Consider the following 576,716-nt stretch of genomic DNA (forward strand, 5'->3'; position numbering starts at 1 on the left):
GAGTTCTGCCTCCAGCATCTTTCCCTTCCCCCCTCGCCACCGCGCGTGGGTGTCCGACCAAATTCCTTGTAACACTCCAGACAAAACAACAACAACATAGGGGGGAAAGAAATCCCTTTTATTATTTTTTTTCTAAAAGTGGGCTCTTGTTGGAAAATTACAGGAGGGATAAAATTACTGCTAATTGCGCAATTATCTGATTATCTCTGGTACCAAAAATAAATGAGATCTCTCTCTCCTCCCAGCCACTTATAGAAGTCTCGGGGTGGCTCTTAGAGAAGAGACAGGTCTTTCTTGTCAAAACCTGGAGGGGCCAGAGATGAGGAACAGAGCTGGGAAGTGTGGAAGGGGGGCGGGTAGCAAAGTGAAGGCCGGAGGACATAAAGCAGGTGCTCAGAGAAACAACTGGTTAGGGCGGGGTGAGATAGACAAGGCTAGGAAGAAGGAAGGTTCTTGGGAATTCTGGAACCCCGTGTTCAAAGGGTTTAAGTGATCAGTTAATTCAAGCACTGGCTTCCAGTTTAGTGGGAGCTCTATAGAGGTAAAGTCTCTTGTAAGTAGGCGTAGGAGCTGCCAGGGTGGGTTACAATAGGGTGGTGCGAAGGCAGCACACTGGGGTACCCGGGGAAACCTCCACCCCTTCTAAACTCTTATGGTAAGAGTCACGTCTGCTTCCAGTTAAAAAGTAAATTTGGAGAGGGAAAACCTGTTTGCTTTGGACATCTTGATTTGAGGTAATGCTAACTGATAGCTGCAGAAATATGGCCCCACATCAGCTAACTTTCATTAGTGTCTTAGGATTTAAAACACGTTCCCAGCTGTTTCCTCTCATCGTTGTCCTACCTATCCTGGCCTGTCCCTATCTCTTCAAATGACTTCAACCAAGCCCCAGAGAATGAAGAATTAAAGTGTTGGGATATCTCCCAGGAACCTACTGTCCGAGACTACCATGGCAAAGTTGTAGGCTTTTCTAAGGGAGAGGATCCGGGGCTTGAAGGATGTTTCTGCACGGGGCCAGTGAAACAGCAATTGCAGTGCTAAAACTGTATTTCATGCTTTTCTTAATCTGCAGGGTTTGGGTAGCTCGCTAACACAGCCAGTCTTTCTTTCCGCTTGGATGTGACCCAGTCATCTGGAGCTATTTTCCCACGGGAAGGCACTTTCACTTGGTGCCCCACACGGAAATGTCACTTTGGGGTCAGAAATAACACCTCAGTTCATTAATGTAAAAGCCATCAGAAGGCCTTGGAAACAGAGTCCACAGCACTTCCTGTTCCGCCTCACCCACTAATCGGGATTGGGAAGGAGGTTGTGTTCCTTTCCTCTCACCCCCTCAGGCTCCCACAGCTAGAGGAGGCAGAGAAGCTTCATCTCCAGGAACCCTGAGGGTGCCCAGCAAGACTGAGGACCTCAGCAGCTTCGCATGCAGTGGGAGCCACTGCCCCACGATCACCCTGTCCTCACTGTGTGCCCTCCTGCAGAGCAGCAAAGCTTGCTTTAGAATTACCATCCACAGATCAATATGGGGGCGATTACTGGCCTTGCGCAGACAGCAGAGCTCATTCTTCAGGCGATTGGAGACGCATGCACAGACATAGGTTCCCTTCATTACGGCAGCTGGGCCCCAGGTGGGAGCAACCCAGGGCCAGAGACTCCCAGGACTGCGAGCCAAAGGCGTTTGGGAACACACAGGCTGTGAACCGAGGCTGTGTGAGGAAGACTGAAGCCGACTGATAGTCGACGAGCGAGCGGCACTCAAAAGAGTAGAGGCTTGCTGGGCCTCTTCGCTCCTCTAACAAGCTCCCGCCCTCCTTCCTCCTACACCCCAAGCCCACTGGAAACAAGTTAAGGAAAAGTAAACAAACGGACTCTTTCCCACCAGATTCTCCTTCATGGGAAGTCCCTTGGGCAGAAGAGGTCAGTGCCCAGTCAGACAGGGTGTGGGGGACAAGAGTAGAACTTAGGACTATCTCTCGACAGGAGCTTCCTTGACAAGGTCCTAGATTAGAAGGAAACTCCTTAAGACTCAAGGCCTCCTCTTACTCTGAAACACCATCCTGTCTTGGCGACGCAAAGACAAATCAGATGTAGTCATTGAGGGGTGTATGGCCTTGTAGATACATGAGTGTGCCCTAGATTTGTGGGACATTAGACATCTCTCAGTTCAACCCTCCAGGACCAGAGAGTGACGTGACTTGAGCAAGACTACATGTCAGTGACAGATGGATCAAGTAATTGTATAGCCAGGCATCCTGACTCTCTGTCCCTCCACATGAATTCAATCCATGCTACTCTATCTCTTGGCCTGGGCATAGCCCCTGGCAGTCTGGCCTTTGACTCCTTTGTCTTCTGCTTTTCCCTTGGATTTCTAGTGCATTAAGATTGGTAGCTATCCTTTCATCTTTCTAGCTAAATCAAGGTTTTGAGGGGAAACTGATGGCATTTGAGTTATTAAAGTGAAAGAGAAGCTTCTTCTCCAACACTGTCTATTGTTGGAGGGAGAGCTATGGGCTGGATAGATTCAGAGCAGAGAGCATATTGGCTACTTTTTTGTTGTTGGGATAAAAATACCCTGACAAAAGCAACTAAAGGGGAAATGGGTTCATGAGGGCCTACTGTTCTAGAGAGGTAAGAGTCCATCACGGCAGGAAATGCGGGGCACCAGGCAGAGAAAGTATGGCTGCAGGAGCAGGAAGCTGGGGAGGAGGGGGAGGTGTCATGTTTTCCAGCCCCCTTTGCTCTGCCTCTTTATCTTGCATAGCACATGGTCACATTTGGTTGAGCATGCAATCTAGTTATTCGTCATGGCTTTGTGTGTACGTGTCACCGCTGTGGTACTTTCTAGAAATCAAGCACACTATGTGAGAGTTTTGTGTATTCTCTTCAGTACCTAGAACACCAGTAGTACACTGCAGTCACTCAACAGACACTAGGCAAGTGTTAACATTTTTATTGCTGTGATGAAAAATTACAGCCAAGGCAACTCAGAAAAGAAAACATTTAGGCCAGGCATGGTGGTGCACGCCTTTAATTCCAGCACTCAGGAGGCAAAGGCACACAGATCTCTATGAGTTTGAGGCCAGCCTGATCTACATAGTGAGTTCCAGAACAGTCAGAACTACATAGAGAGATCCTATGTCAAAACAGAAAGAAAAGAGAAAGAGAGAAAGAAAAAAAGAAAGGAAGGGAGGGAGGGAGGAAAAGAAGAAAGAGAGGGAGGGAGGAAGGAAAAAAGGAAGGAAGCAAACATTTAATTTGGGGACTCACTGTTCCAGAGGGCTAATATTTATTGAGTAAAATAATGGTGAACATAGCAGCACATAGGCAAGCATAGTTCTACAGCAGTAACTGAGAGCATACACCTGATCCACAAGCACCAAACAGACAGACGGACAGACAGAGTTAACTGGGAATGGTATGGATTTGTGAACCCCAAAACCCTCCCCCAGTACACACCTCCTTTAACAAGGCCACACCTCTTAATCCTTCCCAGACAGTTCCATGAAATAGGACTCAAGCATTCAAATATATGAACCTATGGGTGTCACTCAAATTGAAACCATCACAGCATGAATTAAGTAATGAACTGAGAGTATTCAAATAAGAGACTGAGAGAAGCCATGAATATGAAGTGACTTAGAACCACCAGCTTCTGATGAAGAAAATGGAGGCAAGAGTGTGCCAAATTGGTTTTGTGGAACTGACATTGGAGTTCCCTTCTCTCTATACTTTTCTTAAGCACTTTCACATTACACAGTTGATCACTGCTATATCCAGAAAATATATATTGATCACTCATTACTGGTCGCCATACAAAAACTCATTTTAGATTATTACCAAAACTTAAATTATCAAAGGAATAATTATTGAAAGAAAAAATAGTTTTATTTTAATTCGTTTTGTTCTGTTGAGACAAGGTCTTGCTAGCTAGCTCAGGATGGCCTAGAACTCAAGACCCTCCTGTCTCAGCTCCTCCTGTCCCCAAATTCTGGGATTAGAGGCAGATGCTACCACATTCAGCTGCCATAATTATCCACTGTGTTCACACTGAGCACCATGCTTCAGATATGTCAGTAAGCATTTTATACCCTTGTCTTTTTTCATTTACTCAGCACAATCCTTTCTTCATGCCCATTTGCAGACAATGGAGTGAGAGCTCAACGGTTAAGCGGCCTGACATAGTTACATTGGAGGATGAAGGCAGCCAGATACGTTCCTTTGACCTTGACTTTTGTCCTAAGTTTCCATATCTCGATTTTTTTTCACTCCTCTTTCATTCCCATGTCTGGGGCCAAACTAAAGGGCCACCAAGATAGAGAGGAGTCGGTCAAGGTCACACACATCCTTTTCAAGGCTACACAGACCTCTGGCTCCTCTGACAAACCCCCTTGCAGTTCCGCTCCTCACACATCTGCTCCTTTACTCCAAGCCCCGCACTCTGAGCACTGTTCACTATGGCTGGTGTGATTCACTGCACCAAGATGGGTCCCTAGGAAAGAGGGCTCATAAAACCTTAAGGCAGTTTTATAATGCATTTTTAGATTTTACAAGCATGCCGGGCAGCTGAGGCTGCAAACAGCCAAGTACCTTGGGTGGATGGGTGCTCCCAGATACAGAGTTGGTATACGGGAAGGATACGATCATGGACAGCCTTCACAGAGAACACAAAACCAGAAGTGGCTATTTCTTGGCCTCAGACAAGTGCTGATTCTATAGACAGCGAGAACCAGCCCAGGACTCAGACTTGTATGCTTTTCTCTTGAATGAAAAGGAGGTCGTGATGACTCTTATGTATGGTTGAAGGGCTTTTTCCTGTAGATATGAGGAAGAGAACAGGCAGAGGCAGCTGGGAGACTGAACTGGGCCTTGAGATGAGGGTTGTGGGTAAAGCAAGAGAGGAAGAGAAGGGGGGAGGGGGAGGAGAAAATGGAGGCGGGGAAGGGCTAAGAGTGTGTTTGGCCTAAATGGCTGTATTATAAAGGAATCAGAAACTGGGAGAGGGGAGGGGCTGGAGAGGTTTAGAGTAAGGGGCAGGCAAGCAGGGTGAGAAGCACTGGGAGGAACCACGGGTACTGAGTGAGCCTTGTCCCAGGTTTCTTTGGGATCTGACATTACAGAATCCATTAGGGTTCTACTCCCAGGAGCCACCTGCCTGTACCAGCTCTCAGTGCCCTCCCTCCACTGCATCTGTCCCAGGTGTGAGCCGATTACATGAAAACATTGCTGTCACCTTTTATGGGACTTCAGTCTAGGATCCACCTATCACCAACACATCCCAGGGCAATCTGGGAATGACTATCTCTGCTATAAAAAAAGACTAAGGTAAGAGATTTTCCCTCTCCCTCTCCCTCTCCCTCTCCCTCTCCCTCTCCCTCTCCCTCTCCCTCTCCCTCTCCCTCCCCCTCCCCCTCCCGCTCTCCCTCCCCCTTTCCGTGTCCTGCTCACCCCTCCCTCCCTGACTCCCACTGTGCAGACTACCCCTACCCATCACTTCCCACCCACAAGCTTGTCAGCACTCACCCTGCCAGCCTCATGGCTGTTATCACAGACACCCTCTTCCTTATTGGGATCACTCCTGCATTCCTAATCAAAAATAAGCAAAGTGGGTTTTGCCATCCTTATCTTACTGATGTAGAGAAGGGATCAGAGAGCTCCAGCAATTTGGGGGATGTGAAATAGCTTGTCAGTGACAAAGCAGGATCAGAGTCAAGAGTCATGCCTCAACCACAGGTCTCCCTCCCTTCTTTTCCTGGCAGCCTGCTTCTTGCTGTTCAGTTTGACAGGGTTTCGATGAGTTCCCCACTTTCTCCCTTCTTGAATGTCTTAAGCTACTGTGGCCTTAATTGGCCAGAACTCGTGACTTTTCAATCATGTGATTGGGTGGCTCTCCAGTGTCCATCTTTGGCACTCCTCCCCTTGGGCTTCTCTCGGATCTCATATAGGCCCAAGCTAACACCAGGCTAATGCTCCAAAAGCTGGAACCCCCTGTCTATGCATCACTAGTCACAGGAGATGCCCTGGTCCTAACTAGTTTTATGTCAACTTGATACAAACTGGAGTCATCTGAATGGTGGGAACTCTTAAATGAGAAAATGTCTCCATCATATCCAGCTGTGGGGTATTTTCTGAATTAGTGATTGGTGAGGGAGGGCACAGCTCATTATGGGTAGTGCTGTCCCTGGGCTGGTGGTCCTAGGTTCCATAAGAAAGCAGGCTGAACAAGATGTGTGAGTGAAGCAGAAAACAGCACCCCTCTAAGGCCTCTGTATCAACTCCTGCCTCCAGATTCCTGCCTGTTCCTCCAGGTTCTCGTTGGACTTCACATCCTGATTTCCTTTAATAAAGAGCAGTGGTGTAGAATTATAAGCAAAAAACAACAACAACAACAACAAAAACAACAAAAAAAAAACCTTTCCTTAGTTTGCTTCTTGGTCCTAGTGTTTCATCATAGAAATCCTGATGGAGACACCTAGGCACCATTTTGTCCCCCTTGACTCCTGAAATAGCATGCTATCCTGTTGTGTTTTTTTTTTAATTTTTATATTTTTACAACACTATCCCACGGAGGTAAATGCCCAGTGTACATTATTAGACTCATCTTTCTGGATGTTTCCCAGATGTGGCTTTCCTACTGCACCCTGATTCCCTTGACTTAGGAACGCTGCACTGATCTGGACTTCCTGATCTCAGATCCTCCTCTCTGTGATTTGAGCCTACAAGTGCCCCAGTCACTACCATCTCCAGGGTGCATCCCACCTTTTATCCACACAGGCTGCTTCTCTGCCTGGAAGGGCCTTCCTGGAACTGTTAGATAACCAAATGCTTCCATATCTGTCAAGGGTTCAGCTGCCACTGCTCTGTGAAGCCTTTCCCTATGCAGATCCAGAGAAACCCAACACCTCTCCTCTCTACAGCTCTCTCTGCTCCTAATTTACATATTAGCTGGAGGTGAGCATTGGGATGAGAAGTAGATCAGTATGAGCAACATGTTTGCCATACTGGACCCAAGTTCAGATCCCCAGAATCCTTGCGCAAAGCCGGTAGGGATTGCATACATCTACAATCCAAGTGCTGAATAAATGGAGACAGGAAGATACCTGGCATCCACTGGCCAGCCAATCCAGCCAATCAGTGAGCTTTAAGTTCAGTGAGAGACCTTTTCTCAAAAATAAGGTAGAGAATCAACTGAGGAAAACACTCAATGTTGATCTCTGGCCTCAAAATACACACTTGTGCATTCTCCTCTCTCTCTCTCTCTCTCTCTCTCTCTCTCTCTCTCTCTCTCTCTCTCTCTCACGCACACACACACACACACACACACATGCATGAACACATACATATATACAAATGCACACACCACATTTAGCTGGATCTGAAAGTTTTTTTTAGAACAAGGATGCCATTCTCTTGCAGAGCTTTTCACAGGACATGGTCTGTTGTTACAAGCTCTGTGTGCCTCAGTGAATCCGTTAGCACATGAACAGATGAGCAACTGGCTATGTGCAGATGGAAAGAGAAGAAAGTTGCACCACCACTGAGCCATTTGGCTAGATAAGGCATGGAGAGCAGCATACTGTTGTGCTTTGAGTGTAAACTGCCCCCCAATACGCTTATGGATTTGAACACTTGGTTCCCGGCTGATGATGTCATTACGGAAGATTGTAAACACTTTAGGAAGTCATCTTCCTTGTGGAAGGTGGGCCCAGGGGGAGGGGGCCTTGGGATTTTATTTCTGGTCCCACATCCTGTTTTCTTCTGATTGGTGATGGTGATGCAAACTGACCAGAGGCCTCATAGTCCAGCCACCATGTCTTCCCTGCTATCATGGACTGTATCCCCTTGAACCGTAAGTCAATTAAAGCTGTCTACCCTTAAGTTGCTTCTTGAGGTACCATTGATCACAGTAACAAGAGTAGTAGCTAATGCAATGTAAGGGAGCACTATTCAGTCTTACAAAAAAAAATGCTGGTGGCCCAAATGGACAAGGAGAAAATAAGCCAGATGCAGAAGAATAAACTGTGAGATTCTACATACATAAGGTCCCTAAAGTAGACAAATTCACAGAGATGGAGTAGAAAGTCCATAGAACAGAACTGGAGGCAGAAGTGGAGAGGCTGTGCCTACTGAAGGCACAGCTTCTGTTTGAAAGGATAACAACGTTCTGCAGATGAATGGATGGTGGTGACGGCCGTCCAACACAATGAATGTCTTCACTGCCATTGAGAAGACCACAGAAAGGGGTCTGGATGGAATACTTTATGCTGTATATACTGTGCCACAATATAAACATTAAAAAGTACATTCACTCAGTGGTCTGAGGTCTTATGTAGGTGTGGAGCTGTGGTAAGCACTCATTACTCTTTGGGCCCCTTTGGCTTGTTGGAGAGAAGCTCCTCTAAGGGAGAAAGAATGAAACCAGAAGGGGAGCCTGGGGTGGGCACGGGTCGGGGGAATGAAGCTAAACACATTTGGAGCACTGCATGGTTGGAGTGCAGAAGTAGTCCTTTCCAGTGCCCTGTGCCTCCGTGAAATCATGCTATTCAAACTTGCACGGAGCAAGCACAAGCGGCTTGGTGGCGCTTGTTGAAAGAGTGGCTAGGAAAATTCAGGTTTTAGGTACTCCAGTCCTTCCCTTTCCTCTACAGAGGGGCAGTGAGAAGGAAAGACCTGACATTTCAGCCGGTGATACACTAACATTCCCCACAGAAACCTGAGGAGGAGCGGTTGCTATCTGGTTGCCCAGTTCAGGGAGGTCCTTGAAGTTTCCCGAAGTCATACTGGCCAGTGACAGATTGTAGGCTACACTCAGGTCAAGGTCATCCTTTCCTGGTGGTCACATAGACTATCCTGTGTATCAAGGTAGTTGGTCATTGTCTGTTGGGGAAACAGACTCCAGAAAGAATATTTTGGTTCTTCAAATTTGTGGGTGTGTACCTGACTAGACTGGGACAGAGAGAAAAGCCTTCTCTGGAGGCCTTTGTGATCTGCTCCTCTTCCACAGCCATAGAAGCACACCCCAGTGAAATTGGTTCCAACTCCCCACCCCAACACACACACACACACACACACACACACACACACACACACACACACACACACACACATACAAACACACCCCTTCCCCAGTACAGTAATTGACAAGTCACATGGCCGCTGTCTTGAAGCACAGTGTCTGAGAGATACACACATGCACACATTTTTTATTCCTTAACACGCACAAAAGCACAGCTGTGTGCTGACCTGCAAGCTTTGCATTTCTGGGCTGCCCTGCTTTGTGTATCCTGTGCCCTCTCACCCATGAGGCAGATGAAAAACCAACACCACAGCAGCATCCTTGCCCAGAACCTTGAACGCTTAGCAGGACCCCCTCGTATCTGTTCTTGGCAATCCTACAGTGCGGGGGGGGGGGGGGAGGGGGATGAAGGGAAGTGGGCAAGCCTCTTGCAGATCATCTACAAAGGAGGCCAATGTGATGGGTCTCTTTGTCCGGGACAAGCTAAGATGTGGGAGGATATCTATGCCTGACCACAATGCAACTAATTGTGAAGGATGTTTATGGGGTGTAGTTCCTACAGAATTCCATATAGTCCTGGAGGACTCATTTAGTGAGCACCTAGCTAGTATTTTCACTTTCTTGGCAGTAGGCTGTAGGATCCTCAGCAGTGCCTACAGCCTAGGGGGCACCTGACAACGAACAGGGACACAGGGCCAATCAGAATGTCAAGAGATGCATCCCAAATGCTCAAAGAGTTCAACAGGGTCAGCGAGATTCTCAGACCCCGGCACACTCTCCAGCCAGCCAGCCCGTCATCACGAGTAGCCTGGGGACTGCACTTCCAGGAGCATTTGGAACAGATTGAATCGGTGACAGGAACCATTATTCTTCTGAAATAGACGAGGCCGCAGCCACAGACTGACTACTCCTGCCCAGGCAGGCAGCTGGGGCTCAGTAAAGAAAGAAGACACCAATGTCCTCGCCAGTCTGGAAACCATCCAGAGGCTGGACAGAAAGTCTGGCCCTTTCCCTTCAGAGCTGTGTGACTCGAGGAGACATGTTCAAGTCTCTGAAACTTGGGTTCTCCACCTGTGACAAGCTTCCCACTAGAAGGTTGGTATAACAGTGAGATAAAGAGGGAGTGAAAGCTGCATATCTGATCCCAGCACTATTGTGGCTGAGACAAGGGGATCATGAGTTCAAAGCTAGCCTGCTCTGTATGTCCAAGGCATTTCTGAAGGAATGAAAAAGAACAAAAGCATGTGGACCCGAGCTAAGGCTTCAGTACCTTTGGAAAGAGCCCAGCAGCATAGTCTGCTCTTAAAATCCCACTGCTGGAGAGGCAGAGACAGGGTCACTCCTAGGGCTTGATGGGCAACCAGCTTAGCCTAGTCAGTAAGTCACAGGTCCCATCGAGAGACCCTGCTCCGTGAAAACAAGGTGGAGAGTGCCCTCAGAGCAACACCGGAAGTTGATCTCTGCCTCACCTGTACCCCTCAAAGTCCTGCACACAGATGGACACACATCCAAAGAAAGACGTGGGGAGGAAGTTAGGGAAGGAAGAGAAGGGAAGGGAGGGGAGGGGAGAGGAGAGGAAGGAGAGAGGGAGTGAAGGAAGGAAGGAACAAATGAGCGAAAGAATGAAGAAATGAAGGGAGGGAGGAAGGAAGGAAAAGACTTTGACAAAGACCTCTGGTGTAGTGAGCGTTCAGCCAACAGCACTCAGGTGTAGTGGTGTTGTTAGTACTGTTATTATCTCTAGGACTTGTGTGAGTTCACCAGTGGGGCCACTGGTTGATTCATTTGGTGTCCAGGTAAATCCTATGGCCTTAGAAATCTAAGAAAAGAGATGCCGTATTTGTGAGCTGGGCACATCGGTTAGGTGGTCTCATGATCCATGATGCCACTGGCACTTGATCCAGGGCGGGGGTGAGAATGAAGTGAGCGCCTCACAAAGACTGGCCTGGAAGACTGAGAAGGTGGAATAAAATCAAGGCACAAAACTGGGCATGGTGATACATACCTGTCCCCTCAGTACTAGGGAGGGGGAGGCAGGAGGATCAGGAATGCGGAATGATCCTTAGCTAGGTAGTAAGTTCAAGGCCAGCCTGGGCTACATAAGACCCTATCTTTAAAAAAGGAAGAGGAAGGAGCTGGAGAGATGGCTCAGTGGTTAAGAGCACTGGCTGCTCTTCCAGAGGTCCTGAGTTCAATTCCCAGCAACCGCATGGTGCTCACAACCATCTGTAATGGGATCTAATGCCCTCTTCTGGTGTCTCTAAAGATAGCTACAGTGTACTCATATAGATAAAATAAATATTTTTTTTTTTAAAAAAGAAGAGGAAGAGCAGGAAAAGGGGTAGGGAGAGGAGGAGGAGGAGGAAGAGGAGATAAAGAATTAAAATTCTATAAGGAAACTGGTTAGAACCCCAATGCTAAAGGCTTTTTTAAAGTGTGATCCTGAGCCACTTATCAAAGTTCTCTGTGACTTGGTTTTCCCACCTGTGGTGGGAATGGGACAGGGATATTGTGCTTGCCATGGCATGGAGTTGTTGAAGGCTCAGGGAGGGGTAGACAGAGAGTACACAGGAAGCCTGGCCCTCAGCAACCAGTCAGTGCTGAATACGCGCTCTTGGTCTTGGGTATAAAGTTCAGTATGGGTGTGTGCTGTAGTTGGACTTGGACTAGAATTAGAAAAGCCAAGTGGAAAGAAACAGTAGGAGATATTCTGTCTCAAAAACACGCACAAGAGTAACAAGATGAAAGATATTCTAAAAGAAGAACAAATGAAAAAATACAGGTGTGGTTCTACAGGACAGTCTGCTTCCAGTTGAGGAAAACTATAAGACAAGTGTATTATTCATGCAATTTTGCTTCGTGAACTTCGTTTTAGAGAATAATTACTGGGGCCTCACTGATGACACAGAGTTTGATGTTTTATTACCTTAAACGCTTTTGTACTATTTGTTTGGGTTTTTGTTTGTTTGTTTGTTTGTTTGCAAATAAATTTGGGTTCTGCTCACAACTTAAAGCCAAAGCAGTCTTTTTCTGAAATATATTGACTTTTAATAAATTACATAGATTTTCAATACTGTTTTTTTTCTTGACCTTAAAGTCAAAATGAACAGGCACATGCCATTTCTCTTTTATTGACCTTGGTTTTTTTGTTTTGTTTTTTGTTTTTGTTTTTGTTTTTGTTTTTGTTTTTTTCCCAATCTGGAAGATGGGAAAATCCTCCCCTTTCATCGCCCAGCTTTACAAAGCTCTAGGGCAGTGGTTCTCAACCTCTGGATCAAGACCCCCTTCGGCAAACTTCTATCTCCCCAAATATTTACATTAAGATTCATAACAGCAGCAAAATTACAGTTAGGAAGTAGCGATGAAAATAATGTTACGGTTGGAGGTCCCCACAATGTGAAGAACTGCATGAAAGGGTTGCAGCCTAGGGAAGGTTGAGAAAGACTGCTCTAGGGGGAATGAGTGACGTCCATGGAGAAAAAAAAAATAGGGCAAAACAGAAAACAAAAAACAAAAAACCGAAACCAACTTACTGCCTCAAACATCAAATCACAAGTACCAATGCCTGTCTGCAATACTCTGTGTGTGTCTCCTAAGACTCTGTTCATGGTACATTTGAACATTTGAGCTACTTAAGAGACGGCACGGGCCAAGCCTCCTCCCAGACTGTAAAGACTTCCAGAAGAACCAAATCCGTGATGTGGTACACTTGTGCTCAAGGACTCTGAGCTAGGAGCCACTCTCCAGAAGGCCCCTTCTTACCCAGCTGCCCCTGCTGTTCCAAGAGGAGAGAGGTTGGAACCTAGGCTGGGAAAGTGCTGTGAGCCCCTGTCCCCCCTCAACCCTCCACCTCCCTCTCCTCCTTCCATGCCTCTCTAGAAGGCAGTTGCTCTCCCCCAGTCTGGATGCCCTGTGTCCTCTTTTCCCTGGTCAGCAGCTGCTTGGTATGCATGCCATGTCACTTCTGCCTGCCCCCATTAGGAAATGTCTCCTTTTGACCTCTCCATGTGCCACTCAGTTGCCTTCTGGGGGGGTTAGGGAGGGAGGGACGGAAGAGAGAGACTTCTCAGCATTTACCTAATTAGCAGTAATTAGAAGGCAGGGCCTTGGTGCTCTCCTCACAGCTGCTCCGAAGGACAGAGCCAGAAGCAAGCAGCACACATTGGCTGAGAGACCCCAGGCTGTCTTCCCTCTCTCCTGCCATGTCACTCCCTGGGAAAGACAGGCATCTTTGTCCCCAAAGTCATTTCCCCCAGGTGTTTTTTTTTCCTAGGTGTGAGGATTTGGGATGTTGATTCTCAGCTTCCAAAACAGTAGCCTTGAAATAAGTGAGCCAAACCTCATGGGGGCCATGTCCAGATGGCTCTGCCAAATAAAACACTGGTTCCCGTGGCAACCCAAACCACACCCACAAGAGAGGGTGGCTGTCATTAATGGGTATAAGCCAAGTCTTCCCAGAGTCCCAAGAACTGGCTCTGAGTTAAGCCTGCATCAAGCCCAGAGCTCTGCAAAGTCAACCGACTGGAGTCTGATGCCACCCTCTCTCATTTGGGTCACAATGCCTTTGAAGCCATTTTGAGCCCAGACTAGAGGGTCTAGAGAGACAACCTCCAGTCTGCTGGGATCTCATGGTCAGCACATCAGTGCCTCCTGGGGCTCTCACCTCAGCAGACAGAGTGGAATAGAGTAGGTGGTTTTATCAGGGGCGCGGCCTGCCCTGACCCCAACATCAGGCACCAGCTGTTTGGTACTGTCCATCCTGTTGTTGCTTATTAATGATTCTGATTAACCTCTGTGGAGATCCATTATCTCTAAGCCAGGGAAGATACTATTAATTCCCATCTGTGCCGGATTACTTACAGTTAGTGGTTGGTACTTTTCCATGGTCTCACAACACATCTTAATCAGATGGTGAGTGGGTTTAATTAACCGAAGTATAGGTTTTATTTTTTTTTATTCATATAACTACTTAATCTAATGGAAGCCTATTATCTGTGGCTTTTTTCCCATGCATAATTATTGCCGTTTTTAATTGATGGTGCATCAGGGGTTGAGGCTACAATATGGCAGCTGGAATGAGAAGTTGCCCCACTCCCGCCCCAGAACGAAGGTTGAGAAAATGAGTTGTCAGGGATGCACCAGATCTCTTGTTTGCATTGAGATGCGGGCTCCCATGTGGACACTACCCAGCTCTTGCCAAAAGAAAGAAAATGTGGTACTCAGCTGCTCGACCTCTGGGTTTAGCGACTGCTAAATGCCCTTCAGGAGCCCTGGGGTTGGAGCCAAATCTGGGACAGCTGGGAGAAATAGCTATTTGTCAACCCAATCAGATCATAAGCAACCCCAGGGCAGGGACTGCATCTTTCTCTGATCACTCTGTCCCACAGGCCCTGCCTGGATGGGCTCTGGCACCCAGGTGCGTCCCACTATTGTGCTGTGGACTGAACCCAGAGCCGAGATGGAGTGAGGAGAGAGACCCGGGCTCTCACAGAGGATCATTTGTCTTTAAGGTAAAGATAACTCAGACACTTTCCCCACAGAGAGGGATCAGCTTCCAAATCCAGACGGTGGCTTTCCTCTAGCTGTCCTCCTGGTTCCTACTTACAGTGAAGGTCCTGAGGTCCAGGAGGACAAACTGTCAGACTCTCAGTGAGCATGTGAGACAGAGTGAGATCTGGAAAAACAAGGGCCCATTCACCCAGATTCCTAGGAATGGGAAGCAGACGCATAGACTGGTGTTGGCCGGGAGCAGAACATGGCAATTTTCTAAGACCGTTGAAAGCCTGGAACTTTCCTAGTCATCAGTGACTTTGAGCAAAGCTCTCGGATGAATGAGAAAGAAAAGATTCCAAAACTTTTGGTCAAGTTTCAGAGATTATTGGCCTAAGCAGGCCAGGGAACTTTCCTTGCTCCTGGGAAAGCTGAGCAGTAGAGAGTATGGAGACTTCCTCTTCCTCCTCCTCTCTCGGGGTTTCTCTCCAGAGTGAAGCACCAGTCAGAGAAAATCTGCATAGCTGGGTTAAAAGGCTTACTTCCCCTTCCCTTATGTGGCACAGAAAAGAGACCCGAGACCGTGAAGAAAGGGTGCTAGGGATTTCTGGTTCCACTGCCTTCTCCCAGTCAGCCTGAGTTTCTGAGGCAAGACGAGAGGACTCCCACCTTCAACCCACCGCCCTGGTGGACTGTTGTTGACAGTGTTGGGCTCATTCCTTCCTTCCCATTTTGCAAAAACATTTGTACAGAGACTTCTGAGCCTGACCCACAGTCAGCAGTAGACGGGAGCCCCGGATTCCCCTTGCAGCATTTTCCAGGGTGACGGATCAGATAATGTACACTTAGCGAGTGCACAAATAATGTGAATCAGGGTTGGCATAGTGCAGTGAGGTGTAAAAAAAGCAATTTGAATTGTTCTAGGGAAACGCTAGAGCCACTCTGACATGCTCGCTCACCAGCGCTCTGCCCTGTGCCCCTCCAGACGACTGAGCTCCAGGCTCTGGCTGAAATGGCGACACAGCTGCCCCAGGGCTGCTGGCCCCTGAAGCTGCCCGGAGGATGGAGAGATAGGAGAGGACACATGTCCCTGAATGACACAGAGCTCTGCTTCCCGCTAGAGGTTATGGCTCCACCCACTGATCTCTTCAGACTCTCCTGGGAGGAAAGAAGGAGAGATGAGAAAATGAAGCCTGTGTCTTTGGACATGACCACACATTAGCAGGGGCATCCGCTGAGTATGTGTATCTACTTGGGGACGTGTGCTCTGGTCTCTTTAGACTTCTGAAAGTCATCCCGTCTGTCCCCCTGCTTCCAGACAAGTAGTCCTGTACCAATTCTCCCACACAGCAAATGGCTTTCGGATTTGTTTCAGACTCTCTAAGGCAAGATTTCTCACCCTCTCTTAGTCACCTGTTCCGGTATCTGGCTTACCACACCCACCCTCCGGAAGTTCTCCCCGCTCTGCTGAAATCCAATCCTTCAGGCAGCTCTCAGTGCACACATTGTGAGGAGGGTCTGAAGACACTGGACAAGCTGACAGCCTCATGCTTTTATGTGCCTAAGCAGTAACCTAGACGCAGAGCCAGGTACCTACTCTCCAGTTGAGGGGTGGCTATGTAAGCGAATAAGCAGCTCGTCCCTCAAGTCAGCATCCCACCCCCACACCCCATACTCCTGCCTCTCACTGGCCTCTCCATTCAGGGTGAGCCATGAGCTTGCTTTGTCTAGCTCCCACCACCTTGATGACATTCCACAAAGGGATATCGCAGAGTTCCTCCTTGTGCAAGCACTCAGTGCCCTTTGTAGCCCTCCCCTCTCAACGGAGCTTGTATGAGGTTTCTTTTCCAACTCGGGAGACAGGCTGTTTATCACTGTGATACCTGACCAACAGACCTACCTTGCAAAGCCAGGAGTTTCTGCAAACCCTTCCAGGCCTGTCTCCTCCATCTCCTAACCCCCCTACTTCCCCACCTCACCCTCACCAGCTCTGCAGGGAACCAGAGTTACCCACACAGAAGATAGTCAATTAAATGGTTCAGATTTATTTTCCAGTAACCAGAAGCAGAAACGGACACTTTCCTCCATCAGAGCCCTCCGTCAAGTCATGCTCCACACCCAAAGCTTAGCATCTGGGTGTTTCCTAGGACCTGGCTATAGGGAAAGTGGCAGGAAATCTCTTGATTGTTTCAAATGAAAGCCGATTATTGGGAGAGAAGGGGTTTTCTGCTGGCTTAGGAAGCTGAGAGGTTTCAGGATAATGGATGGCCAGCCTGCTGCCTGCCCACCTGCGTTACTGACCTGTCGTGGTCAGGCAAGGAGCCCAGCACAGATTAAGAACACAAACAAATGGGAAGACAGGACAGGCCTGGGGACAGGCAGCCTGCTGAGGGACTGACTAAGGACTCCAGATCTTTTTTTCTTCATAAAATCTAGGGACACATTTCCATGTTGTCTTTGCATAAATTTGTGTGGTGATTTGCATACATTTGCATTTTTGCCTTCAAAAACACCCAAACTCCCAGAATATAAAATAAAATGCAATTAATTAATTAATTGGTATGATGGATGACAAGGCTAGCCATATGGGATTGGTAAGGGGCCCTGATCAAGGGACAGATTTTCTGGGTTGTCCCCCTAAGCCATGGTGGATCTAGGGACACGGTGCAACATGTTCTGAAGTTGTCTGTCTCCTCCATTAGACACTGGGCCCTTGAGAACAGAAACAGACAGAGCTCTTTGATCTCCATATCCCTGGGCTCTGGCACCAGCTCCTCACATGTGAGACTGTTAATCATTATTTGGAGAATAAGCAAATCAACGACTTAGCAAGTTATTGGCTGTGCTATAAACTTATGGTGCCAGTGCAGATCAGACCCCCTAGGACCCACCCAGGCAAGACTTTACTGGACAAGGTTCAGACACAGTGAGAAGAACCTCTCCCAGGCCTGCTGAACTAGGGCGTGTGTCTATCGATGCTCAGTAGATCGGAGGTCTAGGGAGAAGTTGTGGGACTGACCAGCCTAAGGACAAGGGTTCTTGGACTTGAGAAAGCCTGACTTGAGATCAGGGCCTCAACATGGCAGAAATTAGAAAGGAAAGAAGAAGCTGTGCATCTTCCTCTTGCTGCTCCAACCAGGAAGCTCTATGACCTTCTGAGACCAGCAAGGGCTGAAGAAGGGACCTTCGCTCTCTTTTCATGCCCAGTACAGGGCTTTGCTCAGAAAGAAATCTCACCAAACTTAGGAAAGTGCCTTATACACAACACCAGTGTTTGCCAAACCTTCCCCCGGGCCCTTCTCCTCACTTACCACATCTCCATGAAGAATGACACCTCCGCCCTGCCAATGGGCAAAGAGACACCTTGGTGTTGTTCTTCTATCAGTCAGAGTAGATGGCTCCTGTGTTCATCCTAGCCTGATGCCTGGCTTGGTGGCCAAATCTGTCTTATGCCTAGGACTCAGAAAAATCAAATCCAATTCAGGCAGCACAGAGCTGGAGGAGGAAGACAGAGACCTGAGGGTCACTAGGCCACCCGAGGACTTGCCCTCCAGCACATGCCATAGACACCCACTTGCGGCCATAGCATGCAACATGGATGGAGCTTGTCACCCAGGGGCCTGCCATGGAGCCAGCCTGTAGTTAGAGCCACCACGATGAGTGAGTATGTGGTGGTCAGGTGGGAGAGAAAGGGAAAGGGAGCAGCTTGTGCATTATGAAGAGAGATGGAACTGGACACTTGAGGGTAGATAGGAACAGCCTGTTGTGAGTAGTCATCCCTGCCACCTGGGGCCATGATAGGGCCCCAGCCTGAGCTGCTGCTTAGAGCTATGTCTGAGTCCATGGCTACCCAGTGGCAGGAGTTGGAGTCAACATCCATAACTCATATTACCACTAGAGAACTCGGGGATGTCCCTTCTTGGAATAGCTGCTGGAGACCCACATTGATGTCCAGGGGTTGTGCAAAACTGGCCGTTCCCTTCACTGGATGCCAGGCTCTGGAGAGCTGGCCCCATTTTTCACTAGTGACATCACTTGGAAAAGTGGGCCCTGTGCCTTGTCTGGGCAGCACAGTAGAGATGACCCTAGTGGAGGGAGTGCAGGCAAAGGACAGATCTAAGGGGATGGGAGATGAGAGAAGCTGGGATACATAACCCACAAAGACTCAATTAAAAAGTTTAAAAAAAAAACAAAAGGAAGGAAGGAAGGAAAAGAATGGCATCTGTTTTTTGAAGACCCCAAGAAAGCTAGCAGTTGGTAGCTGACATCTTTCCCAATTGTAAAATGGTGCAAGCTGTTTATTCTTTAAAATAGGAAGTTCCATTAGACCCCACTTACTAATTCACATCTGCTTTCACCCCAAATTTGGACAGCATTAAGGATCATTCCTCTTTATCTTTCACATATTTCTCTTCCCATAACTCGTGGAGAAAAGATCTGGGAACTGTACGATCAGACAGGAGCCTTCCCTCCACATGTGAGATATGTATAGCTGTTATGGAAACTGAGACTATGCACACAGGATGCTTACAACGGGTCATGGTATACAGTAACTGCTACCCTGACTGTAAGTTAGTACTTCTTATTATAAAGAAGCATTGTCTATGACAACACCTCACCTTCGCTTCATAGCCCAAGACAAAAATCAGGTGACCAAAAGGAAGGGAGAGATGGGAGGAAAATGTCACCAAGGTGACACCTTAGGATTCAAATAAAAAACATAGCAGTTCTCTTTCCACTATACAACTCCCAAGAATAGACCCCAAAGGCAATGCTTGGGTTGCAACCAGGGTGCTGCTTGGGTAGAGAAGTGAGAGGGACTCAGCAGTAGCCCAGCATCTTGGTCAAGCTGGCACAGGTCTCCCAATCAGGTGCGCTGATAGAGGCAAGGATTTAGTGATGTGTCCCTGGCTTCAAGGATGTGACACTGAGGAGGGACAGATGAGGAGTAAGGACTGGGGGCATCTTCAGGTTGCATGTGCTCTGTGCTCAGGAAGATGGAGAAAAGCCTTCAGTGAGAGGAAGCTGCAGTGAGCCAGGAAGGAGTGCAACCATGGCCAACCCTGCTCCCCTCCCATTTCCTTCATTCAAAATGGACCTGGGAAACATGACCGAGTAAGTGGACAAACGAGACTTGTCCAAGGAAAACACCAGGGAAGAGCTCAGAGCTGTGAAGCTTTCCCAGAGCAGTGTGAGAAGCATGAAGAGAGAACGAGGACAAGGAGGGACACATCGGGTTGAGTTCCAACGGTGGGGACAGGGCTTTGAGCTGGTTTTAACTATTCCTTGACATGACTCTGAGACGTAGCTGTAAGAGAGGTAATAGATTTGAAAGATAAACTGAATTGAGTTAAATTTAATTTAAAAGGGGGAGGAGGTAGGGAAAGCACAGTGCTGTGCAGGAGCTGGGCTTGAGCTGTGTATCATGAGGAGGAACAGCCCAGAAGGGTAGAGGAAGGGAGGAGGGAAAGGGATTGATAGGGGCCAAGGAGAAGCAGGAGCTGGGATGTTGCATGTATCTGACATTGGGTGAACGGTGTGCGAAACGAATATGTGGGTTCTTTGTAGTCAATTGCATGGTTCCTCTTGGCACAATTCCAGCACAAGACATACCCACAGAGAACCATACCCATGCTCCAGGATGTAGTCGCCTGAGACTTGTCTTTCTCGGTCTTCCTGTGGCTTCTTTCCGCTCTCCTGATGCCCTCAGTCTTTGCCAACATCCTGAGTCTGAGGCCTGTCATCCCAACACCTACCACCCAGATACACTCAGTACACAACCAGTCTTCTCTCAGGTATGGAAGGAGTCTCCCAGGTTGTTTACGCTGCGCCTGTACTTGATAGATGGCTTAGTCAGCCTCTCCCTTCTTGAAAAAGACATAGGAAAAACCTGGGCCAGCCCTGTGAGCCATCTCAACTTTTACCCCTGATCCACACCTGGCACTTGTTGCTGGGGTCAATTTTGAAGCGTTTTTTTGCTGGAGATCAGGTCTATTCTACATTTTGTCCTCGGTGGGGATGAGGAATCCATGCTTTAATTTTCATAAGATCAGGAAAGGGGAGAAAACAAGCACGACCATATAGCATTCAGACGCTTGCAGACAACATACAGGGCTTTTGCTTTCTCGTCTGCCTGGACACCGTAGTGCACGTTCAGGGCTCAGTGGTCCTAGAGATCTTCTGGCTCCCAATCTGGGAAAGTCATGGAATCAGGGAAATGCGACACTCTCTCTGCACTTGGTGTTTTCCATGTTTCCCAAGGGGGTTCTGGGTAATCACTTTGTTTTTGAAGTCAGTATCCGCAGGGCCATTTGCAGGAGAGACTGGCTGTCTGTGAGGGAGGTAGAGAGCAGGAAAAGGCAGTATCCATCCGTTGGTTGGCCAGAATAGTTGAGCTCATATGGTGCACTCAAAGGCTGTGTTCTTGGAGAAGCCTCTTTCTCCTCTCCTGGGATCAGGTTGAGAGTCAAGAAGCAAGTAGTAAACACATAATAGATGTCAGCGACTACTCTTGCCACCCTCAAGAGCATTATCTTTAAACTCTAGCATCACTGCTTCTTTGAAGAGAGGCGGCTTTGTCCTAACTTGAATGGGAAGAAAAACTGGAAGGTCATGGCTAATCTAATACTCCCTTTTCTCTTTGGACACCTTAGTAATTAGAAAGTCCTACCTGGGGTCTGTTAACACAAGTTTCCTCTTGCCTTTGACTCTGGTTGTAGAAGTCCCAAGCTTTGCTAAGCTTCAGCTACTGTCGTTAGTCCAGAGTTAGAGATGGCTGGAAACCCGCCCCCCACATGACCACCTCTCATGCCCACCTTGCAGATAAAGTAGCTCCCCCAGAGGGATGAGGAGTGCCAGGAAGACCCTCTGACTGGGTCATAGGCAGAGGGACAGTCCCTGCCCAACTGCCTGGCTTCAATCTAGAATGAGTCACGACTCCAACTCCAGGCACCTTCCTGTCTCTTGATGGTACTGTCCCTCCCAACTCCTGCAAGGAGGCTGGAGAAGCAGCAGCTTGGACTATTAAAGGGACATTCAGAAGTTGGTGGCTGCATTAAATGTTGTAATTCTGGCTTCTGAGTAGGCTGCTGCTTGGATAAATAGAACCTCATTCAAATTCTTCAGCTATCAGGCATCTACTGATCAAGAGCTGGGCTGAGCCGGGCACAAGTCAGCGCTAGGGTTCTGTCCTCAGGGAGCTGAGAGCTGGTGCCTACTCAGGAAAGCCAGTGCCCAGCAGCTGAACCAACTCCTGCAAAGGAGTAGCTAAGATGCTCTGAGAAATCACAGGATGAAGCTAAGTCTCATGGCGCGCACCTGTAACCCAAGCACTTGGAAGGAGGAAATGGGAGAATTTCAAGTGTAAGGCCAGCCTGGGCTACATAGTGAGACCCTGTCAGAAAGAAAGAAGGAAGGGAAGAATTAAAAGAGAGATGTGAGGGCAAGGAAAGTAGGAAGGAGGGATGAAAGGGAGAGAGGAGGAACTGACTCATACAATAAATTGGGCAAAGTGGGGAAAATCCTACAAAATGCCGGGTTTGCTCCAGATCGTTGGAACAAATTGCTTCTTCCCCTCCTAGTTGTCCCACACCCTGTACCAGTTCTTCTCGATATGTGAGAATCTCAGGACCTAGAGCAGAGAACAAAACAGGAAATGAATTTGTGTTTGGATGGATGATAAGACACTCCATTATTAGATGGATGAGTAGATAAACCGGGTCAGGAGATAGTGGGTTCTGATCCCCAAAACTCACTGTGTGTGGTGGGGGAAATGACCTTGTCTCGTTGTCTAGAACCCCAGCCACACTCCATGTGTTGTGGGAGCCCAGATTCACTCTTCCCAGTCCCTACAGAAAGGTCAGATGCCTCATCTGGGGACTCCTCTCTTGAATCCCAGCAGATGTTTCCTACCTGGCCCAGGATTCTTTGTAAGGAATCTTAGACAAAGGGACTTACTCCTCAGAACCCAGGAAGCTTTGTTAAAAGGCAGCTAGGGAAGAGAGAAGGCAGTAGTTTTAAGTGTGTGAGTGTGCTGAATAATTAAGTAAAGACTTTTGGTTTTGGTGGGGAAAAATAATTCCTCCAAATGCTGTCTCAGGCAGGACACTGAATTTTCCACAGGCAGTTGTTGGTGAATTGGGGTGAGTGTGTTTAGTGTGTGTAAGCCTTCAGCTTACAGCCCTCAGTGCACACAGAGCCCAGGCTTTCTGGTGTAGAACAAACCACTCTGGACCTATCTGACAAGACTACTTCAAGGCCACTGCGTCTCTCTTCTGCTTCTTTACTGTACTAAATTGCTTGTCTAGATTTTCACGATTGGGACGTTTAGGAGCAGCCAACTCCAATCCTATTTTATATAGCACAATGTTGAGGACCAAAGAGGCCACAGCATTTCTCAAAAGCCCCACACCAAGCCCATGACTGAGCTGACGTTCTCTAAAATGCCCACTTCCCTCTCTTCTTCCTCTAACAATCTACCGAGGTTTCCTCAGGCTCAGATTGGGTTTGGGGTTTTTGTGGTTGATGGTTTGTTTTTTGTTTCTGTTGCTGGGCATTGAAACTAGGGCCTCACACACACTAAGCACAACAGCTATATCACTGAGCTATAATCGCTTGTTGTTAAATCTACCATTCTATAAAGATCTCTTTCTCCTTTTATTTTGAGTTGTTGTTTCTTTAAGGGTGATTTTGTGGTAGTGGTGGTGTCATTGTTGTTGTTGTTGTTGTTATACGATCCACACTGTGTAACTCAGGATGGCTTTGAACTCACTACACAGATCTTACTGATCTCAGACTCAAGGTCCCCCTACCTCCCAAGTGCTTGGGATTACAAGCCCGCCCCATGGAACTCTTACAAAAGTCACTTCTTAGTGTGTTCACCATCTGTGTCACTCTATCACTGGCTCCACTGAAGTTATGTTATTAGTGAAATATTACATGACAAAATACTTTTGATAACAAACAGGGTATCAGGTCCTAAGTGGAGGGAGACTCTGTTACAACTCTCTGCATATTCTTCAGCATCTAAAACATAAGTGGTACTTGGTAAGTGTGAATCTATGGACAGATGGGATGATTGTATGAATGCATGATAGTGTTTTAAAAGTTCTTAATAAATTTAAACAAAAATAATAAGCTAATTATTTCAAGTAGCTTGAAAGAGGGAGAGGGAGGGGAGGGCAGAGGGAGGAGAGAGAGAGAGAGAGAGAGAGAGAGAGAGAGAGAGAGAGAGAGAGAGAGGCTACCTCTCTCTTGGCCATGAAAAGTATCATTTGCAGTTCCACCTGAGACACAATGACACAATGAATACATGGTGTGTGTGTGTGTGTGTGTGTGTGTGTGTGTGTGTGTGTGTGTGTGTGTGTGTGTCCTTGTGTAGGCCAAAGGACAACCTTGGGTATGGTTCCTCAAGTATCATCCATATTGATTTTTGAGACAGGCTAGGTTGGCTAGCCAATGAGCCCCAGGGATGGGCCTCACTATCTCCCTCCCCATTGCTGGATTTTAAGCCACCGAACAGCCTTTTATTTATATGGACTCTGGGCTCCAACTCAGGTCATCATGCTTGCAAAGGCAAGCTTTTTACCAACCCAGCCATTTTTGTTCCTTTAGATGAAGGGATGGACAGGAAGTAATTCCCCCAAGAGTAAAGCAGAGCTCGTCTGTGGTAGTTGTCAGGAAACTGAGGGGGAATAATTGCACCACTTAGAAAAAGCAAAAGAAAGACATCTCGAGTGCTTCTTCATAGCCGGAATTATAGGTGTGACTTGGGGATATTAATTACAACAAAGCCTCATTATTTGCTTATGGAGACATTGTGTTTTGTGAGGGTTGTTTTTTTTCTCTTAATATTGTTATTCTGTAAATACCTGTAGCAAATTTTAGCATTAAAAAAAATCACTCCAGTCAAAATTATTTACCAGCATGGAAATTCCTTCTGTGACAACTCTGGAAGTCATTTTTTCTTACCAGTACCTCTGAAAGAATAATTGGCTGCAATTAGCAATGACTTTGTCATCCCTCTCAGAGCCTGGCTTTAGCATCCAAGTAACAGGCAGATCTTTTCTCTCTCTCTCAGCAGGGACTTCTCCAAGTGTGGTCCTCCTCCCTTCAGAGGAAGGGAAAGGAAGGTATTCCCCTGTGGTGGAATCTGTCACCATGTTGCAGAGATGGAGGAAGCTGTGATCAGTTGGCCCCTGGTTCCTCAGAACATAGTATAAAAGACAATTGAAATTAAATGAACATAAGGGAAATGAATGGTAAAGTTCATGTCAGCACACATGAGAAGAGTCACTTCAAACCTAATCTTTTGTGTGTGGGGGGGGTAGTCTTTTCAGAGGGCAAGGTTTAAATGCAAACATTTGAAAGGGAAAAAATTTTTAAAAAAAAAAAGAACCTTACTGCACAATATGTGAATAAGTTGAGGGCTGAAAAATCAGTGGTAGACCTGTGTAGCTTTATGGTGGGACTAGAATTCTGTTCTGGTAGTGTGCTGAAGGCCAACTCCTTCACCCTTGAACTGCAGCTGAGGATTAACACTGCGGGCAAAGCGTCCTTTGTATTTCTGGACACTCACTGAAGGGCTCTCTCCATTCTTTCCCTCCTCCAAGGTCCTATCTGGTCCCACACTGGCACAACTCAGGTCAGGTCATTCCAGAATCCACCATCTGCCCTATCCCTGCCAGCCCGCATACCAACCAAACTGTATTCGCCCTGAAGCCTCACACCTTTGCAGCTCCAAGTCTAGCTGGAGACTCATTATACTTCTCTTTGTGACATTTGTCCATCAGAGATACTCTGTAGGGTGGAGACGAGACAGTAGTTCTAACAGTAGCCTTGCAGGAGGACAGAGGAACAGGAAGACCTCTTATTGCCTTTCAGACATCACAAAGATGTTTTCTTGACCGCCTAGGCTTTGAGTTCCGGTGTCCATTCCTTGAAGCTGTTGTTTAGTGGACAGTGTTCTATAAATAGTCCCTGGGCTGTGAAACCTTTCTTTTTAGCATCCTCATTTCTTCACTCTGGCCTGACCTGCACAGGGCCTTGTATGAGTATTAGTAAGGAACCTGTACATGTCTCTGGACGTCTGTAACATGGGAGCTCAGGCTCGCACTGGTCCTGGCTCCTCTAGGAAGCCATGAGAAGGCACTGGCTGGCCAACTCCACACGCTGATCCAGAATAGACACTTCTCTTAGGGTCAAGGTGTCAGGGACACTTACCATTTCAGGGTTTGAGGGACACTGACTGGATTTAGAATTTACAGGTCTAGAAGTATGAGTCTCTACACATTAAAACACCTCTTCCATATTTTAAGTTATTATCATTATTATTTATTATTATCATCATTATTAATTTTTTGCCTTTACTCTTCTCTTGATGTGGGAGTTTCCACTCTCCACTGGGGTGTGGGAGGGAGCCGCCTTTGACCCCCTGGTGTGACTTCCACATCTCCCTCCAGGAGATAAAGCTAAGTTCTGCAGGGACTACGACCAAACCAATGATATTTAGCTGCTAGCCAAACAAAGACAAAGAAGGTCAGTCTTCTTCCCGGGCCTCAGCTTCCTTGACTCTAAGATGAAATGACCCGAAAGAGAGACATTCCGGGATCCACATCCTGTCTTCATCGTCCTTGACCCCTCTCTAGCACCACGCTCTCAAACTCTCCTCCCCACTGCTCCCACTCCACACCTTATAAACTGATTCTCCACCCGTGAAGAAATGACAGGTGTCTCTGCTCTCGGAAGCCCGGGTGCTGGAGAAGGGGGAGTGTGTAGGAAGAGTCTGACGTCAAGGTCTGGATGAAACACAGCTCATTGTGTCCTGGGAGCAAGGTATCCAGTCTCTGGGAGCCTTGGTTTTCCAACTGTCATGGTAGGGAAAGACTGCACCAATGATAGCTGGTAGGCTTGAACAACTTTTGACTAAGAACAGAACTGTCCCCTATAAATCAGCCTGCTCCTGAGTGACTTTCTCAAAACCTTGGATTTAAACTGTTACTTTATTCAAATGATGATGATGGTGGTGGTGGTGGTGGTGGTGGTGGTGGTGGTGGTAGTAGTCGTGATGATGATGATGATGATGATGATGTTTATGAAACGTCTGGAGTGGGCTTAAATGGTGAGTAACAGAGAGTCCAGAAGCATGGGTCCCTGCCTTCAAAGTTGCTAGTTAAACCTGGAATTCTCATTTCTGTAGGTTTCCCCACCTCCCCCCATGTCCGCCCTCCTCTTCTTTCAATCAAACACTTCAAAGAGATGCTGGGAGAAGGAGCTGTGAATTCTCTGCTTGCTGGTTTTTCACGAGAAGAAACCAAAGAATTTTTTTTTCTTTTCGAGACGTGTCTGCTCCTTCAACCAATTTTGCTAGCTGGGAGGACTTGTGTTCCGAGGCAGGCCAGGACTGATAACATTTAAATGCAAGGCCGCACTGTCAACAGGAAGACGAGGGAAGCCCTGAACAGGCGCGTTGAGCCTAGAGTAGCAGGAGGGTGTGGCGAATGAGGAAGAAAGGGATAGGGAGAAGAAAGGCAGATAGGGAGAGAGAAAAAGGAGGAGACGAGAGCGGGCTCGGCGGCGGCGAGTAATGAGCTTGCTATAGAAGCATGAGGATCCGATTTGGGGGTCTTCAGTACCCTCATAAGAAGGAAAAGGCCTGGTGTGGTGGAGCAGGGTCTATAACCCCAATTCACAGGCGGGGCAGCAGGACTGCAGGGTTGGAATGCAAATCTCTGAGGCCTGCTAGCCTGCCAGTCTGGCCAATCAATGAGCTCCAGTTCAGAAACAGATCTTGTCTGAAAAACTGGTGAAAGTTGGTAGAGAGGACCCTTAATGTCACCTTTTGTCTCAGGTGTCCACATACCTGGACGCGCACGCGTGCGCGCAAATGCGCATACGCACACCCCCCACCCCGCGCACATTTTTCTCAATTTGAAAAAAAAGAATGAAAAAAAAAAGTCTCAAACAAACACTCAACGTACTTCTGCTGGCAGGAAATGTTCATCAGCTGAAGGCATTATTAGGACAGGAGATAAGGAAACCACAGAGATAGGAAGTAATTATTTTGTATCTGTCTTTATAAATGAAAATGAAGAGCATTAGTGGCAGTAGGATTTAGATATTCAGGAACAGAGGGGGAACGAATCAGGAAGTCATCCTGACAACGTAGGAAATGTTTATTAAGAGGTCAGGGGTGGATATTGAAAGTAGCAAGGTCTCCTGGGCTGGGGCAAACCTCTGCGCAGCCGCAGAGAGCAGCGAGGGAAATCATTGACAGGGTCAAGAGGCTACCACCTGTTTGAGGTAAAGGCTCAGCGGGGCGTGACTCACTCTATGGCCTGGTCTGGGGGTCGGTGACCTAACTCAACAGGTGCGAGACAAGAAGCAGCTGAGGACGAGGACCTGGGTGGGCCTAAGCTCCCAGGAGAGTCTGAGGAATCTGACGGTTTTGCTTTGCCCTTTCCACGGCACAGGGGCAACGCAGGGTACGGAAAGGCTTGGTGGGAAGGAAAGGTGAGAAGCCACATCAATGACAAGGACCAAATCAAACTTCCAGCTCCGCCCTCTTCTGACCATTGGCTGTTCTAGTGATCTCAGCCTGGACTTTTTGAGATCTAAAACGAATGATCAGTAATCGTGCCCCTTTGGAAGGGTAGCTGGGGAGATTAGGAGAGATAGTACAAGAGAGTACTTAGAACAATACAGTATGTAATACCACTTAGGAATTATGGTGTAGTGACCAGAAACGTTCTGGTTTGTGTTTACTTTGCAAGCATGCTCTGCCTGGTCCGGATGCCATTTTGCACCATCCTAATTGAAAAAAAATAGCCCTTGAGCTCTTGGCAGACGTGGCTCTTCTCTGCGGCTCTTGAGTCCTAACTGTCTACAGCAACACCATCAACACCCCCAGGAAGAGGGAAGAGAACTTTCCCAGAGCTGACCGCGGCGCAAGCCACTTCCGTGAATCGTTCTCACAGATACCATCTGCGGCTCTTGTTGCCCTCATGTGCCCGGTGCTCCCATCGCTCCGTGGTCGCACAAGGCTTGGGTAGGATCTCCAAGCCGCAGCATTCTGTCTTACAGTAAACACCACCCAAGGGCACAGCTCCACGAGGCTCCACGCGGCTCCTCTGAGCGTGATGAAGCTTAGAGTCTCCCTGAGGAGATGGGACTGGCTCTTTGGACTCTCTGAAAGCTTCATGCTGACAGGATTGGATAATCAGCTAATACCCGACCCTGCTGTGTCCTGATCCAGGAACCGATGCAGAACAATGTCGCTCAAGCGATCTTCTAAGAGCCTTAGCCAGCCCGTTTACACCTCAGAGCAGGTCTGCCCTCAGTAATTATTCCCAATTCATGTCCACAAGAAGGGCTGAGCAGCCCTGTCCTGCCATCGTAATGCTCAGGAAAGATCTCACAATGGCTCCATCAAAGGGGCACGCTGTAGCCCGCCTTAACCCTTCTTCCTTATCCCTTCTCAAATCCTTGTGCTGGCTTTTCCTGCCAAGGGCTGTAAGTTCCCAGAGAAAGTGAACCAGGGCAATGGATTGTCCTGAGATCCGCAAAAGCCAGAGCCAGGCTAGGATGGCAATAAGGGAGAGTCTCACTGTCCCCTGTCTGAGAACCCAACCCCTCATGGCGTACTGGCAAGTTGTCATCATCCCATTCCTTCAGGTGAATCTAGAACTCCTTTCTGCTTTGTGTGTGTGTGTGTGTGTGTGACATTCATTCATTCATTTGTTTTTATTTGTTTGTTTTTGAAGACAGGATCTTACTATGTAGCCATGCCTCGAACTGACTATGTAGACCAGGATGACCTAGAACTCACAGAGAGCCACCTGCCTCTACTTCTTGCGCACTGACATTAAAAGAGTCCAGCAAAGATGTTGAACTCTTGCCATTGGAGTAGAGGGGCCTCTGGGGCAGCTACCTGCCTACAAGCCCAGGAGCATCTCCTAGGAGTGACACTTTGAGGGACACTAGCAAGTCAACTCTCGTATCTCTGTACGAAATCAGCAGAGCTCCCTGTGGTATCTGAGGGGTAGGAAGGAAGAGACACACCTGGTTTGGAATCCCAGCTCTTCCTCACCTCTCTGTGCCTCCAAGATTTCATCCTTAAATAGTAGCCCTGACCTCATTGGGATTTCCCTAAGGATGAAACAAACAAGTGTCCAGAATGTACTGCCAGCGCACTGTGAATGTCCATGGCCCCAGCCTCTCTTTGTTGCGTTTGTAACGAATGGAGCCTTTTACAGGTTGCAAAGCATTTTGCTGTGGATTGACTAACTCCTTCTTTATTGCACCAGGTACAGAAGCCACGATGAACTCTGAGTTGTAGAGATGCCGCGGGAAAGCGTACACAAATCTAATGACTTGCCCAAGGTCAATAATTCATTATTCAAAACTGTGGAAAAGAGGCAATTGCTTGCTTAGGGTTCTCAACATTTGCTCCGAGTGTCAAGTGCACACACTTAATGAGAGTCATCCCTTACTGCGTGCAGTGTCTGGTCCAAAGAGAGCGGTGGAAGGTCCTGCTCACCTGGCTTGCCCTGTGGTGTCCCTGAGCCAGGCCAGAACATGGCCCTGTCTGCTCTGCTCTGGCCTGTGCGGGGGCTGAGGATCGATGCATGTCGTAGATCAGGGTTTCAAAGCCAGTTGTATTCAGGACTCTGTTGTAGCTCAGTGGAGAGAGGAGAGAAAGGGTGACAACGGTGTCACCCATGAATAATGCATGGAGGGTGCCCAGCTTCAGCTTCAGCAGGATCCAAATGCCTGTTTCATCTTTGATTCCTCCTTCTGCCTGGGCCATTCCCTATAGCCACTGATCCCAGGGACTTCCGCTGGAGCGGATGGCTGCCTGCTAAATTGGCTGTTCTGGATACTGAATAGAAAGAGGAGGGGGCTGGGGCCAGAGAGGGGAAAAAGATAAGTCGAGGGGAGGGGATTCGGAAAGATGAAAGGGGGACATGAGAGAAGGAAGCCCTTTTACAGAACTACTGTAGCTCAGACTGCGGAGGCCCCCAGAACTCGGTGAGGTTTTGTTACAGACGAACTTTCCTGAGTTTCTCACTGTGAGTTTGGCACAGACTGAACTCCCGGTTCGCCCCAAGAGGAAGCAGTCCTGTAGGGCCCACCCTGCCAGAAAGGGCACCAGATGATTGGGTCTGATGGTTTGTGGGGAAGCAGAGAAGCTCACAGGGTTAGATGCTTGACCACAGAGCAGAGAAACTGGCTCAAGTGCAGCCTGGAGAGCTTGTAGGGGTTCCATGTAGGAATACAGGTGAGGGGACTTTACAGGAGCACGGTTGGCTTGGGCAGCTGCATCTTCAACAGGAGCACCCCAGCATGGGTGACACTCAGGGAAGCTGTGTCCCTGAACTTCTCCTGAGGCTCCATGGAGTAGTCTCCTCCCACAGCCAGCAATTGTTACTGTCTTTATAACCTGGGTGTGTGTGGAGAGTCCTGTCTGCTTCTTATAGCTTTCTTGTGAGTTTCCTGAGCCTCACTCATCCTTCAAGAAGAGGGTGTGTGTGTGTGTAGTGAGTATATGTGTATATGTGTGAATGTGTGTATATGTGCACAGGTGGGCAGGCGTGAGTGTGTATATGTGTGCATGGTAGTGTGCACAATCTTTCTAGAGTGATCAGTATATTATTCCTTTCAGCCCTGGGTTTAAAACCCAGGCCTTTCATATGCTAAACAAGCAGTTTATTACTAATCTAGCTCCCCGGTAAGACAGGGTCTCTCGGCTGAACCCAGAACTCTTCACTTCTGCTAGTGTAGCTGGCCAGCTTGCTCTGGGGATGCCCTGTCCCTGTCTTATGAGCACTAGAATGACAATCAGGCCACCATACCCACCTAGCGTTTGTGTAGGTGCCAGGGATCCAGACAACGGTGCTCACACTTGCATGGCAAGGGCATACTTGCTGAGCTATCTCCCCCCACCTCTCCATCCCCCAACCCCCATCCCCACCATCCGAGGGAAAGTTTTGAGCTGGGGTAAATAATTACAGTATACTTGGTTCCCTGCAACCCAAAGGCCCACAAAAGATGCTGAGCGTGACTATAAACAGGGACGCAAATTGCTTTGCTGCACGTGCAGCTGTGGAAACTAATAACAGCTATAAACCCCACCTGTTTGGTGTAGCCAGAGGGTAGCTCCCACAGCCACAGATGTCGCCCTCGCCGCTACTCCCCCCCAGGTTGTGGAGGACCTCCTGCTCAGTTGTACATGTGATGAGGCCTCTGTGGGGTCAGGAACTGAAGCAACGACAAGGAGAAGGAAGGACCCAGGTTAAAGAAAAAAAAAAAAGTCACCCTCAAGGGGGAGGGGTGACCTAAAGGGATTCTCTGAAACCAATCCTATCACTGCTACAGATATTTCTCCAGCTGTGCCCTTCTTTCAGATCCGTAGGTAAACTGGTTGGGTACAGCAGCAAAACCCAGCAAAGCTTTGTCTTCTTGGGGGCAACCAGCCGAAGCAGCCGCAGCTGATTTTAATGAGACGGAATAATATCCCATCAGTTCCGTGAGCTATAGACTGAGCCCACCGAGGGAACCTGTTCAACCCCCCAAATGATCAGGCTTGTCAAAATAGGATCATTTTGTTCCTTATTATAAATGAAAAGAAGTTATGATTTAAGTGTCATCCTCTGGGTATGAGAGCCGGATTCCCATAAATCAATCATCCCAAATAAACTCTTTGGAGTGATTTCCCTACAAATATGCTGCAAACAATTTCTTTAAACAAAGCATAAAAGTATTACTGTATGTCTCCCACATCAAACAGCTTTAGACATGCATTACTGGGTTGCTGGGATTTTTTTTCTATTTTTTTTCTTTTTCTGCTTAAAGTATGTTATTTACGGTTTTGTGCCTGACAGAAGAAACCAGGGACAACTCCCAGCTGGTGACCTACCTGCTCACAGGTCAGGGCTCCACCATCAAAAGGGTAGAAGAGAATGAGGTCTCTAACCTTCACAGATGGGGTACCCTGCTTTCCCAGGCTGGCACTTACTATACTGAATGCTAGAGAGTACACACCCCTCCAAGCGCAGCCCCTGTTCAAATGGGATTCCCCTGGTGAATCCATGCTGAATGTGGAGAGCTGTTATCACACAGCCTTTTGTTAGTTTTCTGTTCTGAAACAGAATAGTGTTGACTTTGTGGAACCCCAGCCTCTCTCAAGGTTAAAGCTGGAGGTTCTCAAGTTCAAGGCCAGCCCGAGATACATAATGAGATATTGTCTTAAAAACAGACAAACCCACCCGTGGAGTAAGGGATGATGGTGAGCTCCTTGGGTTGCTGGGAAAGTTTCCTCATGACTCAGCTACATAATGATAACTAAGATTTGGCTGTTCTTTGTGCTGTTATCATTAAACAACCCGGGGAGTTTTCTGTTCCCAAGGAGGTGCCGTGGAATCTGTCTTAGCCTTGGCGTTTCCACTCAATTCAGTCCAGGGAATGAGATTTTGAGAGGGTGATGGGCTCCACTTCACACGACCCCGGAGCCCCAGGTACCTGTGAGCGGCCAACACTAGCAGCCCCAGAAAGAGGTCACCAAATGTCTGAGGAAGAGGGAGGTATTATGCCTAACCTCCCCACTGCTCTTCACTCACCTCAGAAGATACTCTTTCCTCGTCACCCTTCTGTAAAGTCCCAGTCTTCCCACATTTTAACAAGCTGTACCTCTTTGAGACGGAGTCTGAAAAGTTTAATATTGTGTCAAATGAGAGAGCCAATAAAACTTGACATTATTAATATGATGTCGATGGTTTTTCTCCCCCCAAATGCTTAGGGAAAAAAAAATACCACCGTGTCCCATTAGGTCCGGCTTCTCGTTCTGAGAATATTAAGTGACTTTTCAATGACAACCAGCTGGAACTGTTCGTTCTTCTTCATAAGCACCGGAGCTGTGGCTGTTGAGAGGCCAGTCGAGAACCTTTTAGGAAGATGCTGGATAAGGCTGAGGGATCAGAAAGCTTTTAAGTGTCCCTGGGATCCCGTAGCAAGTGGGCTGAGTATGGGAATTGGCACATGAATTATTAAAATACTTAAATACATTTGACCAAATGAGCCTGTGCCCGAGCTCTGACACTCCCTCTATCCATGAGTCCTCAAAGGACCGGGTAGCCTCCCACATTGATTTAGTGTGTATTACAAAACAAGGCTCAGTCCCAGAAAGAGGCAACAATGGTGCTTCCTCTCCCTGGCCCACGGCCCCCTTCTCTGGCCTTCAGTGGCATCTCAATGGGCACACAAGCTGCTAATGCTACACACTGCACTGTTCTGGCCACAGGCAAAGGGCGTAAGGGCCCACAGCTGCTCCTGGCTCTGTCAGGATGTTCAAGGAGGCTGTCAGCAAGCTGGAGGGAGCCTCTGTTGCTGTTGGCCTGGGTCCAGGGCTCTTTCACAGCACGTGGCTTTCCATGTCAGAGTCCCTTCCCAGGAAGAGTTCGAGACTTAAAATAAGCTGCCGTAACCCATGTCTGAGTCGGGGGATGCCTCACTAAAGTGTGGGCGTTTCAGGGATGTGCAGCTGGGGCAGCTGAAAGAACGCTTGCTCTAGGATCTCAGGCCTGGGCTTCCAGAGAGCCAGGTGTCCAGTGAAGAGCAAAAATGGTTCCCCCTGTTCCTGACAGAACTGCTGCCCAGAAGCCAGCATCTCTTTTTAGTCCCCCCACCCCATATCTCAGGGGAAGAACTTTAGGAAGTATGCTCCCTTGTTCCCCACCCCATCCAAACACCATTCAGCTACTCACCCCAGTGTCACAGTTCCTTCACTGTGGCTCCCTCTTCTTGTCCCTGTCCCTCGCCCCCCCCCCCTCTCTCTCTCTCTCTGTGTGTGTGTGTGTGTGTGTGTCTCTCCCTCTGTGTGTGTAGATACCATAAGATAACCTTTGCTCTTCAAACATATCCTATTATTATTATCATTATTATCACTATTATTATTATATTATTAATGATAGGATCTCTCACTGGCCTGGAACTAACTTAAACTAAGTAGGCTGGCTGCATAGAGTCCCAGGGATCCATCTTTCTCTCCAGAGATCCACGCCTCTTCGATGCCGGGATTACAGGCATGTTCTTCTATGCCTGGTGTTTTATGTGGGTGCTGCAAATCAAACTCAGACCCTCGTGCTTTTAAAGCAAGCACTTTGCTAACTGAGGTACTCTTAGCCCTGGATAGTCTTTATAGTCCCTAGCTGGGACCCCTTTAAAGGAACACATCTGCAGTTCCCATGTCGGGAATCCAGGGCAAAAGAGCCCTGTAGAGCTTGGTGCTTATTTACACAATGCTGCGTGTTTATGGGAGGGTTGTGTTCCTTTGGGGAGATCTAAAGAAAGAAGGCCACAGCATGCACAGCAGACACAATGGTCCTCATTTGGAGTCTTCTGATGTTCCAGTTGCCATCCTGCCCTCTTGCCCTTTGCCCTCACCCACCATACACCATCTGTGAGCTCATGACCTCTGGGGCCAGCAGATGGGGACAGCTTGCTCTTCTTAGGGTTTCATCCATCATTTAGGGACCCCTGGAGACAAGGCCCTTAAGCTGGCTTTGTCTGGGCACCTGGAGCCTCAGTACTCCTCAGAATCTTAAGATTGGAAGATTAAGGCAACAGCAAAGGAAGGCTAATAACACATTTGTCTCCTTCAGGTATCATGTAGATGGCTGTAGCGCCTCTGTACTCTGTCCTCAGGACAAGAGGAAGGACAGTTATTAAGATTGCTCAATAGACTGCTTCAGATGCAACTAAAGATCCCCTGGTGGCCAAGGTGGTGGCCATGAAGAAGCGGGGAAGTTTTCTCCAGTGTAGTTGATGGCTTTACTTGAAAGTCTGGCCTCCACCCCAGCTCAGCTCTGATGGCATCTACTTTCCCTTATGATGTTGAAGATTCACAAAGCTGACTTGGGATTCAATGTTGTAAATCCAAATAAACAAGAAATATTATGTGAACCTTGGATAAGGAATAGAACAGAAGCAGATCTGTCTCTATACCTAAGGCACAATCAGATGTGGGACAGGCTGAACTTGGAGAAAGGGCAGGAGACTGAGCACAGGAGCCTCCCACACTTTGTTCAGGAGCTATTTCTCTCTACACTCCAGGCTTTAGTGACCTTAAGGAAAGCTAGGGAGTGAGACCTGCCCACATCTAGATTAGAATTAGTATTAAGATCAAATGAAAGAACACATATAACATGTCAAGAGAATATATACTTCACTTAATTGTGAGAGAATAGTGCTCCCTTTCCTTCAAAGGTGGGAGAGAGGTGTCTTCTAAAGCTAGGGCAGAAGCAGCTGTTTAAGACCCTGTCCCTCTTAAGAGTCTGTGGGTATGCTCTCTCTCCCACTATAGATTTCTCATAACAAGCTTGAGTGGGCAGGGCAAGGAACCAGAGTGTGAGATGGAGATTCTCCACAGATTTAGAATAAAAACAACAATCAAAGACACATGTTAAAGCATGAACTTCAAAGGCACATGAGATAAAAGGAAATTAGCCTCAAATAAGATAAATGCTTAAGCCAGGAGTAATGGCATACACCTGTCATACAACTGTAATGCCAGCATTTGGAGACCGATACCAGAAGAGCAGGAGTTCAAGGTCATAAAAGATGAGTTCAAGGCTAGCCTGGGGACTCTGTTACAACACAGACACAGACACACACAGACACACACACACACACAGGCACACACAGATACAAACACACACACAGACACACACACACACAGAGTATACTATCATATGATTCCCAATATGTGAGTTCCCTCAGGTAGTGACATTCATAGAGATGACTACTAGAATTGTAGTTGTCAGGAGGAGACTGGAAATGAGAAGCCAGGCTGAAAGGATTCAGAGTCAGCTTCAGAAAATGGAAAGCCTTATAGACAAGGGCGGTAGTGATGGTTGCCCAAAACTGTGAATAGACTCCAGGGCACTAAAGTGTGTACTTAAAAATTATTAAAGTGGTAATTTTGTGCTATATGTATTTACCCACAATATAAAATCAACTCACATTGCAATTAAGTAATACATTTCAGCATAGGCAAGGACTAAGGACCAAATGTACTTCCTTGTGGGTAGAAAAATGCTTGCACGGAGTCTGGTGATTCAGGTTCGAGTCACAGAACCCACAGAGAAGTGAACAGAGAGAATCAGCTCCACACAGTTGTCCTCTGACCTCCACATCACCCATGTACCTATAACATACACACAATTATGCACAATAATTAACGATGAGAATGAGCATGGGTTTTTAAATAAAATGTGCTATCTTGCATAAGCAACTGGCCTGCCACAGTCCGCTGTGAGTCAAGAAGGCTCCCTATTTACTGTAGCATCGATGATGGTAGCATCATCAACAGGTGAGGACCTGTCAGAGATACCCCAAGATAGCCCATTGTATAGTCTACAAAATCTGGAGTCTTAGGAAAGCCTTAAATGTGAACTCTCCCAGGCAGGATAGTCCAAAACCATCCCGTGGTGTAGCAATCAGAGACGCTCTCCAAAGTGCATAGACGGGAATTGCTTCTCACTCCTCTTGCTGCCGCTCAACCTTCCTTCACCTTCCAGCTTTAATGTCTTAATCAAGTAGCAGATGAGAGGAACTGATCCATGCAAAGGACAGAGGCTTCCAGATATGTGGAACCCACAGATGCTCATTCCCCACCCTGGAGTCACCGTCCTACAAAAGGGAAAGACAGCGGAGATGGAAAAAGAGGGAGAAAAAGGCGAGAGATTTTGTACCCTTAAGCCTGCACTGCCACAGTTCAAAAGACCAATCTTTACTGAAAATAAATTTAAAGGAGAATTTTTGATGTATATTATGGTCTCTGGTGGTAGACAAGAGCGCTGCTGGCAGTATATGGAGTTATGCAAAGCCGAAGTGGGATTACTTAAAAGTGTCTGTAGTGCTTTGATTAAGTGGTGTGTATTTTATTTTTTATATGACACAATCACAGGCTACATTGATAATATCTTGCATTATTCTTCAACACTCAAATCATTCTTTTTCCTACCACTTGGAAGGAGGCTTTGTTCAGTCTGGGGCAAAGGGCAAAAGGTCAAGATGATCCCCAAAGGGTTAAAGAAGATGTACATCAACCTCCCGCATGAGAACAATGTATGAAAGCCCCAGATCTGCTGTGAAAAGCTGAGAACGGGCAGATCACACATGGTGACTCCAGGAACTGGCAATGTGCATGGGTTACAATGGAGCAAACTGCCTTTCAGGTTCCTGCTGTCTGGGGACCCAGGGCTCCTTCTTTCTGTCTGTCTGGAGACAATCCCCCCATCGATGTATCCTCCAAGACTAAAGTTCACCGGATATTAAACACCAAACCCACCTTTCTACTTCTGCCTTGTGACGTTGAACACTGCCTGTTGCATTTCTCCATTGCCAGATGGTGTCACCTGTTTGGTCCTGCAGCTAGGAGAAGCTACAAGAGACTGGAGAGAGGGAACAGGGGATTACTCTTCCCATTCAGTTGCTGCCCCAGGCAGTGCTGAACCAACCCAGCATCTCTGCTCCCAGTAGCAGTTTCTAATCTCCATTTTCCTTGGTTTCCCAGTATCAGTCTCACCATGGGCCCCTAAAAGGTCCCAGTGGCAGTCAGGGGGCACCTCCTCCTTTGTGGCCTAGGTTCCCAACTCTGCAGGATACCCTTTGATGCTTGAAGTCCTTAATAACCGTACAGGCTACCCTTTGCTTGCTCAAGCCCAGGCAATAAACTTCTGCTTAAATAATGTGCCAAATGCAGGCATTCCTGTTGAAATGCTTAGAGTGGGTTCTGGTGTCTTGACAAGTTTCTGACAGCACAGTGGCCCAAGTACTTAAGACCAAACAGGGAGACATCAGTGGGCTCAAAGCAAAGACATGAGACCTTGAAGTTAGACTGGCTCCATTCCTGAGATTCACAGAGCCTATGTTATCACCTCACAGGCCAGGGAGAGTTCTACTAGAGGTGAGCGCACCAACTTCAGTGGTCAAGCCTCTCGTAGAACCCTCTAGATCACACTGAGAAAGAAATGAAGGGCACGGAAACAAAGAAAATCCGCTTAATCTTTCACATTCAGAGTCCTTCTGACAGAGACATAACCACTGAGATGGTTGGAAAGGGAGAGAAGGTGTTTTCCTGACTGCTTGCCCTCTCCCCAGCCCCAACAACCCAGGAGACTATAAGGACAAGTCAAGAATCTTTCTAACTCAAGCACCAATATGACTCTCCTTAAACCTCAGTTCTCTGTAGACCCTGTTCATGACCCCCGCCCCCGACACACCACACACATACACACACACACACACACACACACACACACACACACACACACACACACACACACACACTGAACCAGGGGTTTTATCTAAAGCTGAGCAGGGGAAGTTCATGACTGACCCATCACTCTACCTGAATCTAATAACAGAAGCCAGATTATGTGTTAGAAGCATAAACATATGCTATAGGGACCACACCCATGGCTCCTCTTCCTACCTGTTGCCCTGGGGTTAACCAGGGGCTTTCAGGGGTCATTTCACTTCCCCCTTAGCCAGGTGCTCTGTCTGAACTTCCTCTAAACACAGCCATGACTGTGAATCCCCTTATCCTTCAACTCTGTGTGTTCAAGCACCTCTGCTAGAGCTCCTTTCAGCACTGTGAAATCGGAAGACTCGGCTTCTTATCAGCTGTATGACTTTCTGTAAGTCAGTCCGTTTCTCCGAGTTCCGACTCTCTCCTGTGAGAATCTAGGTAAAGACTGGCTTGTTGTGAGGGTCAAATATGGTAATGTATGTTGAGAGTCTTTTGTGCACAGTAGAGTCCTGTGCAAATGGGAAATATTATTGCAACAGTTGCTGGTCCAAGCCACTCACTTCATTATTATTATTATCTAAGTCTGCCTTCTGGTGCCTTAAACTCATTTCTTTTTGCTCTGTCTGGTTGGGTAATGGTTGTAGATTTCTCCCTGGGGTTCCCACTGCACAGATGAAAGAAGGCTCAGGCGGCCGTGTGTCTCCAGTCCTGATTCGAAGAACCCCTTCCAGACTTCTGTCTTACTGGCTCCCAAGTGCATGGCCCCAGCTGTCCCTGGGGAAGGGGTGCATCTCTTTAGACCTGTGCAGCACCAATTGTGGAGCCTCCTCGGATCAGGCTGCCCGCAACCCAGCCAGCATCTGCATGAATCATAACTGCCCATGGCCCATTATGTAGGTCAAGAGGGTGACTAGAGCAGGCCGGGGTCTGACCTCAGAGGTCTCTGGATAATTGATTGCCTTTGACTTCATGGGCTAATTTGGGCTTTTGCCCAGCCCTGGGGATATGGCTTCATCCCCTTTCTTCTCCCAAGAGTGAGGTAAATTCAACACCCTTCATTTTTTTTAACTCATAGAAATAAATGATGGGAGTCGAAGAGAAAGAGAGAGAAAAATGTAAGCAAGCCAACATATAATATTCTGTAGTAATAAGTATGTATGCCCTACCCCAGATGGGTGCTGTGAGGGTCAATCCCTGTGATACCCCAAGAATTTCATATGGAATGCCTATTACATGGCTCTAAAGCCACCAATCAACCATCCCTGGAGTATATACACATATACATATATGTAATTACACACACACACACACACACTGTGGATGCAGTCAGTAATGCAGATACCAAACAGTTGGTGGGACCATCATATGTAGGAAGGATGAAGGAAGGAAAGAGTTAGTGAGCACCTACTCCTTAGAGAACATTCATCCTCCTCACTTTTTGAAGAAGTATTTTGCTGAAAATTAGAAAATGAATAAATAAAAAGAAGAAAATAAAAAATCACCTACAATCCCCAGTGGAAGATAAGCACTAGCTACAGTTTGATATATGTCCTTTTGGACATTTTTCGATGCATATATTTATATTCATACAATTTTAATAAAAATCAAATTATTCTGGGTGTACTACTTTATAACCTACTTATTTCACTTAATTTCTTATGTCAATAGCTATATATCTTCATTATTGGTAATGACTACCAGGTTTCCTATTGTGTGAACACAGAAGGAAATGTGTATTTATAGATTAGGGATTTCCACTTGAGTGCAGAGGCTGGGTCCAGTACTTCCTTCTCTGTTCACGGATAAGATCACTTCCTTAGGATAAACCTCTACCACTCACCGAGTGGTGTCAAAGAAAAATAGATTTCTGGGGTCTTTATTAAGTCCTGACAAGTCTCCCGTTGAGTCTTGCACCAAATTACACTTATGGTAAGGGAAAAGTAAGATTTAAATTAGACTTGAAAAGTACGAAAAGAGGTGAGTTTCTCCTTAATCCAGTGTTTATGTAAAGCTGACCCTGACCCAGGCATCATGGTCAGTTCCGAAGTGTGCCCTTGTCATGCCTCTCATAACTCTGCTATATTCCTTTGTTCACCTCTGTGAAATGGGAACAAGGATGAACTCTACTTCTGAACACAGGTATGGCCACCGAGCAAGTTAGTAGGTGTGAAGATTAAAATTTCAGATGAGGCCGGGAATACCAGAAGTGGTAGGGAGGTGTTGAATTTTGCTAAGAGGATAAATACAAGAGTGGGAGGGAACTGGAAGAAATGTGGAGTGGGGGCCAGGGATTAAGAAGAGGGCTCCAGGCCTCAGAACTTGACACGATGACTCGGCACTTGCCTGCCATGCATGAAGCCCTGAGTTAAGTCCCCAACAGCGCCTAAGCCTGGTATAGTAGCGCATGCTTGTAATCCCTCATTTGTGAGGTACAGGCAGAGGACTAAGGTCGTCCTGTGCTACAGAGCCACTGCTCAGCCACCGAGAACGGACAACCGTGAACCTGAGTATATAATTTGACTTTTAGAGCTCGTTTCTTTAGCTCTAATAAGGGCTTATGATCACCACTCGACCTGGAGTGGCTAAGGCTTCATCTGAAGTATCCTTCAAGTGGCTCAATAACCACCAACCATTGCTATGTGTTGACAGGAGGTAGAGACGGGTGCAAACCTGAAGAAATATCATGCCCTACACACACTTGACACAGTGACAAGTTGGCTTGTGGCCAGCCCAGCCCATAACAACTTTGGGCTCCTTTCGTAAGGACTGCAAGGGTTGCTGGGGAGTGATCCAGTTGGCTCTGTGAGAAATGAAAAGGCAGACAGAGATATGCCTGATGGGAAAACAAGGTGAGCCCAGCCCCAACACCAGCATCCCTGAGATGCTAAGGCAAGGAAGGCAGTCCATCCACCTCAGTACTCCTGTTTACTTCTCACAGTGACCTTCATTCCAAGCTTGTAACGGCCTCACCGGAGGCTCACCACAAGTCTCACACCACAAGTACCGCTGGGCATCTCTGCGAGCCTGTGATCTATTTGTCCAGTGACTGCCTGTCAATCTCTTTCAGTGTCACTTCCGATAAACAACCCGGGACTACACCTTGATACATCAATTCCATCTGAGATTGCCTTGACAGGCAGCCCAGCTCCCGAATCATCTGTTTGATTCATGGCTCAGCAGAAGCTCGGACAAAAGATCCTAACAGGTTAGGTGGTGTCGGCCCACACCTGTCAGAGCAGCCCAGCTTTACGGCTCCCTGCCCACTTCCCAAGGAGAAAGGAAACATAGCCAGCCATTTATTCATTCAGCAAACGCATCTCGGTCAGATCAAGTGTTCTAGGCTCACGGCGGAGGGAAGAGGAAGGAAGGCATTGTCACGAGGTCTGGGTTCTGAAGCTGCCTCTGTCACCTGTGTTCTTTCGTATCTGAAGAGGTAGCTTAATTTCTGTTAGAGCAGCCGCGACATTCCCCACTCCACAGGTAAGAAGAGATGTGAGGCAACTGGGATATGAACGTCAAGGGAAGATGCCCAAGACCACCAAGGCTTACTTTACCTCCCAGTGTTGAACTCATGAATCTGGTACACCAAGGACTACCCTGGTGCTGGGAATATTCCAGTTGACAGACAAACAAACAAACAAACTTCATCCCTAGGCCTTTTATTCCCATGAGAAGTCATGGGAAGTCGCCTAACTACATTGGTAAAATATATGGGCTATGAGATTCTGATAAACAGTTGGAAGGGAAATACAGGAGAATGAACGGAGTATAGATTTTTCTGGTTTAATTTTAAATAGAACATTCAGGTATGCCCTGCCAAGAGGGTCATATTCCAACAGAGATCTGGGAGAGTTGACAGCCGTGCACCACTTTGTGGAAATGCGTTCCAGCAGAGAAAACCAGAAGTTGAAAAGACCCCGAGGTAGGAGGGAGCTGCCTGGTGTGTGGCTGGGAAAGGCTAGAACAGAGCAGAGTGACATGTTCTAGAGGGAAGCCCAGACTGGACATCGTAAGGAGCTGCGCCCTTCATGGTGAGGGAAGAGGAAGGTCCTGGAAGGTTTTGGACACACCAGTTATATTGTAACACATTCACTCTGGTGCTGTGTCCAGGAAAATAATACCGCCGGTAACCCTGTTGCCCCCACAGCACCTCCTGTGACACAGGACTTGAAGTGACTGAAACCTATTAAATACATTAACTCATTTAATCCTCAGGACAAGCTCCAGAGTCTGTTACTGTCACTATTTTATAGATGAGGACGATACAGAGGCATGATGGTTTGCCAGGCTCACACAGCTAAAAAAAAAAAAAAAAAAAAAAAAAAGTCCGTTTTGAGTTAAGCCAGTTTGACTCCAAAATCTAGGATTCCTCCTACCTTGCTCTATTGTTAAATGATGGTCACTGTAAAAGCAGCTGGGAGCCATGACAGTAGCTGGGGCTGGGTACATGAATGTGATTTATGGGAGCAGAGAGTTTTGGCTGTCTGTATAGCTAGGGCCAATAGGTTTCACAATTAGACCAGGTAGGGTAGGCAAGGGTCACGCTGTGTTTAACCTGAGCAAGTGGACAACTAGAGTTGCTTCACTGGGGTGGAGAAGGCCACAGGAAAGCAGGAGAGGAGCTGGTTCGGGGTACACAGAAGTGTCGCCGGGGAGTTTATACGTAGGAGAGGAAGTGAACCGAAATGTTGGGATGCTGAGAGTCACGGAGGCGGGAACATGGGACACAGCTGAAGTTGAAGCAACCCTCATTTTCGTCCGTTCAAGCACCCGGCCACTCTCTAAGAAGAGGACAAACCTGCTGATCTTCGTCCACTAGCCACCAAAGGAGACGTCATTGGCTAGTGCCAGAGTGAGGAGCCATCTTTCTTTCTGTCAGTGCAGGAAAATGAAGTGGCCACCTCCAGAGTCTGCAGTGAGAATGGGTGGAGAAGGGGGGCTGGTAACCTAGGCGACTGTCTTCCCCATTCTGTGAGGGGAAAGGCTGCTTTGTTATTTCTCCCAGATCAAAGGGAGGGACCCCAAGACCTGTTGGGGCCTAGGTGTTGGCTCAATTCACAGTGAGATGGTCAATTGCTCCCATGCCGAGGCAGCGCCTGCTGGGGAGCTGGAGGGAGCTGCTGGTGTTTATTTGGTTGGTGAGATGCTATTTAAAATCAGGCTTTGTTTCTGAAAATGAGACAGCTGGGGCTACATTTGGTGGATAAAGACATTTTGTTGAACTTTCAAAATGGGGTATTATTTTCCATTTACACTTATTTCACGGAGAATTGTAAGAAGATGGGATTGTAGCCGTGTCTGCGATATGCCGTAATGAGTGATGGATCTTTGAAGGTAAAAATATCTCTAGAATATTTCTTTTTCTCTCTGTTTTTTTTTCCCCACTCCTCTCTCCCACCTCCGAGCAGCAGGTTGAATGGGTTTAGGTTTTATTTTGTTTTGTTTTTTAATATCGAAATTGAAGAGTGTCTCTACTGGGAGTGTAGCCTATGCTCTGTTCAATGTTTGTCTTAATAAAGGTTAAAAGAAATGAAATCATATTAAAAAGAATCCCAGGAGACTAGAGCACCAGATGTCTTCAACTCCCTATGTTGTTGGGGAAGGAAGCAGGAGAGTAAAACTGGGGGGTCTGTGGGCTAGAGCTCCGGACCCTTTCCCACCATCCAGCCTAAGGCCAAAAACCTCAGAACAAAACAAAGGATTGAGGGAAGAGGACAGGGGAACCAAGAGCAATCCCGGTTCCAAGATGGCTCCCCACACCACTCTCTAGGGATGGCCACTAGGAAGGGTGAACATCCCAGAGGGATCTGGATCAGCATGATCCTAAGGAAGCTCTTCCTTCTCCTGTTTGCCTTGGGAGATAACCAAGACAAGAGATAGCAGGAAGGAGAAGAAAAAGATTCAACCAATTTTCTTGGATAAGAACTTGTGTTAGGATGGAGTTTATTAAATAAATACACGAGTTAATCATTAACCTATCAGTCACTGTATCAAAGAATCAATATATGAATCAGAGGATGAATTAAGGAGCCATGAATTTCTTATAAACTCTCAGATGTCTTAACCCTCTGCTACTGAAGGCAGATATTGACAGTCCTTTGTGACCTGACAAGGTCAGTAAACTATACCCAAAAAGAAAAAATAATCATGAAGCTTGGCTCGTAGCTCAGTTCACTAACTGCTTACTGCCCAAGTGTGAGGACCTCGTTTGACCCCAGCATGGAAAAATGCAAGGGATAGTGACATACAGTACATATCCATGATCCCAGGATTAGGAATGCACAGACAAATGCATTCACTGGGCTTGCAGGCTAGCCTAGCCAAACTGGTGAGCCTCAAGCCAATGAAAGGCTACATACATACATACATACATACATACATACATACATACATACACACATACATACATACCAAGGTGAATGGTTCCTGAGAAATAGCACACAATATTGATCTCTGACTTCCACATGTATGGATACATCTTGCATACCCAGGTGCACCTGTGTACATCCAAACACCCATGCAACCGCAACCACACACACACACACACACACACACACACACACACACACACACACCAGACTTCACCATTACCAGGTCCTTCACCCAGCTATGTGCTAATAAAAATATGGGAGAGTATGCCTGCTCCACAGAGTCCCTTGTGCAGACATAGGACTAGTTAGTAGTAGTTTCTAATGTAATGAACTCCAAACAAACTCTGGATATTGGAGCCTAACCCAGCCACAGATTTAAAAGTTCGAATTATAACTTTTAAAGGCCATTTCGATTGTTTTTTAAACGCTTCACAATGTTTCAGACGCAACTGTTCTCCAACCTGCCGTTCCTATCAGGGTGGTGTAGCCTTCTACTGAACACTTCAAGGGGAAGGCCCGTGTCTGCATTTGTTTGAATCTGCCTGCATTTCTAGTAGCCTGAACCACAAGAGGAGCACGAAGACCATCAGTCAATACCCTTTAAACCGAGCCCAAAGCCGTCATGTTGGGCATGCGAGCTTTTCTCCCAAAGACCATGTGCTAAGAATGTCTAGCAGATGTCAATCGTTGGTCAGTTGCAAATAGCAACTCTATTATTTAAGGCTCAAAACGGCAGAGTCATCCTTGACCTCTCCCCGGGACATAACTCATAAATTCTGCTAGCCTTGGGACTGGAGAAGCAGGCCTAAAAGACACACCAGCGATTTGTCAATTAACTCTTACTAATCCCTGGGAGCGTTGTGAACTCAGACACAGAAGGCTCCATTGAGAGACAGTGCCCCACATTCAGAGCTGAGGGCAGTGAGATCAGAAGGAGCAAGAAAGGAAGAAATGTTTGCCTGTGAGAGCATAATTTATGTTCTATAAATCGAGAAGAGCCACCTGCAGATTAGACACTCAAGAATGGAGAAGGAAGCCAAAATAAACTGTCTTGGGCTGGAGAGAGAGAGAGAGAGAGAGAGAGAGAGAGAGAGAGAGAGAGAGAGAGAGAGAGAGAGAGAGAGAGAACGTATGTGAACAACAGAAGTGCCAGCCACTCTGAACAGCACAGAACAGATGAGCTCAGGCTCCGACGCTGTGGAGGAGGGAGGGCAATCTGCAGCCACACCCTGGTTTGGTCGCCTGAGAGATGGGCAGGAATTAGAGAGCTGAGAGGTTGAAGATACCGATGCCTAGGAAAAGCGTATAGTAAGAGGCTCTGTTGTAAGTGACATTTAAGCTGAGCTGACACCCTAAGAGGATGTCCTTTTCTGACTTTCCCTGACACCGGGCGACGTGCAGCTTTAAATGGTGCCTTGCAGATGGGGGATATCAGAATGTCAGGCAAGGGAGGTAGCTTGGAGTTCCCCTTGCCCAGTGCCCCTGTGTTCAGGGAGGATGGCTGTCCTGGAAATCTACCTGGCATGTTCTGGATTCCTCTAGCTCAACTGTTCTCACTGGGGAAGCGGGCAGGTGACAAAGAAGAGCCTGCCACTCTTGGGCTCAATTTGTTCTTTCTCTCTCTCACCTTAGCAAAGAAGCCTGGATTTTATTAAGACCACTTCTCGACCCTGAAAAGCCTGGCAACTCCAAGATGGGAAGGTCACTGGGATGAGGAGACCTCCGTGAGGAGTTGGTCTCTCTAACTGGAAAGCTGAGATTAACAACACAGCCGTGGCATAGGTTCCCAGTCACCCATTCCCTTAACAACACCCGGAAGCCCGTTAGGGAACCTGCCCACCCCTGAAACTTTGGGCCACATATCTATTGATGTGGGGATCTGTTTATATCAAACTCCTTCAGCAATCCCCAGATCCCTAACCTTATGCTGAGATCCCTGGACTAGAAACTACTGAAGGAATTATGACCTCTGAGCTGGTGCACAGTTGTCCATATGGGAGTGTTTTGTTGTTGTTGTTGTTGTTGTTGTTGTTGTTGGTTTTTTGTTCCTCCACAAAATGGAAAGTACCCATTCAATCCTCTGACCTATATGTTGTGAGTGAAAACAAACAGGACCTAGAAATTAAGAAAGACACTGGGCTTCTCTGAAGATGTTCCGTCTGACCCAGAGTATTATGAACTCAAGTTTTAGTTAGCATTTGTTCTGTCATTGAGCCCTGTGGGGAAAGGCTGATTTGAAGTGTACCATCCTGTCCTCTCCAGAGTAACTTTTTACCTACTGTCCCTCTTTTGACAGCCCAACCAATGCTCGACCTCATGCTGGACCTTGAGTTAAAGCCATGCAGGAAGTCATTGTCAGTAATTGAAGATGTATCTTCTAGATGAAGATGCACTGTCACCAAGAGGGAATAAATGACCCGTTCTACCCTCTCCAGCCTCACCCAAACCCACAGCCAGTTTAAGTTAAACTGAACCTTCTTGCTATTACACATGTAGGCTTCCTTGTTCAACCTAATTCTTGCTGTGATTGGCATTCCTTCGTTGTGACTATGGTGCAACCATATGCTTACCTTTGTGTGTGTGTGTGTGTGTGTGTGTGTGTGTGTATGTACAGGCATGCAAGCCATGGGTTAGAGGTCAATCTCTGGTGTGTCTATCCTTACATCTACCTTAGTTGAGACAGGCTGTAGCCATTGTTAACTGGGCATATGCTAGACTAGCTAGTCTGAACCTTCCAGGAATTCTCCTGTTTCTGCCTCCAATCTGCCTGATGAGTGCTGGGCCCACACATTACTGTGCCTGGCTTAACGTGGGATCTGAGGGTTTGAACTCAGGTTTCTATGCGTGCATGGCGAGTTCTTTACCCACTGAGCCATCTCCTTGGATCCTTACTTGATTTTTTTAATTGTATATTTTTTTATTCACCCATCTATTCAGTGGCACAGGGGATTGAACCTTCTAAGACAATGTTCTACCATGGAACTATATCCCCAATCATCATCATCTTCTTCACCATCATCATCATCACCACCACCACCATTATTATTTATTTTGAGGCTGGGTCTTACTAAATTGCCCAGGCTGGATTTGAACCCACTCAGTATCCCAGTCATGCCTTCTATGAATTTGGGATCATCCTGACTCAGTTATGGTAGTGGATGGGATTACAGGCATGTTTTTTTTTATGTGCATTGAAGGCAGCCTAGCCCCTGTCGATGTCTGCTGACCATTTCATTTCCTAAAGTCCACCATGGAACATTCCAGAAAAGATAAAGAGCAAAGCTCCCCAGTTGGTAAATATCAACCATCATGGTTTTCTGCAGCAGCCCAGGGTTTTACATGCCCCACACTATTCTAAACTGATAACACAGATAACCCATCTGGTCATGGCCTGCTTTCCCTCCCAGGGTGGGCAAGGGATTAGAGCTGTTTTAACGCTGGGAGACTCTGAGGTTGTAAAAAGCCTTGTGCTCTGAACAGAGGGACAGTTACATAAGTCCACAGAGCTCCCGCACTACAGGACAGCAGGCTCCAAGTGGCATCTAATTACAGGGAGGCTGATGGTCGCTGTTGAAGATCCTGTCACAGGACCCAGGTCTCAGCCCACTGATGTCCTGCCAGCAGTTGCACTAAAACGGAAATTAAGCGCAGTGTCATGGCCATTTAGGACATTAGGAACGGAAGGCGCCTGGGAGCTGCTTCCTGGCCCCTTGCCCATGTTATTAACAAGGTGCAAACGAGGACCTAGGCTGGGAGAGTGAAACAGCTGGAGAAAAGAGACCTTCACAGCAGGTGGAGATAGGAGGAGAGGAAGGGGATGCAGAGAGACTGTGTCCCAAATCACCTTGGCTGAGGAGAAAATTGGCTTGATAAACGAGGAAAAGTCATCCATTTCTTCACGCAACCCAATGGAACATTTCATAGGTGGCAAAGTTTCTCAAGTCCCTGATTTTCTGTGCTGGCTTAGTAACACACACACACACACACACTTCACAACATGGGGGCAGGGCTGGGGGGAGGCTAAGGCTGCATGACATCCACATTCACATTTGTTGACACCCACTGCACATCATTTGTAATTTGTTTGAAACCTTCAGGCTAGTGGCTCTCTGTAGAGTGTCGCCAGACTGCCAAATTCTCTAGCTCAGAATCTAGGGAAATCCTGACCTTGGCTGGGGTCCAGCTGTGGCCAGTGCCAGAGCTATTTACTAAATAAAGAATACCAGCCCAGGGGCTGGAAGAGGGTCTGAAAGTTCTTTGTTTTGCAGCTCATTCACCCCTGACCCTACCCCCACTTCACACACACACACACACACACACACACACACACACACACACACACACACACACACCACATGGCACACAGTGACTGACAAGACTTAGGTGACTAGGCTGACTGACTTGGGTAACTCAGTAGGAGACAAACCACCACAGTCCTCCCCGCCTGTCTTGCTCTTGTCTGTTCCCACTGGAATGTACATAGGTGGGGAACTTGAAAAGACCGAGTTGGAGGATCCCTGGAGTCCACACAGCTATCCAGAACCTTCTCTCTCATGCAGTGCTCTGCTGTCTTGTTTCTCTGCTGACAGCTGTAGCAGAGGTGAACTGGAACATGGTAAGTGCCAGCCCAGTTGCCTGAGGGCGGGGTGGAGGGGACTAAAAAACCCGTTTTTCTGTCCTGTCAGGTCTATTTAAGTATTTAATGAGGTAAGATAGCACCAATAAATTTCACATGGCACAATAACTCTGATGATGTGGGCCATGGACTAATCAACTTTCCATCCCGGGGATAGAAGAGTGTTCCTGCCTTTGCTAGATCTTATCGGGTTTGATTGCTTTGTTCAGATATTAAAAAGGTTGAGCAAGGACTTTCGGGCACTGCCACAAATCTGCCCGGATCCTCCTGGCCAAGATAGATTGAAACCAGGCTGCGGAATGCAAGGCTGTTTATTTTAATTGACAATCAAGAGGAGGGGAATTGGTAGAGCGGAAGGCGGGGAAGGAAGCTACCAGGTCTGTGATTGGGTGACTTCTGAGTCTCCCTTCCTCTCTGCAAAGTCCACAGCAAGGCTGCTGGTCTGAGCAGCTTTCCAATGGAGTACTAGCTCCTGAGGCTCTGAAGTGTCCTGAGTATGGAGAGAGGCCGTTGATCCATGTGTCACCCAAGATTTTCATCTCTGTTTTTTAAGGAATGTGACTGACTACAGACATCTACCGGGCACTTGTGTCCAGTCCTGGCTTCTACTGTCACTTGGATAGCATGTGCATTCTGTCCATTGGACCTTTAGGGAACAGTCCCTAAAGCTCTTTGAAGCCACAGAAGCCACAATCTATAAAACCCCTCACCCCACACATGCAGCACAAAGCAGAAATGAGATTTTCTGAAGTGTGTGTGGACATATGTGAGGGGTAAGTGACATAATTCACATGGCATACAAGCAATTATCAGTTGATTTGTCGATTTCTATTAATATTTGCTGTACTATTAACTATAATTTATAGGTCACACATGATTTCATAAACATTATTTCTCCGGATAAAACCAGGGTAGACCAAAGGTTATTAGTGCAAGTTAACTTCAGGTGAGTTATTATTGAAAATTTGTCGATAAAGACAGAGATATTAGCCCGTAAGTAAAATTTAGGGAACAGGCTATCAGCTCACTCACTAACTGATTGGCTGGCTGGTTGGTAAAAGATTAGTCTTTTAATGGATGGGTTTATTTTCCCAATATTTTATTGTTAAAACAAACAAACACGGTAGAGAAGTTGAGAGAATGTAGAGGGGTCGTCCAGAGACCTACGCCCCGGGATATATGTGTTCAGCAGTCGCCTTCCGGAGCCATCTCTCCTCATCTCACTCCGTAGCACTTAGACTTTTAGATTCATTTTCAGATGAAATGCAGTCATCTGTGCACTTTGCCCTTAGACACATATCATTAGAGTTCAATATTTGTTCACAGCTTTTTAAGTATGACATATATGCCACAAAATGCACAACTTTTAATGTTATCACTGGAAGGATCTCAGTGAACGCCCACGCTTGTGTAAACTGCAAACCCTGTGGATTACGACCAGCACCCCACAAAGCCTTCTCATAGTACTGCCCAGTCAAACCCCACTCTTGTCAACAGAGACCACTGCTGTTGTAATTTTTGTCAGAATATATTAAGTTTTCCTGCCGTGGAAGTTCGTCGAGATGGGATAATACAATGGGTAATCTTTGTTTGAGATAGTCACCTGTATTGATATATGGATCACTGGTTCATTCTTTCTAAATACTGAGTAGAGTTTCTCTGTTTGTAGCCAATCTCCTGTGGGGGACACCTGGGCTATTTCCACGCTGGGGTTCTAATCAGTAAAGCTGCTAAGAAATGTCCACAAATCCCTTGTAAGTGTATGCTTCTGTCCAGTGTGTTACTAATAGGTGTATTGAGTGTTTAGTTTCCACAACCCAACCAGGCCTTTCTTCAAACATAGCGATATCCTTGAGTCCTGTTACCAGGGGTGCATGAGAATTACAATTGCAGTGGCTGGGAAGGTGACTTAGTCGGTAAAGTGCCTACTGTGTGAACATAAGGACCTAAGGGAGTTCACATTGCAGTGTCAAGGTCAGACATGTTCACAGCCAACCACATTAGCGTAATGAAAACCGAACTGTAAAGCTATCTGGGGCATCAGGAAAGGGTCCATGAAGTCATCTGAATCGGACCAATGGGCGTAGAGGAAGACTGCTCCACTCCCATTCGAAGGCATTCCAAAATGAACAACACCTCTGGGATAGAAAAGACCAAATCTCACAAAGCTAAAGTCTAGATCCACAGCACTGAAGCACTGACAGCATGGACCTGTAATCTCTGCATTAAAGACATCCTGATGCTTGCCGCCTGGTAGCCTTGCCGAACTGGTGAGCTCCAGGTTCAGTGAAAGAGCGTGACTCAAAACGTAAAGTAGAAAGTGATTAAGGAAGACATTCAAACTCAGCATGCATGTGAACACAAATACATGCAAATATCTCCACATACGTCACACACTGCATACTCACACATACACGAAGAAAGACCATGTCCCCTCCTGTGCCATCTCTTCTATTTGACTCACTCTTACAGATATTTAATAGTATCTCACTGTGATGCATTTTTTTCATGTCCTTATTGGCTATTCATAAACTATTCCCTAGAGAAGTATCTATTGAAATCATTTGCCCATATTTTTTGATTATGTTGGCTATCTTCTCATTATTGAGTGGTACCATTTACTTATATATGTACTAGATTTCAATTTTTATCAGCCATGCTTTTTTTTTTCTTTAAACATTCTGTCCTTATCTGTGACTTGTTCATTTTTCTTAATTGTGGCTCTTGGTGAGCAAAAGTGTCTTGTTTTGATAAACCTACTCCCTCTTTGTATTTTTTTAATCTTGTATTTATTGTTCTCATTCTCCTAAAATGTCATTACCACATCCCAGTCATAACAACTTCCTAAACGGTTCCTCTAGAAGATTCTACATTTCACTTTTGGCTTTAGGTATATGATCTGACTCAAAAACAATTTTTTTTGTGTGTGTGTTTGTGTGTGTAGTATGTGGTAGAGGCCAGGGTCCATTTTTTTCCATATAAATATCTATTGTCTCAAGGAAAACTCTTGGGTGCCTTTCGCCTCCTATTAATGACTTCGTGATTTTGTCAGGAACCAAATGATCACATCAGCACAGCGTCGCTCTCCTCTCCTGCTCCACCCCATTGATTTTTTTTTAAAAAATGGATTCTTACAATGTTAACACTAAAAGGAAATTTAGAAATTCTTTACGAGTTTATAAAAGTTCCTGGACGATAGCCCTTTTTAAGTATCTGGTAAATATTTTGGAAAGAAATCGCAGAGAGATATAGAGGCTTAAATATATTTTAAGAGAGAGCCCTGACCTTTGGAGATTTTATTCTGACCCCGGTGCTTTTTAGAAGACAGAATGGCTCCTTAAAAAGTTCAGAGAAACTACATGATTTCTCAAAGGCTGCAACTTTAGCTGGTGACAGATCTAGAACCCAAGGCCTTCTGCCCTCCTACACCAGCCCCTCAAAATAGAGTCAGTCCAGTTACTCATCCTCCGGGACTACACTGTAGTGTCTTCATGACTAACTCCATTAGAAAATTTTAATGTAGTAAAAAAACCAAACCATGGACTGGAGAGAGATGACTCAGCAGTTAAGATTACTGACTGCTCTTCCAGAGGTGCTGAGTTCAATTCCTAGCAACCACATGGTGGCTCACAACCATCTGTAATCAGGAGAGGCTCCCTGGAGAAGGAACCATTTGAACTAGACCCAAGAGATGAGGAGGAAGAGTGGATCCAGATGAGCAATGACTCTGCAGTAGGAGAGACCAAGTCTCTCCGAGCTAAAGGCTAGGTCTAAGAAGGTATGAACCAGAAGATACTACACATTTGTCAAAATATTTTGGTTACTATAACAATATTCCTATCCTTCGAAAAAAGAAAGAAAGGAAAGAGAGAGAGAAAGAAAGAAAGAAAGAAAGAAAGAAAGAAAGAAAGAAAGAAAGAAAGAAAGAAAGAAAGGAAGGAAGAAAGAAAGGAAGGGAGGGAGGGAAGGAATTGGGTAGAAAGAATTTACAATTTACATCAGCAAACCCTGAGTTGCGATCTGTGTCTAAATTTTACTAATTGTATGATCTTGCATAAACTGTAAAATCTTTCTGACCTTTTTGTTTCCTCATTCGTAAAATGGGACTAATCATAACACTAACCTCTCAGGTTGCTGGGATGTGTCAAAGAAATAAAACATGTGGAGGCAAATCACCCAAGGCAAAGAGCTGTGCAAAGGGCAGAGTTGTCATTATTTGAAAGGGTCACTGTGGATCCCAGAGTTTGGGACACCACACTGCTGGTGCTGGCCCATGTGTCACAGAGCTGGGAGAACCGAGGAAGCTATGCTTTCAGCCAACCTGTGAGGAACACTTTCCTTCCCCAAAGGCAAGGTGTTAGGAGGAAATTCTAGCCTTGACATCGACAGGCATCATTTGTAATGCGTGCTTTCAAGACGGTCTTTCAAATGTACTGAATTCGACCTGTGTCTTTAGGGATTCTTAGGAAAGGAAGGGGAAAGAGATGCCGCACACTACTATTTCCCTAGACTACACTGACTTTATAAGTCAGAATAAGGTAGGTTACTCTGGAGTAGCAAAGTCTGAGCCATATTGACTTATAAAGACAACAGTGAACCACACAAAATACTATAGAATGGAACTAGGGATCCTCACTTCAGCTCCAGTCAAATGGAGTGACCACTGTCTCATCATACCCAGTGACTTCATAAAGAAAAGGACAGGATCTAGGAAGGTACTAGTACGATAAGATGCTTGGGCACATGGAACTTTTGTTCAAATCTCATTGTCATAAAGCCACACAAACAAATCCAGCCCCGAGGCCAAGAAATATATCTTAACTCCCATATGCTTAGAAGGTGTAAGGCTGAAAGTAATATAAAAATTTCTTTTTTTGACTTATTTTATTTATTTATTTATTTATTTTGGTTCTTTTTTTCGGAGCTGGGGACCGAACCCAGGGCCTTGCGCTTCCTAGGTAAGCGCTCTACCACTGAGCTAAATCCCCAGCCCTGACTTATTTTATTTTTTAACGTGTGTGTGTGTGTGTGTGTGTGTGTGTGTGTGTGTGTGTGTGCGCGCGCGCGCGCGCGCGCGTGCGCACGTGTTCCATGTCTTTAATCCATATACCCCTAGAGTAACATTAAGAAGAAGTACAAGAGCTCATGGACCAGCTAACCTGACTTGCACAGTAAGGAACAGCCAAGTGATTATCTCAAGCGAAATTAAAGGCAAGCACGTGAGGTTGTCCTCTGACATCTACACCTGCATGAATGCTGACACATATATGTGTATACATCACAAACATGCATACACACACACACACACACACACACACACACGAATTCTTATTAAGACATCCCTCTTAACACTGCCTGGATGTGCCCTGCTGTTTCCCATTTGGCTTTGTGTGTTTCCTTGTGTGTTTAGAGTGCTATTATCTCTTCCTGGAAAGTACCTATTCATCTTCTAAGACTCATTCAAATGTCTCCTCCTCTTGAAGCCACTCCAGAACCCCTTATCTGACATAACCCAGTGCAAGTCTGGGTTTATCTGTTTGTTTCCTTGCTACACTGAGGACTCCTTTAGGCAACAAAACGAATGTTCATGAGATAAATGAAGGAATTCTGGTATTTCTTGTACATGGTAACCTGACCTGAGTTGCCCACCCCATCCTACCTCTTGAATTGCACATATAGGAAGGGAGAAAACAGATTTTACCACACCCTTCCCCCAAAGTCTTTACTAGAACACAGATAGCTCGATTGAATTTACAGCCCATGAATTAAGAACTGACTTTACCCATGTGAAAGCAATATACATTGTGTAGAAATGGTACTTTGAATTGAATGTTTTCCCAGGCCAGCAATCAGGTAGTCACTCACAATGCTGGACAGCCCCATCACAAGGGTAACCGACCCAAGCTCTACAGGGCACTGTATTGTTAATAGGCTGCTCGTGCAGTGGCTTAGGTGTATCACATTCATTTCACACTCAGGATGTTTCCTATTTATTATGGGTCTGTGGGGATGTGAGCTGAGAAGCATTTGTAGTTAACACTCAGCAAGTGCTGTGTAAGGGGCCAGGCACAACGAAGGGTCCTTAACTAATCCTCACAACAGCAGTAGTACAAACTCTGTGATAGAAACTACAGTACTGAGGTTTAGAGAGTTTCCATGATCTGCACAAAAAGTGAAGAAAATGTTCCTGGATCTGGTTGTAGGAGACTAAAATCAATGCTCCTGGGGCAGAGAGATTGGGTAATAGGGGAAGCCCTTGCCAAGTAAGCCAGATTACCTAAGTTTGAAGGTCAAAACCCACCTAAAGGCTAGAAATGGTAACACACATATTTGTAATCCCATCAAGGCCCTACTTTGAGATTGGGGGTGGGGGGGTCAGATACCAGAGGATCAGTGGGAGCTCATAGGCCAGATAGCCTGGCACAAGAACAGTGAAGAATAGACCCTGTCTCAAACAAGGTGGAAAGTAAGGGGAGTCAGCATAGGCTCTTCTCTGACCTCCAGATAACGTGAAATGTGATGTGGTGTGCACATATGCCCACACTCTCTTACACACACACACACACACACACACACACACACACACACACACACAGAGGGGAGGGGGAGGGGAGAGGAGGGGGAGAGTCGAGGGAGAAAGGGAGGGAGGGGAGAGAGAGAGAGAGAGAGAGAGAGAGAGAGAGAGAGAGAGAACACGTCATGCTCTTCTCCACAGGCTATAGAAATTGGCCACCAGCACACTGTTTTATTCAGATGGCTCAGTTGTCTCCAAACACAAAGCTGACAACACAGATGGGGAGTCCCTCTACCCACAGTCCCTAAACAAGTTCTAGAGAGGTTTGAGAGCTAGAGGCAGAAGCCTTTCCCCACTCCAGTTCTTTTGGGTCAAAGGATCCAAAGCAAACCTCATTGTGGAAACCAGTCCACCCAAACCAAGACAAAGAGAAGTCAGATGCAAATTGTTCTTCGGATGGAATTATTTAGGTTGAAAAAAAAAAGTAAGAGTTTACTTCAGAGATGTTGGTTGATGGCCAGATGTTCGCTAAATCCACTGAGGATAAAAAAGACATCACTTAAAATTCAGCTTTGGGGACTTCAATTAGGCAGCAAGAAGACTTTCTCAACAGTGAGGAATATTAAACGTCTTTGACTAATAAGCAGTGATGGAGTTTTTCTTTGAGCCTCGGGTCCCTCCTCGGTTGTTTATACCTTTGTGTATTATGCCACTAACTCGTTCTCTCCTTTCAACAGGCATTTGTTAGCCATGCACTATGGACGGTACTAAATATGAGTAAAATATAATCCTCCACCCTGGAGACTCCCTTTCTAGAATCTTATTTCCAACATGTAAATTTCCTTGAAAGGCATACTAACTCATAACACTTCAATGTAAGTAATTTTCCATTTCCCAGGGTGACTCTGTACTGCATGACTTTCTCTAGGGAGACATGACCAAATGTCTGTTTTCATAGCAGGTAGAGTATTGATGGCCAAACAAAGGAATAATCCTTACCAAGTCAAGCTTGTGAATCAGTAAGTTGAAGGCTCATTACAGACGCAGGAGGGAGGGAGTTATCTACAGGAGCAGAGATGACCCAGCTGCATCACCCCACAGTACACCCCAGCATGAGTGATGACTTTTTTTTTCTTTTCTTTTTCGGAGCTGGGGACCGAACCAGGGCCTTGCACTTGCTAGGCAAGCGCTCTACCACTGAGCTAAATCCCTAACCCCATGAGTGATGACTCTTAAAGCTGCATTTACTGTCACTCCTTGTCCAACCTGCAGGCAGCTCCACTGAAGAACGCCCCTTCTCCCAGCAAATGTCACTCGTTCTTGTAACCCAGAGGAGGGGCTTGAAGCTCTTATACCTTTCCAGTACGTGGGGAAGCTTGTGAGTCTTCTGTGAGTTCAAAGAGGGGATGTTTCAATGCAGAGGAAAGAGTTCTGCAGCATCTTTGTTCGCAGGCATTTGTGTGTTGAACTGAGATGACAGAAGAGAAGAGACAGGGATTGGAAGTTGGAGAGTTTAGAATTCTACAGGTTTTTTTTTTTATTGGTGCCTTAACAATGTCAGTTTGTAGCTAAAGGGAACAATGAGAGGCCACAAGTTTTGGGTTTGTTTATTATCAGGTGGTGTCAGACTCTACATAGCTGACCAAGTACAGAAGCTCTGATGGTGGCTTCCCCAACATTTTCAAATTCCATCAGAATCATTCTCCAGTCTTTGTGGCCCCTTTCTCCATCTTCGAACCTCAGCTTTTCTGTTCCCTTCCCCATCATCACATGTCCCTATGTCTCTGAGTATGACTTTGCCTGTTTCCTTCTTATAAGAGCTGCTGTGATCACATCAGGTTCATCAAGGTATCCCAACATCCTTGCTCAGCTCAAGAAGTTACAAAGTGTCATATAAGGTAAATTCACCAGACTAGAGAAAACTTGGGGGTTATCCAGCTTTTTGCAAAAAAGACCTTGCAACTTCTCCTGTTTGCAACTGTTCCCAGAGCTGGCCCTGGCCTCCTATATGGCTCAGGCCATCACAGACTGTGGGTGATTAGAATGTCAATGTCATAGATGGCTCAGGCCATCACAGACTGAGGAAGAGTAGCATGTCAATATCATACAGGGCACAGGCCATCACAGACTGTGTGAGACTGGCACACCAGTGTCATATAACTGTGTAAGATAGACACCTGGGCTTACTCTGATACAGCCAGACCTGGGAGATAGCAAGAAGGGGTAGGGTATTTCCCTATCCAAGGCAAGAGAATGGAAAAAACAAACCATTCATACTCACTACCAATGAATCATTAAGGCATGGATGTGTTTTTGTTTCTATCAACAAAAGTTGAGTATATGCTCTCAAAAGCATCAAGTCATCACAAAGACTCACAGCAAATATTCCCACACCTCCCTACCTTCCCACACAGGACTCGCCTCTCTTGACTCTTAGCCATTTCTACTGTCTTTACTTCTGATGTTTTGAGTAGCATGTTCACCCTGCTATTTACCAAGGTATTAGTTGTAGACAGTGTTTTCCATGCTGCTAATGCAGATTTTTGAGAGTAGAGGCGGTCCCTCTCATCCCATTGGGCTTAGTCAGAAACTGAGGTACTAGATGATCAGCAGTTACTTGAGAGTCCCTGTCTTAAAGGAAACAATGGCTCTTGGGTGTTTTAGCTCATACTTCGGAGAAATAAAGATGCAGACACAGGAGGAATGAGAAAAGCAAATGCAGATATTATTAAAGAAAAGTTGGGAGACCCTCTGAGAGTGGGAAGGATCCTTAGAGAGGGAAAACCCACCGAACTGCTTATCCAAGGGCTTTTCACAGGATATACAACAGAAAGTGGGGAAAGATTGAGGTGGTTTTTATTAAGAGTAGTTAATTCTTTTGGGCATATCACATGTCAGACAAAGTGGGGAATATATTCTCTGGGCATGTCCCCCGTAGCCCAAGCACAGAAATGACCACACACTGTTCATACATTTCTCACTCAATGGGGAGGTGGGATCATGCACTGAAGTCCACAGTCCACTCTGTCCACCTTTGACATCTGCCATGTAAGCTGCTGACCTTGGCTCATCTGCTGCCTACTGCCAACCTTGGTTGATGTTGCCAATCATTTCTGGCCTTTGACCCTGGTTAGTGTCTTTCTGGCTAATTAAACTATGCCCACTTCGTTCTCTGATTTGTGTGGCCAGCTTGTAGTTTCCACCCTCTGTAGTATCTGGAGCTAAGCCCCATTCCATCACCCTCTAACACACTGCCACCTTCCTCCTACGATCCTCTATTCTTCTGGTACACTTACACCACTGTTTGAGTCAATGGTCTTGCTTACACTCTTATGGCTATAGACATGTTGTTCTTTGCTGAGCCAGGTAGTTTACTATGGTTTTGCTTCACCTCTTGCAGTTTGTTTTTCCTGGAGTTTATAATTTCCTTTGTTTTTACTTTTTATCTTCTATGAATCAGTTTCTTTCTACCACCATCATCACCACCAAAATCTTCAACTGATTAGTCACTGAGCAATAGTTGTCAAAACACTTAGATCAAATAATCTATCCATTAGTTTTTACCTCAGAGTATTCACCCCACCATTCCGATCTAAACTCAAGACTAGATACTAGCTGCCGTCCCTAGGCTTTATTTTTGGTATTTTCTGTACAGAATGACCCAAGAGTCCATGATGGCTACTTTTTAGCCCTTGGCTTTGAACCCAGAGTTCTCTACATCAAAGCTTATATGCTTCTTTTTTTTTTTTTTGTTTTAAGACAGAGTTTCTTTGTGTAGTTCTGGCTGTCCTGGAACTTACTCCATATACCAGGCTGGCCTCAAACTCATAGAAATCCGCCTTCCTCTGCCTCCCAAGTGCTGAGATTAAAGGTGTGCACCAGCACCGCCCAACAAAAACTTATATTTGTAAGCACCATATTATATGGCTTCTAGAAGCTAAGCCTTGTAAAAGTTCACTCTGAAGTTTGAGTGAGACATAATTATCACTTGAAGGCCATTACTGTTAGTGTTGGCATTGCATTTGAGCTGCACGTTGACCCACATTTCCAACGCAGGCAGTAGCTCTCAGCGTTGAGGATTTGCCCTTAAACTCTGGAAAACAGAGTTTAAACAGAGAGATTTTGAACCTCATACATGTTTCCGTAGGAGTCTGTTGTCACTTGGGAGGCCTTTCTACTTCTGTACGGCTTTGTACAGAGGCAGCATCTCATGGCTGTGGGGCTTTCAATTTGCTGTGCTTCCATTTATCCTATTTATTTATTTTCTCTAATTTTCTCTGAAATCTGTGAAGATGGCCAAAGGGCAAATAGCCTACCTAACCAACGACAGGGACAGTGCAGAATAATTTATGTGAACCATGCAATACATCCACCCCTCCATTACACCACACATACATGCATACATACACAAACACACACACACACACACAAATACAGCACACATGCACACACATGAACACACACACCCTCTCTCTCTCTAGCTCTATCTCTCTTCTTAGTACTCAGTCATAACTTCCTGTATAGGAGAAAATCTGGTCAGGGTGACAGAGTGAGTTTCATGAACTTGTTTGGGCTGGATTATGAGGGCATGGGGGTGGAAAGAGAGGGGAAGTAACAATGTTTAATCTGTTTCAGACAGGGATGGGGACATGGCTCAGTGAAGAAGAGTACTTGTCACATAACTGTAAGACCTGAGTTCTGATCCCCATCACCCATGTAAATGCTAGGCTTCAGAGGTCTACCCATGATCCCACTGTGCAGGAGGCAGAGGCCAGGCTCACAATAGAAAGCTGGCTGGCTAGACAAGCCAAATCCATGAGCTCTGAATAAAGCTGAAAGACCCTTGTTCCACATATAAGAATGAGAGTAATTGAAGAAGACATCGGGCATAAGCCCTGTGTGCACATATACACAGTACATATACAAATGTGTTCCCCCATACACATGCATCACACACATGTAAACACACACACACACACACACACACACACACACACACCACATATGTTTTTAAAAATTAAATACAGCTATTTTAAACATTTCAGGGGCTTCTTTGTATCTTCACCCATTCAATCTTCCCAACTCCTCACAAACCCAGACATAGTCAGAACTTCTGATCAGACTTTAACATGTACCCAAATTAAGGCAGGGAGTCCCCAAAGGCTCTAATCTGTTCAGAAGTCACGCCACTAGAGAAAATCCGCTGCAGAGAGCCAGCTCCGTGGCTCTCCTACTTTCTATCCCCTCTTTTCTTTGTCTTCTTCGTCTTCCATTTGTGCCTCATTCTCTCTGCCTTGTTTCCCTCTGATATGTCTTTAAAAAAAATCCACAACACTGCCACCCTCTTGTTTATTTGCCTGAGCTTGTGCATGGAGCTCGGGGACCTCCCCAGAATAGTTTATTATGGCGTTTCTGTTTGGCTCAACTGCAGCATGGCAGTGGTAATACACTCGTGTCTCAGCTCCGTATGGTCTCAGAGGCTGACAAGCAGAACAACCTCTGCTTTGTTTGTTTTTTACTTGTGGTGTTCTGAAAGCCACGTGGGGCTGCTGTGTGAGGTTCCTCCCACAGGACAGATGAGAGGAGAAGCCAGCTTGTGCTGTCTGTCTCCAACACACACAGGCACAAAGCCATGCACATGCACTTGCACACACATGCACATACACACATGCATAGGCACACAGACACATACACACATGCACACACACTCTCACACACAGAGGCACACAGGCGCACATGCACTTGCACACACATGCACTCATACACACAGGTATATAACCATGCACACAGACAGACATACATATACACACATTCACACACATATGCATACATACATACACATGTGCTCATACACAGGTACACAGACACATATATACACACATGATCACACACGCACACGCACATGCACACACTCTCACACACATGTATACACACATGCACTCACACACAGAGATGCATATATACACATATGCACATGCATGTGCACACACACACACACACACACACTTCTGACCATGATGGAGCTAAGGAGACAGTGATCAGCTCCAGATGACATTAGGGCCACAGAGAAAAGGCAGTGCTGCAAGGAGGACAGAGGAAGGCTGGAAAGCAGAGTGATGTTCACAACCGGTCTACACGTCTTACTATAGACATGCACGTAACCCCGAACAACTCTTTAGATGTATCGCTGCTCCACTTTTCTGCTCAGGAAGACTCAAGCCAATAAACCACCAAATTATCCTTTTCTCTAAATAGTAGACCCAGAGCTGAATCCTCAGCCGCTTGATCCCTGAACTTATTTAGAGTCTATTATAATGTCTATGTCTCTGATGAGGGAAAGACATGCGTAGTAGCTGAAGGCAGCGATGGAAGATAAACACCGCCCTCCCAATCCTCCAGCACGGTGAAGAGAGGCTGCAGGTGCTCCTCATCACCCTCGGCCACGTGAGCAGGAAAACATCACAGCTAGCGGCACCACGGAGGTTCTAAGTCAGTGGTTCTCAGCCTGTGGCTCTCAACCCCTTTGGAGGTTGAATGACCCTTTCACGGGGGTCTCCTAAGACCATCAGAAAACACAGAGATTTACACTACCATTCATAACAGTAGCCACATTACAGTTATGAAACAGCAATAATAACTTTATGATTGGGGGTGACCACGACATAAGGTGCATATTAAAAGCTCACAGCTTAGGAAGGTTGAGAACCACTGCTCTGGGTTCTTGAAAACACAGGGATTTGATGAGAGAACAACTTGGGACTCAGAAGTCAGTAGTCATTGGGGTAGAGATGGGGCAATGAAGGGCTCAACCTTAAGCAGCACACTACTAGTTGTGCTTTTAAAAATAATAAAAAGCCAGCTCCAGCAAGATCACTCAGCAGGTTGCCTTGCCATGTAAGTCTGATGACCCAAGTCCAAGCAGTAGAACACATGCATGGTGAAAAGTGAGAGCTGACCTCTAGATGTTGTCCTCACACCTCCATATGAGCACTGTGGCATGTGCACTCCAGTCATATACACATTACCCATGTAAACACACACACACATACATACCACACACACACACCATACACACACACCACAAACACATACATCACACAGACACACACGCACACACCACACCACACCCACACCACACCCACATACCACACACACTACACACACACACCACACATACCGCCCCCACACCATACACACCACACACACACACCACACACACACACACACACACACCACACACACTACACACACACACCACACATACCACCCCCACACCATACACACCACACACACACACCACACACACACACACACCACACACACTACACACACACACCACACATACCACCCCCACACCATACACACACACACAACACACACCACACATACCACCCCCACACCATACACACCACACACACACACCACACACACACACACACCACACACACTACACACACACACCACACATACCACCCCCACACCATACACACCACACCCACACACCACACACACACATACTACACACACATACCACCTCCACACCATACACACCACACACACACACCACACACACACACACACACCACACACACTACACACACACCACACATACCACCCCCACACCATACACACCACACTCACACACCACACACACACACACACCACACACACTACACACACACACCACACATACCACCCCCACACCATACACACCACACCCACACACCACACACACACACACCACACATACCACCCCCACACCACACACATCACACCCACAGACCACACACACACACCACACATACCAGACACTTCTAGTCACTGAGGGTGCCCCCACACTCCCACACACATACTAAAAATAAGAAAATAATTTTTAAAAAAGCAGTTGTGTTTGTCTTAATATTGCATTTTATATGATCATTTTTGTTTTTAAAAGCAGATAAACACACATATACACACCATACCATATATACCACACACACATATACTACATATCCCTACCAATACAACACACATACATACACACACATACACACATATACACACACAACACACATACACACACACACACACACACACTACCTTTAAGAAGCTAAACAAACAAAGCGTATGGGTGGTCAGACTCACTGATCACGTATATACCTGAGCTTTTTCCCTTCAATTCCCATCCAAAATATTGTAACAAAGGAGACTCAACAGCAGTTTCTAGAACTTTCAAAATTATGACGTATCCTCCACAGGAAATAGTCACACTATTTGAGATAACATGTGCTCCCCACTCTAGCTAAGTGTGATCATTCACTCTCACCTAGTTCTTGAGCCAACTGGTTGTTATCTGTGCTGTTGTAAACAGACTCTGGCGTGCAGAGGCCATCAATAAATATTGGTTGAATGAATCAGCACACATTCCCAACACTAAGCAACCAGCCCTGTGAGGTTTCAATGTGTCCAGGGCACACACCAGGGAAGCACTGAGAGCCTTGAGTGGGCCTGGAGATCCGACAGTCCACCCTTGCCTCTCGTTCATGAACTATTATCCACAGCCTGCATTAACACTGCCGACCATAAACCTGCACTGAGCCATGGAGTTCAATGTACAATTTGTAATATGTGACCTTCGGGCTGGAGGATAGATCAGTTAATAAAGAATGTGCCAGACAAACACGAGGACCTGAATTTGAATTGACAACACCCATATTAGAATCAGGCACAGTAGTAACCCTAGTCACGGGAAGGGCTGAGGGAGACAGGGGGATTCTTGGAACTTGCTAGTCAGACGTACAAGGCCTAGTTGGTGATTTCTGTGTTCAGTGAAACTCTGTCTCAAAAATAAGGTGAGGAGAAGCTGAGTAAGACATCTGACATTAACCTCTGGCCTCCACAGGTGTGTACACACACACACACACACACACACACACACACACACACATGAATGCATGCAAGCACGCACATATACACCGACATGCACATACACGTACATCTCACACATGGAATGAAATATATCACCATGCTCTGTGTAGAAAGACATGACAGAGGGATAGAGGTAAAGAGAGATGCTGGAAGAGAACACTGCAGAGGACACAGAGGAGCCAGAGTGAAGGCATGGCCTAGCTCTAAGGGAAAGGTAAGAGATTCCATTGAGAACCCAGAGAACATTCCATGCTGTAGGCACCACCACAGCAGAGCACTTGTAGCTCTTGCTAAGGACTCAGATTTACTTCCCAGCACCCACATGGCAACTTGGAATCCTCCTCAGCTCCAGTTGGATCTCAACTTCAGTGAATCTGATGCCCTTTTCTGGCCCCCGTGAGCATTATGCATGCTCACATACATACATGTGCACATACATACATGCAGAAAAACATGCCCATGAAAACATGTAATTTTTTTTAAAGAAACGTCATGGTAAGCAATCAATGACCAATTGTCTCTTCTCACCATAGATCTGGTTACACTAGACAGCTTGGCATCCATGTCTAGAAGTAACAATGGGTTTTAGCTGTGGCTGTGGTCATGGTCGTAGTGTTGGTAGCATGTACAAGCCAGCACCAATGTGCTTGTGACTTCATATGTGTTAACTCCTTCACTGATCTACTTGATCAACTATATGAACCTCAAGCTGCAGAGTGAGAACACTGGTGTGTTAGAGTTCAAGGTAATGTAGTCAGTATCCAGTTAGGGGAAATGTGTGCATGTGTGTGTGTGTGTATGTGTGTGTGTGTGTGTGTACACTTGTGAGTATTGTATTGGTAGAGATATGTAGTATATGTGTGTGGTATATATGGTATGGTGTGTATATGTGATATACAGTGTATCTGTGTACATGTATGTGTATTTATGCATCTGTGTTTTGTCATTTAGAAGAAAAGAATTTTTGCTTTTTTTAAAAATCATGTTTAAGAGTTTGAATACAGGAGAATATAAGAAGGGAGAGTCTGTTTCGTGCCTTGGAAACAGTGAGAGTACAGGGTGGGAGCGATGGATATGAGCATCTGTATTTTTTAGTACAAGCTAATTGCGCCACCTGATTCTCCTCCACCATCTGTCTCTCAGACTCTGTCAGCCTCTCCTCTCCCCACAGCAGCTGGTCACTATAGCAGCTTAGAGCTCAGAATCCTCCTTAAGTTCCTCAAAACAGAGGGTGAGTGGCACCCAGTCACTCACTGGTATGTGTGGGGAGAGGGGGTCTGTATCTGTCTGTCTGTGTCTGTGTCTGTGTGTCTGTGTCTGCCTGTGTCTGTGCCTATGTCTGTGTGTCCGTGTTATATTAAAATGTGTGTGTGTGTGTGTGTGTGTGTGTATACATGCAGATGTACCCAAAGAGGCCAGATGTCAAGTATCTTCCTCAGTCTCTCCATAACCTTGGAGTTCATTCAGTCAGTTGTGCTGAGTAGCCAATCAGCTCCAGGGATCTGCCTGACTCCTCCTCCCCAGCTATGAGATTACAGAAGCACACTTCCATGCCTGGCTTTTTATATGTGTGGATCAGAATTGAAGTCTTCATGCTTGCATGGAAAACATTTTACCAAGTAAGCCATGTCCTCAGTCTACAGCTGATCTATTCCTATTAATTTAATAGGTACCAAGTAGTAGGGACTTTGAAATTGTCTGTGCAGACTAGAGAATAAAGCATCTGTGTATCACACACACACACACACACACACACACACACACACACACACGAAAATTCCATGTGCCACAGAACCCAGAATAGAGACATCCCATAGTGTTCCCTCAGAAGGGACCTTTGATCCCTTCATGCCCCCACTTGCCCTTCCCTCCTCAGCTTTTGCTACAACATCACCAAGCCACAGGGCAGCCACTCTGCAGGAGAAACCCCGCCCCTCTGCAGCCCTGGCAAGCTGAGCCCTTCCTTGCTCCTTCGCTGGTGTACATCATAAATGTGTAATGCCAGTCTACGAAAACCACCCAGCCCAACCCGCTCTGCCTTGCATCGCTAACAGCCCTATCAAAGGCTTCCCTTCTGAGCGTGGAGAACAGAGAGCCCTCCAGGTTTTGATTCATGGCAGGTGAAGGCTGCATGTGCTGAGAACTGATTGAAATCAGCGAGGTCAACAAAGTACAGCCGAGAGCGCCCAATAATTGGGAGAGAGGCATCACTTCCTGGTTGTCCTGTGATCCCCCTGTACTTTCAGGCCCCCACTTCTAAAAGGCAGTCTTTGTCTTACACACTTTACTGCACTGGCATATGCTCTGTTTTTATAAACTCCAGATTTTGCTGACCCATCTGTCCTTTCACTTTGTCCTGTAAACTATCTAGCCATGGGGTGGCACGAGATGGAGTGGGAGGTGGGGTGGGGTGGGGGTGGGGGAGGAGGGAGGCGGCTGGAGACTGAAGGGAAGGGATTTTGGAAACTGTTTTTGTTGTTGTTTTGCTTCACTTTTTCTTTGTTTTGTTTTGTTTTGTTTTGATGTCAGGGGGCAGCACCTACCTCCGGGCGCCCACTCATTCACACCATGCACAAATGTACCCTTCCATTTTGTTGCTTGAGAGGAAAGCCTGCCCTCTAGCCCCACACCCCTTTGATGCAGATAGGAGTACTGCTTTACAAAAGAAATCTAACGAGTTCAAAGGAAACGGCTCTTTTCTGGCAGAACTCTCAGTTCTCGCCTTCCTTCCACATTCTCCTGCTCCAGCTCCTTCTCCCTCTCCTCTCCCACCCCTGCCACTCATCCCTCCCTGTCTCTCCCCCTCCCCTCCCCCTCCCCCATCCTTTTCCATCCTCCCCGTTCCACTCCTTTTATTCTCCCTTTAAGGAGGTTCTAGGCTGAAAGTTCTTGGAAAGGAAGCATGGGGCTTCTGTTCCATGCACCCAGAGGACTTGGCACAACACAGCACACGGTTGGAAGCTGGCTGGCCCCTAGACTGCAAGGGACATTCAGCTGAGAGGGAGCTGAATAACTCCAAAACCTTGGCGAATACCAGCGAGCAGGGGCTTCCACAGTAAGTCTGGAAGAGCCTCCGGAGTCGAGCTCTAGAGATGTGGAAGTGGGCTGGGCCTCATTGTATCAGAAGGAACGGAGTTTTATTTTCTACTGTTGCTGAGGGTCTCCCAGCTCAGTGTCTGCTCAAAGAAGTATGCTGTTCGAGTCCTGCAATGTGGGTGGCCCGACTCCTTACTCCCTGTCACACAGGAAGCTGAGGACGTCAAAGCTACCATACAGAACTGGAGAATATGCCTTGTAATAGCCGAAAATGTAGTTCTTGGGTTGAATTTCTCTCTGCTGGTTTTGAAGAGTCTCTAAAGTATATGCTGCCGCCCACGGATGCGAAGAGGAGACGTTGTCACAGTAGGATGCTCCCCCCCCCCATGTGTAAATGCAGAAGTTCACAATCAGTACTACCATCAGCAAGGTTAGCAGCGATGCCTGCCCCACTGTGGCTCTCTCTACAAGAGCTCCCTCTCAGAATCAACCCGCCTGCTTACCCTGCAGTCTGCTGCCCCAGGAGCCTCCGGAAAAAACAAATATGACAGATAAGAGCAAGTTTTGACCGAGATGTGCAGCTACGGAAACCTTTATACATTACTGAGGGGAATATAGATGTTTGGGGAGTTTCTGATTAAATTAAGCAGAGTATCTGATCCTCCACTTCCACTCTCCAGATAGACACCCATGACAAATGCAACCCCACAGAGGTCCATCCCCATAGCAGCACTATTCAAAACAGACAAATGGCGCAAACAAACCAAGTATTTACCAGCTAATTGAGGAATCAGAAGAACGTGCTTGCCCATGGTTGGCAGTGGAACATTATTCAGCAAGAAAAAAGAATGAATGCTCTGACATAGAGAAGTGCTGTGGAGAGAGAAGATGGTCACAGAAGGTCTGATGGCGTCTGACTCCAGTTATACCAACTATTCAGAAGAGGGACAGCTATAGAGAAAGGGGACACTCGTGGTCCCCTGGGGCTGGGAAGAGCAAGGCGAGAGACATGGAGTGCTTACTGCTGAAGGCTCTGAGGCTTCTCTGGGAGGTGTTAACAAGGGTTGTGGGCACATGGACAAATCCATGGAGATACATTATTGTGTGTTTCTGTTGGGGTGACACAAATATGCAAGTTAGAGCTAGCTCAACAACATCAGCTCATATGCTCCCAAAGGGAGAAATCACGCCGTCCACTCCCCTCCCAAGTCTTCTGCTGTTTCCCATCAGGCACAAAATGAAGCCTAAAATCCTCATTCCCTAGACAACTCGGCTTCCTGTTTCACCCACTCTGCTGAGCTTCCGAGTCTCTTCTGGGACTCCCGTGCTAAGCCTGCTGAGGTCCTCTGGCCTTTGCAATGCATGCCTGGGACTTGGAGCCCCCTCATCACCCTGATCTATACCTGCTGGGTGTGTGTCTATTCTTTATAGGAAAGTAGAATTCTCTCTCTCCCCATCCCCATCCCCCTCCCTCTCCCTCCCTTTCTCTTTCTCCCATCCCCTCCCTCTCTCCCTCCCTCACTCTTTCTCTCCCCCTCCCTCTCTCTCCTTCCCTCTCTATTTCTCCCTCCCTCCTTACCTCCCTCCGAAATCTCTCCTCCTCCGTCCCTCCCTCCCTCCCTTCCTCTCTTCCGGGCCAACACTATGATGTTGCGTTTAGAGTCTGCTCGTGTTTGTCACCAGTCTACGCAGTGTGTTTCACACTAGCCTGGGCCATGAACATGTCACAGGGTGGGAGGGGATCTGCGCTTTCTTTATGTTGATGTCCTTCCCTCCCCAATTCCCACTACATGCTACATGCCGCATGAGAAAGGTGTGGGGGTGAGAAAGACAGACATACACACACTTCCCACAGGGCAGGGGGAGAGAGTGAGGGAGTAAGGGAGTGAGGAAGGGAGGGAAGAAGGGAGGGAGGGAGACAGAGAGAGAGAGGGTACTATGGGCTCACCCTGTTCTGCTCTTTCTCCCCATTTCTCCTCTCACCACCCCCTTCCTCTTCACAGACCATCTCCTGCTTTCCCAAATTTTTCTTTCATCTGACCTCCACCTATGGAGGGAGCAGACGAGATTTGTCTGTCAAAGTCTGGCTCTCAATGCTTAACATGATGGGCTTCAGTTCCACCTATTTTTCTGAAAATGCCAACGCGTTTCTTCTTTATAGTTCTCTTTCAAAACTCTACTGTGTACACGTACCACAGTACCACAGTTGTCTTTCTGTGCATCTGTTGGTGGCCACCTAAGCTGGGTCCACATCTTGGCCACTGTGACAAGCACTGCAGTGAACGTGGGTGCCCAAGGACCTCTCTCTTGTGCTCTAGTGCCTGTGGGCATCCACCCAGGAGCTGTCAGTGACTCTGGACCATAAGGCAGCCCTACTTCCAGAGAGCTCTGCTGAGGAAACTGCAGGCTGGTTTCCACAGTGGCTAGACTAATTTACATTTCCACCGCCTGCCGGCAAGGGGCCTCATCCCCCCTCAACATTTGGTGTTTTCTTAACAATAGCCATTCTTACTGGGATGAGATGGAGTCTTGATGCTTTTCTGGTATTTCTTTCTCTGATGGCTCCGGTCGCACATTTTTTACTGCCTGCTGCTATCTCCTTCATCACTTTGTTCCCTAAGCATCCATGGTTCCTCATGGTCCTCAAACTCAACCCCATCCAGTTTCCTTGCTCCCAAACCAAGAGGAAGGAACAGGAGCCTGAACATAAAAAGAGGTGTGGCCTCGTAATGCCCAAAGGGGTATGTGAGTTCTGTCCTTCTGAAGATATGCAGAGTATGTGTATGTGTAGGGTGTGTGTGGGCTGTATATGTGTGATGTGTGTGGTGTATGTGTGCATAATGAGTAGATTTGTGATATATATGTGTGTGTATGCTAAATATGTGATATATATATGTGTGCTATAAATGTATATGTTGTGGATGTATATGAAATATATGCATCTGTGTGATATATTATGGAATGTGTGTGATATATATGTGGTGTGATGTATGATATATATTTTGTATATATAATAAATATATGTGATATATGTATGTATATAATACATTGTGTGATATGTATATGTGTGTATAATAGATGCACGTATCTAATACATATATGTGTGATATGTGTATGCTTAATGTGTAGATGGTATGTATATATAAAATGTATGTCATGTATGTGTGTCACATATGAGTGTAAGCGATGTATATGTATGATGTATGAGTGTATATGACGTAAATGTGTGATATGCAAGGGTGTAGGATGTATGTGTGTGATGTACAAGTGGATATGATGCATACGTGAGTGTTTTCAACAGAAGTCAGTTAGCTAGCTCCCATCTTCTGTGTTCACTCAGTGTTTGGGGGAACAAAGTCATGCATTAGCAAACACAAAATTTTTATTATATTCAAATTTTTCAATAAGATATCAATCACACTGGAACAGGTATGCTCTAATAGAGCAGCACACGCATATGCACACACCGAGTACAGAGAAGAGCACAGAATAAAGACAGAGGTAGATTGGCAGTCAGATGACGAGCCAGGATGGCATGTACCTCTCTGCTTATTACGTGGGTACTGCAGCACTGGAAACCACCGGCTCCATACTGAGGCTGTTTACCCACAACCATAGGGGACATTTCGCAACAACTGGAGAAATTTTGGGTTGCCACAAGAGCGGAGGATGCTGTGGCATCTGGCGGCCAGGCTCCGTGCTAAATATTCCTCAGTGCTCTCAGTGCTCCCAGAATAAAGAGTGAACTGGCCCATGCATCCAACCTTTGAGAAACCCTCAATTACTTTCTCCCTCCTGGCCTTCCAAGATTGGAATCCTGCATGGGTGGGGCCAGCCACAGCGCGGGGAAGTCACCCATGGCTGGCCCCCAGGGGGCTTGGATATTTGTTCATGGGATGACCTCCTGTCCAGGACTTGTCCTCTATGCCCTAGGCCCTAAATTCAAGCTGAAATAATTAAGTCCAAAAAAACCTAGGCTATTTGCTGAACACCAGTTGCTGTCTAAGCTGGGTATCCCCTGGCTGGGGGGTGGGGATGGGAGGATGACAGAGGAAGGAAGATAAACTCCAGATCTGGAGAAGTGGCTCAGACAAGTCAGGGCCCAGGGGGCATGAAAAGTGCCGCTCCCTACCCCCACCCCTGCCTCCAGCCAGCAGAGCTCTCACATCCACCAGCAAATGAGAAAAAGCCTCTCATTATAAAGTAGGAAAACCCTTCTTTAACTTCTCACAACCCGCAGCCACACAGAGATGGCAAGTGTGATTGGCTTCGGTTAGAGAAACAGAAGCCATATCGGAGGAACTCAAGCCACGTGAACACGATTTAGTTCAAACCCCGTAGCTTAAAAGAAAAGGTAAAGAGGACGGGGAGGAAGGGAGACTAAAGGGCTAGGGATACATTCTACTGTGAGGCTCAGGGTACAGTACTTGCTCAAAGCCCTTGGGTTCTAACCCCAGCATGGCGAGAGAAAGAAAGGGAGGAAGGGAGGGAGGGAAACAGCTGAGCTGTGGGAGGGGAAGCCAGGACAAATAGAAAACCTTTAAGATCAACAAATGTCTGTTCACAGATCAGGACAAAGATCAGGAGGCTTCAGTCTGTGGAAGGAATGCCCTCCTCTCCCAGCCTTCTTTCCTGTGATTGACAAGCTGGGGCGTGGCTTAGCTCCTCCTTTTCTCTTCAGGAAGCCACAGAGTGGGAGTCAGCCGCTGTGGACCAAGCAGGAGATTTAACAGCGACAGTTTGGGGGCGACTCGTGACTGATCATCACTTCCTAAGACTAGATATGCAAATCTTCCTAATTTCGGGGTTCAGCCTGGAAAACTCTGGTTACTGGGCTCTGAGTCATATCCTGTAGTCTAGCTTCGATTAGCCATTAAGCTGACATTTGGAACTCTGTGGTCTGACTCATCTGTATCTCCTGTAGTTGAAAGCTGAGCTGGGAACAGGTTTCTCCCTTCCTGGGCTGTGACACCCTACGATATTTACCTTGTCCCGGCATCCTCCTCCTCTACTTCTTGGTTGATTCATGTGTTTATCCATCTCTTGCCGGCCCCCAAAAACACCCCTCCTACTCCCAGCCAGCCCCTGCAGACTGCAAACTTCTTGAGACCAGAGACTAAGTCTTTTGTTCATAAATTTTATGTCTACAGCAGTGTTGAGCTAAGACTTAGCTGCTGAGCAGATATAAAAAAAAAATGATATTCGAGGCTGGGAAGATGGCTCAGCCCTTAAGAGAACTGGCTGCTCTTCCAGTGGGCCAGGGTTCAATTCTCAGCACCCACATGGCAGTTCATAACTGTCTGCAACTCCAGTTCCGTCCAGGGAACCTAATACCTCACACATGTGGGCAAAATACCAATGCATATAAAGTAAAATTTTAAAATAAATTAATTTTAAAAACTTTAAAAAATCATTGAATAAACAGAATGAATAAAAGACTTCTGAATGCCTTGGTATGATACATAAGACCCCAGGCCCTTCCTACAACCCTAGGAGACAGAGCCTCCTTGACAGAGATTTACACATTCTATGATCTCAGGAGTACGGGAACGGAAACATTGGATTTGGGATGGCTTAAAGAAAATTTCCTGTGGCCAGAATTGTAAGTGAGATTCATACCCATGAACTATGATTTAAGATGGGGAAACTGAGGCCTGTCAGTGCTATGTTTTTCCCCCTAAGGAATCCAAATCTTTGGGTTGCTACTGCTTCTTCTACGGTCTTCTTTAAGAACCTACAGAGACAATTTGGTCCCTGGTGCTCCTTCACGGTGTCAGCCACTGAGTATTGTCCTCTCTCCGACTCTCTCAGTCCCTACGGTTTCCAGTCATATTCAGTCTCGAGCCCTGTAGCCAGGTGGAAGGACGTCCTAGCCAGAAAGTATTGTTAGCTGTCATGTCACGATAGCAAGTTAATTTATCTTTTTGGCAAATTCATCTACCCAGGATCTTGCCTGAACATCTAGCCATCTTCCTCAACTTCTCTCTCCTTCCCCAGACTCTGCTTGTAAGTTTGACACATGAAACAAATACTTCCTACTAAAACCACATGCTATTGCTCCTGTAAGGGCACAAAGCAAAAATCAGAAAGCATGCTTGACTGGGAATCTGGCTCAGTTGGTAAAGTGTTTGCTGCTCAGGCGTGAGGACCTGAGCTTGGATTTTCAACACTCAGGTAAAAACAGCTGGGTGGATCATCAGTGAAGACACTTTGCACCAACCGCTGGCTTCTACATACACACCGATGAATAAGCAAAGGGAAAGCCCGAAGAAAAGTGAAAGGGTGTTTGGGGACAGACTGTGGCAGCGCTGTAATCTTGAGTATTTCCCTAAGCCTGTCCCTGGGTTAGACTGTCAGGTAATAGATGAGGGTCAGCTGGAATGCTGGGCCAGCAAAAGTATTGACGATACAAAATAAAAGAATGTGTTGACTTTCCTTTCTCCTGATCTCAGCCAGGGGAAAGAGCCAGCTCCCTGTGCGTCTTAACTACCCATCTTCCATCTCTTCCCCATCCTCCCCGACCCCAAGTCCCTTGTCCCTTGGCTGACAAGCATCTGGAGGGCTCACGGAATTTGCTTACTGCACTTGACTCAGAAACACATTTTGTTTCTCTACAACCTTAGGCAAATGCTCTGAAATCCATTCATTTGCCTGAAAACACTCTGATATACATTTGTTTGCCTGAACGCCGCTGTCATCACACCTAATGTCATTTTCTAATGAACTTCAGACGGGTCACTAGGCACAGCAAGAATGTTACTTCTTGGTGGATCCAGTGCTTACAGCCTGGTCAACTCCTGTCTTGGCCAGCAGTCTTGTCCCAGCCACAGTGACAGGCCTCGGGGACACCTAAATGGTTCCACGGTTTTATTATGCTCATTTCTGAAGTGACTCTGGAATCCACCTGAGACTCTACTCCATTCCAGGGAATTTATATCTCAAAAGGCAATTTGTTTGCATGTCAGTGGACCAGAATAAGCGACTCAGAAGTTACCTGTCTTATCTCTGCAGCAGAATCAACACAAAGATATAAAAGACCCTTCCTTCCTTCCTTCCTTTCTTCCTTTCTTCCTATCCTCCTTCCTTCCTTTCCTCCTTCCTTCCTTTCTTCCTATCCTCCTTCCTTCCTTTCTTTCTATCCTCCTTCCTTCCTTTCCTCCATCCTTCCTTCCTTCCTTCCTTCCTTCCCTCCTTCCTTCCTTCCTTCCTTCCTCCCCAGAACCTCCTTCTGTCCCTTCCCCAGGCCTTTGTTATGTTCTCCATTTCTTCACTGACTTAGCAACAAAGCACTTACCATTGTTTCACAGCCAGATGCTGTTATTTTTGTTAAAGCATGGGGACAGTGGGGAGATTAAGTTGTTTCTGCAGAAGAGAGACCCTGGGGCACAGGGTCTAGAAAGGAAATGGAGAGCCTGCCTTGGTCTCTGGGGAAGCTGATAGAATCCTGAAGAAGACAGGAAAAAGAGAAAGGACCTGCCTTTCCTGGAGAGGCAGACAGATGCCTGAAGGCCACAGCATTTGCTAGAGAAACAAAGACCTCGGTACACTGGAAAACTGCATGGGAGCCAAGGACAAAGTTCTCCACACCACGGCCTTGGTGGAAGGCCTCCCATGCACAGTGCCAGGCCATGTTGCCAAGCTGAGGAGACTACCAGACAGCTCCCTGTCACCATCTGAGAGCTGAGCCGTTCTGGTACACGTAGACTAAAACCATGTCAACACTGGCCAGGATGTAGACAGTTAATTGTTTCTGTTTCTGTTACCGTTGCCCACTTGTGGTGCTAGGAACCAAACTCAAGGTCTTGCTAATGCTAGGCAAGTGATTTCCACTGAGCAATACTCCCAACCCTCAAACTACTTTAAGTTTGGCATATGTGAGGAAATGTCCAGGATATGTTTCTAACAAAAGTTCACCACCTGAGTTGGTTACTTTTCTCATTGTTATAATAATACATTTGACAATAGCAACTTTAGAACAGAGGGATGTGGGGATGGGGGGCATCAGTCCATCCTGGTAGTGAAGACATGGTGGTAAAGGGACTAATCTTGTCGAAATACAGTCAGGAATTAGAGAAGTGAATGCTAAAATACCGGTGCTCATCTCACAGTCTCCTTTTTATTCAGTCCAGAATCCAGTTTGTTGTGAAGCTCTGCCCACTATGAGGTTGGTCATCCAGCACCAACCCAAACTAGATTCCCCCACAACCAAGCTCAGAGACTTGGTGATTCGTGTTGGCAGTGTTAACCATTGCACCACCGTTCTGGGGTAGAGGTTGCTGGTCTTTAGAAAACCTGGCCGTAGAGGGGGACTTCAGGAGGCAACAGTTAGATGAGCGTCTGGCAGTTCCACCCTGGCTTCCGAAGGGGCCGAAGCAGGTTTGCAATCAGAACTCCCCGAATTTTGCTAGACCAGCTGCTGGGCAGGTTCTGAGCTGCACAGAGTAAAAGCATCCATCTGTCAATAAAAAAGCCGATTGGCATAGATGAGGCAGGAAGTGGGAGAGGGGATTTCCAGTAGGAAGAAAGGATTCTGGGATAGAGAAATGCTCCTGAGACCCTAAGGAAGACAGAGGTAACCAGCCATGTGGCTTACCTAGAATGAGATAAACAGATAGTTGGGGAACGTGTAAAGCTTTGACTGAGACATTTGTAGATATGTAAGAAGTCTCAGAGTCATTATCTCGGAGAACAAAGTGCACCGGTGGAGAACACCAAGGTTACAGATGGCAAAGCTCACCACAACCACTCTTTAGTCTGCTGGATCTCACTCGGTCACTGGCCCCCTCCAGACCTACTGCAGACTGCATGGCTTTGCTGCCTTTGACCTTCCTCTTACCTCCCCAGTGGGTGTTGCCGTGTCCCTGGCGTCACCCTACTGGCCTTCAGGAATGAATACGTGCTTATGCTTTTGATCCCTCCCACCTGTTCCATTTTAGCTCTTCTCATTCTCAGCCCTCTGGAGCCATGCTTCAGGCTGAATGGAACCTTCTTGAGTCTTTCGTGATCCCACACCCCACCTTGATCGTCCCCCACAGATACTTCTAGACTTTTTCTGGAGGACAGCTCAAATGAAAACTCTCGGTTTCCTTTCCTTTGTTACAACCCATGTAACCACCATCCATGACCCACTCCTGTCCTCCTGAGAAGCCCCTCTGCTTAAACAACCCAGGTTCTTACCTGCTCCTATAGGGCTCCTTCCTTAGGACTGCCAATCTCTCAAGCTCTGCCCAGATCTTATGGTCTATCCTTCACCTGTGTAGCCAGCTAACCTATTTGGGGTTTTACTGCTGTGAAAAATACACCATGATCACGGAAATTCTTACAAACAAAAACATTTAATTGGGGCTCGCTTACAGTCCATTATCATCAGGGCAGGAAGCATGGAAACACACAGGCAGACATTGTGCTGGAGAGGTGACTGAGAGTTCTACATCCGGATCAGCAGGCAACAGGAAGAGAGAGAGACACTGGGCCTGACTTGGGCTTCTGAAACCTCAAAGCCCATCTCCAGTGACACACTTCCTCCGATATGGCTATACCGACTGCAAGGACACACCTCCCAATAGAACCACTCCCTCTGAGCCTATGGGAGTCATTGTTATTGATACTATCATATTAGCCGTGTGGGCATTTCTCAAATAACAGAGCAAACACGTAGCATCACCTAAAAGTTCTCAATGGCTACGAATGTCTATCATCTTGTTCAGCAGAGTAGAGGTGAGCCTGTGGAAGTTGTCTAAGGCCTCTCTAACCAGAGACCATGATTTAGCCAAGAACAGTGCATAATTTCTGGATCCCTGTGGCAAGAGGGGGAGTGGTGAATCAGAATAAGGTTCCTTATTCAAAACCCAGAGAAATCTACCCTAAAATATTGATCATAAAACTTTTTTAAACTTTATTTGAAAAATTTATTTTACTTTATGTGCCCGTGTGAATGCCTGTATGTGGATATATGTATACCATGTATAGCCAAAAAGGGGCATCTGCCTGTGACACCCCTTAAACTGGAGTCACAGTTTCGAGTTGTCCTGTCAGTGCTGGAATGGAATCTTGGTCCTCTTCAGAAGCAGGACATGCTCTTGACTGCTGAACCATCTCTCTAGTCTCTAAGATGTCTTTAAAATGTTGTCTGCCTGTTTGTTTGTTTGTTTGTTTTACAGAGAACCAACGAGATAACCCCATCGGTAAATCACTTAGTGTATAAGCACGAAGACTTGAGTTTGCATCCCAGCATACATGTAAGGAGCCAGGTGCAGTGTCACACATCTATAATCCTAATGCTGGGGACATGAAGACAGACAGACCCCTGGGGCTCGCTGGTCACCCATTCTAGCAAATCTGAACTCTAGGTTTGATGAGAGACCCTGTCTCAAAACATTAAACTAGAGAGTGGTTGAGAAGACACACACACACACACACACACACACACACACACACACACACACACACACATCACACACACATCACACATCACACACACAAATAAAACAGTGAAAACTATCCAGGTGTGTTGGCCCACACCTTGAATTCCAACATTTGGGATGCCAAGGCAGGTGGACTTCTGAGTTTGAGGCTAACCTGGTCTACAGAGCAAGTTCTAGGACGGTAAGGGCTACATAGATAAACCTTGTCTCAAAGAGATAAAGTAAGTGGAAATACTGTATTATTTACAAGACATAACAGGGGTAAATGCCATTCTAAGCCAGGTTAAGGTTATAAGATGCTACTATATATTTTACTTTTATCTTTATATAGTGCAATGCCAGATTCAAAGGCAAACATGAGCACACCCCACACACAGAGAATCACAGAGAGTGGACAGCTTGCACATACATTTGTGTATGCTCTTGCCAGAACAGAGAGTTGTCGCAGCTTGGTTTTCTTTGGCTTTCTGTGCTCGCTTCCCTCAGCTCAGCAGCGAGTCATGAATGGCCAAAAGGGAAGAGGAAGATGTGCCACCCTATTCTTCTCTGTCCTCCATGAGCATGAGCACCGTAAATGGTTCACTGGTGCAGGAAAGCCACAAGAGCAGAAAGGCCATCAGTCTGGTTCTTTGATGCTCTGGACTTCCTAGGCAGACGCACATAGGAGGCGGGCTCTGGCCTGCTTCCATTGTGAGCATCTTGCTCCTTCAGTGATCTGACACATGTATATGCGCAGAACTCAGTGAGCCCATGAGGTCTGAGAGCTTAGCACTGTTAGAGTATGAGGGAAGTGTGGACGGAGGCTGTGTACTGACTGTACTCTGTACCCAAGCAAGGCTACCAGATTCAAGGGACACACAGATTGTCTATCACCCCTGCTCACATGCAGGCTGCATGGTCCTATTAGATATACTGAAAGTCAAGTTCAAAACCAAGATTATCAAGACTTTCCAGACAACACCAATGGGGCTCTCAGACCCTTATGAAAACGAGGTGTCAGGTGCCACAGCAAAGTCTGTGGCCTTGCTGGACATAACACTTTTCAACTAAGGTTATTCTTTAAGAAGAGGATATGCCTACCCAATGGGACAATAAACCATGCAGTCCTCGAGGGCAGAGGAAAGCAGCTCTTATTTGTGTGCAATGATTGCCTTTCAGCTTCAGGATTGGATTCCAGTACATTGTATCAGTAATTTTTTTAAAGACTTTTGATCAATTTCAGTCTTGGTCAGAGGCTACCACTTGCTCCTGTTAACCATTCTTTCCTCTAGTAGTTCCTTGTTGAACTGCATGGTTGGATCCCCTTTAGTCAACTCAATAGTTTTGTATCCATAGGTCTGGCTAGCCTTCTGCTTTCTGTCTCGCCCTGCCCCTTCCTGTGCCCCACTACACACACACACACACACACACACACACACACACACACACACACATACCACACACACACTCACACACACATACACACACATATACACACACTCACACACTCACACACTCACACACACATATACACACATGCAAACACACACTCACACACACATACTCACACACACACACATACACTCACACTCACACACTCACACACTCACACACACTCACACACATACGTAATCTCCTCTCCTTTCACCTATAAACCAATGATTTCCAATTCTTCAGCTTCAGTACTCATCAACTCCTTTTATTTTGTAAAAGTAATCTTGATCACCCAATACTAAAATTTGAAATTACTTTCTAAAATTATGCAAGTGATACATGGCTTTTTTTTTATGGAAAACTCAGAGATAACAAACAAAAAAATCTGAAAGGCAAAATGCTGAATTTCCAAGTTCCAGAAAGATAATCACCAGCAGTAGTTGGATGTGTACTGAACCTTTTAGAATTTTCTTGGGAAAATATACTGAATTCTGGACCGAAAAAATTCATCTCCTTTCACTAAAATTTTGATTCCCACTTTGAAGATTGGTTGCTAATTCTTCTTTGACGTGCTCTTCCCAAATCACTAAAGATAATTCTGTATAATTTTAATGGCTTTGCAACATTCCATTCCTTCTAATTTCTTTATATTCGCCTTGTTCCTAGATTTTATCTTGGCACGAACACATAGCAGTGAGCATGCTTGTGGCTAACCTGTGGAGTTCATTTTAAACATTTAAACATTTTAAATAAATATTGTCAAATTACCTTCAGAAACTATTCTACTCACCTATATTTTGACCAGCAATGAATGGAAATAACAGCCTCCCCAAGCCTTTGTAAGAAGAGTTAACAGTGGGTTAAGGATGTAGCTCAGTTGGTAAAGTGACTGCTGGGGAGTTGGAGTCCTGGGGTCGGTGCCCAGCACTGCAGAAACCAAGTGTAACCCTACCCTTTGTGGGTAGAGGAGCAAGAGAGAGGTCTGAGATGTTAAGAGTGTATACTGCCGTTTCTGAGGACCTGAGTTCAATTCCCAGTACCCACATCAGAGGGCTTACAATCGCCTATGACTTCTGTTCCTAGAAATTTACTGTTTCTAACCTCCTTGGGAAACTGTGACCATGTGTCCACAAGCACATCGGTACATAATTAAAAATTAAAATCTTTTAAAAATCAAAACAAAATAATAAAACAGTATTGCTTTTTCGCTTTATAATTTGATCTCTTGTCATAATATATTTTCTCCTTTTAAAAAAGACATTTGTTTTACCTATCTTGTCCTCTAAAGATGTCCTTTTGATAAGTGATTTATAATAAACACCTACAATTCCTCTAAGTACCTATAACTAGATTTCTCCTAGAACACTTCAATATAAAATTTTACAAATTCAGAGACTAGAGAGATGGTGCAGCAGTTAAAAGCACTGACTGCTCTTCCAGAGGTCCTGAGTTCAATTCCCAGCAACCACATGATGGCTCATAACCAAACATTTGCAATGGGATCCAATGCCCTCTTCTGGTGCATCTGAAGATAAGTTACAGTGTACTCATATCAATAAAATAAGTAAATAAATAAAATTTATAAATTTGGATGGGTGCCCAGCACTTGGGAGGCAGAGACTGGTGGATCCCTGCGTTCAGTCCCACCCTGGTCTACAGAGAGAGTTTTAGGACAGCCAAGGCTACACAGAGAAACCACATCTCAAAAAACCAAACAAGAACAAAATCTAAATGAGCAAAAAACTCAAGATAACAAAACAAAAACAATAACAAAACAAAAAACAAAAACTCACAACTATTGTCTCCATGCAACACACTGCCCTATCTTTCTCTTGTTTCTCATACCTCCTCCTCCTCCTCTCAAGTTTACCAAGGCAAATGCTTGAGAAATCAGGGAGACTCCTCCCTCCCCACCCATCACGAACTCTTGTTCATTGACTCTCAGAGAGCCCTCAAGTCTGTCTCCTCTTGATCTTTTGTCTGAAAATATTCCTAAAGATAGCCAGCTCCCTTTCCCTCTGTTTCACATTCATACTAACCAAGAGTGGTTTTCCCAAAGAGCACAAAGTTGGTAGTGCCAATCCCCACCTGAGAAACTTCAGGGGGGTTCTGGTGACTTTCAGTTGAGATCGGTCACATTCCTGTTCCACAAGAAGGCCCATGGAGCTGGAGAGATGGCTCAGCTGTTCAGAGCACTGGCTGTTCTTCCAGATTCTCAGCAACCACATGGTGGCTCACAACCATCTGTAATGGGATCCAATACCTTCTTCTGGTGTGTCTGAAGACAGCTACAGTGTACTCATATACATAAAGTAAATAAACCTTTAAAAAGAAAAATGTTTGAAGAAGAGGAGAAGGAGAAAAAGAAGAGGAAGAGGAAGAGGAGGAAGAGAGGGAGGAAAAGAAGGAAGAGAAGCAGCAGCGCCAGCATCACCAGCAGCAGCCCTGTCCAGTGCAGTTCCACATTGCTTGCCACATTCGTCAATGCTTTCCCAGCCTCTGTACCACAGCCAGCCCCGCTGAAAATGGCTCCCCCAAGGATTGTTGTTGTTGTTCGTTTGATTTTTGTTTTCATTTGTTTTTTTCTTTTGAAACTCGGTTTCTCTGTGTAGCCTTGGCTGTCCTAGAACTAACTCTCTCTCTCTCTCTCTCTCTCTCTCTCTCTCTCTCTCTCTCTCTCTCTCTCTCTGAAGACCGGGTGGGGATTTTTCTTTCCTTTCGGCCTGGAGGTGCCTGGTCACCACTCAAGACTTCCAGAGCACATTTTCTGGAAATGCCTAAGAAACAGCTCAAGCATCTGAGCTCTGGGGTTTTAGCTAGCTGGAAACAAAGCTTTAAAGTACTAGTGCTGGAGGGATGATGCAGCCAGTGAAGGCGTAGGCTCATGCACAAAAGGGCAAGGGTTCGGTTCCCAGCACCTACAGCTATCTCTCTAGCCTCCCTTCCTTGCCTCCTTGACCCTTGTACACAGGTTACACATCAATGAAAAGAGAAAGAAAAATCTGTAAAAGTTGACACACACGCACAGCCCTGCTGCTGCCAGGTGCCTTGAGAGATGGCTCAGTGGTTAAGAGCGTTTGCTTGCCTTGCACAGGTTCAGATGCTGGCACCCACAGGGCAGCTTACAGCGGCCTATAACTACAGTTCCAGGGCATCTGATGCCCTCTTCTGTCTTCTACCGGTACTGCATGTGCACAGTACATAGACATGCACACCTGCCCACAAAATACTCGTGCACGTAAAATAAAAAAAATAAATCTTTTTGAAAAACGTTAACCCCTGATAGTGAGGAAATCTCATCCAAAAACTAACTGACGGAATCTCCTCAATAAAGCATGATCGCTACAAGACAGACTAGCTGGTTCAAACTCCATCTTGATACTCTACAGTTCTGTAATTTGGTGCAAGTTACTTAACCCTCTGTGTCTCAATTTTCTCATCTTTAAAATGGTGATCGTAATTATGGCTCCTTGTAGGTTCTCACGAATTAATATATGTAAAGCACTTAGGAAAATGCCTGCCATGAATAAGTTATTTAAATAGACGATATATTTGGGGTAACTAATGTGGGTACCATCTGACTGTATCTGAGTGGCTAAGTGGATGGGATGTTCTAGTGCACGTACAAGCTCTTTTGCAAAATTCAGCCCACGGTGGCATCCCCGGCATGCCTGTAATTTGAAGCAAGATAAGTTTCAACACTTCTAAGGAAATAGATACTATTCTGTAACTTGGACGATCGCTATGAAGTTGAAAGGAGACTTTTAAAATAATCGTACACCCCTTACCTCATTCCAAAGTAGTTTTGAGTAAATTCAATCCTGAAACCTGTACAGGCTCAAGACAGGGTAGCGGTAAGAACACGCAAGATTAGCCACAGTGGAGAGTAAATGCGGGGTCTCCCATTTATCAATACAATGACTTCTCCAGGACCCAGAGATATATATAAAGTGGCACCGGAAATGATCGTTATTGTCATCTGGCTGAAAGAAGACCACATCAAGGCACTCCTGTCAGGAGGACTAAGGCAGGCATTTGGAGGAAAGACTAAAGGTGGAGTTGTATTGAGTTAGTTCAGAAGAACTGCAGGACAAAAGAAAGCCTTCTGAGGTAGCTAGCTGCTCAGCCTGGACTCCGCCAGCCAACAGATTGAATCTCCAGGCAGAAGCCATTTCAAATGCTGCTATTTAGCCCCCATTCACTCAGCCTTCTATCATCCTTAATTATTTCTGTCTGTCTCCTGCATTAAATTGTATCTTCCTTACAGTCTGTGACTTCATCTTCAGAAACCCAATACCTGCACGGTACTTGGCATTCAGAATCAGGCCTGGATAGTTATGAATGAACGAAACAGACTCCAGCTACCCAGTGAACTAACTCTTAGGGACACGTGAAGGCCCTGTTCCGATATCATTTTTCATCATAAATGAGCTCAGTTGAAAAAATAATATAGATTTTACTTTTTTAAAGAGAGAAGTAACAAGGGACCTAGATGGAGAATCTCAATCCTAGAGAAAGTTTTCCAGAATAAAGGATATGTAGGAGAATCACCAGGGAGACTCTGCATCTGCATCTACAGTAGGGCGTGTACGCTGTGTTGCCCACACCCATCCTCATGGAGAATGTCCATTGGAAGGAGCTAGGCTTGTTGGGAGAGCCAGTGAGACCTTCTATGGGTTGAACATGGCTGTCATATGAAGCCGGCATCCCAAGAGGTAAGATGACTACAGAGACAGGCCAGGGGGCCATCATTACAATTGGAAAGAGCTTGGGAGGCTGACTGGTGTCCAACAGGTCATAAAAGGGGGCTCTACTAGCCCCCCTTGCTCTTCTCACATCGGTTCTTTGTGGTGCGATCTACAATCTCGTGTGCGTTAGACAGAAGTACGAAAGGATGTGAGCCCCAGTCGCTACATCCTGCCTTCCGTGTACTCCTTTCCCTTCTGGAGGATGTGCTGTGGAGGCCTGAGAACTACTCAGATGTTCTTTTTGGATTAGGCTCTGTCGTTCACCAAGGGAGCTAGCGATCCCCAGAGACCAGCCTGTTTTCTATCTTCCCAACACTAAGATAACCCGGGCAGGTGACCAGGCTCGGCATGTTGCTAGAGTTTTGGTCCTCTCTGGGACTCATGTTTACAAGGTAAAACAACAGAGCTCCACCCCGCAGTCCCTTACCTGTGTGTTTTCTACTAAACCTGTCCAGCTAACTGCCGACCTGCGGAAACAAGCAACGGTGTTAAACAACAACTGGTGACTGAGGCAAAGAGTTCGAGTCTTCATGGAGGGTAAGGAGCTTCCCTCACATCCGGAGACCATGCAGCCTTTCCCAGAGCCATCACCATCAAGGCGAGGAGCAGGCTCTTCTAAACTGTAGGGTTAACTCTAAAGCCACAGACAGGTTTAGAATGCCAGGGTCTTCCTGGGGGTTTAAAGTCGTTTCTAGAAGATATGATTCCCCCTGGAAGCTCTGTGTAGGTGAAGGCAGACACCTGCAGAATAGTGGATGCCCTGGAAAGCCTGCCTGGACTAGAGAGAATGGGAGCCCAAACGCACACATCCATGTAAAGGGCCTTCTTTCCCCTCTCTTCTTTGTTCCGTTTTCTCTGTGAAAATTTGCTTTCTTGGACCGGAGAGGAGTTGGAGAAAGCCAGCAAACTTATTTCCACCAGTACTGTAGCAACTTGTGCTCAGATTAGGCCTGCTGGCTTTAATCAGAGGCATTTGCAATTCCTGAAGCCTCTGGGTCCTTGGAATGCCAACTCCAGATCTCATCTCTGCGGTCTGCTGGTCTCTGTGGAGAGTGTGTCAGGACAGGATGGGGGCAGGGAGCGGCATCGGAGGGTGAGCTGGAGGAGGGAGCCACACACAGAGGACTTTTGTCCTAGGCTGTGTGTTAAAGCAGGTACGATGTGAAATCAAAGCTCAGATAGAAAGAGGAGGCTGTGCTATGTCCCAGTGTGAACAAAACAGCCTGCTCTGAAGTTATCGCTGCTCCGGAGACAATGTAATTTCTCGTGCGCTGATAACCTGACCAGCAGGAAGGGCTGGAAGCTTCGTGCACAGGCCATCCAAAGGAGAGGGCGGGATGCGCGCCATACCAATGCGCAGGCTCCATTTTCCAGTCCTCATTTGGAGTACACATGCCGCAATGGCGCCTATGTGCTGGGCTGAACCCATCTTCCAACCAGACTTATTCCTCACCTTCATTTTTCTTTGACATCCCAAAGGCCCTTCCTCCCTTTGTCATCTCACCACTGAGCTGCAGAAGTCGAACTGCCTCCCTGAGGAATCTCTGATTTACCCAGACACGACCTTTCTACTGTTTATTGGTGGAGTCTGGGAACCTGGGGAACTGAGAAGAACCTAGGCACCGACATGTGCAGCCCAAGACTGGGTTGCTTAGCGAAACTTGAACTAGACTCAGTGGGTCATCTAGGCTCAGAAAGGCTTATTTTGGGTATCTAGGTCGTGATGTCCAGGCAGAAACGAGAAGTGACCTTTCTGTCCCTGCCAAGCCATGAGAGAGAAAATACGGTGCTGGCTGAGTCTCCAGGTGTCTGAATGGGGACAAAGGGAAAGGACTTAAATGTCCTTTCCCAGGCCCAAGACTTGGAAGAGGGGTCCAATTATGACTCCCCACATAGCGCCACAGGAAGTGGGTTATGGGAACATAGGGATAGAGAAAGGGGGCGGGGCCCATTGTTCTTTGTCACATGTTCCCTGAAAGCTCTCTGTCGGTGAAAGGCCTATAATGTGGGGGTGAAGGACTATGGGGCTGAACAGACAAAGAAGGACGGATTGGCCATGGGCAGTCCACAATTTTTCTTAATTAGCCATGGCATCTTGCCCATCATCGAAATAAATAACAGGTGTCCCCTAAGGACATCACATGAGAGGCACCATTTATCGCACTTCTGAGAGGAAACTGACAACATGACGGGTGACACAGCAGAAATAATGAAGAAAAATGGCAGCGGGGAAGAAGAGGCCCCATCAAGGTAGCCTTGCAATCAGTCCCCAAAGGGAAGCGTGGAGCCCCGCCCTCCTTGGGAGAGCAGCACCTCCCACGTGGCCCTGTTCGCCAGGCACAATTTACCTCTTCCATTATCACTGGGCAGGTACCATGCGGTAGCATTTTAGGGTCACTGATTACCATCACCGCTTCTGTCCCATCACGGGTCACTGTGAATGTGAGTCAGAGCCCCCGAAATGCCACTTTCAGAGTTTCATTATTTTAGACATTTCAAGTTCAGGCCACTCTAATTTGTCTTTGTGGATTGTCTCTGCCAAACGTTAGATGGTAGGCTCCCGATGCGCCACCCAACAGCCTTCTGGTCCTTCTCATTGCCTAATAATTGGTTGCTCCATCTAGTTTAAAGGCAAAAAGGGGTCTCTCTGCTGTCAGAGGCTGATCTTATCACTGGTACTTGGCATCCACTGCCCTACTGCCTCATGGGAATTTCTCCCATCCGTAATCTTTTTTCTACCCTTCCCTTGTGTACTTTCTCTGACAGCACACACATAATCAAGTCTCTTCCATGAAAAATAAAACAAGTAAACTGGCTGTGATGGTTAATTCTGTGTCATTTTTTTTTGACCAAGTTGAGGGATGTCTAGACAGTTCATAAAATATTATTTCCAGGTGTCTCTATGAGGACCTTTCTGGAGAGCAGCATTTGACCTGGTAGACTAATAAAGATTTGCCCTCCACAACATTAATGCTCAACATCCAATCCATTGTGAGTCCAAACAAAAACAGAAGAAAAGGCAAAGGAAGGTTAAACTTACTGTATTTTTCTTAAACTGGAATATTCTTCTCAAAATTCAAATATTAAAGACCAGGTTCTCTAATCTTCGGACCCTCAGAATTACATCAACAGTTTCTAAGGGTCTCAACTCTTTGGCTCTGGCCTTGGAGTTAGACCATTGGTTTCCCCAGATCAACTAGCTTTAGATTCAGAGTGAGGGAAACTTTCACAGGCTTCCCTGTGACTCCACCCTGCACACAATGTATCATGAACAATTTTAGCCTCCAGGAATCAAGTAAAAACAAACAAAACCTTCTGTAATAAATCTGATATGTGGGGACACACACACACACACACACACACTGTTGTTGGGTCCATTTCTCTGAAGGACTCTGGCTAGTACACCTGTTCTCCTTGTGTTGTGCATTTCTTGGTTGCCCCCTTGCACACCACCTTTTCACAACAACATCTTCCCCAGTATAGGGGTTTGAATGAGAACTGTCTGGCATAGACTCAGACATTTGAACACTTGGTGTCCAGTTAGTGGTGCTGCTCTGGGAGGAGGGAGTGGGAGATAGAGCCTTGGTAAGGAAGTACATCACTGGAGGCCAACTGAGAGTTTACATTCTCAAACATTTTTTTCAGTTCTCTCTCTTTGTTTTGCGTCTGTGGTTCAGGATGTGAACTCTCAACTTCCTGCTCTGGTTGTCTGCTGCCTACACCTCCCCACCTGGAATAAGAAGCCAAAACAAAGTCCTTCTTATAGAAGTTGGCTCGGCCATGGTCTTTTCTCACAGCAACTAAGCGGTACCTAACCTCGCCCTCCCCAGTGTTATGGTTTACATGTAAAATGTCCACTTAAAAGGTTCATTGTCGTTGCTGCCGCTGCAGAGAGCCCCTGGGCAGCACCCCACGAGCGAACTTGAGCCTCGAGACCACAGGTAAGACCAAATTTTCTGCTGCAAGAAAGCTGCCTGGTGAGCTTGGGACACACGGAAGCAGAATTTCTCTAGAACCGGGCACGTTCTGTGTTTACCGGAAGTCCCACACCCGCGGATCCCGGCCCGCAGCAGCTCTCTGCTCCCAGACCCGGTGAGAGAGAGACCCAACCGCCTGGTCAGGTGGACACTCCTGAGGCTGCAGAGCGGAAGAGACCACCAACACTGCTCACCCCTGCCCACATCCCTGGCCAAAGAGGAAACTGTATAAGGCCTCTGGGCTCCCGTGGGGGAGGGCCCAGGAGCGGCAGGACCCCTGTGCCTAAGACACCACCAGAACCAGAAGGAAACAGACCGGATAAACAGTTCTCTGCACCCAAATCCCGTGGGAGGGAGAGCTGAACCTTCAGAGAGGCAGACAAGCCTGGGAAACCAGAAGAGACTGCTCTCTACACACACATCTCGGACGCCAGAGGAAAAAGCCAAAGACCATCTGGAACCCTGGTGCACTGAAGCTCCCGGAAACGGCGGCACAGGTCTTCCTGGTTGCTGCCGCTGCAGAGAGCCCCCGGACAGCACCCCACGAGCAAACCTGAGCCTCAGGACCACAGGTAAGGCCAAATTTTCTGCTGCAAGAAAGCTGCCTGGTGAACTCAAGACACAGGCCCACAGGAACAGCTGAAGACCTGTAGAGAGGAAAAACTACACGCCCGAAAGCAGAACACTCTGTCCCCATAACTGACTGAAAGAGAGGAAAACAGGTCTACAGCACTCCTGACACACAGGCTTATAGGACAGTCTAGCCACTGTCAGAAATAGCAGAACAAAGTAACACTAGAGATAATCTGATGGCGAGAGGCAAGCGCAGGAACCCAAGCAACAGAAACCAAGACTACATGCCATCATCGGAGCCCAATTCTCCCACCAAAACAAACATGGAATATCCAAACACACCAGAAAAGCAAGATCTAGTTTCAAAATCATATTTGATCATGATGCTGGAGCACTTCAGGAAAGACCTGAACACACTTAGGGAAGCACAGGAAAACATTAATAAACAAGTAAAAGCCTACAGAGAGGAATCGCAAAAATCCCTGAAAGAATTCCAGGAAAACACAATCAAACAGTTGAAGGAATTAAAAATGGAAATAGAAGCAATCAAGAAAGAACACATGGAAACAACCCTGGATATAGAAAACCAAAAGAAGAGACAAGGAGCTGTAGATACAAGCTTCACCAACAGAATACAAGAGATGGAAGAGAGAATCTCAGGAGCAGAAGATTCCATAGAAATCATTGACTCAACTGTCAAAGATAATGTAAAGCGGAAAAAGCTACTGGTCCAAAACATACAGGAAATCCAGGACTCAATGAGAAGATCAAACCTAAGGATAATAGGTATAGAAGAGAGTGAAGACTCCCAGCTCAAAGGACCAGTAAATATCTTCAACAAAATCATAGAAGAAAACTTCCCTAACCTAAAAAAAGAGATACCCATAGACATACAGGAAGCCTACAGAACTCCAAATAGATTGGACCAGAAAAGAAACACCTCCCGTCACATAATAGTCAAAACACCAAACGCACAAAATAAAGAAAGAATATTAAAAGCAGTAAGGGAAAAAGGTCAAGTAACATATAAAGGGAGACCTATCAGAATCACACCAGACTTCTCGCCAGAAACTATGAAGGCCAGAAGATCCTGGACTGATGTTATACAGACCCTAAGAGAACACAAATGCCAGCCCAGATTACTGTATCCAGCAAAACTCTCAATTAACATTGATGGAGAAACCAAGATATTCCATGACAAAACCAAATTTACACAATATCTTTCTACAAATCCAGCACTACAAAGGATAATAAATGGTAAAGCCCAACATAAGGAGGCAAGCTATACCCTAGAAGAAGCAAGAAACTAATCGTCTTGGCAACAAAACAAAGAGAATGAAAGCACACAAACATAACCTCACATCAAATATGAATATAACGGGAAGCAATAATCACTATTCCTTAATATCTCTCAATATCAATGGCCTCAACTCCCCAATAAAAAGACATAGATTAACAAACTGGATACGCAACGAGGACCCTGCATTCTGCTGCCTACAGGAAACACACCTCAGAGACAAAGACAGACACTACCTCAGAGTGAAAGGCTGGAAAACAACTTTCCAAGCAAATGGTCAGAAGAAGCAAGCTGGAGTAGCCATTCTAATATCAAATAAAATCAATTTCCAACTAAAAGTCATCAAAAAAGATAAGGAAGGACACTTCATATTCATCAAAGGAAAAATCAACCAAGATGAACTCTCAATCCTAAATATCTATGCCCCAAATACAAGGGCACCTACATATGTAAAAGAAACCTTACTAAAGCTCAAAACACACATTGCACCTCACACAATAATAGTGGGAGATTTCAACACCCCACTCTCATCAATGGACAGATCATGGAAACAGAAATTAAACAGTGATGTAGACAGACTAAGAGAAGTCATGAGCCAAATGGACTTAACGGATATTTATAGAACATTCTATCCTAAAGCAAAAGGATATACCTTCTTCTCAGCTCCTCATGGTACTTTCTCCAAAATTGACCATATAATTGGTCAAAAAACGGGCCTCAACAGGTACAGAAAGATAGAAATAATCCCATGCGTGCTATCGGACCACCACGGCCTAAAACTGGTCTTCAATAACAATAAGGGAAGAATGCCCACATATACGTGGAAATTGAACAATGCTCTACTCAATGATAACCTGGTCAAGGAAGAAATAAAGAAAGAAATTAAAAACTTTTTAGAATTTAATGAAAATGAAGATACAACATACTCAAACTTATGGGACACAATGAAAGCTGTGCTAAGAGGAAAACTCATAGCGCTGAGTGCCTGCAGAAAGAAACAGGAAAGAGCATATGTCAGCAGCTTGACAGCACACCTAAAAGCTCTAGAACAAAAAGAAGCAAATACACCCAGGAGGAGTAGAAGGCAGGAAATAATCAAACTCAGAGCTGAAATCAACCAAGTAGAAACAAAAAGGACCATAGAAAGAATCAACAGAACCAAAAGTTGGTTCTTTGAGAAAATCAACAAGATAGATAAACCCTTAGCCAGACTAACGAGAGGACACAGAGAGTGTGTCCAAATTAACAAAATCAGAAATGAAAAGGGAGACATAACTACAGATTCGGAGGAAATTCAAAAAATCATCAGATCTTACTATAAAAACCTATATTCAACAAAATTTGAAAATCTTCAGGAAATGGACAATTTCCTAGACAGATACCAGGTATCGAAGTTAAATCAGGAACAGATAAACCAGTTAAACAACCCCATAACTCCTAAGGAAATAGAAGCAGTCATTAAAGGTCTCCCAACCAAAAAGAGCCCAGGTCCAGACGGGTTTAGTGCAGAATTCTATCAAACCTTCATAGAAGACCTCATACCAATATTATCCAAACTATTCCACAAAATTGAAACAGATGGAGCCCTACCGAATTCCTTCTATGAAGCCACAATTACTCTTATACCTAAACCACACAAAGACACAACAAAGAAAGAGAACTTCAGACCAATTTCCCTTATGAATATCGACGCAAAAATACTCAATAAAATTCTGGCAAACCGAATTCAAGAGCACATCAAAACAATCATCCACCATGATCAAGTAGGCTTCATCCCAGGCATGCAGGGATGGTTTAATATACGGAAAACCATCAACGTGATCCATTATATAAACAAACTGAAAGAACAGAACCACATGATCATTTCATTAGATGCTGAGAAAGCATTTGACAAAATTCAACACCCCTTCATGATAAAAGTCCTGGAAAGAATAGGAATTCAAGGCCCATACCTAAACATAGTAAAAGCCATATACAGCAAACCAGTTGCTAACATTAAACTAAATGGAGAGAAACTTGAAGCAATCCCACTAAAATCAGGGACTAGACAAGGCTGCCCACTCTCTCCCTACTTATTCAATATAGTTCTTGAAGTTCTAGCCAGAGCAATCAGACAACAAAAGGAGATCAAAGGGATACAGATCGGAAAAGAAGAGGTCAAAATATCACTATTTGCAGATGACATGATAGTATATTTAAGTGATCCCAAAAGTTCCACCAGAGAACTACTAAAGCTGATAAACAACTTCAGCAAAGTGGCTGGGTATAAAATTAACTCAAATAAATCAGTTGCCTTCCTCTATACAAAAGAGAAACAAGCCGAGAAAGAAATTAGGGAAACGACACCCTTCATAATAGACCCAAATAATATAAAGTACCTCGGTGTGACTTTAACCAAGCAAGTAAAAGATCTGTACAATAAGAACTTCAAGACACTGAGGAAAGAAATTGAAGAAGACCTCAGAAGATGGAAAGATCTCCCATGCTCATGGATTGGCAGGATTAATATGGTAAAAATGGCCATTTTACCAAAAGCAATCTACAGATTCAATGCAATCCCCATCAAAATACCAATCCAATTCTTCAAAGAGTTAGACAGAACAATTTGCAAATTCATCTGGAATAACAAAAAACCTAGGATAGCTAAAGCTATCCTCAACAATAAAAGGACTTCAGGGGGAATCACTATCCCTGAACTCAAGCAGTATTACAGAGCAATAGTGATAAAAACTGCATGGTATTGGTACAGAGACAGACAGATAGACCAATGGAATAGAATTGAAGACCCAGAAATGAACCCACACACCTATGGTCACTTGATTTTTGACAAAGGAGCCAAAACCATCCAATGGAAAAAAGATAGTATTTTCAGCAAATGGTGCTGGTTCAACTGGAGGGCAACATGTAGAAGAATGCAGATCGATCCATCCTTATCACCCTGTACAAAGCTTAAGTCCAAGTGGATCAAGGACCTCCACATCAAACCAGACACACTCAAACTAATAGAAGAAAAACTAGGGAAGCATCTGGAACACATGGGCACTGGAAAAAATTTCCTGAACAAAACACCAATGGCTTATGCTCTAAGATCAAGAATCGACAAATGGGATCTCATAAAACTGCAAAGCTTCTGTAAGGCAAAGGACACTGTGGTTAGGACAAAACGGCAACCAACAGATTGGGAAAAGATCTTTACCAATCCTACAACAGATAGAGGCCTTATATCCAAAATATACAAAGAACTCAAGAAGTTAGACCGCAGGGAAACAAATAACCCTATTAAAAAATGGGGTTCAGAGCTAAACAAAGAATTCACAGCTGAGGAATGCCGAATGGCTGAGAAACACCTAAAGAAATGTTCAACATCTTTAGTCATAAGGGAAATGCAAATCAAAACAACCCTGAGATTTCACCTCACACCAGTGCGATTGGCTAAGATCAAAAACTCAGGTGACAGCAGATGCTGGCGAGGATGTGGAGAAAGAGGAACACTCCTCCATTGTTGGTGGGATTGCAGACTGGTACAACCATTCTGGAAACCAGTCTGGAGGATCCTCAGAAAATTGGACATTGAACTGCCTGAGGATCCAGCTATACCTCTCTTGGGCATATACCCAAAAGACGCCTCAACATATAAAAGAGACACGTGCTCCACTATGTTCATCGCAGCCTTATTTATAATAGCCAGAAGCTGGAAAGAACCCAGATGCCCTTCAACAGAGGAATGGATACAGAAAATGTGGTACATCTACACAATGGAATATTACTCAGCTATCAAAAACAACGAGTTTATGAAATTCGTAGGCAAATGGTTGGAACTGGAAAATATCATCCTGAGTGAGCTAACCCAATCACAGAAAGACATACATGGTATGCACTCATTGATAAGTGGCTATTAGCCCAAATGCTTGAATTACCCTAGATCCCTAGAACAAACGAAACTCAAGACGGATGATCAAAATGTGAATGCTTCACTCCTTCTTTAAATGAGGAAAAAGAATACCCTTGGCAGGGAAGGGAGAGGCAAAGATTAAAACAGAGACTGAAGGAACACCCATTCAGAGCCTGCCCCACATGTGGCCCATACATATACAGCCACCCAATTAGACAAGATGGATGAAGCAAAGAAGTGCAGACCGACAGGAGCCGGATGTAGATCGCTCCTGAGAGACACAGCCAGAATACAGCAAATATAGAGGCGAATGCCAGCAGCAAACCACTGAACTGAGAATAGGTCCCCTATTGAAGGAATCAGAGAAAGAACTGGAAGAGCTTGAAGGGGCTCGAGACCCCAAAAGTACAACAATGCCAAGCAACCAGAGCTTCCAGGGACTAAGCCACTACCTAAAGACTATACATGGACTGACCCTGGACTCTGACCCCATAGGTAGCAATGAATATCCTAGTAAGAGCACCAGTGGAAGGGGAAGCCCTGGGTCCTGCTAAGACTGAACCCACAGTGAACTAGTCTATGGGGGGAGGGCGGCAATGGGGGGAGGGTTGGGAGGGGAACACCCATAAGGAAGGGGAGGGGGGAGGGGGATGTCTGCCCGGAAACCGGGAAAGGGAATAACACTCGAAATGTATATAAGAAATACTCAAGTTAATAAAAAAAAAAAAAAAAAAAAAAAAAAAAAAAGGTTCATTGTCTGAACCCTTGGTCCCTGGTTGGTGGCGGGGGAAGCAGGAAGTGAGTCGCTGGCGGTGAATCCTAAAGACAGGACCTCAATCTCAGCCCACTTCCTGGTCAGTACCGTGTGAGAGAGAAGCAGCTGCCACCAGCTCCTACTAGCCTGACTTTTCTGCCATGATGGACTCTACCTCCTATACCAGAGCTAAAATAAACCCCTCCACCCTTGAGATGATTCTGCCAGGTATTTGGCCACAGTGATGGGAAAAGTAGTCAACATAAAGTCCAGGCACTGCATGGATAACACCTGCTGGCCTTTTGCCCCAGAACACTACAATGGCTCATTCCAAAGTCACCAGTCACCAGTCCCATCTGCAACTAAATCCGATGCTTAGTTTAGCACCCTATTGGGTGCTTCTCTTTCTGGAGGTTCTTTTCTCCCATGGCTCTGAAGAGGCTGATCTCCTCAGGAACTCTTTCTGCTCCTACCAACATTTCTTCTCATAGTTTGGACACTAGGTATCCCTGAAACCCTCCAACAATCACGGGTTGAAGGTTTGGTCTTGAGAGGGTAGATCGAAGACCAGTGCCTGGATTGTGAGTGAGAGATCGATGCCCAGATCCACTGAGTCATACATTTCTGAGTTTGTAATATGGTGACAGTATTCAGAGGTAGAGGAAAAGAGACGAGCCCGGTCACTAGGGGTGCCCCAGAAAGATGTACTTTGTCTCTAGCCTTTTCCTGCTGTTCCCCAATCCTCAGCTTCTGAGATGCCAGGAGGCCTGTAGGCCTATTCCACCATGTCCTTGTGCTGTGACATTCTTCCTCACCACAGTCCCAGAGCACTGGAGCCACCCTCCTACCACAGACTGAAACCTCAGATGGTGCGAGCCAAAATTAGTCCTGTCTCCTTTTAAATCATCCTCCATCTAGCACAGTGGTGTGAAACGGACAACTGTAAGTTCCACAACAGCCTTTTCTTTGCTTTGGTTTGCTTTTATCACACACACACACACACATACACACACACACACACACACACACACACACACACAGAGGCAAGAGGTGGCACACATGTGTGGTGGTGTGCATGTGAAGGTCAGAAGACAGTTGTGGAAATTGGTGAAATCTTTTACCATATGGATTCCAGGGATTGAACTCAGGTTGTCAGTCTTAGCGGCAAGCTTTTACCTACTGAGCCATCTCGACAGTTCTACGGCAGTTTTTTCAGTCGTCTCTGGCTAAACACGGGGAGTCTTCCAGGATCAAAATTCCACTGTTACTTATCTGCAAGGTTTTCCTAGGCAGAGTCATGGACTTAATGACCTTGCATAACTTGGTGGTGCTAATATCTATTCTTGTCACTTAGATAAATCTCTTGAGTTTTACCATTGGGTAACCAACCATCTGCTGGAAACCTCTCTGGGTAGGTTCTATAAATACCCCACCTTTGCATCATCTAAAGCTGGATTCTCCTTTGTGTCTTTCTCACATTCACATGCATTTACACATGTGCACACCCAGCAAAATCTCAATGCTTGGTCATGGCACATAACTCACCCTTGTAAGGGACAGAGAAGGTAGCCATAAAGCTTTTATACCTCTCTAGTTCCCAACACTCCAAGAGCCACTGTGAAAATCTGACTGGCTGATACTGTGGAGAAGGTCCAAAGATTCTAGTGTATATATGCTTACCCACACCAAGTTGAGGAAGGAAACATAGGTCTGAGAAATTCTAAAGTTCAGAGATCAGATGAGGCCAAAGGGGAAAGAACGCATTGACAGTTTAATTCTTATACAACAAGATATTTGCACTGGGCAGAGGGAACCATCTCTAACAAAGAAGTCAAATACATCTCACCGGTGAGTTTAAGGTAGCAATCCCTACTGCAGAAAGCACGCTCATGCCAAGCATGAAGCTCCTAACTTATACAGTGGGGGGAAATTGGAGTAGCACATCGAGGTAGAAGCTTTGACCTAAAGCCTGAATAATAGAATCACAGGGCATGCTCTAAGACATTTCTCAGATACCTGGGCTTGATGCAAGCATGCTAAATCCTGGGTCACAGAGAGCACAGCTTACTTCCAACTCTCACTCAAAGTTTGGAGGGAAATTCTCCTGTCAAACATAAGAGCCTGAGAAAGAAGAGTGGGCATCAGCCTCCAGTTGAGCCTCTTCTTAGATCTGTGTGGAAGAAGGCGCATGGAGGATCGATAATGACAGGGACTCAGGGCTCATTTTCTACACAATGGCATATCTGTATGCAGTAGGGGTCAGTTCTCTGGTGAGCTGGTCTTTTCTCTGGGTGCAGTTTTGTTCGGTGCCGCATGTTTGGGAAGTGAGCAGGCCCCGGTGGCCAAAGGCACTTTCTGTGGAGCAGCAACAGTAGGGTATTGTCCTGTCACAAGTTTAGATCTTGGATGTACTGGTGGAGCAGAAGACATTTCCTAGTGTTTCAACTGAGTCTATTGAAGACAACAGTGGGGGAAAAATGGCCTTGCTGATGTAATAAATACATGCTGAATGCCTGCTAAATATAGATTGAGTGGGTCTTAATGAATTGACTGAGAATATCTGTTTTTAATGGGGACAAGTCTGTGCCATGGCTTTCAGGCCTTCATCCTAATGGTAACTTGAAGAAGAGTGTGGCGAAGTAAAGACGGAGAGGAAGAAAGAAGTAATGTTTACCAAACAGCTTCAGAGCTAAGCTGCTGACTCGGATGCTGGAGAAAAAGTCTCCACTCAGGGAAGTTCATAGATTGGTGGGAACAAATATTGCTACTCTAACGTTGTAACGTTTCAGACACAGGAGTGGAGTGATGATGATGTGTGGCATGAACTAACCATTCACTATGGACTAGGTACCGTGTGAAATGCTCTGTGCCATTATGTTATCAAAGCTATGAATCCTATGAACAAGACACCCTCATCTGTATATGACGGACAAGGAAGCTAGGGCCTCTAAAGGTTAGTTATCTCAGCTACACATTGGAGAGGCAATGTTCTAACCTGTGACACGCAGACCCCACACAGTCAGGCCCTCTACTTGCTGCTTGCCTAATGAACACACAGGAAGACAGGGGAGGGAATGATCAGTTATTCTCTAAGAGCTCAAGGCTGGATTCAAAGAGGCGACATTACAAGCTGAAGCCTGATCAGTTATTAGTAGTACGTGGAATAGGAAAAGTGAGAAGGATGTGCTGAGGCAGGAATAGAAGTGTGAACAATGGAATGATAGTCTACCCGGAGGACTAGTTATTCTGTCTACCCCAACTGAAAGACACACGCTTGCACAGACATGTACACATTCGCATGCACCCTTACTCATATATGCATGCACATATTCACAGAGTCAAGCCCTCCTGCTCTACATACACATACTTATATCCTAAGCACACCCACATTACCTGGCCTGCGAGATATCTCCCTGGAAGGCATGTCCATTCCATTAGCCTTCTGTCTTTAACTCCAATGATGTAATTGTAGTAATGGTTTCCCACACTGTGCACCTCCAGGTACTGTTTACTTGTCCTACCTGATCCCTAGTGCTCACAAGAAACCAGTAAGACAGGTATTGTGGCTTTGCTTCAGAGATGTGGTTTCAGAGCTCTATCTAGGCCCACAATCTCTCATTACGCACCAGTAGCTCCCCTCTCTTTCCAAGCTTGAGCTCTTGAACCCATGAAAGTATTTTTGCAAATTCTTAAAACTTCCAAGAGCAGAGTTTGGCCTGGAAGGGACCAGTCACACTTGTGTACACCACATACCAGCAGGTTAGAGCTAGGACACATAGTGACGGCCACAAGGAAGCATCCCTTTCTCCTTGCAAGCCATGGAGCCTTAAGAATGGAAGCCAAGACATGGCAGAGTCAATGAGTGAAATATGATTTCTTCCCATCACTGTTCTGACAGATGCCATGCCACAGAACCCTCTCCTTTCAAGTTCTGGAAGGAGAGGGAAAGTGAGGAACCAGCCCAGGGTTAATGTACCCAGAGACTCAGAAAAAGCCCAGCGTCCGGCCACATCCTAGGTTCCCGTTACTACCATACTGCCTCCTATTCCTGATGGTGCCACATAGAAATCTTTTTTCCAGCGGGTTTTAATAATTAATTGCCATGAGCAGATAGGTAGGGTTTGTATAAATGGCACGGTGGAATTTGCTCTATTTCTCTGCAAATGCTGTAGTTTCCCAATTGCAGAAAGCTGAGTGGGAGCAGGGTGGGATTCCACCTCGGCAGATGGCCTACTTGTATCCCCGAGGGATTAGCTGGAACAAGAAGCTTAGAACTGCATCTTGAAGATGAGATTCAAGATCCCCTTTGTCCTAGATCTTGCCCTGCTAGGATAGTATGATTTTATCTTTCTGCGTTGCTTCCTCAAAAGATCACCGAAGCTTCTTCCTCCACTTTCTGGGTATTAGACTGAGGATTGTATCCTTCCTAAGTGGCTATTTTCTTCCCTACTGTATCCCTTTCTTGATTTTTCCCACTCTACACTGAGCTGATTTATAGGCCAACATCGTCCCCTGGGCTGGGCAGAAAAATAGCAAGGAGACAGATTAATGATCCCCTCAGCTTTGCTCAGGAAAATGCCAGTGCAGGAGCAAGAGTGTGGTGCAGCAGAAGCTGAGAAAGCCTGCATCCATCTCCTGCACATAGCCCGTGGTGTTGAGCTCAAGCATGCTCAACTGTGCTCACCGATGCTTGGAGCAGAAAGGAAAGACTTGAGGTGCAGCTAGCCATCCGCTACAACTATTGTTTTGCTTCTTGAATGGTAGCATGGAGGATCTGTAGGAGCCATAAGAAAGTATAGCGAGAGGGTAATACAAAGGGATTTTCTTGAGAATTTGTACCACAGGAGAATGCATAGTTACATATATCAACATGTACTATTTACTTATTGCTAAGGGAAGGCAAGAGCTCCTGGACTTAGTTCCTCCCTGGTGTTTAGCATCAGACCCGGTGTGTTGACAGGTTCTGTGGTAGGGAAAAAAAAGAGATATTGAAACCTTTGCAGCCCTGGGTCCCCAGCACGCAGTCCCAACTCCCTCTGAAGCCCTGGTGGACTAGGCTGGCTCCCCTCCCTCCTCCATTTCCTAATTATGACGGGCCCCAGGGGAGCAGAGCAAAGTAGGGAGGGCTGAGAGACATTGCAAGTGGGAAAGGAGGGCAGAGAAAGGAGGAAGGGAAGCAGAGGGGGAGGCAGCTGCATTTTCTCTGTTCTGGGGGGAATCAAGTATATGGCCAGACATGAAAGAGGCCGAATTGAGAGTAGGCACACACTTATCTCCTTCCTTGAGGCTCTGAACCCATGACAATACCATGCCCATGCCCATGCCCATGCCCATGCCCATGCCCATGCCCATGCCCATGGAGGATCAGTCAACAGCAAAGGGAAAGACATGTTAGATCTGACATACAATAGAAGGCTGATTTGTCTCCACACTATACCCAGGTATGACCTCATTTATCGCCCTCCATGAAGGAGCAGATTCTAGTGTGTGAAGGGGGACCTGAGGTTTTAGGTCAGCTTAACTCAAGCTGAACATACGAGCCTCTTTGTGCCTAACCTGATCCAGATTTTATTTCTCTCCAAGGGACTGGCTTCTGCTTCCATTCCTAGGGTTAAAGGACATTAGTAATAACTTCTTTTAAGTGGTCAGACAAAGATGAACCCAAGGAACTCGCAGGCTTTTAATTTAACTCAACAGACTTTTACTGCAGTTCCTCACATAGGGCAGGCCCTATGCCTAGGACTAAGAAGAGGGCACGGGAAATTCTAATCCCGGACTCACAGACTTCATGGTTGAATAGAAGAGGTGAGGGGACAGTAATAAGACCATGTGTTATTTCATGCACAATTCTAAGAACCCTGCTAGGAAAAGGACCATGAGAAAGAGGAAACCTTCTGCTTACTTGTCAACTAAAGAGAGAAGGATAATCCCGAGGCAGAGGAAGTACCCATGTCATTGACTTCTGGCTTTCTCAGCAGCTCCTGGTTAATCCAGTTTCCCAGACTTCTCCTCTCCAAGCCTCACAAGGAAGTTAAAATGTCAAGGCCTTCTCTCCATGTGATAGAATTTCTTCTCTGCCTGGATCTGTTTTGTTGGGCTTGTGAAGACTGCCCAGCCAAAGAGTCAAGCTAGCAACTATTCTAATTCTGTAAAATGTGATTAAAGGAAGTACCATGGCCCTTCACATGCCCCTTCCACTTAATTCTTGCCTTGCAACCCTTGGTTGGGCTGACAAGCATAATAGATCTACTTGATACATCTTGTGCTAAAATAAAATGTCTAGTCAAAAGTGCTTAGGATCCCTCTAGGCTGGAGTTGGCTAATGATGTCATTACTCCACAGGGCCTGGTGATATTTTTAGGATGGCCATTTCCTCCCACATTAAGACTCATTAGGACTTTTGTCCCCTTGTAGTACTCTACCCACACAATAGAGGTCACACAGAGAGGAGGCATGGTGTGGACCTTCAAGGCTCGCTCACCCTGTCTAACAACTGAGTTCCAAATGAGAGCATTTGAACAGGAAGGAAGTTTATCTTGAGTGGTAGGGATCAAATCAAGGCCAATGGTTACCTGGGCTAAGCCTATGCCAGTACAGTTGGTTTGCCCATAGGGTGATGGTCAGTCTGATATTTCCCCGTACCCAATCTACCTCTTGATTGCTTATAGCTCACAGCTACAAGGCCATTTAAGACACAATAGGGCTGGAATTGTCTTGCAAATAGCCTATCACTCATCAGACAAACTGTCTGAACTCCAGCTCAAGTCAACCTCTACTGTGCCAGGAAGAAACCCAAAGCCATTTTTATCACTATAGATTTTGCAATCAAATGGATATAAGTTCAAATCCTAGGGTGACTGTTGCCTGACTGTGTAACCTGCAGGTAAGCTGTATGATAATATCTCTGAGCCTTGTCTTCCCCATCACTAAAAGGGAAATGTTAATTCTAATGTCCTACGACAGTTACAGAATAAATATGAAAATCTATGTAAGACACCTAGTGACCCTAACACAAGGAAAATGATTAGTAAATGAAACTGTTACTATTTATCATTATCTCTGCTGTTATTATTATGAATCAACAGGGTGCAATTTTAAACTTTAAAAAGCTCTGGATACTAAGACATTTTTTTTTATGACTCATTTGGCAACAAAACTGACCTGAATTTCTTTGTAGACTTCATTTATTCCAATTAAAAATGAATCCTTTCCACAAATATCTGATTTTTTCCCCATAAATTAAGACCCCAGACTTGGCAATGTGTGCCGTACTTTTGATTATTCTTTTAAAATCTGAAGAATTCTGGGATGTATCTGGAGTCAATAGAAGCTGAAGAAAGGATTGTGGTCGGTACCCTCTTCACATTAAACTAATCCTACCAGGCCTGGTCTAAGCCAACATTCTCCCTTCCTGCTTAGGTAAATACAAAAATAAAGAGTGTTTGCGGGGCTGGGGATTTAGCTCAGTGGTAGAGTGCTTACCTAGGAAGCGCAAGGCCCTGGGTTCGGTCCCCAGCTCCGAAAAAAAAAAGAACCAAAAAAAAAAAAAAAAAAAAAAAAAAAAAAAGAAAGGAGATCTGATCACCTTGGCCTTGAACCTACCAGTGAGTGATCAGGGTTAATGCTCCTGCAGCACACAGAACACAGAAGTCCCTCCTGAGTCCCACGCAAGTACTTTCTTGACTTCCCTGGAAGCACAAATCACAATCAAAGATGGCTAAAAATGATTAAAAAGGACATCTCAAAAAAAAAAAAAAAAAAAAAGAGGGAGAGCAACTCGCCCTCCCTTGTGACACCTAAAACCCGATGGGACAAAGACGGTGAAGTTAAGGTGTCATGCAGCAGGCAGGACTATGCAGAAGTGGTTAAAGCTTTCTGCTTCCTTATAATAGGAAGCCTGGGGAGCCTCACAGTGACTCCTTCAGTCAACAAGATAGCAAGAACTTGGCCTGGCTGCCAATGCATTGTTTAGTGGCCTCCTAGGGCTTGGAACTATGAAAAGATGTTTGACAGAAACTTTGTCATCTCATGTGCTTCTGCTAGCCACCACTCATTCCTCTTAGAGTCCCTGGCTTTTGATTTGAGGATGTGACTGCTCCCCAGAATGACAGTAGGTAGCTTAAACCCAAAGGGTAGCCTGCAGAGTAGAGGTGCAGCTGGGGCTTCTGACAGGCACTGGTGAGTTCCAGGCAGCCTGCCAGGTGACATGGCTGTCAGTGATCCATGAGCTCACCAAGTTATGAATCAATGTGGGTGGCATCCATGGCTGCATCTATAATAAAGATGGTTCTTGTAGTGTGTCACAAGCCAGTGAGAAGGTGACTTGTCTTGAAGGGGGTCTCCTCTATCTATCATCTATCTATCTATCTATCTATCTATCTATCTATCTATCTATCTGTCTGTCTATTATCTATCTACCTACCTATCTACCTGTCTACCTACCTACCTGTCTACCTGTCTGTCTGTCTATCTATCTATCTATCTATCTATCTATCTATCTATCTATCTATCTATCTGAATATCAACCCTATCTTGGAACTTCTGTGTTTAAATTCTGACCATTTTGACCTAAATCATAGAGAAACTCATCTCCTCCAGGGTCACAGATACCTAAGGTTGCTCCTTGCCCTGCTTTCTCAGTGATCACTTACAGATAAGTTACAGATTAATGCTAGAAGAATCTTGGGGATTATCGTGACCAATTGCCTCATTTTTTTTAAACACTTTTTTTTTCTTCTTTTTTCTTTTTTTCAGAGCTGGGAACCGAACCCAGGACCTTGCGCTCGCTAGGCAAGCGCTCTACCGCTGAGCTAAATCCCCAACCCTAAAATTTTAGAGCATCAGACTTTTTTTTTTTTTTTGGTTCTTTTTTCCGGAGCTGGGGACCGAACCCAGGGCCTTGCGCTTCCTAGGCAAGCGCTCTACCACTGAGCTAAATCGCCAACCCCCCAATTGCCTCATTTTACAGACAGGGAAAACTGATGGCCAAAGAGAAGTAAAATTTCAAGGCCACAAACAGGAGAAAAAAGATGGAGGCCCCCTTCTAATCACCACCCAAGCACTTTCCTTACCCACCCTTCACTCAGAAGCGAAGGCCCCAGAGTGTTTAATCGTACAAAGGAAACAACCTCAAGGAAAAACCTCCTCTAGAAGGCTACCAACAACCCAACCACAGCGGACTTGAGAGTTAAGATACCATGACACTAACAAAATCAAGTTCTCGGAGTCACCGAATGTGATGTTAACAGACAAATCTATGCAATATATTTTTCATGAGCAAATGAGGGGATATGAAATATACATTATGCAAGGTGGTGTTAACATCTCATTTATTTATTCAGCAGCAATCAGATTTCCTTAACATTACAGGTTCTCTTTGACTCAAGTTGCGATTCTCAGAAGCTGGGGGTTGTCACCAGACTTTTCACGGATGTGATTGAAGGCCTGTCGTCACCCTTGCTCCCCCACCCCCACCGAAGGATACTTTCAAAATATGAGGTTTCATTTAATATGTTGGTGAGCCAATAACAGATCTGCTGTCTTTGGGTGCCACCGCCTGACACCTAACTAGGTGGCATTTGGTGTTGGGACCCTTCCCAAGGACCTTCTTGCTTGTCTTGCATGCTCACACTTTCAAGTAACTCGATAATTTCAGGTCTCTGTGTATAGCACAAATCAGCGATGAGCATCAATTAGGACTCTTGCACCACACAGACCTCCTGCCTCTGGTGGGAGGAGGGGCAGCTTTACATTCTTCTGTTGAGGTCTTTCTTCTGTTGAGGCCTTTGGCAGTGGCAGCAGCTCCTGGTTAGAATGTCCCTCTCCATGTCTGGCACGGAGGAAGGCAAAGTTAGACTGACAACAACACTAACAAAGATTAATTCTTGTGTCTGATGAGAGTTAATTTCTCTGATTAGAGGACTCTCAAAGATGTGCAGTGACTAAACCTTGACTGGAAATATTCAAATGGCATAACGGCCAGGCGAACAGACCCGGTCACACCCCAGAGCTTTCAGAGAAGTCTTTCTGTGAGATCAGGAACAGCCTTAGTCAAACCAAATCAAGGAGTTATAATATCCAGGCCAGTCTGTTCAAGCAACCTCTGAGTATTAGTATTTATCTGTTTCCTTCTATTTATTTATTTGTGTTTTCCCCTTTTCCAGGACTTTCTGGAAGGCCCTGTCCAGAAAAATAAACATTTGGGAAAGAGCAGTGAGAAGTAGGGAGACACATTTTCTGATGTAAGCTGAGCCCAGGGCTGTCACACTGCTTATCCACCAGTCCTCAGAGAGAGGTTCTTTGGTCCATGGAAGTTCTTCCTAGGACCTGATGCAACTGGGACAATCCCCTTTGAGATTTCTATCTAACAAAGAGGCATGTGCACACACAGTGAAGGCAGGTGGTAAAGACCATCTGTCTAAAAATTTGATGTCCAGAATGGCAGCCTTCCTGGACTCTTGGTCCAGGGGGAAACAGGAGGAGGCGTGGGAAGCCAGCTGACTCACATTTGAAGTCTGGTCTTAGCGTTTACATCTTTAGAAAGCTTGCGGAGGCCCATGACTTCTGAGAAGCTCTACTACTTGCTCCAGAACATGGAGACCATTCCTGTCTATGCTGACCTGCTCGTACCTGCCTTTTACAAAACTGCCTGACGTTGGCTTCCCTGCCTCCCCATACCCATTCCTCATATTTGGGACCTAAGAAGGGGAAGGTCCTCAGCCATCTTCTGGAGAAGACATGGGACGTGTCTTTGGAGTCTTCTGCTTGAAGGGTTCATCAAGAAGGGGTAGAATGAGCAAGTCGCTTTCCTTTTCGCATACCTCATTCATTCTTCCCAATCCCCTGGACCTACCTGTCATTCATCCACCTCATAGCTGTGTATTACCGACTCATGAAGGATTGGGAGCCATCTCATAATCTGGCACTGCAGTTCCTTTTAGCAGATGACCACCTCCAGGCGTTTCATCGGTTCCATAAACATTGATTGAGAGTCTGTTTTGCAACACGCTTGGCCCTTGGTTGAAGAGATGAGGTCACTTTTCTAAGGAGCTCAAATTGGGTTGATGGGAAGGAAGCTGGCTTTGGTCAGTCGGTTTGTTTGTTGGGGTTCAGGGTAGAGAGCCCAGCACTCCCCTCCCCTGCACTGGGCTAGCACAGATGTAAAGCTGCAGTCAGCACACTGCTAATGGGGCTTTGAAAGTCTCTGCTTTATTAGGGCAGCCAGGAAAGCCGATTTCAGCTGCAAATGCCTTCATTGCCTCCCCAGCAGAAATGGCTAATACCTGCTTTCTGGGACGTGCTCATCAAAGGAGACTCTCAAAGCCCCATTAGCAGTGTGCTGACGCTGGCTGTACATCCTGAAAGGGCAAAGTCCAGCCGAGTGAAAGGAATCCAGCCTATTTGTCAACATGAGAATGAGTCAGAGCTCCCCCTCACCTCCCAATCAATGCCCCCCTTCCCTTTCTCCCTCATACCTGGCCCACAGGGCTGGGGAATTATAATTTCTTAGCCGAGGCTCTTCAGTCAACCCACACACACCCCTCCTTCCTCCTTGCGCATCTTCCCTTCTCCCTATCACTCTCAGTTTGTTCTCCTCCTGGCAGATGCCTAAACGTCCAACTGTTGAAGACCTCTCCACTGCCACTTAGATGGCACCTGGAGAAGCCTAGACTCCGCTATCATCAGAATGAGGTTACCATCTTATATTTGAAAAACTACCTGAAGGTCATCTGGTCCAATGTGACAACCAATAGTTTATCACTTGTCATCACCAACCAGAGTTGCCATCAGACCTGAAGGGGCTTCCTAGACACAACTTGGGCCCTGCAACTGCACACTGGATTATCACGAAGACTCTCACTACCCCTGCCCAGGGATGCCATGAAGGCCAAAAAGATGGTTTCTAGCCAGCTCTCCTAAGGCCTTTATGAGGTAGCTACTCCTAGCCCAGACTTAATGGAACCTCATCTTAATTTCTTCAATGACCTAGTACATAAAAGGACATTTACCACCAAGAAATCCTGGCTTCCCCATTCCTTAGGGTCCCCTTACCCTGAGAAGGGAGGGCAGGGCAGGAAATGAGATTATTCCAATGTTGTTTACCGGCTCTAAATTCAATAGACAAATAGGGTAAGGTGTCACCCAGGACCAGAAGTCAACAGTGTATCGAGTAAGGCCTGCTGTGTGACACCCATGTGACAGTCCCCAGTCTATGAGGCTATATTTCATAACCTTGCTCCCTTGCAATGATGGTTTATGGATGACAGAAAAGCAAATAGGGATACTATACAGCTGACGCATACTTCCTTGACCATGAGAACAAAGGTTTTGTTTGTTTGTTTGTTTGTTTTTGTTTTCTTTCCATCTCTACCCCATGTTCCTGAGTCACTTGTGCTGAATGCTGTTCCTTTCTCGGTTCTCTACCTACTTGTCCTCTGACTTTGTTTCTTCCTGGGTCACAATCCTAAGTTTTCCGAATTGGTTTCTTTCCTCCTGCCCAATCCTTACACAGTGGTAATCCCTAAAATTTCTATTTCTTTCCTCTTTGCTGATCAATCTGCAGCTCACCATCGCTCAAGAAGTCATCTTTGTTTTCAGGACTTGATCTCAATTAAAGCCTGATGGACCATGAATCCAAATCTCCTACCTGGACTGATCTCGAGTGACCACTTCAGCACATCTACTCTTCAAAAGAATTTCCTTAAAACACTATGTATGATAACAGTCAGAGCATTTTATAAATATCAGCTCATTTAATCTCCTAACAGAATGACAGCCCTAGGAAATAGTTGCTGTTCTTATCTTCGTTTGACAAATAAAGAAATCAAGGCAGAAAGAGGTTAAGTGACACTTCCGAGATCACACAGCTTATGAATACCACAGCTGAGCTCCAATCACGGACGATCTGGTCCCAGGAGTTACCAAACAAGCGGGCCCTCTACCCATTTCCATTACAAATACACAACACATATAACAAATATGAAGTTGGGCTCTTTTCTCCAGGTTTGTCCTTCCATTTGCGTAACTTAATCCTTCACCTTTGTTAACGGAATCATTGTCTAAGCTCTGAGCAAGAAACTTAGTTCCTCAGACATTAAAAACAAAACAAACAAAAAAAAACCCAAAAAAACACAGGGACATTTCTGAACTGAACTGTTGGAGATTAATTGAATTGAGGTCTGAAGCACTGAGGATGAAAACTTTCACTATGGAACTTGGGGAGGCTGTCAAGAGGAGGCATTGGTGTTGAGCAGGATGGAGCACACTGCACAGAGCCTTACAGTCCAATACTGAGACGGACGGGCTTAGATGCCAGGTAGTTCTGTGCCTTATTTTACAAATGGTGCATCTCTGCTTTGAGGGTCAGTTGGGGTTCTATGTGCAAAGGAAACAGACCTGGAGGTCCGGGTCAACGAGGAAGGAGGCAGTTGGGGCAGAGGGAATGCTAGGTCTAGTAGAACCACCAATAAAGTGGGAGAAATAAATAATATCAGCCATTGAGGGAGCCCAAGACAAGGCATGGACTGGGTCAGCAATGAAGGAGGCTGATGAGGCACAGGGGATACAAAGCCCGGTGGAGCCATCAATGGAGAGCACAGGTAGATGAGGTCAGCCATTAAAGAATCCCATGGTGTGGACAAGTCTAGTGTCTAGTGGAGAAGAAATCCAGTTCCTTGGGACTCAAAAGTGGTTTACACATGGTGGTACAACCAGAGGCATGAACTTTCCCCCAAATCCTTGTTCTTTGATTATCCCACAGACTTGTTAAATCAAGATCTGCCCGGTGGGATCGTTTTCTGAGCCTTAAACTTTAAGATATTGTTCTAATCTGTATCTAAACTGACCAAAGAACATGTTGTTTAAAGAGACTTGTAGAATGGGTCTGTCCCTCTAAGCTGAAGAAAATGCATCTCTTTCTTGCTCTGCTTGCTTCCTTCACGACCCCAAGGAGATTAAGGTAAATTCTATAATCCCAGGCACCTATGTTTGTTAGGTCTAAAAGGCCTTGCCCTGAGAATATCAAAAGAGATTTAACAACCTTGGTAAATGTCCAATAGTTGGTTTCATTGGAAGGCGAGAAGAAAGAGGATGGCTTTGTCCATGTTGTAAATCTAACCCAAACACGTAAGTTTGGGGGACCAAGTCTATTTGGGGTCGGCAGTGGAAGAGATAGAGTTGTTTGACTCTCAAGGCCTAAGTGTGTGATGGAGAAAGTCCTGTTACCTGTAATCGTGAGATGAGACAAGCCTCCAAGTGTTAATGGCAAATGGATAGAGGTTGGCGGTTTGGCAGGAGTTCCAAGTGAAAGAAAACCAAGACCCTGAAGTCTAGTTATCAAGGAAGGACGTCACTGAGGTGTGAGGGGTGATTAGTCTGGCAGATTTGACAGTGGAGGAGGGAAGTAAACACTATCCGCCATCAAGGGACCATGGAAAAGTACAGGCTATATGTATGAGGAAAAGTGCAATAACATAAGACAAACTTTATCTGTGGCTTAGAGCCATTTGATAGTTGGACACAGGATGCAGCCACAGAAGAGCTGCCATAGAAGGAGAAAGTAACCCCAGAGTTAGTCTTTTCCTGCCTAAACCTATGACAGTCAATAAAACCCTATCTACAACAGCTGGGAAAGACGTTCATGGAGATTGTGCAGAGGCATTTTATTACAGAAGGAATTCCTAGAACAGGTTGGTAGCGGAACAAAATAGTACCCCCTGAAATTCCTGCATTCACACGAATATGGGTGAAGCCAATAGCAGCAGAAGAAAGAGCTATAGGAGAAAAAGGCACATAGAGACATCTGTATACTTGGAGAGTGAACAGCCGCTGCAGACTACAGTTCTGCACACACTACAGTTGGTCTATCAGGCAAGGAAGTCATGGGTCCGTATTATACTCAGCAGGAGCTGAAGAAGGGTTTTTATTGCTCAGCCCTAGTCCAGCAGGGTAAAGAAAGGGTGCAGAGAGTTTCAGGACCAACTGCCTAGGGGAATCTTGCCCATCACTGAACCAAGGTACTCTTGGTATACCAAGGATAGTAATAAGCCACAGCCGTGTGGTTCAATAACAAAGCCAGGCAAGTCATGTCGTATTTGAGGAGAGAAGAAAACCTGCATGAAAAAGATCACAAGAGAAGAAAAGGGACCTTAGGAGAAACTGAACTGAGAGCCTATCTCTGGAGAAATGTTGAGTTTAGAGTGAAGAGCTCTTCGGATATTAGAAGGAGACTGTGAACGTTTCTTGACCGAGACCACCGGTGGCTTGTATTTACAGAATATCTCTTCTCTTCTGCTCAAAACTCCATCTACCTTCCATGCTCTACCACATCTCTTCTCGTTTTTCTTTTCACCTTACCCTGATTTGCCTGGCTACCGTGAAGCTTAAGTTTGTGCTTTATTGTTTAGTACGGAGAAGTTTATGTTTTGTGATCTTAGTTTAGGAAATGTGCCAGTACAACAGCTTTATTATTTATGCATTTAAATAGACTAAATTAACTTGAGTTTTGTGTTTTATGTATTTGCTCATGTAGCCTTTGCCCTAAAAGATGGTACTCTTTGTGCCCAAATGGCATCACTCCAGGTCTGTTAGTCACACAGTATCTGTAAAGGCTGTTTACAGAGAAATCGTGTTGTGAATTGCTTCTGTGCTTGCCTGGTAAGCCTAGCCCTTCAGAGGGTGACAAAAAAAATCTCCTATCTGACACAGTGGACTGGGGATAGAGCCAAGACATAAAGACAGACAAGTCATATAGAGTTTCACCTGTATCCACGGATTCTGGGCTATCTGTTTGAAGGTCACAGTATTCCTACCTGCTCACCTCTTAAATCATCTGCCTCTGTCTGCAGGAGGTGACAGAGTCTCCAACAAACTAAAATAGTCATCTTTCAAGGTTAACAAGGAACTACTTAGAAGCCCCAGCATGGCTGTCAATAGCCAATCAAAGGGAGCTGTCAGCCGCTCCCCTGAGGAAGGGCTTCAGCTAACGAATGAGGAGAACTGGTGTGGCTGCATCTGGAGAAGAACCAGCTGCTTGGCTTCTGTGTTGGAACCCAAAGCTGCAGGTGAATGGGGTGGGGTGGTACCATTCTACGAAGCGAAGCGGAACAGACCAGAATGGTCCCAGTGGGGTGTCTGCAACCAGGGAAAACCTGCTACAATCTGGGGCTCATTCCATGAAATCCATTGTCCTCTCCCCATGAGAGGGGTTCTCAATTAAATTTCTCCCGAGGTCCTTTTACTCCCCTAGTGATCTGTTTCGTGCAGGATTTCTTTCTCCTCAGATACTGCAAGGTGGAGTTAAATGAATATTCTAATTCTAGTTTGGGATTGGATTTAACCCCACCAACTACTGCCGGGGACTTTTATAATAGAGGGCAACTGAGATATATTGGTTACTTTTCTCATGGCTGAGTTCAAATAGCAGACAAGAAACAACCTAAGGCAAGTTGATTCGAGCTCGTTCATTTGGAGGGGGTATAGAAGGGAAAGCATAATGGTGGGTGTTCTTAGTGGTACACGTATAACGCTGAGTTCCTCCCCTCTTCACATCTCAGTGAGACATGAAGTAGGGCCCATGAAAAACCTCAAGGCATCCTCCTACCCCCAGCAAACCACTTCCTTTAGCTAGGGCACCACTTCCTAAGGTTCCATAACTTCCCAAAAGAGGTCCACTAGTTGTCGGTCAAATGTGTAAGCACTTGTGCCCATAGAGGCCGTTTCATGTTCAAACCATGACTGGAAACTAGAAGAGTTTTTATTCAATCCAATCCTCTACCCTCTTCCAGGGCACTGTACTATTCACAGCAAGTTACAAGATGCTAAGTGGGCCATGGGACAGGCAGAGTTCCCTAAGTCCTATAACACACATGCCACCCGCCAACAAAGCAACAAGCGAAACCCTAGTCATCCATCTAGGACAGGAGAATAGACTCGGGTAGGAATCTGAAGAAGCCCATTGTAGAGGGAGAGATAGACAGAACTCCTGCAAACGAGCTCAGGGCTTCAAGCTCCTTTAGGACACATGGTCTCTCAGGCAGGTGGGACTGGGGAGCCAGTCTGTAATCTTGGAGAAACCATGAACAAGAAACCTCACTGAATGGTTGGAGATATGCAAGTTCATCCCAATTTTCAGAGAAGATAAAAGCTACATTTTGGAAACCTAAACTGGTGAGCATCATACCAACCCCTACAAAAATCTAGGTTGCAATATAAAGGAGACAGTTGAAAACACTTAGTAAGGAAAATAGGAATCACTGGAAGCCAATCTCAGTTTATAAACACAAGTTCAATCTGAAATAACGTTCTGCTATATTAAGTTCAGGGAGAAAAGCAAGATTTTTAAAATATGTATGTGAAGGGGCATGTGTTTGTGCCCACACTCCCACGTGTGTATGTGTGTGTGTGTGTACAAGTCTGTGTGCATGTGTGTATGTGAGTGTATGTATGTATGTGTGTGCATTTGTGTGTGTTTGTGCACATGAGTGTGTGTGTTTGCTTGTGCATATGTGTGTGTGCACATCTGTGTCCTGTGCATATGTGTATGTGAGCATGGGTGTGTATGTGTGTGCTTGTGAGCATGTGTGTGTTTGTGCACATGTATGTGTGCATGTGTCTGTATGTGTATGCATTATATGTGTATATGTGTGTATACACATATTTGTGTGCTTGTGTGTATATATATGTGCTTGTGGGTATGTTTGTGTACATGAATGTATGTGTGTGTTTGTATACATGTGTGTGTTTGTGCACATATATGTGCATGTGTACATATATGTGAGCATATGTGTGAATGTTTGTGTGCTTTTGTGTGTATCTGCGTATGCTTGGGCACACTTGTGTGTTTGTACACATGTGTGTATGTGTGTGTGTTTGTGTGTGTGTGTGTGTGTGTGTGTGTGTGTGTGTGTGTGTGTGTATGTGTAGAGACCAGAAGTTAACATCAGGCATCTTCCCCCATCGTTCATTGCCTTATTTTTTGAGACAATGTTCTTTATTAGACTTAGAAGTCATTAATTTGGCTGGACTGACTCATCAGTGAGCTCTAGGGAGCTACTGTCCTCATGCTGTCCCCAGAGTTGGGCTTAGATGCAAGGCTTCATAGCTGGCTTTTCACACAGATACTGGGGAATTTGAAGTTGAGCTCTCGGGCTAGATCAGCAGGCACTTTACCAACTGAACCATCTTCCTAGCTCAAAAGCAAGATGTTTTAAAGGTTCCTTTCATCAAAAATTGTATTTCTTTGTTTGTTTTCCTCTGCTAAGGTGTGCCCTCCATCTGGGCAGGAATTTGGAGGAGGCAAGTCTTTTGTTTAGTGCTGTGCTTGCTGTAATGTTCGACAGAAAGTAATGGATAGTTTTAAGAAAATGAATACATGTGCACAATAAAAAATGTTGAGAAAAATGAACTGAAATCTCTAAGTGGTCACATTCTGGGTGGTTTACATTTTTTCTCTAGACATTTTTTCTATCGTTTCCACATTTCCTATAATTAGCACAGATTTCCTTTATAATTACAAAATAAAATACTCACTTCTTCAACTTCCTTTCTTCAGAAAAAATGAGTAGACAGGTGGGCCAAGGGGATGAGAGTTTCCATGAAGTGTTGCCAAAAACCCTCTCCTGTTATCCTTTGACCCAGATGAAGGGTTGTGAGCCCAGAAATGGCCCAGCTATGTAGCTTTGTTGAAGGACTAAACCAAACAGTACTGATTAAAAGATCAATGCCAATGTCAAGGGAAGTCTCTCATGCTGTGACACAAGGGGTCTGTCTCATTCAGCCTGTTCTTCAGAGGCCTGAATCGGGACAAAGAAGATCTACTGACTTAAGTTGTAGCTTGAGTAAGTATGACACGGAGCTGGGAACCCTGGCTAAGAGGCTGGCACGTGAGATTCCGGCTAAAAGAAACTATCTCAGCACTCTTTCACTGTAATCCAAAATCAATGCTGTTAAACTTCACAGGCCCTATATTCAAGTCTCCTGAATGTCAACAGCCTGATCGTCAAATAGGGAATATCTGAGTATTGATAGTTAAATGAAAACAAGACCTAAGCGTTTAGCCAGACTAAAAGTCCAATGCGTCAGAGTCCCATAAATAGCCCACATGACTCGGGAACAGCATGAGTAGAGTTCTTGTACCCAGAATTAAGGTTGACTTGAGATTCAGTATCTTAGGACCTATGACAGGAGCCTATAAAACATCACCCAGAACATTTCATACACCTTTGGGCATAGGATCATACTTACTTCCTCTTATAGCGATGAACGGTTCATACTAACATATTGGAGATCCTGATCTGGCCTTCGAGAAAGAAACTTGTTGTTAACACAAGTCTTTCTAAATTATTTAAATAGGAAGTGACTTTAGTTTACAGTTTATTTTGCTTTTGCATAGCATCTGTTAGAAGAGCGTGCTGGGGGAATACTGCTCCACCACAAGCTACCCTAGACATAAAGACTATCCCTGCATTCTACCTCAGTCCTCCTCAGCAAGTGGAGCAGAGCAAAACATACGAAGATCCTCAGCACAAGCCTACTCAGAGGAATGAATGTAAATATCTCCCAGAATACCACAGGGTCATCAACTCTGCAAATCTCGGCATGAAGAAATGTATACAAGTCACTGGCAAGTGTTCTAAAAAGAGTAAAGAGAGACAGTCCGTTTGGATCCTTGGTTTTCTAAGGGAAGTTAGAATGGAATCCTGGGACAGCAGGGGCATGGGTTAGATTGAACCTTGGCAGGGAGAAAGACTCACCAAGGGGGTAGAGACAGACCATCATAAGAGATTAGAAAAGTCCCATGGTCAAGTTCAGGAACTCAAGGCGCTGAAGCACCCACTTCAGTGACAGACATACAAGAGATCATCTGTCTGGTAATTCCCCATCTTAGTCATACATATTAACTCCTTGCATAGTACTAAAGATGCCAATATTTGGGCCCCTTCCTAGACCAAAGAGATCAGGATCCCCAACGGCGTGGCTTTGGTACCCGTGAGGCTGTGATGGGAATGAAGCAAGCCAAGCTCTTTGGGCACATGATGTATGGAGACGGTCACTTTCAGCACCCTACATGTGCAAATTGCTCCCAAGAGGGATGTATCATGTTCCCATTCTACCATTTACCTTCTACTCCTCATGTTGGGGTTCGGTTTGTTGATATGCATTGCAACTAAGTACAGGCACCCAAAGCCTGATTGCCCCAGAGACAAGAGAGTCAGCAGGTGGACCCACACAATACTATGTGATCTTGCCCTCAAGTTATCTTTGATAAAGATGCCGATAGCCTACAGTTGGGCAGAATTGAGATAGGCAGTCCTTGGTGTTCCCAGCCTGTGGTTAGGAACCACAAGGAGAGGCAGAAGGCAAAGAAGGAGGGGGAAGACGCCATGGGTTAAGAGACCACAAAGCATGACCCTGAGGGCTGGCCAATTGGAGTCCAGATAAAACATAGTAATAACTTGGGGTTATCAATAGGAAATAGATTTTAATAGCATAGAGCATAGATATCTACCCAGCTCTAGTGTTGATTAAGGCTTATTGTAAACAATAAAGGTCATGTGTCTTTTATCTGAGAGCTGAATGATCAAAGGCGGGGTAGAAACCCCAGCACAGGAATAAATATTTCTACAACACCTCATTCACAGTGTGGACCCTCGTGTAGATATAGATCCTATATAATGTTTTCCTGAGGTAACTTCCGAGATGAGTCTAGTCTTTATATCCAACAACACACTCAGATCCATTCAATCTGCATGCTGCAAAACAGGGAATCTGAGGTCACACAGGCAGTGAATAGCCAAGGCAAGAGCAGAGTGGAGTCTGACAGCAGGCAAGAGTCCAAGGAGAAAGTAGGCACAAGGACTTGGAATCAAATATAAGGTAGTCATCCACAGGGACAGTGTTTGGCTCCACTCTGAGAAAGGCTTTGTAAGGTAAAACAGGGTCCTAATTCAAGGTATTAATGCGGGTCAGGAACTACAGAAGAAATCTAAGCATGTGAGAATAAATGCAGTCCCAACCACGAGCTGGACCTCACACTCTGAGGTCTGTTACCATGAACCGAGATAGCTAATGATAAGGTCATGAAGGGTATAGGATAGTATCAAGACTACCCACTACGCAGGGGCCTTTTGTGTGTTTTTTTTGGGGGGGGGTCTGAGATCGGGTCTGTCTGAGCTGACAGAGCAGGGATCCATAGCAGAGAGGAACCCACATGCGCGGCTAAACCAGATGCCTAGTGGACATCTTCAAACAGAAAGATGGAAGGCCTGAATAAAATTAGATTTACTCCGAGGTTTTAAAGGGCAAGACTTGACCAATGAGAGCAGTTACAACTTTGCTTGAATGCCAGGCATTTGTGCTACTGCCATTTCCGACAATGAAGTAAGACAGGGCTTATCGCCCAGCTCGAACCTGGGGAATGCAGTAGAGGGTATGTCCTTGGGAGGGGCCACTTTCTATTCAACTATTGCTGTTGCCCTTCAAGCTAAAGACTCACAGTTCCAAGCAGTAGTAGAGGGTCCAGCAGGTAAAGTACCTGCTGTGCAAATATGAAGAGCCGGCTTTGGACTCCAGAGCCCACTGAAAGCCAGATACAATAGTGCATGTCTTTAATCCCAATGCTCCTACTCCTAAGCAGAGACAGGAGACTCCCCGGAAGCTCTCAGGCCGATGAGCCTGGCATAAACAGCTGCAAACAACAAGAGACTCAGTCTCACATACTCTGGAGGGTGAGGACTGATGTCTGTGCTTGTCCTGTGACCTCCACATGTACCCCATGGAACAGGGACAGCTCAACCCATCACAAAAGGAGGAGGGTTGGAGACTGAGACTTAAGGTTTGGGAAAGAGAATACTCTTCCCTGACCTGACAGCTCTTTACTTGCAGATTGCTAACTCTGGAGCCAGGGCGAGAATGTCATAAACCTTTCTCAGAGCGATCTAAACAAACAAGAGTTGGAGCCCCCAGGGACTCCATTCAGCTTCTCTAAAATACTCCATCCGGGTACCCAAGATGGTAAGGAAGACAGACAGCAGGAGTATTTGCATATAATTAGATTATAAAAGATTTAGCTTTGAATAAACCACATAGTCTATTTACAGATAATTTACAGGTTAAAATTGCATCACTGTTCCCCTTATAGTCATCATCCTTTGATTTCTCACTCCTGTTTCCCCTCCTGTACCTATTTACATTGACCCTGATCAAACCTAATCAAGTCAGTTAGCATCTGGGCTGAGTGTTCCCTATGAGTCAAGCCTGGCATAAGGTGCAGATGCCCTCACTGGAGGCAGGTCCAGAGAATTATGGTGAGGAATATGAAGGATGCTATGGCCTTGGACAATCCTTCCCAGGCCCCACACTCACTTCCTAAGCATGTAGGCTCAAAGATGAACCCATAAGGCCTCTATGACATGGTGCAGAAAAGGGAGGTCTTTAGGATGAGGATGGCCAAGAATTGGTTCCTGGGTAGCTATCATGAGCCATGCTGAGCCTAGATGAAAGACTTATCTCAGCGTCTCTGTCTATGATGCTCCCCTGAGCCAGAAGCGCTCCCCATGCACTCCCCCTCTTCCCTTCCCAGAGTCCCTTTGCCTTGCTGCTTCTGAAGGACAGCTCCAGAAAGCACTCTCAGATTCACCAGGGGAAGCTGGCACCTTTCTGTAGCATCCGCAAGCTTACTTGTGTACCCATCTGTACTTACCCAACAACTGTGTCTGTCATTGACATCCCTTCAAACTGTAACAAGCTCCTTGGGAGAGGAGAAATCGAAAGAATAAATCAATGAATAATCAGGAAAGGGGAGGTAGCTAGAAGCGGGGAAACCAAGGCACCACAAATCGGGGAAGCTTGCCGTAAAGGAAATGGGAAAGGAGATGGTAAAGCCTAGAGTGAGGTCAAGGAACGGAGAGGTGAGCTGATAGGACAAGGCTTGCACATGCTAGATTTCAGCATCATCCCTCAGGAGTAAGGAGAGCTGCTCCCTTCCTGGGCATAGTGCTCCTTTCCCTTTAGGGCAAAGGGCTCCCATTAGACACCTTTGCTTCCAACACAAACGAGACAGTCTTCTCATGGCAGAACTAACTATCCAACATAAACCAGCACATGGCTTTATGTGACATCTGTCCCTCAGACCACAGGGATTTGGGATCAGTACTTGGCCAGGCTACCCTGTTTCACTTACAGCTGCCCTGGCCTTCTGTTCACAGGCTTCTTGTTGTTGTTGTTGTTGTTGTTGTTGTTTAGGTTTTTCCTTTTCCCATCAACTGTAGCTAAAGGGACACCATCATCCCCCTTCTATACCCTAGCTGCTCTGCGTCTTCTTGATTATAACTGAGACGTTGGGGGCAGGGGAGGGACTTGAAAGAAGGCAGAAAGACAGTGCGTCCCAAGGGAAGGCAGAGTCCTGTCTTGGAATGAAGGTGGTCATGAACCGATTAACAGTGTTGGGACAGAAAAGACAGTGGGAGTTCGGAGGTCTGGGATTAGAACCTTCTAGTCAGGTGGGGCCAGCTCAGAGGGAGAGCATGATCTGGACAGGGGAAGGAACATAGTCATTAACACAGTGTAAGAGCACATGAAAATGGGGGCAGGAAGTTAACTTCAGGACTTCAGTAGAAAACGGTAGAGGCCATCTATAAAGAGACTGGAGACAGAGGTGTCCTTGCGAAATAAGGCAAATGCTGCGGGGATTCCTGTTTGCAGGTAGCAAGAAAGGGAGAGCCATAGTAATAAGGAAACTAGAAGCCAGGCCAGACCAGTCATCTAAGGAATGTCCTCAGAGTCTGAAGTCCTGAGTACCAGGGAAATAACTAAAGCAAGGACTTAGGGACAGAGGTGTGTGTCAGGCTATCCACTTGTCAGAATGAGTCACGAGATTAGGGACAACAAGCAGGCAGTCGGGTGACAAGACTGAATCAACACCGCTGGACTGCAGTAGCTTAAATCCTCCCTGCCTGGAGTTGAAATTGATCCTAGAGCCTGGGGCCAAGCTGAGCCTGCAGATCTGGCAGCCAAGGAGATTGGGCTCAGGGAGGCAAGGGGGCAAAACCTGGGAACCAGGTAAAAGCCTGACAGATGGAGCACAAATGAAGCCCGGTTCTGCTCCAGCTGTTTTTGATAGCCTGACTTCTTGCTCAGAGGTCCAGGAAGGATGAAGAATGAACTGACATGGGCCTTGGAGAACAGCTGCTTCTTGCTAGGAACGGAGGGGTGGGGGGAGGAAGTGTGTGGCGGTGATTTGCAGAGCATACCTGAGAGAGTGAGGGGACTTCTCAGCGGAAGAGAGACTTACTGTCTTCCATCTGCAGCCAGAATCCAAGCCTCGGCACGAGGACTCAGAAACCCCTTTCTCATTTAATGTACTCATTTTCTGCGTGGTCTTGAGGGTTTTCCTGTGCATTTTTTTCGGCTGTCCCTTTCCTTATTCAGGGCCCGTTCCCCTCTGTGTCCTTGTGTAAGGAGCCGATCGTGTATCAGTTACTTCTCTGCTGCTGTAGTCAAATGGCACCACCAGAAGCAACTTATATGTGGAATAATGGGCTTGGGCTCATACTCCAGATGGGAGAGTCCCTAATGACAGGGAAGTCATGGAAGCAGGTGACCAGAATGCTGAGAGGACACATCAGCATCCACAGACAGAAAGTCAAGGAAGGCAAGGCTGTAAACTCACAAAGCTCAGACCCAGTGATGGGCTTCCCTCAGCAAGGCCCCCGCCATTAGGCTCCATAACCTCCCCAAACAATCCTAGCTAGGAACCACAAGTTCAAAACTGTGAGCCTATCGGGGCATTTCTCATTCAAACCACCACTGTAAGGATCCCAAAAGTATTCTTTGAATAAATGAAGTCCTGAAGAAGTCAGCCAAGTGACCCACGGTCTTACAGTTACAACTGCTCCTCAGGACTCATGAGAAAGGGATGACATGATGACTCAGCAAATAAGTGCGCTTGTGCTGGCACAACAACCCCGGCTCCACCTACAGCATCCACAGAAGGGTAGAAAGAGTGAACTGATCCCACAACATTGTCCTCTGTCCTCCACACAAGCACAGGGATACATACCCTCTCTTCCAACATCATGCACACAAACAGACACTAATGGCAACTTAGATTTGGAAAGGGTTTGGGAAAGAAAACTATGTTCCCCAGGAGGCAGCTGATTGCCAAGTAGCCTAACAGGTCTTGGAGGTAGATTCCTGTACTCATCTACCGAGCTACTCATTCAGCAAAGGTATCAGGGCCCCCATCAGGTCAAGGTCCAGTGTCCCCATGTTCTCGCACTGCCTTCAGTGTCTTGAGTTTCAGTTCTAACAGTCTACGGATATTTGTGAGAACCTGGATCCAGCGAGGAGAGAAGCTAAGCTATCCATTGGACAGGATTGAGTGTGTGTGTGTGTGTGTGTGTGTGTGTGTGTGTGTGTGTGTGTGTGTATGTGTGTGTGTTTCAAGCACACATGTGTAGCAGTGTACACAACCATACACATTCCTGAGGAGAACAAAGGAGGATGTCAGGGGTCTACTTTATCACTCTCCACCTTAGTCCCTTGAGACAGTGTCTCTCTGAGCCTGGAGCTAGGCTGGAAGCCAGCAAGCTACAGCAATCCTCCTGTCTCAGATCTCCATAATGCTGGGGTTGCAGACACATACGGTCATGCCTGGCTCTAGGAACTAACATGTCATGAACCTCATGGCCCGTCAACACAAGCTAGGTCCCCTAATTCTGAGTGATGGATTTGGGACAATTTGTCATGACTCCTGCACTTGGGAGAGTCACTACCGTTACTGAAATGTTTCAAGAAAAACAAGAGAAAAAAAATGTAACAACGGCAACAGATCAGAAGTGAGAGTTAGTGATAGGAATCCACTAATTCTGCTCATGGCGTGAGGTGCAGAGAAGCAGTGGGGAAGAGGAACAGAAGCTGCTCTGCAGGTAGCGTGATGCTAGCTGAGCATCACCCATTTGCTGAGCCCTCACTCTGGCCCCAGGACGGGACCAGATGCTAAAGACATAATCACACACCAGGCAGAGGCAGTGCATGTGAAGCAAATAGACCCCCAAAAGGCAATGAGGGGTAAGCGGGTCAGATCATGAAGAACATTAAAAATCATCTTAAGACCTTGAGGCACAGCCCATTTGCCAATGTGAGGCAAAAATAGGAAAAGGTGGGGAAGCCCAATACCAGAGCTTTAGGAAGAGCAATGTTCTCAGAAGGATCTCCCTTGACTGTCTTTAGAAAGGTTCCCTGATAATGTGTCAGGAGAAGCTGACTTTCTGTTTTCACAAAGGCGTCCCTCAATCTCTTCGTGGCAGGGACACTGTGCCCACCGTCTGTGAGCCTGGCGCAAAGCCTGGCACATAGTAAATACTCAACATGCAGTTGCCATCCCTTTCAGGAGGACCACAGTAGGCTCTAAACGGTAGGAAGAATGAGCCCCTTGCCATTGTCCCCTTACCTCAGAGGCATGGTGAGGAGGGAAGAACATGCATACAGGTGGCTCCCGGGCAGTAAAAGTGAAAAGTCTCTGTGGCTGTGCTTGTGCCCAGCTTGTGGCAGAGCCTGACTCATGCTCATAAAGTCCCCTTCCTTTTCCTCCTGGGCACACAAGTGGTTGGCTATCCCTGCTTCCCTTGAGAATGCCATGTGACTGACCCCCAAACTGAGCACAGACAGAGAGCCTCTTCCCTTACACATCAGGCTCACAAAGTCTTCTCACGTAGACTGGGCCCACATAGTTTTCCTTCCTTCTTCCCATTGATGAACAGGAGTCTATAGGTTAGAGGAAGGCAGACCATAGGATAAACAGTTTTAGTCTCTGACTAGCCACATAGAAAGCCATAGGCCTAGGTTGGGGATTTGGGGGTTCTGTGAGGAGTTGGGGGCGTCTATCTGTTACATCAAGCAGCTTTGTTTATCCTAAATAATTCACGGCGTACTTAGCTCTGGCTTCAACAAGTTTATTCCATAAAGCCCAGACCTGAAGTTCTATCTCACCCAAGATGAGCCTCAGGCCAGGGGAGAAACAGACCATGCAGAAAAATGCAGAAAAGGCCAATCTCTCTCCAAGACAAAGTTCTGCTCTGGGGAGAGAGAACACAGATCCTCTGGTAGAAACCAGTTTCAAGCCCTTGTCAACTGTTTAGATGGCTCATCCTCGTGCTCCTTTCGTAGGATTAAAAATATAATCTTGGACAGGGGGTGGCTCAGTCAGACCTGATTTTGATCCCCAGCAGTCGCATAAAAGCTGGGTGTGGCAGCGTAAGCCTATAATCTCTGTGCTGGGGAGGTGGACCACCTGTCAATCTAGCTGAATCCTCAAACTCCAGGCTCAACGAAAGACTCGGTTTCAAAATATTACGTAGAAAGCATCAAAGGAGGAAAACCGGCCTTAAGCCCTGGCCTCCACTCACAGATACGCACATAAACACAATCATGCACATACACATGCAGAATAAAATCTCATTTTTTAAAATCTGGGTTCTTCCTGCAACATACATCATCCACGGATGTGGCAACGAGCGTGTAATTATGAAGCATGGCTTTTAAAGGGAGTAAGGCGGGCATGGTCTAAGACTTCTTTAGGTGGCAAAAACTTTTCTGATTACTTCTTCAATGAGAGATTCCCTTGCTACCCACCAAATTGGGGGGAACTATGAAACTTCTCCCAGGGTTCAGAGCTCTGAGAAAACACAAAGCAACAAGACAGAGACAAGCTTTGGTCTATAAAAAGATAATGTTCTTGGGGTTATATGTAATTGCACAGAAAATTCATAGAGCGAATACACAAATGGTTCAATACTGCATGGGCCTACACAGTAGCTATTATAAACAGCAGTCGCTGGAGCTCCAGAAATACAGTTAATGGAGAAACTGTACTTAGTGAGGAAACTAAGAAATTGCTGCCAGGGAGACTGAGAATTTCTCACAATTAGTTTAAATGGAAGCAACCATTCAAAAAGTAGGTGTGCCATCCATAGCAGCAGGGGGTGTGGTGAAAGATACAGAATTAAGAAGATGAAAGATGAATTCAGACAGAAACATCACCGGTTCTGCAAAATGTCTTCTTAAATCCCCTAGTGAGAAGGGAAGCAGAATTTGAACCATGCTAGATATGATACAGGACTCAGGGTGTGTCTACACTCCACTCTATCCGCTGTCAATCAACGCAGATACCGGAACAAAAAGAGCCTGGTTCAAAACTGCAGTGGGGACACGAAACACACACCACTCTGGAGAAAAAGAAAAAAAGGGGAGGGGGGCAGATCTAATAAGGTTTTATTCTGAGAGTGTGCGTGCATTTTATAATATTTCTTAGAGAGTTTCTTGACATTATCAGAGCTTCTGCACCCATAAACTACAACTGTGGTGTTCCCCTTATATGCCCAGTTAACAAATGTGATTTAGGTGGACCCTAAATTCAGGCAAAGCCACCAACCGACCGTTCATTTTGTTCTCTTTTTCTGAGGGCGACCACCCAATCTCAGACTCTCTTGTTGCCCCTACCCACTCACGTTCAGGTTTACTATTGCTGAGATCAAACACCATGACCAAAAGCAAGTTGGGGAGGAAAGGGTTTATTCAGCGTACTCTTCCTATCATGGTTCATGATTGAAGGGATTCAGGACAGAAGCTCAGACAGAAACAGAAGGCCGGCGCTGCTGTGATAGGCACAGAAGAGTGCTTACTGGCTTGCTCCTCATGGTCTTTCTCAGCTTTCTGTTGTAGTATAAAACCCAGGCCCCCTATCCCAGAGGTGATGCCACCCACAGTGAGGTGAGCCACCCACATCAATCATCGTTTTTAAAAATGCTGTACAGACTTGTTAAGGTTCCTTTCTTGGGGTGACTCTAACTCCTGTTGAGTTAGCACAAAACACAGCCAGCACAAGTCATCCTTTCTTCTTGTCCAGAGACTAGAAAGAACAGTGGTACATTTTTGCTGTCCCATTTCAAGGAAGGCAGAGCCAGGCGAAAGCTTGCAAGGCTCTGCCTAGCCAGCCATGTCCATCTAATAGGTCCAAGGCCAGTGAGAGACCCTGTCTAAAAACAAATGAACAAAAGGGGAGAATGGCTCCTGAATTTATTCTCTGACTTCACATGCATGTACATACACATACTCACAATCCCTTCGCCCCTCCCTCACAAGAGAATGAACCTAGGCGGCTAGCCCACATCAAATTGAATAGACCTCCCACCTACTTGTCACCCGATTAGCATCTTTTTCTGCCATGAAAAACCCTAAAGGGGATAACTGACCAGGATGGTACCTCCTCCTTCTTACGACCTCAGCCACAGTTTACCACAGAGTACATTTTGGCATCACGGGGCCCCAGTATTGAATACCACCAGCAACTCAACAGGGTCCCTGAAACACTGAGAAAAGTTGGCTGCTGTCCTAAAAAAAAAGAATTAGAGCTTATGGGAGCAGAAGGAAACAGCAAGAAGAAGGCCAGGGAGGCTGAGGGGAGGGGTACTCGTGAGAGAACCTTGCAGAAACAGCAGTTCTTCACAGGTGGAGAATGACCCTCCCCCAGGCTTGAAAACACAGGAAACTCTGGCCCTTCTTTCTACAGCAGAAGGATTTCCACACTATCCTAGCACTTCAGAGCTCATTCAGCTAATTATGGAGATGTGTATTAATTGGGAGGCTTCCACAGCTTCTTAATACTTGCTGTATGGCCAACCTAAAAATCAAAAAATCAAAAGAAATCCAATTGTGTCTGAGGTGACTGGGGACAGAGATGGGGGAGGGGAGGAGGGGCCATTACCAGCTCTCAAAACATCAGCAAAACAAAGCCAAACAAAATCACGAGTCTTCCTTCAGAGAGGACCATTGCTGACATCACTCTGGGAAAACAAAATGGACTTAGTAAACTCTGCTTCTTCAATATCCTCCCAGTGTCTCAAAACCAGGTCTCCTAAGGTGAAATGAGCCGGACACAAAAGAACCAATGTTACACAATTCTATCTCCATCAAATATCTGCACTAGGTAAGTTCATAGATACAAAGTAAAGTGTAGATTGCAGGGAGTCGGGGGGGGGGGGGGGAGGAGAAGTGTTGCTCAATTATCAGTGAATTTGGGGTGATGGACACCTGTGGGAAACAGATGGATAGTAAAGATGGCTGTTCAATGCTGTGAACGTAATTAATGCCAAACGCATCTGCAGAAATGATTAAAAGGTTAAAATTTCTCCTAGCCATACTTTACTCCATTTTGAGAATTAATAATGATATGTTATTCCAAAGCCATTGGATTGTACACTAAAATGGATGAATTATATATCCGTGTATCGATTAAATTATTTTTTAAAAGACACTAAATCTATTAAGGGTCCTTACCCACAGGCAGTTTCAAGCCTGACACATCTTTCCTCCCTGCTTATTGAGGAACTTCTACCTGGTAGGTATCTGCTAGGTTGGTATTGATGCAGGGATTAGGCACGGCAAACCTGTTTAAGTGGCCTCAGTCTCTTCCCCTCAGTCATCTTCTGATTTTAGCATCAGGCACCTTTTTATGCCATCGCTCAGGTGTGCTCTCTGAGTGCTGGAGCCAGAGCTACATGACTTCAGCTTGCCCGACTGTTCTTTCAGCTTTCTTGCTAAATTTGGGTTCATGGACAGCACCTGATTCTGTTCACAGACATCTTGGTTTCGAGCTCTGCCCTAAGCTCCAGTTCTATTAGCTTGACCAACATGCAATTGTCCTGGGAGGCTTGGCTTTATAGTAATAGGTCATTTTCTAAATAACCCAAGGGCAGTGGTTCTAAACAAAATTCTATTGCCCTGTCTGGGACCTTGACACCTTCTAGAGAGTGCTTGCCCTCTGCCCATCTATCTGAACTTCTGGTTCCACTTTCCCAAACTCAGTTTAACTGTTTTCAATTTATCTTTCCCTCCTAGCAGATTAGTTTTACAACTTTCTCATCCATGGCCGTATATCTCCCTCCAACATTATAAATTTCATATCTGCACCACAGCTCCAAACCCATCCTTTTGCCATTCTTGCAAATGGGTCCACTTCCCATCAAGTGGCCCAAGTGTGTGTGGGTGCAACCTTGTAATCCTTGCCCCTCTGTAAAATTAACCTCCAGATACACCAAGCGCAGTTACTGACTGCTATGTCTCAAACACAACCGTGTCCTTTCCTAGAATAGGAAGACATGACAATAAAAACAAACAAACAAAAAACCACAGAGAAGTCTGGAATGGAAACACTCGGCATGTTAGATCACCAGGGAAGGTCTTTGTAAAACACTGACTTTCTACACTTCATGCCTAAAGATTTTGATGTTAAGAGTGGGATAGGGTCTAAGTGTGGGACGATTAGTTAAAGTCATTGGTGACTCCAAAGAAGAAGATATCTGTTCTAGTTTGCTTTCTGTTGCTGTAATAAACACCAGGATCAAAACCAACTTGAAGAGGAACATGAATAGTATTATAGCCTATCCTTGAGGGGAAGTCAGGGCAGGGACTCAAGCAAGAGCGGAGGCAGGAAGCAAGGGAGGAAGCTGGCTCATATTCACCCAGCTTTCAGACATAGCTCAGGCCCACCTGCCTAGGAATGGTATGGTCCACAGTGAGCTGGGCCCTCCCATGTCAAGCATCAATCAAGGCAGTCTTGAGCAATTTTGACCACGGTATGACCATGATGGAGACAGTTCTCCCCTTGAGGTGCTCCCTTGCCAGATGATTCTAAGTTGTGTGAAACTGGAAATAAAAAACGAACCAGCACAATATCCAATGGTTAAGCTTCAGACGGGATGAAATGTTTTGAAAATAGATAGTGGCTCTGGTGTTGGTTATCCAACATTGTAAGTATAAATAATACTACTGAAAAAATATACATTGTCATGTATATGTATGTATATAATATATATATTATATGTGGTTAAAATGACAAGGTTTTGTTATCTGTATGTAACACAACTTTATTTTTTTAAGATTTATTTATTTATTTATTTATTTATTTATTTATTTATTTATGTATATGAGCACACTGTAGCTGTCTTCAGACACACCAGAAGAGGGCATCGGATCTCATTACAGATGGTTGTGAGTCACCATGTGGTTGCTGGGAATTGAACTCGGGACCTCAGGAAGAGCAGTCAATGCTCTTAACCACTGAGCCATCTCTCCAGCCCAACACAACTTTTAAAAAAATAGTGTCCATATATTATTCCCCAAACCACTGACTTGCACGCTTTCAATGTGTAAAGTTCATGGTATATGAATTGCAGATGTAAAGGAATCTGTTCAACAGACATCTACTCCGACCGGAGCATGGCATCTACTGTGCATCACCTGAGGAGACTAAAATGCACTGAACAGAATGAGTAACAAGTCCAACTTGTGAACCTCCCAGAGTTTTGGTCATTCAAGGTGATGCTGGTTCACCCTGCCCTGGTTATCCATCACCTTGTAGGGTGAATCAGAACACATCGTGTGTAACAGGTTCTATGAAGCTGCTTCAATATTGGTGGTGAGGAATAATAGAAACCCAGGGTTCATTATTAGCATGTCCTCCAAGGCTTGAGATGGAAAGTCATCAGCAGACACCCCAGTGACACCACAAGTGTGGTACCATGGCAAATATCCATCCTGGGTTTTATAGCCCTAGGGCCTACACAGCATGCTGGACTAAAGTACTGAGGGTCATTTGCTTCCGGGAGGCCACAGGAAGCTGGAATGGAGTCCAGGATCCTCTAGTCGGTCCTTCGCTAGATCAGGAGGCTATGTTCCCAGCATCCTCTGTAATTACTCTTGAGAGCCAAAAGAGCTATAAGCAAGACAGAGGGAGAACTGGACTGAACTATCTAGTAGATGCTGAGTAATGAAAAAGAAAGCAGAGGAGAACAACAGCTAAAGTCAGGGCAGCTGTAAAGTTGACTCTTAGGGCAGACATAGTGTCACTCGGGACGCCTGGTAGAAGTTCTCAGAGCTTGTAAGTCCATAGCCGCTAAGTGAAGGGTTGGGATCAGCTGGATCCCACCTTGTTCGAGAGCAGGCGAGAGCCGTTACAGAGTTTCTTTCTCCATGTCTTATTGAGTTTGAAACCATTCATAAAACCAAAGTCGTAGTTTCAAGGCCAAGTAGCCTTGCTTCTGTGGGGAACAGGGATCTCTTGGGAAGAGGGCTTTTAAAATGGAAACTGGATAAACAGGTTCGACAGCAGTTATGGAAGGCAAAGGGGATTGGGCCTCCTCTTCTTCTTTAAAGGGGAAACCCTCCACGTCCATCTTTCCACAGTCCATGCCACATGTTCTTTCCTCCCACTCTGAGCAGTTAAAGAGGAGAACAGATATGGAGCGAGTAGGTTTTCCCTCCTCATTCTTCCTTCCCTGAATTTGTAGGGTTTTGGATAGTGATCCCAGGAGACCCAGGCAGATTCAAACCTGTTTGCCTTAAGCCCAGGGTGTAGTGTGGAAGTCTGGTGCTTCACAAAGCTGTAGGCAGCAGGTCTGCAATCGAACACAGAGCCAGTATCCAGGTCCGCTGTGGCTGCTTTGGGGAAGTAAGTGCTCTAGGGCAGGGGGCATTCTGGTGGGAATTGTCCCTTGGAGTGTCAAACGGAGCCTAGTATATTTACTAAGAAGTGAACAGAGAGCCAAGAAGTGCACTATTTTCGATGATATTTTCAAGGAAGCTTTTTCTAAAGGAATGACATTTGGGAAGAGACCTGAGTGAAATAGAAGAATGGATTCCAAAATCCTAATAAACAGGAAGGCTAGAATAGCTACAAGGCTGGCAACCTGGGTTCAGCCCCAAGAACCCACATATAGGTAGAAGCAGAGAACACAGCAAAGGTGACCTCTGACCTCCAGAGTCTGTCTCTGTGGCGTGTGACCTCATCATGCGCTTTATTATTATTATTATTATTATTATTATTATTATTACACATATAATAATAAACACAAATAATACTTCTCCTACTAGCTCTGGCCCAACCCTCTTCCCAGCACATCACCTTCTAATGTCTCTGGTGATAAACCACCAGGATCTTGTTACTGACCCATTCCCCCCTTCTTTAGTAAAGCAGTGTCTACAATTTACAATTCCTGCTGCTGATTTGAGCGTCCGTATAAAGTTGCAGTGCTCCAACCTGGAGCCATTGAAGGCCTCAGGCCAACTTTACTGGAATGTATAGAAGCAACTAGAAACTCTTTTTGAAAGTGCTCCGTTTCATCCCGTGTCACATGTAACTAGGGCAGGCTAACTTCTTAGCAGAGATCACAGCCAAGCCATCAATCTTTAGGTTCTTCTACAAGCCTTGATGGATATAAATGGGGTGGGAGGATGGCAGGGAGACCTCTTGAGACAGCCATCAGACCAGGTAGATGAAATTAGGGTCCCTTCTGTTCCCTGTGTGGATTGATGGGAAGTTCTTCTCTGGGCTCCTTTAAGTCCTTTCTTCTGATATCTCTCATTCTATTATCTTTTCTTGGGGTTCAGCGATGAGCCAGACAGGCAAAGGGAGAGGACTTTCCAAGACAACATTCACCCCAAATTTCTGCTTCTTCCATTAGCGATGAACAGCCTTGAGTGTTCTAGGAGAAGAGAAGGGTAGTCCCAGGTCATCCTGCCGTCTCTTCCTGCAATGCGCGAGTCTGGGGTTGGTAGGCGTCGCCGCCAGAATGATGATAGAGACAAATTGGCTAAAACTCAGGAAAGAGAAACATACCAAGAAAAAAAATGATGAAGAGGCTGAAGGGGTTGAATGATGAGGGAAGATTAAAAGAACTAAATATGGGCGGACTTGCTAAACGCCGATTAGAAGCGATGATCAGAACTGTCTGCTGTCTCTAAGCACCAGCAGGCGAGAGGGGCCGCACTAGCAGGTGTGGGGTCAGGCAGGGAGGAGGGAAAGGGGCTGTGAGTAAGTGAAGGGGAAATGTTAGTGTCAAACTGCTGGGTGGTAAAGGATCCTCTATTAGCGGAAGAGGTAGGGGGATGCAGGAGGGAAGTCGAGGATACAGGGCACAGAAGCAGGGTTTGTTTCCATAGGGCTCTTCTTGAGATTTGAATATCCAGTGATGTTGGGAGCTGGGGCTCACAGCCCTGTGAGGAGGTTAGGGCTGTGCCCTAGGAGACCTTAGGTGTGTCGCCTAAGCTATGTCCTTAGGTAACATCTAAAGCCATCACAGCCAATTCCTACAGGCCCAGAGCCAGGATGGCGAGAGGTGAGGAAAGCAAGGGCCATCCATCAGAACGTGGAGACGACAGGGATCAGGCTGTCCGGCTGACGCTGACCTCTTATGCCCCTTGTTGTTTTAAAAGTAAAATTCTGGCTTAGAATCGTGCCCCCTCTCCCCTTCTGCGGAGGACGAGGCATCTGGTCAGCCTGACAGGCGGAAACTGCAGCTCTCTTGTTAATGTGCAATCCTGAAACGGTGATGTATGGCCGGTGATAGATCATGTTGGGTTTCCGGAGAGCAGGGAAGGCTAAAGCCGGAGCCTAATTCATGATGCATGAACGCATTGATCTTCTTGGCTCTGAAAATACAGTGTAATGAACCCCCGCTAACACATCATTTTTATTCCACTGCACCTCGCTAATATCTAATGATTTCACCTTCTACTGTGATCAAACATAATTGTATGGGAGTTTCAACTTTGTTCTTTGATACAGGGACACTGTTGGCCAGCACTGTTTTGTTCTTTCCTATTGGTAGAGCCAGTGTGAAATTTACACATACGATAACTAAAATCCTACAGATGACCTGTGCTGGGACCTTTGGAGGAGCCCTGTGTGTTTTCATGAGCACAAACATGGTGAGGAAAGGAACGAACTCAAGCATGTATGCATTCATTAAGCCAAGAGCTAAGTGAAGGCAAGAAAGATGCTTGGAGGCAGAAATCTCCTCCCAGCAGTGGCCGTGCCTTCTCCCATCAACTGGCTCCTGGGAAATGGTAATTACTTAGAATAGAGATTACCTTGTAAATGGTATTGTTTGCAGACTCCCGTCTGCTGACTGAAATCACAGTAATAATCTGGTTTGAAGTCCATGAACCTTCCTAAGGGCCCCTGGCCAGGTTGTCCTTGACAGCATCCCATCCGATGCGTACTTCCTGTCCCTTGGATAGACCTTTCCACCACACTGCTCCGTTTTCCATTCTGAAAGGGATTTTTGGAGGAAAGAGAAATTGATATTAATTTTATAACTCTAGCCATCTGGCCCGAAGGTAGTTTGTTTCTGATGAAGGAACAGACATTGCCTGTCTGTGGCTGAGTTGAGCTCGTCTTTGCCAGCTCCTCCTCACTCAGAAGCAGGACGCTCTGACACGAGCTGGGTGACCTTGGGTACATCACTTCATCAGTGCCCTCACCCGGATATGTTTCTCCAGCTGATCAAATACTATGTCTCAATGCAGGCGGCTGAATCAGACGGTTCCTTAAACAAGTGTGTTTACTTATTTCGTCTCTCTCTGTGTGTGTGTGTGTGTGTGTGTGTGTGTGTGTGTGTGTGTGTGTTCGAGTGTGCAGATGCACAAGCACTTGTGTGTGTGGGTGTGAGGAGGCCAGTGGACAATCTCAGCCATCTTCCTCAGTCACTCTGTCTTGTTTGTTGAGATGGGGTCTCTCCCTTTTCCCTGCAATTCAGTGATCAGCTAGGCCCTAGGGAATCCACCTGCCTCTCTCCCCAGCACTGAATTCTTTAGGGTGAACTCAGATCCCCATTTTTGCATGGCCAACACTTTCAGATGATTTTTTAAAAAACACCCCCTACAGCTCAAATGATTATGACTGTGATAACTTAACCCCTACCCCCCGCCATTTTTTTTTTTACTACTGTCTGCCTATGCCTGTAGAGTTGGCATTCCTTAGAAATCCTCCCCTTCCCACAAGAGCACAACCTCCCAGCTGCGGTGAAGAGAGACAGAGATTTGCACTTTGGTGCCTTTTTAATTTTTTTAAATCTCAGTCTTTATTTTAAAAAAAGAATTATGCATATGGTTGCCCGATGATTTAGATTCTTTAAACAATCCGTAGCGATATTAACTGAACGCGACACTCAGCTCTCGGGGTCAAGCTTCAGCACGGTTTAATAGGTAAAACTTTGACCCCTGTCCAGGCCTTTGATTTTGGCCTATGCTCTGTTTCATGGGGAGATGGTGGGAGGTTAATACATAAAAAGCTAGTATTCCAGAGAAATACCGTCCAGAGCTTGTGATGCAGGTCATGGTATAGTATCTGGCGCAATCAATATGCACTTAAATATTTGGATCATCTAAACCTCCACTTGGCACATAGGATCTCCAGAGAGACCTTTCCTGGGAGCAGAGAAATTACTATTCCAGGTCTTCATAGCCCATTTGTGTTTCAAGGGAGATGCTGGTGAAAGGGGCAGGGAAGGTCCCTCTGGGACAAAGTGGCTGAAAGTAAACAGCTTGGTTGGGATAGACAGCCTTGACTGTGATCCTGGCCACCACTGCCGAGAATAACCTGGCTCCGTTCCTAATGCTAACTCTATTTTCTGCCTCTGCAATGTGGCTAATTATTGTGATGTGTTAACAAGATATGGGGAGACCACTGGATGGAAGGCAAATAGTGTTTATGTTCACAGACTCGACGGGGATAGCAGAGAGAGCTTTGAAGTTCTAGCCACCCATTGTTCTAACGCAGAAGCTGCAGAAGAATGGAAATGTTATCTATTTATTTAATCTTTGAACTTCCAATCCTAGTCATTTCAGAGTCATAGCTGCATCCAAATTCCCTCTTCTGGCTTCTAACCAGTCTTAATCCAAAGCTGATTTAGAACCAGAGTCTTTTTTCTTATTACTTGGCTAATTTCTTGAGACATCGGAAATGGACCAGTGCAAAAGAAGCAGATAGGCCCTCCAAGGAGCCTAGGGATGGTGGACAGCAGAGATGCAGAGCCAGGCTTGTGGCTGAAGGAGGGGGAATGTCACCTCCTGTTTGGAAGAGCACATCTATAGGGCACGATGTATGCTTGATGTACATACTATCTGTAGATATGAGCTCACACTTGCCCTTAGAAGATTAATGTGAGGAAGAAGTCTGGTTCTCCTTACAGCTTAGCAATGGTGAACACTCCAGGGAAGGGCAGTGTGGTGGCAGGCGGTTTTGAAAGACAAGGGTAAACGCAGTGAGTGACAAGGTCTTAAATTGTGGGGCAAGAGTTGGATAACAGATAAGGCTAGTTTACTGGTTTTGCTCAAATATTGAATTCTAGCTTGAGCAATTGATGAAGCCAAACTCTTTTACAAACAAAACAAAACAGAACAACACTAATATAGCAACAAGAGCAAAAGACCTTAGAGGATCTAGGAAGATGGCTCAGGCAGGTAAATTATTTCCCATGACCTCCGTTCAGATTCCTAGCACCCAAATCGGTTTTTTTCTTTTTTGTTGTTTTGTTTTGTTTCGTTTTGTTGTTGTTTTGTTTTGTTTTTTAAATGGGCGTGACTGTGGGCAACTGTAATTCCAACACTGTGGGGCGAAGGGGCCAGCCAGAGGCAGAAGGTGGGGTTTGTTGGCCATAATCCAATCAATGAGTTCCAGGTTCATCGAGTCCTTGTCTCAATAAAGTAAGACAGACAGAAATGGAAGAATATCCAATGTGGGCTTCTGGCCTCCCGTGTACACGCACACATACATATACATTCATGTGCACATGCGTGTCTTCCTAGAGAAGCAAGCAACTAGATGAGCCACTTCATGGAGTCGTAAAGGTAAGGCTGAGCTTAGCTCTTTGAATTCTTTTGGAAGGTTCTCCTTTCTCCAGCTACACATCATTTGGCTTTTAATGTATTTTTGCTCTACAAGAGTACCAGATGCATTAAGAAAAACATTTAAATGTTAATGCAACACCCGAGATGGGACAAAGGATGTCAAACAGCTAAGTAACACTCTAGAGGCATCCTATCTCTACTGAAGGATTTGACCCCCGTAATCGAATTTGCTTTAAATTTGACATGATCCTTCATTCCCTTATTATAAGGCTCCATGTCGTTGGCTCATAAAGATTACAATTTTCTTTTCTCCCAGTTGTAATAAATCTAGTTCAAGCACCCTCTTGACTTGGAATTCATCACAACAATATGCAGAGGGCAAGGCTCCCCAGTGTGCCTCTCTGGGGAGGACCTGTTCAGCTCCTCCACTAGAGAGAGAGAGGATGCAGGACTATAAAGTGAGACTACCTCTCTTCCCTGCCTCCCTCAATATAATCTGAGAAAAGAATACTGTGTGTAAATTATAGCTGATTCCTCATTATCCGGTAGTAAAAAGGTTAGGCGAGCCAGGAAGCCAGACTTGCTGCGGCTTTACGTTTTATCTTTCCGCCTGGGAGCAGTCCGGTTTCTCAAATCCATTTGAAAATACTTCAGCTCATTCCATCCAATCTAGGGATTTTAACCTTTTTCTTCCTTTCTTTTCTTCTGCTTTTTGAAACTGGCAGCTCAGAATTATAACTGACCAGCCCCAAAGCCCACTTATCTGTCTATCTGAGTATTGATCAGTCATGGGTCTAGTGTCTTACAACAGAACTTGACTTTTGGATAACATTTGGTATTGATTCAGAGCTAAATTGGATAGATCTTTGAAGGACTCTGTTGTACTATTGAGGGCTTCTTGATTGATACATCATCATGATAATTATAGTACTTGTTATGAATTTAGCAATTATGGGGTCTCTGATGCCCAAAGATAAATTTGACAGCTAGTAACTATTGTGGCATGAATGGAAAACTTGAACTCCAAACTCCCATTGTTGATTACTTTAACTAATATGAAGTAAAAGAAGAGCCTGAGGATGACAAACAAATAACCAAGAATGAATGTAAGTGCTGTAGAATCTGTCTGTCATCTATACTACATAGCTTAGCTTATAGGCCCAACCCTTACTAACAAAGAAGATGCATCTCAATGGCAAACATCTAAGTCATGCGCATCGCTACCAGACCTAAACACACGCAGGCAGGTCTATACCACCTAGACTATCTATGCCTGATCTCATCTCCTTTGGAAAGCTAAGCAGAGTCATATCTGGTTACGACTTGGATGGGAGACATATACAAGCAGAGAGAATATATATATATATATATATATATATATATATATATATATATATATCAAGATGATAGCCACTGTAGACCATATACTAGGGATGCTAGATAGACTCTACCATCTCTCATATATACATATATATTTATATGTATACATGTATATATTTATAAATATACATGCAAATATATGAATAGATAGATAGAGAATAAAGATAAAAGGGTTGTAACCAAAATAGTGCTAAATAAAACACAAACTACACAGAAACCTAATTTGCCTAAATAACTAAAAACTTTACATTTTAAAATGTGCTATTGCCATGATGCAGAAGGGGGTGGGGAGACTAATCTTATGAGAGACTGGCAGGAGAGAAGAGGTAGCACCCTAGCATGGTTCTCAGTGTGGGCTATGCTTTAGAAATATCTGTGGGGTTTGTTATGCACTAAAAGTTCCCTTCCAAAATGTTCCTAGTCAGGAGGTCTAGGAGAGTCTCCCTCCACTAGAAACTATGGCACACATGCCGGGCAGGCAATCAGTTCACTAGACCAATAGGAACGATGATGGAGCCTCTGGTGACCAGTGTTGAGCTTGCACATGTGGCAATGCAGCAAAGTTTGTTTTACTGACTTGGTAACAGACTGGGAAAGGGAATGAGTGAACATGTCTTTTTTTTTTTCTTTTCTTTTTTTCGGAGCTGGGGACCGAACCCAGGGCCTTGCGCTTCCTAGGCAAGCGCTCTACCACTGAGCTAAATCCCCAACCCCTAGAGTGAACATTTCTTAAGTGCCCATGAGGTGAAGGCTTGGTCCTAGAAGTCTTGAACTTGCATCATCTTTCTTCATCACTGCTCCTGATGAAGGTGAGATTCTGCATATTCAAAATTAGATATGGACTACAGATAGCTTGGTGCTTAAAGAACACTTGGTGCTCTTCCACGGAACCCATTTGATTCCCAGTACCACCCCGAAAGGTGCACAGCTGTCTTACGTCATCTGGCCTTGGTGGGCATCCCCACACATGTGGCGCGCTAATAACAGAATCTACAGAATGCTTGGCTTGGTTGTAAAAAGATTGGAGAGACCAAGTCTCATGAAGGCTAAGCCACTTGTCCAATTTCATGTGCTAGACTGAAGGAAGGAACATAATCTCTAGTCATGTCAAAAAATAAAGGATGAAACAGGCTCCAGGGGTATTGTCAGCATTAAAAGCACTAGGCGAGGAGTTCAGATCTCCAGGACACACATGTGTATAACCCCAGCTCTAAGTTGAGCAGAGACAGGAGGAACACTGAGCCTTGCCATCTCTCATCCCAGGTTTAGGGACAGACCCTGCCTCAAAAGGATGAGGTGGAGAATGAAATAGGGCACCCAGTTACCTCTTCTGGCCTCCAGTATATACTCACACTCATAAGTAAGTACGAAATAAATAAGTGTAGTAGTCAGGGTTCTCTAGAGTCCCTGGAATGTCTTGAAAGAGCGAACCCCAAAATGGGGAGCCGCATCTCTCGCTCCGATCGCGGGGTGAGGTGCCCCCAGGAATCACGAGTAGCCATTCTTGATGTAACAGCAAGAGGTAGCTTTTATTAACGAGATCCCGGGTCTTAGCGGGATCCCGGGTCGACACATATCTCACACAGGAGACAGAGGAATCGACCCCGAGCTTCCAAACTCGGGGGTTTACATAGGGGAGGTAAGGGGCATTCGCGCGGTTACACATGATTGGTCAATTCAAATGGTGCACAGTTACTTTCGGCGCGAAATTACATCAGCAAGGAGTATGTGTTATCTAGCAGCTCGGCAGGCAGGTAGGGTGGCTCATCTCACTCAGGGGGGTGAAGGAAGGGGAGGGGGTGGCTACGGATGGTCAGTGTCCTTGGGGCTGATAGCTGGTTTGGCAAGTCCTATCTCTGGCTCTCCCTCAGGCACGTCCGGCCCTGCACATCCGGACTCTGACAATGAGCAACCTTTATGAAACTCTAGTTCTGCACATTCGGGCTCTGACAATGAGTAACCTTTATGAAACTCTAGTTCTACAGTCTCTCTCTATATATTAGGGAATTTATTGTAGTGAGTTACACTCTGTAGTCTAACCAACCCAACAATGGGCAGCTGTGAATGGGAAGTCCAAGAATCTAGTAATTGCTCAGTCCCACTAGGCTAGTTGTTTCAGCTGAGCTTCTGCATACGCTGGAATCAGGAAGAAGTAGGTTCCGACAGGTGTGCTGGCAAGCAAGTGCAAGCAAATGAAGAAGAGCTTCCTCCTTCCAATGTCCTGATATAGGTCTCCAGCAGAAGGTGATGCCCAGATTAAAGGTGTCTATCACCAGGACTCAATCTGGAACTTGGTTTGTCCCAGAATGACCTTGAATCAGAGATCTCCTTGCCTCAGACTCCTGGGATTAAAGACGTGTACTACCTTACCTGGGCCTAAGCTTTTCATAACCATGATGCTTCAAGATCTCTATGTTAGGATCTGGGTCAGAGATGTGCCCTCTATTTCTGGATTACAGCTCCTTCCAGATGTAGCCAACCTGACAACCATGAATAGCTATCACAGTAGGCAGGTAAGTAAGTAAGTAAGTAAGTAAGTAAATTATCTTTTTAAATAAAAGAAGACATGACTGGGGAGAGGGGTGAGAATTCCAGGTTTCTATAAATAAAGGGTCTAGAGATGGCCATTTGCTAGATGCGGTTTGATGGCTTGCCATAAAATTCTATTTGCAAGGTAAGCATTTGCTTTGGCTTAGCTATTGACTTGAAAAGTTTTGTGGGGGTGTCTGTGGATGCTCTGGGCCACCCTTCTCATACCCTATCCTACCACTGGCAGGGAAGAGTTTGACAGTCCCGATTCATCCTTCTAATGCGCCAGGGCAAAAAGGGAAGGTATCCAATGCTTCTCTTAACTCCCCTCATTTTTCTCTGCCTTGCAGATAATGTCCGAGTTTTATGTTAATGAAGAAAGAGTATTAGTTCCATAATTCAATAAAAAGGACTTACAGTGCAGTTGTGATTGCATATGGGAGTTCATTCACTCTCAAGTTGAGTAGGAGAGAATGACTGAAGCCTGCTTATGCAAAATAAAGGAGGGAAAGAGAATGCCTGGAATTTGCTAGAATAAAGGAGCCTCCTTAGCCTTTTGCAGATTTGCCCAGGATGAGCCCTATTCACATCCAGCTTGGAAGGAAGGGACAGGCTGACACTGGGCTCAGAGGTTCAGAGGGGTTTTAGTTGTTGTTGTTGTTAACTTTTGGGGGATGGAGAGGTCCTGGGGAACTCTGAATGCGTGCGGCTTTCCTTTAAGAGATCTGGGAAGGGTTTGTTGTTTTCATCTTTTGTTGTTTGCACAACATGGAATAGAAGAGCTCTATTGCCCAGAGACTTCATTAATGGAGGTACCACCATCCCCAAAGCTGCCTATAGGCTCTGCGATGTGTTGAAATGATCCGAAGAGGAACCCACACCTGGAAATTGAGAGGCTACAGGGTGGGAACTCAGCTCTGCCTCCAGCAGGTTGGGGGTGGGTTGAGCAACTCCCTTGATTTATCTGTAGCTGGAACAAGTCCGTGGGGATGTTTACCAGATGTCAGCACGCAAAGAATTTTTCCTTTATCACCTCCGTGAGCTTTCATCACATTACCACGAAGAATCCATTCTTCTTTCCAACGTTAGAACTAAGGAAATGAGTCTTAGAGAGCTTAAGACAAATTATTCCAAGTAATAAAAGTAACATTTGGATGATTAGCTGTTTCAAAACAGGAATGCCAGATCTTGGAGACCACTGTCTTGGATACACCATGGTACCAATACCTCATAATGAGAATGAGAATATATATACATACATATATACATATATATAATATACATGTGTGTGTGTGTGTGTGTGTGTGTAAAGCTGAACATGCTTCAAACAACCACATAGTCATATGTATTATATACATTCCATTTAACACTGACACGTGCAACCCAGATTTAGTAAACACCATTCCGATTCTGACATAGGAGTAGCAATCCATTTGTTGACACCCACGGTTTTGAAGACCTGGTACCCAGGAGAGCAACCTTTGCATCACAGGGGAACGGTTGAGATTTACAAATGCAAATTCCAGAGCTCCACCCCAGAGGACCGAGTCAGAAGCACTGAGGTGGTGCCCAGTAATCAGTTCTGACAAGTCGTCCGGGTGTTTGTGCTGCATGTTTGAGCCTGAAAGCCTCAGAGTAAGCTTGAGCTAACAGGGTAGAAGTCACAGCATTCTCAGCCTAAAGACTGAAGGGGCCAAACTGCATGCATTCAGCCACTGAGTTATGCATTGTCCCGGTGGGCGAAATGAGAGCTTTGCTTCCCGATGGTTGTTTTGAAGCTGAAGACTTCACAGAGAAGTAGCCCAGGAAACAGAATTGTAGGCTGGCGGATTCTCTTTCCTTTTTTATTTTTGCTGCTATGTAGCAAGCGCACAATACGTGTTAATGGATCCTGGGCAGGTTAACCAATGCTTCTAGGAAAAATGGTAGGAAAAAAAAAACTGGGGACATGTCATAACATCTGCATCTGCATATCTGGAGAACTATTATAGAGATCCACCTCAAAGAAAAGGATACTGGAGGAGAGAGAGAGAGAGAGAGAGAGAGAGAGAGAGAGAGAGAGAGAGAGAGAGAAAGAGAGAGAGAGATTATTTATTATGTAGTTGACATAATACACTGACATTGGCCTTAGTTCCTACCTGATTTCTAGCAGGATCTACCACTTATTAATGGTTACCTTGAGTAAATTATTTATTGTTTCCAACCCACAGTTTCCTTGTCCGAGGAAGATGGACAAGAACACTATCTTCCCATTACAGAAAATATTAGGTTTGAACCCTGTCATGAAATGCTCAGTAGCTGTTAGCTATAGACACACTGGAAATACTGATCATTTCCTTAACTGAAGACAGTGAATTTGGAAATGTGAGTTTTCGCTCTAGTCCTCAGAGAGAGGAGAAGGACATCTCATAGAATGCAGAACGAGGCCCCAGGAGTGTCTTTGTAGGCTCAATAAAGGCTGATGTGTGTTTTTTGTGCAAAAGTACACATTTTTAATAATATCTTCCTCTTCTCATGGCTTGCTAAACATGGCCTCTTGTCCCCCCAACCATTCATGGACTCTTAATGCCTTCCTTTATTGGACTCTCCAACCTTGTTTCATTTGCAAAATCTTTTCTTTTCTCTGGCCTCCACTCTCTGATCCCGGTATTGGTTGTTTACAATCACTTAGTCAGCAACGTCTCTTGAGATTTTTAAAAATAGTGTCTGGGATGCTGTTGGTGGCATCTAAGCATTTATGCTTCAGTGAAGCTATCCTCTGGAAGGCTGCTTCTATAGGAAAAGCCACCTTGGCTTCCATTCCCCTGGCATCCCCCTGCATGGCCCCATCCTTGAAGCTCCCAGGGCTCCCTCCGTTGACTCTGAGTTTAGCCCTATTCAACACAAAACTTAGGGCATTTCCTTGTGTACTGTCGTTGGTGCTTAGAGAAAGAGTGTGGCTTGAAAATATCTTGTGGGTGAAGGTGGGAAGGATGGCATATGCCTTTAATGCCAGACAGAGGCAGCAGATCTCTGAGTTTGAGATCAGCCTGCTCTAAAGAGCAAGTTCTAGGACAGCCAGGGGATACATGACGAAATCCTGTCTCAAAAACAAAAGAAAAGAAAAGGAAAACAAACAAACAAACAGAAAGAAAAATTTTGTAGGCATTTGTTCTTTTAATAGAAAATGAAGAGTAATAGGTGAAGAAGCCAGTGTCTGAAATTGGGAAAAAATTCAGAAAAGAGGAGGTACCAAGAAGAATGAAGGAGACAAATACATCCATCCGGTGTTTTCAGATGTCACAGACAGTCACCTAGAAAGGGAAAGACCACCTCAGAAGACAATAGTGGTATCCCATAACCTGTCCCCAGATGATCCTGCTGAAGGCTGCACCACCAGGATTCAGATTGGGATTTATTAATTCGGCAGATCTCAGTGTGGAACACTCTTGGGAAAAGTGTTGCAACAGGGCACACCTCCCAGGCTGGGGCGGAGAGGCAACAGCTCTTCAGTCTTCTGCCAGTGGTGTCTGGGCAGCTGGTATCCCCTCCTACCATGCTGTGTGTTTGCCCAACTTCAAAGCCAGGGCAGCCATCAAAGCAAGGAAGGAAACAGACAGGATTAACTCCCCCCCCTTTCCCAACCCATCCCCTCTTTCCATCAGAAAACTTCTCTTACCAAAATGTTAACTAGCAGTGCACACTGTATTAGTATCTGCCTGCGGACAGCAGTAACCAGGAAGGAGTTTTCACTCTGGTGCCGAGTTCTGATGTCCCCAGGAAAATAGGAGGCAAGGGATATTAGCCTGTACTTTGGTGGTGACTCCCATAGCCAGACCTACAGGAGGGCAGGAGTGTTGAGTTTAAGTTTTATTTTGTTTTTTAAAATCAAGCTCTAAGAGTCTATAACAGATAAGTCTTCTGAGAACCTCTTGGGCCTGAAACAGTGAAAGACAGCCAAACATGTATGCGGAAAGGTAGTTTGTCATGCTTCACATCAGCCTGGGCTATCCTGGCCCATCCCCAAGACAAAGGTGTTAAGAAAATAGAGCTTATGTAAAGAATGGCTTAAAGAATGGGCTTAAAGAATGGGCTTAAGGGGCTGGGGATTTAGCTCAGTGGTAGAGCGCTTACCTAGGAAGCGCAAGGCCCTGGGTTCGGTCCCCAGCTCCGAAAAAAAGAACCAAAAAAAAAAAAAAAAAAAAAAAAAAAAGAATGGGCTTAAAAGGCAAAGGCTTTTTTTTTTTGCAAGTTACTGCACTTTCCGAGTCCCAAATTCCTAACAGTTACGGCAAGAATTAAATGCAACATCTTATACGGAGAAGTTGGCTCATGGAGGATGATCAATACACATTAATGTCCGTGGTTTGCTACTTCCTGTCCTGAGCGGCTCCAGTCATGTCTTCATTTGTGGACTTATCGTCCCAGGGTTCAAAACCAGCATCTTTCAATCTCTTCTCTACCTCCAGAGCCTCTTTTCCTCTATGCGTATGGTAAATCTCTCTACCTCCTACTCAGGGAGATAATTGTAATGACGTGTAAGGCTCGCCTGGGTGATCTCCACAGGAAAAGATCCTTACTTTAATTACCTCTGCCCGAACTTCTTTTTCATATAAAGCGACATTCACGGGTTCTAGAAGTTGCATCCTGGATACTTGTGCTTGTGTGTGTGCAGGTGTGTACGTGTGTGCGTGTGTGTGTGTGTGTGTGTGTGTGCGTGTGCGCGCGCACGCGTGTGCATGTCTGTTTGTCTGTCTTTTTTGGGCAATTCAGACTATGAGACTGATTATATGTGTCCTTCAGAGAGAAAAGGATAGCAGGACACCTTTCCCCATGAATACAAATCGTATGCAAACGTTAACACTGAGTTTTTAGATCCCTTTTTTTCCCCCCAATTTGACAACTCAGAATTTCAAGGCAGCAACATAAATAGCATATTTTTTGGATATAGCAATGCAGTTATTTTTTTTTGAAATTTGGTTATATTTGTAGCGAATTGGTTTGTATAAGAGCTTCTGATTTTATTACTTTAAGGGATTTAAGCTGGCTGGACATAATTATGTCTTCAATATAAGATATCATTGAACAGATTTTAATATATTTGCATAGCTTCACCACCACCACATGCCACATACCATCCACGTTTCCTAGGCAAGCTTCAACTGTTATTTAACTTTTTTTTCACAGATCTTGTCTTTAACCAGATTATATATTTTTTGAGATAAGAGATCATGTCTTGTATAGCTTTTATCTTTCTCTGGGCCTACTGTAGTATATTGGTCAATAAATATTTGCTTGACTGATTAATTTTAAAATGCCCAAGAAAGCAATTCAGAAGGAAGATGAGTCAGGCTGTTCACCATTTGAGCTTCACAGAGAGAGATATTAGGAGAAGTATCTGAAACCTTGGGGGAAATATTGATGCCTTTCTCTCTTATGCCACACTTCTCAGATCTGATTAAAATGTACGTTACCTTTGTCAAAATGCATTTCAGACCGGCCACGGAAAATAGTAGGAAAATAATAATATAGTATTTGAATACAGATCCAATCTATCTTATTTCCTTTATCCACTGAAGTAGTCGGACAATTTGGATCCCCTCAGCAAAAATTCAAATAATATCCCTTTAACCTTGTTCGGGATCAAAATCAGCCAATTTCAATTTTTATTTTTTGCTAGAAATGAAAAGACCTTTTATATGATATGCCTATAGTAGAGAAACAAAAAGAAAATGCTCCTGAAATTAAAATATTACGAATTTAAGGCAAGCAAGCCCTTTACCCGGCACAGTTTTCTTTATTCGTTTCTGCTCGTTCTTTTTGTTTTTAATGCCCTAAGTAAACAAGTTTAATAATCAACAAAATGAGCAACAAACTTCGGGGAAAATGATAATTCCTTCAGGAGCGGAGAGTTTAACTGAAAGGCAGTGTTTTTAAATAATACATTGTTACAAAGGATTAGAGACTTAAGAAGACCGCCTAAGAAAAACCAGGAAGCGGGAGTCTGTGCTGGTGAGTGTGCCAGAGGGAGTGGGCCGTTGTAACAGTCTTGCTCGGGTGGTTGTGTGTGTGTGTGTGTGTTTGTGTGTGTGTGAGGGATTTGTGCATATGAGTGTCGGTGACCAGAGCTCTTGAGCTGGAGTTTCATGTAGTTGTGAACTGCCCACCGTGATTGTTGCAACTGAGCTCAGGTCCTCTGACAGAGCTGTGTGTTCCCACTAAGCCATCTCCCCAGCTCTACTTTTCAAGGCAGTGTTAGAGCATAAGGACGCCATTACCCTTGAGTTTGTGCCTTTCCAGGAAGTGTGTGTCTTATATGTCCATGTGAGTGTTGATTTGCAACATCTTTCCTAAGAGTGAGGGAATCTTCTGAAAATGACGAGATTATGGATTAACCATGGTAACCTGGTTTGGCCGGCTAGTTTTGTTTGGGTGAATTTTGGCTTGCCTCTGAGAAACAGAAACTGGTGCCTAGGCCCCTGTAATCGGGTCAAGCTGATGTATCCAGGATGTTGCACGTTAGCTGTAAAAACCTCCTGCCCTCTGAAGAGTGTATCTCTTTTTTTCCCCAATTATTCAAAATAAGTGAGGACCTGGAAAACCAGAGGAGCACCAAGCATAACAGAGGGGAGCACCACTCCCCTGCTTCTGGACCAAGAATCTCAGAGAATCCCCTCTGGATCGGTAACCTCAGAGTCGTTGTGGTGAGGGGGAAAGCCCATCTGTACAACTCGGCAAATTAACCTCGAACATTTGAAGATAAAAAAAGGCTGAGTTCCTTGGAAGTGGCTTTAGAAGTCACAGTCCATGGTGATCCAAGGAATTGACTGATAAATGACTGGTCTGGTTTTTTTTTCCCCCCAAATACCTTTTCCTTGCTGGCTTTGAAAGATGGTGGGTCTCTGTAAAGCACTGCCAGTTGGGAAAATAATCAGATAATGAAGCAATGAAGCCATTAAGGTGACGCATCTTTAAGTAAGTCCCCAGTAGGATTTCTCCTACTGCATTCGATGGAGGAAAGGAAAAAGAAGGATGGGAGCAAGGTGGCTTTTATATTTTTCCCCTTTCCATCTTCATGACAAAACACATTGAAAAATGGCCTCTGGGTGAGCCGCAGTGCAAACCCAGAGGGTGGGGGAGATAATTTTGTAAATTGTAAATCGGAAATTCTACTTGTGGCAGATGCCAAACACATGTAATGTAGCAGCCTGACGTTTTTTACCCTGAATATACGTGTGATGGATGCCTGGTAAGCTTGAGATGGGGGGACAGAGTCATTTAAACATCTAGTGTAATGTTTCTTTTAAAGCCACATTGTAGCCTCTTTGGAAGCTCATTTAGGACAGGGACAGTGGCCGTTGTCATTGACTGGTGATGGAGACTTGGACAAATGGCCTGAGAATCCCTCTTGACTTGTTTCAGAAATCAAACAAATATGGGAAAAGAGATGAATCACTGGCATCTCCTGTTAAAAGGATGGCACTTCGAGGCACCTCCTTAGAAGGCTAAGTTACAGCCACCTTGCCACCTTGGCATGGTTGTTTCCGACTTTGAACTGACATCCGGAGACTTTTCCCCACCTTCACATTAGCAAGCAAAACGCATCAGTCAGGTTGACCTTATGAAGGGAGAAGCCGGAGAGTTGACTCTGGTGGGAGGCTTTGAGTGGGTGACATGGAGTAGGAGGATCAATCCAAAGACCCATGGAGTACCTCTCCAGGAAGAACAGTTAGCTCTGAGGTCCCGATCCTCATCTCTCTCTCCTTCTAGTGCTGCGAGCGGAGACTGTGTACTTTCCCCACTGTCGATGCTATTTCCAGGCCAAAGCTGATGCAGACAAGAGGAACACTTCAGATGAAAGATAAATAACAATTACTAGAAATCATAAGGGCTCTTATTTTTTTTTTTTTTTTGTAATTGAAGTCACGAACTGTACTAATTGCCTCTGAAACTATATGCGATTTACTGCATTTTATTAACTACACTGTAGGAGAAGTTTGCCCCTTCTGTGTATTGGCATCTCCTAGATATATTGAGATTTTTGCATAAATGTGTTATTCATCGTGGACCAAGCCACATAAATAAAATATATAGAGAAATGTTATCACTGCAACGAAAAGTCTTAGAGAAATAGCTTAGCATGTGACAATGCTATCAGAGAGCATAAAGGACTGAAATTAAACCTTGCTTTTTCTTCAAAACACGATACTTCAAACAAACCGCATTCCAGTTCTTCACGGTCTGGGGACAGGTACGGGAGAATATTCAAAGTCCCGTGTGGGGCTCCCACTGGCTAAGAGGAAGGCATCCTTGGGGAGTAGAAATGACTTTTAAAGGAGAGCAGAGTTGGGGGATGACTATTTAATGCTGCAAACATGTAAGATGATTACTCCATCTCCAAAACCCTTTTGACAAACCTCTGCGTTTTCAAAGAGTTAACAGGGGATTTACTAAGACTCTAACGTAGGCACGAGTCGCACTGGGAAAATTATACACAGACTTTTGGAAACGTAGCTTTTGCTGTGTGTTGTAAACCAGACAGAGGTTTGGTTACTTTTAAGTATTTAGGTGTGTGTTTACTTATTATTTATGTGTGTGCACGATGTGCCTTTCGGCACATTAGCCGCAAAGACTCAGGACACCAGGCTTTCACTTTACACAGTCACTTCACCAGACAGAATCTCAAGAAGCCACAAATGTGGGCACTTTGGTGCAAAAAATCCACATCTCCGACCCCTTAGGCAGGGAGCACGAGAAGGAAAAAACAGGAGTGGAATATCCGACTGAAAATGTAGTTGGGAAAGGTGAGTACCATTTGATACTTAAGGACAAATAAATGCAGGGCCACCCCCCAAGAGGCCACCCAAGGCAGCAAAAGTATAGGCTCTCTAGAACATTCTACGAACTTTTCCTGTTTGAGGCTTCAAGATGGATCACTAAGAGAATTTCTGTGGGGCTGGAGAGATGGCTCAGAGGTTAAGAGCACTGACTGCTCTTCCAGAGGTCCTGAGTTCAATTCCCAGCAACCACATGGTGGCTCACAGCCATCTGTGGTGGGATCTGATGCCCTCTGCTGGTGTGTCTGAAGACAGCTACAGTGTACTCATATATAATGAATAAATAAATCTTTTAAAAAAAGACAGAATTTCTGTTCAGGCTGTGTCCTGCGTACAACCCATCTTACAAAGAAGTTGCGTTGCCATCGCCATCTCTGAGCAGTACCATCTCATATTCATAGTGTGGCCGGTTTATATTGCGGCTTTATGAAAATCTATAGATATAATGGATCTTGCTGAAATCTCATTGCCTGGGAAGTTACGCCGTATGGAATTATCACAGTGCTTCATCAGACAATTACAATATTGTATCAGGAAAATGTGACTTCTAAAGTACGAGAGGAAACTTTCGCAGGACCACAACTATTTTTTTTTCAAGTTTGGAAATAAAAACTAAGGTCTATATGTTATAATTAGCTGAGTTACCTCAGCTCCAACAATCCCTCTAATCCACCCAAGGCTGTCTGTCAGGGCCAATGAGATTGAATGTCAGATTGGAAACTCTAAAGCTCTTTCTCTGTATTAGAAAAGCTCCAGCAAGTCATGTCTTCCTGCTCTGCCGGCAAACAAGAGAATCCCTTGCTATGTCAAACTCTACTCAAACTGCTTATGTGAATGTTAGGTTAGCCACATGCTGGACATCACCCTAATGGTCTTTTCTCTAATGCCAACGTCCAATAACCTTTGACCTGGTTGTAGTGAGTAGCATGGCTAGTCTCTCTCTTTCTTTGCCTTCACCGCTTTTCACTCTTTTCTTAACCCATGTCCTTCAGTCTCAGGGTCTATCTAATTCATGTCTGTCAATAGTAGTTCTTTTGACTTATTTTTTAAACAATCCTCTGTCTTAGGGTTTCTATTGCTGTGAAACACATGACCAAAAAAGCAAGCTGGGAAGGAAAGGATTTATTTAGCTAACACTTCCAGACCATAGTCTATCACTGAAGGAAGGAACACAAAAAGGACAGGAGGGTGATGCAGAGCCATGGAAAAACGCTGCATACTGGTTTGCTCCCATGGCTTGTTCAGCCTGCCTTTTTTTTTCCCCCGGAGCTGGGGACCGAACCCAGGGCCTTGCGCTTCCTAGGCAAGCGCTCTACCACTGAGCTAAATCCCCAGCCCCTGCTTTTTTTTATTGAACCCAAAGATGGCACCATCCACAATGGGCTGGCCCCCTCCTCCATCAATCATTATATTACATCATCCCCTTACTACCGGGGAGGCATTGTCCTTTCAGATAATTTTAGTGTCAAGTTGATGTAAGAGTAGCCAGCACATCATCCAATATACCTTATCCACACTAATTCCCCATCCCATTACCCTCTAGTTCTGTGGGTTCAGTCTCTACCCATGAGTCCACTACAATGGCTGGTCTGAGTTCTAGACCATCATTTCCACTGTTCTATTGCTTGGCTGAATATTTTCTATTTCAAAGCCATCATGTCCAAAAATAAAACTATCATCTTCTCCCCAGTGTCCATCACCCAAACAGTGAAACTTTAAAACAAACCTGGGTTTCCTGAGTTCCTATCTTCAGGAACTGTCATCAGTACTTACCACAGCTCAACTCTCAAAGGCATTCATTCCACCAGTGTAATCTTTCTCAAATATAAATCTGGCAGTTCAGTTTAACTAGTTGAGTGAATTTCCATTACTTAAATTTTAAAAAACATCTTAGCTTATCAACTATGATATTGCTTGGCACATGACTGTGTATGTGTGTGTATGCGTGTGTCCAGTTTCTTTTCCTGATGCTTGTTTTCTGTTAAGCTATATTCTAACCATTCTATTTGTGTGAGAGTGCAGATGCCCAGGGATAGCTATTCTGTTTGTAATTTTCTAAATATATATCGTATTCTCTAAGGCTTTTGAAACTTATAAAGGACACTTGTCTCTAATCATCGCTTCCTTACCCCAACATATTTCAATTTTAGTCCATTGTGTGGGGTCATAACGTTTAAGATTCATTCAGCAAAAGAGGCTTCTCTTACTAGGATGTTTTGTTGATAGGCAGGCATTCTGAATATGTAAAGGTCTTTCTTTTGTGTCTTGGTGTAGCTGTGTCCAAATCATAAAATAAGTATATGTTAATAGCTGTGTATCTTGGGCTGGGGAGATGGCTCAGCAGTTAAGAGCACTGACTGCTCTTCCAGAGGTCCTGAGTTCAATTCCCAGCAACCACATGGTGGCTCACAACCATCTGAAATGGGATCTGGTGCCCTCTTCTGGTGTGCCTGAAGACAGCAACAGTGTGCTCATATACACTAAATAAATAAATCTTAAAAAAAATAGTTGTGTATCTGCTTTCCCTACTGAGCTGTGAGTTACCGGACACTAGATAGATCTTTTCATTAACATATTTCCAAGGTGTAACTGACTGTTTCACAGAGACACTCCGAATGTTCCTCCTTTGTTGGGTGTGTATTTGGATCTGACATTGATACCTGGGTGTATGCCCACAATGTTGAGTGGAACGAACTATGACTTGAAAGGCAGCAGTAAATTTTCCTTCTGTGGGATTAGAGATTGCTCCTTGACCCATTCATGGGTAGTTTCCTGAAACCTACTTCTTTACTAGCTTTCTTCTTGCCAGTTTGTACTCAACTCTTGATATTCGAGAGATTATTGTCAACTCTGATTCTAGAAGAATAAACTTTTGAGTAAAGCATTAACTTACTCATTTAGGAATATGGATTTAACTGGCTTTGGGTTTCATAAAGATTCATAGACTCATCCTCACAAAAACAAGCTGTTTAGTGCTTAGTCTTAATCTAAGACTGCAGAAGCCCTGGGGCCAAGGGTGTACCTCATCCAATTTGCTGCCAACTTACATTTATCTGTCAAATACTTTACTCTAAGAAGCTGGCATTAAGGATACTTTGATGTACCTTTAATAAGGCACCAGATTGTTCTAGCAGACCTGCATTGCTAAGACAAAATACTAGAGGCTATAACAAAATACTAGAGGCTAGATGGCTTAGACCAGGACTTCTAAAATGTTTTCTCCTTGCAATTCTTATTTGCCCAGGAAATTTCTATGCAACCCCTGGTATAAAAATATACAAAACATGTAAATGAATGAAATGCTTATCGATGAAAAGCATAAATAAAAATTTTAGAGATAATCCTTTGGTGCTCATAGAGTGTTACCATCTGTTAAAGATGGATGCTAACTTGCATGAGGTGGGCTGTACTTCTTCACCTCTACATGAAACTTGAACCTTAGCTGGGCATTTGATACTGGAAGACGCAGAATTCAGTACTTTCCTGAGTTGACTGATAGTGCCACCCAATAGTTGTCAAAACCGGGAATGCTGGTTTGCAAAGATGTGTCGCATAAAATGGCAGAAACCGGTGTAGGGCTACTTTGTAAAATATTAGAAATTCTGTCCCAAACCCAAATTATCTGAATGACTTTAAAATAAAATTTTAAGTCATCAATTCATCTAGTAATTTCTTAAAGACAAACACCGTGACCCAGAACAATCCAAAGATGCACTAATTTGAGACCTGCTGAGGAATGACTGTAGGAAAATAGAAAGCGTCTTTGTTTCTCATACTTAAACCATCGTGCTTCTCTAAGGGCAAAAAAGCAATGCACTGCAAGTCGTGGCCTATGGTGGTTTTGAACTTGAGCTCAGGTGTTCCTGGCAGGGTTTGCTGACATTGCATGGTGTGCGTGTGTGTTGTGTGTTATGAGCCAAGGTTACCGTGACATCACACAGAGCAACAACAGTAGGGGCTGTCAGAAACATCTCAAATTCATCACTTTTGGATTTTGAGTTGCTTTTTGGTTGTTGCATGTTAAGAAAACTCACTGTGGTCAGTTTTTAAAATGACCTCTCCATGACTCCATAGGGGGTCATGAACCCTAATTTAAGACGCTAGAGCTTGAAACAACACAAAATTATTTTCCTCCCATTCTTAAAATCTAGATCAATTCTCAATCTTCCTAGTGCTACAACCCTGGAATACAGTTCCTCATGCTGTAGTGACCACCAACCATAAAATTTCTTCTATTGCTACTTCATAACTGTAATTTTGTTACTGTTATGAGTTGTAATGTAGATATCTGTGTTTTCCAATGGTCTTAGGTGACCCCTATGAGAGGGTCATTTGACTACCTCCCCTCCTGCAAGGGGGTCACAACCACTGGTCCAGAGGTTTAAAGTCTCAATCACTAGTGAGCACCCTTTTCTTGGTTTGCCAAGTCAACCTGTCACTGTGAGGTCACCGTGAGTGTGTCACATTCCCTTTGTGTATGCCCCTAGAACTAACTCTGTTGTCTCTTTCTTTTCAGAAGGATTTAACAGCATCATGGAGGCCTCAACCTTATGATCTGAACTAAACTTAATTATCTCTCAAAGGGCCCACCGCCAAATAGTATTGTGCTGGGGCTTTGAGTTTCATTGTATGGTGTGTGTGTGTATGTCTGTCTGTCTGTGTGTGCGCACGCATGTGTGCATTCGTGTGTGTGTGTGTGTGTGTGTGTGTGTGTGTGTGTGTGAGAGAGAGAGTTCGAGTTAGGGATCAGTCTCTAACATGAATTAAAAAACACTTTTCTATGAATATTTAAACAATCCAGTAGCCGGGCAAATGCTGACTCCAACTACCGTTTTCTTTTTCTTAATAATTTGTCTGAGTTGCTCTTATACATGGGTATTAAAATAATTAGCATTTTAAGAGGCAAGATGTTACTAGTTGCCATTAATTATCTCTGATATATTTCCACAAACACGAGTCTCCTTTAATGCTTGTTTTTTATATATGTTTACCCACATTTCTCGACTGTTTTGGTGATGGTGACCAATTTTCTTTCTCTTTCTTCTTTCTCTCTGGTTTCTCATTGAGGGAGGGGGAGGGAAGGAGGGAGAGAGAGAGGGAAAGAGACAAAGAGAGAGAGAGAGAGAGAGAGAGAGAGAGAGAGAGAGAGAGAGAGCGCGCTTTGGTGCAATTTGGCAATTTCTTTCTAACACAAGTTGGGCCCAGATTGTAATTCTGATAAGTATTTCGGTTCTTTCTTGAAAAAAATTAAATTCACAAAACAATTGATTATCAGTTATAAATGGCAAAAACACCATCTGGTTTTTAAAATTGGTTCAATCCATGTAGCACGGGAAAAAATGCTGGAAGTTGTTCCTGGCGACAAGTTCTAGTCCGTGGAGCAGGAAAATGAAGCGCTTTACTACGAGAAAGCCGGGACAGTCAAAACTTGTACTTAGCGGCTGTGGGAATTTGATGCTTTCCTAGCTTGTTCCATATGTTAAAATGCTTGGCGACATCTTAGGTGTGAAAGAGCTGGGGGGAGGGGGTGGAAGGGGAGTGTGGCTAGGGGACAGAGGAACAACAGCTTGCTTTGCCTCACCTCTGGTTCCCAGAAAGATCCTGGTGTGGAAGGACTATCAGTCCTCAGTTTCCATACCTGGTAAAAGTGGATGTGCCAACTTCCTCAAATTCTGCATGGCAGGTGGCATTTCTGAGGAAATCTTTAAAGGCGTTTGCATTCTTCCAGTGAGGTAAGCCACGCAGCATTGGCATTTCCTATAGAAATGTCCCATGTTGTTCTTTGCCAACTGGAAATTTGAGTAGGTGTTCATTTGATGTGCCAAGAGAATGAAGGGAGATGAAAACACTCCACATCTTCCAATGTCCCCATACTGCGTTCTGAGAGTGGGAGGACTCGGGCCTGGCTAGATTCTCTTGGAGCCTCAGCCTCATGAGGAATGCTTTTCCTTAGGAGTCTGCTCCAATCCTGTTATTTTCAAAAAACGTTTCTGGGTGGCTGGCATATTTTCACCTTATGTTAAAAATACAGCTCTCCTTTGCTTATTATCCATGCATTACGATGTGAAATTTATTCCCTCACTTAACACATATTTATTGAGGCACAGTGCAGCAGAGTGGTTAGTTTCAAGGGCTCTACCTCTCTGCCTGCAATTTAGAAATCATGATTTTTTTTTTTTTTAGAGGCTGGTGTTTAATTTGTCTAACCATGTTGTAAAAAAATGGGGAAAATAAATAGTATCTACTTAGAAGGTAGTTTCAGAGATTAAAGAAGATCATGCACAAGAATTTCTTGATAAGAACTCAAGGTCACAAGAGTAGCAGTCCTATGAAGAGTGGTGACTATTCTCTAGTGTCGGGGTCTGTGTTGTTGTGGCCGGCATACAGGATCTGACTTTGCAGTACATTCTGTTGTCAGAATGGACAGCCTCTGTGTTTTTCGTTCTGATTTTGGTAGAAATCTGCTTTGTAACAGGTCTGATCCAGGTAGTTTCACTTCTGGTTTTTGCCGACTGGGCAGTATCCTGGTGGTCACGTGGTGGTGTTGGTTTTCTGCCTCATATACTGTGATTTGCCTACTGGAGCTTTCTCTACTTCTGGAGGGCTGCCTGCAGTTCGTGCGTTTGGGGCCTGTAATTACAGAGCAGAAGATCCAGGGATGTGGAAGACAGGGCAGTTTCGAAAATTAGTTTATGCATAATGGATAATACGAGGCTGTTTTAATGTGTAACTCATTTGATGGGTTGGCCGATCTTAACTTCCTTTTTGATATTTGTTTCTTTTTTAAAATTTATTTGCAACATGAGGACAGAGGGCTTGGTACAGCTCTTCTAGACTATAGTTCAGATTCAGCAAATTACATGCAGTAATTTCTTGGTCATTTAGCCACATATAATTTGTCATGGTTTGTTTTAGCTGTTGTGATATTGATATTTATTATGCAAATTGTATTTCCTACATCTTATTGTTCTGCATTCTATGAATACTTAAATTATTATAAACCTTTACACTTAATACGGCTCGTCCTTCAATTTGATGCTTGAGCAACAGAGGGTCAGAGCGCACACGGTCTTCTAGAGGGAGAGAAAAATAAGTAATTAAAAGGCAGAAAAACAAGAGAGCCGGCTGCTTGGTTGAAAAGAAAGCAAAGATAATTTCGGGGAGGGACAAAGTGTGTTCAGAGATGCATGCAAGTCCCGTCAGCGGGAGAACATCTCCAAGACACAACTAAAGCGAGCACCTGTTGGTCTCTAGATGCCTTAGAAAGGACTGGAAGCATAGGAGAGGAGTGAATTGATTCGAGCCCTGGAGGAGGAACTCTCTCCCTATCATTGCCGCACTGCATTCACTTCCCCACACATCTGACCGGTAGATTTTTTTGTTTTTATTGCGTGTAATCTTAAATATATCATATTATTTATATGCTATAACCTATTAAACATGGGAAGGAGACTTCCAACAAGCTGGGAAGCTTGAGCATACCCACCTCGATTTACCTTTCCCCAGAATCTACAGCCAAACATCCACTTGAAAATCCCAGAACCAGACTCCACGGCTTCAGTCTCCCAACTATCCCCTAGTCTGCCGCTAGGTTGTTGAGCCGGCTCTCCTGCTCCGCCGGACGTGCAAAGCACGCATGCACTTCTCTCCGATTGTTTTGTCAATCCGGGCACCTGCATTCGCACTCTCCACTCCCCGCTTCCCAAAGATCTTACTCCTTCGTGCAAGGTGAGGGAAAGGAAATTTTGTAAGGTGACTTCCACAGGCCGAGACACACGCAGTGCCCGGGCCCAGGAGCCTCCCGGCGAGACTCGCAGAGCACGAGTCCGCCACGGCGAGTGGGGTAAAGGTTCCTGGTAAAGGTGCACGAAAGCTAAAGACCCGCCTCCTGAAGCCGCAACCCCCTCCCCAACCACCACGCGAGGCGCGGGGCAGTACAGGCTCTCCTCCTTCGGGGAAGCAAGGCTGAAATTTAACGTAAACATATTTGCATAGGCCCCTCCCCTCAGCCCCGCCCCTAGGTGGCGCGGGCGCGCGGCCGAACGCTAGCGCCAGGGGGCGGGGTGGGGGAGGGGGGCTAGTCCTCTGAGAGCTGGGTTGGGCTCGCGGTGCCACGATTGGTCGCTCCCGACTCCGCCTTCACCGCATCTCATTAGCATCTCATTAGCTGTCCGCTCGGGCTCGGGAGGCAGCCACCGCTGCCAGTCTGAGGCAGGTGCCCGACATGGCGAGTCCTGTGCTGCCGAGCGGATCCCAGTGTGCGGCGGCAGCGGCTGTGGCGGCGGCGGCGGCGCCTCCAGGGCTCCGGCTCCGGCTCCTGCTGTTGCTCCTCTCGGCCGCGGCACTGATCCCCACAGGTAGGTTGTGGGCACCCGCGGATTGGTCCCGAAAACCCTCCCGGGTACCCCTAGGAGCCGTAGCTATGGAAGGGGGGACGTTTCCATGACAACCTCCCCCCACTTCCTAAATCCAAAGCGGCGGGAGCGTGGCAAGGAAAGTCGGGGCTGCGATGGAAGGGGCCGAGGGGTCGGCGCCCCTTCTTTCCTGCCCGCCGGCTGCGGATGGGCGCCCTCAGGGATGGCTGCACCCACACCTCCTCTTCCTGGCGTAGCGCGGGGTGCTGAGTGTAGTGGGCTCGGGGCCGGGGGCTAGCTGGTGGGGGGAAGGGGAGCCCTCGGAGGTGCCCCGAACCTTCCGGACCCTCCGAAACTCGCTCTTGTCCCTGGAACTTACAGGTCCTCCTGTGTCCCCGGGCTTAGTTTTCTCCCCCTTCGTTCCAGCTCGGCCCCCCGATCGATTCTCCATTCCCCGCAGCTTTCTCCTTCGCGGGTCCCCAGGACATCCCCACCATCGTGTCCTCTCCCCGGCTTTGCCCGCGCTCTGCAGGTCCCCCGCCCGAGAGCTGCACGCCTCTCGTGTTTCCCTCCAGCCGAACGCTGCCCCTCGGCCCCCTCCGCTAGGCTGCGGGTCGGCTTGGCTGGAATCCAGGCAGGGAAAGTTCCCGGCTCGGGGGCGGCCGCTCGTCGCCGCCGCTGCAGGAGGGCTCCTGGAGCCCGCAGCCGGTCCGCGCCACCGAGGCCTCTGCCGCGAGTAGAGATCCGGGATTTCCCGGCTGCGCGTCCTTCGGGCAAGCGGCCCGCAGGTGGTGGCGGGGGCGTTCGCGGCCTCTGCGGCCCGGCGTGCGCCCTGCGGGCCTCGGGGCGCTCCCCGCGTGGCTGGCCGTCTTGAGAATCTGCCCGGGTGGCGGCGGCTCGGCGAGCGCCGCGCCTTCCCTGAAGACGCCGAGCGCTTGGCAGTAGCCCCGCGTGTGGCTGCCCCGGTGCCGGGCGCGTTGGCGCGGTCGCGAAAGAAGAGGGCAGTGTTTGCATTTGTTAACAAAAGGGAGCCGGAGCTCTTCCCCACCGGAGAGGCCGGCCGCGCTGCGCCCGCCTTCCCGCCACCTCGCCGCTCTTGCCGGCCGCACGGCGTTCCCGTGTTGCTGTACCGCCTGCCTCTGCCTCCTGGCGACCGGCGGGACCGAGCGGCACCGGGCGGTGGCGAGCGGGCGTCTGCGCGAGGGGATGCGCTAGGGCTCTCTCTGTGCCTGCAAAACCCCTCGCAGCTCCAAGCTGCAGGACCTGGGAGCAACAAGTGGTGGAGGATGCCGCGAGCTCATCCCCCACCTGCGGAGCCCCCAGCCCGGGAGGATGCAGCGCTGGGCCAGCCAGCCTGCGGTTCCGGGGGCGCCTTTCTGCTTGGGTTGTGTCTTTTGTTTACACGCTAGAGGACACATAGTTATGTAAACACCGCAGGAGACACGCTGTTGGAGAGGGAGATGCTTGAGAATGCTAGCTACGGATTTTAGGGGATGCCAGGTTGGTTGATTTGACCCCCCACCCCCCATTATAAAATAGGCTTATGGAGGAACTCGGCTTGAAGAACCAATTGAGGTTCTAGGGGTGGGATCCTGGCAGCACCTTCCATTCCAGCTTGAGAATTTTGTCTTCCATGCTACGTTCTGTCTCCGGATGTTTATGCGTTTTTCTTCTGTGAATTCTTAATTTATGAGTTACGAGATAATTAGGTTTAACCGAAGCCAGTGTGGTTACAACTTAATTTCTGGTGATGCCACTGACTGGAAGGGTTCGATGGAGTGTTCCCGAAAGAGATCCCTCGTGCTGCATTGTAAAAAGCGCCAGTGTCAGTTAAACGTGAGCGTGAGTAAAGGCTGGGTAACTGGCGCATTACAGAGGCAACAATAGACTTGTATTGGCTGCAGAACCAAGGGTGGGGGAGGGAAGCGCTGGCCCGGGATATTGCTTTTCGACTAAAAATGGGAGCCATGCAGTGCCACTAAACCAGCAGAGTACGATTAGATTATGCCTCCCTTGTCAAGCCTGCTCATTGAAGGCTCTGAGTAGTAACAACATTACTATATTTGTACTATCTCTCGATGAGAAGTTGCCTTCCCGGCGAGGGATGTGTGCTGACTTAGAAAGGAAGGGTCTGGAACTCAACCGTGCATGTCAAAGCTACAGGAAAATTCTGTTGCCAGTTACCATGGAAGCAGCTTCTTGCTCTTGTGTACATCCCTGTTTGTTCGCCGCTTATCAGATTGTGTTCAAATTAGAAAGTAATTGGGTTTGATTGTAGCGAGGGGATGAGATGACTTTCTTTAATGTTGTGAGTGCTCAGTGTGTGTGTGTGTGTGTGTGTGTGTGTGTGTGTGTGCGTGCGTGCATGTATGTTTGTTTGTATGTATGTATGTATGTATGTATGTATGTATGTATGTATGTATACAATTTGAGAGAGAGTCTTAGCAAAGCCTTCCATTCCATACCGAAGGGATCAATTTCAGGTAGACACCTTAGGACTTCTTTTCCTCAGATGTTAAGTTAAAGCTTTCTCAGGGGCCTCTGCTTCTCATTTCCTGGATTTAAAGAAACCTGTTGGTGCTACCTTCTAACTTCCTTACGTTGGTTTCATTCCCATCCTTGCTGAGAGAGCCAAGTCCCGGGCTTTTGTGTATTGGGTTCCTGGTTCTATTTGCCTCTGTAACTGAACCTATTCTCCCCGTCCCCCAACCCGCACCCCCATGCCAGAGAAAAATCTACTCCCATCTCTCCTGTGGTGTTTGGATGAAACAGACCTGTATGAAATGTATCCAAAATAGGATTGCCTGCACAATGTTAGTCCCTCCTGTCATGTTTAAGGTCCAGGCATGCTGCTGTTGGGATCCTGAAGGAACCTGTGGTAGACCAACCCGCTCTTACTCTTTTTAGGATTAGAGAAGATGGCTGATGGGTGGGGGATTTGTGAAGGTGGCAGTTAGCCTTGGCTTGCTGTAGCCGATCAGGGGGCTTGCATACAAGGAACAGGGACTTTGCAAAAGTGACGCCCTGCTATTGTTGCCTGCATCAAATTGAATAGTCCCAGGAGGGACTTGCACTTGCCTGCGATAGCTTCGATAAAATATCCCTCATTAATGCCACTTTATATTTACAGTGTGTCACTGGAGATGCACAAGGCTTCATTTAGTGACTTGTGTGACGAGACAAGCTTGCATTATTTGCCCGGGACATTTTGGAGGAACAAGAGACCCATTGAGCAATCTTTTGAAATGAACAAATAGGAAAAAGGGGGGAATAAAAGCGCAGGCAGCTCTCTGAACAAAGAGCTTTATTCACATGGATGTTGTACATGCTTTATCCCCGTTTCCCCAGTGGCTTTCCTGGTGAAGGGGTATCGGGCAGGGAAGATGATAACAGGCAGGCCACTCTGGCTTCCTCGCTTACTTCCTGACTTCCTATTCTTACCGGAGTTGGTCCCTTACTCACTACCTGCTTCTCTCTCTCTTTCCCCCCACTCCCTCCAAAACCCCAGAACATAACAGGCTCTCAGGTTTCAAAGGAGATTTTTGAAATCTTTGCTGCCGTTGTCTCTCATCGGAAGACACCGCTATGTAGCTACCTGTTGAGACCGATCAACATTGAACAGTGCACTGGGTGAAGGGAAAGAGATGTCGCTTTTTTTCCTAGGACATGTGTCAAGATAGCCCTATGTCAGAATAGGAGATAAAGATGTCTTGCAATTATCATGTTAGCCTAACCATTTATTTTTAAGGGCATTTTAAAAATGAAAATCCAGATTTTTAAAAATCATCATTAATGGTGCTCTAGGATTTTATTTTTAAACTTTATCCTGTACTGGATACATTTCAGCTTTATATATAAGAGATGATTATTATTATTATTATTATTATTATTATTATTATTATTATTCAGCCTCTATTGCTAAGTGGGTTTTTTCTTTAAAATTGATAGTACTACTATGAGACTCATTCTTATTGGGCCTGTTTTTGAGACATTTTAAAGCTAGGCATATAGAGTTTGTATTGCATTTTTAAATTTGTGTGTGTATGTGTGTGTGTGTGTGACGCATGTGTGTGGCATTTAACAAAAGGACCATTTTTATGTGAGGGTATTTCTTAGAAGGGACCAAACTAATTGATACTTTAGTTTGAATAGAAATTGGCCACATAGGAAGAAAATTTAAAAGAGAGAAATCCAAAGGATTAAAGGGCTGTATATCTTTCTTTGGAAGAATGCTACTGACCATTATGCTGGGCATTTTTAACAGAAAATCCAGCACAGAAAGGAGAAATCACACAGCGACATCTGTTGCAGAACTGAAAATTTGCCGCTTCGAGATGGAAGCAATTAGCCCCGTGTAAGCACCTAATAGTATCAGAGTGTGTGCGGATGTACTGACCAAAGTACGAAGCTGTGTTCATTTACATTGGCACATGCACGCTATATAGAAGTTTACATGTTCAGATTAAAGCATTAGAAATTTAGCATCGGAGTACCAATATGCTTTGAAAAATACTAGTGATTCTCATGAATATAGAACTTTTGAAAGGAAAAGGTAACCACGATCCTCTTAGGCAATTCCATTGTCTTCAGGTGAGGCCATTGAAGCCCAGCTGAACGGAGGCTGAGCTAGCTGTGGATCTTGGATGGAGACAGGTCCCTTGATGTCCAGCCAGTGGACCTTCTGTTCTTCCTCCTGGCAGGGATGCCCAGAGAATCGGATCATGGGAGGATATTTGGCTAAAACTATTTTGTATTCTGAAGGCAGCGAGATTAATTGTTTGCTCTAGGTAATAAACCAATGGATCAGAAGGAGTGACCTCTGGGAAGAAAGGACCAGCTCTTGGTACCTTTGCCTTTGGTGTTGACAAATGATTCTGTAACCTCTGGACTTTATTTGGCAGCCACCACGCAGATGTCATCCAAAGTGCCTTCATATGGGAGACGGCAGGCTGTGTTGCTGTAGTAAGTCACACAGGCAAAAGCTAAGCTTCAGGAAGCTCATGTTCTCGTTTTTAAGATTTCACTTGTCTTAAGTCAAGAAGAATAGCCTTCCTTGGTTTTCTTTGCAGGTTCTCCTTTGTCATTTGCAGAGAAAAGCTAAAGGGAAAATTTTCTTTTTCTTAAAGGGACATTTTTTTTTCCAGGATGACTTTTATATTGGCCTTATTTTCTCTTTTTCTTCCACTTGGTTGTGGGTAATTTCAAATATTCACAAAAGCAGAAAGAACGTCCTATTAACTCTGTGTGCAGATCGTCCGGTTTCAACTGTTCCCCACCCTTCCTTCATCAGCCCCTCTATGCTTTCTGTTCCTCCCGGATTATTTTAAATAAATCTTGGGCATCCTATAATTTTTCCACAGTTACTTCAGAATGGATTTCCTCACTTATAATTACAGTGTCATTATCTGAATTATACAGATTCTCAACTGGATATACAGAGTCTTGCCTGCTCCCCTTGCCTTCCTGAGGACCGGAATGAAGGGTTGTCTCAGTGGGTAATGACCAAGCAGGAACTGTAGAGCGCAGTGGATGCCTGCTTGTGCCAAGAAGACCTTTCCTGTGGTTGAGTTTATTTTGAGCAAGGTTTTGTTTGGATCAGACAAGATGAGTTTATTGTTGTGTAAATATGGTTGTATAAATATGCAGTAATTGTGGCTAGTCCTCCACTGTGGTCTGCACCCTTGGCGAAATTGGCCATTTCCAGTTGTTCCCATAATGAATACCCTCTATCCACAGACTTTGTAGGGAAAGCTTGTTTTAGTTTGATGACTATGAGATACCCAATATATACGAGTGTGTGTGTGCGTGTGTGCACGCGTGCTTGCCTTCCAGTCCTCTATGGTATAAATGACATTGCATTTTGTGCATATATTGCTTAACAGAAAAAAATGTTTTTTTTTCTTCATTTCTAACTGGCTAAGTGTTGATTTCAGTCTGTAACTGAAGTGATGAAAGTTTCTTCTGTGGCATGAGACGCCCATGCTGTTCACTGTGAGTACTCTGGTGTTGTTCTTGTGGGTTGGGGCTGAGGGGGAAGAGGGGAGAGAAAAGGTTACTAACTTTATTTTTCAATATTTGTCCCCATTCAAAAATGATATTTAATATTTCAGCTGGAAATGTTGGATAGCCTTATTGTTCGTGTCTGAAATTTTGTTTCTCCACAGAAATAAGTTGGTTCTGTTTTCCAAGGTTTCTGATATGTGAGGTTGCCCATTCTCCCTTTTTCTCTCCCTACATCCCTTTCTTTTTGATTAATTTTTATTAAAAATTTATGTATATGAATTTTTGCTTACATGTGTGCGCTGTATGCCAAGCCTGTGCCTGGTGCCCACCGATGTCAGAGGTGGGTGTCACAGACCCTAGAACTGATGTTAGTGATGGCCAGGAGTTGCTATGTGAATGCCAGGAACTGAACCCAGGTTGTGTGCAAAAGCAACAAGTACTCTTAACCTCTGACCCAGCTCTTCTGTTCCTTTATTTTGATGTTAACAAAGATCCTTCTTGGAGGTTTCGTTTAATACAGTACAAATCTAAAGCTTTTTCTTATTGTTGTTGTTGTTCCCAGCTGAACAAGAAATTATATAGGAGATGATGTTGAGTGGCCCTGGCCGGGTGAAAACCTGTCTCCTGAGTTGGCCATTGGTCAAGAAAGAAAATGCGTGAAGGAATTTGTATATCCAGGGCTTACGAAATGTCACCAAAATGGTATAAAAAACCTTTTGTCTGTCTGGAAGCCATCAACGAAGGAAGGAACCCACTGGAATGTTTGTAATCATAAGTGATAACGCCTTGTTGGAATTTCAGAAACTGCGGTTTCTTTTTCTGAGGTTTAAATTGCAGGCTCTGGGCAGCAGCTGCTGTTGGGGTTAATGAACACTTTGTCTTTCTTTCTCTGAAGGTCTTCCAGTGCTTGTCCTCCAAAGCCTTGGGACAGTTGTCCATGGGCTAGGGATAGACAAAGGGAGATGGAGGGATTCATGTGGCCAAAACGATGTGCAGCCTTGATGGTTATGCATAAGAGAAGCTCGCTCGGTGTTAAAGGTTGATAAAAGCCGATGACAAAAGATTCTGTGTCTTACTCCCGGTGACCTTCAACAAAGGGGTTACCTTAAGGAAGAGCTGTGGTGGGGATTTAAAGAACATCTCCTAGTAGATGCTACACTGGAATCTAGTTAGTTAACGCAACATTTTGATCTAGGTGTTTCAGAGTGTTAAGTAAGCTTGAAGTGGAAGTGCTGTGAAACATATTTAAAGGCTCCTCAGGGTTTGAGATTGGTGTTCCAGTGAGTGTGGACTTCTGTCAACGCCTAGAATAAGTGTCTTGATCTTGGCAGAGGTCTTTGGGAAGGTAGACTGTCTAATTCTCCTTCAGTTCTCCAGCATTAGACAGCACCACCAAGTTAGAATTTAGTTATGCCATCCCTGGAGAGGTAGAGGAGAATCTGCTGGCCAAACAAAGGGCTTACCTGCCCCATCTTTCCCGTTGTCCACACTTTGTTCTCACACGGCTGGGATAGCATTTTGGAAATGAACCTTTTCTTTGGTGTGCCACTGGGTAACGACTTCCCTCAAAGTCTTCTTCATTATTGGAAACAATACCACTATCACCCTAGCCCCTGTGTCCCTAAGTTTGGAGTCCTCGCCTCCTTCTTTATTTTGTTCATTGTTATTATTGTTTGAGACATGTCCTCTGTTTCCAACGGTGGCTAAGAACTGGCTGTGTAGTCAGGGATGTTTCTTAGCAGCTGACACGAGGTTTACAGGGGTCCGTCAGCCATACCTGTTTATGTGGCTGTGGAGACTGAGTTAGGCTCAGCACCGAACCCAGGGCTTCAGGCATTTCAGGCAGGCACCTTCCTCACCACGCTCATTTCCTGACGTTGGAATTAAATATGCCACAATTTATTTTTCCTTCACGATGCTCTAGAAACTTAGTGACCACCATGTGCTGTGTGCTTCCCACTAGAAGGTACCTAGCCACTCCCAAATACTCTTCTCTGCTACTCCGAAGTAGCTTGAGTCTGTCTGCTTCAGTTGAATTCCTCCGAGGACCCCATCATGGAGTTTCCCTTTCAGAAGCCTAATCTCAAATTCTTGGGTCTTACTTTAAGTTCAGTCTCTGAGCTGAGTCATCTTTCAATAGTTCCTTCCTCAGTTTCTCTCTCGTTTCCTCTCTAATTGCCCCCATTTCTTATTACTTTTCAGCCCTATCCTGATGGGACTGGAAGACTGATGATCCTGCAGTGAACCTGAGGAAGAGAGTGGTTCTGCCCACCAGCGTCATCTGGTCGCCGTGGCATAAAACAACTGTGCTTTTCCTTTAACTGTCTGTCTTGGCTCATAGGTGAAGGATGGCCGTCTCTCCTCCTCTCCTTTGAGAGTAGATACCTTTCCCTCTGGCTTTCATTTTAACCAACCTGTACTTCTCTAAAGAAGGCCTCCCTTTTGGCCTTTCTTTTCTGTTTTACAGGTGTGTACATGGCAGTGTTTCTTTATGCCGATTAGGCATTGTGACAAAAATTGTCAGTATGGCGGTCATAATTTTCATGGAATGTTAAAGCTTCAGAATATTGAAAACACATTGTGGCTTTTTGGTGGAGCCTGCTTGAACATTATGCTTTACTCTAGCCTAAAAACAAGTGATGTGACTTTAATTACAGTCTGTCAAAGTAACACTTTGAGCCCCAAGTGAAGTTCTTTCAAAGGAGGACCATTTCTCAAGGGTGAAAAAGCAAAATCAAAGGGCACTGTGTAGAGCTACTGGCTTGGTAGGAGATCAGCCGCTGTGAAGGTGATGTGGGAAATGCCACCTTGCAGATGGCATCTTGATGCTTACATCTGGTGCATGTAGTTACCAGGAAAAACCCACCTGAGAGACGGCAGGAGAGTGCTCCCGAGCCTCTGTCAGCCAGTGTTCAAACTTCGTTGGTTTGGGAATAGAGCTGCTCAACTCAACACAGTCATGCCAGCTTTGCCAATTTTGTGGCAGCTCTAGTTGCTTTTTTGGAAGATAACAATAGAGGACAAGTTATCATTGGATCAATAACAAAACCATGGAGTTCTTGTTTCTTGGTCTCACTGTTGAACTTGCTGTCTGAGGGATCCTCTCAGAGGATCTGTTATTGCCATCTGCCATCCTCTGTGCCTTCAGTTTTCCTTGTCTGGTACAGTTCTTGTTGGTATACAGAGGTTAGCACTGTGGTACAGAGTGACGCAACTTTTCATTGTTTCCAGTGTCCGAGGAGAGTCTCGAGGGTCACAGTGTGTTTGTGTACTTGGCTCTTGGCTGCATCTGCCTGTGTTAAGTCAAGCCGCCCAGTCGTCCTTGCAAATCATCAGCTCCATTCTTCTGAATAAAACAGGAGCATTGCCTCATTTCTCTTGCAGAAACCCTTATTTAAACAATGAAAACTTTAACGATAGGGAGAAAAAAAAGCCCAAGTTAATTTAGAACTAAATTACTGCTCAAATGGTTTTATCTCTTAAAAGGTTCAAGTAGAGATTAGCTTAAATGACACCCACTTTCACTTTTGCTTATGCCTATCTTGTGAGCGAGCATCCTTGTCAAGAGCCCCCTTCCCCCTGTCTCCAGCTTTGTTAGCCACCACAAGAGTGTTAGCCGCCGTTGCACTGTTTGCTCCTGAAGCAGATCCCTCCATCCCCGGGTCAGGTTGGCACGTGGAAGTCTCGCTTCAGGTTCTAGAGAAGGAACATGAAGAACAGCAAAGTAGCCCGCAGTTGGAAGCAGATCACACAGGGGATGTTGACGCCGGAAGTAGCTATCTCTTTATTAAATATCTACCTAGTGGGTGGGTGGTGTCTACTAATAGATAATCATTTGCAAATCCCTTACACGTGAGGCCGTATTGAGAAAGTATGTTGAAAGGATTAGTTCAAGATGTTCTCAGTCTGCTTTGAGGAGAAGTGGAATCATGTAACATCAGAGAAGCAGCGTGATCATAATCTAATTATCAGGCCTTTAAACACAGACTTTATTATTTTAATCAACGTCTTATATTGTGTTTGCTATATTGAATAAAGACATGGTATTGCTAGCCCATAAGGCGGTTGGTAGAGAAGAGCAAACATTTGATTTATGAAAATGATCATTCATTTGAGTATCTGTTTTATGCCAGAGACTATTGGGCATATTTCTATCTTTCAAGAAGGTGGTTATATGTGGTTTTTTGGTTTTTGTTTTCTTTTTTCACTGTTTTTTTTTTAATTTCAAAATCTCCGGGAACTTAAAATCCGAGTTCAATGATGATGCATGTTTGTATCTATTTTAGACCCACCTGTTAACGTTTAGACCACTTGTATTATTGCCATCTCCCTAAAGGATATGTAAACATAACATTCCCAGTTTTTCTTTTTCTGAACCTCAGAATAAGTGAATAACAGGCCAATACATGACTCGAACATTCGTCATGGGATACCCGAAAGTGTGGGTATTTTCATGTGCAGTCTCAGAAACGATACTGTGCAACTGACATACATCTGTTATCTGCATCTGCTCTCATGCAGTATCTAGGTCATAGTCTGTTCTATCAGCCACTGACATCGCTTTATCCCGCCCAGTATAGATCCTGAAGTCACCAGCAGACACACCCTGGATTTAGTTTTCCTGTCTCTGGGTTCTTCCAGTATAAACCCATTTTCCTATTGTCTGCCCTTTTCTTCTTCCCTTGATTTTATTTTATTTTTATTTTTATTTAGTTATTTAGTGTTTTTGTGGTTCTAGGCATCAACCAGGGTTTCCTGCATGGTAGACTAGTACTCTGCCATTGGGATACTACTTCCAACCCATTAAAGGGATTTTTTTTTTCTAAAAAGTTGTCTTTCATGGCCCTGCATTTGAGTCTAGATATGCTGTTTCTATCATGTTCTATGGTTGTATAGATCGATCCTTTTCCTCCTGATTTGGCTCAGATTAAGCATCTTTGGTGAGAAAACTTGATAGCTGAACTGATGATGTCATCTACAGCTCCTTACCAGGTTTTCCCTAGACCCTGGGTAAACAAAGCAACTTAATCACGTAGTTTAGCTCGATTACAAGCTCCTCCACCGCTGCCCCTTTGTAGTTGATAAAGACGTCCGTGGGATGATGGTGAGAATGCTGCTCTTTCTCTTGCAGCCCTCCTTGAGTTAACCGGGCCACGGCACTAATAATGAACTGACTGTCAAATACCATAGCGGTGCTTACAGACCCGCAGCTTTCCAATTCTGATTCCCATGGTAGGTGGAGGTAGTGCTGTGTTGAGAAGAGCTTGTTTCTTGCCACTCCTTTTAAAATGGATTTTAAAAGATAGAAGTTCAGTGTAATTTGACAGCAGTTCATTGCTATCAAAGGTGGCCCATTGAGAGCATCTTTGAACTCTGCCGTCTCACTTCAGTGTAGCCTCGCTAGTTAAAATTCTTCATTACATTTGTTTGTTTTGTGTATGTGAGTGCACGTGTGCCTGTGTGTACATGTGCATGCTCGAGTGTGTATGTATTGCTCAGAGGACAACCTTTGAGGAATTGGTTTTCTCGTTGTGCCGGCGGGTCTTGGGGATTGAACTCAGGTTATAGGGACGGGACCTTTACTCACAGAGCCATCTTGCTACCCAGCCTTCCAAGTACTACACTACATCATCATCAGCTCTTCCCTTACCTAACGTGAATCCCACCCCAGACCTGGATTTAGTTATTTCTCCAAGGAGTCCTGCTTCCTTTTGGTGGAGGAACGTTCAGTTTTTACACTTGTCAGCCTCGTGTTGTCCTTGGGCAGAAGTAGGACTTTTGTAACCTCCCCCACACCTCCCCCACAGTACGTACACCCGTTACCTGGCCTGTCTATCTAATGTTTGTTCAGCTCAGTCATGACATGTAACACGGATGCCTTCTGCACTAGCCTGGCATCCAAGTCGTCTTTCTCTGTCTCCAATATTTCCTTATATCCTCTCCTCCCAGGCGAGAACCCTGGGCTCCGGGTCCATCCATATGTTATAACCGATGTGGAAGGGCTTTGAAATTACTTCGCCAAGACCAGTGTGGACCATAATCTTACCAAGTAAATCTCGGATCTCCATTTCTCCCTTTCCCTTTTATCATTAAAAAGATCCTGCCTGTCTGGGCAGTGGTGGCCTGCAGCTTTGATCCCAGCACGTGAGAGGCAGAGGCTGGGAATCTCTTTAAGTTCCAGGCCAGCCTGCTCTACAAAGTGAGTTCCAGGACAGCCAGGGTTATACACTCTCCTCACCCCTCCCTACTTTCCACCCCCCAAAACCTAAAACAAAACAATCCTACTTGTTTAGACAAAATATATGGTGTTAACATGTTTGAGCCTGCATGTTCTTTGTCTCTGTATGTGTGTTTGTGAGAGAGATGGGGGGTTTGATTTTTGTAGATTTATTTTTGGGGTACCTAAATCAACCACATGGCTAAAAAAATCCCCTACTTTTCTGCTTCTTTAAAAATAAAACAACTTTCCAATTTCATTTCTATTGTGCTTCCTGTTTTTTTTTTTTAAAGAGTACCATTACTCTATTTAAGACTGTGTTAGTACATCTGTGTCGTCTCAACAATGACTGCTTTTCTATTTGGATAGAATGTGTGTCTGATATTTACATTTTCCTCTAATAAGTTGGATAATTAACAGCACACGCTCCAGGGACTGGAGAGATGGCTCAGTGGTTAAGAGCACTGACTGCTCTTCCAGAGGTCTTGAGTTCAATTCCCAGCAACCACATGATGGCTCACAACCATCTGTAATGGGATCTGATCTTCTGCTGTGTCTGAAGACAGCTACAGTGTACTCATATACATTAATTAAGTCTATAAAACAAACAAAAAACAGTACAAACTCCAATTCTTTCTTCTTTTTATTATTAATTTTTAAGCAGGGTCTTAAAATTCTAGACTGAAGCTTACTGTTTAGCCTAGACTGGCCTTGAACTGGAGGTGATCCTTCTGCCTCTGTTTCTTGATTATGCAAGGACACCTCCACATCTAAATATGCTTAAAAAAAAAACCCAAAACCAACCAACCAACCAACCAAACAAACAAAGACAAAACTGTAGTGTAACTCACTCTAAAGTGTGTAGTGTATAACCTTTGTATTTAAGTCTCAGACCATGTTTTAAAGAGAAAAAGAAAGAAGCCGGCCTGCTGGACATCTCCATTGGAATGTCTGTGTCATCCCAGTGGACGTGAAGTGAGGACAGCAAGTCTGAGTTGCTGTCTGTTTGTGAGTTCACTTGTTTTCACCATCACCCGGAAAGTGCTTGCTTCTGTTGGTTTCTCTTACAGGTAGGAACTGAGAGCAGGAGAGAGAAGAAACACAAACAGCAAATAACAGAACCAGGACACACACTAGATCAATCTTCCAGCGCTATAATTTTAAACATATAATTATATGGTTTTCAAACCATAATGTCTGCAGCCAGACCTCCCCTTTATTCCTTCCTCTACCCTGGATGTCCCTGATGAAGAATCTTCCTGTCTGCTCTGGAGTTTGACAGTGTATGGCGTCAGAGTGCCACTGTTTCCTCCACCATCTCCTTCCCCTTTAATAGTTTATAAGTCCTCTGTTTATTTGGCAGCCGAAGAAAGTAGATTTAAGCTGGCATAATGGTGCCTTAATTGGTCCATTTGCTTGTAGCTGCCTCCTCTGCGATGCATCTTTAATACTGTTTCTATACGGATCTTTCTGAAATAAACATTAGATTGTCACTTTCTAGCTTAACCCTCCCAGACCTGAGCCCCTGACTGGCCTTCTGAGCAAAATGTGAACGAGCACTGATAGGGGTCCCTTATACTACATGGCATGTAGACATTCATGTCTTTCCTGCCAGAGCGGTAACTTGGCCTGGTAGGGTTAAGATCCTTATATGTGTTCTTGGTACTTTTAAGGCAAGGCTTGCTCATTCTGGGTCAGTCTGGCCTGCAGTGTCCTTCATCACCTCCCATCTGTCTTCTACTCTCACCTCCTCCCAGCCCGCCCTTCACACAGGGACCACAGAAGTAAGTGCATTCCTATTGCTCCAAGACCTCCCTTGCTTGGTGTACATCATCAGGTTGGCTCTTGTGACCTGAGACTTCAGCTCAGCACTGAAGGAAACTTCCATGACTGGTCTGCTTGGTTAGGCTATATTTTGTGGTTCTCCCTTGTACTGTGCTTGGGGATTTTCCTGACTTAGCTTGTTCCTCCCCATCAAACATCCTTCTTGGAATCCAGCCTCCTGTATGTACATGCTGTATGTTTTGTTTTTCTCTGGCTTCTTTCTATGGAGAGAAGTGTCTCACTCCTTTACCTGCCTCAGGGCTAGCAAATCTAAATGACACACAGAATGGCCTAAGTCTGCTGTTTTCTTTTTCAGGTCTTACGTAATTTCCCAGGCAGATGATAGTGTTGTCCTCACAACTTTCGTTGATGTTTCTCTGTTTCTTCCATGATAGTTGACATTATACTTTTTAATGTGTTGGCATGTGTCCATGTGTATTGGATGGGCTTGTCCTGTGTCTTGAATAGCAGGATGATCTCTTATTTACATTAATATCCTTAACAATGCTGGGCCCACACATTCAGTTTGAGTGAATTGCATACTGGGTGCCCATTACAACTTCTTTAAATTCAGAGTAGAAGCCCAGCTTGAAAGTGATCCAGTCTGAAGCGTGCTTTCCTTTGCCAGTTTCCTATGACACAATTGAATTTTTAGTATGTAGAAATAGGTATGTACCCTATCCTCTTACTCGTCAGTTCTCCCAGTTGGGATATAAACTTTGTGCCAGACTTACTCTTTGTGAATTTAATGTAGAGACTGTCCTATCCCAGCTTTTAGGGCTGTAATTCTTGAAAGTTTGATTTTTTTTTCTCTCCTCAAGAACTGAAGAACGCCCAACCATTGGAAGCTCGAAGGGCCAGTGTTTGTTCATACCTGTTGGGCAATCGCTGGAGAGATTTAGACTGCCCAGATAAGAGACTCTCTTCCCATTTATTTAGTCACTCCACAGTCCCGGGATAGCTGGACTTTGAGTCATTGCTAAGGTTGTAATGGCAAAACCAAGAAACTTATCTCAGAGGTCACCTCCTTCTCCTCATGTCGGCAAGAAGAATCTTGTCTTAAAACTGAGATATATTCTCCAAAGAAGTGGCAAACATAGGGAAATTTAAACCTCAGGGTAACAATTTTCCCTGTACGGTAATAAAGATGTATGTGGAGTCAGTGGCTGCAGAATCAAAAAATAGATCACAGTAATCGGATCACACATGAGAAATGGCTTGTTGCTGTGCTTAAAATCCTGGGCGAGGCAGCACATTTTTCTGGAGCCTTTTCCACTCTGTGACTACATCGTTGGTAGGAATTAAGACTGAGACAAAATGAAGCTTATAAAGTTAATTGCCTACAACTGGTCTCGGTTTAAACAGAGAGCTTTCCTTTCAGTCTCGGTGGAAGCCGGGGGAGTCTGCCCAGGAAGAGAGCAGAGTGCTTTCTGATGTTACCTTGTAATTCAGGGGAAGTCTGGAGTCGGGTCTTTGCCTTGAGTGTAGAGGTGGAACCACACTAACGGCAGTTTATTGAGGTAATATTTTTAAGTATATTTGTAACGCTGATGTACTGTGACCTTGTGAGGGTGTTGGAAAGGAGGGGGTGGCTGGCCCTCTGTCTCGCTGTCAGAAGTGATGCGCCCCTAGCTCTACCTCCCCCGCGGGCTGGGGTGGGGAGGACTTGTTTTTTATGGCTTCTTTCTCCGGCGCAGTCTTCATAGTTACAGCCATCCATCCAGACTCCTCTTCTCCTGCCTGAGGCGTGCATCCAGCCTAGTCTGGATCTGGTGCTTTAAGTACTTTGAGTGATGGGAATCGTAGTATTTTTACTGATGCTTCTCCTGTGGCTGCATGGGTTACACAGCTTGTGTTGCTCAGGCATTGTGAGTGGATTACACAATGAGCTGTGGTTTGGAGAGGAATGACACTTTCCCTTTAGTTCTCTGCCGTGCACCAGGCTCCCTTCTCCATACATGGTTTCTCAGGATTGCCCTTTTGAGAAATCTTTTAAGTTGAAGGCATTAAACCTTCTTTTTCTTACCATAATTCTTCAAAGAGATATCCTTATCAATGTGACCTGCTGTCAAGTTAACAATGATTTGATGGCAATATCCAAGAAAAATTACACCTTTGTAATACAAATTTGGCCAGTGTATTAATGTATGGTATATGGCTGGTGTTATCCAAGAAGAAAAGATGAGTTAATCAGTTCTGTTTTTTCTGGAATTAGGCAGTGAATGCTTCCAGTATCCTATTGTAAAACAATTGTATCCAGACCCTGCCTGCAGGCTTGCTTATTTCATTATTCTGGTCATTTGCATGAAAGCAAGTTGATGATTCCTTAAACAACCTTCAGTTCAGTTTTCTTTTCAGCCAGGTTAGTTATTCCTCCTGTACCCTCATCCATTCATGCAGGAGCGTGAATCAAACCAAAAACTTGGCCTTTTAGAGTAAGGTAGGAGCAGACTTTATTGTCACTTATTTTTTTTTTTTTTGGCCAAAAATAATGACCTCCCATTTTCATATTAATTTACCTATAGTTGTATTTCTTTATCCTCCCTTTATAAGGTGAGAGCTCACAGAGATATGTTTTAATGGGACATTTTCCAAAGTTTCAGGCATTTAAAATCTGAGGTCATCATCTTCAAGATTTTGACCCGAACATCTCATGAAGTGAAGGAGCATGAAAGGAGGTGTGTGTGTGTGTGTGTGTGTGTGTGTGTGTGTGTGTGTGGTTAGTATGTAATGTCCTTATAGAGGAATAATGATCAAAGCTAAATTCCTTTTTCAACATTTATCTGCTGCAAAGTAATTTGATCTCTGAGCGAGAAGCCCTCTGTTGTTAGGTGTCAGGAATTTTTTGGAGAAAAAAAAATTTGCTTTTTACTTGTTTTACTTGTTTGTCTTATTTTGTTTTAAAGTTTCATACCAGTAGTTTAAACAAAATGGTACCTTCATGTTCAAAACAGCAGAGCAGAGAGCGAAGCTGCTTACTGGGCAATCATGATGTCTAGGCTTTCCCTATAGGCAATGACGTGGAGTGTGTATTTGTCTGGCATTTCCTCTCTTCCTATTTGCTTTGGGCTCCCCAGAGATGTGACTGTGGCTGCAGCCGTAGAACTGAAGGAGTTGAACTTTTCCATCACTTGGCATGTGGAGGGAAGTAGCTGGGAGTGGGAGTGTCTCAAAGGCTTTGCATTGAAATGAAGCTCTGGAAGTACAGGAAATAGGTTTAAAGAGTGAGCGGTGCTTGAGGAAGACCACGTGACTAGAGGCTTATGGGTAGAAAAGTGAAAATGGCTAGTGAGAAATGGGATTAGCAAAAGATAAGATGGGGTGTGGAAAACCTTGGAGTTTGAGTTTAGATTAAACTTAGGAAGCCATTTGGAGCTAATGAAAGCTTTTTGAATAGTGAAGTAAAAACAAGTTTCCTTTAGGATGTGGACCTGAGAGTGATTAGAAAGCGAGAGATTTGATTAGAAACTGAGCACTAGGTTGGGGGATAATAGTTGAATCCTAATGAAAGCTTGAAGTAGGGCAGTGTTCAGAGATGGGAGGCAGAGCTGACTGGATTTGGTGGCTGAGTGGCAAGGAGGAATCGAGGCAAAATAAAGATGGACTGTGGTTTTGAATTTGATTAGAAAAATTGTTCCAATTAAGATATAAAAATGTGAGATGTTGAGATTAGTAGGCTTGCCTTGAACATATTAGCTAAGCTGTTACTGACTACAGGAGAAGTAGCTAGGAAGCAGTTTGAAGAGAAGGCTCTTGAGTTTGAGAGAGTTTGAGAGAAGAGCCGGAGATGTTGATTTGAAAGACCCCCCCCCCCCGCAAAGAAATTTATTAAATCTTCCAACGTGGATAAAATACATTAGATGCTAAAGATAGGGCAGGAGTGTGTGAGCGAGCCTGAAGGAGGATGGCATGTTGAGGACAAGATGAAGAAGGCTTACACACCAGAATGGACCTGTTGCAGAAGGGAGGACTGAGGGGAGGTGGGTGGAAGGGTCTTTGTAAGGTAGGTGCCAGGAGTCCTGCAGGTTACTGCCATTGAAGGGAAGGCTCCAGCAGAGAGAAACGTGTTGTGTGGAATGTAAGGGAACACTGGAGAAGGTTGTGTAAAGGAATGGGATGAGACCCGAGTGCCTTAGCACAGTTCGGTTATGACAAGGCCAGAAAACACACAAAGAACACTAACAGAAACCAAAGCAAACAACAAGTAAGAGCTGTGGAGAGCCTGTTCTGCCTGTCTGCGCCACCGGGATGAAGTAAGACTCTTTAGGTTGTGGCGTTGAGTAAAGAAGGAATTGTGAGGCGCTCAACTGTGCTTTGTGAGGCGAACGGCAGCTTCGGCAGGAACAGGATGGAGGGCAGGTGGCTGCAAACTTGGTAGAAATGTGCTGCTTTAACAACCACAGACAGAGGATAGAACACGTCCTGGTGTAGCTTGGGAGGTGCCTTTCACTGTGGCAGGGGGTTTCTAGGTCATTAGCAGCAGCTCCCATTTAAGTAGATTAGTGTCTGCAACTCTGGTTTTCAGCTCGTCCAGCAGTGGGAAAGATGGCTCCCATCGCAGTGCATTTTCTTGCAGGGACGGTACCCAAAGCTGAGTAATTTATAAACAAAAGGGATTTATTTTGACTCATGGTTCTGAAAGGCCAGAAACATGGTGTTGGCAACTGTTATTCAGCTTCTGGTGCACACTTCATTGTTGGCAAGGCACACAGTCACACTAGAAGGAGGTAAACACATGAGGTAACGTTGCTTTAAAATAGCAAGTTCTCCTGGGATGTAATCCATTCTTGAGAGAACTAATCCAGCTGATGAGGAAAGACATCAGTTCCTGTGCGAGAGACTGACTCCCAAGGCCATGATGTCAGCAAGCCATTTTACATATCAACTGGTGATGAGAACTTCTTCTAAGCCACAGCAGTTCCTTAATACGTGCATCGAATTGGCACTTTGGACTTTAATCTACAGTTCAGTAGAGAGATGTAGCACCATGCCAATTTGCAGACTGAATTTCCCAACTCTTCGCTATACAGTATACATATCAGCAGGGCTGGAGACATAGCTTAGCAGTTCAGAGCACTTAGTGTTCTTACAGAGGACCCAAGTTTGGTTCCCAGCGTCTGCTTCAAGAGACTCACAGTCACCTGCAACTCTGGTTCCAGAAGATAAGTCACTGCTGGCCTCCAAGGACACTTTGCTCCCACATCCACAGTTAAAATAATGAAACTAAGTCTTTAAAACATGGCATATTTGTGGGTAGTTCATGATTTCCTTTAGGGTGTGTCTGCTCTAAAAATGGCTTCATTCAGCAGCGGAACTCTGGAACCTGTAGGTTCGTCTTGATCCCTTTTTCTGCCTGTGTCTTTCTAGTACCGTTATATGGAGCCTTCTGTGATGGTGGGCATGCCCCTGTCTGTGCTGTGTAGTTGGGTCACCACAAGTGTCCCATAACCATCAAGTACTGAAAAGGGCTTAGTTGCATTTGATTTTAATATAGGTCTGAATAGCCACATCATGTTACCGTATTTGAAAACAGTCCCCTTTCCCCCAAATACAAAGCAACAATAACAACAACAAAACCCAGAGGAGATGGGTTTGGAAAAGGCCGTGGCTGTACAGACAGAGGTCACTACAAATTTAGTGGGTCTCATTGACGTTGGGTTCAGCCACTGTGGGCGTATGAAACTGAACTTTTTCTTATTCTCTTGCTTTTTAGATTGAAAAGCCTCTGGAATATCTTCATTGTCCTTTCTTCATTTGAAAAATTATCCTTTTTAGCCTTAAGAGAGGGGGTAGGTCATTGAGTTCATTGATTAACTGTAATAGTTGTGTCCTTAGGAAGCTCTACTTGGAAGGTCACTGTTACGTGACTGTGTGACCATTCGTCAGTCCACAGTGTGGTTTTCCCCCTTTTCCTTTTCTTTCTTTCTTTCTTTCTTTTTTTTTTTTTATGATGCTGAAAGTGAGTGAAATGTGAAAGAAACATTATTCATTTTAAATAGTTTTGACTGCCAGGTTAATGCGACTCTTAAGCGGAGCTTCATGAGGTCTGGCCGTAGTAACTGCTTTTAACTTGATTTAAAGTTCTTAAACATTTTGAATTGCCTCACCTAATCTTTTTATACTGAACGTACAATTTTCAGGCTCTTTTTTATTTTCAAATCCATAACTGACAGCTGCTCAGCACCTCATTCAAATAGTTTCAAGAGTTTTAGAGAAAAGTTGGGACAGTCTGGATTTACTGACATCAGTTGGATTGAGATACCATGGATTTAAAGATGATAGAGAGGGAGAGAGAGAAGTGGGAAATAATTATTGTATGTTCACTGCTTGCCCAATGACAGGGATTTGGAACCTAGTAGCGGAGAGATCCAAGAAGCAGCAGAAGGACATTTGAGCAAACTTTCAAATCTTAACCTAAAAAGGGAAAATTCTGTTGAAAAAACACAATTTGCCTGAAGTACTGCTTGTTTTATTACTTTCAAACTGTGAATGTTAAGAGAGGTGTGAATTCCAGATCTCAGGACCACTCTCTCATTCCCCCCCTGGCTTATAGCTCACAGACTCCTAGCTAATGAGGGGATTCCGTGGGATCCAGTGGATAGCATCTAGTTCCCAGGTGGAATTAAGCACTGTAGAGGATGGCATCGGACCAGGGTCTTCCACCTCTGACCCCACTAAAAGGGACTTGCAGCCCAACCCATTGAGCTTAGAGCAGCTCCACAGTGCGCTGTTTGTCTAAGATTTAAAATAAATGTGACTCTTAATTTTGTCCTTTTCTAATTTGCTTTGAGGGCTATATGTGTGCACTGTGTTTGTGTGTGTGTGTGTGTGAGATTTACTGTATCCTATATAGTATGTTGAGTACTAGCTTTGCAGACTAATTGTATGGAAATTTATTCCATCCAGAGACTCTCACTTTGGACTCTTGTGTACTGATAACCCTATGTACTTAGAGGCACAAGAGAGCAGTGGAGGGCAGGGCTGTCTGCCTGAGGATGAAGTCTTCCCTTAGTCAGGGAAGACTTTCAGGATAGGATAGGATTGGGTTTTTTCTAAGTTGAGAGGTGATATGCAGAGAAACTTGGAAACATAAAAGGCAGGGGGATTCTGGAAGCTACGAACCTGTACTTTGTTGTTTTTAAATTGCTAGATTAGGAGCCTGGGGAGAAATGTGGTTAGGGAGCAGCAGAATGAAGCCTCTGAGGCACCCATACAAAGGTACATAGTCGTCAAGTCATGAAGGACACACTTGATAGTCACGTGTCTGTTCGGGGTGCTTATTCCATGAGATATCTGTATGGGAGTGAGCGGTATAGACTGGATGGGGAGATTTAATGACCAGAAGTGGTTAACAGTTGCGAGAGGCCAGGGAAGATCAGCTGAAATGCTGAGAGCCTTGCCCAAGGAACTGGCTGTGGAGATTTGAAGGAAGTTGGTGTGGGGGAGAAGTTGGCTTGGTTGGTAAAGACTAGGAAAAGGAAGGAGAATATGGACTAATGGAGACCGAAGGGGAGTTTCATGCATATTTCAAACCAGGGAGGCCCCAGGGGAGATGGAAGGTTAACAAGAAGGGTGTTAGTTAATCAGACTCACAAAGCCCTGATGAGGCTTGGAAAGGACATCTGCGTATGGGATCTGAGTTTACCTCTTGTTTATTGGTTGATTGAAAGGAGGGTAGTGGGGAAGACCTAGAATTGTGACTGGAGGTAAGATTGTCCATGGCAGGGTGAATGACTCAAGGGAGAGAGGACCTGTCAGGTAATGTAGGAGTTTGTCCCAATGGGAGATGTGACTGGGGTGTGGGGTTCAGCTGGGAGACGTTGACGGTAGACTGCTGTTGAAACCTTCTCTTCTTTAGAAGGAAGGAGGTGCATTAACTTTTCTTCCTTTTTATCTTAACATGTGTTCTGTGTTTGAGTATTTGCACGCATGCATGTGTGTGCCATTTGGGTGCCTTGCATCTGTGGAGATCAGATGAGGGCATCAGATTCCTTAGAAGCAAGTTACACACAGTCGTGAGGAAGTATGTAGGTTCTGGGGACTGAACCTGGATCTTCTGCTGAGAGCAACGTGTGCTCTGAACCACAGAGTCACCTCTTCAGCCCACATTAGTTACTTTCTTTTAGCTGTGACCAAAGACCTGAAAAGTAGTGAAGTTCAGTTTGTCATGGTGGGGAAGGCATGGTGACAGCTAGCAGGGACAGCCCTCAGCTATGAAGTCAGGGGTGTGAGAATGCTATGCCACTCAAGAAGTAGAGAACCGAAAGTGGGTGCTGGTTTCTAAAACCCTAGCCTCCTTCCCCAGTGACTCACTCCCTCTAGCTAGGTACCACTTTCTAAAGTACATGAGCCTGGGGATGTAGATTCCACATTCTGTTGATGATAGCCGGCCAGTAAAACAACTGTAGAAGAGAGGGACTCGAGAGATCACCAAGGCCAACCTTCTCTGCTTGTGGATGCAGCTTTCTCAGAAAAACGAGTAGTTTATCAAATAAATTCAAACCAGGGCAAAGACCCAACTGTGCCTTGTAGCCGAGTTCTCTCTTTGTCCCTCTCCTTGCTGTCTCCTTGATACAAATTGTGACATCTTGTTACTATAAATTCTCTTTAACTTGCATTTTGGACGCAATGATGTCTACACCATTTTCTTTTCTTTTCTTTTTCCAGTTCTTTTTTTCAATTTAATTTTTTTGGGGGCCAGGTTCAAGCATGAATAACTATACTCTAGTATTCTAAAAATAAATAAATCGATATTTTTCCCAAGAGGAAATGACATTTGATTTGAGGAGAATATTATTGGGGCTTAAAATAAACTATATTACATAGTGAAGTGTTTGAGTTTTCTCTTGTTAGAAACTGCTTAATTTCAGAGTCATGTGGATTTATTTATAATTTATTAATTCTGACTTTCATTTATTCTGTATTTCAATTGATTCTCTTTCAAGAGCGTCTGGTATGCGGCAGGGGTCGTGGTGATGTAAGCATAGAGCATTCCCGCATCTGTCCCGTTGTCTGTTGAGAAATGCCACACAGAGATAGACTCCTACTACCTGGGATCAATATGGGCAACCTGTGAACTTTCTGGGTGCTGCCTTCCATGCCCTTAGCCTAGACGAGAATGAAGAAACAAATAATAGCGTGTCTACTGGATAAATAAGAGTTTTTTTTTCAGAAGCGATTTAGTGTGGAGCAGGGGACCCTCAATTAATTATCATTGTTTATAATACATTTTCTCTTTTGTCTCTAAGAATGAGAATAATGCAGCAATATGATTGATAAATAAAACATAAAAGGTCAGTTATGGTTGCCCTGGTAACTCTATTTCTCAGCAAGTATTTTGTTTGCCATGAAATGTGTCCGGAGTGATTTACTGGATCTCAAACTCTGAATGTCATGACTTTTTGTATTTAAATTTTGTATGCACTCATTCGCGGAGGGAATGACAGTTTTGTAGGTTATTTTTGAGTTGAATTCTAAAACTGTATGTGTAGTGTGTGTGTGTGTGTGTGTGTGTGTGTGTGTGTCCCTTTTTTTTTTTTTTAAAAAACACAAGCAAGAGTCTGTGATTACAGCGAATCTAGTTAAGATCAAGGAGAGGATCCAGGTCTACAGCAGGCCTGAAGAACACAGCCATGAAGCACGGAACTACATTTTGCTCAGTGATGAACTGCATATATGATGGTGGTCCTGTACGATTACAGTGGAGACCAGAGGTTCCTGTTGCCTAGCGACATTGCTAAGCACATACAATTATGTACAGGTCATCATATTTGAATAGAAAATGTTTTTGGTTTACATGCTTAATGTAACATTCCTTTTGTTATTTTAGGCTGAACAATTTATTTGAAACATTTGGCTGGCCGTACTCGGGTATATCTCTTCATTGGAACAATTTCTCTTTGACTTGATTTAGTCTAGTTATTTTCATTGCAGCTCTAAGATGAGTAAGGTTGTAGGTTGTATAACACACACACACACACACACACACACACACACACACACACCCCTCTTTTAAACTTTCAGATGTCTAATACACCATACCATATAAATTGGTGTAAATTTTAGCTATGAAGTAGGAGGATAAAATTAGCTAATGTATTAGTTACCGTTCCTGTTGCTATGATAAAGCACCACAATCAAGATAAGTTATCAAAGAAAGAGTTTATTTGGGGTTACCGACCAGGGCGATAAAAGTGCATCCTTATAGAGAAATGTGGCAGCAGGCAGGATGGCAGCAGAAGCAGGAAACTGAGACCTCCCACCTTCAAAGTGAAAATAGTACCGGGCTTTTAGTGTCATAGCCCACCCCCAGTGACGTACTTCCTCCAGTGAGGTTACGCTGCCTCAGCCTCCCTAAATGGCTTCTCCACTCTGGGGGACCTTTCTCATTCAAACCACCACACCTGAATATCACATTTCTTGAAACATATTTCTCTTGTACATGTCTGTATTAGAATATTTTTCTGATAACATGAAATTTCTTCAAAGTTTTTTTTTTTTCTTGAATGCAGTATTCAGGCAAAGGACACTTTCTAATAAGTACTCAGAAATACATTAACTGATACCTTTTGACTTAATTTCTACGCAATTACTTTTGAGTAGCATACGTTATCAAAAAAGTGTTAAAGCTGAAAATCAAAATAATTAAGCAATTAGCGCAATTGCCATCTTCTTGAAGATTTATAGTAGTATGAATTAAACAGAAATGAATGATTAAAAAAGTTTAGTGTGTTCTTTGATCCCTGCAGCTGCCTACAGTAATAGTTTTACAAGTGCACAGATAGAAACCTAAAAACTGTGTTGTTCTTAATAATAAAAATTGGAAATAATCCAAATGCCCATCAGGAGAAGGCTGGTTAAATAAATTATGTCCTGTCCACATAATGGAATATTTTGTAGCCATTAAAAAGAGTGATGTTTCTACGTCCGTTGACAGATCGCTAGGCTTTATCAGTGAGTGAAAAGAGCATACTGGGGCTGGGGAGATGTTAAAGTGCTTGCTGCTCCAACGGGAGAATCCCCATGAAAGTGCTGGGTCCTCGAAGAAGCCCACCTGTGATGCCAGCTTTGGAAGGTGGTGACAGGGCTCCCTAGAGCAAGACTAGCCATGTTGGTGAGAGCTCTGGGTTTAATCAAGGTACTCTGCCTCAAAAAATGAGGTGGAAGAGAAACCAGGGAGGATCCCTGTTATCATCCTTGGGTTTTCACATGTCTCCATATGTATAGATGGCCATGCACTCCCCCCACACAAAAACATACATATGCACAGGCACATACCATATATACACATGAGAGAATGGGAAGAAAGAACATGTTACAGCAGGATATTGTAAATATGGATGGCATGTGTTATTGTAATTAGTCTAGAAGGAAGTTAATTGGAATATTCTTTTTAACTTCAGGAGAATGAACACAGTCTCTTAGCATTGGTTATCTCTGGAGAACAGGATTCTGGAGGACTTTTGTTCACAGAAGTTGTATTTGAATATGGTTGAATTTTCTGTAATGACTGTGGGTTAGAGAGGGTTAATGAATATGGCAATTAGCGAGAAGGAGAAGAAACAAAGGGCCCGCTGCTTAGGTAGGCTAAAATCCAGCTGACTAGGTGCTGCATGGAGGCTTGTGGCACCCCTTTCTATACTGCTGCTGTCTGCACGCCTAGAAGGTTGAAGTTGTGTTTCTGTTGTCCTCTCGAGTCATTGCACTGGGTTTTAGAATTACATATGCTTATGTATCTTGGCTGTGTATATCTAGGTGTGCACCTGCCATGACACATGTGTGGAGGCCAGAGGACAAACTGGGGATGGAGTTCTTTCTTTGAACATGTGGATTGTCAGTCTTGGTGGCCTCTGCCTTTACCCGCTGAGCCACCTCTCTGGCTCCATTATAGTGATTTTAAAGCCCTCGGTGACCTGCTGCTTGTTTCTTTCCTTGCCATTTGCTTTCCAAGCACACCCTTTTCTTTAGGGTTTTTCTTCTTCTGACTAACCTGCTTTACATCACTTAGTTGCCATTCAGTATTCTTTGATGTAGGTTGCTTTTGGTTTAAAACGTTATTGGTATCCTGACTACTAGCTTTATTTTAAAACGTGATAACCTCTATATATCAAGGATCCAAGAGGGGAACTTGTGGCTCAGGATTCCATCTGGATGTGACTTTTTTTTCCTGACTCTTGGACTGAATGTCTAGGTTTTCTTTTTTATGTCTGTGTGACTAGACAAGCAAGAGCTGTAAGCAGAGCAGAATGCTGGAGGAGCAGGCTGGAGGAGGAGGCTGGAGGAGGAGCAGGCTGAGGAGGAGCAGGCTGGAGGAGCAGGCTGAGGAGGAGCAGGCTGGAGGAGCAGGCCGAGGAGGAGCAGGCCGAGGAGGAGCAGGCCGAGGAGGAGCAGGCCGAGGAGGAGCAGGCTGGAGGAGGAGCAGGCTGAGGAGGAGCAGGCTGGAGGAGCAGGCTGAGGAGGAGCAGGCCGAGGAGCAGGCTGAGGAGGAGCAGGCTGAGGAGGAGCAGGCCGAGGAGGAGCAGGCCGAGGAGGAGCAGGCCGAGGAGGAGCAGGCTGGAGGAGGAGCAGGCCGAGGAGGAGCAGGCTGGAGGAGGAGCAGGCTGAGGAGGAGCAGGCTGAGGAGGAGCAGGCTGAGGAGGAGCAGGCTGAGGAGGAGCAGGCCGAGGAGGAGCAGGCCGAGGAGGAGCAGGCTGGAGGAGCAGGACCTCTCCGGTGCAGCCAGTTTCACTTTGCAGAGCAGTCATCAATGACGCAGATAGGATCAGAGAGAAAGTGTGCATGGCTGGTGATTATTGCCATTTTCAGCAGCTAAGCTTGGTTTGTTAGCACAGAGGGGTGGAGCGGAAACAGCGATTTTAGACTCTTCCTGTGAGCTTTCCCCTTCACTGCTGTGACGGCCTGATGTAGACCTTGGGTCACAGCGTCAGCACCCTGGGTATATTTTATGGATCTGGAGATGCTGTACACATTTACACACTGGCTTTACATTTAAACTTTTCCTCCCCTTCTATTCTGTCTACTAAACTGGGTAGGTCATTCTTTTTCTTAGAATTAGCTGTTGGAATCTTATCCTTGGGAGGAAGAAGGTAAATGCTCTTAAAGGAGATTTCAGTAGGGGCCTACTATACCTTACATACGACTCAAGACAGTGGTTTGTATGTTTTCTTGACATTACAATGCAAAGCCAGGCATAATAAATTTATATGACGTATTTATCTCTTATGTGCTCATTGCACCTTGTTTTTTTTCTTCAGTGCGTTCTCATATTTTCGTTCCCTTTCCTGTCACCCAAACCAGTCCATCTTCTTTTATTGGCTGTCAGCTCTTCTGTCCTGCCTTCCCTGTCCTGTGCTGGCCTCCCCGCTCTGTTCCGTCCTATCCGTTTCTCTTCTCGTTTACGAAAAAGTGCCGATTGGCAACTAGTCACACATTATTCCCATTATTTCAGGGCGCAGCATTTAAAAGTCATGGCTATGAAGGAAGACAGAGTGTTAAAATTAAAACTACCAAAAAGTCTTCCACTCCGTATTTATTTGTGTTCTCGTTTTCTGCAGAGGCGAATGTGGCACTGACCTGAGTTATGGCTATGCCCCATAGCTTGTTCCTTGGCTGGGTAGGCTCTGGGGACTTAAAGCACCTCATCGTGAGGACTCGAAAGCCATCTTTCTTTCTGGACAGTTTCGAAGTAGGAAGTCTTTAACAGGCTCTCTTGCAAGAGTGTCAAATAGTCTGCCAGAGTAGGGACAGACAGGTGGAGGTTAAATTTGCAGTCTCCCAGTATGGCTTAACACTACGGCCTGTACCTCAGTTACCCTGTAGGTTCCTTTCTCCCTCCTGCAGCCATCCGCTGATGTAGAGAATGTGTCCCCATTGTGACATCGGTCTAAGGTATGGTAAACCTGTAAGGAGAAAAACAAAAAGCAAGTAAGTCACCAGTTAGCCACGTCCATACAAACACCATGGGAATTGTCTTGAATATTTAGCCTTGGCCATCTTTGATAAATTAGTGTTGGTTTGTTCTTAAATACATCCATAATTGAATTTTAACTTTCATTTTTGGATTCATATAACGACACATACGTTATATTTTTAAGACTCTTGAGAGTACAGCTAGTAAAAATGTCATGAATTTACTGTGGAAGCCAGCTCTGCAACCAGGACATAATTAGTTCTTGATAAAAGTATTGATTTGATTTGAATGTGAATTGCGTATTAAAGACCGAGGCCACAGTAATGCCTCATTAATTCAAATTATTATTCTTTTAGTTTAATGAATTGGAATAGCAAAGTTAAAGGAACAGCACAGAAGACAGACAACATTAAAAACACGTTGTACTTGCAGGAGACCTGTGCATGTGTTGCTAATGGCTGGCATCTACTGTACAGATGCTTGTTTCCTTAGAACATTGTGGTAGGTACACTTCCGGTTGTTATGGAGCTGAACCTGCTGAAACTTGTTCACTGAGTGGTTTGACTCACCTTAATAGTCTGTGCCCTCAAGTTTGTGTTAAAGATCACACAGAGACAAATAAATAAATAAATAAATAAATAAATTTCTGTCTGCCTTTCTTCCACCTGTGGTCATATAGTCAGTCAACTTTGACCCCTGTGGAAAATATGCACAAGGTGCAGAACTACCCATAACTGGAAGAGGGGGAAAGAGAAACCTTTTGTTGTTTGTCTTGGGGATGGAAATACTTCCCATCATGGTGGATTCTTAGCACACACGCGCCATGTTAGCTGACATCTTTAGGGGTAATGGTTCAGGTCGGCATGGCTAACACACGGGCTTGTGCCTCCAAAAAGGTCAATCAGATAAGCCTGTCTTGCTCCTAGGAAGCATTAATAACTGCTGTCTGAAGTGAAGATCTGTAGAATTCCAGAGGAATTGCTAGCGGCAGACACTGGAAGGGGAGCTCAGCGATTACCAAGTTCAGCAGACTTCTGGTAACTTTTACTTCAGAGTAATGTAATACTAGGTAGGCCCTTGAGAAATGTCTCTATCCTTTGCTGTTGTAGCCAGTTACTCTGTGGTCAGTACAGACCTCCCAGAGCGTGTTCTTACCAAAGGTCTGCATGTGTGAGAGTAGGTGATGGGCGCACCTTGGATAGCTTAACTCTGTCAAATGCTTACTGGCAGCAGGTTACTCTCTCCACCCACTGACTTCACACAGCTATTCCAGGAGAATAAACTTGGTCTGGAAGTTTTTGTCCAGTTGCTATTTTGAAGAATTTGTTTTCCAGTCTTCCTAAACAAAGCTTAACTTTTTCGGGGAGGTGGAGTTCTGTGAGTCTTGGGAGTGTGGTTGAGGTTGCTAACTCATGGCAGCATGACCTCTATATTTAGCACCACAATTCTTCATTACCACATCTCTTCACGCCATCCCTGGAGGTGGACCTCCCTCCCAGCCTTCCCTTGTGGTAGCCACCGCTCTTGTCCTTTATTCTTACCATCCTAATTTCTGAAATGCCACAGAAATAGACTGATACTGGATATAGATATAGTCTTTTTTTTGGATAGTTTAATTATTTTTATTTTTGTGTAGGCAAGGGGTGATCAATGAAGGGGAAGGAGTGGGGAGAGAAAAAAGAGATGTAGTCTTTTGAATATGGCTTTATGCACTTAAAATCTTATGGCTAAAACTTCACAAGGGTATTTTTATGGACGAGTAGACTTCTGTTGAGACGGATGTTGTTTCTACTTTTTGGCATTTCAGATAACGTAACTGTAAATATTTATGTGTAAGCTTTTATGGGAATAAATTCTCCCCTTCCCTAACCAAATGCCCAGGAGTAGTTTGCTGAGTCACATTAAATACAGTAAGTACATGTTTAATCCAAAAGAAACCACCAGATTGTTCTTCAGAGGGGCTGTACGTTTTACATTCCATTTTGGAATTGAACCCTGGTCTCCTTACGTCTTAGTGAGCATTGAGTACTGTCAGGTGTGGCTGTTTAATCTTGGCCATTCCAGATGTTTTGAGATGTCTTTATGGATTTAAGCGGCCTTCTCCTCTGACTTGGTGATGAGCATCGAGCGTGCCTGTTTGCTATCTGAGTATCGTGGTGAAGTGTCTACTCAAAGGTTTGGCACGTTTAAAAAAAAATAGGTTGTTTTCTTACCATCAAGTACTGAAAATGGTGGGCATAGGTCTTTGTCAGATATATGATTTGTGTTTGCTCAGTCTGTAGCTTGTCTTTTCATTCTATTGATATCTTTTGGTAAGAAAAAGCTTTCAGCTTTATGAAGCCCAGTTTTTCACTTTGGTTTACGGATTGCACTTTCCATGAGATAACTTCGAATATCTTGCCTAGCCCAACCATGAAAAATTTGTCCTATTTTCTTCTTGGAGTTTTCAGGTGTCTAGCCATTTTGACATAGTAACTCAATGTTGCCATCAATAAAGTTCATGTTTGAAAACCGTAGAGTTCAGTTACGTACACAGAGACTTGCAAGCAGAAAAGAACTTCCAAGACACTTATCAGGTGACTCAGTGAGATCCACTCCTCACATCTATGCTCCCGAAAGCACAGACCCCAGACATTCTTTTCAAAACAAAACCAAACCCTCAGTGTTTTAAATAAGTTTCTGAGTTTGTGTTGGGTGCCATTCATAGGTACGCTGAGACACTGGTCACCCACGGACTGCACAGGGCATAATACCTCACTTTGTTTTTGACTCGGTTAACCATCGAGTTAATTTTTATGTTTGTCAGGAAGAGACCGAGACTTATATTTTGGTATACAGATGGCCTGTTGCTTCAAAAATATCTGTTGAAAAGACTATCCCCTTTGGCTTTCAACTGACTCCGCACCTCTGTGAAGGATCGATATCTGGTGGTTCTATTTTTGGACTGTTTCTTTTTAATCAATGTGTCTATCTTTTTGTCAATTGAAGTAGTTACTTTTCAAGCCTCAGATTACTGATGAGGGAGCCGAGTCTTAGCCAAATTAAGCATCTTGTCTAAGACAATTCAGCAACAGATGATTGAGCGGGGCCTCACGCTAGGGGAAGACTGTCCAGTTCCCAGCGCTGTGCTGGTCTGGGAAGTGGCTATGGCACCTGAAATAATCTTAGTTATTTTGTTCCTGCTTAAAATGCTTGCCTTTAAAGAATGTCTGATGTCTGTGCTTTCAGGAGCATAGATGTGAGAAGTGGATCTCACTGAGTCACCTGATAAGTGTCTTGGAAGTTCTTTTCTGCTTGCAAGGCCATTAGTTAGTAGACCTAATTACTTCTCAGCATTTCTAACAAGGCATATGCTTTTTAAAGATACAGGCTCTACACACTTTTTTCTTTTTTTCTTTAAAGAGAGTGGTAGAAATATACGTTCCTGTGTAGCATGGAGAAGATGTTTGGGATTTGTGAATTTGTGAACACAGATGGGCCAAGAGTGACTTCCATCCAGATGGCTTATGCGAGGAACTTGGTGAGGGGTGAGAGAGCGATGCTAGCGTGGCAGGGAATAATAAATTAGCGTTTCAATATTGGCAAACTGGAGGATTTTGAAGAATGCCATATTGAGTTAGCTCTTGACGATTCTAACCTAAGCTCATATATTTAATCTGTTGAAAACTGGGCCTGTGTGACTGTCTTCCTACTCTACTCCTTCCTATACCTATCCATATAGCCATATATCACACGTCATGTGTAAGAGACAGCGCTGGTGAGTTCAGCTTAGGCAGTATTGTTGTTTTTTTTTTTCTTTTAAAATAAAACAACGTAAAAAACCCAGACTCACCGTGTTACCCAGGGCTGTCCATGAATGTTTACTGTCCTATCTTCACCTCCCGAATCCGGGGATTAAAGGTTTAGACTACCACCCCTGGCCTATGCTAATCATTATTAATATTTTCTTTCTTTGAAGTGCTGGGGACTGAACCCAGGAACTCAAAGCCTGTTTAGGAAGCTGCACCCTCATCTCTATGTCGTTCTCATACACACTTGGTGTACCAGATGTGTGCAGTTCCTGTGGAGACTCAAAGAGTGTGTTTGAGCCTTGGAGCTGGAACTACATACAGCTGGTTGTGAGTCAACTTATGGGTGCTGGGAATCGGACTAGAGTCTTTTAGCAGGGTAGCCAGTGCTGTTAACCATGGAGTCATCCCTCTTGCCCCTCCTGTGTGTATTCTTCGGCGACAGGGACTCACTGGGTAAACTCAGCTGACCTGGAACTCCTATGTAGATCAAGATCCTCTTGTTTCTGCCTCTTCAGTGCTAGGACATGGCTCCCCCAGTAAGGACTTTTAGTTGAAGGAACACATTTATTGGCGTAGTTCAACTCTCTTCAGGAGACAAATTCCAATCCCATATCTCTGTCCCCCTGTGCTGTTTCCTGAGGCTGGGATGTTTCTTAACTGTTAGATAAAACTCCCAGGATTCCTTTTTGGTACTGGGAATTTATGTACAAAACCGAGCTATTTTCCACTCTCCTTACAATGAAGCAAACATTTCCAACCTCCCTCTTTATTTCTATGATAGACATGCTTTTTATTACCTCACAGTTTTTGACCCCCCACCCCAGGTTCAGTGACAGAATCCATAGATGACTTGGCGACTTGTGATTGTTGGTTTTATCTGGCTTCTCTTCCAGTGCCTTCTTACCCCCCCCTTCGGTTCGTGTCTGCCCCCTTAGCTCAATGCTTCCCTTGACTATTGCAGGCCAGACCATGTCTGTCTTGTTTCATGGGTGTTGTGCTTTCTTCCTGCTCTGCCCAGAACCTGTCTCTTGCCTGCTACTAGTTTCGCGGGTTGAAAACTAGGGCATCGACTGCATCCCCTCTTTGAATCCCTCAATGCACTGCAATGAACAAGCTCCCTGTTTCCTTTGATCTCCCCAACAACCTGCATGGGGCATGGGCTAGCGCACCACCATCCCCTGGGAACTTGTTAGAAATGCCCGACCCCAGACCTGCTGAAGCATGAGCTCTAGGGATGGATCCCAGAAACCTGTGTTTAACGAGAGTGCTTGAGATTGTTCTTGGCATGCTGGTACCCCTGTGACAGTCACTTTTTTCAGTCTGACGTGTAGCCTAGCTCATCTTTTACTATCTGCTAGATTTGGTTTGGTTTTCGTTCTGAACAGCCATCCATTTCTCAGCCACTTCCAATTCTTTGTCTAAAATAGGCTCCAAATTCACTCCCAGGAGGAAGACTTTCAATTTATTCTTCCTAAGCAACGAGCATTTGCTTTAGAATGTTCTCATTTCTCCTAGACGTTACTACGGGTGGAGGTTGGCGGCTGCGTATTCTGTATTTTCAACAGGTAGACTGATAGAATGTGACTTTCAACCCAGTACCGGGAATATATTTCATACAAATTTTTGTCAGTTTTAGTTGCAAATTGGAGGGGCAATATTAAATGTCAAACAGTAAGTTTATACTTAATCTAGGTTCGCCATGATCCCAGCCATTCAGTAGTAGAGATGCCTATGCTCAACTACTTTGGTTGTTCTGGGGGCGACCTCAGGTTTTCCTAATCCCTCTCTTGAGGCATCAGAGGACATTTTGCTAAAGAGCCCTGCAGCACTCTCGATGACATAAGGATGGGGGCAGAGTGGGCAGGCATTTTTGACTTCTGGACCTTCAGTTTTTATAGTCCTTAGTTCATACTGTTGGACCTGGTGCTATCATTTGAAAAATTAGGAACCTATGATCTGTTTCCTACAGTTCTTACTGTGCAAGGATTAAATGAGATTTCAGGGGAGGTCCTTATACAACCCCTGTCCTATATTCAGTGTTCTATAAATGGCCCCTTTAAGTACTAACACCATTAGAACAGCATATTTAAAGCAAAAATCTCCATGGGTTGGGTCCTGTCTGCTCATAGAATGCCTTTATTGAATGTATTGCTCATAGATAAGAAATTTCACGGCTCTGTTCTGTACAGACAACCTCTTTTTTTTACAGAGCTTCAAGTTTTAGTGCTTTATAATTGTTAATGAATGCTAAGAAATATTACTTGACTTTTTGACAAATCTGTGCATTTCTTAAAATTTATCCATTCAACTTTAGTTTTAATGGATGATAGCTTACTTTCTAATAGTATCTGAAAGGTTTTTATGTTTTTTTTTTTTTCGTAGTGGAATGAATTAGGCTAGCTAAATGGGCTCTTTGACACAATGCCCTACCAAGACTGTTGTTTCATTGTCAATGGCTGGTTTAATCAGTATTATTCGAAGGTAATTTCAGACTATTCTGGCATTTGGGTCCTTATTTGGTTTGTGTTCTTTTTCTAACACATCTAATTAATGGAACTGTCCAGTGGTCTGACATGGAGAAGGAGAGATAACGTTGTGAAAACTTTAACGTTTGTGTGGCTTGCTACAGTCTGCAGAGACCTTCAACTTGCATTATGCCGTAGTTCAGACGTCATGTAGAGCAGCACTGCTTGTTTTGTAGTTGTTTTCTAATTAGAGAATTGAAGATTAGATTATTGACTCTCCACAAAACCAAGGAGGTAAAACAGGGGATCCCGAGGTTGAGGGTAGTGCAGTTATAGAAAGAGCTCCAGTTCTTGGCTGAAGATGGAGCTCAGTTGGTAGAATGCTTGCCTAGCCTGACTGAAGCCCTGGGTTGGGTCCCTACTACCACATACACTGGGAGAGCTTGACAGAGGCAGGAGAATCAGAGGACCAAGGTCATCTTTGCTACACAGTGAATCCGAGACATTCTGACACAAATTAGATCATGTCCAAAACAAAAGAAAATTTGTAGTTCTTCCTAGGTTAATACACAGAGAACGGGGTACAAATTCACGTGATTCCAAAGTGCTGTCTCCCACAGGCCATCATGTGGTACAAGAGATAATCTGCTTGGGTTCAGATTTTGGCTTGGCTTCCTTTCTTGTGACAGACCTGGGATAATCATTTCGTCTTCCTGAGCAGAGCTGTTTTCTCGCTCAGGAGTGGGGAAGCTGACGGTATCAGCCCAGTAGACCAGGGAAAGTAATGTCTGAGACTCAGTAAGCACCCTGTAAGCGTCAGCTGCCACTGTCGTGGAGGAGTGGATGAAGTGCTTCCTATGAAGTGATTGTACTTAGATGTAATTATAATTACAGAAGTGCAGACCAGTGCATCTGTAAGAGTTCATTCTGACACAGATGTTTACTTCTTAGGCGGAGCTCCAGTACGGTGAAGTGTATGAGCCTTTCTTAGTTTGAGTTTCCCTGTTGTCTCAGGGACATTTTGGGACTCCAGTTTAAATGACTACAACAACACTCCACCTGGCAGAAAGAATCGTCCACACATTGTCCACACAAAGGCCTTCTGCTGGGGTCAAAGGCACAGTAGCCGTTTCCAGGAGAAGGGAGTTAATTGCCTTCTTTAGAAACCATAGTTTTCCTGTTAGGAGTCTCACGAGTGAGACAAACATTCTATTGGTGAAGTTCAGTAGTTTTCCTGTGGGTTTGGCAAATCACCTGTACCAGGAGCCCTTTCCTGATTGCACAGAAAGCTTAGAGTCTGGTTGGCTTCAAGCTTTTTCCTTGCCAGCACTCACACAATGTAGAACTGAGAACACAAGATTGACACGGAGTTGCTTATAGACTTTCTTTTTAATTTTCTCTGCAGCTTGATTCTTTTCCAGAGAGAAATGCATTTTTTTAACTGTGGAAAAGATACTAAAATGTTGGTAAATACTAGAAACGGGATTAAAATGTGCAGCGTTTTGAATTGCAATGAAGATATGCATAGGGCTCTTCTACAGATACCTTGTATAGAATGTTCTTGTATTCCTTGGGTTTTGTCTCTGACTCACAAAGTACTGGGTTTCATTATGTATATGAGATCTCATTTTTCTTTGCTCATGTCCCCCCCCCCAATTTCTCTGCCTGCCCTCTGACTCTCCCCCCTCCCCTCCTTAGCATGCTTTTCTACTTCAGGTATGTTACAAGTAGGAGGAAAAGTCCCTTTCTCTATTAAAACCACAGGCTGTGTATGACACTGTAATGAAGTTAGATACTCAGAGGAATCAGATCATTTTTAATTTATTGATGGCTATAATCAACATAAAAAGCTTTTCTTAATAATTAATGTTGGGACCTATGAACTTTAGACATATTTATGACTTCTTTCCAGAGGATGCGTGGTGTGACTAGACTTAGAATTTTGAATTCTTTAGGCCCTTTTGCTTTCTTCCCTTTGTTTGAAGGTCCTTATATTTTCCTCCTTGGCTTGCTGTAGAATCCCTAGTACACCTATAAACTCTTCAAGTCTGAAGGTGTGAGACTATTTTATTTCTATTTCAGAAAAGAAAAACATTTAAATGTGACTTGTCTCAATTCTAATGGTGTGGTTCCTCTCTTTTCTATGCCCAATATGACCCTGAAGGAAGAATTGATGACTAGCTACTCTGCGTGTGTGTGTGTGTGTGTGTGTGTGTGTGTGTGTGTGTGCGCGCGCATGTATGCGTGCGCCTGCCTGCCTGCCTGTCTGTCTGTCGTTTCAGAGCTCGAGTGCATGTGTGTGCGAGCACTTGCATTCCTGGATACGCAGGTGAGGATGTGAACGTGGAGGCTTTTGAGTGTCTCTTCCAGAAGTGCCTCCTTTGACCTAGGGCATCTGTCTTTGAGTGTGATTATTTCTCTGTGCCTTGCTTTGATCAGCACATGTCTAAATGGAAGTGCCTTAGAAAGCTAGCTCCTTCATAGGTGGCCCCACAAGCATTTAGAAAACACTGTGGAACTCTTCAACGACATCTTAAACAAACAAACAAACAAAACAACCCAAAAAACCAACAAACCAAATCTGGTGTTTGCTCCAGCTCATGGGGGTCATAGCTTTTCTAATGGAAGAACAGCCTTGCGCTCATAAGCCTTTCTATCTTCAATCAGTTGGGTTTGTGCATGTCTTTTCCACTCTGTGATTGGTAGCTCTGTGTTAGGTACCCACTCGGAAGCGTTCTGTACTGTGTGAAAGTTCAGAGTAGTGAGTAGTTATTAGTGACTGAAACCAAATTTAGATTCCCAAATCGAAATCGTTCTTGAAGAATATTGCCCCTCCACTGCAGATGTCTTGTGCCGATGACGAGTGTGCTCATCAGAGAACAAGCTCTCACCCTGCCTTTCATAATATAAAAGCGTTTTTAATCCTTCCAAACAGGTGCTGTCGCAGTTTATTTATAACTGATGCATTAAAATGAAAAATATTGAAAGGGCCCTAAGTGGAAGGCGGCTTTTGAAATATTGCCATATTTAAATGATAGGATTTTGTCAGGCTGATTTGTGGAAAGGACCCGTCAGTGCTGGCTGCTAAGTGTTGTACTCTAGGCTTCTCGTAAGTTCAGGCACAGCTATCTGCAGTGTGCGAGTCCCGTGTAGGCTGGTCCTTGCAGTCAAAGTGATTTCTCTCTCCTGTATCCATAATCATTTGGTCAGCTCCCGTGGCCTTTGACATTTCTGCCCTTGGTGAAGCATGCTATCTGGTAGGCTTTCTTGCCTTCCAGACTTCCTACAGCATTAAGATGGGAACTCTTCCTTGAGATAATCGGCCAGTGGTCAGCCTGTTTCTTCTCAGTTCGAATTTCATCTCACACATGGGGCAGGTAAATATGTCCCTGCACATTGGCCTAGGCCTGTTGATCTGAAAATGTCACGGCTTTACATTTCCTCTGCATTGCGCTTTGTTGTGGAAGCCAGCCAGAGAAACGTGGAGTTCGGTTGTATCAGTGGTGTTTGTATTGTCCCGTGACAGCTGCTCTCCCTAATTTGTTTTTACAGGGCAGCTTATAGTAAATGAATGGCATGCTGAATATTTTACTGAGATTTCAGATTATCCGAAGAATATTTTCCGGTTTACTAATTGGTAGATAATGCTGAGTACATTGGTGTTGACATGAGCAAATGGATTTAAAATGATTTGAAGTGAGCTTCATTAAAAGATGCTGTAATCACAGGCAGCAGGAAATGTCAAACCTGTTTTGCTGTCATTCGCTATAGTGGACCAGGAGCCATTGTAGACTTTGGGGGTTGTCAGCCCTGCTGTTTTAGTTTTGGGGTGTCAAAGGTTTGGGCAAGGAGAGATGGAGGTCTTTTCATTTTTTAGTATCTTGACCAGAAAGTAAACACCATACATTTCTAATTACCTGAGTGGATGAACGAACATTTCTCTGCGATTTACAGTGAATTCTACTGTGGGAGTCTCACCCTCCACTAAAGACTGGATGCATGGAAATCATATTTTTTTGCCCGCTCTGTACTGGAAGCTAATAAATTATGTAGTACTCATTCCAGTAGAAGCCTGCTCTAGAATTAAAGCTAATGTGCTCCTTGAAACACCAAAGAAAACATAGGCAATGCATTACAAATTCCTAGGCTGATGCTTATACCACTGGCTTTACCTTTTAATTTATTTTAATTTATTTTCAATAGTATGCAAGCTATTTGGTCAAAATTGACCCCCTGAAAAAATGAATAATCCAACAGTCTTTACTGTATTAGCAGTGGAGAGGACAGACTGGAGCAAGGCTACTCAGGGGTCAGATCACACTCTCGTCCATGCCACGTGTATGGCTTTTATACAACTCAGCCGGTCTGAGCTCAAGGTTTTCCCGCTTTAGTCCTGGAGATAACAAGCCAGGACCTTGCACAGTTCTTGCCAGTGAGCTGTATCACCAACCCTCGCCCCCTTTAATACAAAGTCTATAAAATCAGAGATAACATTGTTTTTCTCATGAGGTTGTAGGAGTATTTATACATCTCTGTCCACAGGATGCTTTTCAAGGACAAAGCAGCTGGCGAGGGCTCCATCAGTGCTGCCTACTGACCTAAGTGAATTTATTTCCCTCTTTCAGAAAACTAAAGAAACATGGTGGGTCTTAGTTGCTAACGTATTAACCAATACCTTATTCCTTCATACTCAAGGTTTGTGAAGACTTGTCATCTCATTCAGAATACAGCTATGTAGAACATGAAGAGATCTGCGAAGCAATGTTTCAGAACTTGGGATGTGATGAGACTACCCCAAATTCCTGCTGTTGAATTCTGGGGGTGCTTACTGCTGTATTCTTGCCTTTCTCTTTGACAGCTATCAACTCAGTTTCTCTTCTGGCCCTGATGTGCTATGCTGAGAGGCTAGCCCTCCCAGGCACTGATTTCACAGTAAGAATACTACGATACAGGAGTTTATATAATGTTAATGAAACCCACTGCCTGGCAAGCACCCCGTTCATTTCAGGCTGCTCATTAGCATCGCATTCACCTAGATGCCCTGTAAGCATTTGTACAGTTTGTGTATCTTTTAAATAGTACCAGCCTGGGTCAGCTTGACATACCAACCATCTTGCTGGATGTGCGGTAGATTCAAATGCATCGCTGAAGTCACTTGAGCACGAGCTGCTGGAGCAGAGATTATAGAAATGGAGTCTACTGAAATGGAGGGAGAAGGTTCTGGACTACCCAAATAACACAATTAAGTAACCACAATTCTTTTTTTTTTTTTTTTCGGAGCTGGGGACCGAACCCAGGGCCTTGCGCTTCCTAGGCAAGCGCTCTACCACTGAGCTAAATCCCCAACCAAGTAACCACAATTCTTGATTCAGAGCTTCTGGCTGTACTGCCTGAACAGAAAGTGGCCTCCTCATCTCTTCAGTCAGGGTTCTTTCTGCAAAACAGCCGTGAGTTAATTTTTTTTTCTCTAAATTTCCCTTAATGCCTTGATGAAATAGGGAGGAGAGAAAAAAAAACATAACTAAAAATCTTGCCACTCGAATGACCCTATTAGCTTTTCTGTGTATCCTGTAAACCGTGCTGGAAGTATAATAGTCTTCAGTGGCTTTGGGTGTGGGCTCCAGCCTTGTGTTGACAAATGTAAGAAATGGCCCCGCCGACTGCAGATGTGGTTTGTGGGTTAGTGTGGACTTCCCTCATCAATGGGGAAATGGGGCTTAAGTCAGGCTGAGAAAATGAGAAAAATGCTTAAGGGATGTGACTAATGTCTCCAATGTGCACTATGCTACATAAACCCATTATGTGCTTTAATTTAATGTTCTCCATAAAGATTCAGGACCTGTCAGTGGAGGGAAAGAAACAAGCCATCCATCTTCAGCGAATTGTGACTAGAGTTTTATATTTTAAAAATACACATGCACCTCAACATACTTTTTCTTCATTCAGTTTTCTCCACATCTTGTCCCTTCCTTTCCCTTCCTTCCCTATCTTGTAGCTCCACTACTTTGGCCTCTCCAGAATGTTTTGTTCAGTGAAAGTCGACTAGTATGTTAAATATTTAATATTGCTAATTGAATCAAGGTAAAGGGTAAAGAAATAGATGCAGATCATTCAAGCCCCTGCCAGCAGACCTGAGTGCTGGAGACGGCAGAACAGTCCCTGTGGAAGAGGACCCATCTGAGGGGAATGAGGCCTGTGGATAATACAGCCTTCCTTGCGTGTGTGTGTGTGTGTGTGTGTGTGTGTGTGTGTGTGTGTGTGTGTGCGCGCGCGCGTGTGGTGGGGTAGGGGTTAACTTACACCTGGGAGCTGGGAAACTGTTTAATTCCATAGAGGCTTGCTCTTCCCATCCCCCAAGCCTTTTCTTTTCAGGAGTCTGGAGTGGATTGGAGATGACCAGATGGATGTGGTATTTTAGCGGTTTTACGTCTTTCACATGCTAGGAGTGTTAGCACACTTACGAGTACTTCACTAAAGCCAGCCAGAATTTGTCGTGATTTTAATTGATGAGAGAGGAAATAGAAACTGCCCGGGCCAGTGTGGAACTTTCCATTATGAAAACGTAACCTTTCACAGGGCACCCAATGGCAGTGAAATGTCAGACATCAAGGTTCCTCCTGCACCCCTCTCAGAGGAAAGAAAAGTAGATCTGCACCAGACCCCCCCACAATTCAATTCTAGAAATTGAATTAAATACCCCATTCTCTTTTTAACTTCTTTTGTTGGCTGATGTTTTTAGATAATAGGTACTTCTGACATCATTTTTCCCCCTTTTCTTCTTTTTTTGTTTTTGCTTCAAATTGTTTTAAATAGGAGAAAGCTAGGGATGGGTTAGAAAATATGAGGAATGTAAATTACATTTTAGCAATGTAGACAGGTAAGAATTCGTCTCAGCTGTTCTTTTTTTTTTTTTTTCCTTTGGGGAGAGACATTCATAAACTAAGGCAGGGATAGAACTGCTTAAAGGATTAATGAGATGTGTACGGTGCTATAATAAAAAGTTTGATAAACAAAAGGTGAGAGCTCTGAAGGGTGTTTGTGTGTCCCCAGGGATTCTGAGAGGGGCTGTGTTTTTATTGGTTCTGAAAGAGACTCCAAGTAAAGTCACTCCCACCAGCTGTCTCTAAGCACCTCCCCTTCCTGTCTCATTGCTGTACTCTTTCCCAGTCCCGTTCACACCTTCATCTTCAATCCCTCTTTCCCTTCTCTTTATCTGCTTTATCCCCTGCCTCTTGTAAGGGAGAGGATGATCTAGGTGCTAGCCATTTTGACTGGCTATCTATACAAACCAAAAGGGTTTTCCTTAAACTCTGATTGGCTCAGCCAAGACAGAACCTGCTAAACCTCTCCTTGTTGATAACATAATGATGGTTTACTAACTTCCCTTGCTTTCCTCCCTCCTTCTCCTCTACATCAAAAATAAATTACTTGTGGAATATTTAATAGGTTCACAGGGCTCTGCTCCGGTGTTATCTGTTTTAATTCCGTCGGAGATGAGATGCGGCGCTTGTCAGCAGAGGCGGCTGATGATGTTGGTACACCTTGCTGAGCACAGGTCACGGTGGCCTGCAAACCTAAATTGGGTGGTTCAGCAGAGGAAGCCTCCTGCTGCTGAGTGGGAGGACTGGATGCATAACCTCAGAGCTCACATGTAGCTGCTGGGTGTTAGGCAGATGCTCTGCCAGGCTTCACGCTCCTTCCCTGTCTACCTAGTGCAGGATCCTGGGCTGCTCTTTGGTCATTCTGTGGTCCAACAGAAGCAGTCAGCTTTCTGAGAGCCGTCTTGCAAAATGATATTTTTGAAGGTCACCAAGCATTGGTAGCCTGCAGTTAAGCATTATCTGCCTTGCCCGCCCTGTGGTATTTGGCACCATTAACTTCTGTTTCCTTTTACAAATTCCTCCATTTGTTCTGCGGCACTGCCTGGTTTTGGACAGCTTTATTTGGTGGCACTTCGGCTGGCTTTTTTCCTCTTCTCCTACCAGCTAACTGTTTCTCCACATTTTGTCCTTGGCTATTTTCTTCGTTAGCCTGGATGTTCTGTCTTCTAGATCTTATTCACTTCCTGGGGCTGTCCTGTATTCTGTCCACTTGGACCCTGCCCCCATTTAAAAATTTCTAAAATCCTTTGTCGACTGTCTTCTGTCCCTAGTTCCACTGCCTCCAACAAAATCCTGTTGTTTAAAATGGAATTTAGGGCTGGGTGATAGCTGTCTATAAAGTGCTTGCCTTGTCTATTCCACCCAGAACCTATGTAAAAACGCCTGTAAGCCAGGCATCCAATAAGATTATAACCCAAGTGCTGGAGAGGTGGACTGGCAGATCTCTGGGACTTACTAACTGACTGTTTTGGTGAGTTATAGTCAGTTGTGAGATCTTGTTTTGAAAAAACAAGGGGACGGCTCCTGAAGAACAGGTTGACCTCTGACCTCAATAACCCCAACCCCCAACCCCCATAAAGAGAACACAGCTTCACTTTATCTTTCTATTCCAGTTTCCACATAAACACACACACACACACACACACACACACACACACACAAAGGCTATAATGGGTATTAAAGGTATTGCTGCCCTAGCCACTGCCCAAAGCAGAGCCCTGAAGCAGACATGCTCCATGTTTCTTCCTCCTCTTTTCTGGGCTTCTGATCTTGGGAGCCTCCAGACCCAAATCTCTGTAGAGTGACCACTCTTTCTGTGTTAGGAGTACGTGTGCGAGGTCTACGCCTCGATGATGGATTTTCTCCACTAGGACTTTCCATTACCATTCTTAGGTCAGCTAGCGATGTGCTCCTCTAAAGCATGGTCCATCCACATAGTAAAGACGGGGTTGCCTTTCCCAGACCGTTGTCTGGGACCAGAGGCCGGAGTTTTCTGGTGTGATTCCTGGGCTGCGTTCTCTCCAGTGCGGATGCACTCTCCCAGTGCCGTACCAGCCGCTTTCCACTTCTCCACTCTCGGGGATTTTTCAGCATCCGTCTTTTCCCATGTCTATGCTGCGTGGCTTCTAACCCTATTGGAAGATCAAGTTCTTCTTGACCGCCTTTACTTACCTGAGCTTTTGATCTGTTTGGTTGGGAAGGGAGGCAGGGTCTCCTTCTGAACTCGTTTGTTGCAGAGGCTGACCTTGAACCTTTGATCTGCTGTTTTCACCTTCCAAGTACTTAGGTTACTGCCTTCATGCTGGACTGGAGACTGTACCAATGGCTAAGGGCGTGGCAGCCAGGCGCTCTTCCAATTGCTCTCCATCCTCACCCCTTGCCATTTTATTCCCTCTGCCGTTTGTAACTTTCATTTTGTATAGCATTGCTCCCATTTTATCACTCAGCTAGGCTACACACTAACGGAGTAGAAGCTTTCTTTGCACACACTTTTCTTTCTCCATTCTGTATGCCACCCAGCACAGTACCATGTAAATGTTAGGAGCCCAATAAATATTTATTGAATGGATTAATGAACACCTACACTGAAATTCTACTTAGGTTAGCAGGCTAACTTAAAGGAACTTAAAGATCTCTTCCCACTAACGATCTTTTGTCTAATTGTTTTGGAACCTTTCCGCTTAGCCATGCAAATAAGCATAGGTTCATGAGCCCAGGGCCTGAAATAATCTGTAACAGAAAGGATCCGGGTTGTAGGTGTGCATGGTTTTAGTACAAGAAAAATTGGAAACGTAGTGCCTGTGACCAGTTGTCAATGTAAGCTCTGAGTTTCCCTACCCACCTTAAAAAGAAATCTTTTCCCCTAGCCCTCGGCAGTACTGAGTTTTTTCTTACTCCCTACATAGGCCTGCAGAAGCACAGAAACAGCAGGACAGGCTGGATAGGAAGACGAATTGGGGACAGACAGAAAATATGATGTCTGACCACGTTCATTGCCCAATACACAATGTCATTATTATTATGGCTGTTATCACTTCCTCCTTCACCATTTATCATCCAGAAAACACTGGGGACATTGTGTTTTTATAAAGGTTCCTAGGGAATTATGTACACCCCACAGTGAAAGGTTAATACATAGCATCTAAGCCTACAGCACTTGGTCACCTGTGGGAGCCGATTTTGTCAAACCAGTAAAGCTGTGTGTAGTTGAGATGTATTGTTCCGGGCTATTTGTGAATACTGTATTGTGTGACACACTTCCAGCACCCGGAAAGCCTGGCCTCTGGGACTGATCTCAAGAGCTGTTTACAGCTGTGGCAAGCCAACACCATGGCCGAAGGGAAAAGGTCTGCTCTGAGAGTGGATCTCAACTGAAGGGGGACTGTGAGGCTCCCTTAGCCCCCTCCATGGAGCCTGGCTGAGTATAGCACTAGCTGCTGGGAGGAAACGCTGGGAAGCTCCCGAGAGCCTGAACATGGTAGGGAGGATGCTCTGGATACAGAATCTTCTTTCTAAACCCACCTGCTAACTGGAGGGAAAAAATGCCAGGCGTTCAGGTCTGCTTGCGGGCGCATCCAAAATTTAAATCCTTTCTGTGGGAAATCAGTAGAGGGTTTAATAGAAGGTTAAACAAATTACACATAAACACACAGAAGTAGTCTGGCCCAAGTATGGAAAGGCCAGAGAGCTGGAGTGCTATGGTGAAGTCCTAGGAGGTAATTTATTTTTAAAATTTATTGAACCCACTGAAGCATAAGTGTGAGGATAAGAGAAACCATATGCGCATGTGGTCCAGAATGAAATTCTTCAGATGCCTGAGATGGTTACAACTGGTGACTAAGCCATTTTGAGTCTAGTTTAGCCCTTTCCAGTGCTGCCAAAGGGGACTGAAAGGCGACAGCTGGTCAGTGCTACCCTTAAGCCAGGCCGCAAGAAGGAAACGAGACCTTCAGCTCTCACCCCTTCTCCGAGCATTGTCTGCCTCTCGTGTTCAGTCTGTCTCCTTTCCCTCTGAGATGGCGGAGGTGTCGGGACGGGACTCCTGCAGTTCTTTTCTTGAGGGGGTGTCTCAGCGAAATTTATTCACTATGGAGTTTCTCTCTGGGAAAAGGTAATCGTACCGTTGGGCACCTCATGTTTAGGAAGCATAGCATTAAGCCACGTGTGGTGGCACATGTTTGCAATCTTAGGACTCAAGAGGCTGAAGCAGGAGGATTGTCACATGTTCAAGACTACATAGGGACAACCAAGCTTGTAAGATCTACAAAGCAATGCCCCGTTTTTTAGGGAGAGGGTATACAAAATTATATCAGAGGGATAGATTTCTTTTTGGGGGAGGGGGTGTCTTCAAGTTATTTGTGAAATTTGGACCCTGTCGATTAAGTGGGTGCATGAGAGTAATCCGCAGTGACATCTCATCAGAGGGAGAATCTGAAGGAATCACACAGGAGACCAATCATGGGCTTGAATACAGAAGTGCATTGTGGAGCAGTAACACTCCTTCCCCATCATTGTTGCAGTTATAATTATGGAACCCAGCATATTTAATTGGCACGGTGTACTCTTCTCTACTGAATAGGTTGCATTGTTCATGTTTAAAAAAAAGACCTTCTGCACATGAATCCATGCACATGTTGCTCTTCGGCTCTCGAGAGGTTTCTTTGTTTACATGATGACTGATTAACTGAGCCGTGGGGCCTCGCAGTTCGTCATATATGCAAAACCGAAGAGAAAACTCTGCTCCAACTTGGAAAGGCTTTGGGTAATTTGAGAACAATCTGTTAGATCATTGGGAAAATGTATGTTCTAACTTAGAAAGACAGATGGAAATATCAGTTGAGTCCAGTATGTGGGCTGGTCCCTTACCTGATGGCAGGGGACCTGATCTATGTGGAGCAGAGAGGTTACTGGCATGCATGTTTGAATCTGAACCTCAAAAGTGGTATCCCTGAAGAAGTTTCTGGCTCCTGAACCCCTAGAAATGAGAGCAGTACTAAGTGTGGTAGAAAATAAGGGAGTGCATTCATGTAGGACGTTCTAGTTAGCATCAGAGACTCAGAGCTTCCGAGACGACATGCACAGGCTACAGTGTAAGGATAGCAACCGTCACAGCTAACTTCAACAATGTCCGCTGCCTCTCAAGCCCTGTACTAAGGATGCATCTTCTAGTCATTGTTCCAAGTTCTCTCAACTCTCCCAGCATTCCCTCTTATCCCCAGGCTGTGGCTCAATCGTGCAGTTTTCTTGTTTGTTGAATTCTGGGATATGATTCCAGTGGTCTTTACCTGCCTTTGCTGTCTGCCATAGAATGTAGTAGTAAGACAAGACTCTGGCTTCAAAGCCTTCCTCATTTTACCTGTGTGTGTGCACCTGAAAAGTAGTCACAGCTCTGTCATTGGAGATTATCTCCAGAGACAAAGATCTCCAGAATACAGGCTGTGGCCTCCACAGCTGAGGCCGAGAACACAGCCAGAAACCCGGTCTGTGGGTGCCACAGGTAGGCCTGCTCTTGGATGCAGAAGGCCGTTAGTTCAATTTCTTGCTGGAATGGATTCTTCACAAATAAGGATACTCCTTCATTTGCTATTTACTCGCACTGATTTCTTCTGTATTCTGTACTGTCCACGACAGGCTTTGCAATTTTTTTTATATATTCTTGCCAGAATGCACTTATTCATCAGCTGTTTTTATTAGTGTTCTGGTTGAGATGCCATTTTCCATTCAAAACTCCAATTTTCAGTGGCTTTTAATTTTACAAAACAATTACCTACTGGGCTGAAACTCCTAAGGCTGCTGCTTCTCCGCCTGGGGAGGAGGTCTGTGGGAGCCTGTTCCACTTTCCCTGGCAGCCTAAGCATTTATATTCATGCAAGTGCTCTTTAAATGAAGTTGCAATTGCTTAATTATTTAAGCAAACGGGAACTGAATGATTTAGGGATTTTTCTAGCAGGACCAAAAGCTCTGGATTCCCTTCCTGTCCCTTACACAGATAGTGTGTTTTTGTGCTGGCCAACTAAGAGTGATTGTCTCACTTGTGCTTTGGTGTATTTAGAAATCTGAGGCTATTTAATGTGGAGTCTCCTTTTTTCCTCCATTCACTCATTCATTCATTGATTCATTCATTGATTCATTTTTCTTTTTCCTTTCTGGAATGTTCTCTGTAGCCCAGACTGGCCTCAAACTCAGATATGACTCTGTCTCCCAAGTGCTAGGATTAAAGGCATGCACCACCAGGCCTGGCTAACTTAGAATTCTTAATCAGGCTAAACCCATGGATTTTATATCTGCTGTTTGGGGGAGTGCTGGTTACCAAATGCAGGGCCTTGAACATGAGAGGTAAAGGCTCTACTGCTAAGCTACCCCTTTACTAAGCCCATGAATTTTAGAAGTCAAGCTTGAATTTTTAGTTTATATCTAAATGCTTACGTTGAATAATGTCTTCTTCGTGTATCATGGTTAACGTTTAAACTTTTGTCAGCTCCTTGAACACCTACCGTGTGAAAGGAACACACACTGTGAGTCTGAAAGGCCTGGCTCTTGGTATTGACCTGGCCTCCTATGTGGCCATCACCCTGCACAGTGATTTCTCTGTCTGCCAGTTTTCTCTTGGGTAGCCCACCTTATTAGGGAAGTGCGTGCATAATCCATCTGCTGAACTTAGTGTTCCTAAGAAACGTGACTGCACAGCCTGTCCAGGCACTGTGCTGACTGGAGTTCTCAACTGAGCAAGGCCAGGTCCCTGTACTTTCAGGGCCAATGGTCTGCTAAGGGCAGAGCATTTCAAGCAGAGGGAACGGCACAGAGAGGAGCCTGTGAAACCGTGGAAGTCCCTTGGCTGTTTTGGAAACCATTGCTGTTCCAGTGTTTCTAATCTAAACACTAATATAAATGCAACTGCTAAGTGGGGTCCTTTTGAGGTTTGTAATATACATGGCAGCCGTTACTGCATTTGATCTTTGTTGTGGCCAACAGGGATCACCACCTCTATTTCATGAGGGATTTGAGGGATTTACCCAGAATCCCGTAGCTGGTGCAAGAGCTGGATTGACGTCCAGGCTTTGCGCCTCCTATCCAGGGCTCTTCTCCAGTGTCACTCAGAGCCATTGGCCTTATCTCCATGTACAAGTGCTAAGCCTTTCATGGTAATTTAATGAGACTTTATAATGTTCTTTTTACTTAAACATTTTTACTTAAACTCATCTGATGAGATAATATTATATAAAATGAAATTGAGGTTATACGTTAGCTTCTCTATATATGTCACTGGTGGCTGTAATTAAAAAAAAATTAAAGTGTAGTTATTTTTTTCCCTGAGCATGACGACTCCAAATGTTACTTCTTTAGTGCATTGTGTGGCCTTCTCTCCTTCCTTCCTTCCTTCCTTTCTTTCTTTCTTTCTTTCTTTCTTTCTTTCTTTCTTTCTTTCTTTCGGCTTCTCTGTCCTTCTTGTCTTATGGAATGGAGAAATCGCACCCACTTATGTATCTTGATTCTCTGAGTATGCAATTCAAAGCCCCATCTACTCAGGCCTTACTTCAGTAACAACAAAGATATATTTTAGGGATATATATATATATATATATATATATATATACACATACATACACACACACATACATACATATATTTACATTACTATATTTGATATAAACACATTGGTTCTTGGCAATAATATCAAAGATTATATCTTTTTTGCTGTCATTCAAAAGCATTTTATTTATCGATGAGTGTGTATGTATTGGTGCTTAGAGGAAAGCTTACTGAAGTCCTTCTACCATCAGGGTTCTGGGGATCTAACTCAGGTAATCACACATAGCGGTGGCAAGCAACCTACATAATAAGCCACCTTATTGACTTGATCGTTATGTCATACATGTGTGTATGTGCTCTTACGTGCATGTGCACATGTGCTTTCCATGGTATGAATTCGAAGATCAAAGGTCACTGCTGGGTGCCTTCTTCAACTACTCTCTACCTTAGTTTTAATTCAGTCTCTCTCAGAGAATGGGGGACATGCTTTCTTGGCCACACTGGTTGGCCCGTGAGACCCTGGTATTTTGGAATCTCTGAGTCTACAGCACTGGGTTTACACATGGTGACAGCATGCGTGACTTTTACGTGAACTCAGGTCCTTGTGTGCACTCATCAAGCATCATCTCCCCAGCCTACCTCCTGCCCCACTTTAATGTCACTGTTTGAACAGGGAGCCACCACCTTTCTTCTCTTGTGCTTCAGGACCCATGCCACTGTGCTGGTCCTAGGGTATTCAACAGGAAGGGCAGAGGTCCAGCTCCACTTCTCAGGGAGTACTCACTGAACCCCAGAGTTGTTAGGTCCTGCCAATAACAAACATTTCCGAATAAGTATGCAGGGCATGCCCATGTTTTCAACTTGATTTCTGAATACTAAGTTGCTGGACGAGGAGAGAAATACTAATGTCCTGGTGATCTGTGAGATGCTTCTCCATGTAAGGCACTCCATAGACCCATAGGTTTGTTTTGCTTTGTTTTATTTTATTTTATCTTATTTTATTTTTTTTGCTTCCAAGGAAGAGTGCTTGGAGGGACCGTCTTTGTTTTCTCCAGGAACAGTCTTGAAAAGTTCCTTTTAGATGCACAGATGTGACTCTTGGGCCCGCTGGCCTCGTATGTGGCTTTTCTGGAATATTCAGAGTTTCCTGCGGTGCTTGGTTCTTGGGCACACGTCCATAGTTGAGAGCATCAGTGAACAATTGGTTCCTAAGTACATTATTAGTTAAAGCTGCAGATGGGGATTTTCTACCAGGGACTGTATTTATCTGTTTGTTCTGTTTATGTTTTCGTCTTTGAAGTTTTTCTATTCTTAGAGATATTCCCGTTCCTCAATGCTGTTTTATTTTTTTTCCTTTTCTTTTTTTCCCAAAGCATATTGAAGAATTGTAAAGAATTGTTTGTTGAACTTTTCAGTCAGAATTACCCTTAGTGTTTGGAGCTTTCTGTTTGAGACCTTTTGAGTTCTCACTTTAATTTTGCAATTGGTTGCAAAAAGGGGGGAAATAAACCTCAGGCCAGAAGCTGAGGTCCAAGAAGCACTTGTTAATAAGAAGAATTTGAAGAATTTGAGTCCAGAAAATTGACCTTTGCTCTTCAAAGGCTTTCCCCAGCCTCACTGGACAAGGTATGTCCATGGACTGCAAAGGTAGTATGGGACTTCTTCTCCAGCCCTTCCGGAAAGAGGACTTCTTATGCTATGATCTGGGAGGAAAGCTGGCAGAGAAATGCTTGCTGTATCCAGTATGAGATGGTGGGGAAGGTAGGAACCAGGCTGTCACTTCAAGATGGATGGGCAGACAACTGACAGACTGGTATACAATTCCAGAACCAGTTCTTAGGCACATCTTTGGGCATGCAATGTAAAGGAGTGGCCTTTGACTTCTGTGCTGAGCTACAGAGGCACTTGTGAGGATGCTGCCATTGGCCTTCCTGAGAGAACTGGGAGGGCCCTGATTGTGGACAGGTGAAGAGCTGGCTCAAGAAGAGCTGGGTCAGAGCACCTGTTGTCAAACCTGAGTGCAGTCCCTGGGACAGACAGAGCACAGGGTGTAAGGGAACTGAGTACTGACCGCTGTCCTCTGACTTCCACATGCATGCTATAGCTATGGCTATGGCTCCCGCTCCCCATACACGTAAATAAACGAATAATTTAGCTAAGTCCCATCTCCTGCAGGAACCTGTCATTTTACATAGAGATTTCGAGGGATTTAGAAGGTAAGCCGTATGATCTTTTTATAAGGCTACAGTGAAGCTGTCTCTTGACCCTGTGGAGAAACTAGTTCCTTACGGGTTGGATGTATTTAAGTAGCACAAGGCTGAACTGGAAACGCTGCCAGAGAAATGTCTGCCTGGCAGATTGTGATTCTGCCCCAAGAGGAGCCCTCTACTTCCACCTTGATTTACCTGGCAGGAGAGGATGGTCTGCCGCCTTCACTGCAGTTCTCCTTAAATTCCTCTGCTTTGTGTTGTGTCTCTGGGAGCCATTCATCTTTGTCACCCGCTCTACTTCCGCTATTTTTAGCCAGGTGCCAGAGACCTTACAGCTTCCTCAAGAGAAGGCTAAAGAATTAAGATCTGTTGTAAACACAGGCTCACCCCAGCCCCCATTTTTTCTTTCTTCCTTCAGGTGATCTTTGGAATCAACTTTACTCTCCTAGAACCTGGAGCACTCTCTAGGAGAGGGACCTTAGTCAGTTTTGACCCCAGAGGCCTTCCTCCTTCCTGAGAGCATCCTAGAAGAGAGGAACACTTGGTCGTTTGGGTTTTTGTTTGTTTGTTTGTTTGGGTTTTTGTTTTTGTTTGGAACCTAGTTTTACATCCTAGTGGTAAGGCATAAAACAGCAAAAATAAATTTTTGTCCTGTGAGTCATATCTGTGAGTTCATTTAGGAATGTCCCAGCGTCTGTTTAGCTCAGTTACTGCAGTGTTTAACCTCGGATTCCATTGCATAGGCTCTTGTGTGGGTAAGTACCTTATTTTATGAGAATTTGCCTTGTTGATTGGGAGGAAGAAAAACTGGTGGAACTGTTGACCACCTCTAGGAAAACACTGTTCCGGGCACTTAACTCTGAATACTTATCCTTTTATGATGCCTGTGTTTATAACGCCCAGACTAACCAGACAAGAAACGGTGTAACTTAACTGTTGGGTTAAGCCTAACTAGCAGGTTATCAGGCAAAGTGGAGGATGCCCACAGTTGTTTTTACCCCTTGAAGAAAATGGGGGTGCTCACTTCTTCCACCCCTTAGGTCCCTCACTCCCACTGTGTTCCTTAAAAGTTGTCTTGGAGCCGGTCCTTGTGAGACAGAGGCAGGACGGTCTCTGTGATCTGTGAGTTGGGAGCCAAGCCTGGACTGCATAGTTGGTTCCAGGCCAGCCAAGGGTCACATTGTGAGACCTTATCTCAAAAGTTTAAGAAAAGAGTTTTGGAGCCTGAAATGTGGGAGCTATTTTCCATGATGGCAGGGTTCACCAGTGTAAACTTTGTACCTATTTTTTTAAAGATGAATTTAAAAAAATGTATTGTAAATTATTGTACATTTTATTCCACTCTTCCAAGTTGAGTTTTGTGCTCATTTTATTCTTATCTCTCCATCTATGTTTGCAGGGCTGCCTGTTTCCCCCAAGTGTTAATGTAAACACATTTTATTTTGAGACAGATCAGCTCACTTCCCTCTGGAAATCCTTGCCTATGATGTGGTAAACCTCAGTATAACTCTCTGGCCCGAATGACATTTCATAGCTGTGTACAAATCAAACAGACTGTTGATATTAAATGACAACATTTAATGCCTATGTCAACAATTCACTTAAGTCTCATTTCATTAAAATACTCCTGATCTGGGAACAGCCGCTTGTCTGAGTAGATAAAGCACTTGACTTTCACCTCTCGTTTCCAGGTGAAAGTGTAGCTGGTGAGCTGTTAGCTGTCAGTCAGGTGGATTTTATAGGTTCTGGCCTGGGGAACTGGAATGGAAATCTAACTCTTATGGTCAGGGAAATCCCTAGGTTACCTGGTCAAGTAATCATTAAAACCAGCGATTCCCTTCTCCCCACTTTATTTCCTGTGCCATTCAGTTCTTTTGGGTGACCCCTACCTCCAAATTTCAATTTTAAGTAAGGAACTAACATGGTTAAGAAAGTTAATGCCGTTCATTTGAATTAGTTTCAAGTCTTTTACTCTTAATTTTAAATGCCTAATCAATAAGTCATTTTGGGGACAGGGATTTCATAGCTCTGCCCGGCCTTGACCTAGTTAGCTGAGGCTGACCTTGAACTTCTGACCTTCCGGCCTCCAGCTCTCACATGATGGAATTACAGACATTCTTACCACACCTGCAGTGTTGCTTGACTCCTGGCTACTAGCTGAGCTCCATGCTCAGCTTGGGCCCTTTAGTTTTTCTTCTTGGAGGTTTGAGAACATTTTAGTTTGTGAATGCCTCCTACAGACTCGTTCGATGGCTCTCTGGGGAGGGCTGGTTTCCCTAAAAAAAAAAATTATTGATTGATTGGTTAATTGATTGATTGTGTATGTGTGTGCGCCTGGGTGTACGTATGTGTAGGCATGTGGTAAACCTCAATATAACTCTCAGGTTATATGAGAGTTAGAAAAGTTCATGTCTGCAGGAACCTTTGGAGGTTAAAAGGGCATTGGGTCCTTTGGCACTGGGTTATAAGTGGTTGTGAGTCACCCTGCGGGTGGCAGGAGTTGAACCTGGGTCTTCTGCAAGAGCAGTAAGTGCTCTTAACTGCTGAGCCATCTCTCCAGCCTGGGGGACTGTCTCTTCCTGGTTTCCTGACTGTAATCCTAATTTGCGTGAGAGTCTTTTATGCACATTGACTCCTCCGACTCCCTGTAGTTAGGAAAGGAGGACAGCCCTGTTAGGAACCTCCTCTTAGGTGGAAATGCTCACGGGTGGTGTCCCCGCATCTCCTGTCAGGAGTGCTCCTGTCTGCGATAAAGGTAGTAAGTCGTCTCTGCCTGTAAGTGGATATTTGAATAAAAGGATTATTGCCTATTATAGCTACAGTTGTTGCCTCTTTACTGGTCTCATCCTGCTGCAGGCCCTGGTCCTGATCACCCAGTAAATCTTTCTGCATTGTACCTCCTATATTGTGATCCCTTATCAAGAGAGGGCGGATTAGTCTGTTGACCAAGACTGGCATCTCCGAAAGGCCACAGCGAGAAAACACTGGCATTTTGCTAGATATTTATACAGTTTGACAAACAGAGCAAAACTCTGAAATAGATGACATCCTTTGCCTCAGTGGAATGGTGTCAATCGCAATAAGTGACCGTGTGTGTGGCTTCTTTCAGGGCTTGATATCATAGGGAAGGCAGGTAATTAATACAACCAAGGTGACAGTGGGCTGTAATTGTCAGCACACTGTGGAAGTCAGACACCTCTTTTCCTTCTCAGTCCAGGAGAATTGCTCCAGTATGGGAGTGGAGAAGACAAAGGGTACTATAGCAGTAGTTTCATTTCTAGACGATTCTGAAAGCTATTTAAAAGTCAGCACAGGGCGTGCTTCACAGAAGCAATTTCATGGCTCCTTTAGGTTTTTTGTGTAAACGCAAATAACCAAAATGTTAGCCCTGATTGATTATTGAAAAGGAAGGAGTTACGTCAAAGGTGTGTTGAAGCCTGGGTGTAGGATAAAGGCTCTGGGCTGGGGTCAGGAGCCCACACTAGTCCACACTAGTCCGTGTTCTTTCACAGAGTCTCTGTTGTGATTGGGAATGGAAGGGGCATCAGAAAGATGCTCGTTATTTGAGGACTGTTTCTGAACTCGAGCTGTGCTAGCTTTGGATCCCTTTCACACTCACTGGCTGCGAGAGCCATTTTCCATTCCATGAGATCAGTTTGGAGCTTCAGCATAATTTTATTTCTGCTTCACAGTTCTTAAAATCCTGTTTGGAAATGTCATTAGGAGGATAAGGGATGTAATGAAAACTACGTTTCCTCATGTACCAAATCAAAGTGCATAGTTATGGAGCCGGCTATCTATACTGCACAACAGTTAACAAAATGAATTGGCCGCTTCCTGCATTTGAAGTTGCATAGTGGAAAATTCAATGAAACATTCAATAACTGGAAAGATCACATCAGAACCGAAGACTCATTTAGCAGGAGTCCCCCCACCCTATTATAAGGGTGGATGTTCGGTTTAGAACCAGGCAGAAAGGCTGTGAATGAAGTTAAGGATTGTGGGAGGCCTGGAGGTGGAAAGATAAGTTAGAGGCACTGTGCCTGGAAACCCACGCCGGGATGCCAGCAGAAGGAAACTGACAGAAAGACGGGCCTCTGGGGACCAGTATTTTATAAGAATGGCGCTCCTGTCAGTACCTTCCATTGGAGGCTGAAAGTTATTTTTCGAAACTGTCATCTGTCAGGCTCTTCCCTGGGGCAAAAGACCTCAGGTTAGTGGTTGAACTTGCTCGGACAAACCCAGTGAGTCTGCCCAATCCTCACGTTGTGTAGAAAGACACGGGGTGCGGTGAAGGGTGCTCCCCCCCAAATAGTTGGTAATAGTGAGAATATAGTCTGTAAGTAAATGAATTGAATGAGTGAATGAAAACATAAGTGAAAAGGCTTGCTTTTTTCTGGAGGAGTTTCACTTGCTATGAAGATATTTGTCGAGAACTTGCTTTCCCTGATATACAATGAAAAACAGAATCCAAGAAAACATATACATTAAGGCATGTGTGGCTGTGCGCATGTACATGATTGCGGTTCCCTATAACACAATGAGGCTGTTAAACTCACCAGAATGGGCAAAACCGTAAAGGTAAGCTGCTTTAAAATATTGCTGTCACACACTGGCTTAACAGAATACATGTTTTCTTATAAAACACGGAGAACATTGCGAGATGGCATTGTGAGGAAACGCACTTTGCTACCCTAAGCGGTAGGCACACCTTTTCAGAATGCAAATGTGCAGGGCCTAGTGGAGAATCATGAGCAGCTTACATAATCTTGAATTTTCTTCATCTGAGTTTTAAGTAGGTTGGTGGTAGAAGGGGGCTGCTTCTGATTATGACTCTTTCAGGGGGGAAAAACTGCTTTACCAGACTGACCTTAAGTCCAAAATGGAGAGTAATTCAAAGCCCCAAGGGGGCTTACGAAATGAAGGTAGCTCATTGGTTTTGGCAGCCAAAGGGTCGGCTGGTAAGACCATTGGGCGCCTTAGTTGACAGACAATGCTGACAAGCCGAGCCGAAAGCACGCGTGCTGTACCAAGCACAGTCATTATTTTCATTGCCAGAGTGTATTGCTCACGGTTTTGGGTAGTCTGTCCATTTTGTCAGTAATTTAATCTAGGTTGGAGAAGGCATGTGGGATGAACTGCTGTTGTCACACGTCCCCTCAGGCATACCTGGCAGGTTCCATTCCAGCTTTTAATGAGGTGCCTTGCTTTATGTTGGGGTCCTGCTGGTGGCTTGCAATATCTCCTCTGGGGTGTTTTAAAATGGAGGTTAGGTCTTAAATCGAACAAGGTGTTTGCAGGAAAGTTAATAAGATCCCCCACCTTGTTTTCTGCTGCTTGTAAATTTGATAATTAGGGAAGATTTTTGAGACAGACTATAAAAGTATAGATGACACAGGCTCATGTCTAAGGGATTGGCTTTTTTTTTTCCAGAAGTAGAACACCTTGATTCTCAATAAGGATGTTGAAGATGGAAACTTCATACATCTGAAATGCAGTTTGCCGTAGTTTGATGCCACAGTCTGTGCGGTAATATGGTAACACATGACACTGTGCATCATGGCATCTATACTCCTGCTCCAGGAATCAAGCTGGCATGTTTGCAGGCTGGGGAGGGGCACGTCGACTTTGTATTCTTGCGATGAAGCCCATTCTTGTCCTTTCGTTCTCAAGCTTCCTTACGCCTCACTCTCCTGCACCAGCTGCTCTCGTCTGTGCTTTCTGTGATTTCCTCTTAGAACTGCAAAAGGAAAATGGTTGCCTGAATGTAATTCTTTTGTATATGTTAACAGTTTTTAGGATACTTTTGGAAATAATTCTTGGAAAGAAGACGCAGGCATTTTCATGTTTTGGCATTCTATTATTTTCATGCTTTTTAGATCAACTGAGAAATTTGCAGGAATTTTTTTTTAAGCTGCATGCTGAATTAGTGAACAATTAATTGTTCCCTAATTGACCCCTCCCCCAGTCAGATGTTTGGTAGCAACTGTTAGGGTGTTTTTTTTTTCTTTATTTATTCTCCATTTATAGAGGAGTTTTTGTGTAGGAATCGTTTTGTGTAAGGAATCCTAAGAATGAGTTAAGGGATCGCCTTTAAGAGTAAGAAGACAGGAACCCAGTCACTTACAGTTATTCTAATGATGTGCTGTTTACTGAGGATTAACCATATTCCAGGGGATAATTTAGAAATTATTAATCTATGTCTCTTCCAAAGGGAGAAATCACTGTAACAGAACAGGGACACGGAACATGGAAAACGTAAGAGCTCGCTAACTACTACAAGGTATTGGACTAATGAGATTGGCCAGTGTAAAGGGACTAGAACTCCAAATAATAGCAAATGCGAGGGGCCACCATTGCCCAGGTGCTGACATAGAGCACAGGGAGAGCCTTGCGAGACTGCAGTCCAGACCACTGTTGGCGAGGCTGTGCTCCCTGGGCAGAGAAGCTGCTGTACTGTATGTATCTGCTGCAAGGCAGCCTTGCAGGGCTTTAGGGGAACTTTCCTGAAGTTAGAATCTTGGAGGCTTGCTAGAACATTTTCTGTAGCTGCCTGGAAAGGAAAGTTTGCCTGGCAACCCAGGCAGTGGGGACTCCCTGTCCCTGCAGTAGCTGGAAGCTAGAGAGTCATATTCTGCAGTGCCCCTCTGGCGCCCTCTATTGAAAAGCCTTAACCTGGTGCTAGAGGATGAAGGGAAAACTGTTAAAAGGACCCAGGGCCATTGGCACAGAATAGGCAAAATAAAGGTGACTTGGCTCTGAGAGGCAGTGGCATGACAGCTGGCACAGAACTGACTGCTACTTATGTTTGGATCTCAAAGAGACCAGAAATAGTGGAAAGGGAATATTTCCCCTGTTACTGTTTAAAAAATATTTAAGCTCTGGTAGATAGGTGATTAGTTTAATGCCCACATAAATGACTAGGTCCTTTTAAGGACTTTTATTTTATTTTTTTAGGGGAAAGGTTTAATTTTGCTCTTGGTTTAAGGGTATAGTCAGCCTATCATGGTAAGGGAGGCATGGTGGTAAGAGCAGCTATCTGGTCACACTGTATCCAGTCAGGAAACACAGGAGAAATTGTCTTAATCAGCTTCCTTTCTGCTTTTCTACTCAGTCAGGATTTCCATGCCTTAGGATGATGCTGCCCATTAGGTTAGGTCTCTGCTCAGTTAGTCCTTTCCGGGAAGACCCTCACATTTTCAGAAGACGTTTGTGTTTCGGGTGGTTCTAAATTCTGTCATGCTAGCAGTAAAGATTAGCAGTGACAGGGCCATGTAACGAACGAATGGAAAATTCACACCTCAAACTCAGATTTGCCAGTTTCTAAGGCTCTGAATTTTCTCCGGAAGTTCTTGAAGTAGAGATCCTAGCAAACCCTAAAATCTGACCAAACATTTGTTTAGATCCCTTCTGACTGGTCCTGCAGCTGAGGGGAGCTCTGAAGATAATGGCTGCTGTGTTTTTACCAGGCCATCAGAGTTTGAGGCATTCATGGATGTGTACTGCTCATTTTAGTTGGGTCCCTACTGCCTCCTTTTACCCAAATCTTGGCTGCTACTCTTGCATCAGTCAAGGTTTAGGCTCTGTATCTGTTTGTCCTCTTGGCAGCTCTCAGGGGCCTTCAGCTACATTCACTGGGTTGTAGGGACAGGAGACTGTGGATCTTAGATTAAGTAAGGTTGTACCTTCTCTCTCTCAGACTGCCTCTTTAGTATACACCCCATTCTCAGCTGCCCCCTAGTTGACTCTGGGTGTTCAGCATTGCTCTGTCAGAACATTTTTGGCTCTGTGTTTTGCTTTTTTTTTTTTTAAACTGTGATAAATACCATGGCCAAAACCAATTTAGGAGAGGAGAGTGTTTATTTCATCTTACAATCCCAGTTTTCCTTATCACTGGGGAGAGTCAGGGTAGATACTAAAGTAGAAATAATGGAAGCTGAGGCTCACATACTCTTGTGTTCTCTGGCTCAGGCTCAGCTAGTTTTTCTACTACAACCCAGCGCTGTCTACGTAGGGGATGGTGCTGCCCTTAGTGGGCGAGGTCCTCCCACATCAGTCATCTGTCAAGACAGTCTTCCACAGACATGGCCAAAGGCTAATCGACTGAAGCAATTCTCAATCGAGGTTCCCCTTTCCGAGGGGACTCTAGGTTGTATCACCTTGAGGATAAAACTAACCATCAAATTCTGTTAGCTACACATGTTTGCCTCACTTTGAGTAACAGACTGATTCATCATATTTCTGTAGCATGTCTCATTTTCATGCTGATTGACACTATGCTTTTTAGAACTACTTTATCATTTGACCTTGGGTGAGTTACTTAACCTCTTAGGGACTAAGTTCTTTCATCCATTGTTTAATCTATAAAGGGGATGACCTTTCTAAAGCTCCTCTCATCTTAAAAATACTCAGTGGCTATTCCCAGTTTAACATCTTTGGCAGCAATTCCACACAGGGGCAAGTGGTTGATGAGTCACAAACAAGTGGAGGGCAGTGTGATGCACTCAAGGATGCGACTTCCGAGTCACACAGAAGAGTGTTTGAAGCTCAGTGTTGCAACTTAGTTACAGGGCCTTGGGTGGCTGAATTGTTCTCCCTTGTCCCAGTCTTTGACTTGGTGATCTGTGGCCTCCTGTATTCTGATAAGCAGGAAGGGAAATGACTCAAGCATAGCTGGCATGTAGCCAGTGCTCTGTAAGTGGTAGGGAGTGTCCCTGCCCATCAAGGTCTCAGTTCTTTGATGGCAAAGTCCTTCTTCTTTCTAATCATGCTTGGATTGCCTGTAGTGCTTGGTACACACATACTCAGTGATGTTGCCAGCTTAAACTGAGATGCCCCCGTCCACTAGAGGAGGCTTCCAAAACCTAGTTTCTTCACAAAGTAAATATTTGGCACTCTGGAGTTTGTCTTATGCTTTGATTGTGCATATTCTTCTGGCTTGCACTGGTGCATTGTTAGAGCTTTATTAGATTTCTTGTGATTTTTCTGACTACATGGTTCTTTGCTGTCTTTTAAAATCATGAATATATGGTATAATAGTAGTTGTAACAGGATTAAGGGTTTGGTATAGGTAGTCATTATTCCAGGTGATATACAGCAGCCATTTCTATAACATTCACAGTGCTCTTAGTATCTTCTAGGTGAGAGACTAAAACAGGAGGTTAGTGCAGCTGGTCTTAGGTCATGAGCCATGGTTGGGGAGCCACAGCCACGAAGCTAAGGCCACTGCTCTTCGCTGCTCTCTGGTATTGCTTGCTTCAACTCTAGTTTTAGAATACTTTATCCGAGGTCATTGATGGAAGTCAATCAAGTTCAAATTAGCCCAAGTCTAAAATTATAGGGAAGGCATATGCTTCAAGGCGGGTTGACCCTTACCTTTTTAAGCCTTCTAATACATTTGGGGGTGGGGTGGGGTGGGGAGGACAGTTTCTCTTTTTCATAGAACTTTAGAAATGAAGAGTAGTAAGAACTAAACAGAGCACATTTGTAATGTAAGATTCGAACAGGTTCTGATACGCTCTACTATGAGTGTTCTCTTGTAGTCATCTTTGGGCCCCTTCCTTGCCTTGCCCTCAGCCTCTTCTGACACCTTCTCACTCACTGTCCCTTCAGATACAGCAGCAACAGTGACTCTTAGTGTCATTCATCCCCTCTTTCTCACATGGGAACTAAGGTTTGTCTCTCCCTTTAGCGGCTATCCTTACTCTGCATATTGACTTTCCCTTGGTTGACGTTTGAACATGAGCGAGCGAGCCCTGGTTTTCCACTAGTAATATGTCGTCCTAGTGACTTGATTTTAAGGTATTTGTAATCAAGACAGTGGGCCCAATGATGAATTTTCAGATTGCATTGAATGAATCCCAGAGGTTGTCATCTGGCATCCACCTCTAATGCATGGGAACAGACAGAGCCACAAACTGTGGGACCGGAGTGAAGTGTGCATTTAGATGCCAACAGCTCATTTCATTTCTCCTTTTCATTTCAGTAACAGCGTTGTTCTCACTGTTAGGGAAAAGATTGGCTTGGTAGACTTTAGAAACCACTTTAGTCAGTGTGGATAAATGAAAAAACACAAGTGATCAGCTTTCATTGTGACAAATGGAAACTGTCATTTAATTTTTATCCCCAATTATACAGCTCCGGGACCAATTTTTCAGGTGGAATGTTGGAGCCATTAAAAAGAAATAAGTAAACTATACTATATTCCATCATTTTTCTGGCAGCTAACCAATGATCTGTAGCCTTATTACATGTACGCTTTTATAGAGATATTTCTCTTAAGTTTGCACACGGCTTTATTAACTCTTTGCTGTTCGATTCTGCAAGGCATAGTTTTTCCATTTGAATTTCATTTGTTTTGTTCTTTTTGTCACCGAGTGTTGGCCGGGATTTGCCATTGTTTTCGACCTAATAATCCAGTGTTTTAACTCAGTTTCTCTTCTTAAGTATTCTTTGGTTACTGCAAGTAGACGTAATGGTGTCTTTTTAATTCTAACCAAAGATATGCTGATGGTGCTACTGTTGAGTATAGTAAGAATTTATGTGGTTTTCAGAGTTCAGTTTCTTAAAATATTTCACATATATAAAACCCAGCCTGCTATCTCTCCTGATACTGGGGAAGGTGGGCACCTCCGACAGAGTGCCACTGTAGTATTGAGTACCTTGTCCTAGAGAGTGAACAATGTGTTTCCAGTTCTGATCGGCCCACTGTCCTCAGTAGGTTGATATTGTAGGTATCGCCTTTTCCTTTCTCTTGTCTTTACTTCTAGTTATGGGAGTTGAACCTAGAGCCTTGGGCATGCCGAGTGCGTGCCTTACCATTGTTACACCCTGCGCCCCTCATGTGCGTGTTTCGGTCTCCTTCATTTACCATTGCACCCACCAACTTAGCAAAGGACTTGGCATATGTGAAACATGAAACAATGTCTAACTGACTTTTGTCTACTAATTTCTATTTCTGAAGGGAAATAAGAAGTTAGTAGTAATATCCATAACAGTATTGAAATTCAGGGTCTTCTGAGGACAAAATATGATTCATTTAGCTGTGTGCATGTGTAGTCATCTTTGTATTATCCAGAAAATTTGCATGTGTCAGTAGTTTGCATTGTAGAGACCAGAGGAATTCAAATCCAAGGCTGTTACTAATATTAAGAATTTTAGCGATAGCATCATTGTTGCTACTGGAATCATCGACGTCTACCTTTCAAGCCTTCTCTTGCTACCCTGCTTTGGAGCTCTGGACAGAGTGCTTATTCTACCAATACTTCATCACTGAAGCCATCAGTCATTTCATTTGGATGCACAATTACTGTGTAAAGTGATGGTGGGGACGATGATGAGATAGATGGCATGTGTGGCTTTCGTGGAACCTGGCTAGTGGACGGGGCCCATTAGCTGTGTGCATCTCCTTGTGGGAAGTGGTTGCTTGATGTTCACATCTTTTCCTTTTCACCTAATTAGTTATTCTTGGGAGCCCTTGGCTCAGAGCCAAGGGATGTTTGCCTCTCCCTGGCTTTAGCATCAGAATGGTTAAACCCCGTTTTCATTAAAGAGCTACCGGAGTGTATTATGACCAATAAGGCACTGTTTTCCTCTGATGTGTGCCTTGGCATCTGCTCAGAGGAGGAATGATACCCTCTTGTATCTACTTAGAAAACTGTCATCTGGTACTATCACTATCCGAATATGCAAGTAAGCGTCTAAACATGCTGATGAGAGGATTCCTGTTGGCTAGGAACCTTGTTAAGTAAGAGATGTTAAATCATGTATCCCTTCCTCAGGGGTGATGGACTAAACAGCTGCACTTATCCTTATTAATGCCTGCAGACTCCTGCTTCAGGAGCAGCAAATGGCCTTTGGTAAGAGTCCCTACAACTGTGGAGAGCTACTCTGCGGCAAGTTCTGCATGGGGAATATGCATATATTAGTTTGGCCTGGTACATGTGGGGATGGGGTAAAGAAAAACTCTAGCAAATTGCAAATGTTTCCCTTATTTTCTTTCTCTACTAGTTCTGGAAGGAGTAAATTCAACGAAACTGATGTTGCACATGATAGGTATCTCTTTTTAAGGCTACATTAGGTCTTCCGATGGGAGGAAGGATGTTCCTTTCTGGCTAATGGACCTGCACTGACAGAGAGTCGGTGACTCTCTTTTCTTGGACTCTTGGGTTATAAATGAGACTGTTTCCTGTTCTTTGTCGTTGTTGTTGTGGCTGATATGTGGGATTGGAATTGGTGGAATTTCAGAGGTAGAAGGGACCTTAGATAATAGTATAGACCTTAGGTTCATTGTAGAACACCCGGCCCCTTGGTAGCTATAAAAATAGAATGATTGTTTTTTCCCTATCTTCCTTGTATTTGCTACTCTTTGTAATGTCCCCTCCCCAGAGTCTAATCCTTTGCTCACCAACCAGGAGTGACATTCCTGACTACATCATTGTTAGTTCCTTTGTTTATCAAATTCTTTTTTCTCTGTCTATTCTGAGCCTTCAACCTTCCTTGTCGCCCAACTGACTAAACCACTGATGATACAATATGTACACGGATCCCTCCGGGTGGGCCTCTGACCCTCTGGCCCACTCTCCTCTGTCCTTGTCTACACATGCATCCTGTGCACCACATTCCTCTGTGCCTGTGAAGGCAGTCTCTAATCAATGCACTGTGGAGTTTGGTTGCCTCAGACAGTGCTCAGTCCTTAAGAGCCACATATGCCCAGATGTGCTCACTGTCTTATGGCTGGCTACCGGTATGTTTTCCATATATATGTAGCTTTTAGGTTGTCTGGTTATATACTCTTCATTGAACTCAAGATAAATCGAAACTCTCAAGGCTGTCAGGGATGTCTGATTTAGGGTTTGGGGGAGTGTGAAATAATGAGAGAGGTGCTGAACATGCCGTAGAACAATGTGTCATTGATTTCAGAGTCCACCTTTCTCTTTGGAAACATTCACCTGGGGTATCCAGGGGATTGGTGTGAGTGTAAGCCAGCACCTTGCTCATTTCTATAAAATTTGATTGTGTACACAAATTTAATAGCATAAGTAGTTTTTTTCCCCACTCAGAACTTTTGCACCTGATCTTTATGTCGTGACAGAAGCTTACTTACTATTCCCAGGTGATAGATTAATTGTAATCTCCCCATGTTTTGCAGTTCTGTGTAGGAGTTCAAATTAACGTTATTAAGTATCTTGGTAGAAATGTAACAGCATTATAGTTTTTTTAACCTTGTGTCTGTCTTACAATACTGTATTAGTCAGCTTTCTATTACTATAATGAAGTACCTGAGGCAGTTGACTTACAAAGAGAAAAGGATTGCTTTGTCTCATGGTTGTGGAGGTTTCAGTCGAGTACTGGGCATCTGTACTGCCTGGAGAGCATGGCAGAGTAAACCATTTACATATGAGGTGGGAAGGTCACCCCTGACCTAAACACCCGTCACAGGTACAACTGCTTTCCAGGAACCCCATTGTGGGTGTGTGAGACTTTGTGTTTTCATCCCTGATAGGAAACTGACTACAGACCCAAGACATGATCCCACCCAAGTGGAGCTTAGTGAACAATGAATTTATTGGGGTTACTTACAGGAACATGGGTGATTAAAAAGGTGACTCCCTCACAGAAAAGCCCACTTCAGCCTAAGGGAAAGCTGTGACCCTGGAGACATCTGGGGAACTTGCAGCCTTTGTTGGCATTTCCATTGGTCAGAGTCTCCTTCCCCCAGTTTTGGTAACTTCTGAGGTTTCTATTTTTTTAAAAAAAAAACTTCATAAATATCTTTTACTTCTTCCTTGTTTTGAACTTCCCTCTTCCTTCAGGAGGGAGGAAATCACTATACAACACTGGGGACCAAACCTTAACACTTGGGCATTTGGGGGTCATTTTGTCCAAACTACCACACTATTCATTATTTCTGCAGGTTTTCTCCATCTTGTATTCGAATGGTCAAACCTGCAAGTCTATTGAGACCCAAGTTATCATTTTCATTGCAAGTACTCAATTCTTTCTGTAAGTTATAGCTCACCTACCCTTTCTCCATGATTGCAGTAACGCTCAGCCACATACACGCACATGATTTCTGAGCCCACAGGGTGCTCTGAGAGGCCAGGCTCACCTCACTGGATGTAACCATTTGTTTCACTGTTTCTGTCTCTCTTCCAAAGGAGACAGGGATAAAAGAGACACCATATTCATGCTGCTAAGAACAGAGCTTACTAAAATCTTGAACCAAACTTGGCTTAGATTACTGTATTTGAAGAATGCAATCCAGGGCATCCTAAGGACCCAGTTTGCTCAGCAGCTGTGAAGGAGAACATGGAAAAGTAGGGTTATTTGCGTCATTATTCTGTTGATGGCCTTTGGGTCCTGTTAAAGTTAATGCCTCTGCCATGGTTTCACTGGTGTGTCTTCCAGACTTCCCGCTGCTTTCTTTACATAATGAATACCCAGATACTTGTGTACATGGAAGAACAGTTCTTTTATCTTAAGTAGCAAAGCACCCTATTGCATTCATTTATTTTGGGGATTTACTGGTGATAATGTCTCTTTTTGTACTTGATTTTGTGTGTGTGTGTGTGTGTGTGTGTGTGTGTGAGAGAGAGAGAGAGAGAGAGAGAGAGGAAGAGAGAGAGAGAGAGAGAGAAAGAGAGAGAGAGATGTATATAGCAGTATCTGTCCTTACTTAGGCCACCTAAGGCCTAAGACCCTCTTCTAGCTCTCTCCACCTTACTCCCTTGAGACAGGATCTGTCACTGAATCTAGAGCTCACTGAATCTAGAGCTCACTGAATCTAGAGTGTTTTATGTTTTGGACTAGGTTGTCAGTCAGCAAGCCCCAGTGGCTGGTGGCTGATCTCCACTCATCTCCAGCCACTGTTTATGTGAGTGCTGGTGATCCAAACTCAGTTCTTCTTGATTACCCAGTAAGCACTCTTACCCACTGAGCCATCTCCCCAGCCTTGAGTTGCTATTTTTTTGCATTCAGGATTCAGCAAGTGTTTATTGAGCATCTGTCTTATGCCAAGCACAGTGTTGGCCATCGGGAATGTGGTCGAGATGATGGAGAGAACCCTTGCCTAAGGGCTTCGAGCCTACTGGGAGCACAGGCAATGAAACTATTAGAGCCTCCTTGTGTGTAGGAAGCATAGAGGATAAGAGGCTTGCTGTTCAGCGTCTTGGTACAGTGATTGTGTATCTAAAACTCAAGACAGTATGCTGAAGAAATAAGATTTTGCCTTTTGTAAGACCAAAACCTAAATATGAATAGAAACATTAAAAATACCATTTGGGCATTCAAGTATATGAATATCTGAGACATTGCAGTGATTTATGGCTACAGAGGGATAGAATGTTTGGAATCAAGTCTGCCTTGGTGAACCTGAAGTGTTTGCTGTGCTTCATGGTCCCTGCCACTTGTAGAACTGAATTTATGGCACTATTAATATAGGGAATGGGTTTAAATAATTGTTAGCATATAGTAAAGGCATACCAGGATTTATTAACGGATTGATTTACTTTCGACATTCTGAGCCTCATGCCAGTGTTTTGATGGGGAGAAATAAAGCAGAGAGAAGGGGCGATTGTTCATGTCCTCACTGTGGAGATTATTGAAAGGCCTTCCATGCGACTGGAGTGTTATGGATTCCTTCTCTCAAACCACCACTTGGCTGTGCTTTGTCACTCGAGGTGATCTGACAGCTTCCTATAGATAACTCTGGAATGAGCTTCCACTCCTGACTTTGCATAATAATTGTACAGTTTTAATATTGCTGAGGTCAGCGCGTGGACATCTCTGCAAAACATTAGTTAAATAATTGGTCCTCTTAAGTTGCAGTCTGTCAACAGACTGTATCCGCTGAGGCCATGAATAGAAATAGGCAATGTTTCAGCATGTTGGTCTATGCAAATCAGAGTTTCACCGGCCAACAAGGACCACAAGGAGGAGTGGGAAGTCAGAGACGTCCGCAGTGATAAAACAGTTCCCACAAGAGTAGGCTTCCTGATGGACAGTCCCCCTCCCCCCTTCAACCAGTGACCCTGGTGAAGATTGGTCCAGGCTCTTTGTATAACACCGTACGTCTCCCTCGTCATCTGAACCTGCCTTCTCTTATTGCAGCCAGTACCTGGTTAGTTGTTAGTATATAATCATTCACTGAAAGCCCTTGTCTACACATAGAGAGGAGGGCTCGTAGATTACATCTATGAAATGTCCGTGTGGTTGGGGTCAGTTATGCAGTGCTGTGAGTGGCAGGTAGAAGCCCCACTGATGACTCATGGCAGCCCCTCCCTCCCAGAGCCGATTCTCTACTGGTAATGCTTCACCTTTAAGACTGCTTGACAGGATTTAACCACACATGCAACAAATCAATGTGGTCTAGAGCACCGATGCACTTGATCTATATTGTTTGTCTTCTTTTGACTGATGCAGGCAAAGGAAACCATCAGATAGCTGCTTGGTTCATACAGCTTCGTTCTGGGGAGGAGAAGAGGAGAGAAGTGATGTCGTTGGGGATGTAAATGACTAAGGCCTGAAATGACTGGAGACTTACTTGCCTGGGGGTGGGGAGGATGGTCAGTGTTTAGCTGAACCATGCTAGGGAAAGAACTAGCTCCCCTGGGGTAAATGACATTATGTAAACGCTCCCTAATGCTTTATTAGTATCGTTGAAAAATACAGTCTACTCAAAATTCTAACCGATCATTTTAATGAAAGCTGTGTCATTTGTGAGTGGCACTTGCCTATAAATTTTTCCAGAGCAATGAAAATAAATTAGAAACGAGACCTATGGTTGTTCCTTCTTCTTCTCCTTCCTTTTCTTTCACCCCTCCCCAACCCCGTGAACAGTTCTGACTGATTTGTTCCGTCGCTTCTTTTCTACTGCCTGTAGAACATCTGTTGGAAAATAATGCTTGCCCTGTCAGTTTCCAGAATCAGCCGCAAAACCAACGTGTGTGCACAAGGTAGATGTCAGCATTATCCTGCTGATGCCACAGGCTTCTGGGAGACAGAAGGCAGAATCAATCCGATCATGGGAAGATTCGTTTTTTTTTTTTTTTAAAAAGAGGTCTGGACACCCCTATTCAGGAATGGGAAGCTTATTCCAAAATGCTCCAAGCAGAACACCAGCCGAGATGTGATTTTGAGGGAAAGACACAAATTCAGGATGATTATTGCCTGTTATTTAGTGGACGCTGCTTTGTTCTGAGACTAGGTTGTACTCCTTTGCTGGAAGCTCACAACAGATCAATAGTAATTTTGTTATGGGCCAGATGTCAAAACAGAAATGCGCTCTCAAATCCCCCTGCCTTGCTATGACAACTGGTATGTTAAAATCAGCTCTCTGGCATCTCACAAAGGCCCGCAAAGCTCCCTAGGCCTGTCTGCATTCACGTGTCTTAGAGCTGTATGTCATTAGTGGGGAATTCTGTTTTATTTTCCTTTTTTATTACGTTCTTCTTTTGATTGAGAAGAGAGACACCATGACAAACCTCCCTCTTTCCCCACCTCTGCCAGAGTTATGTGAAATCTATACCGTAGCTTCCAGTTACAGGTGTCATTTTGATGGCTATGCGTAAATCAAGTCTATAGTAGTAGAAAAATAGCTGTAAAAAAGGCAAGCCACCAAGTAACTTTCTTTAACATCCCATTGTAATTCAACTTTGGCATTTCAGTTCTGACCTGTTTAGGGTTTAGGAGTTACGTTTCTCCTGACGGAAGGCCAGTCTAAGGGGCATTTGGTTGCATGTCTTCCTACAGCTCTCTTTTCCTGTGAAACTGCAGTTACCCGGCAAAACAAGCAATTCCCAGGCAAGAAGATGTCTTCCTGCATTGATTTGTCTGCATAGAAATATCTAAAATAAATCTGACAGAAACAACTAGGAGTCTGGGGCTGATGCAACTTGGACCTGCACTTTAAGATGGAGAGAATTTGGTCTTAGGCTCATGTTTGTCTAGGCCTCGCCGCCTTTTGACACTTCCACCCAAAAGCAAGTAAAGAAAAAAATGAGAGCATTTCCAATCCTTCGGCCCTGGAAAGGACCTACCATGCTGAGACTAGCACAGTGTCACGCCATTGTCCTTTCAGTGGTTGGGTGGGCCTGCTGCTTCTCACCATTACCCCCATTTGAAGTGGAACATTGTCTACTTGGGAAGAACTGTTCCTGCCAGCAGTCCGTGTTCTTATAGGACCTGCTACTCTGCCAGGTTTGGCTTAGTCTTTGCAATTCTCCTCTTGGTTTGAGGCAGGAGGCTGAGATGTTTCTGGGCCATGTAGTTTTTGAAGCGACTCAGCTGACTCTGGTAGACATCACACTCATAGGAAGAATTGCTTGTTCTCATGTCTACTGCAGTGCTGTTCAGAGCATCAAAGATAATCAGGGCAGAGCAAAGGGGACAGGGCTCAACTCTGACCGGGACCCCCCTGAAGCGGCTCTTCCATTTATCCATGACCACAGAAAGAGCAGTGAATACACTACTATAGCACCATAGGCTCCATGTTAGAAGCAGGGGGTAGAGCCATGATTAATAAACCAGATCTAGCTCTTTTAGAAGCTTTGTTGTGCATAGAGCATTGCTTCTAGACCACAGCAGTGAGCTGCAACCGAAGATGAATTTGCAAGCACCACCCTCAGTTCTTTAATTGAGTCTCTTGATAACTGAGCACATAAACTGCCGCATCATCAGTCAGAGGAGCTAAGCCCTCCGAGGATTAAGTCTAAGACGTGGGCTCCTGGGATGGAACTAACCAATTATATGCCTCGCCGTCGTTACTACCTCAGTTGTATTTCAGCTCATGGGACTGAATGAGCGTGACAAAAGAACCAAGAAGAAAATGCTAGGTGGGTCTCCCTCCCCTAAACAAAAGCAAGAACCCCAAGTCTGGTGAAGGTAGGGGATGATTAGGAAAAACAGAATTACTGTTTGGAAACAGACCAGCAAAGAAAATCAAGAAGGCAAAGGGTGTGTCCAGGGTTCTAGGAATGCATTTGGGAACCCTCTGCCCAGCTAACAATGTTAATCTAAATTAAACACAGTTATGTGAGGAAATCTTACACACACACACACACACACACACACACACTCACACACAGTAGGAATGAGTTAGTGAATAATATGGGGGAAAGGGTGGGCACTGGAGGACTGATCACTGGGCTGGTTAAAAAGTCTGGTGCTTCTCATGGGATTGGCAGCTCTCCTAGATCAGATATATATTGCTTTGTAGCTAAGGGAGGGGTTAGGTGAAGTGATGGGACCGCAATGAGGACTAAGGAGCAGGATGCCTCTGTTAGAGGTTCTGTAGAACCTTGCAGTCAACTTCTGTCTAATCAAGACAGATGCTTTCCAAACTAAAATGGAGTAATGAAGGATGAATGTTCAGAGATAGTCCTGTCTTTAAAACCAGAGCAAAAATCATAGGCCTATAGAACCCAGTGTGAAGGTCCTTCCTTCTAAGCTTGTGAGCTCCCATTTGATGGTGAAGTGTCCTGTCTTAGAAAGCCAGAGGAGATGTTTCTTGACTCATTGCCAGTCCTTTACTTAAACTTAAAAGATCTTTGCATTAAAATTGCGTATTTGAAGTGCTGGCAAGCTAATAAATTCAGGGGGCTATTTTAAGCATTGTCAATTTACAATGTAATCCTGTTAAAATAATTGAGTATTTTCTGAGTGGAGAATTCCCTATACTCCTGTCCACGGCTCACAAGAGAACAACATAAAAGGGATCCTAGGATGTCCTCTGAACATCATTGAAGTCACTGATGTGCTGGCACAAGGTAATTCTCTTCAGTAAAGGATTTCCTTGGCTCTATCTCTTTAAAAGGCAAAACCCGACATAATGGCCGGTTTATCCTAATAACGGGAATTGGGGATTATATTTGGAGGGTACCTCATCGGTCCTGGGAACCCATGGTCTGTTCATTTGTGCTCATTTCAGTGTGTGACTAAGGCTCCCACGTAACTTGAAACGTTTGCGTTTTCTTCCTTCTGTTCATTTTTTTGGGCTCCTTTTCATCCAGCAGCTTGGGTTACCTTGAATTAAATTGGTTTATGGCATGCCGTTTTCGGTAAAAGTCTGCAAAAGAAATGGTCACATAACTCAGAAAGGTTTGCCCTTGGAGTGATTTAGTCATGCTGGATGACAGCTGAGGAGGCTTATTGACTCTGAGCTCCCTTTGGAACCAAATTCAGAAAGCTGGGCACTTCTGTGGTACCTGTGAGGCACTCACTTGAATAGAGCCACGGAGCAGAGTGCTGCAGTTATTGGCATTTTTCCTAATGCATTTTGTATGTGTCTATACCACAGGGAGATATGTGTGGTTATTGTTGAAATATTATCTACATGCCTTTGCAGGAGAAGAAAAGCCACTGTACAGCAGTTAACAGAAGATGCCTTGTAGTGTATGGGGTCTGTATGTCTGTCCTCCTGAAGCACCCACATAGGTTTATGCCTACACTCCTTGGATAACTCTATTTGACTAACCTTGAGTGTGACAAGATGGGGGCTGGCAGTGGTGAACTGGAGTGCCATTTAAATACCAGCTTTCTTCCTTTTCACCCGGCTTTCACTGGGAAGAGAGGCTTTGATCCACAGAGTATGTGTGCTTTGTGAATCCAAAATCAGAAATCAAAGTCTCAGAAATGTATAGGACTTAATTTGCTTTTCCTTCTAAACAGGTAGTCTGCTGTCTAAATAAAAATGTGTGTGGACAGATTTTCATTTTTATCATGTATGTAAGCAGGGCGCGCTCCGTTTGTCTAAAGGGAGCAGTTGTAAGCTGCTGGATGTGCGTACCCGCTGGCTATCCGAGCCACCTACTCATGTCCACAAATCCCTCTCACCTAACAGCATTGCAGGAAGTTGAGGTAATTGATTCTCCTGAGCAACACAAATCGTAGAATTCTTAATCACGCAAAGATCCGGGAAGAGAAACTGCTTTTATGCTTTAAGAAATTTTGTTTATTAGTCTGCTGTGCTCATTAAACAATTATTGATAGGCAGTTCAACCTGTGCCAGGCTCTAGGCTGAGATGCCAGGAGGGAAAAAGGCAGAAGCTATGGCCTTCTTGTCACCCACTGAAGAAGACAGAACCCAAACGGGTGATTGTTATGCGTGCATGCATTCATTCAAGATGGTCTTGGTAAGCATGTACCAGGACAGGGGGACTTTCGGTAGGAAGGAGAGGAATAAAGGTAAGCAGAGACAAACTCAGTCCCCATGCTTCCTACAGCCAAGGAGTAGTTACTAAACATCCTTCATAGTGTTTCGGATTAACTGTAAAGTGACTCATTTGTCATGGAGGAGGGAGGTATGGTGTAAGGCCTTTGATCACACACCAGGAGGACTGGGCCTGCCTGAGAAGTCAAGGGAGGTTATCTTCCAGGAAGTTATGGAGAGACTGTCACTTGGCCTAATGAGTTAGCCAGGTAAGGCTGGACTGGAAGATCTTTCTAGAGGGAGCCATGTAACTTAAAAAATATCCAGACTATTGGCTGCAGTCAGTGACTTGAGAGAGAGAGAGAGAGAGAGAGAGAGAGAGAGAGAGAGAGAGAGAGAGATAAGGGACAAGAAGAACTGGCTTCTTTAGTGGCGTTTTGAGGGCAGAGAAGGTGCATCAAGGGATGGGTAGAATGGAAATGTATTTAGGAGGTTAAGTTTGACTATGTAGGAATTGACTTATCTTTCTGTGAGGAAGGCAGAGCCAAGTGAGACATCATAGGGTATCCTAGAGCAGTGGTTCTCAGTCTTCCTAGTGCTATGACCCTGTAATGCAGTTCCTTATGTTGTGGTGCCCCCCAAATTAGGACCCCATAAATTTAATTTTATTGCTACTTCATAACTGTGATTTTGCTATTATTATGGCTTATAACATAAATATCTGGTATAGAGGATACCTGATGTTCTACCCCTTAGGGTTGCAATCCCCAGGTTGAGAACCACTGTTCTAGAGTAATGTTTAATGCTGACATCAAGTACAATGAAATAATCCTCATCTTGCTTCTTCAAGACTAAATTCGTCTATTGTTATTGTGCTGTCAGTTTATTTTCTAATTTTCTGAGACCCCTCGTTTTGCCCTTCAAGAAATTGCCATTCTTATCCTCTCTGCTCCCTTTAATATAATGAAGACAGTAGACGTTCTCAGTTATGGCTCCACAAAGCAATGTCACAAGAACAGGCTCAGGCAGAGAGATAGCATCAAAGCGAAGCGCTTCCAGCCTGGAAGGGAAGCACGTGAAGACGTCACCAGAAACAGAGCTTGCTGTTTCTCCTGCCCTCCCTGCCCATTTGAAGTCAGAGAATTTAAGTGATTACTTTTCATATCAAAAGTGAGCGGAAGTACTAGGGAGCCTTTCATTTATAAACTCAATTCAGTGTAATTTATTTTATATGGAGGAGAGTCTTAAATTAGCTGTCAACTGGGCTCCACAGGTGGATGGGAACTCCTGAGTAAAATGACCAAATGTCCAGCCCCAAGGCATTCATTTTCATCTCTGCTTCCGGTTGAAAACTGGGAGACGTGAAATGCCGTGACAATAGCTCTAAACTTCCAAGTAATTGCTTTTGTTAGCTCCACTCATGTTTACCCCTATTAATTACTGGAATTTGATAACCCCTTTGTTTTCTACTTAGCATGACTCTGAATGCAGAGGACAGAGCCATAAATCAGGTGGGTGGTTTTCACTAAAGGCAGGACTCCTTTGCTTTGATGTTGACAGCTTAAGGCTAATTCTCCAAGCTTGATAGGTTTATAATTCAAGACGATGTGATTTAATGTAGGTGGGATTTATTTTCAAAAGTCTTTAAAGGAGAAAGGCTTTCTAAGAAGAAAATGAAGTTTTGAGCTAAATCTTAAGCAGACAAAGACTGTCAGGGTATCTAGACACCTGGCATTGAGATCTCTGTAGGACACTTGTCTTCAACCTTTAGCTGGAAGAAAATACTAGAAAAAGAGAGACAAAGCAGACAGGAAGTGAGGGAGCTCTGTCTCCCAAGGAATGTTTCTAGGGTAAAGGACAGCTTATTGTTTTCTTCTTTTGTTTCTGACTTTGTCATTCCCTGAAGAAAGTAAGAGCCTTGCATTCATGGCATACCTTAGATGATTTTGATATTTAACTGGACTATACTGTCCTTGGGTTTGAAAAAAAAAAACCTGGAATCCATCCCTACCCCTAATCTAGGTGTTTCATAAGTTTCTACAAACGCTGGAGTCCTCATTTCATTTGTACTGCTAATGTCAAGGAAAGTGTGAGTTTTCATAGGCCGAGCATGCCCACAGCTGCTCTAGACACTTGGAAAGATACGGAGAGCAAGCCTTGCTTGGGCCCTTCCTCATAGCTCACAGACACACTATTTAGGCCCTTCCTCATACTGTGGACAGACTACGCTGTTTAGGCCCTGCCTCAGAGCTCGCAGACACACCATCCTCCCACCTGAAGTCACTTGATCTTCATGCGTTTTGTTTTGGTCTCTTCATGACACTCAGTTGTGCTCAGCAGACAAATTTCCTGCATGATGTCTGAGAAAAAATTGTTCTAAAATATAATACACAATTTTCTGCCTTTCAAAGACATAGTATATTGAATTCAGTCTTACTTAAATAAATGACTTTGGGATCATTTAGAATACTAAATCGTTTTCTTTAGAAACTGAAGTGGGGTTGGTTGTTTTCTCCCTTCTGCACTCAAAGAATGCTGTGCGTTTCTTGAGTTCTCCACAGCATTTTAAAAATAGTTATTCTTCCTTTGCTTTCAGCCTTTTATTCTGCCCGAGATTCTGGGTTGATTCTTGAACAGGGTAGGAATAACAGGGATTATCAGTCAGAAGTATGCACAGATGCCACATGATCTCAGCCACTGTTTTCTCCATGACTTTACCAGAGACTTTGGACTGTGGCTTTTGGGTGACTTAGACACTGTAGAGAGCTGGGCTTACTGGATATTTGGTGATGCAGACAAGGAGCTTTAGAAACTGTATGGTCTGAGGTGTGCTCCTGGGAAATCCTTTGCACTAGTAACTTCTCCCCCCCCCCCCCCCCCCCCCCGGAGCTGGGGACCGAACCCAGGGCCTTGCGCTCGCTAGGCAAGCGCTCTACTGCTGAGCTAAATCCCCAACCCCTGCACTAGTAACTTCTGGTGCACTGTGAAATCCTTTTCCTTTGAGGTAGTAACCTCTGGTGCAAGGTGGTAAAGCATTTTACACTTTTGTCCTTTACAGGTTTCGTGTGTGTGTGTGTGTGTGTGTGTGTGTGTGTGTGTGTACCCAAGGCACTAGCTCCCCCCACAGCTATATTTCAGTGATTGAAGTCTTTAATATGTCTAATCTGTCAGTTGTATATTAAGAATTATAACAACATGAGGAATTGGGAAAGTAAGAATTGAGAGCTCACAGACAATTGCAAGGCTTCTAGACTAGATACTAGATTACATGAACACACAACATATTGATTTGGTGAAGAAAGGCTATATATAGTGTAGAGTCGGGCTATGACAGATGGGGTTCACTAGCAACACATCTATGACTTCTAGGCGTCATTCCAAACTCTGAGACAAATTCACCAGATGCACGGCCTCTTGCCATTTTTAATGAATTCACTTTTATATAAATGAGAAGCATTTATATATATATATATTTCTCCTATGGCAAAATACCTTGAAGGCTTTATAAGAACTTTTACTTTATTATTATTTTTTTTCCACTTAATAGATGTAACACCATATAGTAGTATGAAGTTACGTTGGTAATAACAATTTTTTTCTAATGAAACTCAGAGATGTCTAGATATTTAATACTTATATAAGATCACACAAACACCCAGTATATCTGTAATTTTTGTCTTAGAATTATGTTCAAAATGAACCCTTTCAGAGGTGGTAGAGAAGACTCACCTCTTAGCTCCTGGGTGGAATTCTGGAATCTCAGATCTATGTCCTTTGATTTTTGATATTACTTCTTTTGATTGAAACCCAGCTCATTATACATACACTTCATTTTAAATTTCTAATTATGAAAATACTACATGAATATAATTTTTTTCTGAAAAATGCTTTGGGTTGGGGTGGAGCCCAGTGCTTGCCAATCATGTATGATGCTCTGTGTTCCATGCTGCACATACATACCTTTCAGGATATCTAGAGTCCCATTGATGACTCGTCCATCCCAGCCAACGTCTGTTTCCACTTCCATTTCTTTCCCCTTCTCTGCCTGCTCATCCTGTCTATTGTCATCTATGCATCTCCTCATCATTCATCAGTCACCATTCTCTCCTGAGGTGGGTAGAAACCCTGTGGTTCCTCCATGAATGTTCTGTTCATGGTAGCATATCGTCCTCATCACCCCGTGAGGTGCTGCTTTTGATGTGCAGTGTCCCTGAAGTCCCTTGTTGCACTCGGACTTCGATTACTCCGTTTAAAGGCTCTATTCTAGCCTGTTTATTTTGCCCTTCCCCATTTGTTCCACATACAGGATTTTGTGTCCTTTCCCTATTTTGCTTTTTTTTTCTCTAACCGGTGTTCGAATGAGGTTTTTTTCTAAATGCACCCATACCTGCTTGTGTGAGGATTCCTTTAGGGTGTATAGCAAGAAATGGTGTCTTAGGTTTCTCTAGAGTCACAGAACCTGTGGGTAGTCTCTATATAGTAAGAGAATTGGTTGATGACTTACAGTCTGTAGTTCTACTCTCCAACAATGATCATCAGCAGCTGTGAATGGAAATCCAAGGATCTAGTGGTTGCTCAGTCCCAGGAGGGAGGCAGGCAGGCAAGCATAAAAGAAACTCTTCCTTCCAATGTTCTTATGTAAATCTCCAGCGGAAGGTGTGTCCCAGATTACAGGTGTGTACCACCAGGCATGGGTCTGGGACATGCTTTGTCCCAGATGACCTTGAACCCAGAGATCTCCTTGCCTTAAGCTCCTGGGATTCATAGCCACTTTGCCTCAAGATCTCCATACCAAGATCCAGGTTAGAAACTTGTATCTCCCAGCCTCAAGATCAGGATCAAAGGTGAGCCTTCCAATTCTGGGTTGTAGTTCACTCCAGATATAGTCAAGTTGACACCCAGGAATAGCCACTACAAATGGCGTTACTGGCCATAGAGTATGCACACTTCAAGTTTAATTGATAGAATCTGTGCCCAGTGCGGATTATTTTAAACTTTCTTTTAGGAAGTATTTTCCCCATTAATCATTTATTCACTTTACATCCAGATCACAGCTCCCTCTCCCTGTACTCCACTCATGTGGTCCCTCCACGTACTCCTTCTCTTGACAAGGCAGCCCAGTTAGGGAAACAGATCCACAGGCAGGCACCAAAGTGAGGATAAATCCCTGCCCCAGTTGTTGGGTAACTCACATGAAGACCAAACTGCATATCTGCTAAATATTGTGCATGGGGGCTTAGGTCCAGCCCCTTTATACTCTTTGATTGGTGGTTCAGTCTCTGGGAGCCCCCATGGATTCAGGTTAGTTAACTCTGTTGGTCTTGTTGTTTCTCAGTCCTCTCCCCAACTCTTCTATAAGATGAGCTCTGTCTAATGTTTTGCTGTGGGTCCCTATCTCTTTTTGTCAGCTGCTGGGTAGAGCCTCTCAGAAGACAGTAACACTGCTAGGCTTCTGTCTGCAAGCATAGTCAAGTATCATTAATAGTGTAAGGGACTGGTTCTTGCCCATGGGATGAGTCTCAAGTTGGGCCACTCATTGGTTTTCATTCCCTCGGTCTCTGCTCTGTCTTTATCCCTACAGTTCTTGTGGGCAGGACAAATTTTGGGTCAGAGGATTTTTGGTGCGTTGGTGTCCTTAGCTACAGGAGGTGGCCATTTCAGGCTCCACATCCCCCACTGCTAGGAGTCTCAGCTAGAGTCACCTCATAGACTCCCTGAATCCTCCCCGATCCTGGGTCTCTGGCACATCTAGAGATATGCACATTCCTCCTTGATTTCTCCTTCCTACACATGAGTCCCTCCCCACCATCGGAACTTCTTTAGGAACAAAGTTGAGCCAGATGATCTCAGAACAGAAGTAAAATGCTCTCCTCACATCCTCCTGTGTTCCTGGAGTATTCCTGTCTGCCAGAGTTTTTAAACATAACTTTTTATTACATGGTTATTGATTTTCTCCCTCTCTGATTCTCCACTGTCCCTGTCTCTTCTGTCCCCGCATGTACTTCGAAGCTGTGGAAGAGCCCAGAGAGGGCAGAGGAAGGAGGGTGGAGAGGTGAGGGAGAACGCACCCTGGATGGAACCCAACTGGTGTAGCAGAGACCACTAGCTCCTGTCCCAGCTAACTAGGGCTAGAGCAAGTTTATCTAAAAAGACGTTAAAAGCATAGCCTTTAACCTGCTTCTGCTGGGGCTGCAGTGTGGGCCCCACCCACTTCTAGCCAGCTGTGGAAGCAAGTGCCAGCCATACTCTTGGTGCACTGAAACTTGAGCGGAGAGACAGACAGGAGAGTCAGAGGGCCAGAATCTGATCCTGTGTCTCAGTACTACTTTTTTGCTGGAGTGAGTTTCTTCAGTTTTATATCATCGTTGAGAGAGACCATTTTATTTAGCTACATAGCAGATCAGGTGACAGAACACTTTCCTAGCGTCCACTAATCATATAGGATGGAATATTCTGAAAGCTTAACAGAAAATTCATGTTTGGGAGATGCCTGGTGCTGCTTGCTAAGATTGATTTTCGTTCGAAAATGTCAGTGTCTGTTGCTGTTCCTGCAGGTGGCCCCCCTGCCTCCTTGTCGCCAGAGCCCTTCAGTAGCTCAGGTTGGGGCTGCATCTGTCCCCGCAGAGCTTTCCTTTCTGCCAGCAGAAAGCTGGTTTGTTTGGCTGACAGATGGGGTTCCCCGCTTTGGCCCGGATGCACCTAGTTAAAGGGTTTCTGTTCGAAGCCTGCAGGGGAAGCCCAACTCCATATAGACCCCTGCTTACCAAGTTCCCTTCATGGTCACGTAAAGCAGTGAGGAAGTTTTTAATTGACATCGTCTACTTTTAAGAGGGCATAGTATGGGTATCTTTGAGAGGGCTCGCTTTGTCTTCTTTGAAATGTCAAGCTCTCAGTTCATTGGATGAGGCAGTAGGCTCACCTTTGGGCAGGAGAGACATCTATTATTGTAGTTTATCTTTTCCAATCTGGGTACATTAAGATCTTCTTAAAAGCAACAATCCCACAAACCTATACACAGTCTAAACCAACGCTTGAACTGCTTGAGTGATAGGTATGGTTAAAATAACAGTATTTAATGCCCAAAGCACATCAAATTTAGGTGAAGAGGATGCATTCTGCATAATGCCTGGAGATGTCTCATATGGTGTGGTTACCTAGCAACAAGTGGAAACTGTATGAAAATGAGGCGCTTATCTGTTTTTGAAGTGGGTGCAATGAAACTTATTACGCCAGCCTGCTTTGCTTGGCATGTTATTAAAATCACAGCTAATGTGGAAAGAACTGGAGTCTGTTCCCATTCGATACAGAGGCAGTGTTAAATACAGCTACTGTAAAATGTCAATGCTTTGATCAGGAAAATGAAACCCACAGCCTCCTTAAACACTCAGCATTGAGATGTTAGAAACTGATTTGCATTATGGAAGATTTATTAATAATGAAGGAGCTGACAGGATCTGTAGTGGTGACTTTAGAAGCTGCTTGTTATTCAGATTTAAAAAAAAATGCAGGGAGCCATTTATAGTTCTGTCCATAAGGGTAGCTTGGGAGAGCTCCGGATCTCATGGCCAGCTTGTATTTAACTGTCTGCTGAACGTATCGATGGATTCTAACCGCAGCCTTCTTAAGTTTGTTGAATTTGCTGAACTCCGATGTATGGGCTGGATCCATAGACGTTCTATTTTTATTTAGCGGCCTTGAAACAAGCTCTGAATCTTTTATTCTAGATACTGCCTCACACTTTGATGGAAGCAGAACGCTCATCTCCCTTAGCATTGCTCTTGTTTGTGTTTTAGAAGAGTGAGTTTTACCCTAGGCCTGCCCTGCCTTTTCTTTGTCTGAAGTTCATGCAACTTCGCATTGAAGTCTTATTTCACACTTTATAAAAACAGAAAGTCACACCTAGAACTCTACCAAAATATCCTCTCTGGTGGCTGGATATTTTAACATGAGCTCACACCAGCTCTCCCATGGAGGAAAGAAAGTTCATGCGCTTTCTGTGCTCATCAAACACCTGTGATGACACGCAGAAATCTGGCACACAGGACCCAACTCTGTCAGTCGTATCCTGACATTACTTTGGGGGTTTGGAATGTGTTTCTCTGTAGCAGATGGAGCTATTAGTTAGCCGAGCTATCTTGAAGAATTGCTTTCCCAGGTAATCAGCTCTGCTCATTTAGGATGTCGTTTCCCTACCTCGATATGTCAGCTCAGGAAGCAGGAATGATTAATCGTTGCAAGTGGACAGTGGGCTGGAATAACTCTGTGAGGGGATCCAGCCCTGGTGTCCCCTGTACAGTGGGGACTTCAGAGTGCTACGTGGCAAAGCGAACAAGATGGAAATGATGACCGGGGTGCTTCCTGAAGCTTACCTGTCACTGTATAGAGTTGCTGTGGCAACCTGAAGATTTGCAATTCAGAGGCAGAGTAGAGCGAGACAAAATCTTAAGTCATGGCTGTCATTACAGTGGAAGGGGTGCCACCAACACCTGGCAGTCTCTATTACTTCAAGTTGTCTCTTTTCACACTCTGAGGAATAAAATGCATAAAAGATTAATATGCATAGTAAACCTTTTGGTAAAATATGTATGCGTTCTGCATTTCAGATGAGTGGAAACTAAGAGTTCCACTCTTATTAGTTAATAATGTGCAAAATGGAGTTTCGGTCACAGTGTCAATGGTAAGAACTGGGAACCAAGAATAAACATACCAAGATGTCTTCTCAAGTTAAAAATCAAAAGAATGAATTGCTGTCCCTTCTGGAAATGCTCACAGTGTCTCCTTTGTGATCCACAAGGAAAGTTATGAGGCTGCTCAGATCTAACAATAGGTAGTTTTTGTTGTTGTTAATTTTACTATTTTTTTGTTTTGTATTTTAATTTCCTCTTGCTAAGTAATGAATATTTTAAGTTTGTCCAGGTGCAAGTGTAATCTGTGGAGATGACTGTTACAAGATTACAGTGAAGGATTCTCTTTCAAGGGGGAAGTCAACAAAGCCACTGTCATTTGTGCATGCTCTGTAATTTTACTGTTTAATGGAAACCCAGGATCTAACATTGAACTCATATCACAACTTCTATCCTTTGGTCTTTACCAGAACACTGGAGGCTGACGCCTGCCTATGTCAAGGCCCACATAAGTTTTAGCTTCTTGTTGCTGTTCTGGGTTATCTTTCCTGTTTGCTGTATTAAAATGCACATTTTTTATATGAGGAGGCCCAGCTTTTAGCATTTTCAAGACTTAGTGTATTTAGTAACCAGTTTTCTCTTCTTTGCTTTTTTCTTTTCTCCTTTAGACAATGTTTTGCAAGTGTATTTTAAAAGCACTTCCAACCAACTTTGAGTTTTCTTTTGAAGATATTTCTGAGTGTTAGGAATAAACACAGTGGCTAAAAACATGATGGTCAGTTCCTGACAAGTCTGGAGTTAAATCTAGAGGGCTGCTGTTACAAAGATTTGAAATATTTAATATTAAAGATTGGCCTCTAATTTTTCTCTCATCATTTTGGAGGTCAGATCACGCTGACCATTCACTTGTAAAATGTTGCCTTTGTATAAGGACCAGGATCCAGAAATCTGGGTTATGGTTAGGAGGCTGAGAAAACAAATAGATGTGCTGAGCTGCCTCACCTGCCTGATCGCTTAGCTGCCATGGGCTTGCACAGCTCCGGGCCGCTGATCTGACCTTCTCCCCACCATGGTGGTGTAATTGGAGTCAGCATTCTTGAAGATGGAGCCTTTTATTTTTGTGGCTTTCTGGGGAGTTGTAATGCCTACCTGCTTTTCCTTTTAATCAGATGTCTGAGAGCTACAGCTTCGGGTCAAACGAGCATATTCACACCTGGTTTTTACCGGGTTTTCAGAAACTGGAGAATTAGGTTTAAACGGAAACCTATTCTGAATAGTCCCATTTCAGTCAATGGCCTGCCTGCATACATCTCTCTCCAGCACTAGCTGGGCTTAGAGAAGGTATTGACACCTGTAATTTGTAACACAGTTAAAATTGTTTATCTGACCTGCACACACCTGCAGTCAAGGGGAAAACAGCTTATTTTTAAGTTTAGCTGTGGAATTTTGCTTGTATGCCCAGATGTCCCTTAATTCATTTGGTAGAAACTAATAGCAGTAGCAAGATTTTAGAGTTAATTGGCAGCTACTAGTGGAGAGTCCTGTGAATGGGCTGGAGGAACACCCTCAGGGCACAGGCCTGCACGCAGATGTGTGACAGAGCACTAATTCTGAGTTCACATAATCATCGTACAGAAATATTTAAGATGGGGCTCTATCAAGTCTCATCTGTTGAGACGTGATCCTTTTGTGTCTGGCAGGCCTCATGCAACAAATTTTCTTTCTTTTAAGTGATCCCTGAAGCTGTCAAGTTCATTTGAGCGAACCATACTTGAGGGAAACATGTACAGTGTCTCCGGCGGCTGCGGCGGCAAGCTGCTGATGACATTTTTAGAATTAGAATTTTTTTCTCTTCCCCCACCCTTGGAGAAACTGAACTTTTATTTAAGCTCCCTGCTGTTAACATTGGAAAGAAAAGTTATCTGTGCCAATGTTTGCCCAAATGGAGGAAAATGTTTGCATTCCGTATGCAGTGTTCATAGACTTGATGAGTTGAACAGTTTGGCACCGCTGGTGAGCATGCCTGCTTGGGGTTCTGAAGGGCAGGCAGAGATGGTGTTGTGAAGTTCTGCAGCGACTCTGTAACGTGTGCTTGCCCAGCTCTGTTCACTCGGGTCAGGCTCTCACTCAGAACTGACTAACATGGACTTGAAGGTCAGTTCTTCAGACAGAGATGTCTAGGTGGCTAAACATTGGTGCCCAAAAGGACATCACTTTTCTCATTTACTCAGGGTAAGGTGAGTTCAAACCCTGGATCAATCTCATTTTTCTTGGCAAGGTTGTGTGGTGAAAGGACCTTGAGTGTTTCCGATTTTGGCTGCAGTAATGCCAACTTTGCCAAGATGCATTGTGGTCTTTAACCCGTTCACTCTGGAAGTTTGCACCAGCAAATTCATCTGTAACATGTTGTAGACTATCTTATTTTTAAAAAAAAATCATTCTGAGGCTAGGGATGTAGCTCGCTTAGTTGGCAATGTGCTTGCCTACTATGCATGAAGCCTAGGGCCTGTAACCCAGCACTACTATCTACCCTTGGTTCATGCGCATATCCCAACCCTTGTAAAGGGGAAGCAGGAGGATCTGAAGTTCCAGGTCATCTTTAGTAACATAACTGAATTAAGGGCTAGCCTGAGATACATAAAACCTTGTCTCAAAATAGAAAGAAAACCAGAAGAGCATAATTAAGGTATGTGTGTGTATGTGGTGGTGGCGGGGGGGATAGCCAGATGTGGTTATACACACATAGAACCCTAACCCTGGGGAACGGAAGCAAGAACTTTATGAATGAAAGGCCACCCTCAGCTACACAGTGAGTGTCTGTCTCAAAAACAAGCGAACTAGCATCGCCCAATTGCACTTTCACTGAACAAAATAAAAATATTTCTATATGCAAGATAGAGGTCAAGGAATAAAACATGTCCTGTCCAAAGTACATGTACCACTGAGAGATATTATGACAGCAGTGGGGGATTCTCTGATAAGTGTATAACAAATAGGGTAGACAAGAATCCGAGTGACAATAATTTGCTCCAAGACCTGTGCAAGGCGATTTAGGAAGATACACTTTTCTTTGGCCTCTCTCCTGCAGCATCATTGAATCAGGTAAATGATTCTGCTCTGGCTTTGTTCATCATTGGTAAGCCAAGAAGAACATGGCATGGGTCATTAAGATTTACAGCTCAAATGTAAATAATTCAGGACCCACAAACAATAATTAAAATCCAACTGTGGTACCGTGTGGCATCCGGTCCTCTGGGTCCCTTTGAGCGGGAACCTCTTCCATTTTGGCTGGAGACCTGTCCATCTGGGTACAGATGGTTGTAAGAGCTTTTTAATGACCTTTTCTAATGCCGGTGAACGTGTCTTTGGATACCATCAGAACCGATGGATGAGGAGGAGATAAACGGCAGGGTAGTGACAGCTGAGGGAGTAAATGTCCTGAATTTGTTAGACATCTGTAGAAACATGCAATTTATTGGGCAGGAAATTGTAAACAAAGCAGACTGCACCAACTATCAACACACCTGTGACACCCTGGGATGCCAGCTCCATGAGTGTAATGGCAACTTTCAGAGTTCGTGCCTGGAACAGCCTGTTGAACACTGCAGGAGTGCCAGCGCCCTTGGATGCTTCCTTTGCACATGGGGCCAGAGCTTGGCTGGCAGTATCAAGCAGTCGAGGACATGAGGAATTTCAGCCATCATGGGGAAGCCAGGTCTTAGTTTTCTGCTGTGCCTAGACTCTGTGTGATGATCTCTTGTGTGGCCTTGTCTTTGTGTATTGTGTTGCTGGGTGCTTAAGGCTCCAAAGAGCTCGAGAGTTGCAGTGTAGGACCTGGCCATGTTTCCCCTTTGAAGTTCTCCAGGTAATTCTCAAGCACACATCTGTTGAGAAATACATCTCATCTGTTATAAATACATCTCTTGAGTATTTCAAGGTGACCCTGGAGAGGATGAGATTCCTAAGGAGGCCATGGGAAGATACTATGGCTTTAGCATTCAAAAAAGCATCTCATCCTGTAGATAAGTATCCTTCAGGACATGGGCACAGTGGAGATGCAAGTGCTGAGGATGAAAATGTGTTCCCTTGATGAATCTGTAGAAGAGCCAGCCGAGTGACGCTGGGTTTGGATGTAAGCCACTTCTTGAGTCTCGCATCTGCTCCTAGCTCTGGATCTTCCCATTTAAGGTCCATTCTGTCATCATGCTCACCCAGTTTAACTAATCAGATTATTGAGTCTCAGAGGCTCATTTTCAGGTTCATGGTCAAAGATTTCTTAATTCTCTAGAGGATTCCATTAATTTCCTCCTTTAAAAGACCAGATGGGGTATTGGCTTTATGAACCTGAACACATAGCTTTCATTAACAGGGAGATTTTTGCAAACTGGAAATCTCTGGTGATTGCAATTTATAATTATGTGACGTAAGAATTCGAAAGGGATATTGTCTGTTTATGGTTTGTACTCTTTAAGGCAAAAAGGGGGTGTAGCAAAGGGATCCCCAGGAGACATTTCTTGGATGTTTTCCTGGGGTTGCAGAAGGCGGGATAAGATGTCTGTTGCCTGGAGTTCTCTGTGACTTCCTGAGTGTGAGAGAGTAAACATGATGAGGAGGAAGCCAGGCAGCAGGGGACTTGGTACCCAAGCCCAGCCAGTGGGAAGAGTGCTTGGAAATCATTTCAGAACCAGAGAAACAAAACTAGCAAATGGAGAGTGCTCCGGCGAACAGGAGGGAAGTCTCTCAAGATAAGATCTCCAGGCATGACTGTGGGGTGGGACATGTGGCCAGCAGCAGGCACAGCAAAATCAGATGCTTCTCCGACTTTTTGTTAATACATTCATAATTTCACCCATTATTTATCCTGTCTCTTACCTTCGGAAAAAATCTTCACTGGGCACTCACTTATAGGCCCCAGCTCCCCGTGCCTTCTCCTTCCCTCCTCCTGTAATATTTGTATTCTAAATTATGATTGAATGGGTTCCTGAATCTTTTATCTTTAGTAGATTATAATGTTGTATAGTTTATGTAAATATTTGTCTGGAGGTGCCTTAAGTACTTGCTCCCGTAAAGGCTCACATCTGAATTGTTTTATTGCAGTCACTCTGTTTAAATTAAGCCCTAATCTCTTCAATCCTATTGTCAAGGCCTCACTCTTGGCTTAGGTTTAATGGAGGTAAAATTTGGTTAGCTCCTTCATGTGGTATATTTAATTTGATTTTTCAGGTAGTGATAAACATTGGGGTTTGGGCTATTGGTTCATTGGCATTAATATGTAAAAGCCTTGATCTCAAGTATGGAACAGTTTAATGCACTTTGCAGCAGAAATGTTTTTAGATGTATAATGTGGGGTGTGTGTGTGTTGATTCTGATTCTGCTGTGGCTCTCAGCAGAAGCAAACCCCCAAATGCCTCACGCTTTCTAGAGGCTAGCATTTGTTTCTGGAGTCCTGGAAGGTAGCAGTTTGATTTGTGCCTTTCAGTTCTCATGTTCTGTAGGAGTTTTCTAAATATAGCAGTCTCAAACGTGAATAGATCACATGATGCAGCAGAGACTCTACTGTCCATTCTTGTTTAAGCTAATAGTCCTACCCATTTGGACATGCCATTCCTCTCACGCCTCAGGGCTATGATGTTGAAAGACTTTTGTTTTTTTCTAATGGATAACAAAAGCATACAAACCCAGCCACTACAGTGTAAATGACTGGCGTACCCCAGGACTGGCAAGGCAAGTGTTCCCCTAAGATCTTACTTTAATGCTGCAGTGAAACCTTCCTAGTGCTCTCAGATAGTTGAGGAGGGCAAAAACATTTCTTCATGCCAATCCAATGTGTTTGCAAGTCATTAGTGCAGTTTCTTGCTCATTTCTGAACTAGATAGTGAGTCAGAGCCATGTCAAGGTATATGGTAAGAGTACCTACAGCATCTTTTTTAATACAGATGTCCTCTGCTTTAAGACTTGATGTACTGACATCTGAGCTGTGCCTGCCAGGGATACTCCAGTTGCTTGAGCACAGCAATGAATGACTTTGCAAAGACTCACCACAAATTTCCTATATACAGAGAGCACCCTTCGTCATGTAATGCATGATTCAATTAAAATGTTTTGATTTGCGTTTAAGTTAGCAGGAATTGACTATCGAGGTAACATAACAGTTTAATGAGCTGCTGGGGGGAGATTGTGCAGTCTCCAGCCAGCCGCTTATCAAGTGAGTTGAGATCTGTTTCCCCCTGATGGTTTAAGAAAGACAGGTACTGGGCCATGTGCTTCCTTTAGTGTTTCCTTCTCCCCTGTGTTGCTGTAAACACACTGACGTGTACAGCCTGAGTGATGTTTACATGTCTCTTTATACATAATAAATGGCCACCGCAAAGCTTCTCAACCCACTGCAAATGCTTTTGAGTATATTGTTCTAGAAACTCCACCCCCATCTCATCTCTGCTCTCTTATTAAATCACATTCCTCATGGCTGACATGATTCGGTCTAAACAGTAACTATTTTAGTTTTCAAAAATATTAAAACATTGCCCAGATCATTTTCTGATTTTATTACTTCCCTATTTTGATGCCCAGGGTTGAGCCCAGGGCCTTGAGCATTCGAAATATATGCTGTACCACAAAGGTACACTTTAGCCCGATGGTATTTCTTCTACTAGCTTTTCTTATTTATTGTTTGCCTGGACTTTTTGGACTGTGAGTACAGAATCTACCCCCATCCCCGGCTCCTCCACCCCACCCGTCTGTAATCCTTGCAGTTAAGCAGCATGAAGTTGGTCTGTGGCTATACAGAGGAGCCGAGACTCCTGCAGTATCATAGGACTCGAGTTACGCACTGAATCTGAAAATAAGGAGTTTAGTCCTAGTGCAGAACAGAGCATGTGCTGGGGTCCTGGAGTACAGGGTGAATTTAAATAGTGTGGTGTGCTTTTATCTGTGCTTGTTGCTCTAACTGTCTCTGCTGCTTAAATACTGATAAGGAACAGCTACAAGAATACTAGATGTGATTTGTGCTCCTCGAGCTTACTGTTACCCGGCAGATTTATGCATTCCATGTTGACAGTGTGAGCAGTTCGCTTCATATCAGGCTTTAGTGACTCTGATGGGCAAAAATAGAAGCATTATTGTTTCATATTTTTTTTTACTCTGGAGATTTAATACAAGAAAGCAGAGGACAATTGGCCAAAGATGCACAGCTTTGAATAGGATTCTTGCTTTTCACAGAAATGTGTCTTTGATTATCTCTTCATAACTGCATGACCCAGAGCTAAAATTTTCTGTCAGGGTCTTCGGTGGAGTTGTGTATTAGTGGCGTGACTTGGCATTATCGTCTGAGGTACTGTGCCATGGCACTACTTAAAATGCTCAGAGACATGCAACTGGCACGGCAGATAAGAGTGGACGGAAGGGCTTCACAAGCTGCAAATTGCTGCTGTCTTACCAACGTTTGTGTTTGGGGGCTCCATTATGTAAGAAAAACAGTGATGCCTGGCTAAGTTCTTCAACGCTGAGATCATTCTGGCTTTTTCTTACATGCAGTTTCTCCCCCCTCCCCAAAATCTACCCTGTTTCTTTCACTTGGATTGGAATCATAGTTTGATCATTGTTTATATTTTTTCTTTTCCTTTTTTAAATGACAAATCTGTTATGACCTATTTGCCTCCTCTGCTAATTTCTTTTGCACGGGTCTCTGCTCATAACTTTTGAAAGCTCATAAGCGGACTCTTGAATGCCACACGCTGAGGGTTGAACTCTTTGTAGAGAAAGAGTGCAAGGTACATAAGCGTAAGCAACAATTGGCTGTCTGCAGACTAAAATTGCTCTTCCGGGTGTCACCTTGTTAGCTCTCCTGGGAGTTATTTCCTAATAGCACCGTGAGGTGGAGGGAACATTCCACTTGTTCCCAGGTGTGAAAGCAGGTGTGAAAACGATCTGAAAGAGGTTAAGAGATGTTTCCCCGAGTCACTGCAGCCACTGTGTGATTCAGCTGGGATTTGAAACCATTTTTCAGGCTCAGAATTTCTCCTTCATTTTCACTGTGTTAGAAGAGGTGTAATTCGGCCCCGGTGCAATTCTGAAGCTGAAGTTCCCTTTAAAATTCAGATCTTGTAGGGAATCCTCTTTATTAGAGGATAACTGATGTGTAAAGAAAGGTCACCTAAGTGAACCCACTTAAAGCAGGTATCAGAAACTTCATAGTAAATAGAGACAGAGAGAAGCGAATTAAACTTTACTGTGCTGAGTGAATCCTGAAATTAAAAATGTTATTTTATCTTATATTTAGCAACACTGAAATTTTAATCCCACCTCTGTGTTAGTTCTTACACCGAGTCAAGAGGTGATTGTTCTCAGGGCAGTTTTCCTGACCCAGTTGGGTGGTGGAAAACCAACACAGCCCCTGACTTAGTCTCTTTTCCTGCTGCTGTGAGACGTGACCTGACAAAAGCAACTTAAGGGAGAAGGCTGCGCTGGCTTACAGTTCCAGGCACAGCAAGCATGTCAGGGTTGGGAAGGCTGCAGCTCAGTGGAGGAGCGAGCAGTGCAATGAATGCCAGAGCTTCCCAGTTCAGGGCTCCCTGCCCAGGGAATACTCTACTCACAGTGGATGTGTCTTCTCACCTCACCTCGGTGAGCACAGTCAAGACCGTCTTCCATCCACAGGCCATGTCTTACCCTCAGGTGGCACGTGTAACTCCAGTGTGGTAGTTAGCCCCTTGTGAGTCCAGCCAGCAGTGTGGTCTTGTTCCGAAAATTTGTCTTGTCCTACATTCTCTAGTTCAGAACCGAACCTGCTAGAAGGCTGTGTTGTTCTGCTCCTATGGAAATGTGAATGTAAATCACTAAGAAAGCACACTCGGTCTAATAACAATTAAAAAGATTCAAGCCGGGGCTGGGGATTTAGCTCAGTGGTAGAGCGCTTACCTAGGAAGCGCAAGGCCCTGGGTTCCGTCCCCAGCTCCGAAAAAAAGAACCAAAAAAAAAAAAAAAAAAAAAAGATTCAAGCCTGCTTTGTAAAGCTGCTTATAAAAGCAGGTTCAGTATTTGTTTTTTAAATTACTGGTCTGCTTCATAAATTTGTTTACAGGCTTCCTCATTTCAACTTATTTTAGCCTCAGAATTGTCGGGTCCCCCCGCCAAAAAAACCAAAAACCCAGTGGGATTAAACTAGAACATTTCCGAGCTTCATGCTAAAACCTTTTGGCCTGCTGTAAGTTTTATAATCTTTTCTTAAATCTTATAAAATATTTAATAAAATATCAGATAGTCAAGTAAAGGGGCCTCAATTTCTTCCTTTAGTTACTGTATTGGAGCTCTTGTTATATTTTAATTGACTTTGCATTTTATCAGATTCTGGTCCCGTTCACAGAAATGCACCTTCAGGAGTTCCCACTGGCCTGTGAAGGTCTATGATACTAAAACCAACAAGGACTCAATGACTGCTTACAGCAATGAATTCTGTCCCCACGATTTTTCCAAAATAGAATTCTACTTCCTTGGACCAAAAAAATAATTACACCTGTGTTTTTTTTTTTTTTTTTTTTTAATTTCTTAAGGGGACAATTAAGTCAGACTTTTTGGAGTCACCAGTGAGTGAGACTTCTCTGTTGTGTTACGTGACATGACAGATCCTGTAATGGCCATCCCAGTTGTTAAGCATATTCTGCTGTTTATTAAGCCGAAAAACGTAAACCTTCCCTATCATTCCGTAACTAAATATAGCCCTGAAATTTTATCCCAAGTCAGGAACATTGTCCAAATCGGCTTTGATGTGTGTAGGACAGTGAACAGTCATCGAGTGGTACAGATTGTGTTAAATGGGCCTGAAATAATGTTCAGGAGAGAGAATCACTTTCTATTCTTCTTGACACAAACAGTTTGTCACACACATGCGTCCCTCTCCCCATCTTGTTAGCGTAGTTGTTACACTTTCTATTACAAGTTTTATTTAAATCGTCTAGTTTTCCTTGATTAGGTTTACGTGAATACATTGCAATTACAGACAAGGTATTATTAATATATGCAATTAAACATGTAATTAATATGTGTAATTACACAGTTAGAGGCGTGCCAGAGCTGGGCTCTATGCTAATTTATTGTCTAGTTATTGCACATGCAGAAACAGGGCTTTATGTGCGTGGCACTTAACTCCCACTGTAAATCCACAGTGCTCTGTCATCAGAGTGTGAGCCTTTTCATGTGAGTTCAGGAAATCATTTTTATGGTCATGCAAGCAACTGGATTATGGTTGTCCTTTGCTGTAGCTATAAGAAATAGCCCACCCAGAGAATCCACAGAAGAAAGTTGGTGTGAGTGCATGGCTTAAATGTTTGTGTATTTAATGTTTTCATTTCCTTGTTATGTTCAATCTGTTAAATTACTTTTCCCCCTTGAACTCTTAAGCCTTTGGTTACTTTCTTTCTTTTCTTTCTTTTTTTTTTTTTTTTGGTTCTTTTTTTCGGAGCTGGGGACCGAACCCAGGGCCTTGCGCTTCCTAGGTAAGCGCTCTACCACTGAGCTAAATCCCCAGCCCCTCTTTCTTTTTTTTTAAATCCCAGAAAGTACTTTCTATCTGTCTGTCTGTCTATCTATCTATCTATCTATCTATCTATCTATGCCATCATTAGCAACTGGAGTCTTACCCATCTCATCTTTGATCACCTATAGTTTTGTAAGTAGACTTGATCTACTCTGCTTCCCAGAAATTCTATGACTTCCTCGATCTGTTCCCAGGTCTACCTCTTGACTCTGTTTCCATTTTTTTAGGAAAGAGTTCTGAATTGAAACTGTGGCAAGAAAAGAAAAACAGCCATGTTCTCTACCATTGTACAGAACTGGAGGGGGGGTGGAAGCTACCCGAGAGAGTTCGTATCTGAGAAGTAAGAGAGGCAATCAAGGTTGGCACTTGGTTGAGTATAGGTGCTGTCTAATGAGCTTTGCCTGTGAGGGAGGGACTTCACATGGTAACATGAGGCATACTTAGGCATGACACCATTAGTGTGCAAAGACTACCTGGTCGTAGTTCATTCCAGTGTGCTCAAAACATGCAATGTGCTGTTTCCAGTGTCTGGTTAGGGTGTTGAGGATGGTCCAAGGGCTGGCTCAAGAGTTATATAATTTTGATATAACGGATTAAGTTGATATACTTCCCTCAAAAAACATGAGCAATGAAGTTGACTGCTGTCTGAGTAGGCACGTTTCCAAGGGGGACCTGGGAACAGATGCGTTGTCTGTTCTGAGTACACTGGGATCCGTCCATGCTTTGCTTACAGACCCCCGTCTGTCTGGTGCACTCTGCCCTCTAAAAGCTTCCTGAATTGCTTTGTAAACAAGGCAGCTACTACAGCTGCAACTGTTGGAGTTGGACTTTTGCCAGCTTGAAATTTATCCCTGCCCCAATGCTATATATCTGGGAGCAGGAAAAAAAAAAGAAGAGAAAAAAGAGAAAAGAAAGCACAGGGAAGCATTCGTTGAAAAAAAGACTGTGTGGAAGGTAAAGCAGTGAAGATCTCTTGAGGCTGCAGGCACTTTCTGGACTATTTTGACTTTTTATTCTCTGCCACCGGATCAGGTTTCAGCTCTTCTCGTGCTTTCTTTGCACCACTTACTCAGTTGGGCCATTGCTTCATTAAAAACCCATCATTCCAGTGTCCTTTATCTTTGGGCTTCCCTTGGCTCAAGAGTACTAGAGTCAGCCCTTGAGTGAATGAATGGTGATTGTTTTTCAGAATTTCTCCCTTCAGCATGCCAGTGTTTAACAATTAAGAAAGAAAAGGAAGAAAGCAGAAAGGGATGAAGTAGGGAATGGGACTTCTTAAGAAATCTTGTTTTCGGATTGTCCTACCTGGCAGTTGCTTCAGTGGCTGTGCGCTGCGTGGATTACACGTCCCTTTTGTGTGTTACAGAGCGGTGTTGAGTGCCTTCTCTGAATGTCAGAATACCAGTGTCTTTGCAAAAATTGAAGTTGGACTGTGCTTTATTATGTCCTCGGCTTGTTGATGATGTTGGCGCTTAGCCGCTTTCTTCCTGCCTAGCTATTGAACTCCCCTGCACAGGTGCGCTCCTGTCCGCCTCCCCGTAGACGAGGATTTAAAGTTCATTGCTCATCTCTGTGTGCACTTAACGCTGTTCAGGCTGCTGCATTGACCTCTTTGGACTGGCGATGTAGACATTGTGCAATTAGGGTTGGCGTTACCGATTTTGTGTGCTTTTAGTTTGTTTCTCATCGCCGTATTAGAGCTAAAATCATTTCATTTTAGTAGCCGCAGAAAGCACAAAATGTTGAATTTCCTGCCAATATTCTTTTTTTGGAACAACATCAAATGTAACTTTTCTGCTGGAATAAGTATTTTCTGGCCAACATCGTTTCCTTCCCTCAGCTCCCATTGGCTTCTTTTGTCACAGGGTTTCAACTGTCCAGGAACCCGGTCCACAGAAGAAGGATGACTTAACTACCTTTCTGGAGTAGAGTTGGTTATGGATAAGGGTTTGCAGTAAGAATGTGTGGGCTCTCCGGCATGTAGTACTCCACAGTAAAAGGAGGATTAAGTCACATTCCCTGGAGCATCATTGGATGACTCCTTCCCATGTCCTGAGACTTTAGATCTCCCACCAGCACAGTTGTGAACTTGCCCACAGCTTTTGGCCACCCCACATGAGTGCTGGCCTGCACAGCAGCACAGAGAACCAGGCCCTCATTGATTTATGCCTTTTGGTTTCAGTCCCAGATCTTGGATCATGCAAGGATTTCAACTGATGGCTTCGGCCAACTAGCTGTAGGCTAAAGAAGTGAGCTATTGTGTCAGAAGGAAAAATTGTTGTTTGAGGAATTAAAATGACACTTTTTGGGGGGTAGTCAGAGTTACCAATCTAGTATAGGGGTGTTTTTATTTTGTTTTTTAAAGAAAGGCATCATTTGTTTTCATTCTCGTGTAAAGGTAAGAAACAGCCCAACTTCTGTCTGAGCTGTTGCCAGTGTCGACATTACCACCTCCTTTAAGGTTTTCTTTTTTTAAAAATGAGTCCTGTTTTAAAATTGAGTTTGGAACTTGTTGCTCAGTTTGGAGCCCACAGGGAAGGAGAACAACTTTTTAGAAATTTGATAATTAAGGGGCTTATTCATCATTCACACTGGCTTACCACACTGCTCTTCAGTATACAGAGACTAAAATGCCAGGACAGAGTTCAGTTTGAAACAACTTGCTTTCGTAACTGTGTGAGGGAGCCTTGAAACCTTCCTGATGTGGAAGGCCAGATTGTTGGGCACTCGCTGGGCCATATCATGAGCTTTCATAAAGTCAACCCAACCTTTCCATGTTGATATGCTGCCATGTTCCCCTATGGCCCCTTTCACAATCAGTGTGTCTGCCCTTCAGCTTGAAAGATCACAACCACAGGTTAAGGAGCCTGTGGTAATCTAAATGAAAATGGCTCTCATAGGCCCATAGAGAGTGACATTATTTGAAAGGATTAGGACACTTGGCCTTGTTGGAGTAGGTGTGGCCTTGTTGGAGGAAGTGCGTCACTGGGGGTGGGTTTCGAGGTTTCAGAGGCTCAAGCCAGGCCCAGGGGCTCACTTTCCTGCCTGCTGACCCCTCCAGCACCATGTCCGCCCCCCTGCCATTACGCTTCCCACCATGAGGACAGGGAACTAATTTCTAAAACTCTGAACTGTAAGCTAGACCTAGTGAAATGTTTTCCTTCGTAAGAGTTGCTGTAGTCATGGTGTCTATTAGCAATAAAAACCCTAGGAGCTAGAGAACACATTTTTTCAGCCTTGTGGAATTAATGCACAAGCAGCAGTGCATTGAGGTCACTGGCACCATTGGAGCAACTGTTGACCACTAACACTTCATTTGGAGAAGGGTGGTGAATGGGGTCTTTGTGGTCTGTACTGAGGAGTGTGGAAACGGTGGCATGTTGACCTTTCAGTAGACCACTGCACTTGTTCATCGTGAAAGCCAGCAGTCAGCTACAGCTGTTTTAATTCTGTCTAATAGAGGACACTCTTTATATATGTACCCAAGAGTATTTGAGTTTGACTTTATTATTATTATTATTAATTACTATTATTACTATTATTATTATTATTATTATTATTATTATTATTATTTTTATCATGGCTCCTCAACTACGGGGGTGCTTCATACTAGTTACCACCAAACACACAGCTCTCACAGTGATGCCTGTGCCGGTATTCGTCTCAGGAAATGTGACTTTATTTGGCTATATTTAGGCCTCGTTAAACTTACTGCCAATTATCTGTGTTTTGTTGTTACTGTGTTTTGTTTTTAAAAACAAATGTCCTTAAGATTTAACATTCCCAGCGTACTCGGGGTCTGCAGCTCACTCAAGGAGGGTTTGAGTAAGTTTCTTCTCAAATAGAAATTCTTTCTGATGTGACTGAATATATGAATAATGAGCAAGTGTCTGAATGTTTTTAAGGAAAGAAAGAGGAAGCTCTATTTTTAGAGTATGGGGTCTAAAGATACTCTTTATGTTTACATATCAATATGATTTTGGGGGTAAATCTTGATAGGAAAACTATATAAAATTAAAAAAACAAACAAAAAAAAACCAAAACAAAAAACAAACAACCCTACCAGGTTAAACCAAAGCTGTCCCTCAGTGAGGGCGGCTGTCTGAGATACAGGTTGTTACCGAAATCTTTCCCATTTGTGGAAAGGCCTGTCTACGGCAGTAGAAGAATGCATCATCGCACAGAGCATTGCCAAATCTAGATGTGCTTCTCTCTTCCCTGGTCCTAGCCCTCGCCCTCTTTCCTAGGGTTAGGCTGTGTCATGTTACTGGAGATTGAACCCAGGGCCTTGAACATTTGAGGAAAGCTGTAGGAGACCACTGGGGTCTTTTCCTAACTCCGATAATCTTCATTGTAGAGCTCATCAACTCTCTCGGTTTTAGTCATTTTGTTAAAAAAGTGTGTGTGTGTGTGTGTGTGTGTGTGTGTGTGTCTGTGTATCTGTGTGTAGGTCCATGAGGATGCGTGTGTGTGTGTGTGTGTCTGTGTGTGTGTGTGTGTGTGTGTGTGTGTCTGTCTGTGTCTGTGTGTGTCTGTATGTAGGTCCATGAGGGTGCTTGTGTATTTGTGTGTGTGTGTGTGTGTGTGTCTGTGTGTGTCTGTGTATCTGTGTGTAGGTCCATGAGGATGCGTGTGTGTGTGTGTCTGTCTGTGTCTGTGTGTGTCTGTATGTAGGTCCATGAGGGTGCTTGTGTATTTGTGTGTGTGTGTGTGTGTGTGTGTGTGTCTGTGTATCTGTGTGTAGGTCCATGAGGATGCGTGTGTGTGTGTCTGTCTGTCTGTGTCTGTGTGTGTCTGTATGTAGGTCCATGAGGGTGCTTGTGTATTTGTGTGTGTGTGTGTGTGTGTCTGTGTCTGTGTCTGTGTCTGTGTATCTGTGCAGGTCTGTGAGGGTGCCTGTGTCTGTGTGTGTATGTATGTATGTATGTATGTATGTATGTATGTCTTGTCTGTGCGTGTGTGTGTGTGTGTGTCTGTGTCTGTGTGTGTGTGTGTCTGTGTCTGTCTGTGTCTGTGTTGAGTTACAGATGGTTGTGAACGGTCTGAAGTTGCTTCTGGGAATTGCTCTTAGATCCTCTGTCCAAGCACTCTGAACCTCTGAGCTAGCTTTTCAAGTTCCTACTCATTTTCTTTTAAGCATTTGCCTCTCTATATAGGTACTATCATTCTGCATATTTTAAATAAAATATTAACGAATGTTATCCATGCTTCTGGGCTAGGAGCATAGCTTCATGTGGAGTGCACACACTCTCCATGTATACTAAAATACTACCCTGCTGCTGCTGTATTTTTAAATTTGCTCTTCACACTCTCATCCGTGTGACTTACTCATCTTGGTTCATGCGGTTATGATTTTTAATATTCATTGCTATATGCAAAAAGAAATGTAAAAAAAATAATTTGGGTTGCCAGGTAGGTCATTTCTAGAATTTGAGTTCATCTCCAGTGTAAGGATAACATGGGGCCTATGGTTCTGTGTCTCTTCTCCTTTGAAATGTGGAAGAATTTCCCTAGATGTGTGCGGCTTGCTTTAGGCTCCCTTGGCTTTCTTGGATAACGTGGCTAGGTGTGGCATGCGCCTGGCTGGTTTCCTAGGTGCTGTGCGAGGGTTCCATTGCTTCCTGCTTCTGCCATTACTGCTATTGCCTGGCTGTTCCTCTGATCGCAGTGGAAATGTATCCTAGTTTTGGTGTGTATTTCTCTGACTTGTGAGGCCCAGTTTCAATGCACATTTTTGGACCATTTCAGTTTTCTCTCCTGTTATCAGGTTCCCTCTTCTGGTTTTTAGGTCATTTTGTGTTTCCTCCTGATGTGCAGAAGCTCTTCACATTCTGCACACTAGTCTTCCCTTACTTGTGTGCATCTCACGTTTGTGCCTTGTTCTTTTACCCTGTTTACGCTATCTTTTGTTGAACAAAAGTTTTTAATTTGAATGCAGGCAATCTTGGGCTTTTCTTGCATGGCTTGTATTTTTTTGTGCCTCCTTAAAAATCCTCCCTTCCTCCAAGGTCATAGAAATGTCCTCTTTGTGCCTTTTTTCTTCAGAAAATTTCAGAGTTTTTGAGTAACTTGTTCAGCATTTTTATGACATATAGAGTGAATCTCTCTCTTGCTCCCTCTTCCTTCTTTCCTTTATGATTTCTGTTGTCTCAGTGCTACACTAAGAAAAGCTTCTCCCTCCCTCCCTCCCTTCGTTTCTCCTTTTCTGCCTTGAACCTTTTTTAAAGAAATATGGCAGAGAGATAGGGTGGCCCAGGCCTGGAATGCCAGCTCGCCTGGTATATCCTGAGTCCCAGGCTAGCCAGGGCTACAGAGTGAGACTGTGCCTTAAAAAGAAACAAAGGGTTGAAAGAAAGAAAAAGAAAGAAAGCAAAGAGAGAGAAAAGAAAACCAATTTCAGTCTTAAGAATCTGACTTTAGACTTAAGCAGGAGAGGGTTGTAGAAATCATACCAAACCTGCCCATAGATTGACATCCAGGTTGTTACGACCGTATGTAACTACAGCCAAAGTGTGAAAACCAGAGAGTCACAGTGGTGCAGCACTGTTACCTATCTCTAGGTTGTATGAAAATCTCACCAGTTCTTCCCTAATGCCCTTGTGCTTCTCTGGGCTAGGAGGACATATTACACTTGACTTTGTCACTCCCCACTTACCAATCTGTGACCCCTTCTCAGTCTGTCCTTTGTTTTTATCAGCTCGATGTTGTCAAGTACAACTAGTCAGATGTTTTGAACTGTCCACAATTGTTTTTTTCTGATGCCATATAGGTAGATTTTAACTAAACATGATCTGCGTCCCTCTTGGTATGTTTGTTAAATGAAGAATTTGGCTTTCAGTACCATTGGTCCTATGCTTAATTCTGATCCTTTCAGTCTCCTGGTGTGGTGGTTTTAATATGCTTGGCCCAGGGAGTGGCACTATCAGGAGGTGTGGCCTTGTTGGAGTAGGTGTGTCACTGTGGATATGGGCTTTAAGACCCTCATTCTAGCTGTCTGGAAGCCAGACTTCTCCTAGCAGCTTTCAGATGAAGATGTAGAACTCTCAGCTCCTCCTGCATTATGCCTGCCTGGATGCTGCCATGTTCCCACCTTGATGATAATGGACTGAACCTCTGAACCTGTAAGGCAGCCCCAGTTAAATGACCTTATATTGCCTTGGTCATGGCATCTGTTCACAGCAGTAAACCCTAACTAAGACATTAGCTGCAGTGGTATATTAGTCAGGGCTCTCTCAAGAAATAGAATTGATGTGTATATGTGAGTACTTGTGTATGTGCATGAGTGCATGTTAAAAGGGGATTTATTACAGAGGTTTACAGGTTGTGGTCCAGACAGTACAACAACGGTCATCTCCTGATGAAAATGCCATAGTTGTTGAGCCTCTGAACCTGAAATTCTCAGCAGTCCTGATCTACTGCTAGAGTTCTCTCTAGATTCTTAAAGAGAGGGCTTGGCTGAAGGCTACACTGGAATGTTAAAGAAGCAGGTTCTTACCTTTCGCAAAGGATAGATGGACTAGAGTGAGGGCAGGCAGCAAAAGGCAGCAGCCTCATTTTCCTGTGTCCTTTTCTGTGCACGGTGTGACCCAGATTTAGGGTGGGCTTTCCCATTTTGAATGATGTAATCAAGAAATCCTTACAGGAATGCCCAGCTGGCTAAGTTTCGGTTGATTCCAGATGAAGTCAGTTCGACGCACCAGTACTAGCTCTCACAAGTGTGTGCCCCATCTCTTTCCGCTCTGCTGTGTTAGCCTCTATTCTTGGCCATGGTGTTTGCCAAATGGCTTGCTAATCTCACCATCCTTAGCCGGAGGTCTATCAGTGTTACTGAGACACCCATACTTACCTTTTTTATATTGATGTACACATCTGCCTTTATATCTCTGATACAATCTGCCTTTAGGGCTTTGCCTTCTCTGTGCCTACTTGTGAGCACTGGGCAGGTACTTTCACCCCGGTCTCACACACAGACTGTGCTGTCAGATGATGCTTTTTATGAGTAAAACATTTTTGACTCTGTGTTGACCATGCTTTTGACGTTTTCTTTTTCTACACATTCCTCTTTGTTCATACCTCCTGTCCATTTTCCCTGTAGGGGTGCTTTTGCTGTTAGGTTTTAAAGGAGCACTTTGTGTGTTAAGCATGTTATCCCTTTGATAAGATGCAAACATTTATTTTTGTAAATAGGACATTTTCCCTTAGCTGTGGCATATTTTGTGAGGTATCACTTAGATGATGGCGTTTATCTTCCTTCCCCTTGTTGCTAGGTCTGTGCTTCCTGTTTTCAGTTTGTAGCAGAATCACCCGTTTGCTTCCAGGAGTTTTACTGATCCTGGGGAAGTGGGATGGGTTTTATTTTTAAAAGGTTATGTAAAATTAAGAGAAAAGTAGAGATTTTGTGTCTTGACACAAGCACAGCCTTCCCCTTTGTCAGCATCCCCTACAAAGCTTAATGTCTGTTAAAAAGGGTAACCCGCACTGACACCTAATTATCACCCAGGCTTTATGATTTCCTTTAAAGTTCGTTCTTGGACCTTGTATGGTTTGCACAAATGATAGGTTTCATCATTATCACACCAGACTATTTCCACTGCCCTGGAAGACCTCTGACCTCTGACCTCTGACCTCTGCTCCTTCATCCTTCCTGCTCTCCCTTCATCCCAGGGCAACCACAGAAATATCTCTTCATTATCTCTACACAGTTATGATTTACAGAATGATAAAGACACTGCCATTTTGGATTGTCTCCGTTCATTTACAAGCACTCAGGTGTTTTCCTTCATGGCTTGAGAGCTCATTTGCTTTCAGAATAAAGCTGTGGTAAACATCTGTGTGTGGGTTTCTGCGTGGACACAGAATTTCCAATGCCTTTGGGTAAACCTGAGTATGGCTGCCGGGTGGAAGAATGCTCAGTTTTACAAGAAGCCGCCATAGTTGTGGCCGTTGGACCTCCCCACTGACAGTGACTGAGGTCTTGCTGCTTCCCGTCCTTTGCTGCCATCTGTCAGTGTCTTGGATGGGGACCATTTTTAAAGGTGGACATTGATATCTTACTGTTGCAATTGGCATTTGCTTAGTGACATATGATGTAGCCTTTGCAGATGCTTGATACACACACACACACACACACAAACACACACACGCACGCACGCACGCACACACACACACACGCACACACACACACGCACGCACACACACGCACACGCACGCACACGCACGCACACACACGCACACACACACATGTGCGCTGTGTTCCATGGCAATCTGAACATAATGTGAGCTATGAGAGAAGCTCAACTTTGGAGCTTTTTAAATCATTTGTTTTAAACCATTTGTTAAGGTCTTTCCCTTACTGGTAGAAGATATTGCCATCCTGTACCAGATGTAGGCTTTGGCTAGTCTTTGAGCTGTCCTTTTGTGCCACGGTGCAGCATTTAAATCATGCAACTAAGCCACGCTATTATGTGTGTAGTAACTCCATACTATGGTTTAATCTTAAAAAAATTAGTTATTGTTTTTAAATAAACAAATTTCTGGAGAGATAGCTCAGTGGTTAAGAGCTCTTACTGCTCTTACAGAGGTCCTGGGTCTGCCCAGCTCACAACCACCTATAATGCCAGTTCCAGGTGATCCAGTGCTGTCTTCTGACCTCCCAGGGCACATATGTGGTACAATTATTTATATGAAGATGAGCACTCAAACGCCTAGAGTAAAAACAATCCTTAAAAAATACTTGTTACTGTGCATATCTCTTACGTATGTGCGCCAGAATCTGTAGTGAAAGTCAACAGAAAACTTCTAAATCAGTTCTCTCTCACCGACCTGGGTTCTGGAGTTTGTCAGGTTTCACGTTTGTTCAACAAGTGATTTTACCCTCTAAGGCATCTCACAGGCCTGGTGAAGCTTTGCCATGGTTCCGTTGTAGTCAGTCAGTCAATCTTCCCCCTCGCCTAGTCCGTACACACACACACACACACACACACACACACACACACACACACACCTTTTCTTGCTTAGGTTTTCCTAGTAATTATTTTTGAATGCTTAAACAGATTTAGTTGGAGACCAAATCCTTGGCTTCCCCCCTCCAATTTCTTTTAAAATCCTATTTAGTATTGATCACGTTTTTTTGTGTCCATGTCATATCTGCTTAAAAAGAGTGTGCATTTTTTCCCATCTTTTCTTTGCAAGGTACAAGATTTTCACACATACCACAGGCTTTTTAGGAATTTAAAGGTGTGTGTGTGCGTGTGTGTGTGTGTGTGTGTGTGTGTGTGTGCGCGCGTGCGCGCTCGCGTGAGCGTGTGCCCCCTTGCGTGCACATGTGTTGGTCTGTGCTTACACGCGTAGGTATGTGCTTGTGAGTGCCTGCCTGTGTATGTAGAGGCCCAAGAGGATGTCCCGTGTTTCTCCTCAGGCATTCTCCATGTTTATTTTTGGGACAGGCTCTCACTGAGCCTAAAGATCAGGAATTCTGATATTCTGGCTGACCGACATACTTCAGGGCTCCTCCCCTCGCCGGCCTCTCCAAGGCTGGGTTGCAGTCATGCTCTGCCATGCTTAGCTCTTTATGTAGGTTCTGGGGATATGAACTTTGCTCTTCCTGATTATGCAGTAGGTGCTTTACTGACGCTGGAGCCATCTCCCAGGCCCAGGGATTTAAGGTTTATGTGAGGTTCTGAAGTAAATTTGAATTGTATTGTAATTCAGAGCGTCTTCTCCTGTCAGACAGGTGTTCATCATAAGGTCAATGGGTGCGCTGTGGCGGACAGTGAACCCCAGAACTTACATGGAGAGAGGCGTCTGTGTAATTTTCTGGACAGAGGATTCATCAATTTTTAAGAAATGTTCTTTCATCTCAGAAAGATAAAGGCTGTTCCAGGCTAAAGTGAGAAAAAAGAAGGGAATTTAAACACCTCGCAACCCAGAATGCAAAATTGCCAGATATGAAAAGGCAGCGCTTTCTTGGCCACTGCCATCAGGGTGTACTGATTAGGAAATGAAGGTGTCCTTTAATGTTTCCAGCAGCTACAAAGCCTTCAAGGAGTCAGTGTCTACATTGACCATAATGCTGTTTTCTCTCCTCTTTCTTTTAGGTAAGTGACAGTCTAAAGCTTGGTTACTGCAGTATCAAGAACGGATGCGTGCTTAAGACTCCATCCCTGTCTCTGCCGCCATGGTAGTAAGTTCTAGTCTCATGTGTGCTGTGCTGCTGTGGGCAAGGGGCTAACCTGCACAAAGCAAGCCTTTGGCTTTTCTCCATGACTTGTTTTTACATGTCTTTGTTTCTTCTTTTGTTTGAAGTAGGCTCCCTGAAGCTGCTCTGCTGAATTTCAGTGTAGGAGTAGAAAGGCAGGGCTGCCGGTCTCAAGGGGGTGCAGAGGGAATGATTTTGGGGTTATTTGGAACTCTGTACCCCAGTGTTAATTTCATGAAGGTCAACTGTGGCTTTTTCCTTTCCCAATTTTCTCCCTCTTTAAGAAGGTACAGTGATATAAGAATTTTCCCAGTATCTTAGGGTTTTATTGCGCTGAACAGACACCATGACCAATGCAAGTTTTATAAAGGACAACATTTAATTGGGGCTGGCTTACAGGTTCAGAGGTTCAGTCCATTATCAAGGCGGGAGCATGGCAACATCCAGGCAGGCATAGTGCAGGATGAGCTGAGAGTTCTACATCTTCACCTGAAGGAAGCCAGGAACAGACTGGGTATCCTCAGGCAGCTAGGAGGGGGGTCTTCAAGCCCACCCACCACAGTGACACACTGCCTCCAACAAGGCCACACCTTCTAATAGTGCCACTCCCTGGGGCAAGCATATGCAAATCACCACACCGGGGAAGATTAATCAGGTACTATTTATGCTTGTCCCAGTGTTCCAGAACACAGGTGTAGTTCCTTTTACTTTTCCAGTTACCTCTTTTGATCAAGATGACAAGTAACTGTGAGGCTACAATGTGGACAAAGGAAAACTGACTGTGTACCTGTCATCTCAAGTGTCTTTGTCTGAGATTCAGCAATCCTGGAGACCAGGCGCCAAAGGATTTTGTAAAGGAATCTGTAGTGGGTCTGAGGAGGCACTTTCAGAGCAGCAAACATCTCCTTGACCTTACTAGCCATAGTAGAAAAGCCCACTTGAGATGGGCCTAGGTGCTGTTTCACAGGTGGCTTCTGAAGAATCTCTGAACATCTTCGAACTGCATGTTGGGAAAAGAATGCCTTTGTTTCATCAGGAATGAGATTCACAGAGACGAGTGAAGAGTGCCAAAGCCGAGATTGGTTAGCTCCTGCCGGTCTTTAAATACTTGTCACGTTGTGGAGTTCAGAATTATCTAGTGATCTGTCCTTGTAAACAGATGGGCACTGTTCGCCGGGAAGTGGAAGTGCACTCAGTCTGATTTTGAAAGTGGAAGTTAGTTGTTCCTGAGTTGGAAGACAACTAAGTTGGGGAATTACAGGGCCCAGTGTTTTAGCCAGTGTGGTTCAACTCAATGGCAAGGTCCCGAGGAGAGGCTGAGGCCAAGGGAGACCACAGTTCATTGCACATTTAGAGATTAAAATATCTCCAAATTAGTGCCAGTGAATCATTTCAAATTATTTTAAAAGCCCTTTATATTTTAATCAGAGTCTATTCAAGACCAGTTAATTTGGATAGGACGTTCTAAAATTACTTCCCCCAATGATGTTTTGTGCCATTGCTGTAGAATGCAGAAAGCCCATGAGAGAGGGGACTAGGGGCATCAGTAAGTACCATGGAGCTGTTGATCTTAGTGGACTGTTTTCTGATTTAACAGTGGTAATGATTTTGTTCTTGCTGCCTGACTTAGCTGGGATAATGAAGAATGCTCTTCATAGAGAAAGTGGCTGATTTTACCGGAAGCCCAGAGTCCACCACATATTCAGGGAAGCCTGGATGATGTGACCTGACTCTCGTGTATCTGAATCTCGTCTCTGACAGCTTGGTTACCTCAGGAGCTTTATCAATCACTTGGTCCAACTTCCCTCCAGTAACAAAGTCCCTACAAAATAAATACACAGTAACACCCACCCCCGCCACTCATGCAAACAACAGAGTATGGTGACTTCTTGTTACGTCCTGGGCTAAGTGGATCATTTGATGATTCAAATTGAACTTTCATATTCTGCAGTCCCCCTTCAAAGATGGTGAAACTGTCAAGAAAAGCCTGCATGAGGCTACATACTGATCTGGTGGTGGGTCCAAGCCCTTGCCTTCCCGATGGCAGGTTTCGTCCTCAGCCCCACCTGGCTTGGGAAAACAGCTTCTCCTCGGAAACTATTCCAAGGTAGAGGGGCCAGGAATGCTCACTGACATGTTGTCAGAAGTTAGCAGCATCCATTTTGGGATGTATTACCTACCAGTTAGCAGCCTTCTGCAGGAAAAGACTTGGGAAAGATGGACAGGACCGGCTTCTGCACTGTGCTACTGACGAACAACTGGTCGTCAAGGACTTTTTGGCAGTTGGCTAGAATCTCATTTTAAAGCAATAGCACATTCAGAGTTGTATTCAAACACTGAGATAAATGCATCAACTTAAATTCATGGGTTTTGTTTTTTTTTCCCCATGTAGCTAATTATTGAACATAACGAGGCTTATTCATAATTTCTTTTCTCTTGCTTGATAGCTGTAATCCTGTATTTGTGCTACTGTCATTCCCATGGTAACAGACGGATGTCTGAAGCCTAAGATTATTAAATACGGAGCAGTACATTAAAATAATGTGAAGGTTCTGACTTACAGAGAGACTTTCACACTGGGGCAAACTTCAAAAAGAGAATACTTACACACAAAGCAATTTACTTGGCCAGTAATGGCTGGTATTCACATAGCTATTATGGAAGAGATTTGTTTGAATTATAGCCTCTTCTTCCCTGACCATCTTCTCCTCTGGCTTTGCAGCCAAGTCGTAATCTGCTGTTTATGATGTCAGCCAGTTGCCAGGGGAGGTTTTCTGTCACAAGTGTATTGTGACTTCACTGCATGATAGAGGCAGAAGAGACAGAGGATGAAAGCAAGCTGCCATGTTAGTCTCGGGTGGATCTGTTCCGCAGTGCTTCCTTTCCTGTGTATTCTCTTCAGAAAATGTGTAGCCAAGGGATGCTTCCAAAGCTTGGCCCTTCCTAGATGGCATTGAAATGACCCAAAGTGACAAAAGCCAACACTGAGGAAAAGGAGTCCCGCACTTCAGAAGCACTCATAGTTGAATCCTATGCTACACTAACAAAGCACATCTGTTTTCGAGGCACATACACTGGTAGACCATTGCCACCTCTGCTTGTCCTGGAAGGGATTTGCTAAGTCTTAATCGTTACAGTTGCATAAACAAGGACACGCACCCTTTGCCTAGACCGCTGCAGCCACATCCTCCCTGTCCCCCTCATGGATGTGGAAGCCCGGCCAAACCCAGAGGTGTTTTTGAAGCCAAATTGCGTGATGTTCATCAGCACATTTGCATTATGGTCTCGGGTTCCTTCATCATCTGGTATTTGGGATACTCTCCCATTTGGATTGCATAAAAGTAATCTTACTCTTCCAAAGGATAAAGAGTTCCGTGGGTTTAAGCTGAGTGCACCAATGGTGCCGTGCATACCAGGAGCACTTTGCCTGCCATACTCTCAGACAAATGGGATGCTTGTACCAGCAAAACCATGTGAGTGTAAGAAGGGCTTGAGGAGCAAGAGCGTGCTGTGTGCTGAGGGAGATTGTGGGCTGTGCTTAAATAGTACCTGGAATTAGAAAGTGAACTGCACCACGTCTTTCTATTACAGTTGAAGTTGCAGGGTCTAGGAAGCTTTCTCCCGTCTCCTTTTTCCATCATGGAACTCAATACAAGGATTTAATGACCTTTGCCTTACTCGATTTTCAAGACTTAAGGTTGGGCTATGGGATATATTTCCCTCAGTGTTGGCTTTGGTCACTTTGGGCCATTTACACGTTTATGAAGGGCCAACCTTTGGAGAGGTTCACTTAGCTAAACATTTTGGAGGGGATGCAGGTAAAGGAAACACTGCTCTGGAGCGTGGTAGCGGAGGTTAAGCAAATTGGCTGGCATTCTTCAAACATCTCTTTCTAGTTGCCGCCAATTTGTCACCTTGGAGCCTGCATAAGCTTGTTTTGGGTTTGTCATAGATGCCTTTTCTCTTTTGTTCTCTCTCCCCAATCAGCATCCTTCGTAAAGAGGCGCGTGTCAGCACGCGGTGCTTTTATCCTGCACACTGTGTACAGCACACTGTACCTTTGTAATGAACTTCTCAGCATTTTGTTGAGCAAGCTTCAGGAAGTGCACAGAGTGCGTGTGGAAATGACTTTCTGCACAGAGAGCAGAGATGTATGCATTCGGCTGGTGATTATTTACTTCACCCCTTCTTTTTCTGCTCCCTTTAATTCTCTGAGCTCATGTTTATGTGAAGACACCAACATGAGGAAAATCTGGTTTTGCGGGAAGGGGGGATTCAAAAAAAGAGGCACTGAGTCTTGATTTCTTCTCAGAAATTGTTATCGAAAAGTTTGGGGTGCTTTGTCTGGGCTTTGGGATTTAAAAATAATCTTCAGATCACTCTAGTAAGCAGATTAGCTTGTCCAGCTACAGGTTTCTGTGCAGTAATGGCTGCCAATTGACCTCAGGGCAAGGGAGTACATCATAGGTGTCCTGGAGTTTGTGCTTTGGCTCTGACCCTTGCTACTTCGTGGGGAGTTCCCAGAACCCCTGTTTTTTCTTTCTTGTGTTCACACCATGAAAACAATCTAATGATTCTGACGTGACACTTGGTTCTCTTGCTTCTGGAATATTAAAAGAAATGAGCATTAATTCTGATTTCCTCCTACTTTTGAGTGTTTAAAAAGTGTCTTTAAGTTTTCAGAACACTCTGAATTAAGGCTGTGAAACAAAACAAAAATCAATAGACATGCAACAACAGCAGACCCCACAGGCTGGGAAGGGAAAGCAGACATGGGATTCTGTGCTGGTGCCTGGGCTAACACTAGACTGAACCTTCACCTTCTGACGCTGGCTTTCACACCACCCAAGCTCTCTGTAGTGTGCTCAGCCTGCATGCAAATTGTTTTCCTTAAGCTCTTTATAAACGATATGATGACATTAAAAGAATAGTTTAATCATGTTTTGTTTTTCAATGTGTAACGCTAGAGGAGACAAGAAAAAAGTAGATTTCTTCATCTCATAAAACCAAGTCCATTGCAATAAAGTTCTGACTAAAACTTAGCCTAGCGGTTTTTCATTTATCTTGGTTATTGCTTTTCACGTGTCTCGTGGTTCTTGTAAACACAGTTTTCCCTCTGGAGCTAGATACAAAGCAGAGGTTATAAAGAGAAGGGTTGGGATCTGAGTGCCTTGCTTCTGATGTTTAGCCTTAAGAAATATATTTGAGCTTAAAAGGAAAGTAATAGGTTTGCTTGAATTTTCTTACGTTGGTTTCATATTCTCTTTCACCAAATCTATGGCTGGCCCTGAACGCTTGATTTAGACAAGAGATCTGAGGTAATTTCAAGAAGCAACAGTGTCAGATGACAGCAACATCCTACGCTTGTATAGGCATTGCCTTGTACCCTCCAAAGAGCATGTGCAGTGTTCAGTCCAGAGCAGGGTGGGCGAGCCCTACTGGTCCTCCACAGCCTTTGCATTTGCTCAGAGCCCTGTGCAGGACTGTTTCGTGAAGAGGAGCCTCACCGAGCTTGGTGGGCTGTTCTCCTCTTTCCACGGTGTTGTTTTCCTGCCTCCCTGCCTCCTCCTTCTCCCCATCAGTTCAGTCTTTTCCTCATGGATGATTTACCTCTGTGATTGGTGACTCTTGCTGGCTGATTTATTGATAAGTTCATAAATTAACACTGATTTCTAGTTTATATTCAAGGCAAAGATGGTGTTAAGGCCATAAATACTTTGGGTTTTCTCTTTTCTTTGTGTGCTTATGCATGTGCAGGTGTGGGTGTGTGGAGGACCTGGACTGGAACCTGTTGTTTTACCTCAGGAATGCTACCTTACTTTTGAGGCCTTATTGGCCCGGGAAGCTAGGCTGACTGACCAGTGAGGCCCTCGGATCTGCTCTTCTCTGTCTCTCTAGCGCTGGGGTTACAGAGCTAAGCGCACACCACCGGATCTGACGTTTTATGTTGGTTTGGGGGATTAAACTCAGGACCTTGTGCTTGCTAGAGACGGTTTGTGCGCCGAGCCAGCTCCCCAGCGCACACCCTGCTTTTCACTTCTGTTCCTCCTTCATGGATGTGTTGGTCAGGAACTAAAACTAATAAGATTCCCAGTCTGCACATTTCCTGTCAGATTTTATATTGAATTTGAAAAGGAAATCTTAATAATTTGATTCTGGTTGAAAAGAATCCCAAGAAGCTGTTCCGATCTGTGTCTTACTTTCTGTTAGTTTTAATTTGAGGGGAATGATGATTTCTGTTTCTTAGAACATGTCTTTTTTTTTTCCAGATACTGCTAACCAACCCCCCCCCCGCCAAGATTTTACTTTCTAGTCCTTTTCTTGCTAATAATGACAACACCGAGAATATGTTTTATCCCAAGTATTCTACGGTATCTTTATTTTTTCTCATTATAAAAATAAACATGTTACTTTAATTCTAAAAATCTATAAAAGTTGAACTCAGTACAAAATTTACCTATAATCCTATTTACTTGGAGATATACGTATTTTGAGACAGAGTCTCATGTACCCACGGCTTTCCTTTAATTCTTTATGTAGGCAAGAATTTTTCTCCTCTTTAAAAAAGAAAAAAAGAAAACAACACACCAGCAAACAAACAAAAGAATGGATACCTTATGTAGCCCTGGCTGTCCTTGAACTTGATCTGAAGTCAGGCTGGCCTTGAACTCTCAGCCACCTGCCTCCCAGTCCTAGTGCGTGGTTTGAAAGGCGTACCTGCAGCTTTGGAGATCTTGAGCTCTTGACTGCCTGGTTCTGTGGACAGGGATAGTTCCGCTGGCCACACACTGATGGAGAGCACGTTTCGCTTTTGATTAGTTAGCATTGTGGTGTTCGGAGTCCGTCTCTGCAATAACGCTCTAGGCATACATCCCAGTGTGCATGTAATTAATCTCCTGATGTATACTAATTGATTGTAGTACTTCTTTATTTTTAAAGCCGTAGATCTCTCCCTGAATTTTGTTCCTGTCAACAGTGTTATGACGAACATCTTCGTCTTTGATCATTGTCTATCATTCAAGTATTTTGTTAGAGTAAGTTTTCACTATGCAGCCCCCTCATTTCTTCCCTTGCCTGTTTCTCTTCAGCAGTTGATAATGTCAGTGGCTGATGTTTCGTCTCTGGCATAACTGTTGCTGTTGGTATGTGGTACCGTGTTCCAAGGTCATTCACATTTCAAAATGGAGCTGAGTTGCTTTGCCATTCATCAGCCAAGTCTGAAAGACCATTGTAACCATTGTGCTGATAAAGAATGGGAACATGCAGAGGAACGGCAGTAAACTACACAGCCCGAGAGTTGTGTTGCCTTCAGAAGAAGCACGGGTTCATAGCGACGTTCTTTACTCCATTCCTTCCCATGGATGAATTCTCTAGGTTGTATGCCGAATTGTGCTCATTTTTGTTTCATAGTGCAGTCAGGTTGTAAGATTTTTAGACACGAATGCACAGTGGTTTTCTTTACAAGTTTGGACACAATTGTTGATTCATAGGACCTGACAGGAACTTTGGGTAATTGTCAATTGTCTGACTCTTCTATCCATTCCTACTGCTTTGCTATCGGCAGTCATTAAAGGATTCAATTTAAAAACCGAATGAGAAATTAGTATATTCTTATGAATGTGCCTCACATAAATTTTAAATGAAGCGTTTGACTTTTGCGTCCAAATCAAGTTGGCAAAAGAATTTTAATTATTTCATTGGCTGAGTTTATGAGATTCAGTTGAAGTTGGAGATTACTCAAACCAAAGTACATTAAGAAATAAGTATAATTAAATGCTTGCAGAGGTATGTGTCTTCAACAGGAACTGAATTGTAATAATTATTTAATCTAGAAACTTCCTCTTTTGTTTTGTCACATGTGTCGCCTGGCTGTTTCCTCAGTGACAGTCTCTGTTTCAGTTTCCCTTCTTGTTAACCAAACATTTACGTCTGGCTACTGCCACCTACTTTAATAAGTGACTCCTCCTGTCATTCTGTCTCTGTCTCTCCTCCAGTTTCCTACTTCTCTCTCCTTTTGCCCCCTTGCCTCCTCCTCTCAATGACTGCCCATGAGTGCTCTGGGAGACTGGTGCTTTGGGCTTCTTTTACTGTGATGGGGCTGCACAGGTCCCGCTCAGGAGCACCAGGTCTCCCCGCTGTGTCTGGCTGAAGAATTTCGGTTTGAATGTGTACTCTCCAGTCTGAGCAGGAGCAGGCAGAGCAGGATGTCATCGGGGATGCCACCTTAGCCTGCTCTGTCCTTGGAAGCGCCCTGCTGTTCCTTTCCCCTTCCTGTGAGGTGGGGACACGCAGGTGGAGATCCTGTTGTCCTCAGCCTAGATTTCAAGAGCCTGAGGACTGGAGTGGCTGACAAGTGATAGTACCTTCTGGCCAGGACAGGGATGTGGCACCCATGTACTCTTCAGAGTGTGGTCAGAATGGCAGAGGCCTCACCAGCTGACTTGCCAACATGGGCGGAGAAAGATTTCATGAGTAAAGATATCCCCCCTCCCCGCCTACCCCCATGGGTGACAAGCAATCTGTGGTTGCTGGGGGGGCAGTTTGGCTATTTGTTTGTTTTTGTTTTGTCTTAAGTGATCGCTCCAATCCTAAGTGGTGAGCACCAAACACATCCAGAACAGGGGAATGCTGGTTGGACTCCCAAGAGGAGTTGAGTAGGGAGAAGAAGGGTAGACGTAAATGCAGTATATCTTCCTGAAACCCTTCAGTAAATCAAAACATAAAGGACAAGAGTGAGGAAGAAGCCTCTGAAGGTGGAGTCCGCATCTTGAATGACCACTGAGGTGAAGTCAGTTTCCTAGTGTGGCGTCTTTAGCTGCCTTGGGTCTATGGCTGGGGCCTCAGTGGCTCCGAGCAGACAGCTGGACAGCCAAAGTGCAGCTGTTTATTGAGCAAAGAGGAGCTTCTTCCTATGTACTTTGAGTTGCTAATTTAGGAAGGAAGTTGATGGTTTTTAAAATTGTAACATTACATGTTTAGAAGACATAAAGAAGGGAAACGTGCTCCCAAACTATGTCCTGAGGAGGTTGTCCATTGTTTTCACTTAGTACCTTGTGTTTCCAATTGTGATTGGTTTCTTTAAACACATCTATCTACTGCTTGTTTTTTTGTTAAATTTCCATAATACAATCACGCTAACCAGTCTGTTAGTTTAAAATACACGCACCTTCAGACGTTTCAGCCTCACCAACAGCACTGTGTCAAACCTTTTGTCTGTTTACTGTACACACATGTGGGATGGTCACAGAAACAAGGTTGAGATTAGCAATGCTGTGGATGTTATTCCAAAGTCTCTAGGCCACGTGGGAGGGGAGTTTAAACACAAAACAAAACTTGGTGTTTGAAGCAGTGGTTTTAAACTTAGGGGAAGTTGCAGCAGTAGCAAGACATCCCCCTCCCCCTCAACCATTTGAGACTAAATCGCATACCTCAAGCCCCTTTGCCTTCAAATACTTCCTATTTCTAAAGAGCAACATTTCCTCCTATAACTACAGTACAGTTATTAGCTCTGGGCACTTTAACATAAAAGTGGTGGGTTTTTCTGATCTGTCTATACGTCAGCTTGGCTACTTGACTTAAAGCTGTCCTGTACAGCATGAGCTCTCGTCTGGAATAACATGCGGATCCCGGGTGGTTGTCTTTGCAGTTTCCTTTACTGGAGAACAGTTGTTTGAGTTGGCTCATCATATACGATTTTGTAGTCAACTCCTCACACAGAAAGCCCCCCTTTGGGCTCATTTGATGTTTCAGTCTGAGCAGATCAAGTCTGTATTCCCAGTCACACGGCTGGTTACATGGGGGTATCATTTTGACAGTCTTGTGCCAAGAGGTATGAGCATCCTGTGGGTTGTGATGGTGATTTTAGTTTTGTGGATATTCCCAAGGCATCATCTGATTCCTCACTGTGTATTGGATATACATTTTCACAACTGGTGAGGAAGTGCATGTAAATATATTGTTCCATTAAACATTTCTCAGATTCTTTGACAGTCTTACTTGAACTTTTCTTTCCTGCAACCATTTTCCAACTATAGCATCCATAAGTATTTACTAGTTGATAGTGAGCAGTCTTTAGTATTGACATATAGGACAGGACGGGGACACACACACACACACACACACACACACACACACACACACACACGGAACCTTTTTACTCTTTTTATGAGACAGTGTCTCACAATATACTCTCCAAAATGGTGGGAATCCAAGCATGTGCCACCACATGTAATTACAACTCCTTTTTTTTTCTTTTTCTTTTTATTCGGAGCTGGGGACCGAACCCAGGGCCTTGCGCTTGCTAGGCAAGCGCTCTACCGCTGAGCTAAATCCCCAACCCCTACAACTCCCTTTTTAATAATTTATATTTCATGCTGCTGAGATTATTTGGGTAGTCAGATTCCTCTAGACCGAAGGAGCAGGAGCTCCCACCCCCACCCCCAGCTTGGTTTTCTTTCCTTTTTTGACCAGCTCTTGCTTTTTTTGGAAGTATAATGGTTTTTTATGGCAAGAAATGTTCTAGACTCCTCTTGTGCCCCATTTACTGTGGTTTTGCAATGAAGCATTATCTGAGGAATTTTGGTTCCTTTTAAAGGGAAATTGTATTAGAAACCATCATTAGGGTACTAGGTGTGTTAGTTATTTGGGGTTCCTATATAGGCTTTCTTAAGAGTCAGTAAAAATAATGTATTCATACACATTCATGCACACATTTTACGGATCATAAATCCACACTACTACTACTTTCTAGTCTAAACTATTTCTACAGAGATTCTTTTTTTTGTAGGTTTTTAAGGTTTATTTTTATTATTTTTAATCATGTGTCAAGGTGTGTCTATGTGTGGGTATATGCATGTGAATGCACATGCCGTCAGAATTCTGAAGAGGGTGTTGGAGCTCTTGGATCTGGAGTTACAGCAGTTGTGAGCTGCCGGATGTGGATGCTGAGACCTGACCTTGGGTCCTCTGCTCTTTACTGCTGAGCCACCTCTCCAGCCCTCCTAGGGGTCTCCCTCTATTTACTCCGTCTTCCTCGGTGAAATCCCCAGCTCCTTACACATTTATTCAGCCCTGTATCACTCACAGTGAGAGGCTCAGAGCAGCTTTACCCAGGCCACAACAGAAGGGCAGCCTTTTAAAGCCCGGGGCATATCTGCCACAGTCCCTCCTTGCCTGTGAATACAGAGCACACCACTGAAATCCTAACTTGAGTTCCTTCGCCTCTCCCTAGTGGTTAGTGATTCATTTGAAGCCCATTTGTGTTCATTTACCTCCTCTTGCTTTCAATTTTAGGTTGTTATTCTTTCCCAATTCTGATTTATTAGTTTTGTTTTTTGAATATGGAGATGAGTCACATGCTTTGCAAGGCCCGCATTTATATGATGAAAATATAAAGGGCCATTTTAGATGAAAATATCCTGAACACACATCACTGGCGAGATTGATCATCTGTTAAAGGGCATGGTTCATTCTCAGAGCTAAAATCATCTCCTTCCTCCGGTCTGCTAGCTCTTTCTCTCCCTCTCCTTTCCTTTCTCCCCACTCCCTTTCTCCCCGCCCGGCCTCTCTTTTTCTTTCACCCAGTCTACTTCCTAGGACCTTACTGCAGCTAGCTTTGGATTTTTGTCTCTGGGTTTCACTGTCTCCTATCCCTGTGGCTTAACTTTGCAAACATCTCTGAGTCGTAGACATAGTAAGCATGTGGTCTTTTCAGGAATCAAACTCTTGATTGCATCTTTTTAAAATACTAAGACATGGAACAATTTCCTATCAAAGGCCATGATATACTCTTGTTCCACGTGACATGACTTTGAGTCCTCTCTGTCCTTGTTATATTTGGAGTTGTGACCATTGCCCGTGTGATATGGTTGTGTCTGCTTCGTGTTCAAAATTACAGCTAGGGCTTAGGGAATGATGGCCTCACAGAGGTTAGTCTGGAATGCCTGAATGATCTGCCAAACAGCTCACCTGTAGTGGCTCCAGGAAAGATCTAGATTTGCAGAATCAGAGGCAGGAATAAACTTCTCAGGTGCTTTGTCCACCTTTAGTGGGTAATTTCATTAGCGATAACGCATGTAGTCTTAATATCAGAGTGTGCCCAGTCTTACCTTCTTCTCTTATAAACAGTCTCAGTACAGAAACAGAAATAGTGGTTTATAATCCCAAAGGGGATATCAAGTTTGTAAGGAGGGGTCTGCCAGTCACTTTTGCTTGGGATTGTGTTTCTTGACTAGGATACCTCTCATAAACCCAAGAAATCAGGCATGCGTATGAGAGCAGGCCATCTTGGAACATAGATGGTCAGGGTCATATAGTTACAAAATCAATGCTTTACCTTTGTGTAGTTGGGAATTTTCTGGCCATTGTATAATTTTGGGTGTAGTTACCCACTAGTGGTATGGATGCCTACGGTGTCTATTTTTGCTTTAATTGTTTACATTTTTCTGCCCATAAGTCATTACAAATTATTCAGGTTTCTATCAAATCAGCTATATTCATTCCATGGCAAACATTCAATATAAAACACAGTTCTGAAAATGTATAAGAGAATAATTGAGATGATCTTTAGAAGTACTTCCCTTAGGAGGGTCATGTTGGTGACATTGGCTGGCCAGCACATCCCCCTACTGCCCAGGTTGGTGACATTGGCTAGCCAGTACACACCTCTGCTGCCCCTTTCAGCTGTGAGAGACATTAGTAGACAGAGCCCCGGATTAAGCAGCCTCACATACAAGAAAAGCTCTGAGACAAATCTTCCATGTTTGACTCAGGAGCAGCAAATCCTTTTTCCACAAGGCAGTATTTCCAGCCCGTCATGTTGTGATCCTCTTTTTCCCACCTGAATTTAATGTGCCATTTGTTTCTCCCGTTCTTTTGTTAATTTTTTTTTGTTGAAATTCCTTTCCTTTCAAAGCACAGTTAAAGAAATGAATATATGCCTCTCAGTTAGGAGGGAGAGAGGAAAATGAGTATGAATGCGTGTTTTCTGTGCGGGTTCTGAGCGCAGTAATAGGACCCTTTTAAGCTCTACTGTACAGGGAGGTGAGCGATCCATCAAAGGCATAGTCTTGGATTTGGGTCTTCTATTTAGATTAGGAATGTTAAGAAAGATGGATGGTAAATGTCTTTGAGCTGCGTTGTCCCCAAAACATGAAATGAAATCTAAAGACTCTGAAAGAAGGTTTCAATTACACTAGCAAATGACTTGAACAGGGATTGGGGAAGGGGAGGTCATGGGCCAATGGAATGCCAGTTGTGGATTTATATTGTTCCAAATGAAAACATTATTTCCATTAACCCCTTTCCACTAGCGCCTCCACCAGAGTTATTCTCAGATTGTACGTTTGTAGGTGTTAGTCACACTTGACGGAAATACCTTATCACTGCGGTGGATTGCACAGCCTTTCCCTGGCCGTGGTTTTTCCTCTCTGTCCAACACACAGTCCCAGCTAATTTTCTAGAGGTGCACTAGAAGGCTTGTGTTTCCCCAGACTCAATTTTAAAATGCAGCAGCAAGCTACCCAGTGGTAAAGGACATTTCTAAATCGTGACATCAACACCATTCTGAGTGCATTCTGATGGGTTTTCTCTGCTAAGCCAACAGAGGGCCAGCTCACACTGGGAACTGGAGTTCGAGGCAGGGAGAGGAGTGATCGCAGGTTTAAGAGTGACAGGCTCTCACAGAGTTTGCCCTTAACTGTCAGTGTGGGCTCCAGTGTATACTTGCCCTCTCATGGCAAATAGAGAAGGAGTCGGTAAGCAGAGGATGAAACCTCCTTGTCATGAGCCGGCTGGAATATGCACTCAGGGCAGGCACTTTAAAAGAATGCCATTAATTTGAATAAAACAGGAGAAGGTAGGTACTTTGTACATCCATAAAGCACTGAAGGGGATAAATCCAATTATCTGTTCAATATTTAATGGCCATAAAGTTAAAAATTTTAAAGGCAGTACCTTGGAGACTGCTTAGTCAATTCTGTCCATATTATTTTTGACATTCAAAAGTCAAGGTAGAATAGCCATATCGACGGCTGCGTTCATTGCGCTGGTCTGCTGATTTACTGGCAGTGACCCTGGGTTTGTGATTCTCCATGCAGATCTGTTGGTGGGTTTGCGGGCCCCGCCCCCTGTCCATTAGGGAGCTTAGTCTCCTGAGCTTTTACTTTTAGCATGCTCCTTCTCTTTCAGGCTCTTGGTATGAAGTGGAGCTAAAGACAGCGGGCAAACAAGTAAAATGCAAAACTCAGGGTACAAGCCCACAGCCTAGATTCAACGACAGCCTTTAAAGAAAGCTTTCTTTAAAGTAGGATTTCTTTAATATTTCAAACATTCCCATCTGAGAAACTCTTAGAAGTGCCATTAAATCCCAGTTCTGTCTTTAGAGATGTTTTATACGCCCTGTGCATTTTCTAAGCTGGTGGTGGGGTAAACAGTGTCTTAGCTCCTCCTCATACGGGTGGGCTTTGCTCTAAGTGTGGTCCAGAGGCAGCTGCAAAGCAAATGGATGCAGTAGCCATGGTCGGAATGTTTCTTAATATGACAGAGAGATCTTAGGATATGGTCTTTTTTCTCCTTGCCTATTACCTAATGTAGGAAGGCAGCCAGCCATTAACAGGCTCTTGCCTCAGGTGTAGAAGCATGGCCCCTGTGCTGCAGAGACCGCATTGCATTCTCCTTTTTTTATTCTGATTTGTGCTTTTTGTTTTGAATTGTAGATCCTTCAGTGCCTTTCTCCCCGAACCAGCCATTTGCTGGCTGGGCATTGGGTCCTTTCCATGTGGCTTTGGTTATTTTTTTCCTCGTAGCATTTTGCTATTTACTTTTAAACTCATACTGTGTAGAGATGAATGTTGACATGAGACAGGTGTACTGCTAAAATGTGTTGAGGGAATCCCACAGAAGGCCACTCTGAGGGAGATTAAAGAAGCAAGTTAGTATACTGCGTGGATTCTGAGACCTAAGAGGCCTGTTTTGTCTTAAGATGTGTCAGGCTGTGAGGAAGGGCATACCTCTGTGGGCTCCTTTAACCACCTGTGCTTTTCCCAGGGAATACGCATAAAGTCTTTCTCCTTCTTTTCTATTTTGCTACCTATTTCCCTTGAAAGGGAGTGTTGCTTTGCTCCACTCTATTGTCAAATGCAAATTCAGCTTATTCCTGTCACATGCAAGGTCTCTCAGGATGCTACTCACTGGAATCTAAAGCCATTTAGCTGTCCTGGATCTGATAGTTTTAAGTAGATTGTTCCATGTCTTGCTCCAAGAGCCTTGAGTGATTTGGCTGTTGAAGCAGCAGAAACCTTTGTTTTCCCAGTTTCCTGTAAAGAAAATGAAGGTGAGAAAATAATGATTTCCGGGATAATTCAAAGAAAAGATTTAACATACAAATCCCTATCATGCTACTGCACAAGGGCTTCCAAATCAGCTTATGTCACACTCAGCACGACAACTGTTAAACTCATTTATTTTTAAAGAGCTTTTATATGTGATACCCTGAAAGCGCCAAGAGGAGTGGGACGTAGCGCCATGCCTCTGGCCCGTGACACATAACTTTTTCAACTTGAGCTGATTCCTACGTTTGTTTATTCTTGATCCACGAATCGCTCGGGTGGCCAGCGTGAGGGTAGAACCCCTTCCTTCTGCCCGTCTTACTCCCAGAGCATAGTGTTTCTTCTGAGTTTCCCTCCTGTCTTTCTTCTACATTATCATTTACACATCATTTCTCCTTTAAGTTGATTTATTTATTTTCTGCTCAATCACATCTAAATTGGTATAGGCCATGAAATCACAGATTTGTCAGGCTGTATTTTTTATATATATTGAAATTAAAATCCCAATTATTAAAACTTATGAAGCTTATTTATGTGCCTCTTCAAATCCCCTCCCATGTATTACACTTGAGAAACACCGTCCTAGCGTGCTTTTGCACAGTTTCAAGTTTGATGAACACTGATGCAGTTATGGGGAGAATGGGGATAAAATTCCATTATGGACTCTGTTCCAAGCCCTGCTTCCAGTAGCTTATATGCCTTTTTCTTCAATCCTTATAACTCTAGTAAGGAAAATGCCCCGATTTCACATAAGAAAATAGAGTTGTGATTGCTCATCTCTGCACCAGGGAGCCTGAGGCAGGAAGATTTTTGAGGCCAGCCTGGGCTACATGAGAAGTTTCAGGCCAACCTGGACTATACCTGGTGAAACTCTGTGTAAAGAAAACACCAAGGGAAAGAAAAAAACCGAAGCACTGAACAGCTGAGTGACCTTCTCAAGGTCAAATAGACTACTTAGTGGCAATTAGAGCTAAAACAAGAGCCGGGTCCTCAGACTTCTGTCTATGCTGTCTTTGGTATGTGCTGTTGGTTTCCAGTAAATAGTGAATTAACCATGTGCATTCTTGTAGCAGTCTGCTCTGTGTTAGTTCTCAGTGATTGGAGGAGCGCCACGGCAACTGGCATTTATAGTCTATGATTTGCCTCTGGAATCCATTTCTCACTGTGCTGAGTCGTCGCCACCTCCTTGGAAGGCTTGGATGAGAGGAAGCCTCTTAGCACGTCTGGCAGCTATATATTCAGCTTTGATTTAAAAAAAAATCAAAAGAGTTTCAGAATTGTTAAGCATGTGTGTGTGTGTGTGTGTGTGTGTGTGTGTGTGTGTGTGTGTGTACACAAATGTACACATCTGTATGTAGATTCTTGTTCCCATGAGTGCTTGGAAGCCAGAGGAAGATGTTGGTATTGCTCTACTGTTTTGCCGTGTTGTCTTGAGGCACTCTCTCTTTACTGAGAGGTAGGCTGGTAGTCAGCAAACCTCATTCCCTTCCTTCCCTGTCCCCTGAAGGACTGGCATTACAGGCACGAGAGGCCGTAGATTAGACTTTTTATGAGTCCTAAGGACTTGAACTCAGGCCCTCATGCTTGCACAGTAAACTCTAACCCATTGAGCCATCCAATGTGGCTTAGATGATCTTAAACTTTGAGCATAGCATTCTCAAGGAGCACGAATGTGATTCAGGTCGCCATCGTACACTAAATGGACTGAGAGACCCTCGTTACGGTCCTTTATATAATTACCTGACTAAGGAGTCTCACTACACCCTTTTAAATCGATCACCCCTACCTGTCATCTTTTATAAGTATTTTGTTTTGGTTTTTGTTTGTTTGGTCGGTTGGGTTTTTTTTTTTCTTCTTCTCATTTTCCTCTTCCTCTTTCTTCCTAAGATAGTCTGGTGAGCCCAGGCTGGGCTTCAACTCTATGCAGACTCCTGACTCCACCTCCAATGACATGCCACCATACCCAACTGTCATGTTGTCAGGGGACTTAATAGTTCCTTCAACTTAAGTTTTTAAAAATACTGTTTGCCTTAAGATAAATTTAGAAAACTCTTGCCCCTAAATCATTTGGTTCCTATTTCATATAATCATTAGGCTTGTGTTTCCACTTGGCCGGATGGCCTACCCTGAGACGTTTAATGGGCCCACTTATGCTGATGGATGGTGTAATATTTTGAGGATCGCACACAGTAGCAGTTTTAAGAGAATAATCGGAGCGGCCATGTGAGGGATGTGACTTGGCTGGAGTTGCACACGAAACCATGGGAGCTTGGTTTTGAGTTAACTTCTCTCTCGCTGCCAGCAGAACCTTTTTTACTTCCCTTTTCCTTGATTATATTCTTCCTGCTTTCTGGTCTGACTTAATTTCCAAATTTACTCTACATCTTCCAATTCATGGGAAATGTGGAACTAGGCAAGCTGCCTGTCTTTCTTTTCTAGCTGTAGGCTGCTTGGCCTTCAGTTTTGAAGAGGGAGGAGTGATGAGAGCCCTCTCAAAAGTCATTGCTGAAACCCAACATTGTCAACGGCCACTTCCTGTAGCTCCTTCCCATCCGAACTACGTATCGGCTGGATTGTGATATATGGCCTATACTCCAAGGGTAGGAAAACTACATTTTTAAAATTCTTTCCTCATAAAATTAATTGGTGCCTCAAATAAGGATACTATATTTTATGACATACCAAAATGACAGCTAGTGGAGCTGATATCTTTCATGTTGATGTCAATAACCTCATAAAACATGGAGAATGAATTGAGCCATAATCTCATTTTTAGTCTCAAAAGGTGACATTGATTCGGGGTGGTGACCACCTAGTCCTCCAGCGCTGCTCAAAAGTAAATAGCGAGAGCATCACATAACTTCCCTTTCCTCCTCCAGGCAGGCGGTTCAGCTATATTGGAGCAAAAACTTAGGGCAGCATTTTGTCAGTTAAAGAATATTTGGAACATCTTTATTTTGCCTGTTATTTCCTCCCTCCCCCAAATGCGTGAAATGTTGCTATCACAGAAAAACTGGGCTATTTTGGGTCCTGTAAAATGTAGCAGCACTGTCCCCGTGTGGGGCTGGGTTTCTTTTTGCTCGGCTGTTTTCCTCAACCTAACCTTTCTGTAAGAAGGAAAAATAAGTTAATTGTCAGTATTGTGAGCATTTTAATTGAAGATAAACACATTTTCTTTTTAAATGTCTTCAGTATTACATATCTTTGGTTTTATTATCCTAATTTCAGTAGATTGCCAGGGCCAGATAGGCTTAACAGCCCTAACCTGATTCAGCATTCATTACTCTGCTAAATCAAATAAGATCTGGTTAATGGAAACATGGCTTGTGGAGTCCTTCTCCAATTGAATTAGAATATTGCATGTTGCGTTGCACTTACATGTGTATACGAGGGACAGAACTTCGCCATCGATTTGGAAATGCTCACTCTGTACCCTCCAGCTAAAGATATTTATCATTCATTGCAAAAACCTCCTGGGGGGGGGGGTCTGAAGTATTCAGTAATGGAAGGAAGGGGATGGAGCTAGCTCGTTGAATGTGCCCTCAAAGGTTGGGACATTAGGTGTCATCTCACAGATTGGCACACGTTTTCTGTAAAGGGCGAGATAGTAAATATGTTAGGCTTTGTGGGCCATACGGTCTCTTTCACAGCTCTTCAACTCTGCTGTTGTGGTGTGAAAGCTGCTGTAGACAATATGTAAACGAATGTGCATGGCTGTGTGCCAATAAAACTTTATTTATAGACAGATTTGAATGGCATAGGATTTTCATGTGTTGTGATATATTATTCTTAAAATTATTTCTCAGCTGTTCAGAGATGGGAAACTATTCTTAGCTCACGGGCTGTCCAAAAAAGCACATGGTTTGTTGGGTTTGAACCGTGAGTCTTATTCTGCTGGCCCTTGTTTTAGAGAACCCCCTTTCTTTACTGTGCCAGCATCTTCTGAACTACATGTATGCTCTTAGACTTACATCTCTTGCATAATTTGATTTTTTTTCTTTGCTTGTTCAGGTCCTCATAATGTAGGAAGCATGGACACAAATGACTACCTCCTCTCTCTATTATCTACCCATCTCTACTTGATGTGACAAAGGAGAGTCAGGAGTTCAGAGACTAGCAAGAATAATTTCTGCTAACACTTGGTAGTTGCTGCTTAATTCTCAAGATGTGACAAGGCAGCGGAGTAGACTTACCTCATTTTTACTTGCTGGGAGATGATCTGTTAGTCCCAAGGATGTTGTCAGCCTTCCAGTGTGAACCTTCTTGCAGGGTCATTAATAATAATAGATTCCATAAATTGACCCTGAGTTTGAATCAGGACTTGTTGGCCCTGAACACTTGGTGCACAGACTTGCTGTCAGTGTTTGCATGGAAGGAAGTAGTCTAAGGTCAGCTTCATTACCACACCTAACACACGTGTCCTGCAATGTTCGGTGTGCTTTGAGAGGGTCCTTGTTTCAGACATAGAGCAGACATGGCACCTCAATTGTTAATGGCATGATGAATCATTCATACCTGAGGTTGGCAGTGTCTCTTTGCAAGAATGTTCACCAAGGACTGGATTAATTCATCAGCTCCTGATTTTGAGAGATTTGTTGGTAGTGAGAGTTCAGTTTGTAATCAATCAGAAGGAGCTCTGCCATCTGACATTATAGATGCTTGTCTTCTCTCAGTTAGGCTTGTCATTGACCATTGTGCAAAGTGGATATCCTTCGTAAGACAGTTTCTATATTCATTGTCAGACTACGAGAATGTTGGCTATGCTAGCTCATGGGGAGTGGAGCTCTAGGGTAGATGAGGTGTGTGAATTTTGTGACTGACCATTCTGATGCCGACTATTCAGCTCCTATGATCTAGGCAGTTTGTTTCTTGAATCATTTACTCACTTATCAATTATGTAACCTTAGCTGAGTTCTGAGGGTGGTGCTGAGTTTCCTTACAGTTTTAGTCTTTGTTTTTATCATCACAGAAGTGGATCGTTTAGTCCTGGGTAATTTTGTTTGAACCCATTTTACTTGTTTGTGGTTTTGCACTTGGAGAACCTCTCTGAAAATGTTCTTTTTTTCCCTTCCTCCCAATGAGTAGCTTATTTGCATGGCTTGTAAACCCTCCCAAGCACTGAAGCTTCTTGAAGGAGCAGTGTTTTTGGTGGTACACAAAGTTCTGTAGGTCAGCTTGAAATCATAATGCTTGCAAGGAAAAAAAATTGAAATTGACTTCAAAGGACAACTCTGACACGGTCAATTAATAATTAAAACAGTTTTTTAATGAGCTATGCAATTACCTGTGTGTCCCCGGAGATGATGGTTTATGGTATTATTCTAGTGCCCTTTCTTTAGTCATGGCGCATGACATTTGTAATTTAAAGCCGGCTAGACATTAAAGTGACAGAACTTTCATTAACCTTGTCTAAAGTTTGCTGGTGACAAATGACTTATAAAACATGCTGTTGTCAAAATATACCACATACCTTAAAAGTCTCTGGGGCTCTGAAAAGCTGGATTCTCTAGGGGAGGCCAGAGGCACCTGGGTGTCTTTGGGAGCTCCCTGTTAGACTCCTCAGGGTCTGCATGGTCTCTCCCTACTTCAGGAAGTGATATCTGTTCAGTCAGACCTGCTCAGTGTTTCATGGCTGTCTGGTTCAGGTGTCTTTCCCTTGGGTTTTATACCATGTGACTTGGTTTTAACCAGTGGTTTATAACCACTGAATATTTTCTTCCAAACTTGCCTTGGCATGTAAATTTTCACTTGTAGAAACATATTTGAAACAGCAACAACTTGAAATGACAGCAATTGGGGGGAACGGGGCTTAAGTTGTTATTGCTTCTTCAAATTCTCAACCACCCAGTTGTGCTATGGCTAAACGCTTGCTTGCTTGCTTGCTTGCTTGCTTGCTTGCTTATTTATTTATTTATTTATTTATTTATTTATTTATTTATTTTTTTACTTATTTATTGTTCCTCTTCATTAAAATTCTCATGGTTTTTGAGAGCCCTCATATATTCTATTTTGTATTCTTAATTTTTAAGAATCCTCTTAATTTTGCTATTTTCTTCATATCTCCTTTAGAAGAATATTTAGAAATGTTACCAATGAAGATACTGTACCCTTTTGTAGTATTACTATTACTTTGTAGTACTACTATTTGTAGTATTACTATTGGCAATACTATTAGCATTCTACGTGAAAGACTTAAAACTGAGAGACAAATGATGACATTTTTGTCCTCTGCTTTCTAACTTTTAGTTGAACTTGGGTTCAGTTTCAAGGTTGACTGATACCAAAAGCTTGTTTCACAATATTGAAAGATACACTTAGCTTTGTTCAACATAACTTGACTTATTTTTATTACATTTTTACTTAATTTATTAAAAAGCTAAGTAGTTTCATCGTTATTATATATCAGTGCCTTCAAGTACACATGTGTAAGAGTCAAAGAAAAACTAGGCAGGGAAAGCGTATGCTTTTACCCAGCCCTCAGGATGCAGAGACAGGAGGATCTCTCTTAAGTTCAAACTAACCTATGTTAAATAGTGAGTTCTTGGCCATCCACCGAAACATAGTGAAACTTTCTCTCAAAATTGAGAGAGAGAGGGAGAGAGGAGGGGGCGGATTTAAAGAGAGACTGAGACCAATTAAAAGACCAGTTAAAGGAATTTGTAACCATCTTTTGACCTAACTATCACCTGATAGATTATTTATGGTTGTTATTACAATTCCCCAGCCACTAACTTCATATCCTGGATCCTTTTGGGGCTGTTTCCCAGTTACCTCCCATAACGTTGACTATAATTTTCATAATACAATTTTTGTTCAAAGTCCATTCATTTCTAATGTGAACGTTAAACATGAAATGTTAAAGATCCTGTCTGGTCGAATAAATTCTCATCTTTGCATTGCCAAGTCGTAGTCTAGATTTCTGCATACTCAGGGATTTTGATTGAAGCATAACATCAGAAATCATATGATATATAAACACATACTTCAATAAGGAAAACATCACAAAGTAAACACACAAGTGACCATTACTCAAATCAAGAAATAGAACTTTACAGGACCCCAGAATTCTCCCTCATGGCCTCTTAAAATTACTGCTTTTCTTCTCTTTCCAAAGATAACCCTGACTTGAACTTTAATGCTATAGTTGTGTGTTTTTGTTTGTTTTTGCTTTTGACATTTTAAAATTTCTTATTGTGGAAAATGTCAAACATATAAAAGCAGAGGGACTTGTATATTGAACCCTCATGTTCCCATCACTCAACGTCAACAATTATTAACTTGTGGCCAGTGTTATTTCATCTATAATATCACCTGTTCACCCACCACAGGTCATTTTACAAAACTGTAGACCTTAGAGCATCTCACCTATAAGTATTTCAGTATATACCTCTGAAAGACACAGACTGCACAGAAGTTCTATCTTCATGGGTAAACAAAACAAATCTCTCTTCATGCCAACATCTAGCCAACATCTAAATTTTTAATATTTATATTAAAATTACTGATCTGAAAACATATTTTTGTTTGTTTGAATCAAAAGCCAAATAAAGTCCATAAATTTTAATGACTGATAAGAATGTTAACTCTCTTTTAACTTTTAGTTTCCAACTCCATCTTCCTTTTCCTTTAAAATGTATTTGTTCAGGAAACTGGACCTGTCCTGAAATGTTGCATGCAGTTTGATTGTGTCCTTGTGAATCATGTTTCTTTATGTTCTGATTTCTGCAGATCAGATGTCTATTAGATTTAGATTTAACTTTCACTCTAGTTTTTGGAAAAGAGGTGCATGACGGGTAAGACTATTCCATACAGAGCATAACACTGTACGTTTTTGCATGGGTGATGCGAGTCATGTCTGAAGGCCATTGCCTAGACTTGTTTTTCTTAGCACTGCAGACAGTGGTAACTGCGCCATCTCTTCAGTGTAAAGGGCCATGGTCCTGGCTCTGTGACTTCAGGCACGGTTGTATGCAGAAGGCCATAGAAGTGGTTCTACCCATTGAGCTTCTGGTTTGCAGGATTAGGTTCTCTAAGCCATCAGAAGTGATCATGGAGTCTGCGTTTGCTCTGTTTTAGTAGAATGTATTCTTAGTAACCACTTGCAATTGGTACCAGCATCCAAAGATAAATACTCAGTGTCCTTAGAACCTTTATATTAAAATGTGTGTGTACATTTTAAACCATTATCACACACAATACAGTACAAATATTCTGTAAATAATTGCCATATTGTTTATGAACTAATGACAAGAAAAAAGTCTATGCATGTTCTGCACACATACATTTTTTCCTTTCAAATATTTTTAACCTACGGGTTCTTACAAACTGATAGAGAAAGCTCCTGTCTTCTAAACGCACAGTTTTAAATATTCTTATGCTTCAACTCATTGCAACTTTTATTCATATAGATGTTCAAATTATCCTAATTTTGGCTGTGGTTGTCTTTTCACATTAATTTCTAAGCTCTTTTAGCATGACGGCAGAGCCTTTTCTGACATGCTTGTCTTGGGAATGGCTTTTGCCTTACTCTTGCTTTAGATGTGGAATCAGCTCTTTCTCCTAGGAACTCATGTATGTTTTGAAGCTATCGTCTGGTCATAGGGGATGCCTGTTGCTATTGGGGGGAGCGTTATTGTATATATATCTTTTTCTATGGAGAGCTAGGAAGTATACCACCTTTGTGTTGAAGTTTAAACACAGGGCTTGTTTTGACTGTTCAAATTAAAACCACATGAGTTTCACTTAAAGCCCTACATTTGTATTTTCATTTGTTCATACAAAATTCTGACACCAACATTAACACAATTAGCACACACACAATTAATGCAGTTTCTTGGAGATGAAGTTTGGACCTTGAATTTTTAACAAGTTGCCTGGATAATTCTGATGCCCCACAATAGATGGGATAGCCAGCCAGCCTGCTGCCTGCCTGCCTGCCTGCCTGCCTGCCTGCCTGCCTGCCTGCCTGCCTGCCTGTCTGTCTGTCTGCTTTTTGTTACTGAACCTTGAACCTTTTCACTTTAAGAATTATCCCCCTTGGTTGACTGATTCTCCTTGAATCATCCATGTCCCTTCTGAATTGTGTTTCTTGTTTGGCTCCCATCTGCCTGTGTACTTAACAGTGAATGCAGTAGTCATTGCAGCCCGGGAAAAGCAGGCTGCAGTTACCTTTGGCCACTTGAGTGCTAAAATACAGGTGATCCTCACAGCTAAAGCTCTGCCTGAGGCCAGAGAATCTTCCTTGCTTTGAGCGGAATGCCTGGTACTGCAGTAGATTTGCTCAAGGGCAACTCTGCATTTGATTAAATATCAGAGCAATTTATGTCCTTGTACCCTTGTTCCCTTTCTTTCCTCCTATGCAGAAATGTTAATTGACAATCAAAAGAATAACAAGTGCATACCTGAATCCACAAGCCTTTGGGGCCCATCTTTAATACCTCTGTGGTCCCAGGCCTGGTTGGGGTCATGCTTTCTCTTATGCCACTCATCTGAGAGTGCCTTGTTCTCTCTTCTGCATCTGGAGTTGGAATATCTGATGCCAGCTTGCCCTTCATGGCTCTTGCCTCAGAACAGACGACACATCTATCTTGTTCCACCAATCTATATTTGACCTAATGTTGTTCATAGAGAAAAGGGGAGCCTGGAATGAGCATATCAGACAATCAAGTTTTAGCTCAAGAATATAGTAACTGATTCTGATAATTATTTTACTTCCTTTGCTGTTAGCTTAGCTTTGGTATGTGGTTCACAGACTGCCATCATTCTTGAGAGTGAGGTTGGATGATCAATGTTACATTCAATGTACAGTGTAACATGGGACTAGAGAGCAATTATGTAACTTTGGTGATGTAGGTCACACATCTTGTAAGCAGTGAAGCAAGTACTCAAGTCTGATTCTTTCTGTTATATGGCCCAACTCTTTGGGAAAAAATAGCGTCCAATATTACAGTACAAGTAAAATAATTTTAGAAAAGGTCAAAAACCAATTAAAGAAGAGAATGAGAATTCTGCTCAGTGCCTGGTTGGATTTATTCTTAGATTTTTTGGCACTGAATTACCTTTGAGTTTTCTGTTGGTTAGCCAAGACATAAAAGGAAAACTTTGGCTTGGGTAATGCTTATCTGATTAAGGAAAGCACATGAATTCACATGGAATACAGACATTTTCTTGGCACTGCATTCTGTGAAAAATACATTATATGATTCTACTAAGGGATGTTTGTAACAATGAATTATACCTTCAATGGTAATTTTATAGGATATAAACTTCAAAAGGACATTCTTTCAGGTTCTTTTTAGTCAGTAGTATGGGAATTCACTGGCAGTGTTTTCCATGTGGGAGAATATAGGTACAAGACAGCATGCTTTGAGGGACAGCATGCTTGGCCTAGATTGTAGTTTGGATGTATCAAGCCCATGTTTTTACTTTTAATCTATGTGATATTTTTTATGTTTAATGCAACTTCCTCATAATAAGTGTACTATTTGATTTTGCTTTTTCAATATGGCAATCTCTGTATTTTTACTGGTATTTAGACCATTAACATTTAATGTGTGATCAGGACACTAATATCAACTTTGGGGGGTTTTTTTTGTTTTTGTTTTTCTTTTTTTTTTCTTCACTTTACTCAGGTGTTCTCTTTTCTTCCTTTCCCCCTCTGCTTTGCTGAGTTTAGTTCAGGATACTAGCTTTCCTCTTCTGAATGTCCATCAGCAGTAATTTTCTTAAAACATGTTATACGTATCTGTAGCTTACTAAGTCCATCTGCAAATGAATATGTACCATATTATTGTAAGTCTGTATATTGTTTCCCAGGCTTAGAGCTACTTTTCTTCTACATTTTTATTTTTATGTATGTTAAAATCCTTATAATTTATTATCATTATTATTATTATTATTACTACTACTACTACTGCATATTCAATGAGTTACTAAAAAAGCTTCTAAAAGAGGTAACAGTTCTCTGTTTACTATTTGAATCCTATTTTTTTGGTTTACTTGAGTCTTTTCTAGAGTCATTTCTGTCTGGTATGTGTTTCCTCTTTACTGAAGGCATTCTTCAATCTTTCTTTGGGTTCCTTGGTTAGGTTCCGTGCTTCATTTGCTTTATCTTTTAAAATTGCTTTTGATGGCAGCCTGTATTTGGTCCATGTATTTAATATTTAATTGGGAAGTGAAGTCTTTATTAATTATATATATATATATAAGTTTAATTATTAGCAGTTCATGCTGAATTGTTTCATAGCCAAGTTCTGATGAGATTAGGCATTCAGTGTTGGTGTTTCTGGCTTTTCTTTCAGAAGTTTCTATGTAGGAGTCAGGATGAATAAATATGTACCTCAAGTTGTGGGGCCAATTGTATCGCTATGCTTGAGAGGCCGTGTAGGTCAAACAACAGAAGCTTACGTCTTACAGTCTAGAGGCCGAGGAGCCCAAGATCCGAATGCTGAAAGCTTGGTTTCATTCTGGGACCCAATTCCTTAGCTAGCGGCTAGCTACCATCTCAGTTTCTATCAGCTGACTTCTTCTTTGGGCACATGCGCACATACAGCTGTCTGATACCTCTTATTAGGACACTAATCCCCCATAAATGCTCTACCCCCAGGAAGTTACCTTCCCTAGTTTCTTTCTAAAAGCCCATTCCACGTACCATCACGTTGTTAAGGACTTCAGTTTAAGAATTTGGGGGGACACAAGCATCTACAGTACTGCTCTGGTCAACATGGATCACTCTAGAAGCCCAACTGTTCCTCCTGAAGAAGTAGGCTGAGAACTAGAAGAGATACTTTACTGGATCGTTAGACCAGAGCCTACCTGTCCTTGTCTCAAGAGAGAATCTTTATTCCTATCATTCTGTTTGAGGTGCCATGAAGTTCCTTAGTTCCACTGTATTAACAACAAACAGATATTAACCAAATATCTGTTTGAATCAAGAGCATCTCGAAGGCGGAGGGAGGGCCAGGGGGCTACGTGTCCAGCATCTCCTAACATCTAAGTCTTAAGTGACAGGTTTGTTGCCTGGAAAATGGAAGTGGATGAAGAAAGAGCCGTGGCCGCGCCGTGGAATTATGCAGCTGAGCTTGTGCTTGGCCGTGCCTCTCCAGTCACTTCAAATTAGAATCAGAACCTTGATCAGATGGAATGCTGCCTTTTCTTCTTAGTGTAGTGGACGGGAGGAGCCCGTTGAGTATTAATGAGGAAAGAAGTGTCATGTGAGTGAGGCAGGGGCGTCTGTGTGTTTTGCTTGTAGGCCATACTGGCCAGTATTCTCCCTTTGCTTCAGAGCTGTGGGGTCGCAGGATGCCCTGAGGGGTTTGCACATTTCATGTGGGATCAGAAGTTTATGTTTTAATTTACTCTGTCGCTTGTTACACAGCTAAGAGGTGTTTTCCCCAGTGATAAAATGCAATGATGAATCAAATGGTGACAGTGTTTGTTAAGTTAAACCAGGTATCTCTGCTAGGATTACTGCAGCAAATAGGATTATAAAATTCTGCATTTCCTATTGATATGATGCTTTTGCTTCTGTTAACTGACCGCTTGTATAAACTCTTAGGACAGTTTCGAAACAAATATTAGCATCCTGGATGTGCTTCGTGTTTACACAGAGGCTTTATAAGTAGGGTTGGGAAGAGGTTGGTTCAGTTTTCTAGTGATTTCGATCTTACAGCAGCAGTTGCTTAAGAAAAGATTTTAAAGAACGTACTTTATACATATGAGAGTTTTGCCTGCATTTATTTATATACGTGCGCCACATACATGCCCAGTGCCCGAGAGGCAGAGAGTGCCAGAGCCTCAAGAACTGAGTTACATAGAGTGGTGAGCTGCTATACGGATGCTGGGAGCCAATCCTCTTCCTCTTTAAGAGTAGACAATGCACTTTACTCTGAGCCAACTCTCCAGCTGGACAGCCATAGTTTGGCAGTGAGTGGGGTTTTGATGTCATTTTGATTTTCTTGTGTTCTGAGTAAATGGCTGCTTCCAGAACCCCCTGCTATCTTCCTTAAGGAACAGCCCCCACTCCCCTTGTTGGAAATCTCAAACAAAATTTTATCACTTAATTTTTTTAAAAAGAGAACTCTCATTACTCATAGGCACTAGGGTTTTGATCTCATCCCCTCTCAATCAGTTACCAAATGGGATTGCTACTGACCAGTTGGGACCATTTCAGTGTAGCACCAAGTGCAAATCAAATCCCCCTGGGCATTGGCTAACTCATAAGTGCTCCGTTGGCTGTAGGTGATTGGCGGCTGCCATGTTGGACAGCACAGGACAGCAGATTGCAGAACATTTCTTGTGTGTGATACTGAATAGAAATCATTCAGATTTATATACTCTGTAAGTGTTAGTTGTGGTTAGCTTTGAGTCATGCTAACCCAAAGATGAAATGGGAAACAAAATCAGAAGAAAAAGCATGATACCAGGAAACTGCTGTTGGGTATTGATATGCTCTTCTGTACATAGTCTCCCTTAGTATGAAAGTGTTCCTCCCTGGGATACTATCCTTCAGAAAAAGACGCCATTGTATATACAATTGAGGTTTTACAAAGGCTCCAATATTATGGGTAATCTTTCAATTACTTCATTTTGAACATCCAAATGGCCTCCATGAATGCTTGCTTATGATGCTTAAAAGAAGTTACTTGACAAAATCAGAAGAAGAGGGAAAATTTTTAGCACAAATGTAGTCATTTTGACATTCTCTTCATCTACATACATTGGGCATTATCATAAACAAGCCTTTGAAAGGACAGATAAAACAACATGGAGTCTGTGCTGTGGAGAATGGAGATCCCAATTATGTGTCGGCAGGATGCGCAATAAACCGGCCTGCGATTTAAGTGAATTGGTGCTTATGGTAAATGTGTAATTCATGAATTTTAAAAAAAGTGTTATACGGCAGACAACCTGGATGAGAAAATGATTTGTTCAGGAAAGTATCCGAAGGAAAAGTGGCTGCAGTGACCATAAATGCACTTTTGTGCCTGGAGAGTTCTGAATGGAAGAAACAGAGTGTTTCTCCAAATTAAATATGCACTATAATGGTACGTGTGAATTTGATCATGCCTTGGAAGTAAATGGAAGAAATACAGCACCTATACCTTAACTCTGTCTCTGTCTCTAAAGAGGCTGTAAGGAAGGCCAGCCTTTGGGCAGAGGTGAGTGTAAGAGCTTGCTGCTGACAGCCCGAGTTGCAGAAGGAAAGGACCTGTGGCTTGTCCTCTGACCTCCAATGTGCACTGTGGCATGCATGTGAACCATTGCAGCCCACCCAATAAAACAAAGGAATGCATATTTTGAAAGTAAAAAGGGGAATATTTTGAGGAGATTATTTCATATAGAATATTGTAGATTTTTCTGATAATCAGAATTACCGTAAATTTGGCTGCATGTACTGTTTGCTTCTGGAAATGACTTAAGCCTCACTTCCTGGAGAATTCGTTAAAGTTTGGAGAGCAGGGCAGATTAAAATTTTTAATCCATCAAAAATGAAGTTTGGAGACAGCTTGAGTTATCCATTCAAACAAAAATTATAGAAATATATACAATTGCCCGGATGTAAGTGCTAGCTAGCTGTGTGCAGGAAAATACAGGGGAAGGAGGAACAGGGTAGCAGCAGTGGTTGGCAGCAGCTGGCTCGGCTGTGGGACAGGTGTGGCTCCCCCACCCTTTATTCTTTTCGGTTCCATTTTTCTAATGAATATGCATTATTTTTATAATTAGAATAGAAGGAAAAGTGATCACTTAAAAAGAACATGTTCAAGATAATCCTTGGTATGATTTATAGGTCTGCACTTACAGGTTAACGCAAGTAAATGGAAAGGAACTCCTCATGCAGACGCTGGCTGCTGTGGGCACAGGATAAGAGAACCCATTGTCTCTCAGCACGTCTTGTCTCGCCCATCTTTAGCAATGCTAGAATGTCACACCCAAGATAAGCCTCTGAACGCTTCCATACATTATTAAGTAAGACCTGTCCTCTTCAGCATGCATGCGTAATGTGTGGTTCATCACGGGCCTGAAGTATTCTGACCTCCACCCGTCAGCATGTAGAGATCCCCGACACTGGCATTTAGCATGGTGGAGAATCCCTGAAAGTGCTCAGCCTAATTTTAGGCCAATTATTTTTAATTCCCAGTGAAATAATGGAGACAGATTGTTTTAGAAGTAAAGGTAATTTAGGTCTGTTTTTATCTTTTGGCATTGATTTATAATAACCTTGAAGTATATGAATATATGTAATAATAATAATCAAAGAAAAAGAGGCTATCGATTAGGGAAGAGAGAGGGCTTGGAGACGAGGGAACAGGCATGGGGCTGGAGCAAGGAGAGGGAAAGAGGAAATGATAAAATTATATTTTACTCGAGATGCAAAAATAGCATGTGGTACCTTAAAAACTGCTTATTTTCAGCTTTTAAAAATTATTTATTTCTTCTGGTAATTGCTGGACATTTGGAAGAAGCACCGTTCTGAGAAATTTGCATGCTAGGCTATCGCCGGCGTGCTATTTATTTCTTTTCTCCAGTGCAGCTTCTTGTACCACAGACTGAGCTATTCATGGGCGTATTTCTTCACCTGAATTGCTGAAAAGGGAAAACCATAGGAACCTCCTTCACTTAGGGGATTCTTGAGACACAGGGGTGGGCTAGGGTCTGACCGCCCCAGTATTGGAAAACCTGCCCCCACTGCCACCTTACAAAATCCCGGACTAATGACCTGCCCGTAGACCGCACTGCTCCTTGCCCTGGACATCTGACACTAAAAAGCCATGTATTTTGTATTTTTGCATGTCTGAATCCTAGCCAGAGGAATTAAAAATAAATATTTAAGTAGGTTTTTGACTTTTCCTATCAAGGAGGCCCGGCACCGGCAATTTGCTCAGTCTTCGCTGTTGGCCTGTGTCTGTGCCGCACTGCAATACCTGCGATACAATGTTTGCTTCAGATCACTCCAGTGTGCCCGCACTGTGTGATCACAGAAAATGCCAGTGCTGTCTGTGGAAGGCTGTGTGATAACATGCGACCCCAGTGACAGAAATAAATGGATCCCAGGAACAGGGAGCCATTAATCTGGATGAAAATATTACTACACACTGGGCAGATGAATCCTAGCAGTTTAATGGTAGCAGCCTTCATTCGTTAAACCTACTCTGCTCTCACAAATGCTAGACAGACAGACAGACACACCAGTGCTCACTGTGACTTCTTTGGGACACTTGAGTAAAACCTTCCCATTTCAGGGAGACTGAACTCCCAACTGCTCCTGTCCTGAAATCTTCTTGGCCTGAAAATTGATGATTATTTCAAGCACGGTTAGTATCATGGGCTTGCTTTTTTGTTTGCTGTTTTGTTTGTTTTCATTTTATTGCTTGATGTTTAGGAAAGCTTCACAAATTTAGCTACAATTGGTGAACCTCAAAGGGAAAAAGAAGCAGACTTTTCTTTACTGTCCTGAGTTCTCTTTAGCTGACATATGGGGTAATTAAAAAGTTGCTGGAAGCTGGAAGCAGTGGCTCACATCTGTAATCCCAGCATTCGGGAGGCGGATGCAGGAAAATCCTAAGTTTGACACTTGCTTGAGCTGTGTGCTAAATGCCAGCTTGGCCTGGGCTAGGCAGAACCTCCTACAATAAAAACAGGGTAAAAGTCTATCAAGTTTGATTGATGTTAGTAGTCTCTTTACAAAAAAAAAACGCTACAAATAAACACTTTGTACTGTTGATTTTAACATCTGTGCCTATAGCTGTCTATATACAGCGAACTGTTACTTGCCAATGTTTAATTTTAGATCAAAGTCTAATAAGAATGGCTTACCATGTTTTTTGTGTAAACTATAATAATCACAATGGTAAATATTTTATGATTTTTTCATCTATTTATCATGTATGAACATACATACATACATACATGGTCATATCTATTGTGTGTTTGTATGTGTGTGTGTGCGCACATGTGTTGATGCGGGGAATAGAGCATAGTACCTGCTAGGTAAGAGGTTTACCAATGATCTATGCCCACCTCTCTTAGTGAATTAAAGAGCAGAATCCTTCTAGACCGTTACCAACTTTCTCCCGGCCCTTTTTCAGTTAGCTCACTCACTGTATTTGACTCACTATTACTTTTATAATTCATCTTTATGAAATCCCTCAAGTAGTCTGCTTAATTTTGACGGAGACAAATAACGTTTTACAAAAAGTTTCACCAATTTAGTTAGTGTCACCTGTTTGCATACTATAATTCTAAATTATATTCTAATTTCAGCATTGAGCGTGCATGAGCTGGTGAGCTGGATCAGCAGACAAAGCACTGACTGCTCACAGTGATGGTCTAAGTTCAGCTCCCAGTGCATTTGCACAACCCCGCACACACAAATAAGGTGTAATACCTGTTAAAAAATGTATTCCAGCTTAACTGAGAGCCTAAAAGAAATGGGTAGAATTCTAGACGCATCTGATCTACATATATTAAACCAAGATGATATCAATAATTCACAAACAGACCTACAACAAGCAAGGAGATTAATGTGGTAATAAAAAAATTGAAAGTTCGTTAATAAGCTCAACTGGCATAAACAATTTTGAGAATAAACCCAAGAAAGTGGTCAGCTGTGATTTAGCTGGTAGCCTTTACGTGCCCCTCCGCATGATAGACCACTAGATGGAGATTCCTTTAGAGCATCCCAGACATCACTTAGCAGGCTTTCCAGAGAGAATGAACGGCATTGTGAAGCCAATGTTGCTACCTTTCCCTGTAAGCATATATAAATAGCTACAGCTGAAAGCTGATAAAAATTTAATTTTCACGATTGTTCTCTGTTTTCTTTTTTCTAATGAAAAGCCAGAGATAGTTGAGTAAATCCTAATGAAACTATTATTTACTCTCGCACATGCTAACACTGATCTATTATACTACTTTGTTTATTATGTATGTGCTGTGGTGATTGATTGTGATGCCGTTTAGAAATTTCCAGAGCAGAGAGAGCAGTTGGTCTCAAATGTGAGGTGAAGTTGGAACGACGTTCAGCTGAGGTTGTGAGCCTCTGAGTACAGTGCTGTGACAGGCATCTAAGACTGTCACATTACCAGAGCGGGTCTTGCCCTATTAAAGAAGTTAAATAAATAGAGGCCCACTTTGCATTCTTTTCAGGCAGGTTCTGATGTGTGGAGTCCATGCTGGTCTCAGTCATCGGGCAATCCCCTCTCCGTGCTAGGGCTGAGGGCCTCTGCTCACCAATCCCCTCACTTAATTTTTAAAGCTCTTGGAGCTTTAATGGGATCCTAGGTAGCCGAGGATGACCTTGAATCCTTGGTTGTAAATGCAGCAATTACAGCTGGATGCTACTTGGGTTATTGGACCTTTGTTCTTGATAAAGGATATTGTAGTGTAGCTCAGGCTAGCCTCAAACTTGCAGTCCTTCTGACTCCAGCCTCTAAGTGCTGGAATTACAGGTATGTACAAATCACTTGCTCTGTTTTTCTCTATTCTAGAAAATGTGTGGGGGCTTTAAAAAAAATGAAACCTGCCATCTGTCATCATAATAAATGTGTGCTTCTACCAAACTAAGTATAGGCATTTCCAATGTTTATTGAAAGTAAGTGTGTGTGTGTGTGTGTGTGTGTGTGTGTGTGTGTGTGTGTGTGTGAGAGAGAGAGAGAGAGAGAGAGAGAGAGAGAGAGAGAGAGAGAGAGAAGGTTACAAGACAATGTTAATGGGTGGATTTCAAGTATTATAGAGACTTAAAGGTGGAGTACAGATGAAATATTAGGACCACATTTGAAAGGATAAGTTGGCTGAGAAATGAGTTTACAGAGTAAAGAGTTGAAGAGCAGAAGACTGAGGTGACCTTGAAGAATAAGGGCACATCTTACCCTTACTAAGCAGACAGGGTCACAGAGGTATTTGAAATGCTAAGATGCAGACCCAGGGTCACTTGGTTCTGGTCCCAGCGAGAAGTCTAGATCGGCCCAGGACCCGCAGCCTTTCCTTTGGGGGTGAGCACATTCCTCAGCCTTCCTAGTTGAACTGATGCAGTGATCAGTAGACCTTGAATGGAAGGAAACAAATTTCTGTTTATCTTAAAGCTCCTCTATTGTGCCTTTGCATGCATTCATCTTGTTCTTTTCATTATTCTTAACTTAGTCATCCAGATTGCTGCTTAAGAAGGAAAATTACCCTCAAACCGACTTGGCAAACAAACAGATCTATCATTGTCCAGAGTTTCTGGATCCTTCTTAACAGATTTCTTGTGAGAAGGAGCAGTTTTCTTTCATGTTGACAAGACATTGCTCGGAGCACCCCCAAGCAACCTTGGTCCCTAAGCTGAGTGGTTCAGTAGGATTTCCAGGCTCCAGACATTCAGAGAACAGCAGCCAAGTGTCACAGAACAGTAGGAGATGGGAATAATGACCTCCATTTAAGGTCACTGGTGCTCGAATGCTTGCGGTATGTTGGCACCAGCTCTGCCACGTCCTGCTGATCCTGGAGGTGGTGCCAGTGTGCTCTATGGGGTCACAAGAATTTTGAGCACAGTGGCGAGGTTAAAGAGTCTGAGCCCCTTGGCATGTACAATTGATCCTTAATGGACGGTTTAGGTAGACTGGGTGAGTCTCTGATTTTTCTGTTGCCAGGGACTTGAAATCAATGATTTAGATGAACCCAATATACAGGTACTTACAACAGCTCTTCTCATGCTCCTGTTACCTGTTTCATAGTAGGTATTTGTTGGAGAAAAGACTTACTGTGCACATTTCTGGCTAGATAATTTCTAGAATTATTACTCGAAGTGCATGTGTATGTGATGTTGCTCCCGGAGCACAGTAGTGAGTGACGATCACTTTCCTTGAGGTGATAGACAGGAAGGAGTCAGTGACCTCTCAACTTTATGGTGCTTATTCTTGGGAAAGGATCGAGTAGTATCTTGCCTCTTTTCTTCACCTTCTATCCTTCCTTGTTACATAGAGGCTTATGCCGTCTGTCTTTGCCAAAACCTGCCAAGATATGAGACGCCATGTAATTCAGATTATCTCTATGTTAGACAGAGGAAAATCAACTCCCTAATAATCTATTTATGTTGTTAATTCTCCAAGCTTCTTCCTAAAACCAGATTGAAGTAAATGTCCTACCAACAAAGCACTATTCATTAAAACTATTTTTGTTGACTAGATCTCAATACTCTAGAGGGAATTCTACTTAGCTGCAATTTCATTGGAAGATAAGATAGGAACAGAAAATCTTGCCAAGTTTAAAAGGTAAAATATGAAGGTGTCGGTTTTCTTATATCAAGGTACAGTCTTTGGAGAATGAACAGTACCAATGGCTAATTAATTAATTCTTAGTGGCACAACACAGGGCAAAGGGATTGAAGGTGTGAGGTACTTGGCTTCCTTATGTTTTGCACCAAGTTCTTCATAGGCAGTTTTGTCTCATCAGTAGGCTAGAGGCATAGGCATCATTAACCTTAGTGAAGAGTTTATTAGAAGCCATTGTTAGAACTTGTTTTTGAATAATATGACTCGAGTATTTAAATGAGAGGCACTAGCTGCACTCGGTCTCGGTAGCAGCAGATAAGGAGAGCATGCCAGGGTAATGTTGAGTGTGTGATTAAGGGCAGATATTTTATACACGCGTGTTTTGGGGTATGTATACAGTGGGAAGACAGGAGGCTCAGCCTCTCACCTCCAATTAAGCTTGGTTCTTAGAATTGCTTCTTTTATGTTGTAAGGAACCTTAAAGTCATACATAATGGCTGGTAGAGCTCATTCATGGACCATGTAATCAAAACACAGGTCAGTCCATATAGTCACACTGCAACTGTGAATTCGCAATTACAATGTAAGTTGCATATTTTGACTGTGTGGCTGGCACATCAGCTGTAGTCTGGGCACAGCTTAAAGCCTACTTCCCTCAGACAGGAGAGTACCCATCCTTACATGTCCCCAACTCTGTCAGTAGCTCCAGTCTCAAGCTATATTTTGTTAAGGACTCTCCCAGATGTGTACCAGCTACTCTCGGTTGGTCAGTGTGGTGTGTAGGACGAAGGCCTGCCTTCCTAGTGGTGGTTTTTCTGGTTCCTTACCTGGCCTCTGACCCCCTTACCCCAGCCCCATTGCAGCAGTTGCTGTTGCTGCTGCTGCTTCCTCTTCCCCTCTTCCTCCATTTTTCCTTTTCCTCTCCTTCTTAGCAGAATTTTAGAACAAATGTAGGGTATTCTCAATTATAGTTTAATTACAGGTTGAAGCCTAAGCTGACTATATAGAATGACTGCTACCTTTGTACTCAATAAATAATGGTAGTAATTGCCATGGGAACTGTAAATATATCAGGTTACAATCATCCGCTGTTCAATTAAAATACCCCCCCTCCAAAATAGCTCTTGTTGGGTCTTCTGAGCAGGATGCAGGATCCCCGTAAGATTCTTAGCAGGACAACCTTTAAACAAGGCTCAAGGTCACAGTTGTCAGTCTTCTTTGAAAGTGTGTGAATTGCCTCCCAGACACTTTTATTTTGCCTCCAGACTGCAACTGAGGTCTGTCTAGGGGTTGTGCTGACGACTGGCCTAAATGAGTACAGTTGTCATTCCGTGCCATCAGCACAATCGGAGATTGCAAAGGATGCCCGAGCCCTTTAGGATTTAGTCATGGAATGTTAGGAATTTTCAACAGGAAATGTATCCAGCTTTCAAAGATTTCCATGTGCTGCAGTTGCTTAACCCGCATGCCTTTTGGGTGTCAGCGTTTAAGCCCTGCTTCACCCGGGATGTATGTGTGTAGCTTTCCCCCTCACTGCAGTCACCCATCCGGATGCTCTGCGTGCACAGATCTCACTCCCGTTGGTGATCATCACGTAGGCAGTGTTAGCATGTGTTGGCAAATGCTTCATTTCATCAGTTCCCTAGATCTTGAGACTCATCGGCAGCGTAATCTGCTTTCCCTGTGCGATTTTGTTCTGGTGCAGCCATGAAGTCAGCAGGAAGTCCCAGTTGCTTTCCGATCGTTCATTTGTACTGTGCCCACACTTAGATGAGTTGACTACTTTAGAGTCTTTAATAACAACTGCAATATCAATGTCAGCTTCTGAGTATGGGACTTAAGCAAATGTCAGCGTAGCAGGTGTATTATATTATTTCCAGAGAAAGGCTGACTTACACCCTCTTCTATGTGATTAGCGCTCTGGCCAGCTGACTGCAGAGTTTGACCCAGCAGTGCCTGGCAGATAATAGGCATACAGTGAATGGATGCAACCGTCATTATGGCTGTTATTCAAGGCTCTCAAAAATATATTTGAGCAAAGGACACTTAGAAACCGAAATGTCAGGTTATTGTGTGGTAAGTAAAGAACAGTGGGCGGAGCCTGTCGCTGTAACCCGTGGGCTCTGACATTCTGTTATTTTCATGAGTCTTAACCTCCACAGGCAGTGATTGGTGTGAGCTTTCTTATGTCTTCTGTCACATGTAAACTCAATAAGCTTAGAGCATTCAGCAAAGATGGGCTGAGATCCCTGTCTCTTACTCGTCCAATGAGTACGATATTCTATCTGATTTAGGACTCATGGTTGGGAAGTATCATTTGCTAATGGCTGATTGAAACTCCAAGATATAGTGCAATTAAGGGAGGGATTTGTTTTTGAGTGAAGGTTGTGTTTTGTTTTGATCATTCTTACCCCTGCCTCTTTGGTAGTGCTAAGTCACACCCAGGACATTGCACACACTACATATTGTTACTTCCATGGCCTTTTCTAATGAAGCTTTTGGTGTGGCTCTGTCATGTTAAGGCTTGGTCTTAAGCTGATTGTTTATCTGGGATACCACTCTTGTTCTATTATCAAAGTTCCTACTATGTGCCAACCGATATACTTGGTGTTTGATGTAATTAGATTAGTTAGAAATGTACGAAATTTAACATCAAGATGAAAGAAGGTGATTTGTTTTTAATTATGTGTATATGTGTGTTTATGGTGTAGGCACATGTGCACACATGAATGCAGGTTCTTTTAGAGGCCAGACAAGGATTTTAGATCCCCTGGCTTTCAAGTCACAGGGAGTTAGAGCTGCCTTGTAGGGATTCTGGGTCCTCTGGAAGAGTACTACCTGCTCTTAACTGGTGAGCCATTTCTCCAGCCCCCTAAGGATTTTTTTATTCAACTTTTATATCCTGAAATTGTGTAGTATTCTAGTAGAGGGAGTAGTGGTGCCATCTGCACTGCTTGTCTACCAGAAGCTCGTGCCTCTGAGCAGTGCACTTGGTCACTCAGCTGGAAATCTCAGTCTCCATAGGAGCGATAGTTAGGCCCTGTAACATCTGCAGAACAGTTTCTCAAACACTTCTACCATCTTCTGACAAGCCACACAGATGTGCTCTCGGTTTGTAGTATAAGAAGTGCTGCATACATGCATATGTATACATACATATGCATACACACATATGCATACACATATGCTTTTACCTCGAGGAAGGGGTGTGTGTGTGTGTGTGTGTGTGTGTGTGTGTGTGTGTCAGAGAGAGAGAGAGAGAGAGAGAGAGAGAGAGAGAGAGAGAGAGAGAATATACATGCTATCCCGAAGAACCTGCTTTGATGATTGATCCAAGATTGTTCACCTTGGTTTGCTTGCTGTGGGAAGCGCAAAGCATTTCTCTTTATGTCTGACAGTAAACACAGTGCTTGGCGTGAGGTACTCAATGGGGATCAGAAGCTGAGACTGATGTGGAAATAGTGTTTTGTGTGTTGTGTGTATGGAGCTGACTCTTGCAAACACGGTTAGCTTCATATTTATTCACACTCCTTGGAATTCACAGGGCTAAGGGTGACTGGAGCAGTGGTGTCTGAGTAAAAGGCCTGGGCGTGTGTATGGTCAGATGGATCTGGTGATTGTGTCTGTTCTTTGTGTTCTAAAATTATTGATGGTCTTTATTAAGTCGGGTAAGATGAACCAGATGGAAGATACTGTGCTTGCAGTTCCTTTCTGTCAGATCCTCTCAAGTGGTGATTTGACACACAGGGAGGCCAGGTGTGTCTGGTGAGATGGGGGTGCATGTGGGAAAAGTGGGGCTCCAGGGGGGCCTAGACTGTCTTGAGGTTAATAATGGTTTTTAGCATCTTGATTGTGATCCTGTACGTATATTAGAAATTACTAATCTGTTATACACAGTTGGAGTTTATATACCAGTAGTGCTGTTGAGGTAAAATGTTGGGCTGGAGAGAGATCGCTCACCAGTATTTGCTGTTACTGCACAGGGCCAGAGCCTGGTTCCCAACACCCGTGTTTGGTGACTCACAGCTACCTGTAACCCCTGCTCCAGCCACTCTCACTCCTTCCTCTGGTCTCTGTGGGCACACAGTACATATGTACATAACCATTTGCCCCTCATAAGCCCTTTTAAGAATATAGTTTTGCATAGCATCAAGCAGTTAAAACCAACCAACTGTCTACTTTTTATCTCAGTAGTGGACTAGATGTTCCAAGAAGACCGACCCCTGTGTTCTGTGTCCTCAGTGGCCAGCCAGTGAGAGGTACTTACTGAAGATTCAGCAAAGGGGTTGAATGAGGAGACAGACACATAGTTTCATACACATAGTTTCATATACACAGGTATAGACAGCCGCTGTGCACTCAGCCCTTACCACAGACCACATATTATACTAAAATATTTTATGAATCATCACATTTCTGAGACATTTTTATTACCTCCATTTGGTAGCAAAGGAAAACAAAGCTCAGCACAGAAAATGGCGTGCTCTTGGCCACCAGCTCATCAGCGGAGGGAACAGTGGCATCGCCACGTCTGACTTAAAGTCCACGGTGTTAACCTCTGCACTCAGACCCAGTGGCATTTCTTCATGGTCTGCGTGACAGGGACTTTTATGAAGCTGAGATAGGAAAATCTACAAGGCTCTAAGACGCAGTTGCTGGCACCCCTGTTTCAGCCCGAGGAGTTATGGAGAGGGGAAGCAGATGCAGGACTGAGCGTCTTTACAAAACCCCTGTCCTTTCATTACACTTCCAGGAGTTCAGTGCAAAGTTGCCTCATCCTGTATGGCTTTATGCACACGGGACCTGAATGTGAACAGGGTAGGTTAGAGCCTTGCATAGCATGGCTTTCTGCCAGGAAATCTAGCAGAACCTTCTGGAAGCCCTGAAGGACATTCTTTCTCCTCCCCATTGTCACTTTTGAGGTTCCTATGCCAGGAGAGGATGAAAGGAGCACACATTCCAATTGTCTGTGCAGTTGTAGTATGTTTGAGTCCCCACCCCCCCAAAAAAAACAGTGGGTTTTTTTATAGGCCACTATTAAATTTTCAACAGGGATTATGAAGTATTTGCACTGTAACACTGTAACACAGTTGGAATGTACTCCAGCCTCCTCCTGCTTTCGACGCTGTCTTTCAAGAATGATGGAAGAGAAAGAATGTTTACATTTCTGAAATAATACTTGAGGAGCTTTCAGCAGGCCATTGGAAGCTGTAAGGCATTGCTGTATCTCATCTCTATATAGTTACAGAACAGCAGACTTAAAATCACAAACACGAGTTATAAATGTAACTGTCCTGGTCCCCATTACTTTTTATGTATGATTATGTGGATGTCCCACTGGGCTTTGAATGGACTGCTATTTTTCCTATCAGTGCTACTTTTTTTTAAAAATTTATTTATTATATATGAGTGCACTGTAGCTGTCTTCAGACACACCAGAAGAGGGGCATCAGATCTCATTATAGATGGTTGTGAGCCACCATGTGGTTGCTGGGAATTGAACTCAGGACCTCTGGAAGAGCAGTCAGTGCTCTTAACCGCTGAGCCATCTCTCCAGCCCCTCAGTGCTACTTTTAAAAAATAACTTCAAATACTTCAGATCTTTCTTTTTAAAACTCGTTTATAGGGAAATAGAGTATTTCATTGATTCCATTGGATTCGTCACCATTGACACTGTTCTGTTTGCTTATTTGTTCAAAACATCAGTCTGCACTGTGTGCTGTGTGTGTCAGGTGCTGAAGGCCTAGCAGGAACATTTTTGGAGGGTCCCTAATTAATGCTGGGAATTGGCTCTCTCCTGTGGCTTTGCCTGTGGGACTATTAGGGAGACCAGGATCGCTAATGTTTTAATATTTGCTTGGTAGTTCTGCCCACATCTCAGGTACTTAGATTGCCCTCATTCATTTTCCCCTATGTGTGTGATACCTGTGTTTGTTCTCCTGTATGTGGGCTCACATAAGTATGGTTCACATGCATATGGGTATGGAGGCCAGAGTGTGACAGTGAGTGTCCTCCTTCATCACCCTGTGGTTGATTGATTGAGGCAACGAAATTGCTAACCTTCAGAGCTCCCCGTTTGTTGAGTCTCACTAGCCAGATTCCTCCTCTGGGAACCCCCTGTCTCTGCCAACCCTGCAGATTTAGATTGCCTACGCCCACTCAGAGGTCTGAACTGGGGTTCACTCTTGCACAGATTCCTTATTTACAAAGTGTGATAGTAATTTCTTAACCTGTGAGTCATGTCAACAGTGTTTCGGGAAGGAAGGAGCAAAATGTAGAAAGGAAGAGAAAGTTCAGTGGTCAGCCTCTCTGAGTGTAGGTGTGTGCGCGTGCGCGCGCTCGCGCAGGCACACGGATGGGGTCCTGTATGTATGTTTGTGTGTGTGGGGGGGGGTGAGTGTTTAAAGTTCAGCCGAATTTGGGACTGTTTGAGGTTTTGACTTGCAGGTAGTTTGCCTGCTCCTTGATTCCTCTTGAGGTGACTTTTGGATTAATGGTTTTCTTATCTTTGTGTTCTGACTGGAAAATTGTGAAGGTTGTGAGTTTGGAAATTTGATAATTTTTACTAATGTCATTCTAACCAATTAAACTTCTCTAAGATAGGGAGGCATGTTTTGTTCAAGTAACAGGAAAATGGTCTTGGGCGGAACTTCTTTTAACTGGTGTAGGTAAGTGCATTGATGTTTGGGGAAATTCTCTACAGTGCATTCACAATGAGTGAAATGAAAGCAGAACATCTTGTAATTAAGATAATTTGTTGAGGGTTCTTTTCTACTGATATAGAGGAACACTCTGGAGACTGAGTGGGTTTTCTTTAATTTTAGGTCGATAACTTCTCAGTATTCTCCTTCCATAGTTTTTGGACAGTTTTTCCTTTTAAAGGTGCAGAAACTTGCATTTTCACAGAATTCGCTATGCTGTTAAGGCCCTTGCCTCCTTATGTCGTAATTTTCTGACCACCTGCAAAGCCCTTCAAGTCAGGGTTTGTGTACTGAAGTTCTACCTCTGGTGCCATTGATCATCACGTTCAGAAACTGCCTGATAGTGGGACCACGTCGGCAGCCTCCTTTCTGTGGTTCCCTCTCCCTCACTCTGCTGTTGTTTTGTTCTTGATGGCCAAGTTATGATGCTCAGTGCCTCAGACTGGTAGAGACCACTGTGTCTACGTGTCCCTAGACAGGTGGAGACTGCTATGTCCCCTTGGTCCCTAGACATATAGAGACTGCTGTGTCTACTGGTCCCTGTACAGGTATAGATATAGATATAGATATAGATATAGATATAGATATAAATATAGATATAGATTTCTGATCCCTCTACAGATGTAAACTACTGTGTCCATTTGATCTCTTCACAGATGTAGACTGCTGATCCGTGTGGTCCCTAGACATATAGAGACTGCTGTGTCTACAGGTCTAAGTTTAGTACTGTGACCTTGAAAAACAAACATTTCATTTGCCCTTCCGTTTCTGAATTTTGTTTTCTTTTTTTTGTTTTGTTTTTTTGTTTTTTTTTTTTTGTTTTTTTTTTTTGGTGGTGCTGGGGTTTGAAACCAGCTCCTCATGAATGCTAAACACATGCTCTACCACCAAGCTACGTTTCCAACCCTAGAGCCTGCATTAGAAATGAGAATGTAATGTAGAACTTGATGAGAACTAATTAAAAGAATTGTCAGCATGATGATTCAGTTATAGTAGGTACACAGTAAATTGTAGTTTCCCTATAATCCTAACCAATGGTTTTTATATTTTTAAAAAGTCTCTTTACTTCATACTAGATTTTTATAATGGCTTCACTATCTTTCCTGACATTTTAAAGTCTCTCCTGCCTCTAGGACAACTTTAGATATTGCAACCAGATTAAATATTTATAAAATCTTTATTATGTGTTAAATACTGGGCCTTTTCTGTCCTGTGGTTTAAAATAATCCAGCAAGCAAAGAAAGTCGCTATGGACCTAGAAAGTAAATATATACATTGGTTGACAGTTTTGCCATAACCTGTTTTGTGTGCCCTACAGCCCCACCCCCACCCCAACACTTTTCACTCAGTCTTTTCAATACAAGAAGGAACAGAAGAGCCCAGCATGATGGCTCACACCTTTAGTCCCAGTACTCAGGAGGCAGACTGGTAGATATTTGTGAGTTCAAGGCCAGCCTGCTCTACAGAGTAATTTCCAGGACAGCTAAGAGTACACAGAGAAACCCGGTCGGAAAGAAGGAGAAAGAGAAGGAGAAGAAGAAAAAAGAAAGTGCAGAAAGACCCTTGGTTCCTACGCAGGACTCTGATAAAGCCTGCACTCTGCCAGGGGTTCCAGCTCAAATTCAGGGGATGTTTCCCCTTCTCTGGTATGGAGTCTTCTTTTTGACTAATTTCACTCAAGAGTGAAGCTTGGAAGAACGAAGGAGCAGCACACCTGACTGGAGCCACGCAAGTGAGGCTGGCGATTATCCTAGGTTAGGCTTTGCTTAGTTCTAGTGCCATGGCTGAGGAGTGATGCCTTCTCCAGAATGCTCTTTTATTCCAGCAGCAGCAGCAGAGCCACTGTGCTTCTGAAGAAAGTGACTAAATAGTGAGGGCTTATGTCCACGTGAGAAAATGAAAGGAGAAAATTAGCAGCTTTCACAGCTAGAGACGAGGGAGTCTACACCTTTGAGTGTATGGTAGTCAGGGGCAGTCTCTTTCCTGGAATAGACAGAAGGCTTTTTTCTTTCTTTCTTTCTTTCTTTCTTTCTTTCTTTCTTTCTTTCTTTCTTTCTTTCTTTCTTTCTTTCTTTCTTTTTTTTCGGAGCTGGGGATCGAACCCAGGGCCTTGCGCTTGCTAGGCAAGCGCTCTACCACTGAGCTAAATCCCCAACCCTGGCTTTTTTCTTTTTTAAGAAGCCATCTTTATTTACAATTCAATATGCTGCAGTTAGATGCAAGGGTGTGTGTATAAAGGTGCAAGCACTCCTGAAGTTGGCATGTTTATTGGGAGAAAGGGAGACAGGTACCTCGCAGATGGTCCTTGTGGAGGTTCATGGAAGCAGGCGAGAGCCTGATGAAGCCTGCTCCATTGTTTGGCAGAGGTCTGTCTGCTCCCTTTAAGTGGCCAGCATATATAGCTTGTGTCCAGCCATGTGCTCCTCATCTGCTTTCCTTAGTGTTCTTGGTATGGTCATGTAAAACCCTTCCCATTGGAACTCAGGGTTGTTTCTACCATAACCCTGACAGCAGAGATTGCCAAGAACAAGGGATTTAAGAAAGGACTAAAATATGTGTTCAATCTTTGACACTCCAAAACCTCCCCCTTGAACTTTCAGTACCTGGAGTCTGCTAGAAAGATGGCTTTAAAAGCTCTTTCCTGACTGGGAGTGATGGCGCACACCTTTAATCACAGTACAGAGAAGGCAGGTGATCTCTGAGTCTACAGAGCAAGTTCTAGGACTGCCAGGGATACACAGAGAGAGCCTATTGGGGGTTGGGGGTGCAGAGTGGTGTCATTTCCTAGAGAGGAGTTAAGCCAGTGTCTAGGAAGGCCTGAAACAAAGTTGGATGGCTTTGAAAAAGCAAGAGTTCCACTTTCCATACCCTAGGTAGTCATTGATAATAGTAGCTGTGTAATCTTCATTTAAATTTCTCCTTTTCCATTTCAAAAAATGCATTGACCTACTTTTTAAAACTAGAGTTTAAAAACATTTTTATTATTCTAAGTATACGCAGGCCATGCGCCACATGTGGAGGCCAGAGAGTAATCAGTCCTGTGGAGGGGGTGTCCTCCTTCCACCGAGCGAGAGAGACCAGGCACCCAGTTCAGGCGATCAGGCTTGCAGGCCAACTGCTCTATGCACTGAGTCATCCTACCAGTCCAAACTATGAGTCCTTATGCTCTCTAGAATTTCCTCCTAATTCACCCTTTACTTCTTTCCCTGGTCATTTTGAAGAGTTCATGTACAATTTGCCTCTGTTTCAGCAAATGGAGCTGTTATTTCTCTTGATCATACTGCTTAAATTTCATTTGAGTTAGTGCTGACCGTGGGGCCCTGTGCTTAGTGTTCAACAATTCTCGCCCAAGTCCTTGCTCCTGGCCCATGGGAAATTTAAGGTCTGTAGACATCGAGACATGATGCTGTGAGGAGCCCATTACACTATCCAAAAGACGGACTGTAACAATAAGGCCACAAAGAGTGTCCTTAGACTAGTCACTGCTGCCTGGCTGGGACACATCAAGGGACTTGAGTGTGTGTCTTACACAAGTAGCAGCACTCTGAAGGACTTTAACCTAAAGCATGTTCAGACTTGAATTTTAGGAATGACGCTTCCAGAGTCTTTGCAAGGTGGATTTAAAGAGCACAATATTGGAAGAAACAAACAAACAAAGTGATAGGCCCCAGTAATATAGAATAGCTTCCAAAATAAGAAATTCCTTAGTCATGTGCTTGTGTAGAGCAAAGAAATTGAAAAAGGATTATGAGGGAAGATAATGCAGTGTGAACTGTAGTTTCCCTGTAGTGAAGTCTTTTTCAAATGATGCTCTGCCACTTGTCCCTAGGTCTGCTCATCCAGTCATCTGTCTCTTGACCACTTTCTAGAAATAATTGTGTATTAGATAGTAGGTGAAATCTTTTATTATATATATATATATATATATATATATATATATATATATATATATATACACATATACACATACATACATACTGGGTGCCTGGTCTCTCTCTCTCGGTGGAAGGAGGACGCCCCCTCCACAGGACTGATTACTCATATATATATATATGTTGTGAGTAAAATTTTCAATTTTTTCTGTGTTCTTACCTGTGTCTTTTTATCTTTGCCATCATCTACAATGAATATCTAGTAGTAATTTGTTTAATATTTATATGAAATGTTTCTTGATGCTTGCTTCAAAAATAAGACTTCTCATTGATGTTTTAATGATATTCTGCTATAGTCATACACTTACAGTCTTGCATAATTGTCACCAGAGAGGCTTCATCCAGCAACTTGTGGGAGCAGATGACCCACAGTCAGACACTAGCCAGAGCTCCAAGATTCCCACAGTAGATAGGGAGAAAGGACTGTGGGAGCCCGAGTGGTCAAGGACGCCACAAGAACGCAGCCCACAGAATCAGCTGAGCAGGGCTCACAGAGACTGAAGTGGCGTCAATCATGTAGCCTGCGTGGTCTACACCAGGTCCTCTGCTTATATCTTGTGGTTGTGTGGCTTGGTGTTCTTGTGGTACTTCTAGTGGGAACATGGCTGTCTGTCTGTGACTCTGTTGCCTGCTCTTAGAACCCTTTTCTTCCTACTCCCTTGCCTTATCTGGCCTTGTTATGAGGGCTTGTGTCTAGTCTTATTGTAACTTTGTTAGGCTGTGTTTGTTTGATATCCCTGGAAAACCTGCTCTTTTCTGAAGGGAAATGAAGGAGGAGGGATCTGGGGGATCTTCGGGAGAGAGGAGGTGGGGCTGGGGCTGGGAGGAGTGGAGAGCAAGGGACCTGTCAGGATTCACTGTGTGAAAGAAGAGTAAATAAGTAATAATGAAAATGAGACTTAAAATGCCTGCTACTGCCGCCATGCAGCATCCTTCCCACCTCAGGGATGTGTAGATGGGGTGAATTCTTACTTTTACAAAGCTCCCTGTGGTGTTAGGACGGTCCTGACACATTGTTCTTTGAAGGGGCGTGGCTTTATCCACCCACATACTTTGAGGTAAACTGTAAAGCATTTCCTGAGCTTGTTTGATTTATCAATCCTTAGATAGAGAATGTTTCACAGGGCTGACATGTGGAATGGGTCTTATATCCTACTTGCCCGACAAATGATTTGTGTTCTAGAACTAAAGTTAATTTAAGTAGCAACACATGGCTACTTAAATGTAAAACTTCAGGACTTTGAAGTGTGGTAGAATGCTTGCCTGTCTTGCATAAAGGCATGTGCTCAGTTTCTCACCACAGTCAGTCAGTCAATCAATCAATCAATCCATCCATCCATCAACCAATCAGTCAATCAATCAATCAATCCATCCATCAACCAATCAGTCAATCAATCAAACCCACCCCAAGTTCTCCTCTCCCTGTTGCACTGGCAGCATTAAGCACTCAGCTACATGTGGTCTATCTTGGACATTGCAGATCCAAAGCGCCCACCCTCACAGAAAGTTCTAGCAGACCTTGCCATTTTAAACACAGTGCGTGTTAAAAGCAGACTTTGGCCTCGTGCTGCCCAACCTTGAAATGGAGCTGCAGATGACTGCTGACTGAACCCTGCCCGAGTCTCATCTCAGCTGTGACTTGGGGATGATCCCAAGCATCTGTTTTATACCTAGGTTGCCATGGTTAAGTCTGGTAAACAATAGCCCACAGTGGTCTGTACTGAGAAAATGCTATGGACACACACCCCCCCGCCCCCGGCATCACCATCACCATATTCCATTTTCTAAAAACACATTTCTTGAGTAGGGGAGAGAAAAAAATTTACTTTGTTCACTCTTGGTTTGTTATTTTTTTTCCCCCTTCCTGGAGACTAGATGGATTCTGGGAAAAGAAGACGTTTCCCTCTTTATCCTGCACTCTATGTAATCTGGCCAATTCAATAAACATGTCAGGGTGGTTGTGTTACGGCTTGTTTCCGAAGGTTGCTCCATGTAAGTGGTTTGTCCAGAAATGTGTGCTTCTTAGAAGAGGGCACTGCGTTTGTGTGAGATGGGGATCCCCAAGAACCCTTTGCTGAGACAGTCAGGTGAGCTGGCCACTGAATTCCTTTTTGTAGATTTATACAATTTTTGGACATTTTTGTTATGGCAAGTTGGGAGCTTTTAATTTGTTTTTATTAGGTCATTTTCTAGACTCTCAAGGCAGTGGCCTTTTCAGTGGGACATACACACGATTTGTTATTGTAGTTATTGGGGATTGCTGATGTAAAGCATTCTGTGACTTCAGGGACTATTAATAAGCCTCTTAAAATACTTGTTCAATTAGATCCTCTGACCTCCTGTTCAGAGGTTGAGCTGTCATTAAGCAAGAGAAATCTCTCCCCAGTTGAAGTGCTAGTGGAGGAAACCGTTGTCTTTCTCCTTCTTGTTTTTCCCAGCTTGTTTTACACACTTTCTCTGGATCAGTGGGGAAACATGATGCCCTAGGACAGCCGGCAGAGGCCCACCTCTGCTGTGGACAGGTCGTTGCTTAGGTTTTTACATTACTGTTGTGCCTACTTTTTATTAAAACAAAAAACCCCAACAACCATTTGCTGCATCCATCCACAGGTTGGGAAGACAATTTGTTTCCCTTGTGTGGAGAATTGCTTCTTTCTGCCTCAAGCGGCAGGGTCAGGGGAGCACAGTTTGTTTGCATAAAGTGGGAAGTGTTTTCCTAAACTCCCAGAGGGAGGAATCTGGGGACTGTAATTGCCCACCGGCCTGTCACCGAGGCTGGGCCCTCAGATCAGCCTGTCTAGGGCTGAAAGAGGAGCTTGAGCTTTTGAAAGTCACGCCGCTGCATCTGTCCTGTGAGGGAGTCCGAGTGGCTCGGCAGTCTTGGGTTTAGTCGGCTCCTCATGCCAATCTGTTGTGAAATTCTCTTGCTGTCAGATTTGAAGCTTCTCTCTCTAAGAGTAGGTCATCTGATTTGGAGCATGAAGGAACAGAGCCTCCTAAGTCTCTGTGACAGAAAGATACTGGTGGAGTACAGTGAGACCCTAGACCAGGGACCAGAGGAGCCGGCAGGAAATCGCAAACATGGTGGAATTTCCAGCGCTTTCCATTTTGTGAATTCATGGATAATTTAAAAAGTACTGGCTTTTACTTTTGTTTGTTTCTGTGCTGCAACCACGTCTATCTGCCAACCTTTCTAAAATGTCATGATGTAATTATTTTAACAGGCACTGTATGCTCCTTTATTTGGGGGATATTAACCTTTCTAAACAAAAGGAATGTTAATATACACTGGAGACACAACTAATGGGATTTCATTTTTCTTGTTAGGCAAGAAGCTTGATTTTTTTTTTTTAACTTCTTGTAAAAGAATTCGGCGAGTGAAATAATTGTCTTAAGCTAATCCATGGTAGCGATTTTTAAACGTGACTTTCCAGATCACTTTTATATGGCTTAGAGAGAATAATGTGATTTTCTTGTTTTTGTTTGCTTTAGCTAAACACTATTGAAAAATGATATAAATTCAATGACTTGAAGACAAAGGAAATGCTAATTTCTAATGTGCTTAGTTCTCTTAAGGCATGAAATATAGTATCTAATTCATTGTTTATTTTTACATAGATTTAGTTAATTTTTTCAAAATATGGGACAAACAGAATAAATTGCTAGCTCACTATTTTCTTAATCACTGTGTATCTGTTTGATGTTTGTGTGTGTTTGACTTGAATGTGCTGTTGTATATGAAGCACAACAGCCATAGACTCTTGACAGGGTGGCGGGATGCATGCAGGATTTCTTAGGGCTCCTTCCCTTCCCTCATGTTTCTTCTGCCCTCTTCCCCCACCTCTCCTGTGATAAATAGACACTGAATCACCTTTTCTTGATCCCATGACTCACTGTTGACCACTAACACACATTTGCCATGGTACCTATAAGGCGACAAAATACTTCAAGAGTAACAGTACCACCAGTCCTATTAGCGTGAGTGGCCTGCAGGAAGTTCTGTAGACACCTCCAAACTGAACCAAATCAGAATCGTTAGTCACACTGATGCCCTTACCCAAAACAATGAAGTCGGGAGGAGAGGGAGGAGGAGGAGGTGTGGAATTGAATCGACACCATCCTCTATGTCAGGCAGTTGAACGACTTTCCCCTTAAGCAAGCAAGATGACGAGTTTTTGCGATTTTTTTGGATCAGTGTGAGAGTATGAAATGGTTCCTTTTCCCTTCCAGGCAAAAATACCAACAGAATCTGAAAGTGCTAATTTCATTTGGTGGTTTTCAGGCTTGAGATATGGGCTTGAACCGGAACTGTGCATTAGTCAGCGGAGGCATACAAGGTTCTTTTGACAATGCTAATCATTATTTCAGGACAGCCGTTTACTTTATGTTGTCAGCTTTCTCTACCCCAAAACTCGCCATTGTTTGGGGGAAGGAATCAGTCGGATTGTCAGATCCTTTCCCCAGACAAGTCTTGCTATTTTATGAGTATAGGCACTGTGCAATAAAGAGAGCTTTATTGAGAACAGCCTTGCACATGAAATGTAATCTGGATGAATATAAAAAAAAACAAATAGGTTTATATTTTAGTTCTGATTTTAAAGTATATTTTTCTGATATCCTAATTACCTTGCTTTATTTCCATTAGATTTAATCTGTTCTTATTGGTATACAACTAAATATTTGTTACTCACATTGGACTTAGAAAAGAGTGACATATACCATTACCAAATAAATACAAAATGAAATTGAATACAACATCCTTGATATACAGAGGAAGATGAGTGGAAGAGAGTTGATTGCGTGTCTGGAAGCATATCTGCCTGATTTATGTCCTAATTTTAGTACTGAGTTTCCTTTGTAATAGTAAAATGTCACATTAGCATGTCCCTTTTAATAATCTAATATGCTACCAGTGACAATAAATACATGTACCAAGTCTAGCTCAAGGTATCACTAACTTTCCAGGCCTGTGACCCTTCTCGGTGTAGTTAAATCGCCCAGATGACCCTGCTGTCATATATTTTTAATTGTGAAGCACTTGAAATTAATCAGGTTTTATTTCTTTTTAAATAAGCACCCCAAGTGCAGTGGTGTGCAGTTTTGCTCACGGCACTTATCCACTCTTAAAGAAAATTAAAGATTGGAAAGGGTCCGTGTCTCAGAGGCAGCAAAGCCACCCACACAGGGAACACGGCAGACGAGGACGATGTGTGCTTGGCCTACGCCTAGTTTCGTGCCCGTGTGCGCTAAGTGAAAATTGGCGTCGGTGCATGGCGCAAAGTCGAAACATTTTGAATTATTACTGCAAGTCATCAGTGGTCATAACCCAAGGTCTCGAGGACTTCAGTGAGGGCTGAGGTTTCTTCCACTCTGGGAGGCAACAGAGTGCCTTTCATTTAAACTCCGCACAGCTAATCTTTAGGAGAATTGGACTCTGCCTCTGAACTAATTATGATGTACAGAAATTGATAATTTGTCTTCGGCATGTGTCTGCAGGAAGAAATTACTATTAAATTTGATTAACAAATGACAGATTTCAGCCCAGTAATTTACCATCTTTATTAGCAAACTTAGAAAACTTCTCACAGTCCTTCTGTAGTTCATCTGGAAATACCATTAATACAGACCTACAGCCTCGGCACAAAGCTACCTCACTGTGAACAAACACATCTCCGTGTGGTTTGCCTTCTCCATCCTCAGGCACAGTCCCTGTGTTCAAGCTGATTTCCCATGAGAGGTGGAACTTAATAATATGTAATTAACTTCCCAAAATGAAGGATCTGGCCTTCCAAATGCACTCTCAACGGACTCCCTCAGAATATTGAGGCTCATACAAGAGGAGGCAGTGCGTCTGTATCCACCTTAGTTTCTCCCACTCCACTTTGTCAAGCAAATGTATGGATTGCAGACCATACATTTGTTTAAAGCTGAGTCTTAATATACAGTTGACATTGTGACTCAGAAGCCTCTTTTGCAAGCACATAATTGAGCTGTGAAACTTGTAACACAGCAGCAAAGCGGGGTATTAAAAGATTTCTTATGCCAGTAGCATGATTGTTTTTAAGTACACTAACACCCATGTTTTTATATAGTTGAGTAAATATACCATTTTACTAAGCAATCTACCAGAATCATCACAGTGGAAAAAAAAAAAAACAAAAACAAAAGGCCCCTTCATGTTTTCCTGTCAGGAGAACTTTTTTTGTATGTGAAAAGGGGAAGTTGGGAGACTGGAGAGAAGGCTACGTGATTAAGGCCATTTGCTGCTCTTGAAAAGGACCCAGGTTCATTTGCCATATCCACCATTCACAGTTGCTTGTAACCCAGTTTGGGGGAAATCTGACACCTTCTTCTGGCCTGCATGGGTGCCTGCCTGTACACAGTGTACATCTGTATGCTAGTGTACATGCACATATACACAAAAGAATACATCAATAAGTATTTTTAAAAGAAAAATGGAATAACTGGTCTTTAAATTTTTATCTGATATGTATCAGTGTTTTGCTGCATGTGTGTGCATAGTGCCCTAGGAAGTCAGAAGAAGGTGTTGGGTCCCTAGGAGCTAAGGGCAATTGTGAGCCACTCTGTGAGTGGTGGGAATTGGACCTGGCTACTCTGGAAGAACAGCTAGTGTTCTCAAACACCGAGTCATCTCTGCAGCCCCCAATTAGCCTTTTAAAGAACCAGAAGTAAAGCTTATTTTTATAATGACATGAAATAAATGGTCTATTATCTAATAGTTCACCAGCAGAGTCTGCAGTAGCCGCCTTTCTCGAGGATGCAGCGTGTGTGTGATGCTAATATTCAGACGAGCCTGCCAGGGTGAGTGATGGGAGGTGCTAATAACTCCAAGTGGGGAGATGAAAACAACATATTGCACACACCTGCTCTGTGCTTCACGTTAGCCTCATCATATTACTGAATGAGTGAGTACAGTGCAGAGTGAGGAGAGTCAGAGGCCAAACAGCAGCCGAGCATGTGTCCTTGGACCTGGAAGCCTCAGTTACTGTGGTCCTCTCTTGACCTTCGACCTGGGGATGCAGAGGAAGGCAGAGCCTTTATCATAGTCTCTCCAGCGGTGTACTGGCGATGCTGAGCGTTTTATTAACCTCTATTTTCAATCCTTCTCAGTATTGCATTACTAATGTGTGTTTGTGTACTAATTTTGTCTGATAGCCTCCACCTTGTTTCCTCTCTTCATGTTTCTAGTGTTCTAGTGTTCTTATTAAAGTAGGATGGTCCATAGGCTAGTGAGGTACAAGGCTATGCTTTAAGCGTTAGCGGACCTTTGTTGCTGAAAATGGTCAGGATTCTAAAGAGAAACAATTTAGCAACAAACTAGACAAAACCTAGGGATGGACCACGAGGCAAATCCTTATAAAGCCATGATGGAATCTAGGGAACTGATGGCTTGTGAGCCTTTTACCCAACAGAAACCTTTTCCTGGCAACTTTCATTTAAAAGCCAAGGACACATTGAGGTCCAAAAGAAACACTGTCCAGCCCAGGGATGCACCATACAAGGCTTTTGAAATGTCTTTCCTTTGTGGTTCCTGAAGCCCTCCAGGCTTAGTTTGCTTACTCTCCTTCTTTGTCACTTCCTAAGCATTGTCTTTTAAGGCAAACCATGTAAAGGGTAGCAAAGGGAGTCAATTTAGAACCAGAAGGAGGTATAACCAAAGTGGACATTTGAAAGATGCCTGCATCTGCTGTCTTCCCTGGTCTGAAAGCAAACTGAAGAAGATCTCTGAGACAAGGAACTTGGAGAGAGAATAGGATTTACCCAGAAGGCTCCACGAGGGCTCGTGATTCCCAGGGAGTCACAGCGACCCTCAGTCATTGCATTAAGCTCAAAAGAATGGACACTTCCAAAATCCAACGGAGAAAGTGTCTTCAGTTTACTATAGTTTCAGGAAATCAGTTAGATGCATGTATTTTTTTTTAATTCAGTGTCTCAGAAATCAAGTTGAACCACCAACAAAAAATAGAGTGAAGAAATGTTTGAACACCTCAGGGGAGAAACAAGAAAGTCCTTGATAGGGGAAAGAACACTGAAGTTTAGCCCTGACAAGTGGGACCCCTGCCACTAGCCTCTGTCAGCCCAAAGTGCTTCTGGGAAGACCACTAATAGAACAAGCAGCATGTAAACATCAGCAAGTTAAGTACTTGCCAGCCCAGTGGTTAGGAGTGGAAGTCAAGCTAAAGATTAAAGACAGCTTGACAAAATCCTACACGCAATCCAGCTGGGCTTTACACATTATGAGATGTGGTCGGACAGAATGAGGGTGTTTAAAAAAATTATTGCTATTATGCAGCTGGAGGGCAACGGACTGAGCTGGGGATGTGCCAGGAGAACTTGTGCTGCTTGTGTAGATAAACTTACAGGGCTTCAGCTTTCAACCCCATCCAATTCTTTCTGTCAGCCTCTCTTAACCTTGTCCTGTCCCTTGCTGAGCCCTGACATTTTCAGAGCAGAAGAAAATCATGTTAAATTTATGTATGAGGAGGGGTACACTCGTGTGTGTTGCTGGACTCGGGTTTTAAGTGTTTGGGCTCTTTTGATTAGTTCTGCCCTTGGTTTATTTTGTAGTCACAGAGGAACTCATAAACCAGTGTTGAGTAAGAGTCTTGATGCCGCTTCTTGTGTTCCTGGTCAGCACAGGAGCAGGCCTTCGTGGGGGCTCTGCGGAAGAGGCTCAGCCCGCTGAGAAAGCCAGGTGAGCTCATGCTGTTTGCCTAAGCCTGCTGGAGCCCACACTGCTGCTTCTGTCAGTGACTTAACCGGGATTCTGTCCAAGATTTTGTTTGATGAAAGAATTACAAAATGGATGATGTTAAAAAGTTCTGATGGAGGATTGTGAGCGCTAGGCTTGGAAAGGAGGATTTGGACCAGACTGTAGAACATCTGGGGCAGCTGACAGAGGAGAGTACATTCTTCTTTTTTCTATAGACAGGTAGTGGGGTAGTGGGGAGTCACTGAGGATGACTGAGAGGTAGGTCAGAAGCCAGGCGGAAGAGGGATACCTGTATCAGAGTTGTCAGGCAGGAGTGTTGTTGTAGTAGACTAGTAGTGTGAGCAATGGTTTTTGTTAGCCAGTCAATAGTAGTCTTGGGAGAACGATAGGTGTTGCCTCAAATCCCAACTCCCCAATAGTGTCTCAGGCTCACAGAAATGGTATGATAGGAGGATCATACAATTGTGTCTGTGTTCCTTTCAGACGGGAGATAAGGAAGATGCTCTGTGATTCATTAGTGATGTCTGCAATGGGTGAAATATTGGAGATGGTGGCCCCTCTCTGTGGAGATGTTATCCCAGGTAGACACACTCAGCAACACTGAAAAAGAAGTTTTAGTGGCCAACTGAATATGGAGAATCAGAATATTTGAAGAAATGTTATGATGACTAATAATGAAATCTTGACTGACCTGACTTAGCAAAATGACAATTAAAAGATAAATACCCAGCAACCACTGTTGGTTAGAGCCAGAGGTTTGGGCTGGAAGTGGCCAGCGTAATGGTGATCATTGTACTCTTGTAATGGGGGCTGAAGAGCTTGAGAGGACTGCTGGTAAATAAGAAGAGATAACCAGAAACCACGCGACCCTCCTAGTCCCCAAGCCTGAATGTGTGGGCTTTTCACGTTTTGAGTCAGATTGCAGAAGGGAGATCACGAAGTGAGCTTGGCAGGTGAGTTTGGAAGCCAATGAGTATTAGGAGGTCTCTGGATTTGTCAAGATTCCATTGGTACTTTTTATTCTATTCAAATTTGTAAAAAGATTTTATGCCTATGAGTGTTCTCCTGTATGCATGTAAATATGCACCACATGCGTGCCTGGTGTTAACAGAGGCCAAAGGCGGACATCAGATCCTTTGCAACTAGACTTTTTCAGATGGTTGTGAACCTCAGTGTGGAGGCCAGGAATTGAACTCAGATCCTCTGCAACAACCCCGAGTGCTCTTAACCACTGATCTAACTCCAGCTCTCGTTATTAAATTCTTATTAAGCACAAATGTAGTAATTACCATGTTTTAGTGTCTGCTCTAGCTGTGTTGAGATAAATGGAAGAGTAGTGGAAAGAAGCTAGTTCTCTATTAGGGAGAAGACTCAGAGGAGTTAGGAGCTCACTCCAAATCTCACAGGTAATAAATGTCAGGCTGGGTCTTAGACGTAGGTCTGGTGGTTATCTTGCTGTGTGCTTTCTCTGTTATCGTATGCTATCTTCTAGAATATATATGATACAGACTTGAACTTTATATATAGAAATAAAGGATAAATGATGTGCATAATCTGACAGCATCATTTGGAGAAGTGGAGATGCTGACAGTACCCAGCTTTTGCCCTTTACATTTTGCCTCTGCGTTCAGACATTCATAAATATATTTAAACCTGTCTCTGAATATTTAGGTCATTTCTAGTCATTTGCTCTTATAAATAGGAAAAAGATGGTATAAATTAGCCAGACTGCCTAGGTTTAAATTCAAGCTCCACCACTTCTTACCAATGAGATCTTTGGTAAGTTTCTTAACCTTTGTGTCCCAGATTCCCTATTTGCAAAACGGGATGATAATGGCTTGCCCCGTGCAACTAGTGTGACAGATGCATGTGGATGGCTATGTAAGGTATTTAGCATAACAATTTGGCACATGGCAAGCTCATATGGGTAAGAACATAAGATGGGGGTCAGACTTCTTTGGGTTTATATTCCAGCTCCATTTTTTTTTAGTTGTATGACCTTGGGCATAACCTTAGCGCCCCTGGGCTGATCTGGTAAGCCCTCTCATGGCTGCTGAAAGTTGGAGTGAAATGAGCTAATGAAGAAAAGTTGCTTTCACGGTACTTAAACAGAGGACACAATACAAGATCATTGTTTTCATTCTCACTGCCATAATCATTATAATTAGGATTATTGCCATAAAGAACATCATGTACATAAATTTTTGTATGTCTTTGTGACTGTTACCTTAGGGTAAATTCTTAAAGCAGAATTGCTGTGTTTCTTTTGACTTTGGAAACAAAATACGAAAACTACATTGTTTTGTATGTTGAAAGTAGTAAGTTTTTACAGAGTATGTAGTTGTTAGTCCTTACCAACTTCGACATAGCAAGGCTCCATAAGCATGTGTATTCTCTAGTGTGAGAGTTAAGAGTGGACACTAACCGTGATTGGTGTCATGGTAATTCAGCGTCAGCTTGACTTCGTGTGGATTCAAAATAAGAGACATCTGGGTGTGGTTTTGAGGGTCTTACAAAGACTCCTACCCCAGTAAGAAAAGTATGGATATTGATAACACACCATGCTATGGATTGGGAACCCACTGAATAAAAGGGAGACTGAAAAGGAGGAAGCTGGCTGAACTGCGTGGTCTTTCTCTCCCGCCTCTGACTGTGAGTAGAGTGGGGCCAGTCAATCCACGCTTCCTTCTGCAGTGCTGGACTCCCTTCCTTCCTTCAGTCTGTGTGATGAGGAAGTCATTCCTCCTTCAGTGGCTTCTGTTAGGTATTTTATCACAGAACGAGAAAATCAAGTACACATAAAGGTATGTAATGTGAGTGATGTCTTCAAAAAGGGACCCATCAGTTGGAGAAAAATAACTGGGGCTCAGGGAAATCAGAAAGGTTTCAGGAGACAGGTGGCAGTACTGGCTGCCGGTGATGAGTGGGGTTCTGGTAAATGAAGCTGAGGCGGTGTCTCGGCACTGAGAGCCTGTACTATACCATGGCTGTTTCTGGAAGGCGTGGGTGCATGGAGCAGGCCTTGGCTCTGGAGACCTTGAGACTGGCGAGGGCTTATCCTGTCCTCTCTGGTCAGCTGCCCACCCAGAATCTCTATCTTCCTGCATCTTTGATTTCAGGCCACAGTCAATTTTGAGACTTCCTGGTTTCTCTCAGAAGCAGGATGCTATGTTGTGTGTTACTTAGCACGGATTCAGGCCACTGTACACATGCAGCTCTTGGATTTCTCAGAATGGAATTTCCTCCTAGGTTCTCTGATTATTTTCATCTGATTTCTTTAAAAAAAAAGAAAAGAAAAAACACAAAAATGTTAATCTCCTGTTACAGTCTGATGGCAGAGCAGTGCCCACAAAGCTATTTTAATGCAGTCACAATTCTTAAGGTAAGTTGAAACCTTTTCCGTTGTGCCTTATTCTTCAGTGACAGTTGTGACAAATAGCTAGCATAATTCATTTTTTTATAGATGGTATAACTGGGAATCATATATAGCAGTTATGCAGTTTTTAAAGGAATTTATGAAGTTTCAACTTAGAATGCCGGATCAGATGTTAGAGCATTGCTGTGGACAAGAATGAAGTAAATTGTCTTCTGATCCAGTTTGTATAATAATGTGCAACCCCACTCACTAAGTTCATATTGGGAACTCGGCAGTGCCATCAGACGAAAATTACCTATATGAGAGTTGACAGTCATTCAGCCCAGCTTAGACTTGAACTCCAGAATTCAAAGGAGATATTGTACTCCGTATTTGCTGTTTAAAAATATAAAAAGTGGGGACAGGATCCTTTTATTATTTTTCCCACACACACCATTTTTAAACGCACAGTTACGCCAGTCTGCCATTAGCAAGTACTGTGAGCCTCCCAGGCTCTCTGCTCCCATCAGGGTTCCTTGTGACAAATTTATAATTTTGCGTCTTCTATCTGGGTCAACAGTTCGATTAATGTTTTATCTCCTGAGCCGAAGCACAGCACTTCTTTATAAACTTTATCTCACTCAAACTGAAGATTGCAAAACAAAGGGCGTTCTGGTTCTCTGAGACCTCGTGCGCACAGCCGAGCCTGCCGTTTCTTGAGTCCTCCCGGGGAGCAGAGCCCACAGAGCTCACCCTGTGCCTTGACTCTGAGTCCACTGAGCTCTAATTTGCTGCAGGTGGAAGAGTCTCCTCTTTAAATCTTTCCAACTGTATTAATTAAAGGGAGTTAGTTGTCATTATTGATCATTTACTAAGTTTTATTCATTTTTGCTTCATTATAGCACAGTAGGGGGCCATTTAATTTAATCAGAATACTGTATACCTAGTTTTGGCCAAAAGAAAGCATGGAGTAATATTTGTCAAGTGAGCGAATTGATCATGTATCTTACCTAAGAGATTTTTAATCCTTAATGTTTTGATCTTTAGTGGGTTTTTTTTAATTTCAATTTCTTTAAAATTAAAACTCCCCTTTGTGTCAGGGCAGAGAGTGAACGCAGGGTCTCCTGCATATCCTCAAGTCACCAACTGCTGACTGAACCACCCTCACCACCTTCAGAACAAAGTAACTATTAAAAATTATTCAAAATATGTCCATCAGGCTGTCTGAGAGCTGTGTCCCTCTCTGTGTCTCTCTTCCCTTTCTTTCCAGCCTTGAGTAAGCATGGAGTCTCATTAGAAATATTTTTGAAATATGCTACATATAATAGGGTATATATCAATATTTTCTTCCATTTGTGTAGGCAGATTTATATGTTTGGCGACTTGAATCACAGACTGGGGAAATTTTATTTTAAATAGGTCTCATTATCCGACATGCATTGCAGTATAACTTTTCTACAACTCCCCTAAAACATTTCAAGCCTTATCATTAAAAATTCTCTTTAGTATTGCCAATCCTGACTATCTCCGCGAATGTTCCTAAAAACATCGTCAAAGGAATGGACATAAAAGAGGTTTTGAGTCCTCATAGGAACAATGGCCCAGACACCATAAAAACAGAAACCAGCTCCGTTGGCCTCCTCAGCCCCCTTCCTGTGCGTTTTCATTAAGGGAGCATGTTAGTTAGGCATGTGCAAGTTTGATTCTTACTCATTTAGTCAAGAACATTTTTTAGTCATCGAGGAGCAAAGCCTTTACTGGGGTGGCTTGAGAGGAACCAGAGATGCCACCAACCAGTGTCCCAGAAGCAGGCGGTTTGGCAGCTCTTCAGCGGCTCTGTAGTTTGGAAGCCTGACTTGTACTGAGAGGTGCTGGCCTGGGATGGCAGAGCAGACGTGGTGAAGAGACTGATTCTAAATGTGATCCCGGCACTTCAGCATCTTATTGGAAACAAGAATACAATTTAGAGTGCACAGAAGGATCAATACTTTATCTACTACCTCTTTGTAACTAAAATATTATGAATCTCACTTGGACGTGCTAGGGTAGCGGATTGAAGAGGGCTCATGTCTGAGCTCTGGTAAGCTAGACTTTGGAGTTGATAGCCTTCCCTTTATTGTTTATGCTTTGCTATTACATAGCTGTGTGCATGGTCATATATCATTGGATAATGGAGCATATGCTAAAATGAAAATTTGAATTCTCTGGTAAGGTTACTGAAGAGGCAGAGGGCTGGCGTGGCCTCTCTGGAGCAAGTATGAGAAAGGCACTTTGAAAACGGGTCCAATTTGCTTGCATTTTAACATTACAACATCCTTAGATACTTGGAAGCTGGAACCGAGATCCCTAACGTAGAAGGTATAATACGGGGTCTTGTGTGCGACACGTGAAGCATGCGCAGTCTTCTCCTTCACATTCTTTACATACAGGAGCAATGCTTGGATATTTGGAGAGGAAGCAGTGTGTGACACAGTCACCCTGTACTTCAGGGGACTTGAGCCATGACGAGTACCAGACTAGGGCACTGAGCAAGCACAGGCAATGGCTTGTCCACAGCCTGGGTTCTCCATTGATCAGGGGAGCCATCACAGGCCTAAGAGATTACGATACTCGAGTACATGTTGGGCTCAAGGAACTAGAATCTTCTCAGAGAAACAGTAACAACAGGGACATTGGCTTGATGTAGATGGCAGTGACTCTTTCTGTTCTTTTCCAAATGACAGAGTCTCCAAACTTAGAGACATGAGCATGAGGTTGGGCAGAGGGTGAGGGTCCTCAGTCATATTGCAACTCAGCTCTGTTGCTTCCTAGATGTTCGAGTTACCTTGGGCCTAGTTCTTATACCTTTCTGCCATTTAATCTTCTCATCTATAAAGTACAGTTGATAGCGGTCCCTACTTGGCCACGTTTTGTAATTACTCAAGGAGCTAATAATCTACACAAAGTGCTTACGATAGTGTCTAGCAGGTCATACTGTTGTACACCCTAGCATTGATGATGCTGGTCGCATTATTCCCCCCTGAGCATTTGTAAAAGTGTGAGCTTTGCCCCAGTTCATTCATTCATTCACTTCCTGAGGAAAGCCCGAGCTGCAGACTGGTATTTTATAACCCAAGCTATCACACTGTACTCTAGGCCGACTGTAGGCTGCAGCTTTGTGCTTAGCTTCCCAATCTCTTAGAACAGAACTGAAATTCCACTTCAGTGCAGACCTGGTAATTGTTTTTTTTCTGGTCATCTCGGATGATTTATGACCAGAAGCAGCAGTGTGACCCTCTCATAACATTTTTATCTAAGTTCCCCGAGAAGTGGATTTTTAATAAACCATTATCAATCTGGCATCGTTATCACCACTCCGTGGTGTGTTAATTCAACAACATTTGTGGGTCTCAGTTTATATAAAGGACAGTGGTAGAAACTGTGAGAACTCCAAGGAGGGTGAAAAATGAAGAAAGGATAATTCTGCTTGGGACGATGCACGGCCTGAAGAATAAGGGCAGAGTGGCTTTGGGAAGGAACGTTAGTGAGAGCCCAGGCATGCCGATCTCGGACGGAGCCTCCATAGATTTGGAAAAGGCACATTTTACTAAGAAAGGAGGAGTGTGGCTTCATGGAAGAGGAAAAGCAAGTGCAAGCAGTCTGGGTGTTCTGGGAAAGATCTGTGCTCGCGGATAGTGGATAGTTGAACAGCACATAGGCAAGCTAGGCACTTAGCAATTGTAAGGGATGAATTTGTATTTCCAAGGGACAGCGTCCATAGCACATCTGCAAATACAGGCACCAAGTGCAGATTATGCAGCCTCTGATTCACGGGATGCTAAGGAACTAGAGAACATCTAAGAGATACCTCCAGGCACAAAGCAGAGCTGCTGGCCCCAGGAACCACTTGAAAAGAGGAAGGAATTAGGAAATTTGTCTGTGGAGTCAGTGAGGGTTAAGCACACTTGGCTTTACAGTGTCTTTGCGGTTGTATTAGTGAACAAAATGATTTTCCATCCCTCATTCTCCCCCTCTGGAAAATGGTGCTGATGTTACTATAAGACAGGTTGCTTAAAACGTATAAGGATGAAAGAAATGAGGCAGAGGGTGTGTGTGAAGCTTTTAAACATTCAAGCATCTACAGAGTATTTAATGAATGGTTACTAGGAATAACTGACAGAGTACACGTCAAGCAGATAGACTTTCTTCAATTCACTGGTTCTGTTTTCCGTGAGATGCCGTGTAAATGCTCCCTGATGCTGTGCTTCGCTCAGAAGTTGGAAGAGCAACTCCCAGACTTATTTTTAGCTGCACAACTGAAGTGACAGAGCTTCTCATTCTGTCGGTGAGATCTACTAATCTTTGTAAAGGATTACATTGTGAATATATACATCAAGCTAGAACAGAAATCTAGTATTTCCCAACTTCTTGTTTTGTTTCATATGTATATATGAAACATTCTCATTTTAATTTTATTTAATAGGATGTTTTGTTAGTTATTTGAGAACTATCTTTATATTTACCTCCTTCCAAATCTACCCCATTCTTCCAACTCCCCCCACACACACTTTGTGTCCCCTTTTCTAATATACAGAACAATTTAAAAAAGGGTAGAATCCAAGAGTAGGCATGGAGAGTCAATGAGAAAACTGAATGGGGCCTCTCATTAACCAGATGTTCAGAAACAAAGGCCCCACTGTGCTAAGATTCATACTTGTTCTTTCCCTACTGTGGCACTCGGTTTTAGTTTCAAATATTCAGATATTTATTTTAATTTCATACAGAGCAGTATAGTGAAAAGAATACAGATTGACCAAAAATTCTTTTACTTTTTCCTTCTGCCATTTTCTCATCTAAGGTTCCTTGATTTAAAAAAAAAAGGAAGGAAGGAAGGAAGAAACCTTGAGGGTTGCTTCTGTAAAACAGGTACAGTCCATGTCACTCCAAAGTATTTGAGATTAGGGGAACTCTGAAGCACACCTGTCCAAGTGAGCCAACCCTGGAGTACCCATGATCCTTTCGGAGAATCCATGAACTCAGCCTCATCCTGACACTCGTAGAATAGTGTGCCAGCATCTGCATGAGCAGTGGTATGTAGGACTTACATATCGTTAGCCCACACCATCCCAATGGCACAGACTGTCCTCAGATACCCGTGCTCTTCACACACAGTAGAAATGAGTGTCCTGATGAGGCAGACGACAGTGATTAATTCTGTCAGCTCTTGACATGTGTGTTTCTAGAGGTTTACGAAGGTGAAGGGCACACAGGCTTCTCTGGCCATCCAGGGAGGAGTGCTGGTGCATTTGCATTGTAAGCAGAACTAACTTGGTGTTCCATGCTGCATCATTTCCTCTTTCTCGACACAGTGACAACCAAGCTGGCTATTAAGGCTTATGTCTTAGGCAGATGTTTCTGGAAAATAAAGCGATCCCATCATTTCTAGGGAATAGTGGGCAGTACATATTGTCAGCAACAACATTCAAGCTTTGAATGGAAAGCCAGAATTACTAAAAAGCTTCACCGACCACTGTACACTTGATAGATTTCCTGAGACCTAGAGACGACTCTCCCGAGATCACTGGCGTAGCGATGCCATGATGCTAAGCTATGAAACTGCCAGAAGAGCTGTGCATCCCAGTGAGTGGCTGGTTTCTAAGTGACCTTCGTATGATGCTAAAATTCACAGGTGGGTAAAAGACTCATGGACAGAGGTGCAGCAGTGGCCAGCTGACTTCCATGTGACAGCACGGGAAGGTCCTTGTCATGGCTTTAGGCACTACCCCAGTCTATCCATTAGGAAGATAACACTTACTGATTTTGGTGTAGTATCTTGTGCCCATCACTGTCACTAGGGACTACTAAGCCCCTTCGGTGTTCCAGCTCCATAGCCGTGTGGGGCTGGTGCTTTTGATACTGCTGAACACAAAGAGCTCATTACAACAGGCTAAAACAGCAAGCATGAGAACCCAGGTGTCTTCTAGGAAACCAAACAGTAGGAGACTTGCCAAGACTTCCTTTCACTAATCTCACCCCTTGGAAAATGTAGTTGTTTGTGCTAAAATGCCTTTGATAGCATGTAATGGATTTGTTATATCTTAATTAGATTAATAAGAATCAATTTCTTGTTTTGATTTCTAATGTGATGACAGTCTATATGCATATTCCAAGTAAACAGTTTTCTTTGAGGCCCTCAATTAACTTTGAATTTAAAAAGGACTCTGACCCCCAAGATGTACCAGCCACACCTCTAATGTGGTACAGTTAGATTTATGATTGTTCTGGCCTACCAGTGCATGAGATTGCCATCTGCTGACAGAATACGTAAGTACAGATATTTTTGAAAAAGCTCAGCTTGAAGTCTTGGATTATCTCTGAAACTTCTTGTTGGAAGTTTATCAAGAGAAATGAAAGACATCAGCTCAAACGTCCAAAGGGATATGTCTTAGAATATCATGTACCAAAATATTAATTTTCAAAAGGAAAATAAAAAACAGTTAATGAAATGCTCATTTTATAAGGCTCACACTTGTTCGTTTCTTATGTACCTTTATTAGTACAGAGCTCCTAGTCAATGTTGGTACTCTGACACATGGAGAAGTGTGGCGTTTTACTTGAGTGGTGTTCTGTCACCCATGATTGGCCTTTGGTCAGTCACTGATAGTGCTATAAACTTTCATGATCGTCAGTGCTTTAAGATGTGGGTTTTAGGGTCTTCTAGTGAAGAGCTTCAAGTGTACTGTCCACACAGCCCATGCCTCTGCAAACTCTATCTGATGTGTCCTACACACAGTCAACATGGCTCCCCTCCGTCTTCCTTGAGAACTGGCACATGCAGTGTGGGTGCACAGACCTGTAGAAGGACATACAGACAAAGGAGGCTAAGCCAGGCCGTGAGAGATGCAGCTGCAAGGAGCAGGCTCAGGAATAATGAGCGCTTATGCTATGGATCGGCTTCCGTGTGTCCGTGTTTGCATCACTGAGCTACGTGAAAAGGAAGGAACCTCACTGCATTTCCATTCAGTTAGAATGAAGGCCTACTGGCCAGTTTTTTGACTCAATTCAGCTGATTGTTTTCAAAATAACCTGTTCTTTTCAAACAGTTGTGCGTCGGGACAGCTGCACTCAGATGAAATGACTGCGAGCCTGTATGCTAACTACTGTACTAATTTTCTGCCCATCTTCACTATGTGCCTGGTGACCCTGCTGATGAATATTTTAGACATCTGCATGAATAATCAGACTGCCCACAGGAGAGCGGATTGCTTGTTTGTGGGGCTGGAAATACTGTTGAGATGATAGTGCAGTTCTGTGTACCCATGCGGGAGTAATACGCACCGAAGTATGGGCCCTTAATCCGGATGGTCTTTGAGCAGCCGTAGATGCCCTAAAGTTGGCTGCCAGATTTTACTTGTAGGTAACGGCACATGTTTGCTCTTTTGATAAAGCACCAGAGCCGATACCAGACTGTCGAAAAGGACTGTGACCATATAAAGGCTGAGAACCACTCGCTAACGGAGTGTTCTTAAAACCCCTCTGGGCTTTCCATCATTGGGATCCTCCCACTGAGTTTTGTGAGGCTCTTAACACATCATGACTTGGGGCTTATTTCTCAGGAGGCCCTGAGAGCCTCAGGAAGTTTTCAGTGAGGAGGTGAGTTGATGTGGTTGGGTTTTTTTCTTTTGTTTTGTTTTGTTTCTTAGGAGAGGTGGAGCTGGTAGTGGTGTCCTTGGTATGTTAGAGGTCTAAAGAACCAGGTAGGACGCTGTGGGAAACTGGTTGAGTAAAGATGCCAGGCCCTGAGGGTAGAGGTCAGAATGAAAGAGAAAGAATGGATTCGCTGTCATTGTAATCCTTGGGTTTTAATTGGTTGGTAATGGGGACAGGGAGAGAGTAGAGAGCAAGCAGGTTTTACAAGATGGCTTTCTGATGTGAGTGACCAGACAGACAGCAGAGGAGAAGGGAGATTACAAATTCTGTTTCATTGGTGTTGATTTGGAAGAGCTGATGGGAGACTGGGCCAGCAAGCCACCAGGAATTCCAGAGGATCTGGTGAGTTGGGCTGGCGTGGCTCATTTTGCGCAGGGTAAGTAGAGAACACTGGGGGAAGACACGAAGATACTGCTTGGGGTTCCGCAGCAGTAGTAATCTGAGGGGAGTGCAGGCTGGCAAGTGGCTAGGGAATGCCGCCCCCTCTTCTACTCCTGAGCTGAAAAGTGGGGTCTCTATCTTTCATGATCCTCCTTATTTACTCTCGGGGCATTCCTGCTCACTTTATTTTTATTTCTCAGTTGCTTTCGCTTAATTACTCTTAAAAAAATAACCGGAGTCTACCAGCAAATCGGTGTGTGCAGCCAGCAAAGGATGGCCTAAAAGTTCCCTCCTTTAATCTCTAGTAACCCTCATTTTAATTTGGAAACTGACGACCAAGCTTACATATTTGCCTTACACTCTTGTGACACAATGGCCAAGAGAAGTTTAGGGGGAAAACGTGTATTTGGCTTACAGTTCACAAGTGTCAGTTCACTGGGACTTGACTGTGTTCCTTTGCATGGAGCTTCGTGGCTGCCTTGAACAAAGAGCTGGAGTACTAATGTTGTCCTCAGTGGCATGTCCCCAATGTCCTAAATACCTCCCACAAGGCTCTATTTCTGAAGCTGCTACATGTTAAGGACAAACTTTTAATACACAAACGAGCCTTTGAGGGGCTCTCTGGCCCAGACAAGAACAGTATAGAAGCACCAAGCCCATTCAGCCTTGTTTTCCCACTGCCCATGCCCCCTCTTTGGCAATAACCATGGAGTCATGGTTGCTTCCAGTCGGTCTCACCCTGTCCTCCAGGAGTCACGTAGAACCCGGAGGATGTGTCACATCCCTTTAATGGCGTTTCCTCGTACTTACGTCCCAGTTCTCTGACTTCCTCATCTCAAATGACCTTCATCTTTATCGACTTTAGCTGTGCACACACATGCCACACCTGATAGATCTGCTCCACTCTCGGCGTTTCAAACTCTATTAGCCTCTCGTTGAAGTAGCCTTCCAACGCACACCCGCCGTTATACTCTCCCATGCTCTTCTAGAAACTTCCCATCTTCCTCTTTCGTTCTTTGGCCCGCCCCTGTTTTCCATTGTGGGGACATGAGAGGGAGCAGGCTGGCCAGCCCCTTCGGAGACCCAGTGTCCCACAGTGGTTATGCTTGACCTGTACATCTCTTTGCACAGCGCTCTTTGAGAATTTCCAAACTAGGTCCTTCCTTTGCCATCTGTTTTCTCCTGCTGCTTTGAAGTCACTGTGCATTGTTAGGAAACTTCACAAGAACTGGGGCAATTGGATCAATAAATGTGTTGAATAAGGGAATTTGTCAGATTCTTCCCGTTCACCTGGGAGAAAGGGACCTTGGAAGGCTAAAGGCTTGCACTTCGTCTTCCTTACATCTCTAGCTCAGTAGCTCAGCCCGTGTATTTGCGAATGTCATCTCGTAGTCCTCAGAAATTTGGGGCCATCTCTACTCAGAATGCTTTTATTAGAAAGCCATCCTTGGTGCCCATTTTTACCTCTTTATAGTTACAGTCTTGATAGAAATCTTGATAGAAAACTTCCCCTAGACATCACCCTTTGTGCGTTGGGGACTAGGCTGTGCAAATGCCTTTCTCTCGAAGCAGTGAGTGATATTTATTTATTTTATTTTTGTCAGTTGTTTCCATGGTTCATGAATTCTTTATTACAGTAGGGTCATCAGTCGGATGGAGAATCATTGAAATCGTGGGTCTAGGACATTAGTTGGAATAACCTGAACACTGCACTTACCTTTTGGGCTCTTAATTTAATTTAAAATTAAATGGGTCTTATGATGGTAAGCCTCACAGATCTGCCTGAGGGCTTTCTGAATGGAAATGCGTGGCTCTGTGTAGGAGGCCCTTTTGTTCAGTTGGAGAGGCTAAAAAGTCTTTGCCTAAAAACGCTTACTGTTTGGAGAACACAACTAACTGAACATAATGTTATCGAGAAGTTTCACTGGAGATTGAACCGCTGACTTCCAAGAATAGAGCAGAGTGAGCGAGGAAGCACAGTGTCTTCTGTGTTTTCCTAAAATACCCATGAAATTATCTGAAAAGGCAACAAATCCCCAGAAGTAACCACAGTGAGCACCAGGCGTGGAGCCCCTGCTGGGTTATGGGAGGAATTGTCTCATCTTCTCTGAAATCAGATCTCAGCTTCTGAGTCAGCACCCCCACCCCCACCAGACTCCTGCTCTATCTCTAATCGCAGAAACCTGCTCTCCTTGTCCTAGCCGGGTCTTGCTTTATCTCCACCATGACTGATGGTTTCAGTTGCTTTGGGAAAAAATTGCTAGCCTGCTCATTAGCTGATGTCCTCAGTCTCTTCATGGTACACAGCAGAGAGCTGCTATGATTCTACCCATCGGGTCTGGGCTTGCTCTGTGACGTTACATGTTCAGAAGCTGAGGGCTGGAATGTGGTTGCTAGCCAGGCTCTCACTCTGCTTCCGACAAGGGTATCTCCTTCTCAGTCACTGGTGCTGGGTAATCGCCATGACTCCACCATGGTGGGAAAGGGAGAGTGGGGTTTGGAGGTACATTCCTTCCAGTTGATCTCCCCGTCTTCAGACTAGTGACTGGCTCCCAAGTAAGCAGAGGATCATCAAATTGCATTTCCGGAGAAGGAGTCTTCAAGTGTAGTACACACTGAAGACCAGAGTCACCGAACTCAAGTTTGTTAAATCAGGACGCTAGACCTGGTGTTATGGATGAAGAATTAAAACAGAATCCTACCGCTTCAAAACCAGATTGAGGAAACGTAGCCCAGTCTTTGTGACAGGCTTGCCTTAAGACATGAACAGAGCAGCCCAGGCTTGTGAATGCCTAAAACACCTAAAAGAGGCTGTGTCTACCAACTGAAGACTGACAAGGGACATCCTACGACACCAATTAGAGTAGCTAAATAACTGTCCTTGTAACAAAAGACCATGAAGAAGGGTAACCAGAGAGGAGATGCCCAGGACACAGGTGACAGATTGGGGAGACACAGATCCACCCCGGAAGTGGTCAGGGTTATTAGCGAAGACAGACCAAGACAAATGAACCAACCGTGATTCAGTTTTCAGAGGTGAGGGGCCTGACCTCAGGTGTTGCGAGATGAAACTCTGCCAGGCAGGGTCTCGAATTATAGATTAACAGTGAAAAATATTGGGTGATGTCTTTAAACTAGAACCTGGGAGGGACACTAAGGGGAAATACATGGATTAAATTGTGAATCTTCTGTTGTGATCTGGGTTTTTATTGCAAGTAGACACAGTGCTTGAACATTATTGAAAGTCTGTTCAGTTGATAGAAGGTTTAAATCGAGTGAATATAGAACTTGGTAGAGAAGGCAAAACCATATGGGAAGCCCAGCTCCCGCCCAGCTGTAGGGAAACAGCCACGCTCCTTTCCCTTCGCTGCCTGCAGACACGCGTCCATACCTCATTAGCATATCCCAAAATGTATGGAGCACTTTCATGGGGCCCTTAATAGTACACTTAAAGTTCTATCCCAAAAGGAAACTGAATTTGAAGATATGAACCATAAATGCCCAAATAATATTTAGTTAAATTGACCCCTAAAATTACAGCATTTCCTTTCAAACACTATTGGTGGGAACTAGAGTTTAGAACATGAAATGTGTTTTTGCAAGATCATATGATGCCTATTTACTGTGGCACATGGTAAATGTTAAAATAGCTATGGAATGAATGATAACCTAGAAAACTTAAACTATAAACTAAAACCAGGGGAACGTTATTCCATCCACCAATAAGGAGTTGCACCATTTCTTCCTTGTTGACAGGCAGGCAGGCAGGCAGAGTTGTTTATTCTGAGATCTGGACAGAACATCTGTTGGGATGCGGCACACTAAGAAGGTGCTGAGATAGAGATGGTCCCTGTGGGGGAGCTATGGGATGATGCAGGGAAGGCATAAAGTAGAAGGGATTTCAATGAGTCCTAATTTTTAGGCTTTTAAGAGGTTAATTCCAATTGTTATTCTGGTGTCTTCCTATCAGAGAGCTTTGGCCAATCTGGTAGGAAGCAGAGGTCAATAGAAATGATTAAGCAGCTGGAAAAATCAGCTCCAAAAAGGGGGGGGGGGGCTTAGTGCAGGATTTGTAAGAGAATCTGAATCTCTCAAAGTCTACGGAAACAGGAGGATAATTTAGTGTGATTTGGAAAGCTGTGAAGCCAATGGCAGAAAATTGAGTAGGAAAAAAAAGTACTGAGTTGAAGACAGATCTTAACAGAGAGCAAATTTAAAGAACTGTAGAACAGTCCAGAGGAAAGTGGTCATGATGTTTCAATAAAGCATGCTATCCCAAAGACTGATAGCAAGCAGCATTTATGAGCACACTGTGTGTCAGCACCTGTGAGCATCCTTTTGTTTGATCTCCTCAGTGATCTGTGAAATGGGACTCACTTTCTGCTTCATTTTACAGAGGAAGACAGCGGGGAGGGTCTATGAGGCTAGTAGGCGGTGGCAGGCTTCATTTCGAACTCAGTCCCAGTCATCGCTCATGCTTTCTGTGCCAGGCAGTTGGTGTGCTTACATGGTAGCCCGCTTGGTTTCCCACATGCTAAAGAAGCAAGGCTTGCTGCTGTATGGAGTTACTTCTCACGCATGTGAGAAACAAACAGGTGTCAGGGCCCTTGTTCCCTATTGGAGGGAGTATCCAGCAGGTGTCAGAACGTTGCAGCATGACAGCATGCAGCAGGGGGGTGTGGGGCTCTTAACTTTTAAAACTTTACTTGTTAGCTCAAATAAATCTGTCACCTGACCTCCATGAGGATAATACCCCTGCAAAGCTGAGAATCTGATCTGATAGTGTGTGTATAAAGGTGCGTGCGTGTGTGTGTGTGTGTGTGTGTGTGTGTGTGTGTGTTTGCGTGCGTGTGTGCAATCCTTCCAGATTGTCTATTTAACAATAAAATTTCTGTCCCCTTTGCACAATTGGGGAATTTACAAAAGGCTTTGGTGTTGCAGACACAGTAGTTTGTTCGCTGCAAACTCGGCTTATGAGAAACTCAACGCTCGCTGTGCTCTAATATGTTAGCAGGCGATGCGTGGTTTTAATATTCATGGTCTCTAAGTGCTACCGACTGACATTCGGTTCTAAATGTGCAGATATGGGTGCTGAGCGAAACACAGCTAGGCGGAGGACTTGCTAATTTGTATTCTAGATGGAAATCTTAAATTAGTTTCCAAGATTTTTAAATGGATTTTTAAATGCCGGGCACATAGGAGATTGAGTTCATATTAATATTTATAAGGTCTGAGAAGATATTTAGTGAAATATTTGTATAATTTAATTTTGGTCATAATCAAGAAGAAAACCATAACAAGAAGGGCATTGTACTTTAGTTTGGTGACTCTTTTGTGGCTCAGAGTTAGAATTATTTTTTTCTAGGAAAACTCCTGCTGACCTGTGCATGTTTAAAGAGCACTTCTTTATTTGAACCTAGAAGTTAGAGGTTACATGTGTATAAATTCCTCGAGTTGGATTGTCTTGTGCTAATTTTATATAAGCTAATTAATTGGGAAATCAGTATTGATAATGATTTTTTAAAGCCCTTATTGACAGTCCTACAGAACTCCATAATCTAGCTGCTTTTCTATTCTGTAGTACAGGGAAGAGCACCCGGGGTTCACAGGCAACCTGCTTCCTGTGGTTTTGCTTAGGGCTAATTGAGTTTAATGTAGTTTTGTGTGCAGAAGGTATTGACTTGTGCATAGTATTTAATTTGTGTAAATATGTGTGTATGTAATGTTTGGCCCCTCTGAGTTTTATTTTAAATGTAACCCTTGAAACTGGGATAATAGAAATTCGTAGCTTAGGCCTGCTAGCAATTGCAGGTGCCAACGGTTTAAACCGCTGTAGAAATACAATTATGAGCAGCCAAGAGCAAATCTTGTTTTAAGGTCCATGTGTAATGAATGCCTGTTAGTATCATAGAATACAATTAAAAAGAGGTTTACCTCTCCTCCGCTGTGATTGGTTCTTTCTGATGGAAATGGAGAGTCCCCTGAGTAGAGTGTGTACTCAGCGCTTGGTGATTTAGACACCAGTGTGCCTGGCAGACTGCAGGCTTGGATAAATTCAGGGCAGTTATAGTCAGGCAGAGATGGGAAAAGACTGAAAGATTAATGAGCGAGCTTAAAACAAAGCTTCAAAAATGAGAGCAGCGCTCTGCTCAGTCTTATATAATTGTACAGAATAGAAGTCGGTTGTGGTGGCTGCTGTTAAAAAATTTTAGGATGTTAGCAGAAAATGTTTGTTTGTTATAAAAATCGGATCTAGAGAATGCAAGTGAAACCCGAGACGAAGTCTCCAGTTCCTGCGTGGCTGCCTAGTCCTCAGAGACACACCCTGCCCATAGCCTCTTTTATTTTCGCTTGACCAAACCTCTTTAGTCCTCTCCACTACCACCCCAAAGAACATCTCCCTGCTTCATGGTGGGGAGGGCCACCGTCCCACCTCTGCCTGCCCTCCAGGAAGTGCACATCTGGGAGGTGTTCCTGGAGGCCTCAGTGGCACTCTCGAGTGTGTAGACCAAGCCTGACAGATCAGGAGCATACAGAGACATGAGAGCCCTCTGCTAAGGTAGCCCAACTTACTGCTGATTACCTGTGGATACCAGTTTCTGGCTGGTGGCTTTAAATAGCAGCTTTGTGACATTTCTTTACCAAGACTTTAAGCAAGGGATCCTAATGGCCTTAAAAAATGCTCTTTTACCTTTGCCAATCCTTTTAATAGCCACTGTAACGAACCTTCCATTTGCCCAACACTGTCGAGCTCCACAGTGGAGCTGGTCATCCTGTAATGAGAGGCTGGGCGCTCAAAAGGAAAGAGCAGCTGGTAAATAACAGAGTGCAGGCGAACCATTTCTTTGATCCAGAGCTTGCCAGCACAGTGAGGAAGAGCTGCCTTGGAAGAGAGATTGCCAACTCAGAAGAGGGTTCTCCAGTCAGTGTGTCTGTCAGTGTAGACGCAGCAGCAGCCTTTCACTTTGCCTGTCCCTTTCTTCAAGGAGTTTGGTGCCACCTACAGGACGCAGGAAGCGCAGTACCCTCAGCTTCTCAGAGAAGCGCCTGACTTCTCCCCTTGGTCATTCCTTATATTTAGGGTTTTTTTTTCTATTCTTCTTCCTATCAATTTGATCACTTGTTCAGCATATAGAATTTATCAAGCCTCTCTTTGGCCATGGGATGGTGCTAAACCCATGGGAAGAGGTTACGTCTGTACTGACTGTTTTGGCAGAAGATTCCTCACTGGTAATTGCTTGGTAAGGGATCTGTTTCTGCCGCCAGAAGCCTTTCCTTTGGACACTGCAGTAAGAGAGAACAGTTACAGATGGGTACTGGAGGAGACAGCCTTCCAAGGCTGCTGACTTCATGTTTGACTTTCCTTTGTTTCTTGTGGACAGAGCGGCATCCAAACTATTATTTTATTGTTTGTTTCTATGTGTTTTCTTTGGAAAGAAATGTTAAGTGTAGCACAGGGGTGGGAGGTGGGGAAACTACAGTCGAGGAAGTTCAAGAAGCATGATTCAGTTCAGAGACTTCACTGGGAAGACAGGTGATCGCTGTTACTAGTGCATTAAAGGTGCTGAAGAGATAATGAGGATCAATTATTTCCATTCATCAGCCTTTCATAACTGTATCACTGAATTAAGTTCTCCATTGTTCCAAGCTGGAGGGAGTTGGCTTGAAAGGAGTTAAGAAGGTAGGTTTCTGCTTGCGAGTGAATGAGCACAGCTCTCCATTCCCCAGCAGCACCCCGAACCCAGACCTGTTCCTGAACTCTGCCTGCACCCTGCTGAGTTGTGTCACCTTGCACCACAACCCCGTCCTGGCCCCACCATTCCTCGCCCCTAGAGCCACTGTGACTCACATCAGATTGATCATGTCTCCCCTTCTGCCCACTACAACAGCCACAGTCATGTAACCGGCCCTCCTTTGTAGTATTTCTAGCTTTTCTTTCCCCCTCCTCCAACTTCTGGGCAAATGACATCATCATTCATTCAGGGTTCTGGGAAATAACTCCTGGTTATCTTCCACACGTTCCACCAGAAGTTCAAGTAGGTTCCGAGCCTGTCTCTTTTCCCTCTGTAGCATTTCAAAATTGTCCCTGTTTAAAACTGAATTTCTGTTTTGCTGTTCTGTCATTTCATCCTCTTGAATTTCCCGTAACTTTGTATTTTCTAAGTCATTTGTCTCCTTTAGAAATCCTTACTAGTTGGCTTCTAGTAGATTTGTGTAATGGTCTGTTGGCTAGAGAGAGCTGTCTAGTCAAATGAAAAATTTCCCACCAACCCCCCATGTTAAAATATACTGTGGAATTTGAACATTTTTCTGGGTTTAGACACTTAGGTTCTATTTAAACATCAAAAAGAATTTGCAGATAAGAAAAACATGTTAGTTATTTGATGGGAAAGGCCACACATTGGAGCCGAAATGATTTTAAATATAGTATTTCATATGTTTATACCAAACAACTGACTAAAGGCTTCTAAAAATAAGTATTTAGTGCATCTTCTAAGCTGATGCCCAGGGAGAACACACATAAAATATTTGCTGTCATAGTCACCAGAGTAATGCAAATCAAAACCGTGGTAAGATACAGCCTCACCATCTACCAGGATGGCTAAAGTCTAAAAAAAGATAATACTTGCAGACAAAGGTGTGGAATCCTGGCCACTGGTAAAGAAGCAATTCCTGGTAAAGAAGCAACATGATGCCTGGCAGTTCCTCAACGTATTAAAAATAGTGATCAGAGGATCCAGCCATCCCATGCCTAGCAATATACCCAGGGACCAAAATGTGTCTCCATAGAAACATGCTAGAGAATGTTCAGCAGCATCATTCCTTATCACAAAACCCAGAATCAACCCAAATGCATGGTACTGAACAGACAGGTAAGGGATATGCGGTGTATCCAGCCAGGGGAATATTATGCAATCTTTAACAACAGTACATACCCCGGCACTGGTGAACTTAATCCATCGTGCTAAGTGAGACAAGTGCCATCTATTTGAAACTTCCAGGAAAGGCAAAGCCAAAGAGACAGAAAGTAAATTACTGGTTGCCAAGATGGGGAAGAGATGTTAGAATGACTGCTCGTGGACGTGAAGTGATTTGGGGATGAAGGCAGTGTGGGGATAACTTAGGGAGTAGTTACAGTTACTGGGCGCTCTGAATATCCTAGCGATTTCTAGCACATTCTAGAGACCACTGAACTGTATATTCCAAATTCATGAATTATCATTGTGTATAATAAAGCTGTAGATAGTAAAGTCATTGCAACTGTGCTTATCTATGTCTGACGCATCTCCATATCACCCCCAAATGCTTACACAATGCTTGATAAGCAACTGAAGAATGGATGGATGAATGAGTGAGGCCCTAAGAATTCTTGTTATAATGTACGAGCAGTTTCTTGGCAAGTGCTCTGGGGATGGTGGTGTGAATGTGTGGAGAATGATGGCCAGGCATCGAACCCCTGTCCTTCTAGTCACCCATTTTGATGAGGCAACTGTCTTGTCAATCGATCTGATGTCAACCCGATGGAGTCATCCTCTGCTCTGACGTCAGTGGGATGGGCTTTCTTTTTTCTCCATTGAATGATGTTGGCAGCACACACTTCAGCAACTGTACACTGTGTGGATGGTATGTGATGGCCGTGCTCTGTTGTGACCTTTATTTTTATGAGCTGTGAGAATTAAGAACCTACCAGTTTTAGTTTAATTAAGCAGCAAGGCACAGCAGATGGTGCATTTGTGGGTGATGATTGCCTTCCTCCAGTTCCCTTAAGCAGCACTCTTAACCCTGTGGTATGCTATGCCTAGAGTGTCACACCACTGTGACAGAACTGCCAGGAAGAGGGGACACGTGGCAATGGCACCATCAGAAAATCTTGGAGGACCTGGACACGACCGAAAGTTCTAGAATTAGCAGCAAACTGAACTGTGGTGTTAGGAGGACGAAGCGCTGTGTAGTTATAGCATATTACCCTCCATCCATCCCAATATTTGCAAATAAAGTATATGAAGGTTTTCATTACCCTGGCATTGTTTTGTGTAATCTGGGGCAAGCATTAAGATTGCATTGGAATATGATTTGCATGTTTTAAAGTGCTGGGAGAAGATTGGCTAGATAGAGAAGCGCTGATTTTTATGTCAGGTTGTTTTATTATGTTTGCTTTTAGTCACTATGGAGGGCCTAGAGAGTGTCCTACAGTAGACATTTTCCCCAGGTACTGTGTGCTTACTGTTAGAGTGTTTACTCCAGAGAATCTTAAAAGCATCCCTAAGTGAACAGAATATGGAATGAATCCAGGGCTTCCCTCTGATTGTGCAGCCTTCCAGGAGGGAAATCTAATTGTTGAGTAGAAGTACTTTCGTTGTTAAGGGAGACACTATCTGTCTAGCTCGAACTCTTCCCTTTACTATCTTTGAAAAACTGAATTACTTGAGAGCTGGCATAAAACTTATAATTGCACAATATTTTAGATCCTAAGATAATATGCCTCGATTTTTTCTCATTAATGCAATATATGAAATCATCAAAATGAAATACATTCACTTACTGGCTGTAATGTTGTTAAAAGCATGAACTATGTGGATCTTGTAGAATAGAGCAGTAGTTACTTTCGATGGAGTAATCCATTTGTCTCATCTCTGTGCTACAGAGACTAGATTGGAATCATGAACTTCAAAACTAATATTTTAATCAGAGTGTGTAATTTCTCTTTGGTTAAAGCCCACATTTTATGTTGGGAAAGAAAAACTTGTGAAATTCTACAAAGAAACTCTTTCCTCTGATATTTTTTAAAGATTTTTTTTATTTATTATGTATAAGTACACTGTAGCTGTCTTCAGAAACCAGAAGAGGACATCACATCTCATTACAGATGGTTGTGAGCCACCATGTGTTTGCTGAGATTTGAACTCAGGACCTCTGGAAGAGCAGTCAGTGCTCTTAACCCCTGAGCCATTTCATCAGCCCGACTTTTTTTAAAGGTTGTTGTAGACCACAAAGCACATGACTACATCATCCTTCCAGATATCCTGCTTGGCAACTCGACTTTCATATTTAGCTGAAGGAAGCTTTTCTCTTTTTCTCTTCTGGATTCCTACCAACCACAGGATACGCGAGCATTTAAGATAGAGCGGAAGGTGTAAACAGTAATTCCGCATTTTTTTCATAATAAAAGATAGTTAGCCTTTTACTTACTGTTCACCAGCATGTAATAAAGGGAGATGTGTGCGTGCATACCTCTCTGCAGAGGAAATGCAAAACAATAACGGATTTCAACCTACAAATTATTAAAAACTTGGGCGAGAGAAGTTAAAATTATTTTTATATGGGAACAGACTTTATTGCAAAATCATTGGCATTTCATTTCCTTGCAGAGCTGTGTTTCCTTCTAATTAAAGCAGAGGAGAGGAACTAGACTGCTTCCCGCTTACTCAATATATGGACGTCTTGCTGCTCCTGTGGCTTTGTCTAACACAAGTGGACAGAGGCGGCGACAGCTGACTTAATCTTATGCCCCATAATTTTAGGGTGATAAGGAATGTTTTTTTCTGAAACTGGTATTATGTTAACCCTCCATAGTCACCTTTTCCATTCGTAGTTATCTACCTCCCATTAATTGTGTCTTAGAGGAGAATCATTATTTTACCAGTAGAGAAAGTGTAGACTCCAGCCTTGGTCTGTCCTAAGCAGCTGAACTCTTGTACAGGAAGAACAAAGGATTTTGAATCAACAGTTTGTTTTCAGATCCCTACAAGCTAGATACTGCCTGTGTGACCGTGTCATTTAGAAACCCCTTATGTCTCTAAAGGAGCCCTCCCAGGGTAATTTTTTCCCTGCATATGTATGTACATGTACATGCATGTATATACACATGTGAGTGCTCACAGGGGCAATATCCAGATGTCAAAAAGGTGGGAATGTCCATCTTTACTAGGGACAAGGTAAAGAGAGGGGTTGTTTCCAAAGACGCAAGGCAGAATAGATAAATCTAGATGTCTAGCATTCTCCGCCATGTTGACCTTAGGCAATTTCATCTCATTGTACTCCTGCTTTCTTGTCTCAAAAAATGGTCATGAAAATACGTTCTAATTCAGGATGCTTTGTTTGTGGTTATCATTGGAGTGATTGCATCAAATGCATTTAGCCCAATGCTCGGCATATAAGAAGTGAGCAATAAATGTTAATTATTCTTATTTCTTCCCATGTCCTCAGTAGCTCTAGGTTAACGTTGTGTAGACCCTTAAAACACGAAGCACTCCGCTACATTACAGTTCCTTATTTATTTCCTCTCTCTACATTTGCCTGCTCCTAAAGGGGCTGGAGGGGGGAGGGGACCCTCCGCATGGTCTTGTAGTACACGCTTATTACATCTCTGAACCTGATGCTCACTGAATACAATTCCTCCCAGGATGGCCCATGACGTCCTCCGTCCTGTGCCTCTTTGTATGTTCACTATTTAAGCACAAGCTGCCTCCCTCTCTTGCCTCCACAAGTCTTCACTATGTACCAGCTGATACCCAACCTTCCTACGGCAATTCCTGCCTTGCTACCATCTCGCTATGGTATTAAAACCTTTATCTTAATGAAGCCACGTTTCTAGCCCCCAGAGCCCACATTTCTGTGCACTTTTAACCTCACCTAAAACTCACTATTCTCCAAGTAAGGTCTTGTGGCTCTAGTTTTATCCTTAGGGTACATTTTTATGAATTTTCCAGTTGAAACAGAAACAATGGAGGGCCGATGGTTTTCTGCCTACAATTTGTAGTGTTTGGTTGTGAATTTCTAAACACTTCTTATGATTTTGTTTCTGAGACCTATCAGTAGGTAAACCAGCACTCTCTCATAGCTGAGTGCATGTGTAAATATGAAGGAATGAAGGGACAAAGGATTCTCAAGGAGAAGACACGGGTGAAGGGGAGTCAACCTTCGGATGGATCTGTGGGTTTAAGTGGTTCTCAGGAAATAGGTTGAGAGCCAGAAATAAGTTATTTTTACTGTGCAAGACAGTAACATTGCTTCGGGTACTTTAATGTGAATGTTGTGAATGCATTCTGGTTTCATATAAAGAAGAGAGAAGGTTGGCTTCTCTCTCTTTCTCTCTCTCTCTCTCTCTCTCTCTCTCTCTCTCTCTCTCTGTGTGTGTGTGTGTGTGTGTGTGTGTGTGTGTGTGTGTGTTGTATAATGGGCTGTGTAATATGATTTCAGAGCCCTCTGATGCAGTATTTTGAAACTAAGTTGGTCATACAATTAAAACATATCTTTGGTCATAGATTGCTTGGCCTTATGCCATCTTCACAGGCAATGTCCTACTTACATAGCCTGGATTGGCTGAGAAAAATAATTGCTGCTATGAAATAATTTTGCAATTACCACTGTAATTAAGGGCAGTTTGTTAATGAAAGTGCTTGGTGAATAATGACTGCAGGGCACTCCATCTTGCAGCTTCATGCCAGATGATTGGTTGGTGTGGTGGCGGCAGTTAGGGAATCAGCGACACAGCTGTCATGGTTACAGGATGGATGTAAATACCCTTTGCAGTTGATGATGAAGAACAGTCATTAGCCTCCTGCCCCTTGGGAACCGGTCAGAAGAACAAAAATAAACTTAACACATGACGGTGAAAGCCATCCTTATGTCTCCTTTTCTTCCGTATGAACAATTAACATTCTAATAGAAAGCGCCGGGAGCACAGGGACGAGCCCTCTCCACTTTTTAAGCATGTTAAGGTGATAGATCCTCCTCCTCGTAGGGCATTGTTTGCTCACAGTTTATAACCGCTCTTATTAGCTTATAGGCTAGATTTCAACTGCTCTTTAGAGACCCACGGGCCCCACTGAAATTTTTCTTGTTCATCCCCAGGTGTAGTGTATTTCTTTCCACCACTCAAAGAGCGCCCGTTGGAGGAGTTTTGGCATGCCATCCTCATGGCTTCAGGGGCAATGGAAGATCAATGTTCTGTGTTTGGGCTTACCTACCTGTATAATCTCGACTGACTGAGGAAATGCTGGCTGGCTGCTGATCCCACTTTACTCTAGAATGGAAAAAAAATCATTGTTGGAGGTTGAGGGTCCCCCACACCCTCTCCTTAAGTCAGGTGTTTAAGTGCACACGGCATTTATGTTCATGCCACCTCCTTGGTGTTGTTTTTCATTGTAAATTTGCTTAAGCAGTCTTTTGTGGAGCAATTTCATAACGTGCACACACTGTGGTTTTATACTGAGTTGTTCGTGAGCTGCAACTCATTAACTTCTGCTGACTAGTAAGTCACCAGAGCATGTTGTAGTCCTTCGACTTTGTCTTGTCACACAGTCCTTTTTACTCTCTGTTAAAAGTCCTACTAGGGCTAGAGGATTGCCTCCCTCGATAAGAAGCTTCACAGCCAGGAGGAACTGAGTTCAAATCAGTAGAACACATGAAAGAAGCTAAGCATGGTGACCTGTAATCAAGGATTGTGGGGGACCACAGGAGGGGCCCAGAGGCCTATTAGCCACCAGCCTAGCTCTAGATTCAGTGAGAAACCTTGTCTCAAGGGAATATATCCAAGAATGATATAACGGGACACCCTAACTCGTGCTCTGCCTTCCTCAGTGCTCACACTGGCACAAGCATGGATGTCGTACCATGCGTCACCCCACCTCCAGGAAGTAAAGTGGACCTGGCAATTAGAGAAAAGAGGCTAGCAACTCTCTGCCAAGGAACGGAAGCACAGCTTCGCGTGTCCTCTGCCCTGGAGAAAGCTGTGCTGTTCTGTAAGGGAAGGAGTGGGGTCCCCTCACTAAAGGAACAGAACCATCACAAAATGACTAGCACAGGTTAAGGGTGAACTTGCTCCTTACTGCTTCTGCCGGGCATGAGTCCTTGTGTAGTGAGTGACACTCAGTGTCTCTGTATCCTCTTGACTTTGGCAAGAACCAACGCTAAGCAAGGGGTGGGGATTGTGACCCTTAAGCAGTCAGAGAGGGATTAGAGAGCACCAACAGGCTGCAGTGCCCTGGGAGATTTGTCCTGCTGCTCACAGGGGTCCTTTCCCACAGAGTCACTCGCTCAAAATGCACTCTCTGTCTCATTGACATAGATGAGTCACTGTGCCATCTGACCGTGTTGGACACAAGTCAGTGCACTTGTCCTTAAAAGGCACACGGTGTAGCAAACCTTCCATAATAAACATTAAATCTAGTTTCTTATCCAAATAAAAGGCACTTTCTACTTCAAACACGGAAACCATATCAGGCATGACCATGGTTGGTGAATTAATATGGGTTCTGGAGAACATTATTTTTCAGGGACTTCCGAGAATGCCTGGGTTCCAGAAAAGCCTGGGTCCCTGCAGTGGCTTCACAGTAAAGCTGCAAAGGTAATTGGGAAGGGGTGTGTGTGTGTGTGTGTGTGTGTGTGTGTGTGTGTTCAGAAGTATGGACTTTTGTGGTAGGTCAAAACTTCCAATAGAAAATAAAAATATCTTTGTATTTTTGATTGGTGCTGTCCAGGTAGAGGGCACAGGAACTACATCCCCCTTCAGCAGGGATGGGACAACTGCAACATTTACATAGTCTGTTCTCATTCCTGTCTTGTTTGGTGGCCTTTTGATTTACTTATTTATTTTTTAAGTAGCATGTGAGATTTGCATTTGAAGTTCCACAGCATCTACAGGTGCCATGACACTGTGGAGGTGGGCAAATGCTCTCAGACTGTGGGCAGGCAGGCAGCCATGGAGATTCTTAAGCAGAATCCTCATGCACTGTCCTCAGGATGTGTGAAGACCTGAGCCGGAGCATAGCTTCCACCCAGGACCGCCCTCGTCTGGCTTCCCTCATTTTCTCAGAACAAATCAAGGACTTTTGGTAGTTCTCCAGGACATAAATGCATCGTGTCCCATTCGGTCCTATTGTGGTCCTATCTGTCACAGCAACACTAATTATAAAAATTGAACGTAAATTTGTGCTGTTTAATAGGTTTGGGTTTAATTTTGCCTCAGTGGGAAGACATTTGATTAAAAGAGTCTTTTCCCCTCCTCCTTCCTCCTTTTTTCTTTCCGTAGAACAGTTAGTAAAGGCGTAGGAAATTGATTTCAGTGTCACAAAGGACATTTCTGACAGGAATGTACTTTGAAATGATTCAAGGCATCTGTTTCTCTCAAATATGCCCAACACTGCTGAGAGCTGTACCTAAATTAAACTGTTTAACGTGTCAGCTCAGAATCCGATCACAATTTACATCCCAGTAGCTTGGCTGGAATTTCCAACATTTCATGAACTCCCTCTCCTAATTTACTAAACAAGTTCTTGCTCAAAGTGACCATTTGTTCTAGATGCCAATATGTCACGGTTGGAATTGATTGAGCTTTGGAAGCTATTTGCTTGGGTATGGTCACTTTGCCTATGAGATGGAATCATCTCTCTGGCGTTTTTTCTCCAGGCACGTCTTGTGAGTGACGGCCTGGTGGGCGTTTTCGGCTGTCTGTCTTTCACCGCTGCAGTGTCTGTCAGGCTAGCGGGCTCCGGGAGCTCCTGTTATAAGTGTTTCTGAGCCCAGCAATGACGTGCACTCTGTTTATGACTGTCTGTGGCACCCAGCATAGTACCTGGGAGCCACTTAAAGTAAATTTCTCATAAATGAGCAGGGAACGAACACTTCCACACGCCCATGCGTGTAACCCTGGTGTAGACGGCACTGGGAGGGATCATTTGCCTGCCTTGCTGTGTTTCTTAGAAATCAGCACTGTTCACTTCTATTAATTACACCGAGGCATGTCCTTTGAAGTTGGAGGGCTGGGGCAATTATTTTGTGTGTGAGAGAACTTTTTATATTCATAGTAGAAATAATTCCCTGGGGATAAGAAGAAAAAGTGTCTATGCTGAGGTATAATAAGAAGGAACCTGAGCTCATTAAGGTAATTATTTAGTGGTTCTTTACCCTTCTTCTCCCCTCCAGTGTCCACCCACGTAATCCTCACACACAATTTACCAGGCAGTGGAGAGTGAAGAACCCAAGGGAAGACTCATTCTGTTGCCCTGCCTGTGTTTATAAGTCTGTCGTCTACTGAGATGGTGTTGGTGTTTGTATGGCGCTACCCTGGAAGACTCTTGCCCTAGAGGGGTCATGTAGTTGACTTCCCTGATTAGCTGGCCACTGGTGACAGGCTGCAGAGAGGACTATCCCTGGCACCGTGGTCTCTATGTATAGTTAGCCTAGCCTGAGTGTTCCACATATCTGGGTACCTCAGTGACACCCAGCCATTTAATACTCAAAGCTTCCAGAGGCCAGGCCATCTTGTGTGCTAGCTTGTGGAGCCATTTTGGCCACACTCTTTCAGCTTCCTGGAAGGAGAAAAGGAAAGATAGAAGGGAAACCTCCTCCTTTAGCCACCATGCTCAGGAAGGCATCTGGCCCTCCTGCTCTCATGGGAAGGAGCTTAGTCCCCTGTCTAGTCTTATGCAAGGAAGGCTGGGAAAGGACAAAGGAACTTGACAGATCCTCCCTGCAACTGTGCTTGCATGGAAGCAGAGTTGGAGTTGCTGAAGTGTCTCGAACCTTAGGCTTTCCTAACCAATTTGCCGCCGGCCATCTTTGTTTTGTAAGTTTCACAGTTACTGTGAGACTGTATCCAGTATCCAGTGCTGCCAGTGCCAACCATCGCTGCTTTGGTCTTTTGAGCCGAAAGTGTTCGCAGAGATGATTGTAGAAATGGACAGCTTAGCTCACCTTCTTCCAGTTAACTGCAAGGAATGGGTACACATCTTTTTTTCACTTTGTAATTGCTGGTACATCTGTCAGGCAGATGCTTACTGTCGTCCATTTGAATATTTCATCTCCTACTTTTGTATTGGGAAGCATGCTAGAGTAGGGAAGATGGTTGTGATTTCTTTGAGTTTTTGTTTTGTTTGTATTTTTTTGGTTTGTGGTTGTTTGTTTTGGGGGGTTGTTGTTCTTTTGTTTTTGGCTGGTTTTTGTTTGTTTGGTTTTCCATTTGAGAAGATATTACTTGTACTGCTGGTATGTCAGTTATTATACAGGAAGACCCAGAAGACTTAATTACTATGGCCTGCAAATACTCTCACATAGCATATACAGGCGGCCACTGACTAATGCAAAAATCAGGTTTCCATTCGAGATCTTTCTTCACCAACAGTTCCTGCGGTGACATCAAAGATTGTCACAGTGTTATTGCCTTCTGCATTTCTACTGTCTTTCCTCTAAGGAGCTCAAAATCACCAGCAGCATAGTTCCCTCTTCCTTGATTAGATTTCTGAAGTTGTATCTGATAGTTTGAATGCACTGCATAGTGGAATCCTATTCCCCGCCTTTCCTAGATGCTGTAGGATGAAATATGTCCAGACCTCTGGAACCTGGACGCCTGCACTTAGATGGCTTTAGTCTCTTCTGCTACTCTCTCACAAACAAAGGATTATCAGAGTTCTTGCTGGGCAATAAAAATGTCATTTTAAGGTAGGATTTAGACAGTATCGGCATCCGACTGTCTAAATATGAGCAAACTCTTAACTTTAGTTTAGAACTAAAATCTCCTTGAGTTTTCTTACACTTTTGGCAGGGGAGGGACCAGAAGTGAAAGTCGAGTGTGTGCCGAGCTCAGTGCATGCCGTCCGGTCTGTGTTCTAGATAATCTGACCCCAACACAGCTTGTCGAGTCAGTGCTGTCACTGCATAAAGAGTAGTTCTAAGGGTTTCCTGAGACTGAGTCATCTTACGCTCATAAGTCAGCTGCTCAGTACCGATTGTACATTTTAGCCACGTGTTTATAGAATGCCCTGTCCTCCTGCACGCAGGGTCAAACCACTTGCTAAAGGTGATAGGAGCAAGCACGCCTTGTAGTGTTACTAATCTGTTTTCAGTGTCTTGCAAATAAGCATGATGTCTATGGCACAGGAAATCGAGTCATCCAAAAGTAGAAATTCAAAGTGGCCTTGAGGCGGGAGGCAGAGCATTGCTTTTCTGATGGTGGACCACATCTCACACAACTCCAGCATCTCATATGGCTGTCACCACACTGCCCAGGCCCTTTATATCGTGTTCCTCTTTCTGCTTTCCATACCTCACTGGGAGCTTCTTGCAGGAAGAGAATATGTTCTATTCACGCTGGGACATTCGATCAATATGTGGTTGGTAAACAATTAGTAGTTGATGAATAAATACCTTAAGGGAGCAAAACCTTATTCCTCCCTCGAGGTTAAAGCTAAAGATTCCCGACTTTGGACAAGCTGGCAGTTTTGTTTTCTTTGTGCAGAGAATCTTTTCATTACTCTTCTCTTCTATTTTATTATGTGATCTGGATTTTAAAATGGAATAAAAGGAAGTATACATTATGTATGTTGGGTTAAAGTGCTAAAATTGTTTCACTCACCTAGTTCTAAAGCCAGCATATAATCCAGCTATTCCACTCCTGGGTTTATTTCCAAAGGACGTTAAATTATTGTTTCAGAGGTATGTTTACATGTTTACATGACAGTAACTCTTCTCAGGGGCCAAGATACTGAGGATCAGCAAGACACCCATGCATGGATGGATGGATAAAGAAAGCGAGATTTATTTATTCCACTACAAAAAAGATTAACCCTTCCGTCTGCAGTACCATGGACAGGGTTGGAGGGCATTGTGTTAAGTGAAGAAAGCCAGGCTGCAGAGTCCAACTCATATTAAAGGCGAAATCTAGAGGCTAGAAGAGTAAGGGCATGAACTCCATAGGGCCTGAGAGGTGGGTACCAGAATATAGATGGCTAGGAGGAGTGAGTTCTTGCATCCCCCTGCAAGGTAGAGTGGTTTATAGCAGTTCTTGTGTAGTTTAAGGAACTGGAAGAGAAGCGTTCTGAGGTTCTTGGCACAAAGAATTATTTGATCATTCCTTTACATATTCAATGCCCAATAATGCTGCACCATGCCAATTAAGGTTTTCTTCTCTCCGTAAGTAAAGAGAATTCTCTTATGTAAGATTCCTGGGCTCCCAGGCAAGGTCCTACCCCACTATAAGCTGGTGACTGTGGTCAAATAGTGGGACTTAGCCTGTGGCCTCTTGTGAGTTCCAAATGAGATCCTTGGTATGAAGGACTTGACCGATCCAAGGTCAGCCATGAAGATAACAATGATCTCTGTGGATTGTTTCTTTCCCTGGGGGTCAGCCATGTCCATTCAATCTTGTACTCTCAAGAAGGCCCTCTGTCACTGTGATGAGAACCCCAGGAAGTGCAGGCACAGTTCTGCATAGTCACAGAAAATAGGAGTCTGTGTGGTGGTCCTTCTCCCTACTTTGTAGGGATGTTAGGTCATGGATTAGTCAAACCGTGTAGAGTAGCAGTTGTTTGTTTCCCAGTATACAGTTCGTGTAACCAATAGAATCCTCTGCTATCAGATGGTTCTGAAAGCTGCTCACAGCATTGTGAAGTGCTAAGGCTCTGCAGACGTGTGTGTCTCCTGCAAACATTTCTCTCCTCCTTTCCTCCATTTAAAAATGTGTGTTTCTAGGTCAGAAGCTGAATGTATCCAAGACCATCTCCCTACCCCCAGCCTTTTATGAAAGGACTGTTTCTTATTCTTTCTAGGATCTAGTGATGGAGTTTAGCAGTGCCTCACTGATCTGAGGGCTATGTATCAGATAACCTCAGCAATGTATGCATACGTACGCGCGCGCGCGCGCGCACACACACACACACACACACACACACATGTAGCCACATTCAGTTTAAGAGGGCTAGACCTATGTGATTTGGGAATATTTTTAATATAATTTAAGTGAAGATTTGTTTTTCTATACTATCTGATTCCATATAAATAGAGAATTTCCTTTTTTTTTTTAGTTATGAACTTTCTTGGGCCTTGTACCTTCTTTGTATTTTTCAGTACCCTTTATTTTTGTGCCTGTCTCCAGTGTACAAAAATGACTCACTTCTACCTCATTTTTACCTTTTAAGACCTTAAACTTGTATTTTAGAGAGTAGAGAAAATTTGACGGTATCAAATATAGAATTTATCTAAGTTTGTGTCCTTAATTTTCAGCATGTTACCTCAAATTAACTCTTTGCCCACATAATACTACTAATCACCACCACCAAGAGCAAACACATCAACATGCACAACAATAAGTCTTTGCTCACAGGTGATACACCTGCTTACAGTGGGGAAGGAGCTCACCGGGAGGCCCACGCTTCTCACACAAGAGAATAAATACCCTCTTCTTGGTGGGGGGCATATTTGACATTGTGCTCTTGTACTGATATAGTTTTGAAACAAAATTATCTGTAGATTGACCTGAGAGCGGGTTGAGGAGTCACGCCACACCATGTGACTAACAGCGCTCACACACTGCTCTCCTCCTGTCTGCAGGGAAAATGCTCTTTTCATCCCCATTTACAGGAGAAGGCATGGAGCATCAGGAAGTTTGAGTGCTTGCTCAGGGTACTCCGCCAGAGGGTAGATCCAGAGTGCACGTCTCACCTCACCGAGCCATGGATGCTGCTAAGTCTATTCTGGTCCATGGGTCTCTCAGGTGTTCAGTCCTCAGAAGAGCCGAGCGCTGGTTAGTCACGGTGGCGCATGTACAGGAGGGCTCAGACAGGCCTTGAGCTGTGTGAGGGACCTTGTCGCCACCCGGCCACCCACTGGAGATTTGTGTTTCATAAATGATAAAAAGTCAAACTTAAAAAACAAGGACTGGTTGACAAACGATCCGTCTAGCTAAAACCCAAAAGCTTAAGGAACAAACTTTCTCAAAGCACCGAAATTTCATGATGTCTTTCCCCCTTCATCTTCTCTTTTATTTTCCTTTTCACGTTGACAGAATTCTCGGTTGTGTTGAATTGAAAAAGCCCATTGGGTTGAAGCCAATCTGTATGTTTAAAATTATGCACTGCCAAGTCCTCCTCTGGTGCTCCTTTAAGAAAAAAAAAAAAAACTTTGTTTTTAAGAAGGTTGACAACTTTAAAAGAAACGGCACATTCCTTTAACCCCTAGAACATTTTATTTAAATTTAGTCACTGGTTTGGAGAACAAATAAACAGAACCTTCACTTAAATGTTCCCATGTCTTTAGAATGAATGGGTAGTGATATGATTTATAGCTAGTTGGAAGAAAAAAATAAAGAAGATAAAAGAGAATTGAAACCCCAAATTACTGGTTTCTGCAGCGCATTTCTGATCTAATTCTCAATTGTGAGTACAGTGTATGCCTTGCTTAATGCTTCTTGCCGGGTCACGGAAGCAAATCTCTGCCTTTTATGTAACATGCAGCTTAATTGAATGCTTATCGGCTCTATAGCAGTCTGAAGTGGAGAGGAGAGATCACCATCTATATTCATGGCCAGCAGCGTCTTGGTAAATATTTCCTAATTGACTAAATAGAGGAATGAATGAATGAATTTTATTCGGAAATGTACAGGATAACACAGTTGTATTTGTATTCTGTGTAATCAGTGAGTGTTTGCTGGTAACATTAACGACTGTGTTTCTTGCTACAGGAAACTTAGCACAGTGAGAGACACAGCAGAAGGCTTTGTGGGAGAATTCCTTCTCGTTCTACTGTTGTCCACGAGAGCTCACTGAATCAGCTTGCTTCTCAGTGCTTAGTAGTGTATTTAGTGAGTCAACAGGCAGGTTTAGAATGAGCTTGTGGTTCTAGTTTCCAGATCTAGGAAGCAGTGTCGTTACCTCACCTCTCATGCCAGCCACAGGCTTCTCAAAAGGCACCTGGAGAACACAGAAGTGGATGTCTTCAATTGACTCTAGAATACCTCACACCTGCATATTAATATTAAACCTTTGGCCGTGGCATTTATTTATTTGGCCATATTCCATAAAGAAGGCAAAAAAACACATAAAATCTTTCTGTCTTTTACAGCAATCACTTCCGAAGGCCAGGTAGGTAGGCTCATTTCGCTGAGGGTGGATTTAGCAAACCTGTTCCTCGGACTTACATTTGGATAGGCTTTGTACAGACTCAGGGGCAGTGGGCCTTTGTTCTCTGTGGTAATTTATTTAGGCCTGGGCCATTTGAAGTGGGTGTTAAGGTGGACACTGCAGTTGAGGATCCTAGAAATAACTCTAAAGGGGGAGCACCAGCGTAGGCGAGATGGTACACTGCCCTGTGAGGGAGGGGTGTGAGGAGTAATTGAGGGAGTGTGGAACCGTTGACAGAACATTGCAGCTAGCGCAAGACATAACGCCACTTTAAACTTTTGTCTTTCATTTTCGTGACAGTTCTAACCTTATTAGTTTAAAGTCTTTTATATGCAGACTGAAAAACTGACAAACAATCTTAAGACAAGAACATCTCGGAGAGTAGGGGCCTAGTTACCCCTTTATAGTATAGATCAACACCGGCCTCGACATGAGACAGTCTTAGGAACTGGGGCTGAGTTTTCTCCTTGGCTTAAGTATGGGCACTGGATTAAAAATGTTCCCACCACCTTTTGCCTTTCTTTATAGGCTTTCTCCTCTCTTTGGAAACAATGAAACTGCTTGGGGGGGATGGGGGGAGACATGGGGTCTTCTCTACTAATGGAAGGTAAACCTTTTGTTTTTATTTTTTTAGGATCTGGCTATCTGGGGCATCTTATCTTTCCAGTTAACTTTCCAAAGGAAAATGATGTCAAAGAATATTTAGGCTCTAGTTATCTTAAATACTTCTGATTGAAGTTCTTACCAACCCCCCCTCCACCCCCAAATTCTTTTAGTAGGTTCGAGGTATATCTATAGCAATATTCCTGCCATGTGGGCAATACAATCTGCTCTCGAGTTGGAAAATCTGGATGAGTAGATGAGCGCATTTACATCGCTATCATGACTATTACATTCATATGTTCGATTGGCTGCAGATACTTTCTGTACCAATAACATGCAAGTCTCTCATTTCTGACCGTATCACCCACTCCATCCGCCCTGCTGTTTCCCTACATGAGACAGTGATGGACAACTTAAATGCCTCAAGTTTTGAAATGGGAAGCACAGGTAATTCAACAATTCATCCATAAGCTGGTTACCAGCTTATTTGACTGAGGCCCAATAATGAATGAGAAGTGCATTAACCAAATTAAAACTCTGACCTGGCCGTACATTTGGCTCTCAACATATCTTTGTGATCTCCCTTCAGAGTAGCATAGTCATGTTCATTAAAGGCTTCCCAGCAGTCTCCCCTCTCCTTGAGGGTTCGTTAACATCTAGAGTGGTTGATGGACACTCTCATGACATTTTATCTTGCTCACTAATGTCAAATGATCCTAGTTTTCAGCTATTCAGGAAAGCAAAATATACCTAACAGTTCTCTTGTTTTGTGTTCGGGACATAAGTGTTTCCTCAAACTATGTTTTATATAAGAGACTGTGAGGTTCTTTAATAATACCTCTCTGTGTAGGTGGGTGGCCATTCATCTTAGTAGATATTGTGTGAAGTCTGTTCCCTGACGAATAAACCTTAATTAGAAGTTTGACACTAAATGATGTTTCCTGGACAAAAGGGAGTTGATGTATGGAAAAGTGTATAGGCATTTTATATCAAAATCACACTTTTATGCTTCAGACGAGTTTGTGTTGCAAGGCTCTTATGCATTTAGAAGAATCTGATAAGAGGGAAATTTCTTGTAACAAGTGACTGGCCAGTCTGATTCCAACTCTTTCTGGAGACACTAATCAATTAACAGGGGCACGGTGTGCCATACCTCTTTGAACACTTCAGAATTGGGCTGTTGCCTATTCCCCCACACCCTACAAAAGAAACCTGAAGCCAAGATGTCAGTTTCCTATTAACTGCAGAAAGCACAAAAGTGGGAGGAAGCTGGTGGTGGCAGAAGGAACTTGGTTTTAATAGAACTTTAAAGAAGCTCTCTTCCATTGTGACCAGCTGATTCTCTATTTATCCATTCTCCATTGTGCTGCAGCCCTCTGAGCTGGAGAGAAGAGAATAGATTGATACCCAAAGGCATATAAGTAGCAGAGACCAAAAGGCCTGAGCAGCAGAACCTGCCTAGAGGAAGCAGAGGCTGAAAACATGGGAAATGAGAGGAATTTCAAAGACAGCATTGGACAGTTGCATGCGGAGACTAGGGAAAGAAGAGCTCTTTGACAATGCAAACTGGGTTGAGGTCTGTGCACATCATCAGAGACTTGCATGAGCTGGAAGGTGCCCAGAGCAGAGTATAAATAATCTTCTGACCTATGGGGATTATGTGGCACCTAAGGCTAGACGCTTTCATCCATCCATCCATCCATCCATCCATCCATCCATCCATCATTCAGATCTATCATCTATTATCTATCTATCTATCTATCTATCTATCTATCTATCTATCTATCTATCTCTCCCAACATTGTCTCCATGAAGCATTTGTCAAGCAGTGGCTTGAGGATCTGGGTGATTTGGTTTCCTGTGCATCTCTCAGAAGTCAGTTCCTGTCTTGCTTGAATGAGTTCTTTCAGCACCTGAGCTTCTCTTCCTACTTTCTCTCTGGGTGTCTGTTTCTAACATGGTTGAGGAAGTCTAAGGAGCCTTGGTTTGCAAGCCTTTCTTCCTCGTCTCTGCCCAGGATGGAGGACGAGGGGCTCTGCATTTTGTCTGTAATTATCACGTGTGACTAGAAACACAGGCAGTCATGTTGCTGTCACCGGATACCATAGCCACTCCAAAAACAATGACAGAAACTACGAAATGAGAGTGAATCTTGTCCCAATTCCTTTTCCTTGAGCCTGAATTTGAATCTATCTGCCTGACTGTCACCCATTCTATTAGCATTGCTGTGTATGCAACAGGATAGATCACAGGCAGTTTTAATTCTCTGCATATCTGTGTACCTGTTTGATGTATGATATCCAATCAGATTAATTCTTTGATAACTCTAGGTTGAAATAGATAGGCAGTGGATGTGTCGCTTTTAGCACAATGTCTCTATTTTAAGTTTCCTTTGAAGCCAGGAAGTTTGGGCGTAAGCTGTTTATTATGCCACACTTCTCTGTCCCCCGAAAGAAAACCACCATTGAATTAACTTTTGCATAGTGTATTTCTATCAAAGCATTTGATCCTTGTTTCTGCAAGATAATCCTAAGAACTTTTTATTTTGAGAATAGAAGACCATGATGGATTTAATTCATAAAGGGAAGCCGCTGCAAGGAATGTAAATGTAAGCGCTTGATAAGGTAGGATTTCCTAGTTGCTATGGCAACCTTTGGGTCATGAGCCTGAGAAAATATAAAGTAAGTCCTGGAGCTGTAAAGATGATTATAAAATTTAACTGTCATTCTTCATTTAGAGTTGATGGCAAACATTATTTACTTAAGTTTATCTCAAGGCAGGCGAGGATCTGGTTTTGAAAATCTGAGGCTCGGATCACAAATGAATCCATGTTGCACATGTCTAACATTATAAAGCATAGGCAGCCTTTATTATTCTAAGCAGACTGTTTGTGTTTAACGTCCCTGTAGATCTAGTCACCTTCCCAGGGAAGCCAACAGTGTTCATCTCGTGAATTCTTAATGAAAACAGTGGAATGCAGCTGTATATGTTGAGTAAATTTGCAGAAATGTGTGTACTTTCCATGCCAAAAGAGAAGGCCTAGGGGATCGTGTAGGAAGGACAGCCGTGTGCCTTCCTTTCGGTTCACATGTAAACAGTGCACTGTTTGGAGTGGACAGGTGCCAGGATGCTCATATAATTGTGTGTTTTCAGTATACACCACAACCTGGTGATAAGGACGGTGGGTCGGCATCTCCTTCACAATTGTACCCACCTCCCTCAGGAGCCCAGGGGTGACTGTATGGGTGGGGAGATCCAGTTTGTTACAGTGGGGGTAGGGATGGGGAGATGCTAAGTCCCTAACTTGAAATATGACATGGAGTGTGCATTTTGACGGAGCACCAGTTTTTCTTGCTTTATCTTTTACAGGCCGCTCTTAGTCTGTGCTAATGACCTATGAGACCCACTGCAAATTACCCAATCTTGCAAATTAGAGAGTGTGTGAGCAAACACTATAAAACTATCAGATACCACATCAAACAAATGTAGTTTATTGCAGGAAGAAAAATAGACTTGCATATTGAGAGGGGATGTGTTTTCACAACCAGATAAGTGCTTTCCTGCTTGCCCATCAGGGAGCGTCAACACATTATATGGTCTATGTCAGCCAATGGCTCGCTGGCTCTCAAGCAAAAAACATCAGTCTTTAAAATGCAAGCACAGAAAAGCTCATGATTGCATGCATGCTGGAGTCTTGCACTGAATTGTTTCCCCTATTTGTTGCCTTTATTTAAAAAAAAATCCTTTCCAACTCTATATGCTGGATCTTCGCACCAGAAAAGAAAACAGAATTTAGGGTTATTAAGAATAGAACATCTACTTTCCCGGTGTTCTCATCCTGCACCCAGTTGAGTCTGAACCTGTAGGATTCTTCCACCCCTCCCTTGCCAAGGACGAGGTGGAATCCAGCCCGGCAGCACACTCCCGCTCATCAAAGCACTCTTCTCAGTTGGTTTGTTTTCGTCTCTAGCAGCAGAAATAGCTGCTCTTTTTCTTTTCCTTTTTTTTTCTCCTAACATCTTGTAATTGCAACTGGTAATGTGTTTTCTTCTAACTCAAGACTGGCCCAGGGATGGCGATATCTGGACCCCTGCACACACACACACACGCACACACGCACACACACGCACACAGAGTAGGACTCATGGCAGGACCCCAGTGACTTGTTGATGGCACAGCATACTTACCTCCATATACTGAGAACCTTCTCTGGGCCAGCCAGTGCCCCCACTATTTCATGGCACCCTGATTAGGTTATTTTACCTGGTCCCCTAATAACTTGTATTGGAAACACACAGTCTGGTACTTAGCGAATGCTAAGCACTGTGGAGGGAGGAACTGTGTGTGTTTACTCAGTATCTGTCTTCTTTATAGATATGCATATATTTTTATATCATTTAAAATTGTCATGCAATACATTTTGGTTCTGCTTACAGAGAACATATATGATTCACTGTAAGCCTTAGTTTAATGGATGAGTATATACAGTCAAGTTAGAGCTTCTCATTTCCTCAAAACCCACCCTCATGTGGTGTAGTGAGCCCTTGTAATACACTTGCTCTCCAGTCCTCATAAAGATATGAGACCTGGACTGTTAGTTCTCTTTTGTCCAGCTTTATTTGTTTTTATAATTTCCTTCATTGTAATACGCATACACAGTCCACACCTATGCTGGTGCCCACCGGCGTGGAAGAGCGTGTCAAATCTCCTGGAGCTGTGATCATAGGCCATGGTGAGCCTCCAGGTGTGAGTGCTGGGAACTGCATCCTGGTCCTCTGTGAGAGCAGCAGGAGCTCAGAACTCTTGAAGCAGCTCTCCAGCCATCCATTTCACTTGTGCTTATTTTTAAGGAAAATGAGGACTTCATGAGACTTAATCACTTCATCATGGTAACACACCTGGTGACTGGGGAAGCCGCAGTGGCAGCCATCAGAGCTCAAGCTGTCCCGCTCGCTTCATATTATTGTTCAGTTGCAGTGAAGCGTCAGTGTTAGTTTTTAAGTGATCCAAACATGATAGTGTACCTTGTCTAGGATTACAGGATAAATTTCTGAGATGTGCTTTAAAGAGATAGTAAAAAGACTGTCCAGGGGCAGGGTTCCGTCGTTGTCGTCATCGTCGTCGTTTTTGTTGTTGATGATGATGATGATTATTGTTCGTTTTTGTTGTTGATGATGATGATGATTATTGTTATGTTTGCACTTCAAGTAAGACTGGCAATAGGTCTAAGCTGAACATCCTTGGGGTCACCTGGACACCCTTAGTGCTCCTGGGGCCAAACTCCCCATGCTCAGTCAGCACACAGCCAGTGTTGCTGGCCTAACGTTTGCCTTGGTCAGCTCACAGTAGTCTCTCTCTCTTTTGAAAAATCAAGCCTCTTTCAGGAGCTGTGGGCTCTTCTGTGTGCATGAGTCAGCCTTTGGAATAATAACCAGAATCTTTCATCCTGGCTTCCCCTCTAATGTGCTGACACGCACACCATCTTAAATATCAATACAGAATTGTGCTTTAGACCAGGATTCTTCTGCCATCTCTCAGGATAAATCCCCCTGACGAGCAAAAGAAGCTATGAACAATAATGAAAGTGCTATAGCTCTCTCGAGGAGAGGGCGGGGTGAGTACAGAGCTACAGATCACCTCCTTCAGGGGAAGGCCCTGCTTCAGAAGTACATCAGGAAGCTCCCTGTACCCCAGTGTGCAGCCCCATCTTAAACTGGACGTGACCAAGATCAGATGAACTTTAGGCCCAGGGACCTCGCATGTTTGAATGGTGGCCTCCTTTCTTCAGGGGGCCCATGTCAGCAGTGAGCTGCAGTGGTAGGGAAGCTATGAGGAGGCCTCCTCCTGTGAAGGCTGTCCTCTGAGTTGTCATCTTACTGTCCTTGGTGTCTTTGTTTAAATGATAATCAGCCCAGGCTATTATGCACTGTGCAGTGAGGTTAGCACTCCAGCATGATCTGGTTTCAAGGGTTCTTCAGTAAAGAATTTGGAAAGCACTTGTTTTGTATGACAAACTGATTGATAGCTGCCTGAGATGTAAAACCCACCTGGTCTCGGTCTGCAGAAGGAAGGATCCAGATGCTAATATGGAATTGTGTCTCTTTACATTTTCAATTGTAGTTCCTTAATTTAATCCTTCACCAGGGAGCATTGAAGAACCTCCCTCCTATTCAGAAAGGGATCTGTGTTTAACCAGATGGAATTTACTGAAAAACGAGAAGCTTTGGTAGTCTGCTGTATTAGATGGGTCAGAGGGTAAGAGTGTATACTGCTCTTGCAGAAGACCCAGATTTAGTGCCCAGTATCATGCTGAGTGACTCACAATCACATGTGTAACTCTTGCTTCAGAGGGATCTGACATCTCCAGCCTTGCTAGGCACCTACACACACATATATAGCCACAAATTTACTCATATAATTAAAATAAACGTTAAAAAATAGGTAGCCTGCAAAATGATGAAATTCATTATGAAGTTTTCAAATATACATATTATCCCTTGCTCTTATCCTCCTACCCCCTGCCTCTCTTCTCTCTCTTGCAAGGCCTCTTCTTCCCACACAGCCCCTCCCCTAGATAATCCCTCTTCTTCAGTCTTTCTGTCTTCATGTATATGCTCATGCAAGCACAAGCAGTGTGTGTGCACGCGCACATGCGTGTGTTACGTGGGAGAGCAATTGCCTCATTATTCTCTGCCCCCACTCTGCCTTTCAACACCCTCCCCAAGTTGAGAGCATTTTAAAGAACCCATGCCTGATGCAGAAAGACAAGCATAGCATATTCCTCAAATATGTAAGACACTCACAGAGAATCAAAGTCGAACGGTTATGCTTTTAAAGTGGAGATGTATGACATGTGTGAAATGGGGACTAGAGATGGCACAGAGTTAGGAACACATACTGCTGTCGCTGAGGACCAGAGTTCGGTTCCCAGCACCGACAACAGGCAGCTGGCAACTTCAGCTCCAGGGGATTGATCGCATGCCCTTCTAGGATCTGTGGTATCTGTTGCCATATGCATAGGTACAAACATATACACATAACTAAAAGTAAAATCTCTAAGCAGTGTGATGCTGGGAAATTATTTCTTTAGAGTACTCACAGCACTGTTTGTGGAAGGAGGAGGAATTATCGCCATAATTTAGCTAACAAAGATCCTAAATTTTTTTTCTCTTGAAATGCACAACTAGAATCGTTCTAATCAGTACTGGCCTTATGCTAGTACTGAGCTTGCTCCAGCTATTTAGGTAATATTTTTCTTCTCTCTCTTTAATGTTTCTCTTTCCTGTTTGTCGTCGGGATTGTTGTCTAATTTAGTTTGGCTCACCTAGAAGAGTCGGTTGCCTTTGCTTGTTATAATACATTTAGAGTAGTGAATCGAAAGTCAGTTTTCAATCAGGAAGGAATATTGGATGCTTTAATGGAAAGATTACCACAAAGTCCCCACCCCTTTTTGATTTAGATTCCTTGAATTCACCTCATTAATGTCTGAGCATTGAATCGAATAAGGTATTTCTCCAAGTTTTAAACATTGAAAATTCAAGGCAGAGGCCTCTCCTTCTGTCTTCAAATGCATGAGAAAGCCATCCTAAAGGAAGATGGCGGCCGAGGTGTCAGTGCTCTGTGTCACCTCTATCAAAGAGACTGATTACACTGTTGATGGTGATTCTCGAGGCCATCACTGTCGTGCCTCTGCTTCTTAAGAAGGTATAATGCAGTCCAACCTTAAGACAAATAGGTCAAACTACAAAACTCTGCAGGAATATGAGAATGAATCTCAAAATAATAAAGCAGTCCAACTTGGAGAGGTGATATACTTTATAAATGCCTTCTAACTGAGAGGGAATACTGTTCCAAGGCCTTCCCATAACAGTGCACCCAAGTAGCTGACTTGCTGTTCCCATGTATTTCTAGCTGTTCTTCCTAGAATTTATTAGAAGCCACTGATGCTTAATCCTTAATGGTGGTTGACAGGGGAACATATGCATACACAGTGTTCATCAATTTTTTTTAACCTCTGGAGTATTCTGAAAAACATTGTTCTCCTATGGGTTAGAAAAATAATATTTTTGAGGATATCCCATCTGCAGATAAAGTCATTGGCCATTTCTGGTCTTGTCAAAGATAAAAATAAGCCATTTTCAACTGTATTAAATACCATACTTGGGCATGAGGGAGAACACATTTGTCGCGTTTCATTTGTCTGCCCAGTCTGCACATTTAGCCAGGCAATAGCAGTGAACTTCACGGGCAGTCAGGCCCACTCTTTCATGTTTCCTTCCAGTTCTAAATTGAAAATATTTTTTTTGAAAAGAACTATGACAAAAGCAATTTGAGTTAGTGATATCTTGAAAGAGAAGCCAATTTCAGATCACCTTTATGGTTGGTCATTGTTACCTACAGCAGGCAGATGTCATGGTGATCTTCTCGAGATTAGCATTCTGAGCGAGTGTGACCTGACAGTGTTCGGGTGACATCACAAATGGAGCTATAATATTGAGATTTCAAGTTGTAGAGCAAAGGGGCCGCTTGTGGAGATCCAGGGCAGGCAGAACCACTGTTGGCTCTCGTTCTGTGTGGTGTACGCCCATGTTTTGCAATGACCACATGATGCTAGATGACTAATTAAAGCATGTGCTGAGAACAAACTGCTGACAGAAAATGTAGAGAGGTGGCGCAACCACAGTGGTGTCTTGGCTGATTTTCCAACCTGTAGCTGCAAGTGTTGTCCCCATCTCTTCGTCAGAGACCCACCACACTGGTCCTTCTGAGTTGGGCTGTTCATTTGTAACACACGACGCTGAAAGCTCTCGCAAGCCCAAGTGATGGTCTAAAAGGAGAAATTGTGGTTTAAAAGGATCATCTGTCTCCGAAAGTGTGATTTACTGAGACATCCTTCTCTACCCCAAGCCTTAAAAATAGGATCTAATGACTAGATCTCTTCCTCTTTCTCTTTTTGCCTTCTGCTCTTTCTCTTTCCCCTCGACCTAACTCTGGAGCCAGAATCAGTTCACAGGTTCTGTAAGAAGCCATGGCAATGTGAGTCATACTGCATCATAGCTGTTCTCTCAAAACCCTTCTAGACAGATAACAATTGTGAGGGTTGTTTTCGTGTCTCAGATGAGGAGCCCAAGGCCAGGAGGTGCACTGACATGCCCAGTACAGAAGGGTGTTAGCAACACTGAAACTTGTGCTCAAGCCTCTTGTTTGTGGCTTCTTCCCAAACAAACCCCTACTCAGCACCTCTAGCCTTGTCAGTTGGTGTGTGGTACCCACATCTGCCATTACTGGTGAGTCTGTAACGATCCATGAACTGTACACTCTGCCTGTGTGTGATCTGAGAATCCAATCTCATTTTCAACTGTGCAGAAATGAAGCGAGAAGCCAACGTGACCTCTAAGGGACCATACGGTGCATTTCAGAGTCAAATGTGAGTGGGTTTAGGTCTGCCATGTTAGCTCCTCCATATTAGCATGACTCTCTCTTCTTCTAAGTGACCAAGCGTTAATTATTCTTAGGCCCTGGTGTCCTGCCTGCCTACAGCTTTCACAATACACCTGCATTTGCTGAATGTACCGTCCTGTGCTGTCTTAGGCATTTAAATCCATCTTGGTGCTCTACTTACTGTCATGTTCGTAGCCCTGGGGAATGTTCTCGATCACATAAGATACACTTTTGAACAGAAATTAGTTTCTTGATCCCAGTAGAGTAACAGATACTGAAACATTTCAGAAAGATGTATTCTGTAACGATTGGGAACGGTACACCCCGCCTGTGTCAGAAGCACAACACATATGATTTTATTTGTGGCTTAATCAACAGGAAGAAATGCCAAGCAGTTTCGACTAGCTGGCAGTGGATCTGTTTGTGTTTGTGGAATTTTCTCTATAAGACACCTGCTGGAGATGAGAGCCGCCACAAACACCAAGTGGGTATCCAGGGCTTCGTTATACCAGCTTCTCTAATGATCAAAGAAGCCTTTTTATACAATCTTGTTCCTGATCATGCAGCTGAACATCTGTCTACCTGTCTGTCCACCTTTTAATTGCATCATCCGGGTCTCTCTGATCCCAGACAGCTCTGCCGATGTTGCTCTGCCTCCCACCATTTCTGATCACGGTGAACACGAAATTTTCCACAAAGCAAAAAACAGCAAAACAGAGTGTGTTCTAATAAGTTCGAATGGAGCCATTTTATAAGAAGTTAATTTTCCATCACATACCCAGAGAAGCCCTTGTGCTAATTTATTCTTCAAAGCCAAACCCTGCATGGTGAGGAATGGAGTGCACTGTGGGAATACTCCAAAGTACTAGGCACTCGATTCAGGAGAACTTTCTACTGCTGGTGTTTCAGGATCTGGTAAAAGTTGATTTGTATTTTCAGTAGGAGGGGTGTAATAATTCAGGAATTTAACTCAAATTTTATTCATTAATTCATTTGATAAATACTTATCAAGACCAATCTGTTACGTTTAGGACCATCTGTGTGATTTAAAAGTGAGATACCATATCCACTGTAAAAAGATCTTTAATAGAAATGAATTGATTATGAGAATCACTGCCGATAGTAGTCCTCCAGTGGATAGAAAACCTACTTCCACTTCAGGATATCCACATGCCCATGAGGTGTTAGAAGCTTTATGGATGCAAAAACACAAAAGCTGAACGTCTCCTCTTCAGTACCATGAGATAAGGCCTACAAGCAGAAAATACCGAATCATGCCCAGAAAATGGAGCTGTAACTTAGCTTGTTTAGCCGTGAGTGGAGGCATCCTAAGGAATCCTGCTGCAGATGTGGGTCGTGGTAGGTCTGTGGGTGAAGAGGTGGATACAGCATTAGAGGTTATAGAAGCTGATGTGACTCTGTGCTGTATGAAAAGCAGTGTGGGCTACAGAAAGGAGAGCTTGCAGGCTATAGAGTAGTCTCATAGGAATAGTCCAGCTAAGGCAGGGCAGATGCTCTGTGAGGTAGATGTGAAGGCCTCCAAGGGTGTAGAATGTACAAAGGGCAAAACGTGACCTATGAGAAGAGTCATTTTGACTGTGTTGGAGGGACCAGGAAAAACGGCAAGTCGTTGATGGAGTAGGTTTTGTTTCTGACTTGCCCCACATTCACTGCTGTTCATAGAAACAGACAAGAGTTACTTTTCAGTATGGGTGGGAAGGTGGGTGACATGCATCAGATGTGTACACCCTCAATAGTTAAATTGATAACATCTGGCGAGATGTCTCTAAACAAAGGGCATTTATTAAGTAACAAGCCTCGCTGTCTCGTTGAGGGGACACGTGTCTGTGTATTGAGAGGCCTCATTACTAGAACATTCTCTGTGTAATCATTCAGAAGTTTTTACACTCATCTGAGAGTCTTCTCTCTGCTCTCTTACTTTTTGGGGACAGAAGAGTAGGAAACATAAAACCTAAATTAGCTGGAGATGGGAAGAAGGCTGGGAAAGGTTGAAGGGACCATGCCGAGGTGGGAGTGTTCAGCCACATGTGGATGCTCTGTGAGCTTGAGGTAGATGAGGACAGACTATGAAGATAACCAAAATGACAGGCAATTAATTACACTTCCAGGATCCAATCCGAGGCCTCCTTTCTCCAATACCTTCCCTGGAGAAAGCCTCCCAGTTCCTTGTGAGGAAGCTTTGATGGGTGTCCCAGAGATCTGAGGTACCTGTCTCTAGAGTCTAGATGCTGTGTTTCACAGGGGCCTGGTTAATACTCAGAATCTAGAGGTGTTTTCTCCTGCTTCTCTGAATGGAGCGATGGTGGATACCAGAAATCATTTTAAATTCCCAATATGCTGTGCTTCTAAAGTAACTCAAGGTGTCTTGTTTTCATTTTCTTACATACCTCTTACATACCTCAGAGCCTGCCCCACATGTGGCCCATACATATACAGCCACCCAATTAGACAAGATGGATGAAGCAAAGAAGTGCAGACCGACAGGAGCCGGATGTAGATCGCTCCTGAGAGACACAGCCAGAATACAGCAAATACAGAGGCGAATGCCAGCAGCAAACCACTGAACTGAGAATAGGACCCCCGTTGAAGGACTCAGAGAAAGAACTGGAAGAGCTTGAAGGGGCTCGAGACCCCATATGAACAACAATGCCAAGCAACCAGAGCTTCCAGGGACTAAGCCACTACCTAAAGACTATACATGGACTGACCCTGGACTCTGACCTCATAGGTAGCAATGAATATCCTAGTAAGATCACCAGTGGAAGGGGAAGCCCTGGGTCCTGCTAAGACTGAACCCCCAGTGAACTAGACTGTTGGGGGGAAGGCGGCAATGGGGGGAGGGTGGGGAGGGGAACACCCATAAGGAAGGGGAGGGGGGAGGGGGATGTTTGCCCGGAAACCGGGAAAGGGAATAACACTTGAAATGTATATAAGAAATACTCAAGTTAATAATAAAAAAAAACTGTGAAAATCAAAGTTATAAAAATTAAAAAAAAATAAATACTTTAATAGGCCTGTTGACCTACAGGGGAAAAGAGTTGCTTTGAGTCCTGTTGCAATACTTGAAAATGTGACTTCAATAAATGGACTGTATGTTACGAACTCAACGTGTTAGAAGATCCTGAGCCTTTTCTCAGGTAAAGCAGTATTGTAATAAAATCACAGCCAATACTATTAGTAAGTGAAGATGCGTCAAAAACTGCTATAGTAATCGCCTAGGCACGTGACTCCAGCACATTGTACATATGTAACATTTTCAGGATTTGGTCAGACAGTAGGAGAGAACCAAAGTGCCATTGGGTTTGATTTTCACGGGGTGTGGGGGTTCTGTAGGTCAGAGGCATCATCTTTAATCCCCTAGCTGTAAGGAAGTCATTGGAAATGCTGGCTCCTGTTCTCCCTTTCGAGTGTTGTTTTCTCACAGTAGCTTAAGTGAGGGCTAATTGCTGCAGCATTTGGTAAATGTCATATATCCTACTTTTCTAAAGGCATTGAAGTAGTGTAAACATGTGGCTTCTTTCTTCATAAGATCCATCCCATAATTATCTTGAAGGCTATTACAATATGCAAATAGCAAGGGCCGTCCTCGTCTCCTAAATTAGAATATCAATATTGATTCAACATGTGCAAAAAGAAAACAACATTTCTGACAAATGTTAATTCCGTTTTAAGATAGGAGAGAAAGCTCCAATTGTCAAGGGGTTGGTAAGTCTGAGGCCAGTCCAGGCCAGTCCGTCAAGTGCACCCAAATAGCCTCTGCCACACTGTGGTTCCTTCCTGCTTACCTTGGCCTGGCAGTGTACTTGGTTCATACCACACAAGTGCAGATTATTATTATTTTAGAAAAATGTTGTCATGCCTGGATTATTAACCATCACTAATCTAAAATATAGTAAGCGTCTGATTTGGTTCAGCCTCCAGAGAATGTCAGTTGAGAGCACGTAAGGGCGTGTCACTGCCCCGTTTGTGAGAGGGGAACTGAGGTGCACAGAATTGCCACCTTTGTTGTTGTTCTTTAAATGTATATAGGTGAGGAGCCTGAGACCCTTAGTGTACATTAAACTGGATTGCTTGACATTACACACAAGGTACCAGAAAGGAACTTCCGCTGCACAGGAACCGATAATCTTGCAGTGTTTGTATGCTAATGTAAAACTGACGTAAGTATGGCGGCCTTGGGTCTGATCTGCTAATCTCCCCATCTGCGTGTGCCCGTGTGTATCTGGAATCGCTTGACTTTACACTTGAACAAGGTTGTCAGTGGCTGCTCAGAAACCGGTGTCTCTGCTGTCACACCGGGTCGATGACCCCTCCAGCTGTTGTTCCAGTGGGGGGTAAGCAAACAGAAGACAGGCCTCGAAGTCTCTATTACTCCCAGATGCGAGTTTTTCAGGTGGTTCAGTTGGCCGTAACTGTGTACAGCTCACTCCCCAGTGCCACCCAGGCACCTCTAATCTCAGAAATGCCACAGAAGGCCTGCTCTGCAGTCTCTCAGAATTCTGTTTCCAGCGGAATTTGTCAGGCCAAATTTAAAAGCACCAACATGCAATTAAATATTCATTTTTAACTTTTTCCCCCCTGTTCACCGATGCAAGTCCCAGGTCTTCGGAGCTTTGCGTGGCCGTGGAGTACTGTATACTAAATACAAAGCCCTGTTAGCAGGGTTATTAAATGATACTCCTTTCTAAGCCCAAGTAACTACTGTCGTTGGGTGTTTTGGCCAAGTCACACTAATTTCTAGGCCCTATCAGGGGAGTCTTATGGAAGTGTGTAATGATACTATCAGAGCAGCATTTAATTCCTGAAGAGGAAGGAAGGCCTGCACGGGAGCCCCGAATCTGCTGCTCTCTTTGTGAGTGAAAGGTCACACTGCTGAGCGCTGCGGGGTGGATTGGTGAGAAATGAGCTCCCGTTTGCTAGGAATTAGAATGAGTCTATCTGATTTTCCTTCACTCATGACCTTTAAAGATGCAGCTTTTAGATTGATAAGCAGGTGGATGCTTTGAGGAACCCAGTGCAGAATTTGTTTCATATGAAAAGACTATCTTTGAGACACCAAAGATATTGCTTCCACAAAGGGGTTTTTTTTTTCTTTTCCTTTTTTACAAAGCCTCTGAAGGAAGAAATTCAATGATTTTAATCTTATCGCACAAAGAGAAAATTCAGAATTACTGTATGTTCATTTAGAATACCCTCCTCCCACGCTGCCCCTCCCCGCTCCTGGCACTAATCATTTTCTGGAGCACACATCCTTCGGTGAAGGCTCTCCAGGAAGGTCTGAGAGTGGGCACTCCTGCTCACTGTCTGCTCTAGATTTCCTTCCACACTCCACCCAGCCTCCTCCGAGCTGATAAAAAGAGCTTCCCGTGTTGCTATAGTAATCCTTTCATGTTGGGCACTGCACTATCTTGAAGGCAATCAGAGGAGAACAAGGGGTGGGGAGCAGGATGGAGTTAATGTCAGGCAGCCGAAGGTGAGCTGTGCTTTATACTTAGAGATGCTGTGCTATGCTGAGGAGAGGATCCCGGTCAACACAAACCGGAGCCCACTGTGGGCCCAATTTGATGCTTGGCTATTTAAATACAGCTTCTTTTTTTTTAAACAGTATGTATGCATTCCAACTCAGCCTTACTTTGGCGATACATTTGAAATCGCTTACTTCCCGTGGCCACGAGTCCCTGTCCCCTCTCCCTCACCACTTGATTTCAGACCCTAATTACATCATCAGTCATATTTGTTCCAGTTCCCTCCTTTCTTTCCTTATCGCTCAGCCATCAACGTACAAGCCCCTCAGCCTTTATTTTGTCAAGTTCTGGTGGTTTATTGGGGCTTCTCTTTGGTTTCTGTTTCTTGTTTGATAGTCGTCCTCCATAAAGCATCTCTGATCAAGTACAGTAGGCCCTCATGCCTTTCCTGTGTACAGCTTTTAATTTCCTACTCAAAATCACAAATGAGGTTAAAAAATTCATTCCTCCCACACAGAGCGCCTGATTTTTTTTTTTTTTTTGAGATGTTTAGGAAAAGCAGACATTAGCAGAGTTACTTTCACCCTGTCAGGCTTCCTGCAGCGGTCTCTAACAAGAATGCTCAGCTCTGCAGAAGCAGCCCCCGTGGGTCAGAAAGTCTCCTCTAATTTGAAAATATTCTGTTTTCTTTTGTTGTTGTTGTTGTTGCTGCTGCTGTTTTGATATTTGTTTGTTTGTCTTTTTTTTTTTAAGCCTACCACAGTAGCTTGCTGTACAGACTACAGGCAGCCAGACTCATCTGAGGTATCTTGGGGCCAGAAAAATGGCTCCGCAGGTTCAAGTCCTTGCTTCCCATCCTGTTCGACCCGAGTTCAATCCCTAGGCCACCACTTAGAGAGAGGAGAACACCAGCTCCTGAAGGCTGTTCCCTGCCTTCCCCTCATGTAGCACACAAAGGCACACACTCTCTCTGTCATCTGCACACACAAATCTCAGAGACTGGACTGCAGGTCTGTAGTCCCATGCGGGCAGAGGGCTGGTAGGGACCACTAGTGTCCCATTCTGAGTGGGACATAATGGAGTACGCTTGCAAACCCAGTCAGGGTTGGATGTGCTGGGCCACACGTAATCCCAGCAGTCCAGAGATAGAGACAGGCCTGCCTGCTCCTGGCCAGTCTTTGCAGCCTAACTTTGTCTCAATGAAGCCAAAAATGTCAGCTTCTCATTGACCATTGACTCCAGCTACATGTGGCTCAAGTGCTTAGTAGCTGCAGGTTTTGTAGCCACCATTTTGGATAGTACTGGTATGCAGATAGAGAATAGCTTCCCTACCCCAGGAGGCTCTGTTACACAGTTCTACTCCAGAACATCTACGCAAGAACAGGAGACTCCTCTTCATCCCTAGACGAGTTGACGCTCCCTCAGCACCCTCGGTTCTCCTTATAAACAGGAGTATGAAGATCTTTGGAGATGATTGTTTTGAGAGAGGGTCTCAATATACAGTCCAAACTGGCCTGAAATTAGCAGCAATCCTCCTGCCTCAACCTCCAAAGAATCATAGTCATCATGCCCAGGTGAAGAAAAGCTGCTTTAAACAAGTTGCTTGTTGTCACCTGGGGGTACCCAGATCCGGGAGTAGGATGACACCTGTGAATTAGGTGACCTCTGGGCTATCTGGGTTGTCCATCTCTTTTGTACGTGTAGAAAGGAAGGCCATGCTGGGAAGTTTGAGCCATTTCCAGTTTTCATTCACTCTTTCTGCCTATTAGGCCCTGCGAGGCTATTGCAGGGACGGTAACTAAAATTTTATAGCTAGTGTAAGAGACAAAGGTCAGACAGTGACAGCGAAGCCTTGTAAGTGCCAAGACATAGGCATGCATGAGCTCTCCAGGAGTCAGGAAGAAACTGTACCTGACTCTCTGAGAGTTGAGGAAGACCTAGAGAAACAGAGGAAACTCCTGGGAGGACCCTAAGCTTCGCTAGGCCAGCATCGGTTTTGTTTTCTGTGTCATCCCTGTGCCTTCTTCATTGTAAACTAGTTTAAACACATGGCTTTTATGGAAACAGATTGGTGGCTGTGGATTATATAAAATATGCAATCGTAAAATTTTTGACATAGAAGAGACTTACAGTAGTTTATTTGAAAGCTTACCATAAAACACGGTTGTTTTTCTCTCCCGCCTCCTAGTGTTCTAGAGGGGAGAATTATTTTATCTCGCTCCACCTGTGCGTTCTGAGACGCTAAGCCATTCTCTCTCTGGCAGCATCTCTCGCCCTGGCTGTTGCTGGCACACACCAAACTCGTTCTTCCTGTCAGACCCTGGTTTTATTGCTCGTTTGCCTAGAATGAAGCACACTCTTCCCAGCTGTCCGTTTGACTGTCTCACTCCAGTCTTCCAGCTCCAGCAGGATGCCATGTCCTCACACACACTTGCCGACAGCCCTGTGTGATCTACCAGCCTGCCCACCGCCTCCCATCTCCACTTGACCTGCAATGCTTTTCAAAGCTGACATGGTATATGTTGTCACAGTTAATGGTTGATTCCCATTTCTGAATTGTAAGCTCGCTGAACCAGGACTTGGAGTTGTTTATGGTCTTATGTCCAGGACCTTGAAGAATACCCAGTGTGGTAGGTCTTGGGTCATTGGTAAGGACTGGATCAGTTCTGTCTTTATGCAGAGGAATGACTAGATTAGCCATTCTAGTGATGTAGCTCACTGTTGCTCTTGAAAAGATAATTGGGATTTGTGTCTTAGAGTACTGTGTCATTCCTGGTGGCCTGACCTTAGAGAGCACTGTCCCCTCTTCATTGCCACCTCGGCATTCTTCCAGCTGTGTTTTGCTGTCCACTAGATGTCTGAGTTGTCTACACAGCACTGGGTTTGCCATTTCTCCGTTTGGATACAACATACTCTGTCTCTGGGACGAATGTCACGGCAGTCTCATAGAACTGTCCTGGTTTTCTGACCTTTGTTCCTTCGTTATTTGTTTTTCTAAATTTAAACTAGGTACCCTCCATCACTTCCTGGCCATTTGCCTAAGATCAAGTATAAATAAGCTGGTCCCACCTGAGCCTGCCTGCCTTCTTTCTCTCCCATCCTTTCTCCAGTCTTTTCTCCACACACCCCCTTCCTTCCTCTCTCCCTTCTGCCTGCCATATCTTTCATTAGAATAGGAAGAACTAGTAATGGGATCGTCCCTGGGGAGCCAGTACTAGATTCCCATCCCCAGCCTCCTGTCTCTTTGTTCTCAAAGCTGGAAGTTCAACATATAATCCCAAGAAGAAAAGCCTTGCCTCAAGATTCCAGCTCCTCCCTTTGTAGCATGCCATTCTCAACTGAGCCAGTACACTGATGCTGTGCCTCTCTCGGCAGTTTGGTCTTCAGTCTAACTTGTAGCCAAAAGGCAAGACAGTGTTTCAAAGAGGCAATGATTAGGAGACGGGGTCTGGGAGAGAACTACTCCTCTTTTATTGATCTTGTGAAAATTGTTTGAAGAATGATTCAGCATTTTGGGGTCTAAAAATAACAACTTTGAGTTGCTTTTCAATTAGGGGGATATACTTTCTCTGAAGGGTTCTGTTGTTTCTTAAATGTACTCTCCCTCCTTCCTTCCAAGGCTCTTTAATCAGCGGTGATATGACGGGAAGGACAGCAACCTCCCTGAGACCCTTACTCTCCTCTCTCTGCCTAGGAGCTGAGGCTCCAACAGAGCTGATTGGCAAAATTGTTGCTTAATTGGGAGAAGGTAGTTTTATGAAGACTGGCGACATCAGAACATAATGAGTTGGACTTGACCAGAATGTGTGTTTTACCCCACTTAGCTTTTGTCTCAACCAGGAATTCCACATGGTCACCACTGGCTTAGACTTGACATTTGCAGTTACATGAAAATAGGGCCAGAGTCTTTAGAGCACAGTAGTGAGAGTCCTGCTTCACTGTTTTCTTAGTCGGGTGTGTTTTCTTAGTCGCTGTGTTTAAATAATTTTAAAAATGCATATATGTTGGGTATTGAATATAAGCTGAACACTCCTGGCCTTGGCAAAATGGCTAGAGGTGCTTAATGACCTAAGGGAAGTAGAATTTGGTTTGTTATGGGGCCGTGGAGGTGTTGGTCTGCAGGTAAAGATTATATTACAGCCCTGTATTAGCTCTTGGTGACTGTATATTACATCGAATGGGCAAACTTGTCTAGTTGCAAAATAAACTTTTCAGTGGCCTAATAACAGATTTTAAGCTTACTCACAAAGAAAATATATCTCAAATGTCAGAAGGGCAGCTGGAGATGTGGGGACAGCTAGTGGAGACATGGGGACAGCTAGCTGAGACATGGAGACAGCTAGTGGAGACTTGGGGACAACTAGTGGAGACAAGAGGATGGCTAGTAGAGCTATGGGGGGACTCCTTGTTTTTTGGTTGTTGTTCTGCTTTCGGTTTTGGTTTTTTCTGATGCTCTTACACCTCACCCCAGTCTGTGACTGTAGAAATGACATGTACTGCTCTCTCACAGATTGTTTCTTTTCTCCTTACTAGAGTGGTTTCTGTGATAACCTTATAGGTAAAAACATGAAGGACAGGGGACATGGTCCAGCACCTATGCAGTTACTACGTCCGAGCAGACGTTGGGTGCCGAGGCCTCAGGCTGGCGCTGAGATCTAGGCAGCCCCGATGAGCAATAGAACTTCACCACTGCAGTGTGCAGGTGACTAGAGACTCGCAGAGACCCAGAGGGAGAGCTTCTCCTTTAACCAGTGAGTCCTGGGCACTTCCCCAATGACCTACATGCTGTGGTCTTGGAGGACTTACCTGATTTCTCTTTGCTCCCTTGTCAATTAAAAGATGGGACTACTAACCCCACTTCATAGTTTTGGTCCTTCTTTCACAGATAAAATATGTGGAAACATGCAAGTCACTTAGTGAGTGAAGGTCTTTCTCATATTTCCATCCAAAGTCATGTCTTCTACCCACCCGTCATCACAGATGTTATGCTTGTAGCTCCCTACTGGTGACCTCAGACATCACCCTTCGCCCTCTAGGTCACATTAAACCAGCTGGTAAGCCCATGCTTTAATATCCTCCCCCATAAAATGAGGCTAGGAATACTGCTACCTCATTGGGTTGTTGATGAGGACATAGGCACTAAGCACCTCACATGCGCCAGACAGTTCCTAGGAGTCAGGTGGTCCAACACGTGTTATGAATTTTATATATATATATATATGTATATATATATATATATATATAGCTGCTTTCTCACCTTCAACATTATGAATTGTGTTCACAATAGCCTTTGCTGTAAATTACAGTGAGCTCTACCGTGTTTGGTCTGATGGTAAACCCGCACAGTAAGATGATACTCTCCTAAGCCTCTGGACTGCATAAATCAGGGGGTTGGCAGTTTGGTGTCTGATGCCTTGGCATTGACTGATCAACATTTGGTTCATTGGTGAGCATTTAAGAACCACCAGTGAGAGCATGAGAAATTAGCAATCCTTCATGCTGTCAGGAAGCATTGAGATGGAGCTGTCAGGGGCCGAGGGTGAATGCTTCATTGGACTGAGCCACCCAATTGCTTGGATCCTTTGTCTTTCTTGGCGTTCTTGGACAGAGTCCATTGAACTAGGAAGCAAAGACTTTGGCCATTCCATTTAATAGAAATGAACTTAGAAAATCCTGGGTTAACCACTTAGACATATTAAAAATAGGAGAACATTAGTTATTGATTAAACGCCTTTAAAAATAAATCAGAACAGTACTGAGGCACAAAGTAATATAGACCTTCAACTTTAATGTGCAATGTAAACCAAGCCTTTTGAGTGTTAGAAAAAAAACCATTTTCTTTTCTTTCCTTTTAATTCATCACAATGGCTGCATTTATGAGATACTGGGGCAGAAGTGACAGGAAAATCCAAAAAGCGAGACTGAACATTTAGATTGCACTTAGTAAAAAAAACCTAAACTTTTGTCACTGTGTTTTATTGTTGTTAGGTTGGTTTCTTTTTTTCCCTCTGTTTTCCTTTATGTTTAAACAAGCCTTGTTTGACTGACTCTAACCTTTAAATAATTGGGAAGCTGGAGGAGGGAAACTGACATTAACGTCTGTTGAAAGATGGAGAGGGGGGACAGTATTCAGCCAGTTGGTCAGACAATTGTCCCCTCGTTTGCTGTGTAGAAATTACTTTTGTGTAGAAATTACTTCTCCTTAACTGGCAACATTGTCAGTGAGTGGTATTTAAATGACTCACGTCCGTTCCTATTGTTAATAATGAGTCATCTCTTGGCCCTGACACAGTTGACCCATTTCTAGGAGCAGAAAGTCCTCTAACTACAAATGCTCACCTGACCACTCACGTCTACTTTACTGTTCTTTTCTGCTCTTCGACATGCACGTGGCAGTCTGTGTCTGTCACCCTGCAGGCTGTTTGACAGCTGTCATGGTGCAATGACTCTTCTATCTCAGCAGCTGTTTGACCTTTTGAAACCTAACCAAGTTTTAGCCCCCTTCGCTCTCCCATTGCATTCGCAGGTCGGTTAGATGTGCACTGGGCACTGGGCCCTAAGACAATGGACTGATGGATAATAGACATGGCTTGTGTCCTCAAAAGATGCTGGGGACTTGGGGATATGAGCACTGTGGTGTCACTGAGCCCTCAGTGGATAGTAAGTCCTCGAGAAATACAATTTAAGTTGCTCTCAGTGTACACTCCCCACCCCAGTTTCTTCTCTTGCCTTTGTAGATGGATGGTTTCATCTTTCTGCTCCTTTGGTGTCATCCATAAAGCTAGCCCGTTACCCCAGCTTATGGGTCATGAACTCTGGCTACTGGTAGGTGCTATCCTCTGTGCCTCTCCTGAACAGTCATCTTCCCTACCCTGTCCTTATTCCTCCAGGTCCCCATCGGTTCCTCCAGTTAGATTCAGATTCCCCAGGCTCAGGTCTACCATCTTCTCTTCTGCATGGATCTAAGCCGCTTTCCTCTTTCTGGTCCGTTTTCCTAATGAGGGCGGAGTATAATTTAGAGGCTTAATTTTAGAGAACTGTATGAAGCAGCAGACCCATAAAACGTTATGATTCACGACCACTTGTTTTGTTCTCGTAATGCAACCTAAACTAAAACGCCATTCATCAAAGCTAGAAAAGCCGTTCATGGCTGTCTTTAGTATATCGTGTAGACTGTAATTCAGTCCACAGAGAGGCAAGAGATGGATTCATGGGGCCGTTTGCCTGGCTGTGCATTAAAGGGCAGTAATTTCTAAGCTAGGCAGAAGACCATCTTTTACCATAAGTCCTGCAGTCTTCCTTAACCCCACTTAGTCTGTCTTTCCATCTTAATATCAACATATTCATTCTTATAGATAGACTTCCTTTATTGGTAAGTAACTGCCGTGTACCTGTTTTCTCCCTCGTGACCTTTCTCATGGTGGTGGCTTCATCTGTGTAGGACGTTGGTTGGCATGTGAAGGTGCGCTAGCTAAAAGCCCGGCATAGATTGCATAAGGAATAACTTGGTCATCTGTCACCGAGAATAATCTTTTAGGAGAGGCACCATTTCTCCTTTCTCTGCTCCCCAGAGTGAAAATTATCAACATTTTTCTTGAAATGAGTAAAGGAACACAGCCTGGGGCAGTCGCAGCTGTTTTTCTATAGCATTATTATTAGAAAGTGGTGGTGATGGTTAACTCATGTGGTTAACTATGGTGTCCTCTAGGTTGAGGTACCTCTTGTATTGTGATTTGTATTTGAATGCTGAGGTCTGCCCTCATACTCAAGCATGTAGGTCGTCAGGCATTAGAAACTAATATGAGATCCTATCTCGGAAGGGAAGGGCTAAAGCCAGAGTATGGATCAACCTTTGTTTGAACCCTGCCTAAGACAGGTTGCTAACTTTTCAGTTTTCTCATCTGTAAAGTAAGTTACTCAATGTCCTGTCGGGCTTCTGGGAAGGTAATATGAGAAAAATCTATGTAAGCAATCATGCCACTAGTTAGCTCCTGCTAACTGGAAATACTTCCTTGAAAATTTTAACTTTTTATTAGAGTCGCCAATAATGATGGCGTGATTGATGATGAAGAGGGCTTGCAGAGTCCAGATGAACTGAACGATCTCAGGAGAGCTCCAGGGTGGGTGACTTTAACGCATGATTCACGTTGTCAAACTAGCCCAGGCTCTTCTGTACACCTTACAAATGAACCCGGTATTTAAGCATGATTAAGCATCGGCTGCATGGCATTTTGTCTTTTTGGTTTGCTGGTAAATACAGTGTCATGACTTTGAGCTTACCTTCTGCACATTGGTTGCTTAGCTGAAAAGTCCATTCTTCTCTGTGAGGAAATAAGCTTCGTTACACTGCAGACTGCCGCAGTTGGAGACGAGCGCACGCATTCCCACTTAGGGCGCACCTTGTACTGCATATTTGCCCTGGATCCCAGCATCCATCTTTTTTAGCAGACTTGTTTTAAAACCCTCGTGAAACTAAACGATTTCCTCGAAGAACAAGCTTCATTGTTTGGCAGATGAAGCAGGCAGTACCCGTTAGCAATCTTAAGCCAGGTAAGGTTTCAAATGCTCCACAACTTTAAGCATAATCTATGCTAGGAAATCGGTTAAAATGATTTGAGAATTGTTTTGAAAATATCATCGCCTTCCTTTAAAAAAAAACCTGTTCCTCTTCAAGATGTAAAAATAGCATTTATGAGGATGTTCTTTTCAAGTGCAGAGCCTGAGAGCAAACTATCCTCTAGAATTAAGCTCTTGCTTTTGTCTGAATTAATGCTCCTGTAATTTTTTTCTCTTGAGAGTTCTTAGGCCTTTTCTGTAACACAAAAGGCCTGTCTCCTGTGCTCTACAAGGATAAAATATAAATATATATTTTCTTCAATGTGTATATGTGTGAATGTTTATAGTCATGGTTTATGGATGTGCATGTTTGTGCGGGAGGGTATGCATGGGTGTCCTAGAAGTCAGTCAGCACCAGGCGTTATCCCTCACGAGCTCTCTACCTTGTGCTTGAGATAGGGTCTATGTGGCCTGGCGCTCTCTCAGTGGAGATGCATTTTGGCCAGTGAGCTCCAGCCCTGAGGTTATCAGTGACATCCTGCCCACCCATCCTTCTGTGTTTACTCTAGGGATTGAACTCAGATCCTCATGCTTGCAGAGTGAATGCTTTCCAACTGAACCATCCTCCAGCCCCCAAAGAAGGGCCTTACTTCTCTTCAGAATAGCCTATCACAGATCTTGTCAAAGCTCTTTTATGACACATGGCTATAGAAGGCACAGGAAGCAGATAGAGCCTGTGCTTTTGTCTGTTTGTCTGTTTGTTTGTTTGTTTGTTGTTGTTGTTCATTTGTTTGTCTCTTCTGACGCCCCTTTCCAGAAAGAGAAAAGCACATTGTGCCTTGAGCTTGCATGGGTTTTCCCAGTCCTCTGGGAGTCCAATCCATTTATAGCTAACATCAGGTCAAGGCCAGAGGGGCCACGGCCCCCGCAGTTGTCATTAGTGAGCTCTTATTTCTCTTCCATAGAGAAGCTGAAATTGACAAACTGTCTAGGGAGATGCGCGGCTCTTGGCTGCCTGTTTTTAAGCAGGACGCATTAAGGATAGGTTACTTGTCAAGGTAGAATTCTTCATCATTAATCACTGAGAGACCACATTCCTAGGTAAATAAGCTCCTTGATAAAGCCACATCTTGCTAGAAAATATCCCTTCTTGACACCTTCCTGCCTGCCAGCCTGAACACAGCGTGCTACCCACTCAGAAGGGGCTGCCTCCTTTAGTGCCGATAGGGCTGATGCGGTGCAGATCTGTGAGGACCTCAACCTGCGAGGCCTGCGATGTGAAGGGGTGTTCATGTATTAAGCCTGGTCTACTTTTTTTTCATCTCTAGTGCCTACAGGGACTATTACCTATCAGAGTAAAGCTTGTTCTTTAGAACTGATGATTTACTCCCTGCTTTTCTTTTCCCTGCCTTCTCATCCAGTGGTTGCATTATATGCCAATTCTAGCAGTTTTTTCCCAGTTTCAAATAAACTCTAAAGAGATGCAAGCAATAAAAGTCATATTTTTATAAGCCTTGTAAGAAGACAGCGTGGATTGCATTTCAGTGAGGAAAGGCATTCCATTGTGTGGTCATACTAATACCTACTCCCCAAGCAGTGTTAAGAGGGAGGATGACCCCCAGCGTAGAATCTCAGAACAAGTGCCTATTTGTTGCCATATTCCTGAAGTAATGACTTTCCTGTACCCTCTACTCCACCTCAATCGCTTCTCTTGTTTTGTGACCTTGAAGGCAGACTCAACCTGGGCATGGATGTAATTCACCCACCCTTGACCGGATAGCAACTGTGTTACTACCCTGGGCCTAGAGGTAACTGGATTTGGTTCAGTGGCTTCATGCAGTGTGGCCAAGTCTCCTGTCCCTTATGAAAAGGAGGTCAGTTTTGTGCAGCCATGCGGTATGCAAGTCACACGCTCATTTTAGGGTACATTGCTGCATGAGAGCTCGGTAGGAACTAAATATTTTAACTGTAGAAAGGAATATTGTTCTAATTAAACTGAATATGATGCCCATGGCAAAATATGTGCTTAATATATTGGAGTATGTGTGGGGAAATTACATGTGTTTTCATGAGTTGGCTCATCCCCACTTATATCCTGGCTGATGGCTGTTGTTTAGAAATTGGTTACCATAGGAGAATTATTTTCTTACTAATCGGGGCTGCACAAAAATGCTGGGGAACTCTCTGATCTTTAAGCTTTTCTCTTTGGGAGACGAAAAGGACATAAAGTTGGAGAGGTAGGGAGGTGAGGACCCCAAGAGGGTTAAGGGAAGGGAAAACCATAATCAAAATATATTTCGTGATTTTTTTCTTTTTGTCTTAGTTGCTGTTCTGTTGCGGTGAAAAGAGGCCATGATCAAGGCAACTCTTTAAAAAGGAAACATTGAATTGAAACTTTCTTACAGTTTCAGTGGTTAAGTATATCATGGTAGGGATCATGGCATCACACAGGCAGACATGGTGCTGGCAAAGTAGCTGAGAGTTCTACATCTCAATTGACAGGCAGAAAGAAGAGAGAAGGATACTGGGCTTCGTTGGGCTTTTAAAACCTCAAAGCCCACTCCAACACTTCCCCTAACAAAGCCACACTGATACCAACAAGGCCACACCTTCTAATCCTTCTCCCAGATGACTGGTACATTCAAATATAAGAGCCCATGGGGGGCCCATTCTTTTTCAAACCATTAGGCAATTAAAGGAAACCTTTCTCTTAGGAAGAATGTGAAGAGTTCCATTGTTCCCTATAAGTTGTAATAAAAAGAGCCAGCATTTGACTCTTCAAGTCCAGAATTCCGGGTACAAACCCCAACATCCCTCTCTGGTAATCATTTTACAAAGAACAGCAATTGGTGCCTCCTTGCCCTTGAGCTCAGGTCCGACTGAACTGATACACACTGTGTGAGTCGTTGTGTGTCCCCTACCATTCTCACCCACTTCCACCTTCCTCATCGAAGCCCGGCCCTCCAGACTCAGTCTTCATCGTTTGTCTTCATTCCACTTCTCTCCACCGTTTGGCTCTCCAGCAGGCTGATTGGCTGTCTTTGCAGTCTAGGACATAGGCTTTCCTATTCATGCCTACCAGGTGTGGGCAGCATTGCTCTCTTACCTTACTCCAGTAGCTAGTCATCCCCTTCTCTGCTCTCCAGCCTCTGTCACAAACACGAGTACATGTTAGCATCCTGTGTAATCTAGTCTTTGGTACATAGTTGGGCTCTGCTCCTCTCTCTCTCTCTTTCTCTTTCTCTTTCCTTCTCTCTCTCTCTCTCTCTCTCTCTCTCGTTCATTTTTCAGCATCTACAGAATGAAGTCTTTCTTTTTTTTCTTTTTTCTTTTTTTCGGAGCTGGGGACCGAACCCAGGGCCTTGCGGTTGCTAGGCAAGCGCTCTACCACTGAGCTAAATCCCCAACCCCGAATGAAGTCTTTCTTAGCCCATCATTCAGACCTCTCTCACCTTAGCTTCTCCTCTTCATTCATAGGTATTGATTTGATCTGTATCATATCTTGTCCTGCATCTTAGTTTACTGAAGACCTTGATCATTTGCCCTCCCTATGAAATCCTAAATAGCTAGTGGACATGCTTGACTCTTTTTTTAACCTGTTTATGTCTACTTCATATAATTACAGTAAATTATAATCAGTATTAATTATAGCTAGCATCTACTGAATCTGTACTATATGCTCATTACTATTTAAGTCCTCTACAGGGTTCCTCTTATTTTAGCCTATGTGACAGCCATCCTTCCTTTTGTTATCATTTCCATTTATAACGGCGCACATAGAATTCAAGAGGTAGAAGAGAGCATGCCTATGCAACATAATCAGACACGGCTTCATGGCCACCCACAGGGCCTATAGAGAGGGAATTCATTATAGAGATGAGCAGCCATGAACTAGGGGCTTGGGACCATGACTGGGAGGGAGGGAGGGAGAATTACTGAGCAGATAGAGAGATGCAGGGACACCGTAAGGACGATGGCAGGGACAGCAGACACTGGTGACAGGAGCGCATCCTCTAAGACCATGGATGGAAAGGAACATGGCTTATTTTGTGTTTTCAGCTTTTATTGTAGTAACATGTGATGGTGATGACTGTGGGACAAAGAATAGTCCAGCCTCTGTACGCCCTCGGTAATGGAAACTCCTGTGAGCCAGGCGTAAGCATGATAGCTGAAACCTATTTGGAGCAGGAATTTATGGGATATAGAGCGAGATTCTTAGGGTGTAGGAGGGGATTCTTGGGTATAGAGGGGGCTTCTTAGTCACTCCCTTACCCAGTTTGACCTTGGTAAGCACATTGTTTTATTCTGGCTTCTAACAGTGTAAAATAAAGTGACCCTGGCTAGTCAGGGTCCGCTTCTGCTTAAGTGCAGTAGAATAGTCAGCCTGCTTTTAGCAGACTGTAGCACTCCTGTGAGCAGCCATGGTGGTAGAGTGAGTTTTCTTATCAAATTAAGGGAGGAAGCTTGCCTTGCTCCTTAGCACATGCTTCCAGGAGCTCCAAGCTCACTGCGTTTTGTCAGGCCCTGGCTTTCATCAGGTCTCAGGAACAGCATTCGAGCTTGGTGGCTGATTGCAAGCTCAGGGGTGTCAGTCAGTTCTACATAATGATCCCAACAGGTGAATCAAAACAGAAACTTAACTGGGCAAAAGATGTCTGTGCAGCAGATCTTATGGTGGGACATTGTATTGCTAGTCAGCAATGTGTCCCTGTCTACTCAAAGCTGGCCATTGGCTCCCAGCTGTGAGATGTTCCCTTGCTGACAAGCCTCCCCCATTCTGTACTTTGCCCTCAGGCTGGCAATTTACTGCTTGCAATCTCGTTGAGAAAATGTGGTCTTTATTAGTGTTCCGCACAGATCGACTTTGCTTTGTCTGGATCTGCAGAGCTAGTTGGACGCTTGGTGCTGGGAAAGAAAAAGAAATTAAAACAAAACAAAACAGGGGACAGATGACAGCATGAAGACCAGAGGAGAGGTGTTTTCACGTATTAAGAATCAGAATGCTGGTCCTGTGTAGAGAAGGATGCAAGCAGACTGCATAGAAATAGGTCAGTAATACCCACAGAGTGGGCACCCTCTGATCAACAACTAATTGTCAAAGAGTTGTTCTTGATAACAGAAGTGCGTGTGGTGTGCTGTTTTCTACATACGTAAAAAAATAAACACCCTTAAGTGGAACAGGCAGTTCTCGCCCTCCAGTTGTTGATACCTCCCCTATCACGACAGGTATGTGCAACTTTCTGTGCATTTCCTGTGTCATTGTGAGCAGATATGCACATATTCTTGGGTCTCTTTTTCCTTCTGTCTCTTCTCAGCTTTGTCTGTTGACTTGGCTCCCTCTTCCTGGCCTAATGTATGCTATCAAGGGATTTAGGAGTGGCGAAGGCCCAGCTCCTTCTCCATCTCCCATATGCTGTCTGTGTAGCAAGTGCCCACATGTGTGGCTTTTTCGCCTTCTAATCCTGCTGGTGCCTATTGTTTGAAGCTACCGAGTCGCTTTTTAAGCACAAACCCAAATGCCTTGCCATAGAAGTTAAATGCCAGAGTGTAGGTAACAAATTTAAAGTAGTCATTTTGTAAAGAACCCTAGAAAGCTAGCCTGGGCATTAAATATTCACTGCCCACCTCCTCTGAAATGGTAAAACAGCTTCATTTTTAAACGATGGATAATAATAAGACACATCAAGTTTAAATAACCTTTCTTTCTCTCTCCCTCCTTCCAAAGCTGTGACTTGGCAAGCTTGAAATTAAACACAAGTAAGGGTGATAACTAGACTGCCACTAACTGGTCGTGGGCTAGGCTGTCCTCTGCTGTTTCCTGGATGCTCTGTGGCTATTTGAAGAGACTGTTCATTGGAAATTGCTGCTAATGGGATCAGCTTGAATTTAAAGAAAAAATAGATCTCTGTTAGTGAAAACAAGTAATGTGGACCCTTAAGTAGCAAGTGTGTGATTATCCTTTAATGCATTCTGATTTGTCTCCCTATTAAGTCTCGCTGCGTCCTCTTGGAATAGTTAAAACAAACCTTTAAGTGAATGCATGCCCTCTCCCTCCTCCCATCAGATCACCCTTAGTTCAGCTGCACTTTCCCATGTTCTCAAACAAGTTCCTTGCAAATACAAGGGTGGGATCAAAGAGAAAATTATATATGTTGAATTCATATCTCCTTTTGTTATCAAAGAGCTGTACATACCTTTTATCTTCAGTCTCATGTACGTGCACAGTTACCTGACAGTTGGTTTTCTCTTTACGCCATACGTGGGACACACTGTGGTAGTGTTTCCTAAGGTCACACTGTAAAGCCGTTTAAGAGCATTTCTGTCCTCTGATGGGAAGAAAGCTTGCTGTGTCTGGGTCTGTCTAGGAGAGTGGAATCAGGTGAGAAAACAGTAACTAAGCTCGGATCGGAGAATGAGTTGAACTGGGTAGGCAGCAAGGGGTAAGCAAGAAGTGTCTGCGGACTCAATCTACACAGCGCGTGGAAATGACTGTACCCTAGCCATTGGGGAGCGGAAGGCACAGCACGGTGCCTCAAGGGCTGCTGGTTCTGAGAGGAGACCTCAAGTGGAAGTAGCTGGTGGGCGGGACCAACCAGGTTCCCTCCATTTCCTTTGTAGTTTGTAGCTGGTGGGCGGGACCAACCAGGTTCCCTCCATTTCCTTTGTAGTTTGTAGCTGGTGGGACGGACCAACCAGGTTCCCTCCATTTCCTTTGTAGTTTGTAGCTGGTGCGACGGACCAACCAGGTTCCCCTCCATTTCCTTTGTAGTTTGTAGCTGGTGCGACGGACCAACCAGGTTCCCCTCCATTTCCTTTGTAGTTTGTAGCTGGTGCGACGGACCAACCAGGTTCCCCTCCATTTCCTTTGTAGTTTGTAGCTGGTGCGACGGACCAACCAGGTTCCCCTCCATTTCCTTTGTAGTTTGTAGCTGGTGCGACGGACCAACCAGGTTCCCCTCCATTTCCTTTGTAGTTTGTAGCTGGTGCGACGGACCAACCAGGTCCCCTCCATTTCCTTTGTAGTTTGTAGCTGGTGCGACGGACCAACCAGGTCCCCTCCATTTCCTTTGTAGTTTGTAGCTGGTGCGACGGACCAACCAGGTCCCCTCCATTTCCTTTGTAGTTTGTAGCTGGTGCGACGGACCAACCAGGTCCCCTCCATTTCCTTTGTAGTTTGTAGCTGGTGCGACGGACCAACCAGGTTCCCCTCCATTTCCTTTGTAGTTTGTAGCTGGTGCGACGGACCAACCAGGTTCCCCTCCATTTCCTTTGTAGTTTGTAGCTGGTGCGACGGACCAACCAGGTTCCCCTCCATTTCCTTTGTAGTTTGTAGCTGGTGGGCCGGACCAACCAGGTTCCCTCCATTTCCTTTGTAGTTTGTAGCTGGTGGGCCGGACCAACCAGGTTCCCCTCCATTTCCTTTGTAGTTTGTAGCTGGTGGGCCGGACCAACCAGGTTCCCCTCCATTTCCTTTGTAGTTTGTAGCTGGTGGGCCGGACCAACCAGGTTCCCCTCCATTTCCTTTGTAGTTTGTAGCTGGTGGGCCGGACCAACCAGGTTCCCCTCCATTTCCTTTGTAGTTTGTAGCTGGTGGGCCGGACCAACCAGGTTCCCCTCCATTTCCTTTGTAGTTTGTAGCTGGTGGGCCGGACCAACCAGGTTCCCCTCCATTTCCTTTGTAGTTTGTAGCTGGTGGGCCGGACCAACCAGGTTCCCCTCCATTTCCTTTGTAGTTTGTAGCTGGTGGGCCGGACCAACCAGGTTCCCCTCCATTTCCTTTGTAGTTTGTAGCTGGTGGGCCGGACCAACCAGGTTCCCCTCCATTTCCTTTGTAGTTTGTAGCTGGTGGGCCGGACCAACCAGGTTCCCCTCCATTTCCTTTGTAGTTTGTAGCTGGTGGGCCGGACCAACCAGGTTCCCTCCATTTCCTTTGTAGTTTGTAGCTGGTGGGCCGGACCAACCAGGTTCCCTCCATTTCCTTTGTAGTTTGTAGCTGGTGGGCCGGACCAACCAGGTTCCCTCCATTTCCTTTGTAGTTTGTAGCTGGTGGGCCGGACCAACCAGGTTCCCTCCATTTCCTTTGTAGTTTTCTCTTGAGCTGGTTAAGAAACGGGCAGACAATCCTTTGAAATGGAACCGGAGCTGAAAGGGGAACTTACTTCAGCTGGAAAGGTTTATGGGGGCAGAGGGTCCTGAGTCAAGTTTCTGGGAAAGGGTTTTAGAGAGGAGCGGAGATACAAGAGACAGTCGAGACAGAGACCAAGGGAGGGCTGTTTGCAGTGAAAGCAGGTCAGATCTGGAGATCACCAGCTCTGCACTTCCAGTGCACTTGGGTCCCTGGGCAGTGTCCCCACCTAGTGCTGGTGTTTATAGACGTCTCAAGCATCCAAAGAAAGGTAATGATGCTATCACTGACGGGGGATTGCATAAAGTGAAATGGGCTCTGGTGGCCCTGCCCTCCGCAGCCGGTCCAGGAGATGGTTGCTAGACTTCCAGATTTCTTGGGTGCTGCTGTTGTTTTTAACTCTCTCAAATTTTAGGCACTACAAAGGACTCCAACGACAGACACATCGCCACTGGCATTATTGCCCGGGACCATTGTCAAAATTTTATATTAACAAGTTGTGCGAGGTGGAAATGGGGACAAGGGAAGACAGAGACTTTTTAAGTCCAGCCATTTTGTTTTTCAAGGGACAAATCTCCCGGGGCGATAACTACCAGATTGCTGTGGGTAGTGACACCGCTCTCAGAGAAGAGAGCTGTTAACGCAGTGTGCTGGCAGAGCCCAGTGCTCGTGCTTAAGCACCTGCACTGCTCTGTGACTCAGAGCAAGAAATGCGAAACAAACCCCCGTTGTCTAACGGGAACCTGGCAGGAATAGTCCCTGGGTTTCCATTTGAACAGAACTCCATTAAGAGATTACTAAGAAGCACCAAGGCTGTGGCTGAATAAGCAATTGAAATCCAGCCCTAAAGCTCATCTAGATGAAGTCACACGCTCCTTTCTGCAGAAGCCGGCTGGAACTATGCTCGCCTTATGTTGGTGTTTAAGAGCATGGGGTTGGAGGTATGGGGAAGAAAAGAGCCTTGAAGCCCCACCAAAATGTTCTGTAGCTGAGTCACTTTCCAGAAGAGAGGATGCCTTCTACTACATGGCTGTGAAGACTCCAGACCACCCCTTTACCACGCCAGTGTGTTTATGGTGACGTTCCTTTTCATTCATTTCAAAGATGGTATTGAATTTGTCACAAGCCGCAGCCATCTCATTCTTTCTCCAGGCGATGTTTTTTGATAAATGTTGATGAGTTTATAACTGTAAAACCAAATGACATTTCTAGTGTGATACACGATTTACTCCTTGCATAATTATATCTAATGGCTTTGCGTGTAGAAAGGCATTTACCATTTACTTTTGTGTAAAATGACAATCTAAACCCCCAGGCCCGAGTTTTTAAATTTTTTTTTTACACAAAGATAAAGACTTAATTAAAAACCAAACACAATTTATTTTTGTAACCAGCATTTAAGGTACCTAGTTCTTTGGTTAAATATGTGATAAAAATCACAATGCTTTCAGTAGCAAAGATCAGTGAGTTTCATTTTCCCTCTGTCTTTGAAACACTGACGAACCTATTTAATTATCAAACTGATATCCAGGATGGCTTCTTGTTTCTCATTTCTAGTTAAAAGAGCTTTTTTGAAATTTAGCAGAGAATTGAATAATGTATTCCATTAATGAGGAACATTTAAGAGATGTTTCTGAATTCAGTGTGATAGCCAGATGACAAACCACCACCACAGTGTAGGCAGACTGTCTAGGCAGCAGTGACATTTCAGCCCACTGACTGTGGGCAAACTTAGTTTTGTTTTTTTTGTTTGTTTGTTTGTTTTTTTTTTGTTTTTGTTTTTGTTTTTTTGGGGGGGGACCGAACCCAGGGCCTTGCGCTTCCTAGGCAAGCGCTCTACCGCTGAGCTAAATCCCCAGCCCCGACTTATTTTATTTTGCTTTTTCTTTCTTTCTTTTTTTGGTTTTATATTCTAAGTATTCTAGTATGTGGTGTAGAAATGGTCCTTTATGTATCTTGGGGTGTTTATTGTCATAGTGTAGATGGCTTCCTAAAGAAACAGCTTTGATCTTTAGCCTTCCTTTCTGTGGGAGATAGAGCCATGTAGTCTGGTAAGGCCAACACGTGCTCATGGACAGACAGACAGCTGCCTGCTGTAGCTCTAGGTCTACTACTGACCGCTATCAGTGGAAGTTCAAGTTCTTGGTCTTTCCACAGGAAAACGTCCTGGTGGTGTTTCTTTATTCAAGAAATAAGACTAGGTAGCTGTAGAGACAGGATCATGTCCATGCTCTTGCAGAGGCCCTGGGTTCAAGTCTCAGTACCCGCAGAGCAGTTCAGAACTGCCTGTAACTGCAGTCCCAGGAGACCCTGCATACTTCTCTGGCCTACAAGGTCACTGTAGACATAGTACATGGACACACAGATACACAAAACGCCCATAAATGAAAGAATGAACAAATTTCTTAGGAGAGAAAGGAGAGAACTAAATCTAATTAGTCTCTTCTATGGGGCTCGAAGGAATGTTCTTATTTTCTGTCTCAATATTCCTCAAAAACTAGTACTGAATAATTATCAGAATCATGGGGGGGGTCTCTCCTTTTCACATTGATATTAGAAAGTGACATTTGCAGAATTTTCTGGAGTCAATGGTTTGGTTTTTTTTTTTTTTAGTCTATCCTGTGGCATTATGTATTCACACAAGAAATATTGAGTGGCTTTGTGTGAGACATGGTCTCAGTGCGTAGTTCAGGCTAGCCTCCAAGCTTTGATCCTCCTGCGCTTGCCCCTTGCTGTTCGTCACAGCCATGCACATCACACCAGTCTCTTGGCTTTGTTCGTTTGGCCTTGAGGGGTGGGTGGGCATTGCTGCTGATCAGTCTAAGGACCCCAGGCTTGATAGATAAATTCTCTGCTATATTTTGCCTCTTCTAAGTGAGTCTTTAAAAATATGACCAAATTGTGGGCACATGACCAAATCCAAAACCCAAGGAAACTATTGGTAAGGAAGAAAAGAATAGGGAGGGGACATGGGGAAGCTGTTTATCATAGTAATCACACAAATGGGGGTGGGTAGTTATCTGACACCTGAGCTGGGTTTCAAAATTTGGAGAAGCATTGCAGCCAAATGTAGTCCATGGGTTTGAGGTATGAGAGATTCAAGGAGTGCACAGGCTTATAATTAAAATGCTGGTGGGAGCCTCCAGCTTGTGTCTCAGGTCGGGGTTTTAATAATGCATCTGTGAACTGCTTGCTATTGCCTTTAACAAACCATGCAGCCATAGTCACTGCAAGTTTCTTTTTAAAAATCTGTAACGAACAAGTGTGTGGGGATGATGTTAAACTAACATTTAAGACCTTGCAGAAGGCCTTCAGAATTTATTGGAGGAAGGTGTACAGAGTCATTTTCTGTGGAAGAGCGACTAGGAAGAAGCATTTTCCTGCTTTTAGGCTGCGACAGGTGGTATAGATTAATGTTGAATACATACGAATCTATTGAGACTAATTAAAGATGCATATCCACATGGAATACCCCATCTCAGTGGCTCTTTGGCAGCCAATCTAACCAGCACATGGAATGTTTATACCAAGCATTTTTCAAAATTAGCCAAGAATGGTAGCAGTGAAACTCCTCAAAAACTGCCCTAAAAGAATTCTAAGTTTCTTCATGTTACAGAGAATCCTGAGAGTTTCTGCCTCTGAGTGGTTCTGGGACTAGGAAGAGTTCTAACGTCTGCTCACCTCTGATAATACAGTGGTATGCAGCAGCCTTTAAAATACACAGCAGTACAGAGCCATGACTGACTTTGGATTTTATATGCAGAACTCAGTTTGGCTGCTTAGCATTGACTTGTAATAATGTATCTAGGACCTTTACTTCCTGGGAGGGCTTCCATCCCTAACCCAGTGAGGTACAGAAGGTGCGGTCCCTGGAGTTTCACTCAGGAGAGTGAATTAACAGGTTGGCTCCTAGCCCTCCATCCCTTCCCCAGGCTGACTGAATACCCTTTGGTGACTAGAGTGTTTCTCACCCATGCTAATGAGCAGTTCACTTTGACACCGTAGACAAACACAATCTGGTGGTTGCGTTCAGGTGTTTTTCCTTTCTGCTAATGAATAAATTCCCAGTGGCTCACAGTTAGCTGAGGTAAGCAGTGACTCGAGGTGTACCCCCAAAATGATTTATTAACTGCCATAAATGGAATGAACTGGATTTGAGAGAAAGTACAGTGTTGTCTTGACCTCAAAAATCCAAGGTAAAATGATAATTTAAGTAAAGGAGCTTAATACTTTTAGAGCATATGCCATACCAAGTATTTTTTATTTAAGACCAAGGATACAATCACCAACACTGCAAATACACACACACACACACACACACACACACACACACACACACACGCATGCATGCATATAACTTTGAAGTAGGCATTGTAAAATTGAGAGCAGGTAGTGCATACACAAACAGGTAAGAATTCTTGATTCTCAACTGGTTGAAGGGGTGACCTCCAGACAGTTTTCTGTTTTAGTAAAGCCCTAACTTGCGCTTTGCTGAACTCCTAGCTACCTGCTCTGTCATAAGAAAGAGGCAGTGTCTTCATTCCTTTTAAGATTTTAATGAAAAAAGCACATCCTATAGACTTCGGGAAGGGTGTGTGTGTAGGGGATGGGGTGTGTTCTGGGAAAAGTGAGGAGGGGCATCCAGAACTTACACCAAAGAGAGTAATATTTATAGACATCAGCATTGGTCGCTCACCAGCCTTTATAACTCCAGCAGTGGCAGACTGGGGGCTGAATCAACATTTTTTCCCCCTCTGTAAATAATAAATGCCATAAAGTAGCTCTCAGAAGTGCCTTTATCACAGGAATAAATCAGGACAGTTTGTGTTACAGGAGAGACTTCAAACTTATAAATATGCTACCCTTTAGGCTACTATTCATCAAATTGTCTGATAGGAAATCTAGACTAAAGGCTTTTGTTATTGTGTGTCTGCTTATTCTCTTTTAGAAGTATAAATTGGAAAGAGCGCTGTCATTTTGGTCCTACTGGCCTGCTGTGCTACTTAAATACATGTCCCTTTTGGGATGAATTTGAAGAGGAGGAAATGGTGGGAGTTGACGACTACACACTTCTATACAACTCTTTTTGGTCGCCTAAACTTCCCTAGTGGAAGGCACAATTTCCAGCAGGAAAAATACAGTAAATAACTACTTGACAAATGACCTATTTTAGTGGAGCTGACTTTCTGAGACACTGGCATGCAGGCGTTGCTCCTTATCGGTCCCATCTGGGTTCAGAGGGACCTTGCTTTTCTCCTCAGTCACCAGTGCGAATGGGCACAGCCACAGTTAACGCCTGCACCGGGGCAGCTGGCCCAGGCTTGTGACAGATGCTGCGGGTCACGTGGTTCTGGAGGTCTCAGTGCCTCTAAAAATCTCACTCGACTTTGCAGTTCTGCAGCTGAAGTTCCTGGCTTCTGTGGTTTGGCGTCAGAGTTGAAGCTCAAGCCCTAGCCTGTGCTCCCCTTGGTGCCTTTAGCTGTTGAATGGCATATGGTGTGTGGAATCACCTGCTGTTAGGAGACCCCCACAGAGTATGTACTAAGCAGTTTTCCTTTCTAATGTGTGGTACAGCTCCTAGTTTTCCAGAATAACTAATTGGGAGCATAGACCTCACTTTGCCCTTGAATGGTTTGCAGTTTAGGAGACCTGAGTAATGAAAGTGCAGGACCTACCTATAAAGCAGGCACGGGCCACGCTGCAGCATGACTGTTTGTTTGCCCCGTTGGTCAGGGGGAGCTGTGGTGAGAACTACCCTTGGGGAGAAATGGCAGCTCTCAGGAGCTTGTGCGATGGTGACTTCGGGGAGTCCTGAGAGTTGTGGAGGAACTCTCATGATCACTTGAGGCCTGTCTCTTACCATGTCAAGTTATAGAAGAACGAGGCTCGGCCCCCTGGTTCTGTCTAGAGTTGCCTAAATGCTGCTGGTAGGTGGCCATGCTTAGAGTGCCAGGATGCACTGTTGTTTACACAGAGGAATAAGCCTTGGGAGTCCAGTCTCAGAGGCCTGGCAAGGTAGAGAGCTGCTTTGAACCAGATAGCTCAAGAAAACTCGTGCCCAAGCAGAACAAGCAGTGTGGTGATCTTGAATTCTACCTACATAGGGCTCCAAAGACTGGGCTCTGGAGCTCCACCCACGCTGTGCCCCGCTTGTCCTGTTGAGGTGGTGGCAGTTGGACTTGCCAAGTCAGATTTCTCGTACTTTGTACAAGTCAGAATGCACAACCTTATCGCTGGTAACTGACTCTAAAGAGGGGCTCAGGAACGGGAGAGTGCGGGTTTTCTCTTTATCAGATGCCTTTAAAGCCCTTCGCATCCCTGTGATGGCTAACACCATGATGAAGATTGACAGTTTCATCAAGCAAGCAAGGAAGAAAATCTGCAGACAATAAATGGGGGCTGTGCTTGGCCCTGCTCTCTTTACCCTCCATAGTGCTTCCTAGACACTGAGCAAGGAGCTGGGGGCGCTCCTCAGGCCTTTCTTTTGGGGCCCTTTGTGAGCCAGAAATAGTAACTTGAAGACTTACTGAGTGAAAAGCTCAGGAGAGTTTCTGGACAGACTTAGTGGGGTGTGCCGGAGAAATGGGGTGGGGGGTGGCTGGCCTTTCCTTGCATGAACAAACTGCCAGCTTTGTTCAGCCTTCTTTCCTCTTAAGCTAAAATCCATCTCAAACTGCAGATATCTTAGCAAAGCAGTCAAACCTGAGGAGCCTAAGTGTAGGAATAAATGAATCATGAATTTATAGACACAGAGCTTCTCAGAATTGTTACCAGTCACTCAGAGCTAGTGACTTAGTTACCAGTCACTCAGAGCTAGTGACTTAGTCCCCAGCCTCTTTCTTGCTTTTAAGACAGCAGCAAGTGAGGCCCGTGGTCTGTGAGATCCCATACCATGAGAACCTTCCAAGGCCGCTCAACAATCCATTCTTTCCTTGACTTAGCAAGGATCAGTAGACACCACTGGTGGTGGCAGAAGGGAGCAGTGTGGTCCCCAGAAGTGAATCCTGTTGCTAACAGTCATCTTCCCTTGAGGTTTCAGTTAAGCCCAGTGACCCTGTCATAAATGAGATATGGTAACTTCCATGGAGCCATTCCTAAAGCTCCTTTTGGAAAGTGTCCTTCTCTGAAGTTAGTTAGGCTTGCCACCCAGCCTCACCGCCTCATAAGCATTACATTCTTTTATGGAAACAAAGGGGAGACTTGGATGCTTCAGGAAGAAGCTTTTGCCAAAGAAAGCAATTCTGGGTTAGTTTGTGTGGTAGCCAAGGAAATGTTTCGAGCAGGGTAGAACATGTCTGTTGTTCACAGAACCTACATAATGCTTCAGAAATGTGTGATTTCCAGTGTGTGTTAAAATAAGAAGTGGCTGTTTGATTTATCTCCCACAATGGTATGGTATTCTTCTTCTAAGTGGCATTTCATTCGCAAGCCAGGCACTGTAAATTTGAACTGAATATGTAAGTAAATACTCCTTAAGGAGATCGTGTGCTGGCTGTCCTCGCCAGAGACGTTCCTGACAGTGAGGCATTTGGTTTTGGGGAAAGATTCGCCATTGGAAGTACGTTAGAATCAGAGGGGACACGGCTGTTGCCATGTCAGCCAGGCAACCTCAAAGTTACTCAGAACCATAATTATAGAGGGTCACCTAAGAACAGCAGCATTTGGCTTGTAGCTCCCACATTTGCCCTCAAGCACTCACAAGTACATTGGAGCCATTGGAAGTTTGCTTTGAACTTCACGTTTGGGGACATTGCCTGGTTCCACGGCAGCTTGGTGTGTTCTAGTCTTTACTGTGGCATCTCTGCATGGCAGTGACAAAGACAGTGACAGTGTTTTATCAAGTCCTAACAAGATTGCCTCCGTGCATAATTGTTAAACTAAAGAGCTGTCGATCCACTGATGTGGAACAGGCGAGAAACTTAAAGAATAGAGAAAACCCATAATAGCAGAGTAACTTGTATTTCTGATTTATTCTGATTTATTATTTATCACATCACGGTTAAAACAATTTCCTACAGTTTTGTGTATTTTTAATATTATTTTGACATTGAATTTTCACCTAATGCAAAGAAAGGTTTCAGCAACTTTTTGAGCATTTATATATGCAGGTAGTTAGGGGGCGGAAATCCCTTTTTTATTAAGATACAGGATGCATGTTTATCAAAATTCATCTCAGATTCCATTTAGAAATAGAGATGTCTTGGGTTTGAAAGAGCTTACTGAGCTGCGAAGAATGACAGATATTACTGACAGAACAAAGTTGCGGATGATAAAAGAGCCCAGCAAATGCGTATCCCCGAGTGGCTATAAATTAACCAGCAGAAGAAAGAGTGTTGTTGGTTGGTGGGCACAGAGCAGGCATTAAGTTGGTGCGTGTAGGAGGGCACATCCCTGCAGCTTCTTGGGGAAGTATGTAGCCACTCGGTGGCCCAGTCCTGCATGGTGGCTGGCGTGAGAGCCCACCACTCAGCCAGATTCCTACCACCAGATATACCATAGAGCCACGGCCCTAAAGGAGGCCAGGCACAGCAGCCGCACAGTGGGTCCTGCAGAGTCCAGCTGAGAAAGTCGTACTTCATAGAAAAACGAGGGGATGTAAATGTTAGCTTAGGGTTCGGAAATGTTAAATTTTGCCGCTCTGAGCCGCGTCTGTCAAAACCTCTCTGAAGAACGGTTACCAAATAGGAAGACAGAGCTGGCTAATGTCACCTTTATTTTAAGCACAGTAACTGTCCCCAGAACAATGCGTACAGCGTAGCCATTTGACATATCTCACTGGTGATGCCTACTACATACTGGAAGGAGGTGGGTAAAGACTACCCTTTCCACACCTACAACTCCCAGACTCCAGGAGGCCTCAGAATCACCTGGAAGGCTTATTCAAACAGACTGCAGTCTTCATTTGTAACCATATCAGTAGAGTAGGGAGGGAGTCTGGGTTTGTATCTGATACGTTCCTTTGTGGTGTGAGCCTGGGGTGATCATTTGGGGACCTAGTTGAGTGACATGCATGCCGAGTTGGTTTTATTGGTGCACAAACTATCCTTAGAAAAGATCTGGACTTGACATCAAAAGATAAGGGTTTTTCTCTCCCAATTCTTGGCTTCCATTCTCTTCTCGAGGAAGCCTGTGATCCCCCAGCTACAAACACATCACTATAGAAGCCTGTGTGCTTGCAGCACGTAAGACAGAGAGGGGCAGGGATGGCGGGTGAACCCAGGAACAGGTAAGAACATTAGACATTGACCCTGGAACCACTCTTCTTGTGGGCAGAGACAGAACTGAATGGCCAAGATGAAAGAGAGTGAGAATTCACTGGCCAGGGTGCCAGGGTTGACCCCGCCCTCTGCACACAGATAATCTGACCTCTCCCCACCCCTTGCTGACCCTGAAGGCAAGTAGAGGAAGGCACAAGTTAAACACCCAGATTACTTCCCTCTCTGAGGTTTAGGTCACAGGTCCCCTCCTCCACCCCCTGAGAAATGCAAAATTTCAGAAACCGTATTGAATTCCTAAAAATAGAGTGGTAGAATTCTGTGGCTTAGCAAACAGGCCAAGCAGCTCTCTGACTGAGGTGTGACCAGGAAGGGCAGAGGTGTGCAAGGTTGCAGGCCATCTAGTCTCCTCTATTTCAAAGCAAATGTCAGATAATGAATGTTCTTAGCTTTTCTTAAAGCTGACTGACTTTTCCATGTGTACTGTCCTCCCAAAGAGATGGAGAAATCACTATTCACCTCTGGGATTCCTTTTCTGGTCAGCAGTAGACTTTCAACCATATTCCCACCTAGTCACACTTACTGTTGTTTTTAGATGTGGAACCTGGATAAGAAAAGTAATCATTAGCATAAAATGGTGGGATTCCTGGAAACTTCCGAAGGCTAGCACATTCATTGTCTTGTTTAACCCCTAAATCAGCCATCTGGAGCCATTCTTAAAGTCATAGATGACAAGATAGGGGTAAAGTTAGAGGATTGACTCAAGGTCATGGAGCCACACAAGTTGAACCAGGGTTTAAGCTTTACCCCCTTCCATACCCCATTAGGGTTCCAGTATTACGGGGAAATGCCTTGCCTAGGAGCCTTCATTACCTCTAGAAAAAAGCAAGGCCCTGGAACCTTGATTTTGCAGAGCCTGTTATCTGTTGTCTCAAGGTAGGGTACACCTGTCCTTGGTCACTACAGTGAAAGACAGAGACGGAAGTGACTGTTTTAGACTTGAGTGTGCTATCCCTTTGTCATAGAAAGGAAACATTTGTTTGAATGTTTGTTTTTCCTAATTGTGTGTGTTAAGTAAAGTGATTGGACAAACAGCCCTCTCCTCCTGCCTGGTGATCTGTCATAAATCAACCTTCAGATGTTAATAAAACAAGTCAGGGCTGACAAAGGAAGTTCCATTTGTATTTTCAACTCCCAATTCATCAGGGTCCCCTCCTTCAGATCTTCTGTGAGAGTGTCCTTGGTCTTAATGTAGCTGCAAGATAAAACGCAGATAAAAGAGCCATTGTCTCAGAAGAGCATTAATAAAAAATGAATGTTGATCCTAATTGAGGAGTATTTAAACATACGGATGGGAGCAGGAGTCTGCGGGGAGCTCTGAGCTGTTAGAATTTGACGGTCTCCTCTTCCTCCTCACTACAGTGCCCTCACTGTGCTACTGTGCGCTGTCACAGTGAACCTAGAAAGTGTGCGTGTGCGTGCATGTGTCTCTGTGTGTGTGTGTTCTATCACAAATGGTCAGCTTGACAGCTCTTATGTCTAAAAATGTGCAGTTCTCCTCTGTCTTTTCCTGATATTCAACTGATTCATCTTCTGTCTCCCTTTCTACCATTTGTCTGTTTATATCTGTCCCTATAAATTTGGTTTTGAGTTTCCTTTACATCTGCTTGGCTAAATGGAACAGAGCAAGCTCCAAGGAGCCAAGGGTAGGCCAGTCTGAATAATAACATCAACAGTGAAGTAAAAGCGAAGGAATAAAGTAAATATCCAGGAGTCTACATTAGTGTAAATAAATTATTGAATAAATAAATAAACAAGAGAAAAGAAAAGCCCCATTTTTAGAAGAATTTCAATTAAAGAAGCAAAAGGATTTTTTTCAAGATCACTACTTGAATTCCATTGTAAAAATTGCTATCTGCAAGATCCGTCAGTGAATGCTATATTAATGAGTGCAGATTTAAGGAGAAACATGATAGGTACAGTATACAAGTATCTCCCCCTAAATATATATTAATTACCCAGAGGTTCTGAGGTATGCATATAGCCACATTCTTTGATGCTTCTTTCTTTGGAGATGGAGCTTAATTCCTTTCCCAGGGTGTGGACTGGACTTTGGTATGTACCATTTTAGTCACGAGATCCAGGTTAATATCACCAATAAGAAGACATTGGTATCACACAGGCTGTTATGTGACACAGTACTTCTCCCCTCCTCTTCCTCTAAGTCTATAATCGAAGTCTAAACTGGAAAGAACACTGAACAAAGCCAAGCCAATGGTCGCGCTAGTCCAGACCCAACCGATTGTCAAGGTCACGCAGTGGTGTGATCCCTGTGTTCATTGCTATGTGTGCTACATAAGTAAATAATGTCAATGTTAGGAGGGGACAGAAGGCTTAGGAGAACTTGCTGCTTGCAAGTTTTCAAGTCCACGTTTCGAAATCTTAAAAATAAACTGAAAAGTAAGGCCTGTCAAGGGCATACACTAGCTTAGGCAAAACAGAGTGAAAAGTGGGTCCTATCCATTCACTCACTTCCCTATTAGTTGGTCCACTCATTCCTTCATTTACTGAAGTAGTTCCTGGGAGACTCCACTGACCTCTGCAGCACAGTGGCTGAGAGCAGCACGTGACCTTTCTCTGGGGCACGCTCCATGGTGCCTGCTTTGGAGAGGACATCTGATTGCTGCTTGCTTTATTGATGCCACAGCTGAGTGGGGTAGGCTTCTCCAAGTGCTGAAATGGGGTCAAGGGGGTACTTCCGAAGTTCACCTGGTTGGTAAAGACCAGCCGGCACTGCGGTGATCTGCCTCTGGTATGAGCCAGCCCATGTTTGATCCTTCCTCTCAGGTGGTCACTGTTTTCTGTGAGAATGCCATCTGCATTACTTCAAGTTCATTTCACTCTAATAGCTTCCAAAGGCTTTAAGAATACTATTGAAATGCTTCCTATGTGCCTCGGGTCTTGAAAGCTGCTGAAGTATTAGGGTTTTTGTTGTTGTTTTGTTTTCCAGAGGAATCCTTTGGGATTAGAATTATAGTTATTTAGAATTTTGTATGGCAACAATAACAATGTCTTAAAGCATGTAGATAACGACTGTAGTTTTTAAAACAAGTTGACTACCAAAAGTAAATTATTCTTATTAGAGTACATGAAAATTTGATGCTAATTCTCTAGCAGAAACCAGAACAAATATTTACATAAAAGTCTTTTCTCAGTCAGCCATTGGTGGCTCATGCCTTTAATTCCAGCACTTGGGAAGCAGAAGCAGGAATCTCTGTGAGCTTGAGGTCAGCCTGGTCTACAAACAGAGTTCCAGGACAGCCAAGGTTATAAAGAGAAACCCTGTTTCAAAAAACAAAAACAAAACAAACAAAAAAAAAAACCAAAAAACCAAAAAAAGTCTTTCATTGCAGCAGTTTGAAGGGGAAAACTTAGAAATTATCTAAACATAATGACAAAAATGGTAAAATGGTCTCGGAAATATCTATATGATAACATAGGCATTGAAATTATGAGCCACAAATGTATACAAATACAGCCATGTGTAAGAACAAGACTCTACTGAAATAATTACACTAGCAGAGGTATTATGGAATGTGTTTGTATAGCTGGCCTTAAACTTGAGATCTTCCTGCCTATGCCTTCTGAGTACTAAGATGTCAGGCCCTTGCCATCGTGACCCTGAATTGAACCTGTTGGCTGGGCGAGATTCCTGCCGCTGAGCAGCCTTGCTAGACTGCCTAAACCCTTCGTCTTCTGAGACGGGGCCTTGCAACGTTGACCTCGAAGCATTTGTATGTATAGCCCATGCAGACCTGGAACTTAACATTCTCCTGCCTTAACCCTTCTGAGTAGCTGAACTAAACATCTTTGTCACCGACCCTGGCTGAAAGGTGTCCTTAAAAGCAGTGGTAGGGAAGTCTGGGGATGTCTAATATATGGGTTGAGCAATGACTAATACTGTAATTAAAACAAGAATCCTCGAGCTCTAGGATTGTAGCTGCAGTCACCTTGTGTCATGGATGATATTTTCAGACTAACCAATTGTGTACACTGTTTCTTGGTGCATTTCTATAAATATATCTTTGACAGTCTTCCACCAGGATAAAGCTCAGTGTCCCTGAGAGATGTAACTTCATGGCAAGGCATTTAGTCTGCCAAATGTTTCCTCTCTCATTGCTTGCAAGTTGCACACATTGCAAAGTCCGTGACCTATGTAGCAAGTGAGTACAAGTTTCTCAAAGGTACTGAGAGTTTCATTAAAAATACCTGGAAATCCTTTGCTTGAAATTGATTACAAATTGGTAACCTTTAAAACTCTGTGTTGTCCATTCTCACATAGCATCTGATCTAAAGTGAGCAACTACAGCCAAAATGATCCTAAAGGCTTGACCTGGCCTAGGCCATCAGGCACAGTCTGGCCACCTGATACCAAGAGGGTAAGAGGTAAATCAGTGACAGACCAGAATGGGAAGGACAGTTCTCCATGTTCCAGGCTCTGCCAGACTTTTTGTGTACATGGAACTCTTGAGGTTAGTTAACCTGAGACTGAGGACAAAGAGGTCAGAACATGCCACCAAAGCAAGAGGTTAGAGGTGGTCACCAGAGAAGAGATGCCAGGAAAGTCAGGCACAATGACACTGGAGACTGGGGCCAGCACTGTGAGGAGCCAGAGTGCACAGGAGTTCTAGGGGTGGTCTCGGGAGGCATGATTCTGCACTCTTTGCAGACACCCCTCCTCTTTCACCTCCTTAAGTTATATTCAGCCATAGCAAGGTGTGCTCCTTACCCTTAATCCTGATGTGTTCTGTTTTCTTGAAAGAAAATCAAAAAGTTGATTCACATGGACTTTTAAAAATAATAAGAATTCAGTGTATCTTTCTTAATGTCTTTGGGCTATCGCATTTTGAGAGCAAAAATAGGACTGAAGGATAGTTGAGTCCATAGCGTGAGAATGTGATTTTGATCCCCAGAACCCACATAAAAATGATGGGCATGGTGCTGTGTGCTTGCAATCCAGGGTGGGAGACAGAGACACAGTCAGACCTCTAGCCTGCTTGGGGAGACTGGGGCCAGAGAGAAACTGTGTCAGAGAAAAAGGTGACAAGGTTGGGAAGTGCCCAGGAATGTTCTTCAGCCTCTGTACACATGCAAAGGAACACAGGTGCTCCCACACACACCAAACAAACAAGCAAGATATGTGCATTTTATTTATACGCCCCCTGTCTTACAGTTTTACTGCTGTGAATAGACACCACGACCAAGGCACAACATTTAACTGAAGCTAGATTCCAGATTCAGAAGTTGTCCATTATCATCAAGGCTGGAGCATGGCAGAGTCCAGGCAGGCATGGTGCAAGAAGAACTGAGAGTTCTACATCTTCCTCTGAAGACTGCTAGGAGAAGACTAGGTTCCACGCAGCTAGGACAAGGGTATTAAAGCCCAGAGCCACAGTGACACACCTGCGCCAACAAGGGCACACTTCCTAATAGTGCTGCTTCCTTTGTCAAGCATGTGCAAACCATCACACCCCCACACTGGGACTCTTTCTAATTGAAATCTGGCTGAAATAGATGAATAGTATAAATGAAGTCACCTGTTCTCTTTAGATTGATTTTGGTACTTGCCTCCCTAAAACTCAAATATGAGCTGATCCTGAGAAAATATATAATACAGATAGAGCTTTAGCCACATGACATTACCTCCCAGGGCCCACAATAAAGGTCACTGGAAGTAGTGTTGCTCCCCAGGCCTTCTCCTCAGCATCTCTTTATCATATGACCTTAAACTGAGACCACTTAGAGTCCAGCAAGCCCGGGTTCTGGAGTAGGTCAGGAAACAGGGCAGCTACCGCCAAGCACCGTGGAGTTCTGTCTGACCTGCTCAGGGCCTCTCATTGAGCCTTGTTTGCCATGCTTTTCTTGTGGTTTGTGACAGATAAGAACCGAATTGATTCCCAGCATCTGCTGGCAGTAACCTTTGAAAGGGCAGGCAATGCATCACCACCGAATTTTATCTATCAATATCGGAGTCATAGAAAGACAGGAATGGCATCTCATCACAACAGCACTGGCAGATCATAAATCTGAGCTGATACGGGACTGGTAATAGGCAAGAGGGAAAAGGGGGGACCTGGATTAACATCCGGATAAAGTCAGAGGGACAGGGCAGGGCATTCAGATGGAAAGGACAAGACTTGGCTAGGGGAAGTGCTAACTGGTGGTGGTCATGTTCACAGGGGCCCAAAGATGCTCAGCCTTTACAGTCATCGAGTGGTCCATCCCCCTTTCAGCCTTAGTCTTCTCATCTATAATTGCCTTGACTCTGCTCTGGGGGATTGTGAAGGTTTGGAGGAGGATCGTCTACTCTCACAGTGTAGTCCCTGGATCAGCAGGCATCCTCCTCACTTGGCAACTCTTTGTCATTCCAGCCCTCTTACCTGGGCTGAGACCCAAAGACAATTGCAAGGTAACCCCAAGACAAACACGAGCTCAGGTATCCAGCCGGTTCCTGGCACAGAGGTAGGCTTCCAGTTATTCCTGCACTTTGTTCCACCATTAATGCCAATAATCTATTCTGTGGACAGGCCCCCCCATTCCTCGAGCATTTGTATTCACAGGGAATCATAAAAGGAATGGAGAAATTAGTGATGAAAGCAAACATTTTTGACATATAAGCAATGTCATAAAATTAAAAATACTGAGTCCTGGGCTAGAAAGATGGTTCAGCAGGCAGAAGTGCTTGCTGCAAAGCCTAATGATCTGAACTCAACCATAGGCCCTCCCCGGTGGGAGGGAAGGACAGATTCCCACTCGGTGTCTTCTGACCACTATGTACATGCCATGCATGCTTGCACACACTCCCACCCCCACATGTATGCACTCTCTGTAAAGATACTATATGTATTTGTATATATGTATGTATATATCTGTTAATTAAGTAAAATGCAACAAAAATAATCTACACGCCACTTCTTGCACTCATCTGCACTCTTCTGGGTGGTGTGGCCGGAGGCTAAGTTCTTTGTGTCATTGGGACATACTTAGTGCTTTTGACATGTCAGGAAGCTTCCAGCCTGGACAGTGCATACTGCTACAATTTAATAACATAAGTGCAGTCTGTCTGATTCTGCAAAGAAACAGCCTTCCTTGGGGCCCAGAATATATAGTCCTTCTTGCAGTTACACTCACGATATTTTTAATCATTTCATCTTTTTATTATATCTTGAGTACAAGGTGCTACAAAGAGTCCCTGGTGCTGGCAGTCACTCAAAAAATTGACAAATCTAAAAAGTGAGCAGAACAGCAAGTAGCCCATTAGGGATTTTCTTTTTCCTTTTTTCTCCCCCTTTTTCTTTATTTAAAAAAAAACAACTTTTTAAAAAAGAAAAACTACCTTATAACATTGGAAGGGTTGAATTTGGCATCTTATCCATGAAAAGTAGTTGTAATAAACTTCCCCAATTGTTGGTGCCTTCTCCGCAAAAATTATTGCTGTGCACAAGTGTGAGGGTTTAACTGTTTCCGTGAAGCTCGTAATTCAGGCTCTAAATGTGCCGAGCCTGACTGCCCAGAAACCTAACGACTTTTTTAAGAGACTGGAATTCGGAACATTATTCTCTCTGAAACTGCACTGTGGTAACCCAGCAGAAGACGGCCCGGAGAGCCGCTCCTGCTGTAGTAAAGGCAACTGGGCATGCCAACGGCTTAAAAAGAAAATGCTGAAATCTCTTGTATAAGAACCGATTTGTTAGAGGAATGATGTGTGAGCCGATTGCAGTTGCCACATGAAAGGGAAGGGAATCTAGGACAGGGGGGTGATCGTATGCTGCTCCCTCAGCTCCGAGTTAAATGTATTAGTAAATTTACATGGAGCTGAGATTCTGGATACGCGAGGTTTCAGAGTAACAGGACAGACGTCCCCAACCTGCGGTTCTTTCTTTGGGTGATATCTTTGCTTTCAGAGGAAATGACACTTCCTCCCGAAGCAGTAAGGATGCTATTAGCTGTACCCAGATGGCAAGGTGCAGTTCCTCCAACAGTCGAGAACAAGCCAGGGGTCCAGGATAGTCTGTGGATGTTCATTAGGAGGTGGTGAGAAAAGGGGCAACCACTGTTTATCTTTTCCTCCCCTGAGCATTCTTCTACCGGGCTCTCTTCAGACCTGATTCTCTTCTGCCTGCAGCCGAACACCCTTATTATTTTCCTTAAACTTCTGTTTATGTTGTTACCTGTATTTTTGCAGCAAATTTTATCTGCTAGGCAGAGTGAAAGGCCTGCTGTAATAGGTACTGTCGCTTTTATTTCTTTCCTCCCTCCAAATCACAGAGTTGGATTTCATCACTTGTAACAAACCTCGGCAGCCTCCTCTTCAGGTTTTGTTTGGGGCTGCTTGCTTTGTTTCCCGATTTACTGGTTTTGTCTTCACTGGCTTAATGCTCACAAGCACAGAACAGACAGGCAAACCAAATAAGCAAAAATTTCACTAGGGTACTGCAGCCTGTGAACTGACAAAGCCCGCTGTGCGTGACAGCACTGAGCAGAAGTGGGTGTTTTTGCAGCTAAGTGCACAGCGACCTATTTGCTCTGGTCTCCGGCAGTTGCTGGGGGAGAGGAGTTTGCATCTGTGCTGTGCTGGTCGTGTGCAGCCGGAGGAAGGATGCTCGATCCCAGTACCTCCTGGTTGGTGAATGGTCCATACCAATTCATCATCTTACACATCTGCTTTGCTTTTAAGCATGTCTCTTCCTGGAAACTGACCTCCCTTGGTCAGGGGAATTCTGACTCTCTGTCCCGTGATCTAGTGAGATATGTTGGGTCCTTGAAACAGATTGTCTATGTGCCTCCCTCCTGGGGTCTGCCTTGCCTTAAGCCAGTAGTTTCATGTTTGTTGCCTGTGACATCTGTTTAAGGAAAGAATGACAATGACAGCCACAGCACTCTAGCCAGAGGTTCTCCAACCCACATGGCCCTATTCTCTTGTTAAAATGCAGGTCCCGGCTGGTAGTTCTGGTATGAGTTTAGATTTATGCATGCTTTACAGTCACCCAGACATTATTAATTCTGCTGGTCAGCCACACAGAAGACAGAAGGCACGGGGAGGGAAGGGACCTGGACTGTCTCACTATATTTAGTTATAAACGGATGCTACAAAAAGCAAATTGGATCTCGTGGCTCCTCACCCCATATCCATGTGTTTCTATAAGGTCAATACAAACCAGGCTTATTGGGTTACTTAAAAGGAGAGGGGGACCTGAAATTGACAGGGTGGATTTAGAAAGAGTCAAGTGGAAGAAGGTGAATATCGTCAGAATACATTATATACATGTATGAAATTCTCAGTTAGTGAAAAGCATTGTATTTACAAGCGTCTGAATAATCACCGGAAGTGGCAAGAAGTGTGTCTTTTGTCTTCTGACTTCTTTTCTCTCAGTATAGCCTCACTGGCCTAGAACTCCTTGTAGAACAACCTAGTCTCAAACTCAGAGGTCCCGCTGCCTCTGCCGCGAAGTGCTCAGGGCATGCCACCACACCCCGCTCTCCGACCGCTGTAAAGTTAGCTCTTTGCTGCTCTTCCCCAAAGATGGTGACTGGCGTTAAGCTGTGTGGCTAATGAGAGCCGAGCTAAGGACCACTGAGCCCTTTTGCTGAGTTGCCTCTCTACAGATCCATCAGTCTGCCCTGTTTCTCAGAGTCCATCTCTGCTTACTGCTCCCCATTCCTGCCCTAGGCCTTAGCAGCTGGTGTCTCGTACAACTCTTCCTTCTTGCAAGACGCTCCCTCTCCATATAAAACATCGTTTGAAGTCCAGGTGTAATTGTATCACTCCCTGGCTCTGTGTTAATTACAAGATAAAGTATAAACTGCCTAGCCCGCCAGATGATGTCCTTCTGTAACTGGCCTATGATCTCTGTGGAAAATATCCCTTGTGCTCTCTCTTCAAGACATTAGAGTCTTCACAGTGTTTTAAACATGCCAGGATCATCTCAAAAAGTCCCTCTCCACTCGTGTGAGCTGGGCCTACAGCTCTCTGAGCACAATGGTGACACACTTGTATTGGGGGGGTGGGGCAGACAGGTATTAACACTTTGGGGTATGTGTGCGTATGGGGGGTATCTGTCAGTCTGTCTTCCTTGAAGCAGAGCTGTGCAATATAAATAAAAACATCAAAATATCTGCTTTTGCTTTCTGATCTTTGGTTTATTTTTATTTTAGAATATTCGATTGTAAATCATTTCAAAAGCAAAAAGTATAGAACTCCTTTTCAAAGTTTCGATTCAAAACCTATGTGGCACATAAATATATCTGAAGATATTTGGACATTATATGGACTAATTTTTTAAATTGAGAGTGTCCAGAGAAGGTGAAATCCTAAGACTCTGAGTCAATAACCTCACTCAGGGGTGGCCAGTTATGGAGCATCTGTCATACCTGTTGACATGGTGCTGTATTTTAGGAATACAAAGAAAAATAAGAGGACAGTAAAAATACTTAAAGTAACAACATAGGTAGATAAAGCTTTTATTTGAGAAACACAGGAATAAAAAGCTTAAAATAATTAAAATAATTTGGTGTGTGGACACTCATGTTCAGCTCGCTGCTCTATCATCCATAAATTTGGCTCAACTCTTCGAATGGGAACCCACTGGTTCTCAACAAAACCTGGTAAAGGATACATTTTCATGTCCTGTCTATATGTAGGGAATTGTGAGGCTTAGAGACTGAAACAACTGACCCGAGGCAAAGCTGATGAGGGCAGAGATAGGATTGACCCCATGGAAGACAAATGCGGGACAGCACCGTGTAAACTAGTAGAGCGGTATACATAAGGAAGAAGGAGACTGACATGTGCACCCTTCAGTGTGCCCTGGAAGTCAAGAGGCCCAGGTCAATCCAAGAACCCACAGAACCTATATAAAAAAGCTGGTCTACTCCCAGCACTACTGAGGCAGGGGCATGCAGCTTCCGGTGCTAAATGCCCAGTGAGTCTAGCCAATTTAGTGAACACCACACCAGCGAAAGGCAGTCTCGAATCCCAAGGAATGACACCCAAGTTTGACCTCTGAACTGCATGGATACTCCATGAACATGCCCTACATAAACACCTGCCACAGAACGTCACAACCACACAAAACAAGGGCCAGCAGTTACACTCGAACCTGCAGAGAGGGTGGGGGATTCCTTCAGGTCAGCTTTCTGCTTTTATGAATAGATTAGTGATGGAGGGCATGGGTTGATTTAGTGATAAAATAAGAATTTAATGCCAATAATAGCCAACTATTGTCAGGTGCCAATTATGTATTGATTTGCTCCTTCCTTCGACTGGTGTTTCTTTTTACCTCAGAATATCTATTAGTGTCAGAGTATAACTGCCAAGCTAAATCGTATATTATTATTAAATTTTGTCTGTGATCTTTCCTTTCCTCCAGTGTCATATGCTCCGCATGCCACAGGAGAGCGGCACTCTATGAAGGGTGCATTTCTAGAGACTTGAGACATCACAGACATACCCAGGAACTCATTAGCAAACAGGAAAGGTGTCCACGCCTGATAGCTTTGTCCCAAGCTCTTGCACTTAGTAAGAAAGGAGGAAATTTTGTGGGAGGAGTGACAGCCTAGAGTGGCCAGAAAAAGCAGGGGACACAGAGGAGCCTACCAGGTTAAGTGGACTAGAGAGGGGTCAATCGTTCCTGCTTACGTCAATATTTCATGGGCCCTTCCTATATTGAAAAAGGGCAATGGGATTGGCCAGTTTGCAAGTGTCGAGATGGTTTTTGTTTCATCCCATTTAGCCTTAGTGTTGGCATTTAGAAAGAATCAGTTATGCCTGCTCTAAGGTCGTATATCGTGCCCAGTTAGTCTGCCAGGTATCTGAGATGTGGATTGTGAAAGGTGCCAAGGAAGATGCTACGTTGTGTTGCCCACCCTTTCTCCCCCAGGAAGATGAAGTTGCTCTCTAGACTTAACTGTGGGCTAATACAGAAATGGAGCGAGCCCATAGAGCAAACCTTTTTTGAATGTTGTACATTCCCGTGTAAGCCCTCTGCCTGCATCTGCTACATGCCTTATTCTTTTCATATATACAGCCATTAGAATGTAGTTTAACATAAGTGTTTCTCAGTAACGATGTTTACATTTTCCCTCTGCTTTTCAGTTAATTTTATAATACCGTAAGGTGATAATTGATATGACCTAGAATCATTTCTAGGAATACCTATCAGGGATTTTCCTGGTTATGTTCATTGATGTGGGAAGATCCATGTTAACTATGGGTGGGGCCATTTCCTGGGCAGGAGACCCTGAACTGTGCAGATTGAAAATGCAGACTCTGGGGCTGGGGATTTAGCTCAGTGGTAGAGCGCTTACCTAGGAAGCGCAAGGCCCTGGGTTCGGTCCCCAGCTCCGAAAAAAAGAACTAAAAAAAAAAAAAAGAAAAGAAAAAAGAAAATGCAGACTCTGACTTGTGCCATCCATCTCTGGCTCCTGACTAGATGCAATGTGAAGCCCCCTGTGCCTTGGACCGTGAGGCCCAGCGGGCTCTTTCTCCTTTAAGTTGCTTCGGTCAGAGTTTCCTACATCATAACAGGAAAAGAAATTAAGAGAGATGAATAACATTTAAAATTCTAAAGCTTAAAAAAAAATCCAACAGATTTTGAAGATGTTTAAAAGGTCTTGGTAATATAGACAGAGGTCTGGGAGGTGATTGTGATTGTGCAGAGATTTGAAGGATAATACAAACCTTTATTTAGAATTTTCAGAGCTGTCTTTTCTATAGCGCGTGCATGCACGCACACCACACACACACACACACACACACACACACACACACACACACACACACAGCATTTCTTCACTCAAGTCTCCTTATAACCCTTTAGAGAGATACCCTTTACCCGATTTAGGTATGTAGGAAAATTCAGAATTACAGCTCTGCATCACCAGGAAGCTTTGAACCATAGCAAGGATCCCTGTTTTCCAAGTCTAATGCTCTTCTCCTTTCTCCTCCGCTGCCCCCTCACTCCTGAAAAACAAGTCACGAGTAATGAATGCCCTTATCACTTATCTCTAATTTCAGTGATGATTAATCAGCAGCCCACACTTGGATGATACTAATCAAGTTATTTGTATAATGGCACCAATTTGGATCGTTCCTGTGCATCTCTGCCTGACATGGGCTTGGCACCGGGCAATCAGTGTGAGCACGGAATCTGGAAGGAAGCGCCTTGGGCTGCTGCCTCTCTCCTTACGAGATCCCATCATCAAACTCTGGCTGAGTGAGTGCAGCTTTCGGAGCCCACCGTGTTTCCTTCAGACTAAGCTGAGAACGGCCGCTCAAGCACCCAGAGGTTTAAATCCTAAGCCACCCACCAGTCGCTTGCTGACTGGCAGATGATATAGTGAATAACTAACCAATAAGGTTCAATTTTCCAGCTAAGAAATTGTTGTTTCATGTAATAGTCCAAAGCGGCTTGGATTCCTGGTAGGAGGTGTAAGTTGAACGTCGCAGCATTATTCAGCATGATGGTTATCGTGGATTTACAGCTGTTTCTCAAACAAACCACATTACACACACTCGGGATACTTTAGAATAAGAATATGAAACATCTCTCACTTCCTGTCTCCCCATCTTCTGTGTCTGGAGTAATGTCATTTGAAGCTGACATTCACTCAGAGTCCAGATCTGATGTGCTCCAACTGATAGCTGTACTTGCTTGTCCTGTCTTCGCTAAGCTTTAAATTTGGAAGGTTTTCAGTAGCTCTTGTTGGCAGGGGAAAAAATGAAGGAAGAGATATGAGGAGAGACGGCGATTGCAGTGATATTTTGGTCACATAGACTGTCGATACTGATGAATGCCCTTGAAGCAGGTGCTGTAAATGCCTGAAGCTGGAACTGAGCTGCTGAGCCTGGATCAGTCTGTCTCCTCCCTAAATACTAAAGGCCTGCCTGATTAGCGGCCTCTGACTGTGGGGCTGCTTTTATCAGTACCGTATATTGGCGCTCCGATTGCTGATAGATGGGTAGCATGGGTTCACGTTCTGTGTATGCTGGACATGTTGTTTGGTTTTATTCCTGAGTCGTAACTGAGATGTCTTGGAGTATTCCATTAGTTCCCTCCATCCTTCTAGTGTCATAAAGTGCAACGTCCTTTTAGCTACTACCCTGAAACACTGGGATTGTTGGTAACCGCAGATCTAGGGTTAAACAGACTGGATCATGTCCAATCACTTCAGTTTCCTTGTGTGCATGTGGGGTAGTCAGAAGACACCAACCACATGGGAGTATAGTGGGATTTAAATGAGATCACAGAAAATTTTAAAAGCATCATACCTAGTACATTGAAGGAAAAAAAAAACCTTAAAATAAATTAGCTTTGGTTTTCACGCAGATGATTTGAATAATGGCCCCTCTAAATAATAGTGGGAGTTGTCCTGATGCTAAAAGAATTAACAGTACTGAGCACTTTAGACAATCATTTGGCGATTTTGCCTCTAGACATAAAGAATAGCCGCTACTTCCCTTTTCTTCTGTTTATTCGCAGAATTAAAGTTCCTTGCAATAACCTTGTGGTTTTAAATATCTAACACTAATTGTTAATCTTTTAACCCCCTAGAGGCAAACATAAAGGGAAAACACCTCAGCTTTTAGTGAGTTGAAGCAAAGAGCGACACAGGTTCAATCATGGTACCTTTTATCAAAGGGAAAATGACAGTCAGTTGGGTGTTGGAAGGCAGGGGATATGCGTGTGCCGTCTCCATTGAGACTAGAGGCTGGAGTGCTACAGAAATTCAATTTAGAGAATTGTGTTGAGGCGTAACTGGTAAGGGCACGTGCTGAGGGATGCCTCTCTCTGCGCTGCTTGCTGCTGAGGGGGACTGGAAAGGCATGACTACAGCAGCCATGTCCACACTCTGCAAGTCTGTGCTTTTTATGGAGTTATGGAATTTTAACATAGAGTATCTACTGGAGCCCAGCCACGGCTATTGTGGTACATATCCTAAATAGTTGACCACCGAGTGGGTAAGAGGAAAATCTGTACAGTAACAACAAAAACCTAACAACTGGTGCCTTGGGGTGACTGTCAAAGGTTTTAACAAATAAATTTGAATCTCAATCGTACAAACCCTTTGTTTCCATTTTAGATAGCTGTAGCTTCAGAAGTGGAGATAGTTCTGTTACCTGACTTAAAACAGCCGTTTCCGGTCACCTCAGACTTAAGCTAATCTCGGGGCCCAAGTCACAATCCCATAGGATGTGCTCCATTATACTCCCGGCTCCTTGATACACCACCCATCCCTTTGGTGTGTGATTTTTCTCCCCCTAACCCCTCGTGGACCCATGCCTTTGGACAGCAGGGGCTTGCACAGCCCACTGTCACTCTGCAGAACTGTCAACTTAACCGTCCCAGAGAATGGAATATATCTTATTATCAGTTCATTAGCAAAGAGGCTGACACAGACGATCAACAGTTGGCCTTCAGCACAGCTCCACTTTGTCTGGGAGAAGCATAATGCGTTTCGAAATGCTGGCATAGCAGCCAACCTTGAGTTGGACTGAGGCAGCGCCATCTAACACTGTCCTTTCTTCTTTCGCCATAAACGCGCATCGCGGAATCGAGCCCATTGAGAAGAAATCATTTGCTCTGCCAACACAATTAGTTTTGTAAAAAGCCTCTGTCTTCAGATTGTTCTTCTCCAAAGTCCAAGTTGGATGACTGTGGTTATTTTTTAATTAATATTTTTAAGAGCCACCGTCCTTCTCCCAAGAGCCTCTAAGCAGATTTAACAGGCTTAAAGGGACTCTTTCACAAGGTAACTTCAATGCCATCCCCCAAGCAAATAAAACGCCTTTTGAGGGTTCTGTTTTTTTCTCCATCTCTTTCAAAAAATTTCCATAAAGCCTACCCAGTCGGGGGAGTTTTTCTTCAGGGTTAGGCAGTATTCTCCCCAAACAACAACAACAACAACAAAATACATTCTCATGTTGCTGAAAAATGAAGCCAGGCAAGCTGTCCAGCCGGAGCGGGAATGGAGGAGACGGAAGTCTGGGCTCCTCCCCTCAGCGTGAACAGCAGCCGGATTCAGCGATCACTAGTGATCTTTGTGGTTTATTTTTATATTCTTGTTTCGTTTGTTGCTGTCAGTTTCTTTGATTCTCGCATTTTAATTGAATTCAGACCGTTGGGTCTCATGGCTAGTACCCCTCCCTCCATGGACACATCCAGTGTGGCAGCTCACACCTCCTCCTTTTGGGGATCAGACAAGCTTAGACCTTAAGCGTCATAATTGGCTTGGCCTTTTTAGTGGTGCAGGCCTTGATTAAAAAGTTATTGAATGTGGAGTCTTTCAAAGGGAAGAAAGCTAATGTGATGGTTGAAATTGAAACAGCGTAGGCACGCACACTCTGTGACAACTTTCTTTGTCACTAGCTTCCTTGAAAAGAGTTTTCATGTGTCTAATCAATGTTTCCTTTCACAAAAGAGATGCCCATTCCATGTAAATTCAAGTTGTACTGTACATGACCCCAGTTCTTCAGCCTCCATGCTGAAAACCAATAGAGGAAACAGTAAAAATAGCTAGGCGCCCGTTCATTTTTAAAGTTGAGACTCCGGTCACCTTTAGTTTGGCATAGTCTAGGGATCATTCCCCTGGGAGGGAAAGGCAGAAATAACTCTTCTTACAGCTGAGATTAAAGAGTTTCCTGGGAACAAGAAAAACTTTACATAATTCCTTACAGTAACTTTTCTCCTATTTTAAAGCCAGACTCCTTTGCAGTTTGTAAGGTCAGGGTAGAATTATCAAAACTCCCTTCCCTCTGGAAGATGTATTGGCCTTAGATCTATGGAAACCCCAGTGCACTGGCTGTGAAGGAGCGATCTTGCTGTGCTGCTTCATAGCTCCCTCCACCCCAAGGAACTTCAAAATACAAGGGAGACAGGAGAGGCGAGATTTACAGAATCAGGCCTTTGTGTCCCTTGGTGTGGCTGAAGCTCGGGGAGCCCTGAGCTGCACGTGTTGTGGTAAGCCACCTCCGTGAGCATCTGTATTCTCTGCTGTGCTCCCTTCCCTTGCGTTTGGAGTTAAAGGTGAAATTCCATCTTTAGCCCCCGTGTGGCTGTCTGAGCTGTGATTAATGAACTAGATGTGATTCCCGGTAGAGCTTTCAGAGGGTGGATGAAAGATGAAATTTCAGCCTTAAAAAAAAAAAAAAAAAACAAAACCAAAGCAACAGAAAGCAGGCCTTTTGCTTAATGCAGCTTTTAAAATTAATATCTGTTTTCAAATGCCAAGAAAACAAAGGGGATTTCTCAAAAGTATATGCAGCTTGCCACAATAGGCCTTAATTGGTGTCAAGGAGATGTTGGGATGAACGAGAGGAAATGCCCATTGAGCTGATAAAGACTGAAAAGTGGGACCCTGTTATGAGCTGTCATCTCAGCATGTATTTAAACTATAGCAGAACTGAAACATATTTGCCATATAGATCATAATGACTCCAAAGGAGCCATTACACTCCATTATGTAATTACATAATCAAAGCATGCATAGTAATCAGCCTTTGGAATTCAATGCTAATCAAACATACCTATACTATGTGTTTAAGCTAAAATAGAGAGCGTTAATTTGCCATTAGTCAACTAAACAAGAATGTGTATACAGAATATTCATGAATAGCTTAATGTTGTGTCAGATACTTTTTGTTTTGTATGCAGGGGGAATCAACAATTTTAATTGAAGAAAAACCAGCACCAAGGAAAAATACTCTTTAGCTCGCTGTTCAGAAATCTGCCTCACCTTTTACTGATGGTAAAAGGAGATTAGTGTAAATTCAATATTTTTTTCCTTCTGTAAGCTCAAATGAGACAACCATAATTATAGAGTGGATGCTAAGGAGGGTCTGGGACCTCTATGCCTAGGACACAACCCTAGAAATACTAGCTCAAAATACAGCAAAACCTTCAGAGGAGCAGCAAAACGTGAGCCCATATTGCTCCTATAATGAGAGGCACGACAATGCGTGTTATTTAGAAACAGGTGAGCGGGGTCGCTCCTTGAGGACTATGTCACAGATTATCTGGCCTGTCCTCTTGGAGACATTGGTACTTGCCCTGAGGTCTGCCCTGGCTCTAGCTCTGTCAAGGAGAGTTGCTCTTGGAAGTTTATTTAGCGTCTCTGAGAAAAGAAGGTGGCACAGTGTTTGGGTCAGCGTCAGAGATCTTGCCACTTCAGTTACTGTTGGTCTGGGAGGCTCATGGTCACGACTGTTTAGACCTAATGGCTTAATAGAAGCCAGACCTGGTCCTTGGAGCAGACAGTCTCAACACTCCAGTTTCACTTTGTGGGGACAGAGACACATGGATAAGGATCAAAAAGGTTAGCAGAAGCTTTGTAAGCCCTTCATGGGTTGATTGCTTTTGATTTTAAATAAACAAGTATTCATGAAGGTTGGAATATTACCTTCCTTAAAAATAAAGAATTGTATTTGTTTTGAAGAGGACATCTCCTTAACCTTTAATCCTCGGGTGACGGAACTCTCTTTGGGGACGTTTTGCTGTCTCTCAGCAGTATGTGGCTGACTCAAAATGTTACTGTCATGTTTAAATGGGACTGAATTCTTTCATCAAAAGCTTTCATGGCTTGAACTTCAAATAATTTATTTTCAAATTACTTTTACTGTAATTCTTATTAATTCAAATAGGTTTCTGATTTGATATAAAACTCTGTAAATGTAGGGAACAGTTTAATGAATTGAAAGATAGGATTGAGTCTTTTAAAGGAAATGTACAAAATATGCTGACAATAATTGCTTAGATAGAAATCAAATCTTAATGGCTTTGTTAATGATTTGTAGCGCACACTGTGTTTACGTTGACTTGAGGGAACATATGTAGTTAGAGAGATTTCTCCCTCTGGGTTTCCACAGAATCTTCAGTGCCTTTGCCTTTAATAATGGTTTCACTTGGTCAGGATGGACTTTCTTCTTCTGAGTTAGGCACATCTTTAACAGAGTGGTAAAAATAGGATCCGATAGAAGGGAACATGGGTGACAAACTCAGGGCAAGCTTTGGGTCACATGGGGCACCCATGAGAGTCAAAAATAAGGTTTCCAAAGACATGCAAGGTGTTTTGTTTCTTTGATGGTTTCAAACTTTGATGCCTCTTAGAGAATAAGAATGTATAACCCTGAGTCTTTGATTGCTATAAAGATTTCGGAATTGGGCCTGAGGAGATGGTGGGAAAGAATGCTTGTTGGTCCAGCATGAGGACCTAAGTCTGAACCTTCAGTGCCCACATAAAAGCTGGGTGTGGCTACTCCTATCTGTAAACCTAGTGTGGGGGGCTAGGCAGAGACAAGCAGTCCTGAGGGCTCACTGACCTGAGGGCAAAAACACTGAGCTCCAAGTCCAGTAGGAACCCCAGTATCCAGGAAGTGAGGTAGAGGGGGGCAAAGCAACCACCTGCCATCCTACCTTGGCCTCTCTACCTGCTTGTAGTGTCCCATGTTCCCACAAACAAGTACATGCTGTAGTGTGGGTGTTTAAGTGAGTTTGTCATCATTAGCACAGGTTTTCTTTTAGCCCCCTGCATTTGGGGCTTGAGTGCCTCCTGTTTGGACAGTAACCCTGCCAAGTTAATGTTGGGGTTCAGCTTTTCCAAGAGCAGGGATATGGACAGAGTTTCTCTAATATGATCTAGCTGCTGGGGGAACAGGCCAGGGACTTTATGTGTTGCTCCGTTGGGCAAACCACCCGCCCAGTTAAGTGTCAATGGTACCTGGTCCCCCTCTGTGTGCGTGGGAAGGTGGGAGTTGCCATAGCTGCCACGATGTAAGCTGAAGTCTGTTTTAACTCTGACTTGTCCTTTTATTATGGGCTGGACTGGGGAGCCTCCCCCAGTATAAATGAAGAGTTTTATTTGTTAACAACAAGGCAGCAAGGGCGAGAGCTCTGGGCACTGGCAAATGCCCACCGTGCCCTAGTAATAAAAGCTTTCTCTGGGGGCAGAGAATGCTGAGTGCAGAAGGGAGAAGGAGGCAGCAGTAAACAGCATTGTACATTCAGGACGGCCTCTCTCTCATCTTGAAGTGTGTAATTGTGTTCGGGATAAATTATGGAAATAAAAAAAATCACAAGTTGCTCATAAGGAAATAACCCTCTTTAAAAACAAGTAAATTTTTTGAGACAGAGCCCGAGGGACCTTAGCAACCAGTCCTGAGATGTTGCCTGGGAATCGGTGGGCGGGGGGCGGAGTGTCTTCCAAAACCAGGTTCTAACAGCAGCTCAGTGCACACACTTAGTGCAACTGGACCAGGCAACCTCCTTCCCCAAGTCAGTCTCTGCAGTCTAATCTTTATGGCAGAGGCAGTGAAACAGAAGTCTGGAGGTGGGGAAGCAGCCAACACTCTGCCTGGCACTGGAGACACCTTAGTTCTCCTTCCTGTTTCTCACTTCTGCATCTGGCTTTGAGATCCTGTCACTTGTCACTTCTGTAAGGACATATTGTTCATTGAGTAGACTCCATGGCGTCCAGCATTTTATACAATGCCATATAAAGGGAGTGTGTAAAAGATGGAGTTTGAGAGAAGTGCGTCTTGAGCAATTATATTAACTGAAAAGAGCTAATAAGGAATTTATGTCCCTATACCACTCCTAACAAGGGGCTATAAGGGCCACTGGTAGTCATCAAAGTAAGTTACACCTTTTGTAGACAATAAACTTTCTTGTCATTTTCTGTCCAAGAAATGTCTTGATGGAAGGTGCTTGCTTGTTCATGAATGAAGGGTCTCTTTGATTTAGGGATTTGTTTTTAGGAATTAAGGAGCAACTCTGAAAGTTAGCCAGGTGCGGTAAGGCATGTCTGTAATCCCAGCACACTTAACAGTGGGGAAAGAAAAGTGCTGTAAGTTTGAGGCTAGCCTGTGCTACATAACTAGTAGCAGACCAGCCAGGGACACAGAGCAAGCAAGACTGGCAGGAAAAACAAACTACAGCAGAGCTCTCATGATGAAACAGTGAGCAAAGGCTGGAGCCCACACAGTAGAAGGAAATAGCTGACTCGAGAAAGTCATTCCCTGACAACACATGCACACATGCACACATGCACACATGAAGAGATACATAGAACTATGTTAAGGAAAATAGAAAATAAATCTGAAATGTGTAGGAGACAGCCCTATACCACAATAACTCCCTGTATAAATTAATATTAAGTTTGATTCTGTCTCCCAAACTTCATCCAAGTATACCAATTAGTGGTCGAAATGTCTACACACGCCAGCCACTGCTCCACCCTTAAAATAAATTACCTGGCTGTTAACAGCCTCATTTAATTGCTAGATATTATACCTGTTGGATTTCTGTTCCCCAGAACGTGTACTGTTCCTTCATTGACAGTGTGTCAGCTAGTTGAGTTTTAGAAAACTCTGAAGGATTTTTTTTAATGCACTCTTTAAAAAAGATACTGAAGGTGCATGTTTCTCTCCTGCTACACATAAGATTGCATTTTGTGACAACCTAATTGTCTCAACATCCATTTCAAGGGGGAAATTTATCAAGTCCTAGTATGTACCCTTCCGTTTGGAAGATATATTTGAGGATGTGAGCAGAAATTATTTTTACATAAAGGCTTCAGGCAGTAGAGTACTGACATATATACTGTATTTTCCTTGCTGTCACTCAAGTCCTTTGCCTCAAATAAATAGGTCATTATTATCCCATTGCAGCCATCTATGGTGCCTCAAAGTATAGGGCTCTGTTTAATATAACTGTCATGCAGCTGACCCGTATAATTTATTGGTGATTTTTAAAGAATGGCCTCCTTGGGCCACCACCATCAGCCAAAGCACTTTGATGTCTTTCAGCCAAATATTTCATTATCACATAATTTTTTTGCATTGATAGTACAACCATATTAGCATAGCTGAAAGTTGAAATTTCTCTGAGACACTGGATTTCTGGTTGGTCTTAATTAAAAATAACTCCATGATGTTAACATCACATAACAACATCGCCATGAGTTTTTAGAGCAGCAAAGGCAGAAGTTTACAGATGGCCAAGGTTTACCTGAGTGACTTGTTCTGTAGTGACTTGGTAAACGGGCTGTTCATGTAATGTCCCACCTTCAGTAATAATTAGGCATATGTAGGATGTGTTATAAAAATCTTTGACTTGATGTTATCACTACTTTTGTTCTTAAAATGCAAAACCATGCTCCACTCTTCGGCTTCCACACCCTACCCCAACCCCATGCATAAAGGCTACTATAAATATAATTAAGGAGCCTCCTCTCAGAATTAGCTGGCCTTAGGACTTCCATGAAGGACTAAAATTAAAGCCAAGTTATTTCCACAGAAACTGTCTTATTAGAACAGGATTAAATTAGAGGCAGCTTTAAATCTCTGGAGCTTCAAAGTAGTAGTTGGTATCCAAAGGGGTTGATGCCTGTCAGCTCACAGCCTCTGCACATGCACCTTCTATGGGATGGAGAATCTTGTTTGTGTTGCTAATAAACTCCCCAAAGAGAGACGAATTCTCTGCCTGCCCCAAAGAGGTCTTGTTTGATATTCTTATGTCCTAAAGGCAAGCCTGTGGTTTAACAGTGTTTTATCCCCACATTATACAGTGTAATTTTCCTTAATTTCCTTACCTAGTTAGGTTACCCTGCAAACATCCAGTGTCTGGTGTCCTGCTTTCTAGTCACTCTTATCCAGGGCCATTAAATCCACCCAGAAGAGCTGGCTTGATTGGTAGTCACTTTGTTCTTAGCTTGTACCTTGGAATAACCCATCCCTTCATGTTGGGCTCTGAATTCTGTGTTTGTCACAGTAATCACAGAGGAAAGCCAATAAACACCCATGTTGGGTTTTTTTTTTTTTTCTTTCTGATCACCTTTCACTTTGCTGTTAGTCTGTAACAGAATTCAGCCCCTCTGAGCTTCCCCGGGACAGTCTCCCTCCTTCCTGCTACACAGGCCAGTCTCTTCCCATCAGGGTTCATTCCCTGGGGTCCTAGAGCTCAAGGTCAAGGTTCATTTGGGTTTGCTCTGCAAGTGCCAGGCATTCTGTTTATCTGTGCCCCTAATCATTTCTCCCCTTATTCTTCTAGTTTCCTCTCCTCTAATCCTCTGATAGGGGCTGGTCTATTTCTAGGTGGATTTGTCTTTAAGCCATCTCAGACACCCCATGACTCCCCCCACTGTGTCCCGCCAAGAAAGGATCCTTCAGAAGAAATGTGATCGCAGGTGGAAACCCTCCATCTAGTCTAATTGTACCTGTGTTTATGCTGCCTCGATATTTTTTTAAAGTAGCATTTATCTTTGACCTTTGCTTCTTGGTGTGACAACATTTCTTCAAGGAGTGAAGAATCCACCCTAAGCTGATACATCCCAGCTATACAGAGAGCTCCTACAGAGCAGGAATCCTTAGCCTGCATTCTTGCATTTGCTACTTCTCACACATGATAATTACTAAGTGTGGGGATTTGGGGTCTAGAGAAATGAGGAGAAGGGTATGGTGGAGATGGCTGTAGTAATAATGATGACCATGATGATGATGATAATGATGATGATGATGGTGATGGTGATGATGATGATGATGATGTCATGGTGATAGTGATGATGTCATGGTAATGGTGATGGTGATGATAGTACTAGTAGTTACCATCTGTTAGGTTTGACAAGAATCTAGACACAGTGCTAACTGCTTTGTGTGTGTGTGACAACTCTGTAGGATAACTGTTAATTACTGCCCCCATTTTATAAATGGGAAACTGTCTCGGGGACTTTACATATCTTTCCTGATATAAGAGCAGTCTGTCTTTCCCCCTACTTGACTGACTGTTACATCTGCTGCTTGTAAATACACCTTTTGCTTGGGAAGTAGAGATTAGAAGTCTGTTTTACCCATATCTCAGCTTCTTAAAGGCTAGAAGAGTGTCCTAGACTTCTCTGTCCCCTGTTATGCCAACCACAGAATCAAACACATCACAATTCCTTATCTTCTGCTTCTAAATTGAACTTCTGCCTTGTGCCATAGATGTTTTCACACATTTAGGAGATGCTCTGGCTGCTGGAACAAATCTTGATGCTGCAAACTAAAGCAGATACAGAGATAAGCCTTGTATCAGTGGAGCTGAAAGCTCTCACATTTTGACATGTTCTGGAAATTTTTTTCACGGCTGAAGGGGTGATCTACAGGGAGGGAGGCGAGCATGGGGCTGTCTCGAGCTCTGGGTAAATTATGAAGGTGTATTTCTGAGAGCAGAATCTGACTCTCAGCTGTAGGCCTTCTGGATTTACTGAAGTCCCAAAGAGTTTTAGGTAGTTTGGCCCTCACTCTCATACATGACAAAATGAATGGCCTGCACGTTGGGAATGCCAGCATCTGCTAACTAGACAAGATCGTTCAATGAGTCTTCCTGTTTCTGCTTCAGTAAGTGCCCCACGAGTTTAGCGTGGACCGAGGGCATGTGGTCTAAGCCTGGCCATGCCTTCCCTCTTCTAGGCAGGAGAGCTTCCGTGTGCACAGTACTCTGGTCTTTCTGGTTGCACCTCAGCACACTGCTTGACAGTTCAAACAAAATACGGGAGGTTGGGACACCAGCACCACTTACTTTTTTAGAGCCATGGCAATTCCAAGCTTAGTTGTATCTTAACCTAGATCTCCCTTAGTTCGAGGACTCATTTTGTGAGCTCGGGAGAAACGTATCTAGGGCCATATCAGATGTTAGCTCTGCAATGCGATTCTTACTTCGCTTTTGCTTTAATGGAGCTCATGGACCAAAATTTAAATGATGGGACGTCCAGCTGACCTTTATCGCTCTTTTTTTAAAGGTGATGGGCAGAATCTGTTTACTAAGGACGTGACGGTGATTGAAGGAGAAGTTGCAACCATCAGCTGTCAAGTCAATAAGAGTGATGACTCCGTGATTCAGCTACTGAACCCCAACAGGCAGACCATTTACTTCAGGGACTTCAGGCGTAAGTCTCTGCCCACCGTATTAGGCAGAAACTTTTGTTTACTTATGTGTTGTCTTGATAAAGAGATTGCCAAGGCCACCTCTTTCTAATTTAATGCTAGATGCTTAAAGTTTAGTCAATTCTTGAGAGAGAAGAAGAGACAGGCAATCATAATCTTTTGACTTAATAGAAACCTTGAATGGTCCCCTTTAAAAGTCTTACTTTGCAATAGGAATTGATTGTAGTAATTCAAGGTGAATTGCAATCGAGTCCCAAATACTTAGCTGACACAAACAACTCAAATAGGGTAAGGCAAGGAAAATAGAGCATTCTGATAGGGAACCTGTTTGGTTTAAAGAGTGGTGTTTCCAAGGCAATCTATACCGTAATGACAGGACCAGGGCCTTCACCATAGCCTCTGCTGTACAGAGACAGCCATATGCTGACTTCCATTTAAATGCAGTTTAACAAAAGCCAGCTTTGAAACCGAATTGTGCGTGACACCAAAGGCTCATATGGTCGCCATGGCTTGCCAAGAACCCTCACTGAAGCAAGTATCCATCATGCCTGTTTGGGCTACTTGGCCTCCTCTCTCCTCCTAGTATTTTGGGCCATTCTATGGGAAAGGTTAATAAATAAGGAACATTTAAAGGGACTAAAAGAAGGGCCCATGAAATGTCTGAGGCTAAAGGTGCCTATCCCAAGCCTGACCTCCTGAGTTCCATTCCCAAAACCCACATGGTGGCAGCAGAGTCGTGCTCCACAGGTGGTCCCGGAGTTCATGTGCATGTGGGACTAATAGCCTTTGCTAAGTGAAGACGACCTCTCATAGAAAATATGAGGCCCATGTACAGTACTTTGTGATGGTTCTAGTCTCCTTTTTGGGGTCTGATCAGTTCTCCACTATGAGGTGGACTTACCTAGAAATCTATACAGCCAGCTGCAGCCTCTAAAGATTCAATTCATGTCCCTTAAATTCAGGTGTGGCCAAGTTAAATGGTCTTCTAAAACATGTTTAAAATTGATATTTCACATTTTGCTCGGAAATTACTTTTCATAATTTGGAGCGTATTGTTTTTTATTGTTTCATTGCTGAAGTCATTGGTTTTGTTCCTTTGGTTTTGGCTTTGCATTTTCCTTCTCCAAGTACCTTGGTTTCTGACCCTCTGCTAACCACCTGACATGTTGTCCTCCCAGCCTGCTCCTTCCTTCCCATTTCATTTTGCCTGTCTCTGACGGTAAACTGTAAACAGTTTAAGAGTAAGTGTTGAAGAGGCACAGTGCCTGGAGTGGCCCCAAGTAGGGTGTTGGTGGTGTGTGCGTGTGTGTGTGTGTGTGTGTGTGTGTGTGTGTGTGTGTGTGTGTTTAAGTTTCCTTAGAATAGGTCACCAGGGTTGTTTGTCTGCGCACAGCTACTGCAGAAGCCCAAAATAGTGCCATACAGATATAGAAAGACAGAAATTGTTTCCATTCTGTGGCTGTCTTTCTAGCATCTGACTTTTTCCCTTGCCTAGTTAAGGAAAATAGATTGTCGGTCATCTTTTGCACAATCACTGACTGTGTTTTGTTTCACAGCTTTGAAGGACAGCAGGTTTCAGCTGCTGAATTTTTCTAGCAGTGAACTCAAAGTGTCACTGACAAATGTCTCAATTTCGGATGAAGGGAGGTACTTCTGCCAGCTCTACACGGACCCTCCGCAGGAGAGTTATACCACCATCACAGTCCTGGGTAAGAAATGGTCGCAGTGCTAGAGCTAGGGTGATGGCTCAGGCTGCCAAGTGGCTTCCAGTAGCAAGGAAAGGGTTAAGAGTGGGTCTCACTGCTTGCGACTTGTTTTAGGGAGAGTCACCGCCCATCTTGCTGATTTTTAAAAATAGCCTATTTTACCAAATGCTCTCAGGAATAGCAGTCGGCCGTCTTTATAGATTCCACCTGCTCTTGGGTTTCAGCCCTCAAGCTTCAGAAGCAAAGATCAAGAGAGTTAGAGCCCTCAAAAGAGTCACTCACCACATGAAATGGCGTCAGTTCTAACTACCCCAAGCTTTTCCCTTCTGTGCACGAGAGGGGAAGAAGATGAGCTCCCAAAACTACAGCCAGGGCCGAGCTCAGCTGTCTTGTGATGGTTTCCATCTCACTGGCATCCTCATTCCAATGTGGTCAATCTTATTTCCTTTGGCTCTTTATTCTGACGCCCTATTTATTGCTGATACCCCAGACCATGCTACAGAACAGAAAGTCGCACCCAGGAACACATTCCTTGCCACCAGATGCAGGTGTCAACATGAGGCGGCTGAGGCTGAATTAGCAGGAAACAGCAGGGAACCGTTGGCAGACTGGGAGCTCAGTGCCCCTGGCTCGACCATTGTCATTTGTGGTCCCCAGATTGTGCTTTTCTCTGAAATCCCAGTGGCCAGCTGGGATAGGTTTGTGTTTTGATACGGTCAGCAGGTATTTCTCTGCTGGAGGGCCTGAGTCTGTCACAGTCTACACAGACATACACTCCAGTTCGTAATAGCAGCTGATCTCAGGCTTTTGGAACTGAATTTTCAAGGACATAACACTGTAGAGTGAAGCCCGATCTCTGATTTACACCTTCAGGACGATGATGAATCAAAGTCTACTTGAGGCGGCAGGCTATAACTTTTTGGTGTAATGGTGTGAAGATCAAAGAAGAAAGATGTGCATAAGGGACACTTTGACGGGGTGTGTGCACCCATGTATTTATGAACATGCATATTGAGCTGCCCTCATTACTTCATTTAAACACAGCTATAAAGGAGAAAAGAGTTTTAATTCATTAAGCCAAAGTGTGTGCCCAAAGCCTGCATATATTCTTGATAATAAAAGCAATTATGCTTCTAGGAAGTCAGACCTAATGTCTAACCACATAGTTCCTAGCATGGTCTGTGTACAAGGGTCTGTAGCTTTCATGTGTACGTCACTTCCTCACTTGATCTGCATGAGAAGCTCGGCTGGGAAGAGTGTTTTGGTATTGTGCAGATGACCTGAACTTAGCAGGAGGTTTTCTACCTCTGCTTGTCTACACGTATGTGAATAGACCTTTGTGAATACAAGTGTGTACAATGACCATCCTAATTTGAGCTGCCGTCACTTGCAGCATCTCCACAAGAGTGGTGGCAGGGAAAGAGACTGTACCCATGACACTTTGAATTTTCAGAATGATTTTTGCTACATGGGCTTTTAGGTTTCAATATTTTAATTTCATACAAATTCTGCCAAGGTTACAAAGCCCATAATAAGAATTAAGACTCTGAGGACCTGGGGAGATAGTTCAGTTGGTGAAAGGACCTGATTTCAGTCCCTAGAATCTAGACATGATAGCGTGCTTTTATAATTCACACATTAAATAGGCAGGGGGTTGGTCCCCTGGGGCTGGCCAGCCGCCCAAATCTATCTGGAGATCCTGAGCCAGTGAGAGACTTGCCTGAGTCAACAAGGTAGATGGTACCAGAGGAAGAATGTCTGAGGTCTAGACTCCACAGATAGATACACATGTGCACAGATATGTGTTGGAAATGGACATGGGAGCGCATGCTCACCTGCGCGCGCGCACACACACACGCGCACACACACGCGCACACACACACGCGCACACACACGCGCACACACACACGCGCACACACACACGCGCACACACACACGCGCACACACACACGCGCACACACACACGCGCACACACACGCACAGCAGCTCCATCTTTCAGGACTTTGCTGAGCTTCACATTTAATTTTCAGGAGCAAAACTTTGAACCATTGTCAAGACTGTGCTACCTGTCAGTTGTCAGTGTCCTAGTCACTGTGCTGGACCAGTCCAACTGTGCACAGCTACCAGCACATAGGCTTCTGCGTGGCGCCGTGCCTGTAATCCATTTGGAGGTCTCATTATTCTAGAATAAGTTCCTGCTTGTGTTTTATGAAGCGTTAACTTAAGTGTACTTGAAAGGAAGACTCGTCAGTGTTCTCTTCGCAGGTCTTACGCATTCATTAAATATTCTCCCCTGAAGTTACTCTAGGATTCCTTCACAGAGTCAAATTGTTGTCATCCGTGGGAGAGGCTTTCGTATTCCGAAATCTGCCAGTTTCCACTGATGCACATTCAAGCCTCCCTCCTAAGGTTTAGAGTTTCAGATATTATTATGAATGGAGAATGATGGATTAGCATCTCTGTTGCTATCTGTGGTGCTCTGAGTAGGATTCCATATGTACTTACACAGCTGTCAAACTCCTCCATAGGTTGAGGATGCGCATTTTAGTGCATCTGACTGTTAGCTGTTTACCACATTCTGCAAAGACTTTAGCATAATTATAAGATACAGAAATGACAGTTAATGTTTTCTATGCTGTTGCATTGTGTTTAGATCTCATCCACGTGTAAACCAAAAGCCCTCCTGTGATGGTTTCTATGTGCCTTGTGCGCTATTCACTCAGTCCTTCCACTTGTGACAAGTTCCTGTCCTTATCCACGAACACAATATCCGACTCTTTATATTCTGTTCTAAGAGGAGAGGAACAAGAGAGAGAAGACACGGTGCCGAGATGAATGCACTTGCTATAATAATGGCTAATATTACTACGGCCTCATCCTCCTACGATTAGTGCTCACTCTTAAGACTCCGGGAACGGGAGAACCTAATTATTTTAGAGGGTCTTCGAGTGAGATTTCACATACTGATCAGCTTTAAGACTCCTCTTTTGTGGTAATTAATGTGACTCATCTCGATATCGCTGTTTTTTTTTTCCAATGTTGTAGGCGTAGTGTCTATTATTAGCACTCTTATAGGTTTGAGGTTTGCTAACAGGAACCTTGACATTCGGGGCTGTTTTCTGGTGCTTCCCCATGTGTGATTTCATTCAGGTTTTCTTCTTCATGCTTCCTCTCAGACAGGTCTGTGCCTGTTTCCACTGATGGCTGCAGGCAGCTCTTACTAGCTGTATCTGTTTAGTGGATCATGTATGTGGTCTCTAGCTAGCAACAGTTTGAATTCTTTTTTCTAGAATGGATTTCACACTTTTTTGTACTAGAATAGACATTATGAAATCAGGATGGAGTTAAGGAGAAAAGTGGGATAGGATTAATAGGCAAAACATTTTTTCATCTCCAACCTTCTGTTTTCAGAAAGGCATATTGTCCAATCCTCCATTGCTCTTTAAAGGTCCAAGAAATGTAGACTTCTGTGAGTGTATCTAGTTCAAACTAAATAAGAATTTCTACAGAGGGGTAAAAGTCCAAGAGAAATGTCTTTTTTTAGCACCAAAAAATGCAAATTTCAAACCTTATATTTGTAACTGGAAAACCCCACCTCACTTGCCTCTTTCTCTGATCTCAACCAAGAGGAGAAACACTGCTCACAACCCTGAGGAAACTACTTATGGGCTTGGGGAATCACTGAGCTACTTCTCCAAATGATGAACTCAACATGCAAGCCCATTGCATTTCTACACAGGGTTTGGTTTTTGCTTTTGGAGTTTCCAAACCTTGGCTTGGGGTAAAGATGCACAGGAGGGTAACCCTGGGAACCAGATCAACCCTATCACTCTGAAGGTCACGGGGACAAACCATGTACCATTTACAACAGAGGTGAAAGTCGCATAGCTAAGACCAGCGGTGGAAAAAGTCAGAGATGAGCCGTAACCACCTCTCAAGCTTTCAGCCCCCAAACGAAAGTGAAAAGGTGCTAGCCATGTTTTCCTGCCATGTCCACTTGTCTATTTTTATTTCCTTCCTTTGATCCTGAGCTCCTCCATTCCTCTTCCCTCCCATCTTCTCTCCCACCCAGTGCCTCCCTCCATCTGCCTCTATTTTATTTTATTCCCCCTTCTAAGTGAGAGTCAAGCATCCTTGCTTGGGCCTTCCTTGTTTAACTCCTTCACGTCTGTGGAGTGTAGCATGGATATCTAATATTTTATGGCTAATATCCACTTATAAGTGAGTACATACCATGTATGTCCTTTGGGGACTAGGTTACCTCACTCAGGATGATATTCTCAAGATGCATCCATTTGCCTGCATCCATTGTGTAGATGTATCAATTTTCTTTATCTATGCTTCAGGTAAGGGATATCTAGGTCGTTTCTAGTTTCTGCTATGAGCAGAGCAGAGCAAGTGTCTTTGAGGGATGGTAGAGCGTCTTTTGGGTATAATTCCGTCTTACACAGTGAGAATGGATCGAAAGCCAAAGTGATAGCACATGCTGGTGAGGATGAGGAACAAGGGAACACTCCTCCATTGCTGGTACGAGTGCAAACTTGGACAACCACTTTGGAAATCAATTTGGTGGTTTCTCAGAAAACTGGGAATAGTTCTATATACCCAAAAGATGAAAAAATATATATATATTTCTGAGCATATACCCAAAAGATGTTCCACCATCGCACAAAGACACTTGCTCAACTATTTCCTTACTTTGAATCAGCAGACATTTTTGGTGATGTGGGAGGAGCAGACACCATCTTTAGGACCAAATGGAGGCAGTAAAAGTTTTCCCCCAAGAGCTGCCATTGGAGATTGTTACAGTTTGAAAGTGAATTATCTGTTAAGGCGTTGGTTGTTCTGGACTTTTTTACCAGCTGCCATGCTTTGAGAAAGTGGTTAATCCTGAGGTCACCCACCTAATCAATGAATTCATCTTGGGATTGATCTGTAATACGATAGCATCTGTGAGAGGGGCCTCCCTGAGAGAAATACGCCATGGGACACTTGTCCTTGGAGCTACACCTTCCTTCCCCGGCCCTTCGTGGTCCATTCTGTTTGCTTCCTTTCTGCCATGACCTGAGCAGCCTCATCCTCCACCCGGCTTCATCACCGTGTGGTTCTGTGCACCTTTGGGCCCGAAACAGAGCCCAGTGACCAAGGAGTTCTGAAACCATGTTCTGAGAGAAACAATCCTGCCCTTAAGAAAAGTAGGAAAGAAATGAGCGAGCAGGGGAGGCTGAGGCCTGGCGGAGGAGTTTGGATGTGTCATCACACCTACCATCAAAAACAAGAGAACAAGGACAAGATGCCCAGAACACAACACAGCACACAGACAGCATGCACACCAAGTGCCCCTGAGACTAATACCTGAGTGAAGTCTCAGCCCACCTTGGTTCTGCTCCCATTAAGAAAGTGCCTGCATTCTGAGTGCCCATCACCATGTTTCTCATGAAGTAGAAGAAATACTCCATTCAGAGAATTCCAGCATTGTCAGTGCTGCTTTAGCCATTTGTCCTCTCTTGTGTCCTTAGTGCTATACTCCAACAATGACATTAGGGATTATTGTTCTCATCAGGAAGTGTCCAGTGTACCAACTTCAAGGACCATTTCATGGCTTCTGTTATTTCCCCCGGGACCCTCCCACAAGGCTGAACCCCGGTTTGTTTGTGAGGACACTGTGGCCTTTGACCACCCGGTCTCCCCGTACCTCTCTGGTGCTGTCACTTTCCAGGATCTTTGTTCCTTTAGGCTTAGTCAGTGGCTTTCAGGAACATCTGATCCAACAGGAGCACATCTCCTTCCACTGTTGCTCCCACCCTGCACCCAGAGTGCAGTGTCTGCTTCTCCCGAGCACCTATCGTACGTACTGTCGGTGGCAGTCCGTAAAGGACACAGTCAGCCAAATCATCCCCATTTCTTTGTCACTTGCTTTTTGGGTCTCTAAAAGTTATATCAGATGTACCTGTCTAAACTGGACGCTACACTGTCTCCTGCTTAGATTTTAAACTGTAAGCCAGGGTAGTTCTTTGACCAGTTTAAGTACTCATTTGGGTCAGACCACATTAGCAAGCCACCTGATGGAGCAAACATGTTTTTTTTTTCCCTCGTGCAAAGGGAACAGAGAGCAGAGTGTGTGCACAAGCAGCTGCCCCCTCCCTGCTGCCATAGTGTGCCTTCTTGCTGAGAAACATATGCAACAAATCAGTTTGTTTTTCCCCCTTTCATCAGCCCCTATAAGACTTTTCAATCACTCTAATTCAGTATGAAAGTCTTCCTGTGGACAGAATTTTCACATTGGACTGGAACAGTTGGAAATCCCAAATAACATGTTTTAATCCCATAATTTATTGAAGCAGTATCAGAGATGTATTATTCAACTTGATGGTCAGGATGACATGTTTATACATATTTAATTTCTTGTTTCTCTTCTGAGTTGAGAAACGTATTAATCATAAGTTTCAGCCCTGTCTTTGCTTATTCATGGTGACCAGGGCTCAGATTCTTAGACTCAGACTATTGAATTCCGTATTCTTACTGATTTTTATTTCAGGAGGCTCAGTCTTGAGGTAGGACCACACATTGTATGAAGTTTCACCTTCAACTCAGTTTCATATTTAAAAAAAAATAGAAAATAGCCCCAGTCACCCTCATCACTACTGTCACACACAGACCCTTGATTGCCAGTCAGTGTGTTGGCCCTCAAGCCTTTCGTTTCAGTTATTTTACCACAGAGATATTTGATATGCTTATAGTAAAGTGTTTTAATTCTGATATCTGAGTGTCTTTCAAGCACTTGGGAATCTCTTTCTCCTTTGGTTTCTATGGTCTGAGCATTGGAGTTGGAGTAGGGTAAATGTCTGCACAGACCTGGCGTTCCCTGTATTACTGAGCCTTCCTTTCAGTGGCGCTCTGCCCATTGGGGGACAGGAGTGTGTCCGACTTCTTTCAGTCCTTCCGGTTCAGTGGAGCCGGCTCTGAGACACACTTTTGCCATTGGTGTCTGTGGTGAGTGGTTCTTCTAAGGGACCCCAAGCTTTTCAACTTTGTTAGTAGACTTCGAAGTCTTTCCTCTGAAGAGTGAATCCCAAGGATTGGGTTCAAGGAGAATTATTGCTTTCAGGGGCTTCCAGGTAAGGACATTAATTTCAATAGTGTTCACTCCTCTTGATTTTATACCTGTTTCCTTATCCATTTTCTAATAACTAATGCCTGGATTGCTAATCCTCAGTTAGTGATAAGTCAGGAATTGGATGGTCAATGGTCACTAACTAGGAGACATTTAGGAAAGACATTCTGAGTTAACTGATTATGCCTGATCCACCTCGCATGATGTTGTCTACCCAGTTCTTCCCCTCCTCTGGCAGTTTGTCATCTGGAAGTGATCCCATCAGCAGTGTCCCTCCTCTGCCTCTTTATTGGTAACAATAGTGTGATTCCCTAAGGAAGAGGAGACTCTGTCCATAAGCGGACCCTGTGCTTATAAAGTGTTTGTGTTTAATTTGTAGTCCCTCCACGTAACTTGATGATCGATATCCAGAAAGACACGGCAGTTGAAGGGGAGGAGATTGAAGTCAACTGCACGGCCATGGCCAGCAAGCCGGCTACGACCATCAGGTGGTTCAAAGGGAACAAGGAACTCAAAGGTATGATGAAGATCGCCCAGGCGTGTAGCAGTTAGCTGGCACTAGACTCTAGAAGGGGGCCTTTGTGGAAATTACAAACAGTTGCCACTGAACCAAAATTACCCATTCAGATACGGCTTCTAATCAATTAGCAAAAACATCTGAGGCCAGAACAGGATGGCTTCCATTGCTTTTGCTCATATCCAGCCCTCTGTGGTTTGAGAACTAACTGTGAACACTTCAGACCAGGAAGAGCTTGTTGTCAGGGATATCCCCAAGTCTGAGACTGTCTCTGTCTGTGCCTCAAATTTCACTGCTTTTATCCTGTTTTGTGGTGACTTGATGGCACGGAACCCCACATTTTCATGCTGTGTGTTCTTTTAAAGTTCCAGATCATTCGGTCTAACGTGCATCACACTGTCTGTCAGCTGTGGGTCTGTGCCCTCCTGCAAGATTGGTTGAATTGCAGACTAAGAGCTTAATGTTAATTATGAATTTACAGAGATGACTTTGCTGGTGAACATGTGATTCTGGTGCCCAGTCTGCCATCCTATTGTGCAAAGTCTCTGCCTTTGGAGTGACCCTACAGGCAGCTTTCTGGCCCTGCCTCTATTTGGGCATTCTCTATTGCTTACACTGTCTCTCTCAGCTGGCAACCTTTGGCTCTATTTCTTTTCTAGGTTGCCCTGAAGTAATGCCCAAACAAAGAACTCTGGAACTTGCCTCTAGTTAACAGATATATTTAGTCGTGTGCCTCAGTCTCCTCTAAAAAAGGAAATGATAATTGTTATTGTGTTGTTATGAAGATGAAATGAGTGAATATTTGCAAAGCATTGAGGAAGTGTCTGAAGCAGAACAAGTGCTATATGTGTGCTCGTTAAATAAATAAGCAGCGGCTAGGAAGAAATTGGCCCTTTTAAAAGGGTGACGTGGAAGTCTATATCCAGAAAAGGAGACCAGCCAATCTCCAAAAGCTCGTTCTGTTTTAAATTCCAACTCCCTAGGTATGGTTTTAGAAGGAAGGAGTTTCTCATTTCCCCTCTGTTTCTCTGTCTCAGTGAGCTGAGGCATTAAATGTGGACTGGTACGGACAAAACATTCAAAGAAAGTTAATGTTGTGCCGTGCTTCAGGGAGTGCTGGGCTCAGGAAGGGACCGCCAAGGCCCATTCACTCCCTCCGGAAGCCTTCTTCCTCCTTTCCTGGGTGTTCTTGGACTTGTCTTGCATCTGGCCGAAAGCCCTATATATTTCTTTGCTCTAGCCCACTGCCACTTCATTTCTTGGGGTCTTCCAGAAGTCTCAGAGTTTAAACATTTCAATTACAATTTCAATTATATAAATCCATTTAGTTGCTTTCCCTCTTAATTGTGGGTGATGGGGGTAAGCAAATGGGCCTTGTTTTTGTCTCCACTGCTGACTGAATTACTTCACGGATTTGGACCTCATCCTGGGTTTTTGGTGGCTGACAGCCTGGTAGATATTTGAAGTTCTGGTGTTTGTGGGGGTGAAAAGCTTTTACCCTTCCTCCTCCTAATGCCACAAGCAGCCAAGCGTCAAGATGGTTGAACTTGCAACTGACTTGGCAGGAAGTTCCAAGATCGAAGGAATATACATTTGAATTAAAATAATGTATATTGCTTAGATTTGGAATGTATCTGAACTACTGTTAAAAGGTTGAAAAGAAAGAAACTAAGGGAAATAACCATTTTATGAGGTCTCCAGTCCCAGGTTGCTCTGCCCTATGACCTTGCCATCATGTTACCTAAAATAACACTGTTTGGGGTGGGGAGAAAAGAAAAGAATCTTGATCTATTTTGTCTCCCACAGGCAAATCAGAGGTGGAAGAGTGGTCGGACATGTACACTGTGACCAGTCAGCTGATGCTGAAGGTGCACAAGGAGGATGATGGAGTCCCAGTGATCTGCCAGGTGGAGCACCCTGCGGTCACTGGAAACCTGCAGACCCAGCGGTATCTAGAAGTGCAGTGTGAGTAACCAAGCATCTTGTTTTGAGGCCAGTGCTTGGAAGCTCCTTGGCAGTCATTCATTGGAAGTCTATGCATTTTGTATGGTGTAGATGGGTTTTCCCCCTGTTGTCTTGGTAGAAAAGTAATCGAAAGATCATTCTGCTGAAATGCTACTGTGTCACCAAGTGCCAATTTGAATGTAAAGATACCGCATCTAACTCAAACATAAAGCTAAAATAGTGCCAGTCTGCTTTAATGGGACTTAAAATCAGCTTCTTTAGTGTCGCCTGTCAGATTCCCAGGCCAACTAAGTCTTGGGTGATTTCCCCTTCCGTCTCTAGTCTATCATAAACAGGTTGTTTACATTTTATCCGCATTTCATGCCAACATTTTCTTCTAAAGTGCGTGTTTAGCTTTAGTTAGAACAGAGTTGAAAGTTAAACTTCATCCATTATCCTGCACGGTAGTGAAACTGTCCCTAACCATCCTGTAAACTAAAGAAGAGGGTTTCCTTGTCTTCTCTGGTATCCTGCTTCCGATACAGAGGATGGAGCAATCTTCTTCCTGTCTGAAGTCATGCTCTATCCAAGTTTGTGACCAAGTGGCCATCTTCTCTCACTTTTCATCAGTAGATTTCTTCTGTAGTCTGGCCTTCGGAAGTTCCAAGATACAGTGGAATATGTGTAGTGGACACTGTTGTGAGGGTTTGGGTGGGTGAGCATTGATTAGAGATCTGATGGGGAAAGGCATTGCCAACTGTGGAAATTCTTACGTTGGTTCTTTAGGGCTGCCATAACGTTTGGCCCTACATGCCTGTCCCCAACCCACAGAAATCCATCCACATTTCTAAATACCAAAGGAGCAAAGCTAAGGACTTATTTGACCCACCTTTCTTCTGAAGACCTTAGAGAGGGTCCTTTTTGCTTCTTATAGGGCAGCTGCTGTGGGAGTTCCCCCAAGGGACTAAGGCAGTGCTTTTCACCTTCCTACTGCAGTGATCCTTCATGTTCCTCACGTTGTGGTGACCCACAAGCCATAAAATTATTTTTTGCTACTTTATAACTGTAATTTTTGCTCTGTTATGAGTTGTAATATAAATATCTATTTTCTAATGGTCTTAGGTGATGTTTCATAGCCCACTCCCATCACTCAGGAGGCCTCCTCGTGTGTCATATAGAGACACACTGTTATCCCCAGATGATCTAGAGTTTTTTCATCTTGAGATCTTTACGATTGCACACGCAAAGATTCTTTTTCCAAATTAGGCCATATTCGTGGGTTCTCAGGGCTTGAATTTGCCTTTGGAAGCCATTTTCAGCTGATCCCCTTTTTTATTGTGTATTTAAATTGTCCAAGTAGAACAAGATGGAGGGAAAGTTATAAACTTGCTTATAAGAGACCATCTTGTCCCAACCTCTTCTTGCCCTGCGAGCATGGCTCAATTTACATTAGAGAGCGCAGGTTTTTCTTGTTAATTCATTTCCTCTACTTCATTATATAGCTTCATTATGAGCATCATGCTTATAATTTTCATATCACTAAAACTATTGTGGTGTAATGTCCCTATAATGGGAAAACAGAAACGATCAGATATTATCTAAATTGGCAGATACTAGATTTCTTGTGACTTTGTTAATATGTAATTCATTTAAGCAAACTTAATATCCATTAATGTTCCTTGTAGGGGCCCATTAGCTTTAATAATACATTAGCTCCTTTGTGAGTCCTGAGTGGATATCCACCCTGTTTCCACCCCTAAACCCTTTAAGTAGTTTCCCGGAGTATCTTTTAAATGGCGTATAGCCCCTCCCACCTACAAAATTACATTCACTGCCAAATGTAGGATCCTTCAAGCAGTATACCTCCTACCCCTGGAAGACGTGGTAATGGTTCCTAGCTTGTTTTCATCTTCTGTAGACTCAAGAGGGATTTGTCCTTCCAAGAAAATGAATACAGCTTTGTATCTGAATCCATTTGGCTCCAATCTAACAAAATACTGTGGGCTCCTCCCTTCAGGCGAGTCACTGCAACACCTTCAACAAATGAGTCTGCAGCTACTGGTCGTTACACCACAACAGCCTCTTGTAGCTGACTCTGTTCTTCCCTCAACTTTAATTATATAAGCGTTTCATTTTTGATGCTTTTGATGGATGGATAGATAGATAGATAGATAGATAGATAGATAGATAGAGATAGACAGACAGACAGATGGGTGAAAACCATCTTGTATGAAGGTAGGTTATAGATTTCAGCACTTTATATAGAATTCAGAAAGGGAATTGGGGGATCTGATTTGTAATCTTAATTAAGGCTCTGGAACTTAAGAAAGTCACCTGGCCCTTCTGTCTGTGAATATCGTTCCATTCCCAGAGCTGTGCTGACCCTTGTGAAGTCAGCCAGAAAGTCTCCATTTCCAGCCAACCTGAGTCTTCTTGAAGAGCGGTACCTCTTCCCTCTCAGAAGCCTCCTGTCCCCAAGGCCGAAGCTCAGGTGCAGTCGGCCCCACGTTAGCCATGGTGGGAGCTCCCAGTCCCAGGCCCTCACAGCAGTTCTTTCTCTGCAGACGAGCGTCACTGTCTAAAGGAGATCAGATTCTTGGTCTGTGTGCACACTGAATTACTAGAGATGCCCATGAGGGATAACATTATGCCTCTCCACTCCCCCTTTTAAGTTGACTCTCATCCCTGAAGTTACCACCTTTATGGGGTCTCTAACCCCTACAACCTCATTTGATATCAGTATACTGGGGGATGTGAACTAAATCAGTCACCACATTCTGCTTGCAGTATAAGGAGTTCATCTACACAATAGAGTTTTGCTGATTTCCTCAATCGTTGATACGCCCTATTTTCCTTAGTCCACTCTATTGTTTTAACCTAACCATGATCTCTATGTTGAAAGCTACACAGGTATGGGTTTTATTCATTATGTGTTTTAATCTAAAAAATTTAAATATACCATTGTTCTTTTTAATGTCTTCTCCTTTGTACACTAAGAAGATTTCTTCAAAATATCATCAGGGATCAACATATAGTTTCCAGGAAATAGTGAGCTTCTTCACAGCCCTCACATCCTATCCTGAGTCAGAAGGCCTGGAAGGCACTTTGGTCTGCGTACCATTTAGTAGCCTCAGTTGTCTTCATCCTGGCCAGTTTAGACAATGAAGAGTTTATGGGATGAGCTCTCTGCTTGCATCTAAGATAAACAAATGTCAACCAGGACATGAGCAGGGCTATGCTTGGTGGTAGAATTCCATACAAGTTAGGTTGTTTTACAAATGATGTTCAGAGGGAAATGAAATTTTCTTCACTGTGCTGTCAACTATCCGCTTGGAGGGAGACAGAGGAGGAGTGGTAAAGAGAAAGGGAGGAGTGTACTCCTCCCCATAAGAGGGAGTCTCCATGTTGCATAGTAGACAAGGTTTGAGCTGTAACTGGGCAATGCTTTTTTTTGTCTTGTGGATTCAAGTCCTAATTAATTGAACCAGTATTTGTAGTGTTTGTTTGTTAGCACCTCTATTTGTGGTACGAAGAGAAATTGTTGTGCCCAATTATGTGAAAAATCAGCCAGATGTGTATGCTGTCATACTTTTAATAACCCTTAAATTTTGGTGAGTACAGATATTAATTGTGTAGTATGCATTGAAGTGATTAACATCAATGTAATTTATCATCTGGAGATTTCTGAACATAAATAAATGAGTTGTTTTGTTCAGCAAGGTGTTGACCCCTCCAGAATCAGTGAATTAAAGTCCCCCCTCCTCTTTTTTATTATAAATATGAAAGGCACCACAATCAGCCAAGTGTTCAGTTATTTGATTTTCTGGGGCATTAGCCGCTCTTGTTTGTGACATTCCCCTGTTGGGTGCTCGTTTGCAAGCTCATTAATAAGGTTTTCTCATAGGAACATTGCTGGGAATGAAGAACATACAGTAGGGCTCTTAGTTTGTTCGCTTTCATTCTGAGGCCCAGCAAGGGTACAGCAGCATGCAGCTAAATGTTTAAAACAGAAAATAATTATGTTAGCAAGGTAGACTTCAGAGCTCTGCTCTCTTAGAAGCTACGCAGAGAACGCTTGTGCCTTTTGAATATGCTGAGCTGTGTGACCCCCAAAGTCCTTCTGTGCCTTTTTTTTTCTTCCCCATCTTGCAAACGCCTTAAAGGTGTTTTGCCCAGATTTACACCATGGTTGATTAGAGCAGAGTGTGATGCAGTTGTAGCGTGGTCAGTACAGCTTCAGATCTGAGGGAATGCGCTCCTGTCAGGTAACAGCCTGTCTAAACGAGACCAGTTCACTGTCTGCGTGCTAAAAGAGAACTGTCTAAATAGCATCAAGGTGGCAACACGTAGCGACATAACCTGGGGACTCAAAGGGAAGCTGTGACCCCCAGGATGGAATTCTGATGCCTTGCTGAAGGAAGGAAAGCATTGCTCTGGACGGACGCAGGGAGCGTGAGCTGGAAGTACTGTGTGCCCTCCATCTTCCCTACCACAGGCCTGCTCTTCAAAATGTTTTGCAAGACATCCTTATTTTCTTCAGGCTTTACCCATTTATAAAAAGAGGGAAACAAATGAAGAGCTGAGTCAAGAAGGGAAAAATGAAACAAAGCTTCCAGAAACTGGTATTGGAGCATCTCCCCTGCCCAGATTACCACCTGACAGCTAATCGCCTGCGTGGGCATGGTTCTCAAAATGAGTTTTATTGACTGGAAGTAGCCAGGTATTTTATAAATCCATATCCCCATCCATCCAAGGTCTAGACAAGGGTAGGTGGTTCTCCCCCCTCCCTGCCACCCCCTACCTCCCATTCCCTCAACTAGAAGAAAATTGGGCATTGGAGAGATGATCAAAATTTGTTCTTTATCTGTGACAAAATGAATGTTTCTGTGATATTGATAGTGCCCTGTGGTGATGGAGGGTGAAAAACCTGGAAATTGGGAAATCTCTCCTGTTTGGACTGGAGGATAAAGCTTCACAGAGCAGCTGCTAGGCTCCTCCCCACTCTCCCAGGTTAATTCTGTTCCCAGGTTGTATTCTTAAAGTGAAAACAGCTGTGTTGTCAGATTGGGCCTGTTGCTGTCTAGTCTCTAGGTACTGTGTCCAGCAGGCTCCAGTGTATGTATCAGTGAGCTGGGTTTCAGAGAGATGATTTCACTGATTATTATTCCTCATGAGAAACAATCAAGGCAGAGAGGCCCCCAACTGAAGCCCAGTTTGTAACCTAGCATTCTTCGTTACAAGTCCAGACCAGGGACAGCTTGGAGTCCTGGAAATTTCCTGTAGACTGTGGGTAATATAGCGCACAGGACCGTAGCAGGTAGGGTTGGGCAAATTGAGAATGATCCGTGAGGAAAGGGCCTTTGCCTTCTGTAGCTTTGCCCCACAGACAGCCCAGTGCTGCCGTCACTGAGTTGATAAAAGATGGCTCTGATTTGGTGTACAGATCCAGTTCTCACATAGTGAAGCTAGACTCCTAATGTACACTCTGCCTAATGGTTTTTAGCTCACCGTATGATTCTGATTCTGTGGAAAGTTAAATGATGGGGACACTGACCTCTAAAATTTAAAAGGAAGAGTCAAGCAAAAATTCTTGATGGTATCCCTGGAGATGCCAGAAATGCCAGGTCATAGTGTCATAAAATGTAGGTTCAACAGTCAAATTACCTGGGCTGATCCTCAAATTTGGGGAGCTGACTTGACCTTCAAAACAGACAGACAAAGCCACAGGTTTACCATATTTTGAGGACTAAGATAGACTTGTGTATTTGTTGCAATTAGTTTCCTCTGTGGTAGACCTAGCCCAGAAGCCATGACCTAATGCTTCCTGGAGCATCATTGTTCAGTAATGCTTTATTATGATCCTGAAGATTTCTTCAAAGCTATGGAGAAGCATTCTGTGAATATGGACCCTACTGTCAACAGAACTATGTTTCTCCAGGGCATGGAATACAACTTGATCCTGTTGTACTGAGCAGGAATTTTAACATCCACTAAATACCTGGTGTGTCCTTCACGGGGAATGTCTAAGCAGGGTTGTTTCATGCCCATCTTAATCTCTTATGACAGCCTATCCCTCTTCAAGAAGTATAATTGGTTCTTTCTATCTGTCCTTTCTTTTCTTTCCTTTGTTTGTTCGTTTGTTTGTTTTGAGGCAGATGTCTCATTCAGTTACCCAGGCTTTCCCAGAACTCACTCTGACACCCAGGCTGGCCTCTAATTCGTGGAAATCCTCCTGCCTCAGCCTCCCAGCTGTTGGGGTTACAGGTATGGAGTATAATTTTAAGTGCTGCAAACCATACCAGACACATACTTTCTACCTTGCGAGTAAACAACCAGATGGGAAAATTAGTCACTAATGTCTCAGGACAGGAGAAAAACAAGCACTTTGCAATCTGCCCTTGCTCCCTTCTCTGGGAGCTCTGCGAACCTGTTCCCAGCCACGTGTGTGTATGTAGTCTCCTTGGGTGCCCTACATTGCCCTCTCCTCATTACAAAGCTGTCTTCCCCCGGCAGTTTAGACAACCGAATTGTAGGGCCTGATTTTTGCTTTGCGCTCAAACAACTTCTAATACGAACCAAATCTCAGGTTAATCTTTGCATTGTTGTTCTACTCCAAACCGCAGTAATCCTCCGTGATTGACAGACTCCTCAGTCACCACTTCCTCCAAGCTCCAGTGCACTGGGGCTGACCCAGACCCTCTCCTAGCCAGACTGGAGGCAGCTATACTGGTACTGCCCTGGGGGATGGGGGCTGGAAATGTGAGCCTTTGATCCACCCGCATCACACCCCACACCCGGTGTGCTTCTGAACATTCGATGAAGATCAGGCATGGAACTTGGAGATTTGCACTCAAGCCTTGTAGTTAGAGGTAGAGATTTTCATGTAGAGTTCTTGGGCCTGTTGTAGTAGCCATGTCAAAGAACATTTGATGTCAGCATGCCCTGATTTAGAACTTCTAGGAAAAAGAGGGAAAGATGCAGGTGCCCCTGGGATAATAGATCTCCTGCCGAGGTATCAGGACACCCCCCGCCCCCGCCTCAGTTCTTCTGCTCTCTGCCACATGGGAAAGATGGCATCCTAGTCAAAGTGGGTGAGGCTCACAGACCTGATATGCTAAGGTCGGGCTTCTGAGAGGAGCCTGTGCGTCTTCATTTGCATAGGAAATTGACATACAGGTTACAGAATCTCGAGTTTCATCTTCTAAGGAGATCACAGAACGTAGTGCAAGGTCAGACTGACATGAAATCAATTGTAATCTGCCAGCAAGCCATTCAGGCCTCTTTAAGAGTTTCCTTTTCTATTTCCCCCTTTATAGACAGAGAAAAAGTACATTTAAAGAATGCCTCATCAAATCACAGAATGTCTTCCGAAAATTATTTTTTTAATTGGTTGCTACTATAGTGTGCCCTACGACCTCCTGGTATTTAACCCTCTGTGCAACTTTGACTAATGAACAAATTTTGTCAGCTGTGGCAATCTTGCTAAGTGTATTAGAGCGGGTTTAAAAGAAATTACAGTGTATTATGGAAACCTCAGATCTTTCCACCTAACTGATTGGCTGCTGCTGATGCCAGCGCTACAAGGGTAATGCGCCTTCAGTGCACAGGCCTAACTACTCTCCTTATTTTCATATAGCAGCTCCATTTGATAATGGCATTAAGCCATTCTGAGCGATACGTCGCTGGACAGTTTTCACTCTTGGACAGAAAGTGTCATCTGGCTTTTAGCCTTATGCCTGATGACACCAACTGAGGCATAAAATGATCCCCCAGAAAATGTGCTAGGCTTTTCCTCATTACTTAAAGACAAACCGTGGAGTCAGGTTCTGTTTCAGAGAAGATTTGGTAAGTTATAACGTTTGATTTATGAATATAATTAAAATATAAATGACGAGCTCTGGCTCTTCAGTCGACCATCTGGATGGTTTGACATTTTGACATCCTCCTGTTGTAACCAGGGCCTTTTCTGGGAGCACTTCATGCCCCTGAGGCGTCACTAGAATCCCTAAGTTTCTGTCCCACCTGTTAAAGATCCTTAAGTTTCTCAGTTAGGGCACAGGAAGGGGAAGAGCTTTGCCTTTAAGTTTCCTGTCCCCTCAGGGACAGATCTTAGTGCTCAGGCCTTCTGTTTGGTTTATAGGATATGAAGATAGCTCAACTGTCTATGGCCACATACTACTGAATGTGCCGAGGGTGAGGGACTTTTTCTGTATAAGACAAGCAATATGGATGTACACGTTCTCTGCCAATCATTAAGGTAACTGTGGCAGCCGTGTCCACACATAACATGGGACCTGGACCATAATTAGAGAAAAAGAATCAGTTACCAAAACTGAAGGTGTAGCTTTTGTATCTTAAAATACAGACTTTAGGTATGGCAATCCCTTCACTTATTCCTGATTGGCATGTGATTGACAACTGGTATTCATGGGTTTTTTTTAATATTTAATGAAAAAAAAACTCACTGGTGCCAAAGAGGCAGGGTGGATTAGAACTTTTCCTGTTCCCTTATTACTGATGGAAGTTGAGCATCGGAAGACCTGAGTGTATCCTCTCCAAATCCACTCTTCCGATTTGCTTGGAAATCACACACAGGAGAGAAACCATAGAAATTTGGCCTGCAGACCACCAAGCAGAGACCAGCAACTTCAGACCAGAGAGAAGGAGCAGCGAGCACACAGAGGCGTGCTTTGGCAAGCACAGGTAGCAAGTGCAATTCAGCTGCTGGTCTCTTCTCCTCCACAAACAGGCTGCAGTCCTCAGTACATGAAAATTAACCTATAAACAAATAGTAAGTTGCTGCCTAGATTTGGGGCTCTCCATGTATGTCAGAAGTCCCCTCAGCCAGAGTTCTTGGACTCTCTTTGGTTTCTGAGTGTGACTTATTAGACAGGTCTTTTGTTATCTGTGTGTCATAACCTCACATTTGTTTCTTCTTCTCCTTTTAAAACATGGATTTCATCAAATAGCTATGTGCCAGGCAGAAGAACTTGTATCACTAAAAATAACAGTCATGCAGTACACTTCAGGGTTCTGTCTAGTCTGAGATACGATCTAAATATGGGTGTCCGGGAGCCCTTGCTTCAGCCCAGGAGCCAGTGCTAGCTCAAGGTCACCGTTTATTCTATGCAAAAGTTTCCTCCTTTCTCTGATAACATTTATCAGGATCCTCACCATTTTGCTTTGCCAGTAAGTCCAAGAGAAGGACTGTGTCACATGCGGTGGCCATCTGGAGCTTTTGTTTTTCTTTATGTCCTCTGACAAGTGATACTGTTCCTCAGAAAGCAGCACAAGTTCCAGTGGGCAGTGCACACTGGTGGGTGTTCAAACTCTTAAAAGGACCATAATATCTTGGGTGACACAGCAGAAGGCATGTGGTGGGATCAAGACTAAAATTTCATCTGGCGACAGCTGTCCTAAGTGAGCTGTCCCACTGATGACTTCCTGTGCAGCGGCAGAGCCCGGCCGGCCGAATTTCTCTCTCCTCTCTCCTGTTCCATAGGAGGAAGACTGATGAGCTCACCACTACTTGTAAAAGGCCAAGGGGCTGCTGTTTAGGTGGTGTGACTGTGTGGGAAAGCAAAACTGTGGTAATTGTTTTGACCTCTCAGCCATCCGATGTCCTGCCCTCTCACACTTGGTACTCCTGGGTCCCTTTCCAAAAATACACATTTACAGAGCCACAGAATTAAACGAGAAGCATAGGAAAATACAGGATTCCACTCAGGTTCTGTTTATAAATGTCTTTGTGTATCTATCCATGTTGATTCTAAGTACGTCGTCTTCCCTCCCTGTTCCCTGAGCCCTTCCACCATTCATTTCTGATCCCCACGCATCCCTTCACCAGCAGTCACAGCTTTAAACCACCGAGGGAAATAAAAATAACTCGTGTTGCTTTCTAGAATGCACAATTGCATGTAAAAGATATGCTTAGCTTTAATTGTGGACCGCCATTGGGAAATGCACTCCCCCACTCTATCCCATGGTGCTGTCCGGTATTGTGTTATCTCTGAGACCTTCAACTAGCTACATTGTTCTATGGGTACCCAAGTTGTCACCATGAAAACTCTTGCTTGTCCCCCTGCAGTTGCATGGTTCCTCAGATAATGGGCTCTGGATGGATGTCAGTTCCCTTTGCTCGGTGTTTACGCCAGGGTGGCTTTATTTGGGACCACCCATCTCTCCTGGATCTTTCCTTCATAAAACTGTTTGAGTGGAATTCAGGAAACAGTTTGATAGAAAGAGCATTGAAGAGACAACTTATTAATATGCAGTGTCAAAACACATTGTCACATGGTAATATGTGATATATGATAAAACGTATCAATTTTGAGCACCACAAAAATCGACAGCTTCACCTCAGCATGAAGGCAAATGAATTTCCCTTAGCTTGACTGAGCTTAGAGATAAACTTCAATGTAACAAAATGTATTTCACAGGAATTGTTTGATGTGCCACAGTTGGCTTATGAATCTCTTATCTAGTCAAGGTTCACTCCTTAGAGTTATTAGTCAATTTAATGTGAACAAATGCCAGGATTACTAACTAATTAGAAGGATGGCGCTGAAGGCACGTGGATGAGGACAGAGCTGGCGGTATGGGGTTCGTGACAGGATGCGGGTCTGATCTTCCTGATGCTGTCGTTTACTAACACCGTGCTTTGTGTCATCACACAGATAAACCGCAAGTGCAGATCCAGATGACTTATCCTCTGCAAGGCCTAACCCGGGAAGGGGATGCATTCGAGTTAACGTGTGAAGCCACCGGGAAGCCCCAGTAAGTGCTGAAGGCCAAGGTTGGCAGAGGGTCGTGAACAGTAAATGTCACAACATGAAGACGTGCATTCCCAACTCATTCGCCTGTCACCTGTCTCCTGCTGTCAAAAGGATGGGTGGCTTTTCAGAAAATGAAGAATATCCAATGGCAGGGGAATAAATATCTATGATTCTTAATGACTGAGATTAGGAGGGAATGTCTTAAATTCTAATCTAAAATTCTAGTGAATTATGTTTTTTTTTTCATTAACAGGCTGGTCAGAGCTATTTTCTCTTACATAAAATTTCATCATGCTAGGCCTGCAAAGATGGGTCAGCAGTTAAGAGTCCTTACTGCTCGTGTGGAAAATTTAAGTTTGCTCCCCAACACCCAAACAACAGGCTTATCCCTCCAGCCTGCTTCTGGCCCCCACAGATACCCACATATGTATGCATACACACAAAAAAAATGTCTAAAATGTTAATATAGCCTCAATGCAACAGGATGTCTGCTAACAGCAGTGTTCTTGCTACAGCTGGAAGGTCAAGTTTTCCAGACTCTGAAGTGCAGAGTTTAGGGCCAGATGTAGACAACAGAATTTGCTTCCAAGTAAAGCAGGGAACTCACTGAGAGATGTGGGGATGCTCCTTGGGGAGAAGGTGGCTGTTCTGCTTAGGACAGGAGCCTGTCAGTCTTTTTTTTTTTTTTTTTTTTTTTTGGTTCTTTTTTTCGGAGCTGGGGACGAACCCAAGGCCTTGCACTTCCTAGGTAAGCACTCTACCACTGAGCTAAATCCCCAGCCCCCTGAGCCTGTCAGTCTTGTGCTGCTGAGGAGTGTGGTGGAGATGCTCTGCTCACCCCACACAATAATCCAGCATGCGTCAGAAGAACAGGGTGGACCACCACTAATGTGGCCAAGAACCCCTGAGGCTGTGCTACTGCAAATTCCTCACAGTCTTCTTAAACACGAGGAGAGCCTTTCATGTTTCTAGTAAAACAAATTGTCTTTAACTGTTTTTAGTGGGGGTGGAATCCCAATTCACAGACTCATGAAGTGGAAGACAGGTCAAGTTGAGATTAAGGTCACTCAAACTTTTAGTGGTACCTAACTGGAAAAACAGCACTGAGCTCCCTCTGCTGTCCCTGTGGTATGATTTCTCCCCACCCCACCCCCCACAGTTCAGGTAAGCAGCATCTTCGTGATTTTCATATAAAGACCTTAGAGCATCTCAACAGAGCTTCCCTCCCAATCCTCAGAACCCAGACGGTGATGGCTACAGAGCCCGAAGTGCACTGTGTTAGAGGGCAGCCTGGCTATGGCCAATCCCTTTGCCTGCTCCCACTCTCCTTTATCCATGAGCTAGAGCCATCCCTCTGCCGGAGGAGGGAGAGCTGTAAAGATAACCTTTGGAGGAAGGTGGACCTGGTTCTGGTTTCCTTCTTCTCTGGTGCTGGTGGCTTATTTGATCCCAGCTTTGACAGAGCTGTCTTTTTCTCTTTTAAGCCCTTCAAAAAGATTCAGATCACTATTTTTATAAATTGATTTATGCCCTAATTAGAAGCTTCCCTTGTTCCCAAAAATCCCATGGATGGAGGGGAACCCTTCTCAGGGCCTCTGACTGTTTACAGCAACTGTGTTCAACAACATAAGTCACATTTATGCTGTTTGGCTTGCCAACCTATATTTTGTGTCTGTAATTTTTTCTCCTGAAGAAGGTACTATGTTCGTTTGCCTGTGCCACAGGGACAGTAAATTACATGTTTCCTTCAGGACATTTTTGCCAGAGAGGGTATTTGTTCGTTCCTCTCAAATTGGAAAGGGCATGTGGCTGTGCGAGCAAGCAGGCATTACTCTGCAGCTACCCCTCGTTGCATATTACCTATTTATTTTCTCAAGAAATTGTATACAATAAAAATGGTAATTTAACTTGCCATTAAATGTCGTGAATATTCTCAGTGCTTACCCCCACTGATTGTTTCAGCTGTCAAGCAGCAGGACGTGAGGCCTGATTGCCAGGCAGCCCCATTTTCCACTGCCTACAAGGAGGACATGTGCAGTACTGACTTGAGCGATTCACCACATTCTGATGACAAACCCATATGCAATGAAAGAGAATTGTAACTTCACATCTCATTTGAGCAGTGCAGTGCTGCTCAACAGGCCTCACTTGTATGAGTTTGTCATTCACGCCTGGATCTCTGCCTGTGTCACTGCTCCTAGAGGTAGTAGTAGGGACCCAGAGAAGCCTGCTTATGTGTTCAGGCCAGTAGCATCCTGCCTGTCACATAAAAATCAGGACTAAGGATATAACTTGGGGTAAGTGCTTGCTTACATTCACTAGGCCCTGGCTTCTGTCTGGAGAATTGCACACACCACACAAAGGATGCTTTTCAGACACTCTAGATGCACCCTTGGTTTTGTAGGAGGAGGAAAGAGGCACCTTGAAGAACACAGGTCTCGAGTTCAGTGAGTGAAAGGTGTTTGGTGTGTGTGCACTCTTCTCTCTAGAGCATCTTGTCAATTTGCTTTTTCCTAATGGCTACCGTAAGATATGTATATTGTTTTAAATCACTAAAACTTGTTTTTGATAAGTAAGTTCTCTTGTTGGACCTAAAGAGTCTAATTTTAGATGTGTTCGTCCATCATTAATCCAAGAGCCAAATGCACTTACAGGGAAGGCCCAGGCCTGTCTGGGCAGAGAGGGCTAGTTACTGGCCAGGAGCAGTAGAGAAGGGAGACAGAGGCATTCACGTGGCATCTCAGGTGGAGAGAGTCAGGCTAGGGGGAGAGGAAGTGATTGGATTTTTCCAAACACAGATCAAAACAACACTCTGTTTAAGCCAGACCTGTAATCCCAGCTGCTCTGGAAGCAATCAGGAGACTCACTGCAGTTTCAAGGGCAGCTTGGTCTCCACACCAAGTTACAGCCCAGCTAAGGCAGCCTTGAGAGCAAATAGTAATAGAAGAAGATCAAGGATATAGCCTAATGGTAGAGCTAGCATGTGCCAGTACCCACCAGAGAAAGTGAGGGACACGAGGAGAGCTGTTCGGGTGTCAGAGTCCATTTAACCCTCACACGTGCCTCCTGAGCAAGCAAACATTTGGTAGGAACCTTGGTTGAGGCATCACTAGCCAAGACCTTGCTCTGTTCTCCTCTCTAATTGTCGAGATGATTAACAAAGGGTGAGCGCTGTCCTGCCTGAATCGGTGCGAAACCTCACGGCTGGGCATGGGACTTGGGCATGTTGGCTCATTTGCTGACTTACTGAAGATGACTCAGAAGTCCCAAGACTCCTGCTTATATAAAGTCTTGAACGTTTGTCAGTACCTGGTTTTGTTTAAGAGTTATATCATAGACATGTTTGGCAGTTACATCCTCCTAGTTTTAGGAATTTAAATCTCTCTCATGAGGCCAGCTATTTGCATCCCCCAGCATGGGATTCGTTTGCTGCATGGGTAAGAAACTGTGTACAGATTCCTCAGTGGGAAATGGATGGCCCTCTGACCTGTCTTTCTTGCCTTCCCACAGGCCTGTGATGGTAACTTGGGTGAGAGTCGATGACGAAATGCCTCAACATGCCGTTCTGTCTGGGCCGAATCTGTTCATCAATAACCTAAACAAAACAGACAATGGTACTTACCGCTGTGAGGCTTCCAACACAGTGGGGAAAGCTCATTCGGACTATATGCTGTATGTATACGGTACGTGAGGAGATAAAGCCCTTGCCCAGTCACTCCTCTGCATGTAGCTGCTGCCTGGGTTTCACCCCAAAGCCTTTGGTCAAGTTGAAAACCAAAAAATCAGTTGGTATTCTTCAGGAACTTAAAGAAGCCCAGCCTGAGGTGGACCCCAGTGGTCTCCACCTGGGTTGACAGTGACTGTTCTTCTCTCCCTCTGATCATGGGGGTTTCCCACAAGATCATAGTCTCTGGTCGTGCTGAGTAGGAAGGCTGTCCTCAGGCACCAGCCATGGAGATTATGTTAGAAGTAGTGTCTGAAAAATTCAACCTTACCAATTAGTGCCGTTCAGCTCAGAAAGTTTATTCCCAGTGGTTTTTTTTTTTCTTACGATGCCTGGGCTAGCCTTTCTCCTGCTTTGATGAGCAGAGCTATCTTCTTTTCAACATGAAGCTATGAAATACAGAGGACTTTGCAAGCCAGTAAACACTGAATAAATATAAGGTTCTTGGTAGTTGTGGAGACTACCTACACCTTCTGTTTTAGACCCAAATGCCAACTTTTTAAAAATGTAATGTTTTCTTAACATCTTTCTACAGGGTTATTAAAGTATATTATCATTAATTTCATTTTGGAATCCACAGATATGTATGGAACACCTATGGTGCTAGGCATTTCCCATTTGTATCTTGCTGCTGATTTTATACACTGCGAATATGCTCTATTTAGTTGAAAAGTACACTCTCTTTATAGTCTTATGCTGTCAAATCGAGTCTCTTCTGTCCAATTGAACTCTCTTCATTCTATACCAAGAAAAATTCATGCACTGGTCCAACACAAAATGAGTAACCAGAGGGAAAAGCAAAGCCCTAATGTTATAAATATTTGAATATGGAGACTACACGTCTGCCCTCATATTAGCTTTGTAAACAACCCAAGTTAAGTTACATGTGTGCAAATATAGACATAGATACATACATTATCCATAAGGAATAATATTTACACTGCGCTGTCTCAGAACCTGGGGATCCTTATGAAGGAAGAAAGGAAAGAGGTATGTTTGAACAGAGAAGCATCCTTTATACCCTACCTATATCGATATGAAATTATAATCCTTAGCCTATACTTGAGGGGTTTTCTTCTGTTACCACAGTCATTCTCAGCCTCCCTAATGCTGTGACCCTATACTACAGTTCCTCATGTTGTGGTGACCCCCAACCATAAAGCTATTTTATTGCTGCTTCATATTATAAATGGTAGTGATAGACAGGACATCTGATATGTGACTCCCCCCAAAGAGGTCATGACCCACAGGTTGAGGACTACTGCCTTAACGTGATACAGAATTACTGTCAAAGCCCTGTATCTACAAATGTCTAGCCCTTTCCAGTCTTGTTAGTGATCCATACACAGCTACAGTTCTCCTTGGTGCTTAAGGAAGTGTACATTTCTCCTTCTTTGCTTTGTAGATGAGATAGGGGCCAAGGCACTGGGTCTCAGCTGGCAACATGCAGAACTGCTCCGTTGCACTATTTGGCCAGGGTGGAAGATTCAGTCCTCTGTGTGCTTTGCATACACCCCTTCCACTCTGAGGTTTAAGCCTCATGGGAGCACCTCTGACATCAGCACCCAAGTCTACACACATCAGTACAGCTCCTTACAGACTTCATCCATGTTCTCCCAGTCTTCGCACTCCAGAGACTAAATTATCTGGAAAAATAGTTCAGCTTATAGTACCTACTATTCCGACAGCTCAAGAGGAGAAACATTTTTGAGGCCTTGTTGGGCAAACATATTTGCATAATTTGGAAAATTAGCTTATAACTAGCGCGTGTTGAGTGTTCCCTTCATGCTGTTTCTGGCATTGACAGTTTTACATGATCTCATCTGATGTCCACAACACCACCAAGATAAGTGCTTATTTTCCATCCCATTTGACATATGATACAATGAAGGGCCACCATGCTGTGAATCCAAAGCCCACTGCAAGGTTGGTCTTTGCAGTGCCCCTTATTCTCACAGCTTTTCAAGAAACCAAGTCTCTTTAAAACAAGATCAGCCTTTTTAGATTAGCGTCCTAGGTATCATTACATTGTTTGAATACCAAGTATTGTAAGAACTCACCTACTTAGACAAACACACCCGTATACAAGTGTATTCCTGATCCAGGATGCTCCATCCAGCCTTCTAGGGATTCTCTATCTCTTGGTCCCTGCTCAGAGCACCATCAGAATGGCGGGCTAGCGTACTAAATTGAAGTATTGCTAATGCAGTAACAAAACACTAACAATTAGGGCAGGGATGGGCAGATAAGCTCTTCAAAGCAATACAGTATGACACTCCAGCAGTTTTTAAAGTATTCTGTACTAAATGTTGACACACTTCGAAAGCATTTAATTCTCCGAAAGTAAGTTCTCTCCTTGAAGCCTCCGACTGGCGTGAGCCCGAGTCCCCGTTGAGTTTGCTCTTCTAGCATCTGCATGCCAAGCACAGCTCATTTGACTTCCGCTCTTTGCGTTTCTGCCTGTTTGCTATAATGCTGCATATTGATTTCAGGGCCTCGGGCATACCGGGTAAGCACTCTGATAAGCTACATCCCAGCCCTCTGGCTTCTTAAATAGTTGCCTTGTGCTGCCCTTCTTACTGAAAAGGACCTCAGCAAGGATGTTTCACCCAATAATGGAATCTGACTCCTTCAAGATTTCCTGAACCAGGTGTGAAGGACAAGAATTGCCTAGTGTCGATGGAGATCACTGAACATGTGTCATTTGTACATAACGAGGGGACTGTGCCCTCTGCCTAATGTCTATCCCCTCGTTCATCTTGTCTGCCTTTTGGTTCATAATCACGTCTTCCGATCACATTCACACCCATTCTTACTGTGCCATACCATCCTGAGCTCCGTGTCATTGCACTGGGAAATAGCATTAGAGTGGAGCAGGGCCAGGCTTATAGTACTGCCTTTCAGTGGCAACACTATAATGGATGCAAGTAGGAAAGCCACATTATTACCCCCTGTCAGGGCAGGAGGCACTGTCTGCACAGTTTACTTGTCTTGGAAGGAGGCAGAATCTCCGTGCTGGCTAGGGTCAGGGACTCAGCTCATCTGTCTCTGAGTTAGCACCTGTCATCGGTGTGACTGTGCTCAAATAAGTTGCCCAGTCACAAAAAAATAAATAAATAAAACCACTTCCTTACCTGTGGCTTCCAGAAACCACACGCCAAAGGGCTCAACTGCAACACTACTCAGACATTTTTTTATCCTGTTCTTTTAAGAAGGTAATTTAAATTTAAATTTCATCATCTTAACTTCCTTGAATGAGACTTCACATAGAATCCTTTTTGGAGGCTGCAATTAAACAACAGTTTAATTTGCTTGTTTCCACGTCTTGAAGGAGAAGTCTGTCAGAAAGCAGAACCAGTTGCTGTTGGTTCTTCCTTACCACGTTCATACTAGTGTGATTGTGTACGAGGAGCAGTTTGTGAGGAAAATGAAAACCTTTGATTATTGATCAATGATAGTCGTCATTTTATGCAGACTTCGCAGCCAAGCACCAAAAGAGTCATCCATCAACTTCCAGGAAGCTGTGCCAAACCCAGTAAAGGTGCAATATATAATTAAAGTTCTGATGTATTAATTAGACAATCCGAGAGCTCACTTGAAGATAAAAGGACACCAGATGTGTCAGGGAGAAAAAGTTGACGTGCTTTAGATAAAATTTAAAATCAAAAGCCTTCAAATCGTCTCATGCTCTGTTATAGCGGGATGATTGCTTAGTTCAAAGTCTCGCTGACAATTTAACATATTCAGTTTGATCATCCGGGCTTAGATTTTTTTTTTCTTTTTTTGCCCTTTCCTTATTCCCAAATAAATTTTGAGACGATAGAAGATACAGTGCATCAAGTAGCAGACAGCAGTTCCTTGTCAGGCTCCTGGTTTTGAGGGTCCAACCTCGCTTATATTTAGCTCTCTTTTTCACAAGATGGAAAGTTTCCTTCCATTTTTATCTTGTGGTATACTTAGGTCAGGCTTTTAACACGAGCACAGGCAATTTATTAATATTTATAAGGTATAAAAATTTATTGACTTTTAAAAAAATAACATCTCCGTAAACTCTCACTTGCCTGGAACCAGGTACTCAGGCCATGGTACTCTCTCTTCTTTGCACTCACTGTGGATACAGAAGGGGTTTCCCTTCCTGCTGGGATGTATGGATGGGAAATAATGAACTTAGCATCTGCAGGGAGCTTGTGTGGCTGCCATGTTCATCCTTGGTGATACAAGCCCTTTACAGGCAGCAGCTCCTTCTCTTCCCTCCCGTCTGTGAAGTAGAAAGGCAGGGACAGCCATGCTTTCTTGACCCCGACCGGGTGACTCAGCCTTGCCTTTAAGGTCTGGTGAGGCTTTGGATGTCCAGTGTTTTTTAGATTTTTTCTCACCTTTCTATTTTCTTGTTTCATTTCTAATTCACTTCATAAATAAGAAAGCCGATCTTCTTAGCTCTTCCAACCAAGGCTTTAGGCATAATTTCAGACCTACATCTTCCCAGGGGAAGGAATGTGGTGGTGTAAAGAGAGAAGCCATCCAACAAACATCTCAATGTCTCCATGCCTTTGTTTGTCATTACTAGTCATTGTTGTGTTCAGCATTGTGGGTTTGATTTTCCTTTTTTTTTTTATCCAGATCCCCCCACAACTATCCCTCCTCCCACAACAACCACCACCACCACTACCACCACCACCACCACCACCACCATCCTTACCATCATCACAGGTATGGTACCTTCATTGCCATTGGAAATGTCCTGAATGTATTTTTGTCTTTTTGGTATAATGAAGAAGAAGACTAGCTGTTCCCTGGAAGGCCTCTGAGCCTAACTGTTCCCCTACTTTGGAACTCCAGAGACACCCAATACTGTATTCTCGAATTGAGTCGTAAGGACCCAGGGAAAGCTTTTATCATATGAGTTGGCAGCAGATCAGAGGCTGTGCACCTTAGCATGAGGGAAATCTTTACGAAGCCATCACTGTTCAAAGCAAAACAGCGTCCTGGCTGCTAGAGAGCCCACCAGTAGCTTCCACTTGGCCACAACTGGTGAGATGGTAAGTATCATGGCCTGGATTACAGAATGCCCTGGTCTAAATTTCATCTTAATCCACACAAAGGAAGTATGTGCACCAAGTTTCATAATGTCGTGGGCCACACTTGAGGATGCACCGCCGTCCTCCCTCCTTTGATAGGTGCCTGCACAAGCTTCTTGTTGCCTGGGAGATTGCAGGAATCAGATGCAGTCGTTGTCTTTTCTAAGCTGAGCACTTGTATGCACCACCTCTTTTATATATGTATAGCCTCCCTCCCTTCCCATCCTGGTGCCCAGTGGCTCTCAAACAGTTTGAATCTTTGACTGGAAACCTTGGAGTCTCTTCTGGTCTAGCAAGATCTAACAGTGCATTCCTATACCACACCAACCCAGTGTGCAGGGATTCCCTAGACCAAGCCTTCCCTGACTACCATTTCCAGGTGTCCACTCTAAGGAAGGAAAGAATCTCTTGCAAAAGTGACTTTGCCCCTTAGGAATGTTATCTGGCAAGTGTCTGAGGTTTCTTTGAACCATGAATGTGGTCACTGTGTCCCTGGACTCCTTGATATATTTGAGACACGCTTGGTCCTCTTCTGTGTTCACATCTTTAGCACCCAAGATCTAGCAGCCACCTCCTAGGATCACATTGATTTTCTGGAGACATTTTATTTGCCATTTGCTCAACAGCTGATGAGTTGACAGAAAGCAAAGTGCTCCGTGAGAGACGAGGCCTCATCACAGATACTGGCATGGATTGTCTAATCTAGGTTTCTTCATCTTTCAGCTATTACGGTGGGACAAAGAACTCTGCCATAAGCCACTACTGAGGGGCTTCCTAAACACTGGTTACAAACACATGTGTGCCTGAAGTAAACGTTAACCCTTCTGAAAATCCATCAATTGGTGTCATGTCTCGCTCCAAACCCGGCTCTCTCTAGAGGATCTGCTTCCCAGTTCTTGTCTGTGTTTCTGCTTGAGCTCTTTGTCAGTCCCCTTTGCTTCGTAGAACTCAGTTTGGAGCATAATAGACCAATGCCTGGCATCTTCTGTATCTTTCATTATCATATGGAAGATGTTCCTCCTCTGTTCAGATGTCCACACAGCTATACTGCCAGTGCTTCATCCTAAGAATCCAGTTCCCCATCTCTTATCTACTTAGGAAAACTGGACTAGGTGTGTACGTTTTCATTCTGTTCTGTTTGCCTGGCAATGCGGGAATGGAATCCGGGGCCTCTAGAATGATACCCAAGGCAAGCACTGTATAGCTGCGCTATATCCTCCATCCTTTAGGCATTTGCTTTTCTTCCCAGGTTTCATCATTTCCTGTGAAGAGTCATTTGGATGTGAGAACAAATAACCAAATATCATTAGCAGTGTGTTCCTCTTCGCAGAAGTATGTCACAGCCTGTATACCTCCGTGGTAGAAGATTCCATTTTGGTATCTGTAAGGGTTTATATCTGAAGGCAGTAAAGCCGTCTCTCATTCTGTGAATAAACTCCTCATTTCTCTTGAATGTGGAGCAACACCTTTCCCGTGTGACAGCTTCATCGCTTCAGCATTCCCTGACTCTTCCATCACCACACTTCATCTCACAAGTCACCTGGGTCGCTCTAAGTCACAGCTCTTAATCCTTTGCTCCCAAGCACCTCCTTCTGCTGTGAAGGTCCTCAAACCTGTACAACTCACTGTGATCACAGTTCTGACTGCAGAGGCACTGTCTAGAAAGAAATTCTTAGAATAAATGTCACCATATTTCTGGCCACATCAGAGAAGGCTTTAATTGGAACATGTCTACTTCTGTCTCTACCACTGGCCTCTCAGTTGAAAATAACTTAGGACGGTCTCACGGGTGCACTTTGGTCTGTGGGTGTTAGCGCTCGAATGCTTTCTACAACACCAGATGCATCTGTGGTAACAAATACGCAGATCTTCACGAGCACACCCAAGAGTCATTAAACGAAAATGGCTACGAAAACAGCGTTGTGGCATCCGTCCCTTTAATGGAGGTGATCTTTCAGGCTTACTGTGTCTTAATAAGCTGCCTTCTATATATTTATCTCACCCAGAAAGCAACTTGTAGAATTTAACATTTGCTCCTTTCTCCAAACAGATTAGAGGTTATGGACTTGAATGGTTCTCTGTCCCACTTTAAAGGTCCAGGCTATCCCCTAGATTTAGATTGGTTCCTAAAGAGTCTTCCAGACAGAATCCTGACAAATGGATGGCTAAATTAATTTCCACTGCTCCCCTCCTGCACTGTTTGGTACGTTTACAGCCACCATTAGCCTTAAAAGCTTCAATAGCCAGATCTAGCAACAATAACATAAAGATGGGGTCCTAAAAAGAAAAAGAAGCACCCACAGTTGGCTATTTCTTTCCTCCTAGTCAGATGCAATAACTGAAAGCCATTCCCCAGGTCAGAGTTTCATTACTAGAAAAATGTACAAATGCAATAGAAAAATATTTTTTAAGCTCAAAAGGTCTAGTTGATTTCTGATTTCTCCTAAAGGAGCTCTGCAGAGCTAGCTTTTATCTTCCCTACCCAGGGTAATGGAATTGTTCTCTCTGTTAGGACGGCATTCTGTCCCCAGGCATCTTGCTCTAGAAACATATCACACCTCCATCCTGGAGGCACTTGCAGGAATTCAATACCCCTCCAAGTCTTCTTTGTCCCCCAACACCCCAAAATCTTAGATGTCCTACTTTGCTAGGAGAGCAGTGGCCTCTGCCTGCCGTTCTCTCCACTTGCAGCAGACTGGTGACTTGTCAGACACACCAGGAGGGTAGCCCTGTCTAGGGGAATGTTTCTGCAGTATGAAAGAGAGTATTCAGGCTGAACATACTGTTCACACCTTTAATCCCGATGCCTGGGAGGCAGAGGCAGGTGGATCTCTGTGAGTTAGAGGCCATCCAGGTCTATATATGGAGGTCTTGTCTCAAAGACAAGGTGGGGAGACAGACAGACAGACAGACAGACAGACAGACAGACAGACAGGGAGGATCAAGAATATTCAGTATCTGCTATACCAGCAGAAATGTAACTTTACAGCTGAGAAGTCATTAACATTATTCTAAGGCCTCCACATAAAGAAAACAACTTGAGGATGGACTTGGGTGAGAAGCCATTTAGAGCCTCATTGGCATTTGCCCTAAGGTTCAAAGGTATCTCTCTCAATCTTTTCTGTTAGTTGATGTTATGATTGTTTCTGTTCAGCTCTTGACTTTGGGAGGCCCACCCCTGCCCCTTAGTGTTTTGTTTTTTGTCATGTCAGGTTTTCCATGGGGTTTCTCCATTTGTGAGAGTTTATGCCACAGCATAGGAGAGCAAATCAGAGGAATCGTTTGAACTTTTCTTCTTTGTCAGCTCCATGTTTCAAGGATAGTTGCAGCTCCTGTCTCTGTGCCTCTGTGCTTGGAGAGAGCTTTAGCATCTTCTAATTAGGTCAGGCTTCCTTCCTGAACTGTTCTCGGGGAAAGCATTCTGTTTCTCTCTCTCACTAACCTGGATAGTGTATTGTCCCTGCCTGGTGGAGTAGCGCTCAGCACTCGGCTTCTGTGGTGCACACCCTTCCTTAACAGCTCAGATACAGAACGCAGGCCAGGAGATGCACAACCTGTAGGTCACACTGTACACACTGTCGTAAATTTTAAAAATTAAAAAGAAAGAAAAACAGCTTCAGAATAAGAGTGAATGAATAGTTACAGGGCCAGATTGTGAAACACATTTAAAAGTCCTTTCATAAGAATGAAGTAGGTCATTTCTAAATGAGTTTTTCCTCCTTTTTAAAAAGCGTGTATTCAATTAAGTATTTTGTATTTCTTAGAAAAGAAAATAGCAAGGTTTCTCTTATGGGTGTCAAAGCACTCAAAAGCCCATAAACTTGGGAGGAACTGACTCCTAGCCTCAGGCCCATGTATTATTGGGCTTTCTCGGCGGTTTACCATGTTAATGTGAATTAGATCACGTACAGAAGGCGTACACAACCTTTTCCTTCAGTGGTATTTGGAGAGCATGCCAGGAGGGGAACCTACACCAAGCATACATGTGTCTAAAAGGAGGGACACGTGTGCTGGACACCAAGTCGATGGCATGGCCATCTGAATAGTAACAGCTTTGTGTCACATAGAGCTCTGTGTTCCCAATGACTCCAACCCTGAGCTGCAGATATTGGCAGGATGCAAAGGCTATAAGCTGATCTACATTTACATATGTATTCCACAACGATTGAGCACCCATACTAAGTGTAGGAAAGGACATTTTAAACCCCATGTGTGTTTGAGAGGTGCCATGCAACTGGAGAGTTCATGTCAAAGGCAGCAGCTGCAACAGGGCAGCATCGCGGAAGTGATCTTTGCTCGATGCCATCAAAGAGTAGATAGGATGTAGATACAAAAATAATCATGAAGAGCCAATAGTGCCTCTAGCATCTCTCTCCAAGGCATGTGTATTTATGTTGCTTAGAGTGAGCCTCCCTTTTCCCTAGGAAACACAAATCCTTCGTCCTAGAATGTTTCCGGAGTTGCCTTCCTCCTGGGACTGCCATCTACTCCAGTGAGACTGTCTTCCCTCATACACTGAACATAGTTGAGAGATCCCAGTGTGCCCGAGGACAGGAATGTTAATATCAATGCGCCTCTTTTTACCTAGCATACCACCTTTGCATGTCCATCTCTTTTCATTCTGTCCTGTCCACATTTTCATTTTGCCCGTACTCGTAAACCCACTCACTACCTGTTGCCAACCATGTTTGACCTGTGCTGGTTCAGGAAGGAACAGAAGGAAGTAAGAGTTCCACAAATATTAAGTCATCAGACTCCACCATTTTTTTTTTAACGGTGAGGGGTGGAAAGTGAGGTGAGATATCTTTTTTCTACTACTCCTATCATAATTCCCCTAAGTGTATGTTCTTTATTTAAAAATTAATCCTGGAGATAAAGTTCCAACCAGTGTCCATACTCAACATCTGTCAGCAAAGCACATAAACGAGAGTAGCAGGAGTTCGGATTTCTTAGGATTTTAGAAGTAATACCTGGAATTCTCCCAATGGTAGGAACGTGAGAATGAAGGGCCCAGTCTTCCAGGATCTCATAAGAGATGAGTCCTAGCCTTGCAGAGCCCCTCCCTCCTCTTCTGCCCTGGCCACTGCCCTCCCTGCATCACCCCTACCCCTGCCTGGGTCTACTCTTCCTCCCCTGGCTTGTGTCCTGACCCCTTGGTCCCAGTCTGAAAGCCATAGGGATGGTTTTCCTTGTTAAAGGAAGCTACTCCATAGATAACAATTATTTTATAGAACATCTGGTTTGCAGATGAGGAGATCTCTGGGATTTGGGCTGCCCAGGGTGAACAATTTTGAAGAAGCTTTTTACAAAACTTGAAATTGCTTAACAACAAGCAGGAAGCCAACCCCCCTTCCTGCTGTTCTGGGGCTCACAATCTTGTCACTCACTGTGAGAGGAAGGTGGCATTTAAAAGATAATCTAGGGCTGGTGAGGTGGCTCCCTGGCTAAAGGGCTTGCTCCTCGAGCAGGAAAACCTCAGTTAGGATTCCCAGCACTCACATACGAGATGGGGCTAGTGGTGTGTGTGCATAGTCCCTGCCCTTAGGAGCAGAGGCCCAGGGTCCGGAGAGCTCACATCCACTCAGTCTAGATAAAGTGTGAACTCCAGGTTCAGTGAGAGACTCTGTCTCAAAGAATAAGGTGGATAAATAGGTGAGGGCCTCCTAATGTCAACCCTTTGTCTCCATACGCACCCATGCAGGGGAGCGCAACAACACACACACACACACACACACACACACACACACACACACACACACACACACACAGAGAGAGAGAGAGAGAGAGAGAGAGAGAGAGAGAGAGAGAGAGAGAGACAATGGTTTTCTTAGGGCGTCTAGTTTAGGCCTTTTAGCTTGGCTCTGTTCTTGGCCACTTTCTCCACCATTAAGGAATGATAGGTTAATTAGGCAGAACATAGGTGGTAAGGAAGTTAATTGGAAAACCAGTAGAAAATACATCTCAAACTTGAATTTTCCAGCACTTATTTTTCTCTTTCAACAGATTTCAAATAAATTGAGGGGGGCACCCATATTTAATATATATTGGCAAGCACAGCACAGCTATGAAGTAAAATTGTCAGGGGAATTCTTTGCCTGCCCTGGTGCTGAGATTTAAAGCCTCTCCATTGCAGAGACTGGGGAGGAATTCAATTAAGAAAGCCCGTTGGTTCTGTATTGACTTTAGTTAAGAAAATAAAGTAGGGAAAGTGTATTAAAATGTTGCTAGGCTGCTTGTCCCACTTCCAGCTAAGCTTCCGGCTGGCAAGACAGGCGCTTGAATTCCCCACAGCTAAGCATTGCTCTCGGGTAGACTGTTTTCTCCACGTTGTGCCCACAGCATTTTCCAGTGTCCACCCTGGTCTCACATAGCCACACGCTGCCCTACAGTGACTCTGTATCATAACACGAGAACAGCACAGGTCAATTGGTAAGAAATGTATTTAAGGTTGGGAATTTAATTTTGTTCTTGGATTTTCATTTATGGCACCCGTTGTGTTTGAGACCACAGACTAATTTATGGATTAGTTTTAAGCCCCCAGTCTGTCACACTCAATGAACAATTCTAAGTTGGAGAGAATCCATCTGAAAGGATTAGACTGAGCCACAGTGGGGCTTACACATGACTGTTTCAACTAAATATTGCCCAGCTGCCGCTCACACAGGCCAGGCGTGTTCCTCCTCTACTTGGCTACTTGGTTAAATGGCTACTGTCTCTAATCCCACACACTGTCAGGGCCTTCTCATTGCGTAAATATCATACCTCAGCATGAAGTATCTGTGGTTATTTCGTTTGTTTGAGGCAGGGTCACATTAACTGCTTGCAGGACTCTAAGCCTAAGAAGAGAAGTCAGTGTTGAATGAAAGACTGTCTTTCAAGTCAGTGCCAGGCCTGTGTCAGACACCTTTTGGTTGTAAACTCATAAAGCAGCTAAGAAATGCGTAGGAAGGCTACGTACACCCACACACAGCATTTGTGAGGACAGGGGATTGGCTTGCTTTTGTTTCGTTATTTTTAAAAATGGTATTGTATATTATTGTAAAATAATATGCAATACATTTACCCTCACCATAATTAAAACTAGAAAGAATGCCTTAACGTAGCTGTTTTGTATATTATAACTAGTGCTTCCCAATCAACTTTTTGTGACCTATTTTTCTCATCGGCCTAGCTTAAAAAAATTTTTTAAGACAACAAAATTAGCTTTTAAAAGTCTTTCTGAGGGCAACTAGACACTGTTCTTCAAGCCAGTTATTGCATTTATAACTTCGTTTGGAAATGTTTGCATTTTCCCACACAATTAAAGTGTTCTGAAATACTCCACTGACCACCCCAGAAGCTGATGCTTGAGGGCTAGGATTGTGTTTTCTCTACTTCCTGATGAAGACACCCTAATAAAGTGTGCTTCACCATTTTGGACTCACTCAGCCCAGAGCCAAGTTGTCTATGGTGTGTCTGCATGGTGTCATAATGCAATTACAAAGAAGAATTAGATCCCGCCCTAGTTTCCCTGTGGGGAGCACGCGGTCTCTTGTAAATCACTTTCCCTTCTCTCTTGACTTGAAATGGCCTCTGCTCAGCCCGCATACCAGATGCTCTCTGAGACACAGAGTCAGTCACTCCCAGGACACACTCCTAATCCTGATTTAAACCCTGCAGCTACCTGTGTTCTGCTGCGGCTTCCCTCCCAGTACTGCTCATGGGTTCGCCATTTCCAGCTGCAATGATCATGTTGTTTGACTTGAGTATGTGTTTGCTTAACCGTTTTAGAGTGTTTTCTTGCTATGTCCCCTTTTCTGTTGGGTACAATTGATGGATTTCGCATCCCTGGAGTTGGGGTGCAAAATGCACTATGGCTGTGGCTGCATTTATTGTCCGGTGCCCTTGTAAGAGCTGATGCCTGGCTTCACCTGGTTTAATTTTGTCATGAAGCTGACATAATGCTCTAATGCAGGAAGACAGTAAATTGGGATCATTGGTCAATGCTCGGACCTGACTTTTGAAACTTCTAACTCTAGTGTTTTAGTCCCCTTCAGTTTACACTAATGACTTACCTGGTTCCAAAAAATTTTGAAAGTGTGTAATAGAAATGCTACCATAGAAATAATGAGCCAGAGCATCCATCGCTGTTCCTTTTCTGTTTTGGAAAGGAGCCAGTGCCTGCCCATAAAATGTATTACATGCGTTAAGTGTTTATACAAATGTGCCTTTGATCCTGCCCCTCAAATTTAAAGTGCCTCAAACCAGTGTTGGGCTCACATCTCAACTCTGGAGATGTGTCTATCCTCTTTAAGGTTCTAATGTAGGGTTTGTTTCAACTGTACAGTTCTCTGTGTTGTTTTCACTATATTTTAGGCACACAGACTTGACTTATAAGTAAGTATTATACTCTACTGCAGTGTACTTTATGATTTTTTTTCCTCCTTCCTCCACTCTTGAGAACTAAGTGCTTGGTTACACCAAGCTGCATTGGCCTCTCAGGCCTCTGGTTAATCTGGCTCCTTAGAAGGACTCTGAGTTCTTTATGGTAACTGGGTCCCTCTTGACCCAGGAAGCATGCCAACTGAAGGGGAACACCGGTGTGAATTCATGTGCCATATTTATACATCAGAAGCTCCGGGCTCATTGGACCCCCTTCCTAAAAACACTGTTTAGTGTTCCAGTGCATTTAAACATTGCCTGTGTCAAGCTCCAGCGAGTCAGTGAGAACAATCGCCAGCCAGAAAACTGCATCATACAGATGACAGGGTTTACTTATGATTTTTAACCCTCAATATTCCACTTCACCATGAGCAGCTGCTAGAGAGGGCCTGGTAGGGAAACCACACTTGAAAAATGCAGAACTGAAGAAGGAAGAAGGTCCTGGTGTGATGACGTTAGTGTGAAGTTGGTCAGAAGCACCGAGTCTGAAATGAATGTCACCATGTATATTGTTACATATGCACCTCACTTCTGTAGCCAAAAGTAACGGGGAAACCCATGCATCAGGTGCCATGGGAGTATTTTTCTGTGAGGAAAAGCCATTGCTACAACCTTGAACAACATCACAAAGGAAGAAAGAGACAGGCCACCGCAGAACAGCAGCAATAAAGATGACGAAGGCTCTGTCCCCTGATCCAGCCATGACAGCAGAATCCTGGCACCCAAACCTGGGCTGAACACAGGGATGACTGAGTACCTGAGACTTTGAAATTCCCAAGTAGTATTTGGCAGTTGTGTGAACATGTGTGTTATTGTGGCTGGCCTTGAAGATTATAACATCTTGTAAAATGGAAGAATTGAAGTGTGTGTGTGTGTGTGTGTGTGTGTGTGTGTGTGTGTGTGTGTGTTATACACATGTATCTTGAACATATTCACTCCGACGGCCTTTTTGTGAACTGACCTTGCCAACTGTCTTCTGATGAAATAACCCAGTGGATGGAGAACTTGAATCTGGGTGTTGCCTACTCACCTCCAAGCTCTGAGCTCCCGCTGGAAAAGTATCCTCCTAAGTGTGGGGCTGATTCCTATGATGCTCACTTGTCAATCAAGAAGCCCCAGGGCCCCAGGTGGGTTGGATTAACACAAAGGCAATGTTTGAATGTCTGAATCCATTGTTTAACTAGCTTTCCGACTGAGCTTTTCTGTCGCAGTCCTGAGCTTCGGTGCCTTAAGAACCATCTAGCAGCCACTGAGTTTGCACTGGTGTTTCGCATCACTTCGCATGTGCCCCTGACTATTGACTCACAAACACGTGTGCCCTGGCAAGTCCCCCAGAACCAAAGAATTTACTGTTTTCCTCCCTGGCTCGCAGCTTTGAGCTCAAGGCATGTCTTAAAACAGTGCAACTCACTTCAAATGCTTTTTGCTTTCCATTTATTATTGCTTGTCACGCGGTGTTCTCTGAAAGCTTGCTCATATATTATCTGTTCCATTTTTTTCCATTCTCCCTTTTTTTGCATGCCGTTCCTCCTGTTTCTTCCCTTCCTCCAATCCTCTGTTCCTGTCTGTAGACACCACGGCGACGACAGAACCAGCAGTTCACGGTTGGTACCACATTACTGTTTATCTACTCTCTCAGCGCTGCTGAGAGGCAAGGCAAGCCTGGGAAAAAGAAATGCAGTCTTCAAGGGAACATGCTCCAAATAGACTGATCTCATAAATGCACTGTAATTTTTTTAATGCTTGACATTATACGGGGTCTTGTCATTTCTGTTGTGAGTTCGGTGGCCAATGGTTGCAGTCTGAGATGAGGCCTTCCCTCTGGTGGCAAGTGGGGCAAGGTGTCCATCACACGTTTTTCCTTATTTATAAAGCTCCACCACACCTTGGAATAAATGAACCTTCAAAAAGTGTTTTAATTAAAATTAATTAATTAAATGTTTACCAAGCTAGGATGGGTAAGCCAGGGTGTTTCACTTACCAGCTTTTACTTCAGGGAATTTTGAAAGGGAGTTCAAAGTGTGCTTGAGACAGAGGGTCCAGGAGGAAGAGCTCTATTTTGACCCCTGACATGAACAAGGGAAGCTTGCTAGTCTTCTCTCCCAAAGTCATGACTTATATCCTGCTGAGAACTTATCCACCCCACCTCCCCATCCCGCTGTTCACTGAAGCTTAGGCTTCTACCAGGTGGGAAACAGTTCTCCAAGAATGTTCTTCATGTCCGTTTGAACAGCATTAAGTACAGTTTGAAGGAAGTCTTTGGTATGTGGTACTTTGTAACCCAAATAATAAAAAGTGTGTTAAGGTTTCATTTTAGCCAGAAGGTGATTAAAAACCGAGTGCATAAACTTCAGACAGGGACATCATGAGTCACCAGCTGACTACAAAGTGGGGACAGGTCTGTTAACTTTTTGTCTTTGTTTTTTATTCAGTCAGAAAATGAGAATCCTGTTTCATCTGTATACTATTCTATTACTCAGCTCAAATCTAACCTCAGCAAGACAATACTTAAAGCAGATATCTAAGTTTAAAAGGGGACAGAATTATAATTACTGAATCCAAGGCAATCATTTGGTAAAGGGTCTGCTTCAATTGCTCTGTGCGCTATGCAGAGTGAAAAGTTATCACTTCAGTCACAATAGGTGATCAGCCAGCCCTGTAGTGTCAACTCAGTTGCTAGAATAATGTCTATCCTACACTGACTTCTTAGACAACTATGTCTGAGAACTTACAAGTTGGAAATCTGAGTAATACCTGTTGGGCTGTGCTTGGTCAAGATCAGCCGGGGATAACTTCTCCCTCTCCCCTGCTCCTTCCCGCCTCCTTTCCCCTTGCAAAGTAACAGGAGCTTAGATAGAAGCCTAGCCTACTCCCACTTCACTGTCCTTTCCTACCATTGGGACAAAGGGAAATGCCCGTGCACTAAATTAAGAGTGACCAGGTACACTGGACAGCCGTGAGAAATCAATTAGATATAAAATGTGCATTTCTAAGGTAGTGTCCGTAGAGCTTGGCTCCTTCTCAAGACAGCAACTCCATTAAACTTAGTTGTTAATGTGCTGGCCCACACCTTTATCCTAGTGCCCAGGAGGCAGCGGCAGGCGGATCTCTGTGAGTTCAAGGCCAGTGTGATCTGCAGAGTGGACAGCCAGAGCTATTGGAGAGGAACCTGTCTTGAGTGGAAGGGAGACTTTAGTGGTTTGTATGTTTTATCTTTAGTTGAGTGCCTCCTGACTTGTATCGATTATCCTCAGCACTTTAAGTTGGCTTCAGTGTAGTTCTTTTTAAAGTACTCTTAAGTTTTGGACGTTTTATAATTAACTCCAGGGTCAAGTGCCATCTAAGATTCCCAAATTCTCTGGGCTCTTTGAAGCAATAGTGATCATTTATCCCCTAAAGCCCCATAGTTCTATGTTTTAGTCTCTCTAGAAAAACCAAACACTTGTGCATGTGGGGTTCCTCCTTAAGCACCCCGACAGAATGTGTGAGCTAGAGAATTTGTCCTCAGGTCTAAAAACCTGAGACATCAACTAAAAGCTGATTCGGATTTAGGGCTACTCATTTTAATTACGTCTGTCCCTTTAAAAGAGACACACGGATCAGGACTGTTTATAGCATGCCGATGGCAGGTCATAGGGTTGCCTGTGCTATGAGAAGCAACCACTGTCTTTCTCTCTGAAAAACATCCAGCTTGGGAATTTAGGGTGAGACCACCTGGTGTGAGATGTTTGTGGGAGAAAGTAGCAAGGCCAGCCTCCCCCTGGCATGTCCCCTGTACCTTCAATGGAATCCTTAGCCACAGAAAAGTGGTGGGTATCCCAGCTGATCCTTGTATAATGTGTTTATAAATGCATTCTTCAACTTGTCTCTGATCCTCATAGCCTCTTCTCAAAGGGCCCCCCACTGTTTTGACCAGCTGACTCTCAAGCCTACAGCCAAACTAAAATAATGTCTGGAATTTTACTTGATGGAAAGGGAAGAAATTTCTCTAGTCAGTTGTAATGGGTAACAAAATGTGGTGGAAGCCCAGACCAAGGGAAGAACAAGGCCATCATAGGAGAGCATCGATTTTAGCCTAGGACTAGAGGCCCAGCTTCTTCAGTACAGCAACCACATGGCAGATTCACTTGATGACCTTGAGGTGGTCCTCATGGAGACTTAAGTGGCTTAATAACTCAGCAACTTAAATGACAAGACATACTAAGTCAGACAGCTGTGACCATCTGACTGGCGTCAAAAGTGTTACACTGGATTTTCCATATGGCTCTTTTCTTTGATTTAAAAACCAAAAAAACAAAAAACAAAAAACAAAAAACAAAAACCAGACATCAAGATTTCCCTTCGAAGACTCATTGAAATATTTTATTCAAGCTTGTGTTGCTAGAGTATGTATGAAGTTTATTCTAGTTGTTCATGTATGTTGACTGTCTGTTCTTACCTATAACTGATTGGGATAAGCATGTACTGGAAGGTTGGAAGTGCATGGGCATGATCCAAAACCAAATGGATTTTCTCCCAAAGAAAACCAAGCAACAATACACACCATATGTTTTTAAGGATCTCACTGAGAGTAAAGATAAATGTGAGTGTAAGAATGAGCTGTTTACGCGAGGCTGACACCGGGGTGGGGGGGGTCTCTTTCAACAAGGATCTTGAGCATTGTGGTTTTGTGGCTCATCCTTAAGGGCCTGCACAGGAAAACAAAAACCAAAAAGACAAAAAACAAAAAGAAAAAACCTGTGTTGTGTGTGCATGTTGAGCGATGCAAAAAGAAAAAAAAAAAAAAAAACCACTGCCAAATCCTGATAGCTCATGGCCAGAGGCTGCAGGCAGATATGCATGGGTGGTTACCCGCACGGGCAGTGTCGTCGTCATTCTGGTTATTTGGTGTGTGGGTGTGTGTGATGGTTTTTGTCTTTCTGTTTCACTGTGGACGCTTCTCTGTAAATGTCTTGTGCCTTGTTCTTTTCTGTTCTGTGTGTCCCCTCTCCCTTTCCCTCCCCTCCCCGCCACCCCCTTGAAAGGTGGGGTGATAGCATGCCCACGGTCTGGAATAGCGCTTGTGCTTCTGTTGCACTGCAGACAGCTGGCTTCTAGGTTGAAGGTCTCGCCTCTGTCTGTCTGTCTATTTACCTACCTATCTTATCATCTACCTACCTACCTATCTATTTCTTCCCATTCCCTTTCTCCTCATTCTGTTATCTCTCTGCCTGCCCTTTCTACCTGTTGAGACAGTAGAGGCTGACAATCTCATGGATTTTCTTATCCCAGATGATTTTTTTAAAATAGATTTTTATTCATTCCAGAATGGAGAACCTCTCTGAAGCATTTTTCATTTTCTATTTCGGTTTCAAAGTATTTGGCCAGTGCCAGGTAACAAGCCCACACCCCAGACCATCCTTAGATAACTGCTCCATGAGTCTCCCCTTCCCTGATTTATGACTAGTGCAGACCATAATAGAACGCTAAAAGCACTGTGTTATGTCCTTACCTTACATAGTATTCATTCGTGGGAAGTTCTTAAGCCCATTTGAAAGAAGACTAGCCAGCAGTGCACGTGGTTACAACCGCTATGTCCACCGTCTGTGTATGTGCCTCTGTGTACATCTCTCTGTATGAGTACATAACAGTGGCATTCAAAGGCTGTCATCCAGTCAAGGGACTCTGCAGACCTTGTATGCTCTACCCAAGACCAAAGCTAAAGAGGTTTACGAATGGCTGCAGGACCTGAAGATTGCGTTGCAGCCTTGATATGCAGTTTGGAAACTGTTTAACGGCGCGAACCAAATTTCTGCTAATGGGAAGAAGGGAAAACTCCACAAAAGCTGACAAAGCAGGAAGAACAGGATGACTGAGCTTTAGATTAAAACTCCCGGGGGCGTCTGAACTCTTATGGCTGGTGGTGGAAGTGTCAGTTTCCACGACACGGCCAAGTGATCAGATGCGTGCTGCGTAGGTAAGACAGAGACCGTCGCCTGCTTTGTTTTTCCTAATGGGAATGGTGCTGGGCCACTGGGCCAAAGTTTTGCTTCCTAAGAATTTTATTTCATTGTTATTTTTGTAATTTTCTGTGAAGTATTTACATGATAACCTGATGAATCAAACCCAGCAGCTTCTTTAGGTATACTTGATTTTTGCACGTATCGGAATGGCTAGGATTTCTGACCGATTCTGAGTCTTTGGGGTCTTTTTCTTCTGGTTTAAAATTGTTGTGTCAAGAAGAAGAAATTACAGCTTCAGAAGCACACAGTGCTTAGCCTGCACCACAGACAGCACCTCTAACACCAGAAAAGGCCAAAAATGAGTCTCTGCAGACGAGACCGCCATTGTGCATAAATGAAATTATCCTATCTGCACCTCAGGACTTCCTTAATTGCTCAAAAAAAAAAAAAGTCCCATATGCAACAAAAGTAAACTTTCATTTGTTTAACGGAGTTTAAAGAAATGCAGCGTGTGCATTTTAATTAGAAGTGACTAGAAAGAGCTTGAATAGGTGATAGGAATTTTTGAATAGAAGAACCAAGAAGTAATTTCCCACTTATTATTCAATCACAATGTTTCCTTTTGAGAAATACTCTCTGCTTCATAAAATGCATCTCTGTCGTTTTCTTTGAGAAAATGAGAGGAGTCTAATTTTTAACATGAAAGAAAAATACCTAGGCCAAAGCAATTCTAGGGGTAAATTTTGTTTTCCTCACTGTACCTCAAGTGCTGTGGCAAACTCTCCTAATTATATTTATTCAGAAATTATCCAGCTATGACAGTGTGCCGCAGATTCATTAAAAACAAAAACAATCGAAATGCAGAAACAAATTTAATGCCACTGGCCTAAATGGCTTCTCAGTTTAGAGCATAATCTAAGCAGGAGAATTCCAGATGATTTGGTATATTCTAAAGTTTATGCCATTAAAAATGACAGTTTTGGCTTTAATGAGGTGTATATCAACTGTCTGTCACTTCGTAATGGAAAGCTTTGCATATTAATGATACTTCATAAACATGTTTATCTTTATTTTTTAAAATTAGCTTCCTAGTGCCCTCCCCAAGGGATCAAGCCTTCAGCAGTAATGCTGCCTGCTTGAAACAACCTTGTTTAATGTGGGTCAATGGGCACCAAGCACGTATGTAGAACACTTTGATATTCACTGGGCCACGTAGAAGTGAGGGATTAGCCTTCTGAGAACTGCAAATTTATAATTAACTACAGAGAACTACTTTATGTTACCCATTTATAACAGTTATTCAAATAATTGTATTCATCAGTCTTTATTCAATGGATAAAGCCAATTAGAAATAGAAACACTTTCAGCCAATCAGATTTCAGGACAAAAACGGCTAGCCTTTCTCCTCTGCCTGTTTAATTTATCCAAATGCCATGTTCCCTTTAGTTGCCTGGTTCCATAGCTTGCAAACACCTGTGGACTCTGACGGCTTTCATTTTGGTTTGGCTTCTGCTCTGGAGTATTTGACACCTAGGGTTCATGTGGGAAACTCTCCTCTCCTAGGAGTTGTGGTGGAACAGCCTTCTCACATGCTCAGCCAGCTCCCCAGGTTCCTGTGACTTGTCAGTTACCTCAGAAGTTTCAAGTTTTAATGACCACTCATACAAACTTGTTTTAGTTCACTTGATATATGTATACATGTATGTATATATGGCAACCCGTCAGCCATTACGTATTTTCAGAGCATTTGTTTCAGTTGCCTTAAGGCTCTGGTAAGTAATTCACCAAGGATGTCCCTCAAAACACTAATTCAGCAAATACTTACTGAGAAGGTACTTTGTGGTGAGCTCCAGGGAAAGGAAAGATACAAAAACAAGCAGAATTTGTGTCTCTCTCCAGCTGAATTAGATCCACGCCATCTTCAGAATGACAGGCAGAGCCTGTAGGACAGTTATTGAAGGGATTTGAGTTCCTGGGGCAGTAAGCTGGGATTGAAGAGCAGCAACGAATAAGTGAAGGGCCCCATGACCATCTTACCATGCTTGTTGTTTAATAAACTTCCTTAAAAGACCAGCTGAGGAAGAAGCATGAGGAAATGGAAGCCATCTCTAGCTGAACCTCCCTCTGCTTAGCGATGCTCCTCTTCTCTCTTAACTCAAACCAGAGCTGGTGGAGAGCCGCGCCAGCTGGCCAACGCTGGAACTGACTGGAATACACGCACCTCAAGCCCCACTTGACCATCTCCTGACCTAACTGCTTTTTCAGCTTTGAGGGTTTCATTTTTCCAGAATGCCATTGATTTATAAAATCCTTTTTTTTTTAAAAAAAAAAATGGTTTGGAAATCAGATTTTTCTGATAAAGGCCTAACCTGCGATCTGCCCTTAGCAGGTGATAGACCATTTTGAAATAATGGGATCTAAGATTGTGCTAAATTGATAATGAACTGTGTTTGTCAGTATTGGCAAAGGATTTCGATTTTCAGGGAAATGCAAGATAAAGCTCACATCCGTCCATATGTAGCACCTAAATGCGTTCATATTTAAGAGATCTGTACCAGAGTGCCCACAACTAACACCCCGGCTTTACCTTCTCCCGTCCGCATGCTGTTTTGAATGAGTGATTTTTAACCATTCACCCTCATGTTTCATGTGCTTTCAACATGGAGGCTGAGGACTCCTTCTGCCTCGATTGTATATCAATAACAAAATTATATAATTAAAGAAATGAGCATATGGATTAATATATCAAGCTCTCCAAAAAAAAAGTGAGAGATAGCAAGAGATTTGGCTCATGTTTTTTTTTTTTTAAACCAAAACAAAATCCATCCTCAGTTCTTAAGTGTTTTGTTTATGTCCCTCGAGGAATGAAAAGAAAAACGATTTGTTTTTACTTGTAAGGCCTTACTCAGTTGCCCAATTCCGCAGAAGAACTGGACAGTGAGGATCTCTCAGGTAAGGGCTAGTCACTAGGTAAGGCACTGCAGTGTCCAACCTGCGGGTGATTTGTCCACTGTGACCAAATGACCACTTGGTTTGCTGAGCAATCAGGGTGGCTTCTGATTCTCAGAATGAGTTCATGTAGCTAATTCTCCTCTTCACTCCCCCACCTTTCTTTCCTATGGTGACAACGTGTCTTATTTCAGACTGAGGCCTGTGCCCTGAACACAGTAGACAGCAGAGGCCACTCTGCCCCGTGACTTGAAGTAGTGTGTTCCACCCTAGATGTCTAATGGCTCAGGATACAACAAATTTGGTTGTATCCTAAAGCAGTTGATGTTGGATTATGTGGCATGATCTTAAAGTCATATTGACTGTCTACTTCTGTGGAATAGACTAGAAGGCCATGCTATAGCAAAATGTAAGGTGAAGCAGGTCGGGGTAGGGTGTTGTTTGGTCACACACCCGGCCGTACACTATTTATCCACCTCAGACCTTTTTCACGGCATCCTGAGCTCCTGCAAAAGTAGGTTTCATGCTTGATTCCAGGATTTAGGTGTTACTAATCCAGAATAAGAGGCATATCCTAAAAAGACTGGAGGAAGGAGACTTAAAAGTGGTCAGGGCTAAACAATTATATGAGTTCCCATGATGTCATGAGACTTCAGTGCCAACTCCCTATAGCTTCTGAAGCTCTCTGGTCACTCAGGGAAATCCGTAAGCAAGGCTCTTGACTTTGCATTGGAAAAACCAAAGCCCAGGCATATGGCTGCTTCCTGGAGCCCACAAGAAAGCAGAATTCTATAATAACTCTTCCCAAGTAATGTTCACTATGGTTGGTCTGAATGGCTGGTACTTGAGCGGCCATCTTTAACATAGCTAGTACTCCCCCATGTCTCAGAACATGGGATTGATTTCCAGGGCTGAGCTGTTGCTATTCCCCAGCTTCCAGGAGGCTACAGGCTGGGTCTGTTCCCTGCCCTGCAATAAGCCGCCAGCTAATACTTTCTGAATAAATGAACAAATTCTAAATAAATCGATTCGAAAGGAAGCTACCCATTAGCCATGTAATTTACTCGTCTCTTACTTGTGATAGAGTGAAAGAAATTGTACAAACATCCATTAACTTTATTTTCTTTTAAAACAAGGGTAGGTGTGTCCTACCCAGCAGTCCTGCAGCGCCAGAAGTAAACAACTGCTTGCCTCCCCAGCTGAAAGTGGGCCCTGTTCCGGCACACCCCACTTAAACAGGGCAGCCCTCAGTTACAGTGATCCTGCACGATTGGATCTTTCAAGAATTCTGAGAAAGTTCTCCTGGGTTGACCCTGATCTCTTGGCACATTTTCCAGACAAGGATCAGTCAGACAGGCAAAAGGAATTTCATCCTCTTTAGGAAAGCATGAATCAAGCAGGTCCCTCTTCTCCCAGCACCATCAATTAGGAGCACTGCAGGCCTCAGTCCTGTACCGTGTTAGATGGGCCCCCACTGCCATTCTATCAATCACCCGAGTCAGGAGCAATAAACCAACAACCATTTGTGTTCATAATAATTTGGTTAAATTAATAATTACACTGCCCCCCCCCCATTCCCTCCCGGACCGAGGCACTCCTGTTGCTGGGAGTCATAAGTCATGTAGAAGGCTGGTGAGCTGGAAGGCTGGGGCAGGGCTGCCTTTGCATCTGGTTTGATGAACTAATCAAAAACTGATTAGCACCTTTGTTCAAAGGGGATGCTGATTAATCAATTACTATTGATTGTGAGCTTGGCTTCTCTAGGCAGCGAAGAGACATCTAAAGGGAGAAAAAACAACCAATAAAAATTGAGCAGCTGTCATAGTGTTTAAATTTATTAAAACAAAATACATTATTTTTTATGAAGCTGTCTTGAAATGGGTCACTGAAGGGGAGCATATTGATTGAGAAAGGATGAACTTCTCAAATTTCTGTAGCCTGCAGACTGAATTCAATTATAATACAAGACAAACAGGTTAACACCCGCCTTAAACAGCCCATCGATAAATTAGAGTAGGTGTTGCCCATTTAATGCTAAACTGTGATAATGAATAATGTTACCCACTCCCTGCTGTACCGGGTAGAAAGTCCATCCTTTCCACATTAGGGATTAATGTTTCACACTTTGAGATCTTCCCCTGCCCTGCCCCCACCTCCATTCCCCGGTGCCTGCTTCAGTTAATGGCGGTTTCATAGGCAGCATATGGTATGCAGCCCTCAGCCAGCAAAGCAGGACGCCTGGCTGGTCCTCCTTTATCGTCTGCATTTTTAAAAAGATTCGGTGCCTAGTTCGCTGATTTAATTATTGGCCAACTTGGGGGGCTTATCCGATTCTTCCCTGAACCCTTTTATTTACTTTTTTGGGTGTTAATTTTATTGACGATAGATCCACACTAGTTTTGAATTGTTTTATCAATTACATCTGCTGTTTCTCGGTGACAGCTGGCGGTTATTGCCACCCATGTGGAATAGAATAGCTTTAAGCATATTTATCCTTCTACTTTATTTTAAAACTTTAACAAAAATATCTCTGAGTGCCTCCCTCCCTTCGGCAATGAAGGAGCCTCTGGGAACTGTTGGGTGGAGTGAGGTGGTAAATAGTGCGCCAGAGAATGGCCCTCAGCACCGGCAGGGCACACCGTCCGTCTTCAGCATTGGAAGCAGGGCACCAGCAAGGCATGCCAGCGCTGCTTTCTTGTTACCCTCAACATGAGAGAGTGATCTGGAAAAACCCTCCATGCCCTTCACAAGCCATAGAAACATACCGGGCTGGCTTCCACAACCCCTGCGCAGTGGTTGGGACAATCCCAGTGGACCAGCTCTTAGATTACAGAGGAGCCTGAGCTTTACGTCCTCACTCACATATCCAGGGATTCCCAGGCAGAGTGCAGTAAATGGACTCCTGCATGCTTGCATTCCTGCACCCGTGAACACATTTGTACATACATGCACAAGCACACGCACAGACACTCAGCAGCCACTGCGTTTTGGAGGAACTCTTCAGTTGGTCAGCACCACGTGATGTGTGACCCTGGTTTGGAAAACAGGTTGTTTAGTAGCCTTCATGGACAGTATGTCAGAAGGAGAAGTCAAGAAAGACCACCATTAAGCAGTACCCCTGGCCCTCCTATATATTAGCTAATTTTTATTCCACAAAAGCATTTGAGCTCCGTGTGTTTGGCTCTGGGCTGGCCCCTACTACACAGTGGGAAATAAGATCCAGTAGGGGTTGCACCAGCCTTGGATCTCACAGGCTCACGCTGCCCACCCCGTGATAACTTCCCATTGGGGAACACAGACTGCTTCCCCAAGTTGATAGTGACTATGGAAAATTAACACCAAGTAGTTAGAGGTGAAGAGCTGAGACAGGAGAAGGTGCAGGCCAGTTTAGAAAAGCACCCCAGAGAGCAGGAACAGGAAGGCCTGATGAATGAGGTCAGCTGCAACTACAGGAGAGGAGATCCTCAAGAAACTCCTGCAGGGTAGTTAAGGGAGAGTTGATCATTTGTAAGTGATGAAAGCAGGCAGCCTAGGGGCCCAAGCAATTTACATAGAATTTAAACATGGGGCCTCTGGTTCAGGCTTCCCAGCCTCTGAGGACACCACAGCTTCCTTTACTCGGGAGTCTCTTGAGAATACAATTCCTTCTGACCCTTTTTCATTAACTTTAGGATGGGCATCAGGGGCTCTGAGCAGCCTATGTGTGCTAACTGACCTGGAAATGCCTTTAAGTGCCTTCCCCTTCAGAGAAGATCCAGCGTGCCCTGCTCTGGTGTTTCCAGTGCCACTGCCCCTTAGACGTCCCTAAATGATGAGATTCATTTCCCCCTGAGGTGGCCCTAAATGCCATTGTGAACAAATGCTTGAGAAGAGTTAAGATGTGGACGTTTCAGTCTTTAAAATTTAAGTCGTGCTTTCTGGTGCATACCTGTAACATCAGTGCTTGGGGGCTAAAACAGAAGGATTTTAAATTTAGTGTAAATCAGACCTTTGGAGAGATCTGGTGAGGCCCATGCTCAGTGACTTTGCCACAACAGAAGTTTGAATTTCCTCCTAGTGCTGACCTTTCCCATAATCCAACATGCTACTGTTTTAACCATGGGGAGCAAGGTGGTTATGGCCAAATAGACCAAACCTTTCCTTCAGACTACAGAGCTGCTGCCACAGTGCGAAGTGTGAGCTCCAGTTCCACAGGTTGGACACTGCTTTGGGGTGACTTCACCACATTCATGACTCCATCCTCCTCACACCCCAAATGCCTGAGGCCCACCAAAGCATCTATAGAGACAGATTCTAGTGGGAATGCCGGTTACACTCTGCCCTCTTTACCAGGTTCCTAAGGAAAACCCCAGTGTCATCCTCGGTGTCTTCCCTTTGCTTAAACCAGAGAAGGCGATCCCCTGTCAGTGCCCTGTAACAAGATGAGCGAGTGGAGCAGGGTCCCTCTGAAGACGCTAAACACCTTGGGTGGGCACCGTTTCATGGAGCCATTTCTGCTGCTGGTTAGATTAGCTAAACCAAGTGGCTGGAGAAGGGAGCGAAATCAACATTTTCAGAGACTGGTCCTGACGTTTAGCTGTGGAGGGCTTAACATCTGGGTCCTCTAATGGTATACCCGAACCATAACGTGCATCCGGTGGCCTGGTGCTTCCTTAACCGCCATGGAGAGCAGCAAAGCCATCAGCTACAGCACGTGTCAATTCTGTATAAGTGAAATGAAAGCTTGGTGACCCTTGTTTCTGAAGAGCTGAACATTATTAGAACTTTGGCCTAGGGTCAGTGATAAGAACCAAAAAGATCTCCTCAGGTGTTTATAGAGAGGACTGATGCTCAACGGACATCAAATCCCAACAGCATGCTCTACCCCTCACAGCAACCCTGCAGAACATCACTGGGGCTAATGTCTTAGAGTAGGCGATCGACCTACCTGAAGTCACACAGGACAGAATGAAGTTTAGCTTCTGGCCCAGGTCTGATCGCAAGTGAGCTTCTATCCCATCGCCTAGGCAGTGGCAGGCAGGGAGAGCCTGAGTCCTGGTCACTGAGCCACTGTCTGTGCACAGTTGTCATTTAAATGAACATATACTGAGATCCAGGCAGGGTACACACTGAGGATGACTACTCTGGTTTTCTTTGCAGTGGCCTCGCACAGCCATTCTAAATGTCAGAGTAGCAGCATGCCATTGCTAGAATTGAATGCAGCTGATGGCTGATGCCGGCCCCCTGGCATGCTCTATGGGAATCTTCAAGATTTTCTTGCCTTCGTTGGTCCCTTCCCTTCCCTTCTCTGAGAAGATGGAAAGGAAAGGTTATGCTGTATAAAGGCTAGTGTGCTCCAATATATATTAACATCTTAATGGGAAAGCTGTGCATGTACTGTATACATTTACTACTCTCTGACAAGAGGGAATTAAATGTCAGAAGGATTTGTAGCATCTATAATTGAATTGGTGCTGAGAAAAGCAAATCTTAAAAGAAGAATAACATATTAGGATTAGCAAACAACGTGGCGTTTTGTCAGCGTTTGCCATTCAGTGTGTTCCCCTCCAGTAATAAAGCTGTGCTTCTAGAACACAAGCTGAGCTTGGTTGCCTTAGGTGAGAGCTATCATAGGTGATGAGAGCAGGTAGCTTCTTCACCTTTCAGATAGCGCTCTGTGTGTGTGTGTGTGTGTGTGTGTGTGTGTGTGTGTGTGTGTGTGTGTGTCTGTGTCTGTGTGACTCTGTGTGTGTGTCTGTGTGTGACTGTGTGTGTGTGTGGTTAGTTTGAGGTTTTGTTTGGTTTTTCATTTTTGCTTCAGCTTTGGAATACATGCCACCAGCCTCTCCTCCCTCGTCCTTATCAAGAAGTAGCAAGTGACATCACAGTCATTAAGCCTTTTCTGAGATAGGCTAATCCATCCAGCTCTAGGAAGCCAGAGGCAGCATTTCCATCATAAACACCAATCCTAAGAGTTTTTAATTAAACTGACTTGTCCAGAGAGACCTCACCCGCACCAAGTGACAGAGCCATTGCAAAATGTCAGCCTCAGCTCAGGCCCCAGTCATCCCTGGGCAGGAGAGGCCCCTGGGGGAGTGGGAGGCCTAGAATTGCTCCACTTTAAATGAGACCCAAGAGAACAGATCGGTGGGTGCTGGAGCAGTATCTAACCTACACCAAAGAAGCCCGAGATGTTAAGGTATGCAGTGCAGTTACAGCCATCATGACTGACACTGCATGCTTACGCTCCACCTTCTCCAAAGCAGGGGGCTCTGTATCCTTTAGATTCTGCACCCTGGGTTTCTGGATGGGCGGCCTGAGGTTGCCAGGAGAGCTCTGCTCAGTGAGTCCCTCTACCAGTCCTTCCTTGCCAGGAGCCTGCCAAGGACATCCTAGCCATTCCCTGGTTACCCATGGACTCCAGCTTTGGCAGCACAGCCTGCAAGGTTTATGATGGATCCACGATCATGGCATTCTCCTGGCAGTTCGTGTGGCACATCTCCTGCCAGGTGGTAGGGTAGCCATAGAAACCTGCCCCTCTCAGACGCCTGATCCACACAGGCAGCAGAGGCTGGGGAGTGCTGTGAGAAGGAACACTTTAAGTGTTTAAGGAGTGAGTGCAAGTAGAAAAAGAGACGGAGGGGTGGAGAGGAACTAGAAGTCCAATCTGGCCGTGATAATTATCCCCATTCACATTGCCCTTGGGTCAGGTCAACTGCCCTGAGCTGCAGAAAGCTGAGCAGTTTGGGCCATCCCCGGGACTCTGGTGAAAGTTTGTGTGTCTTTGTTTGTTTTTAATTGTTTTATTGTTATTCTGAGATTTCTAAGATATTAAAATCAAGGCCAGGGTGGTTGAAGCTGTGGCAGAGCTTCTGTTTTGGTTTTGTTGGTTTTGTTTCATCTGGTTGCCAACTTGACATTCTGCAAGCAACTTAGAAACCTTACCTGGAACCAAGTTGCTTGAGCTTTTTGCCAGAAGAAAAGCTAACTCAGTTGTAACCAGCTCGTGATGCATCTGTCACCCTTAGAACTGTAGACGTGCTGCAGCATAGGACGGGACAGAACGGGCAAACCCGAAGTTGTACTGTAACGAAGTGTTGTGTTGCCCAGCGCTCAGTGTTGTCTAGTGTAGACTTACATCCTGCTTACTCGTGTGTGTGGTACACGACACACGACCATGGTCACCTGAAACTAAAATGACTGTTTTTGTATATGCATGTACCAAACATGTATTTGGCATTCCTCCCCAGGACAACAAGGGCACACCTTTATCCCAAAATAGAACACGCTAACACTGGTGACTATGCAAGAGGAAGAATTGTAGCCTCTTAGGATGCAAGAAAACAAGATGGAGCAAGGCCGAGAGACTTCCCTTTGCCTGAACTTAGGCTCCTTTATAAGAGCTTTACACCCCCGATTTCACTTTTCTGCTGAGAAGCTGCAGCAAAGCAAACAGCAAAAGGGACAGGACCCACGTGGATGCATGAACTCCCTCAGGAGCAAGATGGGGACGGACACCCATGGCCTTTCCACCTAGTAATTTCACAAGACCCAACTCACGAGCGAGACAGGGAAGTGGAGGCTGGCAGACTTCGTCACGGATCCTCACATAGTCTCCGCTTTGAATCTAACCCCTGCAGACCAAGTGCATCTCTGTGGCATCGCACGCTGCTGCTCTCTGCAGTCAGCAAGGCACCAGCTGCAGGTGCAGGAGGTGCTTGCCCCGAACAGACGACCAGCATCACCCCTACCACTTTGAGCCAATCCACAGCACTGTTGGAATCGCCTCCCATCCCACAAGAGGAAACAGAAGAGACAGTGAGAAACAACTGCTCTCCACAGGGGAAGCCAGACCATGACAGGCACTCAGGAACAGTCACGGCTCTATTACTACCTCCCATGGTCAGCCAGGGGTGGGAGTAGGGTGGAGGAGAGGTGGGAAGAGGCGGCGAGGAGCTCATAACCAGCAGTGTTCCCTGTAAATTAAACATCAGGTACCCTCTGTGTCCATCTGCTGTAATTGAAGGTAGGAGAGGTGTCCTGATGATTAACTAGCGGTAGTAAACTTTCTGATCAAAGTGAATATAGAGAGATTACGCTTATAAATAAGTATCTGAAAAGTGTTTGTGTGCCCTTGAGGGTGAGGAAGATAACTCAAACACGTATTTAGTGTGGACGATGTACAGGGGGAAATAGCTAGACTGAGCACTTGGAGAGCAAAGGTCAAATGACTAGTTGGGCTCAAGTAAGGAATCCCACAGATGATGGTTTTTACCCTTGTTTTGAGAAGGTTTACATTCCTTTCTTCTGTATTTCTCCCCGTTCCCCACCTACCACTCCCCCAAGCTCAAACATACTACCACATCTCTCTGAAAATGGCTGGGGGGACAGTCTTAAACAGCTTCTAGAAGCATCCATGTACTCACCTCTTAAGGTGGCTCCTCCCTCCTCCTTGCCTCCTGTAGCTGTTTTCCCTCTTCTCCATCACTTTGTCCCACATCTAAGACACACAGAGTTTATTGAAATAAAGTCAAACTTCAACCAGTTTGAAGCAACTGAAGATTACTTGATTTCATCCCCACAAGTTTTGCTTTTGCCTGGTCCCTGTGAGAACCTTTAAATGTTTTTGCAGTGGGCTGTGTCTCTGCAATGTAGAGAATGATTTTCCAGCAGGTACCAGGGTCCAGTACCACCCTGAGATACTTTCTCTTCATCATCAGCCTGACTGGCTTTAGGATCACCATGGAAATACACCCATGGATGTGTCTGTGATGATGTCTCCAGAAAGGTTTAACTGAAGAGAGGCCCAATCCTAAATGTGCTTGACACTGTTCCATGGTCCAGACTCCAGGTCACTAAAAAGAAAAAGGCAAGCCAAGTACCAGCATCTGCTTCTTCCTGCTTCCTGGCTGGGGATGCCGTGTGAGCAGCTGCCCGCTCAGTCCTACCACCTTCCCTCCCTGCCATGAGGGACTGTGTCTTCAAAATGGGACCAAAGAAAGCCCACCTTCATGCTATTTGGGGCTGGTGTTTTGTCCCCGAACAAGAACAGTAATTAACACACGCCCCGCACACAGTACTTCTCATCTACAGGCTGCTTCTTCAAAGGCAAAAACATTTCACCTTCTGCCCCGGGAAAGGACACTCAGGACAGTAGAGGCTGCATTGTCTGCAGTAAGCAACACTTGGGCCGAGGCAGGAAGGAGATTCCTCGCCAGCACATCTCAAGCGGAGCTTGTTAGACACGTTGCTGAAGAGACTTGCACATCACGGAGTAGACTAATTGGCTGCAGCACTCTGCCTCCATTCCATCTCCATCCTCCAATTAAACTCCCATCATCCTGTTGTCCGGGCGGCCTGCTGCTGCCTCTGACTTGGCATTTCTGTTGGGGTTTGAGGTTTGAGTTATTCCGTATTCCTTCCAAAGCTAACTCCATGGAACACTTTAAATACTCCACGTTTTAATTGAAGCTCTTTTAATTAAAGCACTTTCCTTGGAAGCCACAGTCACAAGTTATCTCCCCACATCCTTCTGTGTTGAGTCTCCAAGCAGAATCGGAAATATCGATAGAAAGTGTAAGCCTGCCCTCCCGCTGAAAGCGTTGTATCAGGTTTCGGCTCAGAAGAGTACCATTACCTTTAGCTGTCACGGATCTGTACACTTGATCGATAAACTTCAAATATTATTAGAGGTGGAGGCTTCAGAGATTTGCTCTGTTCTTTGGAGAGAGACAGAGATAAATCTTTCTTAGAAATTGACTTGAATTTGCACTCTCGGTCTGCCCAGTGAAACGCATTTCTCTTAGGCATCCAGGAACTACAAGGGGGGCAGATTTATAGGCCATGTGCTTCATGTACTGAAAGATTTAAATGGTAAATCCTTCACATATGACTTCACAAATCATGTAAAGTTAAAAGATTTTTACCGTTTCTGTTGCTGCTGTGCTTAAATTGTAAGGTACAGCCAGTAAATCATTTTAATGGAGGTGTCGTACTTGACTCAATAAAAAAAAAAAAAAAGAAAGAAAAGACAATGGTCTAGCTTCCACTCCAAAATGTTAATGTATTAATCAACGGGAGAATAATTGTTTTTTACTATGTTATAAATCTCAGGTGCCATTAGGACTTCAGCAAAGGGTGATGTAGCCACATTCCTAAATTAAAATTGTTTACCCCGCCATACATCCATTCTGCATCGCCATAGCTCATTGTGGGTTCATTCTGAAGTTGTTCCCCAGCCAAACTGTCAAAGGGGACACCCTGAGGGAGTGAGGCTTATAAGAGAAAACTAATTACATTTTGAGGGGTTAAATAACATCAAAACCGTCTGGGGATGGACAAGTGTTCCTTCCCACCATGTTTTTTTTTTCTTTTTTCTTTTTTTTTTTCTTCTTTTTGAATTAGGTTTTTAGATCTTAAATTGAGGCTTTCTCCCTCCTCACACCTTTAAATGTGGCCAGCATTTTGTATGCCTTTAGTCTTCATAAGCCTGCCGTTATCTCTCCACAGCCTTGGCTTTCCTATGCTTGTTCTAAGGAAGTGAGCTATGGGGCCTCTGTCATACCCCCACCCCCGCCCACAGTTCTGTGATAAGCCTGAAGGTACCATCAGTGGTCCCCATAAGTAGTTAGGTCACCCTCCTTAATTATCAGGAGCCTTAAGTTCTAGAATGTGTACAGTGAGTGCTAAGAATAGGTGTGAACAGGCAGAATCCAGACCTGCCCTCCCCCGCAGCTCCCCAATTTTCTTTTCACTGCAGTAGCACTCCTATGCTGCCTCTCCTGAAATTGCCTTGTGGGGAGAACAGATCAATTCAGTACTGGACAGGTCAGTCTGTTCCCTCCGTGTAACTTGATCCATCTGGTTTGTTCTCTTTGACTCCTCCATTAAAAAAGAAGGTGACCTTCTGACCCTGGAGGCAGTGTCCCTGGGGCTCTTGGTGTCTCTTAACACATTCTACATCCCTGTTCCTCTTCTGATTTCAACAGATTCTCGAGCAGGTGAAGAGGGCGCCATTGGGGCAGTGGACCACGCGGTGATTGGCGGCGTCGTAGCCGTGGTGGTGTTTGCCATGCTATGTTTGCTCATCATTCTGGGCCGCTATTTTGCGAGACATAAAGGTAAGCAAGGTGCTCTGGCCGGCTGGAGCAACATGTCAGCACAGCCCTGGAACCGGGGGCTCCACTGTTGTCATTAGTAGGCAGCTTGCTTGTGAGGATGGTGCAGCTTTTGTGGTTCCTAAAGCAGGGGAAAAGGAGGCTTGGAAGGGCGGAGAAACCTTAGCCGCTCCAGCGGAGGACTCTGCCGGAGGATTTGGATCCCCTCTAAATACAAGGCTGCATAAGTCTGAGGCTCTCCAGTCTACATTTGGGATAGATTCGAGGGGGTAAGGTAGGGGCTGGTGTGACAAGTGGCCTGAGCCCTAGAAGATTGTATGCATGGCAAACATATCCACAGCCTGCTTGTTTCCCAGGAGACAGGAGGACCAGTTTGCTGCCCCTGAACTCTGAGTAAGCTGGTCCCCAGGGCCAGAATATTTCCTTCTTGATGTGATATGCCCGGGTTTTGTTGGTTTTTTTTTTTAATCCTTTGCCTTAAAAGCCACATAAATATGTATTTTTTAAATTATCAGGGCAATTGATTTAAATTGCCATTAATCATCACACTTACCAACTGTGCAGACTGGATGGGCAATCATCTTTGCCAATGCTCTTCCTCTCTGCCTCACGCTGCTCTGGGCCTCTTCTCCCCTCCTGGTAATTTAGTCTTCCTTTTCTTTGTCGGCCCTTGTCTCTCTCAGTTGTTTTTCTCAAGCGCTGTGCAGTGAGCTTGGGGGTGGGGGGATAAGAGGGGGCAGACACTTGCATAACTGCTTGATTGTTACTTGGGTTTGGGGACAGTCCCTGGAGCCCAGCAGTGGAGGTTCAGGGTACTTAACAAAAGCCTTTAGGATCCAGAAGTGTCTGTCTGGAGCACAGAACAGTTGGGGAGCCCTGGAGCTGTGTGGGCCAGAACCTCTCAGCCTTTCAGTGCTTGCCTTGGTAGAGCTGGGAAGGTAACACTCAGAGAGCTGACCAGAGTGTGCACAGCCTCTGTGGAGGATCAGGGAGGGGAAGGAGGTGCATGTGCAAGCTCTCTCTGCAAGAGAGAGAGAAAGAGCACAGGGAGGGAGCATTTGACCACCTGCTTGCTCAGTTTATCACTTGAAAATCTGGGAATTCGGCAAAATGTCTCAGGCGTTCTTAAGTATAAGACTCTTTAGAGGGAGAACATAATGGTAAGCGGGCTATCAGATTCCAGCAGGCAGTTTGAGTTCTACCTGCCTGCTACTCCAAGGTGAAGTCTTGTCTTCTCTCCATGTAAGCTTGGGATTTGGTGGTACAAATGTCACCAACTTGGTTAATGTTCTGTCTATTGTCATTATAAAGTGGCTGTAACAATTAGCAAATCCATGAATCCGGGTCCAGGCTCCAGTCACATGGTGAGAAAGAATCCTTTGTTCATGAAGACAGAGCCCAAGCCTCCATTGTAGCCCTTAAAATGTCAAATCACGTCCTCCATCTGGTGCCCTTCCCTGAAATGGAAGGCACAGGGAAAACAACCCTTACATGAGTTCAAACACCATCTCCCCTGCGAGTAGCCAGTAGCGATCCATGAAGCCAGGCGACTATGGTTGAAGTAACTGGTTCAAGATGGCAATAGAAGCATCTTCGGGCCCTAATTCATTTATTGGCTAATTGCTCTTCCTTGCTTTGGTTTTTAACCATGTGCGAACATCTCTTGTCATCGGTCTTTGGTGTTTAGTCAGCAGCTCTCCAGCTTTCTGCATTTTAGCCCCACTCACGTCTTCTTCTCTCACAATCACTGCTCTAATGTCTCGTTTGCTGAATTACATCGCAGCCGCGCGGTTGGAGTGGCTACCTTTGGAGCCCAGGATCCCCATCTGTCTCCCCCACCCCGCTCTCTTCTTCCTATTGTTTTTTTCCCCCCTCTGCTGCCTGCACACCACTTCGGCTGATGATGGCCATAAAGCACCTTGCCATCTCTGTACCGCTTGACACAGAGGCCACCAGACAGTCACCGTGCTTTACCCCTTCCTTTTTCAGGTACATACTTCACTCATGAAGCCAAAGGAGCCGATGACGCAGCAGACGCAGACACAGCTATAATCAATGCAGAAGGAGGACAGAACAACTCCGAAGAAAAGAAAGAGTACTTCATCTAGATCAGCCTTTTTGTTCCAATGAGGTGTCCAACGGGCCTGCTTAGATGATAAAGAGACAGTGATACTGGAACTTTGGAGAAGCTCGTGTGGTTTTTTTTTTATGAGTGGGTGGAAAGATGCGAGACTGGGAAGGCTTGGGATTTGCAATGTAAAAACAAAGACAAAAAATGTTCTTTGAAAGTACGCTCTGCTGTTTGACACCTCTTTTTAATCTGGTTTTAATTTGGTTTGGGTTTTGGTGTTTTCGTTTCTATTTCCTCCTACCAAGTCAAACTTGGGTACTTGGATTTGGTTTCGGTAGATTGCAGAAAATTCTGTGCCTTGTTTTTCATTCGTTTGTTGTGTTTCTTTCCCCTTGCCCTTTTTGTGCATTTATTTTTCCCAAAATCAAATTTGTTTTTCCCCCCCTCCCAAACCTCCCATTTTTTGGAATTGACCTGCTGGGATTCCTAAGATTCCCCCCCCCACCCCATTTCTGATTTCTTTGTTTGTGTTGACGGTGACTGCTTTCTGTTCCAAATTCAGTTTCATAAAAGGAAAACCAGCACAGTTTAGATTTCATAGTTCAGAATTTAGTGTCTCCATGATGCATCCTTCTCTGTTGTCGTAAAGATTTGGGTGAACTAAAAAAAAAAAAGAAAAAAAGAAAAAAAAAAGAAAACAATGAAAACTCTTTGCTGCTGCCCATGTCTTAAATACTTAGAGCAGCGAAGACTAGAAACGTAGACTGTGACCCAGAAGCTGTCGTCTGCTGTGGATCTTCATTACTGTACAGGGTTATCTGCAAGTGAGGTGTGTCGCAATGAGATTGAATTTGTCGTTAATTCTTTATCTGTAGGCGGCTCAGTATAGATTACCCCACGCTGTGCAGAACGGGGGGGGGGGGTTGTTTTTTTTTGTTTTTTTTTTTTTTTTGGAGTGGAAAGGTCTCCTCCTTCCTCGTTGCCCTAAACAGATCCGACAGGTGAGGTCTGTCCGTTTTATGTAAGTGGACAAATTTGAGATGCCACAGGAGGGGAGGCAGGGAGGGGGAACGACAGTTCTGCTCTGGTTATTTCTACTCTGGACAATTTCATCCACCTTTCCCAATTGGCCTTACTGCTCGCTGACGTGCAGGAGAGAGCAAGTCCATGTGTTGTGTGAGTGACTGAAGGGGACAGAATTTGTTTAGGTTTTTTTCCCCACTTTTGTTTTTGCTTTGGGTTTTTTTCCCCTTTGTGCTTATTAAGGAAGGCAGTGGGATGTGTCCTGTATGTACTGTATATTACAGACACCGTCCTGCTGGGATTTCCACCTCCAGTCCCTGGCTCTGCTCTCATTCCTTCAGATTTGGCTTGACAAAGGCAGGAGGTACAAAAGAAGGGCCGGCATTGTTCTCGAAAGGTCAGAGCCAAGGTGGAGAAGCAGCATGTAGAGATTTTCAGTTACTTAATCAAAACTCAAAATGTGAGTGTTTCTATCTTTCCTGCACTAGCCCTGGCCTCTTTCCTCAGCCTTAAGAACCATCTGCCAAGAACTCCTCATCTCGCATGATGGCAGCCATAGTGCATAGCAACTAAAATAAGTTTCCGTGAACATATCTTACACCGGAGCCTGGGGGAAGGTAGAGGAGTGGAGGAACCATTTGCATTCTCTGAAGCTAGGTAGGGGTTTGCAGAAGTGCTGAGGACATCTAGAAGTAGTTCTGAAGGACAAAGCCTAAACTATTACCACATGTGTTGGTAAGCTCCAGACTCCAAAACTGTCCCTCTGGGAAGACGGCACCAGAAAAGATAGAGCTATCTATATATAAATATATAAATATATATTATATAACATTTTCAGTCAGTACTTTTGGATTTTGCAAGGTGCATTTTTACTCTTGTTACATTATGTGGAAAACTTATGCTGATTTATTTAAGGGGAAAAAAGTGTCGACTCTGTTATTTGAAAGGATATTTCTTTTTCTTGTCTTCATTTTAACTTCTGATAGAACCACTGCAATATGAGGGCCTTTTGGGAACGGACTGGTGTGTAAAAGAAAATTCATCATCGAGCAGTGTTTTGTTAACCCCTCTCCTGCCCCTAGGCACTTAACCAAGAAAAAAGCCACAAGGAACATCCCTTTTTCAAGAATTTTATAATGTGCATCTATTCCGAGCCCTTAGCACCCATCCTGACCATAGTGTGACCATATCAAAGGGTGACAACCAGTTAGCATGTCGTTGAAAGGGTTTTTCAGCTGTTCTTTTTAGAAAAAAAATATAAAAAATATTAAAAAAACTAAAAATAAGCAAACACAAAAAAACTCCCATTGTTCACAGAATTGGCATCTCATTTTCGGGACAGCCCATCTTTCTGTTTTGACAAGTGTACAGTAGTGCGGTGTTCTGATGTAACTTTATGGCTTAAGATGTTGACATGTCTCAGGTTCCTGTGTTTCGATTGGTGTTTTTCCGTCTCAGGTAGATTGCAAAGTGTAGGCCCCACACATTGGAAAAATAATAATAATAATAATAAATAATAATAATAATAATTAAACAAAGCAAAAACAGGAAATTACGGATTTTAGTTGTATATTGGTTTATGTATTTTTCTTAAGTATACAGTGCACTGTTTGAAATGTATTGTTGAGTATTACTTTGTACAGGTTGATCACTTTTTTTAGAGTGAAGAAAGAACAAACTTGGTTTTTTTGTGTTTTTTTAAAGGAGTATAAAATAATGAAGGATGTATAATTGATGCCAAATAAGCTTGTTCTTTAGTCACGATGACGTCTTGTTTTCCCTCTAGGCCAGTTCTGTTTCTAAGGTGTACAAGGACCATGTTACAGTGTAAGAAACTCCACATCCGTGTGTTCCATTCGCATTTTGTATCGGTTCATGTATACCATTTTTACAAAAAGAAAAAAGAAAAAAAAAGAAGTACTATAAAATATCTGTCTTCTTAATAAAAAAGATTAATGTTACAAGTGATCCTTTAAATCTCTTTCTGGATTCTTAAAACACCCGGCCTCTGGTCCCAGCTTCCTCTCCTAGGACTTTGTGTAGGGACTCAGAGCACTGGTGGCTGGGAAGTGGCTGAGAGCTGGCATTCTCTCTCTCTCTCTCTCTCTCTCTCTCTCTCTCTCTCTCTCTCTCTCTCACTCTCTCTCGTCTGCGTATCCTTGTCCTGTCCTCTTCTACCCTCACAGTAGGCAGGAGTGGTGTCTGGTGTTCGCTGAACGGAGTCGCCTCTACTGGGCCCGTGATTTGTGCAGGTGTTCGGAACACAGTTGCCGGGGATGGCGCCTCCTCTTGTGGATCTGTCCACCACCACCCTCCCCCCTTCACCCACTACCCACCACCTTCCCTGTGTTGCCTGCTCCACCGTCTTTTTCTTTGGGATTCCGTGTCTTAACAATTCATACTGCTTTCTTCCTTTTAAAATTCTCTCCTTTCGCAAAACGAAGCTGCTGAGGCCTGGCTCTGCGGCCTTCGGATTGTTCTTGCTTACCATCTAGGTTTTGGAGACTGCAGGCCCAGGCGGACTTTGAGATTCATCACCATGGTATCATCACCCTTGCCTTGCAGGCGAAATTAGCAATGACCACACTCGTAAGCCATGAGCACAAATCTGGCCACCCCAAAGTGCCCTTTTCTCACCATTCACCCAGCTGAGTCCCCCCTCAGTCAGGTTACTGGGGAGGTTTAACAGGGAGAGACAAGGTAAGCTCCAGAAAAGACAAAGGCCGGGCATCTCATTTGAGGTTTTTACATCATGGTCTGCTCTCTAGTCTGTCTCTGAGCAAACAGCACCAACAGAAACAGTTATACAGTCACTGAATGTCTGGCACATCGACACTGTGGGGTTGTGGGGGACACTGATGTGTGGAAGTGGTCACAAGAGACCGACTAAGGTACCAGTTACCTCAGTGAAGTGACCTCGTTTGTAATTGCCACGCCCTGTGCAATAATACAGACCGGTAGGGATCTCTCGGGGAGGGGGAGTGAGCAGAAGCTGGCAAGTTCGCTCAGTGGAAGAGTCAGGAGCCAGGTTTCCAAGGACATTAGAGAAGAAAAGTGATTTAGGCGCAGAGGGCAGTGAACCTAGGCAGCAGATGGACAAGTGAGGAGTGAAGTGTTTGTGAACGGCATCCATCCTGTGCCCGTCCTCTTAGTCTAGGCAGAACTTTGGGAGTCCATTAGCTTCTCCCAGCTTTTGCCAAAAGGCAACAACGGGGAAGATGGTCTACCATATCTCTACAGGACAATTTAGGAGAGCACGCGAGAGCTAGAGTTTTAAATAACGGTCCCAACTATATACTATCTGTGAAGCCTCGGGCATGTTACCCATTAGGGGACAGAGAACAGATAGATACAGTCCCAGGCGGGGAGTATAGCTCAATGACAAAGTCTGTGCTTAGCAGACACGAGGTCCTGAGTGCCATCTTCAGCACACCCAGAAAGATAAGATGTCATCAGCGCTTAAGGCTGCAGACAGGAAGCAAGCACTCTTTCCACGTCCATTCTACTGCAATGCTGATTTAGAAGACAGGTTGTCCATGGCTCTAAGGACTAGTCACTCCTTGAAGAAAACTACCTGTGTGGGTTCCTCATGCCTTTGTGAATTTTTGCCTAGAATATTTAAGGACTTTCTCCTCGTGGTTCATCAGTGTATTTACTTGTTATTCTGAGCTTCGTGGCATGCTGTGTGTGCAGTACCCTCACACGTTTCCTTGCCAGAGAGGCTCCAGATTCAACCTCAACACACAGAGCAGGGTCCCTACTGGTCAGTGAGCTGGGGCAAATACAAGGTGGCAGCTTTGCTCTTGAGGCACAGTAGGGCGTACAAATAAGAAGATGCCCGAAACAGCCAAGGTAGTACACAGCTGACATATTTCCTGTGCTCCTCTTAGTATAACACAAAAATACAGCCCTGGCTTCCTCTAGAGGGTTCTCGCAAATGTTTGGTTGGTTTTGTTCTCCAAATATATCAGCTGGAACCCCAAGGTGATATCCAAGTAATAATTGGTGCAATCTTTCACTGTCCCCTGTCTAGTTGAAATGTAATTCTTATACCATGGACCTGCTCTATAGAGAGCTGTTCCTCTGAGTCTGTCATCCAGACCCTTAAAGCATCCATGTAGTCACCACATGATAAGTAGAAAGACTGGCCTTAAGTAAGACAATTCTGTTGCGTTATAAAATGGAGCCTCGGATTCCTAATGCACCTGTTTGCCAAGATGCCACAAATATTTAATCATAAAGAACTGGCAGCCAGATTCCTTCAGTGAATTCCATATTCTCACGGATAGTTCAGAAAGAAACTCCAGGATAAAACTGAAATGACCTGACCCCACCACACAGCCTATGGGAGAAGAGGTTCTTCACTGTTGTCCAGACAGGCTCACAGCCGCTCTGTCAGAGCGTGTAGTTCTCAGCAAGTAGGGCTGAAAGGGCCAGCAGTCAAGTGCTGACTGCCTGACTCAACTTGGTAATTTTAGTCTCCATGTCAAGCTTTGGCTTTGCAGGTCCATCCCCAAGTAGGTAGCTCCTCGTGAGGCCTTGAAGAGGTGTGCCTGTGTCCCCCAAGTTTAGCATCCTTGGTCCATCTGTCTCTGAGACCCGGTAGCACTCCTTTGGGGGAGGACGATCTTTTTGGTAATGGCTATAAGATAGTGTTGACGTGTCATCACAAGGGACCTTCAGAACGAAGTTCCACAGGTTAGAAAAATTCAGAGTATGCTCTTTGCCTTATTTATCCTCATAGAAATGCTACCTCTGATAGGAGCTATGGGATAATGGAGTCCCCACACTGCTGTACCTGGTATGAAGGAGAGTGGGGCACCAAGATGAGCATCCCAAAGTCCAGACCTGAACATCTAATGCTTTCAAGTCTTGCTAACATCAGCACCCGGGATCTTTTGTATAATAGGAAACTGCATGCTTTGATTGAAGGGTGATTGCTTGTTTGTTTTGTTTTGCTTCTTTCCAAGAGACGCTAATGTGTAAATCCCCTGGTGGCCAGTGTAGGAACTACAAGTGTTCGTTATCTAAATGCAGATTTTAAGACTGCTGCCTTTTCTCTAGTGCCCGAGCGAGAGAGTGCGCGCGCGCGCGCGCGCACACACACACACACACACACACACACACACACACACACACACACACACACACACACACACACACACACACACACCCTCATTCCTGCCTTTGCTCCCTCCTAATCCTTTAAAGTATCGAGTTGGGGAATCGGTTAAAGTATCGAGTTGGGGAATCGGGACCGCTACCGAGGAGTAAAGCAGCCCACACCTTGGGCCAACACCTCTGCGGCTGTCCCGCATACATATGCTGGCTCATGCTCATATTCAGACATGCCTGCCTTAAATCTTCCTTAAGTGCTATCTTCTCAGGTTAATTAATCACCAGGCTTAAACTTGCTGTTACCAGCAGGAAGTCCATCCTGAAGTCAGCAATGTTACGATTGCATCTTCTAATACTGTTTATCCTGCATTAGTGTTTACTTAGGGGGAAAATTGATCCGTAATTGATATTTCAGTCTTCCAGAGCTGGTGTTGGAAGAGCCTAATGCAAGCCTTTAATAGCAAGCAAATATTTAAATCCCTTAATGGTTGCTGGATATTGAAATGTGTGACTTTATTACTCTTTTCGGTTTGTTTTCTCTGTAGTTGTGTACTCCATCCTTTAAACTTGCAACAGATGCTGGCAGACTCCAGCCCAGCTAATCCACAAAAGTCGTTTGCCCAGACACAGCAGTCCTGATTAGAAAGTATGGCTATGGATGGGGTCTTCTACACGAATCAGTCTCTGTTAGCTAGTGACAAAATACTATCCATCTCTCTCTCTCTCTTTCTCTCCCTCTCTCTAGGCCTGTTTTCTCTAACCTCCTCTCCCAGAATAAAGTGATGGGGGCAGCTGTAGTGTCGAAGTTAGGAGCATGAATCTTTTATCGTTTGGACAAGGAAGGGGAAATGCCATTACTGTCAACTGAAATGTCCTACTTGGGTTTTTTGCTCCTACTTCGCTGCCAAAGCCCATTGCTGCTGCTCACAGCTGTTCTTGATGGCTTGATCCTTAACACAGCCAGAAACGCAGCCGGGAGACGCTTAAGACACTTTATGGAAAATAATAGATTTCCTTGCAGAGACACCAAAGCCTCGAGAAGGGTCTGGATTCGCGTTAGACCCAGCCAAGATCACCAGTTCTCCCCCTTTCTGGCCTCAGTTACAAGCCTCTTGCTCAAAAAAAAAAATGCAGGCCCTCTTGAATTCTGTTTTCCTGGTTGGTTTCTATCCGCACCCACAAGTCTCTGGCTCCAGAGCCCTTTGTCTCAGCACTTGACTGCAGCTGCGGGAGAGAAGAAGCAGTTATCTCCACACGTGGACAGAGAAGATACTACGATGTGGAAGAGAACTCCCAGGAAAGCCAGCCGAGGTGAGCTGAGACTCACCTCTCCAGTCTGGGTGCCCCAGAGACAGAAGGCTATCTTGGAGGCTACCACTGCCCTCCCAGCACAAGGGTGGGATCCTTCCTTACCCGTATGGCATTCCCATGCGGCCAATCAGGAAGGCCAAGAAATGGCATAGTTAGCTCTGCTCCCTTCGCCTATGCAGCCCCATCACCTTGCCAATTCTCAGCCAGCCCTCAGTTAGAAGTCTCTGGGAAGGACTTCCCAGGGGCAGCCCAGAAGGGAGTGGCTTCAAATACTGAGAAAATACTCGCTTTAAAAAAAAGGAAAAAAAAAAACAAAACAAAAAAACAAAACTGGGAAAGCTGCAAGAATGACAAGAGCCCAGGCTTGCAGCTTCCAGACTGTGGATGCAAATTCAGGTCAAAAGCCATGAGCCCCCTACTGTGCCTGGAAGTGAAGGTAGAGGGGTGTGGCTGGCAGGCACCAGCCCATCTCTCTCCTTTTCACTCTCCCTCCTCTCTCTCTCTCTCTCTCTCTCTCTCTCTCTCTCTCTCTCTCTCTCTCTCTCTCTCTCCCTCTCTCTGTCTCTCTGTCTCATTGCAGTACCAAGCATCCCCAGCTCGGTGCCACCACTCCCCACTGTTTTATTCTCAGCTCCTCGTAAATGGAAACCATTAATCATACTAAATTGTGCAATGATTCCACGATAGGGAGAATGCTGATGGCAAAAATCATTCTCCTTTGTTGTGCCAGGCAGGCAAAAGGCAGAAGTATTAGTTTGTCTTTTTTGCGAGAGCCTGGACTCCTTGCAAGTGCTGACCATGTGTTTGCCCAGGCAGCTGCCTCTATGTGCACAGTTTATTTTAGCATCGAGCTAAGGCACCCCAACTGTTGACAAAAACAAGACTCCTAAGCCTCCCCGCCTCACTCCAAGGACTGCCAGGAATACTTAAATCTGTGGGTGCCCTCACCCAAGGTCTTTCCCATTTCAAGGTCCTTGAGTGAGAACGGTGAAAATCCTGAAGGTGGTCTCCCTCGGGGTCAGCTGGCAAGGTAAGCTGTCTGTCCGTCCACCCTCCCCCCAATCCCCCCCCACACACACACACTCCTGCCAGCTGGATTGCAGGAGAAGCCAGGTGTGGGTACCAAGGAGGCTTTTTTTTTTCCTTTTCAGAATTTGATGTCTGCTTCGCTTTCGACAAGCCTCTTTGTAAACCACCCCTTCTGAATTAGAATCATTTTCCAAAAGCTCTTAAGCTATGATTAATGCCAGGGCTGTTTTTAACAATCATCCTGCCAGTCTTAAGCTGTAGTCATTTTCAATAATTTGGAGCGCTCAAAGGCGAGCCAGGAGTTTGTTGACAACAAAACCCAGAAGAGCACAGTCAGGCAGTCACAAAAGATGGAAAAAGCAAAGGGACCACTTGGGCTAGCTGGCTTTAGAGTCTCACTACTAAAAGTTTGATTGAACACTCACAATGCATTAAGGATCCAACTGTGAACATGGCTGGGCAAGAAGGATGCCAGCCTGGCTTTTGTGCGAACAAATGGGCAGCGTGTTTGGAGGGCTTCTGGTTTATTTATGGACACGTGAAGTTCATTCATGCTGTCCCCAAACCAAGGCGCCCTCGTTTGTCTTCCTTCTGCCAACGTTGAAGTCTGAGAGGGAAGCACCATCCCTCCTGCTCTGGAGGTTGTTCGTTTCCCACGAATGCAAACCGGGTCTCTGGTTAGGAGTTGGAGGAAGTGACTTCTGACCAGGCATGTGTGTGAAGTGGGTACTCTTCTTAATCTTGGCAATTTCATGCCAAGAGAGTGTGTCCACCCTTTTGAAGCCCGGACCAAATGAAGCCGTGGCAAACGGCAGCGTGATCTCAGGTCTACCTAGCTCAGACTTCCACAGCACTGGGCTTTAGCTCATTGCTCTCTTCTGTAGGAATGTGTTGGCTCCTGGCGATGCACTTTAACCCAGTGAGTTAGGGGTGATTGGTAGACAGTTGTGTCTCAGTTTAACCCTGCCCCCCTGGGGGGTGGTGTCGCCCGTGTGTAGACTCCCAATAGAGCTGGGGGTGGTTCAAGGGCAGATTTCCAAGACTTCCTGCAGCCATGAATAACAGCAGGGTCCCAGTCCCTCTCCCAGCATGAGCCTACTCTTTGCCTTTCAAGATGCTTTCCTCGAGGCAGCAGGAGTGCATGGTGGCTGGTCTCTGGGGCCATGTTTCTGGTTTAGCTAGTGCTACTCTGAAAGGCATCAAAATCTGCCAGGGACATTCCAACGCCTTGTAAGTTTCTCGGAGGGGTTCCTGATAAGTTCTCAGTGGACACTGTCCTGCTTTAGGTATCCTACCGGGGGTCCTGAGCCTTGGTGAAAACGGCATTTCCTTGAGAGTAGAGCAGTCTTCCCTTGTATTCCCTGCCTCTGTTCATTGCATCAGCCACACCCCCAGACTAGAGACCTATCTCCCCATCCACCACTCACTGTCAGTTCTTACCAGCTCCCGTACACCTTCCTCAAAATGCTTCTCCAACTCCACCTAACCTTGTTATTTGCATGTCACCAACCCTGCCGGCCAGTGCCTCTGTAACCCAAAAAATGTGACCACCTTTTCCCTGGCTTCTAGACTCTTCCAACCACCACCCCCCATCGCTAGACCTGATGACCATCTCTAGGTCCATTTCCTGCTCTTGCAAAGCTCCTGCTTGACTTTGGGCATACCATCAACTCAACTGCTCACAACATGCCTTCCCCTCCCTCTGGCCCTCAGTCCTACTCCATGACCCCCAGCCACACGTCCTGTGCTGTTCTATGCACCCAGACTACTTCAGCAGCCTTCCCACCTCTGTGCCTTGGAAAATGGGGGAGGGGGTTGGGTCAGGGAGGGCGAGTCCCTCCTGGGGCTGATTCAGGATTCGTCCCTTTGCCTTTTCAGTCCCTCATTCTTACCTCCAGTTCTCTCCTTATCGCATATCTGGACTATTTATTTACTTTTCTGTCTCCCCAAGTCAAACAGTAAACTCCCTCAAGGTAGACACAGATCCAGCTCCCATCTCCAAAGCAAGTGCGGAAAATCGTTGGATGATGAGAGACTATCTGTGATTGGATAACAAGAGACCATCTGTGATTGGATGGGTCGCCTTCTGCCTGTTTCTTTGCTAGAAAGAGGCAGGTATGGCATGTTCCCTTTTTAGCCAGCAATTCTAAAACATTTCCCACTCTCCTGCATGCTTCGTTGAATTTGAATTTTGTCTCTTCCTATCGTGGTCAAAGTTGTCGCCTGCGTCGTCTGTTTGTGTTTGTTTTGTCTTTCCCCTCCTGCCCCGTTGTTATCTCTCTAGGCCGATTCAACCACAAATACAATGCCCGGAGGTCCATAAGTACAACGCCCATATCCATAGTAATCAACACCTCCTGGGCTTGTGAACGGATTTGATGCCTGGAAAAGGAAATAAATGGGAGTTCCAAAAATCCAAAAGAGACAAGAAAACTGTCCCATCAAATGTGTTAAGCATTCAATTAAACACCTACCAAAAGTTAACATCGCCACCAAACGGCAACCTCGGGCCTTAAGTGCTGGCAGCGTGGGCTGCGGGCTCTCACAGTGGAAGCTGGCTTCATTAGCATCTTGAGGTTCTAGGCCTTGTGAAGATTTCCCACCTCTCCCTTCTCATCCCTATCCCTTGTCTCTTTTCATCTTTTTCTCTCCTCTTCACCACGCCCTTCTCTCTCTCCCCTCCCCTTCTTCCTCATTCCCGAATCTTCCTCTCCCTAAGAATATGAAACAGGCTCTGGAGGAAGCCAGCCAATGGAAGGAGCAGAGCTGGCAGGTGAGCAGCTGGCCCTTCCCAAGGCTCCACCCCTATGCCCCTGAGGGCTCGGCGTGGTCAGCTGTTTTACTCCAGATCTGCACAGAACACTTGAGCTTTGTTAAGTGTTCAATTAAACACTGTCTTTAACCGTAGATCTTCCCTAGACCCGCCAGAGTGGTTGTAATCAGTACGTATAAGTGTCCGGCACACCCAAGCTTCAAGGCTGCAGGGCAAGTTGTCCAGTGATGCTCTGGGCTTTAGAAGCTGTGTTCCAGTTTGGGTTTTGTTTTGTTTTGTTTTTGTGCCTGGGTAGAGGGGTAGGGAGGTAGTAATGAGCTACAAAGCCAGGGGTCTGAGTAGTGTTTCCAGATGTACCTCGGATTCAGCCTGTGACCTTGGGCAATCGCTGCCTCCCTGAGCCCTGCTCTCCTTCTGGAAGGAGCCTCCTCAATCTCGAATTGTTTCCAGTTCTTTGTAAAGTGCTTTGACCTCTCGGTTCCAAGGCACCACCAGTGAGCAAAAATGATGTTGTTGTCCCAGGGCACTTAGAACCCTGATAACATGTACTGCCTGCTCTTGAGTTGGAAATTAAAAAGCTGTACTAAGTGATGACTAATCCCCGTTGTTGTTTCATGGTGTCCTTGACATCCCGGGGTCATCCAATGTGGGCCCCTTTTCTTTAAAAATAAATGAACTCTTTTGTGAAGAATGGTTTCATTTGCACATAATTTTGACTTGTGTAATTACTTCCGTGACTTCTCTCCACAACTTCACTCGGGTGAAAAAGCCCCTTCTCCCCACAGCCCCCACTGCAGCCCCACCCCCCATCATCAATGCTCCCGTAAAGTAATTGTGCAATTAGGACGGAGAGGCCAGAACCCCGTGTTTCTCCACATTGTTACGTTGGGAGTCTGACTTTGACTCCGGCTTGCTGGAGTGGGTGAGCTGGCCCGTTATTAAAAAAACAATTATGCTGTTAAGAAATCAGGAGCTCCACAAGTGAAGAGCATCGATTGGCAAGAGCTGGTCAGTTATCACCAGAAGGTCCTGACAACACACTAATAGGTTTTTCTGAAGATCCAATCAAATTTTCTAGGCAGAGGCTCGAGGTGTTCCACATGGGATAATACTTGTCCTGTGCGGTATTGATTTCAGTGTGTGGCTCTCTCCTCTCTCCCTCTTACGGACTCCCACTTCTGCTGAGGCTACCTTTTTTCTCTTTTTTTTTTTTTTTTGGTAATAAAGACTTGAGCTTTGTAGCCCATGTTAACAGTGGGATGAGGGAGGGGGAGTCTCGGACGCCTCCTTCTGCCCTTGGCTGGGACCTCCGTGTGCTATCTCTTTTGTTAGTCCACCCTTAAAGACAGCCGCATCATGGCTGTTTCTGCTCTGCTTCTCCCTGACCTTGTGGACTGTGTTCTCATAGCTGTTTCCTGCCTAGCCAGCAGCTCTCTTAAAAGATTCAGTCAGGAAGCCTACTGGGAAGGAGGGAATGAAACAGCGGGAAATCACAGAGGTTTCCCACCCTCATAGACACTACCAAGAGAATAACTTACAAATACAACATGGGAATAGCCTTGGCCCATACTGTGTGTGTGTGTGTGTGTGTGTGTGTGTGTGTGTGTGTGTGTGTGTGTGTGTTGGCTATGGATGGTGAGAGAGAGAGGAACACAAGGCTACAGTTGTGCAGACTCTGTTTGACAAGGGTGTCAGATCACAGGAGTCCATGGAGACAGAGATGAGGCTCCTCTTCTGCTAACCAAGCTCGGTGCCCTGACACAGTGACATCATCTTTTTGTTTACTTGCTTGTCTGCTTTTCGAGACAGGGTCTTGCCGGATAGCCCGAGCTGGCCAACTCACTCTGTAGAACAGGTTAGCCTTGAACTTTTATTTGTTCCCTGCTCTATTTTCCTGAGTGCTAAGACTTCAAGGGTTTATCACCACACCCAATCAATGCCTGAAACCTTTCTCAGCCAGCTTCCACAAATTTTTGGTTTTCTCCTGAAAACCTTATTTTTCTCTTCCCTAAGGGGACAAGTGTTTACCGTCACACCTGAACCAAGTACATCTCCAAAGGAAGGAATCTGGTGTGGTATTGATTTCTAGTGTATACAACATGAATTACTTTGCTACCAATTTCTGCTGGATCTGGACTCTTGGCCACTTCCAGGAGCGTCTCAGATGTAAAGACCATGTTGGGACTTCTCACGATCATTCTGTGGTCATTGGCAGTCGCATTAGCTGGGACCTCTTACACCTACTTGGTTAGCATTCACCTTACCCACCCATGAGTCCAAGTAAAGACAGTCCACAAGGCCCCGGGAGGCTACACAGAGCACTTCTGCTCACACTATCTCTTTCACGCTCCTTACCCAACCTTTTGACCAACACTGGCTTTGACTGATATTGGTTGAAGCCCAACTTCTCCTCATGACCATCAACTTGAGACAAGTCTGAGCCTGTTTCTTCATCCAAAACCTATTCACCTCACACCAACTGGTGGGGATGGTACAGGTAAGAATGCTCTGTTGCCACACAAGCATCCACTACTGAGTACTGTCTAACTCAGAGCTCTGGAGCCTCACTTCCTTTCAGGGCCTCTCCCCTCACCACTCGCCATGCCCCAGGGTATCCCCTAACCCACTCAGGTCAATTAGCACATGGCTGTGACTGACATGTCCCTCCATGGCTCCGTGGTAACTCCTTGATTCCCCTGGGTACTTACCATCATGAATCTTTTAGTGTGAAGCTCTTCCCACCTATGAAGAGACTTAAATGGGATCGGTAGCTCTGGTTGAGTTCATCGACTCATACGATACAGATATGTCAGATCTCTATGTCAGTGCCCCAGAGCCCATCCAGTTCAACCCCCTCAATTTACAGACTTAGACTATAAGCTGCCTCACAGAAGGAATATCAGGTACCAACCTTGGAGATGTGCTACCGACCTCTGCCCTCCTCCAAGCAAGACAAGAGCCAAGTTAAGGAGGGCAGTGAGTCAAACAGCCGGAACACAGAACTCTTTGACAAGCGGATCCTCAGCCCCACCCACTGCCACTGACTGAAAGCTCTGGGGGGTGGGCTCAGCGATCAGCTTTTCCTATAAGTCACAGGGTAGGTACTAAACGCCCACTCTACTGGGAGCTTTTCTGCCCGTCCTATTGGAAAGGCGCTAGTTTGAAATCCAAAAGCCCCGTGTGTACAGCTGTGGGCTATGCTCTCTGCAGTCAAAGTCTCCGTGAGAGAGGCAGGAGCCCAGCTCACCTCACTCAGCTTTGTATATTCCCCACCAAAGGACACACCTGGCACATAGTAGGCACTTAAGAAACGTTCGCAGCGTTTGAGCTGCCACTTGTCTGGGGTGAGTGGCTGGATGTCTGATTGCGAAGCTGATTAGAGGACATGCAAGTTTCATCAGTTTCATCAGGAAAGACAAATCTATTAAGTGGCTAGACGCATGGCATTCTGTGAGCTGCGTGCCGGGGCAGGGGGGAGCTTTCCACGAACTGGGACAGACAAGAAGATACAGCACAAAGGCCAAAGGTCCAGGAAAAAAAAGGATCACGTTCTGGGAGTCAGTCCCAATCCAGCCAGCTGCCTTCAGGACCTCACAGACTTACAGTGACGCTCATCCACTCTACAGATATTTCCAGGTCTCCACTCCGTGCCAAACAATGTGCTAGGCATAGAGACCACACAGAGAAACCAATTCCCTAACACTTTGTTGTAGATGAAAGTATACACCAGCCCCCTGTGTCCCAGCCCCTTTACAGTAGGACGGGGTGTAATGCTGCCTCTCCGGACCAAGACCACATGGTCTTTGCTCACGCAACAGCCCCCAGCCTCTTCTCTCTGCTACAGTGTCGGAGGAGGCCGGGTGTTCTACTTGGTCCATCCACAATGGGCTGAAGCTGCCACTGCCCTCGGTCTCTGAGTGACAAAGTGGAGCAGACACCATTGCTCATCACCATGGGACACAGGACATAAGGCAGAAACAGGATTGGGAATTTATGACGATACTGCTCAGCTCAGCCTTTCCTGACAAGTGTCGGCTGTACTGTTACATGCACCCAGAATACAAATACACACTCTCTGAAATATCCAACTAGTACCGAGATGTGCTGTTAAGGAGCCCAGGGGCTACCGAGGAAGCATGCAGGAACGGAACCATGTTTTTCCTTGGAGCTAGGGGGTGGCCTTAAAGAAGATGTGGTCCTCTGCCTTCCATTAACACCACAGGCACCAGAGAGAATCCATTTAGAGAGGGAAAAGGTTTATGGCTCCCTTTCGGAAGTTTCAATATGTCTTTGATTGGTTGGTCCCCTGGCTTTTGGGTCTGTGACAAAGTGTTATCTCATGATACAAGAACTCACGTCTGGGAAGTAAAACAGAGGAAGAAGAAAAGGTTAAGGCTCCACTATTCTTTCCAAAGACCTGCCCATGATGAACTAAAGACCGCCCACTGAACCCCAGCACTGAAAGCACCCACCCCTTCCCAGTAGTGTGAAGCCAAGCTTTAATATAAAGGTCTGGGGGGCTGCATGAAAAGCTTCTCTGAGAAAGGTAAGTTGAGACTGGAGAACTGGAGAAATGAGTGTTGAATAGCGAGAGCTCAGAAGCAGGGGAGAGGGAATATGGACAGAGACCAGTCCAACGGGGAGGATCTTGTGGAGGTGAGCTGAGGGGCTGATCTGGAGGATAGGATAGAATAACCCAGGTTCAGGATTTTGGATTCGATCTTAACACCACTGACAAAGAGGAACTCTTAAGTGACAGTGACAAGAAATTTGGTTTCCTGATGTGACGAGAGAACTTCACTCTCTTCAGAGCCCCAATGAGTGTCAGGGCTGCACGGTGGCTTTGAAGCCTAGTGGGGGTAGGATACCAACCCAGGTAAGACACTAGCACCAAGCCCGTGGCTAACGCTTAGAAGATCCAGCTGTCACTCTATCTGCTTTGTCCCCGCTCAGCAGGTAGGTCCAGTGCAAGTGCACTCTTGTGTTCCTTTATGAGAGAGGCTTCATCTTCAGGCAGAAGCTAGAACGCCATGCTATAAGATCCTGGCTGGTAATTCTTACTCCATGACTCCATGGGCCAAGCCTGACTGTGGTAACTTTTGTTCAGGATGAGAAACTCACAAAAAGGACCATTAAACTATTTGTCAGGGTCATGTAAGATCTTAAGTAGCTGGGTATATTGAAACTGAACTATAGATTCAGGCCCTGATCCCGGGGCCCTCTCTGTTATTCACTCAGATTCATTAACTCTTTGGAACTTAGGAGTTTTGGGGAACCACAGTGATGGAGGTGAGGGGGAAGCACAGACTGCCCGTGAGAAGGGAGTCTCAGCTTAACCAGGACATCACCTCACCTCTCTGTCCCTGGGAGTAATGCACCTGCTGCAGGTCACCTTCATCAGCCTCCAGGGAACCTTCCTGAGAAGCTCCTCCTTCCCACAGATCCTTGTTCAAGGACAGACACAGAGCCACAGTGGGAATGGAGTCTGGCGCGTCAGTACCAGCAGGGCCCTTGATGTCAGAGAAGGGAGAAGGTGTGACCCTAGCTGGGCCTGGGGACAAATAGGAAGCTTCATGCTCCTGCCCCTCTCTGCAGTCAAGCAGAAAGTCCAAAAGCTTGCACAGCGACCAGTGAAGCAGATGGCGGAGAATATCACTTGTGTCCAATATCCATGAAGTGGGAGCTGAGCAGACCTGTGGCCGAGACTCCCGTCCCAGGCAGCGTAATTCGGCCCTGTGTGATGAACAAGACTGTGATCGGGGTAGTTCCGAATTACTAACCATTTGCAAAGATTACACACCTCTCACATTTTATCCTAATCTTACTTTAATGCACACTACTCTATCTGGATGTATAATTTTCAGGGCGGGGCGGGGAGGAGGGGGGGGGGAACACAGGACAATTTGTAGCCTTAAAAGCCAAAGCTGTAGCTAATACACTAACATCCAGATTAGAGAGAAGGAACCTGTAAGATCTGGAGCTAAAGCCATCCAAAGCCCCCTCCCCTTCCACACAGGAAAAAGACAGCTGCACTGTAAGGTGCTCCGCCTCACTACCCATGTCTCCAAGGGGATGCAGGGCGTTACGGAGGGCACGCTCTCCAAGCTTCACTTGGACCTGCCCACGGCATCCAGCGGGGACTCCTTGAAAGCATATTGCTCTTCACTGGAGGAGATGGGCCATTCCTGTGTGAGGAAGGAAGCAAGGGGCACAGGCAGAAGAACTATGGAGTCATGGAGTCACAGTTGGTGTCAAGTGCCCCTTCCCTAAAGCTTAAGGTTTGTAGGGAATAAGTTAATTACTTAGCTCTACCTCAGGTCATCATCTGTTGAATGGGCATGAGATGAAACAGAGACACTCCCTCCCTATTCATTCATTCTTTAACAGTTCCAGGACTTGCTAAGTGTCCAGCACTCTTTCAAGTACTGGGGAAACAAAAGTCAAATTAACTAGATAGATAGATAGATAGATAGATAGATAGATAGATAGATAGATAGAATTATTGATAGATGGTAGATTGATAGGTGATAAATTGTGGGTGATAGGTAGATAGATAGATAGATAGATAGATAGATAGATAGATAGATAGATAGAATTATTGATAGATGGTAGATTGATAGGTGATAAATTGTGGGTGATAGATAGATAGATAGATAGATAGATAGATAGATAGATAGATAGAATTATTGATAGATGGTAGATTGATAGGTGATAAATTGTGGGTGATAGATAGATAGATAGATAGATAGATAGATAGATAGATAGATAGAATTATTGATAGATGGTAGATTGATAGGTGATAAATTGTGGGTGATAGATAGATAGATAGATAGATAGATAGATAGATAGATAGATAGATAGAGCGATCTCATTCCCACTTAGTGAGCTTTATTATTTAAAAAAAAAATCAGGAGACTAGGTGACAGAATGCCTACATTTAGAGAACTCATAACAGAATTATACTCATATAATACTGAGGAAGGCATGAATCTTTGAGGATATCCCAGAGACCCCCTTTCTGCCTAGGAGGTAGTCCAGCAGGACTCCCATACTCCCACTCCCCAGCAGTTCCCTGTATAAAATGACACTTGCATAAAAAAGGGACAGGCAGCAGCGACTTCCTTCCTAGAGTGCCACCATCCAGAGAAGACCTTTGGTTAGAGCTCTACTGATGAGAGAAGGCAGGTAGGACATCCCTTCACTTACACAAAGGAGGCCAAAGCACAGAGCCATGGAAGGCAGTGCTTGGCGTTCATTCTGTACACCATGTTCTGGAATCCTTACAAAGACCCATCTATCATGGACAGCAAGGCCACAGGAGAGAAGACCCTCTCTGCTTCCTAGCCCAAGCTCACCAAGATGTGAGGCAGGGGGCTGAGGAGATACACAAGAACGATGAGACTCTTGATCAGGACCAAACCTCTGTCACCGTCCAGCAGTAGTGGGCCAGCAGAGGACATGCCCGATGACAGCTATTCTGGCTGCCCCTCTGCAATCTGCATCAGAGCCATCCTGAGGACCAGGTAGAGCCCCAACATGAACTGTGATAGCCCTTCTCCTCCTAGCCTGTCAACCCACAAATGGTGCATTGGGATATTACAGCCCAATTTATCCAGGCCTCCCCAACCTTCCTCTAGCACCTTCCCATATTCCCTCTGCCCTTGATGGCCTTGCCTTCGGCCTTGAATTAAGGAAGCCTAACTGAATCAGGGCTCTATTCCTGGAACTTTCCCATCAGATCTACCTTGAGACAATGTACATATCCTATGGACCCATCCTCCTCCTTCCTTTGTACCCTCTCTCTCAAATATACAGTCACCAGAGCAACAGGGTGTGGCTGTCTAAGGCCAGCAGGTAGGCAATGAAACAGTCGTTCAGGTCCATGTGTGAAGAAGAGAGCTCAAGCTACAGGCTGGGAGCCCCAAGCTCTCCTCAGCCTCCACCTTCTACCCTCTCAGTATCCCTAGCAAGCCCAGGAAGGTCTGGTGGCTGCTTGTCCCAGGCCAGGCAGAAGAAGTTCTCTCACCAAACTCTTAAGAGCCTTTTATATTAATGAGAACATTAGTAAGCCCCAGGTTTCATCATTAGCATTGTGTAACACCATGGTTGGTGGCACAGAGCTGTTTGCTGTAATGCCAGCACTTGGAGAATCAGATCATCCTTGGCATCTTAGCAAACTCGAGGCTAGCCTGGGCTACACGAGATCCCATCTCAAAAGACAAACAGAAAAATGGACCTCCTCACAAAACATTTATTAAACGTTTACTCCTCACCATGCTGGCATTTGGACATGGGGATCTTAGCTGGGTTTGGGGAAACTTTTGAGTACAGCACCTCAGGATGGGGCAGCAGTTTCACAGGGCAGAAGGGACTACGGTTTGTTTACTTTGCACACCGAGAGCCAAACCGGCTGACAATTTGGACTTGGATGTTCCAGCCTCCTAGAATTGTAAGAAATACTACATGTGACTTAGACCATCCAGGCTGTGGTATTCAATAAGTAAAATGGTGGGGTGAGAATAGACCTTTCTAGACAGCAGCCCTGCCTAGTGATCTGACAGGTCCCTCTCCTACACTATTCTTCCTACCTGGGTCTGGTTTCTACCTTTATAAGAGTGTGAGCTATGCACACTCTTGAAGGGAGAGAGAGGAACCTCCACCAAACGAGAAGGAAGAAGGAAGAAGGAAGTGTGTATATGTGTGTGGGAAATGGTTGTGGTTGCCAATGTCCTAGACTCAGAGCCATTGAATGGGGGCTGAGCTAGTCTTAGAACCCTCTCAGCTTGCCTGGGGACAAGGGTGATCTAGAACAGAGAGCTAGTAGGATTGAACCCAGACCTGTTGGGCACAGTCCACTCTCCTACGGTTTGTGTTTATAACAGGGTTCTCTCCTCAGCAGGATCCTGGGGCTCTTTCAACTTTGGAAGAAGGTTAGAAAAGGAAAAAGACCTTTCCTCTGTGCCTCAGCTCCTTCCTGCTTCTACTGTCTCGTGAGAAGGCGGGGCAGTCACAGTGACAGCTGACGCTCACTGGGTGCCATTCACGCATGGCAAGCACAGCCCCAAATCCTGCAGATGAATCAACTAATCTACCTTCCTGATGACCTTTGGAGCAGATGCTGCCATTTCCACCCCAAGAAACAGAACCCGAAAGGTGATTTGTGCCCCAAGGCAAAGAAAACAGGAGTAGCTGGCTAGTAGGGGGACTCACCTAGGCCATACCTCTAGCCCAGGCTTTCCACTTAGCATGGGGTAGCTAAGCTTCTTGTTTCTATGGGAACTGGTGGGCTGGGAAGAAACAGAGGCAGGGGACTGCTTTCTGGAAGCCAATAGTTAGCTTTTCTCTTGGGGCTGAGGTAGTCTGAGGGGGGCACAAGCCTGGGTCCTCGAGGCCATTACCTAAGCTTCCATGGTTATGTGTGGGCTTCCCTTGAGTTTATCGCCCACTCCCTGTCTTTCTAGGGTTAATGGCCTCTCCTCTCTCCAAGGATTTAATGACCAATCCTGTGGCACTGTCAGAAAGTGTGGCAGGTGGCCTTGTGGCAGAAACTCTCTGAGCCTGTGAAAGAAGCAAAGAGAATCGTTGATCACAGGTGGCTGATGACAGCATGGCGTTCTCTGAAGTCTTCAGGCTGGGAGCTTCCGGTCTTCCTGGAGCCAGAGAAGCCCTTCTTTATCTGCACAAGCCCAGCCCAGGGCTCTACAAGCTGCCTATGCAAAGAGAGTATGTGGGACACTCCCCTCACAGTCCACCAGTGATCCCGGGTAGAAATGCTGTCATGAGTGTTGGGCTTCCCTCCCCCTGCCTTTCTCCCATGTCTGAAGCAGAGTGTGGCTTTTTATATTTTTTTATATTTGTTTTTGAGGTTGGGTAGACTCTGTAGACCAGGCAGGCCTTGGCCTCTCCCTAGTCCTCCTGCCTCAACCCATCCCAGTGCCAGGATTATAAGCACGAGCCACGATACCTGGAGAATGTGCCTTGGAAACCAGTCCGGTTTCAGTTCAGATTCAGCTCCCAAGCATAGCCCTGTAGTGACATAGGTTCTGCCACCAAACTTCTGTGTCTTCATTTTACGACCTGCTAAATCTGATGTAGGCTTACACGACTACTCCCTGAGAGTGCCCGGATTTGTGTCAGGCCCACGGAAGGGCTGCATAAGCAATAAATACAATTACCTCAGGTCAGAAAGCTGAGAGCACAGTGGGACCTGTCTGCCCTCGGAAAGGGTAGAGCCTCGGAGGGTGCCACAGAGGGCACATCTCTCCTGTGTGTTTAAAAGATCTCCAGGAAAAAGGAGGTTTTTGAAGCTTCCTGTTGCATCCAATTTCATGTTTTAATAATTCCCGTCTGTGATAACTCTTTTCAGGTCCAATCTGAGTCCGACAAGCTTTCACTGGGATTGGTTTGTTTGCCTAGTCTTGAGACAGGGTTCCTCTGTAGCCGTGGTTGTCCTAGAACTCGCTCTGTAGAGTAGGCTAGACTCCGACTCAGAGAATGGCCACTCTCTCCTCCCTCCTGCGGAATTGAAGGCCCGCCTCACCATGTCCTACAGGGTTAATTTTATTTTGTCTGGTTTTCAGAAGGACATGAGGATCGCTCAGGCCCTGGGCTGCCTCTTCTGAAGAATTCAGTCTCTCATCTCGTCCTTTAGCGGCTGTGAAGCAGTTTGGTCGTGATCCCACCTCTGCCAAGCAGGAATGGGATTGCCAAGAGGGCACCGATTCACCCAGCCTGTCCAAAGGCGAACCCACAGCCTGCGCCTGTCCTCAAAACCCTAGTCTGCCCCCACAATCCCGATCCCTCCAGGTCTACATTCTAGAATTCTAGAATTGTTCTTTCTTTCTTGAATTACACGAAAGGTAGGCATGTCACAAGAAAAAGTCTGTGCATGTCTCCTGAACTGGGTTGTCTCCCAGTTAGTGCCAAGACACAATTCCTTTGGTCACAATTCTAGGGGAACAGAAGTGTGGGGTCCTGAGGGCGGAAGAGTTGCACATCCTCTCCTGGAAGTCCCAGTCCTCAGGCCTCTGTCGCACTTCCTGGCTACTTGCCGTTCCATAATCAGCACCATTTTCTCGGGATAATTTTTCCTTTTCTCAGCAATGAAGCCTGCGAAAAGCATACAAGGAAGGACTTGTATTTCTGGGACTATGTGAATGGGGCGGGGTGGGGGGCGTGGTCTTGATAGCAAATGGAAAATTAAGCCCCAAAGCCGCTGATTGGTGCCTGGTGATTGTGCCTGAGCCCCTGTGTGTCCCACTCGCTGCCGCCTCAGCCTGAAGGGTAACAGTAGTCTGCCTACCTTATCTTTGTCTCGCCTATAGTTTAGCAAATCTATAATGCGTTTAATCTCCAGTCGCTGTGCTCGGCTTCAAATGTCTAATTTGTGGCAGAGAGCTCGAGCGATTCTCTCCCCTGCCACTGAGGATGATTAACTGAAAGCCTTTGTTTGTCCAAACAGCCAGGCTTCCCCCTTTCAGATGAGGCCAGCACCCTTGATCCCCTAGGGTGGCGCAGGAGGAGAAGCCAGGGAGGGAGGCAGCCTACAAACCCCAGGCATCACCACCTCACTCACCAATATCCTGCCTCCTCCATGTTTTACCTCCCATCCTCAATCTCACACTGCCCCCACTCCTGGCTTCCACTTCCTACGTCTTCCATTCCTATGCCCGTCCCTCATCCCTCCTACCCTCTCACCCCATCTTTTAGCTGCCACCTCTCCAGCCTTGCCTTCCACCCTCCCAAATCCACACACCTATCCTGCGTCTCAACCCCTCCGTCTTCCACCTCGACCCTCCGTCCCCTCTTTCCAGTCTTCATCTTTCCCACCTCATCCACCCCTACCACCCCCACCCTCTTGCCCTACCCCAACTCCAAGTTCTGTCCACTCCTGGACCATACTATGGTCACGAACAGAAAGAGCAAGTGCCTTCTAGAGGAGTGCCCAGGGCTTAGATTTCGTGTGGTAGGAGAGGAGCAAGAGAGGCTTCTGTTGTAAGAATGTATATGGAATTGGGGCCTAGTGGCTTACTCCTATAGTCACAGAAGGCTGAAGCAGGAAGGTAACTGAGTTTGCGGCTAGTCTAGGCTGTATTTCCTTTTGAGGCTAGCCTGAGCTACACGGTGAGATCCTGACTGCAAGTAAATAAAGAAGGGCTGGGATTCAGTAAGTTGGTAGGTGCTTATCTAGGCAGTATAAGTTTCTGGGTTCAGTCCCCAGCACTGCATAAACTGGGCGTGGCTCAGTTTGGGAAGGGGAGCTGAGGGGGATCAGAACGTCAAGGTCATCCTCAGAGAGGCTACGTGTGGAGTTCAAGGACTGCCTGGACTACATAAGGTCCTGCTGAGAGAAAAGATATCTCGGCAATAGCCATATATTCCAGTTTGGTGGCTCTCGAGTTCTGTCTCAAGGGCTACCACAAAGCCTCTCCTCCTCTTTCTCCTTTTGGTACGTGGGATTATGGGTTGACTGCAGAGGTGCTTTGGCTGGGATTATAGTCTGATGAGGTGAAACCGGGAAGAAGCAGATCGGTACAGGGTTTTCTGTGGAGATTTCTAGAAAATTTCAGGTTTGCAGCTGAGCCCAGGAAAGGTCTTAGGTGGCTAATTGGGCTGGCTTTCTGGCTTCTCAGCTGATGAGCGGCCTCCAGCCAACTCCTTTCTCTTCCCACGTCCCTGTCATTTCCCTGTCTTCCTATCATGCCTCAATTTCACCCTGGAAGCAGTCTCCCTCCAGGCCTGGAGCTGGAGCCAGATGACTCCTGATTCCGTCACTCTGATTTCCCCTCTCACAGTTAGGATGTTCTGGACACAAGTGTCAGAGACATATTTGAAAGCTCTGTCACGCCTACCCTTACCTCAGCAGGCCTTCAATGCTGTCAATGTGGCTGATCTTAGCCGAAAGCCCATATCCTGACAGGGCCAAGTCCAATGCCACAGAGTTTTCAACTCGGTTATATTGTTTAACTCTCTTTGTCTCTTTATCTGATCTCTGTAGGACACGGAAATATCTGTGAGACGATCACGGAATCCAGAGAAACGATAGATCAGTTCTAGGTGTGTTCTTCTCTCCCTCCCAGATGACTACACCCAAAGCAAAAATGGGTGACCCCCCTCAGGGAGAAGCTGTGGTTCTTCTCTCCCCCAAGAAGACTCCGTGGAAACTGTTTAATGAAACCAAATGATGTCATCATCACAGCCCTGGGGCAGGATGGATAATACAGTCATAGTTGTGTATTTCCACAACAATCCTGACTGAAGGCGGCCCTAAATTTGTCTTAGGAGAGTTCTACTTCTTACCCAAAATAGCTTTATTTCTGCAAAGTGAAAGTTTGCTTCTAAAAGACAGAAATACTTTTATTAAGCAATTATAGAACACGGCAAGGTGACTTGGTGAGCCCCGCAGTCCTGGAAGGCCATTCTGTCACTTGATGCCATCTGCTTAGTATCTCCCTGCTTGTTCTCGGCTCCGTAGCTTGATTAGTAAGAGCTTCTCATTCAGTGAGATGATTTGCACGAAGCACTTAGCACACGCGTTTGACGATGGGTTTTGTTTTTGTTTTGAGGGCGGCAGCCGAGAAAAAGACTCATCCAGCTGCATCTGAAAGTGTGCTTAGCATGTCCACAACAGATTCCAGGCAAAAACCGAAGCCGAGAGAGAGAGAGAGAGAGAGAGAGCGAGAGAGAGAGAGAGAGAGAGAGAGAGAGAGAGAGAGAGAGGCCACAACTCAGAGAAGTGGTAGGTTAGCATCCAAGTCTCCTACATGATGTCCTTGCCCCTTCAGAGACTCATGTGGTGAGGGAAGAGCCCCAGTGTCCATAATCTACAGGTCTGGCCTATGTGTAAACGTAAGCATGTATATGTAGAAGCATTTGCTTGTACATGTATGTATAAGCGTGTGCTTGTATGTGTGTATAAATATGTGCTTGTATGTGTGTATAAATATGTTCTTGCGTGTTTGTGTGTGTGTGCATGCGCATGTGTGCACATACACATGTACTTGTATATGTATGTATCCTCATGATATCAGGTCCAAAGTAAACAATACTGTGCAGAGCTACAGTACCTAAGAGGCTGTTCTCACCTATACAAGGCAAGAGGCAAATGGCTCTATAATCCTTATGCCTCCTAAAAGAGGACATACAGCTTGCTCTGGTTTCCTAGGGGGTAGATGGACCTTCCTCTACTAGATGGATGGTCCTTATCCTGCAAAGTGAGCTCTGAATTCTATGGGCCTACATGCCTGCCCTTGAGCATTCCGGTGTCCTGAGGCTAGCCCCTAACCCAGGCTTTATCCTTTGCTTTCCTTACCCCTCTCTCTTCCTTCCATTTCTCCCTCCTTCCCTCCCTCCTTCACTTCCCTACTTCCCTTCTTCCTTCTTTCCCTTCTTCCCCTCTCCCTCTCCACTCCTCCTTTTGTCTCTGTCTTTGTCTTTGTCTCTGTCTCTCTCTCTGTCTCTCCCTCTGTCTCTGTCTCTCTGTCTCTGTCTGTCTCTGTCTGTCTCTGTCTGTCTGTCTGTCTCTCTCTTTTTCTCTCTCTCTCTCTCTCTTCCCTTCCCCCCTCCCTGAAAAGGGTCTCATGAAGCCATAGCCCTGAACCGTAGTCCTCCTACCTTCACCTCCCACGTGCTGGGATTATTGGCATAAATCCTCATGCCTAGCTCTTTTGTCTTTTCTGAACTTTATTTCTTTGCTTTTGAAATGGAGGAAACACAGGCTGCATCACAGGGTTGCAGAAAAGATGAAATCATCTGTATGACGATAAACATGAAGAGCTGTGTGGTAGCCAGGATTGGATAATAAAGGCGATAGCAGAGAGGTCCTGCTTCAGAGTGAATTGCATAGCCTGTGAAGTGAAGCTGCTTCAAGTGACAAACATATCACACACAGTGTGATATCAGGGAACACAGTGTGTCACTTAGAGATTAGAGATCAGCTGTATCAGTGCCATGCTCCATCCTGTGGGGAGTTCCCTTCACACACACACACACACACACACACACACACACACACACAGACATACTACATGCATTCTACACACATAGCTGCAGATGCTAGTACACAAACATACCATCCGTACATATACTTCATATATATTCACACATAAACTTACAGGTGATCACATACCACATTTATGTGTACATATGACATATAGATATACTATATACATGCATACACATACTTTGTACATACTATACACAGAAACATAGATGTTACATATAAATATAGGTATAACATACACACATACAATATGCCTATCATATATGTGTTATGCACACAGACATAAATAATTGCATACCACATTCACATACCACATACTTACATACATATATATACATTCTATATGCATGCTATACAAACAGATTATAACATACTACATACACATATATACATGCCACATATATACTACACACATAAACTCAGATGTTGCATACCACATATACACAAGCACATTCTACATACTACATTTATACATATGCCATATACAAACATAGTAACATAGCACATTCATGCTACATATGTACATCACACATATCAATATATACCCACACAGATGTTCATACCACATGCATGCATCCATGCCCCATATATATACCCCACACATATGTATATTTTGTATACATATGTGACATCCATACATGTCAAAAACATATCACACACACCTAAGATCATACACATTTTTCCCAGCAATACTTTTCAGTTAGGTGCTATGATGCAGAAGAGGCAGGACCAGATTAAGATGTCATAACATCCCCTTTTCATCATGGATGGCACCCCAGAAAAAGAGGATGCCAGATAGCACACAACATGAGGGAGAAAAAGCCTATGTTGCTGCTGTGTGGACCACTGGTTATAACAAGCTACCACTGCAGTGGAGAGAACACAGACTCATGTGAGTATTTGGAAATGTGTGTGTGTGTGTGTGTGTGTGTGTGTGTTATGTTTGTGTGTGTGTTGTGTGTGTGTTGTGTGTGTGTGTCACATTGTTGTTCATCTCTCCAAACAGACACAGGCTCCCCATTGTAGGGGCTTTCAGAAGTAGCCCACTCCCCTAAGCACTGCAGCCCTTAACTTCGAACAGGCCTACCAGGTCTGCTGTCAATTGCTGCTGAGATCAGAAATGAGCCTTCTTCAAAGATGTCTGTGACTCTTGGCAGACAGGGCTGGCAAGCCTCTGGAAAGGCTGGCATGGGTGTTAGTGGTCTCCCCAGCCCCACAGACAGTTATAGTAGGCAGACTTCCCGGAGTGGGCATGCCTACTGGGGCCAGCATCCTGCCTCCAGATGCCCATGTTTACCCAGGGTGGGCTGGATGGACCTGGATGCTGAGCAGTGTCCCCAGGAATTTGGACAGCTCTCCCTGGATAGCCACCAAGGCTCTGCCTTCCAGACAGAGACGGAGTGCCATGCATGCGGTAGTGGCACGAATGCCACAGGTAAGTAACTTGGTTTCCTGGTGTTCCCTGCCAAACGGGCATCTGTCACCTTACACTACTGTCATCTTCCATTTAGGTTCCTGCATTGTGATGCTTTTCTAAATAAAAGAAGGCAAGGGAAGCGGAGTGTGGCAGACTTCCAAGCTTCTCTTAATTGCAAATTCCCTTAAGTACCACTTCCCTGGAGCTGCCGGTCCTGTCTGCTAGTCAGGCCCACTTCAGCCTGCCTAATTTTTAATAGGCAGGAGATCATTCCTGGCGTGCACTAACCCTTCTCTTTTGTTCATCCCCATGTTCTCATGTGCATGTGCATGAGATCTTAAATTATTAGAAAGAGTGGACCTGCCCTTTTCTTTCATCTTAACATTAAATGGAAGGAAAGAGAAAGGGCTAGGGAGAAAGAGAAAGACAGAGAGAAGGGAGGTGGGTGATTGAAGTGATGGCCAGAGGATTTGCATCCACAAGTGGGGGGCGGATGCTACAGAGATCAGTGAGGTTGACAAGTTGATGAGATGACGAAATAGTGCCTTGCAGTCCTCAGGAGCCTTCCCACTGCCTTCCCCATCCCCCCTTTTCCTCTTCCTCCAGGACCCCATTTACTTCCGAATTAGACATGCTAAGGGATTAAATGTGACCAAGGTCGGGGTTGGAGGGCTTGTCCAGTACCATGCTGGGCCTATGCTTGGTCGATGCTCTGGTCTTAGATCATGTTAACTGTTTTGAATATCACCTTGGGCCGAAGCAAGAAGAAAAATGGAGTCAGGGGATTCTTTTCCTTCTAGGGGGAAAGGGAGACAGAGTAGGGAGAAACAGAGTATCTGGATGTAGAAATAAGAGGATGGCACCCAACCCGGTTGCTCCTGTACTGTCTGTACCACTTAATCTCTGACATGGTAAAATAGGCCTAGCTATATGTGTTGTAAAAGCCATGAAGTGAATCGTGAAAGGCCCCAGCCAACCACAGACACACACAGCTGCACCCCCTGGAGGAGGTCAATTCCTCAGGCTAGCAGGGCTGGCCCCAGGTGGCCCACTGCTGCCTCTTAGTCAGAAGAGGTCAGGGATAGAGACGGCAAGGCAGCCCTGAGAAAGTCCAGGGAGAGTTAATATCAGAAACTGCTGTACTGATGCAAAACACGCTCACTAGATTGCCCTGGTACCCAAGGCAACAGCTGCATGGTAATATGAAGGGAAGGGAAGGCCTGGAGACGGGAATTGATCTGGACACTTCATTCTTCCTGACTCAATAGAACCACTCTGAGGTGATTGCTGTCCAGTGACCTGGCCTGTTCCCTCCCCACAGTACCCTCAGAGGGCCTACAGCAAGCTCTTGGCTTTCCCTCGGGAGATGCAGGCAGAAACATGGCTAGAGCAATGGTTAGAGCCGCAGAGCAGAGAGAACTATGTCGCCAGGTACCCCAGCTCTGCTCCTGTCAGTGAGGCAGCCATGAGCAAGCCCTCTAGCCTCACTAGGCTCTGATTTTTCTTTCTTTTTTTTTTCGGAGCTGGGGACCGAACCCAGGGCCTTGCGCTCGCCAGGCAAGCGCTCTACCGCTGAGCTAAATCCCCATTTTTTTATTTAATTTTTTTTTTATGACTAGGTGTGAAGAAACAGCAGTGACTCTGGAAGAACAAGATTAAAAGAATAAAAGCTGAGGGCCTAGGGAGAGAGCTCTGTTTATAAAGTGCTTGCTTCACAGGCGTCAGGACACAAGTTCAATGCCCAGAACCCTCATAAAAAAAGTCAGATGCATGATCACTGTCCACACAGCCGGGAGGCAAAGACAAGCAGAGTCCTGGGCTTTCCTGGCCGGGAAGCCTATCAACTTATGAGCTCGAGAGATCAGTGAGAAACCCTTTCTCAAGAAAGAAAAAAAAGGGTAGACGATATCTAAGGAACTAAGTCACCAGAGATTTTCCTCTGGTCGTCACATGCATGTGTCTACACGTGCATGTGTACTTTTTTGTGCACACACACACACACACACACACACACACATACACACACACACACATGATGAGGATGCTTTGCGGGTTCAGTTTGGCTTAGAAACAAGAAGTTTATCTTGCTTTAACCCATGTCAATCACTGTAAGTCCCTACCGTTTCCTTGTAGGACAGTGAGAAGGGATCATAAGATCCGGGTCAGGATGGTCTCGTTCATTTCTCTGTACTTGTTGGCTAGCACAGAAGGTACCACTGGGCAGACACCAGATCCAGTGTCTGTCAGTTTAAATGTCCCGAGACCAGCCTGTTCACAGGTTCACTCTGCAATGCTTAAACAGGGATGGCCTTAAAGGTTTCTCCTTCCCCAGCCACTGGATACCCTGTCCCTTTAATATGCTGCTTTTGGAGGAAGTATAGCAATCGCTACAGAGTGTGTTCTACGTGAGCCACGCCACCATCCCCTTCAATCCCACCCACTGCTTGTGCAGGATGGCCTGCAGCCTAGATGCCACTGGGACCCAGGAAGGTTGCAAACTGTGACAATCTTTCTCCTTCTCAAATCACTGGAGTTCTTGCATTGCCACCTTGTGTCCACTCAGCCTCTAGGGGGTTAGCAACCCCCTTGTTCTCAAGCCCACTTAAAGCGCAGTCTCTGAGACCCTAACGGAGTCACAAAGGCCACCCAACACTCAGAGGCATGTCATGAATCTGCCTTTTTCCTTAAGGCTCTCTACAAGTCATTCCTGTTGGAAGAAGAATGACATTAAAAGCCAGACTCAAAGAGGACCAATGCTTCAAACATGTTGAATGTGTACTCTCAGAGCCAGAGCGATGGCTCAGCAGTGACAAGCCCTTGATGCTCTTGCAAAAGGACTCGGTTTCAGTTCCTAGAGCCGATATGGCAGCTCAGAACCATCCATAGCTTCAGTCACAGGAGATCCTATGCCCTCTTCTGACCCCCGTGGACGGCAGGCATGCGCGTGGCACACAGACACACGTGCAAACAAGGCTCTCATACGCATAACATAAAGTAAGTAAATCTAAAAGTAAATAAAAATAAATATATATACTCAACTCAGAGAGTATCTACTCAGTTTAGAGACTCTGTCTCGTGTAAACATGGGTTCACTGGAACCTACCGCCCTGGCAGAACCGAAAGTAATAAATGAAACAGTCTTCCTGACCCCTGATCTAGTTCTCTTGCATGTCCTTGGCCCCAGCCTCCCTTCACAGTAGTGACAATATCCATCTCTCAAGGTTACCATGCAAATCGAACGGGATCCTAGATGTTGGCCCTGTTAGGCCCGCAGTAGCCAGTGTTCAGCCTTTCTTGCTGCTTCTTTTAGCTCAAGTATCTCTTGGTTGATGCTCGAGGCAACATTCTGGCTATTTGGAGTTTTTCTATGTGAGATCAAGTGGGCAAGCATCTAAAAATGAACCCAGATCTGCCTCAGGCCCAAGAAATGCTGGCTTCATAGGCTGACCATGGCTTCTCCTGTCTCCTGCCTACATTGTTCTCTGAGATGTCTGGCCTTTCCGTCCCCCACTATGTCTTTCAGCCGGGACCTTAGAGCGCACTCCACCAAGGATCCAGGCTCTTGGCTGCTCTACCTGGAAGGCGGATGGTGTGGAGTCAGGAGACTTCTCTTCTCCCTTGGCCAACTCAGCAGAACCGACTTCAGCATCCTTTTGGTAGCTTAGCATTCTCGCTCATGTCTGGGTGGGCATGGCAAGGGTGGCAGGGATGATGGCTTTTGGACTCTTCCCTGAAGCTGGGATATTTCTGGGGAGGCTGAACTCCGAGGCTCCCGCTTCTCTGCCATTGAACCACCCAAAGACATCTCTCTTTGTTTGCCTGTATTTCACTCTGTCACTGCCTGAAAGGCTTCTTCCATTTGCTTTTATATATTCATTTGAAATGACTCCTCCAATATTTAATCTTTATCAGAACCTGGAAGCCTGGTGTTTATTTTGCAGGTCAGTTGCTCATCCATTTTCCTTGAGGCCTCTGGCAGGAGGCTGGGGTGCCCGACACCCCGCCCCTCCCCCCCGGGGGGAGGGGGAGGGTGCTGCCATCAATGTTAGTCCTAGTGACAGGGGGACAAATCAAAGTGCTGCAGGCTACCGGGAAGAATATAAATCTGGCAAAAGGCTAATGAGCGGACTGCTCCTGCAGCCTGAGATGGCTGCCAAGAGTCTTCAGGCCTTCTAGAGGCACAGTGGGGGTCGTTTTCTGGGCTCTGGAGTAAGAGGGAATGTGGCCAGACTGTGGTGAGTGTTGAAAGCTTCACCCGCCTGCCAGATATAGCCGGTAGCTGCCTCTGTTCCTAGCGCTTGGTTCGCGCAGGCAGGAAAGTCAGAAGATGAAGGTTGCCCTCAGCTATGTAGGGTGTTTGAGGCTAGCCTCGGCTACATGAGAATCAGTCTTAGATGGAGGTGGCATTGGTTTCCCATGGCTATAAAGCCTGGTCATCATAGTCACATTGCATCGTGAAGGACTTGGGATAAGCAGATGAGAGAAGTCTTAGATAGCCTTGACCAATAACTAAAAAGTTATGAAATAGTTTTCCCTCTGTAGGTTTTATTTATTTGTTTGGAGACTGGGCCTAACTATGTAGCCCTGGATGTCCTGGAACTCCCTGTAGATCAGGCTGACCTTGAACTCACGGAGATCTGCTTGCCTCTGCCCCTTGAGTGCTGAGACTAACCCTTTATGCCACAACACCCAGCTCCTTTGCAGATATAGGAGTGGTTTAGAATGCACACCGTGTCTATAAAGAGCCGTCTTCAGCTATGCTCAGAGCGTCTGTCTGTACTGAAGTGTCCCAACCAGTCTTTAAGTGTAAAGGTGACCTGTGTTCACAGAGAGATTATGAAGGCAGCTAAGAAGCAGGATGGCCTGTGGGTTTTTGGCCCCCTGTCAAGCCCATTATTTAGGAAGTAGTCAATTGCAGTCTCATGATCAGAACACCTGGGAAAGGGCATTTGGTCTTAGGAAGAAAGTGGAAAAATTATTGATTGATGCCTGCGTTGGTCCAGCATGGGTGATAGTAGCCATTCCCTGCCCCCCCCCAACAGAACGGGGCATATCTAATTCAGGAGAAGTATGTTGAACATCTCTACCAGTCCTGTGCAAGCATTCGGTGGAGATGATGGCCGTGGTAAATGGAAGCTATTAGGCAGAATCCAATCTGAGGGAGTGTAGGGAACTGGTTAGTGGCGGCACCTGTCTAAAATCCTCAGAAAGGAAGCTGGTCGAGTGCTCACAAAGCAGAGGAAGGCAGGACTGGAGTTCCTGGAGCAGAGAGGGAGATGAGGAGCAGTGGTGTCTACCTGGACTATTAGTATTCCGCCATCAAAAGCTGATCGTGAAGAACAGATAAGAAAGGCTGGGGGAGGACAGCGAAGGCCAGGTGAGCGGGTTTCTTCTTCCTTCCTTTTAACTTCCTCTGCCCCTTCTCTCAGAAGCCTCTGGAGCAGATGGGGGCCGCCGTGGTGGCCCCTCCCGCCTGGGCCTGTGCATTTCAAAGCACTGCCTGGTGGAGAAGCTGTTGCTGGACTCCTGTGCTGACCCCACTCCAGCAGGCATGTGATGAATATTTCATAGTCCAGATGTAATCCTGCCTGCATTTTCCTCCTCTGCCTCTGGCCAGCACCTCTCTCCTCCCGGTCTTCCATTTCCACCCAAGCCTGAGTCCCCAACCCAGTCCCAGTCGGGAAAAATCAGTCACGACGTTTATCAGGAATCGGTATGAACCAGCCAAGCGCTGTGAAGAGCTAATCTGTTCAGAGCTAATAAGAGCGAACAAAGTCGCCACAGAGTCCGCCATGGGCATCGCTGATAAGAATTTGTCAGAAGAATTGCAGGTGAGATCTGAACAGCCCCGGGAAGTAGAATGCAAATACCTCGCTCCCTGTCAGCTCCGCGGGGCCTCTGCACCCAGGGAAGAGTGCAGGACAGAGTGGGAAACACACAGGGAGGGGCAGGCAAAGGACTGTGGGATGCGGTCCTGCGGAATCACAGAGCACAGTCGGGAGGACCGGGGCAGTGGAGGGGAGAGGGATATGGAGGTGCGGAGTAAAGGATTCGTAAGAATGGGACAGTAATCCGGGAGGCCATTCTTTCGGGTCTCCAGGACTGAATGGATGTGGTACACCATGGATGTTGACATTGTCTAGAGGAAGGCCGGGCAGGCAGCTTAGCCAGAAAAGTGCTCTCCTCGAAAGTGTGAGGATCTGAGTTTGAATTGCCACACCCCACGCCCAGCTTCACACAGCCAGCCGTGTGTCTGCAACCCCAGTGGACGGTGGATATAGGAGAAGCTCTGGAGGCAAACTGTCCCGGCCATTTTGACATAAGCAGCATAGGGACAAGTAATAGAGATTTTCGACTCATGTTCTCTTCCAAATAAAGCCAAAAAGAGGCAACGACAAAAGGGATAGAAGAAATAAGACTGCCAACATCTGGAAATTGGGAAGCTGCTGGAGACAGAGGAGTCACCTGTTGACCCCGTAGCGGGGGAAGTGAGTCATAGCAGGGTGGCGGAGCAGGGAAGAAATGGGCCTGGGTCTCCAATCCTGCTGCTCCCAGCTGTTGAGACCGTCAGGCGGTTGTCTGTCTGCCTTCTTCCTGAGCCTCAGCTTTATCAAGACTCTGCTCTGGTGGCATAAAGGCTGAAAACCTTAGCATTTTCCTAAAAGACACGAGTCACCCTCACCGATGTGGCTTTTGTTTTTCCACTTGGGTGCTGTGGCTGGAACCCAGCACCTCGTGTGTGTTTAGTAGACTGTAGGGTGGCGGGCTGTGAAAGGTACCCTGATTCCTGGTCAAGTTAGGTGGAATCCCCAGGGACCCTTCGGGGTAGCAGTTGCATTCCCAGTCTCCCAGGAGATCAGGTCCCTCTCACGTAGCTGCAGCCCCTCATAGCTCGCTGTAGAGAGGTTTGAGACAGATCAATCACTTAGGGCAACGCCCCAAGCCCCTCCTCCACAGCTGAGGACGTGACAGTAGGTCACGTAGGCTCAAGACAGATCAGTCAAAGGAGGACCACGCCCCCAAGTATGTAGATGAGGTATTCCCACACTCTCAGGCCAAACCAATGGGAAGTACCTGCTGCCAGACCCTGACCTGTCCCAAAACCGTATTTAAGAATCCTGTTCAGAAGGGTTAGAGAATTATTCCATCGTCTGAGAGCTTCTGTCAGAAGAGCTGTAACACCTCAGCTTGGGGGAGAGATCTGCTCTCCCGAAACTGACACCAGAAGCTCCCCTGAACCCCTTGCCTGCTAGTCAGTCTCCTGCTGGCTCAGCCTGGCCCGAGCGAACAAAGAGGCAGTGGTGGAAAGGTGCTGCACCAGCAGCAGAGGTGGTGAAAGCGGTCTCCCCACCTCCTCGAGTTCCCTTCCCTTCTCCTGAACCTGCACACCTAACCCCGGGCCAGAGATCGCCAGGGAAATCCACCAGCCTAGCGCGGGAGCTCCACAGTAGACATTCTTCCACAGAGCCACACTTCTGCCTCCTGTTCTTAGTTGCTGGGCATACAACCAAAGATCATCTGCCACTGGGTACTGTAATTTGGCTATTGGTTAAATTTTTCTGTAAAGGACATTTTCAACTTTGAAGGTCAAACAGCATGAATCTCAATGACTGGGCTGTGTTGTGCGTGCCAAAGCCGCAACAGATTGAAAGAGCAAGACTTTATTCTAATAAAACTTTATTTACAAGAACAAGGAGAAGGGCTGTCTCACACCTGTAAGTTAGCACTTGGGAGTCAGAGGCAGGAAGAGCAAGGCCAGACTGCTCTATTCCGTTGGTCCCTTGCCAGCTTTGGTTACATAGTGAGACCCTATGGTCTGAATTTGGTCTTTGGGACTTTCTCTACTGTTGCTGGTGAAATAGATCTGCAAAACTATGTCAGGCCATGTCTTGCAGAAACAGTCCAAAGGCAGGCAACTGGCAGGATGGCTTTGAACCAACTGGCCACCGGGTATGAGGTTTGGAAGGTGGTGAGATACGCAGAGGCTGTGCTGGGCTTTGATAAGGGGCAGACTCTAAGGGACCTACAATTTCCCTCTGAAGAAGACATTGCTGGACGTTCCACCCTGGGTTTGTGAGAGGAATCTTCTGTCTCTGCATCTGGCTGCAAGTTTACTGAGGGATGATGCATTTTTTTACGGCATCTCCTAAAAGCAGACACATCTTCATCTTTTTCTTGAAATACATATCGTTAAATCTCTCTCCCAATTCCTTCTGGCTTATTGGACTTGGGAGCAAGCTGTGAAGGATGATTTGTTTTCGGGCCACAAAGCTACCCCCAGGACAGGCTTCTGCCACACCCCCACAGCCACAGGGGAACTCGAAGGCAGGGAGGGTGGGAGGCTCTGCTGTGGGGTGTAAATGAGGTTTTTGAATAACATTGGTTTTCTATCCCTCACATGCTTTAAAATCTGATAGTTTTCTCAAGCGCTAAACTCGCCACTCCTGGGGCAATAATAGTCTTGCATCTGTGTGGAGCTTTACAACTCGGGAAATACTTCCCCTCTCTGTTTGGCAGTCTCTACTGCCACAAGGAGGCAGCCAGTCCATCCTTAGTCTCCTTGTACTCTAGAAGGGGAAACTGAGGCATAGAGAGGCCGCTTTGGATATAGGTTTGGGGGCAGAAGAGGCAGGGAGGGAGAGTGCTGGGAACTAAATAGGAGTCTCTAATGGATTCAGGTCCTCGTGCGTGGAGCCTGGGAAGGTGACAATTGAGAAGGGGGTCTTCAGACTCCCATGCGACTCAGAGAAAGATCCTCAGAGGGAGAATTATTCTTGATTTTCCCTGAGCCCAGAATGCCATAACTGTCTTTAGGGAGCTAGAAACATAACAGACATGCATGCTCATGCACATGCATATATATGCTTTCACATGTACACATCATTCACATGTGTTCACATACATGCGAACACAAATGTTTGCACATGCACAAACACCTGTTCATGCATATGTGCCACAGACTACCAGCCACCGAAAGGATCTGGAAGAGGGATGATTCTGTCCTGGAGCATCTGATGGAGTGTTCCTACTGATACCTTGTTGTGTAGCACTGGGAGAAACAGATTGTTGTACACAAGGAACCAGTGTTCTAATGAAACAGGAGCTAGGAGGTCAGTCATGTGTAGGAAGAAACCTCAGGCCGCCCATCTGTGACCCCAGCCTGCTACCCTGCTATTTGCCAAAGGTAACTGGAAAACCAGTTGCTCCTCACTGCCCTTCACCATGCCACTTAGAGTCATGGGCCTGGGAGAGCTAGAGTCAGGCTGGTGCCCCCAGATGCTCACAGGCTGGCTGGGAATGTGGAGCAGAGCCGCAGGTGGGTAGGTGATGGCAGACCTGTCTGTGTGCTTTGTACATTCAGTCACGAGGCTGTCGGTCTTTCCATCACAGCTCTGTCTCCTCTACACTTAGCCTTGGAGGTGACCTAACTCAGGGAAAGTGTTTCCCCATGGACATGGAGGCCCTGTGGGCATGCAGTAGGTGTGAAGGTACCCTAACCTCCTGTCCTGAGAAGGAAAGCTGCCCTGTCCAGCAGGACTCCTGACCAAGAAGTATAATGTCCGGGACCCCTGGGACTGGAATGCCCCAGGAGAAGGTACAAAGGCTACAACAGATGTAATCTAAAGGACCAGACAAGGGTCAGAATAAAAAGGTGAGTGAAAATAAATTAAAACCAAGTTCATTTCTTGTGTTTAATAGTTCTTTCTGTCCTTTCCCCCTTGAAGCAATATTTGGCATATGTAATAGTGTTCTGTCTTAAGTTGCTCCAAAGAGTTGGAACCTAGCTGCAGGAATGGGGTACAGAGCTCAGCTTCATTTAAATTACCCCAGACCTGTAGCCTCCATGGTGCCGGGGAAGGGGCTCTGTCTTCCTCCTCTTCTCCCCTGTGCTGCATATTGGCATACAATTCATTTAGGAGGGCCTCAACCCTCTGGCCCACCTCCTAGAAAGCAGGCTTACCTCTAAGTTGAACCCAAAATGTAAATATCCTAATTGGCATCTCATTAGTGCAAGTAGAGGAGCCCATTGTTACAGAAGAGAAACTTTCCAAGCCCCTGCCAATTAATCTTTGCCTATGGCCAGTCCTTGCTCATTCCATCAATGGGGCCAGCAGCTTCCAGGGTGCACTGGAGGTGGGAAATGGTGACAGCCACCTGTGCCAGGATCCCTGAGTTGGTGAATCAGCTCTTCATGGGTACTTGCTTTTGTCGGATTTCCCAGGGTGAGTCCACAGTGACTGCTGGGCACAGGCTCTGGGAGAGGGAAGAGAACTTGCTGCTGGGACATCCATATGGCCGCACATGGGACACAGCTGTGGAAAGTAGCAGTAAAGAACTGGGATGAACATCTGTCATCTGGGATAGAAATCTGTCATCTGTGGTGGACCTCTGTCATCTGGGATGGACACCTGTCATCTGTGGGGCTTGGGTGGAAGCTATGCAACACCACAGCTTTGGGATCTCCTAGGAATGTGGCATCCTCTGCCCTTGATGGGAGGCAGAACTTCCTCTAAAACAGTGTACAGTGCATACCCAAGGAGTATCCATGGAAGAATAGGGACACCCTTACCTTTATACATTGTTGTTCCACATCTGTGAGACTTATTGTCTAAATGCAAAGCCAGATGGATTTCGAGTTCTGGTTAAGAAGCCGCACAGCTGTGGGCTCAGTGAGAAAGATCCTCAAGTCTTACTTAGTACATATTTGTGTTGGTGACTTCCGTTCCTGCCCTGGATTTCCCAGAGTCCTCACAGGAAAATTGATGAGAGAATGCTTGCTTTTCCTGTGTTCTCTTCATCTCTTTCCTTCTCTCTCTTTTTTCTTCTAGTGACAAACCAAAGGCCCATTGACCTTACCATCTCAGAAGTTTGTGAGGATAAATCCAACAGGAGGAAGTAAACAGAAGAAGAGACGGCTGGGCGAGCTGGTGAACACCTTTAATCCCAGTACTCAGGAGGCAGAGACAGGCTGATCTCTGTGAGTTCAAAGCCAGCCTGGTTTATATAGAGAGTTCCAGGTCAGCGAGGCTTCATAGTGAAACTCCATCTCAACAAAACAAAACAGAACAGAACAAAACAAAACAAAACACAGAAAAAGAAAAGAAGGAAGAAAGGGGGGTGCAGAAGGGAGGGAACAAAGGAAGGGAGGGAGGGAGGAGTGAGGAGTGACCAGGAATCAGGAATAAAGGAAACTGTATCACCAGACTGATGGATGCTTGTTACCATGGCTCCTCATCTGACAGGTTTGTATTGACTAGATCTGGACTTTCATTTGGGTACAGTTAACATGGGGAGAAGGATGTTGGGGGACAGATAGCTATTACTTCTTTGTTCCTAACATTGCTGCCAGAGCATTAAAAACACTGAAAACTAGATTCTGCCCTGCATAAAACTTTGCCTGGATCAGGTTTTTAAATTGCATCCATTTGTAAAATCCCACCTGCTCCCTTAGACACTTAATATTAACCCACAAGCCAAGAAGCCACACGGTATCGCTTAAGCAGAGACCAAACCTAGGGCCTCATTCATTCCACACAAGCTCATTCTATAGCCACATCCCAGCTGAGGATACTTTTTAAGTGAATTCTTGTTCTGCTGCCAGGAACCAATGCATCCCACAGAAGCAATGCATTCTACCGGCCAGGATAAGGAGCAGAGGAGTGTGTTATTTCTGGAGAGCCAGGCATGAGTTAGGCTCAGGGACTGTCCCGTTAGATCCTCACAAACCATTTTGAAACATCTCGTGAATTATTTCCATCATCCTACAGTTGAAGAAGCTGTGGGCTCAGAGCTGGTTCATCTGCACACCAGTCAGTGTCCGGTCTGGCTGTGAAGCCAGGTCCAGGCTCCATACCTGTGCCACCGTGCAGTGACTGGCTGCTCCAGGGCCTCTGGCTAAATGGGCAGGTTTCATCCTTGGGCTTCATACAGCTCTAGATCATCACTCAACTGTGGAGGCTTGATGGACATTTTCTGGAAAGTTCTTCAGGATCCTGTAGCCCCAGGCCAAAGCTTATGCCTCTTACCTCTATGTCACAGCGTGCCAGATAGAAACCTTTCCTAAAGATCTCCCCCGTCCTGCCTCTGTCCTGGGGACTCATGTTCTTTTCTAGAGATAGCAAGCTTCTTGAGGATCAAATCGAGGTCTTTTCCCCATTGGTCAGTACAGTTTCTGCACAGGGCATGGCACATCCTGGTTTCCTGTGCTCCATAAATGATTCACAAATGAATGATGATCCATGCCTGAGAAACACAGAGAAAATGGGGAATTTTAAAGTTCATACTACTAAAGGGACCATTTACTTCCGAAGAGGAAGATTGTCTTTGTGGGTTTTGTTTTGTTTTGTTTTGTTTTTCCAGATAGGGGTTCTCTGTGTAGCCTTGGCTGTTCTGGAACTTGCTCTGTAAACATGGTTGGCTTTAAACTCATAGAGATCCACCTGCCTCTGCTTCTGCCACCCAAGTGCTAGAATTAAAGGTGTGTGCCAACAGTGCCCAGTATCTTTGTGGGTTTTTAAAAAATATTTATTTTTATTCTAATTGTTTCTGAGTGTGTGTGTGTGTGTGTGTGTGTGTGTGTGTGTGTGTGTGTGTGTGTGTGTACATGCACACTGGTGCCTGAAGAGGCCAGAAAAGGGCCTGGAACTGGAGTTACAAGTAGCTATGAGTTGCCTGAATGGCAGTGTTGGGAACAGAGGTCCTCTGAAGAAGCCACCAGTGTTCTTCCTGCCTGTGCTCTCTCTCCAGTCCCCCACCTTCACGAATTTCTAATCGGTTTTATTTATTTATTTATTTATTTATTTATTTATTTATTTATTTTTTGCGTGTTTAGTTTTGCTCTTCAAGATAGGGTTTCTTTGTGTAGCCCTCCCTGTCCTGGAACTGGCTGTATAGACCAGGGTGGCCTTGAACTCACAGAGCTGCTTCTACCTCCCCGAGTGCTGCGACTAAAGGCGTGCGCCACTACAGACCAGCGCTACCTTTGTGTTGTAATAATACACTTAACATTAGTATATCAGTCAGGTTCCTCCAAAAAAGGAGAATCGATACGGTGTTTATGTATTTATTTAAATACATTTATGAGGCCTATTATCGAAATTGGTTTGTGGAAGACCGAGATGTCTTATAGTAAGTTGTCTGCAAGTTAGAAAAGCAGCAGGGCTAATTATACATTTAGGTCGTGTCCAGAGTCCTAAGACCAGGGGTGCTGATGACTGTGAGTGGAAGGTGGGGGTGGGGAGGATGTCTCAGCTCAAAGCAGAGAATGAATTTGCTCATTGACAGCTCTTTTGATCTCTCCAGGCATTCTGGAGGTCAGATGAAGTCCACCCATGATGGGAAGCATTACCCATGATGTGATTTATTTATTTTCTGTCTACAGATCCACTGCTAATTGCCTCGGGAAATTCTCTCACAAATACAACCAGATACAATTTGGGTACTCCATAGCCCAGTCAAGTTGAGACACAAAATTAGTAATAGGCAAGAAATATAGGGTTACCTTTGAACCTCAGTCATAATTAGGTTATAAGGTTCAAGGATGAAGACTGGAATCTAACCCAGACTTTCTGTGGCTTTGGGCTGATGAAAATGAAATGAAAATTAAGCATTGAGAATGGCTAAGCTCACCTTTCCCTACCGCTCATGGTCAGTCTTCAACCTTACAGTGACTTCCTGAAGATAATCCCTGCTGTAGAGTTTGTATCTCTAGTTTTTTTCCCCCCCATAATCCTCTAAAAATAGAGCAGTTTTATGAACTTATCTGGAAATTTAAGTTTTGTTTTGCTTGCTTTGTTCTCTGTTTTCTCAAGCCATGGTCTTACTTTTTAACCCAGGCTAGCTTAAAACTCATCATGTAGGCCGGGCTGGCTTTGAACATGCAGCATTTCTCCCTGCACATGTACATGCTTGTGGAGGTCTGTGGTCAATGCTGAGTTTCTCATTCAGTTATATTCCAGCTTATCTTCTGAGACAGGGTCTTTCATTGAACCTAGAGCTCACCAATTGGCTAAGCTGACTGGTCAGCAAGCCCCAGGGAACTCCTGTGTTCATTTCTACAGCATTAAGATTATACACCTGCGCCTGCTATACCCAGTTTCGCTTGGGTCCTAGGAACCTGTACTCACTTCCTCCTGTTTGTATAGCAATCACTTTATTGCCTGAGGCAACTCTTGAACTCTAGAGAATTAATTTTAAGAAAGTATTCTATGACACCCTAGATGCCAGCCAGTGGATAAGTGGGTAGAGGAAATACAATTTTATACAACGAATTTTTAAAACTCAGGTATAGAAAACAAACTTATTATATCATTAGTACCTAAATAAAGAAGAAATAAAAAGGAAAGGAAAGAACGTGACTGCTCCCAGGCATGGTGGTGGAGAAAGTTCATTGTAGATAGGTGGGAGAGCACAGCCAGAGACACGCACATCTGGGAGAGTCCGGAGTGGTCATGCCCCTAAGCCATGAAGGGAGAGAAGGTGGGGAAGGGAGAGAGGGACATCAAGTACAGCAGTCAAAGATACAAAAAGGGGGCAGGTAACCAAGATGTCTGGATTATATAGGGGACGGCAGGCCAGCCCCTGGGCTGGAGAGTCCAGAGTAGAGGATGCCAGGCACATCCTGTAACAGGCAGGAACTGAGGGATGCTGGGAGAACCTGGAGGGCAGGTCTGCTTTGATACGCTAAGTAGGCACCTCGGCTGCTTGTCCTGGGTTTGAAACTTAACAGTCCGAAATGGGTAGAATTGAAAGGCACCACATTAAGCAAAATAAGCCAGGCTGGGAAGATATAGAGTGCATGCTTTTGTTTGTAAGTAGAAGGGAGATTGTTGTTGGGGAAAACGGAAGGAGGAGAGATGGAGGGTGAGTAATGGGTGTGAATAAAATCAAAGTCTGAACATAGATGAAAATGTCACAACGAAACCCATTTTTCTCTGCAGCTAGTACACCTTAGTAAAAACACGGCGCAGCACTGTCGGAAAGATGTTAATGAATTGTTTGTCAATTAAAAAGTTAAAAGTAGGCTCAGGCAAGTAGCCTGAGACAGTGTGCCGTTAACTGGTGAGGGCTCTCCGCTCTTCCTCAGGCTCCTCCCTAACTTCCTTTTTCGGCCCTGTGAACACTGCCTGCAGGTGGCGCAGGCTCGGCTGCTGGCCTCGGGACCGCCATGTTTGTATTCAGATCGACTTTGATCAGCTGAGCGCTCCATAAACAGAGAGCATCTCAGACCACCTGTTCTGCATCGAGAGGAAGTCTTGGGAGGCAGCTCTTGCCTGAGAGAGCTTAGCCCCCATTTCATTTTAAAAGTCTACTTTCTGTGGCCCAAGGTCCCCCACCTGCCTGGAGCTCCTCTGACTGAGGGAGGGCGAGACTGTCCTTGGATTGTTCTCATGGTGAAATAATTTCCAGCCGGCTACGGCAGAGCCTCGGAACCACGCGAAGTGTTGTCTGGAGAAATCTTGCCCAGATATAACATTGAGACAACATTTAAAACCTCATTTAAGTGAACACAAAGAGAGGGCTCCTGGGTAAAAGAGACTTAATTAATCTCGTTTCTGTGTAGATACTTTTAATTAAATGTAACTCCACATTCCTTGCAAGTAGATTGGAAAGGCCAGACTTGGTGGAGCTGAGCACAGGGGCTGGCAGGTGGGCTGAGGTAATCAGACGCACTGGAAGTACGCTACTGCCCCAGGGCTGGAAACAAGGGATTCACCTCTCTCTGCCCTCTTTCTGCCTCCATCTAAAGCAACAGGTGCCTCCTGGCATGGGCTCCCATCACGAAACATCTCTTTAGCACCTCCTCCTCTTTCTGTGCTTCATCTTCAGGTCTAGTTCAGGCTCTTGACAGTCTCTCCTGGATTATAGCTATAGATTCCTCATGTCCGACCTCCCGTCCCCACCTCACCCCCACTCTGTGTTCCTTCTACTCCATTCTAAGTTAGCCGGCTAACTGGTTCCCCTTCAAACCCTACTTTCATTGAAATAGCAAATGTCCAGTAATTCAAAACAGCTTTCTATGTTGTTACTAAGTGTGAACTTTTCCTCTTGGTACAGCCAGACTATCGTATCCAGAGAAAGGGCTGAGCTACGATGGAGTGGACAAGAAGTCCCCTGGGATAAAGACTCCTGGGACCAGAGTCAGGCAAACTGTAAAAATCAACTTGACTGATCTATAAAAAGGGGAGGGATTTGGATTTGAGTCAATAGAGATTGAGAGACCAGAGGAGAGACAGCATTCTCAATGAAAGGGTGAATTCTCCATGGATTCATGATCCCAAGAGAGATCAGCTGAAAGAAGGTTCCGTTGGGTAACCTGCAGTCTGTGCACAGGAGGAAGTGTTAAAGACCAGTCTGGTGTGGTCACAGCAAAGACTGGTTGTTCTTCCTGGTGTGTGAATGCCATCTACTTCCTCTCAGGTTGGTGGGGCCATGAGTTTTGGCCAATGAAATACGGGTGGAGTTTCAGCTCCTCAGAGATCTCCCACACTGTCGCCTTCTGCTCCACACTCAACTGGAAGTAGGTCCAAGGGAGACTCTAGAAGACGACAAAGATATGAGACTCTGAGCCTCAGAGTAGCTTCCGTGTGTGAGATGGTGTTATGACTAAGGAAAAAGCATGCTGTGTGAAGGTTTGAGCGTGTCCCTTGGGAGTCACAGGTTAGAACCTCAATTCTTCAGTGCAGTGGTGTTGGGAGCTGGAGTCTAGTGGGGTTAGGGTGGTAGGAGAAAGATCCAGAATAGATTAATGTCTACCTTGTAAGAATAAGTTAGATGTTTTAGGCCTTGGGTCTCCTCTTCTGTCTGTACATCCCTCTGTGCTCTTCTTCCACTAGGCTCTCGGTAGAAGCCAAGACGATGCTGGTGCTATACTCTTAAGATGCTCTAGACCCTGAACCAAGATAAATTTCTTTTCATTTATATATATATATACATATATATACATACATACATACATACATACATATATATTCAATATTTTCTCCCATATATACATATATATATATTCAATATTTTCTCATATATATATGTGTGTGTGTATATATATATATATATATATATATATATATATATATATAGAGAGAGAGAGAGAGAGAGAGGGAGGGAGTGTTTTGCTTGCTATAGCAACAGGAAGCAGAAGACATCAAGCCTCTGAGATATAGGGACTGACACACTAATCACCCTCTCATAATTAATACAGTAAGCATTCGCCATGAGAAGTCTCTTGGGAGAAAAAGAAGGTGGATCTAAAGCACATTAGGTTCCCTCAGCAAAAGCCTATGAAGTCTTGTCACCCATACCAATCCATGTCAGCATTCTACTGCAACTCTGAGTGGCCTCGGTGACCAGAGGAAAAGGAAATCTAGACCAGGTTCTACCTCAAAATGGAGAATCAGAGTTCAGGAGCAGCTCTATTCTCCCGAGACTCAGCTGCAAGAGAGAAACAGCTGTGTTTGTCTCTCCCAGTTGTGTGGTGTTGATTGGGGGAGCAGCTTCAGGCTGAGGGGCGTACTCAGATCTGCTCCACGTGGCTCCTTCTAGATCATGGCTGATTGCAGAAATGCTAACCACTCAGCTAAGTCATGCAAGTGCACTGAAGCTCTGCTCCTTGGCTCATCGCTAACGTTACATTAATCAAAGCAAGCAGTGAGCACAGAGTCAATGAGGTGAGGATGTTTGCTCTGTGGAGAGAGAGGAAAGGAAGGGAGAACGGCAGGCTTGTGGGTCAGTGGCGGAATGCTTGCTAGCGTGCACGCGGGCTCTGGGTTTGAATTCTAGTACTGCCAAAATGACAAAAAGGAAAGCCTTTAATAAGACAATTCCTGCCTAGAATTCAATATCCCTTGTCCTATGGGCCCAGTGTTTGAGTAAGACGCATTTTACCAATGTGGATGTACCAGGGGATTGTGGGTAATAGAAACAGGCCTTGGAGACAAAAGCTCCAGCCTCTTGTCCTGCTGCTGAGTGGCCGAGGACCTTTGCAAAGTCACTTCTCTCTGAGCTGTACTTTAATTATCTGGGACACGAGCAAGATGGGCAGAGTGATTTCTACCATCTTTTCAAGCTCACAACCCTGAAGACCCCAAGCAAATCACCTCCGCGACCCTAAACTACGGTCTTTCTGAAGCTGTTTTCTTCCAACCAGGTCCATGTGCTGTGTGTGCTCTGTATGGTCTGGGAAAAAAAACGTGGCTTTTGCAGAGCTGTCCCGGGAGGGAGCTGGGGAGAGGAGGAGGCTGAGTGCAGGCTTGAGTGTATTTCTCTGTGCTTCTAAAAGCCCTTAGATCAGGCTGCTCGGGGCCTGATAATTTTTCCATTAAGAGGAAATAATTTTCTGGGTCTGTTTTGGTTGTATTTATCTGCAGTTGACAGCGTCAGCCACCTCAGCCGTGACATACGGCCCGCCCCCCAGACCAGACGTGTACTTATGGGGAAAAGAAAGGGGCAGAGGTCTGCCTTTCTCCAAGCTGGCATGAAGGGGAACTCAGTCACAAAGTGACCCTGGTATCTATCTCATGTGACCCTCGGGTGACCTCAGGCACCTCCCACTCCATTTCATCCCTAGAAAAGAAATGTAAACAATAACTCCAGCGTGAAAACCCCCACCGTGCTCTCTCCACCCCAGCCCCCACCTGCTGCCTATCGCTTCCCCTAAGCCAGCCTGACAATAACCATTCATCACCAAAAAGAAAACAAAGCACAGAGAAACAAAAACCAATCTAAGGCCGCAAATTGACGTCAAACTTTGAAAAATGGACTGTGAGACAGTGTGCGGTGTGCTCTGTCTGCCTTCCAGAGCAGACAGGGCTGGGCACCTCCTTGTCTGGAACCCTTGTGGCCTCTAGTTCAGTTTGGAGGTGACTACAGCCCAGGGATCTGGTTTGACTTTCAAAGGTAACATTGGGATGGGCACGGAGAGTCTTCCAAGCATCCTCTGAGCATTGTGGTGGGGAATAGCCACCCCTCACCTCCAGAGGACCACTGTCTTGCGGGGAGAGCTGCAGAGGCTGGGCATATGACAGGGTGACATCAGCTCCATGACAACCTTCTGCGTTCTACTCTCCTGGGAGCTGGCATAGAGGATCCAGGCACGTCTGGCTTCAGGAGAGGCTGAGGAAGAGAGAAGCCGGAGAGATCGATAGTTCGCACTTGTGTGCTTAGAGGCTTTACCAAGTTCAAGTTCCTTTCAAAGGTCTGGGACATGCAGATCCCCACTGCACAGCACAGTATAGAGTGAACCACTCATAGAGCCAACAGCCAGGATCTCCTGCTACCTATGGGCAAAATCCCCCAGAGAAGACTAGGAATCCTTCAAAGAAATTTCCCTGGAGAGGGGCTGAGATGGTAATGGGTCAGACACAGATGGGATGTTTCCTCCTGGGATTTGTCTGGGGACTTCTTACTTGTTTATCCCTTAGACCACCCACAGGGCAAGATGGGAGGGATGGTGATTGGTCAGACAGTAATATGTGAAGCTTTGTTTGTCTCCCTTTCCTCCTCTTCCTCCTCTTCCCCCTTCCTCCTCCTCCTGGAGTCAGGTACTACCTCTCCAATCTTGTGCCCAGTGCCTTGGCCTGTTTCCAGATGCTATGGACTCCCCACCAACCAGCCATGCCTTGAAGAACAGGTTAGCTACTTCAGGCATCACCCACACCCGCTCTGCTTTCCAGCCCACAGCCCATGCCTGGGTCATTGTCCATTTGCTCAGGGGCCTGAACTCTGTAAGAAGATCCGGATAATCCGACAGGCAGAACAAAGGCAGACTTCCAAGGTTCGAAACCAGGTCTTCCTATGAGCCTTCCATCTCCAGGCAAGTTAATTAACCTCTCTTAGCTTTGGTTTCCTTATCTGAGAAAGAGGCATACTAACACCTCATAGGGTTATTGGGAACTTCAAATGAATTTATGTAAAGAACTTAGCACAATGCCTGAAGCATAATAAATATTCAATAAACGTTAGTTATTTTTGGCTTTTAAACCTCTTCATGTTCCTGTCTTGGTAAGGGCTAATGAATCACTCCAAAGTTAAAATAGATGTTTTTACAGCAATATAATTAAGAACAAAGACTTTTATTCCCCAAGTCACACCTTTGGAAAAGACCATCATCAGTATTGGGGTCTTCCACCTAAACCCTCAGAGTATGACCCAAGCTTCAGGCATGGATAACCGCATCTACAACTGTCAGTCAACATTCTCATCTGAGCCGGAGCCCACGCCGTCCAGCATGCTCACACAGCAAGTTCTGGAACCATCGTATATGATAAAGGGACATGAGTGGAGGAGAGCCAAGTGGGAGGTGGCCTGTGGCCTGGGTACCACCTCAGCGGGGAGCCAAAGGGTGCAGTTTGAAGACAAGGATGTAAACCTTCCCTCCTCCTTCGCTGTATTCTACTGTCCTGTACTGGCTATGTGTGCTTTGTTTTGTTTTTCTCAACTTAACACAAGCCAAACTCTGATCTTCTAGGAAAGGGACCCTGCACTGAGAAAATGCCTCTGTTTGATTAGACTTTGGGGGCATTCTCTTGATTAATGACTGAGGTGGGAAGGACCAGCTCACTGTGGGTGGTGCCACCTCAGGGGAGGTGGTCCCAGTGTGTAAGAGAAAGCAAACAGAAGCAACTGGACCAAGCCAGAAAGCACAAAGCAAATTGGGAACTCAAGGAAGGGTTGTAGAGGCTTCAAAAACTAAGACAGAGAGGAAGACTCTTGATGAGAAGCTGTGGCTTCTACATACATACATGTTGTACACCCAAAGGTGGTGCACACTCCCACATGAGTATGTACATTTTACACACGGGCGCAGACACACACACACACACACACACACACACACACACACAGTAAAGACCTCTTGGGCCATCACTGAAGTGTGCATGAAAAGAAGAAGGGAGGTTGATGGGGATGCAGGACTGCAGAGCTGCAATGCATTGTGGGAAGGGAAGACGTAAGTCTGGCTCTGCGTCTTTGCCTTTCTATAGGAGCTTTGCTTTTCTCCCTCTGAGTTTTTGCCTTTCTCAGCACATCTGCCCTGTCCTCTTTCCACACAGTCAGCTTACCCGACGCTTCTCGTTTCCACACACTCCTTATATCCAAGCTCTCTGTGCCCACAAATTCCCTAGCTCCGTCTTTGTAGCACCTGCTGCCACTAATGGCCGTTCCCTGTCCAAGTCTCTGCCAAACTCCGGAAGAAGCTGATGTTCATTCTTCCCCCGACCTCGGGACTTTGGCACGGGCCACTTTATGGGTCACTTTGACTGTCTGCCACACCCTTTCTCATTTATCTGTTGCTGGAGAACAGGGTCATGAACTCTCAGGTGAAGGGGGATTGGAGTGGAACAGTGTATTAATAACTCTTCTCAGAATTGTAATCAAATATTTGACAAGCAACCAGAGAGAGGGAGGAATCCATTTGGGTCCTGGTCTGAAGGTGGACAGACCACCTTGGTGGGGAAAGCATTGGCTTCAGGAGCAGGGAGAGATGAGGCCAGAGCTCAGCTAGATTTTTCCTTTGTCTCCTTTTATCCAGTCCAGGACCCCAGCAAGGGGGATGGAACCACCCATATTTAGGGTAAGTCTTCTTTCTCCCTGGAAAAGCACTCAAAGGACAAATTCAAAGCTGTGTCTCATCAAGTTCCAGGTGTGTCTTAATCTAGTCAGGTTGACATTTGCAATTAACCAACACAAGCCAGTTCCCCCAGAATGGCTTTCAGGTTAGCAAGCCTGGAAAATCCTGCGGCGTGTAGACAAGCTACCTCCTCAACGTTCTCTGGGTTCATCATCTGGAAAGCAGGTGACTGTGAAGATAAAATGGGGGAGTCCCTGAAGGTGCCTGCCAGTCCTCAGATCTAACTCGAGCTGCCTGCTCTTAGGGGCTCTCTAGGGTCAAGTGTGTCTCTCTCCCCTGGGCCAGTGCAGCCTCCCACTAACCAATCTCTTGCCTCAGGCTTACCTCTCCTTCATTGGGTCAAATCTACTTCCCACCTTCTAGCAATCCTGATTTTGAAACATGAGTTTGAGGACCTACAAGACCGACTCCTGGTCAATGTGTGACTGGGCATCTAGTGCTTTGCTGGTGGAACTGTGTGTTTTGGGGATGTTAGGGAAGGGGTATCTGTTACGGCTAAAAGACTTTTGATTCAGCATTACCACTTTTGACCGATCCATCCTGTGGAAACGGAAGTATGGAAAAGACTGCCAGATTGGGTTGCTTATTATAAAGCATTGCTTTAGGTCATGGTATAATCGTAAATGACCTGGAGCTCCAACAGTAAGAATCTGAAGACTTTTTATTAACCCATACTCCAGAAGACAATATCCATATCTGTCTTAAGAAGTCAGTTCTGAGGGGTTGGGGATTTAGCTCAGTGGTAGAGCGCTTACCTAGGAAGCGCAAGGCCCTGGGTTCGGTCCCCAGCTCCGAAAAAAAAAAAAAAAAAAAAAGAAGTCAGTTCTGTAACTGGTGATTAGGGGATATATACAATGTGAGGCAAACAGGCTGCTCACTTAAGAGTACCATCCACTTTTTTAAAGGCACACACGGTGAGCAGAGATGGAGGTGTTGAAAATGACTGGGTACCTTACACGCATAAAACAGAAGCTCCCAGGCTTTAGAGCCACCAGTGTTGGTGGGAGCGTTGCATGTTTGAGTGGTGTACTTGACCAGACTTTCGGGAGATGGTAAAGACCTATCTAGAACTCAGCGAGAAGAAACAGGCCACCTTTGAAGGTTATAGGTGATCCCTGCCTCCCCATATTGATCTCTGTCTCTCTCTCTCCTCCTCCAGGAGAAAGAACAGGCTCTTTCTCCACATGTCCTTACCACCGTGGTGTTCTGCCTCACCATGGGCCCAGAATCAACGGAACAAGGGATTGTGCGCTAAAAATCTCTGTGACTGAGCAGAAAGGACTCTTTCCTCCTCGATCAGAGATGTGCAGAACTGCTTGATCCAGTCATAAGTACTGACAGGGCTCTGCCAGATGCCTAGGCCACCCTGTTGGGCCTGACCTTGCAGGTCTGGAATGAACGATAGGTCTGGCAAGCATGTTCTGAGTGACGTTAGTGCCACTCTCTCCCAGAGAACACACTTTGAGAACCCAGGCACAGTGTGCAATGGGGGTGGAGCAATAGGTGTGGGGATGAATATGGACTTCGTCTACTTCATATTCCTTCACTAGATTTTGCATGGTTCTGTCCCTGCTATCAAGCCGGAAGTGGGATCTGGCTTTTTAAAAAGAGGTGAGGAAGTTCTAAAATCAAGAAGTAAAGAGAAAAAGAAAAAGCACTCTGCTTTCCCGATTTCCTTTCCTGGCTTCCCATGGCTTACAGAACGAAGTCCAGACTCACGTGCATGGCATCAGACCTCCCAGCACCGAGCTCTTCAGTCATGTGTCGGCTGTACGCAGTAGACCTACCTGCCCGGGATGCACAGAGCCCTCTTTCCCTTCCCAGGAAGCCAGTTACCTACATCCTCATCTTCACTCCTGTGGTGGTTGCCTTAAATGACTAGATAGAGGCCTTTTCTCCTGGATTTGCTGGGACGGGTGGACATTAGAGCCCGGTGCATCCTGGGTAAGTGTTCTACCACCGAGCCCCACCCCTTCCTGGCAATAGGCTTCTCTTTGTGTTCCTAGCACTAGGAACAGGGCTGCGTATACTGTAGGTGCTCAATACACACTAGGAACCAGAGAGGACAAATGAATGAAAAACCGGCAAACAGGGGAAAGCTCCTACAGGGAACCCCCTATTTGGGTAGCCTGCTCCACACAGCATCTTCTGCCAAGGACTGGCTATGCTTCCCCAGGTGCTGGTTTGTCGAAGAAGCAGCGAATAAACCCGGATGGCGGCAGAGTAGGCAGGTGCGCGGGAGCAGGGTGCGCTGCAGCCCCACCTGTCTCTCCTCCAAGCTCTTCAACCTGCTCAGCCTCCCTGAGCCCACTCAGTCTAAGTGGGTAATGGTGAAGGGGGGGTGGAGGATGCAGGGAGGTCCCAGCATGAGGCTGTAAGCGGGCTGAGTCCTTATGCTAATTTCTCTTTGGAGCAAGGATGTGTGTTTGTACGCATGAATGGGCACCTATGGATGTGGGTGTGTGAGCATGTGCATACTCATCGGTAATTAATTACAAAGCCTCACGCTTGTGTGGTACTTTACAGTTTATAAAGCATTTCACGTCCATTATCCTATTAAGTCCTCGTAAAACCCCGTGACTTATGCTGTGATAGTTATTTACATTTTCGTAACGGGCGAAATAAGCCTTAGAGAGAGCTTAAGTGACTTGCTTCAGATGGCACCTTGAGGAAGCTTGAGGATAAAGAGAACACAGGTATCCCGTATCCCTGGCCCTGAGTCCTGGTGCTGACATTCCTCCTGGCACCCATGGCGACGGTGACTGAGAGGAGGCATAGTGGACCTTCAGGCATCAGCTAGTCACCCCCGACTGGGAAGGGTGCTCTCCCCAGTCCTTCCCTGAGCCCTGATAGCTCAGCACACACTGGCCCGAGCTGACGACCTGCAGGCAGAGTGGGGAATAAAGGTGTTTGCAGGAGAGAATGAGCCTTAATAGACAAGAGCTCACTCTTTGAAATCTACTAAGCTTGGGTCCCAACGTTGTCTTTGTTTTTTCTTCCTAGCCATGGCCTATTGGGTCATCACTGACCCTCTTGGTTCCAGTGATCACATCTGGAAAAAAAGAGATGGATTTTGCTAAGCTTGACTGCGGGGCTATCAAACGAGGACAGCATGTGTAAGGTGCTTTGTACAGGGTCCAGTGTGAACGTCCCAGATGACGCAGTCAGGGAGAGGCTCTGAGATGAGGGGTCCGAGTCTTGCTGGGTGTCCTGGAGTCGAGAGGAATCAGGAGGTCTGGGTTAATCAATTCCCTCTGTTTGTCTCTGGGACCTAGCTTCTCTCTAACATCCTGGATCGGCTACTTTCCATGTAACTGCAACCAAATACCTGGCAATACACCATAAAGGAGGAAGGGGTTATTTCCGTCACAGTTGCAGAAGGCGTGGCTCCTCGTGGCTGAGAGGTGACCTCAGAGGCAGTGGCAGGAGCATGCTGTGGCCGTGTCTTCACTTGGTCAGAAGCCAGCGAATGCAGGACTTAACCAGCCATGCACATAACCTTCGGGGTCCCCTCCCCAGGAGCCCAAGGCTCTACAACCTCCCCAGACAGCTCTGCCAGTTGAGCGGCACGTGTTCAAACACACGAGCTGGCATGGGGCATTTCACTGTCAAACCACAGCAAAACTGTAAGACCTGGCAAGGAGAAGGGAGCTTGAAAAGAAGGGGGTGGGGGTGGGGTGGGAGTTGACATAGCCGGGGCAAGTGTAGGATCCGTCTTACAGCTGTCCTCAGACAGAACAGTGTGAGCGTTAGGCAGGAGCTTCAGCCCATCAAGGCTGGAGGGTGGAGCCCGTCATAAGTGTCCCACACTTACTTTCCCATCCTTCATGCTCTGACAGGTTTTCTTAGTGCTTGCGTTTAAGCCAATAGATCTAGTTGAACCCCGTTTTCTTTACATATTGCCTATATGGTCTTAGACTAATGCCTGAGCCTCTCTGGGCTGTTTTGCACCTCTGTAAAAAGGATAATGTCTATAATGCCAAACTTGTAAGTTTATGACTGTGAATTTTGTGTGGCACGATATCCCTAGCCGTGAGAAGGGAAGGAAAGGGACAAGTCTGAGTCGCTGTCCCCTAATGAACTCGACCTCCCTTTCCATCTGCGGAAGTGACCACCTGCCCATAGAAAAGCTGAAGAAATGCACCTGCATGAACGGTGTTCTTTTTCCCCAAACAATTTTGACAGAGCTTCAGCCAGAGTGGAAGCAGCGCCCTCTGGGAAGAAACCTGGGCACAGTGGCACAGACAAGGTGCCTTAGAACCTGGAGAAATGGAAGATGGGTCCCGAGATCCTCCATGAGCCCTCATCTCCTCCAGTTTGTCTTCAGTGGCCTTCCAAGATTTCTTTCTAGAGTGTCCATGATTATCTCTAATTCTTTATTCCTCCTAGGTTTGACATGTGACTCTTTCAAAAGACATTTTTGAGCACCAGCTATGTGCCAGATACTTTTTATATATGTCTGCACTTCAAACGTGTCCCTTCAAAGACTTTGCCTACGGCAAACCTGAGTTTCATGGGATGTCTGTGACAAGAGGCGGGACCTCTCAGCTGCCGCTGAGAACAAACACAAAGGGTGGTACCCAGTGTTCTTATTTAACAGATTGAGGTCCCAGGGGTCAGTGAGTCCGAAGCACCTGCCATGTCACCTAGTTAATGGGGAACTAGAATTGAACCCTGAGTGCTGGGTTTGGGATTTAGCTCAGCCATTACACTCCAGCTTCGTCCCTAGCCAGGACTTTTGCAGGGACATCCTTCCACTGCCCCAACCCAAGCTGTCCCCGTACTGCCACCCAATCACCTTCCTGCAGTGTCATCTGCCTAGGTGACTTTCAAAGGCTTTCTGCTCTGACTTCACCCCTCTGGTAATGGCCTGGTGGTTTCCCTTCTCTAAAACACAAGACGCCCCTCTTTTTGAGCCCCTCATCACAGGCCCTCAGTCTTCTCAGATGCAATGACAGACTCTCTGAAGCTCGCTGCTTCTGTATCCATTGGCACCATCCAGCCTTGGCAAGCTCCATTCTCTCCTTCCCTATGGGCAGACACCCTCCCCCCTCCTCTCTGGGGAGACTTGGCCTGTTCCCACCAAGACACCAAGCAGGGCGAGGGCCTAGCTGCAGCTTCTGCTTCAGGAAGCAACTCATGGCGTCCTTGAAAAGGAGGACAGGAAGAATAAAGTGCAAAAGTGCAAGTTAGCAACTCACAAATCATCCAGCCTGCGCTTTCTTAGGTGCAGGTGCAGGAGAGAAGGAAGAGCTGGGGGGTGGGACGGTGCTCAGAGGTAGGGCGAGAGTTTTAACGTGAGCTAAGTTGAAGCAGCCCTCTTAAAAAACTAAAATCTGAAAGGCCGTCAACTCTCAACACTGAGAGATGTGTGAGAGTGTGTGTGTGTGTGTGTGTGTGTGTGTGTGTGTGAGCATTGTGTGAGTGTGTGTGAGTGTGTGTGAGCATGTGTGTCTGTGTGTGAGTGTGTGTGAGTGTGTGTGAGCATTGTGTGAGTGTGTGTGAGTGTGTGTGTGTGTGTGTGTGTGTGCGTGTGTGTGTACCCTCTTGCACATGTGAAGGCCAGAGGAGGACATTGGGTGACCAGTTCTACTATTCCACACCTTGCTTCCTTCTGGGTCTCTTGTTGAATCCAGGGTTAGGCAGGCTGTCATTAGCAAGCCACAGCGATCCTCCTGCCTCTGCCCCAACAGCTCTGTGCTTCCAGGTGTATGTGCTTCTGTGCCTGGCTTTCATGTGAGTGCCGAGGATTCAAACGCAGAAAACTCTGAAACTTTTGAATGGTGACAGTGTGAGATTCCACAGCTGGCTCCAAGTGAAGGGTCAAGATGAAATTGCAGGTGCCCTGAAAATGTATAAAATCACTGCTCTGCTGTGCGCTGGATGTGTGGGAACCACCTGACAACTTCATGGTTCGTCCTGGGTCCTATCCCCAAACAGCTCATTGTGTATACAAACTATTCCAAAGTCTAGAAAAATGCTTAAGCATTCCGAGGAAGGACAGCTCAGTCTGCCCAGGGAGAAGCATCACTGGGCTGTTTTCACTTCCAGCCTCCTAAGCCACCAATGGAGAGGGCTTCCCAGAAGGGGACCCGGCTTTGGCTCCTCTTCCTGAGAGCTTGGTTAAGGTTTACCAAGACAGAGGGGAAGGTGAAGAATATCAATATTTTTGCCAGTGCTGAGCAAAGAAAAGTTTCTATCTGTCTGTCTGGTGATCTGGGTTTGCTCTAGGGGACAGTGCACACATGCACGTGTATGTGTGTGTGTGTGTTAATGTATGTGTGACTGTGTGTATGAGTGTGTGTGAATGTGTGTGTGAGTGTGTGTGAGCATGTGTGTCTGTGTGTGTGAGTGTGTGTGTGAGTGTGTGTGAGCATGTGTGTCTGTGTGTGAGTGTGTGTGAATGTGTGTGTGAGTGTGTGTGAGCATGTGTGTCTGTGTGTGTGAGTGTGTGTGTGAGTGTGTGTGAGCATGTGTGTCTGTGTGTGAGTGTGTGTGAGTGTGTGTGAGCATTGTGTGAGTGTGTGTGAGTGTGTGTGAGCATGTGTGAGTGTGTGTGAGTGTGTGTGTGAGTGTGTGTGAGCATTGTGTGAGTGTGTGTGAGTGTGTGTGAGCATGTGTGTCTGTGTGTGTGAGTGTGTGTGTGAGTGTGTGTGAGCATGTGTGTCTGTGTGTGTGAGTGTGTGTGTGAGTGTGTGTGAGCATTGTGTGAGTGTGTGTGAGTGTGTGTGAGCATGTGTGTCTGTGTGTGTGAGTGTGTGTGTGAGTGTGTGTGAGTGTGTGTGAGTGTGTGTGAGCGTGTGTGAGCATGTGTGTCTGTGTGTGTGAGCATGTGTGTGAGTGTGCACGCAGCCTCTGTTCTCCCTGGCTGTGCTTGGATGCTCAGGTACCTGAGAGAGGCTGTGGCCCCACCTTGGAAGGCTACATGCTAATGAACGAAGCATTACAGTGCTGCTCCCCCAGGGCCCTGAGCCCAGGATCACATCTCCATTAATATACCCCTGGAGTTCATTGTGATTGGCATCGCTACAATAAACAGTAAATGAGTGAATAATAATTGGCCATCTATTTGACAGTGTTTCTGAGGTTGCCATGGCAATCACACCTTTTATTAAGCTTTATTAAGCTGCAGCATAGGGAGTGAGGAGGAGGCGGCCCTAGCACACTGGGCAGCTGCACTGAAGTCTGACCTGCTCAGTGACCTTGTGTGGTGTGTGTGTGTTGTGTGTGTGTGTGTGTGTGTGTGTGTGTGTGTGTTGGGGGGGTACCTGTAGGTATAGTTGCCACCTTCTTCTCACTTTTCACTGATTAAAAAAGAAAAAACAAAACAATTTACCTTCTGTGGGGTTTTGGGAGAGATTATTTAATGCCTAACTAGAGGCGAGAGGGTTTGTTTCTGTCTTCTTCTTCAGATATCTGAGAAGTGAAAATTGAACTGCAGGGGCTAGACAATGGTATTTTATGTTTGCTCTGAGCATTTCCCCCTGAACCACGGTAACAAATAAACTAAGGACAAACCTGGAAATCAGAACAATGACAGAAATCACTCAGAAAAGGTGCTGTAATCCATCCCGCCTTGAGTGTGCAGGCTCCGCCCTGCCCTCTGTCAGTGAGTTCTGCATCCCTCTATGCACAGCCCAGAATACCAGATCACTGTCATTCCTGTCCACCAGGAGCAAGACTTTGTAATGTCAGCATCATTTGCACATACAGCAGGAAGGAGCAGGCCTGCACACAGGGGCCATACCATATCCAACCCCTCTCTTCAGACACTTCACAGAAAACGGAAGCAGGGACTTCTATCTCTGATTATGGTTCTTCCCTTCCTTAATTCGTGTGTGTGTGTGTGTGTGTGTGTGTGTGTGTGTGTGTGTGTGTGCCTGTGTATCTGTCTGCCTGTCTCTCCCTTTCTCTGTGTGTCTATTTGCCTCTCTGCCTGTCTGTTTCTCTCTGTCTCTATCTCTGTCTCTCTTTGTCTCTGTCTCTCTGTCTCTCTCGGTACTACTGTTCTTGTGCAAAGGTCAGAGGAGGCTGTCAGGTGTCTAGCATTCCCCACCGTATTCCCTTGGGACGAGATCTCTTACAGAGTTTGGGGGTTCACAGTGTTAGCCTGGCCAGTGGCCACAGTGCTGGGGTGATAGGCTACTCATGGCCACACACTTGCCTTTGTATGTGGGTGTTCAGAATTTGAACTCAGGTTCTTATCCTTTTAGAATTCTTGCCCAAGGAGCCATCTCCACCTTATGAGACAAGCTCACTCATTTAACATGGTGCGCTACAGTCCAGCTAGACGGGCCGGCCAGCAAACCCCAATAATATATTGGTCAGCACTCCCCAGCGCTGAGGATATAGGTACACGCCAGGCCTTCTATGTGGAGGCAGGGGATCTAATCTCAGGTCCTCATGCTTGAGCAACAAGCACTTGGCTGACTGAGCTAAATCCCAGCCCCTCTTGCTGACTTCCGTCAGTGACGAGAAGTCAAACACAGTGGTTAGAGACCCATAGACAGCGGCTGAACTAGCCATTGGTGTCTCTGTGGATTTTAAAACAGGGGCTTCCTTTAATACCTACTGTCACATAGTAGGAGAGTCCTGCTTGGAGGTGGTCACATAGAAGGGACCGAACACGGACTTTTATGTTTTCTTTTTAAACCAAGAAAGGTACGTATTGTATTGTCTCTACATGTCATCGGGGGTGTCTTAAGACATCAGTGCCGTGTGAATGGTGAGCAGAGTTGCTCAAGTTAAGCCAGGGAAAACAAGAACACAGCGTAAATGTGAACTGCAGACGAACATACAAAAAGTCTTCACATCAGTATGTCCCAACATCACGTGTGTTTTTATTAGTTACTTCTTTTCGTTGATGTGAAAGGCACACACGCAGGAGAGCTTGTCCTGGCTTAGGGCTCCAGAGGGAAAGAGTCCATCATGGTCAGAGACATGGGAGCAGGCAGACGTGCTGGAGTGGGAAGCTGAGAGCTCACGGATCCCAGCCGATCTCTGCAGGAGGCAGAGAAAACAGACACAAGGTGGAGTTAGGACTTTAATCCCAAAGCCAATCCTTTGTGATACTCATCTTCTAGCAAGGCTGCGTCATCTAAGCTTCCCCAAACAGCACCGCCAACTGGTGACCAAGTGTTCAATTGTCCTGAGGACATGGGGGGACATTTCTCATACAAACCACCAAAGTATTTTATCTGGCAAGCCTAATTGCACAGTATCCTTTTGGTCTAAATTCTACAGGGTGTTGGGTTAATGGGTGGGGCATCCCAGGAACATATATGTTGAGGGTACTTCAAGCAGATAGCACGTGGGACCCCACCCAGAAGACAATCCCTAGACACTTAGTGCAAAACCTCCAGCAGCTCTTTTTATCTCCCGTCAATAACAGATACTTTGCTAATTAGCATAATTACAAATTTGTCTTCTGTGGTGAACCAAGGGGAGGTCCACATGTCTATACACTTAGCGAGTCCAGTGACCATACACACTCTTCAAAACAATAACACAACATTCTAAACAAGCGCCATTTGTAGACACTAATCAGAGTCAGTCACTCCTAACTCTGTGCCCAAGGAATGCTATGTCTTCTTGCAGTTGGCGGTCACTCCTAAAGGGTACATGACATTGACTCCATGGGATGAGTGCTTCGTTTGGGGTCAGCTTGCAAATAAATATTTGTAGGCATGGAGAGCCCAGCTTGAACTCTGCCTTCACAGACACACGACACCTGGGGCTAGGAGCGTCCCCCACCCACAGACAGAACCAATCAGTTCAGGTTGCTCTGGCTCAGGAGAGAATCTTGCATAATTTTGGTTCTCAAACCTGTCTGAATAAACAGAAATGGGGTTCCTTGAAAAGGCCCTGGAAAATGTTGAGAAAGAAATAGCAGCGCCTTATGGGGCAAAAAGATGTGGGGGGAGGATTTTTAAAAATTTTGCCATTGTGGGCCAACAAGTTGGCTCTTCAAACACAACACCTGCCACCAAGACTGAGTTCCGTCCTGGTGACTCAGGTGGTGGAAGGCGGGAACCGATAACCCCCTAAAACTGTCCAATGACTTCCGCACGCAGCACAGCACACCCAGGCCCACACACATATACATGCATACACAAAAATGTGACTTAGAAATTATTATTTACCACTGCTAAGTCTACAACTCAACAGCATAGCATCTATTCATAATTTCTGTGCAACGGTTGCCGCTATCCCCTGCCCTGTCAGGGCTGCATCTCTACGTAACTATCATTCACAAGCACTCCGGATTTATGCCTCCCAGACCCCTGGCAACCACTAGGCTGCCTTTCCTTCAGACGGCTTTACATACTCAATGGGGACTCAGGTGCCTAGTGTCCTGTTGTGCTGAATGTTACAGGATGTGACTTGACAGTGATGTTGGCTCAGAGCCATTTCCCCTTTCAGTCCAAATGATGTTCACGGTACACATACTCCACTCTCTGCACACACTTGCCTCTCCATGAATGTTTGGTGAGAGAATTCTTCCTAACAGTGAGTGTAAGGTTGAAAGGTAAGTCTCAGCTCTGATATTGCTGTGTGGTATGGGCATGTCACTCAACTTCTCTGAACCTACTTACTTCACACACCTCTCTTCTTGTTCCTTAGACTTTGCCTGTGAAGAGCAAAACAAGGAAGACGTATAAATAGCCAGGGAGTCTCGCTGTCGTAGTGTGCTGCAGTGCGTGTTCTCCTCAGGAGCAACGGGAAGATAAAACCAAAACAAAACAGAAAACAAACCTTTTCCTTCTCATGTTTGCAATTGCTTCCGTTTTCAAGGTTTTGCCTGTTTTCCAAACCCGATTGAATATAAATATCTCGAGGCTCTGTATCTCGTAGCTCAATTTATTACAAAACTTTGAAATATTTAAGGGTAAATTCAATTAGTAAAAGTGTAATTACTGCAGAAATAAACTATACTTTAAATTTTAATATGCCAAAGAGGATTGCTTTCCGAGCGGAGCAAACCCTGTGTGATGTATTTTTAATATTTCTAAACTAACAAAGTGACGTGCAACTTAGGAAAGACACTAAGACAATTAGTCTACATCTCACCCCTCCCCCAAAAGGCCCTAGCCCACCCTGGGTTGAAATAAATGGACCCTTTTGTTAGAGGGCTTCAAGATTCCATTCTGTGAATTTAAACAAGGTCTATTTTTCTAGGCGAACTTTCCCTATTTCTATAACTGGAAGGAAAATGCCTGCAGGGGGCTAAGCTCCCCAGAGGGAGGAGGGAGGAGGTGCTAAGAAGAGGCTACACTTTGACCCTGTCCCTTGTGACCCTTGGCTTCAGGGATTGCTCAGGTAGGAGCAGGGTTCTGTCAGAGTGGGAGAGGTTGACAAGGGAGTCTGGGGCTATGGGGCTTGGCTAAGGCTCGTCTTCAAAGACACCTGGACATGTAGCAGCCTCCATGTTGTAGCCAATACCTGGGCCCCAGGAGTTTCCCAACAGACAGAGAGGGTAAAGCAAAGGAACGACCAGGCTAAGAGGCAGGTCTCACAGCAGCCCCTCCCTGGTCTGTCCACACTCTCAGTGAAGCTTCCAGCTCATGGGAGCTGAGAGGCCTTTTGCTGGCCAAATCTCTCACCCAAGGCTTCCCAGGCACTTGGAGGGCTAGTAATTAGTCAGTAATTACCCTGTTTATTGCCTCATTAGGGGGACCACCTTTTGGAAAGCTTTTCCAGGAATAGTCTTGTCTCCAGCACAGGCCTCTTAACGCTGGGGAAGGAGCAGGCGGGCATCCTAGCTCCACTGCTACGAGTGGAATTAGGTCCATCCCCATCCTCACCAACTCTCCCTTGCTCTTCTTGGCCTCCACCCAACATTCTGCCTTTATGTTTATCAGTTAACTAGTTGGGTTGAGTGGGTCCCACTAGCCGGGTAACCTCTCCCTTTCCCCACATTTCCCACCTGCATGTGACCTCAGGGGCTTGGGACAATGGCCTCAGTTAGTGTTAGAATCCAGATGCTGGGGGGCTTGTTAGTTCTAGCAGCTTAGCGCCCTCTGCTTGGGCACCAGGACGGCTACTCAGAACAGGTCCCAGGCTTCTGCGAGCATCATTTTGAGCTCATAGGGAAGGGCTGGGAGAATGGGAAGAGGGAAGTTGGATCTGCTGCTGTCTATGCCCCTATGTCTTACAAGCAAGTCATGGGCCAAACTGAGTGGATCAGCAGGGAATGGAGCTAGAAAAATGAGCTTGTGTTTCAATTGAATCCAAATGAGAACGCCTTCTTTTGAGCAGTGTGTGTGCACCGATTCACTGTTGGTGCCTTAGCCACAACATTAAGGCCCACTCAGTTTACAAAGGCAAGAGCAAAGCTTGCCACAAGGAACGAAGAAGACTCAGCACCAGTACCTCACCCAGCATGCACTTGTGAGTGGGCATCTTACTCTCCATATCCCAGTCAAACAGCTTCATTTGCTTGTCTCCGCCTTGCCTACCCTAACACCTCCCGCTCAGCCTAAAAAGGTCATCATAGCCATTTCTTTGTCTTCTCCGAAGCCTTCCGTTGAACGCCAACCTGGGACCTCACACGGCTGGAACATGGGTTTGTAGGATAACCCTGTGTTCCCCTGACCTTTAGCTGCTCCCATTCTCTTACTTTCCCTGGTCTGGAAGGACATTTCCAAGGGTATCCTGTCCTTTGATCTCTGTGAGAACCATGTACTTTCCCGACACTTCCAGAAAGATTAATCTTGCCTTCTCAAGAACCCCCTTTACACTCTGCACAGGAAGATTTGGATAGGTATGGCCCTCCCCATAGTGTGGAGACCAGCAGGGTCCCGAGGCAGGGGTGCAGGCTGCTGTTTGCATGAGCTCTGCACTCAGATGTAGGGTGGGACCTGGCACCTGATCTCATTGTCTGAGGCTTCGTCTCTATGGAAGCTGCCTCCGTTGCTAAGTTACCACAGCCCCTTTCGTGCAGCTTTAGAGCCCAGCGAGGAGGGATGCGCAGATGGTATCAGGGTCTTGTACAAACACTACCCACAGCCTCGGGCCAAGAATCTTTGTTTGAGAGGAGGGTTACATCATTCATTTATCCATCTGTCTTTATGTCCAGATGTCCATTCAGCCAGTAACAATGTCACACTTTCCACGGCCAAGTTCCTTCCTGTCACACTGTGTCAGGCAGTGAAGACAGGAGTGGGCCCATTTCTCTAGTCCTATCTGGCAGCCCACTCTCAGCTCTGTTAATTAAACTCTAGCGAGGCAGCTCTTTATGATAAGAACAGTAGTGGGCACTGGGCAGTGACTGCTGTGTGCCAGGAACTGCTGTAAAAGCCTAAAGATTTTATTTGTATTTGTATGTATATATGCATGCATGTCGAATGTGTGTATGCGTGCCTGTGTGAGTGCTGCATGTGTATGTGTTACGTGCATATGTGCATGTGTGTTCCTGTGCACACACATTAGAAGGCAAGTACCTACAGAGGCCAGAAAAGAGCGTGAGATCCTCTGGAGCTGGAATTACAAGTGGTTGTGAGCTGCCTAACGGTGGGTGCTGGGAACCGAACCCCAGTCATCTCCGAGACCAGCATATGCTCTTAATGGCTGAGCCATCTCTGCAGCTCTGGTTTTGAAGAGCAGACACCTAACGATTGGTTCTGCTCACTGTTCCATTCTGTGCTAGTTCCACCACAGTCTCCATTTTCAAAAGCACATAGAAGCAGAGAGAACGGTGAGTTTATTAACTAATCAGTAAGGCAGAACCAGGACTGAAGCTGGAGGTATTGGCTCCCAACTACACCCGCTGAACCAAGAGCACCGGTGCTAACGTTTGGTTTTACCCATGGAGAACGTTAAGCAGGAGTTAGGCCCAGAGGATTTTCAAAGTCATGCAGAATGATATATAGACGCCACGCTGAGTCAGTGCAAGGGTGGAGGACCCTGGGCCAGGAAGAAGGGCTTTGCAGGAATCCTGTGAGCAGAGAATCAAACCATAGACGGCAGGGTCTGTGTCAGAAAGACAGACAGGACTAATAAACAAACACAAAGAACCACATATGACAATCTATAGGTTATCTTTAGATTTCTGATTTTTCTTGTGTCTACTCTTAATAATGTCTTTTTCTGCCTTTTGGTAACTTGGTCAAAACCTTATTCATTTGAATAACACAGTTCAGTGAATTTTAAAATTTCTGTCCTGAGCCAGATTCAAAATTCATCTGTTATACTCTTCTCAACCCTAAGCAGGCTTTGGATTCTGGTGGAAACAATGCACAACCTGTGGTATCCATTCTACCTGGTGCCATTTTTTTATTGGAGGTGGTGGTGGGATGGAGGTGGTGGTGGTGGTGGAGGTGGTGGTGGTGGTGGTGGTGTCTTGATGTGGTTAGGGGCTGTTACTGCCTCTTTCTGCTCTCCTTCCGAATCTGTTGTATCTGGTGGTAAAGCCTAGTGGAGACACAGCTGCTGTTAGAACAGAAGATGTCTTTGAAAGTATGATACCTTCAGATGTCCAGCGACATGCACAGAATGAGCGAGGGACTAAACAAATATGAAAGACATTCATGAATTTTGCTCCCAGTGGTAATGGTAATGAGGTAATGTCTGCTATGGAATGGAAGCTAGTAAAGGGTAAGGATTCCTCTGTGTGTGTGTGTGTGTGTGTGTGTGTGTGTGTGTGTGTGTGTGTGTATGTGTGTGTCTGTGTGCGCGCGTGCGCACGCGTGTGTGTGTACACAAGCTCATGTTTCTATGCTGGTGAGAGCATGTATGTGTGGATATATCTGTATTGGTGCGAGTGTTCATGTGGAGAGAACAACTTTGAGCATTTTTTTTCCTCTACCTTGTGCTTTTGAGACAGAGTCTCTCACTCTCCTGGAATTTGCTAGCTGGCCAGTGAGCCCTAGGGAACCATCTGTTTTCATCTCCCTGCTGGGATGATAAGTGTGCCTCATTATTCCTGGCCTATTAAATGGATGTGTATTCTGGGGAACAAATGCTTGCGTGGCACACACTTTCCAATGGAGCCATGTTCACAGCCCAAGAGGTCATTTTGAGATGGATGGTTTCTGCATTTTGTGCTCCAAAGGCCAACCTACCCCTCCAATTTTAACTCCTTGGCATGTTGTTGTTGTTGTTGTTGTTGCTGTTGTTGTTGTTGTTGCTGTTGTTGTTGTTGCTGTTGTTGTTGTTGTTGTTGCTGTTGTTGTTGTTGTTGCTGCTGTTGCTGTTGTTGTTGTTGTTGTTGCTGTTGTTGTTGCTGTTGTTGCTGTTGTTGTTGCTGTTGTTGTTGTTGCTGTTGTTGTTATTGCCGTTGTTGTTGCTGTTGTTGTTGTTGCTGCTGTTGTTGTTGTTGCTGTTGTTGTTGCTGTTGTTGTTGCTGTTGTTGTTGCTGCTGTTGTTGTTGTTGCTGTTGTTGCTGTTGTTGTTGTTGTTGCTGTTGTTGTTGTTGCTGCTGTTGTTGTTGTTGCTGTTGTTGTTGCTGTTGCTGTTGTTGTTGCTGCTGTTGTTGTTGTTGCTGTTGTTGCTGTTGTTGTTGTTGTTGCTGCTGTTGTTGTTGTTGCTGTTGTTGTTGCTGTTGCTGTTGTTGTTGCTGTTGTTGTTGTTGTTGTTGCTGTTGTTGTTGTTGTTGTTGCTGTTGTTGTTGTTGCTGTTGTTGTTGCTGTTGTTGCTGTTGTTGCCTTTGTTGTTGTTGCTGTTGTTGTTGCTGTTGTTGTTGTGGTTGTTGTTGTTGCTGTTGTTGTTGCTGTTGTTGTTGTTGCTGTTGTTGTTGTTGTTGTTGCTGTTGTTGTTGCTGTTGTTGCTGTTGTTGCTGCTGTTGTTGTTGTTATTGTTGCTGTTGTTGTTGTTGTTGCTGTTGTTGTTGCTGTTGTTATTGTTGCTGTTGTTGTTGTTGTTGCTGTTGTTGTTGTTGCTGTTGTTGCTGTTTTTGTTGCTGTTGTTGTTGTTGTTGTTGCTGTTGTTGTTGCTGTTACTAGTCGCATACATTGCTCTCTAGTATGTTAGGAATGCTTCTCTTGATGGTGGAACTAACGTGAAGCACCTCTTGAGAGTCTGTAGAGAATTTAGGTTTGTCTGTTACCAATTAAACTTTAAGACTTATACAGAGCAGAGCTGCAAAGTCACCTTCAGGAGGCAGAACAGCTCCCTGGGTGGCTTGACTTGACAGTAACCTGATTGAATGTATTAACACACCTACAGGAAGCGTGTGTTAATCAGAAGTGACGCTGCTCAGCCATCTTGCATAACAAACAGCCAAGCACCAAGGCATGACCACATACAGGAGGAGACTAACGACATTCCAGCCGGCCCTGTGGATGTGGCTATCATGACCATTTATCAATTCACTGAGTGTGGACCCTCTACACCAGCACATCATAGGGGAATGCTGTCCTATCTCAGCTTCTCAACCTCCCTTTTGATTTTACTAGCTAGCCAACTTGATAAATGCTAGTTGAGGCTGTTATTCTGATTGTCAGTTGGCATCCTATGTGAGGGGAGGACACGATAGTCAAATCAATAGACGTTTCTCTCAAAGCAGGGGGGAATCCAGAGTTCATCTGTGAATTCCTTACAATGGAGTCTCTGTCTGTGAGCAGCACTTCCTCCACCTGTCAAGTGGCATAAGGGCAACCATGCTATAGGTCACTAGGAGAATCACTGAAAGGGTCTGGTCCAATGGGTAATGTGTTCAAGAGTTTCTTTTTGGTGCAATTATTACCATGATTCTTAGATGTAGACTCTGCTCTACATAGCTCTGTTGCTGGTTGGTATAAGACATGTATGTGATGTGTGGTGGTGACAGACTGTGTAGAGCTCATAAACATGCACTAGTACATGAACTCCCCCAACTTTAAGATTGTCTGTAAGTGCCCACTGACATGGGCCAAGTACCTGTACATCCCTGGGTCTTAGGATAGCCCACTCCCTCTGTTTGAAGTGCCCCACTACACCATAAGGGCCAATAAATGTCTTTGATGTTGTTGTTGAGCATTGGTTCACACCTGTAGTCACAGCACCTAGGAAGTAAAAGTGAGGGAACTAGATTTGAAAGTCACCTTCAGCTACATGGTGAGTTTGAGACCAAACTGGGGCAATGTAAGACCCTGTCACCACACACAGTGTCACTGTGTGTGTTCATGTGTGTTCAGGGTGTGTATGTGTGTGTGTGTGTGTGTGTGTGTGTGTGTGTGTGTGTATCAGACATCAACCTCTAGTGTCATTTCTCAGGAACTGTCTTAGTTAGGGTTTTCTTGCTGTGAAAAGACACCATGACTACAGCAACTCATAAAATAAAACATTTAACTGGGGCTGCCTTGGCGTTTCAGAGGTTTAGTCCATTACTGTCATTGTGAGAACATGGTGGTGTGCAAGCAGACGTGGGGCTGGAGGAGTTGAGACTTCTACATCTTGATCCCCAGGCAGCAGGAAGAGACTAAGTGCAGCACTTGGCTTAGTGTGAATATATGAGACCTCAAAGCCCATCCTGACGATGACACACTTCCTCCAAAAAGGCCACACCCACATCAAAAAGGCCATACCTCCTTATAGTGCCACTCCCTATGGGCCAAGAATTCAAACACATAGGAGCCATTCCTATTTCAACCACCACCTTGTGTGTTTAAATAAGGTCTCTCAATGACCTGGAGTTCTGTAAGTAAGCTGTTTGCACTTCCTAGCATTTGGGTCACACATGTGTGTCACCAGACCAGGCTTAGTGCCACTTTCTTTTCTGTGTTTTCTCAAGCGTCCTTTCCTGGCACTTTCTGACTTCCAATGTCGGCTGGGCATGCTCTTTCCATATGTATTCCCTCCTCTGCGCTGCATGAATCCATCCCACGGTAGGGACTGCACACTGCCATCCTCTCATAGACACAGAGTTCATACAGGTGACATATCATCTGCACCTACAGACACACCTGCAACTACACCTGACATACAGGCAGAGACTACAATCCTTTAGTTTCAGCGCTCAGCAGCTCTTAATGCCATTCGGGATGGGGTGGGGGTAAAGTGGCCAAATGCTTCATAGGACTTACCTGGAGCTCACTTTCCAGCGATAGAACTGAGTGACTCTGGGTCACTGACATGAACGGTAGACAAGCCTGGCACAGAGATGACATGAAGTAGGTTTTAGTACTATGTGTAGGCATGCATAGAAAGATCAGTTGTATCACAGGAGAGCAGGAGCAGAACTGGAGTGACTGTTGTGCCCAGTGCTGACCTATGCCAAGTTGTCACTGGGCTCCCACTCTGGGAGGGGTCTGGAACTTCCCATCCTTTATCTGAACATCCTGGAGAAGGCACAGGCTCCTGCTCTCCACTCTCTGATCCGAGTAGAGTGGAAAGCGGGCCTGTGTTTTGTTTTCTGGGCTCTCTGGACCACTAACATTGTGCAAGATGAGAGACAAGATGGTGGCCGTAAGGCCAGTCGGGGAGAAGCTTGCATTGAAGAATCTTAAAGAAAAGATCATTACTGGTAAACAAACCCAGCACTGTTCTGAAGCAGAGCTTGTGTTTTTCTCTCAAGGGCCCCAGGAAATCAGCCAGCTGCCCACGCATCTGAGAGCAGCTGGGCTACCCCTCCTGACCTCACATTACAGCTAATGATAAGGACTGCAAGCCCATCTCGGGCTCCCAAGGTGAGAGATGTACTTTATCTTTGGGGATTCTCCACAACCGGTTTATTTTTAGTAAGGAGAGATTTTAAATCCCACAACTCAGTACAACTTGTTTGCTTAAACAAATTGTGTGTGCTCACCGCTTCTTCTCAAGAGAGCATTGGGGAAGGCGGTTAGAACCAGTCATCATCTCTGGCCATGGGAGGGAAGGTCATTTTCTCAGAAGTCATGCATAGAGAGTCCAGATCCCAGCAAAGTAGTTTTGGGTACCATTCTGAAAGATGCAGATTGCTCTGCCCTGGAGTCCCTCGACCTATCCGTGTTTCTTTTTCAAAATAGTGCAAGGCAGAACCTTGTTTCCCAGCATGCTCTGGGGATTCATGGCCCCAGAAGGTGTGGCCCCTGGAGATAGTGCACTGTGCCTAAGAGGAGGTCTGGCTCATACCAGTCACCACCTTTAGGGCCTTTGTGCATATCGTGCCTTCTGGTTGGTCAAATTGACTTAGAGATAACGATGTAGCCAGCTCTTTCCTTCTTTAATTCCTTACTCAGAAGTGAGGTCTTCACTAGACACGCCCATAGCCCCGGTTCCTGTTTGAATTTTTCAGAGTGCTCATCCCCAGTAGCTTCTCTCTTTCTATTCCATGGGTCAGGTCTGCTAAGCCCTATCTTCACAGTCACCATGTCAAGAGGACACAAACATGGCAGATTATCTGCTGACTCGTCAGCTTGCACAGTAACTAAATCATACCAGAATGGCTCATATAACACTGGGCCGATCTGGTCCAGGGCTTCATCCAACTTGAACGGGAGAAGGAAGCACCTCGGTCCCTGATCCCAGAGGAAGAAGTAGCCTCTGCACCCTCAGTTGTAATGACTTCCCTAGTATAGTGGCTCTCAATCTTCCTAATGCTTTAAAATTCCTCATGTTGTGGTGACCCCCCCACCCCCAACCAGAACAAAATTATTTTTGTTGCTGCTTCGTAACTGTAATCTTACTACTGTTATGAATTGTAAAGGAAGGATCTGTATTTCTGGTCTTAGGTGACCCCTGTGAAAGGGCTATTGGACCCCAAAGTGGTCATGACCCACAGGTAGAGGTCCGCTGCTCTAGCAGCTTGCTATGGTTCATGGGATGTTATACCAATGACCCTGAAAGGCTTAAACATGTTGGCACAGGCTGGTTTCTACCTCAGCTGAGGAGAGAGTTCTTCCAGAAAGCCTACCTGACTACTGCATCTGAGGAAATGACTGTTTATCTCACGAACCTTCACATACCACAGTTTCCCATCATGCTGGGATTTACTCAACTCCCTCTCCCACGACAAGGCTCCCTTTGCTCTACCACTTAGTCTCTGAGTCAATTCCATGGTGCATTAGAAAGAAATCAAACAGAACAGCAGAACAGTGTATGTAGCAAGGCTTGGTAATAGCCATCAGCTACGCATGCCTGGCTTGGTCCTGTTGCCGAGGCTGACTTGTAAGCTGTACTTTTAAAGGATATACTGTGTGTGTGTGTGTGTGTGTGTGTGTGTGTGTGTGTGTGTGTGCATACAGGTGACCACCAAAACTAGAGTAGAGGAAGTCAGAGTTGCGAAGTTGGGAGCTGCCTGTCTCAGGTGCTGGGAACTGAACTCTAGTCCTCTGCAAGAGCGACAAGTGCTCCATTGCCTTTGTCTGACACACATTACAGTGTTTTATAGCCTAGCCCTCAAGCACACTTTAAAATTACTTTATGAATGAGTTTTCAGTGGCTTTAGACAGATGCAGCATAGAAGGCCGGACACTCGTTCTCAGTCTTGCTCCCCCTGGTGAATGACTGCCACCTTGCATTCCCAATGCCAGATGACCGTCGCTTTCGGAAACAGCTGAAGGAAGCAGGGTTCCCCCTACCTCCACAGCCACCCCGCCCAGGCTTGCAAGCCCCAAACAGCATCAGCAACTGGGGACCAAGTATGCAAATGTCTGAGACCATAAGGGAAATTCCTCACTCAAGACACCACAGTTTCTTACACAAGCATGGACGATTTGGACAGCGGCATCAGCAAAAAGCTGACCCCAGGATGATCAAGAACTCCAGGAAGCCTCTTCCCTGAGCTCCTGTGCAACTTGGGGCAGCCCCCTGTCTCTGCATATTGCCTGCTGGTATGACTGTGCCCACAGAAGCCTTGGAAGGCTCCTGAGCTGTTTGTGAGTTAAAACTCTTGTGAATCTCTTGAACCTTTCCTGCTTGCTGTCCTCCATGAGGGGATGCTTTCAATCGAGGGGGTGGGGTGGTGTTATAACCACACAATGGCACTTCTGTCTGGAACCTACTACCACTCACTCCAGTGCAAAGAGGTTGAGATGTTTGGAAGCTTAGAGTTTTCTGTTGTAAAAAGAAAAAAAAAGGGGGGAGGGAGAATTACCTTTTTTGTACAGTTGAAGTACAATACTGCAACTGAACACTCAACGAATCAGGGCTATTTCTCATTCTACTTGTGATCACTGGAACCCAGGGCTTCCCACATGAAGGCTAGTGCCAGCGAGAATCTCCTTTAGGAGCTTGCGCTTGGGGGCAAGGCATCCTTTATTCTGCACTGCTGCATTTCTCTCCAGAGGGACAAAGATCTGCAACCAACACCAGCACTTTTGTATGACTAGCACATCTCTTCTCAGTGTGAGAGCTGCCGAGATTTGGCTTTGATGGGCAGGAAGAGAAGGAGACACAGAGCAGAGGAGCTGCAGATGACTGACTGGTGTGTGGCCTGAGGGGCCTAGGTGCCTAGAACGTAACAATTCACACTGTTTTACTTCAGTGGCAAGAAGCAAGCTACAGATGATGTCAGATCTCTCTGGGCCTCAGTTTCCCTCTTTCGGAGAGACAACTGCATATTGTCCAGGGAAGAGTACAGAATATAAATACCAGAGTGACTCTTATTTGAAAACAAGGGTGTGGTGGTGGTGGTGGTGGTGGTGGTGGTGGTGGTGATGATGATGATGATGATGATGGCGGCGACGATGACGACGACGACGACGATATCTATTTGTTTCCACTCCCTGGTTCCTGGAAGAGTTCTTGACTGTGGAAAGAAGGGAGCCAGTGCACAGTGAACTCAGAGAGCTGCAGTACATGCCATAGGAAAGTCCCAACAGACAGCAGAAGAAACAGGACATTGCAGCTTGATGTCCTCAGCTCAAGTCCTGGCTCAGATGCTTCCAAAGGATCACAGACAGATTGTCTTCCTTCCTTTGCTTTTGATGCTAGGAAGGCACCCAGGGCTGTATGCAGAATGAACATGCGCTCTACTGCTGAGCCATCCCCCCAACCCCCACACCAATTACTCACTTTCTTTATCTGTCAAACGAGTCCAAAATAATTCCCATCCTGTGCCACTGAGATGCTGAGCAGATAACAAAAACAAATGCTCTTCAGGAAGCTGAGAACAGTTGTGGACTGGGAAGGTGGTTCAGTTAGTAAGACATGAGAACCTGAGTTTGAATCCCAACATCCACGTAAGAGCCGGAGGACACAGGTATGCATCTGGAACACTGTTGCTGAAGAAGTGGAGACAGGAGGATGCCTAGGGCTTGATGACTCTATTCAGTCAGTGAATTCTGGGTTTGTTAGAGAACGCACCTCAACAACCAAGGCAGAGAAGTGATTGAAGGAGACACACACTTGTGCATGTGTACCTACACACATATGATCCACACACACATGTTCATACTCACACGAACATATTCATACCCATACACAATACACACACATACATCACATACCATACCACATACACCAAGTCTTACACACACACACACACACACACACATCACATCACACACACTAACATACACATACATCACATACACCAAACCACACACACACATACACATCAACACACACATACATAACATACCATAACACATACACCAAGTCTCACACACACACATACACACACACATCACATCACACACACTAACACACACATACACCACATATACCAACCCCCCCCACATGCACACATAGATACACCTGCACACAGACACACACATGCATGAGCATGCAGACACACACAAATAAACTCACACATGTGCACACACATCACACACACATCACACACACCAATACACACATACATCACATACCACACCACATACACCAAGACACACACACACACACACACACACACACACACTCCAACACACACATACATCACATACACCAAATCTCACACACACACACACACACACACATACACACACACACACACACACACACACACACAGGCTAACATTGCAGAAGGTGGTATAACATGAGAATGTAGTACATAGTTACAATGCTGCTTTGGGGGCATTCCTGCATTATGATTCTATACTTTTTAAAGTACGAAAGTCCTGATATTTTTTTGTTGGCACGAAATAACTGTTATTTTTGTAATAGTAAAATAATAGGATTTAACTATAGCAATTTATATAATCTTATGTGATTACTTGCTAGTATGTTCCTATAAATAAAAATTTAAGGTATATTATTATTATATTCTAATAAGTACCCAATGCTATCATTTCCAAAGTTGTAAAGTGTGAACTATGAATTACCGCAACCCCCCAGACGAGGGAGAGGAACACACGATTCATATTTATGGGTCCTTTGTTTTTGTTTGTTTTGAGGCAGGATTTCACTTTGTAGTCTAAGCTGGCGGGGAGCTCACTAGATAGCACAGGCTAGCCCAGAACTCATTATGTAGCCTATGTTGGCTTAAAACTCATGGTGATTCTCCTGCCTCAGCCCCCAGAGTTCTGGGATTGCAGAGGTAAGCCACCACATCTGGCTTCCTGGTTTTAACTGAACAAACACATGTTGCTTTGAAAGCATTGGACCATGAATCTTTGTCCAGGCGAGACTTCCCAGTGCAACCTAGATTTATATTCAATTCCATTGCCAGCATCACCAACAGAAGCAGGGTGGCAGGACATGAGAGGACAATCGGGTAAGGAGACACTCTGCTCTCCCGACTGGACCGACCTGTGCCCTTTCCTCACGACCTAAGCTTCAGCTTCCTTCTGCTCTCATTGGTCCGCTGGGTCCAAGTTTATTCTCTTGGTGGCTAGGAAATAGGGCATTCAGCTGGGAAATGGGCTCTCTTTTCCAGAGAGTCAGCGTCTGAGGATTAAACCACACAAGAATAGAAATCCTTCCTCTCACCATTGTGAAGTACCAGTATTCAATAGTAGATGGATTCCCTTTGATAGTTTGGTTAATGTTGCTGCCACCGTGGATTAAAGAGCAGAACTTGCCAGCTGGAGAGATATTGTTGCTGGAGCAACAATAAAAAGCATTGGCTGTGCACACAAAGAACCCAGGTTTATTCCCAGCACCCACTTGCTGGCTCACAACTGTCCAACTTCAGTCCCAGGGGATCTGATGCCCTCTTCTGGCCTCCTCAGACAGTAAGTATGCACATGTTGCACATACATATATGTAGGTGAACATTGATACATATAAATTAAAAATAGATATATTTACTTTTAAAGGGGAGAATTTGCTGTCAGAGTACATGACTACTCTGAGGATGTTAGCCAGTCATAGGACATCAGGGTTCAGCTGCCTTCTTTAAAAAGCAAAACGAAACAAAAACCAAAGTCTGAAAACTGTGTGTGTGTATGTGTATGTGTGTGTGTGTCTGTGTGTGCGTGTGTGTGTGCACATGTGGGTGTATGTGTATGTGTGCGTGTGTGCACGTGTGGTGTATGTGTGTGTGCATGTATGTACATATTTGTGTATGTGAGTGAAAACAAGTTCCAGATCAGCTAAAAACCACACTGTTTTTTGGGGGATCTAAACTCAGGGTCTCACCCTTACACAGCAAGCACTTTATGAACTGAGCCATCTCCCCAGCTCTTAAATCCCCTTGTGTCCGTGTGGTGATCAATGTGGCATCTGGCTTGGTACCTGGCCTGTAGCAGGAAGACAGCTCTCTTTCTTAACTAGACTGCACTGCTCGACACTGGCCTGAGAAGCATCTCATTAGAGGAGTCTTTGTGCTTTCAGCTTACATGATGTTTAGTCACCAACATCTCAGCCACACGGTGTTTGTGTCCCTGGCTGAGGTGGGGACATGAACAAGGATAACTGGGATGCGCCTTTGTCTTCGCCTGGGCGACACACTTCTTTGCAACACACAGAGCCATTTGTTTTCCCACTTAGCAGGCAGGACTAGAATAAGACAAGTGTTCAGCCCCCTTAATGACCAGTGTCCCTGTGTTTGCACAGTCCCATTTGTGGGACGAGTGGAGGGTTCCGAGCCATGGCCTTGGAGATGGGATCCAGAGAAGCAGCCACTTACCAGCACCTCAGTTCCCTCTTCCTCAGGGAAACCAAAGATCAAAATGTGTGTGTGTGGGGGGGGAAGGGGCTGCAGGAGAAAGGGTACGCATGGATTCTTAAATGGGTTTCCAGATCACCTACGAGGTTGGTTTTGGTTATTTGAGGATTCTCTGCAGTCCGGGGGTGGGGGTGTCTCTGAGATATGTGTCTGTGGCAGCTTTCTCTGATGACATGTAGGGGTTTCCATAGCCAGGCTGCTCTTCGAGTGTGAGATGTGGGATTCCTATTGCCAGGTCACTCTCTGAGTTTGCTGGGTCCCTAAAAGAAGGACTGGGCTGTGAGAAGATCCCCTCAGAGCACCTAATTTGATTCAGGTTATCAGGCCGGTGATGAATCATCTCACTGGCCCTTGTTTGTTTTAAGACAGGCTCTCATTATGTAGTCCAGGCTAGCCTGGCACTATGTAGCCTAGGCTAGCCTGGAACTTCAGAACTTTCTGCCTCAGCTTCCTTGGTGCTGGGGTCACAGGAACACACCACCACGCCCAGCTTGGACTCTATGTCACATGCATTGTTTTTCAATGTATTTCCCCCTCCCCAGCATGATCTCTGCATTATAAGTTAAGAATGTGGGTGTCGGAGACATTAAACGGCTAGTCTAAGGTGACAGAGCAGAAGCTGAACAGACTAGCCTCAGAGAACTGGGCCAGCAGGCTGTACTTCTTTATATAGTGAGTGTGCCGTGCTCTGTTCACGTCATCCACAGCTGACTGAGGAAAACTCAGGACAACGTGTCATGTCACATCCAAGTCACATCAAGCGGGATGTTGAGACAGAGGGCTTGGCTTAGCTCAAGGAAGGAAGCGTAAAAGAGAGGATCCTCTGGCCTGGGCTGTCCCATTTCATTTCTATAACATGGTATGTCTATTACTACCACCCCCTTTTACAGACAGCAAAACCGAGGCACAGGGAGATTCAGCGATTTCCCCAAAATCACAGAACCAGAAAGCAAGCAATACTGGTTGAAACCTTTTGCCCTCCAGCCTGAATCCCCTGAATCACTGTGTTTCTTTCGGAGGACATTAAGCACAGGAGGAGAGAAGCTGATGAGAGGGGAAGGTTAGACTCTTAGCAGAAGGACTGGGAATGCAGCTGCCTGGTGGAGTGTTTGCCTAGCTTGTGCGTGGCTCTAGCTTCCACCCCCAGCACCAAAACAAACACAAACAAACAAACGAATCATCTGGTGATGTAGGGAACCAGGTTCAAGTTTGTTTCCAGTTATCCAGAGTCTTGAAGGTCATAAATGAGCCAACATTTCCATAGATGTTGTCAAACTATTCCAAGGGCATTTTTGCTGATCAAGGGCTGGCATGTAGCTCAGGGTTTAGTATCGCCTGCATGCGGTTCCAGTTTGGTCTCTAACACAGCATAAACCAGGCTCCTGACATCCCAGCACTGGGGAGGTGGAGGCAGGTGGATCAGAAGTTCAAGGTCATCTTCAGCTCCACTGCATGTTTGAGGGCAGCCTAAACTATGTAAGACCCGGGGGAGGGGAGGGGAAGCAAAGGACCACAGTGTCTGCCACTGGGGGGATGACCTCCTGCAAGTCCAGAGTCCATGTTTGGCTTTTGTAGCATTTCCTGAGCTAAGAGGCTGGATTGGCAAATCCTCGAGGTCATTAGCGACCCTTTAGGGTTATGGACTGATCCTATTAGACATAAGACCTGGAGTGATACCACACACCTGGACTGCTACCGGTGCAGTGGAGTCCCCAGACCCTGTCCAGTCAGAGTCCTTCACCCCGAGCATAGTGCGTAACTAGCATCACCTCCTCGTCCCCATCCCCTGCACCCAGACTGGTACTTGTTTATGTTTCTCTCTAGACACATTATATCATCCCTTGAGTTTTCTTTGTTTACATAAATGTTTCCTCTCTGTCTTGTGAGCTTCTCAGGGGCAGGATACAATGCTTTATTCAACACATAATCTCCTCAGCGCTTGCAATGGTGGGAGGGTGTGAGGGGGGGGGATCCTCCATTCCTAGGGATCTAGAGTGCTGACTCAGGACACCTGCTGATGGGTGGGAATCCTCAGTGTGTGTCCTTGGGCAGGATACCCAACCTCCTGTGCCTGGCTTCCCTCATCTAGAAAATGACAGTCACCATAGCGCCTACCCTAGGGTTCCTGGGAAGGAAAATACATTAATTTTCACCTAGTGCTTAAAATGGTGGCAGGCACTCAAAAATATTAGCTATTAATAGTGCTTGTTATTATTCTCAGCATCTCACAAAGAGTAAGTGTTTCCTGAATAGATGTCTGAGTGACTGAGTGTAGAATTCTTATAACCTCAGAGTCACCCAGAGTACTGTTTGCTAGAGAGCTGGGGTACTCCAGTTGGCAACAAAACAAATCTATACTTGTAGTGGGCTTGGGTTCCGGTCCCAGCTCGGCTGGAAACTGGGAATACATGTTGGGAAAGTCATCCGACCTCTTGTTGCCTCTGTCTCTTCTTTTCCAAATGTTGTAAATAGAAGCGGATGGTTGCTTCTAGGTTTAAAGGCATGGCCTCAGCCCTCACACTTGGCCTGAGAGTCAGGTGGGCATGTCAGACGCTGTACGCAGGTGGAGTCCGGAAGCCTGCAGGACAGCTGCCCCCACACCCCTCCTTCTGCGACTGGAGGGTGTCCACAGTTCTGGACTTACCGGCTTTGGTTATTAGCAGTGAGGATCCTGATGCCAGATTTCTAAAGTCGGCGTTTGCTGAGTGGTCTATTGTGATCGGCTCAAAATAGCCTCATGCGACCGTGTGGGGTATCAGGCCTTTGCCTAATACCCAGTAACTTCGTACTCAAAACATCAGCCAGCCATTGTGTAACTCCAGTGACAGCAGGTTCTTGCTACAAATCCTGAAAGCTGTCTCTTGGATACCCTTAACGTATTCATAACATTGGTATTTATGTATTTATCTCTGAAAACCATAACCTTGGAAAAAGCATTTAGGGGAAAGAAGGCTGTAGTGATTAAAGAAAGCTCTGTTCATTTGAACAACATTAAATACAACTGGCATAATGACAACTGAGAGATCCGATAGAATATAGAGAAGGCTGCAGATAAAGGGCTTGTATTTTTCCCTGATGTAACATAATGGTCACATTTTTCTTTCACAATGGTTTTGCCGAGATAAAGAACAAATTATACTGATTTGATTGCTACTTAGAAATACTTAAAATTGAAAAAGACAGCAGGTGGGCCTGGTTAGAAAGGATGGTTATTTTAGCATAACAGATGTATGCATGAGACATTGCCCCACCAATTTTTTAATCATAAGACCCCCCAAACTTTCCCCTACTCTTTTCCTTGGGATGTGAGTGTGTGTGTGTGTGTGCGTGTGTGTGTGTGTGTTGGAGGGGGTGAGTAGGCTTTGTTGAGGGGCACTCTCTGGGTTCTAAGTGGCAGCCATTTCCAGAGAGCCTGTGGCAGGGGTAAGTTCTGGGGTGGAAGTCAGCCCAGGGCCAGTCAGATTGTAGGGCAGGGCAAGGCAGGGCAGGGCAGGGCAGGGCAGGGCAGGGCAGGGCAGGGCAGGGCAGGGCAGGGCAGGGCAGGGCAGGGCAGGGCAGGGCACAGGGCTGGACCCATCGACCACAAGCACTCAGGAGCCAGGAGACAGGGAATTAGTGTTTCAAGTTACACAAACAAAGATTTGCGTGTTTGTGATTTTTTTTTCTTGTTTCCTTTTTGGAGACAGGGTCTCACTGTGTACTCCAGCCTGCTGGTCTGTGTATAGACACACATGTTTGTGTATGTGGAAGCATGCCCAATCTTGGGCATCTTTCCTCAGACACGGTGCATATATACCAACTTTCATTTTACTTATTTATTTATTTTTGACAAGGTTTTCTTACTTGCCCTGAAACTCACCAATTATTCTAGGCGGGCTGTCAGCCAGTCCCAGGGATCCACCTGTCTCTGCCCTGCCAGTTCTGGGATTACAAGCAAAAGCCACCCTGTCCAGATCTTTCTGGAAACCAAGCGCAGGTTCCCACGCTTGTTAGACAAGAACTTTTCCATCTAGGCGTTCTCTCCAGCCTCATTGGTTGGTCTTTAAAAAAAAAAAAAAAAAACGATCCTCTTGCCCTCAGCTTCCCAAAGTGGTGGGTTTCAGCCTCCCCTGAGCTCCTCAAATTCTGTTCCCTGATTACAGGAGGAAGGGAATGTGTCAGTCCCGAACCCCGACCCTCCACCCTGAGTCTCTTGTTCATCACTGGCCTTCTTCCCCTGGTGACAGAATATCATCCAACCAAGCTGTGGCTTCAGGCTTTCGGCTCCCTAGAAACACAAATTTGGGATCGCGAAAAGAAGTACCCATTAACTCTAGCCCATGCCTCGCAGCCTGGCAAACCGGTTCTCTGACTCCAGCGGGTCCTGTTTTCTCTGTCGGAAGGTGTGTGAGCCATCGACTTGTGCAGCTCTTCGTCAAAAGATGAAAAGGACGGCTTTATTCTGGGTGAGCGAATAGAAAGTGACGCAGGTGTTTGAGTGGCGGGTAAGCAGCGCAGGCTGGCTTTGTCTTCTTAACACAAAGCCTTCAGATCTCTGGCCCTGCTTGCTCTACTCCCAACCGAGCAGACAATTGCGCGTAGATCCAGATCCCGGAGGCAGCCTGAAGAAGCAGGGGTATTGCTGTCGGGAACCAGGCCTAAATTCCAGGCTCAGGATGAAACTGGCACCCTGGTTCTCGGGGCCAAGCACTTTGTTCTTGGTTTCTTTTTTTTTTTTTTTTTTTTCCGGAGCTGGGGACCGAACCCAGGGCCTTGCGCTTCCTAGGTAAGCGCTCTACTACTGAGCTAAATCCCCAGCCCCATTCTTGGTTTCTTAATGCTCCGTCCATCCAACCGGCCTCCTTTAGCCAACTCCTACAAAGGGCGCACACAGGCCAAATCTCTCCAGTTTTTTTTTTTTTCCTTAGACATATTTTGTTTTTAAATGGACTGAAAATTTTTTTTTAATTTTTTGGAAGCAAAGTTGGAGTTTATTAAAAAGACCTTTTTCCTTTTATTTATTTATTTATTTTTAGCATCGATTTTAAGAAGAAAGTAGAAGAGAAGGGAAAAAAAGAGGTAGCCAAGAGGGGGAGTGAGGGCTTCTCGAACAATTACATGTTTTAAAGTAACCATAGGTATCTTTATAGTAACCACATGTATGTTTTTGACATATATCTTAAGGATGACCGATGGCTGATGATCCTGATTATTATTATTATTATTTAAAATTTCATATAATGTATTTTGATTATATCCTTAAATAAACTTTCCATTGTAAAACAGTTTTAGGCTTATGGAAAAATTAGATGACTGAAAGGAAATTTCCCATATACTCTATTCCAGTCACCACTGATGTTGCTATTTCATGCTTAACACGTTATTCTGGCCTTGGTTAAAAACATTGATACATTGTTACTAACACAAGTGACGCTTTATTCCTTCTTATGTCCTTAGCACTCACCTATGTTCCCATTTCTTCTCCCTGCTTCCTGTGTGTGTGTGTGTGTGTGTGTGTGTGTGTGTGTTTGTGTGTGTGTGTATGCATTCATCTGTGTACCTAACTGTGACAGCCAGAGGTCTAGGTCAGGTGTCTTCCTCTTTGGCTTTCCATCTAGTCTCTTGAAAGAGCACCCTAGCAATGAAAACGGAGCTCACCGATTGGCTAGATTTGCTGGCTAGTTGCTCACATAATCTACCCGTATTGATATACCCTCCTATGCTAACCCCACCCATCGCCAGCAGTAGGGTTATAGATGTATGCTGCTGACCCTGGCATGGCAAAAACTTTACACACCAAGTCACCTTCCAGCCCCAACTCACATGCGCGCGCGTGTGTGTGTGTGTGTGTGTGTGTGTGTGTGTGTGTGTGTGTGTATGTGTGCCTGTGTGTGTTGAAATCATGTTTCACTCTGTGCAGCTCCATCTGGCTTTGAACTCAATACCTTCCTCTCTCTGCCTTCCAAGTGCTAGGACTGCAGAGTTTCTTCCATTCATTTTCTATTTCTAGTCCAGCCTCCCATCAGACATATCTCATGGCATTTAGCCACCGTGTCTCCTCTTGGCTGGTAACTGTTTCTTACTCTTTCCTATTTTGGGTGACTTGGGTGATTCTGAGAGCTGTCCAGGTGGTGGTTTCCTGTGGTGGTTTGGGAAGGGGAAATCTCAGGGTGAGTTAGTATTTTCATCATATCTAACCAATTCTGTCCTACCTAGAAACATATTTTGGGTGGATATAAGATGAGTTTTCTAAGGGTTATCATTGTTCAAAGCCATAAATGATTTCCCATGGTTTTCCTGTGATAACCTAACAGAGAAAGAAGAGACCCAGAGACTGAACATGAGTCTAAGACCAAGATAACAGAATAGGAAGAACTGTGACCCTTCAAAGCTCACCTTTCTAGGTTCTTTTTTTGTCTTAAGCATCTTCTCCCTTTGTCTATTTCCCAGGTAACATTCCCACCCTTTCCCATTGACCTATCATTGTCTGAAGGTACCTTACGACCTAACCCTTTCCAAAGCCCCGCCCCCAAATCTAGTAAAATAACATGAGATAGCTCTGATGACAGCTAATACAACAAGAAGGTACACCATGTGTCTGTATCCGCTCTCTGCCTCGTCCTCTCCCCAGTCTCTTTAGAAAGACTACAACTCCCTATTCTGAGAGAAGACCCATCCTCCACATAAATAAGGTAGGAATGCAGGGCCATGAGACTTACCTAGACCAGATAGGACTCATAGGAAAAGAAAAGAATGCTTTAACTGGAGGCCTTGAGAGTGAGACAGATGCTGGCCATGTGGTTTGTGTAAGGGCCAGCCACAGGCTAATACAATGTAGTCCGGAGCAGCACCCAGCCAGATATGTCTGTTCTAACATGGGTTGACTAGACATCTTGCCTATCTGGCCATGCCCCTCTCTTTTATAAACTTCTTCTTTTCCAACTCACCCTGCCTATCACCTACTCCAAAAATCATGGCTTGGGCAATGCTAACCATTGGGTAAGTCAGCTTATGTTCACCCAAAATGTGTTTCTAGGTAGTTTTCTCTTATTGATGCAACCCGTGTGTCTCTCCCAGTATGACCACACAAACCAACCTAACTCCCGCTCAGCCATCCTTCATATAATTGAAAGTGTTTTTTTTTCCCTTTCCTTTAGTTCTAATTCTATAGAATATCACGAATGTTTTTTTCTGTCTTTAACTATCTTTTGAAAACATGATCCTTACAGGCTTCATAATATCTCATTGTGATTATGCACTGTAATTTATTTAACTACCCTCTCATTGTTGATACTGAGATGCTTTTCAATTTGAGGTTATTACATATAATATGCAGTGAGTGTTGTGTATATCTTTGTCTGTTTCAATGATTTCCTTGGTGTGGATTATTAGAAGTAGTGTTAGTGGACCAAAGGGTAACTGTTAGATTGTATTTTGACAAAGAGTAGAGTCTTGCTATTATGTGGAAAGATCAGGCAATGCTGTGTGGTATGAAGGTTGAGACAGATTGGTTGAATGGTTGGTGGCAGTTGAGGATCCTCAGTGGCTACTGAAACATGGTGAAACTTCTGCATTAAAGAACGGTTTTTGTCCTGTGTTAAATAAGTTCAGAGTGGAAGATCAGTATGGAATCCTATATGGGGTTGTAGACATCTACAGCAAAGACCCTTACAAGGCAAAAATATCTTTTGTAGATGGAGGAATTACAGAAGAAAGGCTATTGGGTTTGTGTGAATGTGCGTGTGCATACACGCACGCATGCATGTGTCTGTGTCTGTGTGAATTTGTGTGTGTATAATATGAAAGCATGTGTTTGCTGAGGGTACACATACATGTGGAAGCCAGAGGCTGGGTATTTCCCACTGTCATTCACTACCTTATTTTTTGAGACAAGGTCTCTCACTGAACCAACTGTTCACTGATTAGCTGGACTGGTTGGCCTGTCCCTGCCTCTCTCTGCAGTGCTAGGCTTACAGGTATGCTGTGGTACCTGGCTCCTTCCTAGCTGCTAGGAGTCTGAACTTGGGTCCTCGTGCTGGCACCACAAACACTTTACCCACTGTGCTCTCTTCCCAGCCCTGGCACCCACACTTTTGAAATCAAATCCAGGTTGTCCACAGTGATCCAGGGACCACTTATGCTGTAGCACAATGGAAATGCTGGAAAAAAAAACAGAGATGCCATGATTCTTATGGGAGAATTACTGGAGAGTTAAAATTAGATAAAGGGGCAGATTCATCCTAGAATGAAAACCGAACAGGAACCGAACTTTAACTCTTGTTAAAGTTAGCTGTGCATTCTGAGTTATGGAGAGAGTCCAGGATGCCTTGGCATTGTCCTGGCAGCTTTTGTTAAGGCTGGGAGATGAAACAACAGTCCATATTGAAATATAAAGGTGATGTCAGACAATGTGAGGAACTAGGATTAACTTCGATCTACACCACAGCTAGCCCAGCCACCTGGGAAAGCCTTGGCTTCTCTCTTATGATTTCTACTGCGAAGACCTGGTGTGGTGGTTACGTAATATTCAATATAAATAGTAGTTTAGCTTCTCTCATGTAACTGGTGTGTGGTTCATGTTCGAGGTTGCTGGCATCTCTGCTGTGAGCTGGAAGCTAGGCACGCAAGTGTGCCGCAGAGAATTTTAATATCCCCTAGACCGTGGCAAGCGGGAGTCAAGGCCAGAAGTGGAGCTGATGTTGACTTATTTCATTGACATCAATAATGGTATCCACACAGAATTTATCTCAGAATGCCAAGATCACAATGTATGTGTTCTGAAGCATTTGAAACAGTGTGTGTTATACAGAGAGTCAAATGGGACCCTTGCTTTGGAATGGCTCTGGGGTGGAGGGAGAGGGAGAAGGAGAGGAAGAGGGAGACGGAGAGGGGGAGGGGGAGGGAGGGGGAAGGGGGAGGGGGATGGAGAGGGAGAGGGGGAGGGGGAGGGGAGGGGCAGGGGAGGGGGAGGGAGAGGGGGAGGGGAAAGGGTAGGGGGATGGGAGGGGGAGGGGGAGGGGAAGGGGTAGGGGGATGGGAGGGGGAGGGGAGGGGGAGGGGGAGGGAGACGGAGAGGGAGAGAGGAGGGGGAAGGAGACGGAGAAGGAGAGGAAGAGGGAGATGGAGAGGGAGATGGAGAGGGGGAGGGGGAGGGGGAGGGGAGGGTGAGGGGAAGGGGAGGGGGAGGGAGAGGTGGAGGAGGAGGGGAGGGGGAGATGGAGATGGAGAGGGGGAGGGGGAGGGAGACGGAGAAGGAGAAGAAGAGGGAGATGGAGAGGGGGAGGGGGAGGGGGAGGAGGAGGGGGAGAGGGGGAGGGGGAGGGGGAGGGGGAGGGGGAGGGGGAGGGAGAATTCTTTCTCTTGGGCTTCTTGAATTTTAAAATGCCTCTGATTGTAGCGAGAATACTTTACACGAGGTATTTCTTCTTAACACACACACCGCGTACGCGGCCCCATTGCTGTTGACGGACTAACCACGTCAGTGCGTCCGGTGTGGTATCTTTGGGAACAAGCCCTTTGCGTCTTCCATCTTACCGGACACTTAGCACAATGCGACACGATTCCATCTCATGGTACAATTGTGTCTTTAGATCATTTTCACAGAGATAGAAAGTTCCAGGACCACATTCCACCCCAAAGCCCATGCTCACTGCTCTACCTCACAATAAATAAAACTTACCAAGGGAAGTGTGGGAAGCCATCTCTCCTGTGACCCTGCGCCTCGGGCGATCTCACTCTGGCTGTGGTTGTTTGACAATGGTGATCGAGGCCCTCCCTCCCAAAGCAGCTGCTACTCAAAGTGTGGTATTTCTCATTTTGGTCATTTACTCTGTTCCCTGTAATTGTCTTTCAAAGGTTTCAGCTTACGGACTCTAATTATACATAGGTACGTCTGGAACCTTAATTTCTTAGACTTCGCCAGCGTAGAAGGAAAGGGTGTAGATACTTAAAACAAAATGGCCTCCCCCCTCAGGTGCTTCTTCCTTCCCCTTCACAGTGACTGAGCTGGGTTCTCTAAATCACCAGTGTTTTCTGCTGATGATGGTGGTGGGGCTAAATATCCTGTCCTTAGCCTCTGGGTGTCTGCAGTGGCCACCCCAGGGCTCTCAATCAGGTAGCCCTCTTTCCTCTTCTAACCCCCAACAGGACACTATTACCATTCCTAGACAGCTCTTGATTCCAGCCATGGACTGTCACCCGTCCCTCTCTGGAGTGATGGTACAAGGACAAATTACTTTAGCGCTTTAATACTTTTATTTTCAAAGCTTTCAGAAGAGTGCTCAGGCCCTTCAGGAACCAGAGGAAGGAAGGATTAAGGATCGAGATGGGATGCTATGAGTAGCTGGACCTCTTATTCCCCAGCGCCTCTTCTAAGCTGTGCACTGCCTTGCAACATGCCTTCATGCGGACAGCCCTATACTGGACCCACCAGTAGTTGTGAGCTGTTGTCTGGCCTCAGCCTGATCGTTACTCTTTCAGTGTGTACCTCCATGACACCATGGGTGTTCAGGCTTCTGCCATGTTTCTCCTCTCACACAGTCACGTCCTAGACAGTAATGGCCCTAGGATCACCTCCAGCTCTGGACCTACAGTATCCCCAGCTTCTCTTAGAACTGGAGCTTGTTTAAAGTCTTCATGTGTCTCCTTCTTGCCTCACCTTATGCCCTCCTCCTCCTCTTAGACTTGGCATCTATCTTCTCTGCAGCTCCCTTGGGAGAGACATCAAGCATCAACACTGTTGAAACCATTGTTCTGCTTCTTAACAATGTATCAGCACCTGTGGAACGCTCTGTTTCTCCACAGGAAGGAGTCACTGCCCAAGATCGGAAGCTCCAGTCTCAAACTGCCCTCCTGGTAGCTCCCGAGTCTTACCTTGTATCATCTCGTCTCCTCTTTTTCCCTTTCTTTTTAAACATGTGCAGCCCATCCTGACCTCAGACTTGCTATGTAGGCAAAAACGACCTTGAATGACCTTGCACCTTTACCTGTCAGCACAACCTCTTTTGGCTGCACTGGGGCTCCATGTATAGGAGGTAAGTACTTGGTCTACTGAGCTACATTCCCAGCTCCCAGACTTTCCAGCTGGTAGAGTAGATTCTTCTGGAGCCTCGCAAGAAGCCCCTTTCTGGACCTGTTTGCCCTTGATCAAAATCCATTCCAGCTCATCCCAGAACAGATGCTAACGAAATGCTGAAGCCCCATAGCTTCCAAATAGGAAGAAGCTAATACCAATGGAGTCAGCTGACCCAGCTCAGCTTCCGACTTTCCAGCTGGACAGCTCTGGCCAACCCACAGCTCCAGAGCCTTCGCTTCTCCACCTGTGACATAAGGGTAGAGAGGAGACCTTTCTGGTGGTGTTGGTTTGGAAATCAAATGAAGTAATGAATGGAAAGCGTATGTGAAATGTCAAGCATGTTTTAATGTTAACTATTAATAGTGACGTGTAGTATTATTAGCCCATGGTTCCACAGGATGCTGTAGCAGCGGAGAACAGAAACCCAGAATCCAGCTGGTTGGAAAATAGGGAGATTTATTCCCTCACATAATTAAAGATCTGATCGTGCAGCGGGCTGCAGGGTTAGGAGGCTCAGGGCCTCAAGGGTGGTACTAGGGTGTCCAGGTTTCTTCTGAGTCTACTGTGGGTATAAGCTGTGCCTTTGGTCTTGTCTGAAAAGAATGAAGGGTCTGGGCAACATGCAGATAGCAGCAAATCCTAAGGAACAAAAGAGCTTTCTCCTGGGAGTGAGGAACTTCCCCATGTCCCCGGAAGACTTCTCCTCATGCCTATTCTAGGAGAATTGGTCCACATACTTATTTCTAGAACAACCCATGGCTCTGGGACGCTTGGATTGGTTAGGCCTGCAGGCAAGGAGGCAGCATGCTATCAGACCGTTTGGTTGGGACCAGAATGTATTAGCTTTCTGTTGCTATGAAAAAAACATCTTAAATGTCAACTTAAAAGGAGAGGTGGCGCTTGTTTCTGTCACAATCCTTTGGTCCTGTTCCTTCTGATCTGGTGTTGATATGGGAGAGGATGCTCACATCTATATCCAGATGAAAGGTTGGGAGAAAGATGGATATGGGAATGGGTCCCGATATCCAGGGTATCCTAAACCTTCTTCTAGACCCCTGAGGTGCCTACACATATATGGAATGTACAAAACACACACACACACACACACACTCACCATTTAGAAAGAAAATGGTTGTGCATCTATTTCACCCTGCTTTCCCAAGCACTGTACTAGAGAATGTTCTTAATGATCTTACTTCCTTCCTCTAGGCTCCGCCTATCAAAGCTCTTACTACATCCAATAGTGCCACATGCTGACAGCTAAGACTTTGCTTCATGGGCCTTTGGGGGGGAACTTCCAAACGTTATCAAGGGTCACATGGGGACATAAATCTGGAGTGACTGGATATTAAAGATGTCACAGTAGTAACTCTTATAATTTTTTTAAAAAATATTATCTATAGACTGCACACTCTACATGTAGAACTCTTTACATATGCCTCCCATAGCACCACAGTTGGACATCAATGGGAAGAGAGGCCCTTGGTCTTAGGAAGGCTCGATGCCCCAGTGGAATGCCAGGGCAGGGAGGCAGCAGTGGGTGGGTGGGCGAGCATCCTCATAGAAGCAGGGGGAGGAAGGATGGGATAGAGGGATTCCAGAGGGGGAACCAGGAAAGGGGATAACATTTGGAATGTAAATAAATAAAAAATCCAATAAAAACAAAACAAAAACAAACAAACAAAAGAATAGAACACACTTGGCACTGATTTCTCCACACCCTGGAGAAACCTGAGATCCATTTGGTTGAAAGGCGCTTCCTGAAAGCATCTTCTCCATTTGCTGACCTCCAGGGGAGACTGTCTTGAGTGTGGCCAGGCTACCCTGGTGTCTTCCTAATTGTTTCCAGGGAGGGAGAGGGAAATCTCTAGGAAGACAGATATCCAGGGCTGGCTCAGATGACAGGACTGTCTAGAGTGCAGGTGACAGAGAGACATGAGCCAGAACTTGGGGGAGCACCAGTCCCAAATGCACTCACTCAGCACCCAGACCCTCCCTTTCCCCACCCACTTCACCAAATCCAGGCAAAAGCCTGAAAGCAATTTGTCCAGTCTGTGAGTAATGTCTAGTCACTAAATGCTAATTAATTTGCTGTTGTATCTGAGTTAATTTATGGGGTGTTCTCTTCACCAAGTAAATTTTAATTAAGAAGAGTAAAACAAATGACAAAGTAATTTCCAAAAAATTAATTTTCAGTAAACATCAGCCATTGTTTCCTCTTTGTTATCGCAATAAAAGTCCAAGTGGGGCCTCCCTGGCACCCCCTTCTCCAAGTTCCCCGTTTCTAAAGATGAAGTTTGAGCCTAAGCCAGGCTCTTGGGGTGGAAAGGCAATGGTGTAAATTAGCTGCTACCAAAGGGAACTGGGCAGACAGCCTGAGAGAAATCAGACAGCAGGCCTCAGAGTACTGGAACAACTGCTACTTCTGGGTGGGGGGAGTTGTTGTGTGTCGTTTCTCACGCAGCTCTGAACTTTTTTAGGGGCTCAGTAGGGAAAAGATACCTTGTGCTTGCTCCGGTAGAAACACAAAAGTCAAGAGAATGAGGTATATGAGTTTGGGTTCTGTTTTTTTTTTTTTTCCTTTCAATTTTTAAACTAAATGGATCTTGTAAACAAGTAAGAAGGAAAGAGGACAGAAACTAGTTGAGGGCTGGAGAGATGAACTCAGCAGAGGACCGGAGTTCAGTTCCTAGCACCTGCCTCAGGCTGTTTATTAGAGCCCGTGACTCTAGCATCCGGGGATCTGATGCCCTCTTCTGACCTAGATAGGCGCCACACTCGTGCACATGTGAACCAAAGAAAGGAGTTCTGGGAAATTTTATAGGGTTACTATCAGTCTAACACCTTTTTTTTTTCCCCTGGGGCTGGGGACCAAACCCAGGACCTTGCGCTTCCTAGGCAAGCGCTCTACCACTGAGCCAAATCCCCAACCCCAGTCTAACACCTTTCTGAGGTAAGTAATTTGTACTCCAACACTCCCGTATTATAGATGAGGGAGCTGGGTGTCTTAGAGTTAACCCCAGGTCACACATTATAGCAAGGCTGACTTGACACCTACTTTGTAGCTCCTAAGTTGTCTAATAGGGTGTGTTTTCTCATCAATGACGTGCGCAGCAAAGGGATTCCTGAGATGGATCTGCCTGGCTGTGCTGGATCTGCTTGCTACACAGAGGTCATACTCCAGCGAAACCCCTCTTGGAGCGAGGGTCTGGGGAGAGGCAGGCAGCTTTAGTCACAGTGCAGAGCTGAGCTAGAAATCATCTCAGGAGCTCAGAGGGACGGACTCCTCCTTCCTCATGGCACCACTACCAGCTCCTGGAATCCTACACCATGCTTTCCCAGCCCCCAGCAAGACTGCATTGCACACACAGGAGCTGAGCCTCCTCACTCACTAGAGTAAAAAGATGGGATTCAGAGTGGGGAGCCGGACAGAGGTCAGGGCCTGCGGCTGGGAAGCTGGGCTGTCATCATGGTGGCACAATGCAGGCGCTAACTGTAGCGCCTGCTTCTTTAGAACCCTGATTGTCCTGCTGCAGTCACTAGGGGCTCCTATGAAAGTATGGATTTGTCTGGGTTTCTCTGTTTAATCCCAAATCTGTCAGGCCTTGTTAAATTTGATGGGGCCTGAAAGGTCTGGTGTTAAGCAAATACTCAGTGACCAGAGTCTTTGATGAGAATCAAACTGAAGCTTAATCCTGAGGTAATGGCTTTCCCCATAATCCCAGGAGGCCAGGGATAAGTGAGGGGGAGGTGGAAGTCAGGAGGCTGCCTGAAGCAGAGCTTGCCGGGAGTTGTGTGTAGAGGGGTATGGGGAAAAGCTTCCCTTTTGTTGGGAGTTCCAGAGCAGCCCCTCCTCAGCCTCCTGCTCCTAGCAGGTTAAATCTCCAAGTCTCTTGGGGAACATATTCTGCCAAAAGTGGAGTGAGACAAGGCAAGAGCTGGGCTCTTCGGTCTTTGCAGATAGACAGACAGATTTTGAGATAAGACAGAAAGGCAGCCAAGAAGAAGTATAAAAATCCACTTCAGATTTTCAAGTGTTCAAAGGCTCCCTTCTAGGTGAGAGTGGAGACAGGGCTGGGCTGGGTACCTGGAGACCGTGATCCACAGGTGGTGTGCCAGGAAAAACAAAGGCCATTATCGACCACCACACCCAGACATCTGGAATCCCCTTGAGATTCTTGACTATCTGGGGACACGATGGGGGCATGCTGGCTCAGTGCAGTGTTATAGAGGTCTTGGGGTGGGGTACACAGAAAGCAGGGGGTACCCATACTGCCGCTGCCCTGTGTGACAAAAAGAACTGATCAAGCCATCTCCGGCAGCTCTCTGGAGATGGCTGCTATGTGCTTCTTCAAGGTACCTGATTAAAGATTCATGGGGAAAAAATAAACATTTGCAGAGCGATGCTTAAGCAGTCAGGCGTTTCGGGGGGTGGGGTGCCACAGCACAGAACTTCTGTGCCCCAAGAGTAATCGGCATTTAATATCACCAGCACCTCCTGAATCCCCACCTGGAGGCATGAATGCCCACAACACCCTACCCGGAGGCCCCACCCGCCAGGAGAAGCTTCGATCTCCCAGCAGCTCAGACTTTGCTCTTTCTGTTGTCTTTTTTTCCTCCTGATTTTGTTTGTTGTGCACAGGGCAACAAGGACTTTTGGTGGAGAGGAAACATAGGAGATTTTACAGCAGAGACTTACTCCTGCAAAGTAGAGGGGACACTTCTGGAAACCTGGCCTGAGTGTGGTTCACAGGCCTACGTTTGCCAGTCTTCCCGTCACTGTTTGAGGAGCTGTTACACAGATTTCCATGTGGTCCCTGTCTCCTCAGAAGTTGCAAGTCTGTGGACAGACTGATGCTGATGGTGGTGACAAGCACCTTCACACATCATAGACTAGGGCAAGGCACATTTTATTGTCTCATTTATTTACTTATTTCGTGTGTGTATGTGTGTGTGTGTGTGTGTGTGTGTATGTGTGCATGCACACATGTGCACACACTCATATGCCACAGTACACAAGTGGAGGTCAGAGGACAACTTTTAGGAGTCAACGTTCTCCTACCTTGTGGGTTCCAGGGATTAAACTCAGATCATCAGGCTTGGCTGCAAGCACCATTGCCCATGGAGCCATCCCTCAGCCTTGTCAAATCTCTTTCCAGATGGGAGTGGCCAGGGGATTGGAACCTAAATACCTTTGATTCTAAGCTTGTGGTCTAACCACTAGCTTTATCTGGTAACCACAGACAGAATCAGTGTTCCCAGCTCCATTCTCAGACTTAGATGGTCAGGAGTTGTCTGGCTAAGTCTTCAGGCATCCTGGACTTGTCACCAGAATGAAGGGGAGGAGGGAAGACATTTATAATGCAATGCACACAATTTCAGTCACAGGCACCCTCATATGCCCACAAGATAGTCTCCTTAGTTCCCTGCCAACAGAGGCCAGTGCCTCGTGACAGCAGACAGAAGCCCCTGTTTCTATAGATGTTGCAGGGGCCACTTGAGCAGCTGCCTCATCTCTGCTGTGTGCCTCAAAGGAGGAGCGATCCTGACACCCAGAAAGCTGTGCAGATGTTTGACTGGTATGTTGGTTAACGTGGGAAATTAGCCTGGAATTCCTCACACCTGTAATCCTAACTCTCAGGAGTGTTGGGGGAGGGGGATGCTAAGGTAAGACAATTGCTATGACTGCAAGGCTAGCCTGGGCTACACAGAGATCCTGTCTTTTTTTAAAAAAAAAGCGGAAAGCAAGAATTTGTTCTGAGCTGAGTGTCTGGAGGCATCCATCTCTTAAGACTAGAAGAGGTTTCTTCACAAATTAAAGCAATTCATTGTACATCTGCAGTCAACAGTACACCTGCACCCTCTTATTAATCTGGCTTCTATTTTTAATTGGCTTTCTCCATAGCTAATTATCAGCTAGCAAAAGGGTTCCTCATTGCACAGAGGGCATTTAGCCAGCAGGGCAGGGTGGGGAAGCCAAGACCAGAGCACCTAAGGAAACGCTCGCCTACGTGTGTGGCATGGGGTCAGTTGGGGCCTTGAATGTAGTCTTGGGGGGAGGTATCCTTGGGTTGGAACAGAATATGGTGGTGGAAGAGAAACATAAATTCAATCAGGCTTATCTGTCCATCTGTCTGTCTGTTGGTCCATCCAGCCATCCACCTATCTGACCATTCTGTCTGCCTACCTATATGTCCTTCTGTCAGTTCACATATCCATCCATCCATCCATCCATCCATCCATCCATCCATCCTTCCATCCACATCTGTCCATCTATCCATCCACCCATCCACCTTCCTATACTGAACCCCTGTTTTGAAGCAGCAACTTTGGCAGAAACAAGATTTGTCCTAAGTCAGGGCAGTGGGTACCTGCTCTTCCCTTGTGATCCCGCAGGAGGGAGCTGTGCCTGCTTCTAGGGAAGAGCTGGGCTTTTGCAGTTATTACTAACTGTCCTTCTGTTATTACTAACTCTGCTTCCTGTGGAGCAGTGGAAATTGCCACTGGTCATGGTGACTCTTAGAGCCCAAGTGGTATGTAGTCCAATCTCCTGATTTTGCAGAGGAGGTAAAAGCCTGAAGAAAAGAAACTGCTTGGGGACACACAGCAAAACCGAGACTTGAATCCAGATCCAGGCATCTTCACATGCACAGCACTGGGTATGTCCTCAGTGACACAAGAGGACCGTGCAGCTGCTGGTAGGAGAGGCTGTGCTTTTTCTCTTGGGCCTCCGCGTTGCTTCTTATTATGAAATGTATTTTCTTTCCAGTGTGGGAGTCCTTGGGTGGAGGACGGGCTTGCTGTGGCCTTCACTTTCACTATCTGTCCAGCAGAGTCCATCGAGAGAGACAGGACCCTCAGAGGTGAAGTGAGGAGTGTTGCTGTGCTGTCAGAAAGGATGAGGGCTGACCTGGTGATCAATGGCTCTGATGGTGACATCTGGGGAAGGAGCTAGTAGCAGCTAGTGAGGGCTGCACCCTGGGAGTCACATGGTCTGATTCTTCCAGCCAGGGTGCAGAGAATCCCCATTCTCTCTCTCTCTCTCTCTCTCTCTCTCTCTCTCTCTCTCTCTCTCTCTCTCTCTCTCTCTCTCTCTCTCTCTGTATGCGTGTGCACTCACACTCATTAGAGGACTACCCGGAGACAGTGGAATGATTTCTTTGCTTCTCTGAAGGGAACGATATTGTGTGTCTGAGGATATCTTTGCCTACCGTGCTGTTCACTCCAGCTCCTATCCCTGATGGCTGGTCCTGGGGACTATATCCCTCTGCTCTTGGGGGGTGGGGGAGTGTACTGAGGCTCTTGGCGGGGGGAAGGGCTCACTGAGGGTTTAATAGAAGGTGCACAAATGGGTCCAAATCTCAGCTTTTCCTCTTTCTTATCACCTTGGGTCATTCACCTAATCTCCCCACACCTCAGACTTCTCCTGTCTATCACAGAACCGTGGTAAGGGGATGAGATGATAGGGCCTAGCAAAGTGTTCTGTCTGTGCTGGTCCTCAGGTATGTACGCTCATTCTGTGCTAGCTGGCAGTCCTCAACAAAGGAGCCACCTGATGATCATTTCACATACAATGAACAAGAGGCAAGAATACATTCGTTGTCTGTATAGGTGGGTATAACTGAACTGTGTATGTGTAGCCCATCTTCATCCATGTGTTCATGGGCATTTCGGGCCGTTTCCATTACCTTGCTCTTGTGAATGGTGCAACAATCACCAGGGATGAGCAACTGTCTTCATGGTAGGATGTCGAGTCCTTTGGGGTGTGTGCCCAGCGTTGCTATAACTGGGTCATATGGTAGCTCTCTTTTAATCTCTCCTACTTACAAAATGGCTGCACCAGTTCGTGCTCTGGTCATAATCAAACATGGGCTCCTCTTTCCCTCCATCCTTGCTAGCGTTTGTTACCACTTGTTTGCTTGGTGGCAATCATTCTTACTGGGGTGACGTGGAATTTCAAAGTAGTATGAATTTTCATTTCTGCGATGGCTAACGATACTGGATTCTGTTGAAAAATGTTTATTGGGCATTCATAGTTCATCTTCTTAGAAGTATCCACTCATTCCGTTAGCCAGTTTATTAATTGGAAGTTCTGAATTTTTTGTGTCTAATATTTGCAGTCCTTTATACAGTCTAGATCTTAATCCCCTGACTGAAGTATGGCTGTTAAAAACTTTCTCAAATTCTGTAGGGTGGGACTGGGATGAGTGAGGGGGGGTGGAGTCAGGGGTGGATATAATTAAATTACATTGAATAAAATCCACAAAAAGCTAAGTAAAGAGTTACTTTTTTTAAAAGGTGTAAGACGTATTGACTAGATATGAAACCGCCCAGGAAAACTGCCTGAATGCTCTGTGTTTGATTTCTCATCTTAAAAAAAATAAAAGCATCCTAGACTATGTGGGACCCCAGGCTTAGCCCAGGGAAAGCAGTGGGGCAGGCCTCACACACAGAGAACTATAAGCAGAGCTGCTTCATGGTTTGAGCATCATACGAGCTCTGTCCTAGTTAGATGTAGTCATCCAGACCGTCAACCTCAGCTGTTTCTCCACTGTTGAGTGCGAATGTTAATAATGCTTTCTTAGAACTGGTGGGATTGGAGGACAGGAGGAGCCGTTGAAGTGTGGGGTCCAATGTCTGGACCCTAGCAAGTAGTCAGGGAGTCTTTCTGTTGTACTGGTGAGCTCTGTGCTGCCTTCGAAGACCCATGTCTGGCTCACAACTCTCCTGCCTCTCAGCTCTCCATCCTACTCACTGCAATGCAGGCCTGAGAGAACAGGGCTAGGAAACAGTTAGAGCCCACGATCTCCCACTCTTATCTGTAAGCTTGCTATAAATGCTCTCTCTTGCTTTCTCTCTCTCTCCCTTCCTCCCCCATATGCCCTGTGTGTATGTGTGTGTGTGTGTGTGTGTGTGTGTGTGAGAGAGAGAGAGAGAGAGAGAGAGAGAAGAGAAGAGAAGAGAGAGAAGGAGAGAAGGGGAGGGGGTAGAGGGTCTTAGGATTTTTATTCCTGCACAAACATCATGACCAAGAAGTAAGTTGGAAGGGAAAGGGTTTATTCAGCTTACACTTCCACATCGCTGTTCATCACCAAAAGAAGTCAAGACAGGAACTCACACAGGGCAGGAACCTAGAGGCAGGAGCTGATGCAGAGGCCATGGAGGGATGTTATTTACTGACATGTTTCCCCTGGCTTGCTCAGCTTGCTCTCTTACAGAAATCAGGACTACCACCAGCTTAGGGAATGCACCACCCACAATGGGCTGGATCCTCACCCTTTGATCATTAGTTGAGAAAATGCCTTACAGCTGGATCTCATGGAGGCATTTCCACAAGGGAGGCTCCTTTCTTTGTGATAACTCCAGCTTGTGTCAAGTTGACACACAAAACCAGCCAGTACAGAGAAGGAGAGGGAGAGGGGAGGGGGGGGAGGGGGAGGGGAGGGGCAGGGGCAGGGGCAGGGCCAGGGGCAGGGGCAGGGGCAGAGGCAGAGGCAGAGGCATTAGCAGCACCATCCCCAGGGATCTATTCTTGTGTTCTAAGTCAAGACCTGAGTCGCACGCCCTCACAAGCAGCTCCTCCAGTACTTGTGTGCTCAGAGCCTTTGTGCCTTGGCTGCCCCGCTCCTCTTGGGTGTTTTGTAGCAGATCTTGCTGGTGTTTGCTCTCGAACAGGGGAGATGGGTGCCCATGAGACCATGCCGAGCTGATTCCTATCTGGGCTCAGGGACACTGGACGATTTTATGTGCTAACTCAACTGGGCCAGGGGTTGCTCAGACCAACATTAAGGGGTTACTTGAGGGTTAGCCAAGAGCTGGCTCTGGCAGACACTGATGTTGAAAGGATAAGCCAAGGTCTCCCTCCTGTTGCCACCACTTGATGTGTTGAGGGCTAGTTAGAGTGGTGATTAGGGGAAGGACAAATCTCTCTGTGACTGACTTGTGTCCTTGGATATGAGCACTCCTGGTTCTGGAGCTTTTAGACTCAAACTGAGGTTTATACCCATGGATGCCCTGATTTGGAGCCAGTGGCTTTGATTAGAGCACATCAACATCTCTCTTAGGCCCACAGCTTGCAGATGGGACAGTGAGAATTGTCTGTCTGTAATTGCATGAGTGGTCCTCCACAGAAACACTGAAACACTGGTCTGTCTACCTCTCTCATCTAATCTCTCTCTCTCTCTCTCTCTCTCTCTCTCTCTCTCTCTCATCTAATCTCTTTTTTCATTTCTTTGTTTTTCCTATCATGCATCATGTCTATCCATCTCCCATCTAACCCGTCTCTCTCATTTCTTTCTTTCTCCTATCACACATAATGTACACCCATCTATCCTCATCCACTTGTCATCTTCCTTTTTATTTGTCTTTATTATCTATTTTGCATCTCATTTGCATATATTTATCTTTATTATTTCTCATATGTACCCATTACCTATATATCTTATCATCTATATATCTTTTGTGAATTATCTATTAGCCACCTATCATTTATTAACTATTGTTATTCTCTTTCCATCTCTCATATATCTGTATTATCTCTTTTCTATTAGTATCACTCTACTATCTGTGAATCATATATATCTATGCATCAACAATCCATCTATATTATCTATCTTTTCTTATCATTTATAATATTCATATATCCTTGTGTCTATATCTATCTTTATTGTCTCTCACTTATCTATTTCTGTATACTATCTATATTTTGTATATTTACTTATCATCAATATTTATTATCTATTACCTATATCTCATTCATGATCTATAGATCCATCTTTTATTTTTATTATACATTATCTTTCATTTATTATCTACCTATTATCAATTTTCTATCTACATTATTTTCTATTTCTCATCTTTTATGAGGGAGAGGGAGACTGAGGAGGGAGGGGGGGAGGGAGAGGGAGAAACAGAGAAGTACACACACACATGCAGAGGCCAGAGAAGACATCAGCTGTCCTGCTCAGTTACTCTCTGATTTATTTCCTCGAGACAGAGTTTCTTACTGAACTTAGAGCTATGCTGGCATCCAGAAAGTCCCAGCTATCCTCCTGCCTCTGTCCCCCACAGTACTGGGGTTACATGGACACGGGCACCCACACAGAGATTTCCTGAGTAAGACCTGGGGATGTGGACTCAGCTCCATCATGCTTGCTCTGTAAATGCACTTTCCTCCTGGTTCTGTTTTAAAACTGGTTTATTTTTCCTTCATGTGCGTAAACATCTGGTTGCACATGTGCATGTGTACCATGGGCTTATGGGGGCCAGACGAGGGCATTGAATCCTCTGGAACTAGAGTTACAAGTTTGTGAGCTGCTGTGTAGGTGCTGGGAATTGAACTTGGGTCCTCTTCAAGAGCAGCCAGTGCTCTCACCCACTCCTCCCCAGCCTCTTGAAATCTCGATTTATATGTCACCACCACCTTACTGATATGCAGCTCTTAGTGTTTTTCAAGTTGATTGTGTCTTTGACGTGAGTTGGTCCTACAGCAATCCTAGAAGATAAAGTGTACATCGCTTTTCTAGATTCCCATGTGAGCAGGGAAACAGTGGATCTGAGGGGTTAAAGGACTTGCTCAGTCACCCAGTAGGCTAACTGCATATACCAAGGTCCAAATCCATGGCCCCAATTCAGGATTGAGGAAGAATAGCAAACTCTCCTTCACAGCTATACCAAAGACTTCCTTACACATGCTCTCATAAATGGGGTACCTCTTAACATCCCCCTGCTGAAGATGCAGAGAGGTTAAATGATTTGTTCAGAAATGCTCAACAAATAAATGAGGAAAATGAACTTTCAATTCTACATCCAGCTCTATGCTCTTTCTACCTTTTTTTTTTGAGGCTGGTTGACCACAAGACAAATAAAAGACCAGCTAAAACAAGAGCCATCATCTCTGTGCTGACAGCCAGGCCACAGCGCAACTTTTTCTGACAATGGCAAGGATCAAGATACCCAACAGAAAGCATGGAAATCTACCGGGCAGCTCACCACTGAAAGGTGTAATTAGCGAGCTGACAGGCTGTACATGCAACGCCATTAATGGGTCCACCTGTGAGGGAGACCTGGCGAGCACAGGTAATTTGGACAGAGTGGAGACCTCAAAGGAGATTCAGGCTGCAGGTGCCCAGCCTGACCCCGGAGGCCAGAAGCCTCCCCAGGGAACAGGAGGAAGGGCCTGGCCCAGACTCTGCCGGTGACACAAGCTTTTTGCGTGGTGCTCACTACACATTATGCTAAAAGTGTGACAGATTTTTGAGGCAGCCTGAGTGGGAACCATGGAAACAAGTTAGGGGAGAGGAGAGGCTGATTGCTGCTGTTTCTTTTCGGGGAGAGAAGAGTGAGATGCAGGAATTCATTTGCCCTCCTCCACCAGCCTTGCTTCCTCTTTCTTTCCCAACTCCCCCAGTTATCCACCTGCATGAGCCCTCCTGAGCTCACCAACAAAGGGAAGTGGGCAACATGGGGAGTGGGAGCAGTGATAAATTGTGCTGTCTTGCAGCCTAGTTCTCTGGGCTCTAACACAGAGCCTGGCATCGTGAGAAGTACTCTTTGCTGAGTATTCACTGAGTGCTAGGCACCGTGGGAGCTGTCTCTCGGGCATTGTTCCGAGCTGAGGAACTAAGTGACTAGCCCAGTCACGCAGCTAGTAATGGAGTATAGGTGAATCTAGAACTGACTAGAAGAGCCGTGCTTCAGTGACTGCACCGCAGAGACGCCTCTGCCACCCCGTGACCCTCTACAAACATTTGACAAACCTAGTTTTCAACCCAGTCATTTAGGGCAGAAAAACAGATCCGTGAACTCCTTGTTTCAATATGCACAAGGTCATGGGGTTTTTCCACAGCGATATCTTCCGATGAGAGTGGAGATAGGGTGTACACTCTCCACTTTGAAGCTGCTCTGAGACAGAAGGAATTGATGCGTTACCATGCAATCAAAGTCCTTTCCTCTCAGTCTCTAGCGGCCCTCTCCTTCTCTGTGCTTTAGTCATGGTCATCACCATGGTTTCTAGCCTCTTGAGCAGAGAAATCTGTCTCCTCTTTGTGTCAAGAGCAGGGGAAGGGTGCTGGGTGTGAAGCATAGAGAGCAGACCCTGGTCAAGCAGGGAGAGATCATGGTGTTCTGATGAAGAGGGGTTCTGAACAGAGCAATGGCTGCCAAGGGCAGGCTTACCTCTAGATTCAGGTAGCTGCTGGATAGTGAGTGAGGAAGAAGATGGTCCAGGAGCCTGAGTCCATCCTGGGAACTCACTGCACAGATGTGATACCAGAGAGGTGTTTCCAGTGACCACCGAGGGTCTGAACAAGGAGGACTACAAGACTAGGCACTCTATCTAGGGGAACAGCACTGAGTGGGAGAAGGCTCAGGAGAGTCTGGATTGAAATTCTGGATTCTATGCAGAAGTGAGTGACGGTCACATGGAGTGGTGGTGACTTGATGAGGACTGTCCCCCTTGTACCTGAACACTCAGTTCAGGGTTAGTGATGTTCTTTGGGAAGGTTATAAAACCTTGAAGAGGTGGAGCTTTGCTGGAGGAAGTTGTCACTGGGGGGTGGGCTTTGAGGCTTTATAACCTGGCCACCCAACTTCTTCTTTTCTCTCTGCTTCCTGTGTTTGAACGAAAGCATGATGAGTCAGGATGAGTCAGGTTTCTTACTGTTATGCCTGCCTCATAGTCCTGCTGCCATGGAGGGCGGACTGAAAACCAAAGAACCCTCCTTTCTCCAAACTTACAAGAAACAGCATCCAATACAGGTTTCCAGGGTAGAATGGGAGATAGATCTCCAGACAAGGACTCCTTAGAGATGTGGGGGATGTGCCCCGAGTCCTATGAAGTGGTAATTGAGGACTAAAACCATCTAGGGCAACGGTTCTCAACCTGTAGGTTGTGACTCCTTTAGGGTCAAATGACCCTTTCACAGGGGTCACCTAAGACCAGAAAACACAGATATTTACATTGTGATTCATAGCACTAATAAAATTACAGTTACAAAATAGCAACAAAAATAATTTAATGGTTGGGGGTCACTACAACACGGGGAACTGTATTAAAACATCACAGCATTTGGGAGGTTGAGGACCACTGTACTAGGGAGATGATGTTTTTACTTCTCCTCTGGGAGTGATGTAGAAAGCAACTTACAAAAACTCCTCATTTGTAAACTCAAGTTGAAAACATGCCCATAAAAGTTAGGGCGGATGAAGCAGCTCAGAGGGAGGTGGGGATATCTAGGTCTGATGTGAAGGATCTCTTCGGTTGTTTTGAAAAGAAGCAAAGCTCTCTGCCCATGCCCTGCCCACTTCTGCCACATGCAGACACTCCTTTCTGTGCCCTCATGTGCCTGCCCTCACCACTGGGTTCCATGTCTACCTGCAGTCTCTAGGCAGATCTTCCCCCTGTTGATGATGTAGAGGCTCTGCCGTCTGTACAGGCTCACTCCTATTTGGAGTAGGACAGACAGACATCAGTCAGATAACACCTATAAATTCCAGGTTATAGTGATGAGAAGAGCCAAGACTTCACCAGATGAGGTTCTTCCATGAATAAATGGCAGGTAGGCGGGATCTACTCCCAGGCCACAGATGGCGTCCAGCAATTAACTTATTTCCGAGGCCAAGGATACATGCCAGTCATGGGATAACTGTGCCTCCCTGAAAAAGTACTTCAAGGGATGTTCTTGGGGACAGATGGACTCAAACAGAATGGGCAGCATGGGCAGGAAGGAACTCAGGTTAGACCATTTGTCAGTGGTCTACCATGCACAAGACTCTGGATTTCATTTTAAGGGCTACAAAATTAAATCAAAACCAACAAAAAAATTGTAGTGTGTCCAAGTCCACCAAAGAAGAGCATCTTAGGAAGGTTGTCTTCAGGCTCTTTGCCTAGAATGCTTTTCTTTATCATGTGATTTGCCACTGTCCTTTATTAAAATATTCAGTTACCTCTCTCTTTCTCTCTCTCTCTGTCCCTGTCTCTCTGTCTCTGTCTCTCTGTCCTTGTCTCTGTCTCTTTCTCTGTCTCTCTGTCCCTGTCTCTGTCTCTGTCTCTCCCTGTCTCTCTGTCTCTCTCCCTGTCTCTGTCTCTCTGTCTCTGCCTCTCTCCCTGTCTCTGTCTCTCTGTCTCTCTCTGTCTCTCTGCCTCTCTCTCTTGGTCTCTCCGCCTCTCTCTCTCTCTCTCTCTCTCTCTCTCTCTCTCTCTCTCTCGCTCTCTCTCTCTGTCTGTCTCTCTCTCTGTGATGTTTTCTCAAATTCTTTATCAAATCCTTACTGACTCATCTTACAATCAATGCCAAGTTGGCTATGCCCACACTGTAACTTTCACATGTGGGCTGGGGTTCAGCTATGTGTGTGTGTTTTCCTTCCTCTCTCGGGAGTGAGGATGCAAGGAACTGGGCACAATACGAAGTAATTCATCATGTGCTCATGAGCTTTGATAGCCACTCCTCCACATGGCCTAGTATTTGAAGAAGAAAGGGAAGAAACAATGGAGGTGGAATGAGGCTGACAGAGGGAAGTTGGAAGCAAGGATGGTTGAACAGATAAGGGGCTGAGCAAATGGATGGATGGTACGTGGGTGGACGCCGTGGATTGTAGAGAGGTGGATGGATGGGGGTAGATAGGTGAGTGGGTGGAGTAGTGATGAGTGGATGGATGGATGGGTGGGTGGACAGATGCCTCTGAAGCTATGTGAAGACACAATCTGAGAGGCAACAAGGTGTCGTTAGAGGAGCAGAGAATGAAGACTAAGAACTGCTAAGAGTGGTCTCACTATCTGCAATTTTCCTTAACTTCTCTGTTCCCAGTTTTCCAGTGGATGAAATACTAAAATCCAATTCCTTGACTCCTAAGGCTCCAGCGCACTCTATATTTCCATGTGTTCTCATTCTCGCTGGGAATGATGACAAACCCTTGGGTGGAAGAGATATCTCTGGCAGAGCAGCACGGTGTGATAGAGTTTTTACAGAGGTAAGAGGTCATGCTCTCTGCTTTCAGGGGAGTTACTGTTTATTTAGAGAGGCAAGTTTGGGCAACTGTCCAGGTCAGGAACAACTGCTTTTCCTGGCTTCCATCACTCCCCAGAAGCTACGATAAATGTTATTTTGACCTGATATGCACAGCTACCCGACTTCCTCAAGCAAGGCTTTGGCTTCTTCCAGCTCAGTGCCTCTGTACCGGAGAGTCTGCCGCGCTTGGGCGATGTCTCTAACCTCCAAGGACCTGTCCTGGTTGCTTAGTCTATAATCTAAACTGACAACAGACTTTCTGTTTTAAAATAAAGCCCTATCATTTTCATCTCTCGGCTCAGCTACTCCCCTCCCTTGTCTCCCTCCCTCCCCCAGCTTCATCATCCCTCTCCCGAAGTTGAAAGTGAGGCTTATTAAGTGGTGCTGTGTCATACACTGTTGAGTTGTGTCAGCTGGAAATGGAACAGATTAAGTATATAAAGGAGCCCCAGCTTCGCCTGCCACAACATTCCACAACAGAAGCCTTGGCAACCTGAGAACATCTTTTCTTTTCCTTTTCCCTTCCTGGTGAGCTGTGTGACCTGACTCTCATTTTGTGGGTCCTGATGCTGGACCCAGCTGCCTTTGGAATAGGAGTGCTTGGACGCACATTGATATAAGAATAGCCTCATTATACGAGTGTACCTTGAGGCCAAGTGGAGTTCATATAGAAATATGCCTGCAGGACTTCCTCAATATTTGCCAAGCCCAGAAGAGTCTAAGGCATCTGTGTAGCGTGTCCCTTAGAGCCCTGGGGTCAGAAGCATGCCATGCCACCCTCTGGCTGGGCAACCTCTTCCACTCACTTTCTTTACAGACTCCATGAGAGCCTGCGGTGTTCAGCTGGATCCTTCTAAATGGCAGCCCTCTCCTGCAATGCTTTAGGGACCGATCCATCATGAATGCTGGTCTCATCCCAATTAGCTGGTTCCAGCTCTATAGAAGAAGGCTAAATATTCAGGG

General features: G+C 44.8%; 1 protein-coding gene and 5 long non-coding RNA genes across 15 annotated transcripts; 2 read left to right on the top strand and 4 right to left on the bottom strand.

Moving 5' to 3' along the window:
* The first annotated feature begins 13,467 nt into the window (after positions 1-13,467).
* On the top strand, positions 13,468-17,055 carry LOC148004109 (uncharacterized). Its single transcript, XR_015627242.1, has 3 exons — positions 13,468-13,924; positions 14,401-14,523; positions 15,428-17,055. It is a non-coding gene; the product is annotated as an uncharacterized LOC148004109 (long non-coding RNA).
* Positions 17,056-104,667: 87,612 nt separating this feature from the next.
* LOC148004110 (uncharacterized) lies at positions 104,668-106,607 on the bottom strand. The gene is made up of 2 exons (XR_015628197.1): positions 106,208-106,607; positions 104,668-105,184 (listed from the first exon to the last, which is right to left on the bottom strand). It is a non-coding gene; the product is annotated as an uncharacterized LOC148004110 (long non-coding RNA).
* Positions 106,608-152,932: 46,325 nt separating this feature from the next.
* On the bottom strand, positions 152,933-154,713 carry Cadm1l1 (cell adhesion molecule 1 like 1). Of its 2 annotated transcripts, none has more exons than XR_015627244.1 (2): positions 154,262-154,713; positions 152,933-153,838 (listed from the first exon to the last, which is right to left on the bottom strand). It is a non-coding gene; the product is annotated as a cell adhesion molecule 1 like 1 (long non-coding RNA). The 2 variants fall into 2 exon arrangements; XR_015627243.1 differs by having other exon boundaries at positions 154,252-154,713.
* A 255-nt stretch (positions 154,714-154,968) lies between these two features.
* Positions 154,969-477,438, top strand: Cadm1 (cell adhesion molecule 1). 6 transcript variants are annotated; one of them, NM_001012201.3, is given in 12 exon segments: positions 154,969-155,122; positions 412,966-413,112; positions 414,667-414,819; positions 422,310-422,447; positions 424,254-424,412; positions 435,068-435,167; positions 438,677-438,849; positions 443,511-443,600; positions 453,961-453,993; positions 461,230-461,283; positions 472,248-472,379; positions 474,366-477,438. In NM_001012201.3, coding segments are annotated over 12 exon segments (1,431 nt in total). In that variant the 5' UTR covers positions 154,969-154,989; the 3' UTR covers positions 474,485-477,438.
* Positions 220,179-260,175, bottom strand: LOC102550632 (uncharacterized). Of its 4 annotated transcripts, XR_015627248.1 has the most exons (7): positions 260,057-260,175; positions 257,042-257,135; positions 244,389-244,531; positions 235,467-235,623; positions 225,829-226,014; positions 222,266-222,416; positions 221,438-221,735 (listed from the first exon to the last, which is right to left on the bottom strand). It is a non-coding gene; the product is annotated as an uncharacterized LOC102550632 (long non-coding RNA). The 4 variants fall into 4 exon arrangements; XR_015627246.1 differs by lacking the exons at positions 221,438-221,735; positions 257,042-257,135 and adding an exon at positions 220,179-220,245 and having other exon boundaries at positions 260,057-260,145; XR_015627245.1 differs by lacking the exons at positions 221,438-221,735; positions 257,042-257,135 and adding an exon at positions 220,179-220,245 and having other exon boundaries at positions 244,335-244,531; positions 260,057-260,142.
* A 40,219-nt stretch (positions 477,439-517,657) lies between the features above and the next one.
* LOC102550769 (uncharacterized) lies at positions 517,658-525,666 on the bottom strand. The gene is made up of 4 exons (XR_015628198.1): positions 525,581-525,666; positions 521,088-521,229; positions 518,875-519,010; positions 517,658-518,656 (listed from the first exon to the last, which is right to left on the bottom strand). It is a non-coding gene; the product is annotated as an uncharacterized LOC102550769 (long non-coding RNA).
* Between the last annotated feature and the right edge of the window lie 51,050 nt (positions 525,667-576,716).

The sequence above is a fragment of the Rattus norvegicus genome, chromosome 8 (assembly GCF_021556685.1).
Source record: "Rattus norvegicus strain SHRSP/BbbUtx chromosome 8, alternate assembly SHRSP_T2T, whole genome shotgun sequence".
Taxonomy (NCBI): domain Eukaryota; kingdom Metazoa; phylum Chordata; class Mammalia; order Rodentia; family Muridae; genus Rattus; species Rattus norvegicus.